General features: G+C 49.5%; 1 protein-coding gene and 1 pseudogene across 18 annotated transcripts; both read left to right on the top strand.

Moving 5' to 3' along the window:
• Positions 1–116,265: 116,265 nt before the first annotated feature.
• Positions 116,266–388,178, top strand: LOC140427048 (organic cation/carnitine transporter 2-like). Of its 18 annotated transcripts, none has more exons than XR_011948374.1 (13): positions 160,889–161,293; positions 169,297–169,400; positions 204,340–204,494; positions 244,719–244,890; positions 247,981–248,107; positions 250,274–250,374; positions 259,725–259,939; positions 270,471–270,653; positions 296,021–296,156; positions 300,793–300,861; positions 324,311–324,386; positions 330,377–330,444; positions 369,001–369,076. XR_011948374.1 is itself a non-coding variant. In XM_072512489.1 (13 exons), the coding sequence occupies exons 1-13, from the start codon at positions 161,244–161,246 to the stop codon at positions 383,998–384,000; spliced, it is 1,599 nt and encodes a 532-aa protein (XP_072368590.1). In that variant the 5' UTR covers positions 161,093–161,243; the 3' UTR covers positions 384,001–384,131. The 18 variants fall into 18 exon arrangements, 16 of the variants coding, with proteins under 16 accessions (XP_072368595.1, XP_072368594.1, XP_072368579.1 ...); XM_072512489.1 differs by lacking the exons at positions 330,377–330,444; positions 369,001–369,076 and adding exons at positions 161,389–161,461; positions 383,863–384,131 and having other exon boundaries at positions 161,093–161,293; XM_072512494.1 differs by lacking the exons at positions 160,889–161,293; positions 330,377–330,444; positions 369,001–369,076 and adding exons at positions 116,266–116,393; positions 383,863–384,131.
• A 5,641-nt stretch (positions 388,179–393,819) lies between these two features.
• LOC140427397 (organic cation/carnitine transporter 2-like) lies at positions 393,820–486,143 on the top strand (annotated as a pseudogene).
• The last annotated feature ends 219 nt before the right edge of the window (positions 486,144–486,362 follow it).

Raw genomic sequence — 486,362 nt, 5'->3', positions numbered from 1 at the left:
AGTCAGATGTTAGATACAGTCGGCTGTGTCCAGCAATGGAGCTGAGATATTATTCATCAAATTCTAATTCCTGGCTGTAATTCGCTAATGGAAAAACCATGGCTCAATTCTTTGGTTGTCTAATGCCGAAATCGGGAAAGACGATTGGGCGGAGAAATGGTTCCGACGCCAAAATCGCGGAAGGTGCCGATTTGACGCCAAATCATGACTCACCGTCACCTCGACAGTGGCGTCAATGTGTTCCAGAACGCACGTACAGTAGACACAGTTTTCATGTCATTAGCGGGCCTGGCCCGGTATTCTCCGGGGCCTCTGTGATTCTCCCCTTACGATGGGCTGAGTTCCCGATGGTGCGTTTCACTTGTGCTTTTAAAAATCATGAAACAGGCATCGTGGCTGCTCAGGGAGAGAGAGAGAGAGGAGGTAAGACACAGAGAGTAGCGAATGCGGGCATCCAGCCCAGACACTGGCCATGCTGGCTGGGGTGGTGGGGGCCTGCCAGGGCTGGAGGAGGGGGGATGGGGGAACAGGCCGAGAGGCCGGGGTGACACCCCCATGGGACTGGGACGATGTCTGGGTACGAACTGCCATTACGGCGGACATTTTGCTGCGCACCCACTAACCACCCACCTTGGCCCCTGGTTCTGCAAAGTGACACAAGCCATATGGGTGCCAACCCTCCGCCACACCCACACGCCACCTCCCCGTTACATCCCACCCACCTGCAGCCCACTCAGGTCAACACCCACAATAGCCCCTGGCAGCGGCAGTGCCTAGCATCAAGGACGGGCGCCAGGGCCCCCATGGTGCTGGGCACCAATGGGGCCAGTGGTGCGGGGATGGGGAGGGTGGAAGGGACATGCGGGGGCAGATCCCACAGTGCCAACTGGGGCCACCATGTAGCCCAGTGGATCTGGTTGGGCATGGGGATACACACCATGCTAACATGTCAACTATTTACCCGCTGCAGACAATGGATATTGGAATACAACCAGCAATGCTGGCCTTCCTGCTAGTTGTCCCAGTCCTGAAGGATGCCCTATGGCTTTATGAGCTGGAGCTGCTCGAAGAGGAGAAGGAAGCTGCAGCAGCGAAGCGTGCAGCAGTGGAGCAGGCAGCAGAGGTGCAGGTGGCAGCCGCCCAGGATGGAGAGCGAACCACCCACCAGGCCGAGAAAGAGGAGGTGCCAAGGTAGCGCCGCATGAGCCCTCGTGTGCACCGACACCGCCTGTCATTTGAGGACCTACTGGACCGGACATCCGTCGAAGATTCCGGTTGAGCAGAGACATTCCACATATCTACCAGATGATGGCACACCTGGCACTGTGGGGGTTTGGGGGAGAACACTTTCAAGGTGACAGTCACCCTGACATTTTACGCTATGGGGTCCTTCCAGGTGGCGACTGGGGACCTGTCCGGGATCTCACAGACCTCGGTGCAAAGGTACATCTGCGCCATCACGGAGAACCCATATGCCCAAGCGGATCAATACATCCATTTCAATATGGACCAAGGCCAACAGGATGCCCGGGCAGCGGGGTTCACCACCATCGACCAGATTCCCCGGGTCCAGGGGATGATCGATGGGATGTATGTTCCCCTACGAACACCTGCAGATGACAGGTCACTCTAGACAAACCAAAAGGGGTTCCACTCGATAAACATGCAGCTGATATGTGACCATCAGCTGGACATCATTCACCTCTGCCCCATATACTCCATGCCAAACCATGCCGATCAATCCACCCCATTGTCCCCCATCTTCCCATGGCAATCTGTAAACCTCTACCCACACTCATGACCCCTTCTTGCCTCCTATTGCTCCCCGATCTCCATCCACTTTATTGCCCAGATGCCAACTCAGTGCAAACTCATGTCAATCCATGCCTACCACCTTTTATCCTTAACCCTTACATGCCAACTCACCTGGTATCTTTTTATAATTCTTTGACAATTCTTTTGCAATTCCTTGACAGCTTGACAGTTCCTTGACAACTTTGACAATTACTTGACAGCTTGACAGTGCCAATGATTGATGTACTTTTTCTGCACAATTATATTTTCTTTGAACAACCTCGAATGATGCCTTACCTCCTCCAAAGGGTGTCTTACCTCTTCCAAAGGGTGCCGTACCACCCTGAAAGGTGTCCCAGGACCAGGTCCAAAAAGAATCTCATCTCTCCAAAGGGCTATGCTGGCTATCCAAACATATCCACAAAGTTCATATCTCCCCTTGCCTGATCTAATCTGCATACTTTGGGATTCACACTCTTGCCCTTCCAAAATCTCACTTCAGTGCAGGCAGCTGATGATATAAATGACCTGCTACCTCCGTGAACCATGCATTCGCGAACCCCAGCTCACTCCACTACTGTCACCGCAGCAATGGAACATGCCATGTTCAGGGATGGGACATTTCCTGGGCTTTCACCATGATGGAGACCCATCATAGCAAAAATCTGGGCCTCGGAGTCCATTGGCTTTATACATTGGAGTAAGCTTTGAACAATGTCAGGTGTGAATTCCACAAAGGAGTTGCATCAGGACATGTCCGTTCAAGGGGAGAACCTCACTTAGTTCCATTGGTAACTTTCCAGATGCTTGATAATTTGAGTTGAAGTTGCAAAGGTCACCTGGTCTGCTTGGCAGCAACCTTAACAATTATCTCAATGTGTACACTTGCCCATTTTTAAATAAAGGCAGTTCCAGAAGCTTCCATGTGAGCACAGTCCATGGACGGGATTCTCCGCTGTCGTTCGCCCGCCACCAATACCAGTGAGGACGGAAAATTTGGCATTCGGCCAATACTCCATTCATTGCAGTGGCACCAGAGAATCACAGCTGCGGGCGAGGTGGGAGAACTCCAGCCCATGTTTCAAGTTTTTAATGTGACATGCCTTTTATTGGGTATTACAGGATTTGCCTATCTCACAATCTGAGACACAATCTTAAGAGTCTCAGGTGTGCAGTTACCAAATTAGGAAGGCAATACTTTGTAAATATTGGAGTTGATTTCAAACAAGACCACACATCTTTTATTTAAAACTGACCCAAACATTTTTTCTTACCCAATTTTTAGCTGAAGCCCAAGTGCTTCAAAACGTTCAAATTAATCCAACGCCCAAGGGCAAAAACAACCTTAATCACAATGTTTCAGGTTAAATGTTGCTTTTTTTAAATACGACAGAAACTTGCTTCCCTCTTCACAGTTGCAGAAGTAACCTTCAGTCAAAATAAATAGATGTCAACATCCTTAACTTAAAATGTAAATCACAAACATTTCCTCAGTCTGTGTGCATAACTTTAAATTGAAATCTCAACAATTATTTTCACACTTTTGTATATCTTAAAAATATTTATCTCTATCATGGGTTACGGACTTCAATTGGCAATTTTTATGTAATATTCCCAAATCCTGAGCCCATGGAATATTCACAGAGTAAACCACTTTAAAACCGAAAACATGACTGAAAGTATCTCAAAAATGAGGCAAGTGTGCACATAGAGAGAAAATGATTAACACACTTAATGGGGATTATACTTATGGAAAAGACTTATTAAAATGCCTAAAATGCTTCCAACATCAAAGACATGAGTGCAGGTCTGTTCAATTATTAGCTCTCTTTTCTTTAAATCAGCAGGAAACCTAAAAAAAAAACCCTTGAACCCCACTCCATTTCCACCCTCTCTTTACTCACCAAATTAAAGTCCATGAATGTATTCTCACCGTGATCATCTTTCCCAGAATTCCATGCTTGATTCCCTCTAATTCCTCACAGTTCTGACTGACTCTTATCAAAATCATAAATGACATCCTTTGTGACATTTTATTTCTTGAGTACCCAATTCCTTTAATTCCAATTAAGGGGCAATTTAGAATGACCAATCCACCTACGCTGCACATCATTTTGGGTTGTGGGGGTGAGACCCACGCAAATACGGGAACAATGTGCAAATTCCACAGGCAGATCGAACCCGGGACCTCGGCGCCATGAGGCAGCAGTGCTAACCACAGCGCCACTGTGCCGCCCCCATCCTTTGAGACTTCGACAAAGGTAAACTATCCCTCCTCATCCTTATTGACCTGTAGCCTTTGGAACAGTTGACCACACCATTATCCTCTGACATTATTCTGCTATTGTCTGGCTGGATGGGTGTGCTCGCACCTGGTTCTATTCTTACTCATCTGAAAGTAACCAGATTGCTACATCTAAGAGTGACCCCTATGTCGTGTTAAGCACACTAAGATAACAGGGGCTGCAACTGGATGCAGTTAAGACTGAAATAGACTCCAGACCTTGAAGTTAGTTCAATTTGATTTATTGAACCTGTCACCAGACTAGCTCTTAGCCACGTGATATATGAATTACGTGATTTCTACACCGGACTCACTCTGTAGATGTCCCGAGTGGAAAGAGGTGGAGTGTGAGTGCCTCGTGCCTTTTATAGTGGGAAACCACCCCCAAGTGTTCTGCCTGCTGATTGGTTATGTCCTGTTCTCTGTGTTCATTAGCTGCCTGTCTGTATCTCATTATGTGCATGTCTGCATATCATGACATCTCCCCTTTTGAAATGTTTTTCTGCAGCCTATGTGAAAATATTTACATGTATAGGCCGAAAAACTAACATATTTACATGAGATGGCAGATGGGAACATATGTACATATGAAAACAGGTGTCTAATGTGCGAAAACAGAACATGGCAAACAAAACAATTGTTCATAACTCCAGTCTCTGGGGCTTGCGTCTGATCCTGGTCGACCGCCAGAGAGGTGGTGGTGGGGACGACGGCGCCTTGATGGGCGGGATTGCAGCCAGACTGGTGGCCTCGTGGTTCGAGGTGTCAGGAGGTGGCACAATAATAGATGGAAACAACGAAGAATGTGGTTGCGGGCGGGCAACTGTGCGCAGGGCCCGTCTGTTTTGCCGCACAGCAGAGCCATCAGCCATACGCACAACGTACGATCGAGGAGCAGCCTGTCAAACAACAACAGCTGGAGCAGACCAGTCTCCATCAGGTAGCTTGATCCGAACAGCATCCGCCGGGGATAGCACAGGCAAATTGGTGACATGATCGTCATAGCCCTGCTTTTGCCGGTCCCTGAGTTTCTGCACCTTCTGCAGCACTGGGAGGTGATCCAGATCAGGCAAGTGTATGGCTGGAAGAGTCGTCCGCAGGTCCCTGTTCATCAGGAGTTGAGCTGATGACATGCCGGTAGACAGAGGGGTCGCCCTGTACGCAAGCAGCGCAAGGTTGACGTCAGAAGCAAGAATCTTCAGCCTTGCAGATGAGCTGCTTCACTATGTGCACCCCTTTCTCAACCTTCCCGTTGGACGGCAGGTAATGTGGGCTGGAAGTGACGTGATGAAACTGATATAGCTGGGCAAATCTTGACCACTCTTGGCTGCTGAAGCAAGGACCGTTGTCACTCATGAGAGTGAGTGGAATACCATGCCTGGAGAACGTCTCCTGACAGGCCTTGATGACGGTTTTGGATGTGAGGTCCGAGAGCTTCATAACTTCTGGATAGTTGGAAAAATTATCGATGATGAGCACATTATCACGACCATTGGCATGAAAAAGGTCGATGCCCACTTTGGACCACGGGGAGGTCACGATTTTGTGCTGCTGAAGCGTCTCCTTGCTCTGTGCTGGCTGGAAGCGTTGACAGGTCGGACAGTTGAGGACCATATTTGAGATGTCCTGACTAATCCTAGGCCAGTAGACAGCTTGCCTGGCTCTGCGCCTGCACTTCTCAACACCCAGATGCCCCTCGTGGATTTGCCGGAGCACCAAGCTCTGGAGACTGCGTGGAATGACAATGCGATCCAGCTTGAGGAGGATACCATCAACCACCGTCAGGTCGTCCTTCACATTGAGGGCACTGCCCTTTTTGCCAGCCATTGGTGAGGTGGTGCATGACACGCTGTAGAAGCGGGTCTTTGGCTGTCTTGTCACGAATGCGGATCACCTTTTCATCCGACGCCGGGAGGTTGCTGGCCCACTGCTGCACCTGTGATTCGATCCGTTGGATGAATGCCGGCGGTTCACTGGGCAAGGTTATGGAGCGGGACAAGGCATCCGCAATAATGAGCTCCTTGCCAGGCGTGTACACAAGCTCAAAGTCATACCGTCTGAGTCTGAGGAGGATGCGCTGCAACCGAGGAGTCATGTCGTTCAGGTCCTTGGGAATAATGTGGACCAGAGGCCTGTGGTCCGTCTCGACGGTGAACGTCGGCAGGTCGTAGACATAATCATGGAACTTGGTAATTCCAGTAAGAAGGCCCAGGCATTCCTTTTCAATTTGGGTGTACCGCTGCTCGGTGGGTGTCATTGCACGTGATGCGTAGGCAACCGATGCCCAGGATGAGGTGTCATCGCGCTGGGGCAACACCGCGCCGATGCCATCCTGGCTCGCATCTGTCGAGATTTTTGTTTACCTGTCAGGGTCAAAAAATGCCAGTACAGGTGCAGTGGTGATCCTGGCTTTCAGCTCCAACCACTCTGCTTGATGAGCTGCTTGCCACTCAAAGGCAGTGGACTTTTTCACCAGGTGTCTGAGGGCCGTGGTGTGTGAGGTCAGGTTTGGGATAAACTTGCCCAAGAAGTTCACCATTCCTAGGAAGCGCAGCACCACCTTCTTGTTTTCAGGGGTCTTCATGGCTTCGATGGCCTTGACCTTGTCTGTGTCCGGGCGCATACCCTGCTGAGATATCTGGTCACCCAAGAACTTCAGTGTTGACATGCCAAAGCAGCACTTGGCCCTGTTCAACTTGAGGCCATTGGCACGGACACGGCGAAATATCTGCTGGAGACAAGAGATGTGCTCTTCGGGGGTTGTGGACCATATGATAATGTCGTCCACATACACACAAACCCCTTCAATGCCCTCCATCATCTGCTCCATGATTCTATGGAAGATCGCCGAGGCTGAAACAATGCCAAACGGCATACGATTATAGCAGTACCTGCCAAACGGTGTGTTGAAGGTGCAGAGCCTTCTGCTGGTCTCATCCAGCTGGATTTGCCAGAACCCGTGTGATGCATCTAACTTTGAGAAAAACCGGGCGTGTGCCATCCCACGTGTTAGTTCCTCCCGCTTCGGAATGGGGTAGTGTTCCCGCATTATATTCTGGTTGACCTCCTTGGGATCAATACAGATACGCAGCTCCCCCAAAGGCTTTTTTACACAGACTACCGAGCTGACCGAGTCAGTCGGTTCTGTGACTTTGGAGATGATGTCCTGGTCCTGAAGATCCTTCAACTGCGCCTTCAGGTTCTCCTTCAGTGGAGCCAGGACCCGGCGTGGAGCGTGGACCACAGGCATGGCATCAGGCCGCAGCAGGATCTTGTACCGATATGGCAGAGTGCCCATCCCGCCAAACACTTCCGGATACTGAGCGAGGAAGCTGTCAATGCCGGCTTAAAGATCCACATTGGGGGAGGACATTGTGCAGACCCGCTGCACAAGGTTTAGTTGCTTGCATGCCTGTGCGCCAAGCAGGGAGGCCTTGTCTGGTTTGACGATTTCAAACCTTAGCCTTGCGTGAATGCTCCTGGTGAAGACAAGCAGATGGCAGGATCCGAGTGCTGTGATGGCATTGCTGTTATAGTCCAGGTGCTGGAAGGAGCTTGTGCGGCTTCTTGATGCGGTTGAAATCTGCCTGTGAAAGGAGATTGGCAGAAGCAACTGTGTCCAGCTTGAACTGGATAGAGCATTGATTTACTTGCATCGCCGCATGCCATTCGTCCGCAGAATCCACAGTGAGGATGGGCAGGCTCCATGATGATGTCGGTGAGGCATGTTCACGTGTGGTGATGATGCCCACATGGTAGGGGGACACAAGGCAATTGTCCGCTGGATCCGTAATGCTGCCAGGGTCAGAATCCTGTAAACCTTGCTAGACACTCCGAACACGCCTGCGTTGGAGTTGGGAACGCTGGCCCTTGACTGGTGGTGCAGACCTGCACAAGGCTGCATAGTATCCAGGCTTCCCGCAATTTAAACAGCGCCTGCCTCTTGCAGGGCAGTGTTTCTTTAAGTGGGCAGTGCCACAGTTCAGGCACGTCATGACGTTGTTACGCTTCGTGCTTCGTCGCACATGTGCAGTGCGGTCGGCAGACGTTCGCACTTGCGCAGTGTGGTGATCGGCCACTTCGTTATCCCATTTGCATTTCACATGCGTGGGGCTTTGTGAAGAGCGCACAAAATGGCCACTTTCATCAAGGCTGAGGCGGTGCATCCGAGCGATGGCCTGCACACTCTCTGCCTCGTGGGAGGCAAGTTTCTCAGTTTCAGCCGATTTATATTAGGAATACCGATTTTTGGCGTGCTCATGCACTGTACACGTTTCAATCGCGACTGGCAGGGTCAAATGCTTGATTTTTAAAAGCGTCTCTCTCAGAGGATCAGTGTGAATGCCAAAGCGATTTGATCCCTGATCATGGAGTCAGCAATATCACCAAAGTTGTAGGATAGCGCTAGTAGACGGAGATTAATTCGGAAGGAGTTGAAAGAACATGGAAGATAGAACATTACAGCGCTGTACAGGCCCTTCGGCCCTCGATGTTGCGCCAACCTGTGAAACCACTCTAAAGCCCATCTACACTATTCCCTTATCGTCCATATGTCTAACCAATGACCATTTGAATGCCCTTAGTGTTGGCGAATCCACTACTGTTGCAGGAAGGGCATTCCACGCCCTTACTACTCTCTGAGTAAAGAATCTACCTCTGACATCTGTCTTATATCTATCTCCCCTCAATTTAAAGGTATGTCCCCTCATGCTAGACATCACCATCCGAGGAAGAAGGCTCTCACTGTCCACGCTATCCAATCCTCTGATCATCTTGTATGCCTCAATTAAGTCACCTCTTAACCTTCTTCTCTCTAACGAAACCAGCCTCAAGTCCCTCAGCCTTTCCTCATAAGATCTTCCCTCCATACCAGGCAACATTCTGGTAAATCTCCTCTGCACCCTTTCCAATGCTTCCACATCCTTCCTATAATGCGGCAACCAGAATTGCACGCAATACTCCAAATGCGGCCGCACCAGAGTTTTGTACAGCTGCAACATGACCTCATGGCTCCGAAGCTCAATCCCTCTACCAATAAAAGCTAACACACCATACGCCTTCTTCACAACCCTCTCAACCTGGGTGGCAACTTTCAGGGATCTATGTACATGGACACCGAGATCTCTCTGCTCATCCACACTGCCAAGAATCTTACCATTAGCCCAGTACTCTGTCTTCCTGTTATTCCTTCCAAAATGAATCACCTCACACTTTTCTGCATTAAACTCCATTTGCCACCTCTCAGCCCAGCGCTGCAGCTTATCTATGTCCCTCTGTAACTTGTAATATCCGTCCGCACTGTCCACAACTCCACCGACTTTAGTGTCATCTGCAAATTTACGCACCCATCCTTCTACGCCCTCCTCCAGGTCATTTATAAAAATGACAAACAGCAGTGGCCCCAAAACAGATCCTTGTGGTACACCACTAATAACTGGACTCCAGTCTGAATATTTCCCATCAACCACCACCCGTTGTCTTCTTCCAGCTCACCAATTTCTGATCCAAACTGCTAAATCTCCCTGAATCCCATGCCTCTGTATTTTCTGCAGTAGCCGACCATGGGGAACCTTATCAAACGCTTTACTGAAATCCATATACACATCAACTGCTTTACCGTCATCCACCTGTTTGGTCACCTTCTCAAAGAACTCAATAAGGTTTGTGAGGCACGACCTACCCTTCACAAAACCGTGTTGACTATCTCTAATCAAATTATTCCTTTCCAGATGATTATACACCCTATCTCTTATAAACCTTTCCAAGATTTTGCCCACAACAGAAGTAAGGCTCACTGGTCTATAGTTACCAGGATTGTCTCTACTCCCCTTCTTGAACAAGGGGACAACATTTGCTATCCTCCACTCTTCTGGCACTATTCCTGTAGACAAAGATGACTTAAAGATCAAAGCCAAAGGCTCAGCAATCTCCTCCCTAGCTTCCCAGAGAATCCTAGGATAAATCCCATCCTGCCCAGGGGACTTATCTATTTTCACATTTTCCAGAATTGCTAACACCTCCTCCTTATGAACCTCAAGCCCTTCTAGTCTAGTAGCCTGAATCTCAGTATTGTCCTCGACAACATTGTCTTTTTCCTGTGTGAATACTGATGAAAAATATTCATTTAGCCCCTCTCCTATCTCCTCGGACTCCAAGCACAACTTCCTACTACTGTCCTTGACTGGCCCTACTCTTACCCTAGTCATTCTTTTATTCCTGACATATCTATAGAAAGCTTTAGGGTTATCCTTGATCCTACCTGCCAAAGACTTCTCATGTCCCTTCCTGGCTCTTCTTAGCTCTCTCTTTCGGTTCTTCCTAGCTAACTTGTAACTCTCGAGCGCCCTAACTGAACCTTCATGTCTCATCTTTACATCAGCCTCCTTCTTCCTCTTGACAAGTGTTTCGACTGCTTTAGTAAACCACGGTTCCCTTGCTCGACCACTTCCTCCCTGCCTGACAGGTACATACTTATCAAGGACCTTGAACAAGCTCCACATTTCCATTGTGCCCATCCCCTGCAGTTTTCCTCTCCATCCGATGCATCCCAAGTCTTGCCTCATCGCATCATAATTGCCTTTCCCCCAGATATAACTCTTGCCCTGCGGTATATACCTATCCCTTTCCATCACTAAAGTAAACGTAATCAAATTGTGGTCACTATCACCAAATTGCTCACCTATCTCCAAATCTAACACCTGTCCTGGTTCATTACCCAGTACCAAATCCAATATGGCCTCGCCTCTCGTTGGCCTATCTACATACTGTGTCAGGAAACCCTCCTGCACACATTGGACAAAAACGGACCCGTCTAAAGTACTCGAACTATAGCGTTTCCAGTCAATATTTGGAAAGTTAAAGTCCCCCATAACAACTACCCTGTTGCTTTCGCTCCTATCCAAAATCATCTTTGCAATCCTTTCCTCTACATCTCTGTAACTTTTCGGAGGCCTATAGAAAACTCCTAACAGGGTGACCTCTCCTTTCCTGTTTCTAACCTCAGCCCATACTACCTCAGTAGACGAGTCCTCATCAAACGTCCTTTCTGCCACCGTAATACTGTCCTTGACTAACAATGCCACCCATCCCCCTCTTTTACCACCCTTCCTGCGCTTACTGAAATATCTAAACCCCGGCACCTGCAACAACCATTCCTATCCTTGCTCTATCCATGTCTCCGAAATGGCCACAACATTGAAGTCCCAGGTACCAACCCATGCCGCAAGTTCACCCACCTTATTCCGGATGCTCCTGGCATTGAAGAAGACACACTTTAAACCACCTTCCTGCCTGCCGGTACACTCCTGCAACTTTGAAACCTTACTCATGACCTCACTACTCTCAACCTCCTGTATACTGGAGCTACAATTCAGGTTCCCAAACCCCTGCTGAACTAGTTTAAACCCTCCCGAAGAGCATTAGCAAATTTCCCCCCCAGGATATTGGTACCCCTCTGGTCCAGGTGTAGACCATCCCGTTTGTAGAGGTCCCACCGACCCCAGAATGAGCCCCAATTATCCAGAAATCTGAAACCCTCCCTCCTGCACCATCCCTGTAGATTCGTCTTTACCTTGTAGGCGTTGTTTAAATATATAGCGCTCGAAGATTTCATTGGTGTCCACTTCACAATGACGATCAAACTTGTCCAGGATGGTCTGAAAATTTGTCTTGTCCTGGCCTTCGGTGAAGTTAAACGAGTTGAAGAGTTGGATGGCTTGATCCCCCGCAGTTGAGAGGAGAAACGCAATCTTTCTTGTATCAGACGCACCCGCGAAGTCTGAGGCTTCGATGTACAGCAGAAACCTTTGCTTGAAAGTTTGCCAGTTGGCACTGAGATTGCCGGAGGTCCGTAGCAGTTGAGGAGGCTGGATCTTCTCCATAGTGCCGGGATGCATTTGCTGGTCGTCACGGAACAGATTGAGGTGAACCACCTAAGGATAGCAGTCTACTGGTACCATGTCGTGTTAAGCACACTGAGATAACACGGGCTGCAACTGGATGCAGTTATGACTGAAATAGACTCCAGACCTTGAAGTTAGTTCAATTTGATTTATTGAACCTGTCACACAGTTAGCACAGTTCTCTGTAAGTTCGACTCTCTGCTAACGTAAGTGTGATCTCTCTGTCTGACTGAACCAGACTAGCTCTTAGCCACTTGCTGTATGCGTTACGTGATACATACACCGGACTCACTCTGTAGATGTCCCTAGTGGAAAGAGGCGGAGTGTGAGTGCCTCATGCCTTTTATAGTGGGAAACCACCTCCCAAGTGTTCTGCCTGCTGTTTGGTTATGTCCTGTTCTCTGTGTTCCTTAGCTGCCTGTCTGTATCTCATTATGCGCATGTCTGCATATCATGACACCCTATAACTGCAACTATTCCATCACTGGCAAAGGTTTATGTTCAGTAGATCAGTGTGTAACAATTTATATACTCACACCCATTCCATTCTCTCAGACACTGGAGAGTTACTTTAAAAACTACAAGAGGAGATAAGTTCTGTGTTCGATAAAAATCTGTGTTCAAAATTACAGTTAGGGCAACAAGTTGAAATCAAGGGCACACAGACGATACATTGCAAACAACCAAGGTGACAGGGGTTTATTCGGAACCTAGGTCTCGAGGTCATTATGCATGAGGACATTACACAGTGGTGAGGCACAAGGACTTCGCCATAGTGACCCTGTTGTTTCTGACAAGGAAATTGCAGGCAAGGAAAGGTTTGAAAAGGAGTGGCAGATTTACTGTGGTGCTGCATTATCTGACAAATCAAAAATGGTACATGCCAACACCTGACTAAACGTTGCGGACCCTGACGCCGTCGAGAAGTTGGAGTCATTTGTTTTCCAGATGGAGGAGGAGAAAGCGGACACTGAAATAATTCTGTAAAAGGTTGAGAACATTTGTTTCCAGTAAAATATATCATATTCAACTGACACACATTTAATTCAACAAACCAAAGAGCATATGAATTAATGCAATCTGATACGGCAGCCATGAATATCTTAGTGAAGAACTGTGCATGTGGGATACTTGGTGATGAATCAGGCATCAAATGTCGCAAGTGGAACTATTTCACAAAATGCTACAGATCAAAACCACAGCAACCTTAATAATTGCTCTTGAAAAGGTGGTGGTGAACTTTGTGAACCTCTGCAGTCCATGTGGTGTAAGTACCCCAAAGAGCTGTTCGGGAGGGAGTCCAGGATTCTGATCCAGCAACAGTGAAGGAATGGCGATATATTTTGAAGCCAGAATGGTGAGTGACTTGGAGGAGAACCTCCAAGTGGACGTGCTCCCAGGTAATTGCTGCCGTGGACCTTCTAGATGGTAAAAGGCATGGATTTGGAAGATACTGCCTCAGATCCTTGATGATTTCTTCCAGTTCATCTTATAGATGGTACACACTGCTGCCACTGCATCGATGGTGGAGGGAGGGAATGTTTGTGGAAGGAGTGCCAATCATGTGGGCTGCCTTGTCCTGGGTGGTGTTGAGGTTCTTGAATATTGTTGAAGCTGCACTCACCCAGGCAAGTGGAGAGTATTCTATTACATTCATGGCTTATGTCTTTTAAGTGGTGGACAGGCTTTGGGGAGTCAGGAGGTGAGTTACTAGCTGCAGAATTACCAGCCTTTGATCTGCTCCTGTAGACAATATGACTAGTCCAGTTCAGTTTCTGGTCAATGGTAGCCCCCAGGATGTTGACAGTGAGGGATTCAGTGATGGTAATGCCTTTGAATGTCAAGGAGCAATGGTTTGATTCTCTCTTATTGGACGTGAGGTGAGATTAGATTTAGATTAGATTTAGCTTAGTGGCACGTGTACCGAGATACAGTGAAAAGTATTGTTTTGGCACAGCGAAAACAGCGCGGGAGCAGAGAGAGCTGGGACAGCGAAAACAGCGCCGGAGGAGCGAGCCGGGAGATTTTAAAAGCGCGGGAGGAGAGAGCCGGGACAGCGAAAACAGCGCCGGAGGAGAGAGCCGGGAGATTTTAAAAGAGCGGGAGGAGAGAGCCGGGACAGCGAAAACAGCGCGGGAGCAGAGAGAGCCGGGACAGCGAAAACAGCGCCGGAGGAGAGAGTCGGGAGATTTTAAAAGCGCAGGAGGAGAGAGCCGGGACAGCGAAAACAGCGCGGGAGCAGAGAGAGCCTCGACAGCAAAAACAGCGCCGGAGGAGAGAGCCGGGAGATTTAAAAAGCGCGGGAGGAGAGAGCCGGGACAGCGAAAACAGCGCGGGAGCAGAGAGAGCCGGCACAGCAAAAACAGTGCCGGAGGAGAGAGCTGGGAGATTTAAAAAGTGCGGGAGGAGAGAGCCGGGACAGCGAAAACAGCGAGGGAGCAAAGAGAGCCGGGACAGCGAAAACAGCGCCGGAGGGGAGAGCCGGGAGATTTAAGAAGCACGGGAGGAGAGAGCCAGGACAGCGAAAACAGCGCGGGAGCAGAGAGAGACGGGACAGCGAAAACAGCGCCGGAGGAGAGAGCCGGGAGATTTTAAAAGCGCGGGGGAGAGAGCCGGGACAGCGAAAACAGCGCGGGAGCAGAGAGGGCCAGGATAGCGAAAACATCGCCGGAGGAGAGAGCCGCGCGATTTTAAAAGCGCGGGAGGAGAGAGCCGGGACAGCGAAAACAGCGCGGGAGCAGAGAGAGCCGGGACAGCGAAAACAGTGCCGGAGGAGAGAGCCGGGAGATTTAAAAAGCGCGGGAGGAGAGAGCCGGGACAGCGAAAACAGCGCGGGAGCAGAGAGAGCCGGGACAGCTAAAACAGCGCCGGAGGAGAGAGCCGGGAGATTTAAAAGGCATGGGAGGAGAGAGCCGGGACAGCGAAAACGGTGAGGGAGCAGAGAGAGCCGGGACAGGGAAAACAGCGCTGGAGGAGAGAGCCGGGAGATTTAAATAGCGCGGGAGGAGAGAGCCGGGACAGCGAAAACAGCGCGGGAGCAGAGAGAGCTGGGACTGCGAAAACAGTGCCGGAGGAGAGAGCCGGGAGATTTAAAAAGCGCGGGAGGAGAGAGCCGGGACAGCGAAAACAGCGCGGGAGCAGAGAGAGCCGGGACAGCTAAAACAGCGCCGGAGGAGAGAGCCGGGAGATTTAAAAGGCATGGGAGGAGAGAGCCGGGACAGCGAAAACGGTGAGGGAGCAGAGAGAGCCGGGACAGGGAAAACAGCGCTGGAGGAGAGAGCCGGGAGATTTAAATAGCGCGGGAGGAGAGAGCCGGGACAGCGAAAACAGCGCGGGAGCAGAGAGAGCTGGGACAGCGAAAACAGCGCTGGAGGAGAGAGCTGGGAGATTTAAATAGCGCGGGAGGAGAGAGCCGGGACAGCGAAAACAGCGCGGGAGCAGAGAGAGCTGGGACAGCGAAAACAGCGCTGGAGGAGAGAGCCGGGAGATTTAAATAGCGCGGGAGGAGAGAGCCGGGACAGCGAAAACAGCACGGGAGCAGAGAGAGCTGGGACAGCGAAAACAGCGCCGGAGGAGAGAGCCGGGAGATTTAAAAAGCGCGGGAGCAGAGAGCCGGGACAGCGAAAACAGCGCGGGAGCAGAGAGAGCCGGGACAGCGAAAACAGCGCCGGAGGAGAGAGCCGGGAGATTTTAAAAGAGCGGGAGGAGAGAGCCGGGACAGCGAAAACAGCGCGGGAGCAGAGAGAGCCGGGACAGCGAAAACAGCGCCGGAGGAGAGAGCCGGGAGATTTTAAAAGCGCGGCAGGAGAGAGCCGGGACAGCGAAAACAGCGCGGGAGCAGAGAGTGCCAGGACAGCAAAAACAGTGCCGGAGGAGAGAGCCGGGAGATTTAAAAAGCGCGGGAGGAGAGAGCCGGGACAGCGAAAACAGCGCGGGAGCAGAGAGAGCCGGGACAGCGAAAACAGCGCCGGAGGAGAGAGCCGGGAGATTTAAAAAGCGCGGGAGGAGAGAGCCGGGACAGCGAAAACAGCGCGGGAGCAGAGAGAGCCGGCACAGCAAAAACAGTGCCGGAGGAGAGAGCTGGGAGATTTAAAAAGTGCGGGAGGAGAGAGCCGGGACAGCGAAAGCAGCGCTGGAGGAGAGAGCCGGGAGATTTAAAAAGTGCGGGAGGAGAGAGCCGGGACAGCGAAAACAGCGAGGGAGCAAAGAGAGCCGGGACAGCGAAAACAGCGCCGGAGGGGAGAGCCGGGAGATTTAAGAAGCACGGGAGGAGAGAGCCAGGACAGCGAAAACAGCGCGGGAGCAGAGAGAGCCGGGACAGCGAAAACAGCGCCGGAGGAGAGAGCCGGGAGATTTTAAAAGCGCGGGGGAGAGAGCCGGGACAGCGAAAACAGCGCGGCAGCAGAGAGGGCCAGGATAGCGAAAACATCGCCGGAGGAGAGAGCCGCGCGATTTTAAAAGCGCGGGAGGAGAGAGCCGGGACAGCGAAAACAGCGCGGGAGCAGAGAGAGCTGGGACTGCGAAAACAGTGCCGGAGGAGAGAGCCGGGAGATTTAAAAAGCGCGGGAGGAGAGAGCCTGGACAGCAAAAACAGCGCGGGAGCAGAGAGAGCCGGGACAGCTAAAACAGCGCCGGAGGAGAGAGCCGGGAGATTTAAAAGGCATGGGAGGAGAGAGCCGGGACAGCGAAAATGGTGAGGGAGCAGAGAGAGCCGGGACAGGGAAAACAGCGCTGGAGGAGAGAGCCGGGAGATTTAAATAGCGCGGGAGGAGAGAGCCGGGACAGCGAAAACAGCGCGGGAACAGAGAGAGCTGGGACAGCGAAAACAGCGCCGGAGGAGAGAGCCGGGAGATTTACAAAGCGCGGGAGGAGAGAGCCGGGACAGCGAAAACAGCGCGGGAGCAGAGAGAGCCGGGACAGCGAAAAGAGCGCCGGAGGAGAGAGCCGGGAGATTTAAAAAGCGCGGGAGCAGCGAGCCGGGACAGCAAAAACAGCACGGGAGCAGAGAGAGCCGGGACAGCGAAAACAGCGCCGGAGGAGAGAGCCGGGAGATTTAAAAAGCGCGGCAGGAGAGACCCGGGACAGTGCTGGGAGAAGTGAGTGCACAAAAGGTGTGGCAGGAGTGCCTTTGGTCACGGAGTGCTGATTGGAACAGAGTGCATCTGAGTTTAGGTGAGTGACTGAGTTCGGGCAAGTGGCCAGAGAGGGCTGCGTTTCTGTTGGTGTTCGGGTTTATCCTTGAGGTTATATTAAAAAAAATTTTTTTTTTTTAAATATTTAAATTAATCAACTAGTTGAATATGGCTGGACAGGTGATGTGCTGTTGCTGTATGATGATGGAACTGGTGGATCCCATTGAGACCGTCAGTGACCACATCTGCAGCAAGTGTTGGCTGCTCGAGGACCTTCGGCTCAGAATTGATGAGCTGGAGACCGAGCTGCACACACTGCGGCACATCAGGGAGGGGGAAAATTACCTGGACGCTTTGTTTCAGGAGGCAGTCACACCCGGTAGAATAAGTTCTGTTAATTCAGACAGTGGTCAGGGACAGAGTGGTGTGACTGCAAGGGAGGCAGGTAGGGGGATCCTGAGTTTAGGAGTTAAGGAGCCTCAGCCCTTGACCTTGTCCAACAGGTATGAGGTACTTGCTCCCTGTGTGGATGAGGAAGAGGGCTGTAGGGAGGATGCGTTGACTGACCACTGCACCGTGGTACAGGAAGCCATTCAAGATGGGGGAGCAAAAAGACAATAGGTAGTTGTAGGGGATTCTATAATTAGGGGGATAGATGGCATCCTTTGTAAGCCAGATCGAGAGTCCCGCATGGTATGTTGCCTGCCCGGTGCCAGGGTGAGGGACATCTCTGATCGGCTTGAAAGGATTTGGGAGAGGGAGGGGGAGGATTCAGTTGTTGTGGTCCACATTGGGACTAACAACATAGGTAAGACTAGGAAAGAGGACCTGTTTGGGGATTATCAAACACTAGGGACTAAATTAAAGAGCAGGTCCTCCAGGGTTATAATCTCTGGATTACTACCCGAGCCACGTGCCAATTGGCATAGGGTTGAGAAAATTAGAGAAGTTAACACGTGGCTAAAGGAGTGGTGCGGGAAAGAGGGATTCCATTTCATGGGGCATTGGCATCAGTACTGGGGCAGGAGGGAACTGCACCGTTGGGACGGTCTTCACCTGAACCATTCTGGGACCAGTGTTCAAGCGAATAGCATAAATAGGTTGGTCATAAGGACTTTAAACTAGCAAGTTGGGGGGAAGGGAAGGGTAAAGCTATGGACAGTATAATGGCTAATGGAGAGCAAGGCAGCAGGTTACGTGACAGGTTATTATGTAGAGATATCGGTTCAAAGACAAGGAAAATAAGGAGAAAGGGTAAGAGGAAAAATAATTTGCGGAAAGTTACTGATCAAGGTGTTAGGATTCATAACAAAGACATAAAAAACAGCATAAGTGTACTTTACCTGAATGCTCGTAGTATACGAAATAAGGTAAATGAGTTGATGGCGCAAATCATCGTGATGACTATGATTTAGTGGCGATTACTGAAACATGGTTAAAAGATGGTCACGACTGGGAGTTAAATATCCAAGGGTATTAGACTATACGAAAGGATAGAATGGACGGTAAGGGCGGTGGTGTAGCTTTGTTGTTTAAGGATGGCATCCGGGCAATAGCAAGGGATGATATTGGTGCTATGGAGGACAAGGTTGAATCAATTTGGGTGGAAATCAGGATAGTAAGGTGAAAAGGTCACTGATAGGAGTAGTCTATAGGCCACCAAATAGTAATAGGATGGTAGGGCAGGCAATAAGCAAAGAAATAACGGATGCATGTAGAAATGGTACAGCGGTTATCATGGGAGATTTTAATCTGCATATCGATTGTTTTAACCAGGTTGGTAAAGGCAGCCTTGAGGCGGAGTTTATAGAATGTGCCCGGGATAATTTCCTGGAACAGTATGTAATGGAACCTACAAGGGAACAAGCGGTCCTAGATCTGGTCCTGTGTAATGAGGCAGGATTGATTAATGATCTCATAGTTCGGGATCCTCTTGGAAGGAGCGACCACAATATGGTGGAATTTAAAATACAGTTGGAGGATGACAAGGTAAAATCAAACACTAGTGTTTTGTGCTTAAACAAAGGCGATTACAATGGGATGAGAGAAGAACTAGCTAAGGTAGACTGGGAGCAAAGACTTCATGGTGAAGCAGTTGAGGAACAGTGGAGAACCTTCCGAGCGATCTTTCACAGTGTTCAGAAAAGGTTCATACCGACAAAAAAGAAAGACGGTAGAAAGGGGAAAAATCAACCGTGGATGTCTAAGGAGGTGAGGGAGAGTATCAAATTGAAGGAAAAAACATACAAAGTGGCAAAAATTAGTGGGAGACTAGAGGACTGGGAAGTCTTTAGGGGACATCAGAAAGCTACTAAAAAAAGCCATAAAGAAGAGTAAGGTAGACTATGAAAGTAAACTGGCTCAGAACATAAAGCAGATAGTAAAAGCTTCTACAAATATATAAGACAAAAAAGAGTGGCTAAGGTCAATATTGGTCCTTTGGAAGATGAGAAGGGAGATTTAATAATAGGAGACGGGGAAATGGCTGAGGAGCTGGACAGGTTTTTTGGGTCAGTCTTCACAGTGGAGGACACAAATAACATGCCAGTGACTGAAGGAAATCAGGATATGATAGGTGAGGACCTTGAGATGATTGTAATCACTAAGGAGGCAGTGTGGGCAAGCTAATGGGGCTAAAGGTAGACAAGTCTCCTGGCTCTGATGGGATGCATCCCAGAGTGTTAAAAGAGATGGCTAGGGAAATTGTAAACGTACTAGTGATAATTTCTCAAAATTCAGTAGACTCTGGGGTGGTCCCAGAGGATTAGAAAGTAGCAAACGTGACACCACTGTTTAAAAAAGGAGGTCGGCAGAAAGCGGGTAATTATAGGCCGGTAAGCTTAACTTTGGTTGTAGGGAAAATGCTGGAATCTATCATTAAGGAGGAAATAGCGGGGCACCTGGAGGGAAATTGTCCCATTGGGCAGACGCAGCATGGGTTCACAAAGGGTAGGTCGTGTCTAACTAATTTGGTAGAATTTCTTGAGGACGTTACCAGTGCAGTAGATAACGGGGAGCCAATGGATGTGGTATATCTGGATTTCCAGAAAGCTTTTGACAAGGTGCCACACAAAAGGTTGCTGCATAAACTAAAGATGCATGGCATTGAGGGTAAAGTGGTAGCATGGGTAGAGGATTGGTTAACTAACAGAAAGCAGAGAGTGGGGATAAATGGGTGTTTCTCTGGTTGGCAACCTGTAACTAGTGGGGTCCCTCAAGGATCAGTGTTGGGCCGGCAGTTGTTCACAATTTACATCAACGATTTGGAGTTGGGGACCAAGTGCAATGTGTCAAAGTTTGCAGACGACACTAAGATGAGTGGTAAAGCAAAAAAGGCAGAGGATACCGGAAGTCTGCAGAAGGATTTGGATAGGTTAGGTGAATAGGCTAGGGTCTGGCAGAGGGAATTCAATGTTGCCAAGTGTGAGGCTATCCATTTTGGGAGGAATAACAGCAGAATGGATTATTATTTAAACGGTAAGATGTTAAAACATGCTGCTGTGCAGAGGGACCTGGGTGTGCTGGTGCACGAGTCGCAAAAAGTTGGTGTGCAGGTGCAACAGGTGATTAAGAAGGCTAATCGAGTTTTGCCTTTCATTGCTAGAGGGATGGAGTTCAAGACTAGTGAGGTTATGCTGCAATTGTATAGGGTGTTGGTGAGGCCGCATCTGGAGTATTGTGTTCAGTTTTGGTCTCCTTACCTGAGAAAGGACATATTGGCACTGGAGGGAGTGCAGGGGAGATTCACTAGGTTGATCCCAGAGTTGAGGGGATTAGATTAGGACGAAAGGTTGAGTAGACTGGGACTGTACTCCTTGGAGTTTGGAAGGATGCGGGGGGATCTTATTGAGACATATAAAATTATGAAGGGAATAGATAGGATAGATGCGGGCAGGTTGTTTCCACTGGTCGGGGAAAGCAGAATAAAATAAGGGGAGGTAGATTTAGGACGGAGTTTAGGAGGAACTTCTTCACCCAAAGGGTTGTGAATCTCTGGAATTCCTTGCCCAGTGAAGCAGTTGAGGCTCCTTCTTTAAACGTTTTTACGAAAAAGATAGATGCCTTTCTAAAGAATAAAGGGATTCGGGGATATGGTGTATGGGTCAGAGAGTGGAGCTAAGTCCACAAAGATCAGCCATGATCTCATTAAATGGCGGAGCAGGCCCGAGGGGCCAGATGGCCTACTCCTGTTCCTAGTTCTTATGTTCTTATGTTCTTATGTTTGCATACAGTTCAGGCAGATCATTCCCATACATGAAAAATAAGGACATATGATAAATACACAATGCAAATACATAGACTAGACATCAGGTTAAGCATTCAGAGTGTAAAGCTACACAGTAGGGAAAATTTGTGTGGAGATCAGTTCAGTTCATAAGAGGGTCATTCAGTAAGCTGGTAACAGCGGGGAAGAAGCTGTTTTTGAAGCTGTTAGTGTGTGTTCTCAGATTTTTCTATCTTCTGCTGGAAGGAAGAGGTTGGAAGAGAGAATAACCCAGTGGGAGGGGTCTTTGATTATGCCGGCCGCTTTCCCAAGGCAACGAGAGGTGTAGAGGAGTCAATGGATGAGAGATGGGCTCGCATGATGGACTGGGCTCTGTTCATGACTCGCTGCACTTTCTTATGGTCTTGGGCTGAGTAGTTGCCATATCAAGCTGTGATGCAGTCATGTAGGATGCTTTCCATGGTGCATCTGTAAAAATTAGTATTTTACGAATGTTACTTGCCACTTGTCAGCCCAAGCCTTGATATTGTCCAGGTCTTTCTGCATTTTCACGTGGACTGCTTCGGTGTCTGAGGAGTCGCGAAAGGTGCTGAACATTGTGCAGTCATCAGCAAACATCCCCACATCTGACCTTATGTCAGAAGGAATATCATTGATAAAGCAGCTGAAGTGGTTGGACTTAGGACAATAGCCTGAGAAACTCCTACAGTGTTTTCCTGGGACTAAGATGACTGCCTCCAACAATCACAGCCACCGTCCATTGTGCTATATATGACTCCACCCAGCAGAGTTTTCGGTCTGATTCCCATTGACTCCAGTTTAACTAAGGCTCTTTGTGCCAAACTTGGTTAAATGCTGCCTTGATGTCAATGGCAGTCACTCTCACCCTACCTCTGGAGTTCAGCTTCTTTGACCATGTTTGAACCAAGGCTGTGAGGCCAGGAGCTGTTGGACCATGGCAGAACCCTATCTGAGGGTCAGTAAGCAGGTTATTGCTGAGTAAGTGCTTCTTAAGAGCACTGTTGATAACCACTTCCATTACTTCACTGACGATTGAGAGTAGACTGATAGGGCAGTAATTGCTGGTTTAGATGTGTCATGCTTTTTGTGTCCAGGACATTCCTGGGCGATTTTCCACTTTGCTGGGTAGGTGCCAGTGTTGTGGCTATACTGAAACAGGCTAGGGGCACAGCGGGTTCTGGAGCACAAGTTTCCAGAACTATTTCCAGAATAATGTCAGGGCCCATAGCCTCTGCAGTATCCAGTGCCATCAGCCGTTTAGAATCATAGGATCTCTACAGTGCAGAAGGAGGCCATTCGGCCCATCGAGTCTGCACTGACCCTTGGAAAGAGTACCCTACCTAGGCCCATGCCCCGACCCTATCACCATAACCCAATAACCCCACCAAACCTTTTGAACACTGAAGGGCAATTTAGCAGGGCCAATCCACCTAACCTGCACCACTTTGGACTGTGGGAGGAAACCGAAGCACCCGGAGGAAACACATGCAGATTTGGGGAGAAAGTGCAAACTCCACACAGACAGTCACCCGAGACCCTGGATTACTGGAGCTGAGAGGCAGCAGTGCTAACCACTGAGCCATCATGCCGCCCCTATCTTGATATCACATGGAGTGAATTGAATTGGCTAAAGACTGACAACTGTGGTGCCGGGGACATCTGGAGGAGACCGAGATGGATCATCCACTCAGCACTTCTGGCTGAAGATTACTGCAAATACTTCAGCCTTGACATTTGTACTTATGTGCTGAGCTCTTCAGTCATTGAGGGTGGGGATATTTTGGAGCCTCCTCCTACAGTGAGTGTTTAATTGCCCATCACGATTCACGACTGGATGTGGCAGGACTGCAAAGCTTAGATCTGATCCGTTGATTGTGAGATCACTTAGCTCTGCCTATTGCTTGCTGCTTATGTTGTTTGGCATGCAAGTAGTTCTGTGTTGTAGCTTCAGCAGGTTGACGCTTCATTTTTCAGTATGCCAGGTGCTGCTCCTGCCATGCCCTCCTGCAATCTTCATTGAACCAGGGTTGATCTCCTGGCTTGGTGCTAATGGTAGAATGGGGGATATGCCAGGCCATGAGGTTACAGATTGTGGCTCAGTACAATTCTGCTGCTACTGATAGCCCACAGAGCCTCATGAATGCCCCGTCTTGAGTTGCGAGACCTGTTCTGAATCTATCCCATTTCTTCTTCTTCGGCAGTCCCTCTTTGTCGAGGATAACGTACTTCCCCTCCGGCGAGGTGGGTTCTGCAGTGTCTGGATAGTCCAACCCTGCATCCCCAGACATTGCCACAGGTTTAGCAGGTGGTGTTTGATGAGGTGGATGGGTGGGACGCTCTGGATCCTGCGCTCTCCCGACCACTATTTACGCTTGACCTCCATGTGCTCCATCCTATAATGTTCAATGTAATTGGCACCCTCGTTTGTGCATTCTATGGCAAGTGATTCCCACATGTCGATGGGAATGTTGCATTTATTTAGGAGTGCCCTTGTAGCGTTTCCTCTGCCCTCTTAATGATCACTTGCCATTACGGAGCTCGGAGTAGAGCACTTGTTTTGGGAGTCTTGTGTCGGGCATGCGGGCAATGTGGCCCGTCCATCGTAGCTCGTTGAGCATGACCAGTGCCTCGATACTTGGGATATTGGCCTGGGAGAGGACGCTCATGTTGGTATGCTTATCCTGCCAGTGGATTTGCAGGATTTTATAGTGACAACGTTGGTGATAGTTCTTCTGGTGTCTGATTTGAGGTGTCTGATGTACCTTTTCCATGTTTCTGTTGCAGACAGGAGGTCAGGGCTGCTCTGTAGACCATGAGCTTGGTGGTGGAATTGAGTTCTCGGTCTTCAAACATTCTATTCCTCAGGCGTCCAAAGACTGCACTGGCGCATTGGAGACGATGCTGAATTTCATCGTCAATGTCTGCTCGCACTGAGAGGAGGCTCCCGGGCTATGGGAAATGATCCACATTGTCTAAGGGCTCACCGTGGATCTTGATGGTCGGGGGCAGTTTTGTGTGACAGGAGCAGGCTGGTAGTGAACCCTTGTTTTCCGGATGTTTAGTTTGCAGCCCGTACTTCATATTCCTCAGTGATGCATCAAAAATGGTTTGTAGCTCGACCCCTGAATGTGCACACATACAGGCATCGTGTGCGTACTGCACCTCAATGACAGATGTTGGGTGGTGTTGGTTCTGGCCTGGAACCGATGGATGTTGAACAGTTTTCCACTTGTCCGGTAGGTTAGCTCCATTCCAGCTGGGAGCTCTAGAGTGACTAGGTGGTGTGTTGCTACGAGGAAGATGGAGAAGAGTGTTTATGCGATGACACAGCCCAGTTTGACCCCAGTTTGTACACATATTGGGCCTGTTGTGGCTCCGTTGGTGAAAAGCTCGCTTGTCATCGTGGAGCAGGTAAAGAATGGTGATGACTTTCTGCGGGCAGCCGAATTTGAGGAGGATGTTTCACAATCCTTCATGGTTGACAGAGTCGAGGGCCTTTGAGAGATTGAAAAAGGCCATGTAGAGAGGTTGATGTGCTCCCTGTACTTTTCCTGGATATGTCGCACACTGAAATTATGCCCACTGAGCCTCTTGATAGGTGGAAGCCGCACTGAGACTCAGGGAGGAGCTCTTCAGCCACTGGGAGGAGGTAGTTGAGGAGCATTCTCACAATGAATGAATGAATGAATGAAAGTCGCTTATTGTCACAAGTAGGCTTCAAATGACCTTTCCTATGGTGGAGATTAGGAAAATTTGTCTCTCATTTCCACAGTTAGATTTGTCTCCTTTCTTGAAGATAGTCACAATTAAGGTTGTGGATTCTTGTCAAGAGTGCCTCTCCACCACATTTTAATACTTCTGCAAGGATTCAATCTGCGCCAGAGGCCTTGTTGTTCTTCAGCTTTCGGATGGCTTTTTCGACCTCAGGTCCAGAGCTGCATGATTTACAACACCAGAGACGAGGAACGATAGCATACAAAGATCTCTTCAACTATGAAATAATTGGTAAGCTAACAGTTGTATACCACATGAGACTAGATAACTCATTACCACAACAGATTGTGCTGCAAGAGATTACCAATATCCATGAAGCAGAAAGTAGTTAGTGAGGTACATCGGATGACAAATGATGGTGGGGCTACAGAATGGGTTTCAACAAGATGGTTGCAGTATAAATAGATGGCACGGTCATGATATGCATTGATCCAGTACACTTGAACAAGGCGTTGCTGAGACCTCATCACCTGATGAAAACAGTGCAACAGGCGATAACAGGCATGCAAAATGCGAAGGTGTTCAACCTCCTGGATGCAAAATGTGGTTTCTGGCAGATCCCGCTGGATGAAGAAAATCAAAACTAACCACATTCATGTCCTCTGGGATGGCCACTTACAACAAGAAACATGGACATTCGCGAAGAAATGTGGACAATGATGGCCACTTACAACAAGAAACATGGACATTCGCGAAGAAATGTGGACAATGTAAGATTCAGGCAGGCACAGAGCCTGACTGTATACTTGTGAGCAAAGAATCCAGACAGCATCGAAACCCCCAACTGATTAGCATTTTAATAGCCCATCTCCGTAAGACAAAGGATTGATACTCAGGTAACCGATACAAGTCCAGACATTTTGGCGCCAATCCCTGTACTCAGGAAGCATCAACAACAGGGTCAATGACCGCTTAGGATACGCCCAGTCATCAAGGCACCGCCCCTTTATTGGCTCAGATTGAAGACAGTGATCGAGAACTGCCCAATTAATGGGGTCCAAACCGAAGGACCACCCAAAAGAGCGCAAAACTCCCCAAGGATAAAGAGGGACACTGCCATGTGTTCGATCTATTTAATACCTGGCGCTCCGGCAACGTCCATCTCCAATTGCAGCACCACCAGAAGCAAGTTCAAGTTCAACGCTCGCTACCAGACGGATGAGTCCAGCTGAGCAGCAGTTACATCTCCAGACCCAGTAGTTCCAGATTCAAACAAAGGCCACTTTTCCTCTGACCTAAGCCGGGTGCCTGAAGTTAAGTACAGGTTGTCATAGTTGTTAGGTGTAGTTTAACTAGTAGTGTTTATGTTGCATGTTAATCTTGTGTATAAATAAAGTACCATTAATCTTGAACTAACTAACTGGTTGTTTGGCTCTTTGATCGATACCCGGTTGAACCTTGTGGCGGTATCATTTGATACCTGGCGACTCTGAAAACAATATAATATCGCTATCTCAAGAAAGAAGAGCAACCTTATTGATTGCCATATTTATAGCAGGTAAAAAAGGCAACAAGCTTGACAAATCTGAGTACAAAGTCAAAACTACTAAATGTTCCCCACACTGCCAAATGTTCGACACATTGAAGAAAACAGTCTTAGTAAGGAAACTGTCAATAGAATGGCAAACTCTGTTCAGTCACATCTGGTTGCGCTGATCACAGCTTTTGTCGATACCTTCCAGAGGAGAAGTTTCAGATTTTGAAAGCGAAGAGGTGAGTTTGAGACCCCAGATCAGTTATTAACTTACAGTTGACTCCAAATGAAGAGAATGAACTTCTGCGCCTCACCTGTCACAGCACATTAAAAACACAGCACAAGTCCATGTGGCTGTCAGCGTTCTGGAATAGCATCACCAAGGAGTGCCCAGTGCTGAGTAAAACAAGCATTTTGTTACTATTGCTCTTCACAATGACCTACATGTTAAATTTTCTGTCCTCACAAAGACGAAGACGGCACAATGGAACTGGCTGAACTCTGCACCTGTTATATGCATTTCTTTCTCCTTCTCTGAACCCAATTGGAGTGAGGTCATAAAGACCAAGGGGGCTCACTTGTCACATTAATGGTAAGCAAAAAAAGTGGATCATCTAGGTCGCTGGCATGGGCCACAAAGGTCAGCCAACATGGGTTGAGAGATTCGGCCAGCATGGGTCCCGAAGATTGGCCAGTTGATAAAAGTGGATCCAGGGAAAAGAAGTTTGGAAAATACTGCCCTATGGGATCTCGAGAACTTCCAGCAATGCATGTAACAACACCTTATAGGCCAACCTTCTAAAATCATCATCGATGCCATCTTGATTTGGGATCACACTTTACAAGAGCATGATGCACACCTTTGTCTCGTCCTCGACAAAATCAGGAACATACAACTGAAGCTCAATCCTGCAACATGCAGACTTAGGGTCAACCAGATTCCTTATATGGGTCTTTACTCAGAGCCAATTGTGGAAAGCCAGATCCAGACAAGACAATGACTATATGACAGATGGCCATCCCCACAGACAAGCAAGCTCTACAGCACTTCCTTGGTATGAGAAGTGATCTTTCGAAATTAATTCTTTCTTATCGTAAACCACTTTATCAGCTTGTACACCTAGATGTCAAATGGTGCTCGCAACAACATCATACACCGATCTTCAACAGACTCAAGCAGTCACTCGCAGCCCCACTGGTGACCTTCGAGTACCTGACCAATATCAGCAGATGCCTCCCAGCATGGATTTGATGCAGTTTGCATCCGAAATGGAGACCAAAAGCCTTTGCATCAAGGCCCCTCACTGACATTGAGGCTGATTGTGCACAGATCAAAAAGAAATTCCTCGCTCTAGTTTCTGCCTGTCAGAAATTTCATGATTTCATCTATGCTCATCCTGCAACTATTGTAGCATTGTCTACAAATGTGCTAAGGAACTGTCCTTGGCTGATGTCCCCTCCCGAGCCTTGCTGTCCACTGCAGATCAGGCAGATCGTGAGAAAGACATAGATATTATGGCAATAAAGGTGCTATCCTCTCGTCAAATTCAGGAACTCAAAGATGCCTTACAAGCAGACATTGCATGCAGACAACTGTACGACATCACCTTGAGGGGCTGGCTCAGTCTTCAAGGGAGATTCCTCTGCACATTCTTCGCCATCAGAGATGAGCTGAAGGTACAGGATGGATTGATACTTCATGGCCAGCGATTCGTCATCCCTACTTCTCTTCAGAGGCATTACACCCAACAGCTTCACCAGGGGCACCCTGGGTTGGAAGTAGACAGATATAGGGCTAAGGAATCACTGTACTGGCCCTCCATGTACCCAGACATGGAAAGGGAAATCTCCAGATGTGCACCATGCAATGTATTCAAGCAGCATCAAGCAAAAGAACTGCTGCATTTAAATGAGATTCCAGACCTCCCATGGTCATTCACAGCAGCTAACATCTTCGAATGGAAGTGTAAACAACAATTAGTTTTTCTTGATTCTTATTTCCGTTGTTTGAACTCTACTAACTGCCAAATATGACGAGTAACAGAGTCGTCATCAAGCTCAACACACACTTTACCACACACGGCATCGCACAGAGACTCATGACAGGCAACGCTCGCCAATTTGGCTCCACAGAATTTCAAAATTTTGCACACACATGGGACTTAGGGCATATCATGAGCAGCCTTCTATATCCACAGGCTGACAACCTAGTGAAACGGGCGGTACGCTCAGCAAAGCACCTTCTAGAGAAATGTTCCTGCAATTGCACAGCAGATTATATTGTTGCACTCATTAACCTACAAAATCTACCGTGACAGGGCCTGCCTTTATCAGCATGACTTTCTCCAGGCACACAAGGACTACGATTCTTACGGCCCAGGCTCTGTTAGAGCTCAAATCTGAAACCAGCAAGAATGATACCCTCATGCAACGACGATTAAGAAGCAAAATTCACTGTGATTGAGATGCCCATAAATTCGGTCTTCGAACACCTAGTTAAACGGTTAGGATCCAGATCACGTGCAGCCATGACAAGTTGGTGGTGGTACTCAGCCATGCCCCAAAACCAAACAGTTACATGGTAGCCTCAGATGATTCCCCTTATGTACACAACTGCCATCACCGACTTCAAAATCAAAACCAGCACAAATAGACATCAAAACACTGCAGTCACCTGGCCTACAACACAGGCTTCCTACACCAGTGGACATGCAGACTCCTCCAAGAAGCCTGCACAGTGGGCCCTGCACCCACTGAGTAGAGTGACGGAATGTCCTATGTCATCACCGTGGGCACTAGCTTGAGGAAAGGTACAGCACAAGCAATTGGCATAACCATATGCTCAGGACATGTAAACAAACTGAACTCAAGCTTCCAGGACTGCTACACCAGCTAGTCTGTGACTGGCCTTCAAATCTCATCTTTGCACAACAGAAAAAAGTGGGAGGAAAAGGTGACGCGATGGACAGTTTAATCCATGTCTCACTATGTGTAAATAGTTATGCATTGTTAGCATGTTCCAACTGTGTGTCATATAAGGGTTCATAGCTACTGTTGATGCACACTGTTACAACCCAGTACCTCAAGTTGTCCCAACTTAAATAGGGAAAATTAGGAATGAATGGTCATGTGATGACATAATTACATGGCTACAAAAAGGGTCACATGACGGAAGCACAGGGTTCTTCGAGAAGCACGGGGTGGAACACGAGCATGGAGCAGCTGCCCAGCTAATGAGTAAAGTATTATTTGTTACAAATCCTTGTCGGTACTTGGGAACCCAGCACTTCAGCAAGTGTGATGATCCAAAGGTTAGACAAGCCTCAATGAAATTAACCTCAATCACCTGAGATTTACAATGTAAAACTTGATGATAAACATGAAGTGTAATTGTTCCAGCTGTGAAAATCTATTGACGATGAGATTGCTACACTGCAGGAGAAAAGGAGACAATGTCCAAACTGAACCAAAGATCCGAAGTATTATTATGCATTTTACTGCAGCTCGACGTGTACCCCCTTCCCTGCATATCTGACATGGTCAACCAGATTGCGCAGTATCGAGTCTTCTCCACCGTTGACTTGAAATCCGCGGAGCACCAGCTCCGCATCCGCCCGGGGGACCGCCAATACACTGCATTCGAAGCAGATGGCCGTCTCTACCATTTCCTTAGGGTTCCCTTCGGCGTCATCAATGGGGTCTCGGTCTTCCAGCGAGAGATAGACCGAATGGTTGACCAGTACGAGCAGCGGGCCACGTTCCCGTATCTGGATAACGTCACCATCTGTGACCACAACCAGCAGGACCACGACGCGAATCTCCAGAAATTCCTCCACACTGCTAAACTCCTGAACCTTACCTCAGAGAAATGCGTTTTCCGCACAACCCACCTGGCCATTCTTGGCTACATTGTGGAAAATGGAGTCCTAGGGCCCGACCCCGACCCCATGCACCCCCTCCTGTAACTCCTCCTCCCTCACTGTCCCAAGGCCCTGAAGCGATGCTTGGGATTCTTCTCATATTACGCCCAGTGGGTCCCCAATTATGCGGACAAGGCCCGTCCAGTCATCAAGTCCACCATTTTCCCCCTGACGGTTGAGGCCCGCCGGGCCTTCAGCCACATCAAGGCGGACATTGCCAAAGCCACGACGTACGCAGTCGACGAGTCCCTCCCTTTTCAGGTGGAGAGCGATGCATCGGACGTGGCTTTGGCCGCCACTCTCAACCAGGCGGGCAGACCCGTTGCTTTCTTCTCCCGTACCCTCCATGCCTCCGAAATTCAGCACTCCTCTGTCGAAAAGGAAGCCCAAGCCATTGTGGAAGCTGTGCGACATTGGAGGCATTACCTGGCCGGCAGGCGATTCACTCTCTTCACTGACCAACGGTCAGTTGCCTTCATGTTTAGTAAGGCACAGATGGGCAAGATTAAGAATGACAAGATGTTGAGGTGGAGGATCGAACTCTCCACCTATAACTACGAGATCTTGTATCGTCCTGGGAAGCTCAATGAGCCCCCAGATGCCCTGTCCTGTGGTACATGTGCCAGCGCACAAGTAGCCCGACTTCGGGGCCTCCACAATGACTCTGTCACCTGGGGGTCACCCGGTTCTTCCACTTTATCAAGGCCCGCAACCTGCCTTACTCCATCGAGGAGGCCAGGACCGTGACCAGGTTCTGCCAGGCCTACGCAGAGTGCAAACCACACTTCTACCGGCCGGACAGAGCGCACCTGGTGAAGGCCTCCCGCCCCTTTGAGCGCCTCAGCATCGATTTCAAAGGGCCCCTCCCCTCCACTGACCGCAACACGTACTTCCTCAACATCATTGATGAGTACTCCTGTTTCCCTTTCGCCATCCCATGCCCTGACATTGTCATGATATTTAGATCAGCATGTCATGGTGCAATCACACACACACTGATGGACATGCAGTAGGACCAACCAGCACACACACAACATTGCAGCCAATCACCAGTGAGAGCACACGCACTGTAAAAACAGGGGACACTACAATTCCCGCTCATTCTAGCAGCAGCCAGCTCAAAGCACCGAGTTCAGAGCCTGCCACTCAGACATTCACCATGTGCTGAGTGCCTCACCGAGATAGTGATAGGACAGGGTCCACAGATTAGCTGGTAATGCATGTACCCAAGTTAGCAGGTTGTTGTTACAGTTGAGTAGTTAATAAAATTGAGTTACACCATCTCCAGCCGTTTTGGATCGTTTGTACACCAGAACACCCAACACAACATGATACCAGAAGTGGACGCTAACCAGCGCCTGTGAGACCTACCTGCAACGTATCAGCAATCCACCATCCTGCAGCATGGAGAACATCAACCCGCCACCGCCGCTCCGAATCGCTGGCAATCTCGGGGTCAATTGCAAACTGTTCAAGCAGCGCTTCCAACTCTTCCTCGAGGCCACAGACAGGGAGAATGCATCGGACAACAGGAAGATTGCCCTTCTTCTCTCCATGGCGGGGCAACACGCCATCCACATTTTTAACTCCCTTACATTTGCGGATGGCGAGGACAAAACCAAATACAAGACGGTGCTCCTGAAGTTCGCCGAACACTTCAGCATTGAAGTAAACAAAAGCTTTGAAAGGTACCTGTTCCAGCAGCGCCTGCAGGGTAAGGACGAACCTTTCCAGTCTTATTTAACACACCTCCGCATCCTCGCGCAGTCCTGCGGCTATGGGACCACCTCTGAATCCATGATACGCGACCAGATAGTTTTCGGGGTCATGTCGGACACCATGCGCCAGCAGTTCGTTCGGGTCAAGCAACTCACCCTGGCGACTGCCTTCGAGACCTGCGTCCTGCATGAGAACGCCACCAGCCGGTACTCACACATCCAGGCGGGCGAAACGGCACGGCACGGGCCCCACGAGGCGGAGCGGGTCCAGACGATCGAGTACCTCCTGGGCCGCGGCCTGGAAGAGGCTGGCTATTTTGCGTGCTTTCCAAGGCCTCCTACGCTTGTACGCGCCAAAAGAGGGGACGCTGACGCAGAGGAACGCAATGCGCAGGCGCGCACTACGCAAGACCGCACCGCGCATGCGTGGTGGCGCAACGAGCACACTGACGTCACGACGTGCGGCAATTGTGGCTCCGCCCATTTAAAGCAGCAATGTCCTGCCAAAGCGCGACAATGCCTACTCTGTGGCAGGTTGGGCTACTATGCTGCCTGCTGTCGAGCAGCTCAGCCTGCCAAATCGTACCCGGTTAACCAGCCTCGCAGAAACATTCAGGCAATTCAACCCACCTTCACTGAGTCCGATCCCGACATACAGACCAGTGACACTGAGGACAGGGAGCCCTTCCGCGTTGCTGTCATCAACAAGAACAAGCTGCCCCCGAGTCGAAAGCACCAGCCGCTGTCAGTGCACAGCATTGATCCGGACAACGAGTGGTGTGCAACCCTGACGGTCAACCGATCTCAGATCAGATTCCGCCTGGATACTGGTGCCTCCGACAATCTCCTCGCATGGTCAGCATTCCAGACCCTGAAGGTTAAACCACCTATTCTGCCATCCAACTGTCAACTCGTTGACTATAATGGCAACGTCATCCCCGCCACGGGGTCGTGCCAACTCGAAGTGACACACAACTCACGTAAAGCCATACTACCATTCGAAATCATGGGCTCCTCAAAGGACTCTCTGCTAGGCGCACAGGCGTGCAAAATCCTCCACCTCATTCGGCGTGTACACTCTCTCTCTCCAGAAGGCATGTCCGATTTCCCAGGTGCAGATTTTAGGGCACAGCTCAACTCAATCCTCAAGCACAACCAGGATGTTTTCGAGGGCATGGGCACACTGCCCCACACGTACAAAATCCAGCTTAAACAGGATGCCAGCCCGGTAGTTCACGCACCTTGCAGGGTCCCAGCACCCCTCAAGGACCGCCTCAAGCAGCAGCTGCAGGACCTTCAGGACCAAGGAGTGCTTTCCCGGGTGATGGAGCCAACTGCACGGGAGCAATAGGTCAGAAGGTGAGAGCACTGAAGGAGAACTAGGGAATAGGGACAGTGTGGCTCTGAGGCAGAGCAGACGGGGAGAAGTTGCTGAACACAGCGGGTCTGGTGGCCTGAAGTGCATATGTTTTAATGCAAGGAGCATTACGGGTAAGGCAGATGAACTTAGAGCTTGGATTACTACTTGGAACTGTGATGTTGTTGCCATTACAGAGACCTGGTTGAGGGAAGGGCAGGATTGGCAGCTAAACGTTCCAGGATTTAGATGTTTCAGGCGGGATAGAGGGGGATGTAAAAGGGGAGGCGGAGTTGCGCTACTTGTTCGGGAGAATATCACAGCTATACTGCGAGAGGACACCTCAGAGGGCAGTGAGGCTATATGGGTAGAGATCAGGAATAAGAAGGGTGCAGTCACAATGTTGGGGGTATACTACAGGCCTCCCAACAGCCAGCGGGAGATAGAGGAGCAGATAGGTAGACAGATTTTGGAAAAGAGTAAAAACAACAGGGTTGTGGTGATGGGAGACTTAACTTCCCCAATATTGACTGGGACTCACTTAGTGCCAGGGGCTTAGACGGGGCGGAGTTTGTAAGGAGCATCCAGGAGGGCTTCTTAAAACAATATGTAAACAGTCCAACTAGGGAAGGGGCGGTACTGGACCTGGTATTGGGGAATGAGCCCGGCCAGGTGGTAGATGTTTCAGTAGGGGAGCATTTCGGTAACAGTGACCACAATTCAGTAAGTTTTAAAGTACTGGTGGACAAGGATAAGAGTGGTCCGAGGATGAATGTGCTAAATTGGGGGAAGGCTAATTATAACAATATTAGGCGGGAACTGAAGAACATAGATTGGGGGCGGATGTTTGAGGGCAAATCAACATCTGACATGTGGGAGGCTTTCAAGTGTCAGTTGAAAGGAATTCAGGACCGGCATGTTCCTGTGAGGAAGAAGGATAAATACAGCAATTTTCGGGAACCTTGGATAACGAGAGATATTGTAGGCCTCGTCAAAAAGAAAAAGGAGGCATTTGTCAGGGCTAAAAGGCTGGGAACAGACAAAGCCTGTGTGGAATATAAGGAAAGTAGGAAGGAACTTAAGCAAGGAGTCAGGAGGGCTAGAAGGGGTCACGAAAAGTCATTGGCAAATAGGGTTAAGGAAAATCCCAAGGCTTTTTACACGTACATAAAAAGCAAGAGGGTAGCCAGGGAAAGGGTTGGCCCACTGAAGGATAGGCAAGGGAATCTATGTGTGGAGCCAGAGGAAATGGGCGAGGTACTAAATGAATACTTTGCATCAGTATTCACCAAAGAGAAGGAATTGGTAGATGTTGAGTCTGGAGAAGGGGGTGTAGATAGCCTGGGTCACATTGTGATCCAAAAAGACGAGGTGTTGGGTGTCTTAAAAAATATTAAGGTAGATAAGTCCCCAGGGCCTGATGGGATCTACCCCAGAATACTGAAGGAGGCTGGAGAGGAAATTGCTGAGGCCTTGACAGAAATCTTTGGATCCTCGCTGTCTTCAGGGGATGTCCCGGAGGACTGGAGAATAGCCAATGTTGTTCCTCTGTTTAAGAAGGGTAGCAATGATAATCCCGGGAACTACAGGCCGGTGAGCCTTACTTCAGTGGTAGGGAAATTACTGGAGAGAATTCTTCGAGACAGGATCTACTCCCATTTGGAAGCAAATGGACGTATTAGTGAGAGGCAGCACAGTTTTGTGAAGGGGAGGTCGTGTCTCACTAACTTGATAGAGTTTTTCGAGGAGGTCACTAAGATGATTGATGCAGGTAGGGCAGTAGATGTTGTCTATATGGACTTCAGTAAGGCCTTTGACAAGGTCCCTCATGGTAGACTAGTACAAAAGGTGAAGTCACACGGGATCAGGGGTGAACTGGCAAGGTGGATACAGAACTGGCTAGGCCGTAGAAGGCAGAGGGTAGCAATGGAGGGATGCTTTTCTAATTGGAGGGCTGTGACCAGTGGTGTTCCACAGGGATCAGTGCTGGGACCTTTGCTCTTTGTAGTATATATAAATGATTTGGAGGAAAATGTAACTGGTCTGATTAGTAAGTTTGCAGACGACACAAAGGTTGGTGGAATTGCGGATAGCGATGAGGACTGTCTGAGGATACAGCAGGATTTAGATTGTCTGGAGACTTGGGCGGAGAGATGGCAGATGGAGTTTAATCCGGACAAATGTGAGGTAATGCATTTTGGAAGGGCTAATGCAGGTAGGGAATATACAGTGAATGGTAGAACCCTCAAGAGTATTGAAAGTCAAAGAGATCTAGGAGTACAGGTCCACAGGTCATTGAAAGGGGCAACACAGGTGGAGAAGGTAGTCAAGAAGGCATACGGCATGCTTGCCTTCATTGGCCGGGGCATTGAGTATAAGAATTGGCAAGTCATGTTGCAGCTGTATAGAACCTTAGTTAGGCCACACTTGGAGTATAGTGTTCAATTCTGGTCGCCACACTACCAGAAGGATGTGGAGGCTTTAGAGAGGGTGCAGAAGAGATTTACCAGAATGTTGCCTGGTATGGAGGGCATAAGCTATGAGGAGCGATTGAATAAACTCGGTTTGTTCTCACTGGAACGAAGGAGGTTGAGGGGCGACCTGATAGAGGTATACAAAATTATGAGGGGCATAGACAGAGTGGATAGTCAGAGGCTTTTCCCCAGGGTAGAGGGGTCAATTACTAGGGGGCATAGGTTTAAGGTGAGAGGGGCAAGGTTTAGAGTAGATGTACGAGGCAAGTTTTTTACGCAGAGGGTAGTGGGTGCCTGGAACTCACTACCGGAGGAGGTAGTGGAAGCAGGGACGATAGGGACATTTAAGGGGCATCTTGACAAATATATGAATAGGATGGGAATAGAAGGATACGGACCCAGGAAGTGTAGAAGATTGTAGTTTAGTCGGGCAGTATGGTCGGCACGGGCTTGGAGGGCCGAAGGGCCTGTTCCTGTGCTGTACATTTCTTTGTTCTTTGTTCTTTGTTCTTTGCATGGGTCAGCTCCATGGTGTGCGTCAAGAAGCCTTCCGGCGAGCTTCGGATCTGTATTGACCCGAAAGACTTAAATCGCAACATAATGAGGGAACACTACCCCATACCCAAACGTGAGGAGATCACGTGCGAGAAGGCTCGGGCAAAAATATTCACCAAGCTTGATGCCTCAAAGGGCTTCTGGCAGATTCAATTGGATCAGTCCAGCAGGAAGCTGTGCACTTTCAACACTCCATTTGGCAGATACTGCAACAAGACGATGCCATTCGGCATCATCTCGGCCCCCGAGGTGTTCCATCGCATCATGGAACAGATGATGGAGGGCATCGAAGGGGTGCGCGTCTATGTGGACGATATCATTATTTGGTCCACCACACCGCAGGAGCATATCAGTCGCCTCCAGCGCGTCTTTAAACGGATACGGGACCAGGTCCTGTGTCTTAACAGAGCCAAATGCTCTTTTGGACAAACCGAGCTTAGGTTCCTGGGGGACCACATCTCCCGGTTCGGGTACGGCCGGATGCCGACAAGGTGGCAGCCATCACGGCCATGCAGAAGGCGACAGACAAGAAGGCGGTGCTGCGCTTTCTAGGAATGATCAACTTCCTGGGGAAGTTCATCCCTAACCTTGCTTCCCACACTACAGCTCTCTGGCACCTTGTCAGGAAGACAACTGAATTCCAGTGGCTTCCCACCCACCAGCGTGAATGGGAGGAGCTCAAGGTCAAGCTTACCACCGCCCCGGTACTGGCGTTTTTCGATCCTGCAAGGGAGACGAAAATCTCGACTGACGCCAGTCAGTCCGGCATTGGGGCGGTCCTCCTGCAACGGGATGACGCCTCATCATGGACCCCAGTCACCTATGCATCACGGGCCATGACCCCCACAGGGCAGCGTTATGCGCAGATGAGAAGGAGTGCCTAGGCCTGTTGACTGGCGTTGACAAGTTCCACGACTATGTGTATGGCCTTCCCTAGTTCACTGTGGAGACTGACCATCGCCCGCTGGTTGGCATCATTCAAAAGGACCTCAATGATATGACCCCTCGCCTCCAGTGCATTCTGCTCAAACTCCGGAGGTATGACTTTCAACTTGTCCACACCCCGGGTAAGGACCTCATAATAGCAGACGCTCTGTCCAGGGCAGTCAACACGCCGTCCGACCCTGAGGGGTTCGTTTGCCAAGTCGACGCACATGTAGCCTTCACTTCTGACAATCTGCCGGCCACTGATGCACGCCTGGCCCACATTCGACGTGAGACTGCGGCCGACCCTCTTCTGCAACGTGTGATGCGCCACATGATGGACGGGTGGCTCAAGGGACAATGCCCACAGTTTTACAACGTTCGGGACGACTTGGCAGTCGTTGATGGTGTCCTCCTGAAGCTGGACCGCATCGTGATCCCACACAGCATGCACCGGCTTGTCTTAGAACAACTGCACGAAGGCCATCTCGCCGTTGAGAAGTGCCGGCGGAGGGCCCGAGAGGCTGTGTACTAGCCGGGCATCAGTGAGGACATTGCTAACACTGTGCTCAATTGCCCCACCTGTCAGCGGTTTCAGCCGGCCCAACCCCGTGAGACCCTTCAGCCCCATGAGTTGCTCACGTCTCCCTGGTCGAAGGTGGGTGTGGACCTGTGCCACGTGCATAGCCGCATGTACATATTGTTGTAAATATTGCACACACATGATTAGATGCACTCACTACACTTCTTTATTTATTATCATGTAGGCACATATTCTTTGCGAAAAGGGGGGATGTCGTGATATTTAGATCAGCATATCATGGTGCAATCACACACACACTGATGGACATACAGTTGGACCAACCAACACACACACAACATCGCAGCCAATCACCAGTGAGAGCACACGCACTATAAAAACAGCGAACACTACAGTTCCCGCTCATTCCAGCAGCAGCCAGCTCAGAGCACCGAGCTCAGAGCCTGCCACTCAGACATTCACCATGTGCTGAGTGCCTCACCGAGATAGTGATAGGACAGGGTCCACAGATTAGCTGGTAATGCACGTACCCAAGTTAGCAGTGTGTTGTTACAGTTGAGTAGTTAATAAAATTGAGTTTCACCATCTCCAGCCGTGTTGGATCGTTTGTACATCAGAACACCCAACACGACAGACATGACTTCTGCCACTATCATCAAGGCCCTCCACAGTCTCTTCACCTTGTTCAGTTTCCCCACCTACATCCACAGTGATCGGGGCTCCTCGTTCATGAGTGATGAGCTGCGTCAGTTCCTGCTCAGCAAAGGTATCGCCTCGAGCAGGACTACCAGCTACAACCTCCGGGGAAAAGGATAGGTGGAGAGGGAGAACGCAACGGTCTGGAAGGCCGTCCTGCTGGCTCTTCGGTCTCGGAGTCTCCCAGTCTCCCGCTTGCAGGAGGTCTTCCCCGATGCGCTCCACTCCATCCGGTCGCTCCTGTGCACTGCAACCAATGAGACCCCTCATGAACGTGTGTTTGCCCTCCCCAGTAAGTCCACCTCCGGCGTCTCGCTCCTGACCTGGCTGACAGTTCCTGGGCCCATCCTCCGGAAGCATGCGAGGACCCATAAGTCAGAGCCCCTCGTCGAAAAAGTCCTCCTCCTCCATGCGAACCCACATACGCCTACGTGGCACACCATGATGGACGGCAGGACACTGTCTCCCGCCGGGACCTGGCACCCACTGGTTCCCCATCCACCATCACCACCGCCCCCGACTTGGTACCGTCTCCCCCCCTCCGCTGGCAACCACTGCCACCCCCGCCCCTGTGCTGTTCCCCCCCCCACCAGCGACTATCACCACCACCCCCGCCCCGGCGGCGCCCATCTCCCCACCGGCTCATCTACTGGGTGAAGAAGGAGAGGACAACATGCTCCCGGAGTCGCAGGTACTCACATCGGCGCCCACACCACAGCCGGGGCTGAGGCGATCGAGGCGGAAGGTCAAAGCCCCCGACAGACATGGCCTGTAACGTCGCTTCACCCCCGCTGGACTCTTTTTTTTAAACAGGGGGTGAATGTGGTAAACCATTGAACATACATTACATGTATTATGGTACACTGCCATTGTACTACAGTTATTACGCTAAATCCCAGCCTGCTGGCTCCACCCAGCAGGCTCTGTATAAAAGTGTACGCTCTCCTACACTGCCCCCATTCTTGGGTCCAGCTACAGGAGGCTTTACATCTCGCACAATAAAGCCTCAATAGTTCACCATTCGTCTAGTGGTCATTGATGGTATATCACCCAGCCAGTTCGCAACAATGTCGCCGAGGAGACCAGCCCCAAGATCCGGGGAAGCTAACCATGGGAGGCTGCTAGATGCTGTGGAGGCCAGGACGGATGTCCTGTTTCTTCGAGGGTCCCGGAGGGTGAGCCAAAGGGCAGCCAATACGTCCTGGGACAAGGTGTCGGCGCAGTGAGCTCGGGGAGTGTGACAGGTGGACTGGCCTCCAGTGCAGGAAGAAGGTCAATGACCGACACTTGGCAGCACGAGTGAGTAGACATTAAGGTCGCCTCACCACCCCCCTCCCGAGACCTCTTCCCCCACCCCAACCCCCACGGGAGAGCACGGGAGCGTCTACGCCTCTCCCGCTTCACCCCCCCCCCCCAACCCACTGTGAACCATGCATCTGGCTAACGATACTCCTGTGTCTACTCAGGAAAATCTCTCCCACAATCGGCTTTGTTTCGTGTCAGCGAGAGCTTAACGAGGCCGGAGAATTGCGACCTAAGTGTCGGCTAATCCGGTGAGAAACTCCTCATGGCCCAAAAAAGTGACTAAATGTCATTGGATCACGGTGGGGAACTTGCCGGCTGAGCCGCCGTGAAACACACTGGGCGTGATTCTCCGACCTCATTGCACTCTCGCTCAAGCGAAACAATGCCAGTGAATAGTGAGAGGCTAAAAATAAGAACCGCGCCAGGCGCCAAACAGTTTGCGATGCAACCAGCCCACTCCCGTAGGCAAAATTGGGATCACGCCATAGCAAAGCGAGAAACCAATTATTACCACTTCAGCCCAATTTCCATACAATTAACGAGAGCCACCCCATATCCATTGCCCTCCCATCATTCAGCGGCCTCCCCAGCAAGTAATCACGCTGGCGCCGATTAGTACTTCTTTTGAAAAACACGAACCTGGCGGGAGGGCTTCTGTGGGGAGCCGAGGAGGTGAGTAGCCATCTTTGGTCACAGGCAAAGAGCCTGGGTGTGCTGGGCTTGCCACCCCAGTGCTCGGTGGGATTTAGGGACCTTTGGCTCGGGGTAGAGGACCCTCTGCAGGGGTGGGCCACTAAGGGAGGTTGGGGGCAGGAGGCTCTGGGGGGCAACCGGGGGGCAACCGTTCATGGCATCCCCATGCCAACCCATGGATCATGTTTACCCATTCCGGGGACATCCTTGACCCTGCCCTTCTGCCCCACAGACTACCCATAGCCTCCATGGATTGCTGAGGCCTCTGGCCATTGCTAATACGGTATTGGCAATCGTGGTTAAGTGAGCACTTCACACAACCCAAGTGGATCACCGTGGGTGGGCGGGCCATGTAGCTTGTGAGAGTCATTGCCTAGCATCCCAATCACACCTTGATGCCAAGATACTGTGCTTGAACACAGCTAACATCCGAACACCCAGGGATGGGACACAGATCCGGGTCGTGTCCACAGCCAGAGGGTAGGTGGGTGCCACAGGCAGGGGGAGAAGCATGTAGAGATGGGCCACAGGTTTGGAGATCCGCCTGCATTGCGGAAGAAGGTGACAGAGACATCATACTGGTTGTGCACAAAAGTGTTTATTGTGCTTGACAGTTCCCCACCCTCCCGATGGTGCTGCCTCTCCTCCACCCCCAGCGCCAGCCCCTTCACCCACTACCTACCCCTCACCCCCTCCCATGGTGCCCTCAGTTATCTGCGATGTACTTTGCCTCCCAGCTCTACATCTAAGTGTGTCCTCAGGATGCACATCTGAGGTGGAGGCAGCCAGCTGCTTACCTTGTCCCGTGGTCTTCGATGCCCCTAGCAGGCGTCCTCTGGAGGCTCTGAGGTGGGAGGGCCCTAGCTCACGTCAGCAGCACATGCATAGCCATGCTGCCCTTTCTCATGTGCTGGCAGCGTGATGCGGCCTCATCAAAGGGGTAGAACTTGGGGGAGCTGGTGGCCACCGTTGCCACTCCATGCAACCCATCCACATTGGCACCACATTGGCATCGACGTCTCAGTCGATACCTGTAGGATTCTGGGGTTCACCTTGGGACGGAGGGACAGCTGGTTCGAGTCCCGGCTGCCCCTCCATCATATGACTCTGCCAGCCTTGGCAGTTCCTCATGGCCTTCACTATAATGTCTGCACCCTCATCGATGCTCCTCAGTGATTGGGCCATGCTCTGAGTGCCTCGACAATGCCCACCTGTGACTGGAGCAAGCTCTGCAGCGCCTTGAGGGGCAGCACGGTAGCATTGTGGATAGCACAATTGCTTCACAGCTCCAGGATCCCAGGTTTGATTCCGGCTTGGGTAACTGTCTGTGCGGAGTCTGCACATCCTCCCCGTGTGTGCGTGGGTTTCCTCCAGGTGCTCCCGTTTCCTCCCACAGTCCAAAGATGTGCAGGTTAGGTGGATTGGCCATAATAAATTGCCCTTAGTGTCCAAAATTGCCCTTAGTGTTAGGTGGGGTTACTGGGTTATGGGGATAGGGTGGAGGTGTTGACCTTGAGTAAGGTGCTCTTCCAAGAGTCGGTGCAGACTCGATGGGCCGAATGGCCTCCTTCTGCACTGTAAATTCTATGAAATCGATGAAATCTTGACCATGCACATCTGAGAGCGGGACATGTCCCACAGGATCTCAAGATCAGTCTGGTACTGGGTGACATCCCCCAGCGAGGCGGTCATTCTGTCGAGACCCTCAGCCCTGGCCGTTACCGACTGCGCGACGCCTTGGACACCTTCACTAATGGCGTCGACGTCATGCACCAGGCTCTCCACCACAGTCACCACCCTCGCAGGTTTGGCCTCGATGCCACGCATTGCCGGCGACATCTCCTGTGCCCGTAGCCTCTGGGACGCCTCCAAGTGGCCGTGGACCTGCTGGTGTGTAACTGACATCTCCCTCCGAATGGTGTGTGCGCTCCCCAGCGTCTCCACCAACTCCGGATATCCCTGTTCCACTTCATCAGCATCAGCCTGAGACCCAGCTGAGTCCTGAGATCCAGCAGATTTCCAACTGCTGTCTTGTCTGGGAGTTCCTGCCTCCACCTGATGCTCAACAGATTGTGTCCCAGAAGCCTGACCACATAACATTTTTCACCGAGCGGCATGTATCTGCATTTGTGGAGGGTGGGGATAACAGCTGTGCCGCGACTATTATGGTGGCATCCTCGGAGCTCTCATTTGAGGTGGTCTCCTGAGAGGCTGGACAGGGTGCCGCCGGGGACGGGCCGGCGCCGTCGGCTGGGGGACCTGCATCAGTAAGGCAATAACAACCCACGTTTGGTAGGTCCTCCGAGTGGAGCCCGGTGGTTCCTCATCTCCGCGGCGTCCGCCAGCCTCCGCGTTGGGGACTGCTCTGTCCTCGGCCACCTCCAGGGCACGCTCCCCGAAGATGGTGAGGATTGTTTTGTACGGCACACCAAGTGCCAGTCTGGGCTCTCTCCCGACGGTTGTGAGAGCACTTTTCCTGAGGAGGTACTGAGAGGGCATCACGAGCATGTATGGTTCACAGTGATGGGACGGTATGTGTGTGTGAAGGACAGTTGGGGGGGGGCTGAAGGGGGAGGGGGTGGAGGAAGGGTTGGGGGGTTGAAGGTGGAGGGGTGTAGATGCTCCCGTGGGGGGAGGGGGTGGGAGCGGGGGAAAGAGGTCTCGGTGGGGAGGGGGAGGGGAGGTTTCCGTCGGGGGAGGGGGTGTTGGTGTCTACTGACTCATGCTGCCTGGTGTCAGTAAAAGAACAAAGAACAAAGAAAATTACAGCACAGGAACAGGCCCTTCGGCCCTCCCAGCCTGCGCCGATCCAGATCCTTTATCTAAACCTGTCTTCTATTTTCCAAGGATCTACTGCCCTCTGTTCCCCGCCCGTTCATATATCAGTCTAGATGCATATTAAATGATGCTATCGTGCCCGCCTCTACCACCTCCGCTGGCAAAGCGTTCCAGGCACCCACCACCCTCTGCATCAAAAACTTTCCACGCACATCTCCCTTAAACTTTCCTCCTCTCACCTTGAAATCATGACCCCTTGTAATTGACACCCCCATTCTTGGAAAAAGCTTGTTGCTATCCACCCTGTCCATACCTCTCATAATTTTGTAGACCTCAATCAGGTCCCCCCTCAACCTCCGTCTTTCCAACGAAAACAATCCTAATCTACTCAACCTTTCTTCATAGCTAGCACCCTCCATACCAGGCAACATCCTGGTGAACCTCTTCTGCACCCTCTCTAAAGCATCCACATCCTTCTGGTAATGTGGCGACCAGAACTGCACGCAGTATTCCAAATGTGGCTTAACCAAAGTCCTATACAACTGTAACATGACCTGCTGACTCTTGGACTCAATGCCCCGTCCGATGAAGGCAAGCATGCTGTATGCCTTCTTGACCACTCTATCGACCTGCGTTGCCACCTTCAGGGTACAATGGATCTGAACTCCCAGATCTCTCTGTACATCAATTTTCCCCAGGTCTCTTCCATTGACCGTATAGTCCGCTCTTGAATTAGATCTTCCAAAATACATCACCTCGCATTTGCCTGGATTGAACTCCATCTGTCATTTCTCTGTCCAACTCTCCAATCTCTCTATATTTTGCTGTATTCTCTGACAATTCTCGCTATCTGCAACTCCACCAATCTTAGTATCTTCTGCAAACTTACTAATCAGACCACCTATACCTTCGTCCAGATCATTTATGTATTTCACAAACAACAGTGGTCCGAGCACGGATCCCTGTGGAACACAACTAGTCACCTTTCCCCATTTTGAGATACTCCCTTCCACCACGACTCTCTGTCTCCTGTTGCCCAGCCAGTTCTTTATCAATTTAGCTAGTATACCCTGAACCCCATACGACTTCACTTTTTCCATCAACCTGCCATGGGAAACTTTATCAAATGCCTTACTGAAGTCCATGTATATGACATATACAGCCCTTCCCTCATCAATTAACTTTGTCACTTCCTCAAAGAATTCTATTAGGTTTGTAAGACATGATCCCTGTGGAACACCACTAGTCACCTTTCTCCATTTTGAGACACTCCCTTCCACCACTACTCTCTGTCCCCTGTTGCCCAGCCAGTTCTTTTTCCATCTAGCTAGTACACCCTGAACCCATACGGCTTCACTTTTTCCATCAACCTACCATGGGAAACTTTATCAAACGCCTTACTGAAGTTTATGTATATGACATCTACAGCCCTTCCCTCATCATTAACTTTGTCACTTCCTCAAAGAATTCTATTAGGTTTGTAAGAGATGACCTTCCCTGCTCAAAACCATGCTGCCTATCACTGATAAGTCTATTTTCTTCCAAATGTGAATAGATCCTATCGCTCAGTATCTTCTCCAACAGTTTGCCTACCACTGACGTCAAGCTCACAGGTCTATAATTCCCTGGATTATTCCTGCTACCCTTCTTCAACAAAGGGACAACATTAGCAATTCTCCAGTCCTCCAGGACCTCACCCGCGCTCAAGGATGCTGCAAAGATATCTGTTTAGGCCCCAGCTATTTCATCCCTCGCTTCCCTCAGTAACCTGGGAGAGATCCATAAGACCATAAGACATAGGAGCGGAAGTAAGGCCATTCAGCCCATCGAATCCACTCCACCATTCAATCATGGCTGATTTCAACTCCATTTTCCCGCTCTCTCTCCATAGCCCTTAATTCCTCGAGAAATCAAGAATTTATCAACTTCTGTCTTAAAGACACTCAATGTCCCGGCCTCCACCGCCCTCTGTGGCAATGAATTCCACAGACCCACCACCCTCTGGCTGAAGAAATTTCTCCTCATCTCTGTTCTAAAGTGACTCCCTTTTATTCTAAGGCTGTGCCCCCGGGTCCTAGTCTCCCCTGCTAATGGAAACAACTTCCCTACATCCACCCTATCTAAGCCATTCATTATCTTGTAAGTTTCATTTAGATCTCCCCTCAACCTCCTAAACTCCAATGAATATAATCCCAGGATCCTCAGACGTTCATCGTATGTTAGGCCTACCATTCCTGGGATCATCCGTGTGAATCTCCGCTGGACCCGCTCCAGTGCCAGTATGTCCTTCCTGAGGTGTGGGGCCCAAAATTGCTCACAGTATTCTAAATGGGGCCTAACTAATGCTTTATAAAGCTTCAGAAGTACATCCCTGCTTTTATATTCCAAGCCTCTTGAGATGAATGACAACATTGCATTTGCTTTCTTAATTGCGGACTCAACCTGCAAGTTTACCTTTAGAGAATCCTGGACTAGGACTCCCAAGTCCCTTTGCACTTCAGCATTATGAATTTTGTCACCGTTTAGAAAATAGTCCATGCCTCTATTCTTTTTTCCAAAGTGCAAGACCTCGCACTTGCCCACGTTGAATTTCATCAGCCATTTCTTGGACCACTCTCCTAAACTGTCTAAATCTTTCTGCAGCCTCCCCACCTCCTCCATACTACCTGCCCCTCCACCTATCTTTGTATCATCGGCAAACTTAGCCAGAATGCCCCCAGTCCCATCATCTAGATCGGTAATATATAAAGAGAACAGCTGTGGCCCCAACACTGAACCCTGCGGGACACCACTCGTCACCGGTTGCCATTCCGAAAAAGAACCTTTTATCCCAACTCTCTGCCTTCTACCTGACAGCCAATCGTCAATCCATGTTAGTACCTTGCCTCGAATACCATGGGCCCTTATTTTACTCAGCAGTCTCCCGTGAGGCACCTTATCAAAGGCCTTTTGGAAGTCAAGATATATAACATCCATTGGCTCTCCTTGGTCTAACCTATTTGTTATCTCTTCAAAGAACTCTAACAGGTTTGCCAGGCACGACCTCCCCTTACTAAATCCATGCTGACTTGTCCTAATCTGACCCTGCACTTCCAAGAATTTAGAAATCTCATCCTTAACAATGGATTCTAGAATCTTGCCAACAACCGAGGTTAGGCTAATTGGCCTATAATTTTCCATCTTTTTCCTTGTTCCCTTCTTGAACAGTGGGGTTACAACAGCGATTTTCCAATCCTCTGGGATTTTCCCTGACTCCAGTGACTTTTGAAAGATCATAACTAACGCCTCCACTATTTCTTCAGCTATCTCCTTTAGAACTCTAGGATGTAGTCCATCTGGGCCCGGAGATTTATCAATTTTTAGACCTCTTAGTTTCTCTAGCACTTTCTCCTTTGTGATGGCTACCATATTCAACTCTGCCCCCTGACTCTCCGGAATTGTTGGGATATTACTCATGTCTTCTACTGTGAAGACTGACGCAAAGTACTTATTTAGTTCCTCAGCTATTTCTTTGTCACCCATCACAAAATTACCAGAGTCATTTTGGAGCGGCCCAATGTCAACTTTTGCCTCCCGTTTGTTTTTAATGTATTTAAAGAAACTTTTACTATCATTCCTAATGTTACTGGCTAGCCTACCTTCATATTTGATCCTCTCTTTCCTTATTTCTCTCTTTGTTATCCTCTGTTTGTTTTTGTAGCCTTCCCAATCTTCTGACTTCCCACTACTCTTTGCCACATTATAGGCTTTCTCTTTTGCTTTGATCCCCATCTGGACCTGGGGACTTGTCCACCTTAATGCCTTTTAGAATACCCAAAACTTCCGCTTCCTTATGCCGACTTGACCTAGAGTATTTAAACATCCATCCCTAGCCTCAACGTCCGTCATGTCCCGCTCCTTGGTGAATACCGATGCAAAGTACTCATTAAGAATCTCACCCATTTCCGCTGACTCCACGCATAAATTCCCTATTTTGTCTTTGAGTGGGCCAATCCTTTCTCTCGTTACCCTCTTGCTCCTTATATATGAATTAAAGGCTTTGGGATTTTCCTTAACCCTGTTAGCCAAAGATATTTCATGACCCCTTTTAGCCCTCTTTATTGCGCGTTTGAGATTTGTAATACTTTCCCGATATTCCTCCAAAGCTTCATCAGTTGTAAGTCGCCTAGATCTTACGTATGCTTCCTTTTTCATCTTAGCTAGTCTCACAGTTCCACCCGTCATCCATGGTTCCCTAATCTTGCCATTTCTATCCCTCATTTTCACAGGGACATGTCTGTCCTGCACTCTAATCAACCTTTCCTTAAAAGACTCCCACATTTCAAATGTGGATTTACCCTTAAACAGCTGCTCCCAATCCACATGCCCTAGCTCCTGCCAAATTTTGTTATACTTGGCCTTTCCCCAATTTAGCACTCTTCCTTCAGGACCACTCTTGTCTTTGCCATGAGCATTCTAAAACTTACGAAATTGTGATCGCTATTTCCAAAGTAATCACCGACTGAAACTTCAACCATCTGGCCGGGATCATTCCCCAGTACCAGGTCCAGTATGGCCCCTTCCCAAGTTGGACTATTTACATACTGCTCTAAAAAACTCTCCTGGATGCTCCTTACAAATTCTGCTCCATCTACGCCTCCAACACTACATGAGTCTCATTCAATGTTGGGGAAGTTAAAATCTCCCATCATGACTACCCTATTGCTCCTACATTTTTCTATAATCTGTCTACATATTTGTACCTCTACTTCACACTCGCTTTTGGGAGGCCTGTTGTAAAGTCCCAACAATGTTACTGCACCCTTCCTATTTCTTAGCTCTACCCATATTGCCTCAGTGCTCAAATCCTCCATCATGCCCTCCTTAATCGCAGCTGTGATATCATCTCTGATCAGTAATCCATTTCCTCCACCCCTTTTACCTCCCTCTCTATCCCTCTTGAAGCATCTATACCCTGGGATATTTAGTTGCCAGCCTTGCCCTTCCCTCAACCAAGTCTCAGTAATACCAATAACATCATATTCCCAGGTACTAATCCAAGCCTTAAGTTCATCTGCCTTACCTGCTACACTTCACGCATTGAAAAAAATGCACCTCAGAAGACCTGTCCCTTTGCGTTCATCATCTCTTCCCTGTCTACTCTTCCCCTTAGTCACATTGAGTTTATTATCTAGTACCTTACTGGCTTTAGTTGCTACCTCATTACTGGCCTCTAACTTCCTAATCTGATTCCCATCCCCCTGCCACATTAGTTTAAAACCTCCCCAACAGTGTTAGCAAAAGCACCCCCTAGGGCATTGGTTCCAGTCCTGCCCAGATGTGGACTATCCAATTTGTAATGGTCCCACTGCCCCCAGAACCAGTTCGAATGTCCCAAAATTCTGAACCGCTCACTCCTGCACCATCTCTCAAGCCACGTATTCATTCTGACTATTCTTGAATTTCTACTCTGACTGGCACTGGTAGCAATCCTGAGGTTACTACCTTTGAGGTCCTACTTTTAAACCTATCTCCTAACTCCCTAAATTCTGATTGTAGGACCTCCTCTCGTTTTTTACCTACATCGTTGGTGCCTATATGCACCACGACAACTGGCTGTACACCTTCCCCCTTCAGTATGTCCTGCAGCCGATCTGAGACATCCCTGACCCGTGCACTCGGGAGGCAACATACCATTCGGGAGTCTCGTTTTCGACCACAGAAACGCCTGTCTACTCCCCTTACAATTGAATCCCCTATGACTATAGCCCTGCCAGTCTTTTTCCCGCCCTTCTGTACAGCAGAGCCAGCCACGGTACCATGAGCCTGGCTACTACTGCCTTCCCCTGATGAGTCATCTCCCCCAACAGTATCCAAAACGGTATAACTATTTTGGAGGGAGATGACCACAGGGGACACCTGCACTGCCTTCCTGCTCTTTCTCTGCCTTTTGGTCACCCATTCCCTGTCTCCCTCACCAATCCTAATCTGCGGTGTGGCAACTCACTGAACGTGCTATTCACGACCTCCTCAGCAATCCGGATGCTCCAAAGTGAGTCCATCCGCAGCGCCAGAGCCGGCATGAGGTCTAACAGGAGCTACAGCTGGACACACTTCCCGCACATGAAGGAGTCAGGGGCATCGGCCGCGTCCCTGAACTCCCACATTGAGCACGAGGAGCATAACACGGGTCTGGGATCTCCAGCCATTTTTACACTTTACCTTAACGGATTACAAATATAATATCAAACAATGAATAAGTGAAAGGAATAAAGATTTTACTTACAAATCACAATACTTACCAACGCACGAAGAGTTACATTTCTCCCAGCTACTACTAATTGGAGCACTTTCCTTACCCGCCAATCAGGTCACTGCTTTGCTGTGATGTCACTCTTCAAGGTAAGTTTTTAAAGTTTTTAAAGAGGAAAACTTACCTTCCCGACAGATCCCTGGGCACTGCTCCCGCCGAAAATCTGAAGGCCGCTTCTCCGGCAGCTGTGTGCCCGCCGCTCTCCTCACTGAGTCTCCGCCGCTCCTTGTGCTCTTTTATCCTGTGTCCCAGCCACTCTCCTCACACTCTTTCACTGAGTCTCCGCCGCTCTCCTCACGCTCTTTTATCCTGTGTCCCCGCCGCTCTCCTCCGGCTCTTTTATCCTGTGTCCCCGCCGCTCTCCTCCCACTCTTTTATCCTGTGTCCCCGCCGCTCTCCTCGTGCTCTTTCACTGAGTCTCCGCCGCTCCTTGTGCTCTTTTATCCTGTGTCCCAGCCACTCTCCTCACACTCTTTCACTGAGTCTCCGCCGCTCTCCTCACGCTCTTTCACCGTGTCCCCGCCGCTCTCCTCGTGCTCTTTCACTGAGTCTCCGCCGCTCTCCTCACGCTCTTTCACCGTGTCCCAGCCACTCTCCTCACACTCTTTCACTGAGTCTCCGCCGCTCTCCTCACGCTCTTTCACAGTGTCCCCGCCGCTCTCCTCACGCTCTTTTATCCTGTGTCCCCGCCGCTCTCCTCGCGCTCTTTCACTGAGTCTCCGCCGCTCTCCTCACGCTCTTTCACTGAGTCTCCGCCGCTCCCCTCACACTCTTTCACTGAGTCCCCGCCGCTCTCCTCGCGCTCATTCACTATAAATACAGGTAAAAATAAAACACTTAACCAGCTACTACTGCACCCCACACGAGAACAGCATTCAGCTGTTATGGGCCTGTGCAAACAATTTAAATCTTTACTACTTACCCAGCAGTCACTCTGTCCTCACTCCGACCAGATTCAGCTGGAAACTCCCTACAGCAAGTTTTTTAAAAATGTACTCCCCTTCTCAGCAAGCACTCACTCAGCAACCACTGCGCCCCGCACGATAACACCTCAGGGAAAAGAAAAACTACTTACCAGTCACCAGCCAATCACTTACCTGCAGGCTGTGATGTCACGGTTCAACTTCTTTCTACTTCTACCTGCCCTCGAGTCTCCCTCTTGATCTTTACTCGGCTGGGATCCTCACAGTAATTGTCTTTTTTTTTTGGTTAGAGGAGGAGGTAGGGAGGGAAACACTGAAGAAGTGTTTCGAGTTTAACTGTCACTTGACAACAGCTCCTCCACAAACCACATTCAAGATATGGTGACCGCAATGCACTGATGCAAATTTTCACTGCAACAGCCAATCAGCAGCTCCGCTCTACTGCCCTCTGCTGGATGCTTGCCTTGACTTGAACACCAAGGGTGTCTTGCTCAGGTACACTTTCTGGATGCAGTGACCGCAATGCACTGATGCACATTTTCCCACAACAGCCAATCAGCAGGTCTGCTCTACTGCCCTCTGCTGAAGGTCATCAAACGTCTTTCTGCTCTGGAGGCAAGTCCTCCTGGTCACACTCCCGGCACTCACAGCTGCCGCCACTTCGTCCCAGGCAGCACTGTCTGCCCTATGGCTACCCCTCCGGGACCCTCAGGGAACAGGACATCCCTCCTGGCCTCTAGCTGTCTCCCCAGGTCAGCGTCCCCGAATCTTGGGGCTGGTCTCCTCGGCGCCATTGTTGCGAGCTGGCTGGGGATGGCTGAGCAAGTGCAGCTTAAGTTCTGCTCGACCTTGTTAGCGGGGGGAGGAGCTGTCGAGTGAGGTCCCGTCGAATTAGCTGGTGAGCCTTCATTGGTGGCAAGAAGCCCGTGAGGCCTCATTAAGTGAGCCAATTAACATTGAATAGCGTTTCCGGCCTCGCTGGGGTGAACGCCGGGAAGCTCCCGGCAATTCATGCTCGCTACCACACTTAGAAATCTTTCCGGAGAATCGCGCCCCCTGAAAAATTGGCCAAAAATGAACTTAGAAATTTTTCCAATGAAATGCACCCTCTATCTGCAATTCCTACATTCGTCACAGACGCCGAAGGCCAGCTGGATGAGCAACATCACCTTTCCCGATAAAGCATGTTACAGCCCTCGGGAGTCAACATTTAGCTCAACAACTTTAGACTGTGATCTTTGTCCTCCGTATTAACCCCTTTTTTTGATATCCCATACATTTTTGGTCTTGTAGCCATCTGGGATGGCCACTTTCAGCATATAAAATGGACACTCATAGCATACAGGGAAAAATGGACAATGCAAAGTAACAAGCAGGCACAGAGCCTGAATGTGCATTTAGAAGACAGACTGCAGACAGAACCAAAACTCTAGGCCGATTTGCACATTGATGGCCCATCTCCAATAAACAAAAGGCTAGTGCTCAGGTAGCCGATACCGTCCCAGACATTCCGGCGCCACTACCTCAGCAAGAAGATACAAACAAAGCAAGGCCAATGGCCACTTAGGACACGCCCAGCCATCAGGGCACCCGCCCCTTTATTGGCTCAGATCGATGGCGATGATCGAGAAGCTGCCCAATTGATTGGAACCAGGTTTAAGGCCCGCCTAAAAGCGCGCAAGCCCCCCGAGTATAAGAATGAACCCCGCCATGTGTTCGCTCTCTTGGATTCAGCTCTCAACTGGAGAGACCCCTCCACCTGCACCACCAGAAGCAAGTTCAGGTTCAACGCTCGCTACCAGACCAACAACCATAGCTACACTCCTGCTACCTCTTTGAACCCAACAGCCTCAGATCCGAACAACGGCCACTGTTCCTCTGACCTAAGCGGGTACCCGAAGTTAAGTATAGGTGTTAGTGATAAACATAGTTTAGCCTGTAGTGTTATTATGCATGAGTAAACCATACTGTGTGTAAATAAAGTATCATTGACTTTGAACTAACTAACTGGTGTATTGGCTCTTTGATCGCTATTCGGTTGAACCTTGTGGCGGTATCAAGAGATACCTGGCGACTCTGAAAGCATATTCATATTTAAGATTAAGAAAGGCGACCTTATTAACCGCCGTATTTATAGCCACTAAAAGATAGCAATAGTCTCAATGGAAACCCTCCCTCACCAACTTCCCTCACCCCACACGCTGGGTGATATGTCTCTTATCCTTCGGTTTGCTATGATTTTGTTGTAATCTCTCCCCGTAATATCCAACATATTTCCCCCCCCGTCTTTCATTCCGACTTGAAATGTTAACTCTGTTTTCTCTCCCTTCAGATGCTGTCAGACCTGCTGAGTTTTTCCAACATTTTCTGTTTTGTTCGAAAAACTCTGCTTCGCTGCTCACCGGGTTTTGTTTCCACTGAGATAAAGGGATGGAAAACTACTAACTGGGAATTCAGGAGAGGAACTGTTACCCCAGCATTTCCAGGTTGCCCAATTAGCTAAAAATGATTGCTCTCCCTGCATTCCTGATACACATAGTTATTTATCACTCTTTAAATTAGTTACCAGACTGAATTGGTTTTAATGCATACTGGAGTGAATAATTAGCCAATTTACTCATTTATCTGGAGTGTCTAATGTACTGAAATTTGCTTTATATAACCTGACACTGTCACTAAACCTTTTGCCTCAACCACAGTTAGTTTCTGAGTAACAGATGTTGGAAAATTGACTTTCAAATACATTTTGGTGGTTAATGTTACCTTCCACTGGAGTTTAAGTTTAGCAGTAAAAGTTTGCATATCTGCCAGCTTTGCACTACAGCTCCCTCTATTCCTGAACCAAGTTGGTCTCTTAGAGTCAGAGATTTACAGCACAGAAAGAGGTCCTTCAGCCCATTGGATCTGCACCAACCATCAAGCACCTCTCTATCCTAATCCCATTTCCCAGCACGTGGTCCGTGGGCCTTGTATGCTGTGGCGTTTCAAGAACTCTTGCCTATTATTGTGCCCTACCCACTATCCTGAGGTCCAGTTTTGGTAATTCTCTTGAGCTTACCATTCATTGACATTTTAAATGGAGGAAGAAGTTAGTGCAGATTTGAAGGAAGTGGTGAACATTTGAAAAGGCAATTTCTTACCAGGTATTATTCCCAATAAACATTCACAGGCCACACAGATCCCATGAATGTCTGAGAAAGGAGTTCTGTGCTATAAGGATCCACTCCACCAAAGAGGCAACAGGAGAGTTGAGGCACTTTCGGCATGAAGAGCTGCAGATAGGATTATCTACCTGCATACCACTTCCCATGGCTGTGAAAATTACACCTGCAGGCAACTCCAGTACTGCTGAAACATTTTAGTGCAGATGCTGGAAATCTGAAAGAAAATAGGAAATGTTGGAAACGCTTAGCAGCTCGGGCAAATCCCGTGGAGAAAGCAAAACAGTTAATGGTCTGCTCTCCCTCAATAGAACAACGACCTATGCTGCCATGGAGGAAGAGGTACAGATTGGTCCCTGGCCATCTATTAACTTTGGCAGCGGAATTCTCCGTCGGCGGGATCCTCTGGTCTGCTGGCAGTGCACCCATGCCCGCAGGTTTCCCAATGGCAGGGGTGAGCACAATGGCAAACCCCATTGGCTGGCTGTGGGTACAGAGAAACCTGCTGCCAGCGGGGGTGCGCCTCACTGGAAAATGCGGCTGGCGGACTGGAGAATCCCACCCTCAGGTCTATTACCATGCGTTCCAATAAAGAATAAGTTTGTATAACATTGCCACAAATAAAGGTGCAAAGCACCCTGCCAATATGCTAACATTCATTTTACATGAATGCACAAGATCAAAATTACCCTCAACCATTTTACAACTGTCCGTTTTGTCACCATTAATTTTCATGACTTAGCAAATTTATATCTGAACATGGCTCAGAAATGTCATTGCAGGGAGATTAATTAGTGTTTTGAGGAAGGGTTCAAACAAATTTGACAGCAGGCCAGGCATCAGCAGAGTAGCAGAGAAACAGGATACATAGAAAACAGAAAGAGGGAAACAGCACCAAATAGCAAGACAAATAACAAAAACAATTGGAAGTCGAGAGAGGGAGAAAGCAAAACTGTATGTGTGTGATTGCGAAGAAAGTTCCAATTAAACCTGCCTCATGGAGTTATGAGATAGTGTTACAATGGATGGAAATAGGGACTAAGCATTCCTGCCTATAATGTGGTCGAGATTGACAGGGAACATAAGAAAATACAAGGTAGAGAGAAAAGCACCTTCAGGAGTTCACCTGATCCACAGATCTTTGTTCAGAAAGTTTCTCTGAAAGGCTCCAAGGAACCTAACTATTTCCAATAGTCCCTGTGCTAATCCTTTGTAATAAATCAAAAACTCCTGCATTGACATGCCCAATCTATCAACCTTTCAGCTAGCTCACACCTCTTCATTGTACATCTCCTAATGTAGTTTCACAAACTCTGTGGAATTGCACCAAGACAAATCTGGATGTCTCCCAATCGAGAGGGACGACATCAATAATCGCTAAATCTGACCTATCCCTGCTCCAAACGTCAGTGTCACTGAGTCGATGTGCAGATGAACAGACGCTATCCCAGGAGTGTTGTAATAGCGTGAGAAATTACTGAGAAATCTTACATCTTGAAGAGGTTTATTGGAAAAAACAATGAGGTTCAACTATAGACAGGCACAGAGATATATCACACAGCTCTTGACTCCTTGACTCCTAGGTCCACACTGCCCAGGCACCTGCTCCCAGGGTCCTGTTAGTCATGCTTCGTGCTCCCATGCTATCAGCCTCAAGAGGGTCATGTGCCCTCAAAATGTTGCCCCTTAAAGGGGCCATGCTTTCACATCCTTCCCCCCTTAAGACCCTCGACACATATATACTTCACAGGTTATTAACAGTTAACTATGAACAATGAGGCCGGAAATACCTAATGGGGTAGTACAGTAAAGTAGATCAGTCTATCCGGGGACTTTGTAGGCTTAGTGCAATGCCTCAATTCACCAGCTGGTTACTCCGCCAGTGAGGTAATGTCTTCACCAACAGCAGAAGGTTGCTTTGAAGTCTGAACAGGTGCGTTAGGGGTGCCCTCCCCCCACCCCAGTCCCCTCAGAAGTAGTGGGTGGGGCCTGTTTAGAACCTTCCAGTTCCCTTGCTTCAAGATCCACCGAAGAGGCATTGGTTGTTTCCACCAGAACCATTTTCGCACTCATCTTCCTTTTAAATCCACCAGGTATGAGACAGGACCTGATTGTGCCACAATTTTCCCCGATATCCACGATGGACCAGATGTAAAGTTCCTACCTACACCTAGGTCACCAGTTTTAAATGATCTGCTGCCATTCAACGAGCGTTGATACTTCCTTTTGAAGGCTTGCCTCACCTACACCCTCCTCAGCAACTTGGGGAACACCAGGTCTAACTGAGTATGAAGGCAACAACCCATTAACAGCTCTGCTGGTGTGACCCGAGTAGTAATGTGAGGGGCAGTATTGTATGAATGAAGGACATTATTTATGCTCATATATTCCTTATTAAGTAAATATTTGAAATGAAATGAAATGAAAATCGCTTATTGTCACGATTAGGTTTCAATGAAGTAACTGTGAAAAGCCCCTAGTCGCCACATTCCGGCACTTGTTCGGGGTGGCTGGTACGGGAATTGAACCGTGCTGCTGGCCTGCTTTAAAAGCCAGCGATTTAGCCCAGTGAGCTAAACCAGCATTAGCCCCAGATGCAGATTAGCCCCAGGCGGCAAGGTTTGTTGTGACTGACAGAAGTCACATCCATGAACCAGGGGCGAAATTCTCCCCCAACGGCGCGATGTCCGCCGACTGGCGCCAAACACGGCGCCAATCAGACGGGCATCGCGCCGGCCCAAAGGTGCGGAATGCTCCGCATCTTTGGCGGCCTAGCCCCAACATTGAGGGGCTAGGCCGGCGCCGGAGGGATTTCCGCCCCGCCACCTGGCGGAAATGGCGTTTGTTGCCTCGCCAGCTGGCGGAAATGGCGTTTGTTGCCCCGCCAGCTGGCGCGGAAATGTGGCGCATGCGCGGGACCGTCAGCGGCCGCTGTTAGTTTCCCGCGCATGCGCAGTGGGGAGAGTCACTTCCGCCTCCGCCATGGTGGAGGCCACGGCGGAGGCGGAAGGGAAAGAGTGCCCACACGGCACAGGCCCGCCCGCGGATTGGTGGGCCCCGATCGCGGGCCAGGCCACCGTGGGGGCACCCCCCGGGGCCAGATCGCCCCGCGCCTCCCCCAGGACCCCAGAGCCCGCCCACGCCGCCTGGTCCTGCCGGTAAATACCAGCTTTGATTTACGCCAGCGGGACAGGCAATTTCTGGGCGGGACTTCGGCCCATCCGGGCCGGAGAATCCAGCGGGGGGTCCCGCCAACCGGCGCGGCCCGATTCCCGCCCCTGCCCAATCTCCGGTACCGGAGACTTCGGCGGGGGCGGGATTCACGGCGGCCTACGGCCATTCCCCGACCCGGCGGGGGGTCGGAGAATGACGCCCCAGGTTCCTAATATTTGTGTTAATACCCGGCCACCATATATAGCTCCTGGCCAACATTTTCATCTTAGTCTGGTCAGGATGCACACTGTGTAGCTCCTGCAGCAGTGGCTCTCTTGCTGTACCACCACCCAGGAGCCCCAGAGCAATACTCTGTCTTCACAACTGAGTTCATCTTTCCACAGTTGGTAGGGCCTGAGCGGATCTAACTTGCCATCCACTGAGGACCATGAGTTTGACCTTTGAGAGGACCGTGTGACATTGAGTCCAGTTCCTGATGTGGGTCGAAGAAACCTCCAGGGTATCCAGAAAATTAAATGCCTGGACAATCTCTTGTGGCACAGGTGGTAGTGTCAGACTGTGGGGGAGCAGGAGCTGACTCAGATCATCGGCATTGGAGATCTGTGCCCTGGAAATCGTAGCTACAAGCCTCCAATAGCAAGGCCCACCTTTGCACTCTGGCTGAAGCAATAGATGGAATTGGTTAATGCTTACTGAATAGCCCTAATCGTAGCCTGTGGTCAGTTACATCGATGAACCAGTGGCTGTGCAATACCAATGGAATGTCTTTAATGCAGTATGTCACACTAGGTCCTCTTCTTCAATTCATGCATACTTTCATTCTAGAATAGTGAGTGTTCAGAAGGTGATGGGCCTGTCACTGTCGTCCTTCACCTTGTGGGGAAGGACCACCCCTATCCCATAAGACAAAGCGTTGCAGGTGAAAACGATCGGTTTGCTTCGGTTAAAATGGACCAACAAGGTGGACAACTGTGGGGCCTGTTTGATTTGGCGGAAAACTTGCTTTTGTGGGTCTTTCCAATATCAGTGTAGCTGCTTTTTTAAATGGACATTTAGTGGCGTTAATGTTGTTGTCAATTTAGGGATGAACCAGCAGAAGTAATTTTTCATGTTGTTATGGGCAAGGGTTTAGAAGACACCAACGGATATCATGGAGTTCACCTGACTAACAACTTTTAATAGATTTTGGTTATGAGGAGCACAAGGGCCCGCTTTCCAGGTGTGATGCAGCAGAGATCTTAAGTATTGTTAAACAAAACAATGTTTATTCTATGAATCCAGTTAATATTTTATAAACACATAGTAAACATCTTATGAACTACCAACACTGATACCCCCCAAGCATACAGTACTCTATAGGTAACCCTTAGTAACTTTCCAAACAACATCCATAAGACAAACATCCCTTTTTTCTACAAAAACAGTAGGTTTGCATTCCTTACAGAAACAGGTATTACTTTGAAATTATCAAGTGATCTGGAGACATTCTTTAGCCAAAGAGAGAGAGACCAAAATACACTGTCTATGTTTGGATGCAGCGCCCCCAACTGAAAAACGAAAGTAAAACTCAGAGCCAAAAACAGCTTCCAGCTCAAAACGAAAATAAAAAGCAGAACCAGAGCCCATCTCCACCCACACAATGACATTACTGCAGCCACTTGAGAAGACAAACATTTCTTAAAGTGACATTCCCATGACAATGTCCAGAAACAATTTCAATTCTTTGGCACAGGGACTTCTTTAATGGCTTTCACCTTATCTTGTAAAGGGTGCAAGCGTTTTGAGTCCACCTTGAATCCCAAATATGTGACCTCACTGCCGGAAATGTGCACATTTCTCATTTTAGTCTGATGCCAGCGTCTCTGAACTTTTTAAGGACTTCCTCCAAACTGGCCAAATGCACCTTATGTGAAGTCCCCATCACCACGACTTTGGGATTCTTTGCAGAAAGCTCTCCATCATCCATTGAAATATTGTGCAAGCAGATGATATACTGAAAAGCAACTTGGTAGATTGGAAGAGTCCCTTGTGCATGTTGATGGTCGCAAATTTCCTGGGGTCCTTCTCCAATTCAAGTTGCAAATAAGCATGACTTAAGTCAAGCTTTGTATATGTGAGTCCCCCGCCAACTTTACATAGAAGTCTTCTATCTAAGGGATCGGATACTCGTCGAGTTGGGCTGTTTGGTTTATGGTGAGTTTGTAATCACTGCAGAACCTAAAAGAGTGGCCAGGTTTTAAGACAGGGACAATAGAGACCACTGTTGCTAACTTTGCCTTAGTTCAATTGCTCTGTTTTATTCCCTTTGCTCTTGAGTCAGCAGGTATCTTTATGATACCGCCATGTGGTTCAAGTCCGAGTAATGATCAGTAATCCAATACATTGATTAGTAAGGTTTAAATCAAAGCACATTTATTATACACAGTAATCGCTACTCATGCACAAATTCTACGTCTAAGCTACTTCTACAACTAACAGGTCTATACTTAACTTGGAACTGGCCCACCAGGTCAGGGAAACAAATGGCCTTTCGTTCGGGTTCTGAGCCTGTGGGATTCGAAGTTGGTACAGATTGGTAGCTAGGAGCGCCTATCTCGTAGCAAGCGTTGAATTAAACTTACGATTCGATCTTCACTGCTCCGGTCACGGTCAATGTTGGTTCGTTGTTGCTGGGTGACCCGGGCAGGAAGAGGAGCTGAAGAGGAGCTGCTGAAGAGTGAAGAGAGCGATTTGAACTTGGGGCTCAATTCTTATAGTCCACAGGGGCTTCCCGCCTTTCGGGGCGGTCCCTGTACCTGGTCCCAAGTGATTGGACTTTGTTCCAATCGCTTGGTTTGATTTTCTCCAATGCTGGAGCGGTTCCCTGATCGATGGGCGGTCTTGAGATGCTCGTTCACCTCCCTTTGTGTAGGCTTCTGCTGGCGCCGAAGAGTCTGGTTTTGCTTTGTGTGTCTAAATGTTGCTTATTGTTCCGGGGGATTGCTCATTAGTATGCAGATGGCCGGTGTTTTGTTATGCTGATGGTTGCTGGTATCGATCTTGTCTGGCCTTTCCAGAGGTAAATACACAGCCAACCTGCAGCTGCTTGTTTTTGTCCTGTCGGCTGACTTTCCCATCAGCCTTTGCCATTTTGAATCGGGAGTTGGCCATTTTAAGTGGCTACACCACCCATTTAGCGAATTGTATCAGGTTTATGATCACTGGTTCTTCCAAGCCTGTCTCCTCGGCCTTGACATTCTGGTGTAGAGCATATGGGTCGGGTCTAACTCTGAAGAATCTCGGTGTGGATTTGGGGTTCACATAAATTCTCGCTTTTACTCCTCATATTCGACTAAGCTCATTTTGAAACACATCTTCGTACATGAAAAATGCCATCTGATATCCTGAAAATTTCTTAGCAGCTTAGCTTCATATGACGGAGCCAATCTCACTCCATGGGGCTTGGCCACTGACCATCCACAACGAAGATGGGCAATTGAGCCGACTTTTGTTGATACATCGATGTTGTTGTGGTACCTAAAATCATTAAGGTTTCCCCTGTATATGTTGCCAACTTAGCAGTCATGCTGCTTAGATTCAGGGGTTGGGCTCCTCATCAAAGGTTCTTGCAGGTTTTTTCACCCATCACTGTGGCCGACGCCTTTGTGTCGACCTCCATGCCCAATGGTTGCCTTTGACCATAAGGACTATCTCTATGGGGGCTGTTTAGGTTACTTTAACCACATTTATCTGTAAAATCTTGGCATCCTATTCAGAATTTTTCTCTACTTCATGCACTGGAGTTGTGGTGTGTTTTTAATTAAAACTGGGTGCGTCCTGTCTGGCACAGCAATGTGCCTGAATGTGGCCCTTCCTATTGCACTTGAAGCACACAAACTCTCTGCAATGACACATCTCTTGGGGTTAGTCGATACTGCATCTGTAACACACATCAAAATTCCAAGGTTGGTGGCGCGCTTTTCTTCATTCATCCACAATCCTGCTCCTGGGATCTCTGTTCAGCCTCCTCTATTCCTGTCACTTGGTGTTCTCGCCTAACAGCTGTTCCACTCCAAAGCTGATTTACCTCACCTTCCTGGCACCCTTCTCGGCTCATTCAGTGCCTTGAGTTATCTGTATCACTTTATCTAGGGACATTTTCATTTCAGCTAACAATTTCTTGTGTACATTGATATTGTTGATGCCACATACCAGGCAATCAGGTAGCCACCCCCCCCCAGAGGCAGAGATGGCTCATCATTGGCTGCCAGTGGGATCTTCTGCTCCCGTCGAGGTCAATGGACTTTTGAATGACTCGCTCGACCTCGCTGACAGGGAACCTGGATAAGGTCATGTATGACTGATGATGGGTAGGTTTTCAAATGAAAAGGGAAGTAACACAAAACTTCAAACTGCAATCACAGAAAGACAAGAAAGAACAGAAAAGTTAAGAGTAATAATTAGTGGTAACCTTTCGGTTTCAAAATGTGTATTGATGCTCACTCTTGCCACCAGCACTGCAAACGCTCAACAAAGGGATAGAAGATCATATTAAAAAAATTAAACATTTATCTCTGATAGCCCCTGCTGTTTAGCACAGGGCTAAATCGCTGGCTTTGAACACAGACCAAAGCAGGCCAGCAGCACGGTTCAATTCCCGTAACAGCCTCCCTGAACAGGTGCCGGAATGTGGCAACTAGGGGCTTTTCACAGTAACTTCATTGAAGCCTACTTGTGACAATAAGCAAGTTTCATTTCATTTCATTTCAAATGTTTACTTAATAAGGAATATATGAGCATAAAATCTAACCTATAAATTTGAAGTTCTGTTCATCCCAATTCATACAAGATTCATAGACTTCAGTATAATGAACATCTAATATTATCGTGGAAAAATTAATCAGTGAGAAATATATAAGCTTATTACTAAATATGTCTATAAACCTTCTTTATTAATAAGTTAATAAATATATTTAACTCTTCTTTGTTAACAACAAAGTTAATAACTTTGTTAATAAGTCATGTTATACTTATTGTCCGAAAAGCAAGTTATGTTCATGCTCTCATGAACATAAATACCGACAAATGGAAGGTCCAAACTTTCAGTGGATGTGCATCAGCAAATCAATTAATTACAGTCACTCAGAGGAGAATCATTGAAGCAACTTAAACAACCGATGCTGGGAGCTGAGATGAGGAATCATGGATGAATAATGCTGACTGCCTAACTGTAAAGTGGAGCTGCACTGCGTGGAAAGAAAATTATGGTCAGGCAATTGTAACACAACGAGTCACCTTGTTTCTTTTTCCGTTGCTGTTCTTTCTTTTTCCATTCTCTTCCTCACGTTCTGCCCACATTGACTTCAGAGTTCCAGTTCCTTCCTGCACTTCTCAAGGTGACCATTCAATAATAAAAATGAGAGCCTCCCTGGGCCGTGTTAATTAATAATCTTTATTGTCACAAGAAGGCCTACATTAACACTATAATTAAGTTACTGTGAAAAGCCCCTCATCGCCACATTCCGCCGCCTTTTCTGGTACACAGGGGGAGAATTTAGAATGTCCAATTCACCTAACAGCATGTCTTTCCTGACTTGTAGGAGGAAAACGGAGCACCTGGAGGAAACCCACGCAGACATGGGAGAAAATGCAGACTCCGCACAGACAGTGACCCAAGCGGGAATCGAACCTGGGACCCTGGCGCTGCGAAGCAACAGTGCTACCCACAGCATGAATGATTACTGGGATGTTCGTATGTAAATGAGGGTGTAAATCTCCGGGCTCACCCTTGAGTGCAGGACGTGCAGTTTCTGCTCTCCCGTGGGTGCGTTTTCGGCCGTCTCGAGATACCCTTTAAAACACGCAAGCCAGTGCTTAAAGATTGCTGCTGAGTTCTGCGTGGGGGCTAAGTTGCAGACACTCCGGCTTGATTCAGAGCTCCATCCTTTCTTCTTAAAAATTCTGTACCTCAGCTGCTGGGGGAAACATCTAGCTTGTTAAATTGATGCACGATCAATGACCACTAAAGCGAGGTTGTTGTCCAACTGAAGGCTTTAACAAGCTAGATGTTTCCCCCAGTAGCTCAGGTACAGAATGAGGGTTGCTGGGGTGGCACGGTTTCTTATACCCTGCCGAGCAGGGCGGAGCTGTTATACACTCTAGCCAATAGCAAGCATACAGGTTCTACTAATGGTACTTTAGCCTCTCAGGTACCATAATATCTAAAATACCGCAAACTGGTCGCCCTGCTCGAGGTGATGCCCTTGCTGAGCAGGAATTGATGCACTTCGTCGCTCATAAAGGAGGACCCCCTATCACTGTGTATGTACGCGGGGAAACCGAACAGCATAAAGATACCATGGAGGCCTTTTATTATGGTGGTTGCGGTCATATCGGGGCAGGGGATGGCAAAAGGGAACTGGGAGTATTCGTCAATCACGTTCAGGAAGTACGTGTTGTGGTCGGTGGAGGGGGGGGCCTTTGATGTCTATACTGAGGTGATCAAAGTGACGGAAAGCCTTTATCAGGTGCGCTTTCTCTGGCCTGTAGAAGGGCGGCTTGCACTCCACGCAGATTTGGCAATTCCTGGTGGCTGTCCTGACCTCCTCGATGGAGTAGGGCAGGTTGCGGGTCTTGGTGAAGTGGAAAAATCGAGTGACCACTGGGTGGCAAAGGGCCTCGTGGAGGGTGCGGAGGCGGTCCACTTGTGCGTTGGCACATGTGCCGCGGGATAGGGCATCAGGAGTCTCGTTTAGCTTCCCGGGATGATACAAGATCTCATTGTTGTAGGTGGAGAGTTCGAACCTCCACCGTAAAATCTTGTCGTTTTTTATCTTGCCCCGCTGTGCATTATCGAACATGAAAGCAACCGACTGTTGGTCAGTGAGGAGAGTGGATCTCCTGCCGGCCAGGTAATGCCTCCAATGTCGCACAGCTTCTACTATGTCCTGGGCCTCAGTGGTGGTATGTATTAGGGGTAATACGGTACACCATGATGCCGAGGGGACATTGGTGGACAGAAACTGGGTCCTGATTGGATCTGCCGCCTACTGGGCTCCACCCAGAAAGGCGGGGTATAAGAACCCAGGTTCGCCCAGCAGCCGCATTCTGTAACTGAGCTGCTGGGGAACAAGTCTGCTCAATAAAGCCTCGATTGAGTTCTCTACGTCTCGCATCGTGTGTTATCGATGGTGCCACAGCCTCTTTTTCGACTGAGGAATATCGGATTTCAGAGGCGTGGATGGTGCATGAGAAGAAGGCCACGGGTCTGCCCGCTTGGTTGAGGGTGGCTGCCAGAGCTACGTCGGACGCGTCGCTCTCGGCCTGGAAAGGGAGGGACTCGTCGATGGCGTGCAGCGTGGCCTTTGCAATGTCTGCTTTGATGCGGCTGAAGGCCTGGCGAGCCTCTATCGACAGGGGAAAAACTGTGGATTGGATCAGTGGACGGGCCTTGTCCGTATAGTTGGGGACCCACGGGGCACAGTAAGAAAAAAAGCCTAGACAGCACTTCAGGGCCTTGGAGCAGTGAGGGCGGGGGAACTCCATAAGGGGGCGCATGCATTCAGGGTTGGGGCCTATCACCCCATTACGCACTACGTAGCCGAGGATGGCTAGGCGGTCGGTGCTAAACACGCATTTATTCCTGTTATACGTTAGGATAAGGATTTTTGAGGTTTGGAGAAATTTTCGGAGGTTGGTATCGTGGTCCTGCTGGTCGTGGCCTCAGATGGTGACATTATCGAGGTCCGGGAATGTGGCCCGTAAACTGTACCGGTCAACCATTCGGTCCATCTCTCGCTGGAAGACAGAAACCCCGTTAGTGACACCGAAGGGAACCCTTAAGAAGTGGTAGAGCCGCACACCTGCTTTGAAGGCAGTGTATTTGCGGTCACTAGTGCGGATGGGGAGCTGGTGATAGGCGGACTTAAGATCCACCGTGGAGAAGACCTTGTAATGCGCGATCCTGTTGACCAGGTCGGATATGCGGGGGAGAGGGTACGCATTGAGCTGTGTAAACCTGTTGATGGTCTGACTGTAGTCGATGACCATCCTATGCTTCTCCCCTGTCTTTACCACCACTACTTGAGCTCTCCAGGGGCTGTTGCTAGCCTCAATGACACCTTCCTTTATTAACCGTTGGACCTCTGACCGAATAAAAATCCGGTCCTGGGCACTGTACCATCTGCTCCTGGTGGCGACGGGTTTGCAATCCGGGGTGAAGTTCGCAAACAGGGAGGGCGGATCGACCTTGAGGGTCGCGAGGCTGCAGGCAGTGACGGGGGTATAGGGCCACCGAATTTGAAAGCTAGACTTTTGAGGTTACACTGAAAATCCAATCCTAGCAGTGTGGCCGCGCAGAGATGGGGAAGGATGTCGAGTCGGTAGTTTTTGAACTCCATTCCTTGGACTGTGAGGTTAGCTACACAAAACCCCTTGATCTCTACTAAGTGAGATCTGGAGGCCAGGGAGATTTTTTGATTAACGGGGTGGACAGGGAGAGAACAGCGTCTTCCCATGTCGAGGTGTATGAAGCTCTCCGTGCTCCCAGAGTCGATTAGGCAGGACGTTTCATGTCCGTTGATTAGCACCGTCGTCGTAGCAGACGATAGTGTTCGGGGCCGAGACTGGTCCAGGGTCACCGAGGCTACTCGTGGCAGAAGTTGAATGTTCTCTTCGGGCGATGTGTGGACCGACAAGCTGGGGTCCTGGGGGCCCATCTAAGATGGCGGCGCCCATTGATCGCACATGGCCGGGGTTGCACAAAATGGCGGCGCCCATCCATCGCACGTGGCGGTCAAGATACCGCGGGACAAGATGGCGGCGCTCGGAGGCCGTACGTGGCCCTGGAGGAGGAAGGTGGCGGCGCCCACTGGCCGCACGGGGACCGTGGAGAGGGTTGTGGTGGCGGTCCATATTCGCCACCGGAGACCGCAGCGACTGCCTGGGCCTGGCATACCGGCATGAAATGGCCCTTTTTACTGCATCCCTTGCAGGTGGATGCGCGGGCTGGACAGTGCTGTCGGGGGTGCTTGGCCTGCCCGCAAAAAAAGCAGCGGTGTCCCCCGGGGTTGACAGGCCGTCTTGCAGCACAAGCTTGTGGGGAGATGGGAGATGTCTCGGGGTCGGCAGCGGGGGGGTTCCACGCTGCTCAGGGGGCTGTCGCGCGGTCGGGGACGTACGCGCGGGCGTTTCGGGAGACCACATCCAGGGAGCCGGCAAGGGCTCGTGCCTCCTTGAGGCCTAGGGTGTCTTTCTCTATTCTCCTACATTAGACTCCTATTTATTGACTATAGCTCCGCCTTCAACACCATAATCCCAGCCAAGCTCATATCAAAGCTCCAAAACCTAGGACTTGGCTCCCCACTCTGCAACTGGATCCTCGATTTTCTGACCAACAGACCACAATCAGTAAGAATGAACAACAACACATCCTCCACAATAGTCCTCAACACCGGGGGACCGCAAGGCTGCGTACTTAGCCCCCTACTCTGCTCCCTGTACACACACGACTGCGTGGCAAAACTTGGTTCCAACTCCATCTACAAGTTTGCTGACGATACGACCATAGTGGGCCGGATCTCGAATAACGATGAGTCCGAATACAGGAGGGAGATAGAGAAACTAGTGGAATGGTGTAGCGACAACAATCTCTCCCTCAATGCCAGCAAAACTAAAGAGCTGGTAATTGACTTCAGGAAGCAAAGTACTGTACACACCCCTGTCAGCATCAACGGGGCCGAGGTGGAGATGGTTAGCAGTTTCAAATTCCTAGGGGTGCACATCTCCAAAAATCTGTCCTGGTCCACCCACGTCGACGCTACCACCAAGAAAGCACAACAGCGCCTATATTTCCTCAGGAAACTAAGGAAATTCGGCATGTCCACATTGACTCTTACCAACTTTTACAGATGCACCATAGAAAGCATCCTATCAGGCTGCATCACAGCCTGGTATGGCAATTGCTCGGCCCAGGACTGCAAGAAACTTCAGAGAGTCGTGAACACCGCCCAGTCCATCACACGAACCTGCCTCCCATCCATTGACTCCATCTACACCTCCCGCTGCCTGGGGAAAATGGGCAATATAATCAAAGATCCCTCCCACCCGCTTACTCACTCTTCCAACTTCTTCCATCGGACAGGAGATACAGAAGTCTGAGAACACGCACGAACAGACTCAAAAACAGTTTCTTCCCCACTGTCACCAGACTCCTAAATGACCCTCTTATGGACTGATTTCATGAACACTACACCCTGTATGCTTCATCCGATGCCTGTGCTTTTGTAGTTACATTGTAAATGTTGTGTTGCCCTATGATGTATTTTCTTTTATTCCCTTTTCTTCTCATGTACTTAATGATCTGTTGAGCTGCTCGCAGAAAAATACTTTTCACTGTACCTTGGTACACGTGACAATAAACAAATCCAATCCAATCCAATCCAATCCAGCAATCGCTGGTGAATTTGGGAGGACAGCATACCTGCAACGAAAGCAACCCAGATCAAAAGTTCTGTGTGGTCGCTCGCTGAAACTTGCGGGCAGCTGCAGTTTCTCCCCAACACCAGGACACCAGGAGCGCACGGTAGAATTCTTCCAGCGATCCCCAGGGGTTTGTCGCCTCATCGCTGGCAGATGTCGAGCGTAGACCTGGTTTACCGGGCGAATATAATGTCCTTTCAGCAGCAGCCTCGTCCGCGTCTTCGATGAGGGTGTAAATTTCTGGGCTCATCCTTGAGTGCAGGACTTGCAGTTTTGGTTCTCCCGTGGGTGTGTTTTCGGCCATTCCGAGGTATCCGTTAAAACATGCCTGACAGTGCTTGAAGGTTGCCGCTGAGTTTGCCGCGTGGGGGCTGAGTTGCAGACACTCCGGCTTGATTCGGAGCTCCATTCTTTTAAATCTAGGGTATTAAATTGATGCACAATCAATAACCTCAGAAACGAGATTGGAGACAATTGAAGGCTTTAATACGCTAGATGTTTCCCCCAGCAGCGCAGGTACAGAAGGAAGCTGCTGGGGCAGCACGGGCTCTTATTCCCCGCCTTGCAAGGCGGAGCTAACATGCAAGCTTATCCAATGGAACAAGTACATTCTCCACCAATGGTATTCCGGCATTACTAGGTACCGTAATCCTCCTAACACAGACTACCACAACCAGGTCCTGATTTAGAACAGGAGTTTACAGGCATTTCTTTCACGTCTTATGAGTACATGGAGAAACCATTTATTCAGAATTTTTACTGTTTTGCGTTCATCCTCTTTTTCAACTCATTTACTTGTTGAATTGTTTCACCTTTTATCTAATTCCCCTCTTGTTATTGCGGCACTGAAATTATGCTTTTCTTTTTATCCTTAGGCACACGTGTCAAAGCTTTACCAGACCTCTGTTGTGCCTTTGCATTTCTCTGCAATTTTCGATCATTCTTTTTCTTTCCCCGGCATTTGTACATGCAAACTTTCCTTTTTATATAATGTTCCGTTGAAATGTAAATCCACTTCACGTTGTATTTGTTTAGTCTGAGCTTATTGCCTGTGGAATGTATTTATCCTACCGGATTATACTTTTGAGTATTGCCCTTCTTGCACTGAAGTCTTTTTGAACAACATTTTTTATTTTGTTTGCCTTGACAGATTTGTATTTTCGTGGACTTTCCCTTGAACTTCAGAACTCCCAGACTGTGTTAAAGTTTATTGTTCTGGGGACTCCCGTACCTTGTAGCCGATTAAGACAAACAGTGCTCTTTGTGGCTTCACTGATTCACTGCATCAGTAAGTAGGCATTCACTGCATTTGCCAACTCTGACTCTCAGCCATTCAGATTGTCCCAGTTTATATAATGCGTATTAAAATTTCCCTTTGAAATTACTTCCCTGTTCTCACATAACTGAAAAGTAAGTAGACGAGTATTGGGAAAGAACTAATTTGCAGCGGTGTGCAAAGAAAGCTAGGGTGTGTTAGTAACAGATCACAAACCCCAAGTAACTGAACTGGGACCAATGTCTGCAATGCCAATGATGGTAGCAGTGAGCTGTTCTTACAGTACAATTGCAGAATTACATATCAGAGTTGAAAAGAAATTGCTATTGCTGACACATTGATACGTTTTCTGCATGAGGACTCGGCAGTGGGCTGGAAAGGTGTAATCTTCACGAGGGGAGTAGAGACGATTTTCCAATCACTGCAACTGAAATTGCCCCTCAGGCTCAGGACTGAAAAGAGGCCATGAACAGACTTGAAATGGGCGGACCGCATTTGGACAGTACACAGCTGAGGCACGGAAACCGTTCCATAATCATTGCAATGTGTTGCCATGTGAACAGGGTTGCTTCAAGTGGGTCACAGAGAGGCACCACCTAGTTTGGAGATTGCATTCTGGCAGAACACCATACTAGAACATTAGGAATAGTCGGGATGAAATCCAGAGCAAGAAGTTTTGTTTCTTGGCCTGGTCTAGAGAGTGACCAAGAATCGCTGCTAAGCAAATGTACTTTCTGCCAAGATTGGAGAAACATGCCAATAAAAACCAGTTTGCAGTCACGTCATGGCTGACTTGACTATTTCGAAGGGCTCATAAAGGGCTGAATTTTATGCCTCTAGGCTGTGTGTGGGAGTCTGATCCGTTTGTGGGTGGATTACAGACTCCCACCCCTGACTTCGAAAGACACCCAATAATGCACCTTTCATCCAAATAATGGCTTCCCGGCAGGAAGGTGACCAACTACCTCGAGGAAGAGTGACAGTGCAGCCAACCGCCAATGGAAAGACAGGACCTCCGAGTCAAAAAGGACAAGCAGTGAACCAGAATTCGGGTAAGGTGGCAGGCCCTAAATCCACCCGAGCCAGAACAGGGATCAAACCAGATGCTGTTGGAATCAACCTGATGTGTTCTCTTGTGACAAGGACAGTGTGGGTATAGAAATCAGGGAGAAGGAATATGATAAAATTAAAGAAATCAACATGGAGAGTGAGGAGGTTCTGAGTGGTCTGGCAGGCTTCTCAGTAGACACATCTCCAGGGCCAGATGAAACGTAATCCAGACTGTTGAGTAAGGCAAGAGAGGAAATAGCAGGGGTGCTGGCAATTCTTTTCAATTCCTCTCTGGCCACAGGAGCCGGAGGACTGGAGAGTAGCCAGTGTGGTACCATTATTTAAGAACGGAGGAAACTATAGGCCAGTCAGTCTAACCTCAGTGGTGGGCAAACTATTGGAAGCAATTCTGAAAGACACAATTAATCTGCATATAGAGAGACAGGGATTAATTGAGAAATATCAACATGGTTTTGTTGAGGGCAGATCCTGTGGACCTAATTGATTGAATTTTTCAAAGAGGTGACCAGGTGTGTAGATGAAGGAAAAGCATTTGACGTGGATGCAATTATTCCAAAAGGTTTCTAAGTGTGATAGTGAGGTAGCTCAGCCCGGCAAGACAGTTACTGCAATACAACGTTAATTGGTCCACTTAAGGAGGCCCCACGGGCTTCACGCCGCAGAACATAAGAAGATAAGAAAGAACATAAGAACTAGAAGCAGGGATTAACCTAGTGAATCTCCTCTGCACACCCTCCAGTGCCAGTACGTCCTTTCTCAAGTAAGGAGACCAAAACTGAACACAGTACTCCAGGTGTGGCCTCACTAACACCTTATACAATTGCAGCATAACCTCCCTAGTCTTCAACTCCATCCCTCTAGCAATGAAGGACAAAATTCCATTTGCCTTCTTAATCACCTGTTGCACCTGTAAACCAACTTTTTGCATTAGCACACCCAGGTCTCTCTGCACAGCAACATGTTTTAATATTTTATCATTTAAATAATAATCCCTTTTGCTGTTATTTCTACCAAAATGGATAACCTCACATTTGTTAACTTTGTATTCCATCTGCCAGACCCTAGCTCATTCACTTAGCCTATCCAAATCCCTCTGCAGACTTCCAGTATCATCTGCACTTTTTGCTTTACCACTCATCTTAGTGTCGTCTGCAAACTTGGACACATTGCCCTTGGTCCCCCAACTCCAAATCATCTATGTAAATTGTGAACAGTTGTGGGCCCAACACTGATCCCTGAGGGACACCACTAGCTACTGATTACCAACCAGAGAAACACCCATTAATCCCCATTCTTTGCTTTCTATTAATTAACCAATCCTCTATCCATGCTACTACTTTCCCCTTTATGCCATGCATCTTTATCTTATGCAGCAACCTTTTGTGTGGCACCTTGTCAAAGGCTTTCTGGAAATCCAGATACACCACATGCATTGGCTCCCTGTTATCTACTGCACTGGTAATGTCCTCAAAAGATTCCACTAAATTAGTTAGGCACGATCTGCCCTTTATGAACCCATGCTGCGTCTGCCCAATGGGACAATTTCCATCCAGACGCCTCGCTATTTCTTCCTTGATGATAGATTCCAGCATCTTCCCTACTACCGAAGTTAAGCTCACTGGCCTATAATTACCCGCTTTCTGCCTACCTCCTTTTTTAAACAGTGGTGTCATGTTTTCTAATCTCCAATCCGCCGGGACCACCCCAGAGTCCAGTGAATTTTGGCAAATTATCACTAGTGCATTTGCAATTTCCCTAGCCATCTCTTTTAGCATCCTGGGATGCATCCCATCAGGGCCAGGAGGCTTGTCTACCTTTAGCCCCATTAGCTTGTCCATCACTACCTCCTTGGTGATAACAATCCTCTCAAGGTCCTCACCTGTTTTAGCCTCATTTTCATCAGTCACTGGCATGTTATTTGTGTCTTCCACTGTGAAGACCGACCCAAAAAACCTGTTCAGTTCCTCAGCCATTTCCTCATCTCCCATTATTAAATCTCCCTTCTCATCCTCTAAAGGACCAATATTTACCTTAGTCACTCTTTTTTGTTTTATATCTCGCTAACCGATATGCCGGGACCGCACTCGCCAGCACCCCCACTGACAAAGTAGCAAAGCACTTAATCTGCTCTTGCACAACCAACCCCACTCAGCTCACAGTATGGCGCCAAGACTACCAGCCGCACGATTCGGGGGTGCAGACTTAGGGAGGCTCCTAGAGGCAATCGAGGCCAGGAGGGATGTCCTGTTTCCCCATGGGTCACGGATGGTCAGCCACCGTGCAGCCATTGCTGCCTGGGTTGAAGTGGCACTGCCCATCAGCTCGGGGGTGTGACCAGAAGGACTGCCACTCAGTACCATAAGAAGGTCAATCACCTACACCATGCTGCAGAGGTGACTTGGCACCACCATCCTCCTCCACGAGCTTGTGTCTGGCATTGCCCCCGCTCAGCACCATACTGTGCCCTAGCCTTCCCATGCTGGCCCCTCGCCAAACCCCTCCCCAAAACCGCACCCCGTGCTGAACCACGCGTGCGGCTAACGAGGCCCTCTCTGTGACACCGCAGGAGAAATTGTGCCACAACAATCGGGAAAGGACCCAGACTGGCGGCGGGGTGCCAGAGAACCCTCACCACCTTCGAGGACTGGGCCCTGGATGTTACAGGGTGGCCGAGGACAGAGTGTTCACCAATGCGGGCGCCGCAGAGGTGAGGATCCACCGGGCCCCACCCAGATGGGCTTAACACATGTGTTGTTAATGTCAGACAGAATGACCCATCCCTCACACTGACCACATGTCCATTTTCCCTCAGGACCTCGAGTTGACAGCGCCTCAGCCCAGGGTTGTCCCTGTCCTAATATACATCTATTATGCAATGGAGTGCAGACAGGCAGTGATTGACACACAGGATGACCAGTAAGCACACAGAACAGAGCAGCCAATCACCAGACAGGACACAACCACTATAAAGCCAGAGGGCACCAGTTTTCCCGCTCTCTCGGGACCCAGCCTCTGAGACAGTCAGAGTTAGTGAGCTGGCCAGTGCAAACACCATGTGGTAGCTAGTAAGTCTGGTTAGGCTAGTATCTGGTCTCCAGTCAATCAGCATAGTGTCAACCCACAGTTGAACATGTATAATAGTTTAGATGTTAAATAAAATTGTGTTGCATCTTATCAAGTTTTGGATGTCTGTCTCTCGCTACACTGCATCAAGTGCAGTCCACATCGACCCAGCCTACCCAACACATCATGGTACCAGTGAGTGATGCTGAAAATTGACGGACCTACCTTGAGTGAATCAGCGTTGATCAGCAAACAGACGGACCTACCTTGAGTGAATCAGCGGTGACCAGCAAACAGCCATCCGGTGACATGGAAAACATCCGCCCTCCTCCGCAGCTCCCCATCGCCGGCAACCTCGGTGCAAATTGGAAGATCTTCAAACAAAAGTTCCAACTCTATCTAGAAGCCACCGACCTCGAGGCCGCATCGGACGCCTGGAAGATCGCACTATTCCTTTCCACGGCCGGGAACCACGCCACCCACATCTACAACTCCCTTACATTCGCTGAAGACAAAGACAAGACAAAATTGAAAACAGTCCTACTGAAGTTCGACAACCACTGTGACACTGAGGTGAATGAGAGCTTTGAATGGTATGTTTTCCAGCAGAGGCTTCAGGGTAAGGATGAACCTTTTCAATCCTTTCTGACCCATCTCCGCATCCTCGAGCAGTCATGTAACTATGACTCGACCACTGATTCCATGATCTGGGATCAGATCGTTTTCGGGGTCCACTCCGATTCCCTTCGCCAGCAGCTCCTGAAATTCAGGCAGCTTACCCTCACCATCGCCATCGAAACGTGCGTTCTCCACGAACATGCTAACAATCGGTACTCCCACATCAGGGAAGCATAAACGGCAAAGCTAACCTCCCACGAGGCGGAATGGGTGCAGGCCATCGCACAAATGCAGGGCCTAAGTATCGATGACAGTGGCCATTTCGCGCGCTTTTCCCGGGCCCCTGCGCATACGTGCCACTAGCGAGGGGACGGCGAGACCGACGACCAGACTGCGCAGGTGCGTACATCGTTCGACCGCGATGGCGCACGGAACACGCTGATGTTGGCGTCATGACATGCCCGAATTGTGGCTCCGCCCATTTAAAGCGGCACTGTCCGGCAAAATCACGACGGTGTCTAGTGTGGCAAGCTTGGCCACCACGCAGCCCTTTGCAGATCTGCTCCACTGCCCAGCATCCAGCGATCCCAGCCGCGGCGCAGAAGCGTCCGTTCAATACAGCAGGCCATGCCAGACTCCGACCCCGACAGCTTAACAGATCCTGATGCTGCGTGCCTCAACTCTCCATACCGGGTGGGCATCATTACGAAGCATGCACTGCCTTTCTCCAAGACAGCGAAGCGTGGATCCCGACGACGAGTGGTGTGCTGTCCTCACAGTCAACAAGGCTCACTTCCGGTTCAAACTGGACACCGGCACATTGGCGAACCTCATCTCATCTCCAAATCCAATCTCGACACGATCCGCGTCAGACCAAGCATTCTTCCACTGGCCTGCCAGCTGCTTGACTACAATGGCAATGTCATAGCTGCCAGTGGCTTATGCCAACTCGGAGTTTCCAATAAGTCATTTAAAGCGAAACTCCGATTTGAGATCGTGGAACCTGACAGAGCGTCCCTGCTCAGTGCTGGGGCCTGCAAACTCCTGAACTTGGTTCAGCGAGTCCACACCATGTCATCCTCACAGGCGATGGCCTCACCTGATGAGAACTTCCAGGCTGAAATTGATGACATCATCACGTAGTACCACAGCGTGTTCGACGGAATGGGCACACTCCCATACCAATACAAAATCATACTCAAACCAAACGCCACCCCTGTGATCCACGCACCAGGATGGGTGCCGACAATCCTCAAGAACTGCCTCTAGCAACAGTTACAGGACCTACAGGACCAGGGCACCAAATCAAAGGTCACAGAACCCACGGACTGGGTCAGCTCCATGGTCTGTATCAAGAAGCCGTCAGGGGAGCTTCAAATCTGCATCGGCCCCAAGGATTTAAACCGCAACATCATGAGTGAACATTACCCTATACCAAAGCGAGAGGAGTTGACCAGCGAGATGGCTCATGCCAAACTCTTAACGAAGCTGGACGCCTCCAAGTGGTTCTGGCAAATACAGCTGGATGCATCCAGTTGCAAGCTGTGCACATTCAATACCCCGTTCGGTCACTACTGCTACAACCGGATGCCTTTTGGCAGCATCTCCGCCTCAGAAGTATTTCACCGCATTATGGAACAGATGATGGAGGGTATCGAGGGGGTGCGCGTGTATGTTGACGATGTCATAATCTGGTCCACAACTCCTCAAGGACACATCGATCACCTCACGAAGGTATTCCACAGAATCCATGAGCATGGCCTCCGACTCAACAGAGCCAAGTGCTCGTTCGGTCAATCAAAAAATCAAATTCCTTGGTGACCACATCTCGCTGCAAAGCGTACGGCCAGATGCTGACAAGGTCTCGGCAATCAACGCCATGAAGACCCCAGAGGACAAGAAGGTGGTATTCCGCTTTCTAGGGATGGTCAACTTCCTCGGGAAGTTTATTCCCAACATGGCGGCACACACCACAGCCCTCCACCATCTCGTCAAAACGTCGACGGAATTCCAGTGGCTGCCCGCTCATGAGAACGAATGGCGTGAGCTGAGGGCAAAACTCACCACAACCCCGGTTCTGGGGTTCTTCGACCCTACCAAAGAGACCAAAATATCCACTGACGTGAGCCAGGACGGTATTGGGGCGGTGCTCCTCCAACGGGATGACTCCTCCTCATGGGCCCCAGTTGCGTATGCCTCCAGAGCCCACTGCTCAACGGTACGCTCAGATCAAGAAGGAATGCCTGGGCCTCCTAACGGGAATCGACAAATTTCACGACTATGTGTATGGCCTCCCAAAATTCACAGTTGAGACGGACCACAGGCCACTCGTCCACATAATCCAGAAGGATTTGAATGACATGGTGCCTCGGTTACAACAAATCCTTCACAAGCTACGCCGCTATGACTTTGAATTAGTCTACACGCCAGGCAAAGAACTCATTGTTGCAGATGCCTTTTCCAGGTCACTCACCACACCGTGTGAACAAACCGACTTTGTCTGCCAAATCGATGCACAGGTGGAATTGTGTGCCTCCAACCTTCCGGCCACTGATGAGAGGGTCATCCAAATTTGTGAGGAAATGGCCAAGGACCCTCTGCTACAGCGTGTTATGCAGCACCTCACAAATGGCTGGCAGAAGGGACAGTGTCCCCAGTTTTACAACGTCAAGGATGACCTGACGGTGGTGGACGGCATCCTCATGAAGCTCGATAGGATTGTGATTCCGCAGAGCATGCAAGCTATGGTGCTCGGCCAACTCCATGAGGGTCATCTGGGGGTCGGGAAATGTCAACGCAGAGATCGAGAGGCAGTCTATTGGCCGGGCATCAGCCAGGACGTTGCCAACATGGTCCTCAACTGCCCCACATGTCAGAAATTTCAGCCAGCTCAACCCAAAGAAACTCTGCAGCAACATAAGATAGTGACCTCCGCATGGTCCAAAGTCGGTGTCGACCTTTTCCATCCCAAGGGGCGTGACTATGTCCTCCTGGTCGACTACTTCTCCAATTACCCTGAAGTGGTGAAACTGTCCAACCTCACGTCGAAGGCGGTGATTAAAGCATGCAAAGAAATGTTTGCCAGGCATGGGATACCGCTCACGTTGATGAGTGACAACGGTCCCTGTTTTTACAGCCAGGAATGGTCTGATTTTGCCCGCCTATACAACTTTCGTCACATAACTTCCAGGCCCCACTACCCGCAGTCAAATGGGAAGGCCGAAAAAGGAGTCCATATCGTCAAGAGATTACAATGCAAGGCTGCAGACTCAGGCTCCGACTTCAACTTGGCGCTGCTGGCATACAGAGCATCCCCGCAGTCCACTGGGTTGTCTCCTGCGCAGATGCTCATGAATCTCACTCTGCGAACCACGGTTCCAGCCATCCATGTTCCAGACCTTGACCACCTCACGGTCATACAAAAGATGCAGCAGTCTCGGGCCCAACAGAAATCAGCATACGATGCTCATGCCACGGATCTCCCCAAGCTGGTCCAAACTGATGGTGTTCGTGTGCAATTGCCTGACGGCGGCTGGTCCGCCACAGCTGTTCCTCGTCCGCATGGCTGATGGCTCCTTCCTACGATGCAACAGACGGGCGCTGCGCAGAGTTCCACGCCCGCCACCTAACCATGATGTCCTGCCTCACACAATGCTTCCACCGGACGTGCCCTACCACGAGGCCACCGATCGACCACCAATCCTGCCGACCTCTGCGACCACCGCATTGGCGGCGGTCCCGCCTATCCAGGTGTAGGCAGTCCCTGATCCACCCTTGAGGCGGTCAACCAGAATTCGTCGCCCGCCGTGGAGACTAAACTTATAGACTGAACTTTTGCACAACTGTGTTACCTTATCGTTTTGACCTCTGTAAATATCGTTTTTTACCATTTCATTGGCCCTATATCTGCACTAGTGACACCTTCCTGTGTACATAAGGTCATTTTAGCACATTCTGTATATAGTCACGCACATATACACATCCACACGTACATGCACCTTAATATCTATTATCTCAACACACACAATACAGAACAAAAAATAAAGGGGGGCGATGTCATAATATACATCTATGTATACAATGGAGTGCAGACAGGCAATGATTGACACACAGGATGACCAGTAAGCCCACAGAACAGAGCAGCCAATCACCAGACAGGACACGACCACTATGAAGCCATAGGGCACCTGTTTTCTCGCTCTCTCGGGACCCAGCCTCTGAGACAGTCAGAATGAGGGAGCTGGCCAGTGCAAACACCATGTGGTATCTAGTAAGTCTGGTTAGGCTAGTATCAGGTCTCCAGTCAAGTCAGCATAATGTCAACCCACAGTTGAACATGTATTATAGTTTAGATGTTAAATAAAATCGTGTTGCATCTTATCAAGTGTTGGAGGTCTGTCTCTCGCTACACTGAATCAAGTGCAGTCCACATCGACCCAGTCTACCCAACACATCAGTCCCCTCACCTCCTCCTCCCAGGAGAACACATCGGAGGAGAGCTCCGAGGATGCTGCCATAGATGAATCATAGAGTCATAGAATTTACAGTGCAGATGTAGGCCATTTGGCCCATCGAGTCTGCACCAGCCCTTAGGAAAGAGTACCCCACCTAAGCCCACACCTCCATCCTGTTCCTGTCGCCCAGCAACCCCACCCAACCTTTTTGACACTAAGGGCAATTTATCATCGTCAATCCACCTAACCTGCACATCTTTGGACTGTGGGAGGAAACCGGAGCACCCGGAGAAAACCCACGCACACACGGGGAGAACGTGCAGACTTTGCATAGACAGTGACCCAAGCCATGAATCGAACCTGGGACCCTGGAGCTGTGAAGCAACTGTGCTAACCACTGTGCTATCATGCTGCCCTACACAGCATCATAGCTGTCATCTCCACCCTCCACCAGTGCAGGTCCACCTCGGTGGGCAATGTTAGTCATCAGGCTTCTGGGGCACATTCAGATGAGCACCACACAGTCGCTAATGTACATCAGGTGGAGGCAGTAAGCCCAGGTGAGCCAGCAGATGGAGGTCTTCTGGATCACAGGACCCAAGTGGGTCCCAGTCCTGAGCCTTTGGAACATGTTTATCTGGAGCTGATGCAGAAGTTAGGGTGCGACCGTGACATTCAGAGGAGATGTCAGTGACCCTCCACCAGGTCCATAGCCGAATGGAGGAGTCGAAGAGGCTTCGGGCACAGGAGATGGCACCGGCAATGCGTAGCATCGAGGCTAGGTTGACGACCACAGTGGAGAGTCTAGTGCACAAAGTCAGCAACATGAGTGGAGGTGTCCATGGGTTGTGCAGTCGGTGATTGCCTTGGCTGAGGGCTTCAGTAAACTGTCCGACTCGATGGGGAACATGACCCAGTACCAGGCTGACCTTGATGAGGCACTGCGGGACATGTCCAGCTCTCTGATGGAAATAGCTAAGGCACTGTGGAGCTTGTCCCTGTCGCAGGTGACCATTGCCGAAGAGCTGCAGAGCATGCCATAGTCACTGAGGAGCATTGCCAAAGGTGTCGACACCATGGGACAAACATTGTGGAGCCGCCAGGGCTGGCAGGGCCAGATGACAAGTCCAAAGATGTGCAGATTAGGTTGGTTGGCCATGATAAATTGCACTTAGTGTCCAAAAAATGTTTAGGTGGGGTTACTGGGTTACGGGGATGGGGTGGGCTTAAGTGGGGTGCTCTTTCCAAGGGCCGGTGCAGATTCGATGGGCCTCCTTCTGCACTGTAAATTCTATGATATCTATGATATCTATGATGACGTCGGGGCAGACAGGGCTTGATCCAGCTGCCCTGCAATCCCGAGGTGAACCACAGACCCTATGGGCACTGACCGGGAGGAGGGGGTGCTGGGTGCCTACATGGACCCGTCCCATGGAGTGGCAATGGTGGCCATTTGCTCCGCCGAGTTCCAACCCTCTGATGACGCCGCATCTCACTGTCAGCACCCGGGATAATGAGGCACAGCTATCAATTGCACCATGGCCTTCTGGCCCGAGAGCCTCCAGAGAATGCCCGGCAGGGGAATGGAAGTCCATGGGATGTGGTCAGCAGCACGCTCGCTCCACCTCTGATGTACATCTTGGGGACACACCTAGAGGCAGCGGTAGTGCCAAGGAAAATAAAGCACATCAAAGATTACTCAGGGCACTGGGTGAGGGTGAGGGGCAAAGGGAACTAGGTGAGGGGGTGGTTGGGAGGGTGGGGGGGTACCATCGGGAGAGTGGAGCAGTGATGGGCATTTGAGCCGACCTCCAAACCCTTGTTCCATTTCCCCAAGCATGGGGTCCGAGCCCCCCACCCCCCGGTACACCATGTGAAGGCGATGGGAATGAGCGAACAGTCAACAAACAGACAGAGGTCAGACTATGGCACAGATTGAGAAGCGCCAGTGCTGACCTCTCCGTGGGTTAGCATCACCCCCCATGTTCTCGACAATGGCCCACTGACATAATCCCTGAATCCTGGATTGATGTGAGGATGGGAAATGATACCCTGAGAGGATGGGAAATGGGGGTGGAGGAGGCAGTGTTGACGGACCGAGCCACGTCCTCTGTGAAGCAGGCGAGTATGAGGGCCTCCCTGGCCATCCTGACTTACCGGGCCCTCGCCGCTGCGCCTGCCCTACAGCCTTCGGCGGGTTCCTCCCCGCAGTGGTCCTCCAGCCCCTGGTGGTCCAGCGCCTCCTCGTCATCTTCATCCTTGTCCTCCTCCTCCACGGAGGTGACAACATGTTCCTCATCCTCCACCTCCAGCATGTTGCCCCGCTGCTGTGCCAGATTGTGTAGGACATAGCAGACTACCACAAAGTGGGCGACCCTCCGGAGGGTGTACTGCAGGGCACCACCGGAGAGGTTGAAGCATCAGAACCGCATTTTCAGCAGAGTGATGCACCGCTCAATGACTGCCTGTGTGGCCACATGGGGCTCATTGTATCGGGTCTCCGCATCGGTCTCCAGCCTTCGGACTGGCGTCATCAGCCAGGTCGTAAGAGGATAATCTTTATCCCCCAAGATCCAGCCAGCCATCCTGGGGTGGACCTCGAAGAGGCCGGGGATGTACAACTGCCCCAGGATTTAGCTGTCGTACATACTCCCTGGGAAGTATGCACACATTTGCATGATCCTAAGGTGGTGGTCACACGCAAGCTGGATATTCAGTGAGTGGAACCCTTTCTTGTTAATGTAGGGCACTCTCGGAAGGCCTGGTATGCACAAGGCAACATTAGTGCAGTCTATCATCCCCTGGACCTGGAGCATCTAAGTGATGGTGGAGAATCCTGCTGCCCGGGCATCCTATTGGGCTTGTCCATATCAAAGTTGATATAATTTTCTGCCCGGGAAAACAGGGCATCCGTGACCTGTCAGATGCACCTGTGAGCTGTGGCATGTGAGATTCCACACAGGTGCCCACTCGAACCCTGGAATGATTGCGAGGTATAAAAGTGACACACCTTCTCCTTGTTGAGGCGGAGCCTCCTGCGGCACGCGCTGTCCATCATCTGCTCGAAAGACCAGTGATGCCTGCCCATCCTGGGCCATCGCAAGCCTCCCCCTTTGTGTCTCACCCTGGTCTGATAGGTGGCCAGGCCCTCAGAGTATGGGGCGTGTCCAGCACATGGCCGCCGCCTCAAGTCTCTGTCGACACTGCTGCTGCCACTGTGTCCGGTGCCTGGCCTGCCAGCAGCACGGGTAGGGCAAGTTCAGCGGGGTCAAAAATACTGTCCATAAAGTTCAATATCTGTAAGGAATTGGGAGACGGTGTTAGACTGACAAACAGCGATATCTTCCACCCCGGGATCCTCCATTCCCCCATTGTAACCCGTCCTCCTCCATACCCAGAACGCCCTGCCCACGCACACCCAGCTCCAGTTGAGGCCCTCGCTCACTGGACCCCAGACCCTGTACCTCTGACACCTGTACATAACGTTACCTGGACTGGGCACTGGTCCTCACTTCATTGCACTCACCCATCCTCCGGCCGCTACATCACCGGATCTTGGCTGCTGCATTCATGGTGTTGCCTCCCGCAGTGTTCAGACAGTGTGTCCAGGCAGCATGGTCTGATTGGGATGCTAGGCAATAACTCCTCCATGTCAGATGGCACGTTTACCCATTTTTACAAGCCTGCCCAATTCCATATTAAACTTCACCTCATCATCCTCAGTCATTGCTTTTGTGGTCATTCCTCATTCAGAGTCCGACATGTTGCTTCCTGGTCTGACGACCATTTCTGCCCCGGTACAGGTGAAGGTAAGGCAGTCTTTGGCAGGACCCTCTCAGCTTTAGAAGACATCAGAAATTAATATTTAAATAATCAGAGCAGGGGAATGAACAACCTGTGCTAAATCAATCCCAACCAGTGGTTAATCCTGAAACTAGATAGTGATACGTTTTTTGATAAAGTATTTATTTCTGGAACGAAGCATTAGATATGTCTGGTAGTTTCTCTTTATAAGTGCTCTAAGTACTTAATTAAACAATGCCCTTCACTTGTGCATCTTAACAATATAATTAACATTCTATATGTTGGAATATGGTTCCATATGTAGAGCTGCCTCCAGCTCTACTGAAGCCACAGGCATAGCACTTCATGAAAATGGGGACAGGGGCCATAGAACATAACGTTAGCTGGGACGGGTAGTGGGCAGGAGGCCCCACCGGTGACAGGCACCAGGGAGGGTGGCAGAGGTATGTTTCGGGGGATACAGCAGGGGAGTGGGGTTCGGATTTGGAGGAGAGAAGGAGACATGCAAGGGCAGGGGCAGGGGCTGCAGTGCAGGCCAAGGCCCCTGCGTAGTCCATTGCACCTGAGGTTCATTGCACCTGGTTGGGCATGGGAGTACTCACCATGCTAACATGTCTGCCACTTTACTCCTGCAGAAAGTGGATTTCAGAATAGAGCTGGGTTTGGGTGGCATCTGCCTAGCCGCCGTAGTCCTGGCATATATGCTGAGGTTGCATGAGCAGGAGCTGCTCGGGAAGGAACCTGTAAACAGGAGCCTGCCCCTATATATAAATAAGTATATACCTTTCCCTCAATTTACACAATGTAATCCCAAATACTGGAAAACATGCTTAAAAATGTCTCAGATATTTATTTGAAAACCCCAGCGTGAATCGCTCCCACTTCTATCCGGTAAACAATTTTTGTACCACCAGCGTTCACTGTCCCATTCAACATTTTCCAAAGTCACCGCTGTAAAAATGAACAAATGTCCGTAATTTTCTTTTTTAATTCAACTGCTAGAACTTAAACTGATAGGTTTAGCTACAGCTTTACTGGGAAAAGTTACTGCCCCACTGTGCTCACTTTAATTACTTCTTTCTGTGCATCATATGTGAGTCCTTTGGGGTTTTGCTTTCACAGCAAAGTACAGAATGTTATCCCAACACACAGGCAAAAGTCCAGCAATCCACTTTAATAAAAATGGATTTAAGTTATTCAGTCCTCTTGAAGCCGTACTCATTGTTTTAAGCCTCTTTTCATGGCTGTTATTTACTTGAAACAATGTACGTGGCCAAGCAACATTTTTGAAGCTATTTGTCAGCTTTTTCAAATTTTGCTAGTTTGCATGCATGTTGCAGTCTGTTCTTGTTTATCGTTTCCAGAAACTGGGATCCCCAGTACCAGCAGTTCTCACGTCCCCAGTTTCCCAGGAACCGGATGGAACATTGGCAGCCACTATGACTTGAAATTGAGTATAATGGCCTGGCAAAATGCACAATTCGGCTTCGGGGACTGCAGGTCTGGGTCATACTCCCCAAAGAGGAAACAATATTTTTAGGGACATTTTGTACTTCTGAGAAGGATCTTTTTCCTTTGCTCCCCTCCCAAAACCCAACAATTTGTCTCATTGTCTGAAACTTTCTATGAAACCCGATAGCCTATCTCACCTGTATTTTTTATTCTTTCACGGAATATGGGCATCGCTGGCAAGTGCTGCCCATCCCTAATTGCCCTAATTGTCATGCAAAGGAAGGAGCTTTCTCCAACCTCATAAAAATGCAAGAATCAGTGTTGTAGAAATGCTCGGTTTCGAAACACTCACAGCAAGGGCTTGTTAGAAACAGTAGTTTATTCATTAGCTGAGCAACTACTCCATACTTGTGCTGTGCCTGGGCTCCCGGGGAGAACTCACGCACTCCCAACCCATGACTCTCTTTGTAGCCATGTCATCTCATAATCATGTGACCGCTCGGTCTACAACTTCCCTGTTTAAGTTGGGGGGAACTGGTGGTATTGAGGTGGAACAGTGTGCACAAACGGAAACTGTACAAACCATTTTATAACACACAGATTGAACAGGCAAAGAATACATAATTATTGACATATGTGAGGTACTGATTTAAATTTTCCAAACCACGTCGTAGGAACGATCCAATGGCCATGCTGCACTGGAAAAGCAGCTCGCCGTGGTGCAGTGTAGCCAATGAAAGCCAGGAGATGCCACTCCCAGGATCTACCTGTCATAATATCCACTCATGTATATAATGAGATGCAGACAGGCAGTGATTGACACACAGGATGACCAGTAAGCACACAACACAGTGCAGCCAATCACCACACAGGATATTATCACCATAAAGCCAGAGGGCACTAGGTTTCCCACGCTCTCGGGACCCAGCCACTGAGACACTCAGAGTCCACGAGCTAGCAAGTGTAAACACCATGCGGTAGCTAGCAAGTCTGGTCAGGCTACTAAAAGGTCTCCAGTCAGTTCAGTATAGTGTCGACCCACAGCTAAAAATGTATATCAGTTCTATCGTTGAATAAAACAGTGTTGGATCTTCTCCAGTGTTAGACGTCTGTTTCTAGCTTCCCTGCATCGAGTGCAGTCCACATCGAACCTACCTGCCTAACACATCATGGTACCAGAGTGATACTGATCTTGACGGACCTACCTCGAGTGAATCAGCATTGACCAGCAAGCAGCCATCTGGTGAAATGGAAAACATCCAGCCTCCTCCGCAGCTCCGCATCTCCGGCAACCTCGGCGCCAATTGGAAAATCTTCAACCAAAAGTTCCTCTTATACATCGAGGCCTCCGACCTCGCAGCAGCATCGGATGCCAGGAAGATTGCGCTATTTCTCTCCACCACAGGGGACCACGCCTTCCACATCTATAACTCCCTTACGTTCACTGACGGCAAAGACAAAACAAAATTCAAAACAGTCCTGCTGAAGTTTGATAGCCACTGCGACATTGAGGTGAACGAGAGCTTTGAATGGTACGTTTTCCAGCAGAGGCTTCAGGGGAAGGAAGAACCTTTTCAGTCCTTCGTGACCCATCTCCGCATCCTAGCGCAGTCATGTAACTGACTCGACGGCTGATTCCATGATCCGGGATCAGATCATTTTCGGGGTCCACTCCGACTCCCTTTGGCAGCAGCCGAAAGTCAAACAGTTGAGCCTCTCTGTCGCTATCGAGACGTGCGTTGTCCATGAGCATGCTAAGAATCGTTACTCCCACATCAGGGCGGTAGAAACTGCGCAGCTGGCCTCCCACGAGGCAGAGCGGGTGCAGGCCATTGCACAAATGCAGGGCCTGAGCATCGAGGAGAGTGACCGTTTCGCGTGCTTTTCCCGGGTCCCTGCGCATGCGCACCACAACCGAGTGGATGGCGAGCCCGACAACCCGACTGCGCAGGTGCGTACGTCGACCGAACACACTGCGCATGCGCGATGGCGCACGGAACGCGCTGATGTCGGCGTCATGGCATTTCCGAATTGTGGCTCCGTCCATTTAAATCGGCAATGTCCAGCAAAAGGACGCCGGTGTCTACAGTGTGGCAAGCTTGGCCACTACGCAGCCCTTTGCAGATCTGCTCCACCGCTCAGCAGCCAGCGATCCCAGCTGTGGCGCAGAAGTGTCCGCTCAATACAACAAAGCATGCCAGATTCCGATCCCGACAGCCCAACAGACCCTGATGCTGAGTGCCTCAAGTCCCCATACCGGGTGGGCATCATAACTACACATGCGCTGCCTTCCACCACAACGGCAAAACGCATTTCGATCCTCAGTGTGGACGCCGACGACGAGTGGTGTGCTGTCTTCACAGTTAACAAGGCTCACATCTGAATTAAAAGGGACACCAGCGCATCAGCAAACCTCATCTCAAAATCCGACCTCGACACCATCCGCGCCAGACCAAGTATTCTTCCACCGGCCTGCCAGCTCCTTCACTACAATGGCAATGCAATAGTTGCCAGTGGCTCCTGTCAACTAGGGATATCCAACAAGGTGATCAAGGCAACACTGCGGTTTGAAATCGTCGGGCCTGACAGAGCGTCCCTGCTCGGTTCTCGAGCCTGCAAGCTCCTGAACCTGGTTCAGTGAGTCCACACCATGTCATCATCACCGGCGACAGCCTCGTCTGATGGAAACTTGCAAGCCGACATAGATGACATTATCACGCAGTACCACAGCGTATTCGATGGAATGGGCACGCTCCCATACCGATATAAAATCCTGCTCAAGCCGAATGCCACCCCTGTAATTTATGCACCACGCCGGGTGCCGGCACCCCTCAAGGATCGTCTGAAGAAGCAATTCCAGGACCCCCAAGACCAAGGCATCATATCGAAGGTCACAGAGCCAACAGACTGTGTCAGCTCCATGGTCTGCATAAAGAAGCCATCAGGGGAGCTTCGCATTTGCATTGACCCGAAGGATCTAAACCGCAACATCATGCGGGAGCATTACCCGATACCAAAACGTGAAGAGTTGACCAGTGAGATGGCTCATGCCAAATTCTTTACTAAGCTGGACGCCTCTAAGGGTTTTTGGCAAATACAGCAGGACGCGTCCAGTCGCACGCTGTGCACGTTCAACACCCCGTTCGGTCGCTACTGCTACAACCAGATGCCTTTTGGGATCATATCTGCCTCCGCAGTATTTCACCGCATCATGGAGCAGATGATGGAGGGCATCGAGTGGGTGCGAGTATACGTTGACGATGTAATTATCTGGTCCACAACGCCCCAGGAACACATCGCTCGCCTCAAGAAGGTATTCCAGAGAATTCATGAACATGGTCTCCAGCTCATCAGGGCCAAGTGCTCATTTGGTCAATCGGATATTAAGTTCCTGTGTGACCACATCTCACAGCAGAGCGTGCGGCCAGATGCCAACAAGGTCTCCGTGATCAACGCCATGAAGACCCCGGAGGACAAGAAAGCGGTCCTCCGCTTCCTCGGGATAGTCAACTTCCTCGGGAAATTCATTCCCAATATGGCATCCCACACCACGGCCCTCCGCCATCTCGTCAAGAAGTAGACGGAATTCCAGTGGCTGCCCACGCATGAAGAGGAATGGTGTGAGCTGAAAGCAAAGCTCACCACAGCCCCGGTTCGAGCGTTCTTCGACCCAACCAAGGAAACCAAGATATCGACTGATGCAAGCCAGGACAGCATTGGGGCGGTGCTCCTTCAGCGAGATGACTCCTCGTCCTGGGCTCCAGTGGTGTATGCCTCCAGGGCCATGACGCCCACTGAGCAACGGTACGCTCAGATTGAGAAGGAGTGTCTGGGCCTCCTGACAGGGATAGTCAAGTTTCACGAATACGTTTACGGCCTGCCAAAATTCACGGTAGAAACCGACCACAACTCTCTAGTCCATACAATCCAAAAGGATTTAAATGACATGACACCTCGGTTACAGCGAATTCTTCATAAGCTACGCCGCTATGACTTTGAACTTGTCTACATGCCAGGCAAAGAGCTGATCGTTGCAGATGCCCTATCCAGGTTCATTACCACACCGTGTGAACAAAGTGACTTCATCTGCCACATAGAAGCGCAAGTGCAGTTGTGTGCCCCCAACATTCCAGCCTCTGACGAACGGGTGGTCCAAATTTGTGAGAAGACAGCCAAGGATCCTCTGCTGCAGCGCGTGATGCAGCACCTTACCAATGGCTGGCAGAAGGGACAATGTCCCCAGTTCTATAATGTAAAAGACGACCTGACGGTGGTGGAGGGAGTCCTTCTGAAACTCGACAAGATCGTAATTCCTCAGAGAATGGAGGCTATGGTGCTGGGCCAACTCCATGAGGGTCACCTTGTAGTCCAGAAATGCCAACGCAGAGCTTGGGAGGCGGTCTATTGGCTGGGCATCAGCCAGGACATTGCCGACACAGTACTCAACTGCCCCACCTGTCAGAAGTTTCAACCAGCTCAACCCAAGGAAACGCTGCAACAGCACGTGATTGTGACCTCTCCGTGGTCCAAAGTAGGTGTAGACCTTTTCCACACCAAGGGGCGTGACTACGTACTCCTGGTCGACTACTTCCCCAGTTACCCAGAAGTGGTGAAACTGTCCGACCTCACGTCGAAGGCGGTCATCAAAGCCTGCAAAGAAACGTTCGCCAAGCATGGGATTCCGCTCACTGTAATGAGCGACAACGGTCCTTGCTTTTACAGCCAGGAATGGTCTGATTTTGCACAGTCCTACAACTTCCGCCACGTAACCTCCAGTCCCCACAACCCACAGTCAAACGGGAAGGCCGAGAAAGGGGTCTATATTGTGAAGCGGTTGCTGTGCAAAGCTGCAGACTCAGGCTCCGACTTCCACCTGGCGATGCTGGCATAAAGGGCAACCCCACTGTCCACTGGGTTGTCTCCAGCACAGATGCTCATGAATCACACTCTGAGGACCACAGTTCCAGCCATCCATGTTCCAGACCTTGACCACCTCATGGTCTTACAGAAAATGCAGCAGTCACGGGCCCAACAGAAGGCCACATACGATGCTCATGCCGCGGATCTACCCGAGCTGGCCCCAAATGATCATGTTCATGTCCAGTCACCTGAGGGCGGCTGGTCAGCCACAGCTGTTGTGATCAAACAAGTGGCCCCAAGATCGTTCCTCGTCCGCATGGCTGATGGCTCCCTGCTACGGCGCAACAGACGGGCGCTGCGAAGAGTTCCACGCCCGCTACCTGACCAAAGTGCCCCGCCGCCCACAATGTTTCCTCCGGACGTACCCTGCCACGAGGCCACCGATCTACCAGCAATCCTGCCGGCCCATGCGACCACCGCGATGGCAGCGATCCCGCCTATCCACGTGCAGGTGGCTCCTGATCCACCTCTGCGGCGATCGACAAGAATTTGTCGCCCACCACAAAGACTGAATCTGTACACTGATCTTTTGTACTTTTCGTGACTTCATCGATTTAACCTCTGTGAATATTGTTTTGTTTGCCATGTATCTGCACTATCGACACCTTCCTATGTATATACGTTCATTTAGACCTTTAGTATATAGTCAGGCATGTGTATATATACATGCAAGCACACCTTAGCATTTATTTATCTAAAAAAAAAGGGGGAGATGTCATAATATCCACTCATGTATATAATTATGAAGTGTGTTCCCAGCTACTGATTTAAATTTTTCAAACCACATCGTAGACACGATCCAATGGCCATGCTGCACTGGAAAAGCAGCTCGCCATAGTGCAGAGTAGCCAATGAAAGCCAGGAAATGCCACTCCCAGGATCTACCTGTCATAATATCCACTCATGTATATAATGAGATGCAGACAGGCAGTGATTGACACACAGGATGACCAGTAAGCACACAACACAGTGCAGCCAATCACCAGACAGGACACTACCACTATAAAGCCAGAGGGCACAAGGTTTCCTGCTCTCTCGGGACATAGCCACTGAGACAATCAGAGTCCACAAGCTAGCAAGTGCAAACACCATGCGGTAGCTAGTAAGTCTGGTCAGGCTACTAAAAGGTTTCCAGTCAATTCAATTTAGTATCGACCCACAGCTGAATATGTATATCAGTTCTATCGTTAAATAAAACAGTGTTGGATCTTCTCCAGTGTTAGACGTCTGTTTTGAGCTTCCCTGCATCGAGTGCAGTCCACATCGAACCTACCTGCCTAACACATCACTACCCAGCATATCTTGCGAGATGTTGTGATGTAAATCCTGCCTGTTACTTTTTGGCAAATCTGCATGTTAGAGTGAGACTGCACTTGAATGTGCAGATTCCCGAGGTACCTGAGGCTTTGGGATTCATCCTTTTGCCTCAGTGACCTCGGGCGAGCACCGTTTAGCACTGGCACCAACAGATGGAGACCAGACAGAACGGCACTCGCGGGGTTCTCCCAGGAGATTGGAGGCCCCAGCTGCATGTCCTTTGGGAAGGGGGTGCCCTGGTGCTGCTGGTGCTACCTGGGCATCCTGGCAGTGCCAGCCTTGCACCTTGGCAGTACCAGGGTGCCATTGTGGTCTCCTCTCCTGCTTTGTTTTGTTGTGTAATGATGCGATTCAGACGTCAGTTATGGACTAAGTGGAAACACAGTCCTGGAACCTTTGTGGTCAAATTAATCAGACACCCTGAGCATATGGTTATGCCGGTTGGTTGGGTTGTCATTTCTCTCAGGCTGGTGTCTTCAGTGTGGATGACCTGGGGTATTCCAACAGTGTACTCAGTGGTGTTGGCCGATTTCCTTGCTCCAGTCAATTGCTAGACACAACAACATTATCTTTAAATTTAATCATGTCTTTAGGGACAACCAGGGGCTGGTTTAGCACACTGGGCTAAATTGCTGGCTTTTAAAGCAGACCAAGGCAGGCCAGCAGCACGGTTCAATTCCCGTACCAGCCTCCCCGAACAGGCGCCGGAATGTGGCGACTAGGGGCTTTTCACAGTAACTTCATTTGAAGCCTACTTGTGACAATAAGCGATTTTTTTTTATTGGAAAAAATGTTTTAAAAAATTAAAACTTATGACTGCTACAAGACTAATTCTCTTACATTCTATTCCACCCATAAATGTTTGCATTCCCCTCTAAGTCTACCACTGTAAGTTGCCAAGCATAGATTTTAACTGCTAATACTTATCTAATGGACCTTTCGGGGCGTCACTACCTGCTCACGGTGGTCAGACGTAGAGAAGGATTGAACTTCAGAGTTTGAGGTTTCTTCCTTCTGCGATGTTGTTCTTTTGAGGTTTCACTGATATTAGGATACTCTTGTAAAACCTTTGTCTGTTCTGTGTTTCCTTTTTAATTCTTGTCCTGTCGACTGCCTTTAATCTATAGCCTTCTTGGTAGCTGCTGCAGCATTGGGATTTTTGCTTAAGCTATAGACTTTAGGCAAACTTGAAATACCCCTGGTCTAATGAACTAGCCAGGACTTCTCCTTCCATGGGCACCACCATTTTGTGACCCCCAGGATCTCCGGGCGCCGCCATCTTGTCCACCCCGCAGCACATGGAGACCAACGGCGTTTCAGGACCCCGACGGAGCGGCCGCCTCGTTACCCGATGATCAACCACGACTCGCATCCATGGTAATCGACCAGTCCAGACCACACACTCTGAACAACGCATCCACCAGCGTGAAAGTCAACGGCCACGTGACCCCCTGCCTACTGGATTCCGGGAGCACCGAGAGCTTTGTACATCCAAATACGGTAAGGCGCTGCTCCCTTAAGGTACACCCTACCAATCAAAGTATCTCCCTGGCCTCTGGATCCCATCGCGTAGCGATCCGGGGGTACTGCATGGTCACGCTCACAGTCCAAGGCGTAGAGTTCCACGGTTTTCGCCTCGACATCCTCCCTAACCTCTGCGCTGCACTTATCCTTGGCCTGGATTTTCAGTGCAACCTCCAGAGCCTGACCCTTAAATTCAGCGGACCCTTACCACCCCTCACTGTGTGCGGCCTCGCGACCCTAAAGGTCGATCCTCCTTCCCTCTTTGCCAATCTAACTCCAGATTGCAAACCCGTCGCCAGCAGGAGCAGACGGTACAGCACCCAGGATAAGGCCTTCATCAGGTCCGAGGTCCAGCGGTTGCTTCAGGAGGGAGTCATCGAGGCCAGCAACAGCCCCTGGAGAGCTCAAGTGGCAGTGGTTAAGTCTGGGGAGAAAAATCGAATGGTTGTGGACTACAGCCAGACCATCAACAGGTACACGCAGCTCGACGCGTACCCCCTCCCACGCATATCTGACATGGTTAACCAGATTGCACAGTACCGGGTCTTCTCAACGGTGGACCTGAAATCCGCTTACCACCAGCTCCCCATCCGTTAATCGGACCGGCCATACAGCATCTTCGAGGCAGACGGCCAGCTATATCACTTCCTTAGGGTCCCCTTCGGCGTCACCAATGGGGTTTCAGTCTTCCAAAGGGAGATGGACCGAATGGTCGACCGGTACGGCTTGCGGGCCACGCTTCCGTACCTAGACAATGTGACCATCTGTGGCCATGATCAGCAGGACCACGACGCCAACCTCGCTAAATTTCTCTGCACCGCCACCCTCCTCAACTTCACGTATAACAAAGAGAAGTGAGTGTTCCGTACAAACCGCTTAGCCATCCTCGGCTACGTGGTCCAGAACGGAGTTCTGCGGCCCGATCCCGACCGCATGCGCCCCCTCATGGAGCTTCCCCTCCCCCACTGCCCCAAGGCCCTCAAACGCTGCATGGGGTTCTTCTCGTATTACGCTCAGTGGGTCCCAAACTATGCGGACAAGGCCCGCCCACTCATACAGTCCACTCATTTCCCCCTGACGGCAAAGGCCCAACAGGCTTTCGCCCGGATCAGAGCTGATATTGTCAAAGCTGGAATGCACGCTGTAGACGAAACACTTCCTTTCCAAGTGGAAAGCGATGCATCGGATGTCGTCCTTGCCGCCACCCTCAGCCAGGCAGGCAAGCCCGTGGCATTTTTTTCCCGCACCCTCCATGCCTCCGAAATCCGGCACTCATCCGTCGAAAAGGAGGCCCAGGCTATCGTTGAGGCTGTGCGACATTGGAGGCATTACCTGGCCGGCAGGAGATTCACTTTCCTCACTGACCAATGGTCGGTAGCCTTCATGTTCAACAACACACAGCGGGGCATGATCAAAAATGACAAAATCTTGCAGTGGAGAATCGAGCTCTCCACCTATAACTACAAGATTAAGTATCGCCCTGGCAAACTCAACGAGCCCCCAGAGTCCTATCCCGAGGTACATGTGCCAGCGCACAGGTAGACGACTCCGGGCCCTGCACGACAGCATTTGTCACCCAGGGGTCACTCGGTTGTACCACTTCATTGAGGCACGAAATTTGCCCTACTCCGTCGAGGAAGTAAGGAGAATTGGCAGAGCCCTTGATGTCAGTTTGACAGGCTTGGCAAGCAGCCAATCGGTGAATCTGGAATTCTAAGCCACCTCCTGTTGTTGCTTGCGATTATCATATGGTGGACCCATCTACAATATTCCAGAAGAAATGAGAGTGATGTGAAGATCTCCATTTTGCCTTGAGTTCTGTAAGAAGACACAGGCACAAAGCAGCTGCAATGCACTCTATTTCTGCTATCTCTCTCTGCCAGGCGATTTAAAAGGCTCCCCAGCCAGACCTGTGAAGGCACCCCTGTTGAAAAGACACAGGCAGCAGTCAGCTCTGTGAAGAGAACTTCTGGAATGCAACGCTGCAAGCAGTTTCTCATTTTAATACTTTAATGTTCTGTCTGAATAGCTGGGAAAAGCCCAAACTGGGAACACTCTTCATAATACTGCTGAAGTCAGGCAAATGGAAAAGTCTGTGATTTCTCAGGTATAAAGTTCCAGTTATATCTCAGGGAGATGGGGGCTGCATTTGGTGGTCAAAGAACAGAATTACCTGAATCCCCTGTGTAGGGCTCTATCTGGTGGTCGATGGACTGAATTGCACCGACTTGAAACTTGTATAAATCCAGTCCCCAAAGAGTCACATTCGAAGAAGACCGGCGCCTACAGAGGCTACAACTGCAGTTGCGAAGATTCATCTTATACCTTTTCCCTCAATTTCCGTTATTTTAATTATTCCCCTACCCCCTCTTGCCATGTGTCTGTCTTGTGTGTGTTTGGGTGGAGGGTGGGACAGGGTTTTGGGAAGAGGTAGACTGTAGACCATCGCTCCATTATTTCCTTTATATGTTCATCTCTTATTCTTGTTATAAGTAAACAGTTTGTTCATGTTTTACTTCTAAATCTGGTACCTGTAACTCATTGGAGCAGTCAAGGGTTAAAAATCTGAGGAAAACACAAATTATGAGTTAAATTCACTTATGTTGGGATTCCGGGGTCTGTGGGGCTGGATCTGACTATGCACATGCCCAGGACGTCATAACACTGATGACATCTCTTTGCCTCTTCTACAGATGTTGCTGGCACTGAGCTCATGTTTCCAGCCACGTGCTGACAATGCAGCACTAATCAATCACTTCTGGTCACAACTGGTCACAAATGCTCTAAGAGTCGAGACTCACTCTGGGTGTGTCATGCTCCTGAGAAGAAATACGATCCCAGAATGAGTCACAACAAGGGCAGCACGGTATCATGGTGGTTAGCACAATTGCTTCACAGCTCCAGGTTCCCGGGTTCGATTCCAGCTTGGGTCACTGTCTGTGCGGAGTCTGCACGTTCTCCCCGTGTGTGCGTGGGTTTCCTCCGGGTGCTCCGGTTTCCTCCCACAGTCCAAAGATGTGCAGGTTAGGTGGATTGGCCATGATAAATTACCCTTAGTGTCCAAAATTGCCCTTAGTGTTGCGTGGGGTTAGTGGGTTATAGGATAGTGTAGAGGTGTGGGCTTGGGTAGGGTGCTCTTTCAAAAAGAGCCAGTACAGATTTGATGGGCTGAATGGCCTCCTTCTGCACTGTAAATTCTATGAAACCAACTCTTTTTTTTTTAATTTAGAGTACCCAATTCATTTTTTCCAATTAAGGGGCAATTTAGCGTGACCAATCCACCTATCTTGCACATCAAATGAGTGTGCCGAACAGCAGCCATTTCATAAGCTGCTGTAGGAGGCCACACATGTCTGTGTAATAAAGCCTCGATCACATTCTAATATCGTCTCGTCGTAATTGACAGTGCATCAATTTATTACACAGAGATTTTTCAGAGATGGACCTCGCATCAAGCCGGATCGCCTGCAGCTGCATCCTCAAGCAGACAACGCCAAAAAGGACTTCAAACATTGGCTAGCTTGCTTTGAAGCATACATCGAGTCTGCGCCAGACCCAATCTCAGAAGCACAGAAGCTCCAGATTCTGTACACGCGGCTGACCTCCAACGTTTTTCCCCTCGTCCAGGACGCGCCTACCTATGCAGACCGGCACCAACTTCCCGGTGAGTCTGTGGAAGATTTCTGGCGTGCCCTGCTCTCCCTGGTGAGAGACTGTGACTGCCAGGCCGTTTCGGCCACTGAACATTCAAACCTGTTAATGAGAGATGCGTTCGTTACGGGCATAGGGTCTGACTACATCCGCCAGCGCCTCTTAGAAGGGGCCACGCTTGACCTCACGGCGACCAAGAAACTAACGCTCTCGCTCACGGTCGCCTCACACAATTTACAGGCTTATGCCCCCGACTGCATGGCCCACACCCCCTGTGCATCGTGGACACCGCCAGCGGCCACCCCATTGTGGACCTCATCAGCGACTGCCCTCAGCCATCCCCACGCCTGCACCGCGCGGCAGCCAACCAATCCCAGGGGACCCAAGTGCTACTTCTGCAGACGGACAAAACACCCCCGGCAGCACTGCCCGGCGCGGAGCGCGCTCTGCAAGGACTGTGGCAAGAAGGGACATTTCGCTGCAGTGTGCCAGGCCCGCTCAATCGCCGCTATTGTCCCGGCACCTCCCACGTGCGGCCAGTGGGCGCCGCCATCTTGCTCCACTCACAACACGTGCGGCCCGTGGGTGCCACCATCTTGCTTGCCTCAGAACCAATGGGCACCACCATCTTGCCTGCCCCAGGTCACGTACGGCCAGAGGGTGCAGCCATCTTGCCTGCACCAGGACACGTGCGGCCCGTGGGCGCCGCCATCTTACCCGCCTCAGGACCCCTGCCCGTCGGGCACCTCATCGGACCGTTCATCGCCTGTAACTGCCGCCGACCAGCCGCGTCCCGCCTCGATCACGGTCGACCAGTCTCGACCGCACAACCTCGCGACCGCTTCGACAAAGGTGAAGGTCGACGGGCAAGAGATATCCTGCCTTCTGGACTCCGGGAGCACTGAGAGCTTCATCCACCCTGATACGGTAAGGCGCTGCTCCCTCGCGGTACACCCCGCTAACCAAAGAATCTCCCTGGCCCCAGATCCCACTCCGTGGTGATCCGGGGGTACTGCATCGCCACCCTCACTGTCTAGGGCGTAGAGTTCAGCGGCTTCCGGCTCTACATCCTCCCCAAACCCTGTGCTGCCTTGTGTTGTACCGTCAATATGACGCAATGCAGATTGAAGTAACATCAATTAACGGCTTTATTGAGCAGAACTTGATCCCCAGCAGCTTGGGTACAGAATGCCTGCTGGGGGAAATCCGGGTTCTTATACCGGCATTTCTAGGTAGAGCCCAGTAGGCGGCAGATCCTATCAGGACCCGGTATCCATCTACCAATAGCCTGTCGGCATCGTGGTGTACCGTATTACCCCTAATACAGACCATCACATTCATCCCTTGTTGAAAAAGAACCCGGCGGGATGGAGGTTCGCATGGTGGTAGGGGTTTACAGGGTCGGTACTATGCCGTAACTTTGAACAATAAACAAAATTGTCGATTTAACTGGGCCAACGGGCCAAACAGGGTCGGCATAGTGCCGTAACTCTAAACTATAAACAAAATTGTCGCTTTAACCGGGCCAACGGGCCAAACAGGGTCGGCATGGTGCCATAACTATAACTATCTACAATAATGCCGCATTTACCGGGCAACACGGGCTAAACAGGGTCGGCATTGTGCCATAACAATAACAATACACAATAATGCCGCTTTTAACGGGCTACTGAAAACGTTGAGATGAATTAAAGTGATTTGATGAGCCGGGCGGGTGCCCTGGTCGTCCTTTTCAATCTTCTCGGGCGTGATGGTGATGGCGCTGGCTCGAGTCCTACCTTCTCTGGGAGCATAGCCCTGTCCCCTGTTTCCTTACTCCTGGGCGGGTCTGGGAGGAGAACCGAACCCCCCGGGAAGGGGGTGGCTGCGGGATGAGCCGGCGGAAGTGAGGGGGTGGTGATTGGTGTTGGGGGGGTGTGGGTAGCTCCGGCAGGCGCCAGGTCTCGCAGGGAGACCGTGTCCTGTCGGCCATCGGGGTACTCCACATAGGCGTATTGCGGGTTGGCATGAAGGAGATGCACCCTTTCCACCAAAGGATCTGACTTGTGCGCCTGCACATGTTTCCGGAGCAGGATGGGTCCCGGAGCTGCTAGCCAGGTCGGAACTGGCGTCCCAGAGAAGGACTTCCTAGGAAAGAGAAGGAGGCGCTCGTGAAGCGTTTGGTTCGTGGTGGTGCACAGCAGGGACCGGATAGAGTGAAGGGCATCCGGGAGGACTTCCTGCCAGCGGGAACTTGGGAGACTCCTAGACCGGAGGGCCAGCAGGATGGCCTTCCAGATCGTTCCATTCTCCCTTTCTATCTGCCCGTTCCCCTGGGGGTTGTAACTGGTCGTCCTGCTCGAGGCTATGCCCTTGCTGAGCAGGAATTGACGCAGTTCGTCACTCATGAAGGAGGATCCCCTATCGCTATGGATATAGGTGGGGAAACCAAACAGTGTAAAGATGGTGCAGAGGGATCTAATGACCGTAGCCGCTGTCATGTCGGGGCAGGGGATGGCGAAAGGGAAATGGGAGTACTCGTCAACGACGTTAAGAAAGTACATGTTGTGATCGGTGGAGGGGAGGGGGCCTTTGAAATCCAAACTGAGGCGTTCAAAGTGTCGAGAGGCCTTTATCAGGTGCGCTCTATCTGGCCTGAAAAAGTGCGGTTTGCACTCAGCGCAGATCTGGCAGTTCCTGGTGACTGTTCGGACGTCCTCGACGGAGTAAGGGAGGTTGCGGGCCTTGAGGAAGTGGTAGAAATGAGTGACCTCTGGGTGGCAGAGGTCCTCGTGGAGGGCTTGGAGACGGTCCACTTGTGCGTTGGCATATGTGCCGCGAGATAGGGCATCGGATGGCTCGTTCAGCTTTCCGGGACGGTACAAGATCTCATAATTGAAGGTGGAGAGTTCGATCCTCCACCGCAAGATCTTGTCATTCTTGATCTTGCCCCGCTGTGCATTATCGAACATGAAGGCTACCGACCATTGGTCAGTGAGGAGAGTGAATCTCCTACCGGCCAGGTAATGCCTCCAGTATCGCACAGCTTCCACTATGGTTTGTGCCTCCTTTTCCACTGAGGAGTGGCGGATTTCTGAAGCGTGGAGGGTTTGGGAGAAGAAGGCCACGGGTCTGCCTGCTTGGTTGAGGGTGGCCGCCAGAGCTACATCTGATGCGTCGCTCTCGACCTGGAAAGGGAGGGACTCGTCGATGGCGCGCATCATGGCCTTTGCGATATCCGCTTTGATGCGGCTAAAGGCTTGGCATGCCGCTGTCGACAGGGGAAAAGTGGTGGACTGGATTAGTGCACGGGCCTTGTCGGCGTATTGTGGAACCCACTGGGCGTAATAAGAAAAGAAGCCCAGGCAGCGTTTCAGGGCTTTGGCACAGTGGGGGAGGGGGACCACCATGAGGGGGCGCATGCGTTCAGGGTCGGGGCCTATCACTCCATTACGCACGACGTAGCCCAAGATGGCTAGACGGTCGGTGCTAAACACGCATTTTTCCTCGTTGTAGGTGAGGTTGAGGGCGTGAGTGGTCTGGAGGAATTTTTGGAGGTTGGCGTCGTAGTCCTGCTGGTCGTGGCCGCAGATGGTGACGTTGTCGAGGTACGGGAACGTGGCCCGTAAACCTTGCTGGTCAACCATTCGGTCCATCTCTCGTTGGAAGACCGAGACTCCGATCGTGACGCTGAATGGAACACTTAAAAAGTGGTATAGCCGCCCGTCTGCTTCGAAGGCAGTATACTTGCGGTCACCGGGGCGGATGGGGAGCTGGTGGTAGGCGTACTTGAGGTCCATGGTGGAAAAGACCTTGTACTGTGCAATCCGATTGACCATGTCGGATATGCGGGGGAGAGGGTACGCATCTAGCTGCGTGTACCTGTTGATGGTCTGACTCTTGTCAATGACCATCCTCTGTTTCTCCCCGGTCTTAACGACTACCACCTGGGCTCTCCAGGGACAGTAGCTAGCCTGGATAATGCCTTCCTTCAGCAGCCTCTGGACTTCGGACCGGATGAATGCTCGGTCCTGGGCGCTGTACCGTCTGCTCCTAGTGGTGACGGGTTTGCAATCCGGGGTGAGGTTCGCAAATAAGGAAGGCGGTTCAACCTTGAGGGTCGCGAGGCCGCAGACAGTCAGTGGGGGTATAGGGCCACCAAATTTAAATGTTAAACTCTGGCGGTTGCATTGGAAGTCCAACCCTAGGAGTGTGGGCGCACAGAGATGGGGGAGGACATACAGCCGGTAATTTCGGAACTCCCTCCCCTGCACCGTTAGGTTAGCGATGCAGAACCCTTTGATCTGAACGGAGTGGGACCCCGCCGCCAGGAAAATGTTCTGGGTGCTTGGCCGAATTATGAGGGAACCGCGTCTTACCGTGTCCGGATGAATGAAACTCTCCCTGCTTCCAGAGTTGATAAGACACGGCATCTCGTAGCCATTCACCAGGACTGTAGTGGTCGCTGTCTGGAGCGTCCGGGGTCGCGACTGGTCCAGGGTCATCGATGCCAAACGTGGTTGTCGAAGTAGATCATCGTTGTCAGGCAGTATGGGGCCGTCTGTGTTGGGGTCCTTTCCTGTCAGCCAAGATGGCGGTGTCCACGGATCGCTCGTGGCGTCCGGGGCCCAAAATGGCGGCGCCCATTGGTCGCACGTGGATCGCTGGGGGGGCTGAGTCTGTGGTCCCGTTTCTTCCCCGGAGATAGCGGCGGCCCCGCGGAACTTGCACACCGTAGCGTAGTGGCCCTTTTATCCGCAGCTTTTGCAGGTAGCCGCGCGGGCCGGGCAGCGCTGCCGAGGGTGCTTCGGTTGGCCGCAAAAATAGCAGCGGGGCCCCCCCTGTTGGTCTGGTGTTTTGGCAGCGCAGGTTTGCGGGGGTGGGGTGGGTGCCGGAGAGTCGATCGCAGCGGGGGTCCACGGAGCCCAAGGGGCTGCAGTGCGGTCGGGGGCATAGGCGCGGGGGTTATGCGAGGCCACATCCCCAGAAGCTTGGGTACAGAATGCCTGCTGGGGGAAATCCGGGTTTTTATACCGGCATTTCACGGTGGAGCCCAGTAGGCGGCAGATACTATCAGGACGAACCGAATAGCCATCCTCGGCTATGAGATTCAGAATAGAGTTCTAGGGCCCCACCCCGATCGCATGCACCCCCTCATGGAACTCCCCCTCCCCCACTGCCCTCAAATGATGCCTGGGGGTCTTTTTGTATTACGTCCAGTGGGTCCCAAACTATGCGCAGAAGGGCCACCACACATTCAATCCACCACTTTCCCACTGACAGCCAAGGCTCACCAGGCCTTCAACTGTATCAAGGCCGACATCGCCTTCGCTTGCTGCTCACTCCTTCCTGCTGGTTCCAAACTGGCCAGGGAGTCTGCTAATGGTTTCTCCGCCCCCAGCATTGGGGATGCTCATACTCCCACAGGATTGTGGGATTGCCATTAGTCCCCAGCCAATGGTAAGTCGGCAGGTTATAACATCCCTCCCCCCCAAAGTCCAAGGAATCCACCGAAGACCCTGGCAAAGGAGAGTGTCAGACTCTTTTTGCCGCAGGCTGGACACCATTTGCACAAGGCGCTGGATCGGGCGGCGTGTAACGAGACGGAGACCGGCGCTTCCGTGATGAACGGCGTAACGGTTGTACATCCACGGCCCGTGGCCCCGAGGATTCCCCCTCTGACGTGTCCTGTGTCTCCATCTCGGAGTCAGAGTCTGCTGCCTTCGTCATCTCGGCGTCTCTATCGCCGCGCGGTTCTGTAACGACCTGCGCAGGCTTTGAGTGAGGCACCAGAGGAAGATTGTGAGGACTACTTTCCATTGTCTCTGGTCTCTGTGGCTGTAGTAATGAGCTCCGGAGGCGGGGAATCTTTGGAAGGGATAGTCTTCTGGACCGAACGTGGTCTACATGTTTGTGCTGGAGACGACCCTGGGCTTTCACCTGGTAAGATATAGGGCACATTTGGCGAAAGATTATGCCAGGGATCCACTGGGCACCACCAGCAAAATTCCGAACGAACACTGGGTCACCGGGCGCAAACTGCCGAATCGGCCGATGCCGAGAAAACCCATGTCCCTGCCGTTCTTAGTGTGCGGTGTACTTTTGCGCCAATGTCCGGGAAAACCATGCTAAGGCCGGTGCGAAGTCTCTGGCCCATTAGGAGTTCTGCGAGAGCTACCCCAGTCACCTCATGGGGGTGGTCCTATACGAAAACAAAAAGCAAGCCAGTCTCGTGTCCATTGACCCGGAAGACTGCTTCTTTAGGCCTCGTTTGGATGTCTGCACTGCGCGCTCCGCCAACCCATTTGAAGCCGGGTGGTAAGGGGCAGTGCGGATATGGCGTATGCCGTTCATCTTCATGAACCTCGCAAACTCCTCACTTGTGAATGGAATGCTGTTATCCGTGACCAGCACCTCGGGGAGGCCATGCGTACTAAAAGACAAACGCATCTTTTCAATTGTTGCGCAGGACGTTGTGCCTAGCCATTTAGACTGGGGGTCGATTAATAGAAGGAACATGGATCCTTGAAAAGGGCCTGCGAAATCCGCATGCAAGCACGCCAAAGGCCACCCTGGCCATTCCCAGTGATGTAGGGGCCCGGCCGGCAGAAGCTTCTGATGCTCCTGACAAATGGAGCAATTTTGGGCCACCTTCTCAATGTCGGCGTCGAGGCCTGGCCACCAAACATAACTCCGTGCCAACATTTTCATTTTGGTCACACCAGGATGCCCATTGTGCAAGTCTCTTAGTATCAGATCCTGTCCTTTTTCCGGGACAATCACACGCATCTCCCACAAGAGGATGCCGTCTTCCACGCTGAATTCTGACAGCTTGGAGGAAAATGCCCGCAACTCGCCTGGGAGCTGTCTATGCTGCCCACCATACAGGACTATGTGTCGAACCTTTGACAGGACTGGATCTGTCTGGGTCCACTCACGGATCTGTGATGCTGTGACAGGCAATGTGTCCATAAAATTTAGGGTTGCAACCACCTCACCGGTCATGGGGGTCGACATGGGGCCGGTCGATAAAGGCAATCGGCTCAGTGCGTCGGCATTCGCTGTCTGCATTCCTGGATTGTGCTCCAGTGAATACTCGTAGGCAGCGAGCAACAAAGCCCAGCGCTGGATCCGTGCGGAAGCAATGGGCGGTATTGGCTTATCCTCGCTGAAAAGTCCCAGCAGAGGCTTATGATCAGTCACGATAGTGAAGTGGCGGCCATACACGTACTGTACGTTTCACCGCAAAGACCACTGCCAGGCCCTCCTTCTCGATCTGCGCGTACTTTTTTTCCGCTGCAGTCAATGTGCGGGAGGCGAAAGCTATCGGCCACTCGGCCCCGTTCTCCATCTTGTGGGACAGGACGGCCCCAATACCATACGGGGATGCATCACATGTGACGAGCAAAGGCTTTCCAGGATCATAGTGGGTTAGTAACCCAGACGAGGACAATTGTTGCTTTATCCGCCAGAAAGCGGTTTCTTGCGGCTGACCCCAAACCCAGGTGTGATTTTTCTTTAGCAGAAGATGCAACGGGGCCAGCGTAGTTGCCAGATTGGGGAGGAACTTCCCTTAATAGTTTACGAGGCCAATAAAAGAACGAAGATGCAAAATGTCAGTCGGGGCGGGGGCCTGTTGAATCGCGCGCACCTTCTCTGCGACGGGGTGCAAACCTTCACGGTCCACCTGATAACCTAGGTAGACTACTTCCTTTGCCTGAAATACGCACTTTATGCGAAGTAAACGGACTCCAGCCTTCGAAAAGCGTCTCAGGATATCCTCCAGATTTTCCAAATGTTCCTGCTCAGACGTCCCTGTAATCAAAACGTCATCTAAGTAGACAGCGACACGCGGTAAACCTCTCAAAATGCCCTCCATAACGCGTTGAAAAATAGCGTAGGCAGAGGGTACTCCAAAGGGCAAACGTGTATATTCGTACAGGTCCCGGTGTGTATTAATCGTTACATATGGTCGGGAGGCAGGGTCCAGCTCCAACTGTAGGTAGACGTGACTCATATTTAATTTTGTGAACGAGAGTCCGCCTGCAAGCTTCGCGTAGAGATCCTCTATGTGAGGCATTGGTATCGGTCGAGTCGGGAAGCCGTATTAACTGTAAGTTTATAGTCGCCGCACGAGCGAACTGTGGCACCTGGCTTCATTACAGGTACAATTGGTGTTGCCCAGTCAGCGAAACGGACGGGCCTGATGATACCCAAAGTCTCCAAATGAGTGAGCTCCCCTTCTACCTTCTCGAGCAAGACGTAAGACACCGGGTGCGCCAGGAAATAGCGCGGCGTGGCTCCTGGTTCGACTTGGATACGGCTACGGCCCCTTTTATTTTCCCCAAACCGGGCTGGAATAAATCTGGGTTTCGTCTTCGCACCTCAGTCAACCCTCCAGAACCTGTTTGGAGGATATGCTGCCACTGCAAGCGCAAATGGCACAACCAGTCCCGACCCAACAGGCTGGGTCCATGGCCGCGCACCACGGTAAGTGGGAAACGCCCCTCCTGGCGTCCATAAACAACAGGGGTCATTGTGGTTCCTGCAATGTCCAATGGTTCCCCCGTGTAGGTAGCCAACCTGGCCTGTGTGTCGGGTGATGTAAGGGTCTGTATACCCTCATTCATGCAGTGGAATGTCCTCTGGGCAATCACGGAGACCGCTGCACCAGTGTCCAACTCCATCTCAAGCGGGTGACCATTGACCTGTACTGTCACCTTAATGGGGGCCACACGGGGAGCTGCCACACAATGCAGCTGCAGGCAGTTGTCCTCAGGAGTGGTCGCCGCAGGTTCATCCACATGGAAGGTACGGCCTCTGGGCTGGTCCCAGTTACGGCCCCTGGGCTGGTCCCAGTTTCGGTTGGAACGACGGTGCCTCTGGTGCCCCCAGGACTGCCGTCCGTGACGGGATCGCCGCCTGCAAGTCTGGCACGGACATGGCTCCTCATCCATTAGTTCTGGAGAATGCTTCCTTCGGGGAGGAATGTCCGACGGCCACTGGCGTCGATCCGGACGTCGCCTCACCCAAGGTACCGTACGAGTGTGGGGCGAAGTTTTTGGACGGAAGGGGTTGCGCCCCAAGGCATGCACCTCCATTCGCTGTAGGTCCTGCACTCCTCGTTCTGCGCTCTCGGGACAATACTATTTGAATGGCCTGTTGAAAATTCAATGTTAGCTCAGCTAACAACTTTCTCTGGGTGGCCGCATTGTTAATACCGCAAACCTCACGGTCGCGTAACATTTCTGACAAGGTCTCACCATAGTCACAGTACGCCGCAATCCTGCGTAGCCTGGATAGAAAGTTGGCAAGGGATTCTCCTGGAGTCCTCTCAGCGGTATTAAACCGGTAACGTTGGGCTATCGTGGACGGGATTGGGTAAAAATGTTGCCCCACTAAATTCACAAGTTCATCAAACGTTTTGGTATCCGGCGCAGCTGGGTACACAAGACTCCTAATCGCTCCAACCGTATGCGGGCCGCAGGCGGTGAGCAATATGACCACCTGGCTCTCATTTTCGGTGATATTGTTTGCCCGGAAATAGTAACGCACGCGTTGTGCGTACTGGTTCCAGCTTTCCAGCGCAGCATCAAAAACATCTAAATGTCCGTACAGAGGCATGGTGTAATAGAAAAAAACTTCCAACCTGTATCCAACAAAAATCCAAGGAGGTGGCTTCAGCAGTGTAGACAGCTATTCACTTTAACCCTCATCGCCAGTTTTGTGAGGGCCACGGAGAATCCAGCGCGAGTTTTAAGGATACAAAGAAATAACATTTATTTACAATAACATATATATATACAACAGCAGCAGAAACTTTGCTTGCTGCTCACTCCTTCCTGCTGGTTCCAAACTGGCCAGCTTTATTTATACAGGGAGCCTGCTAATGGTTTCTCCACCCCTCGCATTGGGGAAGCTGATACTCCCACAGGATTGTGGGATTGTCATTAGTCCCCAGCCACTGGTAAGCAGGCAGGTTATAACAGGTTCCCTTCGGCGTCACCAACAGGGTCTCGGTCTTTCAACGGGAGATGGACCGAATGGTTGACCGGTACGGGCTGTGGGCCACTTTCCCGTACCTGCACAACATCATCATCTGCGGCCATGACCAGCAGGACCATGACGCTAACCTTTCCAAATTTCTCCACACCGCCACACTCCTCAACCTAACTTACAACAAGGAGAAGTGTGTGTTCAGCACGAACCGAATAGCCATCCTCGGCTATGAGATTCAAAATGGAGTTCTAGGGCCCCACCCCGATCGCATGCACCCCCTCATGGAACTCCCCCTCCCCCACTGCCCTCAAATGATGCCTGGGGGTCTTTTTGTATTACGTCCAGTGGGTCCAAAACTATGCGCAGAAGGGCCACCCACACATTCAATCCACCACTTTCCCACTGACAGCCAAGGCTCACCAGGCCTTCAACTGTATCAAGGCCGACATCGCCAAGGCCGCGATGCACGTGGTCAACGAGGCGCTTCCCTTCCAAGTTGAGAGCGATGCATCAGACGTCGCTCTGGCCGCCGCCCTCAACCAGGCAGGCAGGCCCGTGGCATTCTTTTCCCGCACCCTCCATGCCTCCGAAATTCGGCACTCCACCGTCGAAAAGGAGGCCCAAGCAATCGATGAAGCTGTGCATCATTGGAGGCATTACCTGGCCGGCAGGAGATTCACTCTCCTCACTTGCCAACGGTCGGTTGCCTTCATGTTTAACAACACACAGCGGGTTAAGATCAAAAACAATAAAATCTTGAGGTGGAGGATCGAGCTCTCCACCTACAATTATGAGATTTTGTATCGCCCCGGTAAGGTCAACGAGCCCCCCGATGCCCTGTCCCGAGGTACATGTGCCAGCGCACAAATGGACCGACTCCGGACCCTGCACGACGATCTCTGTCACCCGGGAATCACCCGCTTTTACCACTTCATTAAGGCCCGCAATCTGCCCTACTCCATCGAGGAAGTCAGGGCTATCACCAGAGACTGCCAGGTCTGCGCGAAGTGTAAACCGCACTTGTACCGGCCAGACCTTGCGTGCCTAGTGAAGGCCTCCCGCCCCTTTGATCGCCTCAGCGTGGACTTCAAAGGGCCCCTCCCCGACACCGACCGCAACATGTACTTTCTTAATGTGGTTGACGAGTATTCCCGATTCTCCTTCACCGTCCCATGCCCCGATATGACGTCGGCACCATCATCAAAGCCCTCGACACCATCTTCGCTCTGTTCAGTTTCCCCGCCTACGTCCACAGCGACCGGGGATTCCCATTTATGAGTGTGGAGCTGCACCAGTACCTGCTCAACAGGGGCATTGCCTCGAGCAGGACGACCAGCTACAACCCCAGGGGAAACGAGCAGGTGGAGCGGGAGAATGGGACGGTCTGGAGGGCCGTCCAGCTGGTCCTACGGTCCAGAAATCTCCCGGCCTCCCGCTGGCGTGAGGTCCTTCCCAACGCACCTCACTCCATTCGGTCGCTCTTGTGCACCGCGACCAACGAAACCCCCCATGAACGTCTCTTTGCCTTCCCCAGGGAGTCCACCTCCGGGGTTTCGCTCCCAACGTGGCTGGCAGCTCCAGGACCCGTTCTCCTCCGCAAGCATGTGCGACTTCACAAGGCGGACCCGTTGGTTGAAAGAGTACAGCTACTCCATGCGAACCCACAGTACATCTACGTAGCGTACCCCAATGTCATCCAAGACACAGTCTCCCTCAGGGATCTGGCACCAGCTGGGTCCCCCCCACCCCCCTGCCCCAGCGCCACCCTCACCTCCCCCGGCACACTCCACCACAGCCCCCGCTCCAGGACAATCTGTCCTCCCTTTGCTCCCACCCGGGATGAAGAGGGTTTCGACACGCTCCCGGAGTCACCGAAGACCGAGCCGACGCCCGAGTTGCCACCAGCACTGCGGTACTCTCAACGACAGATCAAGGCGCCCGATCGTCTAAATTTGTAACCTTCTCTGTAATTTTTAAACCAATCTGTCTGTCTCTAGTTTTCCACCCCCCCCGCCACCCCCCCCCCCCCCCCCCCCGCTGGACTCATTTTTAACAGGCGGTGAATGTGGTAGTCACCACTGTTGTATTAAATTGCATATATGGGTATTACGGTAAGGCCCCTGTACTACAGGTACAGGGGGTAGGTTCCTGCCTGCTGACTCCACCCAGGAGGTGGAGTATAAATGTGTGTGCTCTCTGAACAGCAGCCATTTTGTAAGCTGTTGTAGGAGGCCACACATCTCTGTGTAATAATGCCTCGATTACATTCTACTCTTGTCTCGTCGTAATTGATAGTGCATCAAGGGTCTACCCAACTGAGAAATCATGCGTTATTTATACATTCTAAATCATGTAGGCAAGGCATTATTTACATTTGAACATTGTCTGTTTCAGACTTTTACATTAAACAAGTTGCAGATCTTCACTCAGGCAGAGTAACCATTTTCTACCCTTGCCTTTCGATAGCTCTTTCCCTGATCTCTTCACTTGTTGGCTGTGTCTGCATCTTTTGGTTTTAGGAAACTAAGTTAATCTGAAAAACACGTGATTGACCCTTCTTCTTGGCTTCTTGCAGGTGGTGTCATTGAAAACAGAGTTTGCTAATGTCACTAAAGAACCAGTTCGATTGGAAAACATGTTATCGAGGGTGTTTAACACTACATAAACATTCAGTGAGTATAATTTATGTCTTTTGCCGTATCAGCATGTCTCTATCCTGATTGTGGGATTTTCCTCCACTGTTCTAAGATACTATATAATGCACCATATGAGTTCAAAAACTCCCTACCATCCCTTAAGAAGCTAATAATTATTGTTTGCCTGAACAAATCATTGAAATTAAACTCTATTCATTAATCCCCCTCTTACACTCAATGTCCCATGAGTGTGCAAATTTAGGAAATTCAGTCGAGGTGAATAGGCAAGCGTTGTCTGCCATGAGTCTCCATGTGATGCCACGTATGGTGAAGTGTCTCTTGAGGTTGATGATGATTGTGTTATTCATCATGTTTGGGACCTCATATAAGTGCCATGGTTTTATTGCTTGATGCGGCTTGAGTTTGCACTTCTGGAAACGTCCCTTTCCATGTCTGTGTACATGGAGGACCAGTACAATGATTCCTTGGCCCTGCATCTGATTGCTTCCAACAGGTTGTTCCTGGTGAATTTATTTTGTGTATTATCTCTGAAGAGAAGTAGGGGTAACGAATCATTGACCATGCAGTATCAGTCAATCCTGTATCGTAAGCTCATCCTTGATGGTGAAAAATGTGCAGAGCTCATAGAGATGCTCTCTTGAGGATTCTGGTCAGCCCCTCATGATGACGTTGTGAAGTTATTTGCATGAGATGTCTGCCTATAAGTCATCTTTGAGTTCCTGGATTCTACGAGAGGCTGGCACCATTACTGTCATGATATCAATGTCTTCCTCATGATCTGCCTGGTCTGTAGTGGTAGGAAGGCTTTAGAGAAGGCATCAACAAGTACAGCTCCTTAGTACGTTTGCAAATTATGTTGAGATTGCAACATTACAGCTTTAGCATCATGCATTGCAGCTGTACAGATCCAGTGTAGACAGGCTTTTTTGAGATAATTATGAGTGGCTCTTTATCTGCTTCAACAGATGTAGGGTGACCACTTTTGAAGTCATGAAGTTCCTGACAAGTGAAAACTAAAGCAAGGAGTTCCTTTTCAATCTGTGTATAACAAGTCTCAGTGTCAGTGAGGGTCCTTGAAGCAAAGGTCTGTCGTTCTGGATGCAGACTGTTCAGAGTCATTGATGGCAAGTCCTCTGCTGATATCAGTAAAGGTGTTCGAATGCCAAAGTATTGTAGTATTGGTGAGTGTCTGTTTGAGACTGTTGAAGAGTGCCAACATCATTCGACATTCTGGTGGAGGAATTGACAAAGTGGTTCAGTGTCCTCATTCTAGCATTGCAGGAATTTAGAAAGATAAATTGTCATGTCTGGAAAGCACTGGAGGATGTGCTTGACCACAAAAATGGCCATTTGTCAACTCGCCATTGTCTTGTTTGGATCAGGCTTAACACCATTGGCTGTGAGTAGATGATCCACTTAAGGAAGCTGGTTGACCCTGAATCTGCATCTCACATGGTTAAGCTTCAGCTGTATGGGTCCTGAATCTATGGAAGATGAGACAAAGATGTGCATCATAGTACGTCCCAAAACCAGGATGTCATTAACAATGTTTTTGCAGGGTTGGCCTGCAAAGAGTTGATCCATCACTGGAAGACCAAACTGCCAGTGGAAATCCCATAGAATATATGAGGATATCGATATCTGTCTATTGGCGACATAAATATAATTAGTTTTGAGGATTCTTCATCTAACGGGATCTGCTAGAACCTGCATTTCACATTAAGGATGCTGAACACTTTAGCATTTGGCATGTCTGCTATCACCTGTTTCACTGTCTTCATAGGCTGATGAGGTCTGAGCAGCCGGATCTCGAATAACGACGAGTCAGAATACAGGGGGGAGATGGAGCACCTAGTGGAGTGGTGCAGCGATAACAATCTCTCCCTCAATGCCAACAAAACTAAAGAGCTGGTCATTGACTTCAGGAAGCAAAGTACTGTCCACGCCCCTGTCAGTATCAATGGGGCCGAGGTGGAGATGGTTACCAGTTTCAAATTCCTAGGGGTGCACATCTCCAAAAATCTGTCCTGGTCCACCCACGTTGACGCTGCCACCAAGAAGGCACAACAATGCCTATGCTTCCTCAGGAAACTAAGGAAATTCGGCATGTCCACATTAACCCTTACCAACTTTTACAGATACACCATAGAAAGCATCCGATCTGGCTGCATCACAGACTGGTATGGCAACTGCTCGGCCCAGGACCCGCAAAAAACTTCAGAGAGTTGTGAACACCGCCCAGTCCATCACACGAACCTGCTCCCATCCATTGACTCCATCTACACCTCCCACAGCCTGGGGAAAGTGGGCAGTATAATCAAAGACCCCTCCCACCCGGCTTACTCACTTTTCCAACTTCTTCCATTGGGCAAGAGATACAGAAGCCTGAGAACACACACAAACAGACTCAAAACAGCTTCTTCCCCACTGTTACCAGACTCCTAAATGACCCTCTTATGGACTGACCCCTGTATGCTTCATCCAATGCTGGTACTTATGTAGTTACATTGCGTTGCACTATTATGTATTTTCTTTTTCTTTTATTTTATTTCCATGTACTTAATGATCTGTTAAGCTGCTCGCAGAAAAATACTTTTCACTGTCCCTCGGTACACGTGACAATAAACAAATCCAATCCAATCCAATCCTCTTCCATATGGAAAACAGACGCCCCAAATTTCTCGATGGTCAGAGGGCTCAATAGGTTTAATGATGTGTAAGCTTGTAAATGTTTTGTCTTTGCAGACACTGCAGTGCCACAGTTAATATGATGTTCCTTCTCAGACCTTTCTCAACTGTCTAAAATTATTTTGTCAAAGAGAAGCGGATTGATGCAGCGAAGTCCTTGAGTCTTACTGCCAACTCCTGACACCATGTAGAAGTTCTGGATTCCCAAACAGTGACAACAGGTACATGTAGGAAACAACAATTTATTCAGTAGTTTAACAACTACATCATGCTTGTGTTCTGTCCGTGCTCCCGGGGAGAAATCCTGACCCGTGATCCTTTTTGTAGCCATGTTATGTGACCACTCGGTCCACAGTGTTAAAGTTTCGATTGGGCTTTCAGCACTTCCCACTTACTGTTTTCCCTGTTTTGTAACTATTTGAGATTTTAGTTTAAAGAATATGCAAAGTAATATGATGAGGCGCTGTAATGTAAAACAGCCATATCCAAAAGAAAGTATAATACCAAAACCCCATGGAAAGGAGTATGAACCAATTGAAATACTTTGATCAACAGAAAAGTTCAAACAGATATATTTGTAGCACTAAGGGCATGAGAGTATTTCTTAATTTTTTCAGCAATTTTGGTTTTCTTTCTGCCTGAAACAGTCAAGATTTCTCTCCCAGAAACCATTGATGCAAAAAATAAAGGGGTAAGTGTATCTAATATTTATGATTTAGTCTTTTTGTTCAATTTAATTAGGAAGTGCACAGAGGTCTCCTTGTATTACATGAGTAATAGTTGAAGAGCATATGTTGATATGATGACATTAATTAACAAGAGGGTAGATCATGCGATGTTGTCATCACCCATTCCAATTAGCTGCATTCCTCTTCAACATCTATCTGAATTTTCAGGATAATGGGGCCTTGGTGCCACCATCGAAGAGTTAGGGTGGGGGAGGAACACATCCTTGCCACTCCAGCAGACCCGATGTGACATTGCACTGAAACAAGGATTAGCATAAGGAACTTTTGCCATGCAGGAGTAGATTCCCATCTTGGAAAGCTGCCAGTCCCTCCAGGCACAGCACTGCAGTGGCTGGAAGAGGCACTGCAAGGAGCTTTGTAGCATTAAGTCCCAGCAATTGGATGACAAGGGAAGTGGCTGAGGCTCCAGAGTAAGTAGGATAGGGAACAACTGGGGGTGTCACCAGGGGTGTGCTCAACGTCATGGAGGTTAGGCTGGGGGTGGGGTGGGACGTCCGGAGGTCACGAGGCCTTAAGGGAAGGGCACCGTAGTCAGAAGGGAACTTCTGATGGAGACGCCATGACCCCTTACCGCCCAAGCTCCAACTATCTTTATTTATGTTGCTCCCCCCATGAACCATCATCCACCCAACAGCCTAAAGATTGAGGCTGGGTGTGAAACTGCCCCTAACTATTCAACATATGGCCACTTAACGGATTTATTTGGGGCAAGTGTGGGCTTCCCATCTGTGGTTCTGGCTGCCCCAGCAATAAATGCTCCCAGATTGGTCACAGAATAAAACAAGATCCAAATGAATATTATCTGGAAAGGCAGCAGCTGCAGTTCCCGTGCACATACTTTTCATACTGCCAGCTTCGCTCCTGTGTGCTCTTCAGCAGAATATTGCTTCCTTGTGTGGGGCGAGGTCAGCCAAACAAAATATTTGAACACAGTCTTTAACACACAAATGTGGATACTCTGTGATATATTGAAATCTACATCTGGCTCTGAGTCCTCTCTAATATTCCACATTCTGATGTCCACACTCAAAGGCAAAAAACACTGAATGTTTGACTATATTGAAGCTAACCCAGAACTGTCTATCAATAAAGACCTTCAGAACCTAGCATACTTATGTGAATGGAATCAAGCAACCCTTTCTGGAACTCTGCAAATGCTTTGAGAGAAGTATGAGGAACGGTTGAGGACTCTGGGTCTATACTCGTTGGAGTTTAGAAGGATGAGGGGGGATCTTATTGAAACTTACAGGATGCTGTGAGGCCTGGATAGATTGGACGTGAAGAGGATGTTTCCACTTGTAGGAAAAACTAGAACCAGAGGACACTATCTCAGACTAAAGGGACAATCCTTCAAAACAGAGATGAGGAGGAATTTCTTCAGCCAGAGGGTGGTGAATCTGTGGAACACTTTGCCACAGAAGGCTGTGGAGGCTAAATCACTGAGTGTCTTTAAGACAAAGATCGATAGGTTCTTGATTAATAAAGGGATCAGGGGTTATGGGAAGAAAGCAGGAGAATGGGGATGAGAAAAATAACAGCCATGATTGAATGGCGGAGCAGACTTGATGGGCCAAGTGGCCTAATTCTGCTCCCATGTCTTATGGTCTTATGAAGTAGGTTTTGACAAAAAAGGAAAATGTGTAGCCTCTGGGCCAACATCAATATTGGCAACAAAGATCTGAGGTTTCCACAGCTCCAGGGTCCCAGGTTCGATATCGGCTTGGGTCACTGTCTGTGCGGAGTTTGCACATTCTCCCCGTGTGTGCGTGTGTTCCCTCCGGGTGCTCCGGTTTCCTCCCACAGTCCAAAGATGTGCAGGTTAGGTGGATTGGCCATGCTAAATTGCCCTTAGTGTTGGGTGGGGTTACTGGGTTATGGGGATAAGGTGGAGGTGTGGACCTTGGATGGGGTGCTCTTTCCAAGAGCCGGTGCAGACTCGATGGGCCGAATGGCCTCCTTCTGCACTTTAAATTCTATGAACTATGAACTTTAAAACTGTGGTCTACACTCAACAGGATCCACACACTCCATGCAAGAAATTCACACGTCCGTCACAAATGGAATCTGAAGGACAGTCCAGTCTGTGATTGTGATCACCTGGATGAGACTATTTGACACAGCAGGAATGAATGTGGTCTACTGGAATTTGCCGCAGGATTCTAGGCAATCCACCTAACATGCAGTCCTGTTACTTGGCTGTCCAACTTGGACTTCGACTTGCAATGTCATATTCACGAAGAATTATGCTCAATTTTCTGCTCTAAATAATTTGAAGGTTTATAATGCAGCTAAAGCGGAATATGTCCCTTGGTCTTCACAGAGGTGAAAGGGAGCAAATACTTGTCCATTGTGAGAGAGTCAGATGAGTTGATGAAAAGCCTGGTTGAAGATATGTGTTTGAAATCGAGAGAGAGAGACAGAGAGCTTATTTGGAGAAAGAATTCCTACTCTCCAATAAGTGAAGTCTCTGCCACGGAAGGTGGAACAAGGAGTGTAGGGAGTAGAGAGGGTACCACGCTCTGTGAATCAGAGAGCAGGGAAAAGACAATTGATTGGAGAAAGTTACAGAGACGGGCAATGAGGCAGTGGTGAGATTTGAATTTTAAACCAGATCCATTTGGGCCAAGGAGCTCAGCAACGGTGGGAGATCCTGCATGAGTGGGAGTTAGTATGGAACAGGATTTGAACAACAGAACTTCAGATGGTTTGATGTTTATGGAGGATGTGAGGTTGGAAAAGATGGCATTGGAAAAGTTGAGTGTAAAAATTTGTTTTGTAAAATATGAATGGACAGAAAATATGAATGGATAGGAGCAATGTTGCAGAGGTTGAAATAAACATGTAAAGAGTTCAAGAGTCAATAATAGACAGGCCATTCAAGCCAACTGGTCTATGCTAGCATTTATACTTTATACCATCCTCGGTCCACCCCTCTCCATTTAACTTTTTAAAAATTTATTCTTGGGATGTGGGTGTGGTGAATGTGTAATTACTGATAATTCACCAGTGCACTGTGTTATGTTATTAACCCTGTGGGCTTCACCCACAGGAGATATGTTGGGGCATGTACGGGCTCCGCCCATGGCTTCACCCCCTTTACAGGAAGTATAAGAGCTGCTGACCTGCGGGGCCGCCTTCAGTGTTGTACCGGTCACAGGCAGGCTCAGTTCTAAGCTGATTAAAACCACGGTTTACTTCTCCACGTGTCTTCGAGTGAATTGATGGTCGCATCAGTGAGCATCATTGGCTAGGCTAGCATTTGTTGCCCATTCCTAATTGCCCTTGAACTTAGTGGCTTGCTAGGCCATTTCAATGGGGGCAGTTAAGAGTCAGCCGCACCACTGTGTGGGTCTGGAATCATATGTGGGCAGACTGGGTAAGGACGGCAGATTTCCTTCCCTGAAGGACATTATTGAACCAGATGTTTTTTTATGATAATTGACAATGGTTTCATGGTCATTGTTAGACTTTTAATTCCAGATATTTATTGAATTCAGATTTCACCATCTACCATGGTGGGATTCGAACCTAGGATCCCAGAATATTATCCTGGATCTCTGGATTTCTGGATTACTAGTCCAGTGACAATGCCACTACGCCACCGCCTCCCCACTTAAATTCTTAAATTATTTTTGTTTCAAAAATTCTGTGTGCCAACATATTGGATTCCCGAAATGCTGAGAATAAAGACTTGTACCAAACAGTAGTCATTTTGCAAGTATATCTTTCTGGTAGCTTCCGTTGTGGTGGGCTACATTCATAATTTCACTGCCTGATCTGTGCTGTGTTAGGTGTGAAATATCAGTGGAACTGCTGCCATTTAGCAATTCCAACCCTTCAGAAATGTCCCAGAGTCGTCAGGAACTGAACTGCTGGCAACTGGCAACACGGGAGAGTAGCTACTCAATGCTTGTACCCTGCTCACATTCCCTGAGGAACTCCCACACTCTCCGCATGAGAATCTTTATGTAGCGATGTCATCATGTGACCACTTAGTCTACAACGTGCTCACGAGTTCCACGTTCTCACCACTCTCTGGGTAAAGAGGTTTCTGCAGCAAATTTTGTATTTCAAACTTGATTGTGAATCAAATAAAGTGTCACAATCGGGCATAGTCTGGTTCAAGCTGAGCAAGCGGTCAGCAAAGAGAAAGGTCACCATCATGTGTGACTCAATTGGTTACACTCTCATCTGTGAGTTCCAAGAATGTGGGTTCAAGTCCCATTCCAGAGACCGGTCATTATCACATTGTTGTTTGCAGTCAGTGCTGGGAGCAAATTGGCTGCCAGCCCTTTACCACATTAAATAGAAACATTGACGCACTCCAAAAGTACTTCTTTGGCTATAAAGCAATTTGGGATGTTCTGAGGTTATGAATGGTGCACTATAAGTGAAAGTCTTTCTTTGAAACGGTTGTCAAAGAAAATTAAAAAAATACTGTTTTATTAATGCTCAAATTATTTTTCTCCCGTGTTGCCAGTTGTCAGCAGTTCAGTTCCTGACGACTCTGGGACATTTCTGAAAGGTTGGAATTGCTAAATGGCAGCAGTTCCACTGATATTTCGCACCTAACACAGCACAGATCAGGCAGTGAAATTATGAATGTAGCCCACCACACCGGACGCTACCAGAAGGATATACTTGCAAAATGACAGAAGTTCTAGCAGGAACTAGGTGCAGCATGTTTTATTATGAACACCCTATGAGACAGTAATGCATTGAAGCATTAACATGTTCTATGATCATATCGCCTGGCACTGAACCTTTTCGAAAGACTGAAACTCAGTGACTAACTAGCTAGTGAAAGGAAAATTTCAGTTCATGCTCATTCTTTATTCTTTATCACAGCGCTGCTTTTGATTTGATCCTATGTTCAAATGTAGAAACACTCTCAGAAACTGTGACCGTTTATATGGAAATAGAACAACCAGTGATAACGGGACAGTAAGGCTACCAACCTCATTTTCAGGCCATTCTTCGCTGCCCTGTTAGTGCCTGTAAAAGAAAATGTGCATTTATAGATCATATTCCCACTTTGTTTCTCTTCCATGGATAGCAATTTTTCCAAAGGCCATAAACCAAATAGCAGCAGCAAACCAGTGTCTTCCTTTTGGCTGACACTGTCATCTATTCTGTCAATTGTTACTCCTGCTCCATTCCTCTGACTTGAGTTCAAGTTCCCTCTGCTGGTGTAAAATGGGAAATAACTCATCAGATTAGATACAGGAGAAGCGATTTAAAATCAGCAACAAGGGCTCACGTTGAGAGAAATGATTATACTTAAGTAGCTCCATACTGGAGAAATTGAGTCATACAGGATAAATATATTTTCATTGAACGGAGATGAGATATTGTACTTGTGCCTCATAACATGCAGATGCGATTTTTTTGTGGTAAAGAAACATTCCTGAGATTTCCTCAGGGTAGCAATCTCTGGCAGATTGCCACCCGATGGAATTACGCATGTTGGGCTTGCACAGCCCCTGGGCGCGATCGAACGGCTACGCTGTGCCCGAAAAGCAGCTCATTGCTGCGCAATGTGGGCGATAGAAGCCAGGAGACCCCACACCCGGGATCTACCCGCCGTGCGACACCACGTAAGATGTTAATCCCGCGATGTAAATCCGTGTAAAATCATTATAAAACTGCAAGCCTCACTCTAATACGAGGCACGCGGTGCGTTAGGATCTACCCCCTTCAACTCAGAGACCTCAGACTATTGCCGTTATGTACTGGTCTCTACAATGGGGACCAGACAGAACCGCACTCGTTGGGGCCTCCCACGGGATTAGCAGCCCCCAGGTTTATGCTATTTGGGCAGGGTGATGCCCTGACATGATGTCACCCAGGCATCCTAACACTGCCAACTTGGCACCCTGACAGCGACAGCCTGGCACTCTGGTAGTGCCACCTGGGTGCCAGTTTGGCACTGTCAAAGTGTCCAGCTAGCACTGCCAGGGGCACCGCCAGAGTACCAGGGTGGTGCTGCCAAGATGCCAAGCTGGCATTTTTCATGTGGTGGCGATTGGGCTGGGGATGCCCTGTGCAGATGTTGGCGGGGTGTGGGGGCTCTGGGAGCACCTCATAATGAGTTGGCACTTCGGGGTGGGGGTCAGGGATTGCATCAGGGACTCCAGAGATCGGGACACCATTTAAAAATGGCATCCCATCCATCATTACACTGAAGAGAGCCAGCAAGCGGAGCTCCTCAGTGCAAAAAACGTGGCTGTGTGCAGCCTCGGCAGCGGGTTCCTCTCTGAGGCACCCTATCTAACCCGAATGACGTTCAATAGCGATGTGTTTCTCTGCGCTGCGATGCTGGGAAACAGGTGGGTAAAGGCGCTCGCTATGGGACTTTGTTCCCATTTAGTTAAATTGCACTCCCTGTCTCACCCAACCTTCCTCACTCAGGTTGGGTGAGACAGGAGTAGTGAGATGTGCCCCCGTCTGCATCGGCGTGGAGCAACTGGGGAGCAGAGAGGTAAGAAACGCCCCCTTTGTACGGCACTAGCTACGGTAAAGGTAATGTTTAAAGGGATAACTTAAAGTGGTTCAGACCTTGAGACTGGTGACCCGGGTTGGAAACCCAAATAAAGGGGAAGGTGAGATTATGCCAATTCTGCACTGCATTGAGAAATGTACCTCCACTACAACCTTGGCATTAATGGGAATGGCCTTACAGGCCATGACAAAAAAATCCAAGTTGATTATGTGGTACCATTCGAAGCACATATGTTTTTGGTCATGGTTGACGTGGATTCGAAGAGCTTCCATCATGAAACTGGCAACTACGGGATAGACCAGGTATTTGTAAGATCCGGGTGACCTGAATAACCCATGAGTGATAACGAGCCATGTGCAGAAGCATTGAGCTTGTAAATCAGCAGCTAGCACGTAGAATGTTGTGGATTCCTTAAATCACCGACATCAAGGACTTCCAACAAGGTAGGTTATTCCTAAGCTCATCAATCACATGCGGTACTTGTGATCTGCCTGAGACCCCGGGGATAATTCCCACGTCCCGCCACATGACCTCTTTCATAGCTGTGTCATTACGTTATCACGTGACCACTCGGCCTACACCTGCCCTGTTTATGTTGGGACACCTGGTGGCATATGGTGTGACAGTGTGCGCTAGAGGAAACATGTACAGATAATTATGTAGCATACAATTAAACCGATAATGCATAACTATTTACATATACATATATATATTTTTATATATATATATATATATAGAGGCACGGATTACGTTGTAGCAACTGGTGCATAGTCCATCTTGTCTCTTTCTCCGCCCCACCCCTGGCTTTCTGTCGGAAAGGAAACTGAAATTCAAAGTCAGTTCTAGGCCAAGTGGTTCAAAAGTCTGGAATCTTGTGTTCAGCCAGCTTTGGTGCCCTGAGTGTGTGATTACACTGGTTGGTGGTGTAGTGTTTCTTTGGCCAGTGTCCTCACTGTTAGCAACACGGGATGTTTCATCTGTGTGTTTGTCAGGTGCAGGATTCACAGTGTTGGCCTCTGTAGGAGTCTGCATGCCCACTGGTGCAGGGGGCGAAGAATGTGCAGAGCTTCTGGGGAAGCACCCTGAAGGATTCTGGCCAGCCTCTTATGATGACATTGTACAATTTTCTGCATGTGATGTCCACCTGTAAAACCTGCTTGAGTTCTTGAATTTGATGAGAGGACAACACCCCTATTGTCATTATATCTCTGTCTTTCTCATGATCTGCCTGGTCTGCAGTGGGTAGGAAGGCTCTGGAGAGGGGATCAGCCAAGTACAGCTCCTTATCATGTTTGTAGACAATACTGAGGCTGTAACTTTGCAACTTTAGCATCATGCATTGCAGCCGTTCAGACACAGTGCGGAGAGGCTTTTTTAAGATAGTCATGAGTGGTTGATGATTGGTTTAACAGTTGCAGGACGACCTTCTATGAAGCCATAAAATTTCTGACCGGCGAAGACTATAATAATCTTTATTATTGTCACAAGTAGGCTCACATTAAAACCGCAATGAAATTACTGTGGAAATCCCCGAGTAACCACAGACCGGTGCCTGTTCGGGTACACAGAGGGAGAATTCAGAATGCCCAATTCACCAAACAGCACGGCTAAATTTGCCATTTTAGCGGCTTAGTGCCGGCTCAAGCGGAGAATTCACGGGCGTTTTACGACGCCAAAGTCGTCGCCGAACCCTCACTGATTCCGGGACTTTTGAGAGGCTAGCAGTGGCGCCGGGTGAAACTCCCAGCTCCTGTGCCAAAAACGGCCAGAGAATGGCTGGGTCCCTGACCACACATGCGCACGACGATGACCGACAGCTGTCACGCAGTACAACATGGCACTGGTCGTGCACGGACCCAACCCGCCATCCAAGACCCCACAAGCCACCCCCTACCAGTCCCCCCAGCCCTCGCAGAAGGCCAGCGGCACGGATTCCGGCCGAGTGTGGCGGTGCTGGACACAGTTCGCAGCCACCACGCCGGGTTCCTGACCGCTCAGATCACACGCCAATTCGGCACATTGGGGGTGGAACATCGCGGGAGGGCCTGCCAATGATGCGCCAGCGCTGTTGCAATGGTGTGAAGCACGCAACACGATTACGCTACTTCCGAAGGATAGAGCATTGCTGACCGGCGTCAAACCGGCGCCGGCCCCGATTTGGAGTGGTTTCACTGCCCATTCGCCGATTACGATATTACCATCGGGCAATGGAGAATCCCGCCCCACATCTTTCGGGACTTGTGGGAGGAAACTGGAGCATCTGGAGGAATCCCCCGGAGACACAGGGAGAACGTGCAGACTCCGCACAGACTGACCCAAGCAAGAATTGAACCTGGGACCCTGGCGCTGTGAAGCAACAGTGCTAACCACTGTGCTGAGTATGAAGTTCCTTTTCAATTTGTGCACAATGAGTCCCAGTGAGGGCTCTTGAAGCAAAGGCTATTGGTCTGCCATTCTGGATGCAGACTGCACCAAGTCTGTGCTGGGAGGCGTCTGCTGGCGGGTGCTCGAACGTCAAAGTATTGTAATCCTGATGGGGCTGTGAGGAATTGTTTGAGTCTGTTGAAGACTGCTGCGTGATGTTCTTGCCAGCACCATTCAACATTCTGGTGGAGAAGTTAAAGAAGTCAAGTGACCTCTTTATAACATGGGAAAAACTTTGGAAGATAATTTCTCATACCAATAAAGCGCTGTAAAGCGTGCTTGTCCATGGGAATGGCTATCTGTCATCTAGTACTTGTCTTGTCTGGATCGGGCTTTGCACCAATGCCTTTGAGTAAATGGTCCGGTTGACCACAAATCTGCATTTCACAGGGTTCGGCTCTAATTGAATGGCCCTGATTTTCCAAGGACAAGACAAAAATGTGTATCATGTTCTTGCACAGTATGACCTCAAACAAAGATGTCATCAACAATGATCTCGCAATATTAGCCTCCAAAGTATTGCTCCATGCGCTGTTGGAAACCTCATTGTCAGTGGTGATCTCATGGATCATATGAAGAAAATGATATTTGCCTATCAGAGGCATGAATGTGGTAAGTTTTGAGGATTCCTCTTCCAGCAGCATATGCCAGAACCTATATTTGAATCGAGGAGCACCTTGGTATTTGGCATGTCTGCTATCACCCGTTCAATTATCTTCATAGAGTGACGAGTCTGAGCTGTGCATTGTTCAAGTGCTCTGGGTGAATGCATATTCTGACTGTTCCATCTTTCTTTACTACGGGCACCTTTGCTGAACCAATTCTATAGCCTTGTCTATAGGAGTAAAGACACCTCGTGCTGTCATCCGATGTCGCTCATTAAAGACTTTCTGCTTCATGTCTACTAGTACACTTCAAAGTGCTCACACGACTGCTGGTAACAAATCATCTAGTCTCATGGGTATGCAACTGGTACCTTACCAGTGAGGGCCGGTTTAACTCTGTTGGCTGGACAGCTAGTTTGTAATGCAGAGCAAGGTCAACAGCACGGGTTCAATTCCCGTGCTGGCTGAGGTTATGCACGAAGGTCCACCTTCTCAACCTTGCCCCTAGCCTGAGGTGTGATGAGCTTCAATCACCATCAGTCAGTTGTTCCCCTCAAAGTGGAGAGCAACCTATGGTCATCTGGGACTATGGTTACTTTACTTACCAATGCTCTGGCGACCCGGGTTCAAATCCTGCCACTGCAGATGGTGAAATTTGAATTCAATAAAATCTGGAATTAAAAGTCTATTGATGACCATGAAACCATTGTCAGTTGTTGTAAAAAATCACCTGGTTCATTAGTGTTAGGGACCCATAGCAATGTGGTTGACTCTTATCTGCCCACTCAAGGGCAATTAGCAATGAGCAATAAATGCTGGCACAGCCTGCGATGCTCATGTCCCATGAAAGCATTTAAAAAATGTAACAGTTGAAGAGGTCTCTATTTGCTGTCATCGCTGGGGCTTGAAGTTGCACAACATGCACATCTGGACCAAGTTTTACATTCTGGTCAACTATGTGTAACTTGAATGTGAATTGTCTATCTGCCATCCGCCAGAAGGTGAGTCAGGGTGCTGGAATCTGGTGCATCATACACATCTATTTCCCTAACCTTTGATTTAATAGTAGATTATTCTTTGCTTCAGTGTCAGTCTTGATTTTAAGTCTGACATTGTGGCTAATTATGTTGTGAGTGGTGAAGATTCCACTCTTTCCTGTGACGTTGTCAACACCGTCGCAGTAGAGTGTTGTTGGAGACTCTGGTTGAGATCCAATTAATTTACCTTCCTGACGCTCCGAACCTGGGAGGATCCTGATGCTGCCATGTTGCTGATGGCAAAGGATGGCTGTTGGGGTTTGGATCTGCAGCACTTAGTGGTTCCATTCCCTGAATTTGTTACATCTTTTACCATTTACAAAACAAGTTGTTCTGCTGGATGGTTGCTGGCCGCTGCAGTTACAGCAGGGTGCACCCCACCCCACCCTCGCACTGCGAATACCTGGGGCGTCATTCTCCGACCCCCCAGAGGGTCGGAGAATGGCCGTTGGCCGCCGTGAATCCCGCCCCCGCCCCCGCCGAAGTCTCCGAAGGGAGAAAAGTCGGCGGGGCGTTAATGGCGCTGTGGTGTTGGGTGCTCTGGTGCACAGATGAGCCAACACAGTTGTATGTGGTACAACTCTATTTTATTATAACTCTTATAATACAGTTCGTTCTGGATACTCTGCACGTGCTGTCTCCCTGAGTGTGTTTGGTAACAGATGTGTCCTGGTTCTCCTCTGCAGCTAATACTGACCACCGGGGGTCGTGTCTGTGCTTTTATATCTTTCTGTCATTGGTTGTGGTGTTGTGTGTTCTGATTTGTCTGTTGGTGTGTCTATCATGATGTGTGTGTTTGAATATCATGACATCCCCCCTTTTTACAAAGATATGTGCCTACGTGGTTATAAATATAATTGTGTCGTGAGTGCATCGAAGAGTGTGTGTGTGTGTTATGTACAGCGTGTGTATATGACGTAACTATTTACATGGGGCGATGTCGGGTGCGTCACACTAACAAGGTTGTACCATAACAAAACTTGGATGCGAGAGAGAAAAAAAAAAAACTTGAACATTGGTCTGGTCAGACGATATCTGGAACAATAAACAACAACAGGTTATAATACAGAAGTGTTTGACTTTTTGAACGTATGAACAGCGTTATAAGTCCAGTCTAATGGGTGACCGCCTCAAGAATGGGCTGGTCCTCAAGCCGGTTCAGCTGTGGAGATTTGGGGTCACACTGGTTCACCTTGGACTGTTGGAGGTGATGCTGTTGCCGAAGTCTCTACTTTACCATTTGTTGTACTTCGTGCAGTGCTTGGTTTTTTTCATTCGTGCAAATATAACATTCAACATCTTTGTTAGTGGTGCCTTGGCTGTGGTTTGGTTCTGGTGGCGATGGAAGGGGCATGATCCGTGGCATCTCCACAAAGTCATCCTTGGGAACCAGTGGAGGATCCGGCGTGTGCGTACGGTTCAGTTGCGAGCGTGGAAGGGTCGAGCCATCGAGGGTGGAAGCGGTGCGCTGCCACCGCAGTCGTCAGTGGTCCCACCGTGATCGTCGAGTGCCTCGGTACGCACTAGGCGAGGTCTGTCACCTTGCACCTTTTGCATGGGAAGTGGGATGCTGTCGTCACTCGTCTCACATCCCGTGGATAGATCCTCATTAGCAGCTTGCTGTTCACTAGGGTTGGGTAAATTGTCAGAGTTTTCATCTGGTGGTGCACACCATGTCGGTGGACTGTCATTGTCTTGCCGTTGTCCTTCATTTGGGCTTTTCTTCTTTGGAATTTTAAATCTTCCCCCAGACATTGCAGAACCTTGTTTATTACCCCCAAATTCTCCCATAGGTATGGTCTCGAATATAGGATCCAATGTTTCTATCGACATTGTACTATTTTCCAAAGAACATTCCGTTTCACTTTTCTTCTCAGGTGCCTCATATGTATCTTTGTCTAATGTACATGCCTTCATGGTCTCTGGGTCTGATTTTGCTGGGACTGGCATGGTCACAGTCTCTCTTTTACTGTTCTCAATTGCCCACATTATACTCCCCATACATAACTGCTTAATCACTGGGGTTAGTGTGGTACAATGGATAATCGGGTCGACCTTATCTGCATCTTCACCATTAGTGGAAAGCACACTTGGTTCACTTGAAACTGCTGTGGGTTTTAAATTCGTTATCTGGCTACTCGATGTCGGTGTCCTCAGGATTCTTGCTCCAATGTTCTGCTCAATAATCAGTGGAGCGTGTATAGGTTCAATGCAATTAATGTTTCCCTCAAGGTTTGAAGAGTCATTACTGACTAACTGCTGGTCTCCGAAGTTGGGATTTTGCGGTGTTGTGTTGAAGGGAGACATTTGTCCCTGCTGTAGATATGATTCAGGTTGTGTTATTTCCATTACCTGAGGATCAATGTCTTGTCCATTTTTTCGATCCGTACTAAAACACTGGCAATTCTCAGTCTGCTCCTTGCAAGTTAAACATTCAATTAATTTCGTTAGCAAATCCTCAGCATCCTTCTGTGGCCGTGCAGCATTATTAATCTCTGTTCGGCTATAATGATCCTGAAGGTCAGCGCATAAACCTTTTTTCTTCGGGCTTGGACGAGGCGATTCCTTTGGCTTGTCTTCAGTTGGGCTTGAACAGTCTTCAGCGCTGTGCCCTTCATTGTAGCATGAGAGACCGTCATGTTCATGCTGCTGTGTAGTGGAGCATGGTAGGCTGTTATAGCCTTCTTGCTGTTCACGTGAGCATGGCAGACTTGCATCGTCTGCCGCTGGTTGGTCAGGAGAGGTTGCTAGACCCTCATGGTCTTGTTCCTGCAAGGACTGCGCTCTGGAGTCTTGCGTTCCTTCCATCGTGGAGTCCGTCCACGAGCTCTCTGTGGAGGCTTGTGACACTGGAGTCACTTCTTGTTCGTGCAAGGACTGCGCTCTGGAGTCTTGCGTTGCTTCTATCGTGGAGGCTGTCCACGAGCTCTCTGTGGAGGCTTGTGACACTGGAGTCACTTCTTGTTCGTGCAAGGACTGCGCTCTGGAGTCTTGCATTTCTACAATTGTGGAGTCTGTCCACGAGCTTGCTGTGGAAGCTTGTGACACTGGAGTCACTTCTGGTTCATGCGAGGACTGCACTCTGGAGTCTTGCATGTCTTCTTTCATAGAGTCGGGAACGTTGAGCGGGACGTGGACCACGCTCTGTGTGGCAGCAGGGCACTCTCCGTGTGCTTGCACCGCTCCCTGTCTGTTAATGTCAGGCTGCAGCATCATCCGGTACTGATAAGTTGGAACGTCATATCTGCTGGATTGAAGATCCTCAAATCCGAAAAATGAATCCGCATCTGCGTCGGATTCAATGTGGGGGCCGCCAATGTGCAACACGAAAGGTTCGTCCGAGTCATAGTCATATAGGACCACGGAGCTATCATTGGGCTCGCGAGGTCCGGAAACACTGTAAAGATCGTCATCGAAGTATTCAAGGTCGGAATCATCGGCTTGTGCGTAGGTAACTGCTTGTCGGAGGGTTCTTCGGAGGTCAAATTCATCTCCTGGGTCAATTTGCGGCACTGTGCTGTCATTCCAGGTGAGGGAAGGTTGTTTTACAGCTTGAACAGATTTTTGTTTTTTTGATTTGGGACGTTTCCCTTTTAAATTGGATTTGGGACATTTCCCTTTTAAATTGGTGCAGTCTGGGGCCTCTGACATCCTGACGCTCGGTATGTAGCACGTAGGAAGCGACTGCGCATGCTCAGATCGCGGTTCCTTTACCGATGGCCGTTTTCTTGACTGCGCATGCGCAGCATCTCGCGCATGCGCAAACGAAACTTCCGGTTCTGCGCACTGCTCGCGCAACTGTGCTAGCGTTATACCTTTAGCAAGATGGCCGCCGACCTCGACCCAGCCTTCTCTCAGGCCCGGGATTTTGGCTTCTGGGAATTCGGGCTCCGGGATCCCAGCCACGAGGTGAGTACTGCAGCTTTTCTTACCTTTATTTGCCGATTGGATTGCGTTTTCTTCACAGTACTTGGAGAATTTGTCCAGGACTGCCTGGTAATCGTACCTTTGCTGCCTCCTGAAGAACCTGAACCTTGTGAATATTTCTCTTGCCCTTGCACCGGCGATGGTGAGGAGAAATTCAATTTTTTCGCTATCATCCAGGTCTTGGAGTTCAGCTGCCACCAGGAACAATTCGAACATTTGCCGGAATCGCCGCCAGTTTTCGCGGAGATCGCCGTAGCACTGGAGCGGCTGCGGAACCGGGAGCTCTATCATTTTGCCTGGGCACTGCTGGTTGTCTGTGTACACTGAGGTATGCCGGCAGGTATTGATCCACTCCTGTACCATGTGGTGTTGGGTGCTCTGGTGCACAGATGAGCCAACACAGTTGTATGTGGTACAACTCTATTTTATTATAACTCTTATAATACAGTTCGTTCTGGATACTCTGCACGTGCTGTCTCCCTGAGTGTGTTTGGTAACAGATGTGTCCTGGTTCTCCTCTGCAGCTAATACTGACCACCGGGGGTCGTGTCTGTGCTTTTATATCTTTCTGTCATTGGTTGTGGTGTTGTGTGTTCTGATTTGTCTGTTGGTGTGTCTATCATGATGTGTGTGTTTGAATATCATGACAGGCGCCGCTGCCGCGGAGAATGTCACGGGTCTGCGCAAGGCAGCCGATTTTCGGCCTGCCGATATTCTCCCTTCCGGATGGGCCGAAGTCCCGTCGACGTGATGACCGTTCACGTCGACGTGAATCAAACCTCCTTTTCATCGGCGTGACCCGGTGCTCCAGGCTCACGCCGACCAGCGAGGAGGTGAGTGACGGCCTGGGGGGTTGGCTCTGGGCAGGAAATGGCGTGGCCGCAGACTGATTGCGTGAGGAGAGGTGTGTCTCGGCTTGTGTGTGTGTGTGTGTGCGGCGGGGGGGGGGGGGGTGGTTAGAGTAGGCTGGGCTCCGGGGGAGTGCCGGGAGGGGGTCCGTGCTGGGGTGGAGGTTGGGGGTTGGGGGGGGTCCGTGCCGGAGTGGAGGTTGGGGGTTGGGGGGGGTCCGTGCTGGGGTGGAGGTTGGGGAGGGGGTCCGTGCTGGGGTGGAGGTTGGGGGTTGGGGGGGGTCTGTGCCGGGGTGGAGGTTGGGGGTTGGAGGGGGTCCGTGCCGGGGTGGAGGTTGGGGGTTGGGGGGGTCCGTGCCGGGGTGGAGGTTGGGCGTTGGAGGGGGTCCGTGCCGGGGTGGAGGTTGGGGGTTGGGGGGGGGTCCGTGCTGGGGTGGAGGTTGGGGAGGGGGTCCGTGCTGGGGTGGAGGTTGGGGGTTGGGGGGGGTCCGTGCCGGGGTGGAGGTTGGGGGTTGGGGGGGGTCCGTGCTGGGGTGGAGGTTGGGGAGGGGGTCAGTGCTGGGGTGGAGGTTGGGGGTTGGGGGGGGTCCGTGCCGGGGTGGAGGTTGGGGGTTGGGGGGGGTCCGTGCTGGCGTGGAGGTTGGGGGTTGGAGGGGGTCCGTGCTGGGGTGGAGGTTGGGGAGGGGGTCCGTGCTGGGGTGGAGGTTGGGGGTTGGGGGGGGTCCGTGCTGGGGTGGAGGTTTGGGGTTGGAGGGGGTCCGTGCTGGGGTGGAGGTTGGGGAGAGGGTCCGTGCCGGGGTGGAGGTTGGGGGGGGGTCCGTGCCGAGGAGGGTGATGGGAGGGCAAGTGAGTTGGTTCACCTGGCCAGGTGCCAGCCTCCAACAGTTGGACCCATGCGGTCCATGCCACCTGGCTGGGGGGAGGAGGGGATATGGGCAATGATGACATGTCGTCGTTCCCCTGCCCCCCACCAGGCCGTCATGTTTTCAGATCATCCAGCGATGTTGGCCGCCGTGGTGGCAGCCGCTCATGTCTATGTTGCCCTAGATGAGGAGGAGGAGGAGGAGGAGCATGCCAGAGAGGCGGCGCAGGCTGCCGCAGAGGGGCAGGCGGCGGCCGCCCAGGCTGGAGGGACACCTGACCGACAGGACGAGGAGGGGGAGGAGGACGTCGCGGCCCCACGGCAACGGAGGCACCCGAGGGCGCCCCGTATGTACCGGCCCCGGCAGTCATACCAGGACCTCACGGACCGGGAATGCAGGAGGAGACTCCGGATGAGCCGGGAAATCGTGGCACACATCTGCCACCTGCTGGCACACCTGTCACCGCGTGACACTGGCGGGGGACACCCTCTCCCCGTGTCCATCAAGGTTACGGTGGCCCTGAACTTTTATGCAACGGGGTCATTCCAGGCACCGAGTGGGGACCTGTCCAGCATATCGCAGACATCGGTGCACCGGTGCATCCGGGCAGTGACAGATGCCCTTTATGCCATGGCGCACCGCTACATCCGCTTCCCCGTGGACCGGGCCAGCCAAGATGCCCGGGCCGTGGGCTTCTCTGCCGTGGCCGGGTTCCCCATGGTCCAGGGCGCGATCGATGGGATGCACGTCGCCGTGCGGCCACCTGCAGATAACAGGGCCGTGTTCACTAATAGGAAGGGGACCTATTCGATGAACGTACAGGTGGTCTGCGACCACCGCATGATGATCCTGCACGTCTGCGCCCGTCACCCAGGCAGTGTACACGACTCATTCGTGTTGTCGCGGTCATCCATCCCCGGCATGTACGAGGGACGCCATCCCCGGCTGAGGGGCTGGTTGCTGGGCGACAGGGGCTACCCATTGCGATCGTGGCTGATGACGCCTATACGGAGACCACGCAATGAGGCGGAGAACCGCTACAATGATGCCCATGTAGCGACAAGGGGAGTGATCGAGAGGTGCTTTGGCGTGCTGAAGATGCGTTTCAGGTGCCTGGACCTCTCTGGGGGCGCCCTCCAGTATCGGTCAGATAGGGTCGGCCGCATCATTGTGGTGTGCTGCGTCCTGCACAACATAGCCCAGCAGAGGGGCGATGTGCCGCAGGCAGAGGAGGGCGGAGTGGAGGAGCAGCAGGAAGAGGCACAGTCCTCCCCAGATGAGGGGGATGGGGGCAATGGTCAGGGCAGACGGGGTAGACATAGGCGGGTGGCTGTCCACCGTTACCGGCTGGCCCAGCGGGCACGGGACAGACTGATAGACGCCCGCTTCACTGACTAGATGGGCGTGGGAATCGGGTAGTATGGCCACAGACCGCACACCATGGCAACAGCTGACCACCCACACCCCCCACCCATCCACCCACCCAGCACCCTCACCCCCCTCCCCAACCCCACCCACCCCACCCGCATGCACACCACCCCCCCCCCCCCCCCATTGCCGATCCACCGGCGGCACAACGGGCCGGGCTCACACAGTTGCGGGTGGACGCGTGTCTATCGCAGGCCATGGAGGATGATGACAACCCGCCCTGCGATGAGCTCGTGGCTCTACATCGTTGGACTATGTCTGACCCATGGCCACAGTACCACCATCCACCCGGACCATCCCTGCATGCGGCTGTGACACTGCAGCGCACGGTCCCGTCCTCTGCCCCCCCTAAAACTCATCTGTGCCCTGCACCCGTGCCAACTTACTCAGTGTCTAATTGTTTGGCCTTACGGGCCCTTTGACTACGTCTACGTGGTTCCCCAGACGGTACAGCAGAACTGGAGGTGGACTCCTGTGATTCCTGCCCTCTGACACTGGATCCCTTTGGCGGCCGTTTCCTGGGGCGTCCTGGCCTAGATGGGCCAGGCTGCGGCCCGGGCGACTGGGATGGCGAGCTGCCAGCCTGTCCTGCCCGTTGCCCACCCGATGCACCTGGGACGGAAGGGGGGGAGTCCGAGGTGTCGCGGTGTACCGGGACCTCCCCTACAGAGGGAGCCGGGACGGACCACACCACCTCCTCCTCCCTCGGGGTGCCCGATGGCCCCCAGGCCTCTACATGGGTGGGGGATGCGAACGGACTGGCCATCCGACGCCCCCCCGACATCTGGCGCTGCCAGTCCTGGAGGCCCGTGCTGGTATCGACAGGGGTCTGCAGGTTTGCAGCCATGGAGCCCAGGGTGTTGGCAAACCCTGTGTGTGACAGTGCGACGCCGGCTCGCACATGGCCACTGGCGCCGATGCCCTCAGCGATGGCCTGCTGAGACTGGGCCATGGCCTGCAGAGACTGGGCCATGGCCTGCAGAGACTGGGCTATGGCCTGCTGAGACTGGGCCATGGACTGCTGAGACTGGGCTATGGCGTTGAGCGCCTCTGCCATCTGGCGCTGGCACTGGCTCATGGCCTCCTGTGAGAGGGCAGCCACTTCCTGGGCCACAGACGCCGCCTGCACGGAAGGCCCCAGGCCTCGCAAACCGTTCCCCATGTCTGACACCGTCGCAACCATTGCCTCCACCGCGGACGCCACCCGTGCGGTGTCAGCCTGGGTGGCACGCATGACCGGGACCACTCCCAGCTCCTGGACGCGGGTGGACTCCTCCACCTGCGACTGCAGCCGCCGCAAGCCGCCCGTCACCCTCTTCGCTCGTCTCCGGGTCGGTGGTTGCATCGGATCTATGTGTGGGTGTGGTAACTGCAGGAACCCGGGATCCATCTGGGCGGCAGATGTTCGCTTGGCCTGGGCTGCCCTCCGACCGGCCGGTCCCTCTGCTGCTCCTACCTCCACCTGCTGTACCGGGACGGCTGTGTTGTGCGCACCAGTGAGTGTACCAGACGCCTCATCACTAAAGTGCCCAACCGTGGTGAGTGTTTCTGCGATGGTGGAGGGTGTTGGTGACAGCAGTGGCGTTGTGTCGTGCTCTTCGTCCCACTCTGACTCAATGGCACATTGGGGTGGGGGTTCGTCGCCACCCATCCACTCTGAGTCACTGTCCGGTATTTCGTCTTCCCGGGTAGGGGTGTCCTGGGTAGTGCTGTCCCGGGTAGGGGTGTCCTGGGTAGTGGTGTCCTGGGTAATGGTGTCCTGGGTAGTGGTGTCCTGGGTAGTGGTGTCCTGGCTCGGATGTGACGGGGGCCTGTGGCTGCCCCCCTCATCGCTGGGTGGTCGCTCCCGCACGTGACGGGGGTGTCGTCTCCCTGTTGCTCCAGGTCTCTCCGTCTCCCGTGGTGTGCGAGGGGCATCCTGCGGGCGTCGCATGCTGGAGGGTCCGGGTCTCTCCGTCTCCCGTGGTCTCCGAGGGGCATCCTGCGGGCGTCGCATGCTGGAGGGTCCGGGTCTCTCCGTCTCCCGTGGTGTGCGAGGGGCATCCTGCGGGCGTCGCATGCTGGAGGGTCCGGGTCTCTCCGTCTCCTGTGGTGTGCGAGGGGCATCCTGCGGGCGTCGCATGCTGGAGGGTCCAGGTCTCTCCGTCTCCCGTGGTCTCCGAGGGGCATCCTGCGGGCGTCGCATGCTGGAGGGTCCGGGTCTCTCCGTCTCCCGTGGTGTGCGAGGGGCATCCTGCGGGCGTCGCATGCTGGAGGGTCCGGGTCTCTCCGTCTCCCGTGGTCTCCGAGGGGCATCCTGCGGGCGGTGTGCATCTGCGGGGATGGGTGCCTGGACGTTTGGTCCTGCGATACACAATGAAGCATGCATGGTTAAACATCAGGCAGTGATCAGGTGATACGGGGGAGGGGGATATAGGGGAGGGGGGATATGGGGACGGGCTGTTGGTGGCTCACTTGCTTGTGGGCCCCCGACCTCTGCATCAGCAACCTCCCGGTCCTCAGGTCCGCCAGCCAGTTCCAGGGCCCTTTCCTCGTGTACGGTCAGTGGCCTCTCATCAGCGGGCCCTCCTCCAGTCCTCACATGCTCCCTATTGTTGTGTGCGCGCTTCTCCTGTGGGGGGGGGGGGGGGTGGGGGTGGTGGCAGGGGTAAAAGGCAACAGTGTTAGGCAGGTATATGAATGCACGCCATCGGTTGCGCGTGCATTGCAGAGGTTAAGGTTAGGGCTGGATTCACTTGGGATATGGGGGAGGGGGGATATGGGGGAGGGGGGATATGGGGAGGGGGGATATGGGGGAGGGGGTATATGGGGGATATGGGGGAGGAGGGGATATGGGGAGGGGGGATATGGGGGAGGGGGGATATGGGGGATATGGGGGGATATGGGGAGGGGGGATATGGGGGGAGGGGGATATGGGGGAGGGGGGATATGGGGGATATGGGGAGGGCCGATATGGGGGGAGGGGGGGATATGGGGGAGGGGGGATATGGGGGAGGGGGGATATGGGGGATATGGGGAGGGGGGATATGGGGGAGGGGGGATATGGGGGATATGGGGGAGGGGGGATATGGAGGATATGGGGGAAGGGGGGATATGGGGAGGGGGGATATGGGGGAGGGGGGATATGGGGGAGGGGGGATATGGGGGAGGGGGATATGGGGGATATGGGGGAGGGGGATATGGGGGATATGGGGAGGCGGGATATGGGGGAGGGGGGATATGGGGGATATGGGGGAGGGGGGATATGGGGGAGGGGGGATATGGGGAGGGGGGATATGGGGGAGGGGGGATATGGGGGAGGGGGGATATGGGGGATATGGGGGAGGGGGGATATGGGGGAGAGGGATATGGGGGAGGGGGGATATGGGGAGGGGGATATGGGGGTCATGGGGGAGGGGGGAATATGGGGGAGGGGGGATATGGGGGAGGGGGGATATGGGGGATATGTGGGATGGGGGATATGGGGAGGCTCACCCTGCCTGCTCTGACGAGGTCGTTCACCTTCTTGTGGCACTGGGTGCCTGTCCGTGGTGTCAGGGCCACAGCGGTGACGGCCTCTGCCACTTCCCTCCACAGACGCCGGCTGTGGCGTGGGGCAACTCTGCGGCCGTGCCCGGGATACAGGGCGTCCCTCCTCTGCTCCACCGCGTCCAGGAGCGCCTCCACATCGCGTGACTCGAACCTCGGGGCTGAGCGACGGCCAGCCATCCAGTCGGGTGTTGCGGTCGGGTGTTCCGGTCGGTTGGGGGGAGCTGCGCGGCCTTATGAGCCGTCACGCCGTGCAGCGCGTATGACGCTGCACGGCGTGAACCACTGCGCAAGCGCGGATCCCGTTACGTCGCTGCTAGCCCATTTCGGGCCGGAGACTATCGTCCCATTTTTATGACATGACGCAAGTGGGATTTGCGCCGTTTTTTTGCGCCGATCGGCGGACTTTCCGCCGATAACGGAGAATTTCGCCCCTGGGGTGGGATTCTCCGCCGACGGGATTCTCCATTTTGCCGGCGCCTGGGGGGTTTCCCGACAGCGTGGGGCTGCCCCACAATGGGAAAGCCCATCGACCGGCCGGCGTAACGGAGAATCCTGCCGGCGGGTCAGGGCAGAAATTTGGCGCAGCAGGGCGGAGAATCCAGCCCCTGAACTTCCCGCCGAAAATCTCTGCTTAATTTCTCTGATTGTTCATGAAACAGCAGATATTGTCATTGCTTGTAATGTTATGTCTTTTTCTCATAGCAGCTGCTTGCAGACTAAGTTGCTATATATTCCACAAACTACACGAGACCTGAGGAGGTATTCAGTGAGAGTTCTGAAAGCACATTTCTTTGCCAATAATTTTCAGGTGGCTGTGTAAGATTGTATTGACTCATGTGCTCTCTGAATGCATGTCTGTTAAGCATTATGTTTTTTACCAGAAGATTGATGTTCTTGACAGCGAAAGGTCTTTGCCCTCATCCTGACCAGGTGAGTGCTGTAGCTGTGACCAACAATTGTGAAAGCAGTGCAAAGGTTTGTTGAATTTGTAAATTATTCAGCAAAATGTTTACTAATTTGTTGTTGGAGTGTGAACATGAAGCAAGCTCACTGCCAAGGATGCATAGTGGTACCGGGGCTCAAAAGAAGAAGCAGCGCCCAGTCAAAGCAAACATCTTTTGATGAAAGTGCCAGCTCTGAGATACTACGATGTCAATCAGGAAGATAAATTGAAGTGTGACGCCAGTGAGATGTGTCTTGGAGCATCGCTAATGCAGCAGGCACAAGTGTGGTATTTGTATCCAGGCCATGAATGTAAACTTTATGCTCAGCTAAAGAAAGAATACTTGACTATTGTCTTTGCTTGTGGGTATTTTCATCAATGCCTGCTTGGGAAAGGCAAAGTGACAGTAGACTCTGACCACAAGGCACTTCAAAGCATTTTTCGAAAACTGCTACCATCTGCTCCAAATCGACTGCAATAAATAGCACTTTGTTTACAGTGACATGGTCAGCAGATGACACACAAGCGAGGGAAACAGATTTACTTCAATGACATGCTGTTGTGAGCTTCTATGAAGAACACTGAGGATGCTAAAATGGAATGTGAAATTTTCCAGATTGAAAGCTGGCCGCGCAGCGTTCAAACACCGTCAACGTATCATTAGCGGGTCTGACCCTTTATTCTCTGGGGCCTCCGCGATTCACCACCTATGATGGGCTGAGTTCCTGATGGTGTGGTTCACTTGTGGTTTCAAAAATCGTGAACCTGGCGTAGTGGCTGCTGAGCAAGAGAGCAAAGAGGTAGGACACGGAATGGAGTGACTGGGGAGGCCGGCCAGCACACTGGCTCTGCTGGAAGCGGGGGGGGGGGGGGGGGGGGGGGGATGGGGGGGGGATGGGGGGGGGGCCTGCCAGGTCCAGTGGAGGAGGGGAACAGTCCAAGCAGCCAGGGTGCCCCTCCACAGGACTGGAGCGATGCCCAGACACCGATGCCATTATGGCGGCCATCTTGCTGCGCACCCGCTGACCACCCACCTCAGCCCCTGGTTCTACATAGTGACACCAGCCGTATGGATGCGCCCATGCACGCACACTCCCCCCCCCCCATTCCCCCCCCCTCCCCCCCCGCCACAGCACGCCCCCTCCAGGCCCCAAACACCCCGCCCACCCGCCCAACCGGCCGCCACTCACCAGGGGACCACCCAAGGCTACACTCACAATAACCCCCAGTGAGGGCAGTGGCAGCAGGGACAGGCACTAGGACCAGGGCCCCACAGTGCAAGACACCGATGGGACAAGGGTGAGATGGTGGGGAAAAGGGGGGGGGGGGGGGGGGATGCAGGGCCAAGCCCACACTACCAACCCTGGCCACTGTGTCGCCCATGGAACCTGGTTTGGCAGGGGAGGTGGCAGCCATACAGGCTGGAGGGCCGGCTGCACAACAGGCCGAGGAGGAGGAGGCGCCGCATGAGGCCTTGTGTGCATCGGCAGCGCCTGTCATTCAAGGACCTGCCGGACCGGGCATGCCGTCGGAGAATCCGGCTGTGCAGAGAGACAGTGCGATTCATCTGCCATATGACGGCACACCTGACACCGGGGGGGGGGGGTTATGGGGGAGGGCACCCGCTCACGGTGGCCATCAACGTGACGGTCGCCCTGAACCTCTATGCGATGGGTTCTTCCAGTCACCGAGTGGAGACCGGTTGGGATCTCCCAGTCCTCGATGCACAGGTGCAACCGTGCCATCATGGAGGACCTATTTGCCCAGGTGGATCAACACATCCTTTTCGATGTGGTCCGAGCCCACCAGGATGCCCGGGCAGGGGGTTCACTGCCATTGCTGGGATGCTTCGGGTCCAGGGGGTGATAGGCGGGGTGTATGTTTCCCTACGGGCACTGGCGGATAACAGGCCGCTGTACACAAACCGAAAGGGGTAGTAGGCGATGAACATCCAGCTGGTCTGTGACCATCAGCTGCACATCGTGCACCTCTGTGCCCAATACCAGGTCAGTGTGCACAACTCCTTCACCCTGGGACATTGTTCGAGGGGCAGCCCCCGTCCCCCAACTGAGGGGTTGGCTCCTGGGCCACAGGGGTTACCTGCTGCTGCGGCTGATGACACCTCTGCGGAGACCCGTTACAACGATGCCCATACAGCGACCAGGAGTGTGACCAAGGCACCTTGAAGATGTGGTTCAGGTGCCTGGGCCGTTCTGGGGGGGCCCTTCATTACGAGGTTGAGAGGGTCGCCTGCAATGTGACAGCCTGCTGCATGCTTCACAACATCACGTAGCAGAGGGGCGAGGTGTGGAGGAGAAGGATGAGGAGGAAGGGCAGACCTCGTCTGGTCGGGAGGATGGAGAGAAGGGACACGATGACCAGGACATGGGGGCCAGCCAGGCAGGAAGGGAGGCCGCATGACGTGTGCGACAGGGCCAGCGCCGACTCACCCTGGCCGTCTTGAGGAGGTTGTGCAGTTTCTTGCAGCACTGCATGCTAGTCCGGGCAATTTTGCCCACGGTGCTGACCGTCTCTCCCACCTGCGCCCGAGCACGGCGAACGGCGGTGCCTAGCGGCCTTCCTCCTGGGTCAGGGTACCAGGTCATCCTTCTTTCCTCTACAGCGTCCAGGAGTGTCTCCAGCTCAGCAACCCTGAAAAGTGGCGCTGCTCTCCTTCCAGCCATCACAATGGCTACGGCGTTGTGTGTGGGGAGTGTAGCGCACAAAGACTCACGAGAGACGAATAGAGATGAAGTCGATGAGGCTTTATTAAGCGTGACTTGTTCCCCGCAGTTCAGTAGCAGACTGGCCTGCGGGGGACAACTCCTGGTTCTTATACCCTGCCTTCAGGGCGGAGCTAGAGATCAACAGCCAACCAGGACCCGGGATCTGTCAGCCAATGACATCACGGCTTCACAGTCTCACATGACCCCTAATGCATACTACCACATTCACCCCTTGTTAAAAATGAACCCGGCGGGGTGGTGCTTCGTATGGTGGTAAGGGTTTACAAGGCTGGTCCTGGGAGGAAAACTTTTGCATGTCATCACAGCATGTACAGAGGTTGTTTTTTTTGTTTTGAACTATTTACAGTAAAAGGGGGAAAAGGAAAACGTTCTCGTTACAGTCCACAATATTGTAGTGTTACATCGATGCCACGAGTCGGTCGGGCGGTCTGGTCGTCCTCGTCGATCGCCTCAGCCCCGGTGGTGGTGGTGCTTGTTCCAGTGTTGTCGTCTCCGTGAGCCTTACGGTTTCTGCTTCAGCTTCACTTCTGGTTGGACCTGGGAGGAGGACCGATCCTCCCGGGAAGGGGGCGCTCGCGGGGTGCGCCGGTGGCAGGGAGGGGGTAATTGGTGTCAGGGGGTGTGCGTGTTGCCGGTGGGCGCCAGATCTCGCAGGGAGACCGTGACCGCTCGGCCGTCGGGGTACTCCATGTAAGCGTACTGCGGGTTCGCGTGGAGGAGGCGAACCCTCTCGACCAACGGGTCCGACTTGTGCGCCCGCACATGTTTTCGGAGCAAGATGGGTCCTGGGACCGCCAGCCAGGTCGGCAGCGGCGTTCCAGAGGAGGACTTCCTGGGGAAGACAAGGAGGCGCTCATGAGGCGTTTGGTTAGTGCTAGTACACAGTAGCGACCGGATGGAGTGGAGAGCGTCCGGGAGGACCTCCTGCCACCGTGAAACTGGGAGGTCCCTGGACCGTAGGGCCAGTAGGACGGTCTTCCAGACCGTGCCGTTCTCCCTCTCTACTTGCCCGTTCCCCCGGGGGTTGTAGCTGGTCGTCCTGCTCGAGGCTATACCGTTGCTGAGCAGGAACTGGCGCAGCTCGTCACTCATAAAGGAGGACCCCCTGTCGCTGTGGACGTATGCGGGGCAACCGAACAGTGTGAATATGGTGTTAAGGGCTTTAATGACTGTGGCCGCTGTCATGTCAGGGCAGGGGATGGCGAAGGGGAAACGGGAGTACTCGTCCACCACGTTCAGGAAGTATATGTTGCGGTCGGTGGAGGGGAGGGGCCCTTTGAAATCCAGACTAAGGCGTTCAAAGGGACGGGAAGCCTTGATCAGGTGCGCACCATCCGGCCTGAAAAAGTGCGGTTTGCACTCTGCGCAGATGTGGCAGTTCCTTGTGACTGTACGGACCTCCTCCACAGAGTAGGGGAGGTTGCGGGACTTTATAAAGTGGTAGAACCGAGTGACCCCCGGGTGGCACAGGTCCTCGTGGAGGGTTTGGAGGCGGTTAATTTGTGCGTTGGCACATGTGCCGCGGGATAGGGCGTCGGACGGCTTGTTCAGCTTTCCGGGACGGTACATGATCTCATAGTTGAAGGTGGAGAGCTCGATCCTCCACCTTAAGATCTTGTCGTTTTTAATTTTGCCCCGCTGTGCATTATCGAACATGAAGGCTACCGACCGTTGGTCCGTGAGGAAAGTGAATCTCCTGCCGGCCAGGTAATGCCTCCAATGTCGCACAGCTTCCACTATGGCTTGGGCTTCCTTTTCCACTAAGGAGTGGCGGATTTCTGAAGCGTGGAGGGTTCGGGAGAAAATGGCCACGGGCCTGCCCGCTTGGTTAAGGGTGGCCGCTAGAGCTACATCGGAGGCGTCGCTCTCGACCTGGAAGGGGAGGGACTCGTCGATGGCGCGCATCGTGGCCTTTGCGATATCCGCTTTGATGCGGCTGAAGGCCTGGCAAGCCTCTGTCGACAGAGGGAAGATTGTGGTCTGTATTAGGGGGCGGGCCTTGTCTGCGTACTGGGGGACCCACTGGGCGTAATATGAAAAAAATCCCAGGCAGCGTTTTAGGGCTTTTGAGCAGTGCGGGAGGGGAAATTCCATGAGGGGGCGCATACGTTCGGGGTCGGGGCCTATTATCCCATTGCGCACTACATATCCCAAGATGGCTAGCCGGTTTGTGCTAAACACGCACTTGTCCTCGTTGTATGTGAGGTTCAAGGCTTTAGCGGTCTGGAGGAATCTTTGGAGATTGGCGTCGTGGTCCTGCTGATCGTGGCCGCAGATGGTTACGTTGTCGAGGTACGGGAACGTGGCCTGCAACCCGTGTTGATCAACCATTCGGTCCATCTCTCGTTGGAAGACCGAGACCCCGTTTGTGACGCCAAATGGGACCCTTAGGAAGTGGTATAATCGCCCGTCTGCCTCGAAGGCTGTGTACTTGCGGTCACTTGGGCGGATGGGGAGCTGATGGTAGGCGGACTTGAGGTCCACGGTGGAGAAGACCTTATATTGGGCAATCCGATTGACCATGTCGGATATGCGGGGGAGAGGGTACGCATCGAGTTGTGTGTACCTGTTGATGGTCTGGCTATAGTCTATGACCATCCTTTGCTTCTCCCCTGTCTTTACTACTACCACCTGTGCTCTCCAGGGACTGTTGCTGGCCTAGATTATGCCTTCCTTCAGTAGCCGCTGGACTTCGGACCGAATGAATGTCCGGTCCTGGGCGCTGTACCGTCTGCTCCTAGTGGCGACGGGTTTGCAATCCGGGGTGAGGTTTGCAAACAAGGATGGGGGCTCAACCTTGAGGGTTGCGAGGCCGCAGATAGTGAGTGGGGGTATTGGGGGATCCCAAGATGGCGGCGCCCCTCCTCCCCTCGTGGTGGCCGGGACCCAAAATGGCGGCGCCTGCGGGTTGCACATGGGGCGCTGGGGGTGTTGGGGAGCGTCAGAAACGCGCAGATCGCCTTGTTCTCCGGGGACAGCGGTAGCCGGCACCCAAACTGGTTGCGCCTGCGGGTCGTACATGGGGCGCTGGACAGCGGTGGCCGGGACCCAAACTGGTTGCGCCTGTGGGTCGTACATGGGGCGCTGGGGGGGTTGGGGAGCGTTAGAAGCGCGCAGGGATCCTTGTTCGCCGGGGACCGCGGCGACCTCCCGGGACCGGCACACAGCCGCGAAATGGCCCTTTTCCCCGCAGCTCTTACAAATCGCTGCGCGGGCTGGGCAGCGCTGCAGGGGGTGTTTCGCCTGGCCGCAGAAATAGCAGCGGGCTCCCCCGGGACGACTTGGCGTCTGAACCGCGCAAGCCTGTGGGGTGGGGGGGAGGGGGGGGTTTGTCGCGACGGGGGTCCACGGAGCCCAAGGGGCTGCCGCGCGGTCGGGGCCGTAGGCGCGGGCGTTTCGCGCGGCCACATCTAGTGAGGCTGCAAGGGCCCGTGCCTCTGAGAGTCCTAGCGACTCTTTTTCTAAAAGTCTTTGGCGGATTTGGGAAGAGTTCATATCAGCCACAAAAGCATCACGCATCAACATGTCCGTGTGTTCCATCGCGTTTACCGGCGGGCAGCTGCAGGCCCGTCCCAAAATTAGTAGCGCGGCGTAGAATTCATCTATCGATTCTCCGGGACTTTGCCGTCTCGTTGCGAGTTGGTAGCGTGCGTAGATCTGGTTCACTGGGCGAACATAGATGCTTTTTAGTGCTGCGAATGCCGTCTGGAAATCCTCTGCGTCTTCGATGAGAGGGAAAATTTCCGGGCTTACCCTCGAGTGCAGGACCTGTAGTTTCTGGTCTTCTGTGACCCGGCCGGGGGCCGTTCTGAGGTAGGCCTCGAAACAAGTCTGCCAGTGTTTGAAAACTGCTGCTGAGTTCACTGCGTTGGGGCTGATCCTCAGGCATTCCGGGATGATCCTGAGCTCCATAGTTCTTTTAAGCACGCTTAATAAATTGTAGCGCACAAAGACACACGAGAGACGAATAGAGATGAAGTCGATGAGGCTTTATTAAGCGTGACTTGTTCCCCGCAGTTCAGTAGCAGACTGGCCTGCGGGGGAGAACACCTGGTTCTTATACTCCGCCTTCAGGGCGGAGCTAGAGGTCAACAGCCAACCAGGACCCGGGATCTGTCAGCCAATGACATCACGGCTTCACAGTCCCACATGACCCCCTAATGCATACTACCACAGGGAGGGAGAACCCCCACACACATGGTGCGGCTGCAGCATCTCAGCCTCATGAGTACCAATCACGGACCCTACGAATCCAGCACCATTTTTTCTGGTATTGATTGCGTTCCATGTGGCGACGGTGCTAGCCCATTAAAAGTTGCTGGATAGGTGCAGGTATTGCTCGATTTCTTTATTGTAAAACTCCACACATCCTCCGCTGGCATCAACACTTTGTCTCAAAAACGGTGTATCTAACCCATTGAACCTGACAGGCAAGCACGTTGCTCAAATCAAACAAACTACCCAACAAGATGCAGCTTTACAAGTGCTGCAAAAAGTATTAAGAAATGATGGCCTGAGAGCATCAAAGACAAATCTGTGGCCACAAAAGCATACAGAGATAACAGCCCTGGGAACAGGAGTCCGGTAAATGTGGACCAGGGAGCTGACATGTTAAGACCTGTTTTATAGTCTTATGTGCCTGGTACTTTGTCTGTTATCAATAAACCCCTTTGTTAACGACTGGAAGTTTTCTGGGGTGCTGGGTCCGCTGCTGGTGAGGATTTAATGAGGCAAGGGAGCGGGGTGTTCTTCCGCCAACAATGTCACAGACTTCGATCTCATTGATCCTGAAGCGGCACAAGTGACCCAGAACAATGCAGGTCATGCAGACCAATCTCCCTACTAAACGTAGACGCCAAATTGCTGGCCAAGATTTGGGCCTTGTGAATAGAGGATTGTGTTCCGGGGGTGATAGGGGAGGACCAGACGGGATTTGTCAAAGGAAGGCAGCTAACGGCCAACGTTTGAAGGCTCTTGAATGTCACCATGATGCCCTCCGAGGGGAGGGAGGTGGAGGCGGTGGTCGCTCTGGACGTGGAGAAGACCTTCGAATGGGTGGAGTGGAAGATTTTATGGGAGGTCCTGGGGCAGTTTGGGTTTGGCAGGCTTTTGTAGACTGGGTCCGGTTGCTGTACCAGGCTCCGGTGGTGAGTGTGAGGATGAACCGAGTGAGATCGGAATTTTTCACACTGAGCCGAGGGAAGAGGCAGGTATGTCCATTCTCCCCACTGTTGTTTGCCTTGGCTATAGAGCCATTGCCAATGGTGCTGAGAGCGTCAAAGGACTGGAAGGGGCTAGTCCGGGAGGAGTGGTGGAACTCAGGGTCTCGTTGTATGAAGACAACCTACTCCTGTATATTTCTGACCCGTTAGGGGGAGTGGGAGCGATTATGCGGATCTTAGGGGAATTTGGTTGGTTTTCAGGGTATAAATTGAAATTGGTAAGAGTGAGGTCTTTGTGATCTAGGCGAGTGGGCAGGAGGCTGGGGGAGTTGCCGTTTAAATTGGTGGGAGGGAGTTTTCGGTACTTGGGAATTCAGGTGGCACGCGGATAGGAGCAGTTACATAAATTAAATCGGGCCCGGTTAGTTGAGCAAATGAAGGTGGGCTTTCAGAGGTAGGACATGCTCCCATTGTCACTGGCGGAGAGGGTGCAGATTGGAAAGATGACAGTTCTCCCGATATTTTTGTTTGTCTTCCAGTGTCTCCCTATTTTTATCCCGAAGGCCTTTTTTAAGCGGGTTAATGCGGTGATTTCTGGGTTTGTATAGGTGGGTAAAACTCTGCGAGTGAGGAAAGTGATGTTTGTGGAGCCGAGGGGCGGGTGGGGAGCGTTGGCCCTACCGAACTTTAGGAATTACTACTGGGCGGCAAATAGAGCCAAGATCAGGAAGTGGGTAGTGGGGGAGGGGTCGGTGCGGGAGCGGGTTGAGGCGGCGTCTTGTAGGGGCACATGTTTAGGAGCGCTGGTAACGGCACCTCTGCCGTTCTCGCCTGCTCGATCCTCCACAAGCCCGGTGGTGGTGGCGGCTCTGAGAGTTTGGGGACAGTGGAGGAAGCACATGGGAGTGTCGGGAGTGTCGGTGTGGCTTGCAATTTCTGGCAATCACCGGTTTGTCCCGGGGAGGTTGGATGGGGGATTCGGTGGTGGCAAAGAGCAGGGACTGAGAGGCTGGGGGATGTGTTTATCAATGGGAGCTTTCCTTGTTTGGAGGATTTGGAGGAGGAGTTTGAATTGCCGTGTGAAAATGGGTTTCGCTATCTGCAGGTGAGAGACTTTGTACGAAAGTAGGTTTTCGACCTTTCCACTTTTACCGCCACGGGGGATACAGGACATGGTAGTGTCAAAAACGGGAATGGGGGAAGGGAAGGTCTTGGAAATTTATAAAGCGCTCATGGAGTGAGAGGGAACCCAGATGAGGGAGGCAAAGCGCAAGTGGGAAGATGAGTTGGTTAAGAAGGTGAATTGGACATTCTGAATTCTCCCTCTGTGTACTCGAACAGGCGCCGGAATGTGGCGACTAGGGAATTTTCACAGCAACTTCATTGCAGTGTTAATGTAAGCTTACTTGTTAATAAAAATTCTTATTATTAACCGCGTGTGATGCTCGATCAATAACTCCAGAAGCGAGATTGGAAGATAACTGAAGGCTTTATTGGACTAGATGTTTCCCCCAGCAGCGCAGGTACAGAATGCAGCTGCTAGGGAGACACAGACTCTTATACTCCACCTTACTGGGCGGAACCAGCAGGCAGGCTTCACCAATGATATTGCTGTCTCAGGTACCTCCCACACCAATGGTCTTACAGCAGCAACCTGGGTACTGTAATACCCCTAATACCGACTACCACATTCGCCCCCTGTTAAAAACAGAGTCCGGCGGGGGTGGTGGTCTCGCGTTATACAGTGGTAGAGGTTGAGGTTATGGTGGTACCTGTTATACATTAGTACAGTGTTTTGCCTCGTTACAAGTTGCAACTAATTACAGTATTTATTTACATTCAAAATGAAGCAATTAGTCGGTCGGGGGCCCTGGTCGTCCTCTGCGATCGTCGCAGTTTCAGCGGTGCTGCAGGCGCCGGCTCAGCCATCCGTGGCTCCGGGAGCGTGGCTTTGGCTTCTTCGGTAGCTTCATCATCCCTAGATGGGACCAGTGGGAGAACCGATCCACCTGGGAAGGGGGTGGCTGTGGGGTGCGTCGGTGGGAGGGAGGGTGGTATTGGTGGTGGGGGCCAGGTCCCGTAGGGAGATCGTATCCTGTCGGCCGTCGGGGTATGCCACGTAGGCGTATTGAGGGTTAGCATGAAGGAGGTGGACCCTCTCGACCAATGGGTCCGACTAGTGCACCCGCATGTGTTTGCGGAGCAGGGTGGGTCCAGGAGCTGCCAGCCACGTTGGGAGCGAGGTCCCAGAGGAGGACTTCCTAGGGAACACAAGGAGACGTTCGTGAGGTGTCTGGTTGGTTGTGGTACATAACAGTGATCGGATGGAGGGGAGAGCACCCGGGAGGACCTCCTGCCAGCGGGAGACTGGGAGATTCCTGGACCGTAGGGCCAGTAGGACGGTTTTCCAGACCGTTCCGTTCTCCCTCTCCAACTGTCCGTTTCCCCGGGGTTGTAACTGGTCGTCCTGCTCGAGGCAATGCCCTTGCTGAGTAGGAATTGACACAGTTCGTCGCTCATAAAGGAGGACCCCCTATCGCTGTGTATGTAGGCGGGGAAACCAAACAGTGTAAAGATACTGTGGAGGGCTTTTATGACGGTGGCTGCGGTCATGTCGGGGCAGGGGTGGCGAATGGGAACCGGGAGTACTCGTCAATCACGTTTAGAAAGTGTGTGTTGCGGTCGGTGGAGGGAAGGGGCCCTTTGAAGTCCATACTGAGGCATTCAAAGGGATGGGAAGCCTTTATCAGGTGCACTTTCTCTGGCCTGTAGAAGTGCGGCTTGCACTCCACGCAGATTTGGCAGTTCCTGGTAGCGGTCCTGACCTCCTTGATTGAGTAGGGCAGGTTGCGGGTCTTAATGAAATGGAAGAATTGAGTGACCCCCGGGTGGCAGAGATCCTCATGGAGGGCCCGGAGTCGGTCTACTTGTGCGTTGGCACATGTGCCGCGGGATAGGGCATCAGGAGGCTCGTTTACCTTCCCGGGACGATACAAGATCGCATAGTTGTAGGTGGACAGCTCGATCCTCCACCGTAAGATCTTATCGTTCTTTATCTTGAACCGCTGTGCTTTATTGAACATGAAAGCAACCGACCGTTGGTCAGTGAGGAGAGTGAATCTCCTGCCGGCCAGGTAATGCCTCCAATGCCGCACAGCTTCCACAATGGCCTGGGCCTCCTTTTCAACTGAGGAATGGCGGATTTCTGAAGCGTGGAGGGTGCGTGAGAAGAAGGCCACGGGTCTGCCCGCTTGGTTGAGGTGGCCGCCAGAGCTACGTCAGACACATTGGTCTCGACTTGGAAGGGAAGGGATTCATCGATTGCGTGCATTGTGGCCTTTGCAATGTACGCTTTGATACGGCTGAAGGCCTGGCGAACCTCTGCCGACAGGGGAAAACCCGTGGGTTGAATTAGTGGGCGGGCCTTGTCCGCATAGTTGGGGACCCACTGGGCATAATATGAAAAAAATCCCAGGCAGCGTTTCAGGGCCTTGGAGCAGTGGGGGAGGGGAAACTCCATGAGGGGGCGCATGTATTCGGGATCTGGGCCTATAACTCCATCATGCACTACGTAGCCGAGGATGGCTGGACGGTCGGTGCTGAACACGCATTTGTCCTTCTTGTAGGTTAGATTAAGGATTTTTGCGGTATGGAGGAATTTGGTCTTGGCCGCAGATGGTGACGTTATCGAGGTACGGAAACGTAGCCCGCAAACCGTACCTGTCAACCATTCGGTCCATCTCCCGTTGGAAGACCGAGACTCCATTTGTGACACCGAAGGGAACCTTTAGGAAATGGTAGAGCCGCCCATCTGCTTCGAATGCAGTGTATTTGCGGTTGCTAGGGCGGATGTGGAGCTGGTGGTAGGCGGATTTTAGATCCTGTGGTGAACGACTGTAATAGGAGATGTAAGGTAGGACCTGCACTACAGGTTCGCCGGTAGCTCCTGCCGCCTGGCTCCGCCCAGAGAACTGTATAAATATGCATGACCTCCAGTGCCCTGTCATTTCGCCAGCTGCAGCAGGAGGCCACGCATCTGACTGTAATAAAGCCACAGTTGTACCCAACTTTATTCTTTGTGCAATTGATGGTGCATCAATTTATTACAGTCAGATTTTCCACAGAATGGATATCCGAATTAAGCCTGATCGCCTGCAGCTGGATCCTCACTTGCCCAACGCCAGGAAAGACTTTACTCACTGGCTAGCATGTTTCGAGGTTTACATCAACGCGGTGGACCCTGCGCCAACGGAGGCTCAGAAGATAAATGTCCTGTACTCCAGACTGAGCTCCAGCGTGTTCCTGTTGATCCAAGACATCACAAATTACACAAAAGCAATGGAACTCCTCAAAGAACACTACGCGCAGAAGACGAACACACTCTTCGCCAGGCATGTACTTGTCACCCGCTCGCAACTACCTGGTGAGTCCATCGAAGACTTCTGGCGGGCCCTAATTCCACTTGTCCGGGACTGTGACTGTCAGGCCGTCACGGCCGCTGAACACTTGAACCTCCTCATGCCCGATGCCTTCGTGACGGGGATTGCATCGGACCGCATCCGAGAACGATTGCTGGAAGGGGCCACGCTCGAACTGGCGGAGACGAAAACCTTGGCGCTCTCATGACGGTCGCATCCCGTAACGTACAATCGTACTTCTCCCACCGCGCTGCCCACCCTTCTACTCCTTCCTAGCCCTCCTGGACCCCGCCAACGACCTCCTCAGCCAGGGCCCTGCCTTCGCAATACGCCTGCGCCGCACGCCGATCCGCGCACCCCTGGGGTCCCCGCTGCTACTTCTGCAGGTCAGCAGAAGCACCCCCGCCAACACTGCCCGGCCCGCACTGCCGTTTGTAAAGCCTGTAGTAAAAAGGGCCACTTTGCGGCTGTGTGCCAGGCCCGCGCAGTCACTGCGATCGCGCCCGCTATCGCCCCCTCCCGCACGCCAGACGCACAATGGGAGCTGCCACCTTCTCCTCCCGGGTCCATGTGCGACCAATGAGCGCCACCATCTTGTCCCGACCCCGCAATATGCGCACCATGGGCACAGCCACCTTGTCCCCCACAGGGTCTCCGGACATCCCGACATCGGAACCGCACACGCTCGCCACCAGAAGCATCCGATGGCTACCCGCAGCTCACTTCGATGACGCTGGACCAATCTCGCCCGCACAACCTGGCCACCGCGTTGACGACGGTTAAAATCAACGGCCACGCGACCTCGTGCCTGCTGGACTCCGGGAGCACCGACAGCTTCGTTCACCCAAATACGGTAAGGCGCTGCTCCCTCGTGGTCCCCCCTGCCAATCAAAGGATTTCCCTAGCCTCCGGATCCCACTCCGTCCCAAGGCTTTTGTACAGTCGCCTTCACGGTCCAGGGCGTAGAATTTAGTAACTTCCGCCTTTATGTTCTTCCTAATCTCTGCGCTGCCTGGATGGGCCTGGATTTCCAGTGCAACCTCCAGAGCCTCACCCTCAAATTCGACGGGCCTTACCCCCCTTACCGTTTGCGGCCTCAAGGTCGATCCCCCCTCCCTTTTTGCCAATCTAACTGTGGATTGCAAGCCCGTTGCCACTAGGGGCAGATGGTACAGCACCCAGGACAAGACCTTCATCAGGTCCGAAGTCCAGCGGCTGCTTAAGGAGGGTATTATCGAGGCCAGCAACAGCCCCTGGAGAGCCCAAGTTGTAGTGGTTAAAACTGGGGAGAAACACAGGATGGTCGTGGACTACAGCCAGACCATCAATCGGTAGGGGCAGCACGGTAGCATTGTGGGGCAGCACGGTAGCATTGTGGATAGCACAATTGCTTCACAGCTCCAGGGTCCCAGGTTCGATTCCCGGCTTGGTTCACTGTCTGTGCGGAGCCTGCACATCCTCCCCGTGTAGGCGTGGGTTTCCTCCAGGTGCTCCGGTTTCCTCCCACAGCCCAAAGATGTGCAGGTTAGGTGGATTGGCCATGCTAAATTGCCCTTCGTGTCCAAAATTGCCCTTAGTGTTGGGTGGGGTTACTGGGTTATGGGGATGGGGTGGAGATGTTGACCTTGGGTAAGGTGCTCTTTCCAAGAGCCGGTGCAGACTCGATGGGCCGAATGGCCTCCTTCTGCACTGTAAATTCTATGATAATCTATGGTACACGCAGCTCGACGTGCATATCTGATATGGTCAATCAGATTGCGCAGTACCGGGTCTTCTCAACAATTGACCTGAAATCTGCCTACCACCAGCTCCCCATCCGGAAGTCGGACCGGCCATACACTGCCTTCGAGGCGGACGGTCGCCTCTATCACTTCCTTAGGGTTCCTTTCGGTGTCACAAATGGGGTCTCGGTCTTCCAAAGGGAGATAGACCGAATGGTCGACCAGTACGGTTTGCGGGCCACCTTTCCGTACTTAGATAATGTCACCATCTGTGGCCATGACCAGCAGGACCTTGATGCCAACCTCGATAAATTCCTCCGCACTGCCACTCTTCTCAACCTGACCTACAACAAAGAGAAGTGTGTGTTCAGCACGACCCGGTTAGCCATTCTCGGCTTTGCAGTCCAAAACGGGCTTCTCGTGCCCGACCCCGAGCGCATGCGCTCCCTCATGGAACTTCCCCTCCCCCACTGCCCCAAGGCCCTCAAACGCTGCCTGGGGTTCTTTTCCTACTTCGCTCAGTGGGTCCCAAACTATGCGGACAAGGCCCACCCACTCATTCAGTCCACCCAATTCCCCCTTGCGGCCAAGGCACAACATGCTTTCGCCCGCATCAGAGCAGACATCGCCAAGGCCGGGATGCGCGCAGTGGACGAGTCACTGCCTTTCCAAGTAGAAAGCGACGCTTCAGACGTCGCCCTTGCCGCCACTCTAAACCAGGCAGGCATACCCGTGGCATTCTTTTCCCGCACCCTTCATGCCTCTGAAATTCGACACTCATCCATCGAGAAGGAGGCCCAAGCTATCGTTGAAGCTGTGCGGCATTGGAGGCATTACCTGGCCGGTAAGAGATTCACTCTCCTTACGGACCAATGGTCGGTACCCTTAGAATCATAGAATCATAGAAGTTTACAGCATGGAAACAGGCCCTTCGGCCCAACCAGTCCATGCCGCCCAGTTTTTACCATTAAGCTAGTCCCAGTTGCCCGCACTTGGCCCATAACCCTCTATACCCATCTTACCCATGTAACCATCTAAATGCTTTTTGAAAGACACAATTGTACCCGCCTCTACTACTACCTCTGGCAGCCCATTCCAGACACTGACTACCCTCTGAGTGAAGAAATTGCCCCTCTGGGCCCTTCTGAATCTCTCCCCTCTCACCTTAAACCTATGCCCTCTAGTTTTAGACTCCCCTACCTTTGGGAAAAGATGTTGACTATCTACCTTATCTATGCCCCTCATTATTTTATAGACCTCTATAAGATCACCCCTAAGCCTCCTACGCTCCAGGGAAAAAAGTCCCAGTCTATCCAGCCTCTCCTTATAACTCAAACCATCAAGTCCCGGCAACATCCTAGTAAATCTTTTCTGCACTCTTTCTAGTTTAATAATATCCTTTCTATAATAGGGTGACCAGAACTGCACACAGTATTCCAAGTGTGGCCGTACCAATGTCTTGTACAACTTCAACAAGACGTCCCAACTCCTATATTCAATGTTCTGACCAATGAAACCAAGCATGCCGAATGCCTTCTTCACCACCCTGTCCACCTGCGACTCCACCTTCAAGGAGCTATGAACCTGTACTCCTAGATCTCTTTGTTCTATAGCTCTCCCCAACGCCATACCATTAACTGAGTAGGTCCTGGCCTGATTCGATCTGCCAAAATGCATCACCTCACATTTATCTAAATTAAACTCCATCTGCCATTCGTCGGCCCACTGGCCTAATTGATCAAGATCCCGTTGCAATCCTAGATAACCTTCTTCACTATCCACTGTGCCACCAATCTTGGTGTCATCTGCAAACTTACTAACCATGCCTCCTAAATTCTCATCCAAATCATTAATATAAATCACAAATAACAGTGGACCCAGCACCGATCCCTGAGGCACACCACTGGTCACAGGCCTCCAGTTTGAAAAACAACCCTCTACAACCACCCTCTGCCTTCTGTCGTCCAGCCAATTTTGAATCCAATTGGCAACCTCACCCTGGATCCCGTGAGCTTTAACCTTCTGCAACAACCTACCATGCGGTACCTTGTCAAAGGCTTTGCTAAAGTCCATGTAGACAACGTCTACTGCACTGCCCTCATCTACCTTCTTGGTCACTCCCTCAAAAAACTCAATCAAATTTGTGAGACATGATTTTCCACGCACAAAGCCATGCTGACTGCCCCGAATCAGTCCTTGCCTCTCTAAATGCTTGTAGATCCTGTCTCTCAGAATACCTTCTAGCAACTTACCTACTACAGACGTTAGGCTCACCGGTCTGTAGTTCCCAGGCTTTTCCCTGCTGCCCTTCTTAAACAAGGGCACAACATTCGCCACTCTCCAATCTTCAGGCACCTCACCTGTGGCTGCCGATGATTCAAATATCTCTGTTAGGGGACCCGCAATTTCCTCCCTAGCCTCCCACAACATCCTGGGATACATTTCATCAGGTCCCGGGGATTTATCTACCTTGATGCGCTTTAAGACTTCCAGCACCTCCTCCTCTGTAATATGCACACTTCTCAAGACATCACTATTTATTTCCCTTAGTTTCCTAACATCCATGCCTTTCTCCACCGTGAATACCGATGAGAAATATTCATTCAGGATCTCACCCAACTCTTGTGGCTCTGCACATAGATGCCCTTGTTGATCCTTAAGAGGCCCTACTCTGTCCCTAGTTACTCTTTTCCCCTTTATGTATCTGTAGAATCTCTTTGGATTCTCCCTTGCATTATTTGCCAAAGCAATTTCATGTCCCCTTTTTGCCCTCCTGATTTCCCTCTTAACTCTATTTCGACAATCTCTATACTCTTCAAGGGATCTACTTGATCCCAGTTGCTCATGTACGTCATATGCCTCCTTCTTCTTTTTGACCAGAGTCTCAATATCTCGAGTCATCCAGGGTTCCCTACTTCTACCAGCCTTGCCCTTCACTCTAAAGGGAATGTGCTTACCCTGCACCCTGGTTAACACATTTTTAAAAGCCTCCCATTTACCAGCCGTCCCTTTGTCTGCCAATAGTCTCCCCCAATCTACCTCTGCAAGTTCCTGTCTGATACCATCAAAATTGGCCTTGCCCCAATTAAGAATTTTAACTCTTGGGCCAGACCTATCATTCTCCATAGCTATCTTAAAACTAATGGAATTATGGTCACTTGTCCCAAAGTGATCCCTCACTAGCACTTCTGTCACTTGCCCTTCCTTATTTCCCAAGACGAGGTCAAGTTTTGCCCCCTCTCTAGTCGGTCCATCCACATACTGAATGAGAAATTCCTCCTGAATACACTCAACAAATTTCCCTCCATCCAAGCCCCTAATGCTATGGCTGTCCCAGTCAATGTTGGGAAAGTTAAAGTCCCCTACTACTACCACCCTATTATTCTTGCAGCTATCTGTAATCTCCTTACATATTTGCTCCTCAATTTCCCGCTGACTATTTGGGGGCCTGTAGTACAGTCCTACCAAGGTGATCTCTCCCTTCTTATTTTTCAGTTCCACCCATATAGACTCAGTGGGCGAACCCTCGGATATATCCCCTCTAAGTACTGCTGTGATGTTCTCCCTAATCAAAAACGCCACTCCCCCTCCTCTCTTACCTCCTGTTCTATCCTTTCTATAGCATCTGTACCCCGGAACATTGAGCTGCCAGTCCTGCCCCTCCCTTAGCCATGTTTCAGTCATAGCTATAATATCCCAGTCCCATGTGCCCGTCCATGCCCTGAGTTCATCCGCTTTGCCCGTCAGGCCCCTTGCATTGAAATAAATGCAGTTTAATGTAGACCTTCCTTGCTCTCTGCCCTGCTTTCTCTGGTCATGCTTTACACACTCTCCCTTCCTGCCTTTTGTTTCTGTCCCCACTGACTTCCTACATCGGTTCCCATCCCCCTGGCACATTAGTTTAAACCCTCCCCAACTGCACGAGCAAACACCCCCCCGAGAACATTGGTTCCGGTCCCACCCAGATGCAGACCGTCTGATTTGTACAGGTCCCACCTCCCCCAGAATCGGTCCCAATGTCCCAGGAATTTGAAACCCTCCCTCTTGCACCATCTCTCAAGCCACGTATTCATCCTAGCTATCCTGTCATTCCTACTCTGACTATCACGTGGCACTGGTAGCAATCCTGAGATTACTACCTTTGAGGTCCTACTTTTTAGTTTAACTCCTAACTCCCTAAATTCAGCTTGTAGGACCTCATCCCGTTTTTTACCTATGTCGTTGGTGCCTATATGCACCACGACAGCTGGCTGTTCACCCTCCCCCTCCAGAATGCCCTGCAGCCGCTCCAAGACATCCTTGACCCTTGCACCAGGGAGGCAACATACCAACCTGGAATCTCGTTTGCGTCCACAGAAACGCCTGTCTATTCCCCTTACAATTGAATCCCCTATCACTATAGCTCTGCCACTCTTTTTCCCGCCCTTCTGTGCAGCAGAGCCAGCCACGGTGCCATGAACCTGGCTGCTGCCACCTTCCCCTGGTGAGCCATCTCCCCCAACAGTTTCCAAAACGGTAAATCTGTTTTGGAGGGAGATGACTGCAGGGGATCCCTGCACTGCCTTCCTACTCTTCCTCTGTCTGTTGGTCACCCTTTCCCTATCTGCCTCAGTAATTTTAATCTGCGGTGTGACCAACTCACTGAATGTGCTATCCACAACTTCCTCAGCATCGCGGATGCTCCAAAGTGAGTCCATCCGCAGCTCCAGAGCCGTCAAGCGGTCTAACAGTCCTTCTTGTTCAATAACACACAGCGGGGCAAGATCAAAAATGATAAAATCTTGCGGTGGAGAATCAAGCTCTCCACCTATAATTACAAGATCTTGTATCACCCCGGTAAACTCAACGAGCCCCCAGACGCCCTTGCCCGAGGTACATGTGCCAGCGCACAAGTGGACCAACTCCGGGCCCTACAGGACAGCCTTTGTCACCCGGGGGTCACTCGATTGTACCATCTGGTCAAAGTTCGCAATCTGCTCTACTCCGTCGAGGAATTAAGGACAGTCACCAGGGACTGCCAGGTCTGTGCGGAGTGCAAGCCGCACTTCTACCGGCCGGGCCGTGCGCGCCTGGTGAAGGCTTCCCGTCGCTTTGAACGCCTCCACCGACTGTAACACGTACATTCTCAGTGTGGTTGATGAGTACTCCAGATACCCCTTCACCATCCCATGCCCCGATATGACGTCGGCCACCGTCATCAAGGCCCTCAGCACCATCTTCGCTCTGTTCGGTTTCCCCGCCTACATCCACAGTGACAGGGGATCCTCATTCATGAGCGATGAGTTGTGTCAGTTCCTGCTCAGCAGGGGTATCGCCTCCAGCAGGACGATCAGCTACAACCACTGGGGAAACGGGCAAGTAGAACAGGAGAATGGGACGGTTTGGAGGGCCGTCCAGCTGGCCCTACGGTCCAGGAACCTCCCAGCCTCTCGCTGGCAGGAGGTCCTCAATGACGCTCTGCACTCCATCCGGTCACTATTGTGCACCGCCACTAATAACACACCCCATGAACGTGTTTTTACCTTCCCCAGGAAGTCCACATCCGGGATGTCGCTCCCGACTTGGCTCGCTGCTCCAGGACCGGTCCTTCTCTGTAGGCACGTCCGGCTCCACAAGGCGGACCCCTTGGTGGGCAGGGTTCACCTGCTCCACGCCAACCCTCAATATGCCTACGTTGAGTTCCCTGACGGCCGCCAAGATATTGTCTCACTCAGGGACCTGGCACCGTCAGGTTCCACCCCAACACCCCCCCCCCCCCAATGCACCCCCCACCCCACCACCCACCGCGCCGCCAATATTGACCCCACCAGACCACCCCCCCTCCCCTTTTCTGCACAAGAGGATGAAGAGGACTTTGGCACGCTCCCGGAGTTCCCCGATGACTGGCCAGCATCAGCACCACCGCCATCGGTGCCACCTCCACCACCGCCAGCACTGACTTCGCCGCCACCGTTATGCCGCTCCCAACGAAGCACCAAAGCACCAGACCGGCTGAACCTTTGACGGACTCCGGACCGTCAACATCGACTTTTCTTTCCCTACCACTGTACATAATTCCACTAATTGTATATAGTTTCACGTCACCCCCGCTGGACTCATTTTTAACAGGGGGTGAATGTGGTGAACCACTGTAATAGGAGATGTAAGGTAGGACCTGCACTACAGGTTCGCCGGTAGCTCCTGCCGGCTGGCTCCACCCACGGAGAACTGTATAAATATGTATGACCTCCAGTGCCCTGCCATTTCGCCAGCTGCAGCAGGAGGCCACACATGAAATGAAATGAAAATTGCTTATTGTCACAAGTAAGCTTCAATGAAGTTACTGTGAATAGCCCCAGGTCGCCACATTCTGGCACCTGTTCGGGGAGGCTGGTACGGGAATTGAACCATGCTGCTTGCCTGCTTGGTCTGCTTTAAAAGCCAGCAATTTAGCCCAGTGTGCTAAACCAGCTGACTGTAATAAAGCCACAGTTGTACCCAACTTTAGTCTTTGTGCAATTGATCGTGCATCAGATCCACCATGGAAAAGACCTTGTATTGTGCAATCTGATTTACCAGATCAGATATGCGGGGCAGAGGGTACGCGTCGAGCTGCGTATACCTGTTGATGGTCTGACTATGATCGATGACCATCCTATGCTTCTCCCCGGTCTTTACAACCACTACGTGAGCTCTCCAGGGACTGTTGCGAGCCTCAATAATACCTTCCTTCAGTAACCGCTGGACTTCCGACCAAATGAAGGTCCAGTCCTGGGCACTGTACCGTCTGCTCCTGGTGGCGACGGGTTTGCAATCCGGGGTGAGGTTCGCAAAAAGGGAAGACGGATCGACCTTGAGGGTCGCGAAGCTGCAGACAGTGATGGCTACGCCGATCAAATGACTGCTCATTTTATATTATAAAAACTCATCAATGGGCCTCATTCCCAGTCCTAATATGTGCCCGGTCTATGTTTCTGTGAAGCCAAAACGTCATTCTGCCTATCAGACAAACGAACAATGCGGTGTGTGAATTTCAGTGCCAGGGTGATGCCAAACATTTAGACCAATTGTTGGATTGTATCAAACAGAATTTGGATGTTTGCAATAAGCAGAATACTGATCATATTCAGCAGCCGGTGCTTGCAAAGCTGATGACATAGTATCCAACATTAGATGTTATTCTATAATTGGACAACACTTGCGAAGCAGTTCTGGTTATGCTAAGAATAGCGCTGACAAGTAATTTAAGAGTATCAGTTGGACTCTCGATCCAGCTCCTTTACACAAATTGGAAGCTGCATATATTCATACACATGCCCTGTCCTTTGGAAGCAGAAATGATGGGTGCAATCCTGCAATATTTTTTCAATGTGTCGGTTCTGGTGAGAAAATCAGAGAGAATAACACCATCAGCCCCAGTGGAAAATCACTCAGAATATTGAGACTCTTAAAAAAAAAGAATCACGTCGAGCTCATGGTTGCCTACTGCTGATTCGCTTGCCCTGGAAGAACTTAAACTCTGAAATCAATGGGCGTTCCATATAAATGCCACCCCTGGACATGTTCCAGATCCAGTTGGGGGGGATGGCTGCCAGGGAGCCAGCACCAAGATGCTGGGAGGGAGCCTTAACCGAACTCCTGGATGATATGCATCAGAGGCAGGATGTTCTATACCCGCATTCCCGCAGACGTCCTTCCACCAAAGTCACCATCCCTGCTTGGGATGCATTGGCAGCCTTAGTGAGTGCCAGCCCACTGCAGACATGGACAGGGCAACAGAACCATAAACAGATGAATGACCTTCTTCGTGTAGCCAGGGTAACTCTGCCTCTGCAAGTCTCACATTCCCTTCACATCTCCAAGGTCATCGCTCAGCCTGCCACCTCACAGGTTCCCAACACCAATCATGCAGTTTTTTCCCCACCCCACCCATCCACCAACCCATCCCCAGGCCCCATGTTCTCCCCAGTAGCTAATCTGCTCTTCATAGCCCCGCTCCCACTCAAGTCCCACGCACGCTAGACTTCATCATCATCTGAACTGGCAGGCCATCCGCCTATATTCTCCCCATCTGTCTCATTGCAGGGCAAACCCGAGCATAACAGGCGTGAGCGGGCACAGCCACCCGGAGTCATGCCCGAGCTCAGATACCTCACCCCCTTTGAGTAAAGAGCCCTTACATTGGCTGGCAAGGAGCAGCACCGCACATGTGCAGAGAGCAAAGTGGGAGAAACAGGCAAAAGTGAGAATCCTCAAGACATGCAGTTATAGTTCAAGCCTCACGTGAGTACAATTTGTCCCATAAGTTATCCTCCATGATGCGCTAATACCATCTCCTGTCCCTTGCAGAGTGATCAGTCGATCAGGCCGGATCATCCTTGTGTTCTCTAGAGACAACAGACCCAAGCAGCTCCCGGGGGGGGATAATTCGGAGACAAGCTTCGAGGAGGCGTCAAAGCTGTCAGCCGCTCCATTGACCAGTGGAGATAGTCATACCTCTGTGGGATTAACTAATAAACAGGCTTTTGGGTCACTTACTGGGGAACACTTCGCACCTGATGATCTACTGCAGGCGGAGGTACTGTTCCAGATCCAGTTGGGGACACACTAATGTCCCAAGCATCAGGCACTCAGAGGGATGCTGGAGTCCTGGGCTCTACTGAGCCCCAGAACGATGTGTTCCTGATGTGGTCGTTCCAGAGCTGCTGAAACTTCAAAGGCAGAGTTGTGAGCATCGGGAAGAAATGACAGCATCCTTCCTCAGACTGCAAGGCTGGCTGGAGGAGTCCAATTGCTTTCTGTCCGCGGAGATGGTTCTGTCATTCTGGCAAAACCTACCCGTATCTTCCATTTCATGGTGCCATGCTCTGCAAGCCCCTGTGCACACTTGGCACTTCATCACTGTGGAGTGTGAGAATGGCATCACTATGTCACTAACGACACAGTAAAGGAACGTTGCTGCTGACATGGATCCCCCAAGAATAAGTTTCCTCCCCCCAAGTCCCCCATCCATGGCAGGTAACATCCCTGCCCCCACAACACCAACGCTCATGCCTCTCTTGTCTGCCATTCAGCTCTGGTGATGAGGATGCCAAGGGCTGACGAAGTGTCAAAAGCCTGCCCACTTTGGATGTAAGGTGTATAACTACACCAGTACCCCTGACCTCGGAGGAGACCATGATGTGGAGATGCCGGCGTTGGACTGGGGTGAGCACAGTAAGAAGTCTTACAACACCAGGTTGAAGTCCAACAGGTTTGTTTCAAATCACTAGCTTCCGGAGCACTGCTCCTTCCTCAGGTGAATGAAGAGCTGTGTGCCAGAAACATATATATAGACAAAATCAAAGATGCAAGACAATGCTTTGAATGTGAGCATTTGCAGGTAATTAAGTCTTTACAGATCCAGAGATAGGGGTAACCCCAGGTTAAAGAGGTGCAAATTGTCTCAAGCCAGGACAGTTGGTAGGATTTCGGAAGCCCAGCCAGATGGTGGGGGATGAATGTAATGCAACATGAATCCAAGGTCCCGTTTGAGGCCGTACTCATGTGTGCGGAACTTGGCGATAAGTTTCTGCTCGGCGATTTTGCGTTGTCGCGCGTCCTGAAGGCCGCCTTGGAGAATGCTTACCCGGAGATCAGAGGCTGAATGCCTTTGACTGCTGAAGTGTTCCCCGACTGGAAGGGAACATTACTGCCTGGCGATTGTCGCACGATGTCTGTTCATCCGTTGTCGCAGCGTCTGCATGGTCTCGCCAATGTACCACATGCTCGCATTTAAAGCATTGTCTTGCATCTTTGACTTCGTCTATGTGTATGTTTCTGGAACATACCGCTTCATTCACCTGAGGAAGGAGCAGTGCTCCAAAAGCTAGTGATTTGAAACGAACCTGTTGGACTTTAACCTGGTGTTATAAGACTTCTTACTGTCCTCGGAGGAGACAGTAGGAGATGAGATTTGTCATTCGCATCTCTGAACCCCACGATAAGCCCGTTCATTGGAAGGGCTGGTTTAGCACAGGGCTAAATCACTGGCTTTGAAAGCAGACCAAGGCAGGCTAGCAGCACGATTCAATTCCCGTACCAGCCTCCCTGAACAGGCGCTGGAATGTGGCGACTAGGGGCTTTTCACAGTAACTTCATTTGAAGCCTACTTGTGACAATAAGCGATTTTCATTTTTCATTTTCAGGATGCCTTCACCTCTCTGTCTTGCAGGAGCCAGACATATCATTGAGGATGAGAGGAGCATTGCCCTGTCCACAATGCAAGTTATCATCATTCTCCTGCAGCAAGCGGCCAATCATTTTAGCACCCTGCACATGAACATAGGAACCAACAGAAAGACTTCCTGCAGGCATCACAGTAGTGAGTCGATGTCAGACCCCATGGTGGGAGAGCTCTTCATCCTTCACCCTGGCTGTCCCCAAACTGTGATGCCATAAGAGGATCCCTAGCCGTGCACTCTGAATATGCACTGGTCATCATATAAGGTCCTTCCTCCTCCTCTGCGGATTGACCCTTGTGTTGACACATGAGTCTCGTTATAGCGAATCTCAGCAGGTGCTTTAGCCTACACACTGACATCAGCAACCACCACCTGAATGAGTAACATTCCTCCCTGAGGAGCCATCTCTCCAGCCACTGCGCTCCCTCAAAAATGGCTGGGATCAACGAGCCCTGCAAGATGTAACTATCATGGATGCTCCCCGGGAAATGGGCACACACATGCAAGATGCGCATAGCGTGGTTACAGGTGATCTGAATATTGAGAGAGTGGTGTCCATGGAGCTGCATGCAACTATGGAAGCTGCAGAAGCAAATGGGTGCAGACAATGATGCCCTGCATCTGGGGCTTTCTCGTTAAATGACCATGTCCCTGCTGTCCTGAGCTTATCCGGTCCCGATCCAATTTGATGTATATGTGTGCCCAAGTGAATATTACATCTGTGACCACCCTTATCCATGGCTGACTGAGAGATGCCACACAGGCCCTGAAATGAGCTGCTGGCACAGATGTTCAGATTGACAGTGACTTTATGGGCCGCAGGCAATGGATGACCTCTCAGCCCATATGGTTTCAGTTCTTGCATAACCTGGCAAAGGTGGTTCACCATCTGCCTGGGCAGGCACAGTTTCCTCTGGCACTACAGCACTGGCATCTGAGGAAGTTTGACATCGGAAGACCCTTTGCTGATAGTGTTGACAAAACATTGAATTCTTTACCCGTCAGTCTGGCCTCAATAAAACACGAGATGGATTTGTAGGCATAGTATTATTTATTTTTAACTAACTTGCAAGTCTGTCTCGCTTCACAAAAACCCAGAACACAAGCTGCCTCTTGGGTCTTCCGAATCGAGTGCTATTGGAGACAAAGGAATCTCTACAAATACATTCACATGGCATCAAATTTCACATACACGATTCCCATTGGTCATCCTATACCCCTCCTGACCTGGCCATACATCCTAATTGACTCACTTCTCATTCCTTAACCCTGGGCCTCTTGTTACCCAGCATCCTTTTCTCCTCCACCACCAGACACCTCTCCCCCCTTCCTTGCCATGCTTTCTGAAATCCTTTGTCTGTGAACTCACTAGAATTAGACTGGCCTACATCTACATTACTGTAACTAATATATTTAAACTAACTATTTTATATCACATTCGTCAGTGTTGCCTTCAAGGCTCCTCCATCTGTGTTTCTGCTCCTGGAAAAGCCATGGGCCTGGCCTCCCCTCATCTGCAAGGTGCTGTCCCTAGCCGCATGCAGAGGCACGTCGCTGTTGCTGCTGCTGCTCAATCGTAATCAACTGAATAGCCAACTCGTCTGACTCCAAGATTCTCCAGAATCATAAACTGAAAGGAAGAGAATATCAAAGTGAGCAATGAGGATTCCTAATAGCGCAGTGACCTTCAACCCTCTATACTTCTGGGACATCCACCCTTGGTGAACACCTCTCCACTAAGCTTCACTCCCTCCCCTTTAATACAATAGCCACTTCCCCACAGATGTTCCTCCCAACTCCGCCCAAATGATTCTGTTGACCCTAACGAGTCTCAATGGTACCTAATCCTCAACCATTCCCCCCCCCGCCCCCCCCCCCCCCCCCCAGCCCCTGACCAATCACCCCCTCCCCAATCCAAGTGTTAGGTGATAGGGTGTTGAGTGTATGCAGTGGACCAGAGTTTTAATTTCACAGGGGTCCCCAACGATGCCCCCAGTCAGGACCTTGAATGGGGTCAGTGATGAGAGACTTTGTAATAATGCCTTGCATTGGAGTCCACTTCAGTGTAATCTCTCTAATGTAGACATTAGTGCAGGGTTTTTCAAAGTGCATGTCGTGACCCATGGGTGTGTCACAGGTGGTTATCGGGAGGGTCGTGGAGCGAAGTGGTAGCTGAAAATTTCCTTTTGAGGTTGAGACCTGAGTCAGATATTAGCTTACAGCTGACTGCAAATGAAAAGGCACTACTGTACCTGACCTGTGATATTAAAAACAGAAATGCTGAGACTGTCAGCATTCTGGTGTAGCATCTCCCAGGATTATCCAGTGCTGAGTAAAACAAGAGTTTTGCTGCTATTGCTCTTCACGACGACCTTCATGTACGAGGTTGGATTTTCCGTTCTCACAAAGATGAAGACGGCACAAAGGAACTTGTTGAATTCTGCACCTGATGTGCGCATTGCCCTCTCCTCCTGTGACTCTGTTTGGGGTGAAATTGTGAGTACCGAGCAGGCACCAGTCTTGCATTAAAGGTAAGAGAATGTGGTGGGTGTCACAGAGGTCGGTTGGTGTGGATCCCGAAGGTCAGTCGGTTGGCAAAAGTGGGTGCTATCACAGGTCTGAGGTCACAACTTCAAAAGAAAATTTTCACCCATCTCTTTGCTGGAAGGCTCTCTCGACACTCAGCTGTGACTGGTGGCTGGTATCAAAGAGAACATCCCTTCCGATGTGAATTCTTCAAGTGAAAATCAGGTCAAATAGAGTTGAAAGGGGAAGAGAAGAAAAAAATAAGACTAGCAAAGAGAGAATATGAGAATAGAATGGCAATTAACATAAAGGTGAACCCAAGATCTGAGGCCAGCATCTAAGTAGTGAGAGAATAATAAGAGGTGAGGTGAGACCTCATAGGGACAACAAGGTGATATATGCTTAGAGGTACAGGACAAAGCTGGAATGTTGAATGAGTATTTTGTATCTGCGTTTACGGAGGAGATACTGATAGCACACCAGTAGAAGCATGTGTAAATTGATCGGCAGGAAGTACAGGACAGAGCACTCATCCCAGGAATAAATAAATTGCTCAGCCCGGATAGCTTGCTTCTCAGGGTCCTGAAGGAAGCGGGAATAGAAATGGTGGTGGACGAAAGGGTTGACATCCAAAACATGGACTGTGCTCATATGTCAGATCACTGGGTAATGACCTGGAAATTGCTACCTTTATGAAGGAGTGATTTTAAAAGGAAATTAGATTGGGTTCTTCCCTAAATTTCAGAGTAAAATATACTGGGCATTGCAGATTTAATGTTAGAATGGCTGGGCTGCCTCCATATACTCCGCCCCCCACCCCCCACCCACCACCACCACACACACACACCACCTTCACCACGATTCTTAAAAATAACTTGTCCTCCTATGTCTGTAATCAATTTGTAATTAGACTTTGCAAAACTTATTCGATTGTAACTTCAAAGAAGACTGTTTTTCCAGCCAAATAGGAATAAGAACGATTCAGTGCTGATGAGCAAGTTGTTTATATCAAAGGAATCCCTTTAAGAGGACAGTGGGTGTATTTTAGTTTATTAAGAGGACAGTGGGGGCGGAGTTCATGTTAATGCTAACGGACTAATATTTACAGGTAGACAAGATTGAGATTGAAGCACCCCCCCCCCCCCCCCCTCCCCTTCAAAGGTAAATTGCTGCAGTTTTCGGGAAGAAGGTCAGTCGCTCTCAATCCTCCCGCTGTCACTAACATGCGGGATTACGATGAAATCACCGCTTTCCTCGGAGAATGGGGACCTTTTCAGAAAGTTATCTTCTTCACTTTGAGCCTCATCGTCTTTCCAACCGGTTTCTGTGGATTGTCCATAGTTTTTGTCGGGGATATTCCGGAGCATCGCTGTTTAATTCCCGGGAATCTCAATCTGAGTGAAGCGTGGCTGAATCGGACTATCCCTCTGGAACAAGGAAGAGGCAAACTCCAGCACAGCCAGTGCAGACGGTACCGTTTGGGTGTGATCAGGAATCTTTCAGCGACGTTTGCCGACCCAGATTCCATCAATATGTCTGAGGTGGAACAGGAGCCCTGTTTGGATGGTTGGGAGTACAGTAAGGATCAGTACATCTCCACCATCGTCAGCGAGGTAAGTGGCTAAAGGGATACAATTATTGCACTGGCACTAGTCAGTCTAAGAACAGATTGTGAAGGTAATTGATCTATTTCGATTTTTTTTAAAAGATGCAGGTGTCTTTTAATTCAAAATGATCAGATAAAGAGACCTGGATCGTTATCTTGCATAGCCTGGAACCAGGTATATTTGAATATTTAACTTTCGTGTTTTGGTTACTCCTGAGTATTAGAGATTTGAATTTGAACTCGTATCTTTAATTGCTTCTTCCTCTGTCATCAATCATGGTTTGTCCAGCAAATTAAAACCTGTGGAATAAATAGACTGGATGCAAAGGTACTGGAAGCGAGAGTAGTGGTGAACAGTTGTTTCATAACTTGTAACAGCTTGGCATAGTTTTAAATACAAGGAAATCCAGTTGGAAAATACTGGTTTGCAGATCAAAAAAAAACATTCAGCTGGAAAAAAAAGCAGCTTGATCATTCTGAAACTAAGACAGTTTCTTAATGTCAATTATTGGAGATAGAGGAGTTCTTTTTTTCTTCCATCATGGTTTTCCTCTTCAACCCGCCCATCCATCATCCCCTGAAGGTGGCCATTCTGCAGTTCAATGAGCGTTGTTCACCTGACAATATTTCAAAAAGACCATTAACCATGAGTAACAGTTACCAAGAACGGCACTGGATTAACCATTGTGGCTACAAGATCAGCATGGGCGGCATGGTAGCACAGTGGGTAACGCTGTTGCATCACAGCTGCAGGGTCCCAGGTTCGAATCCTGGCTTGGGTCACTGTGGTGAGTCTGCAAGTTCTCTCTGCGCCTGCGTGGGTTTCCTCCGGGTGCTCTGGTTTCCTCCCACAAGTCCCGAAAGACGTGCTTGTTAGGTGATTTGGACATTCTGACTTCTCCCTCTGTGTACCCAACCAGGCACCGGAATGTGGTGACTAGGGGCTTTTCACAGTAACTTCATTGCAGTGTTAATGTGAGCCTACTTGTAACAATAAAGATTATTATTATCAGGTCAGGGGCTAGAAATCCTATGGTGATAATTCATTTTCTGAATCCCACCATCTGCAAAGCACAAGTTGTTTTGTTATGCCCTTGTCGTACCATAAGCTGCTTCCTTGATGTGCACTCTGACAAAGGAAGGTTCAGACTTGGAGATAGCTTTAACACGTTTATTAAACTATTAACAATTCTCCTACTTGGATTCAACGCTACTGTTAATCCTGCAATAGCCACTCAGACTGACTAACCAGTCTGCTACAATCCACGTGGTGGGAGTGATGTGTTTCAATCAACCTGTCACTGTGCTGTGCTCACTGAGAGTCTCCACTGGAAGAGACTGAGCATGTGTGATGTGTCCTTTTATATGGGCTGGTGTAATGCCCTCCTGTGGTAGTGTCACCTCTGTCTGTATCGTGACTGCCCATTGGTCGTGTCCTATCTTTCTGACTTATTGGTTGACTACTTGTCTGTCATGTCTCTGGTGTTCCCTTTAGTGTCTAGCTAGGTGTAGCGTATGTACATTAACCCTTTGTGTACCTACAGTGATGTATATCACCACACAAGTCAGGAGTGTAATGGAATAGTCTCCCACTTGCCTGGATGAGTGCAGTGCCAACAACACGAAGCTTGACATTATCCAGGACAAAACAGCCAGCTTGATTGCTACCCCATCCTCAAACATTCACTGATGGACAATAGCAGCAGTGTGCACTATCTACACGATGCACTGCCAGAGCAGGCTCCGTGGACAGGACCTTCCAAACTCACGAACATCCAAAAGGACAAAGGCGGCAGCCTCATGGGGAAAACTGCCACCTGGAAGGAGGATAGTGAGAGATTGAAAGAGAAAAAAACAGGATGATGGAACAGACAGGCACACGATAGGTGTCATTTAATGCCCTAAACTCCAAACTAATATATTTTGGTAGCAGGAGAGGAAGCGATATAAGTGAAGAATTAAATGTTAAAGGGAATACAGGGGCTGATGAATATGGGGGTTAAATGTGTCAAAATCATTGGCCAGGGCAGGTTGAGAAAGTATAAGTGATCTTGGGTGGGATTCTCCCGCAATTGGCGGGATGGCCCGTACCGGTGCCAAGAACTGTGCGAATCACTCTGGCATCGGGCCGTCTGGACATTGAGGAATCCTCCGCACATCCGGAGGCTATGCCGGCGCTGGAGGGGTTGGCACCGCGCCAACCGGCGATGAAGGGCCGCCGCCAGCCGGCGCGAGTTGGCACATGCGCAGGACTGCTGGCGTGTTCTGGCGCATGCGCAGAAGCGCCGGCGTGTTTCCTGCACATGCGCAAGGGGTTTCTTCTCCCCGCCGGCCATGGCGGAGCCTTTAAGAGGCCGGCACGGGGGGAAAAAGTGCCCCCACGGCACAGGCCTGTCTGCAGATCGGTGGGCCCCGATCGCGGGCCAGGCCACCGTGGGGGCCCCCCGCAGGGCCGGATCCCCCCGCGCCCCCCTGAGGACCCCGCTAGACGGCCGACAAGCCAGGTCCCACCGGGATGGATCATGTCCATTTCACATCGGTGGACTGGCCGAAAATGGGCGGCCGCTCGGCCCATTGGGGCCCGGAGAATTGCGGGGCGGCCGCTGTCAACAGCCCCCGACCGGTGCAGCGCGATCCCTGCCCCCATCCAAAAACTGGCGCCGGAGAATTCAACAGCCGGCGTCGGAGCGGCGGGGCGGGATTCACGCCGCCCCCCCCCCCAGGTGATTCTCCGACCCGGCGGGGGGGGGGGGGTCAGAGAATCCCGCCCCTGGGCTTTGAAAATAGAAGAGAATAATAAAAAATAAGAGAATTATAACAAAGGTTTCCAAAATATTTGTTCAGCCAGATAGGGATTCTAACACGCTCACCGCCGCCCCACCCCCCACCCCGCCCCTCTTTATGATCTACATCTCTTTATAGATCTACATAAATAATTCACAAAGCCAATTTAGTAGTTTTTGACATTCTAGAATTTTGTTCAATTGTATTCAGGCAGGCAAAATCTTGGAAATGCAACATTCCTTCAATAGACTAAATCGGCTGGATTCTCCATTCCTCGGACAAAGTGTTGTCTCCGGGGCAGGATTCGTGGACTTCCACGACAGCAGAACTAGTGCTGCTCCTGGACCGATTCAGCTACTGTTCAAGGGTTAGCATTGTGCAAAGTGGAACACAATCGATTCCAATGAGAAACAGTGCCGGATTCGCGATTGACACTCAGGAGGCTGACAAGCTGCAGCCGCATAGACACACTGTACTCCTCACACACACCATCCCAGCCAACAAGATGGCAGCAAGGAGAGCGGCACCATGCTTCACAGATGCCGAGCTGGAGACCCTGCTGGATGCCGAGGAGGAGAGGTGGGCCACCTGTACCCCGGCCCGGGAAGGAAGCCGCCAGCCACTCCCGTTCGCTGTGTCTCGGGACAGGTGGCAGAGGTGGTTGGCGCCACCAGTAATACCTCTCGACTGGCCTGCAGTGCAGGAAGAAACTGCACCGCCTCCTCAGGGAGACCAGGGTGAGTACGCAACACTGTGCCCCTGGCACCAGCCCCTGGCCCACACACCCTTGACCCTTTCCCCCCCCCCCCCCCCCGGCCGCTGATTTCCCATCACAGCTGTCTCCAACATCCTCCACAGTCACAGAGACACTTACCTCGAATAGGTGCTTTAGTGAAGAGGCTCTTGTGCACTCCAAACAGCTGCTCTGGTACAACAGGTGGAGGCAGCAACTCTCTAGAGGGCAGGCATTAGGAGGGCTGGCCAAGCCCAGGCACTAGCTGCCCTCCAGCCAGGTTTTGGGCTTCTGAACGAACATTCCCATTTCTAGTGGAGATGCAGTCACAGAGTCAGGGGCTACATGAGGAGATGTCGGCAAGCATGCATCACCTGCAGGTGCAGTTGGAGCAGTCTAACCACGTGCAGGAGCAGCAGGTGGTGCCGAACATGCATGCCACCCAGGCCAACACCGCAAAGGTGTTTTGGCTAAGGATCAGCATATCCAAGGCCTGGGACATTCTGTGCAGGCGCTGGCCGAGAACCAGGACAGGGTTGCTGCCTCACAGGCAACCATGTGCCAGAGCCATATAGATATTGCAGCTGCGCTTCTGAGCCTGGCCCAGTCAAAGCGGGCTATGGCTAAGAATGTCAGAGGCATTGCCCGCACTAGCCAATGTGGTGCAGATAGAGGGAGATAGTCCAGTCCCAGAGGGAGATGGCGCAGTCACTGGCTGATATGGCACCGACCCAAAGGTGGTGGCACAGTCACAGCGTGATGTGATGCAGTTCCAGACGGACATGGTCTACTCCCTGTTCTCCATGGCTGCGAGCATGCAGCTCCTGGTCAAGGCCAGAGCAGACCTCCAGGACTGGCAGTGCCAGGTGGCAGGGTTGCCTCAGCGGATAGCTCCACTCCTACCCCCATCCCATGGAGTAACCCGGGGATCATCGGGCACCCCGAGGGAGGATTAGATTGGTTTATTGTCCCATGTACCGAGGTACAATGAAAAGTATTGTTCTGCGTGCAGCTCAAACAGGTCATTCTGTACATGAAAAGAAAATACATAGTAAGGCAAACATAAAATACACAATGTAAATACATAGACGCAGGCATCGGGGGGAGATGTGTGAATAGATCAGATCAGTCCATAACTCCCACAGGGAAAATGCCAGAACACAGCAGCACCTTGGACACCCCCACCCCCCGCTTCTGTTCCTGGTGCATCTGGTGGGCAGAACAGAGTGGTACCACACCACCTGGGACACCCGAGTAGGATGGGCCCTATAGCCCTGGAAGACGGCCGGCAACATGGAGAGGGAGCGGGGGGGAGGGGTGCGGAATCAAAGCAGCCCATCTCCACTCCTGATGTACTGTCTGGGGTTCCACGAAGATGTAGCGTTAGGGCCCTAATGGCCAGAAGGTTGGACACCAGTTAAGTTGGCACGGGCGCAGGGCCAGTGATAGAGGCTAGGGCACGTATATGGATATATTTGATCCCATGAAACACCTGCTCACCTGCCTCGGTGCACTGTCTGAGGGGTGGTCTGGGCTGGCCAAGGCAGCCAGGGTTGGGGAGGAGAAAGGGCGGATGTTGTTGGTGGGCTCCCCACCCCGTCCCCATCTCTGCCACCCCAGGAATCCGATGGCACCGTGTGATGGAATGGCCAGCTCGCATGCAATGACCACCCAGACGACGGTGGAAAGTGTTACCGTGGGCTGGAGTCAGACATTGTCAAACGATGCAGAGAACTAGAGCTCATTCTCCATCCATGGACCAGATCCACTGCTACTGCCAACCCAGGGCCCACACATCCGTAGTGCGGCAGTTAGGTATCACAGGGCGGGGGCGTGATCGGGTGGCTAGAGGTGGGATGTGATGGCCAGTTCCCCCCTCAACAGTTGGTGAACCTGGTGGTGATCAGCACACCCTGTGCGCGTTGGTGCACATGTTGTGCGGCCTCCTGTGCCTGCATGGGCCCCATGTGCTGTCAAACCCTCACCCTCCCTGCATCCTCTTTGTCGGATGAGGCCTGCCGTTTATCCTCCTCTAGCACGTCGCCCCTCTGCTGCGCAATGTTGTGGAGGATGCAGCAGGCCGCCACGATGCGGGCGACCCTCTCAGCATCATACTGGAGGGCCCCTCCAGAGCGGTCCAGGCACCTGAACTGCATCTTCAGGATGTCGAAGCATCGCTCGACAACACCCCTGGTCGCTGCATGGGTGTTGTTGTAGCGGATCTCCGCATCAGTCTGTGGCCTTTGCATAGGCGTCGTCAGCCATGACTGCAGCAGATAACCCCTGTCACCCAGGAGGTGTCTAGAAGAGGCCTGGAATCGTTGAGTGTGCCAGGATGAAGGCATCGTGCACACTGCCCGGTATCGGGCACAGATGCATGATGCACAGCTGATGATCACATATCAGCTGCACATTTCTCAAGTGGAACCCCTTTTGGTTTGTGTAGTGCGGCTTATCATCTGCACGTGCTCGTAGGGTGACATGCATCCCGTCGATCATCCCTTGGACCCCACTGCCCAGGCATCCTGGTGGGTTCGGTCTACATTGAAATGGATGTATTGTGCCGACCAGGCATATGGTGCCTCCGTGACGGTGCAGATGCACCTGTAAACCGAGCGCTGTGAGATTCCATATAGGTCCCCACTCAGTGCCTGAAAGGACCTTGTGGCATAGAGGTTCAGGGTGACCGTCACCAGTGTGTATTCTCCCCCATTCCCCACAGTGCCAGATGCTACATGATCTGGCAGATATGTCGCACTGTCCTCCTGCCCGGCCAGAGTCTTTGGCATGCCCGGTCCAGCGGGTCCTCAAATGACAGGTGCTGCCAGTACACACGAGGCCTCATGCGGCATCTCCATTGCACCTCCTCCTCCTCGTCCTGTTGGGCAGCTGGCTCTCTATCCTCACTAGCTGCCTCCTTTTTCCGCTGCTCCATGCTCTGCTGCTGCAGCTTCCTCCTCCTCCTCGAACAGCTCCACCTCGTACAGCCACAGGGCATGCCCCAGGGCTGCTGCAGTTAGCAGGAAGGCCACCATTGATGGTTGAATTCCAATATCCATTGTCCAATGAAAGGCCAACATGTTCGCATGATGTGTACCCCCGTGCCCAACCATGTCCGACATGGTGTCCCCCGGTTGGCGCTGCGGACTCTGCCCCTGTATGACCTCCTCCCCCAACGGTGCCTGTCAACATGGGGGCCTCTGGCCCTGGTGTCCATTCCTGCTGCCAGGAATATTGTCAGCTGGCACTACCCATGTCAGTGGTATGTTCCTTGGCACCCATCTGGTGCCCCCACAGGGGCTACAGTGGGCGTTGTCCTTGGGTGGACCACCTGAAACCGCGCCGGCAGTGGCAACTAGTTGGAGGGGGGGTGGGTATGGCAGAGGGGGGGGGGGGTGAGGGGGTCAGGCACCCATGTGGCCAGTGTCACTCTGCAGAGCCATGGTGGGTGTCAGTGGTGTGCGCAGCACGATGGCTGCTTTGCAGGTCGTGGCAATGACAGACTCCGCCCCAGTCCCATTGGGGGTTGCCCCGGCAACACAGCCTGTTCCCCACCCCCACCCGAGCCAATGTCCAGCCCGGCAGCCCACAGTCGCATGTCTCGGTGTCCTACCTCTTCTCTCTCCTTCATCAGCCACGACACCAATTTCACGATTTTTAAAAGCTCAAGTGAACCTCGCTGTCGGGACTTCGGCCCATTGGATGAGGAGAATCGCGTAGGCCCCGGAGAATACTGAGGCAGACATGCTAATAATATGCCGAAGGCGTTTATTGTATGTGCATTCTGGAACACATTGATGCTACTGTTGATGCAATGGAGAATTGCGATTTGGCCTGAAACCGGCATCGGAACTAATTCTCCATCCAATCGCGTCTCCCGATTGCAGCATCGGCCGATGGAGAATCCCATCCAATATATTTTGGAGATTCAACAATAATACCAATTGTACATTGTCTGTTAGAATTAGAGATAACTTGCATTTACACATCTTGTTATGCCCTTAGTTTGTCCTGAAGCACTTCCCTGCTAATGAATTACCTTTGGAATGTAAAGATTGTTCTAACAAGATAAATGTCAGGGCAGCTTTCCACAAACAGCAATAAAATGGACAACTTGATAATCTGCTTTCGTAATGTTTGTTGAGGAAAACCAATTGACTGAAAACAAATGTTCTATGCCTCTTCAGGGTGTCCAATGGAATGTTTTACAACCATCCAAGAGGGCAGATCTCATCTTAAACACAGCACTGAGTTGAACTGCAAATGTCAGCTCAGATTGTGCTCAAGGCCCTGCATAGGATTTGAACCTACCATTTTCTGAGATAGATGCATAAATACAGCTGAGACTAACCTATTCACAGGCTTGATGAACCAAATAGGTTCTTCCTCATATCCTATTTTGCCTGTTTTTGGGTCCAATGCAGTAAAAAGGCTTGTCTGTAATTGTTCCTTTACCCCATGTAACGAGTGTTTCATTTGTCTTTGTATTTCAGTGGGACTTGGTGTGTGATAATGACTGGAAAGGGCCATTTTCCATGTCAGCATTCTTTATCGGAGTGCTGATTGGTTCCATTATTTCTGGGCAGTTATCAGACAGGTGAGCTGTTATCTTCATCAAATTCTGTCAGAAAGAATGTTCAAACCTTGTCCCAGAGTTGCTTCCTCCTCCCCCAAGTGGAAGCTGTGGCTTACTTGTATTGTCACTGGATGAGTAATCCAGAGACACAGGGTAATGCTCTGGGGACCCGGGTTCAAATCTCACCATGCCAGAAGTGAAATTTGGATTCAATAAACATATGGATTAAAGGTGTAATGATGACCATGTTGCAAAAATCCATCTGGGTTACTGATGTCCTTCAGGGAAGGAAATCTGTGGTCCTTGCCCACAGTGGGTGACTCTTCATACAGTGGTTAGCACTGCTGCCTCACAGCTCCAGGGTCCAGTTTCAATTCCAGCCTCGGGTGACTGTCTGTGCGGAATCTGCACTTTCTCTTGGTGTCTGCATAGATTTCCTCCGGGTGCTCCGGTTTCCTCCCACAGTCCAAAGATCAAATCATAGAATTTGCAGTGCAGAAGGAGGCCATTCACCCTGATCGATCAAGTCCAATCAACGTCCGCCACCTTGATGGCAGGGCGTATCCTTACTGGCCATTTCGGCCTTTCCAAATAAGGAACGCAGGTGCTGTTGTGTCTGGTAGATAGGTGAAATTAACATGCAAGTCCTATGGCCCCGGGATGCCTGGAGATGTCCTCTTTCCTGTGTTTTGCTAGAATCTGGGTTGCAGCTTATTTCTTAGTGTTTATTTGAGCTGCAGTCTGCTTGTCCTGGAACTTGGCCAATTCTCCCAACATCCTTTGCAGGAGGCCATTTTAGATGGCCGTTTGGCCACAATGGCAACTGGCTCACTGCATGGGGATTTTGCCTTTATGTTTGCCTCGCTAGTACTTTGTCAGTGAGTGTCAGGTCAAGCGACGATGCTGCTTAATTACATGTCTGCTCTTTCTCACACCCTTCATACTGAGGCAGCTGAGGCTGGATAGGACTCAGTTTTTGGATGTCTGAAAGCAGGAAATCAGAAAGCGGAAGATTGGATTGACGGAAAGTGGATTAGTTCCCAGAAGGAAAAAAACAGTTCAGGCCAACATTCTTATCTTTCCGTTTTTACTGCTTTTTTCCCCCTTCTGGGTTGGAAAGCAAGAGATCCATGGTCATACCATCTGCTGTTTGAATTCATGCTGGATTGTAGAATGAGGTTCAGGTGGGAATAAGGCAGGAACACATTCTCATGTTCTCCGCAATGCTGATTTACAATGGCCCAATATTCTCATAAATGCTGATTACAGTGGCCCAATAATTTGCAACAAAATCTCCAAAGGGGCTCGCGAGACTCAGATACGCTAAGAATTCAACTGAACATGAGATCAAATCTCACCATGCTGGTGTTTGAAATAAGGTTTAAGTATATGGAAATAAATTGTAGCGGCACAGTGGTTAGCACTGATGCCTCATAGCTCCAGGGACCCGGGTTCGATTCCAGCCTTGGGTGACTGTGTGGAGTTTGCCAATTCTCCTCGTATCTGAGTGAGTTTCCTCCAGACACTCCAGTTTCCTCCCACAGTCCAAAGATGGGCAGGTTAGGTGGATTGGTCATGCTAAATTGCCTCTCCGTGTTCAGCTATGTGCCGGTTAGGTTATGGGAATAGGACGGGTGGGGGATTGAACCTGGGTAGAGTGCTCTTTCGGAGGGTTGGTATAGATTGGATGGGCTGAATAGCGTCCTTCTGCACTGTAGGGATTCTATGAAAAGCTGGTATCAGTGAACATGAAACTGTTAGATTATTATTAAACCATGCCTAATTCATGAATATTCTTTAGGGAAGGAGCCTTTCCACTCTTACCTTGTCTGGTTTTCCCCTGGCACCAGTCGTTCTTCTTTAGTGGTCTAACAAATCACTCAGTTGTATCAAGTTGTAATTCAGGATAATGAGGAATAGATAATAAATAATGAGGAATAGATAATGAATAATAGCAACACTGGGAGAAATAATTTTTTTACAAATAACCTTTGAGACACATGCCTGACAAGTTGCTGAAAGGTCCATTGGAGCAGTGACTGGCAATGGTCTATGCAAACATATTCCAGTTGTTGCTGCAGTCTCCTGCAGGCACTGAGCATTTTTTTTAATAAACATTTCATTGAGGTATTTTTTGGTATTATAACAACAACACAATAAACAATGTACATGAAACTATAAACATAGTGCAAAAACCATCTCCCTCCCTTACAGGTCCCACCTTTATTCATCTCTTACTCTGAGCTAAACTAACCCCCGCCCCCCCCCCCCCCCCCCCATCTGCTGACGACTAATTTTCCGCGAAGAACCCGAACAGTGACCCTCTCAAGGCGAACTTGATTTTTTCCAAACAGAGAAAGCTAACCATGTCCGATAGCCAGGTCTCCGACTTCGGGGGCTTTGAGTCCCTCCAAGCTAATAATATCCATTTCTGGGCTACCAGGGAAGCAAAGGCCAGACGTCTGCCTCTTTCTCTTCCTGGATTCCCAGGTCTTCTGACGCCCCGAAAATCGCCACCTCTGGACTCAACGCCACCCTTGTTTTTAACACCGTGGACATGACATCTGCAAACCCTGCCAGAATCCTCTAAGCTTCGGACATGCCCAGAACATGTGGACATGGTTCGCTGGTCCTCCCGCACATTTTGCACAACTGTCTTCCACCCCAAAGAATCTGCTCATCCGGGCCACTGTCATGTGAGCCCGGTGAACGACCTTAAATGAAATGAATGAAAATGAAATGAAAATTGCTTATTGTCATGAGTAGGCTTCAATGAAGTTACTGTAAAAAGCCCCTAGTCGCCACATTCCGGCGCCTGTTCGGGGAGGCTGGTACGGGAATTGAACCGTGCTGCTGGCCTGCCTTGGTCTGCTTTTTTAAAAGCCAGCGATTTAGCCCAGTGTGCTAAACCAGCAAATTGTATCAAGCTGAGCCTGGCACAGGTTGCGGATGCATTGACTCTACTCAACACGTCCGCCCATAGACCATCCTCTATCTCTCCTCCCAGCTCCTCCTCCCAGTTGCGCTTCAGCTCCTCGTTCTGCGTCTCCTCTGACCCCATAAGTTCCTTGTAAATGCCGAGACGCTCCCTTCTCCTACCCACCCTCTGGAAACTACTCTGTCCTGAATCCCTCTGAACCGTAGGAGCGGGAAGGTTGACACCTGTTTACGTAGGAAGTCCCGCACCTGCAGATACCCAAATTTGTTTCCCCTCGCCAACCCAAACTTCTCCTCCAGCGCCCTCATACTCAGAAAGCTCCCCTCTATAAACATATTCCCCAACCTCTCAATCCCTACTCTCCGCCATATCCGGATTCCCCATCCATACTTCTCGGGGCAAACCAGTGATTATTACAGATTGGTGACCAGACCGATGCTCCCACTGCTCCCACATGTCTCCTCCATTGCCCCCAGACTCTCAGGGCCGCCACCACAATGGGGCTGGTGGAGTACAGTGCTGGCGGGAATGGCAGAGGCGCAGTTACCAATGCCCCCAAACTGGTGCCCTTGCATGAAGCCGCCTCTATACGCTCTCATGCCGACTCCTCCCCCACCACCCACTTCCTGATCATGGCTATATTCGCCGTCCAGTAATAGTTACTAAAATTTGGCAGCACCAGCCCGCCCTCTCCCCGACTCCGCACAAGCATTACCTTCCTTACCGTGGGGTCTTGCCCGCCCAAACAAAGCCAGAGATCACTTTGTTGACCCGTTTAAAAAAGGACCGCAGAATCAAGATGGGGCGACATTGAAACACGAACAGGAATCTCAGGAGGAGAGTCATCTTCACAGTCTGCACCCTCCCAGCTAATGACAACGGGAGCACGTCCCATCTCCGAAAATCATCCTTTATTTGGTCTACTAGACAGGCCTGATTTAATTTATGCAGCCGGTCCCATTCCCGTGCCACTTGAATGCCTACTTACTGCCATGTGAGAGTACCTTTAAGAAATGGATGTTTAAGCAATGTACCTTTAAGAAATGGAGCTGATCATATTACTGAAGTGATGTCAGAGAGTGGGGGGAGCTGAGCTCACTTCTGCTTTTCTGAGTTTCAGTTTGATAAGGCAGCTGGGAGTGTCTGTGTGTTTTGCTGAGAGCTGCAGGAAGAAACACAGAGCTGGTCTGTTGATGTCTGCAAATCCAAACACTATAAATATATTAAATGTAACCTAATGTGTTATTATTTTTGAAGGTTTGAAGTCTTTTGGAAGTTTAAAGGAACAGTTTGAAGGATTATTTAGTGTTGTAGTCTTTTGGGGTTATCATTGAAGTAATGGGTGTTAAGATATTCAATGTTTGTTTTTAAAAGGTTAACTTGAGTTCATAGAATAAACATTGTTTTGTTTTAAAAACCATTTGTCCAGTTCTGAAGTATCACACATGAAGAGTGTGCCGTGTGCTTCCCGCACCACAATCTATTAAAAGTTGTGGGTCGGTTGAACTCCATGAAGCACTTTGGGGTTCTGTAAACCCGGACCCATAACAATTGGGGGCTCGAAGGGGATAAATGTCTATCGATTGGATTGGCTGAACAAACTTAAAGACAGTGAGGGGTGAGCATATTGTGGTTGCTTTTCAGGTGTGGTATTTTAGTTTAAGTGGGGAGTGTGTTGTGGACAATGGCTCTTTCTGAGGCTCAGAAGTTTTTGGGGTTGGACACGATAACACGCAATACCTTACGGACAGAGACTAAAAGCAGACTGTTAGATTTGGCAAAAGCATTGCAGTTAACATTGCCTGGCAAAATGCGGAAAGGTGAGGTACTTACCGCGGTAGCTGAGCATTTTATTTTGTCTGAGATACATTCTGACTCATTAGAAATGGCCAAGCACCAGTTGCAGATTAAGCAATTTGAACATGAAAAAGAATTCAAGCAGCTTGAATATGCAATGAGTGAAAAAGAAAAGGAGAGAGAAGAAAGAAACAAAGACAGAGATAGTGAGGAAAAAGAAAAGGAGAGAAAAGAAAGAAACAAAGAAAAAGAAAGAGATGGAGAGGAAAGGGAAAAAGAGAGAGTTTGAACTTCATAAAATGGCTATGAAACATGAAAATCAGTTAAAATTGGCAGACGCAACGGGAAACAAAGAGTTGGATGAGATTGATGAGTATAGTGAGACAGAGCGTCACAGTCGAAGATGCGGAGGGGATCTATTTAAATATGTCCAAGCATTGCCAAGGTTTGACGAGAAGGAGGTAGAAGTCTTTTTCATTTCATTTGAGAAGGTAGCTAAACAAACAAAATGGCCACAGGACATGTGGGCATTACTGATTCAAACACAGCTGGTAGGTAGAGCTAGTGAAGTGTTTGCATCACTACCGGAGGAGGTATCTGGGACGTATGAGGAGGTGAAAAAATCCATCTTAGGTGCATATGAGCTAGTGCCTGAAGCTTACAGACAAAGGTTTAGAAATTTAAGGAAAGAATTTGGTCAAACATACATGGAGTTTGAAAGGCTCAAACAGAGTAATTTTGATAGGTGGGTAAGGGCTTTGAAAATAGACCAAACGCATGAAGCTCTCAGAGAAATTATACTTTTGGAGGCGTTTAAAAATTCAATTCCTGATGTAGTGAGAACGCATGTGGAAGAGCAGAGGGTTAAAAGTGCAAGATTAGCAGCAGAAATGGCAGATGATTATGAATTAGTTCATTAATCAAGGCTTGGTTTCCGACATCAGTTTCAGCCGGTGAAGGATAGAAACTGGGGGCATGAGAAATACACAAGTGGTAAAGGTAAAGGTGATCTGATGGGAGACAATAAAGAGAGTGTACCGCAGATTAAAAAAAAAATCCAGGAGAGTGGAAGGGAAATGAAAAGTTTCAAATGTTTTCATTGTAATAAACTAGGCCATGTAAAGTCACAGTGTTGGTGGTTGAAGAAAAGCACTGGGAAGGCTGATGGGGTAAAACAGGATAAGACAGTGGGGTTTGTTAGAGTGGTAAAGGAAAGCCCAAGGGAAGTGAAGGAGCTGGAAACGATTGTACAGCCTGTTCAAGAAGTAATTGATAAGAAGGTGCCAGATGTCTGAAAAGTATTTACTTGTGTGGGTAAAGTTTACTCATGTGTATCAGGAGGAGCAGGTAAAGAAGTCACAATTTTAAGAGATACAGGAGCTAGTCAATCTTTAATGGTAAGAGATGAGGAATTATGTAGTTTGTGAAGAATGTTGCCAGAAAAGGTGGTAATATGTGGAATTCAGGGTGAGAGGAGTAGTGTTCCATTATATAAGGTAAGGTTGGAAAGTCCAGTGAAGAGTGGTGAAATGGTAGTGGGAGTAATAGGGAAACTATTTTGTCCAGGAATACAGTTTATCTTGGGTAATGGTATAGCTGGATCGCAGGGGGGAGTGATGCCTACTGTGGTTGATAAGCCAGTGGAAAATCAGACAACCGAAGTGTTGAAGGACGGATATCCTGGGATTTTTCCGGATTGTGTAGTAACAAGTCACAGGTTAAGACAAGAGGAGAAAGTAAAGAGTGAAGATGAACAACAAAGAACAAAGAAATGTACAGCACAGGAACAGGCCCTTCGGCCCTCCAAGCCCGTGCCGACCATGCTGCCCGACTAAACTACAATCTTCTACACTTCCTGGGTCCGTATCCCTCTATTCCCATCCTATTCATGTATTTGTCAAGATGCCCCTTAAATGTCACTATCGTCCCTGCTTCCACCACCTCCTCCGGTAGCGAGTTCCAGGCACCCACTACCCTCTGCGTAAAAAACTTGCCTCGTACATCTACTCTAAACCTTGCCCCTCTCACCTTAAACCTATGCCCCCTAGTAATTGACCCCTCTACCCTGGGGAAAAGCCTCTGACTATCCACTCTGTCTATGCCCCTCATAATTTTGTATACCTCTATCAGGTCTCCCCTCAACCTCCTTCGTTCCAGTGAGAACAAACCAAGTTTATTCAACCGCTCCTCATAGCTAATGCCCTCCATACCAGGCAACATTCTGGTAAATCTCTTCTGCACCCTCTCTAAAGCCTCCACATCCTTCTGGTAGTGTGGCGACCAGAATTGAACACTATACTCCAAGTGTGGCCTAACTAAGGTTCTATACAGCTGCAACATGACTTGCCAATTCTTATACTCAATGCCCCGGCCAATGAAGGCAAGCATGCCGTATGCCTTCTTGACTAGCTTCTCCACCTGTGTTGCCCCTTTCAATGACCTGTGGACCTGTACTCCTAGATCTCTTTGACTTTCAATACTCTTGAGGGTTCTACCATTCACTGTATATTCCCTACCTGCATTAGACCTTGCAAAATGCATTACCTCACATTTGTCCGGATTAAACTCCATCTACCATCTCTCCGCCCAAGTCTCCAAACAATCTAAATCCTGCTGTATCCTCCGACAGTCCTCATCGCTATCCGCAATTCCACCAACCTTTGTGTCGTCTGCAAACTTACTAGTCAGACCAGTTACATTTTCCTCCAAATCATTTATATATACTACAAAGAGCAAAGGTCCCAGCACTGATCCCTGTGGAACACCACTGGTCACAGCCCTCCAATTAGAAAAGCATCCTTCCATTGCTACTCTCTGCCTTCTATGGCCTAGCCAGTTCTGTATCCACCTTGCCAGCTCACCCCTGATCCCGTGTGACTTCACCTTTTGTACTAGTCTACCATGAGGGACCTTGTCAAAGGCCTTACTGAAGTCCATATAGACAACATCCACTGCCCTACCTGCATCAATCATCTTAGTGACCTCCTCGAAAAACTCTATCAAGTTAGTGAGACACGACCTTCCCTTCACAAAACCGTGCTGCCTCTCACTAATACGTCCATTTGCTTCCAAATGGGAGTAGATCCTGTCTCGAAGAATTCTCTCCAGTAATTTCCCTACCACTGAAGTAAGGCTCACCGGCCTGTAGTTCCCGGGATTATCCTTGCTACCCTTCTTAAACAGAGGAACAACATTGGCTATTCTCCATTCCTCCGGGACATCCCCTGAAGACAGCGAGGATCCAAAGATTTCTGTCAAGGCCTCAGCAATTTCCTCTCCAGCCTCCTTCAGTATTCTGGGGTAGATCCCATCAAGCCCTGGGGACTTATCTACCTTAATATTTTTTAAGACACCCAACACCTCGTCTTTTTGGATCTCAATGTGACCCAGGCTATCTACACACCCTTCTCCAGACTCAACATCTACCAATTTCTTCTCTTTGGTGAATACTGATGCAAAGAATTCATTTAGTACCTCACCCATTTCCTCTGGCTCCACACATAGATTCCCTTGCCTATCCTTCAGTGGGCCAATCCTTTCCCTGGCTACCCTCTTGCTTTTTATGTACGTGTAAAAAGCCTTGGGATTTTCCTTAACCCTATTTGCCAATGACTTTTCGTGACCCCTTCTAGCCCTCCTGACTCCTTGCTTAAGTTCCTTCCTACTTTCCTTATATTCCACGCAGGCTTCGTCTGTTCCCAGCCTTTTAGCCCTGACAAATGCCTCCTTTTTCTTTTTGACGAGGCCTACAATATCTCTCGTCATCCAAGGTTCCCGAAAATTGCCGTATTTATCCTTCTTCCTCACAGGAACATGCCGGTCCTGAATTCCTTTCAACTGCCACTTGAAAGCCTCCCACATGTCAGATGTTGATTTGCCCTCAAACATCCGCCCCCAATCTATGTTCTTCAGTTCCCGCCTAATATTGTTATAATTAGCCTTCCCCCAATTTAGCACATTCATCTTAGGACCACTCTTATCCTTGTCCACCAGTACGTTAAAACTTACTGAATTATGGTCACTGTTACCGAAATGCTCCCCTACTGAAACATCTACCACCTGGCCGGGCTCATTCCCCAATACCAGGTCCAGTACCGCCCCTTCCCTAGTTGGACTGTCTACATATTGTTTTAAGAAGCCCTCCTGGATGCTCCTCACAAACTCCGCCCCGTCTAAGCCCCTGGCACTAAGTGAGTCCCAGTCAATATTGGGGAAGTTGAAGTCTCCCATCACCACAACCCTGTTGTTTTTACTCTTTTCCAAAATCTGTCTACCTATCTGCTCCTCTATCTCCCGCTGGCTGTTGGGAGGCCTGTAGTAAACCCCCAACATTGTGACTGCACCCTTCTTATTCCTGATCTCTACCCATATAGCCTCAATGCCCTCTGAGGTGTCCTCCCGCAGTACAGCTGTGATATTCTCCCGAACCAGTAGCGCAACTCCACCTCCCCTTTTACATCCCCCTCTCTCCCGCCTGAAACATCTAAATCCTGGAACGTTTAGCTACCAATCCTGCCCTTCCCTCAACCAGGTCTCTGTAATGGCAACAACATCATAGTTCCAAGTACTAATCCAAGCTCTAAGTTCATCTGCCTTACCCGTAATACATCTTGCATTAAAACATATGCACTTCAGGCCACCAGACCCGCTGTGTTCAGCAACTTCTCCCTGTCTGCTCTGCCTCAGAGCCACACTGTCCCTATTCCCTAGTTCTCCCTCAATGCTCTCACCTTCTGACCTATTGCTCCCGTGCCCACAACCCTGCCATACTAGTTTAAACCCTCCCGTGTGACACTAGCAAACCTCGCGGCCAGGATATTTATGCCTCTCCGGTTTAGATGCAACCCGTCCTTCTTATACAGGTCACACCTGCCCCGGAAGAGCTCCCAGTGGTCCAGATAACGGAAACCCTCCCTCCTACACCAGCTGTTTAGCCACGTGTTTAGCTGCTCTATCTTCCTATTTCTAGCCTCACTGGCACGTGGCACAGGGAGTAATTCTGAGATTACAACCCTCGAGGTCCTGTCTTTTAACTTTCTGCCTAGCTCCCTGAACTCCTGCTGCAGGACCTCATGCCCCTTCCTGCCTATGTCGTTAGTACCAATATGTACAACGACCTCTGCCTGTTTGCCCTTCCCCTTCAGGATGCCCTCTACCCGTTCGGAGACATCCTGGACCCTGGCACCAGGGAGGCAACATACCATCCTGGAGTCTCTTTCACGTCCACAGAAGCGCCTATCTATGCCCCTGACTACAGAGTCCCCTATTACTATTACTCTTCTGCGCTTTGACCCTCCCTTCTGAACATCAAAGCCAGCCGTGGTGCCACTGCTCTGGCTGCTGCTGTTTTCCCCTGATAGGCTATCTCCCCCGACAGTATCCAAAGGAGTATACCTGTTCGAGAGGGGGACAACCACAGGGGATTCCTGCACTGACTGCCTGCCCTTTCTGGTGGTCACCCATTTCTCTGCCTGCACCTTGGGTGTGACCACATTTACATAACTGCGATCTATGACGCTTTCCGCCACCTGCATGCTCCTAAGTGCATCCAATTGCTGCTCCAACCGAACCATGCGGTCTGTGAGGAGCTCCAGTTGGGTGCACTTTCTGCAGATGAAGCCATCCGGGACGCTGGAAGCCTCCCGGACCTTCCACATCTCACAGTCAGAGCACTGCACCCCTCTAACTGACATTGCGTCAATTAATTAAAATTAAAATTAAAAAATAATTTTTTAAAAATATTTTTTTTTAAATTTCAAAGTTACTGTTAACTACCTGTTTCCTAGCACTAGATTTCTAATAGAAATGCAAAAGCTAAATATAGTACTCTCCAATCTCTGGCTTAGATATCCCTCTAAATTATAATTAAGTAATTATGTTTAATTAGTTACCAATGCTTAAATTTTTTAATTTAGTGTAGATTCCCAACCAGCCACTCAGGCCACAGCTTTTCTGTGATGTCACTTCAGTTTCCCCCCGACACACACAATTTGAAAAAGGTATAAAAGTAAAAATGAGTAAAAATCACTTACTTATCTTCTTACCCTCTGAGTGTCTTAGATGTTCTCAGGTTCTCTCCCTGACAGAGACTGCTTCTCCTCCTCCGAACGGCTCCCGAATCTAGGCCGCGATCTTTTAAAATCTCCGCTCCGACTCGCAGCTCCCGCGCTTTTTAAATCTCCCGCGCTGTTTTCACTGTCCCGGCTCACTCAGCCCCCGCGCTGTTTTCAAAGTCCCGGCTCACTCAGCTCTCGCGCTGTTTTCAGAGTCCCGGCTCACTCACCTCTCGCGCTGTTTTCAAAGTCCTGGCTCCCTCAGCTCCCGCGCTGTTTTCACTGTCCCGGCTCACTCACCTCTCGCGCTGTTTTCAAAGTCCTGGCTCACTCTCCTCTCGCGCTGTTTTCAGAGTCCAGGCTCACTCAGCTCCCGCGCTGTTTTCAAAGTCCCGGCTCACTCACCTCTCGCGCTGTTTTCAGAGTCCTGGCTCCCTCACCTCTCGCGCTGTTTTCAATGTCCTGGCTCACTCAGGTGAAGTGCAATTATCAGAAACGATTTTTGATCAGATGGTTGGAAAAGAACAGGTGGAGGATGAGGCGGATATTTTTAGTTCAGGAAAATTGGCGGAGTTACAACAAAACGATATAGAAATTAAACAGATGTATCAGAAAGCATACACGGAAGATGAATCTAAGTGTCTACCAGAGTGTTATTACCATAAAAGTGATGTCTTGATGAGAAAATGGAGACCTTTACATATGCAGGCGGATGAAAAGTGGGCAGAAGTTCATCAAGTAGTATTGCCAATAGGGTATAGAAAAGAGATGTTACGAGTTGCACATGAGGTACCAGTGGGAGGTCATTTGGGAATAAGGAAAACTCAAGCTAAAATCCAGAAACATTTTTATTGGCCTGGACTACATAAAAATGTGGTTAAATTTTGTCAATCATGTCACACATGTCAAGTGATAGGGAAACCTCAAGCAGTGATAAAACCAGCGCCCTTAATAACCATTCCAGCATTTGAAGAACCTTTTACAAGGGTCCTAATTGATTGTGTAGGACCGCTTCCGAAAACGAAAAGTGGGAATCAATATCTTTTGACTACAATGATGTGTCTACTAGGTTTCCAGAGGCCATTCCAGTTCGTAATATTACAGCTAAAAGGTTTGTGGAGGAGTTACTTAAATTCTTTACTAGATATGGACTACCCACAGAAATACAATCGGATCAAGGATCAAATTTTACCTCAAGATTATTCGAAGAAGTTATGGATAGTTTAGGAATAAAACAATTTAAATCAACTGCGGACCATCCGGAATTGCAGGTTGCGTTAGAAAGGTGGCATCAGACATTAAAGACACTGTTGAGAGCTTATTGTCATGATTATCCAGAGAATTGGGATAAAGGAATTTCATTCATACTGTTTGCAATTAGGGATGCACGTAATGAGTCAACCAAATTCAGTCCTTTTGAACTAATTTTTGGTCATGAGGTAAGAGGCCCACTTAAATTGATTAAGGAAAAATTGGTGAGTGAGAAGTCAGAACTTACATAATTGGATTACGTGTCAAATTTTAGGGAACAATTAAATAGAGCAGGTGAATTGGTTGGACAACATTTAAAAGTTGCACAAAATGTGATGAAACGGGTCGCGGACAAGAAATCCAAAGTTCGTAGTTTTGCCAGTGGAGATAAAGTTTTAGTATTGTTACCAGTGGTAGGTGAACCTTTAAAAGCAAGGTTTTGTGGACCTAATCAAATTGAAAGAAACTTAAGTGAGGTGAATTATGTGGTAAAAACGCCAGATAGAAGGAAGACTCACTGAGTGTGTCATGTGAATGCGCTTAAAAGGTACTTTGGAAGGGAAGGAGAGAAAAAGGAGGAGGTTTTAATGATTCTAACTCAAAGTGACGAACCAAATCCAGATGACTGTGAATTTGACATACCTCAAATTAAATTGGAAAACGAGGATGTTCTTAAAAATTGGGATAAATTGTTGAGTTATCGTACAGAGGAAAAACGGACTGACCTGAAAGAGTTATTGATATCACATGGGCAATTTGGGAAGTACTAAAATGGCTATATTATGTAGATGTGGGAAATGCTGTTCCGATCAAACAACATCCATATAGACTTAACCCTTTAAAATTGGCACAGGTTAACAAAGAGATTGAGAGTATGCTTAAAAATGGCATAATTGAAATGGGTTGCAGCAGCCAATGGAGCTCACCCATAGTGATGGTACCAAAACCAGACGGTACACAATGGTTGTGTGTGGACTATAGAAAGGTGAATGCAGTTACAAGAACGGACTCTTATCATATCCTACGTTTGGAGGATTGCATTGAGAAAGTGGGACGATCAGCTTTTATTTCTAAACTGGATTTACTGAAATGTCACTGGCACGTACCTTTATCCGAAAGGGCAAGGGAGATTTCAGCCTTGTGACTCCAGATGGTATATACCAATTCAAAGTTATGCCATTTGGCCTGAAAAACAGCCCAGCCACATTTCAACGGTTACCTAACAAAGTTGTTTCAGGATTACCCAATTGGGTGGTATACATTGACGATCTGGTAATTTTCAGCCAGACATGGAAAGAACACTTAAAACATCTGATGGAGTTATTCAATTGACTTCATGAGGCGGGTTTGGTGGTTAACCCAGTCAAAAGTGAATTTGGAAAAGCCCAAGTCACTTTCCTTGGCCATACAATCAGACAGGGTCGAGCGGTCACTCGGATGTGAAACCAACAGTTATTGAGAAGTTTTCAATACCCTCAAGACGAAGGGAAATAATGCGATTTCTTGGCATGAGTGGATTTGATCGAACATTTGTACAAAGGTTTTGTAGCGTGATTGCTCCACTGATGGACTTGCTGAAGAAACGTTGAAAATTTAAATGGACAGCGGAGTTTCAACAGGCATTTGACTGCCTGAAAGCTGTGACAACCAATGCTCCTGTGTTGGAGAATTACAAGGGACTCTGTGATCAGATTGAACTAAAGTATCTGACTTTAAAGAGAAATGCTGAGGCGTAGAGAAATGGACGGATCGTGCAGAGACCTTCTTGTTCAAAGAGAGTGTCAATCGAGATGGATTTCAGTTGGAGGAAGAAAAACGAAAAAAAGAAATGGACTATATTATTATACCTGTTTGTGTGTGTTGTTTTTTGAAACAAAAAAGTCGATTTACTGTGTACATTTATTAAAGAATGGTGATAAGGTAAAAAATTAAACCATCTTGAAGTTGATGGTTTGTTTGTTTTTTCTTGGGGGGAGGTGTCATGTGAGAGTACCTTTAGAAATTGGTGTTTAAGAAATGTACCTTTAAGAAATGGGTGTTTGTTAGTGATGTCAGAATGTGGGTGGAGCTGGGCTGTCTGTCAACTTTTTGACTTTCGGTTTAGGCTGTTTGCTGCAGCGTGTGTTTTAGTTTTGTTTTCAGTGTTGGAGCTGAAGCCAGACAGAGCAGGTGTACTGGTGATCTCTCTGCCATGAAAAGAATATCTCTTGATCATTGGTGAATTCAGAATTATAAATGTTCTCAGTAGTGAATGTAAACCTAATGTGCTTCTGTTAAAAGGTAATTCTTTTGTCTTCTGGGTGTTGTTTGGGAAGTTATTAAGGATTACTTAGTGTTGTATTCTTTGGAGGTTGTATTTGAATTCATGGTTGCTAAGATGTTCACCATATGTTTTAAAAAGGTTAACTTGAGTTCATAGAATAAACATTGTTTTGTTTTAAAAAATTACTTTTCCATTTCTGCTGTACCACACCTGTCGAGTGGGCCATGTGCTCTGCTCCCCATACCACAATCTATTAAAAGTTGTGGGTCAGGTGAACTCCATGATACACTTTGGGGTTCTCTAAACCCTGGCCCATAACAGTACTTAAAGCTTCCCCCTACTAATCTAAACGGCAGATCCCCCAATCGCCTCTCCTGTCCCCTCGCCTGGATCGCAAACATCTAACTTTTCCCCATATTTAGCTTATACCCTGAAAACCGGCCAAATTCCCCTAGAATCCTCATGATTTCTTCCATCCCCCTGATAGGTCCAATACATACAGAAGCAGGTCGTCTGCATAAAGCGATACACTGCGCACCCCCACGCCCCCCCCCCCCCCCCCCCCCCCCCCGGATCAGCCCCTTGAGGCTCTCAGAGCAATTGCCAACGGCTCTATAGCTGGAGCGAACAACAGTGGGGAGGCATCCCTGTCTCATCCCCCGGGCAGTCTAAAATAGTCCGATGTTGTCCTATTCATCCATACACTTGCCACTGGAGCCTGATACAGCAACCTGACACAGTGAATAAAGCCCCGCCCATATCCGAACCGTCCCAGTACCTCCCACTGATAATCCCATTCTGCCTGATCTAAAACCTTTTCTGCAACCATTGAGATCACTACCTCCACCTCCAAACCTTCCGGGGGCATCATGATCACATTTAACAGCCTTCTTACATTGGACACCAACTGCCTACACTTAACAAACCCCACCTGGTCCTCCCCAATAATATCCGGAACACAATCCTCAATCCTGGGGGCAAAATCTTGGCCAGCCGTTTGGCGTCCACATTCAACAGGGATATCGGCCTGTAGGACCCACACAGCTGTGGGTTCTTGTCCCGCTTCAGAATCAGCGAAATCGTGGCCTGGGACATCGTCGGGGGGAGCACCCCTCTTTCCCTTGCCTCATTGAACATCCTCATCAACATCGGCCCTAATATCCCAAAGAACTTTTTATAAAACTCCACTGGGTACCCGTCCGGCCCCGGGGCTTTACCCGACTGCATGGCCTTCAGACCCTTGTCTATCTCTTCCAACCCGATCGGGGCCCCCAGCCCTTCTACCAGCTCCCCGTCCACCATTTAGAAATTCAACCACCCCCAAGAAATGCCTCATCCCCTCCTGCCCCGTAGGGGGTTCCGACCTACACAACCTACTGTAGAAATCCCTAAATGCCGTATTCACCCCTGCTGAATCTCCAACCAGGTTCCCATCTCTGTCATTTACTTTCCCTATCTCCCTGGCTGCCTCCCTCTTTCGAAGCTGCTGTGCAAGCATTCTGCTAGCCTTCTCTCCATGCTCATAGATCGCCCCCCCTCGCCTTTCTCAACTGCTCCACCGCCCTCCCTGTGGTTAACAAGCCAAACTCCGCCTGTAGCCTCCGCCGTTCCCTCATAAGCCCTGCCTCTGGGGTCTCCGCATACCTCCTATCGATCTGTAGTATCTCCTCAACCAGTCGGTCCATCTCTGCCCTGTCAACCTTCTCCCTATGGGCCCGTATCGAGATCAGCTCGCCTCTGACCACCGTCTTCAGTGCTTCCCAGACCATCGCTGCTGAAATTTCCCCCATGTCGTTGACCTGCAGGTACTTCTGAATACATTTCCTGAGCCGCTCGCACACCCCTTTGTCAGCCAAAAGTCCCACATCTAACCTCCAGTGTGGGCGCTGTTTACTGTCCTTACTAACCTACAGGTCAACCCAGTGCGGAGCATGATCTGAGATTGTAATCGCCGAGTACCCCATGTCCACTACCCCAGCCAGCAAGGCCCTGATCAAAATGAAGAAATCGATCCGAGAGTACACTTTATGCACATGTGAGTAGAAGGAGAACTCCTTCACCCTCGGCTGCCCAAATCTCCATGAATCCACCCCCCCCATCTGCTCCATGAACCCTTTTAGTTCCTTTGCCATTGCTGGCACCCTGCCCGTTTTCGAGCTTGACCGGTCCAAGCCAGGGTCAATTACTGTGTTGAAGTCCCCTCCCATGACCAACCTGTGTGAGTCCAAGTCCAGTATCTTCCCCAGCATCCTCTTTATAAACTCCACATCATCCCAATTTGGCGCATACACATTTACTAATATCACCTGCACCCCCTCCAATTTCCCACTGACCATAATGTACCGACACATCCAAAACTATTCTACAAGCCTCAAACATCACCCACTTATTGATCAGGATCGCGACCCCCCTAATCTTCGAATCCAGTCCCGAGTGAAAGGCCTGACTGACCCAGCCTTTCCTCAATCTAATCTGGTCAGTTACTCTAAGGTGCGTCTCCTGCAACATTACCACGTCCACCTTCACTCCCCGAAGATGCGTGAACACACGTGCCCTCTTGACCGGCCCATTTAACCCTCGAACATTCCAGATGATCAGCCTAGTTGGGGGGCTCATTGCCCCCCCCCCCACCCCTTCGCCGATCATCCATCCCCTTTTTTGAGCCCGCCTCCAGCCCATGCTCCGTGCCTCCAATGGCCCGCCCCCAGGCAACCTCGGCCCCCAACCTCCTCTCTTTCCCTTGGCCCAAGTCCCTCCCTCATCAGTGTCATGATATGCAAACATGCAGATAATGATATACAGACAGGCAGCTGATGAACACAGAGAACAGGACATGACCAATGAGCAGGCAGGACACTCAGGAGTGGTATCTCACTATAAAAGGCATGAGGCACTCACACTCCGTCTCTTTCCAGTGATGAACATCTACAGAGTGAGTCAAGGTGTATGTACAGTATCACACCTCCAGCACGTGGCTAAGAGCTAGTCTGGTCCAGTCAGACAGAGTAACCACACTTAGGTTAGCAGAGAGTCAAACTCATAGAGAACTGTGCTAACTGTGGTACTGGTTCAGTAAATCAGATTGAACTAACTTTAAGGTCTGGAGTATCTTTTGGTCAAAGCTGCATCCAGTTGCAGCCTGTGTTATCCCAGAGTACATAACACATCATAGTACCAGAAACAGCTCACCTGCAAGGCCACGGATTGTGCTTCTGACATCTACCTCGAGGGCGACTCTACTGTCCACTGGCATGTCGGCGGCTCAGCTCCTGATGAATAGGGACCTGTGGACGATACTTCCAGCCATACACTTGCCCAACCTGGATCACCTCCCAGTGCTGCAGAAGGTGCAGCAGATCCGAAACCAGCAAAAGCAGGGCTATGATGCTCATGCCACCGATTTGCCCATGTTATCCCGGCAGACACCTTTGATAAGGTGCCTCACGGGAGACTGCTGAGTAAAGTAAGGGCCCATGGTATTCGAGGCAAGGTACTAACATGGATTGACGATTGGCTGTCAGGCAGAAGGCAGAGAGTTGGGATAAAAGGTTCTTTTTCGGAATGGCAACCGGTGACGAGTGGTGTCCCGCAGGGTTCAGTGTTGGGACCACAGCTGTTCTCTTTATATATTAACGATCTAGATAACAGGACTGAGGGCATTCTGGCTAAGTTTGCCGATGATACGAAGATAGGTGATGGGGCAGGTAGTATGGAGGAGGTGGGGAGGCTTCAGAAAGATTTAGACAGTTTCGGAGAGTGGTCCAAGAAATGGCTGATGAATTTCAACGTGGGCAAGTGCGAGGTCTTGCACTTTTGAAAAAAGAATAGAGCCGTGGACTATTTTCTAAACGGTGACAACATTCATAATGCTGAAGTGCAAAGGGACTTGGGAGTCCTAGTCCAGGATTCTCTAAAGGTAAACTTGCAGGTTGAGTCCGTAATTAAGAAAGCAAATGCAATGTTGTCATTCATCTCAAGAGGCTTGGAATATAAAAGCAGGGATGTACTTCTGAAGCTTTATAAAGCATTAGTTGGGCCCCATTTAGAATACTGTGAGCAACTTTGGGCCCCACACCTCAGGAAGGACATACTGGCACTGGAGCGGGTCCAGCGGAGATTCACACGGATGATCCCAGGAATGGTAGGCCTAACATACGATGAACGTCTGAGGATCCTGGGATTATATTCATTGGAGTTTAGGAGGTTGAGGGGAGATCTAATAGAAACTTACAAGATAATGAATGGCTTAGATAGGGTGGATGTAGGGAAGTTGTTTCCATTAGCAGGGGAGACTAGGACCCGGGGGCAAAGCCTTAGAATAAAAGGGAGTCACTTTAGAACAGAGATGAGGAGAAAGTTCTTCAGCCAGAGAGTGGTGGGTCTGTGGAATTCATTGCCACAGAGGGCGGTGGAGGCCGGGACGTTGAGTGTCTTTAAGACAGAAGTTGATAAATTCTTGATTTCTCGAGGAATTAAGGGCTATGGAGAGAGAGCGGGTAAATGGAGTTGAAATCAGCCATGATTGAATGGTGGAGTGGACTCGATGGGCCGAATGGCCTTACTTCCACTCCTATGTCTTATGGTCTTATGGACACTGTCTGGATCAAGATACCGGATGGTGGCTGGTCTGCTCCAGCTGTCGTTGTTCGATAGGCTGCGCCCCGCTTGTATGTTGTACGTATGGCTGATGCTTCTGTTGTGCGATGAAACAGACGGTCACTGCGCAAGGTTGCCTACCCGCAACCGCTTTCTTTTCCGTCCGTTCGTTTGTCACCTCCTGATACCTCGAACTACGAGGCCACCAGTCAGGCTTCCATCCCGCCTGTCAAGGCGCCGTCGTCCCCACCACTACCTCTCCGTCGGTCGACCAGGATCAGACGCAAGCCCCAGAGACTGGACTTATCAACATTTGTTTTGTTTTCTATGTTCTGTTTTCTCGCATTAGACAGCTGTCTTCACGTGTAAATACGTTCATATATGCCGCCGCTTGTACATATGTTAGTATATGCCACCACATGTAAATACATTCCCACGTGCCAACAGAACATACAAAAAAAAGGGGAGATGTCATGATATGCAAACATGCAGATAATGATATACAGACAGGCAGCTAATGAACACAGAGAACAGGACATGACCAATGAGCAGGCAGGACATTCAGGGGTGGTATCTCACTCTAAAAGGCATGAGGCACTCACACTCCGTTTCTTTCCACTAATGAACATCTACAGAGTGAGTCAGGGTGTATGTACAGTATCACACCTCCAGCACGTGGCTAAGAGCTAGTCTGGTCCAGTCAGACAGAGTAACCACACTTAGGTTAGCAGTGAGTCGAACTCATAGAGAACTGTGCTAACAGTCCTACTGGTTCAATAAATCAGATTGAACTAACTTCAAGGTCTGGAGTATCTTTTGATCAAAGCTGCATCCAGTTGCAGCCTGTGTTATCCCAGAGTACATAACACATCAGTCGGCATAACATTTACCCACCCCCCCAAGTAACAACACACTGTAACCCAACACCTTTGATAAACCAAACATATGCACCCCCCCCCCCCCCCACTGCGTTTCCGTGAGCTAGCCCGCCCAGCTAGCTTGGTGGTCCCCAACCCTGGTGCCGGATAGTCTACCACCTATTGTCCGTCCCCCCGTCCCCCCACCCTCCCCCCCGCTCATACAATCATACTGCAACATCAAACAATCCCCACACAATTGCCGGACAGAAAGACACCAAAATCTAAACCATCACACCTCCATCCCCCAACAGTGCAAATGAAAATCTTAACTCACTCAGCTCTGCCACTGGTCCCAAATCAATACAGAAGGCATTACAAACAGCTTCCACAAAACGAAAAACGAGAAACTTTTTTATAAAGAACAGAGAAACTAAAAGAAAAAAGTACATGAACGCTGCAGCAAAGTTCAAAAGTTCTCAGTCCACCCCAGTCCTTTCCTTTTCACCAAGTCCAGTGCGTCCTCAGGCGACTCAAAATAAAAGTGCTGTTCCTCGTACGTGACCCAGAGACGGGCTGGATACAACAGTCCGATCTTCACCTTTTTCTCAAAAAGGATCGACCTAATCTGGTTGATGCCTGCTCTTCTCCTGGCCATCTCCACACTCAGGTCTTGGTAGACCCACAGGATACTACTGTCCCACTTACAGCTCCGTGTCTGCTTGGCCCACTATAGAATGCACTCCTTATCCAAGTACCTGTGGAATCTCACCACCATTGCCCTCAGGCTGTCTCCCATTTGCGGCTTCCGCACGAGTTCTCTGTGAGCCCTGTCCACCTCCAAGGGTCGGGAGAATGCCCCATCCCCCAGTAGCTTCTCAAACATATCTGCGATGTATGCCTCAGCATCCGCTCCTTCGGACCCCTCCGGGAGCCCAACGATTCTCAAGTTCTGCTGGCGGGACCTATTCTCTAGGTCCTCCACCTTCTCCAGGAGCTTCTTTTGCTGGTCTCTCAGCATCCCCACCTCCAACTCCACCGCAGTTTGATGTTCCTCCTGCTCAGCCAGCGCCTTCTCCACCTTCTGGATCGCCTAATCTTGGGCGTCCAATCTAAGCTCCAGCCGCTCAATCAACTCTTTTATCGGGTCCAAGCAGTCCCGTTTCTGCTTAGCAAAGCCTTCTTGAATAACTTGCATCAGCTGCTCCGTTGACCGCTGGGTCGACAAACCAGAGGTCTGGTCCTCCGCCATGCTGTCTCCCACTGCAGCTTCAGCCCAAGCCTTCTCTGTCTTTAGCACAGGGCTAAATCGCTGGCTTTGAAAGCCGACCAAGGCAGGCCAGCAGCACGGTTCAATTCCCGTACCAGCCTCCCCGAACAGGCGCCGGAATGTGGCGACTAGGGGCTTTTCACAGTAACTTCATTTGAAGCCTACTTGTGACAATAAGCGATTTTCCTTTCATTTCATTTCATTTCTGTTTCTGCCTTTACGAGCACTTCTAGTCCTTCTCTCCATGCACCGATGTGGGAATTCAGTGCACAATTGCCTCTGTCTTCAATTTTACAGTTCAAGTCCGGTAGAAAATCGGGGGGAAAAGGTCCAAAAGTCCGACCCGAGCGGGAGTCACCAAATGTGCGACTTACTCCTTCATAGCCGCCACCGGAGGTCAGGCACTAAGCATTATTTAATGAAAATCCTTTCCCTCAGGGTGCAAGCCAAACACTCTCTCTCAGGTGATCCTCTATTAGGAACATAGGGACAAAGCAGCACAGAAAGTAGGAGCAGAAGTGGGCATTTCAGCCCCTCGAGCCTGCTCCGCCATTCAATCAGATCATGGCTGATCTGTTCCTGGTCTCAATCCGCCTCCCCATCTGTTCCCCATATCCCCTTAACTCATTTTCTATCAGAAATATATTTATCTCCTTCTTGAAACCATTGGAAGACGCCGATTCCACCGTACTATGGGGCAGCGAATTCCACAAATAAACCACCTTCTGCGAGAAGTAATTCCTCCTCATCTCAGTTCTAAATCTACCAACCTATATCTGTAACCTCTCATTCTAGATTGCACCACAAGGGGGAACATTTGGTCGACATTTACTTTTTCAATCCTTTTTAGTATTTTATATACCCCGATCACATCCTCTCTCATCCTTCTAAGCTCCAGCGAATATAAGCCCAAACTGTTTAATCTGTCCTCATACGTTAACCCTTTCATCCCCGGAATCAACCTGGTGAACCTCCTCTGAAATGTCTCCAATGCCGCCACATCCTTCCTCAAATAAGGAGACCAAAACTGGACACAATACTCCAGATGTGGTCTCACCAAAACCGTATACAATTGCAACAACACCTCTCTACTTTTGTACTCCAGTTCTTTTGCAATAAATGCTAACATTCCATTTGCCTTTTTAATTACATGTTGTACCTGCATACCGACTTTCTGGGATTCCTTTGCCCAGGCACATCTTGAATTTGCTTTCCATTTAGATAATCCATCTGTAAAATTTTTATCTCCTCTTCACTGCTTGCTTTCCGACCTATTTTAGTATCAACTGCAAATTTTGCTACGTTATACCTTGTCCCTGCTTGCAGACCATTATATAGATTTTAAATAGCTAAGGTCTAAGGACTGACCCCTGTGGCACCCCGCTATGCTAGTTACAGTTCACCAGCGAGAGAAGGACCCATTTATCCCAACCCTCTGCTTTCTGTCAGTCAGCCAATCCTGAATCCAATCAAGTACTCTACTCCCAATCCCTTGCGATCTCATTTTCTGCATCAGCCTTTTATGTGGCACCTTATCAAATGCCTTCTGGAAGTTGAGATCCCACATCCACAGGTTCTCCATTGTCCATCTTGCTGGTTACATCCTCAAAGAACACCAGCACGTTTGCCAAACATAAAACCATGCTGACAATGGCTCCAGAAAAATACTTTTCACTGTACCTCGGTACACGTGACAATAAACAAATCCAATCCAATCCAATCCAATCCAATGGTGGACTGAGCTTTGTCTTTCCAAGTGTTCAGTCATCTCCTCCTTAATGATTGCTTCCAGCAATGTCCCTGTGGTATTATAGGTATTACGGTACCTGATAGGTCGAAACTGTATGCTTCCTATTGGTTAGAATGTATGATAGCTCCGCCCTGCTATGCAGGTATAAGAACCAGTGCCGCCCCAGCAGCCTTCATTCTATACCTGAGCTGCTGGGGGAAACATCTAGCTTATTAAAGCCTTTAGTTGTACTACAACCTCGCTTTAGTGGTCATTGATCGTGCATCAATTTAATAAGCTAGTTTTTTTAAGAAGAAAGGATGGAGCTCCGAATCAAGCTGGAGTGTCTGCAACTGAGCCCCCACGCGGCGAACTCAGCCGCAATCTTTAAGCACTTGCTGGCGTGCTTTAAACGGTATCTCGGGACGGCCAAAAATGCACCCACGGGAGAGCAGAAACTGAACGTCCTGCACTCAAGGGTGAGCCCGGAGATTTACACCCTCATCGAGGACGCAGAAGACTTTGATGCAGCAATTGAGCTGCTAAAAGGACAATATATTCACCCGGTAAACCAGGTCTCCGCCCGGCACCTGCTTGCAACAAGGCGACAAACACCTGGGGAATCGCTGGAGGAATTCTACCGTGCACTCCTGGTGTTAGGAAGAAGCTGCAGCTGCCCGCAAGTTTCGGCGAGCGAACACACTGAACTCTTAGTCCAGGACGCTTTCGTGGCAGGTATGCTATCTTCACAAATCCACCAGCGTCTGTTAGAAAAGGACACCCTGGGTCTCAGGGAGGCACGGGCCCTTGCAGGCTCCCTGGACGTGGCCTCCAGGAACGCCCGCGCTTACGTTCCCGACCGCGCGGCAGACCCCTGGGCAGCGTGGAACCCCTCGGCGGCCGACCCCGAGTCTTCTCCCATTTCCCCACAGGCCTGCGCTGCAAGGCGGCCTGTCAACCCCAAGGGGCCCCGCTGCTACTTTTGCGGGCAGGCCAAGCACCCCCGCCAGCGCTGCCCGACCCGCGCATCCACCTGCAAGGGATGCGTCAAAAGGGCCATTTTGTGGGGGTATGCCAGGCCCGTGCGGTTGCCGCAGTCTCCGCGGCGAATGCGGACTGCAACCACAAACTTCTCCACGGGCCCCGTGCGGCCAAAGGTCGCCGCCATCTTCATATTCCAGGGCCACGTGCGGACCCTAGGTGCCACCATCTTGTTCCGCGGAAGCCACATTGGAGGGATGGGCGCCGCCATTTTGCGCACCCCCAGCCATGTGCGACCAATGGGAGTCGCCATCTTGGATGAACCCCCAGGACCCCAGCTCGGCTGACCAAACACTGCCCGAAGAGAACTCTCAACTGTTGCGATTAGCCTCGGTGACTCTGGATCAGTCTCGGCCTCGAACACTCTCAACTGCTACGACGACCGTATTCATCAACGGGCACGAGACGTCCTGCCTAATCGACTCGGAGAGCACGCAGAGCGTCCTACACCCTGACACGGTAAGGCGCTGTTCTCTCCTCATCTACCCCATTAATCAAAAAATCCTCCTGGCTTCCGGTTCCCACTCAGTGGAGATAAAGGGGTTTTGTGTAGCAAACCTCACAGTCCAGGGAAGGGAGTTCAAAAATTTCCGTCTCGACGTCCTTCCCCACCTCTGCGCGTCTACACTCCTGGGTTTAGACTTCCAGTGTAACCTTCAAAGTCTGACATTCAAATTCGGCGGCCCTATACCCCGCCTTACTGTCTGCAGCCTCGCGACCCTTAAGGTCGACCTGCCTTCCCTGTTTGCAAACCTCACCCCGGATTGCAAACCCGTCGCCACCAGGAGCAGACGCTACAGTGCCCAGGACTGGAGGTTTATTAGGTCAGAGGTCCAAAGGGGAAGGGGGTCATTGAAGCCAATAACAGCCCCTGGAGAGCACAAGTAGTGGTGGTAAAGACCGGGGAGAAGCATAGGATGGTCATCGACTACATTCAGACCATCAACAGGTTTACGCAGCTGGATGCGTACCCTCTGCCCGGCATATCCGACCTGGTAAACAGGATCGCGCATTATAAGGTCTTCTCCACGGTGGATCTCAAGTCCGCCTACCACCAGCTCCCCATCCGTACTAGTGACCGCAAATACACTGCCTTCGAGGCAGATGGGCGGATGAATGCGTGGCTCGTGAGATGGTGTAAGAGGGAGGGATTCATATTCCTGGGACATTGGAACCAGTTCTGGGGGAGGTGGCACCAGTACAAACCGGACGGTCTGCACCTGGGCAGGACTGGAACCGATGTCCTAGGGAGGGTGTTTGCTAGAGCTGTTTGGGAGAGTTTAAACTAATGTGGCAGGGGGATGGGAACCGATGCAGGAAGTTGGAAGGTAGTAAAACAGGGACAGAAATAAAAGGCAGTAAGGGGGAAAGTGTACGGCAGAGAATCCATAGTCAAAAATCAAAAAAGGCGACAGTACAAGGTACAGTGACCGAGGGGAGCTCAGTGAATAGGCCCAGTAATACTAAAAGGAATAAAACAGGAAGTGAAAACATTAATGGTAAGCGACGTGGCAGGTTGTTACATGAAGATATGGGTTCAATGACAAGGAAAATTAGGAGAAAGGTTAAGAGGAAATATAACTTAGGAGAGGTTACTGAGCGAGGTGTTAAGATTCAGAACAGAGGTAAAAAAGCCAACATAAGTGTACTTTACCTGAATGCTCGTAGTATTCGGAATAAGGTAAATGAGTTGATGGCGCAAATCATCGTGAATGACTATGATTTAGTGGCCATTACTGAAACGTGGTTAAAGGATGGTCATGACTGGGAGTTAAATATCCGAGGGTATCAAACTTTTCGGAAGGACAGAGTGGATGGTAAGGGAGGTGGTGTAGCTCTGTTATTTCAGGATGACATCCGGGCAACAGTAAAGGATGACATTGGTGCTATGGAGGATAAGGTTGAATCCATTTGGGTGGAAATCAGGAATAGTAAGGCGAAAACGTCACTGATAGGAGTAATCTATAGGCCACCAAATAGTAACATTATGGTGGGGCAGGCAATAAACAAAGAAATAACAGATGCATGTAGAAATGGTACAGCAGTTATCATGGGGGATTTTAATCTACATGTTGATTGGTTTAACCAGGTCGGTCAAGGCAGCCTTGAGGAGGAGTTTATAGAATGTATCCGCGATAGTTTCCTAGAACAGTATGTAATGGAACCTATGAGGGAACAAGCGGTCCTAGATCTGGTCCTGTGTAATGAGACAGGATTGATTCAGGATCTCATAGTTGGGGATCCTCTCGGAAGGAGCGATCACAATATGGTGGAATTTAAAATACAGATGGAGGGTGAGAAGGTAAAATCAAGCACTAGTGTTTTGTGCTTAAACAAAGGAGATTACAATGGGATGAGAGAAGGACTAGCTAAGGTAGACTGGGAGCAAAGACTTTATAGTGAAACAGTTGAGGAACAGTGGAGAACCTTCCAAGTGATTTTTCACAGTGCTCAGCAAAGGTTTGTACCAACAAAAAGGAAGGACGGTAAAAAGAGGGAAAATCGACCGTGGATATCTAAGGAAATAAGGGAGAGTATTAAATTGAAGGAAAAAACATACAAAGTAGCAAAGATCAGTGGGAGACTAGAGGACTGGGAAATCTTTAGGGGGCAACAGAAAGCTACTAAAAAAGCTATAAAGAAGAGTAAGATAGATTATGAGAGTAAACTTGCTCAGAATATAAAAATAGATAGTAAAAGTTTCTACAAATACATGAAACAAAAAAGAGTGGCTAAGGTAAATATTGGTCCTTTAGAGGATGAGAAGGGGGATTTAATAATGGGAGATGAGGAAATGGCTGAGAAACTGAACAGGTTTTTTGGGTCGGTCTTCACAGTGTTTGCTGATGACATTAAGATAAGTGGTAAAGCAAAAGGTGCAGAGGATACTGGAAGTCTGCAGAGGGATTTGGATAGGCTAAGTGAATGGGCTAGGGTCTGGCTGATGGAATACAATGTTGACAAATGTGAGGTTATCCATTTTGGTAGGAATAACAGCAAAAGGGATTATTATTTAAATGATAAAATATTAAAACATGCTGCGGTGCAGAGAGACGTGGGTGTGCTAGTGCATGAGTCGCAAAAAGTTGGTTTACAGGTGCAACAGGTGATTAAGAAGGCAAATGGAATTTTGTCCTTCATTGCTAGAGGGATGGAGTTTAAGACTAGGGAGGTTCTGCTGCAATTGTATAAGGTGTCAGTGAGGCCACACCTGGAGTATTGTGTTCAGTTTTGGTCTCCTTACTTGGGAAAGGACGTACTGGCGCTGGAGGGTGTGCAGAGGAGATTCACCCGGTTAATCCCAGAGCTGAAGGGGTTGGATTACGAGGAGAGGTTGAGTAGACTGGGACTGTCCTCATTGGAATTTAGAAGGATGAGGGGGGATCTTATAGAAACATATAAGATTATGAAGGGAATAGATAGGATAGATGTGGGCAGGTTGTTTCCACTGGCGGGTGAAAGCAGAACTAAGGGGCATAGCCTCAAAATAAGGGGAAGTAGGTTTAGGACTGAGTTTAGGAGGAACTTCTTCACCCAAAGGGTTGTGAATCTATGGAATTCCTTGCCCAGTGAAGCAGCAGAGGCTCCTTCATTAAATGTTTTTAAGATAAGGATAGATAGTTTTTTGAAGAATAAAGGGATTAAGGGTTATGGTGTTCGGGCCGGAAAGTGGAGCTGAGTCCACAAAAGATCAGCCATGATCTCATTGAATGGTGGAGCAGGATCGAGGGGCCAGATGGCCTACTCCTGCTCCTAGTTCTTATGTTTTTATGTTATGTTCTATCACTTCTTAAGGGTTCCCTTCGGTGTCACCAACGGGGTCTCGGTCTTCCAGCGCGAGATGGACCGAATGGTTGACCGGTACGGTTTACGGGCAACATTCCCGTATCTCGATAATGTCACCATCTGCGGCCATGACCAGCAGGACCACGACACCAACCTCCGATAATTTCTCCAGACCGCTAAAATCCTTAACCTTACATACAAGGATAAATGCGCGTTTAGCACCGACCGCCTAGCCATCCTCGGCTACGTAGTGCGAAATGGAGTTATAGGCCCCGACCCTGAATGCATGCGGCCCCCAATGGAGTTCCCCCTTCCTCACTGCTCCAAGGCCCTGAAACGTTGCCTCGGGTTTTTCAGCTACTACGTCCAGTGGATCCCCAACTATGCGGACAAGGCCCGTCCCCTGATCCAATCCACAGTTTTTCCCCTGTTGATAGAGGACCGCCAGGCCTTCAGCCGCATCAAAGCAGACATTGCAAAGGCCACGATGCACGCCATCGACGAGTCCCTCTCCTTCCAGGTTGAGAGCGATGCGGCCGACGTAGCTCTGGCGCCCACCCTCAACCAAGCGGGCAGACCCGTGGCCTTCTTCTCTCGTACCCTCCATGCTTCTGAAATCCGCAACTCTTCAGTCGAAAAGGAGGCCCAGGCCATAATAGAAGCTGTGCGACATTAGAGGCATTACCTGGCCGGCAGGAGATTTACTCTCCTCATGGACCAACGGTCGGTTGCTATCATGTTTGATAATGCACAGCGGGGCAAGATAAAAAACGACAAGATCTTGCGGTGGAGGATCGAACTCTCCACCTACAAATACGAGATCTTATATCGTCCCGGGAAGCTAAACGAGCCTCCTGACGCCCTGTCCCGCGGCACATGTGCCACTGCACAAGTGGACTACCTCCGAGCCCTCCATGAGGACCTCTGCCACCTGGGGTTCACTCACTTTTTCCATTTTGTCAAGACCCGCAACCTGTCCTACTGCATCGAGGAGGTCAGGACAGCCACCAGGGACTGCCAAATCAGCGCCGAGTGCAAACCGCACTTCCACCGACCGGAGAAAGCGCACCTGATAAAGGCTTCCCGTCCTTTTGAACGCCTCAGCATGAACTTCAAAGGACCCCTCCCCTCCACCAACTGCAAAACGTACTTCCTGAACATGATTGACGAGTACTCCCGGTGCCCATTCGCCATTCCCTGCCCCGACATGACCGCAACCACCGTCATCAAGGCCCTCCATAGCATCGTTGCACTGTTCGGGTTCCTGCTTACATACACAGTGATAGGGGTTCCTCCTTTATGAGCGACGAACTGCATCAATTCCTGCTCAGCAAGGGCATCGCCTCGAGCGGGACGACCAGTTACAACCACTGGTGTAACGGACAGGTAGAGAGGGAGAACGGAACGGTCTGGAAGACCGTCATACTGGCCCTACGGTCCAGGAACCTCTCAGTCTCCCACTGGCAAGAAGTCCTCCGGGATGCCCTCCACACTCTCTGGTCACTGCTTTGTACGACCACCAATCAGACACCTCACGAACGCCTCCTTGTCTTCCCTAGGAAGTCCTCCTCTGGGACCTCGCTCCCGACCTGGCTGGCAGCACCCGGACCCATTCTGCTCTGAAAACACGTGCGGGCGCACAAGGCGGACCTGTTGGTCGAGAGGGTCCATCTGCTCCATGCTAACACCGCGTACGCCTACGTGGCGTACCCTGACGGCTGACAAGATACGGTCTCCCTACGGGACCTGGCGCCCGCCGGAACCCCACGCACTTCCCAGCCACCAGTCCCACCCTCCCCTCCACCGCAGCACCTTACAGGAGGATCGGTCCTTCCGCCGGCCCCGTCTAGGCCCCCCCACCCACCGACGCCCTCCATAGGTGCTCCCTTGCCAGGTCAACCATTTTTCCCACCAGCGCCATCTAGGCGTGCCAAGGCTGCCATGGAGATCGAAGCCACGCTCCCGGAGTCACAGACGCCCGAGCCTCCACGGGAGTCACTACCAAAGCTCCGACGATCACAGAGGACGACCAGGGCCCCTGATCGACTGATTGCTTCATTTTAATTGTAAACTGTAAATATAAACCATCAAATGTACATAGCTATCAGAATTGTAAATAGTTGCTAAAGACTGTATGGAGGTATTACGGTACCTCCATAACTAATTATACCACGTTGCCATGTTTTGTAGATTCAGGCCACCACCCCCGCCGGACTCTTTTAAACAGGGGGTGAATGTGGTATTCTAGGTATTACGGTACCTGAAAGGCTAAAGCACCATTGGTGGAAACTGTATGCTTTCTATTGGTTAGAATGCATGATAGCTCCGCCCTGCTAGGGGTATTATAACCAGTGCTGCCCCAGCAGCCTTCATTCTGTACCTGAGCTGCTGGGGGAAACATCTAGCTCATTAAAACCTTCAGTTGGACTACAACCTCACTTTAGTGGTCATTGATCATGCATCAGTCCCCACCACAGAGGCCAAGCTAATTAGGAAATGGTAGGTTCCTCATTTTTGCCCCTCTCCCTTTTTGAATAGCGGCATCGCATTAGCTTGTTTCCAATCCACCGGGACGCTTCCAGAATCCAGGGAATTCTGAAGTATCCCGTTATTTGAGGAGTGATGTAGATTATCTCTGCTGCCACCTCCCTTAATATCCTAGGGTGCAGGCCATCAGGTCCCGGAGACTTATCTGCCTCTAACCCCATCAATTTATTCAATCCCTAGTGATGGTTGTGGCATCCAGTTCCTCTGTATTAACTGTAGATTTTGGACATTCTTTATTATCCTCTAGGTAGGTGTCCATGATCTCACCAAATATACCTTTACTGACCTTATGCTGGAGAAAAAGATGCCAAAAAATGTTCTAGGCCTCTGTTTGAACCTCTGATCAATCTTTTTACATGTCTCTGCATTTTCCAAGATTTATCCCAGTGATGGGAGGCTATCTTTGGTGCATGTTTGTTCAACACTCACCTGTATGCTAGCCCATTGATGTTTACATCTGAGTACTCTGCTGCAATATTTATCTTCCCACATGCCCTCTGGTAAATTGGGAAGCAAACCATTCTTTCAGCCTAGTGAGTCACATTGTTCACATCCCAACTACATAAGAATATAAGAACTCGGAGCAGGAGTAGGCAATTCAACTTCTTGAGCCTGCTGCGCCATTCAATATGATCATGGCTGATCTCTTTGCCTCAACTCCACTCTCCTGCTTGTTCTCCTCAACCCTTCAACTCATGACTGATTAAAAAATCTGTCTATCTTCTCCTCAAATTTACCCAATGTCCCCGCATCCACCGCACTCTGGGGTAGTGAATTCCATAGATTCAAAACCTTTTGCGAGAAATAATTTCTCCTGATCTCTGTTTTAAACCTACTAACCCTTATCCTAAAATTGTGACCTCTCATTCCAGATTTCCTCACAAGAAGAAGCATCCACTCCATGTCTTCTTTGTCAAAACCTTTTATCATCTTATATACCTGCATGACATCTCCTCTCATTCTTCAAAATGGGAGAGAGTTTAGGACTTAACTACTCAATCTCTCTTCATAAGACAAACCCCTCGGGCTGGAATATCCGCCAGTGGGATGCTCCATTTTGCCGGCAGCCTCGGGGTTTCGCAACGGCATGGAGCTGCCCCACAATGGGAAACCCCATAGACCAGCCGGCGTAACGGAGCATCCCGCCGGTGGGGTGAAACAGAAATGTGGCACGGCGGGATGGAGAATCCAGCCCCTCATCTCTGCAATCAATCCAGTGAACCTCCTCTGAACTGCCTCTAATACAACTACATCACTCCTCAAATAACGGGATCAAAACTGAACACAGTCCTCCATGTGTGGCTTCACCACTGCCTTGTCCAGTTGCAGCAAAGCTTCCCTGCATTTATACCCTATTCCTTTAGCCATAAAGGACAAAATTCCATTTGCCTTCCTTATTACTTGCTGTACCTGCATACTAGTTTTCTTATGCACAAGTGCACCCAGACCCCTCAGCACTCTGACTTTTCTCTCCATGTGAGTAATAAGTTCCCTTTCCATTTTTGCAACCACTTACCCACGTTAAACACCATCTGCCAAATTTTGGCCTACTCGCCTCACCTATCCATATCCATTTATAAATTTCTTATTTCCTCATTGCAACTTATTATCCCACCTATTTTGGTGTCACCTGCTAATTTGGCTACAGTACCTTCTATACCTGCATCCAAGTCACAACATATATTGTAGATATTTGGGACCTGAGGGCCGAACCCTGTGGCACCCCACGAGTTACATCTTGCCAACCAGAAAAAGACCCATTTATCCCAACTCTCTGCCTTCTGTCGGGTAGCTAGCCTTCTGTCCTATGTGACGAATGCAGGATTTTAGATATATTAGATTATAAACATTTGGCAAGCTAAGTGTTCAAAACCTGGGTTAGACTACGTTGGCTGCAGTTGTCATATTTCTAAGACCAGAAAACGTTTGGGAGCCAGAGGTGAAATTGACCAGAGTAAAAAGCCTGGGCTAATTCACTGTTGGTTGACTAGGGAGAGTCCATAGTGAGCTAACGGGCACGTTCTTCCTAAAAGGGAACAAGTCCCCGAGCAAGCGCGTTTAGCTGCATGTCTCACGGCACTCACAGTGCTGAGAAACACATGACTATTCAACTCAACTCGCTTTGAATAAGGGGCCTAAATGGAGATGGCATGGCTGAGGCTGCACAGAGCCATTTTTTACAATGGGGAGCTCCGCTCGCCGGAACTCCCCGTTGTAGCCATTTTTAAATGGTGTCCCGATATCCGAGGCCCTGAAAAAAAAACCCGACCTCCCCCCAGCCCGAACGCAAAATGTGAGTGGCCCCCGCCCCTGCCCCCCCAACTTTCCAACACCCATGACTGGCAACCCCTGCCCAATCGCACATGTGCAAAAGATGTCAGCTTGGCACCTTGGCAATGTCAACCTGGCACCCTGGCAGAGCCCCTGGGTATATTGCCACCTGGGCTCCTTGGCAGTGCCAGGCTGCACCCAGTTGGCACTGCCGGTGTTTCAAGCTGGCACTGCCAGGGTACCCAGATGGCACCAGCAGTACCAGGGCACCACTCTGCCCAAAGGGCATGCAGCTGGGGGTGTCTGATCCCCATGGAGACCACCATGAGTGCCGTTCCGTCTGGTCCCCATTTGTGGGACGAAACAACGCTAATCCAAGGTCTCTGAGGCGAAGGGATTGAATCCCAAAACCTCAGATACTGTGGGAATTTGCACATGAGAGTGAAGCTTGCTGCCTCGTTTTAATATGCAGATTTGCTGTAAAGTGACCCTGCCCATTGTTGGCGGGATTCACATCGCAACATCTCGCAAGATTGCGTTGATTCTTGCGAGGCATTGCAAGCCGGGTAGATCACCGGAGTGGGGTCTCCCGGCTTTCACTGGTCACAGTGCACCGCAGCAAGCTGCTTTTCCATCGCAGCATGGCCGGAAGACCGCGCCCAATGTGTTTTCAACTTGAGAAGATGATGTCATTGCTGAGTGGAGGTAGGGTATTCAGACTTTTTGAGAAAGCTGCTGAATTGAGCTCTAGAAGAGTTCACAAGGAAGGTCTTTTGTTTTCACAGTAGGATAGTTTAAAAAATAATAATATTATTTCAAGCAATGTAGACTTGAACAAGGAGGAAGTTGAAACCGCTTTTTGAAGACATCTAGCCAGAGTCTGCAGCAGTTCTAACAGGAGCCAAATCTGTTCTGGAGAGCTAGTATTAATCTTTTTTTAAATTTCTTATTGTTTCGTTAGGAATTGAGTAGAATTGTTTATAGGGTAATTGTAAGCTATTTTTGGGTGTGATGCTGAAGAGTTTAATATTGTGTTAATAAAATGTTATTTTTAAAATACCAAATCCCTGGGCTGGATTCTTCGGACTCGTCCACTGCAAGATCACTATGGACAGGACAGGGACCATGTAAAGGTCCGATGACCTTGAGTGGGAAATTCCGGTCACAGGGCAGGCGCAGCCAAAGAATCCCGCCCTCTATTTCATTGTGCAATCATTTCTGGAGCAAAGTATACTTTCTGCGCAGTCTTACAAACTAAACTAAAATATTGGGATTTCGGTCTAGTATTGAAGCCACTGTTGGTGTCTGGTCTGGGATCACTAATAAATTACACCTAATGCCATGTGATCTTACCTTCTGTATTAACCTTTTGTGCGGCACCTTCTCATAGGCTTTCTGGAAGCCCATTATCCACTCAGCTTATTACACTTTCAAAGAAATCCAGCAAATTAGTCAAACACTATTCACCCTTCATAAAACCATGCTGGCTCTGATGGATTGCGATTTGACTTTCGAAATGCCCTGTTATTACTTCCATAATAATGAATTCTAACAATTTCCCAATGACAGATGTTAAACTAACTGGTCTATAGTTTTCTACTTTCTGCCTCCCTCCTTTATTGAATAAGGGCATTGCGTTAGTTTTTTTTCCAATCCATTGGAACCTTTCCTGCATCCAGGAAACTTTGGAATATTATAATCAATGAATCCACTGTCTCCACTACCATTTCCTTTAATACCTGAGAATGTAGGCCATTAGGCCCTGGGGACTTGTCGGCCTTCAATCCCAATAGTTTGTTTAATACTTTTCCCCTATTCATTGTTCCAATTTCCTTCCTTTCTGTTACTTCTGCATGACCTGTTACTATTAAGGTGGCACTAGTGTCACCCACTGTGAAAACTGAGGCAAAATATTGATTTAGCAACTCCGCCATTTCTGGGTTCCCCACTATTAACTCCTGGACTCATCCGTCAGGGGGCTAATGTTCACTTTCGCCACTCTCTTTCCTTTTATCTACTTATCAAAGTTTTGCTATCCTTTTTAATATTTTCCGCTAATTTTCTATGCTCACCTCCAAGGTAAGTGCATTGTCACACTTTAATCTAGTGGCTGTGACTGTCTGACAAAGAGACAGTATTCATCAGTATTATGCTGCTGCTCTTGCTCTCAGGACTAGATGTGTGGGAACTCATGACCCCACCTCCTGCATATTCCAATAGTTTTTGTTTTTGGAAGCCAGCAGAGGTTGCTCTCCACAATCCCAGATATAAGATTGAGATTTTGCATATTCTGTGTCCTAACTTAATTTCTAACCCTTCTTGGGAACTGTTATCAAATTTATGCCAGTTGTGTGACAACAAGATCACAGATTTTTGATTCCCATGTGATTTGATGTTAATCTAGACATAAGTGGATATGTTTGTTCAATGTTTGACAGCTACATAACTGACAGAATATAAATACGGTACACATGTTTGCATGTGCCTTTTTGTACATTTACAATTATGTTAGTCGGTATGTAATAGATTGAGATGATACACTAGTTGCTTCTGCTTTGCAGGTTTGGAAGGAAGATAGTCCTGTTTGGAACCTTGGCTGTACAGACTGGATTTGGCATGCTTCAAGTCTTCTCTCCAAACTGGGAAATATTCTGCATTCTAAATTTCCTTATAGGTCTTGGACAGATTTCAAACTATGTGGCTGCCTTTATTCTTGGTAAGGCTCGACACCATTCAGTACTTTTATCAGTGCTTTTCTTGTTGCCTTTGCTGATTCTGGCACTCTCTGTGTGACATGAGGTTCTGATTATTGCATGTGGAACCCAGACGTCTGGAAGGAGACCCAAGGAATTCTGAGGCCTTGCTTTTTTCCCCCAATTTATTTCTCTGCACAATTGGCCAAAAAAGTGCTGAAATGTGACCAGAAGCAATGTTCCTGCTGGGAGTGTAAACCAGAGGATTACTGAATGGCAAAAAAAAAAGTAAAGCATGAGAAAAGATGCACAAAATTGGTTGACAAAGCAAAAACAATCCTAATGTTACAAATCAGACATCTAAAACCCTTGGGACATAAACACACCAGGTCCTCTCCTGGAACCAGAATTTCTAAACTTTTTGTCACTATCTTGTGAATACCTGGAGTTAAATATTTACTGTTTTGCTGCCATCCTCCAATGGTTTCAGATTTCACCTGTTATCTCACTGCCTCTTTGTTGTTTTTCCATGAAACAATTTACTCTTATTATCATTAGGCTCAGATACCAAACCTTTTTCCAGGTCTGTTTAAGCCTCTGATGATTCATTTAACATATCTTAGAATTTCCCAATATTTATCCCAGTGTTTGTTTGTTTCTTTCTTATTGTCACATGTACTGCGGTACAGTGAAAAGTATTTTTCTGCAAGCAACTCATTTAGTACATGAAAAGAAAAGAAAATACGTAAAAGGGCAGCACAAGGTACTCAATGTTAATACATAGACATTGGCATCGGGTGAAGCATACAGGAGTGTAGTATTAATCAGGTCAGTCCATAAGAGGGTCGTTTAGGAGTCTGGTAACAGTGGGGAAGAAGCTGTTTTCAGACTTTCGTATCTCCTGCCCGATGGAAGAAGTTGGGAGAGTGAGTAAGCTGGGTGGGAGGGGCCTTTGATTATGCTGCCCACTTTCCCAAGGCAGTAGGTGTTAGCTTCAGACTGTTGTTGAGTAAAGAGTCAAGAGTTCTGTTCCTTTTCCCAAACACCTTTATTTTTCTTTGAACACACTCAGCACCAAACTCTATCATCACATCACATGTCCCCAAGGCCACCTGTAGCCACTTTACTTATTAGTGCCAATTATTGGATCAATGAGACATCTAATTGGAATGGTTCTCAACCCATTCCTGAACAGCGGGAGGTGTAGATAGAGTCAATGGATGGGAGGCAGGTTTGTGTGATGGACTGGGCTGTGTTCACGACTCTCTGAAGTTTCTTGCAGTCTTGGGCTGAGCAGTTGCCATACCAGGCTGTGATGCAGCCAGATAGCATGCTTTCTATGGTGCATCTGTAAATGTTGGTAAGTGTTAGCGTGGATGATGGGAGATGAGGGAGCTGGGAGGCTATCTTGCTGGACAGCCAATGCACTTTGGCATGCATGTCAGTTCAGCACTTTGCTGTATGTCAGCTGATTAATGGTTACAGGTGAACCCTCTGCTGTAAAAGTTGTTTTCCCACATGCCCTCTGGTGAGGTGGCAAGAAATCTCTGGTGAGCTGCGAAGAAACCATTCTTTCAGGCTGGTGACGGGCCATGTTCAGATCTCAACACTGTGCTCACCTCCAAAGGTAAGTGCAGTGTCACTTTTTAATCTCCTGACTGTGACTGTCTGTCTGATTTAAGAGGTGTCTTTTCATTGCTGCTAGGCTGTTGCACTTGTCTCCTCTTACTGGGTGTGCTCGGCTGCACAGACAACACGTCTTGGACACTTGGACACAGTCCAAAGATGTGCAGATTAGGTGGATTGGCCATGATAAATTGCCCTTAGTGTCCAAAATTGCCCTTAGTGTTGGGTGGGGTTACTGGGTTATGGGGATAGGGTGGAGGTGTGGACTTGGGTAGGGTGCTCTTTCCAAGAGCCGGTGCAGACTCGATGGGCCGAATGGCCTCCTTCTGCACTGTAAATTCTATGATAATCTATGAAAGCAGGAGCTCAGGAGAAGGTTGGTATGAGAGGAGGAGTGTTGGCTGAAGAAAGAGGTCAATGGTTACATACTTCAGCTACTCGCTCATCACACCAAATGACAGGATAAAGATGTACTGGGAATTACAAAAGGGTATAATGCAGGAATATACACCATTCTCAATGTTCTGCGCGTCTTTGGATTCTGTGGGCTCCGTTGCAACCGTAACGGGAACCATTTTCTTTGTAGGACTTGAAATGCAGGTAAATGTTACCCTCACTACCTTTATTCTGCTTCCTTCTGTGGCATAGCATCTTCTCCTGCAAGAGAGAGCAAAATGTCAGTGATTTGAGTAGCAGTGTGTTTAGGTGATGCACCTGCCTTGGCTGAATAACTGGACATACATAGAAGCAGTGAGCGTTGGGTGTGAGGTTTGCAATATTGGCACGTGTGAGGTGGTGAGGTGGAGAATTTGAATGTTAGGCTTGATCCTGAGTGCCAGGAAGTGCTATTAAGTGAGTGATGGCGATGTGATGAATTGAGCAGGATAAGAGGCTGGTGGAGCGGTGAGAACGTCATGTTACGCAGATGCATTCACTGATCTTGACCACCTATTTGAGATAATGTTCAGATGGAAGACGTCTGGCCACCTGCTCCCATTTCCTTCTGTAATGGCGTCTTGGATAGTCTCCTGGTCCCTGTGGAACAATGGTGTCTCTCCTTATTCTCACCTACTCCACCAATGCTTCCAATGTCATGCCTGCCAGTCTGGATCCCTCTGTCTCTGCTGATGTACGGTTTGCAAAAAGTTCCCTTGAAGCAACATTTTTGTCCCACTGCCCTTGAAAAGGCAGCCAGCAGAGCTGTCAGCAACATTGAGAATAAGTGCTGGAGGTACAGAAACGCCCCCAAAATCATTCCAGTAAAGTGGGTTAACAAATGTTGTGTCTTAACCACCTCAATATGAATGGGTGTGGGCACACCACAAATCATGGCCCATTCCTAAGGCATTTGAATTTGCCAAGGACTTAGTATTTTCAACTCCCAGACTACGCTAAAGTTGATTTTTCTGCAGGGAGTGTGTCATCCATATGTTGTACATTTTATGAATCATTAATGAATAGCAGATTAAGATAAGAATTCTTGTTTGTGGTCTCATTAACAGATTGGATCAATAAGCAATTGCCAACACTGCATTTGCCAACTCTGGCTCTCTAACCACTTTAACTTTCCCAGTTTATATTTGGTTTATTAAAAGGCCCCACTAAAATTATAGTTCTGTTCTCACCTACCTGAAATAGTGGTGGAATCAGCTAGAAAAAGGCAAGCGGGCATGTATTTGATGGGAATTAATTTTCAGGGATATAGGGAGACCGTTAAGGTGTGGGACCAAATTCAGCAGTTCTTTCAAAGAGCTGACACAGATGTGATGGATCGAAAGACCCTCTTTTTATGCAATGACATTCTCCACCTTATAGTTTCAGTGAGAAAACTGTCCCCCTTATTTCATCACATGGTTGATTGAATACCATTCATGTTAAGCTTCTGGGTACGAAATTCATTTCGGACATCAGTACCAAAGGAATACAGAATGGCTGCCCGCAATCAGGTGCTGCCGATCCAATACTTTTGGGCAGCACGGTAGCATGGTGGTTAGCACAATTGCTTCACAGCTCCAGGGTCCCAGGTTCGATTCCCGGCTTGGGTCACTGTCTGTGCGGAGTCTGCACGTTCTCCCCGTGTGTGCGTGGGTTTCCTCCGGGTGCTCCGGTTTCCTCCCACAGTCCAAAGATGTGCAGGTTAGGTGGATTGGCCATGATAAATTGCCCTTAGTGTCTAAAATTGCCCTTAGTGTTGGGTGGGGTTACTGGGTTATGGGGATAGGGTAGAGGTGTGGGCTTGGGTAGGGTGCTCTTTCAGAGAGCCGGTGCAGACTCGATGGGCCGAATGGCCTCCTACTGCACTGTAAATTCTATAATTCTATAATACTGTTTATCGTGTGTTACCACCTGTATCCAAATTCTATTCCAAGATGCCTAATCTTTTCATTTTATCACTTTCCACCTGTCACAGGATCAACGTTTAACCTCCAAGTATCCATTACACTGTGATAGCATTTTCTCCCACCCTCCTCCTATCTGTGTACTCCAAAGGAACATCCAGTGCTGCCTTAATGTCCACTCAACACTCTTTTTGCCTCTACTCTTATTCTGAAAGCATTGTGTTATTTAGGATGTTCATGCACACCGTGCTACATCTATCACTTATATCGGTGTTCATTTATCTCTATTCTTTGTATGAACTCTCCAGCTTACCCAAATATTACATGAATTCCACAAAACATTCCAGTGCATCCTCTGGAAGACGAGTTATGTTTTTTGTGACTTTTCAGGCCTCTGTCGGCCTGGATTTTGTGCTCCATAGTGGACATAAAATACACTCACTGCTTTCCTTTTCACCTCAGAAGTGTGGATTTCCCCTTTCCTGATGTCAGATTAAATCTGGCAAAAAGCCAATGAGGGTTCCACATTTCACTAATAAACATTGACTCCAGCCATTTGTGCCAGTTTCAGAGGAGTGATGCCAGTAAACAATAAGTTTTCCCATTATTACCACCTCAATGTCCTTGCTCTGCAATTGTCCCCCATACATGTTCTATTGCTATGTGTGGGATTCTCCACCGACCAATGCCGAAATTGGGAAAGGCGATTGGGTGGCGAATCGGTCTTGACGCTAAGCAGTAAAGGAATTAAGAGTTATGGTGAGCAGGCGGGTAAGTGGAGCTGAATCCAGAAAAAGATCAGCCAAGATCTTATTGAATGGCGGAGCAGACCCGAGGGGCCAGGTGGCCTACTCCTGCTCCTGGTGCTTATGAAATCGTGGCTGGCACCGGGTTCACGCCAAATCGCAATCCGCCTACGCCTCGACAGCAGCGTCAATGAGATCTACTCCGCACGTACCGTAAATGACCTTTGCATACCATTAGTCGGCCTGACTCGGTATTGTCCAGGGCCTCCGCGATGCTCTGCCTCCACCAGTGGGAATTCCTGATGGCGAGATTCATTTGTGCTTTTAAAAATCGTGGAAACAGGTGGCGTGGCTAATGAGGGATGCAGCCGACGCGCTCAGCCATGGCCCGCTGTTACTGTGCCACGCTCTGAGTGCCGCTGCAACGTCCAGGTAGCTCTGGTACATGGTTGTCTGTGATAGGGCAGCCCTATCCTGGGCCTCGGCCAAAGCCCATGGCCAAAACCTTTGCCCCCAAGGCCTCCATCACAGATGCCACCCATGCGGTGTTGGCCTGGGTGACACACATGGTCAGTATGACCTTCTACTCCTGGACACGGTTGGACTCCTCCAGCTGTACCTGCAGGTTCTGAATGCTTGGCGACAACCTCTTATGCAGTCCCTGGCTCTGTGACTGGATCTTAACAATCGATGGGACCATATGTTCCAGAAACCCGTCTGGACGGCAGCTAGTCCGTGGTGTTGGCCCGCTCTCCAACTGTCCGCCTCCTCAGGAAATCCTACCTCCACCTGCTGTACCAGAACATGTGTGTGGTGAGCACCAAATTGTGTCCCAGGAGCCTCTTCACTAAAGTGCCCAACCGAGGTGAGTGTCTCTGGGATGGTGGAGGGTCTTGGAGACAGCTGTGATGGGAAATCGTTGTCATACCAGACTCGAGTTCCAGGATGCGAGTTGATAGCTTCCGTCCATGTTGGTGTCATCGTCGTCACTGGTCATCAGCTGAGGTTATGGTTGTGGCAGGGTACGGGGGACACCAGAAGGACCTGTGCCATTATCAACTCCTGCACAAGACAAGAGGCATGATTGTATCACGACCCGGGGGGGTAGTGGTTGGGGGGAGGCGGTGGGGGGGGTGACATATTGGGAACTGCAACTCAGTGGGGTCTCACTTCCACACCCAATGCTGACCTCCGCCCCGGTGACAGCCCTTTCTTCAGGCCCTCAACCACGTCCAATGCCCTCTGTTCTGCTGCGGTGGAGGGCTGCAGGTCCGGCGGACCTCCTCCAGTCTTCTCCCACTCTTGACGGATGTGAGCGGCCTGCTCCTAGAGGGGTGGTCGGGGGGGAGGAAACAAGAAAACGGACAGTGTTACATAGTCCTCATTCAGCCCAGGGGGTGGGTGGATGGTGGCCGGTATGGGTGCCGGCATGTGGTGCAGGGTAGGGGTTCGGCCGTCCTCCAGAGTGGGGGGAGGGGGGGAGGAGGGGGGTGTTGTGGTGGTGTTACAGGTGTGTGGGACAGGGTTGGTGCTAGGGACACAGTGCTCGTAGCGCCATGTGCAACACTGTCAGGACCAGCCAGCAGTGCCGAAAGAAACTGTCATGATATGCACTCACGTACATAATGAGATACAGACAGGCAGTGACAGACACCCAGTACAGCCAATCAACACACAGGACAGAAGACAACCAATCACCAGGCAGAACACTAGAGGGTGGTCTCCCACTATAAAACACACAAGGCATCAACACTCTGACTCTTTCCACTGGTGACAACTGTAGTGACAGTCAGGGTGTAAATGTCAGTTAGCACCTTCTACACGTGGCTCAGGGCTAGTCTGGTCTAGTTAGTTAGAACAAGCACGCTTGGAATAGTAGAGTGTCAAACCCACAGCGAACTGTGTGCACTGCTTAACAAGTTCAATAAAGCGTATTGAACCAACATCACAGTTTGGACTCTTACTTTCAAGGACAACTGCATCCAGTTGCAGTCCGTGTTACCCCAGGGCGATTAACATGGTACCACTTTCTCTAAGTGGCTTACCTCGAGTGATTCCGTGACGACCAGCAAGTGCCTTCCAGCGGCATGGAGAAGATCCAGACCCCTCCACATCTCCGGTAATCTCAGCGCCAACTGGCGGGTCTTCAAGCAAATGTTCCTTCTCTACATTGAGGCCTCAGCCCTCGAGGATGCGTCCAACGCCAGAAAAATTGCGCTGCTCCAATCAACTGTGGGGGACCAAGACATCCAGATTTTCAACTCGCTTAATTTTACCGACGGCCAGGACAAGACCAAATTCAAGACCGTTTTGGCGCAGTTCAACAGTTCACCGTGAAGTCGAAACAAACGAGAGCTTTGAGCGCTATATCTTCCAGCAATGCCTTCAGGGTAAGGATGAACCTTTCCAATCCTTTCTAACTCATCTCCGTATATTAGCGGTCCTGCAATTAGAACAAAGAACAAAGAAAAGTACAGCACAGGAACAGGCCCTTCGGCCCTCGAAGCCCGTGCCGACCATGCTGCCCGACTAAACTACAATCTTCTGCACTTCCTGGGTCCGTATCCCTCTATTCCCATCCTATTCATGTATTTGGCAAGATGCCCCCCAAATGTCACCATCGTCCCTGCTTCCACCACCTCCTCCGGTAACGAGTTCCAGGCACCCACCACCCTCTGTGTAAAAAACTTGCCTCGCACATCTACTCTAAACCTTGCCCCTCGCACCTTAAACCTATGCCTCCTAGTAATTGACCCCTCTACGCTGGGGAAAAGCCGTAAGACCATAAGACATAGGAGCGGAAGTAAGGCCATTCGGCCTATCGAGTCCACTCCACCATTCAATCATGGCTGATTTCAACTCCATTTACCCGCTCTCTCTCCATAGCCCTTAATTCCTCGAGAAATCAAGAATTTATCAACTTCTGTCTTAAAGACACTCAACGTCCCGGCCTCCACCGCCCTCTGTGGCAATGAATTCCACAGACCCACCACTCTCTGGCTGAAGAAATTTCTCCTCATCTCTGTTCTAAAGTGACTCCCTTTTAGTCTAAGGCTGTGCCCCCGGGTCCTAGTCTCCCCTGCTAATAGAACATAGAACATAGAACAATACAGCGCAGTACAGGCCCTTCGGCCCACGATGTTGCACCGAAACAAAAGCCATCTAACCTACACTATGCCATTATCATCCATATGTTTATCCAATAAACTTGTAAATGCCCTCAATGTTGGCGAGTTCACTACTGTAGCAGGTAGGGCATTCCACGGCCTCACTACTCTTTGCGTAAAGAACCTACCTCTGACCTCTGTCCTATATCTATTACCCCTCAGTTTAAAGTTATGTCCCCTCGTGCCAGCCATTTCCATCCGCGGGAGAAGGCTCTCACTGTCCACCCTATCCAACCCCCTGATCATTTTGTATGCCTCTATTAAGTCTCCTCTTAACCTTCTTCTCTCTAACGAAAACAACCTCAAGTCCATCAGCCTTTCCTCATAAGATTTTCCCTCCATACCAGGCAACATCCTGGTAAATCTCCTCTGCACCCGCTCCAAAGCCTCCACATCCTTCCTGTAATGCGGTGACCAGAACTGTACGCAATACTCCAAATGCGGCCGTACCAGAGTTCTGTACAGCTGCAACATGACCTCCCGACTCCGGAACTCAATCCCTCTACCAATAAAGGCCAACACTCCATAGGCCTTCTTCACAACCCTATCAACCTGGGTGGCAACTTTCAGGGATCTATGTACATGGACACCTAGATCCCTCTGCTCATCCACACTTTCAAGAACTTTACCATTAGCCAAATATTCCGCATTCCTGTTATTCCTTCCAAAGTGAGTCACCTCACACTTCTCTACATTAAACTCCATTTGCCACCTCTCAGCCCAGCTCTGCAGCTTATCTATATCCCTCTGTAACCTGCTACATCCTTCCACACTATCGACAACACCACCGACTTTAGTATCGTCTGCAAATTCACTCATCCACCCTTCTGCGCCTTCCTCTAGGTCATTGATAAAAATGACAAACATCAACGGCCCCAGAACAGATCCTTGTGGTACTCCACTTGTGACTGTACTCCATTCTGAACATTTCCCATCAACCACCACCCTCTGTCTTCTTTCAGCTAGCCAATTTCTGATCCACATCTCTAAATCACCCTCAATCCCCAGCCTCCATATTTTCTGCAATAGCCTACCGTGGGGAACCTTATCAAACGCTTTGCTGAAATCCATATACACCACATCAACTGCTCTACCCTCATCTACCTGTTCAGTCACCTTCTCAAAGAACTCAATAAGGTTTGTGAGGCATGACCTACCCTTCACAAAGCCATGCTGACTATCCCTGATCATATTATTCCTGTCTAGATGATTATAAATCTTGTCTCTGATAATCCCCTCCAAGACTTTACCCACTACAGACGCGAGGCTCACCGGTCTATAGTTGCCGGGGTTGTCTCTGCTCCCCTTTTTGAACAAAGGGACCACATTTGCTGTCCTCCAGTCCTCTGGCACTATTCCTGTAGCCAATGATGACATAAAAATCAAAGCCAAAGGTCCAGCAATCTCTTCCCTGGCCTCCCAGAGAATCCTAGGATAAATCCCATCAGGTCCCGGGGACTTATCTATTTTCAGCCTGTCCAGAATTGCCAACACCTCTTCCCTACGTACCTCAATGCCATCTATTCTATTAGCCTGGGGCTCAGCATTCTCCTCCACAACATTATCTTTTTCCTGAGTGAATACTGACGAAAAATATTCATTTAGTATCTCGCCTATCTCTTCAGACTCCACACACAATTTCCCATCCCTGTCCTTGACTGGTCCTACTCTTTCCCTCGTCATTCGCTTATTCCTGACATACCTATAGAAAGCTTTTGGGTTTTCCTTGATCCTTCCTGCCAAATACTTCTCATGTCCCCTCCTTGCTCGTCTTAGCTCTCTCTTTAGATCCTTCCTCGCTACCTTGTAACTCTCCATCGCCCCAACCGAAACTTCACACCTCATCTTCACATGGGCCTCCTTCTTCCTCTTAACAAGAGATTCCACTTCCTTGGTAAACCACGGTTCCATCGCTCGACGCCTTCCTCCCTGCCTGACCGGTACATACTTATCAAGAACACGCAGTAGCTGATCCTTGAACAAGCCCCACTTGTCCAGTGTGCCCAAAACTTGCAGCCTACTTCTCCACCTTATCCCCCCCAAGTCACGTCTAATGGCATCATAATTGCCCTTCCCCCAGCTATAACTCTTGCCCTGTATACTTATCCCTTTCCATCATTAACGTAAACGTCACCGAATTGTGGTCACTGTCCCCAAAGTGCTCTCCTACCTCCAAATCCAACACCTGGCCTGGTTCATTACCCAAAACCAAATCCAACGTGGCCTCGCCTCTTGTTGGCCTGTCAACAAATTGTTTCAGGAAACCCTCCTGCACACACTGTACAAAAAACGACCCATCTATTGGACTCGAACTATATCTTTTCCAGTCAATATTTGGAAAGTTAAAGTCTCCCATAATAACTACCCTGTTACTTTCGCTCTTATCCAGAATCATCTTCGCCATCCTTTCCTCTACATCCCTAGAACTATTAGGAGGCCTATAAAAAACTCCCAACAGGGTGACCTCTCCTTTCCTGTTTCTAACTTCAGCCCATACTACCTCGGAAGAAGAGTCCCCATCTAGCATCCTCTCCGCCACCGTAATACTGCTCTTGACTAGCAGCGCCACACCTCCCCCTCTTTTGCCTCCTTCTCTGAGCTTACTAAAACACCTAAACCCCGGAACCTGCAACATCCATTCCTGTCCCTGCTCTATCCATGTCTCCGAAATGGCCACAACATCGAAGTCCCAGGTACCAACCCATGCTGCCAGTTCCCCTACCTTGTTTCGTATACTCCTGGCATTGAAGTAGACACACTTCAAACCACCTACCTGAACACTGGCCCCCTCCTGCGACGTCAAATCTGTGATCCTGACCTCTCTACTCTCATTCTCCCTTACCCTAAAACTACAATCCAGGTTCCCATGCCCCTGCTGCATTAGTTTAAACCCCCCCCCCAAAGAGCACTAACAAATCTCCCCCCCAGGATGGAAACAACTTCCCTACATCCACCCTATCTAAGCCATTCATTATCTTGTAAGTTTCTATTAAATCTCCCCTCAACCTCCTAAACTCCAATGAATATAATCCCAGGATCCTCAGACTTTCATCGTATGTTAGGCCTACCATTCCTGGGATCATCCGTGTGAATCTCCGCTGGACACGCTCCAGTGCCAGTATGTCCTTCCTGAGGTGTGGGGCCCAAAATTGCTCACAGTATTCTAAATGGGGCCTAACTAATGCTTTATAAAGCTTCAGAATTACATCCCTGCTTTTATATTCCAAGCCTCTTGAGAAGAATGACAACATTGCATTTGCTTTCTTAATTACGGACTCAACCTGCAAGTTTACCTTTAGAGAATCCTGGACTAGGACTCCCAAGTCCCTTTGCACTTCAGCATTATGAATTTTGTCACCGTTTAGAAAATAGTCCATGCCTCTATTCTTTTTTCCAAAGTGCAAGACCTCGCACTTGCCCACGTTGAATTTCATCAGCCATTTCTTGGACCACTCTCCTAAACTGTCTAAATCTTTCTGCAGCCTCCCCACCTCCTCCATACTACCTGCCCCACCACCTATCTTTGTATCATCGGCAAACTTAGCCAGAATGCCCCCAGTCCCATCATCTAGATCGTTAATATATAAAGAGAACAGTTGTGGCCCCAACACTGAACCCTGCGGGACACCACTCGTCACCGGTTGCCATTCCGAAAAAGAACCTTTTATCCCAACTCTCTGCCTTCTGCCTGACAGCCAATCGTCAATCCATGTTAGACCTTGCCTCGAATACCATGGGCCCTTATTTTACTCAGCAGTCTCCCGTGAGGCACCTTATCAAAGGCCTTTTGGAAGTCAAGATAGATAACATCCATTGGCTCTCCTTGGTCTAACCTATTTGTTAACTCTTCAAAGAACTCTAACAGGTTTGTCAGGCAAGACCTCCCCTTACTAAATCCATGCTGACTTGTCCTAATCTGACCCTGCACTTCCAAGAATTTAGAAATCTCATCCTTAACAATGGATTCTAGAATCTTGCCAACAACCGAGGTTAGGCTAATTGGCCTATAATTTTCCATCTTTTTCCTTGTTCCCTTCTTGAACAGGGGGGTTACAACAGCGATTTTCCAATCATCTGGGACTTTCCCTGACTCCAGTGACTTTTGAAAGATCATAACTAACGCCTCCACTATTTCTTCAGCTATCTCCTTTAGAACTCTAGGATGTAGTCCATCTGGGCCCGGAGATTTATCAATTTTTAGACCTCTTAGTTTCTCTAGCACTTTCTCCTTTGTGATGGCTACCATATTCAACTCTGCCCCCTGACTCTCCGGAATTGTTGGGATATTACTCATGTCTTCTACTGTGAAGACTGACGCAAAGTACTTATTCAGTTCCTCAGCTATTTCCTTGTCTCTCATCACAAAATTACCAGCGTCATTTTGGAGCGGCCCAATGTCAACTTTTGCCTCCTGTTTGTTTTTAATGTATTTAAAGAAACTTTTACTATCATTCCTAATGTTACTGGCTTGCCTACCTTCATATTTGATCCTCTCTCTCCTTATTTCTCTCTTTGTTATCCTCTGTTTGTTTTTGTAGCCTTCCCAATCTTCTGACTTCCCACTACTCTTTGCCACATTATAGGCTTTCTCTTTTGCTTTGATGCATTCCCTAACTTCCTTTGTCAGCCATGGCTGCCTAATCCCACCTCTGATAACCTTTCTTTTCTTTGGGATGAACCTCTGTACTGTGTCCTCAATTACTCCCAGAAACTCCTGCCATTGCTGTTCTACTGACTTTCCCACTAGGCTTTGCTCCCAGTCGATTTTCGTCAGTTCCTCCCTCATGCTCCTGTAGTTACCTTTATTTAACTGTAACACCTTTACATCTGATTCTACCTTCTTTCTTTCAAATTGGAGATTGAATTCTACCATATTATGATCACTGCCTCCTAAGTGCTCCCTTACTTTAAGATCTTTAATCAAGTCTGGCTCATTACATAACACTAAGTCCAGAATGGCCTGTTCCCTCGTGGGCTCCATCACAAGCTGTTCCAAAAAGCCCTCCTGTAAACATTCAATGAATTCCCTTTCCTTGGGTCCACTGGCAGCATTATTTACCCAGTCCACCTGCATATTGAAGTCCCCCATGATCACTGTGACCTTGCCTTTCTGACATGCACTTTCTATTTCGTGGTGCATTTTGTGCCCCCGGTCCTGACCACTGTTAGGAGGCCTGTACATAACTCCCATTATGGTTTTTTTGCCTTTGTGGTTCCTCAATTCTACCCACACAAACTCCACATCATCTGACCCTATGTCATTTAGTGCTATTGATTTAATTTCATTCCTAATTAACAAGGCAACCCCGCCCCCTTTGCCCACCTCCCTGTCTTTTCGATAGGTTATGAATCCCTGGATGTTTAAATGACAGTCCTGAACCCCCTGCAACCATGTCTCTGTGACGCCTACCACATCATACCTGCCAGTCACAATCTGGGCCACAAGCTCATCTACTTTGTTCCATACACTGCACGCAATTAAATATAGCACCTTTAATTCTCTATTGACCGTCCCTTTTTGTTTTCTTAGTGTGGTGGACCTTGGTTTACTGAGCCTTTCCATACACTGTGTCATATTTTGTGGGATGGGGACTATCGTAACCTCTCCTGAGTTTTGTCTTTTCGTGCTTTTTTGTATTCCTAAGCAGCTACGCTTCCCACTGATTACTTCACCTCTTGGTTCCCTGACTTTCCCTTCCCCCCCAATCTTTAGTTTAAAGTCCTATTGACCACCCTATTTATTCTTTTCGCCAGAACACTGGTCCCAGCTCGGTTCAGGTGGAGACCATCCCAACGGTATAGGTCCCCCCTGTCCCAAAACTGATGCCAGTGTCCCATGAAAAGGAACCCCTCTTTCCCACACCACTCTTTCAGCCACGTGTTAACTTCCCTTATTCTTGCCTCCCTATGCCAATTTGCACGTGGCTCGGGCAGTAATCCGGAGATTATGACCCTTGCGGACCTGTTTTTTAATTTGAATCCTAGCTCTTTATATAATCTCTAAACAGGTCCTCTTTCCTAGACTTGCCTATGTTGTTGGTACCGACATGGACCACAACAACTGGATCCTCCCCCTCCCTCTCCAGTATCCTTTCAAGCCGGTCAGAGATGTCCCGCACCCTAGCACCGGGCAGGCAACATACCATGCGGGACTCTTTATCCTGCTCACAAAGGATACTATCTATTCCCCTGATAATAGAATCCCCTAAAACTACAACTTGCCTATTTACTCCATCCCATTGAATGGCCTGCTGAACCATGGTGCCTTGGTCAGCTGACTCATCCTTCCTGCAGCCCTGTTCGCCATCCACACAGGGAGCAAGTGCCTCATACCTGTTGGACAGAGTCAAGGGCTGAGGCTCCTGAGTTCCTGACTGCTGGTTCCCTTTACCTGCCTGACTTGCAGTCACACCCTGCTGTCCCTGGCCACTGGCAGGATTTAAACTACTTACTCTGACAGGTGTGACTGCCTCCTGAAACACAGTGTCCAGGTAAGTCTCCCCCTCCCGGATGTGCTTCAGTGTTTGAAGCTCAGACTCCAGCTCATCAACTCTGAGCCGGAGCTCTTCGAGCAGCCAACACTTACTGCAGATGTGGTCGCGGCAGCTCGCAATGGGATCTGCCAGCTCCCACATCAAGCAGCTCAAGCACATCACCTGACCAGCCATCACTAATTAATTAATTAGTTTAATTTAGGTTTATGAGTTTAGCTGTGTTTTTTTTTTAAATTTGGGGCAGATTTGCTATCAACCAATCAGATCACAGCTTCCCTCTGACGTCACTTTTGGAGAAAAAAAACTGGAAAACAGGAAGTTACCGTTAGGTTTTTATACTCAGAGACTGCTCCTCCTCCTCCGAACGGCTCCCGAAATTAGGCCCGAAGAAAGAGAAGAGAACAAAACAGTAGGGAAAAAGCACCTTCTCCCACTCGTCACCGAATTACCTCACTGCACCAAATTACCAAATTCTCACTCGGTCTGTATCTCTCTCACTCAGGCTGTGTCTCCTTGACCTGCGCAATGCTTACTAATGTGCGCTTTCTGTCTGTCTTTTATACAGACTTTAGGATGACTCACACTAAAACTTCAAAGAGAAGAATACAATGTGTACCTTTGTGCCCCTTAACAGGCCTCAGGTGACTGCCAGATAACTGCCTCTCAGCAATTAGGGTGGGGGCAGCTTCAGCCAATCAGACACTAAGAGCAGTATTACGGTGGCGGAGAGGATGCTAGATGGGGACTCTTCTTCCGAGGTAGTATGGGCTGAAGTTAGAAACAGGAAAGGAGAGGTCACCCTGTTGGGAGTTTTTTATAGGCCTCCTAATAGTTCTAGGGATGTAGAGGAAAGGATGGCGAAGATGATTCTGGATAAGAGCGAAAGTAACAGGGTATTTATTATGGGAGACTTTAACTTTCCAAATATTGACTGGAAAAGATATAGTTCGAGTGCAATAGATGGGTCGTTTTTTGTACAGTGTGTGCAGGAGGGTTTCCTGAAACAATATGTTGACAGGCCAACAAGAGGCGAGGCCACGTTGGATTTGGTTTTGGGTAATGAACCAGGCCAGGTGTTGGATTTGGAGGTAGGAGAGCACTTTGGGGACAGTGACCACAATTCGGTGACGTTTACGTTAATGATGGAAAGGGATAAGTATACACCGCAGGGCAAGAGTTATAGCTGGGGGAAGGGCAATTATGATGCCATTAGACGTGACTTGGGGGGGATAAGGTGGAGAAGTAGGCTGCAAGTGCTGGGCACACTGGATAAGTGGGGCTTGTTCAAGGATCAGCTACTGCGTGTTCTTGATAAGTATGTACCGGTCAGGCAGGGAGGAAGGCGTCGAGCGAGGGAACCGTGGTTTACCAAGGAAGTGGAATCTCTTGTTAAGAGGAAGAAGGAGGCCTATGTGAAGATGAGGTGTGAAGTTTCAGTTGGGGCGATGGATAGTTACAAGGTAGCGAGGAAGGATCTAAAGAGAGAGCTAAGACGAGCAAGGAGGGGACATGAGAAGTATTTGGCAGGAAGGATCAAGGAAAACCCAAAAGCTTTCTATAGGTATGTCAGGAATAAGCGAATGACTAGGGAAAGAGGAGGACCAGTCAAGGACCGGGATGGGAAATTGTGTGTGGCGTCTGAAGAGATAGGCGAGATACTAAATGAATATTTTTCGTCAGTATTCACTCAGGAAAAAGATAATGTTGTGGAGGAGAATGCTGAGCCCCAGGCTAATAGAATAGATGGCATTGAGGTACGTAGGGAGGAGGTGTTGGCAATTCTGGACAGGCTTAAAATAGATAAGTCCCCGGGACCTGATGGGATTTATCCTAGGATTCTCTGGGAGGCCAGGGAAGAGATTGCTGGACCTTTGGCTTTGATTTTTATGTCATCATTGGCTACAGGAATAGTGCCAGAGGACTGGAGGACAGCAAATGTGGTCCCTTTGTTCAAAAAGGGGAGCAGAGACAACCCCGGCAACTGTAGACCGGTGAGCCTCATGTCTGTAGTGGGTAAAGTCTTGGAGGGGATTATAAGAGACAAGATTTATAATCATCTAGATAGGAATAATATGATCAGGGATAGTCAGCATGGCTTTGTGAAGGGTAGGTCATGCCTCACAAACCTTATTGAGTTCTTTGAGAAGGTGACTGAACAGGTAGATGAGGGTAGAGCAGTTGATGTGGTGTATATGGATTTCAGCAAAGCGTTTGATAAGGTTCCCCACGGTAGGCTATTGCAGAAAATACGGAGGCTGGGGATTGAGGGTGATTTAGAGATGTGGATCAGAAATTGGCTAGCTGAAAGAAGACAGAGGGTGGTGGTTGATGGGAAATGTTCAGAATGGAGTACAGTCACAAGTGGAGTACCACAAGGATCTGTTCTGGGGCCGTTGATGTTTGTCATTTTTATCAATGACCTAGAGGAAGGCGCAGAAGGGTGGATGAGTAAATTTGCAGACGATACTAAAGTCGGTGGTGTTGTCGATAGTGTGGAAGGATGTAGCAGGTTACAGAGGGATATAGATAAGCTGCAGAGCTGGGCTGAGAGGTGGCAAATGGAGTTTAATGTAGAGAAGTGTGAGGTGATTCACTTTGGAAGGAATAACAGGAATGCAGAATATTTGGCTAATGGTAAAGTTCTTGAAAGTGTGGATGAGCAGAGGGATCTAGGTGTCCATGTACATAGATCCCTGAAAGTTGCCACCCAGGTTGATAGGATGGTGAAGAAGGCCTATGGAGTGTTGGCCTTTATTGGTAGAGGGATTGAGTTCCGGAGTCGGGAGGTCATGTTGCAGCTGTACAGAACTCTGGTCCGGCCGCATTTGGAGTATTGCGTACAGTTCTGGTCACCGCATTACAGGAAGGACGTGGAGGCTTTGGAGCGGGTGCAGAGGAGATTTACCAGGATGTTGCCTGGTATGGAGGGAAAATGTTATGAGGAAAGGCTGATGGACTTGAGGTTATTTTCGTTGGAGAGAAGAAGGTTAAGAGGAGACTTAATAAAGGCATACAAAATGATCAGGGGGTTGGATAGGGTGGACAGTGAGAGCCTTCTCCCGTGGATGGAAATGGCTGGCACGAGGGGACATAACTTTAAACTGAGGGGTAATAGATATAGGACAGAGGTCAGAGGTAGGTTCTTTACGCAAAGAGTAGTGAGGCCGTGGAATGCCCTACCTGCTACAGTAGTGAACTCGCCAACATTGAGGGCATTTAAAAGTTTATTGGATAAACATATGGATGATAATGGCATAGTGTAGGTTAGATGGCTTTTGTTTCGGTGCAACATCGTGGGCCGAAGGGCCTGTACTGCACTGTATTGTTCTATGTTCTATGTAATCTACACTGCACTTTTAACTGAAAAACAGCAAAATTAGATTAACCACTTACCTTTCCTGGTTAACTCACTGCACCAAATTACCAAATTCTCACTCGGTCTGTATCTCTCTCACTCAGGCTGTGTCTCCTTGACCTGCACAATGCTTCTGACTATCCACTCTGTCTATGCCTCTCATAATTTTGTAGACCTCTATCAGGTCTGTTCAGAACAACCTCGGTCGTTCCAGTGAGAACAAACATAGTTTATTCAACCGCTCCTCATAGCTAATGCCCTCCATACCAGGCAACATTCTGGTAACTCTCTTCTGCACCCTCTCTAAAGCCTCCACATCCTTCTGGTAGTGTGGCGACCAGAATTGAACACTATACTCCAAGTGTGGCCTAACTAAGGTTCTATACAGCTGCAACATGACTTGCCAATTCTTATACTCAATGCCCCGACCAATGAAGGCAAGCATGCCGTATGCCTTCTTGACTACCTTCTCCACCTGTGTTGCCTCTTTCAGTGACCTGTGGACCTGTACACCTAGATCTCTCTGACTTTCAATACTCTTGATGGTTCTACCATTCACTGTATATTCCCTACCTGCATTAGACCTTCCAAAATGCATTACCTCACATTTGTCCGGATTAAACTCCATCTGCCATCTCTCCGCCCAAGTTTCCAAACAATCTAAATCCTGCTGTATCCTCTGACAGTCCTCATCGCTATCCGCAATTCCATCAACCTTTGTGTCGTCTGCAAACTTACTAATCAGACCAGTTACATTTTCCTCCAAATCATTTATATATACTACAAACAGCAAAGGTCCCAGCACTGATCCCTGCGGAACACCACTAGTCACAGCCCTCCAATTAGAAAAGCATCCTTCCATTGCTACTCTCTGCCTTCTATGATCTAGCCAGTTCTGTATCCACCTTGCCAGCTCACCCCTGATCCCGTGTGACTTCACCTTCTGTACTCGTCAACCATGAGGGACCTTGTCAAAGGCCTTACTGAAGTCCATATAGACAACATCCACTGCCCTACCTGCATCAATCATCTTTGTGACCTCCTCGAAAAACTCTATCAAGTTAGTGAGACAAGACCTCTCCTTCACAAAACCATGCTGCCTCTCACTAATACCCCCATTTGCTTCCAAATGGGAGTAGATCCTGTCTCAAAGAATTCTCTCCAGTAATTTCCCAACCACTGATGTAAGGCTCACCGGCCTGTAGTTCCCTGGATTATCCTTGCTACCCTTCTTAAACAGAGGAACAACATTGGCTATTCTCCAGTCCTCCGGGACATCACCTGAAGACAGTGAGGATCCAAAGATTTTTGTCAAGGCCTCAACAATTTCCTCTCCAACCTCCTTCAGTATTCTGTGGTAGATCCCATCAGGCCCTGGGGACTTACCTACCTTAATATTTTTCAAGACGCCCAACACCTCATCTTTTTGGATCTCAATGTGACCCAGGCTATCTACACACCCTTCTCCAGACTCAACATCTACCAATTCCTTCTCTTTGGTGAATACTGATGCAAAGTATTCATTTAGTACCTCGCCCATTTCCTCTGGCTCCACACATAGATTCCCTTGCCTATCCTTCAGTGGGCCAACCCTTTCCCTGGCTACTCTCTTGCTTTTTATGTACGTGTAAAAAGCCTTGGGATTTTCCTTAACCCTATTTGCCAATGACTTTTCGTGACACCTTCTCGCCTTCCTGACTCCTTGCTTAAGTTTCTTCCTACTTTCCTTATATTCCACACTGGCTTCGGCTGTTCCCAGCCTTTTGGCTCTGACAAATGCCTCCTTTTTCTTTTTGACGAGGCCTACAATATCTCTCGTTCTCTCAGGTTCCCGAAAATTGCCGTATTTATCCTTCTTCCTCACAGGAACATGCCGTTCCTGAATTCCTTTCAACTGACACTTGAAAGCCTCACACATGTCAGATGTTGATTTACCCTCAAACATCTGCCCCCAATCTAGGTTCTTCGGTTTCCGCCGAATATTGTTATAATTAGCCTTCCCCCAATTTAGCACAACTATGGTGACACTGCTGATTACATGATTAGGGATCAGATCATGTTTGGGGTGCATTCCGATTCCTTGCGGCAGCAACTCCTCAAAATTAAGCACGTGACCCTGCCAGTCGCAATCGAGACGTGTATAGTGCATGAGCATGCGAGAAATCGGACTCCCATCTCAAATCGGCAGAATACGAAAAACTATCCTCCCACGAAGCACAGAGTATACAGGCCATCGCCCAGATGCAGCGCCTCAGTATCGATGATAGCGGCCATTTTGCGCGCTTTTCCCGGGGCACCATGCATGGGCAACACAAACGGGAGAACGAAGCGGCCGAAAACCAAACTGTGCAGGTGCGAACATCGGCTGACCACACTACGCATGTGCGACGACGCACGGAGCGTAACGACGTCAACATCATGACGTGCCCGAACTGCGGTACCGCCCACTTAAAGCGGCAATGCCCTGCAAAAGGCAGGCGATGCTTAAATTGCGGGAAGCCTGGACATTATGCAGTCTTGTGCAGGTCTGCACCACCAGTCAAGGGCCAGCGATCCCAATTCCAACGGAAGCGCGTTCGATGTGTACAGCAAGGTTTACTGGTTTCTGATCCTGGTAGCACTACGGATACAGAGGATGACTGCCTGGAGTCCCCCTATCATGTGGGCATCATCACTACATGTGAGTATGCCTCCTCAAATTCAGCAAGACGCCTATTTATCCTCAATGTGGATTCCGCGGGCGAATGGCGTGCTGTCATACACGTAAATCAATGCAGCATACAGTTCAAGCTGGACACTAGTGCTTTTGCCAATCTCATCTCTCAAGCTGATTTTAACCGCATTAAAAAGCAACCCAAAATTCTTCCGCTAGCCTGCCAGCTCCTCGATTATAATGGCAATGCCATAACTGCACTAGGATCTTGTCATCTATTCGGCTCCAACAAGACCATCAATGTCACACTGCGATTCAAAATCGTCAAGCCTGACAAGGCATCCCTGCTCGGTGCCCATGCATGCAAGCTACTCAATCGCGTACAGCGAGTCCATGCCATGTCTTCTTCCAATGTGGATCTTCAAGCTGACATTGATAACATCCTTGCTCAATATCCGGATGTGTTTGATGGAATGGGCATTCTGCCATACTGCTACAAGATCCTACTCAGGCCTGATACCACGCCTGTAATCCATGCACCACGCCGGGTGCTGGCTCCTCTGAAGGAACGTTTAAAGGCACAGCTAAAGGAGCTCCAAGGACAGGGCATCATCTCCAAAGTGACGGAACCGACTGACTGGGTCAGCGCAATGGTCTGTGTGAAGAAGCCCTCAGGAGAGTTGTGGATATACATAGATCCTAAAGATCTCAACCAGACCATTATCCGATCCCGAAGCGGGAGGAACTGTCCAGTGAGATGGCACACGCCAAATTCTTCACGAAGCTAGATGCATCGCATGGTTTCTGGTAGATACAACTGGACGAGTCCAGCAGGAAGCTCTGCACGTTCAACACACCATTTGGCAGGTACTGTTATAACCGTATGCCGTTCGGCATTGTCTCAGCTTTTGAAATCTTCCACAGGTTCATGGAGCAGATGATGGAGGGCATTGAGGGTGTGCGTGGCTACGTAGATGATGTGATCATATGGTCCACGACCCCCGAGGAACACATATCTCGTCTCAACCAAGTCCTTTGCGTGTCCATGCAAACAGCCTCAAGCTGAACAAGGCCAAGTGCTCCTTTGGCATGTCATCCATCAAGTTCTTGGACGACCAGATATCCGAGCAGGATGTGCGGCCAGATTCGGACAAGTTCAAGGCCATTAACGCCATGAAGATCCCGGAAGACAAAAAGGCGGTACTACGCTTCCTCGGAATGGTGAACTTCTTGGGAAAATTCATTCCCTCACACACCACGGCTCTCAGGCATCTGGTGAAGAAGTCTACTGCATTCCAGTGGCTCCCCACACATCAAGCAAAGTGGCTTGAGCTCAAAGCAAAGCTCACCACTGCTCCAGTACGAGCGTTTTTTGACCCGGACAGGGAAACAAAAATCTCCACGGACGCAAGCCAGGACGGCATTGGTGCGGTGCTCCTCCAGAGGGATGACTCCTCGTCCTGGGTTTCAGTTGCTTATGCGTCAAGGGCCATGACTCCTACTGAACAGAGGTACGCCCAAATAGAAAAAGAGTGCCTGGGCCTCCTAACCGGCATTGTAAAGTTCCATGATTACGTCTACGGCCTACCAACCTTCACAGTGGAGACTGACCACAGACCCTTGGTCCATATCATTCATAAGAACTTGAATGACATGGCGCCCAGGCTTCAGCGCATTCTCCTTCGACTCCGAAGGTACGATTTTGAGTTAGTATACACACCAGGCAAGGAGCTGATAATTGCGGATGCCCTGTCCCGCTCCAACACCTCGCCCTGTGAACAGGTTGACTTCATCCGCCAGATTGAGGCACAATGCAGCTGTGTGCCAGCAACCTCCCGGCCTCAGATGAAAGAGTGATCAGCATTCGTGAAGAGACTGCCAAAGACCCTCTTCTGCAGCGTGTAATGCACCCCCTTGCAAATGGCTGGCAAAAAGGGCAATGCCCCCAGTTCTTTAATGTGAAGGACGACGTGAGAGTCGTCGAGGGGATCCTCCTCAAGCAAGATCGTATCGTTATTCCTTACAGTCTGCAGAGCTTAGTGCTCAAACAAATCCACGAGGGACACCTAGGTGTCAAAAAGTGTAGGCACAGGGCCCAGCAGGCTGTCTATTGGCCTGGAATCAGCCAGGACATATCCAACATGGTCCTCAATTGTGCGACCTGCCAGCATTTCCAGCCTGCTCAACCAAAAGAAACACGAGATCATGACCTCTCCATGGTCCAAGATGGGAATCAACCTTTTTCCCGCCAATGGGCGTGACTATGTGCTCATCATAGATTACTTCTCAAATTACCCGGAAGTTGTGAAGCTGTCAGACCTCACATCAAGGACAGTCATCAAGGCCTGCAAGGAGACATTTGCCAGGCATGGTATTCCACTCACTGTCATGAGTGACAATGGTCCCTGCTTCCACAGCCAAGAGTGGTCCAATTTCGCCAAGTCGTACCAATTCAACCACATCACCTCAAGCCCACACTACCACAGTATAACGGGAAGGTTGAGAAAGGGGTCCATATAGTGAAGCAACTGTTCTGCAAGGCTGCGGACTCTGCTTCTGACTTCAACCTTGCGCTGTATGTTTCCGGCTCAACTCCTCATGAATAGAGACCTGCGAATGACTGTTCCGGCCATGCACTTACCAGACCTGGATCACCTCCCAGTGCGGCAAAAGATGCAGCAACTCAGGAACCGGCAAAACCTGACGTACGATGCTCATGCTACCGATTTGCCTGTGCTATCTCCGGAAGATGCTGCTCGGATCAAGCTACCTGGCGGAGGCTGGTTAGCTCCAGCTGTTGTTGTTCGACAGCTGCTCCCAGATCATTTGTAGTTCGTATGACTGATGGCTCCATTGTCAGGCGAAACAGAAGGGCACTGTGCAAAGTTGCCTGCCCACCACCAGATTCTACTTTTTCATATGTTGTTATGCCTCCTCCGGACACCTCGCACCACATGGCCACCAATCTGGCAGCAATCCCGCCTGTCAAGGTGCCGCCGTCCCCACCTCCACCTCTCAGGCTGTCGACAAGGATCAGACGCAAGCCCCGAAGATTGGACTTACAGACATTTATCTTGTAAATTTTGTTCTGTATCTGCACGCTCGACACCTCTCATGTATATATTCATCCACTCGCCATTTAATGTAAATAATCATACATGTAAATACAGTCGCATATGCTCCAAGCAACCAACATTTTTTTTTTAAAAGGGGGGATGTCATGATATGCACTCATGTACATAATGAGATACAGACAGGCAGTGACAGACACCCAGTACAGTCAATCAACACACAGGGCAGAACACAACCAATCACCAGGCAGAACACTAGAGGGTGGTCTCCCACTATAAAACACACGAGGCATCAGCACTCTGTCTCTTTCCACTGATGACAACTGTAGTGACAGTCAGGGTGTATATATCAATTAGCACCTTCTACACGTGGCTTAGAGCTAGTCTGGTCTCGTTAGTTATAACAAGCACGCTATATAAATTCTGAGATTAGACAAACATATAACAGAGACAGTGTAGTTTTAATGAGGGGATTGCAAATTTCATGTAGATTGGGATTTGCACACTATCAAAAAATGTCATACGTTTCCTGAATATACTTGGAACAGTTTCACATCCAGGAACCATATTAAATTTAGCAGTGAGTAATGTTGCAGCCTCATGATGTTTGCACATGGATCTAATGGCATTCATAATATGATTGAGTTCGATGTAGTGTTTGATAGGGAGAAATGTGAAACAACTATTCAGTTTCTTGATTAATCCTTTACAGCTCATCAATAACTTTTGAAGTGTAGTCACTATTGTAACGTAAGAAACACAGCAGCTAATTGCGCTTGGCAAACTTGATAACGATCAGATAAAATAACAGATGATCAGTGTTCAAAACGTAATTTAATGTGATACAGAACCAGTTTATACTCCCAAAGGGAAAATGTTCTATTTGCCTAAAGGGAAAACCATGAACTAAAGAGATGAGAGCCAATTTAAGACTCAAAGGAAAAGCATACACCCAAACCTATGTAAATGGGAAAGATACAAGAGGAGAAAAAAGGTTGACAAAGCAGACAGTGGTTGGAATTCTATGTGGGGGACTACGTTCTTACGCTGGAGAAGGATCGCCTCACGCTGGCAGTAGTCTAGACAGAGACAGTGGGTAAAAAAAAAAATCACTGCTTTTAAAGTCACCTGCGCAATAACCTGCTGGCTCAGGCAAAGAAAGCAGCGCCTGTATATTCCTGGGTAAACCACATCAGCTGGGTATAAACCCCTAAGGTTAGCACGGCTGCCTCACGGCATTGAGGACCCAGGTTCGATTCCGCCCCTTGGTCGCCGTCTATGTGGAGTTTGCACATTCTCCCCGTGATAGCGTGGGTCTCATCCTCACAACCCAAAGATGTGCAGGGGTGGATTGTCCATGCTAAATTGCCTCTTAGTTGGAATTTTTTTTAAAAAAAGCATCTCACCAAAATCCCGTTGCCTATGCGGAGGCTTCATGAAGCAGGATCCTCAGTAATCCTCAGTGTACTCATGGCAATATGCCTGCAGTGTAATAAGAGATCTCTGGGAGGACATTCATTGCTCAGTGGTTCTCATCTTGATGTCTGAATTTAATTTTAATCCGTACTGCATATTTTCGCACCTATAATCGTTCATGCAACACAAGTCTTCAAGCTTCATTAACATACTGAGTCCCCAGCTGTGGCATGTGTCATCCCAGAAATGCTGACACTCCACCTCAGCTTTAACCACTCTAATCTTTGATAATAAAGAGCACACATTAGAGCTTTAAAATTTTGCTGTCATCCTATTCCAGGTCTCCACATTTTCATTTCACCAGTCTGCCTCATCCAAAATGAAACAGTTACCCTGATGCCATTGTAACTAGCACATAAATCACCTTAAATGACCAGTTTAGCTCAGTTGGCTGGATGGCTGGTTCATGATGCAGAGCGAGGCCTACAGTGTGGGTTCAATTCCTGTAGCGGCTGAGGTTATTCATTCTCAACCTTGCCCCTCGCCTGAGGTGCAGTGATCCTCAGGCTAAATCACCACCAGTCAGCTCTCCCCCTCAAAGAGGAAAGCAACCTATGGTCATCTGGGAGTATGATGACTTTACCTTACCTCATGTAGAATGACCACCTGAGAGCTGGCACAGGGTTACTGTAATGAATACCAGCACAGCATCCTCTACCTGGTCCAGTGGTAGCATCCTGCCAGCTGAAAATCCAGGATGTGAGGCCTTTACACACACTCCATACCTCACATAGTCTATCCATCCAGCGTGAAAAACACGGCTCAACATGTGTCAACGAGGTCCTTATCTCTGCAGCTTGGAAGTGGGAAGGTGGGAACTGACACTGGGGTGATCTTTTAGGTGTAAAGGCATACATTAGATAACACTGCAGACCCCACTGCCAGGAGAGTATAAGAGCCCTGGGTTCTAGTTCATAAGTAAAACACACTCCAATCTGATAGACATTACAGGTAGGCCAATGAAAGATTCATTGACAAGAGGTTGACTGCAATGCATGTTGACATTTAAACCTCTGCAGTTCACGTTGAGCACTCTTCAATGCAGTAGTATCAAGAGACTCATGTTATGATTCCAGACCAGACCCCAACAGTTGCTGGGATACTGGATAGAAATTCCAATTTTCTATTTTATTTTATTTATAAGGCTGTGAGGAAAGGATACCTCACTCCAGGAGTGACTCCAGGCACAAATAGGGATATGGGCCGGGATTCTCCCGGAATTGGCGGGGCGGCCCGTCGCGGCACCAAAGAGCGGCGTGAACCACTCTGGCGTTGGGCCGCCCAGAAGTTGCGGGGGCTCGGCCGACGCTGGAGGGGTTGGCACCACGCGTGTTTACTGCGCATGCAGCAACTCTAGGGGGTTTCTTCTCTGCGCCGGCTATCACGGAGCCTTACAGAGGCCGGCGTGGAGGGAAAGCATGTCCCCCACGGCACAGGCCCGCCTGCAGATCGGTGGACCCCGATCGCGGGCCAGGCCACCGTGGGGGCCCCCCCAGTGGCCAGATACCCCCACGTCCCCCCGAGGACTCCGCTAACTGCACTCCAAGCCAGGTCCTGCCGGGATGGACCATGTCCATTTCACGCCGGCGGGACTTGCCAGAAACGGGCGGCCGCTTGACCCATCGAGGCCCGGACAATTTCCGGGGAGACCGCTTTCAACGGCCCCCGACCGGCGCGGCGCAACCCCCTCTTTCGTGGACCAAAGAGAAAATGCTGGAAAATCTCAGCAGGTCTGGCAGCATCTGTAGGGAGAGAAAAGAGCTAATGTTTTGAGTCCAGGTGACCCTTTGTCAAGGCCTTGGTCATCTCGACTCGAAACGTTACCTCTTTTCTCTACCTACAGATGCTGCCAGACCTGCTGAGATTTTCCAGCATTTTCTCTTTGGTTTCAGACTCCAGCATCCACAGAAATTTGCTTTTACTCCTTAGGGGAATTACCCCCAAAGTCCATCTACTGTTTGCACCCCCCCCCATTTAACAGACCTCCTCCCCCCTCCCCCAGGGACCTCTGTAATAGAGGACCCTCCCAGGAACCCCTGTAAAAGAGAGACCCCTCCCCCAGAGATCCCTGCAGTAGGGATAAGCCTCGCCCCCAGGATTCCTGTGATAGGAGATTTCTCCAGGGATCCCTGAAATAGGGAAACCCCCACTGGGACTCCTGGAATAAGGGACCCCCCCCACCCCACCAGGGACCCCTGGAATAGGGAACTCCCCCCAAGGGACCCCTGTAGGGAGACCCACCCCACAGGGACCTTGTCGTGTGGAGCCCCCCCTAGGGACCACTGTCATAAGGGGACCCCGTCAGGGAATTTTGTAATATTGAAGTCCCCCCCCTCCCAGGGACCCCTATAATAGGGAGCTCCCGGCAAGGGACCCCTTGGGAGAGCCATCCTAAAAACCGAGGCCCTATCTCTATTGCAGATTTTCTTTTCACTGTTCAACATTGCTTTGTGTTTAATCATTTTTCAAGTGCATTCCTCTCCTCTTCCCTCTCTGTCCCTAATTTCTATTTTAGCTGTGCTCAATTACTAACACCGTATTCAACTAATTTCAACATCATAAAATATGTAGCTTTTAATTAACAGTTATTTGTATAATACGTATATGAGAGGTAACACGGTAAGGCTCCTGTACTACAGGTACGGGGGTAGATCCCTGCCTGCTGGCTCCGCCCAGTAGGCGGAGTATAAATGTGTCTGCTCACCGAGCTGCAGCCATTTCGGCAGCAGCTGCAGGAGGCAACACATCTCTGCTTAATAAAGCCTTGATTGTCATAATATACATCTATGTATATAATGGAGTGCAGTCAGGCAGTGATTGACACACAGGATGACCAGTAAGCACACAGAACAGAGCGGCCAATCACCAGACAGGACACGACCACTGTAAAGCCAGAGGGCACCAGTTTTCCCGCTCTCTCAGGACCCAGCCTCTGAGACAGTCAGAATTAGTGAGCTGGCCAGTGTAAACACCATGTGGTAGCTAGTAAGTCTGGTTAGGCTAGTATCAGGAGCGTCATTCTCCGACCCCCCAGCGGGTCGGAGAATGGCCATTGGCCGCCGTGAATCCCGCCCCCGCTGGTTGCCGAAGTCTCCGGTACCGGATATTGGGCGGGGCGGGAATCGGGCCGCGCCGGTTGGCGGGCCCCCCCGCTCAATTCTCCGGCCCGGATGGGCTGAAGTCCCGCCGAGAAATTGCCTGTCCCACCGGCGTAAATTAAAGTAGGTATTTATTGGCGGGACAAGGCGGCGTGGGCGGGCTCCGGGGTCCTGGGGGGGGCGCGGGGCGATCTGACCCCAGGGGGTGCCCTCACGGTGGCCTGGCCCGCGATCGGGGCCCACCGATCCGCGGGCGGGCCTGTGCCGTGGGGGCACTCTTTCCCTTCCGCCTCCGCAACGGCCTCCACCATGGCGGAGGCGGAAGAGACTCTCCCCACTGCGCATGCGCGGGAAACTGTCAGCGGCCGCTGACTCTCCCGCGCATGCGCCGCCCGGGGATGTCATTTCCGCGCCAGCTGGTGGGGCAACAAACGCCGTTTCCGCCAGCTGGCGGGGCGGAAATCCCTCCGGCGCCGGCCTAGCCCCTCAATGTCGGGGCTCGGCCCCCAAAGATGCGGAGCATTCCGCACCTTTGGGGCGGCGCGATGCCCGTCTGATTGGCGCCGTTTTGGGCGCCAGTCGGCGGACATCGCGCCGTTGGGGGAGAATTTTGCCTCAGGTCTCCAATCAAGTCAGCATAGTGTCAACCCACAGTTGAACATGTATAATAGTTTAGATGTTAAATAAAATCGTGTTGCATCTTATCAAGCGTTGGAGGTCTGTCAAGTGCAGTCCACATTGACCCAGCCTACCCAACACATCATGGTACTAATGAGTGATGCTGAAAATTGATGGACCTACCTTGAGTGAATCAGCGTTGACCAGCAAACAGCCATCCGGTGACATGGAAAGCGTCCGCCCTCCTCCGCAGCTCCGCATCGCTGGCAACCTCGGTGCAAATTGGAAGATCTTCAAACAAAAGTTCCAACTCTATCCAGAAGCCACCGACCTCGAGGCCGCATCGGACGCCAGGAAGATCGCACTATTCCTCTCCACAGCCGGGGACCATGCCATCCACATCTACAACTCCCTTACATTCGCTGAAGGCGAAGACAAGACAAAATTTAAAACGGTCCAACCGAGGTTCGACAGCCACTGCGACATTGAGGTGAATGAGAGCTTTGAACGGTACGTTTTCCAGCAGAGGCTTCAGGGTAAGGATGAACCTTTTCAATCTTTTCTGACCCATCTCCGCATCCTCGAGCAGTCATGTAACTATGACTCGACCACTGATTCCATGATCCAGGATCAGATCATTTTCGGGGCCCACTCCGATTCCCTTCACATTCATAATATCCATGAACATGCTAACAATCGGTACTCCCACATTAGGGCGGCAGAAACGGCAAAGCTAACCTCCCACGAGGCAGAACGGGTGCAGGGCATCGCACAAATGCAGGACTAAGTATCGACGAGAGTGGCTATTCTGCTCGCTTTTCCCGGGCCCCTGCGCATGCGTGCCACGATCGAGGGGACGGCGAGACCGACGACCAGACTGCGCAGGTGCATACGTCGTTCGACCGCACTGCGCAAACGCATGCGTGATGGCGCACTGAACGCGCTGACGTTGGCGTCATGACTTGTCCGAATTGTGGCTCAGCCCATTTAAAGCGGCAATGTCCGGCAAAATCACGACGGTGTCTAGTGTGGCAAGCTTGGCCACTACGCAGACCTTTGCAGATCTGCTCCACTGCCCAGCATCCAGCGATCCCAGCCGCGGCGCAGAAGCATCCATTCAATGCAGCAGGCCATGCCAGACTCCGACCCCGACAGCCCAACGGATCCTGATGCTGCGTGCCTCAAATTTCCATACCGGGTGGACAACATTACGAAGCATGCGCTGCCTTTCTCCAAGACAGCGAAGCACTTCCCGATCCTCAGCGTTGATCCCGACGATGGGTGGTGTGCTGTCCTCACAGTCAACAAGGCTCGCATCCAGTTCAAACTGGACACCGGCGCATCGGCGACCCTCATCTCCAAACCCGATCTCGACACCATCCGCGTCAGACCAAGCATTCTTCCAGCGGCCTGCCAGCTCCTTGACTACAATCGCAAAGCCATATCTGCCAATGGCTCATGCCAACTCAGAGTTTCCAATAAGTAATTTAAGGCGACACTGCGATTTGAGATTGTGGGACCTGACAGAGCATCCCTGCTCGGTGCTGGGGCCTGCAAACTCCTGAACTTGGTTCAGTGAGTCCACACCATGTCATCCTCACAGGCGATGGCCTCACCTGATGAGAACTTCCAGACTGAAATTGATGACATCATCACGTAATACCCAGCGTGGTCGACGGAATGGGCACACTCCCATACCAATACAAATTCCTGCTCAAACCAAACGCCACCCCTGTGATCCACGCACCACGTCGGGTGCCGGCACCCCTCAAGGACCACCTCAAGCAGCAGTTACAGGACCTCCAGGACCAGGGCACCATATCAAAGGTCACAGAACCCACAAACTGGGTCAGCTCCATGGTCTGCGCCAAGAAGCCGTCAGGGGAGCTTCGAATCTGTATCGACACCAAGGATTTAAATCGCAACATCATGAGGGAACATTACCCGATAACAAAACAAGAGGAGTTGACCAGCTAGATGACTCATGCCAAACTCTTTACGAAGCTGGACGCCTCCAAGGGGTTCTGGCAAATCCACCTGGATGCACCCAGTTGCAAGCTGTGCACATTCAATACCCCGTTCGGTCGCTACTGCTACAACCGGATGCCTTTTGGCATCATCTCTGCCTCAGAGGTATTTCACCGCATCATGGAACAGATGATGGAGGGTATCACGTGGGTGTGCGCGTGTATGTTGACGATGGCATAATCTGGTCCACAACTCTCTCAAGAACACATTGATAGCCTCAAGCAGGTATTCCACAGAATCCATGAGCATGGCCTCCGACTCAACAGGGCCAAGTGCTCGTTCGGTCAATCAGAAATCAAATTCCTTGGTGACCACATCTCACAGCAAGGCTTGCGGCCAGATGCTGACAAGGTCTCGGCGATCAACGTCACGAAGGCCCCAGAGGACAAGAAGGCAGTCCTCCACTTTCTAGGGATGTTCAACTTCCTTGGGAAATTCATTCCCAACATGGCGGCACACACCACTGCCCTCCGCCATCTCGTCGAAAAGTCGATGGAATTCCAGTGGCTGCCCGCTCATGAGAATGAATGGCGTGAGCTGAGGGCAAAACTCACCACAGACCCGGTTCTGGCGTTCTTTGACCCTACTAAAGAGACCAAAATATCCACTGTCACGAGCCAGGACGGTATTGGGGCGGTGCTCCTCCAACGGGCTGACTCCTCCTCATGGGCCCCAGTTGCGTATGCCTCCAGAGCCATGACGCCCACTGAGCAACGGTACGCTCAGATCGAGAAGGAATGCCTGGGCCTCCTAACGGGAATCGACAAATTTCACGACTATGTGTATGGCCTCCCAAAATTCACGGTTGAGACGGACCACAGGCCACTAGTCCCCATAATCCAGAAGGGTTTGATTGACATGACGCCTCGGTTACAACAAATCCTTCTCAAGCTACGCCGCTATGACTTTGATTTTTCATGCCACGGATCTCCCCAAGCTGGTCCCAACTGATCATATTCATATGCAGTTGCCTGACGGCGGCTGGGCCGCCACAGATATGGTGGTCAAGCAAGTGGCCCCAAGATCGTTCCTCGTCCGCATGGCTGATGGCTCCTTCCTATGACGCAACAGACGGGCGCTGCGCAGAGTTCCACGCCCGCCACCTAACCATGATGTCCTGCCTCACACAATGCTTCCACCGGACGTGCCCTACCACGAGGCCACCGATCTACCAGCAATCCTGCCAACCTCTGCGACCACCGCATTGGTGGCGGTCCCGCCTATCCAAGAGCAGGCGGCCCCTGATCCACCCTTGAGGTGGTCAACCAGAATTTGTCGCCTGCCGCAGAGACTAAACTTATAGACTGAACTTTTGCACAACTGTGTTACCTTATCGTTTTGACCTCTGTAAATATCATTGTTACCGTTTCATCTACCCTATATCTGCACTAGTGACACCTTCCTGTGTACATAAGGTCATTTTAGCACATTCTGTATATAGTCACGCACATATACACATCCACACGCACATGCACCTGAATATTTATTATCTCAACACACACAATACAGAACAAAAAATAAAAGGGGGAGATGTCATAATATACATCTATGTATACAATGGAGTGCAGCCAGGCAGTGATTTACACACAGGATGACCAGTAACCACACAGAACAGGATGTGGAGATGCCAGCGTTGGACTGGGGTGAGCGCAGTACGAAGTCTTACAACACCAGGTTAAAGTCCAACAGGTTTGTTTCGATGTCACTAGCTTTCGGAGCACTGCTCCTTCCTCAGGTGAATGAAGAGGTATGTTCCAGAAACATATATATAGACTAATTCAAAGATGCCAGACAATGCTTGGAATGCGACCATTAGCAGGTGATTAAATCTTTACAGATCCAGAGATGAGAACAGAACAGATGACACACAGAACAGAGCAGCCAATCACCAGACAGGATGTTGACTGCCCTGGACAGAGCGTCGGCTATGATCAGGTCTTTGTCCGGGGTTTATACGAGCTGGAAGTCGTATCGCCGGAGTTTGAGCAGAATGCGCTGGAGCGAGGTGTCATGTCGTTCAAGTCTTTTTGTATTATATTGACCAGCGGGCGATGGTCGGTCTCGACGGTGAATTGGGGAAGGCCGTACACATAATCATGAAACTTGACGACACCGGTCAAAAGGCCCAGGCACTCCTTTTCTATCTGCGTGTAGCGCTGTTCCGTGGGGGTCATGGCGTGTGACGCATATGCAACGGGGGCCCATGATGAGGCATTATCGCGTTGCAGGAGCACTGCCCCAATGCCAGATTGGCTGGCATCGGTCGAAATCTTTATCTCTTTCGCTGGATCAAAAAAGGCCAATACCAGGGCCGTGGTAAGTTTGGTTTTAGGTTCTGTCCATTCGCGCTCGTGGGCAGGAAGCCATTGGAAGTCTGTCGTCTTCCTGACCAGGTTCCTGAGAGCTGTGGTATGAGAGACGAGGTTAGGGATGAACTTCCCTCGGAAGTTGACCATGCCCAGAAATCGGAGGGCCGCCTTCTTGTCTTCTGGCTTTTTCATGGCTGTGATGGCAGCCACCTTGTCCGCATCCGGCCGCACACCCAACTGGGAGATGTGGTCCCCTAGGAACTTGAGTTCCGTCTGGCCGAAGGAGCATTTGGCTCTGTTGAGGCGTAGGCCCTGCTCCCGTATGCGTTTGAACACGCGCTGGAGGCGACTCATATGCTCCTGCGGGGTGGTGGACCAAATGATTATGTCGTCGACATAGACGCAAACACCTTCAATGCCTTCCATCATTTGTTCCATGATCCTGTGGAACACTTCTGATGCCGATATGATCCCAAACAGCATCCTGTTGTAACAATATCTGCCGAAAGGGGTGTTAAAGGGGTGGGCAGCACGGTAGCATTGTGGATAGCACAATTGCTTCACAGCTCCAGGGTCCCAGGTTAAATTCCGGCTTGGGTCACTGTCTGTGCGGAGTCTGCACATCCTCCCCGTGTGTACGTGGGTTTCCTCGGGGTGCTCCGGTTTCCTCCCACAGTCCAAAGATGTGCAGGTTAGGTGGATTTGCCATGATAAATTGCCCTTAGTGTCCAAAATTGCTCTTAGTGTTGGGTGGGGTTACTGGGTTATGGGGATAGGGTGGAGGTGTGGACCTTGGGTGGGGTGCTCATTCCAGGAGCCGGTGCAAACCCGATGGGCCGAATGGCCTCCTTCTGCACTGTAAATTCTATGATAATCTATGATTAAAGGTACACAGTTTCCTGCTGGATCTGTCGAGTTGAATTTGCCAGAATCCTTTCGAGGCGTCAAGTTTGGTGAAGAGCTTGGCGCGAGCCATCTCGCATGTGATCTCTTCGCGCTTGGGGATTGGGTAATGCTCCCTCATTATGTTGCGATTCGGATCCTTTGGATCAATGCAGGTTCCGGACTAGCCGGAAGGCTTTTTTACGCACACCATGGAACTGACCCAGTCGGTTGGTTCCGTAACTCTGGAGATCACTCCTTGTTCTTGGAGGTCCTGCAGCTGCTGCTTGAGGCGGTCCTTGAGGGGTGCTGGGACTCTGCGAGGTGCATGCACCACAGGCGTGGCGTTCTGTTTGAGTAGGATCTTGTAAGTATATGGGAGCGTGCCCATGTCTTCGAAGACGTTACGGTACTGGACAATCATGGCGTTGAGTTGCGCCCTGAAGTCAGCATCCTGGAAGGCAGGCGTGTCATCAGGAGAGAGAGAGTGAACTCTTTGAACGAGGCTTTGCAGCTTGCACGCCTGTGCGCCAAGCAGCGAGTCCTTCGAGGAGCCCACGATCTCGAAAGGAAGGATGGCTTTTCGTGACTTGTGCGTCACTTCGAGTTGGCATGAGCTGGTAGCAGGAATGATGTTGCCATTGTAGTCCAATAGCTGGCAGGCTGATGGAAGAATGGTTGGTTCGACACAAAGGCTTTGGAAAGCAGACCACGCCATGAGATTGGTGGAGGCACCAGTGTCCAGGCGGAATCGTATTTGGGACCGGTTGACCGTCAGGGTGGCACACCATTCAGCGTCTGGATCGATGCTGTATACCGACAGCCGCTGGTGTCTTTGCTTCGGGGACAGCCTGTTTTTTGTTATGACACCGACTCAAAAAGGCACCTTCGGGTCCTCGGTGTCACTGCTTGTGCGAGAGGTCGGAATCGGACTCGATGACCGTGGGTTGAATTGCCCGAACATTCCTGCGAGGCTGGCTGAAGCGATATGAATTGGCAGGCTGAGCTGCTCGACAGAAGGCAGCATAGTGGCCAAGTCTTCCACATCGTAGGCATTGTCGAGATTTTGCAGGGCATTGCCACTTTAAATGGGTGGAGCCACAGTTGCCGCACGTCGTGACGTCAGCACGTTTGCTGCGCCACCGCACATGCGCGGTGCGGTCATGCGTGGTGCGCGCCTGCGCATTACGTTCCTGCACATCGCCGTCCCCTCGTTTGGTGCGTACAAGCGCGGGAGTCCGCGAAAAGCGTGCAAAATGGCCACCCTCATCCAGGCTGAGGCCCTGGAGGTGCTCAATCACTTGGATCGTTCCGCCTCATGGGACCTTGCCGCGCTGTTTCAGCCGCTTGTATATGGGAGTACTGACTGGTGGCATTTTCATGTAGGACACAGTTCTCGATGGCAGTCGCTAGGGTGAGTTGCTTTACTTTGAGGAGCTGCTGACGTAGGGGGTCTGACTGAACACCGAAAATGATCTGGTCGCGTATCATGGAGTCGGAGGTGGGCCCATAGCTGCAAGATTGCGCAGGGATGCGGAGGTGCATTAGAAAGGATTGGAAAGATTCGTCCTTACCCTGAAAATGCTGCTGGAACACGTAGCGCTCAAAACTTTCATTCACCTCTATGTTGCAGTGAGTGTCAAATTTGAGGAGAACCGTCTTGAACTTCATCTTGTCTTCGTCATCTGAAAAGGTGAGAGAGTTGAAAATGTGGATGGCATGGTCCCCGGCCGTGGAGAGGAGAAGAGCAATCTTTCTGGTGTGCGAGGCGCCCTCCCTGTCCGTGTCTTTGAGGAAGAGCTGGAAGCGCTGTTTGAAAATCTTCCAGTTGTACCCGAGGTTGCCGGGGATGCGGAGTGGCGGCAGCGGGCTGCTGTTGTCCATGTTGAAGGATGACGGAATGCTGGCGGAAGAGGCAGATCACTTGCAGGTAGGTCTAAGAAGTGCTAGTATGCAACCACACCTGGTATCATGATGTGTTGGGTGTTCTGGATCACATACAGGTCACCAACACTTGAAGTAGTGCAACACTACTTTATTAAAAGGTTAACTACTTAAACATACTTGAACTGTGGGTAAATACAATACCAGCTTTAACTAAATACCTTTGCCTTGTCCTAACCAGTTGATGCACTCAGCACATGGTGAATGTCTGTGTTGCAGGCTGTGAGCTCTGTGCTCCGAGCTAAATGCTACTCGAATCAACGGGAACTCTGATGCCCCCTGTCTTTATAGTGTGTGTGCTCTCACTGGTGATTGGCTGCGGTGTTGTGTATGCTGGTTGGTCCCACTGTGTGTCCATCAGTGTGTGTCTGCACCATAATATACTGGTGTGTATTATGACAAGGAAGAAATTGCTCACATCCATTGGTGTGAGGTAAGTACCATATTTTATTATTATTATTTTTCAAAAAATTTAATTTAGTTGTTAGCCAGATCTTGGTAGAAAGTTAGAGGGATGGCAGGGAAGGGAGTGCAATGTTCCTCCTGCAGGATGTTTGAGGTGAGGGATGCCGTTAGTGTCCCTGCTGATTTTACCTGCAGGAAGTGCTGCCATCTCCAGCTCCTCCAAGACCGAGTTAGGGAACTGGAGCTGGAGTTGGAAGAACTTCGGATCATTCGGGAGGCAGAGGGGGTCATAGATAGCAGCTTCAGGGAATTAGTTACACCAAAGATTGGAGATAGATGGGTAACTGTAAGAGGGACTGGCAAGAAGCAGTCAGTGCAGGGATCCCCTGCGGTCGTTCCCCTGAGAAACAAGTATACCGCTTTGGATACTTGTGGGGGGGGGGACTTACCAGGGGTAAGCCATGGGGTACGGGCCTCTGGCACGGAGTCTGTCCCTGTTGCTCAGAAGGGAAGGGGGGGGAGGAGCAGAGCATTAGTAATTGGGGACTCGATAGTCAGGGGCACAGATAGGAGATTTTGTGGGAGCGTGAGAGACTCACGTTTGGTATGTTGCCTCCCAGGTGCAAGGGTACGTGATGTCTCGGATCGTGTTTTCCGGGTCCTTAGGGGAGGGGGGGGAGCAGCCCCAAGTCGTGGTCCACATTGGCACTAACGACATAGGTAGGAAAGGGGACAAGGATGTCAGGCAGGCTTTCAGGGAGCTAGGATGGAAGCTCAGAACTAGAACAAACAGAGTTGTTATCTCTGGGTTGTTGCCCGTGCCACGTGATAGTGAGATGAGGAATAGGGAGAGAGAGCAATTAAACACGTGGCTACAGGGATGGTGCAGGCGGGAGGGATTCAGATTTCTGGATAACTGGGTCTCTTTCTGGGGAAGGTGGGACCTCTACAGACAGGATGGTCTACATCTGAACCTGAGGGGCACAAATATCCTGGGGGGGAGATTTGTTAGTGCTCTTTGGGGGGGTTTAAACTAATGCAGCAGGGGCATGGGAACCTGGATTGTAGTTTTAGGGTAAGGGAGAATGAGAGTATAGCGGTCAGGAGCACAGATTTGATGTCGCAGGAGGGGGCCAGTGTTCAGGTAGGTGGTTTGAAGTGTGTCTACTTCAATGCCAGGAGTATACAAAATAAGGTAGGGGAACTGGCAGCATGAGTTGGTACCTGGGACTTCGATGTTGTGGCCGTTTCGGAGACATGGATAGAGCAGGGACAGGAATGGATGTTGCAGGTTCCGGGGTTTAGGTGTTTTAGTAAGCTCAGAGAAGGAGGCAAAAGAGGGGGAGGTGTGGCGCTGCTAGTCAAGAGCAGTATTACGGTGGCGGAGAGGATGCTAGATGGGGACTCATCTTCCGAGGTAGTATGGGCTGAGGTTAGAAACATGAAAGGAGAGGTCACCCTATTGGGAGTCTTCTATAGGCCTCCTAATAGTTCTAGGGATGTAGAGGAAAGGATGGCGAGAATGATCCTGGATAAGAGCGAAAGTAACAGGGTAGTTATTATGGGAGACTTTAACTTTCCAAATATTGACTGGAAAAGATATAGTTCGAGTACATTAGATGGGTCGTTTTTTGTACAGTGTGCAGGAGGGTTTCCTGACACAATATGTTGACAGGCCAACAAGAGGCGAGGCCACGTTGGATTTGGTTTTGGGTAATGAACCAGGCCAGGTGTTGGATTTGGAGGTAGGAGAGCACTTTGGGGACAGTGACCACAATCCGGTGACGTTTACGTTAATGATGGAAAGGGATAAGTATACACCGCAGGGCAGGAGTTATAGCTGGGGGAAGGGCAATTATGATGCCATTAGGCTTGACTTGGGGGGGATAAGGTGGAGAAGTAGGCTGCAAGTGTTGGGCACACTGGATAAGTGGAGCTTGTTCAAGGATCAGCTACTGCGTGTTCTTGATAAGTATGTACCGGTCAGGCAGGGAGGAAGGCGTCGAGCGAGGGAACCGTGGTTTACCAAAGAAGTGGAATCTCTTATTAAGAGGAAGAAGGAGGCCTATGTGAAGATGAGGTGTGAAGTTTCAGTTGGGGCGATGGATAGTTACAAAGTAGCGAGGAAGGGTCTAAAGAGAGAGCTAAGACGAGCAAGGAGGGGACATGAGAAGTATTTGGCAGGTAGGATCAAGGAAAACCCAAAAGCTATCTATAGGTATGTCAGGAATAAGCGAATGACTAGGGAAAGAGTAGGACCAGTCAAGGACAGGGATGGGAAGTTGTGTGTGGAGTCTGAAGAGATGGGCGAGATACTAAATGAATATTTTTCGTCAGTATTCACTCAGGAAACAGATAATGTTGTGGAGGCGAATGCTGAGCCCCAGGCTAATAGAATAGATGGCATTGAGGTACATAGGGAAGAGGTGTTGGCAATTCTGGACAGGCTGAAAATAGATAAGTCCCTGGGGCCTGATGGGATTTATCCTAGGATTCTCTGGGAGGCCAGGGAAGAGATTGCTGGACCTTTGGCTTTGATTTTTATGTCATCATTGGCTACAGGAATAGTGCCAGAGGACTGGAGGATAGCAAATGTGGTCCCTTTGTTCAAAAAGGGAAGCAGAGACAACCCCGGCAACTATAGACCGGTGAGCCTCACGTCTGTAGTGGGTAAGGTCTTGGAGGGGATTATAAGAGGCAAGATTTATAATCATCTAGATAGGAATAATATGATCAGGGATAGTCAGCATGGCTTTGTGAAGGGTAGGTCATGCCTCACAAACCTTATCGAGTTCTTTGAGAAGGTGACTGAACAGGTAGACGAGGGTAGAGCAGTTGATGTGGTGTATATGGATTTCAGCAAAGCGTTTGACAAGGTTCCCCACGGTAGGCTATTGCAGAAAATACGGAGGCTGGGGATTGAGGGTGATTTAGAGATGTGGATCAGAAATTGGATAGCTGAAAGAAGACAGAGGGTGGTGGTTGATGGGAAATGTTCAGAATGGAGTTCAGTCACAAGTGGAGTACCACAAGGATCTGTTCTGGGGCCGTTGCTGTTTGTCATTTTTATCAATGACCTAGAGGAAGGCGCAGAAGGGTGGGTGAGTAAATTTGCAGACGATACTAAAGTCGGTGGTGTTGTCGATAGTGTGGAAGGATGTAGCAGGTTACGGAGGGATATAGATAAGCTGCAGAGCTGGGCTGAGAGGTGGCAAATGGAGTTTAATGTAGAGAAGTGTGAGGTGATTCACTTTGGAAGGAATAACAGGAATGCGGAATATTTGGCTAATGGTAAAGTTCTTGGAAGTGTGGATGAGCAGAGGGATCTAGGTGTCCATGTACATAGATCCCTGAAAGTTGCCACCCAGGTTGATAGGGTCGTGAAGAAGGCCTATGGAGTGTTGGCCTTTATTGGTACAGGGATTGAGTTCCGGAGTCAGGAGGTCATGTTGCAGCTGTACAGAACTCTGGTACGGCCGCATTTGGAGTATTGCGTACAGTTCTGGTCACCGCATTATAAGAAGGACGTGGAGGCTTTGGAGCGGGTGCAGAGGAGATTTACCAGGATGTTGCCTGGTATGGAGGGAAAATCTTATGAGGAAAGGCTGATGGACTTGAGGTTGTTTTCGTTGGAGAGAAGGTTAAGAGGAGACTTAATAGAGGCATACAAAATGATCAGGGGGTTAGATAGGGTGGACAGTGAGAGCCTTCTCCCGCGGATGGAAATGGCTGGCACGCGGGGACATAACTTTAAACTGAGGGGTAATAGATATAGGACAGAGGTCAGAGGTAGGTTCTTTACGCAAAGAGTAGTGAGGCCGTGGAATGCCCTACCTGCTACAGTAGTGAACTCGCCAACATTGAGGGCATTTAAAAGTTTATTGGATAAACATATGGATGATAATGGCATAGTGTAGGTTAGATGGCTTTTGTTTCGGTGCAACATCGTGGGCCGAAGGGCCTGTACTGCGCTGTATCGTTCTATGTTCTATGTTCTATAATTTTTGTTCTTAAACTCATTATTCTCTTTTTACAGGGTTAGAACTCCTTGGAAAATCCATTCGGATTACATACTCCACACTGGGAGTTTGCTGTTCTTATGCATCTGGCTATATGTTCCTGCCTCTGGTTGCATACTTCATACGAAACTGGCAGTTCTTGCTTTTCACACTGTCTCTAATTGGCCTGCTGTACATCCCTTTGTGGTGGTAGGTAGGCTCGCAAACCTTATTGTTTGTCATTAATAGGTAAGTTATTGCCTTAAATTTCTTCTACTGATTTCAATTATGATCTTAAAAAAATGAGAGGCCTTCTTGAATGGGAGTAGGGTTGGGGATTCTCATTTCTACCCTCAATATCTGGAATAGAATTGTACCTCGATCCAATTCTCAGAACATTTGTGGAAATGGATAAGCTTATTAACCCATCTCCTCGGTATAATTGCTTTGACGAATTAAATTTACTGACGATTTACCTTCTGTTTGCAGGAAATTTTCAGAGAAGCAGGAATGGGAAATGTTAACCATTGGGGTAGTTCCATGTTGAAGAGATAGGCGAATGGCTAGCAGGAATATATCATCAAATATGTTTACCATCATTAATGTCTTAACAATCCTGGCGGTGGGAACAACCTGGTGTCGAAGGGAACACCAACAGCAGCACGTTCCCCTCCAAGTCACACCCAGTCCTGACTTGAACCAGATCATAGCTTCTTCATCGTCACTTGGTCGCAATCCTGACACCCTCTCCTGAATAACATGTATAAAGAACAAAGAAAAGTACAGCACAAGAACAGGCCCTTCGGCCCTCCAAGCCCGTGCCGACCATGCTGCCCGACTAAACTACAATCTTCTACACTTCCTGGGTCCGTATCCCTCTATTCCCATCCTATTCATGTATTTGTCAAGATGCCCCTTAAATGTCACTATCGTCCCTGCTTCCATCACCTCCTCCGGCAGCGAGTTCCAGGCACCCACTCCCCTCTGTGTAAAAAACTTGCCTCGTACATCTACTCTAAACATTGCCCCTCACACCTTAAACCTATGCCCCCTAGTAATTGACCCCACACCCTGGGGAAAAGCCTCTGACTATCCACTCTGTCTATGCCCCTCATAATTTTGTAGACCTCTATCAGGTCGCCCCTCAACCTCCGTCGTTCCAGTGAGAACAAACCGAGTTTATTCAACCACTCCTCATATCTAAGGCCCACCATACCAGGCAACATCCTGGTAAATCTCTTCTGCACCCTCTCTAAAGCCTCCACATCCTTCTGGTAGTGTGGTGACCAGAATTGAATACTATACTCCAAGTGTGACCTAACTAAGATTCTATACAGCTGCAACATGACTTTCCAATTCTTATACTCAATGCCCCGGCCAATGAAGGCAATCATGCCGTATGCCTTCTTGACTACCTTCTCCACCTGTGTTGCATCTTTCAGTGACCTGTGGACCTGTACACCTAGATCTCTCTGACTTTCAATACTCTTGAGGGTTCTACCATTCACTGTTTATTCCCTACCTGCATTCAACCTTCCAAAATTCATTACCTCACATATGTCCGGATTAAAATCCATCTGCCATCACTCTGCCCAAGTCTCCAAACGATCTAAATCCTGCTGTATCCTCTGACAGTCCTCATCGCTATCCGCAATTCCACCAACCTTTGTGTCGTCTGCAAACTTACTAATCAGACCAGTTACATTTTCCTCCAAATCATTTATATATACTACGAACAGCAAAGGTCCCAGCACTGATCCCTGCGGAACACCACTAGTCACAGCCCTCCAATTAGAAAAGCACCCTTCCATTGCTCCTCTCTGCCTTCTATGACCTAGCCAGTTCTGTATCCACCTTGCCAGCTCACCCCTGATCCCGTGTGACTTCACCTTTTGTACCAGTCTACCATGAGGGATCTTGTCAAAGGCCTTACTGAAGTCCATATAGACAACATCCACTGCCCTACCTGCATCAATCATCTTTGTGACCTCTTCGAAAAAGTCGATCAAGTTAGTGAGACACGACCTCCCCTTCACAAAACCAAGCTGCCTCTCATTAATACGTCCATTTGCTTCCAAATGGGAGTAGATCGTATCTCGAATAATTCTCTCCAGTAATGTCCCTACCACTGACGCAAGGCTCACCGGCCTGTAGTTCCCTAGATTATCCCTGCTACCCTTCTTAAACAAAGGGACAGCATTGGCTATTCTCCAGTCCTCCGGGACATCACCTGAAGACAGTGAGGATCCAAAGATTTCTGTCAAGGCCTCAGCAATTTCCTCTCTAGCCTCCTTCAGTATTCTGGGGTAGATGCCATCAGCCCCTGGGGACTTATCTACCTTAATATTTTTCAAGACGCCCAACACCTCGTCTTTTTGGATCTCAATGTGATCCAGGCTATCTACACACCCTTCTCCAGACTCAAAATCCACCAATTCCTTCTCTTTGGTGAATACTGATGCAAAGTATTCATTTAGTACCTCGCCCATTTCCTCTGGCTCCACACATAGGTTCCCTTGCCTATCCTTCAGTGGGCCAACCTACATGTACTTACACCACATTGAATGCAGCAGTTGAAGAAGGTGGCTCACTTCTACCTTTTTAGGGTCAATTAAGGATTGTCAATAATTCTTGGCCATGCCCAGATCCCATGAAGAAATATTTTAAAAAGCTGCATTGACTTTTAAAATGGTTTGAAAGTATTAACTCGACCAGTTAAAACAAAAAATCCTCCCAATCAGATTGAATGTCCATTGTCCTCGGGAACTTATTTTAAAACCAACGAGAAGGATTTTCACCATTGCTGCAGAGATATTGAAGATTGCCTGTGCAGAATGTAGAAAGAGGTTATTGCATATTGGTAACAGAACCCATCTGATTTTCCTTGCACTAAACTAATGGAATTTGACAGGCTGACAAGAAACGTCCATATTGTGTGTACCATTAGGAAAGATCTGCTCATTTTGGACAGTGTCTTGCCCTGATGGTGTTTAGTGCATGGAAACCTAAAGAGAAAGAACTAATTGCGATAGATTTTTGTCTTCATCAACCACACTCTAATTAGCATCAGTTGAATGAAAAATCGAGCGAAAAGAATTACTTGCATAACACACTGAATTTTAATTTAATTAATTGCCACTTCCGAATCCACTCCTTTTGTATTAATTAGATGTCAAGATTCACCATTAAGATGGATTTAAATATTAGCTGTGAAGCAACTGTGCTAACCACTATGCTACCGTGCTGCCCACTTTATGTGACTTCAGTACTCCTTATTTAAAAAAAATAATTTAATTCCAGGTTTATTCCTGAATCTCCACGCTGGCTGATGTTAAATGGAAGGGTACAGGAGGCTGAAGCAATACTCAGATACATTGCAAAGAAAAATGGAATGACTCCACCAGCAGTGCTTTTCAATGATCTTGAGGTACCGGCACAGAATTTTGCATTTATTCTCATGTGATCATTCAGCCCTTTAGTATAGACCTGCTCTTTAATTGTCAATTGTCTCATGCTCCTTCCCTATTGAAGGCATTGACTCTTTATTATGCTTTGGTTCCATTGGTGTCAGTCACCTCCCTTGTCCTACTAACTAATTTTTCATATCTGACTTTAAGGATCTCAGACAGGTCCTATTCTACTTTCAGCCAAAAGCAAATACAAATTTACCAAGATTCACAGCATAGCAATGGGGCATGAGGATCTTAGAATCAGAGAATTCACAGTGCAGAAGGAGGCCATTCGGCCCATTCGGCCCTTGGAAAGAGCACCCTATTTAAGCCTACACCAGTAACCCAACCTAACCTTTTTGGACACTAAGGGGCAATTTAGCATGGCCAATCCACCTAACCTGCACATCTTTGGACTTGGGGGAAACCCACACAGACACGGGAGAAAGTGCAAGCTCCATACAGGCAGTCACCCGAGGCCGGAATTGAACCCTGGTCCCTGGTGCTGTGAGGCAGCAGTGCTTACCCTGTGCCACCGTGCCACCCCCACCTAGCTGATTTTTCTGTTTTGCTTCAATCCCTGTAAATGCCAATCTCATTTTAGAGGGATGGAATTTCCAGTGACCAATGTAAAGAATCACATGACAGGATTTCCCTTTTTAAGAGTTTTACTGTGACAAATAAATCAAAATCAACTTTGACGAAACACTACTTAGTCGGCAACTAAAATACTGAACTACAGAAAATTTGCAACACAACCAAAAACCCCATGCCATGTTTATACATTAGACCACACTCTCACTCTTCTGTTTAAATTCCTAAGCTCCTCCCAGCTTTAACAGGATTCTTCTTCCTCCTGGTGCATCCCCCCCACTCCCCCCACAGCCCAAACCCAACCCCTCCAGGTGTGGCGGAAGTGGCTCACCAACATAATCGGAAACCCCACCGTCTATATATTAAATTAATCTTTTTCTGTATTTTTTCTTTTTACAGGTGTAATTATTTTTGTGAGTTTAATGTCTGTATGTATGGAGTGATCTGCCAGGGCTATACACAGATAATACTTTTCATTGTACCTTTTCAATAAACAATTAATTGCCACTGAGATCCCAAACCCGTTGAAATCGATGGCAATTTCCATTCATCACCCGTGCCACCTTTGGGGACCACCATGGGGGGGGAGGGGGGGGGGGGGGGGACTGTGATGGGGCAAGTAGGTCTCGCTGACGGGAAGGACTGAAGAATCATGTACAGAGTCTGCTTCACTCCAACCTCTGAGCTTCCAGTAGCAAGGCATCCTCCAGTAACTTCTTGGCCTTTTAGTCTCCATGAGCTTTCATTCTTTGAACCAAAGATGCTTCAGGCAATAAAAATGCAGAGGGAATTTAAGGGAATTTGGGTACGTGAATAATGAAATGGTTATAAGCAAAAACAACAATGGGGGAAGATTTAAAGATATTGAACAAAATGAGTTGAGTGGTATTCCAAACATTCCTGTGTGTGTGGCGGAGGGGGTTGAAATTCCATGGGCGGTCTCACATTATCCCACTCTAAATTTAGTCAAATAGCAGAAGCACCCACAGAAGAATATTACCACATATTGATAAAAAATATAGCTACGGTGAGAGATGGTGAAGATGTCTGTGGCATTTCAGGGCTTATATATATGCACACAAATAATGTAGGTAGACTTACATACCTAGTATCAGACTGGTATTGAACTTTATATACCACATTATTCATTTATGTGATAGAATATCTCTTTAATCCCTGCAGAATTCTCAACTGGTACGCCAAGGAAGGGGGGGGGGTTTCATTTGATGGCTCATTTTCAAATGTGAAATCACAAAATGCATAAAATTAATTGGCCGTATGCTGAGCGAATTGATACACCCAGTTTTGGCCAAGTTTTCCACAACCCCTGCCTGAACACGATCATTAGCTCTTTGTCCTTTTTAACTCCAACACACACACGCACACGCGCTGTGACACATACCAAAATCAACTGCAAATGTGACAGCTTGTACTACGTTCTTTTCAAATAGGTTTTTTGCATCATCCATCCTCAACTTGAACTCAGAATAATAGATAATAAAACAGATGATAATCCATGATAACATGATTTCTCTCTATTTTCCTTCCAGCTCGAAGACATGAAGGCTAAAAGCAAACAATCTCATTCGATTATTCACTTGGTTAAAATCCGTAAAGTTCGAGCCATCACTATCATAAACTTTCTAATGTGGTGAGTATTTCACCGAATCATAGAATAATATATCAGCGAAGGAGGCCATTCAGCCCATCAACTCTGCACCATATCTTTTGACGACCAATCCAGTTAGTCCTACTCCCCTGCTCTTTGCTCATCCCCTGTAAAAATGTTCTCCTTCAAGTATTCAACTCATTCTATTTGAATGACTTATTCTATGACTTAATCTGTATCTGCCACCCTCTTAGTCAGTGCATTTCAAATCTTAACCAAGCATTGCATAAAAAAGTTTTCACTCATGCCATTTCCAGATTTCCAATCACCTTACATCTGTGCCTCCTAGTTATTGACTCTACAGCCATCGGGGAAAGTTTCTCTTTATTTACTACATCTAAAGCTGTCCTGATTTTTCTAAACCACTCTCTGATCTCCTCCCGCGCTTCTATGGTTTCTTGGTGGGGGACAACCCTAACTTCCGCACTTTGTGCACGTAACTACAAACGCAAAAGTGGCATGAAAATGCTTTTCACATTGTGAGTAGTTAACATCCGGAATGCAGTGTCTGAGAGTTCAGAGGCAGCTCACGTCGAGGCATTCAAAAAGGAATTAGGCTATTTTCTGAAAGGGTTATGGGGAGAACAGGGGAAATGCACAAATGGAGTCGCTCCTTTGGAGAGCTGGCATGGACAGAATGGCCTCCTTCTACATTGTAACAATTCTGTGATTCCTGGAAACGTTCCAGACAATCTCTTCTGTACCTTTTCCAATCTCTTCATATTCTTCCTGAGGGGTGGTGACAATACCGGGTTTGGGACTGAACTAGTATTTTATTCAAGTTCTATATGAGCATAACTTCTGGATTTTTGTCCTCTTTGGACTGAATCACAGAAAACACATTGCAGAAGAGGCCCTTCGGCTTATCAAGTCTGCACCATCACGTGAAAGACACCCGATCTATCTACCTAACCCCTTTTCACAGCACTTGGCCCATAGCCTTGAAAGTTATGACCTGCCAAGTGCTCATCTAGATACTTTTTAAAGGATGTGAGGCAACCCATCTCTACTGCCCTCCCAGACAGTGCATTCCAGACGGTCACCACCTGCTGGGTAAGAACGTTTTTTTCTCACATCCCCCCCTAAACCTCCTGCCCCTCACCTTGAACTGTGTCCTCTTGTGACTGACTCTTCAACTAAGGGAAACAGCTGCTCCCTGTCCACCCTGTCCATGCCCTCATTATCTTGTGCATCTCAAACTCGTCGCCCCTCAGTCTTCTCTGCTCCAATGAAACCAACCCAAACCCTCTCATAATTTCAATGTTCCATCCCAGGCAACATCCTGGTGAATCTCCTCTGCACCCCTCCCAGTGTAATCACATCCTTCCTATAATGTGGCGACCAGAATTGCACACAGTGTCCCATCTGCTTTTTTCACCACCCTATTAACCCGCCCTTCTGCCTTCAGAGATCTATGGACAAACACACCAAGGTCTCTTTGTTCCTCCGAACTTCCCAGTTTTGTGCCCTTCGTTGAATACTTCTTTGTCAAATTTCTACTTCCAAAGTGTATCACCTCACACTTTTCAGGGTTAAATTCCATCTGCCCATTTGACCATCTCGGCTATATCTCCCTGTAATCCAAGTACTCAACCTTGCTGTTAACCACCCGACCAATCTTTCTGTCATCTGCAAATTTACTAATCCTACCCCCCACGTAGTCATCTATGTCGTTTATGTAGATGCCGAATAGTAGGCGACTCAGCACAAACCCTTATAGTATGCCACTGGACACTGGGTTCTAGCACTGAAGCAGCTATCTGTCAGCACACTCTGTCTCCTCCAGCCAATTTTGAATCCACCTTATCAAATTACCCTGTATTCCATGTTGGACCTTGTCAAAGGCTGTGCTGAAATCCGTATAAACTACAAAAACTGCACTATCCTCATTCTAATCTCCTTCTAATCTCATTTTATTACAATATTTAGATCTGTTCTGTGTGTGTGATTAGTTAAGTCTACATATAGTTAATGAAAAAAGATCTAAACTGAGATGAGCTTCTGTAAACTTGAGAAAGCAGGCATTGTAAATAATACATAGAAATTGGTGTATTATCTCTGACGCCTAAAGCACAACAATGAGGATAATGAGGAATAGTTTAATGCTACCAGTAATATACACATGAACGAGATGACTTAGTACCAGCAACAATCTCTGCGCTGAGAAGAGTACCAGTAGCCATGAAGCAGAAAGGGGTCAATGAGCTGCATTGGATGATGACACCAGGGCCGGGATTCTTCCCCAAACGGCGGGGCAGGCCGTACCGGCCCCAAAGAGTGGCGTGAGCCACTCCAGCGTTGGGCCGCCCAGAAGGTGCGGAATCCTCCAGCGGGCTAGGCCGGCGCTGGAGTGGTTGGCGCCGCGTCAACCAGCGCGAAAGGGCCTCCGCCGGCCGGCGGGAGTTGGCGCATGCGCAGGAGCGCCAGTGTGTTCTATCACATGCGCAGAACCGCTGGCGTGATCCCTGCGCATGCGCAGGGGGTTTCTTCTCCGCGCCAGCCATCGCGGAGCTTAACACAGGCCGGCGCGGAGGAAAAGAGTGCCCCCACGGCACAGGCCCGCCCACAGATCGTTGGGCCCCGATGGCGGGCCAGGCCACCGTGGGGCTCCCCTCCCTGGGGCCGGATCCCCCGTGTGTCCCCGAGGAGTCCGCAGGCCGCCTTCAGAGCCAGGTCCCGCCGGTATGGACCTTGTCCATTTCACGCCGGCGGGACTGGCCGAAAACAGGTGGCTGCTCGGCCCATCGGGGCTCGGAGAATCGCCGGGGTGGGGGGCCCACTGCCAACGGCCCCCGACTGGCGCGTCGTGATCCCCGCCAAAATGCCAGCGCTGGAGAATTTGCCAGCCGGCGCTGGAGCGGGGGGGGGGCAGGATTCACGCCGCCCCCCGGTTATTCACGGTCGGAGAAGCCCGCCCCTGGTGTCATAACTCATATAGATGTCAAAGTTACACCACCCTGCCATCACCCATGTGAAAATGTATGTCACAACAGAGGTATCAGGAAATGTGATTGGAACTATAAACGCATTATGCAGTGAAGGAAGAAAACAATCAATCGCCTATCATTAAAAAAATATATATTTTTTCCAATTGAGGAGCAATTTAGTGTGGCCAATCCACCTACCCTGCACATCTTTGGATTGTGGGGTGAAACCCATGCAGACACGGGGAGAATGTGCAATATCCACATGCTAAGTGACCCGGAGCCGGGATCGAACCCGGGTCCTCACGCCGTGAGGTAGTAATGCCACTGTTCTCTCCTAGAGAGAAGGTGGCATTGCCTGCATCTATTCTTGTGAATATTGCCATATGTGTCTCAATGCTGAACGTTTACTGCAATTGTAGGAGCAGGGGTCCTAATTTGAGGATAAGGGATAAACCTTTTAGGACTGAGGTGAGGAGATATTTCTTCACCCGAATAGTAGTGAATCTGTGGAATTCGCTACCACAAAGTTGTCAAGGCCAAAACGTTGTGTAATTTTAAGATAGCTCTTGGGTTTAAAGGGATTAAGGAATATGGGGGGAGGGCAGGATCAGGGTATTGAACTTGATGATCAGCAATGATCATAATGAATGGCAGAGCAGGCTCAAAGGGCCGAATGGCCTCATCCTGCTTTTATTTTCTATGTTCTAAATTTCATTCTCTACCTGATTACCAAATGCTGACTACATTATTAGTCACATCATCATCATTAGTACAACTTTGAGATTGGGATTTTTAAAAAATAAATATTTTTATTTTCCTCCTTTTTCACATTTTCTCCCAAATTTACACCCGCCAACAATAAACAATAATCAGTAACGAATATGTCAATCACCATATCAATAACAACGATCCCATCCTCCCACCAAACCCCAAACATTAGCCCGCATGTTCACATAAACAAATGACAAAAAGGAATTAGGGATCACCCATAGTCACCATTAACACACACAGCCCCCCCCCAACCCTCCCAACCACCCCCCCCCCCCCAACTAATGTTCGATGTTATCCAGTTCTTGAAAGTGCATGATGATTAATGCCCATGAATTGTAGAACCCCTCCATCCTTCCCCTCAGTTCAAACTTAACCTTCTCAAGAGTCAAGAATTCCAACAGGTCCCCTCGCCATGCCAGGGCACAGGGTGGAGAGGTTGCTCTCCAACCTATCAGGATCCGCCTTCGGGCGATCAACGAGGCGGAGGCTACAATATCTGCCTCCACACGCGTTTCCAACCCCGGCTGGTCCGACACCCCGAACATGGCCTCCCGAGGGCCTGGGTCCAGTTTCACGTGCACCACTTTAGAGATTACCCTAAAAACGGCCTTCCAGTTATCCTCCAGCTTTTGACAGGACCAAAACATATGAGCGTGATTTGCGCCCCCCCCACTCCCCCCCCCCGCAACATTCACACACACCTTCTATCCCTTCAAAGAATCGTCTCATCCTCGCCCTCGTGAGGTGTGCTCTATATACTACCTTCAGCTGTATCAGCCCCAACCTCGCGCACGAGGTGGAGGCATTCACTCTCCAGGGCACCTCACACCAGAACCCTCCTCCATATCCTCTCCCAACTCTTCCTTCCACTTTGCTTTGATCCCTTTCAGTGGTGCCTTCTCCTCTTCCAAAGTAGCTCTGTAAACTGCCGACACTACCCCCTTCTCCAGTCCCCCTGTCGTCAGCACCTCCTCCAGCAATGTGGAGACCGGCTCCACCCAGAAGCTCTGTATCTCCTTTCTGGCAAAATCTCGAACCTGCATGTATCTAAATATTTCTCCCTTTTGCAGCCCATACGTCGCTTCCAGCTCCTTCAATCCTGTAATACGACCCCCAAGGAACAAATCTTTTAGTGTCTTAATCTCCTTCTCCCATTTCTGAAAATTTCCATCCCACTTCCCTGGCTCAAATGTGTGGTTCCCCCAAATCGGCATTTCCCTTGACCCTGCCCCCAACCTGAAGTGTTGGGGAAACTGCCTCCAAATTCTCAATGAAGCTATTATTACCGGACTCCCTGAGTACTTACCCGGGGCCATCGGGAGCGGCGCTGTTGCTAGCGCCTTCAATCCTGACCCCCTGCACAAACTCTCCTCCATTCTGACCCACGAGGAATCAACCTCTCTGACCCAGCTCCGCACCTTCTCCACATTTCCAGCCCAGTAATAATACATCAGGTTCGGAAGACCCAAACCCCCTGCCTGCCTTATCCTCTGTAGTAGCAACCTTTCTAACTCTGGCCACCTTCCCTCCCCATATGAACGAGGTAATCATTCCTTCAATCTCTCTGAAGAATGCCTTTGGCAGGAAAATCGGCAGGCATTGGAAAATAAACAGAAATCACGGCAACACGTTCATTTTAACCGCCTGTACCCGACCCGCCAGTGACAGCGGGAGACCATCCCACCTCGCCAGATCAGCTTTCACTCTCCCCACCAAACTAGAAATGTTGTACCTGCGGAGCCCCCCCCCACCCCCCTCCAATGCGATAGCCAACAGCTCAATTGTGAGTGCAAACAGCAAGGGGGACATAGGACATGCCTGCCTAGTCGCACGGTGGAGAGAAAAGTGTCTCGAGCTGATGTTGTTCGTGCGGACACGCGCCCTCGGCTCCTTATATAGTAGCTTTACCCAGTCCACAAATCTTGATCCAATCCCAAACCACTCCTGAACTGACAGCAAGTATCCATTCTATCCGGTCAAACGCCTTCTCAGCGTCCAATGCCACAACCACCTCTGTTTCCTTCCCCTCTGCCGGTGCCATAACCACGTTCAATACCCTTCTAATGTTTGAAAAGAGCTGCCTCCCTCTCACGAACCCCGCCTGATCTTCACCTATCACCTTCGGGAGGCACTCCTCCAGCCCACCTGCCAGTACCTTCACCAATACTTTTGTGTCCACGTTTAAGAGTGATATGGACCTATACGACCCACACTCCGTCGGGTCCTTATCTTTTTTAAGCAACAGGGAAATCGATGCCTGCCCCAAGGTTTGTGGCAACATCCCCTTCCCTATCGCCTCTTCAAACACCATCAGTGTGCCAGCTTATTCTTGAATTGTTTACAATATTCCACTGGAAACCCATCCGGCCCTGCCACCTTCCCCGAATGTATCCTCCCAATCGCATCTTTAACTCCTGCTCCACTATCGCTCCTTCTAACGTAGCCCTGTCCCCCTCCTCTAACCTTGGGTACTCCAACCCATCTCCAAATTCCTGCACCTCCCGGTCTCCCCCAGGTGGCTCTGACCTGTACAACCTCTCATAGAATTCCTCAAAGACCTTGTTTATCAGATCCGGAGACACCACCAACTTCCCTGCCCTGTCCCTCATCTGAACAATTTCCCTACCCACTGCCTCCCTCCGAAGCTTTCTCTCCATGCTCGTAAACTGCACCCCTTGCTCACCTCAGTTGGCGCACCATCTTCCTGGTAGATAGTCGGTCAAAGTTCGCCTGTAGTTCGTTCCTCTTTTCCAACTTTGCTGGGTCCCCATCTTCTGCATAACTCCTATCTACTTCCAACATCTCATCTATTACCCTCTGTCGCTCCAACCTCTCCTCTTTGTCCACCCTGGCCTAAAACAAGATCGCCTCACCCATCACCACTGCCTTTTGAGCCTCCCAGACAACTGCCTTCGACACCTCACCCATACAGTTGAAACCTACATATTACCTTTTCAATTTTGTCACAGAACTCTCGGTCCCCCAACAGTCGCATATCTAATTTCCATCCCGGCCTCTGCGCTACCCCCTTCTCCAGTACCACATCCACCCAATGCGGAGCATGATCTGATACTGAAATTGCCGAGTATTCTGACCCCTTAACCCCAGCCAGCAAAACCTTCCCCACCACAAAAATGTCGATCCGCGAATATACCTTATGGACTGCCGAGAAAAACGAGTACTCCCGCTCCCTCGGGTGCAGGAACCTCCAAGGGCCCTGTGGGAAACCACTGTTGTACTTGTATTAGAGGATGTACTGTAGAACCTGCACTACAGGTTCGCCTGTGGCCCCTGCCTGCTGGCTCCGCCCAGGAGGCAGGGTATAAATATGAGTGTCCTCCAGCTCGCAGCCATTTCACCAGCTGCTGTTGGAGGCCACACATCTGATACCAATAAAGCCTCAGTTTGGATTCAACTTTCATCTTTGGTCAAATTGATTGTGCCTCAATTTATTGGTATCAGTTTCGAAGGATGGACCTCTGTATTAAACCAGATAGCCTGCAGCTGGATCCGCACTCAAGCGACGCCAGAAAGGACTTCCAGCACTGGCTAGCTTGCTTTGAAGCGTATATCAACACGGCACCAACCCCTGTTCCGGAGGCTCAGAAGATCCAGATCTTATATTCCAGGCTCAGCTCCAAAGTCTTCAGCGCCAAACTACGCCGAAGCCATGACTCGACTCAAGGACAATTACGAGCAAAATACAAACACGCTCTTCACCAGGCACGCGCTCGCAACTCGTTCTCAACTACCGGGTGAGTCCATAGAAGACTTCTGGAGGGCCCTAATCCCACTAGTCCGGGACTGTGACTGCGAGGACATTACAGCTAAGGAACACTCAGACCTCCTTGTGAGGGACGCCTTTGTGACTGGAATTGGGTCAGAAATCATATGCCAGCTGCTCCTAGAAGGGGCCACGTGCAACCTCGCAGAGACTAAAACGCTAGCGCTCTCCATGATGGTCTCCCTGCGCAACATCCAGTCCTACGCCCCCAACCGTGCGGCCCAACCCTCCTATGGCTCATGGACTTCACAGGCAGACGCCCAACGAGGGCACTGCCCACCCAATACGCCTGCGCCATACGCCAGCCAGCAAACCCTGGGGGGCCCCGATGCTACTTTTGGCGGACAGCAAAAGCACTCCCGTCAACGCTGCCCGGCCCGCGCTGCCCTTTGTAAAGCCTGCGGGAAGAAGGGCCACTTTGGCGCGGTGTGCCAGGCCCACTCAGTGGCCGCGATCCCCCCCACCCCCCCAGTCACGGACAATGGGCGTCGCCATCTTCTCCTCCCCCCAGACCATGTGCGATCAGTGGGTGCCGCCATCTTCCCCTCCGCGCAACACGTGCATTTCATGGGGGCCGCCATCTTGCTCCACCCCCGCAATGAGCGTTCCATGGGCGCTGCCATTTTGTAACCCGCAAGATCTCCGGGCGCCGCCATCTTGTCTACCCCTCAGCACATGGACACCACCAGCGTTCCAAGATCTGAACTCAACGGCCGCCCCATTAACCGAAGACCAACCAAGGCTTGCCTCCATGTCACTCGACCAGTCTCGCCCGCATAACCCGACCAACGCATCCACCAGCGTGAAAGTCGACGGCCATGTGACCTCTTGCCTGCTGGAGCACCGAGAGCTTTATACACCCAGGCTGCAGACTTCCTTCAATGATGGGTAGAGCATCTCAGGATGGTGGAGAATATCGTGTCCGAGCTGCTAATGATATTAAAATCCTTATAACTGATGGTTTTGCATGGATCCGCCTGTGCGGGGCGTAAACATCGATATCGCCACCAGCGAGGGACAAGAGCATGGTGTCGGAGTTGATGTCAGGCACAAACTTCAATTTTTCAATTTTGTGTGATTCTCTGCCCGTTCGCGATTCGTCCTTCCGCTTCGAGGAGCAGGGAATTCAGCTCACCATATCCTATTTTGTTTTATCTTGGTGGAGTTGCCCTTTTTTTCATCCAGCTCTTTCCTTCTTGTATATTTATCAATGCTGTTTCTTTGTTAGTCATTTTAAAGTAACATTTCATGACAAAATAAAATATAAATTTGATGCTGAGCATTCTAGCACATCATTCACAAACCACAAAGAGCTGTCACAGCATGACCCAGTAAGATCTCCCCTGATGATATCAACATAACCTACTTGCATTGTTTGCCCATTTAACTAAGACACCGCAATGTTATTGCTCAGCAACATCTCCCATTCACTGCAGCGGAACCAGAGATTCCCGCTGCCATGAACGGATGGAAAATCCCGCTCATAATATTAGAATGGAATCAAATATACAGATATCGTGCAGAAAATTTGATTTCGTACTGTGCTCACCCCAGTCCAACGCCGGCATCTCCACATCGTTTCTTATTGCAGGTAGGGGGGTGGATACATAGAAGAGGCAAGTTAGCTGCAGGGAATGTTCCAGTTCATATTTTAACATTTGACATTAATGCAGAGTGTGGAGAGCAGGTCTGCTGCCTGCAACAGCACCTTTGGTGGACAATGACAGGTAGAGCAAGCAGCACAAGTGAGAGAGGAAGGAAGTCCTAATAAAACTATATGGAAGTGGAGAGATGTAGGAGGATAGGACAAAAAAACAATTTGTAAAAATGTTTTACTATTCTGTTAACAGGATGATTCTGTCAGGTGTATACTTTGGGCTGTCTTTAAACACATCCAATCTCCATGGTGATGACTATCTGAACTGTTTTTTGTCTGCTGCTATCGAAGTTCCGGCCTATGGAGCAGCTTGGCTTTTTCTCCGGAGGTTTCCCCGAAGGTTCAGCCTTTCAGGTTCATTTTCCCTTGCTGGAATTGTCCTCTTCTCCATCCAGCTCATACCTTCAAGTAAGTTTTTATAGTGTAACAAAAATAATCATAATCTGTTTTCGTTGAATATTTTAAAATAGCATTTCAGGATAAATTGAAATATGCATGCTGTCGTTCAGAGATTTTAGCATTCTGGCTCACTGTTCCACAAACTGAAAAACCATCGCAGTTTTACTGATCTTAGCTGTGTTGTAAGGATGAGTTGCTGGGAGGAGAAGATGAGGGAGGCAAAATTGGTGGGTGTCAAACCTTAGTTCGGTTGTGTGCACCTCATACTTCACTTAATACATGCATTGGCAGATAAGCTGATATGTCAAACCACCTTTTATCGAGGGAGAATTAACCCCCACACATAGGGCAGCAGGGTGGCAAGCACTGCTGCCTCACAACGCCAGGGACCCAGGTTTGATTCTGACCTCGGGTGACTGTCTGTGCGGAGTTTGCACATTCTCCCTGTGGAGAATCTATCTCCCATAGGTTTCCTCTGGGTGCCCCAGTTTCCTCCCAAAGATGTGCAGGTTAGGTGGCTTGGCCGTGCTAAATTGCCCCTTAGTGTCCAAAGATTAGTTGGGGTTCCGGGGATCGGGAGGGGGATTGGGCCGACATAGGGTGCATTTTTGGAGGGTCAGTGCAGACTCGGTGGGTCGAATGGCCTCCTTCTGCACTGCAGGAATGCAATGATAATATACATAATATGTTTCTATTGAGTTTCAGAGTCCCAGTACAGATACTGCCATGGTTCACATGCTTCAAATATATCATAAATTCACACATAGCGACTAAGAGCTGATCACCTCGCTTTGCTGCCAGGCACCCATGATAGCTTTGATGTAAATGAGTCCGACTCACTCAGGACTCTTCCTCTTTCCTTCAAAATCACCATCATAATTCCCTTCCTTAAAAATATTCGCAATTAAATTTGCGCCTTGTGGTAATCCCCACTGTTGTATATATTAGGAGATATGTGGTAAGGCCCTGTACTACAGGTACAGGGGTAGTCCCTGCCGGCTGACTCCACCCAGTAGGCGGAGTATAAATATGTGTGCTCCCCGTACAGCAGCCATTTCGCCAGCTACTGTAGGAGGCCACACATCTTAGTGTAATAAAGCCTCAGTTGTATTCAACTCTCGTCTTTGTGCAATTGATCGCGCCTCAATTTATTACACTAAAGTTTTCAGAAGATGGACCTCCGCATCAAGCTGGATCGCCTGCAGCTGGATCCGCAATCAAGCAACGCCAAAAAGGACTTTGAACATTGGCTGGCTTGTTTCCAGCTTTCAACAGGTCTGCACCAGACCCAATTCCAGAAGCTCAGAAGGTCCAGATCCTCTACTCGCGGCTGAGCTCCAACGTTTTTCCACTTATCCAGGACGCACCGACCTATGATGAAGCCATGACGCTACTGAAAGAGAACTACGCCCAGCGGACGAACACGCTCTTCGCCAGACACATATTCTCTACTCGTCGTCAGCTCCCTGGTGAGTCCGTAGAAGATTTATGCCATGCTTTCATTCCCCTGGTCAGAGACTGTGACTGCCAGGCTGTCACGGCCACGGAACAGTCAAACCTCCTCATGCGGGACGCTTTCGTCATGGGGATAGGGTCAGAACACATCCGGCAGCGACGTTTAGAGGAGGCAATGCTCGACCTCGCGGAAACCAAAAAGCTGGTGCTATCGATGACAATCGCCTCGCTTAATATCCAGGCCTACACCCCCAGCCGCGCGACCCACTCCTCCTACGCATCGTGGAGTCTGCAGATGGCCACCCCACCGGGGACCCCACTCAGCCAATCCTACGTCTGTGCCACGCTCCAGCCAGCCAACCCCGGGGGCCCCAGATGTTACTTCTGTGGGCAGCAAAAACACCCCAGCCAACGCTGCCTGGCCCGCACCCCCTTTTTCAAGGCCTGCGGCAAGAAGGGGCACTTCGCCACGGTGTGCCAAGCCCGCTCAGTCACCGCGATCGCCCCGAACCCCCCTACATACGGACAGTGGGCGCTGCCATCTTCCCCTCCTCGGACCATGCACGGCCAGTGGGCGCCGCCATCTTTTTCAACCCTCGCCACGTGCGGCCCGTGGGCACCGCCATCTTGTCCACCTCAGGATCTTCAGGCACCGCCATCTTGTCTCCCCCACGGCACATGGGCACCACCATCGTACCAGGACCCGTGTCCCCTGGGCACCCCATTGTCCGACACCAGCGACGATCAGCCGCGACTCGCCTCAGTCACGATTGACCAGTCTCGCCCGCACAACCTAGCCACCGCCTCTACAAGTGTGCAGATCGATGGACACGCGATCTCCTGTCTGCTGGACTCCGGGAGCACCAAAAGCTTCATTCATCCCAATACGGTAAGGCGCTGCTCCCTCGCGGTACACCCCACCAGTCAGAGAATCTCCCTGGCCTTCGGGTCCCACTTCGTGATGGTCCGGGGGTACTGTATAGCCACGCTCACGATCCAGGGCGTAGAATTCAGCGGCTTCCGCCTCTACGTCCTCCCCAACCTCTGCACTGCCTTCTACTCGGCCTGGACTTCCAGTGTAACCTCCAGAGCCTAACATTGAAATTCAGCGGGCCTCTACTACCCCTTACTGTGTGCGGCCTCGCGACCCTAAAGGTCGATCCACCTTTCCTATTCGCAAACCTAAACCCGGATTGCAAACCTGTCGCCACCAGGAGCAGACGGTACAGCGCCCAGGACAGGACCTTCATCAGGTCCGAGGTCCAGCGGCTGCTTCGGGAAGGTATCATCGAGGCCAGCAACAGCCCCTGGAGAGCCTAAGTGGAAGTGGTGAAAACTGGGGAGAAACACCAAATGGTCGTGGACGACAGCCAGACCATCAATCGGTGCACGCAGCTTGACGCCTACCCCCTCCCATGCATATCTGATATGGTCAATCAGATTGCACAATACCGGGTCTTCTCAACTGTAGAACTAAAATCCGCCTACCACCAGCTCCCCAACCGTAAGGCGGACCGCCCATATACTGCCTTCGAGGCAGATGGCTGCCTCTACCATTTTCTTAGGGCTCCCTTCGGCGTCACCAACGGGATCTCAGTCTTCCAAAGGGAGATGGACCAAATGGTCGACTGGTACGAGCTGCGGGCCACTTTCCCGTACCTAGACAATGTCACCATCTGCGGCCACGATCAGCAGGACCATGATGCCAACCTTGCCAAATTTCCCCACACCGCCACTCTCCTAAACCTCACTGAGAACAAGGAGTAGTGCGTATTCAGCACGAACCGCTGAGCCATCCTCAGCTATGTGGTCCAGAACGGAGTTCTGGGGCCCAACCCCAACTGCATGCACCCCCTTATGGAACTCCCCCTTCCCCACTGCCCCAAGACCCTCAAACGCTGCCTGGGGTTCTTTTTTTACTGCGCCCAGTGGGTCTCAAACTATGCGGACAAGGCCCGCCCACTCATCCAGTCCACTCTTTTCCCCCTGACGGCTGAGGCTCAACAGGCCTTCAACAGTATTAGGGCCGACATCGCCAAGGCATCGATGCACACATTCGACGAGACGTTACCTTTTCAAGTGGAGAACGACGCATCAGACGTCGCTCTGGCCGGCACCCTCAACCAGGCAGGCAGACCTATGGCATTCTTTTCACGAACCCTTCATGCCTCCAAAATTCGACACTCCTCCGTCGAAGAAGAGGCCCAGGCCATCGTTGAAGCCGTGCGGCATTGGAGGCATTACCTGGCCGGCAGGAGATTCACTCTCCTCACTGACCAACGGTCGGTTGCCTTTATGTTTAACAACACACAGCGGGGCAAGATCAAATACGATAAAATCTTGCGGTGGAGGATCAAGCTCTCCACCTACAACTATGAGATTTTGTATCGCCCCGGTAAGCTCAACAAGCCCCCGATGCCCTATCCCGAGGTACATGTGCCAGGGCACAGGTGGACCATCTCCGGACCTGCACGACAACTTTTGTCACCCGGGAGTCACACGGCTGTACCACTTCATCAAGGCCCGCAATCTGCTCTACTCCGTCGAGGAAGTACGGACAATCATCAGGGACTGCCATGTCAGTGCGGAGTGCAAACCGCACTTCTACCAGCCAGATCGCGCACGCCTGGTGAAGACCACCCGCCCCTTTGAACGCCTTAGTGTTGATTTCAATGGGCCCCTCCCCTCCACTGACCGTAACACGTATTTCCTCCGTATGGTCGATGAGTACTCCAGATTCCCCTTCGCCATTCCATGCCCCGACATGACATCTGCCACCGTCATCAAAGCCCTCAACACCATCTTCGCTCTGTTCGGCTTCCCCGCCTACATCCACAGCGACAGGGGATCCTCATTCATGAGTGATGAGCTGTGTCAGTTCCTGCTCAGCAGGGGTATCGCCTCCAGCAGGACAACCAGCCCTAACCCCCGGGGAAACGGGCAGGTGGAGAGGGAGAACGGGACGGTCTGGAGGGCCGTCCAGCTGGCCCTACGGTCCAGAAATCTCCCGGCCTCCCGCTGGCAGGAGGTCCTCCCCAATGCACTGCACTCCATTCGGTCGCTCCTATGCACTGCGACTAACGACACACCCCATGAACGTCTCTTCGCCTTCCCCAGGAAGTCCACATCCGGGGTGCCGCTCCCGACTTGGCTCGCAGCTCCAGGACCCGTACTCCTCCGTAAGCACGTACGGCTCCACAAGGCGGACCTGTTGGTTGAAAGGGTGCAGTTACTCCACGCTAACCCCCAGTATGCCTACGTAGCATACCCCGACGGCCGCCAGGATACTGTCTCCCTCAGGGACCTGGCACCAGCAGGTTCCCCACACACAGCCCCCTCTGGCCCAGCGCCACCCTCCCCTACCCGGCGCACCCAGCAGCAACCCCTTCCGGGACCATCAGTCCTCCCCCTGCCCATGCCCGAGGATAGCTTTGATGTAAATGAGTCCGACTCACTCTGGCCTCTTCCTCTTCCCTTCAAAATCACCATCATAATTCCCTTCCTTAAAAATATTCGCAATCAAATTTGCGCCTTGTGGTAATCCCCACTGTTGTATATATTAGGAGATGTGTGGTAAGGCCCTGTACTACAGGTACGGGGATAGACCCTGCCTGCTGGCTCCGCCCAGTAGGCAGAGTATAAATATGTGTGTTCCCCGTACAGCAGCCATTTCGCCAGCTGCTGTAGGAGACCGCACATCTCAGTGTAATAAAGCCTCAGTTGTATTTAACTCTCGACTTTGTGCAATTGATCATGCATCACGCCTAGTTTTCAATGTCTCAACCTCAACAAGACACAAGTTAGACCCCAGCTGGAATATCATGCACAGTTCTGGGCGCCATGCTATCGAAAAGATGTGAATGCATTTGAGAGAGTGCTGAAGAGTTTAGAAGAATGGTTCCAGGGGTGAGAAACTTCTGTTACAGAGAATAGGTTGGAGAAATTGGGACTCCTTGAACAGAAGGCGGCTAAGAGGATATTTGATAGAGGTGCTCAAAATCATCAGGGGGCTGGACAGGGTAGATAGGGAGAAACTGTTCTTACTTGTGGAAGGGCTGAGAATAAGAGGGCACAGATTTAAAGTGATTTGCAAAAGAAGCAAATGTTATGTGAGAAAACACCGAGCGAAATTCTCCGCCTCGCGATGCCGCAAATGCAAACTGCGACTAGGTGTCCGACCAAAACCAAATTCCATGCCCAGCGCCAATTCAGATGCCATACTGTAGTCCCTCGCTGGTGGCGATAATGAGATTTGCGCCCGGCGTCAGCGCCAGCAAGCAAAACCGGCATTTGCATGCACTTAAATGTGATTAGCTGGTTGAACACACTACGGTTCGCCTTTCCACGATGCTCCGCTCCTCTCATGTGGGTGTGTTAGATGTGGACTGGGTGCCATGGCGGCGGGAGGGGAGCGGAGGCTATAAAAACATTGGAAAACTGTTGACAACTGTCAGGCTTGCTGGGGGGTGGCTGCCCCGGCCAGTAACAGTCATGGGTAGTGGTTTGGTGCCTGGTCCCTGGACTTGGGGTGTCCCCCTCGGGATCAGGGTGGCTGGTCTCAGACTGCCATTGCTGCAGTCTGTGTTTTAAACGCAACCCTTTGGTGCTACTTACAGACTCCTGGCTGCTCACACTGCTGAGTGCTGCCTCTGTCCTTTAAATGGTCAGAAGGTATCTGGTCACCTGGGAGCCCACGCAGGCGGCCCCTCTGGAAACCCTCACTCCCCAGCTGTATTGTCAAAGCTGAAGCTCAATCAGGTGCCCACCAGGTGTTGGCACTCCTCAAAATGCTGCCCCATTGCAGAGGAAGCAAGGAATCAGCAGAGCCCACCCCAACCAGAGGACACCCACACTGTGGCTTACAGAACCCTCCTTGATTCTCTGCCACTCTCATGACAGAGGACTCACCAGTGACCCCCAGCCCTCCGGATCACCAGCTGTCTCCTCCTGGTGATGCTGGCAGCGCTGACTGTCTCAGACACCACCTCCCAGGCAGTGTTCAGGAGTGCAGGCTTTAATCTGCACCCCATGCTGGGGAAGAGGGTGCCCTCTGCTCCTCTCTGGCATGGAGCTGGGGTCCACCTCAGACTCCTGACCTCGGAGGGGCAGGTCTTCTCTGAGCCATCTTCGTGGCTGCAGTGAGCCTGTGGTAAGTGGGACGCTTAAAAACAGCTCCAGTTGCCAGACTCTTCGGTGCTAACTCCAGCCCCAGCAGTTAGAACGCCCGCTGGGCAGTGAATAGCTCACAATTTGCATCAGCAGAATGATGGTCCAACAGCATGTCCTGAATTGCTCCCCGAATAGCGCCCCTTACTGGAACGCAAACTGCTCGCAATTCAGTCCCAGCGTCAATACTTACTCAAACGGAGAATTTCACCCACGCTTCACACACAAGCGGTTCGCATTAGGAATCCACTGCCTGGAAGTGTGGTGGAGGGAGGTTCAATCGAGACATTCAAGAGAGCATTAGATGATTACTTAAATAGAAACAATATGCAGGGCTCTGGGGAAATGACACTCGGTCATAATGTTTGTTTGGAGAGCCAATACGGATGCAATGGGCCAAATGGCCTCCTTCTGCACCGTAACAATTCTGTGATTCTGTTTATTTCTCCCCCCAAATGTTTGAATTTTTTCTGCCCATCTCTCCTTCAATTTTGCGTTTAAATCCCTGGTGTAGGATCAAAACTGCCTTTATCAAGGTCATGACCAGTGTTCACTGTAAATGTGTCTGTGGTGCATTATCCTTCCTCATCCTCCTTAACCATATGCAGCATTTGTCAGTAGAATCCCTACAATGTAGAAGGAGGCCATTCAGCACATCAAGTCTGAGCCAATCCTCAGACTGAGCACTCTACCTAGGCCCACTCCCCCACCCTGTCCCCATAACCCTGCACATTAATAATGGCCAATCCACCTAACCTGCACATCTTTGGACTATGGGAGGAAACCGGAGAACCCAAAGGAAACCCATGCAGATATGTGGAGAAGGTACAAACTCCACACAGACAATCACCCAAAGCTGGGATCGAACCTGGGTCCCTGGCGCCTTGAGGGAGCTGTGATAACCCACTGTGCCACCGTGCTATCTTTAATCACATATCCTTTATCAAATAGGCCAATAGGATGTTAACCAAAATGATTATACCATCAAATTAAGACATGACAAGAGATTTATACAAAAAAACACCTTTTTGTTAATAAGAAATATGAAGCATCAGCAAAGTAGCATTACAACAAAAGCAGAAAGAAAACATTACATAGAACATAGAACATAGAACAATACAGCGCAGTACAGGCCCTTCGGCCCACGATGTTGCACCGAAACAAAAGCCATCTAACCTACACTATGCCATTATCATCCATATGTTTATCCAATAAACTTTTAAATGCCCTCAATGTTGGCGAGTTCACTACTGTAGCAGGTAGGGCATTCCACGGCCTCACTACTCTTTGCGTAAAGAACCTACCTCTGACCTCTGTCCTATATCTATTACCCCTCAGTTTAAAGTTATGTCCCCTCCTGCCAGCCATATCCATCCGCGGGAGAAGGCTCGCACTGTCCACCCTATCCAACCCCCTGATCATTTTGTATGCCTCTATTAAGTCTCCTCTTAACCTTCTTCTCTCCAACGAAAACAACCTCAAGTCCATCAGCCTTTCCTCATAAGATTTTCCCTCCATACCAGGCAACATCCTGGTAAATCTCCTCTGCACCCGCTCCAAAGCCTCCACGTCCTTCCTATAATGCGGTGACCAGAACTGTACGCAATACTCCAAATGCGGCCGGACCAGAGTTCTGTACAGCTGCAACATGACCTCCCGACTCCGGAACTCAATCCCTCTACCAATAAAGGCCAACACTCCATAGGCCTTCTTCACAACCCTATCAACCTGGGTGGCAACTTTCAGGGATCTATGTACATGGACACCTAGATCCCTCTGCTCAGCCACACTTTCAAGAACTTTACCATTAGCCAAATATTCCGCATTCCTGTTATTCCTTCCAAAGTGAATCACCTCACACTTCTCTACATTAAACTCCATTTGCCACCTCTCAGCCCAGCTCTGCAGCTTATCTATATCCCTCTGTAACCTGCTACATCCTTCCACACTATCGACAACACCACCGACTTTAGTATCGTCTGCAAATTTACTCACCCACCCTTCTGCGCCTTCCTCTAGGTCATTGATAAAAATGACAAACAGCAACGGCCCCAGAACAGATCCTTGTGGTACTCCACTTGTGACTGTACTCCATTCTGAACATTTCCCATCAACCACCACCCTCTGTCCTCTTTCAGCTAGCCAATTTCTGATCCACATCTCTAAATCACCCTCAATCCCCAGCCTCCGTATTTTTTGCAATAGCCTACCGTGGGGAACCGTATCAAACGCTTTGCTGAAATCCATATACACCACATCAACTGCTCTACCCTCGTCTACCTGTTCAGTCACCTTCTCAAAGAACTCAATAAGGTTTGTGAGGCATGACCTACCCTTCACAAAGCCATGCTGACTATCCCTGATCATATTATTCCTATCTAGATGATTATAAATCTTGTCCCTTATAATCCCCTCCAAGACTTTACCCACTACAGACGTGAGGCTCACCGGTCTATAGTTGCCGGGGTTGTCTCTGCTCCCCTTTTTGAACAAAGGGACCACATTTGCTGTCCTCCAGTCCTCTGGCACTATTCCTGTAGCCAATGATGACATAAAAATCAAAGCCAAAGGTCCAGCAATCTCTTCCCTGGCCTCCCATAGAATCCTAGGATAAATCCCATCAGGTCCCGGGGACTTATCTATTTTCAGCCTGTCCAGAATTGCCAACACCTCTTCCCTACGTACCTCAATGCCATCTATTCTATTAGCCTGGGGCTCAGCATTCTCCTCCACAACATTATCTTTTTCCTGAGTGAATACTGACGAAAAATATTCATTTAGTATCTCGCCTATCTCTTCAGACTCCACACACAATTTCCCATCCCTGTCCTTGACTGGTCCTACTCTTTCCCTAGTCATTCGCTTATTCCTGACATACCTATAGAAAGCTTTTGTGTTTTCCTTGATCCTTCCTGCCAAATACTTCTCATGTCCCCTCCTTGCTCGTCTTAGCTCTCTCTTTAGATCCTTCACTCATGCCAGACTCAGCCTTCTCTGTTTAATCGGCACTATATTTTGTGTAAAAACTTTTCTAAGTGGGAGACTGACATGGCGCATTGCCCATCTGGGACCTGAATGAACAAGTGTGTATAAGGATTTGGAAATGAACCATTGTTAGGTCTAAATAAGAAATTGTAAGTTAGAATGATGAATTTTCTTATAGAAACCATTAAAACTGGTAACTTCAGATGGTTCCATTTGGGTTATGCAAATAGTTCCAAGAACAGTAGAAAAATTAAAAGCTCCTCTAACTTCTTTGTAAATTTTAGAAAGCTCCCCCGATTTCTCCCCCTCTCATCCCCCCTGATTTCTTCCCCCCATCCCCGCCAACCCCAAGGGACCCACCCCATACTCTTGACACCCCAGGGGATTCCCCCCCACTCCTGGCCATGCACCACCCCCTCCTCCCCCCCCCCACTCCCACCATCCTGAATCCCTAAGTATCCAACCTGTGGACCCGAACTGACTCCTCCCCCCACCCTTGCCTCACAACCCGTGGACACGACCTGATCAGACCCCCTTCCCACCTGACCCGAGTCCTCCAACCACCAGCCACCCTCTGTTACCTCCGAACCCTCCATCTCATGATCTCTTATCGCCCACCCTGCCATCCTTGCCTCCCCCTTCCCCACCGATCCCTCAATCCATCCGTCTTCAAGGCTCCAACCCCACTCATCTCATCCATTCGGAGTATATAATTGGAAAATGTGGATCATGCATTTCCGTCCATTAATTTTAATGGATAGGGGGCATCGTTATCAAGTTCCAGAATGTACTACCAGTTGACGGAGAGGAGTTGTTGGAACCACTCAATTGGAAAATCAGCCCAGGTGTTGAGTGTGTGATGGTATTATACAGCCAGGCACCTATAAAGCAAAACACATTCCACTAAGTTTACTGGTACACATGTTTCTTCCAGATCTTTCAGTAATTTCCACTGTGCTGGTGATGATTGGAAAATTTGGGATCGCAAGTGCCTTCGCCATAGTTTATGTCTACTGTGCTGAGCTGTATGCAACCACGATAAGAAACATGGGTGTCGGAATGAGCACAACAGCCTCCAGGGTGGGCAGCATCATCTCACCTTACATTTTTTATCTTGGTAAGTTATTGGTTTAACTTCTGTCTGGAGGTAAAATTCTTGCACTATCCTGAAACATTCCTGAATCCACACCATTCATGTACACATGGTGTAAATGAAGAATGAGGCAGTGATTATTGATATGATCCCCATGGTGACCAAGAACTTGAATGAGATGCGGTGCCGGTATACACGAGGCCTCATGCAGCGCCTCCTTTGCACCTCCTCCTCCTCCTCGGCCTGTTAGGCGGCCGGCTTCTCAATCCTCAGTGGCTGCCTTCTGTTCCTCTGGGGCAGGCTGCAAATGCTGGTGCTTCCTCCTCCTTGGGCAGTTCCAATTCATACAGCCTCAGAGCATCCCCCAGGGCTGTGGCTACTACGAGAAAGGCCACAATTTCTGGTTGAATTCCAATATCTATTATCTGCAGGGAGTGAAAGATCAACATGTTAGCATAGTGTGTACCCTTGCTCCCAACCAGGTCCATCAGGCTACAACATAGCCACAGTTGGCACTGTGGACTCCCGACCCATTGGTGCCCGGCACCATGTGGGCTTCTGGCCCTGACGCTCATCCCTGCTGGCAGGGGTACCATCGGCTGGAGCTGCCATTGTCAGCGGTACGCCCCGCCAACACCGTCTGGCGGCCCCCTGTAGGGGCTACTGTGGACGTGGCCATTGGGTGGGCCGCGTGATGCTCCGCCAGCGGGTGGCAGACTGTTGGGTGTGGGGGGGGGGAGGTATGGCAGAGGGTGGGGTGGAGAGTGGGGGCTGGGGTGCGGGTGTGTTGGTGGGCACCCATACGACCAGTGTCACTCTGCAGAACCAGGGGCCAAGGTGGGTGGTCAGCGGGGTGTGCCAGTACCGGCAGCCCACTGTCGGGCCTCTGCGTGTCCCACCTCCTCTCTCTCCCTCATCAGCTACGGCGCCTGTTACTCAATTTTTAAAAGCATAAGTGAACCTAGCCGGGTGGAATTCCCCCAGTGAAGCCCCGGAGAATACCGGTCAGGCCCGCGAATGATAAGTCAACAGCGTTTACTGTACTTGCGGTGTGGAACGCATTGACACCACTGTCGAGGCACCGGAGAATTGTGATTTGGCATGAAACCGGTGTCTGCCACGATTTTGCTGCCAAAGTCGATTCTCTGCCCAATCGCATTTCCCGAACCCGGCATCAGCCGACAGAAAATCTCACCCCAAAGGAATGATTTTGGCAATCATTCTACTCAGCCTAATTTTTCCAGAAAATGATTACCACCAGTAAGGTACAACTTGATGGGCGGGATTCTCCGCTGGTGGGATTCTCCGTTTTGCTGGCGCCCGGGGGTTTCCCGACGGCGTGGGGCTGCCCCACAATGGGGAACCCCATCGACTGGCCGGTGTAACGGAGCATCCCGCCGGGGTGGTGAGGCAGAAATGTGACGCTGCGGGACGGAGAATCCCGCCTGATAACTCCCTTTCCTTAAATGTTCAAGAGTTCCACCTGTTCTATTCATTTTCTTTCATAAAACGAAACTCTCACCAGCATCTTGTTTGGTTGTTAACACAAAAATAGTGCCCACAGATTTCCTCCAGCAGCTTCTTTGTCTTTGCATCTCAAGTGGCAGCTTTCTTTTTCCAGTCAAATACTGTGAAATGGTGTTTAAACTGTTCCCACCCATTCACTGCAGTTTGGATTGAATTCCTGCCCCCCCCCCCGCAAGATTGGCACTCAAGGTGGCATTTTTTGTGCACGTGCAATTGGTCTGGGGGGTGTCAGAGATCGCTTTGAGGACCTTGGAGATCGGAACGCCATTTAAACATGGCACCCCGATCTCTCGCGACACTGGGGAGTTCCAGTGACGTAGCTCCCCACTGCACAAAACGGGGCTATGTGCAGCCTCGGCCGCGCGTTCACCACTGAAGTCCCTTATACAACGCAAGTCGTGTTGTATAGCCATGCGTTTCACGGCACTGCGAGTGCTGGGAAACACGTGGTTAAACGTGCTCACTATGGGACTGTGTTCCCAATTAGTGGAGTGAATCGCGTCCATAGTTTCTCCTCAACTCCATTTTAAATTTGCTACGTCTTATCGTAAGGCTATATGACCTCTCGTTCTACAATGCCCCACAAGAGGAAGCATCCGTTCCATGTCTACTTTATCCAAAGCTTTTATCATCTTGTATACCTCAATTTGATCTCCCCTCAATCTTCTAAACTCCACGGGGTTTGGTCTAAAATATTTAATCTCTTCATACAATAAACTCCTCGTCTCTGGAATAAATCTAATGAACCTCCTCTGAACTGCCTCCAATGCCACTCCATCTTTCCTCAAATAAGGGGTCCGAAACTGTGCCCAATACACTTAGTGCGGTCTCACCAATGCCTTGTTTAGTTGCAACAACACTTCCTTACCTTTATACTCAATTTCTTTAGCTATAAATGCCAACATTCCATTCACTTTCTTTATTATCTGCTGTACCTCCATGCTAGTTTCTGCAACTCACGAATGAGGACCCCCAGATCCCTCTGCAATGGAGAACCCTGAAGTCTCTCCCCATTTAGATAATTAGTTGCCTTCCTACTTTTCTGACCAAAATGCATGACTTCACACTTATCCACGGTAAGCTCCATCTTCCAGATTTGGGCCACTCTCAGAACCTATTTATATTAGTATGGGCCAGGGTTTAGAGAACACCAAAGTATATCATGGAGTTCACCTGATCCACAAATTTTAATAGATTTTGGTTATGAAGAGCACAAGGGCACACTTTCTAGGTGTGATGCAACAGAGATCTTGGCCGGGATTCTCCGCTATCCGGTGGGGCGGGCCGTACCGTTGCCGAGGAGAGGCGTGAACTACTCCAACGTCAGGCCACCCGGAAGGTGCGGAATCCGCCGCACCTTCAGGGGCTAGGATGGCGGCAGAGTGTTTGGCGCTGCGCCAGCTGGCGTGGAAGGGCTTGGCGCCACGCCAACCGGTGCCGAAGGGCCTCCACCGGCCAGCGTGATTTGGTGCAGGCGTGGGAGTGCCAGCGTGTGCTGGCGTCATCCCAGCGCATGCGCAGGGGGCTTCTCTGCACCGGCCATGGCGGAGGATGACAGCGTCTGGTGTGGATGGAAAGAGTGCCCCCATAGCACAGGCCCTCCCGCGGATCGGTGGGCCCTGATCGTGTGCCAGGCCACTGTGGGGGCACCCCACGGGACCAGATCCCCCCACGCTCCCCCAAGGACTCTGCAGGCCGCCCATGGAGCCAGCTCCCGCCGGTAAGGACCTGTTATGATTTACGCCGGCGGAACCCGCCAAAAACGGGTGGCCACTCGGCCCATCGCGATCCAGAGAATCGCCACGGGGGCTGCTGCCAGCGGCCGTCGACCGGCGCGGCATGGTTCCCGCCCGCGCCAAAACCCCGGCGCTGGAGAATCCTGCAGCCTGCTGGGGCGGGATTCATGCCGGCCCCCGGCGATTCTCCGTCCCGGCGGGGGGTCGGAGAATCCCGCCCAATGTTTATTCTATGAATCCAGTTAACATTTTATCAACTACCAACACCGATACCCCATAAAGATACAGTACTCTATAGGTAACCCTTAGTAACTTTCCGAACAACATCCATAAGCCAAACACCCTTTTTTCTTACAAAAAACAGTAGGTTTGCATTCCTTACAGAAACAGATGTTACTTTGAAATTATCAAGTGATCTGGAGACATTCTTTAGCATGCAGAGAGAGAGACCAAAAATACACTTTCTTGGTTTGGATGCAGCTCCCCAACTGAAAACCGAAAGTAAAACTGAGAGCCCAAAACAGCTTCCAGCTCAAAACGAAAGTAAAAAAGAGAGCCAAAACCCAGCTCCACCCACACAATGACATCACTGCAGCCACTTGAGAAGACAAACATTTCTGAAAGTGACATTCCCATGACACCTGCCCCCAAGAAAAAAAAAATCATCAACTTTAAGATGGTTTCATTTTTCACCTTTTCACTTTCTTTTCAGGAAAATTGACAATAAATATACCCTTTTTGTGAACAAAAACAAAACACGCATACATTTACAATAACATAGTCCATTCTAATTCTTCTTCTTCCACCAAACCTGCTTCTCTTCATCACATTCGTAACAAAGCATCGGCTATCACGTTTTCTCATCCTGCCACATGTATTATTTTCAAATGAAATGTCTGTAACAATAAACTCCATCGAAACAGTCTGGCATTGTTATTCTGGAATCGCTCCAAAAACGTCAATGGATTATGATCAGTACATATAATTGTTTCAGACGAATTGCTGGTAATATAAATTTGAAAATGTTGCAAAGCCAGCACTTCTCAATCGTTGAATACTTCTTCTGGTGCTTATTTAATTTCGTTGAAAAATAACCAATCGGCCACTCTAGTCCTTCATCGTCTTCTTGTAAAAGCACCGCACCTACGCCCATATCACTGGTTTTGTGTAATTTGGGATGGCCAACACAGGAGCAGTAGTTAACACAGCCTTCAGGCTGTCAAATGCCTGTTGACACTCCGCTGTCCACTGAAATTTGCTATGCTACTTTAGCAAGTCCGTCAGTGGAGCGACCACACTGCTAAAATTTGGCACAAATGTCCGGTAAAATCCACTCATGCCAAGAAATCGCATTATTTCCCAGTGTCGAGGGTATTGGAAACTCCCCAATAACATTTGTTTCCACATCCCGTGGGACCATTCAACCCTGTCCAATTGTATGGCCAAGGAAAGTGAATTGGGCTTAACCAAATTCACTTTTGGCTAGGTTTACCACCAAACCCGCCTCCTGAAGTTGATCGAATAACTCCATCAGATGCTTCAAATGTTCTTTCCATGTCTGACTAAAAATTACCAGATCGCCGATATATGCCGTACAATTGGGTAATCCTGAAACAACTTTGTTAGTTAACCGTTGAAATGTGACTGAGGCGTTTTTCATGCCAAATGGCATAACTTTGAATTGGTATATACCATCTGGAGTCACAAAAGCTGAAATCTCCCTCGCCCTTTCGGATAAAGGTACCTGCCAGTAACCTTTAAGTAAATCCAGTTTGAAATAAAAGCTGATTGTCCCACCTTCTCAATGCAGTCCTCCAAGCGTGGGATAGGATAAGAGTCCGTTCTTGTAACTGCATTAACCTTTCTATAGTCCACTCACAACCGTTGTGTACTCTCCGGTTTCGGTACCATCACTATGGGTAAGCTCCATTGGCTGCAACCCATTTTTAAGCATACTCTCAATTACTTTGTTAACCTGTGCCAATTTCAAAGGGTTAAGTCGATATGGATGTTGTTTAATTGGAACAGCATTTCCCACATCGACATCATGTATAGCTATTTTAGTACTTCCCAACTTATCTCCACAAACTTGCCCATGTGACATCAATAACTCTTTCAGGTCAGTTTGCTTTTTCTCTGGAAGGTAACTCAACAATTTATCCCAATTTTTAACAACATCCTCATTTTCCAATGTAATTTGCGGAATGTCAAATTCAAAGTCATCTGGATTCGGTTCTTCACTTTGAGTTAGAATCATTACAAACTCCTCCTTTTGCTCTCCTCTTTCAAAGTACCTTTTAAGCACATTCACATGACACACTCGGTGAGTTTTCCTTCTATCTGGCGTTCATACCACATAATTCACCTCACTTAATTTCCTTTCAATCTGATAAGGTCCACAAAACCTTGCTTTTAAAAGTTCACCTACTACTGGTAACAATACTAAAACTTTATCTCCACTGGCAAAACTACGAACTTTTGCTTTCCTTCCACTACCTGTTTCATCACATGTTGTGCAACTTTTAAATGTTGTCCAGCCAATTCCCCTGCTCTATTTAATCGCTCCCTAAATTTTGACACATAATCCAATAATGTAAGTTCCGACTGCTCACTCACCAATTTTTCCTTAATCAGTTTAAGTGGTCCGCTTAATCATGACCAAAATGAGTTCTAAAGGACTGAATTTGGTTGACTCATTAGGTGCATCCCTAATTGCAAACAGTACGAATGGAATTCCTTTATCCCAATGCTCTGGATAATCTTGACAATAAGTCCTCAACATTGTCTTTAATGTCTGATGCCACCTTTCTAACGCTCCCTGTGATTCTGGATGGTACGCAGTTGATTTAAATTGTTTTATTCCTAAACTATCCATAACTTCTTTGAATAACTTGAGGTAAAATTTGATCCTTGATCCGATTGTATTTCTGTGGGTAGTCCATATCCAGTAAAGAATTTCAGACACTCCTCCACAATCTTTCTAGCTGCAATATTACGTACTGGAATGGCCTCTGGAAACCTAGTAGACACATCCATTATAGTCAAAAGATATTGATTCCCACTTTTTGTTTTAGGAAGCGGTCCTACTCAATCATTTGAGACCCTTGTAAAAGGTTCCTCAGATGCTGAAATTGGTATTAAGGGTGCTGGTTTTATCATTGCTTGAGGTTTCCCTATCACTTGACATGTGTGACACGATTGACAAAATTTAACTCCATCTTTATGTAGTCCAGGCCAATAAAAATGTTTTTGTCTTTACTCCCAAATGACCGCCCACTGGTACCTCATGTGCTACTCGCAACACCTCCTTTCTATACCTTACCGGCAACACTACTTGGTGATCTTCTACCCACTTTTCATCCGCCTGCATATGTAAAGGTCTCCATTTTCTCATCAAGACACCATTTTTACAGCAATAACACCTGGTACTCACTCTGATTCCTCTTCCGTGTATTATTTCTGACACATCTGTTTTATTTCTCGATCTTTCTGTTGTAACTCCGAAAATTTTCCTGAACTAAAAATATCTGCCTCATCCTCCAGCTGTTCTTGTTCTTTTCCAACCAGAGAATCAAAAAATGGTTTCTGATAATTGAACTTCAACTTTATCTTCACTCTTTGATTTCTCCTCTTGTCTTAACCTGTGGCTTCGCGACCTTGTTACTACACAATCCGGAAAAATCCCAGGATATTCGTCCTTCAACCCTACATGCTTTCCTTTACCACTTTAACAAATCCCACTCTCTTATCCTATTTTGTCACATCAGCCTTCCCAGAGCTTTTCTTCAACCACCAACACTGTGACTTTACGTGGCCTAGTTTATTACAGTGAAAACATTTGAAACTTTTAATTTCTCTTACACCCGCCTGGATTTATTTTTTAATCTGAGGTACACTCTCCTTATTATCTCCCATCAGATCTCCTTTACTTCTCCCATTTGAGTGTATCTCTTTTCCCCAGTTTCTATCCCTCACAGGTTGAAACTGATATCGGAAACCAAATTTTGATTTATGAACTAATTCATAATCATCTGCCATTTCTGCTGCTAACCTTGCAGTTTTAACCCTCTGCTCTTCCACATGAGTTCTTACTACATCAGGAATTGAATTTTTAAACTCCTCCAAAAGTATAATTTCTCTGAGAGCTTCATACATTTGGTCTATTTTGAAAGCCCTTATCCACCTAACAAAATTACTCTGTTTGATCCTTTCAAACTCCATGTATATTTGACCAGGTACTTTCCTTAAATTTCTAAACCTTTGTCTGTAGGCTTCAGGCACTAGTTCATATGCACCTAAGATAGATTTTTTCACCTCCTCATACGTCCCAGATACCTCCTCTGATAGTGACGCAAACACTTAATTAGCCCTACCAACCAGCTTTGTTTGAATCAGTAATGCCCACATGTCCTGTGGACATTTCATTTGTTTAGCTACCTTCTCAAATTAAATGAAAAAGGTGTCTACTCCTTCTCATCAAACCTAGGAAATGCTTGGACATATTTAAATCGATCCCCACCAAGCCTTCAACTATGACGCTCTTTCTCTTTATCCTCATCACGATCCTCAGACTGTACGTTCCCTTTACATTCGTCAATTTTAACTGACTGTTATGTTTCATGGTCATTTTCTGAAGTTCAAACTCTCTCCCTTTTTCTTTTTCCCTGATCTGTACCTCCCTTTCTCTTTATTGCTGATCTGCTGACGCTATTCTTTCTTTTTCCCTCATTTCGTATTCAAGCTGCTTTAATTCTTTTTCATATTCAAGTTGCTTAACCTGTATCTGAATTTTTGCCATTTCTAATGAGTCGGACTGTATCTCAGGCAATTTGAAATGCTCAGCTACTGCCATAAGTACCTCTTCTTTTTGTATGCTGTCAGATAATGTTAACTGCAATGTTTTTGTCAAATCTAAAAGCATTTTTTCAGTCTCTGTTCGTAAGATGTAACCTTCTTCACCCCCAAAAACTTCCCAGCCTCTGAAAGAGCTATTGTTCATAACACACTCCCTACTGAAACTGGAATACCACACCTGAAAAGCAAACACAAATATGCTCACCCCTCACTGTCTTTAGGTTCACCAAACCAACCCAATCACGAAAGATAGAATTTTACCCCACGAGCCCCCAATTTATAATAGGCCAGGGTTTAGAGAACAACAAAGTATATCATGGAGTTCACCTGACCTACAACTGTTAATAGATTTTGGTTATGAGGAGCACAAGGGCCCACTTTCCAGGTGTGATGCAACAGAGATCTTAAGTATTTTTAAACAAAACAATGTTTATTCTATGAATCCAATTAATATTTAATAAACACACAGTAAACATCCTATCAACTACCAACACTGATACCCCCCCCCCCCCAAAGATACAGTACTCTATAGCTAACCCTTAGTAACTTTCCTAACAACATCCATATGCCAAACACCCTTTTTTCCTACAAAAAACAGTAGGTTTGCATTCCTTACAAAAACAGGTATTACTTTGAAATTATCAAGTGATCTGGAGACATTCGTTAGCATGCACAGGGAGAGATCTTGGTTTGGATGCAGCTCCCCAACTGAAAACCGAAAGTAAAACTCAGAGCCAAAAACATATTCCCATGACAATATCCATTTGTAAGGTTCTTATTTCCTCCTTGCAACTTACTGTCCCACCTATTCTTAGCCATCTGCAAATTTGGCTATAGAACCTTTTATCCCTGTACCCAAGTCGTTTATATAGATTGTAAATAGCTGGGGCCCAAGGACCGAATCCTGTGGAACCCTACTAGTTACATCTTGCCATCCATAAAAAGTCCCATAAATCGATATTAGGGCAGATGGCCAAAATACTAGGTCAATGAGGCAGGCTAGGAGGGGCATCTTAAAGGACGAAAGAGCATGGGTTAGCGAGAGAGTTTCCGAACTGTAGCCCTGGCAGCTAAAAGCACAATCACCAATAGTGAAGCAATTAAAATCGGAGCTTCTCAATAGCCAGAATTAAGGAAAGAAGATACCTGAGGCTGGAAGAGATTAAGAGATGGGGCAGGTGGGGGAGATCATGGAGAGATTATGAAAACAAGGATGCAACTTTTAAAGTTGTGCTGTTGTTTGACTGGGAGTTAATATGGATCAGTGAATACACAGGCGATGGCTAAATAGGACTTGGCACAAGTAAGGAAACGAGCAAAGTTGTTTACAGGACTTAAAGTTTATGGATGATAGAAAATGGAGGGCCAGCAGGAGAGCATGCAGGCAGTCAGTCTGGAGGTAGAAAAGGCTTGGTTAAGCCTGGGTTCGCAGTAGATGAGTCAAGGCAGGGCAGAGTCAGGCGATGTTACGTAGGTGGAAGTAGATAGTCTTAATGAAGGGGTGGTCATGTCGTTGGAACCTCCGATCATAGTCAAACATGACACCAAGGTTGTGAACAGTCTGATTCATCCTGAAAGAGTTTCTTCGAGAAGAATGGAGTTGACGGCGAGGGAACAGAGATTATGGTGGAGTTTGAAGACAATGTTTAATAAAGAAAATTTCTACTTGCACAGTACTGGATGTGAGACAAGCCATGTGATAATTTAACAACAATGCAAGATTCAGTGGTGGTGAGGTAAAGCCGGACATCATCGATGTTCATGTATAACCTAACACCATGATTTTGGATGGTGTCACTGTAGGTAAATATGCACATGGGAAACAGGAAGGGGCCATTGGTAGATCAGTGGGGGGAACCAGATGTAATAGTGATGTGGGAAGAGAAGATATTGTAGGTGATTCTCTGCTATGAATAGTGTGATGTTCTTTGATTTGTGGATGATGATGGCTTTGAAGTGCAGTGTCTTACAAAGAACATCAAGTTATGTTTCCAGCAAAGCTTATTTATTAAAACTATAACTAAACTAGATTCGAACCAATTACTAAGATACAAATATTACAAAATAAACTCAGACTATTATTCTATCTACAGGGCTTCTGAAAATATGTCTACTCTGGATCCCACTTACTCACCTGTTCCCAGAATCAAGGCATCGAGTGATTCACGTGTGTGCTCTTGATCACCATCTAGTGGTTGGAAGCATTCACATCAAATTGTTAACCCTTCATTTACTGTACATATTGTCACAAGTAGAACCAAGCAATTCAGTCCCACCCAACTTGCCATCAGTGGAGAATCTTTGGAAAAGGGTGTTGTGTACTGTGCAAAATGCTGCAGACCAGTTGAGGAAGGCAAGGAATTGTAGTTTACCTTTGTCACAGTAACATAGGAAGCCATATTTCACTTTGACCACACCATTTCAGTACCATGGCAGTTGGGGAAACCTGACTGAAGGGATTCAAACATGGTGTGCCAAAAGGATGGGCACAGATTGGAGTGTGGGTGGTGAGAACTATGGTTGGAGACGGATTATAATTTGTAAGGATGGTGGTATTGTTTTATTTTGAGGAGAAGGGCCATGACAATACCTCTTCAGTAGGTTTGAAGCGGAAAAGGACAGTCCTGAGAGGGATAAGTGTTAACAATGTTGTGTTATGTAATTTGGAACAACACAAGCTGCCTCTTTTGATGCAGTTTTGAGTAAAAGATGCTCCAGACTTTGAAGTGAGTTCAATGTGTTTTATTGAACTATTAGCACAGTTCTTAATGAGTTTGACTCTCTGCTAATCTAAATGTAGTAACTCTGTCTAACTGAACCAGCCTTGCTCTAAGCCACATGCTGGGGTGTGATGCTGAAGATACACCCTGTCTCGCTCTGTAGATGTTGGTCTGTGGAAAGAGGCAGGGTGTGAGTGCCTCATCCCTTTGCTCGTGAGATACCACCCCTGAATGTCCTGACTGCTCATTGATGTGTCCTATTCTATGTGTTCATTCGCTGCATGTCTGCATATCATGTCATCTCCCTTTTTTTGTGTTTTGTTGGCGTATGTGAATGTATTTACATGTGAATGAGTCGGTCTAACGTGACTGACGGAGGACATCAGAACAGAGCAAACAAATCAAACGTTCACAAGTCCAGTCTCTGAGGCTTGCGTCTGATCCTGGTCGATCGCTGGAGAGGTGGCGGAGGGGACGACGGCGCCTTGGCTGGCGGGATGGAAGCATGACTGGTGGCCTCGTAGTGTGAGGTATCAGGAGGTGGCAATTCAACATATGGAAATGGAGGAGAAAGTGGTTGCGGGCAGGCAGCTTTGTGCAGTGCCCGTCGATTCCTTCGCACGATGGAGCCATCAGCCATACGTAAAACATAAGAGCGGGACGCGGCCTGTCGAACAACGACAGCCGGGGCAGACCACCCACCATCCGGTATCTTGATCCTGACAATGTCTGCCGGGGATAGCACGGCCAGATCGGTGGCATGGGCATCATAGCCCTGCTTTTGACAGTCTCCGAGCTGCTGTATCTTCTGCAGCACCGGGAGGTGATCCAGATTGGGCAGGTGTATGGCTGGAAGCGTTGTCCACAGGTCCCTGTTCATCAGGAGTTGAGCCGGTGACATGCCAGTGGACAATGGAGTCGCCCTGTATGCGGGCAGTGCAAGGTGTATGTCGGAAGCAGAGTCCGCGGCCTTGCAGATGAGCTGTTTCACAATGTGCACCCCTTTCTCAACTTTTCCATTCAACTGCGAATAGTGCGGACTGGAGGTGACATGCTGGAAATTGTATGACCTGGCAAAGGTGGACCATTCTCGACTCCTAAAGCACAGGCCATTGTCGTTCATGGCGGTGATTGGGTTGCCGTGCCTTGAGAACGTCTCCTTACAGGCTTCGATGACGATCCGAGAGGTGAGGTCCGGGAGCTTCAGCATCTCAGGGTAATTCGAGAAATAGTCGATGATCAATACATAGTCGCGACCATTCGCATGAAAGAGGTCAATGCCAATCTTGGACCACGGAGAGGTCACTATGTCATGCTGTTGGAGCGTCTCCTTGCTCTGCGCTGGCTGGAACCGCTGCAGGTAGCACAGTTCAGAACCATGTTCATAATGTCCTGGCTGATGCCGGGCCAGTAGACAGCTTGCCGGGCCCTGCGTCTGCACTTCTCGACGCCCAGTTGTCCCTCATGAATCTGGCGCAGCATCAAGCTCTGGAGACTGAGTGGAATGACAATCCTGTCCAGCTTGAGGAGGATACCATCAATCATTGTCAGGTCATCCTTCATATCGTAAAATTGTGGGCACTGCCCTTTCTGCCAGCCATTTGTGAGGTTGTGGATGACGTGCCGCAAGAGGGGGTCTTTGGCTGTCTCATCACGGATGAGAACTACCTTCTCCTCTGTCGCCGGGACAGTGCTAGTACACAGCTGCACCTGCGATTCGATGTGCTGGATGATCTCCAGCGGCTCACTGGGCGAGTTTACGAGTGGGACAATGTATCAGCGATGATGAGCTCCTTGTCAGGTGTGTACACCAAGTTGAAGTCATATCTCCTAAGTTTAGGCGGGATTCTCTGCAACCAAGGCGTCATGTCTTTCAGGTCCTTGTGGATGATGTGGATCAGAGGCCTATGATCCGTCTACACAGTGAATGTCAGCAGGCCGTAGACATAATCATGAAATTTGAGGATGCTGGTGAGAAGACCTAAGCACTACTTCTCAATCTGTGCATATCTGGTTTCAGTGGGCGTCATCGTCCGCGATACATAGGCTACTGGTGCCCAGGATGACGTGTCATCTCGTTGAAGCAACACCGCACCGATGCCATCCGGACTCGCATCTGTGGATATGTTTGTCTCCCGGTCCGGGTCGAAGAATGCCAGGACTAGTGCAGTGGTGAGCTTGGCTTTCAGCGCCAGCCACTCTGTCTGGTGTGCCGCCTTCCATTCAAAGGCAGTTGACTTTTTCACCAGGTTGCGTAGGGCCGTGGTGTGCGTGGCCATGTTTGGAATGAACTTGCCCAGAAAATGGACCATACCCAAGAAGCACAGCACTGCCTTTTTGTCCTCGGGGACCTTCATCGCCTCGGTGGCCTTGATTTTGTCTGTGTCCGGGCGCACACCATGCTGTGAGATCTGGTCGCCTAGGTACTTGAGTGTCGATGTGCCAAAACAACATTTGGATGTGTTTAACTTTAGGCCGTTGGCATGTACACGGCGGAATACCTTCTGGAGATGGGACACATGTTCTTCAGGGGTTGTGGACCATATGATGATGTCGTCCACGTACACACAAACCCCTTCAATGCCTTCCATCATCTGCTCCATGATGCGATGGAATATCTCCGATGCCGAGATGATGCCAAATGGCATGCGATTGTAGCAGTATCTGCCAAAAGGTGCAGAGCCTTCTGTTGGACTCTTCCAGCTGGATTTGCCAAAATCCCTGTGATGCATCCAATTTGGTGAAGAAGCGCGCGTGTGCCATCTCACTCGTGAGTTCCTCCCGCTTCGGGATGGGGTGGTATTCCCACATGATATTCTTATTGAGATCCTTGGGATCAATGCAGATGCGCAGGTTCCCTGAAGGCTTCTTTACGCACACCATCGAGCTGACACAGTCAGTCGGTTCGGTGACCTTGGATATGATGCCCTTTTGCTGAAGATCCTTGAGCTGTGCTTTCAGGCGCTCTCTCAGTAGAGCAGGGACTCGTCGTGGTGCGTGGAACACTGGCTTGGCATCAGGTCGTAGCAGAATCTTGTATCGATATGGCAGCGTGCCCATCCCGTTGAACACATCTGGATACTGGACGAGGATGTCGTCGATGCCGGCCTGAAGATGCACATGGGAGGATGTCATGATGTAAACCCTTTGAATGAGGTTCAGCTGCTTACAGATGTGCGCACCTAGTAGGGATGCCCTGTCCAGCTTAATAATTTCAAAGCGTAACCGTGCTTGTGTGTGTCGGTTGGATATGTGCAGATGGCAGGAACCCAGTGTCGTGATGACATTCCCATTGTAATCCAGGAGCTTGCAGCCAGCTGGAAGGACCGTGGGGGGCTTCTTAATGCGTTTGAAGTCGGCCTGTGAGAGAAGGTTTGCAGAGGCACCTGTGTCCAGCTTGAACTGGATGGGGCAGCGGATGACCTTCATCACTGCTCGCCATTCGTCCTCTGAATCCACAGCTAGGATTGACTGGACTTGCGATGTGTCTGGTGTGGCATATTCACACGTTGTAATAATGCCCACACGGTAGGCGTTGTCCAGGCATTCATCATCTGGATCCGTTGCACTGCCGGATCAGAATCCTGTAGGCGTTGTTGCACACTCCTGATACGCCGTCATCGGATTTGGGAGCGCTGGCTCCTGACTGGTGGTGCAGATCTGCACAGGGCTGCATAGTGGCCTGGCTTCTCGCAGTTTAAACAGAGTCTGCCTCTTGCAGGGCAGTGTTTCTTTAAATGGCCGGTGCCACAGTTCGAACACGTCATGACGTCGGCGTCCTGACGCTCCGTGCATCGTTGCACATGCGCAGTGCGGTTCTCAGATGTCTGCACCTGTGCAGTGCGGGTTTCGGCTGCTTTGTTATCCCGTTCGCATCGCGCATCCCGGGAAGAGCACGCGAAATGGCCGCTTTCGTCAATGTTGAGGCGCTGCATCCGGGAGATGGCCTGCACATTCTCTGCCTCATGGGGGGCAGGTCTATTATTTTCTGCCGTTATGTACTGGGAATAGCGAGTTTTAGTGTGCTCCTGCACTGTGCATGTTTCAATTGCCACTGGCAGGGCCATATGCTTCAGTAACTGCTCTCTCAGAGGATCAGAGTGAACTCCAAAAACGATTGGGTCTCTGATCATGGAGTCAGTGATATCACCAAAGTTGCAGGATTGCTCTAGCAGTCTAAGGTTGGTTAAATATGAGGTGAAGGATTCGTCTTTACCTTGCAATCACTGCTTGAATATGTAGTGCTCGAAGATTTCATTGGTGTGCACTCACAGTGGCTGTCAAACTTGTCCAGTGTTGCCTTTCTTTTTCTATACTCTTTTCTCTGTCCTTTCTGTGGCTCTGTTCCAATTATGGCAATCAGTGAATTTGTCCTTCTTTCTATGTTATCTATGTCCTAATGCTTAGAGTCGCCGGGTATCAAATGATACCACCACAAGTTTCGACAGGCTATCGATCAAAGAGCCAAACACCAGTTACTTAGTTCAAGGTCAAAGGTATTTTATTTACACACAATTAATCATGCAACATAAACACTGCTAGTTTACTACACCTATCGACTAAGACAACCTGTACTTAACTTCGGGCACCCGGCTTAGGTCAGAGAAACAGTGGCCACTGTTTGATTCTGGATCTTCTCGGGCCCGGAGGAGTAACTGCTGCTCAGCTAGGCTCATCCGTCTGGTAGCGAGCGTTGAACTCGAACTTGCTTCTGGTGGTGCTGCAGTTGGAAATGGCCGTGACCGGGGTACCAAGGACCAAGAGAGAGTGAACATATGGCGAACTCTTTTTATACTTGGGGGTTTTCGCGCTCTTTTGGGCGGTCCTCCGGTTTGGGCCTTACTAATTGGGTGATGCCTGATCACTCCGTTCGATTTCTAACCAATAAGTGGGTGGGGATCTGGATGGCTGGCCGTGTCCCAAACGGTCACTGACCCAGTTGTTTGCATTTCCCTTGAACAGGGAGTGGCACCGAAATATCTGGGACTGTCCCGGTTGCTCGAGTACCAGTCCTTTGTCTTGGTGAAGATGGGCCCTCAAATGCTAATCGGCCCCATTAAAATGCTAATTGGACGGAGTTTCGATACCGTCTGGACTTCCTGCTTACAAATATACATTTCAGGCTCTGAGCCTGCCTGAGTCTTGACTTGTCCATTTTACCCGCTAGGCTTTGCGAGTTTCTCTGTACCTCGTTGGAAGTGGCCATCCCAGATGGCTACACCAGGATGTCTAAAACTTTGTCTTGTCCTGGTCTTCGGCAAAGTGAAAGGAGGTGAATATTTCCAAGGCGTGATCACCCGCTGTGGTGAGGAAATGAGCTATCTTCCGTGCATCAGGCGCACCATTGAGGTCTGATGCTTCGACGTAAAGCTGAAATTTCTGCTTGAATGTCCGCCAGTTGGCACTGAGATTGCCGGAGGTCCTGAGCTGGTGAGGAGCCTGAATCTTTTCAATTGTGCCGGTACACATTCGCTGGTTGTCACGGATCTTGAACTAACTAGATTGAACAGACTCCTGTATCACGGTGTGTTATGTAATTTGGAATAACACAAGCTGCCACTTGATGCAGTTTTGAGTAAAAGATGCTCCAGACTTTGAAGTGAGGTCAATGTGTTTTATTGAACTATTAGCACAGTTCTCAATGCGTTCGACTCTCTGCTAATCTAAATGTAGTAACTCAGTCTAACTGAACCAGGCTTGCTCTGAGCCACGTGCTGGGGTGTGATGCTGAAGATACACCCTGTCTCACTCTGGAGATGTTGGTCTGTGGAAAAAGGCGGGGTGTAAGTGCCTCATCCCTTTTAGAGTGAGATACCACCCCTGAGTGTCCTGACTGCTCATTGGTCGTGTCCTATTCTATGTGTTCATTAGCTGCATGTTTGCATATCATGACAAACAATATCATCTAATGCGAGCAGGAAGGGAATTTGGGTGGTCAGCAGTTGATTGGGGATAGAGTAAAGGGAATAGGAGAAGGCACGAGTCGCGATAGGAAAGAAACTAGAGAAAGATGTACGTTCGGTCTGGGACAGTGGGGAACTTTCAAGGAAGCGCAGTGCAATGTGCTTGTGAAATATTGAGAGGGAGGGGAAACTGATCAGATGGTCTCTGTTTTAGTGACAAAGAAATCCATCAGGTGCAAGCAATGCAGCAATCCCTTCACTTTTTACTCAGTTACAACCATCCTTGATTTCAGAAGCTTGGTTAGGAAGGGAAGAATGTAGTGAATGGAGTATGTGGCTATGGTGGATGTGGTGAGATAACTTGTCACGATAGAGAATTGACTGCTTATGCTACGTCTCTCCACAGAAATGTGAACGTGATGTCTCTTCTAAATGTAGCCACTGGGATATTTTTAGTACTGTAGATTGAACATATGTTCTGAGTATACATTCATGGTTAGAAACGTAGGTCCTTGATCCTGTTCAGGGAGATTAGCAAAAATGATCAATCTCAGTATTAAAATTAACAACTGACCTAACATCAATTACCATTTTTAAAAACATTCATTTGCAGGATGTGATCGCCGTTGACTAGGCCAGCATTTATTACCTATCCTTAATTGCCCTTAGCGATGATGCCTTCTGTCATGTGAGCTGCCCTCTTGAATCGCTGCAGTCCCTGTGGTGTTGGTCCATGCACAGTGCTGTTCGGGAAGGATTTTGACCCAGTGACACTGAAGCAATTGCGATGTATTTTCAAGTCAAGGTGGTGGGTGCCTTGGAGGGGAATTTCCAGGAGGTGGAACATGTTCCCATGTATCTGCTCTACTTGTCCTTTTAGTCATGGATTTGGAAGATGCTGCCAAAGGAGCCTTAGTGAGTTTCTGCGGTGCAGAAGTGAGTTCCAAACTGCTGCCAGTCTTTGCATGTAGAAGCGTTTCCTAATTTCAATCTTGAGAAGGTTTGACTGGAATATATAAAAATGCCACCTAGTTCTAAACCTCCCAATCAGTGCAAGTAGTTTCTCTCTGTCTGTCTCTTCCTCTTCATGCCTTAATAACTTTGATCAAATCATCTTTTATACTTCAAAATTCCAGGAATACAACATTAGTTTGTTACATATTCCTTACAATCTAATCCTTGACGTTGAGGTATTATTCTGGTAAATCTGCATAGCAACCCATCCAAGGCCAATATCGACTTCCTACGGTGTAGTGCCCAGATCTGGGCGAGATCCAGATTAACATATTTAAATCAGCCATCAGGGGGATCTCGCCATGGCGCTATTTAGTACTGGTCCATGCAAACGTGGACCAGACTTAATGGCACCTGAGGGGGTTGCCCAAGCCATTGGGGGCAGTCGGGCTGTGGGCAGAGTGGCATCCTGGCACTCCTGCAGACACCCGGGTACCTTGGCACTGCCATCTGTGCATCCTGGCAGTGCCATCCAGGCTGCCAGTGCCAAGGTGCTCGGGTGTCATGTTGCCCATTCCAGGGAGCGTGCCCAGGGGTGTCCTTCCCTTAAGGCGGTGAGGGGGTGGGGCTCGAGGACCCCCACGAGGTAAATTGGGGCAGTGAGGGGGGGGGGGTGCGTCCGGAGGCCACGGAGAGGATTCCAAGCGAGGGGTTGGAAGATCAAGGCGGCATTTAAAAATGGCGGCCCAATCTCTTCCTGCATGGATGAGCCAATGAAGTAAGTGCAGCCTCGGCGGGGCATTCCTCGCCAAGGCCGAAAAAAAAGTAAAGTGCCATTAGAAAGCAGTGTTGTTCTCGGCGCCCAAAATAGCACTCTGTTTTCGTGTATTAAATCCCGCCTATGGTTTCTATCCCTAAGTAAATAGTAAATACAGTGACTAGTTGAGGTCCCAACATGAATGCTTCCAGGACACCAGAGTCGGATTCTGGCAAATGGTGACTCTTTCTATTATTTGTTCATGGGATGTGGGTGTCACATGCAAAGCCATCATTAATTGGCCATCCTTATTGCCTTTGGAAAAGCATCAACACCGTGCTGTTGTGGGAGACATTCCAGGATTAGGATTCCAGCGACAGTGAAGGAACAGGAACAGAGGGCAGAACTGGGCTAAATAGCTGGCTTGTAATGCAGAACAAGGCAGCAACGCAGGTTCAATTCCCGTACCAGCCTCCCCGAACAGGTGCCGGAATGTGACGACTAGGGGCTTTTCACAGTAACTTCATTTGAAGCCTACTTGTGACAATAAGCGATTTTCATTTCATTTCACTGTCCATCTATGAGACTAAGTACAGTGGCGGGTTGTACCAGGGGTGCCTTAACCGTGGACTAGATTGGTGGGATCTCACGCCAGATTCTGCACTTGGAAGCTCACTAATTGCGCAGGTGAGTTTGTTTCTGAATCACCTGCTGGACCAGCAGTTGATTCATCTGCCTAACAATTACTGCCAAGTTTGAAAGTCCTGGCACAATATTTAAACACCAGTCCAGCGCACTCATATTCCCCTGTCTAGCCCAACTGCCTTAAGGAGATCCTCCAACATGTCAGGAAGCCAGATGCAAAAGGCAAGTAGTCTCAAGAAGACGGCAGCACCTCCTTACACTACCAGGGCTTTCAAGGCCCTTATCCAAGGAGTCCAGGCCCACAGGCATCAACACTTACTTTTTCAACAAGACGTTCACAACACCACCATCTCCCATTCCATCTGTCCAGTTCCGAACACTCCATTCTCTGCCCTCCTGGCAGGGGCACACCACATATAGGGGACATGCACTTCACCCAAACTCTGCTCCATCCCTCTTTCCTTTGTCTCTCCGCCAAACGTGCATACAACTAATATGAGCAACACAAACTGGGGGTGGAACTGCAGAGATACTTGCCTTCAGAGAGTTCAAGGAGGCTGCTACAGAGTTCAGGGAGGAAAGGGATCACTCCTGTGGCAACACAAAGCTTGGCCTCTCCCAACAACCTAGTACGGATATCAGCTCCATCACTTCACCAATCCTGCAATTCACACTGTGTGCAATGTACTTTGAATTAGCTTCAGCTTATCCACCAAAACTGACTTTTTTATTTTTTAGATACCAGCAAACTGTAGCCAGCTAATCAGCTGAGCTGCACCCAGAACAAGGCTGAGGCTGAGGGGGCTCAGGAAGAACTGCAATAGCGTTCATCCCCACCCTCCACCAATGCAGAGACACACACCTCGGTGGAGCATAATTCAAGTTTAGACTCGGTCATTTTCAGGGGGAAACCTCACAGATACGTCCCCGCAACAGTCGGAGGCAGGAACAGTCCAGGTCTCAGGCACTCGGAGGACTGTTGGAGGCCAACCACTTGATCAGTCGCACACAGATGATGACCCTTTGGAAGTGGCTGCCAGCTGGTGGAGATGCAAAGGGAAGCAGCGGAACATCAGGCAGAGATTCGACAGCCAATTAGCAGACCAGAGAGCGTGATGGAGGCGGTCTGTCCACATTCAGTCTGATGTTCTGGCTCCGACATGTGAGCGCCTCGAGGCCCTCATTGGAAGTTGGCGTCCACCATGGAGACCTCGGTCCAGCAGGTTTTGATGGATTTTCACGTGGCCATGCACTCCATGGTCACACACTCTTGTGGGAACCAACAGGATGTAGACCAAATGGGGACAAAGCAGCTTGACTTCCCTCCAGGTGCTCATCACATGCAGGAGCCATTGTTGGGATCCTCTGACACCTACAGGGAGGGTGAGCATCAGCCATACACCCTGGGGGCCTCCATTCAGGACACGCCAAGGGTGTGCAGCCGCTCATAGTCGCCTCTGCCTGTGCCCCCGCCAACTCCATCAGCACAAGCTGCCGAGGGTGCTTCTGCCCCTGAGCAGGAGACCCTTGTGAGACTGGGCCCTCCGGGGCTTGGACCACGAAAATCTCTGCCAAGGTCATCACAGACATCAGGATGCAGCAGCCAGCAGGCTGTCTCCACCCCAGTTGCGGGTGTCGGGGCTGAACCAAGGCTAGCGGTAGGGATAGGAAAGTTATAAAGTTTTGATGCCACCTCAGGGTCACAGGTGCTCAATCACTGGGAATAAATTGCACTTTTTGAAAACCATTCCATGGGTATTTGAATGTTATAGTCAAATGAAAGCGCTTTGATATGGATCTTTGCAATCCTCTTACCCTGAAGTTCAGCCTTCCTCACATCCTGAGTGTCCACTTTTAAGATTAACATTAATTCAATGTCAACCACAGTCCAACTTGTTTCCGGACCCATGCATGTTGTCAGGATGAAGTGTTTAATGGATGAGTTCTCAAACTTTAGTGCTCACGTGATGGCAATGGCTGAGGGAGGCTCATCAGCAATGTGACTCCCTGGGCATATGAGTTTCCAAACTGATAGCTTCCCAAACCAAGACATGAACTATAGGATGAGAGCTCTACACTTCTCTACATTTCCTTGGGGAGGGGTGTTTGCATCCTTACGTAGGAAGTATCTACCTCGACTCGCATAGCTATTCACCCTTGCTGGACTTTAAGTTGGCAGAATGAGCACGTTAGTAGGACACTGATGACCACAGCTAAGATTTAATCCCAGTGAGTCATGATCTCTACAAGTCCAAATATGAATGCAAGACTCATCCTCTCAGTGATGGTTTGGCTATTCCCTCACAAGTCACAAAATGGCTTGGAGGGCTGGAAGAGATGTTTGCTGATGATTGGATTTAGTTTTATTGCTCCAGGAAGCTGTCAGCTATGAGGGTATCTGATGCATGAACAATTGTACAAAGACGCAGTTTGGATACAACTGTGGCTTTATTGCAGTAAGATGTGTGGCCTCCCACAGTAGCTGGCGAAATAGTTGCTGAATAGAGGACATGCATATTTTTACTCCTACTGGGCGGAGCCAGCAGGCAGGGACTACCGGCAAACCTGTAGTACAGGTCGTACCTTACATCACCTAATACAGGTGCAACAGTGGTTTACCTTAGTTAGGCCACACTTGGAGTATAGTGTTCAATTCAATAGTGTTCAATTCTGGTCGCCACACTACCAGAAGGATGTGGAGGCTTTAGAGAGGGTGCAGAAGAGATTTACCAGAATGTTGCCTGGTATGGAGGGCATAAGCTATGAGGAGCGATTGAATAAACTCGGTTTGTTCTCACTGGAACGAAGGAGGTTGAGGGGCGACCTGATAGAGGTATACAAAATTATGAGGGGCATAGACAGAGTGGATAGTCAGAGGCTTTTCCCCAGGGTAGAGGGGCCAATTACTAGGGGGCATAGGTTTAAGGTGAGAGGGGCAAGGTTTAGAGTAGATGTACGAGGCAAGTTTTTTACGCAGAGGGTAGTGGGTGCCTGGAACTCGCTAGCGGAGGAGGTAGTGGAAGCAGGGACGATAGGGACATTTAAGGGGCATCTTGACAAATATATGAATAGGATGGGAATAGAAGGATACGGACCCAGGAAGTGTAGAAGATTGTAGTTTAGTCGGGCAGTATGGTCGGCACGGGCTTGGAGGGCCGAAGGGCCTGTTCCTGTGCTGTACATTTCTTTGTTCTTTGTTCTTTACCACAGTATCACAATCACACCTTCCACATCTTCCCTTCTTCATGTCATCAGCATGTTCATGTTGCCTCTCAGCAGCCCCTGGCTTCCTACACCTCCTCACCTTCAACGTCTGAGGAGGGCTGCTTGACTTCCAGGTCACCCTCTGGCAGGCACTCACCTCTCTGCATAGCCAGACCTGTGAAGGGCACAGCAAACTGCGATCGTGCGGCAAATACCCACTGCTGCGTATTGCAGAGAGCCACTTGAACAGTCCAAGCACTTGAGTCACATCTTCAAACGTTTTCTGGTTTGCTCTACGAGAGAGTGTGTGCCTGTTAGCATTGTTACATTATCCAGTTACATTATCTATCCACATTGGCATGAGGGTGCCGAATATGAATTAGAACAGATCTCCCACTGAATGCACCTGGCGAGCAGAGCTCACCAGAGGAGTTCAGATGGGCTCATCCCTCGGGGGAGAGCCTCCTGCCCAGTCAGTACCTGGACACCAGGCATTGCCTCCGAGGACTATCTGCACATTGCTCCTGGCACCACCTTTTGGCACGGCATGGGCACTGAATCCTGGCACTGTCCTGCCCAGGCTGTGCCAGGGATCAGTGGCATGGTGCAGTGTCCAGGTGGTTGTTGCATGGGGGTTGGTGTTGCATGGGGGTTGGTGTTGCATGGTGGGTGGTGTTGCATAGGGGGGTTGTTTGTGTGTATCGGGACAGGTGTTGGGGGGGGGGTGTGCATGGAGGGGGGTGTTTGCAGGGGGGGGGTGCTGGTGTTTGGAGGAGGATGTTCCATTTTTACATTTTTGTGTTGGCAATCCTTTTTGAAGGCTGCCCTGTTCTTTCAAAAACTACATTGCCAGTGGGGTGGGTTCTCTGCTCTTGAAGATTTTTCTGTCATGCTAAGGATATGGCGGAGAAAGCCGCTGTGGAGACTGGCAGCTTCGTTGCTACTTTTCCCACCTGCTGTGACATTCTGCAGAAAGGTCCAAATATTCTGCCCTTTATCAATCGGGTTTTAGACCGATGTCATTCCCACTGACATAACACAATTGGAAGGCCTCACAGGATTCCAGCAGCCAGCTGTTTTAATGAATATTCATGAGGGGAAAATGGTGTTCACACCATTAATCCACCCTTGGGAGAATGTCAGTATGTTTTTACACCAGCAGATTTCCAACATTTTGGCTTCCGTTGAATCCTCCAGCCCCGCCCGCCACCAAACCCTTCATGGGCGGGATGGGTGGATTCCGTCTATAGTTCCAAGTCAGGATAATGTGTAACTAGGAGGGGGGCTTGGATGTGTGGTATTGCCATATTCTGGCTGCAATTGGGCAGGTGGCAGACATTGCCGTTTTGGAGGAACAAGGGGCGAAATTCTCTGGAAACGGCGCGATGTCCGCCGACTGGCGCCCAAAACGGCGCAAATCAGACGGGCATCGCGCCGCCCCAAAGGTGCGGAATGCTCCGCATCTTTGGGGGCCGAGCCCCAACATTGAGGGGCTAGGCCGGCGCCGGACGAATTTCCACCGCGCCAGCTGGCGGAAAAGGCCTTTGGTGCCCCGCCAGCTGCCGCGGAAATGACATCTCCGGGCGGCGCATGCGCGGGAGCGTCAGCGGCCGCTGACAGCATTCCCGCGCATGCGCAGTGGAGGGAGTCTCTTCCGCCTCCCCCATGGAGACCGTGGCGGAGGCAGAAGGGAAAGAGTGCCCCCACGGCACAGGCCCGCCCGCGGATCGGTGGGCCACAATCGCGGGCCAGGCCACTGTGGGGGCACCCCCCGGGGCTAGATCGCCCCGCGACCCCCCCAGGACCCCGGAGCCCGCCCACGCCGCCTTGTCCCACCGGTAAGGTAGGTGATTTAATTTACGCTGGCGGCACAGGCATTTTAGTGGCGGGACTTCGGCCCATCCGGGCCGGAGAATCGGCCGGGGGGGCCCGCCAACCGGCGCGGCGCGATTCCCGCCCCCGCTGAATATCCGGTGCTGGAGACTTCGGCAACCGGCGGGGGCGGGATTCACGCCAGCCCCTGGCGATTCTCCGACCCGGCGGGGGGTCGGAGAATTTCGCCCAAGGTTTTCATTCAGAGGGTACTGAATATTTGGAGCTCTCCAGAGGAAATGATTGTGGATTGTACCGATCAATACATTTCTGGGCACTAAGGACATGGGAATATCTTTAATGAAGTTTGAAGCCAAGCAGTCCTGGCGGAACCCAAATTATGAATTGGTGAGCATGTTCTTGTTGAGTAAGACCCGTCGACATCACCTTTCATCATTTTGCTGAAGTTGAGGGTAAACTGGTAATTAGTTGGACTGGCTTTGTCCTGGTTTTTAAGGACAGAACATATCAGCGTAATTTTCTACAATTAAGTTGATGTCTGTGCTGTAGATATACTGGAGACGTGAGGGGGGAAGCACTCTCGGGATGTTGTCAAGGCCCATAGCCTTTGCTGGATTCAGTGTCTTCTGTCATTATTTGACATCACACGAGGATGAGGTCAGAGGGCAACTAAGGATGGGCAATAAATGCTGTCCCAGCCAGCGACGCCCACAACCCGTAAATTATTATTTTTTAAACATAGATTTTTGCCTGTAGTTGGCTCTCTCTTCCCACCAGGTGAGGTAGACCTGGGTGACGTCAATATAGATGTGGGATCAGACTTTTAACTTCAGGATGATACTTACTTTGTTCCAAAAGTGAAATCAAGAGTAGGACTTGATGTGAGTTAGGATACTTGAACTTTGTCCTGGTATACATGACATTCTGTAATAAACACACAAAATATCTGACATCCTGGGCCGGATTTCCCAGCCAGTGGGATCTTCCGGTACGGAGAAGTCAACGGGTTTTTGGCTGACCTGTCGCATCTGCCGTGCCAGAGCCGGACAGTCCCAGCCCATAGCACCATATGTTGCTGTCTCACTGCGCTGCATCATGGAATGATAGATCAGGATTTTGTACTCATGCAATAAATTCTTAATTGAGACATGTCAGGGTGGTGATTAGACACTAGACCTGTGATCCATGTGCAGTCTCTGGTTTTATGTTGATGTTGTTAATGACCGTTTATTTTTCACATATATTATTATTTTCACAGATACTTATCATGAATTCCTGCCGTTCATTCTGATGGGGAGTTTGGCAATGTCGTCAGCAATTGGAGTCTTGTTTCTGCCTGAAACTGTGAATGTTCCTCTCCCAGACACCATTGACCAGATGCAGACAATGAATGGGTAAGTGTATTTAGTCTTTCCAATTCTAAAACTGAAATTCTGCTCTAAACTGCAACTAACACTTGTATGTTCAATGTAGAACATGTCGCAAGGTGTTTCACTGAGGAGAAAAGAAGCAAAGTCCTTTGTGAGAGAGTTAGAAGAGGTGATCAGAAGCCTGACTGAAGAAGTGTGTATGAAATAGAGGGCGAGGGATGGAGAACTGGAGATGTTTGGATATATCCAAAGAACACTCCTACAGTAACTGAAGGTTCTGCCATGGAAGATAGAATGAAGTGTGTGTGGAAATGGTGATGAGGCCAGGTTCAGGGAGAAGGGAAAGAACAATTGTCGAGGTGACAAGAAATTAGATTGTGAAGCATTTTGCAGCAAGAATGAGAATTTTAAGTCAATGGGGGATAAGAACTCAGCTGGGATGGGAGGTGCTAGCTGAATGTAACATATTGGAGAATGGAATGAAAATGGCAGAGCTTAAGATGATTTGAAGTTCATGGAAGACTAACAAGAAGGGCATTGAAAGAGATGGATGTACAGAAGATATAATTATATTGGTGTAATTTGGGTGAAAGCAAGCAATAATGTAATAGTTGAAATATATATGGAAATAAAAAAGTCGACAGTATGGAAAGAAGATTACCTGCCCTATGCTAGCATTGATGCTGCACATCAATCCTCGCCCTCTAATCCTTTCAGAATCTTCTTCCATTCCTTTCTCCCTCATGTGCTTCCCTCCCATCCACTTAAATGGATTCATGCTATTCACTTCAGCTACTCCTTGTGGTTGTGAAGTCCACATTTTTCCCACTCTTTGAGTAAAGAGGTTTATCCTGCAGTGATAATGGGCAGCTTATATTATTTGAAACTTGGACCTGTATTTTACATCCTGAGGTCGGGCATCCACTCGACCCAGTCAAAAGTAAAACAGCATCAAAAGACCTTGGGTGTGCGTCCCAGGGTTATCCCGCACATGTGCAATATTGAGGTCAGCGCGTGCAGGTCTGACTCGCATGCACGCATGCTGAAAATTAAAGGGCCAATTAAGGCCATCAACAAGCCTATTAGAAGCAATCTGACATTGCCCATGCGATTTTTCGCTCGTTGCAGGGGCAAAACGGATGGACGACCAACATATTTTCATCAACTTCTCACCCAAGGGCATCCTGGTCCACAAGCACATTCAGTCTCACAGCAAGTTGGTTGCTGTCTCAGTTCAGAATTGTGCCGGATTTCCTTTTGATTGCTGTTGCCTTTTAAGCCTGCCGAGCTGCATTTGTGGACCTCAACTTCGCTGGAAGATTTGCTGGAGGATTTCAGCGCTGTGCACCCTTAGTTATAAGGCATAAGTCATTGTGCATCTCATCTAAGGGGGATAGTATACTCAGCTGGTGGGACCTCCTCTAAAGAGGAAGAGAGCGACAAGAGGGAGAGGATGCCAGGTGACCGCCGGCAACATCCCAGCGACCTTTGGGAAGAGGGGCCTGGGCTCAGTTATTGCAGGGCCAGCAGAGAGGTGTGCAGAAGGTACCATTACTCTGCAACAGGCAGCAGTCCAACTACTGTAAGGGTCCTTCATGTTTATTCCCTTAGTTCGCCTTTCTTTTCTTTTATCATTAGAATTTTTGATCCATGGGTGATTAATGGACATGTATATTTAAGTAAACAGCAAAGAGAATGAGGAACTCAGTAGTTGTAGGAGAGAAACTCTGTTAGTTTGAACAGGTGCTTCAGACCTCTCAACACCAGAGAGGGAAATAGGCTGGGACACAGTTTGATTGATTGTCTGGGGGAGCAATCAATTGACCCAAAAGGCCCGACTGTGCCTGGTAGCAGGTGGTGATTAGATCCTGTCCCAGTGGAATGATTTTCAGAGTCCCAAAGAGTTTCAGATTGACTCCTGGAAGCGCAGGAACAAGAACTTTCTCTCTCTCTTCCATGTTTTCTCTAGAAAGGCTGTATGTATATCTAAAACTGCAGAGAACCTGAATGAATAAATCTACAGGAAAACCATGACAGGTTGAAAACAAAGACCAGGACCCTCTCTCTCCAGAAAGGCTGTGAGTGCTTTATTTCTGAAACTACCAAGGCCTGAATGAATCGACAGGGGTAGTAAGATGCAAAAGAACCACCATCTGAAATGAAGACTTTTATTTTCTTCTACTTATGTTTTTTTTTACCCCTTTCTTCCCCTCTGTATTTGTCTGTCTTGTGTGTTAGTATAGAGGGTTGAGGGTGGGAGCAAGTTAAAGCAGGGAATTAGGAATTAAACAGTAGTTGACCAGTTGTGTTTGCTGCAAGTTTCATTATATTTATTGTTATAAATAAACAGTAATTGTGTTTAAACTTATCCAAATCTGGGGACTGTAATTATTAGGCAGCCAAGGGGCAAAGATTTGGGTATTTTTCTAAGAACCAGAACTATTGATTAATTCACTTGTGTTGTGACTCAGGATTAGGTGGGCCTGGAATTGACTTTGCACGAGTGCAGGATGTCATAACACAAACTCAAAATGTCCATGGTCCAGGAAGCTCTGCAGATCCACACAGTGAAAGCAATATTCTAGATGATTGGCTTCCACAAAATGAATGGGCAGATCATCTGTGGCAACAAGATACATATTCTGCAAATTTGCTCCCATTACCCTGGTAGCTCACATGATGCTTACATCTTGCAGCACTCACAGGTACCAAGATGGTTTGTGGCTCCTACATGACTGGATGGATGGCTCCTGGTGACAAGTGCTATCCCTTGAAAAGTTGACTTATGACCCTGCTTCGGAACCCAAAGCAGAGGTGGAGGAGAGATACAACAGGGCTCATGCCTCCAAAAGGGCAGTGGCAGAGATAACCATCGGGCTGCTGTTACAACATCCTGGACAAGTGTGCGGTCAATTCCAGCCCCAATCGTCCCGGAGTCACAGCACAAGTGAATCAACCAATAATTCTTATGAAAATGCTTGTGAGTTTTGGCTCTTGGCTGCCCAATAATTGCACTCATCAGGCTTGTACGTTTAAGCACGATGACCGTTTATTTATAACTAGAACAAGTATTAAATATGTAGTGAAACCAGTTGGTTAACCCCCCCCCGGCAGCAAGATTCTCCGTTCCTGCAGCCGGCCAATGGGGTTTTCCATTGTGGGCCACCCCGTGCCTTGGGAAACATGCAGGAGTGGGTACGCAGCCAGAGGGGCAGAAGATCCAGCGGAGGGAGTGCCCCACAGCAGATCTTTGAGAGAGAGTTAGTACTCCTCCATCCAGCTTGCAAAATTGAAAGTGAAACGATCAAACCAGCCTTGAGAAACATGCCAGAAGGGCCAAAACCAGTCACCACTGGCTACCGGGCATTTGAGCCAATTCATTGGCGACCAGACAAGTCCATCAAAGTGAGTTATCACAATGTCTCCTGCTGCTGAAATCCTCCATTTGAATTTAAAGGCACAGGCTTCCTACAGGCTGCTTTGCCTTAAAGAAACAGGCTGGATTAAAGTCACAGGTCCATTAATTATCCATGGATTAAAATGGCAAATGCAAAAAATATAAAATAAAACAGAAATACGGTAATAAACAAGAATCAAACAGGAGGGACCTTTACACTGCTCAAGATGTCCTTTAGGAGGGCAGCATAGTGGCACAGTGGTTAGCACTGCTGTCTCACGGCGCCGAGGTCCCAGTTTCGATCCCGGCTCTGGGTCACTGTCCATGTGGAGTTTGCACATTCTTCCCGTGTTTGCATGGGTTTCTTCCCCACAACACAAAGATGTGCAGGGTAGGTGGATAGGCCACACTATATTGCCCCTTAATTGAAAAAAAAATAATTGGGTACACTAAGTTTTTTAAAAAAGATGTCCTTTAGGAGCCTGAACAAAATCAGGGGGAAAATTGTAGTATCCTTCAGAGCATGTCTCCCTCATAGCCATGGCATGCTGCACCCTGCGCACTCTGGCTCTGGCTCCTGCAGGGGGGATCCCAGTGGAGGCTGAGGAAAGAGAGGCACAGGATGAGAATGTGAGGGCAGATGACAGGAGCCTTCAGGAGGCGGAATACCAGGGATGCTTTGATCTTGTAAACCTTCAGCTTGGGCTCTACGGCATTGATGTTTCCTTGTGCAAGGTCACTGTCTCCTTTAAATTCTACTTTTCTATGTTTACAAACAGTTTGATATACTAACCCAACCCAAATCAGCAGCATGAAACAATGCCATACAGTTACAAGCTTGTGCTACATCCGGCATCTATTGCATTCATCCAACCAACTCAGCCGTTCAAGCAAAATAAATGTTTACGTTATTGTAAATGAACTAACAAAGAACATACAATGTTGATAAATCAAACACAAATTTCAAAATTCAGAATGCAAAAAATGTGAGCCATGACATTCCTCTGATTCAGGTGGATTGGCCATGGTAAATTGCCTCTTAATTCTAAAAAAAGACAATTGCGTAATTTGAATTTGTAAAAAAAAATGTTTGCACATCCATGCACACATAAAAACTCAAAACACATACACACACAGAAATACAGAATTCAAGGTGGGGAAGGATTAGTTGGCTAACTAGAGACCATTAAAAGTAAAAGATTACGCAGTCTGTAGTTTGTTGACTTGGCTGAATCCAATGCTCTTGATTTTTCCGACTTAAAGGTGTATTCAGCTGAGTTGGTTGTTCTTCAGGAGATGGCTGATACAAACTGGGGTTAGACATCTTGGGCTGTGAGTGAAAACCACTTTTGTCTCCATGTTTAAAAAAAGTCTTTTTGAAGCATTTGTTCATATTTTGGATTAAAAATCATTATTTGGCATAAAGAACATCTTCATGGCACCTCCACACCACACAAAATGAAATGTAACAATAGTAAACTTTCATTACAAGGATGTAATTAAAAGAAAATATGTGCATTCATCATCACAAACTCACACCTCAACTTTATTCTGCTATAGCAAAGTTCTGTTTGAACTTTTGTAACAAGATGGTTCTATGCAGAGTTAAACTCTGGATAAAGCATCAGCTACACATTGCTTTTACAACCTTACCCCAAAAGAGTATCCAGATTTCAAAGAAAAATTAACTCCTTTGAAATAGCTTTGCATTCTGGTTTTGAATTTCTCTACAAATGTCAAAAAGTGGGTCCTTCATGAACTAAGAAATGAAAATGAAAAAAATGAAAATCACTTATTGTCACAAGTAGGCTTCAAATGAAGTTACTGTGAAAAGCCCCTAGTCGCCACATTCCGGCGCCTGTTCGGGGAGACTGGTACGGGAATTGAACCGTGCTGCTGGCCTGCCTTGGCCTGCTTTAAAAGCCAGCTCTTTAACCCTGTGCTAAACCAGCCCCTCTATATCTCTATATCTAATTTGGACATATATTCAAAATATTTTGAGAACCAGTAATAGTCCTAGAGTTTCCTTCTTCAGCAGGGTATCTTCTTCGGTGTCTGTTTAAATTTCAGGAGAAATACCTAACTGGTCTCTCGATCACTTGTCCATCATCTTGGAGCACAGCACCTACCATTATGACATCAATGGCTCCTTCAAATAGTTTGGTAAAGTTTGACGCTGCAGCATTGGTTCAGTGCTAACATGGCTTCCAACCTCTTAAAAACTGTTTGGCATCCGCCCAACCACATTACCTTTGCTTTTTACTGTAACATATCTTTCAGTGGGGCAGCGATAGAGCTAAAGTTTGGGACACTCTTGCGGCAGGACCTACACATGGCCAGAAGTTGCATTATTTCCTGCTTAGTCATGGGGACGGGAAAATACATCAATGCCTGAATATTTACTGCTCTGGGGGCCAGTTTAGCTCAGTTGGCTGTACAGCTGGTTTGTGATGTAGAGCGAGGCCAACAGCGGGGTTTCAATACCCCTCCCAGCTGAGGCTATTTATGATGGCCTCGCCTTCTCAATCTTGCCCTCTGCCTGAGGTGTGGTGATCCTCATGTTAAACACCGCCAGTCAGCTCTCCCCCTCAAAGGGGAAAGCTGTCTATGGTCATTGTTATAACCTGCCTACTTACGATTGGCTGGGGACTAATGACTATCCCACAATCCTATGGGAGTATGAACTTCCCCAATGAGGGGGGCGGAGAAACTCCTAGTATAAATAAGCTGGCCAGTTCAGGAACCAGCAGGAAGGCGAAGGTAGCAAGGGAAATTACTGCTACTGTTATGTATATATTGTTATAGTAAATAAACGTTATTATTTTGTATCCTTAAAACTCGTGCTGGATTCTTCGTGGCCCTTACAAAACTGGCGACGAAGGTTAAAGTGATTAGCTGTCTACACTGCTGAAGCCACCTCCCTGGATTTTTGTTGGATACAGGTTGGAAGTTGTTTTCTATTATACCATGCCTCTGTACGGACGTTTGGATGTTTTTGATGCTGCGCTGGAAAGCTGGAACCAGTACACACAACGGATGCGTTACTATTTCCGGGCAAACAATATCACTGAAAACGAGCGCCAGGTGGTCATATTGCTCACCGCCTGCGGGCCGCATACATTTGGGGTGATTAGGAGCCTTACGTACCCAGCTGCGCCGGACACCAAAACGTTTGACGAACTTGTGAATATAGTGGGGCAACACTTTAACCCAACCCCATCCACGATAGTCCAGTGTTACCGGTTTAATACCGCTGAGAGGACCCCTGGAGAATCCCTTGCCGATTTTTTATCCAGGCTACGCGGGATTGCGGAATACTGTGACTATGGTGAGACCTTGTCAGAAATGTTACACGACCGTTTGGTTTGCGGTATTAACAATGCAGCCACGCAGAGAAAGTTGTTAGCAGAGCCAACATTGACTTTTCAACAGGCAATACAAATAGTCTTGTCCCAAGAGAGCGCAGAGCGAGGAGTGCAGGAGCTACAGGGAATGGAAGTGCATGCCTTGGGGCGCAACCCTTTCTGCCCAAAAACGTCCCCCCGCACTCCTGCGGTACATTGGGCGAGGCAACGACCGGACCGACGCCAGTGGCCATCGGACATTCCTCCCCGAAGGGAGCCTTCTCCAGAGCCAATGGATGAGGAGCCATGTCCGTGTCAGACTTGTAGGCGCCGACCCCGTCGCGGACGGCGGTCCTGGGGACGCCAGAGGCGCCGTCGTTCCGACCGAAACTGGGACCAGCCCAGGGGCCGTAACTGGGACCAGCCCAGAGGCCGTACCTTCCATGTGGATGAACCTGCAGCGACCACTCCTGAGGACGTGGAGACGGAGGACGACTGCCTGCAGCTGCATTGTGTGGCAGCTCCCCGTGTGGCCCCCATTAAGGTGACAGTACGGGTGAATGGCCACCCGCTGGAGATGGAGTTGGATACTGGTGCAGCGGTCTCCGTGATCGCCCAGAGGACATTCGACCGCATCAAGCAGGGTATACAGACCCTTACATTAACTGACTCACAGGCCAAGTTGGCCACCTACACGGGGGAACCACTGGACATTGCAGGAACTACAATGACCCCTGTTGTCTATGGACGCCAGGAGGGGCGTTTCCCACTTATTGTAGTGCGTGGCCATGGGCCCAGCCTGTTGGGTCGGGACTGGTTGCGCCATTTGCGGTTGCAATGGCAGCACATCCTCCAAACAGTTTCTGGAGGGTTGACTGAGGTGCTAGGACGATACCCAGAGGTATTCCAGCCTTGGTTGGGGAAAATAAAAGGGGCCGTAGCCCGTATCCAAGTTGAACCAGGAGCCACGCCGTGCTATTTCCGGGCGCGCTCAGTGCCTTACGCTTTGCTCGAGAAGGTAGAAGGGGAGCTCACTCGTTTGGAGAGTTTGGGTATTATCAGGCCCGTCCGTTTTGCTAACTGGGCAGCACCAATTGTACCAGTAATGAAGCCAGATGCCACAGTTCGCTTGTGTAGCGACTATAAACTTACAGTGAATACAGTTTCCCGACTCGACCGATACCCAATGCCTCGCATAGAGGATCTCTACGCGAAACTTGCAGGTGGACTCTCATTCACAAAATTAGATATGAGTCACGCCTACCTGCAGTTGGAGCTGGACCCTGCCTCCCGACCATATGTAACAATTAACACACACCGGGGCCTGTATGAATATACACGGTTGCCCTTTGGAGTATCCTCTGCCTGTGCAATTTTTCAACATGTTATGGAGGGCATTTTGAGAGGTTTACCACGTGTGGCTGTCTACCTAGATGACGTGTTGATTACAGGGACGTCGGAGCAAGAGCATTTGGAAAATCTGGAGGCTGTCCTTAGACGCCTTTCGGAGACTGGAGTCCGTTTACGTCACACAACGTGCGTATTTCAGGCAAAAGAAGTAGTCTCCCTAGGTTATCGGGTGGACCGCGAGGGTCTGCACCCCGTCGCAGAGAAGGTGCGTGCAATTCAACATGCCCCCACCCCGACTGACACTTCGCATCTTCGTTCTTTTCTCGGTCTCGTAAACTATTACGGGACGTTCCTCCCCAATCTGGCAACTACGCTGGCCCCCTTGCACCTGCTACTAAAGAAAAATCACACCTGGGTTTGGGGTCAGCCGCAAGAAACCGCTTTCCGGCGGGTAAAGCAACAATTGTCGTCGTCTGGGTTACTAACCCACTATGATCCGGGAAAGCCTTTGCTCGTCACATGTGATGCATCCCCGTATGGTATTGGGGCTGTCCTGTCCCACAAGATGGAGAACGGGGCCGAGCGACCGATAGCTTTCGCCTCCCGCACATTGACCGCAGCGGAGAAAAAGTACGCGCAGATCGAGGAGGGCCTGGCAGTGGTTTTCGCGGTGAAACGCTTCCACCAGTATGTGTACGGCCGCCATTTCACTATCGTGACTGATCATAAGCCCCTGCTGGGACTCTTCAGAGAGGATAAGCCAATACCGCCCATTGCTTCTGCACGGATCCAGCGCTGGGCTTTGTTGCTTGCTGCATATGAGTATTCTCTGGAGCACAAACCAGGTACACAGATAGCAAATGCCGACGCACTGAGCCGATTGCCTTTATCGACCGGCCCCATGTCGACCCCCACGACCAGCGAGGTGGTTGCAACCCTAAATTTTATGGACACGTTGCCTGTCACGGCATCACAGATCCGTGAGTGGACCCAGACGGAGCCAGTCTTGTCAAAGGTGGGCAGCATAGACAGCTCCCAGGCGAGTTGCGGGCATTTTCCTCCAAGCTGTCAGAGTTCAGCGTGGAAAACGGCATCCTCTTGTGGGGGACACGTGTGATTGTCCCAGAAAAAGGCCAGGAGCTGATATTATCAGACTTGCACAATGGGCATCCGGGCGTGACCAAGATGAAAATGTTGGCCCGGAGTTATGTCTGGTGGCCAGGCCTCGACACCGACATTGAGAAGGTGGCCCAAAACTGCTCCATTTGCCAGGAGCATCAGAAGCTTCCGCCGGCCGCGCCCCTACATCACTGGGAATGGCCAGGGCGGCCTTGGGCACACTTACATGCAGATTTTGCAGGCCCTTTTCAGGGATCCATGTTCTTTCTCCTAATTGACGCCCAGTCCAAATGGCTGGAGGTGCATAAGATGCCTGGGACAACGTCCTGCGCAACAATTGAAAAGATGCGTTTATCATTTAGTACGCATGGCCTCCCCGAGGTGCTGGTCACGGATAATGGCACTCCATTCACGAGTGAGGAGTTCGCTAGGTTTACAAAGATGAACGGCATCCGCCATATCCGCACTGCCCCTTACCACCCGGCTTCAAATGGGTTGGCTGAGCGTGCAGTGCAAACATTCAAAAGAGGCCTAAAGAAGCAGTCTTCCGGATCAATGGACACGAGACTGGCTCGCTTTTTGTTTACGTACAGGACCACCCCCCATGCAGTGACTGGGGTAGCTCCCGCAGAACTCCTAATGGGCCGAAGACTTCGCACCCGCCTTAGTATGGTCTTCCCGGACATTGGCGCAAAAGTACGCCGCACACAAGAACGGCAGGGACAGGGATTGTCTCGGCATCGTCCGATTCGGCAGTTTGCGCCCGGTGACCCAGTATTCATGCGGAATTTTGCTGGTGGTGCCCAATGGGTTCCTGGTGTAATCTTTCGCCAAACGGGCCCTATATCTTACCAAGTGCAAGCCCAGGGTCGTCTCCAGCGAAAACATGTAGACCACGTCCAGAAGATCATCCCCTCAAAAGATTCCCCGCCCCCGGAGCTCATTTCAACAGCCGCAAAGACCAGAGACAAGGGAAGGTAGTCCTCAAAATCTTCCACTGGTGCCTCACTCGAAGCCTGCGCAGGTCGTTACGTGACCGAATGGAGTTAGAGACGCTGACATGACGGAGGCAGCAGACTCTAACTCCGAGATGGAGACACAGGATACATCAGAGGGGGAATCCTCGGGTCCACAGGCCGTGGATGTACAACGGCGCCGTTCATCACGGAAGCGCGCGGTCTCCGTCTCGTTACACGCCGCCTGATCCAGCGCCGCGTGCAAATGGCGTCCGGCCTGCGGCCAAACGAGTTTGACGCCTTCCTTCGCCAGGGTCTTCGGTGGATTCCTTGGACTTTGGGGGGGAGGGATGTTATAACCTGCCTACTTACGATTGGCTGGGGACTAATGACTATCCCACAATCCTATGGGAGTATGAACTTCCCCAATGAGGGGGGCGGAGAAACTCCTAGTATAAATAAGCTGGCCAGTTCAAGAACCAGCAGGAAGGAGAAGGTAGCAAGGGAAGTTACTGCTACTGTTATGTATATATTGTTATAGTAAATAAACTTTATTATTTTGTATCCTTAAAACTGGTGCTGGATTCTTTGTGGCCCTTACAAAATTCATCTGGAACTGTGGTGACTTTACTTACTTACTTGCTGGGTAACACTCACCCCACAACATACTCTAGGTTAATACTGTGGTTACCAGGACAGGTCAAAGGCTAGAAATCTACGGCATGTAACTCCCTCCTGACCCCCTGTAATGACTTAGACCAGGCCTTTGAGATTGGCCAATTGGAATACGAGTTCCCTGATTAGTGGGCCAATCAAGGAACCCCTTTCTTAGTATATAACAGTGAGTGTCAATTCCTCTGCACTCCCAGTGTAGGCAGCAAGTGGAATGCACCCTGTTGTACTGCTGTTGGTTTTGTTAATAAAAGGGATTTTGGTGATGGAACCTCTGCCTCCAGTGATGATGAGGAAAAATGAATGACCCGAAGGAACCTTCTCATTATCAGCAGCCACATATTGAGGGTAAGCTTCTGACAGGCAAAATGCCCTTATTTGGGAAGTTGGGTTCTTTTGACCCTGCAGTGGAAGACTGGGCCCAATATGTAGAGCGGATGAAGTACTTTTTCAGGGAGAATGATAATAGTTCCGGATGAACAGCAACAGGTCATTCTGCTCACCGTGTGTGGGCCGATGGCTTTTGCCATTTTGAGCAGCCTCACTTTTCTGGAGGTACTGGACAGGAAAACCAGGTCTAAGTAAAAGAGTACTCTGACCCTAAGCCAACTCTGATCCTGCGAAGGTACTGGTTTTACTCCGCATTCTGAGACACTGGGGAGTAATTCTCTAATTTATAAGAAGATTAAGGCGATCAGCAAAGGCTTGCAAATTTGGCCTGATGCTAAATGCGATGCTCTGAGACTGGTTGGTGTGCAGAATAAACAATTTAGCAATACAAAAATATCTGCTAGCAAAGGCCGAGCTGTATTGCAAACAGACACTGCAGCTGGCTTTGTCCTTGGAAAAAGCAGCCAGCGGAGCACATGAGTTACAAGGTACTCTGATGGAGGTAGATGCCCACACTAGTGCAACTGAGTTAAGGGACTACTGCTGGGGGATAGACAACTGCATAGCCATCCTCAGAAATGACTTGGAAACTAAGGAACCCAGGCCCACTCGCAGAACCTCTCCCAAGCAAGGAAATATTAGGACCAGACAGACAGCAGCCCCTGCAGACTTCTGCCCGGCAAGAAATTGTAGTTGTTGCCAGATTTCGGAGCCAGTGAAGAAAAATAGAAGTCCAAAACTAACACTTCGGACAAGGACAAGTAGGCTGGGGTACAGCAGAATGCACACCTTGAAAGCCCCACCTACTTCTGATGAGGAACAACTAAATTGTGTAACAATGGTTAAATCAAGACCCATTAAATTAACCATAAGGCTGAACGGACGTCCAACATTAATGGAGGTCGACACTGGAGCAGCTGTATCAATGATAGGGGAAACAGTATTTAATATTCGCACTGGATTCCAACCCTTGTATCTAACTAGGACCTCGGCAAAACTGAGGAGATACACAGGGGAACCACTGAGTGTTAGGCACGACACATGTACCTGTGGCTTATGAAGAGCAACTGCTTAGGCTGCCTTTAATGGTAGTGGAAGGTTCGGGACCAAGCTTATTGGGACAAAACAGGCTAAAAGAGATCCACCTGGATTGGGTATACATTTTCCAGCTGGAAAATGGTCGCCTGAGTACTTTAGATGGGTCTGTTTTTGTCCAATGTGTGCAGGAGGGTTTCATGACACAGTATGTAGATAGACCAACGAGAGGCGAGGCCATTTTGGATTTGGTACTGGGTAATGAACCAGGACAGGTGTTCGATTTGGAGGTAGGTGAGCACTTTGGTGATAGTGAGCACAATTCGATTACGTTTACTTTAGTGATGGAAAGGGATAGGTATATACCGCAGGGCAAGAGTTCTATCTGGGGGAAAGGCAATTATGATGCGATGAGGCAAGACTTGGGATGCATCGGATGGAGAGGAAAACTGCAGGGGATGGGCACGATGGAAATGTGGAACTTGTTCAAGGAACAGCTACTGCGTGTCCTTGATAAGTATGTACCTGTCAGGCAGGGAGGAAGTGATTGAGCAAGGGAACCGTGGTTTACTAAAGCAGTGGAAACACTTGTCAAGAGGAAGAAGGAGGCTTATGTAAAGATGAGACATGAAGGTTCAGTTAGGGTGCTCGAGAGTTACAAGTTAGCTAGGAAGGACCTAAAGAGAGAGCTAAGAAGAGCCAGTAGGGGACATGAGACATCTTTGGCAGGTAGGATCAAGGATAACCCTAAAGCTTTCTATAGATATGTCAGGAATAAAAGAATGACTCGGGTAAGAGTAGGGCCAGTCAAGGACAGTAGCGGGAAGTTGTGTGTGGAGTCCGAGGAGATAGGAGAGGTGCTAAATGAATATTTTTCGTCAGTATTCACACAGGAAAAAGATAGTGTTGGCGAGGAGAATACTGAAATTCAGGATACTAGACTAGAAGGGCTTGAGGTTCATAAGGAGGAGGTGTTAGCAATTCTGGAAAGTGTAAAAATGGATAAGTCCCCTGGGCCGGATGGGATTTATCCTAGGATTCTCTGAAGCTAGGGAGGAGATTGCTGAGCCTTAGGCTTTGATCTTAAAGTCATCTTTGTCCACAGGAATAGTGCCAGAAGACTGGAGGTTAGCAAATGTTGTCCCCTTGTTCAAGAAGGGAAGTAGAGACAACCCCGGTAACTATAGACCAGTGAGCCTTACTTCTGTTGTGGGCAAAACCTTGGTAAGGTTTATAAGAGATAGGATGTATAATCATCTGGAAAGGAATAATTTAATTAGACATAGTCAACATGGTTTTGTGAAGGGTGGGTCGTGCCTCACAAACCTTATTGAGTTCTTTGAGAAGGTGACCAAACAGGTGGATGAGGGTAAAGCAGTTGATGTGGTGTATATGGATTTCAGTAAAGCGTTTGATAAGGTTCCCCATGGTAGGCTACTGCAGGAAATGCGGAGGCATGGGATTCAGGGTGATTTAGCAGTTTGGATCAGAAATTGGCTAGCTGGAAGATGACAAAGGGTGATGGTTGATGGGAAATGTTCAGACTGGAAGTCCAGTTACTAGTGGTGTACCACAAGGATCTGTTTTGGGGCCACTCCTGTTTGTCATTTTTATAAATGACCTGGAGGAGGATGTAGAAGGATGAGTGAATAAATTTGCAGATGGCACTAAAATCGGTGGAGTTGTGGACAGTGCGGAAGGATGTTACAGAGGGACATAGATAAGCTGCAGCACTGGGCTGAGAGGTGGCAAATGGAGTTTAATGTAGAGAAGTGTGAGGTGATTCATTTTGGAAGGAATAACAGGAAGACAGAGTACTGGGCTAATGGTAAGTGGATGGGCAGAGAGGTCTCACTGTCCATGTACATTGATCCCTGAAAGTTGCCACCCAGGTTGAGAGGGTTGTTAAGAAGGCGTATAGTGTGTTAGCTTTTATTGGTAGAGGGATTGAGTTTCGGAGCCATGAGGTCATGCTGCATCTGTACAAAACTCTGGTGCGGCCGTATTTGGAGTATTGCGTGCAATTCTGGTCGCCACATTACAGGAAGGATGTGGAAGCATTGGAAAGGGTGCAGAGGAGATTTACCAGAATGTTGCCTGGTATGGAGGGAAAATCTTATGAGGAAAGGCTGAGGGACTTGAGGCTGTTTTCGTTAGAGAGAAGAAGGTTAAGAGGTGACTTAATTGAGGCATACAAAATGATCAGAGGATTGGATAAGGTGGACAGTGAGAGCCTTTTTCCTCAGATGGTGATGTCTAGCACAAGGGGACATAGCTTTAAATTGAGGGGAGATAGATATCGGACAGATGTCAGAGGTAGTAAGGGCGTGGAATGCCCTGCCTGCAACAGTAGTGGACTCGCGCACACACTAAGGGCATTCAAATGGTCATTGGATAGACATATGGATGATAAGAGAATAGTGTAGATGGGCTTTAGAGTGATTTCACAGGTCGGCGAACATCGAGGGCCGAAGGGCCTGTACTGCGCTGTAATGTTCTATGTTCTAGATACCCAATGGTTTTCCGTGAAGGGCTCCAAACAATAAAGGGAGCAAAGGTGACATTACATGGAGATCCAGAGGCAGTCCCAAAATTCTACAAAGCCCAACCGGTACCCTTGGCATTAGGGAGAGTCTGAAATCAAGAGATTGGAGTGTGAAGGAATAATAAAACCAGTTTGCAGAATGGGTGGCACCGAGGTGCCTATTCTTAAGCCGGATGGCTTGGTCCTCCTTTGTGGAGACTTCAAACAAATGATTAATCGCTGATCACAACTGGACAAATACCTAATTCCCCGGATTGAGGACTTGTATGCAAAACTGTTAGGAGACTTATTCTCAACTGGACATGATCCACGCTTACCTACAGCTAAAGCTGGATGAAGAGTCACAAAAATTCTCAAAGATCAACACACTGTCGGGCCTTATTCAGAACACAAGATGACCCTTTGGTATCGTCAGCCTGTGCGATATTCCAGAGGATGATGGTGAATATATTACAAGGGTTACCACAGCTCGCCATTTCCCTGGACGACGTCCTCATTATGGGAAAAACAAGGACAGAACACCTGCAAATTCTGACTTAAGTCCTTAGGGGTTTTCAGCAGCAGGCATGCTGAAATGAGGGAGAAATGTGTTTTTCTAGCACCTCAAATAACTTATCTGGGATACAACGTTGACAAGTCAAGGCTACACCCTTTGGAGGATCGGGTGAGGGCGATAAAAGATGCCCCGGCCCTCACCACAATCCAGGAGTTAAGATCATTTTTAGGACTGGTGACATACTAAGGAAAGTTCATACAGAACAGGGCTTCCATCTTGGACCCCTATACCAATTACTAAAATAGGGGTAAGCCTGGGAATGGTCCGCCTGCCAGGACAGGGCTTTCAAGAAGGCTTTCAAACACCACCTCTCCTCCGAAAATGTCTTGGCACACTATGACCCCAGGAAAGTGTTGGTGCTCACTTGCGACGCCTCTCCATATGGCAGTTCTGGCACACAGGGCAAAATGGACAGGACCGGCCTTTGGGGTTAACCTCTAGGACTTTGGCAACAGCAGAGAGAAAGTGCGCCCAAATTGGGGAAAAAAGGGTTGGCTCTAATCTTCGCGGTGCAGAAATTTCACCAGTACTTGTATGGGCGGAAATTCACGATAATCACAGACCTCAAGCCATCGTTGGGCTTGATGAAAGAAGACAAAGCAGTGCCACCGATAGCTTCAGCCCAGATCCAACGCTGGGCCCTACTACTGGCAGCGTACCGATATCAACTGAGGACCAGCCGGGACCCGGGTGGCAAACGCCGACTCACTAAGCAGGCTGCCATTACCGGACATCCCAGAATAGGTGATGACACTACATTTCCTGGACATCCTTCCGGTGGCCGCACTAAATATTCGTTTGTGGCCACAAAGGGACCCAGTTTTAGCAAAAATAAAATACATGGTGCTAACAGTTGATGGAAAGGCCAGTCCAGGTGGAATTCCACCCACACTGGAGCAGAAGAGAGCAGACGGGATACTGCTATGGGGAGCATGAGTAATAGTTCCAAGTCAGGGCCGTTGAGTAATACTAGCCGAACTACATCATGGGCACCTGGAGGCTCAACAATGAAGACGCTGGTGAGGAGCTGTGGCTGGGCCTGGACACAGACATAATGGCATTGGTAGGTCGGTGCCAAGAATGCCAACAAGGGCAGAAGGTGCCACCGGCAGCTCTGCTGCACCCATGGGAATGGCCGGGTAGACCATGGTCGTGACTTCATGTCAATTATGCGGGCCCGTTTATGGATTCCATGTTTTTTGTGATAGTAGACACCCATTCCAAATGGCTGACTGTCTACAAAATGCACTCGGCAAATACAAAAGCAACCATCAAAAAACATTGCACCTCATTTGCAACACATGGTATCCCGCAAGTGTTCGTTTCAGACAATGGATCGTTTTCACCAACCAGGGGTTCACAAAATTCATGAAGTTGAACAGCATTTGGCACATAAGGACGGCACCATACCACCCGGCATCAAATGGGTTGGCGGAGAGAACCTTCTAGAGTCGTGGTGAAAAAGCAGTCAACAGCATCAGTAGACACTAAACTATCGCGCTGGCTACTCAACTATAGGACAATCCCACACACCACAACGGGAATAGCACCGGAGGAGCTACTCGTGGACTACTCTGAACCCGTCGGAGCCTACTATTCCCATATTTAGGCGGAAGAGTAGAACGGCACCAAGAGGTCCAATGCAGGGCCCATAACAATCGCCGAGAAAGACCGTTCAGCACGGGTGTAAAGGTATGGGTCAGAAATTATGCAAATGGCCCCACATGGGTAGCAGGAATGGTCAAAGCCAGGACAGGACCTGTGTTGTAGCAGATGTGTGGGAGAACAAGTAGTAAAAAAGCATCTGGATCAGGTGCGGGCCTCGGATTCGTTTTCTCCCCCGGAGCTGACTCAGACCAGTATAACGAGGACCATGGTGAGTCCTCCCATACAGCCTAGTTCACGCCTCTCCGGCACCACTGGTGAGGACATCGGACTCTGATATGGACATCATGGATGAAGTCGCGGCTGTCCCCTGCCGCCGGAGGAAGAGGGCAAACCGCCCCTCAGGCGTTCTCATTGGAAAAGAAGGGTGCCTGGCTGTTATACTTCCCCCCCCCCCCCGTGTCGGAGGCTGAAGTGGAGGATCCGGACCCAGCGCAGAAACTAAGAAAGAGACCCGTGAGTCACGAGAGCCACTGGGGTTCCTCTGACTTTGGGGAAGGGGGTGTAATGACTTTGACATTGGCCAATTGGAGTACAAGTTCCCTGATTAGTCGGCCAATCAGGGAACCCCTTCTTTGTATATAACAGGGAGTGTCAGATCCTGTGCACTCCCAGTGTAGACAGGAAGCTGAATGCACATGGTCATACTGCTGTTGGCTTTGTTAATGAAAGAGATTCTGGTGAAGGGATTTCTGCCTACGTGGACTTATTATACCCCCCCGGCAAAGCCTGTCCATCTACAAAGCAAAAGTCCGGAGTGTAATGGAATACTCTCCACTTGCCTGAATGAGTGCAGCTCCAACAACACTCCAGAAGCTCAGCACCATTCAGGACAAAGTAGGTGGCTTTATTGCTCCTCCTGCCACAAACATTCACACCCTCCACCACCGACGAACCATGGCAGCAGTGTGTACCATCTGCACTGCAGTAACTCATCAGAGTTCCTTAGACAACACCTTCCAAATCCATGACCACTACCATCTAGAAGTACAAGAGCAGCAGGTACCTGGGCACCCCACCACCCTCCAATTCTCTCACCACCCTGACTTGGAAATATATCGCTGTTCCTTCAATGTCGCCGGGGCAACATCCTGGAACAGCACATTGGGTATACCTACACCAGAAGGACTGCAGTGGTTCAAGATGGGAACTCACCACCGCCTACTGAAGGGCAACTAAGGATGGGCAATAAATGCTGGCCTAACCAGCAATGCCCACATCCCCGTTAATGATTTTTTTTAAAAGGTGGACCTAACCTGTTCTTTGTGAGATTGACCACTACATCAACCAACTGTAACCTTCAGAAAAGGTTTTTCTAGCAGGTCTAGGTGATCCTTCCCAATGTTGTTGTATATTAACATGTCATCTAGGCACATTACACAGTTTGTAGGCCAGTCACTGTCTTTGGAAGGTGGTAGCATGAGAATAAGCTGTCTAGGGTGCTGAAAGCACATTAAGGGAACCTGCCAGTATGCTTTTAACAACTTTTTTTGTTATAGAAGTAACATTTCCTATTCCATTGATACAATCTTCCAGGCAAGGAATTGGATAGAAGTCAGCTCTGGTCACTGCATTACGCCTTCTGTAGTCAATGCAGAGCCTTGGGCCACTGGGTGGAGCAAGCACACTGGAGAGCACTGGCTGCTTTGACTGGCTTCAATCACCTTGTGCTCCAGTATGTACTGAATTTCTTCCCAAACCTGGGTTAGTTTCTATGGACATAGGCAGGAGGGATTTTGTCACCTCCACGTACACATTGTGTACAGCTAGGGTTGTGCACCCTGGTTTGTCCCTACAGACCTGTTTAAACACTGACTAGGTATTAGCGGGTCTCCCCTCTGTTCTGAGTTGAAATAGGAGAACATGGTGTCTAATTGCCCTAAAGTTTAAGCTAACCGGACAGTAAGGGGTTTGTTTCACAAATTGTCCATGCCTCCCTCGACCTTGAACTCAGCTGTCTCGTTCACCCTCCTTTGTCCTGACTGCTTGTGCTTCTTTGTCCTCTTCTGGGCCATGACACTGCTTCAACATATTGATACATTAAAAATGTACCTCACCAATTCTCTTTTCCACTCTGCACAGGTCACTTAACCGGGCCTCCAGTGGTTCATCCTGCATTGTTTGTAACATTACCACATGGTCTGTGGGCTGAAATATTCTGGCTTTGGCATGTTTATCTGCCTGCTTTTTCATCGCTGTGTGGGAGATTTCCAGGTACTCCTGAGCCACAACACCGGTCTGATGAGATGCTCCTGGAACATAGATGTGCAGTGTAGCATGGAGGATATTTTCTTTTACTCTTGAATCCTCTGCTTGATCTTTATAAAGGGACCCCTACTATTGTGTCCATAAACTAAATGATGGAGGTTGAAGCTGGTGGATTCAATGGATGAGTCTCGTGGCAAACGGGGGAACTTCCTGCATTGGGCAGGAGATCCAAAAGTCTGAGAACACACACGAACAGTTCAGAAACAGCTTCTTCCCCACTGTTACCAGACTCCTAAATGACCCTCTTATTGATTGACCAGATTAATACTACGTCCCTGTATGCTTCACCTGATGTTGGTGTTCTGTAGTTACCTTGTGTTGCCCTATTATGTATTTTCTTTTCTTTTCATGTACTTAATCTGTTGAGCTGTTCGCAGAAAAATACTTTTCACTGTACCTCGGTACACGTGACAAACAAAATCCAAGTCCAACTCTCAGCCCTTTATACTTGTCATGGGGTATTCATAAGACGTAGGCCCTGATCATTCTCTTTAGGATCTGTACCATTCTAAAGCCCCTTATGACTGTGGTAATTGGCGGATGGGTTATGCCCAGATTTTCCATGATCCTTAAAGAGACAATACATTTAAAGTGTCAATGCACAAAGTGGCAACCACAAGAAGAACCAAATGGAAATGGACAGGAAAATTAGAGAAGATCCCCAGATAGACAGCATCTCTGTGATAGAGAGCAATGAAGACCTCAAAGAGGAGGCAACAGAAGATCCCAGAAGGAGGGAAATGAAAGACCCCCGAAGGATGGCAATGAAAGATCGCACAAGAAGGGCAACCAAAATTGCAGAATGGAAACACTTCGTCAGAGACAGACCTGACAATGTGAAGTCAAAAGGGTTTGGCTGAAGTTAAGACCAGTAGAAATGAATGTTCCAGCTGTGAAATGAATGTGACCAGTAAGAACAGGACGGATTCCTCTCGGAGGAAATGCAAAACCAAAATATGTCAAAAAAGACTAGGAAATATTGAACATGAAAAGAATTCAGCAAAATGAATTAAGGCTCTAGAGAAGACACTAAAACAACGAGCTGAAATGGCTGACCGCAACTTAAAAACAGTTGCAAAAATTATAAAATGAAGTTAAGACTCCGAATCTTCATTGTCGGGTATCGACACTCAGGTCCCCCATAGTCTGAGTTCCCTTGTCAGATATGGTTGCAACAGGCATCAAGGACGTTGTCTCTGCTGAAATTGTCTCGGCCGGAGTGGATTTCCTGATTCTCAGGTGGTCCAGGTTTTTTTCTTGCGGCCTTCCCTTGGACTTTGACTTTGTAAGAAACCAGGCCAGTCTTTTACAGTATGGCTCCTGGGGTCCATTGGATGCCATCTCCAAAGTTTTTTGCACATAGACGGCATCTCCTGTTCTGAAGGTCCTAGACCATAAGACCATAAGACATAGGAGTGGAAGTAAGGCCATTCGGCCCATCGAGTCCACTCCACCATTCAATCATGGCTGATTTCAACTCCATTTACCCGCTCTCTCTCCATAGCCCTTAATTCCTCTAAATCAAGAATTTATCAACTTCTGTCTTAAAGACACTCAACGTCCTGGCCTCCACCGCCCTCTGTGGCAATGAATTCCACAGACCCACCACTCTCTGGCTGAAGAAATTTCTCCTCATCTCTGTTCTAAAATGACTCCCTTTTATTCTAAGGCTGTGCCCCCGGGTCCTAGTCTCCCCTGTTAATGGAAACAACTTCCCTACATCCACCCTATCTAAGCCATTCATTATCTCCTATCGGGTATTCTGGTGTTGTAGTTCCTTTTTTGGATATCCGGCTTTGACTCCAACTTTCCCCTCAAGTTGGGAAACAGCAGGCTGAGCCTGGTGCATTGCCATCGTCCTATTAACAATTCTGCTGGTGTGACTCGCATCATTGTGTGTGGCGTGGTTCTATGATCAAAGCGGAACTTGGGCGCGTTTGTATCCAGGGAACCAGCAGGCTGTTTTTACATTCCGGTTTTGAATGTTGAACTGCCCGTTCGGCCAAGCTGATATGTTGGATGGTATGGCGCCGTTCAGATGTGCTTAAAGGCATTCAACGTCATGAGTGCTTGAAACTCTCCACTGGTAAAGGGGATACCAATATCGGATACGAGGACCTCTGGTATGTCATGGGTGCATATACTTTGCTGACGTTTTTCTATTGTTGAATGAAAAGTGGTGGAGGACATTCAATGTACTTCTAGCTATTTTGATTGGGTGTAGACCAGTTGTCAGCACGGTAGCATAGTGGTTAGCACAGTTGCCTCACAGCTCCAGGGTCCCAGGTTCGATTCCCGGCTTGGGTCACTGTTTGTGTGGAGTCTGCATGTTCTCCCCGTGTGTGCATGGGTTTCCTCTGGGTGCTCTGGTTTCCTCCCACAGTCCAAAGATGTGCGGGTTAGCTGGATTGGCCATGCTAAATTGCCCTTGGTGTCCAAAAAAGGGTTGATTGCGGTTGCTGGGTTGGGGGATGGGGTGGAGGAGGTGTGTGCTTGAGTGCTCTTTCCAAGGGCCGGTGCAGACTCGATGGGCCGAGTGGCCTCCTTCTGCACTGTAAATTCTATGGTTCTACACCAGGTACATTCATTCCAAGAACGGGCCAATGAAGTCCACATGCACCCGTACCCATGGTTGTTCTGGCCATTCCCACACATGCAAAGAGGATGAAGGTGGAATTTCTGGTTTTCCTTGCACAAGAAGCACTGCTTCAACAGATTCCCAGTGTCTGTATCGAGCCCGAACCACAGGCCGTAGCTCCTTGCAAGTATTTTCATCTTGGAAACCCCAGGGTATCCATTGTGTTATTTCAACAGGATTGGGTGCCGACCTGGGCAAGGGCAACTAGTCAGGTTCCCAACAGGAAGATGCCATCTTCTACACTTGTTTAGTGAGGATGGGCTTCAGGTCAGCTGTGGGATGTCCTCAGATTCCGTCACTGAGGATCATAAGGCCCACTTTTGCCAGTGTGGGATCCTTCTGGGTCCATGCTTGAACCTGCTTTGCGGATACTGGCAAGGTATCCAGGAAGTTCAAGGTCATGAAGACATCTTCCAATACTGGCGGAGGGGCCAAGCTTGTGCGTAGTGGGAGGCGACGTTGGGCATTCACGTTGGCAGAGTGTTCCTGTGCGGTGCTCAAGAGAGTATTCATAACAATAATGCCCAACGTTGGGTCCGAATCGAGTAGATGTGGGGAATCACTTTGTCCTCTTTGAAAAGGGTCGTTACGACTGTGAAAAGTCAGCTGTAGACATATATGGCGGAACCTCCACCTCAAAAATAGCCAATCCTTTCTTTTTTTTATCTTTCCGCGTCTGCCCAAAGTTCTGGATGCATATGCTATGAATCTCTGTGTACCATTCTCCCATCAATGGGAATGGACTGCCCCTCCTCCGTATGGAGAGGCAAGTAATGTTAATTCCAGTTCTCTTCTGGGGTTGTAATGAGCCATGTTTTTGATGGTAGTAACTGGTGCTTCACCTTTGTGAAAGTGTCATCCTGCGGCATCTGCCACAACCTCTGGTGGTTTTTTTTAAAGAGTGTGTGCAGGGGTGACAAAGTGGGCAAATTTGAGAAATTTCCCATTGTAGTTTACAAGGCCTAGGAAGGATTTTAATTTGGTTGTATTTTGCGGTATCGGTGCCTCTTTGATGGCCTTAACTTTATCCTTAACAGGGTATAGGCCTTTATCATCATGTCAGTAACCTAGGTGGATCACTTCACCTGCCTATACACACATTTTTCTCATTTGAGATGGACAACAAGTCAGAAAATTGGCTTGAAACCTACTCCAGGTTTTCTAAGTGCTCTTTTCCGTGGCCTCTGATTGGTCTGTAATTGGTTCTAATCCAGGTAGACTGCCACCTTGGGTAGCTCTTGGAGAATATCCTCCATCATGCATTAAAATGTGGCGCATGGCAACGAGCCTCCGAAAGGCAGGCATGTATATCCATATCAACCCTTATGGTTGTTAATCGTCACGTACTTCCTGGATGGCTGGTCTAGTTCTAGCTGCAGGTAGGCATGGCTCATATCCAGTTTGGTGAAGGGTTGACCCCCTGCCAAATTGGTATATAGATTTCCTATGTGAGGCATGGGGTACCTATCTAAATGTGAAGCTTTATTAAACATTAGTTTATAGTCCTCAGACTGACTTGTTGGGCTTGAGGATGTGGATGACTGGTGCAGCCTACTATGCAAAATATACTGGTCGTATTATCGGAGGTTCTCTAACCGCTTGAGTTCGGTCCCTAATTTGGTAAGTAAAGCGCATGGAACTGGCCATGCCCTGAAGTATTTGGTACGGTGTTGGATCTGCTGTCCATGGGGTCGTAGTGGTCTCCAATCTTCCAAGATTATAGGAGGTCAACCTGGCCCTGGTGTCTCTCAGGCCCAGGGGCAAGATGCCCATCCGGAGACGATAGAGATGGCAGCTCCCGTATCCACCTCCATTTCCAGGGAATGGCCGTTCACCAAGAGTGTTATCTTTATCGGGGCAACCTTAGGGGTGATTAAACAGTTTAGTTGCATCATTTCATCTGCTACGGGCTGGCCACGGTTTGAGGTAGCTTTGACTTTGGACCTCGGTGGCGCACACGCTGCTGATTCTGGCAGCCTTGCCTGAGTCGTTGTCTTTGGCCACAGTCACAGCAGCTTTGCGGCTGACACTTGTCGTCCTCCAGGGAAACTTTCTGGGATATCTGGCAGTCTTTTGAGATGTCAATGTCTTGGCTGAATGTTGAGTTAGTGGTGGGTGAGGCAACGGTGCATGTTGGAGCCTCCCCTTGGAATTCTGGCTTTTCTGAAAGTGGGATCCCCCCACTCCCCAGCTTGAGAAAGCTACTGTCCATCATCCCTTGGAGTTCTTTGGCCCCTTTCTCGGCATTTTCCAAGGAGAGTGCTAATTCTATAGCCCTTTCAAGATCTCGTGTGCGTTCTGCCGGAAAAATCTTTTTGATATTGCGACATCAATGATCCCACACACTGGTCAGTCGCGTAGCATCTTAGTCAGGGATGGGTCAAGCTCACTGTATTCGGCCAGCTTCCTTAATCTAGCCTGGAATTTTTTTAAACATTTAAAGTGCCCAATTCTTTTTTCCAATTAAGAGGCCAATCCACCTACCCTGCACATCTTTGGGTTGTGGGGTGAGACCCACGCAGACACTGGGAGAATGTGCAAACTCCACACGGACAGTGACCCGAGGTTGGGGTCGAACCTGGGACCACGGCGGCGTGAGGCAGCAGTACGAACCACTGCGCCACCGTGCTGCCCCATCTAGCCAGGAATTCTGTCACTGGTTGCCCAGTGGTCCTCCCCCAGTTATGTTGAATTGGTAACGCTGGAGGATTACAACGGCTTTCAATCGTAATTGTTCTTTGTTTTAGTGTCAGGTTCTACGGGATAAGTTAAACACTGAATAATGTTGAAAGTCAGGGTCCCGCATGCTGTCAGAAGGATTACTTCATGTCTGTCATCCCCTTCTATGTCATTGGTGCAGAAGAAGTAGCGCATGCGTTCGGCAGACTGGGGCCAATCCTCCACATTCACGTCAAAAGGTTCAAGCTTCCCAAACAAGGCCATTTATAGGATTTTCTTTTTGCTTTGTTTCTTACTGGAGTTGTCATTTGGGGAGTTCCGAAAAGGCTGCTCAGAATCCTGGGCGAAATTCTCCCCCAACGGCGCGACTGGCGCCAAAAACGGCGCCAATCAGACTGGCATCGTGCCGGCCCAAAGGTGTGGAATGCTCCGCATCTTTGGGGGCCGAGCCCCAACATTGAGGGGCTAGGCCGGCGCCGAAGGGATTTCCGCCCCGCCAGCTGGCGGAAATGGCGTTTGTTGCCCCGCCAGCTGGCGCGGAAATGCGGCGCATGCGCGGGAGCGTCAGCGGCGGCCGACGGTTTCCCGCGCATGCGCAGTGGGGAGAGTCTCTTCCGCCTCCGCCATGGTGGAGGTCGTGGCGGAGGCGGAAGGGAAAGAGTGCCCCCACGGCACAGGCCCGCCCGCGGATTGGTGGGCCCCGATCGCGGGCCAGGCCACCGTGGGGGCACCCCCCGGGGTCAGATCGCCCCGCGCCCCCCATCCCCCCCCAGGACCCCGGAGCCCGCCCACGCCACCTGGTCCCGCTGGTAAATACCAGCTTTGATTTACGCCGGCGGGACAGGCAATTTCTGGGCGGGACTTCGGCCCATCCGGGCCGGAGAATTGAGCGGGGGGTCCTGCCAACCGGAGCGGCCTGATTCCCGCCCCATCTCCGGTACCAGAGACTTCGGTGGGGGTGGGGGCGGAATTCACGGCGGCCAACGGCCATTCTCCGACCCGGCGGGGGGTCGGAGAATGACGCCCCTGGTGTTTGATCCTCATCACCATTGTGTTGGGTGTTCTGGATCACATACAGGTCACCAACACTTTAAGTAGTGCAACACTATTTTATTAAAAGGTTAACTACTTAAACATACTTGAACTGCGGGTAAATATGATACCAGCTTTAACTAAAGACCTTTGCCTTGTCCTAACCAGTTGATGCACTCAGCACATGGTGAATGTCTGTGTTGCAGGTTGTGAGCTCTGTGCTCCTAGCTAGCTGCTACTCGAATGAGCGGGAACTCTCCTGTCCCCTGTCTTTATAGTGCGTGTGCTCTCACTGGTGATTGGCTGCGGTGTTGTGTATGTTGATTGGTCCCACTGTGTGTCCATCAGTGTGTGTCTGCACCATGATATACTGGTGTATATTATGACATCCCCCCCCCTTTTAGATTAAAAAAAAAATGTGTCTGCGTGACAATAAATAGTGTGTGGTGAATGTCCCTGACTACGTGTGCAAATATTTACAGGACCATGTACATAAAACTAAGCTATTTACATGGGAAGGTGCCTGGTGCAGAAAAAACAGGGTGTCACACAAATGGCGAGATGAACACTATAAACAAACCACTTGAACGATTAAACGGAAGAACAGACAGACCAGAGAGTCCATTAGTGCAAAGTTAACAAATCAAGTCTCTGAGGTGGGCGACGAATTCTGGTTGACCATCAGGGTAGCACACCACTCATCGTCTGGATCGATGCTGTATCCCAACAGCGGCTGGTGTCTTTGCTTCGGGGACAGCCTGTTTTTCGTTACGATACTGACTCGAAGGCGCCTTCGGGTCCTCGGTGTCACTGCTGTGTGGGAGGTTGGAATCGGACTTGATGACCGTGGGTTGAATTGCCCGAACATTCCTGCGAGGCTGGCTGAAGCGATATGAATTGGAAGGCTGAGCTGCTCGACAGCAGGCAGCATAGTGGCCAAGTCTTCCACATCGTAGGCATTGTCGAGATTTTGCGGGGCATTGCAGCTTTAAATGGGCGGAGCCACAGTTGCCGCACGTCGTGACGTCAGCACGTTTGCTGCACCACCGCGCGGCGTGGTGCGCGCCTGCACATTACGTTCCTCCATGTCGCCATCCCCTCGTTTGGTGCGTACAAGCGCGGGAGTCCGCGAAAAGCACGCAAAATGGCCGACCTCATCCAGGCTGAGGCCCTGGAGGTGTTCAATCACTTGGACCCGTTCCGCCTCATGGGGCCTTGCCAAGCCATTTCAGCCGCTTGTATATGGGAGTACCGACTGGTGGCATTTTCATTTAGGACACAGGTCTCGATGGCGGTCGCTCGGGTGAGTTGCTTTACTTTGAGGAGCTGCTGACGTAGGGGGTCTGACTGAACACCGAAAACGATCTGTTCGCGTATCATGGAGTCGGAGGCGGGCCCATAGCTGCAAGATTGCGCAAGGATGCAGAGGTGCATTAAAAAGGATTGGAAAGGTTAGTCCTTGCCCTGAAAACGCTGATGGAACACGTAGCGTTCGAAACTTTCATTCACCTCTACGCTGCAGTGAGTGTCAAATTTGAGGAGAACTGTCTTGAACTTCGTCTTGTCTTCGTCATCTGCAAATGTGAGAGTTGAAAATATGGATGGCATGGTCCCCGGCCGTGGAGAGGGGAAGAGCAATCTTTCTGGTGTCTGAGGCGCCCTCCCTGTCTGTGGCTTCGAGGTAGAGCTGGAAGCGCTGTTTGAAAATCATCCAGTTGGCCCCGAGGTTGCCGGCGATGCGGAGCGGCGGCTGCGGGCTGATGTTGTCCATGTTGCAGAATGACGGAATGCTGGCGGAAGGCAGATCACTTGCAGGTAGGTCTAAGAAGTGCTAGTATGCAACCACACCTGGTATCATGAGGTGTTGGGTGTTCTGGATCACATATAGGTCACCAACACTTGAAGTAGTGCAACACTATTTTATTAAAAGGTTAACTATTTAAACATACTTGAACTGTGGGTAAATACGATACCAGCTTTAACTAAAGACCTTTGCCTTGTCCTAACCAGTCGATGCACTCAGCACATGGTGAATGTCTGTGTTGCAGGTTGTGAGCTCTGTGCTCCTAGCTAGCTGCTACTCGAATGAGCAGGAACTCTCCTGTCCCCTGTCTTTATAGTGCATGTGCTCTCACTGGTGATTGGCTGCGGCGTTGTGTGTGTTGATTGGTCCCACTGTGTCCATCAGTGTGTGTCTGCACCATGATACACTGGTGTATATTATGACAACCATCACCATATGCCTAACACATTTTCCACTCCACCTGTCCATTGATTGTTGAATGTAAGTAGTTTTGCTTGTGTCCCCTGCCCACTTGAGTTGAGATTGACTTCCCTGATCAACCCGAGATTGATTGAAAGATATAAATTTCACAGATACAAATTTAACAGCACCAGCTTCAGTGACATCCCAGCTGATACCAAACATCTTTGAATTATGGAAATAAAAGCAATCTGGTATGAAATAAACAAATGTATCTATCCAGTGAAATGTGTCTGGGAATAATGACACTGATTTTGATTTGGTTGCAGGTTCAAATGTAGAAGCAATGACAGAAATCACAATCAATTCAACATCAATGAAACGAGTGGAGAAGCAAATGTGGTGGTCAGTATAAAGGAGGAAATTTAACCCAGCCTTGGCCCCAGATCAGCAGCATTGAAGAAATGGACAGGATATTGTTTATGTAACAGACTAACATTATGTTCTATTGAAATATACTTGGCAATCGAGGTACTCGGGGGTTACTGTCAAGTACTTAGATAAATCGGATGCTGCACTATTTTAGGTTTCCTACATATTCTCACTTCCGTTCGGAATCAAGAATGTGTTCTCGTGTAACACACTACACAGTGCCACAGTTTGGACAACAAATGTATTATGGGTTGGATTTTATCTTTGGACAACAGACCAGGCAGGCAGGCTGACCGATCACCCGAGGTGCTGACCTCAATAACATCCAGCAGCTACTGTGAAGAACACAAAAGGTGTTCTGATGCTGTTCATCAGCTTAGTCTCCCATTAATGGGCTGCCCTGTCCACTAGCAAGGTCCTGGGAGTTGGGCCAGAATCACACCATATGCTGTCCCGTGGCAGCAACAGCTCATTAGTTCAGTCAAACTGGGAGGAGTTTTCCTACTGCTTGGTATTTAACAAAAATAATAAAGACTTAACTTGGCTGGAACTCATTGGTTCCCATCTGCATTGAACTGTCTGTGCACAGCACATACTCTGGCCAGTTGCAACCTAAAATGGTACTCATGGTCCGATGAAACCCGAATTTCATTTTAAGTGAAACATACCACCTAAAATAGGAGGACGTTTGGCACCCAATACTAGGCTTTTATCCAAATGTCACAAATCTCCAACCAACTTATTTGGACCCGTGAGCAGGAATCGCCAGCAAACATGCAGCCATCATCCGGCTGGAGAATATATTATCATAAAGGCAGGAGATTTGTCAGACAATGAGGAACAGCAGCACTCATCTCACAGCGAGCCACATCATCATCCTCCGTCCTGTGGATAAGCCCACTGATACTGCCAACCCAGGGCCAACACCCTGTGGTGATGCTGCTGTGACACTCTGAGTGGGAGCTGTGGTAGTGGGATGGGCAATAGGCTAGGGGAAGGTGGAGTGAATGACTAAGGGAGAGAATGGGCAGATGGACTAGGGGACAGAGAAGGGGTGGATGAAATAAGTAAGAGGGGAGGGGTGGATGGATTAAGGGAGGGAGGAGGGGTAGATGGACTAAGGGGGAGAGAGAGGGGTAGATGGACTAAGGGGGAGAGAGAGGGTTGAGAGTCTCGGGGGAAGGTGGATTTTGTGTAGGAATGGTGGGGTTTGAAATGGGGGGAGGGGGTGAGGAGAGGTGGGACAGGGCAGTGGAGCTGCTGCTGGCCAGGTCTCCTAATTGGTAAATTGAGAGGTGATGAGGTTGTCCCAGGTGCGCGGCCCTGAACTCCACATTGGGCAGCCTGCCGAGCCAGTTCAGGCTCCATGGTCGGGTCTTCCTGGAGACTATCCTTGCCCTCCTCATCAGAGAAGGCCTGGCGTTCTTCCTCCTCCTGCACATCGACCCGTTGCTGCACCATGTTATGAAAGATGCAGCAGGCCACCATGATGCTTGAGACCCACTGGGGGCTATATTGGATTTCCCCCCAGAATGGTCCAGGCATCGGAAGCGCATCTTGAGCATGCTGATGCACCGTTCGATGATGCTCCTGTTTGCTTTGTGAGCATCATTATAATGGGTCTCCGGCTTGGTCATACCGCCCGGCAACTCCTTGAAGAACTGACTCCGACGATATACACGTGGCCTGATGCATGCCTCCTTCACACCTCTTCCTCGGCCTCTTGGATAGCCAGCACTGAGCCGCACTGGTTGGACCTGCTCCCCTGAGGCAGGCTCCTCTTGTGTAGGATCCTCCCTGGGCTGAGCCTGGTGCTCATTGCCGGCTATAATCCGAAATCGGGGGGCGGGGCGGGGGGGGGGGGGGGGGGGGGGGGAAGGAAGAGAAACAGAAACAGAGAATGTCAGCAAGACAAGTATTCCCTCGACCATCCAGTGCCACCAGGTTACCCGGTCATCCTGAGTTATACTACTGCGCCGCCCTTTCGACATGATGTAGTCCGCCCTGCGCAACCCTCTCCCCATTAGTGACTGGCACCGTGCCTGTGATGTGGGGAGCCTCTACCTTCACCATCCGTCCCTGCCAACAGGGGTACCAATGGCTGCTACAACAGGTCTTAGCAATAGGCTTTGCTGCCCCGGTCCTGTTTCTCCTAATGGGGTCTACTGTGGGTATTCTCACTGGGTGAGCCTTCTGCTACCCTGCCAGGAGGGTGGCAACTGGTTTTGTGGTGGACACGTTCATACTGTGGAGCCATTCACCTCCATCCTAAGAGCCTGGTATATGGGCAGGTCCTCCAGATGGGGGTGAGCGAGGGATATGTGCTTTTGCTGGGACCTTAGCTACAGTGTGTGGTATTAGAGGTATTACGGTACCTGATAGGCTGGAGCACCATTGGTGGAAACTGTATGCTTTCTATTGGTTAGGATGTATGGTGGCTCTGCCCTGCTAGGCGGGATATAAGTGCCCGTGCCGCCCCAGCAGCCTTCATTCTGTACCTGAGCTGCTGGGGGAAACATCTAGCTTATTAAAGCCTTCAGTTGGACTACAACCTCGCTTTAGTGGTCACTGATCGTGCATCACAGTATTATGTGGGTCTTGGGTTTTGAGCACAAGTTGTGACAGGGAGCTGGTCAGGTTTTCTGGCTGGCATGGGATGGATGGGATCAGGGGTGCGGTGGACAGACAGGGGTTGGAGATATCTTGTGATCCTCAGGGGTGGGCTTGCTGACAGTGTCACTGGTGAGACGTTTACTCTGAGAGGGGCTATGTGCCAGTGTGGGTTCCAATGGCCACAATGTATGTGTCCTTTGTTTGGGGTGAGCTCTGCTAATCTCCTGCTTGCTTGACTGGCTCATTGCTGGTTTAGCACACTGGGCTAAATCACTGGCTTTTAAATCAGACCAGCAGCACGGTTCAATTCCCGTACCAGCCTTCCTGAACAGGCGCCGGAATGTGGCGACTAGGGGCTTTTCACAGTAACTTCATTGAAGCCTACTTGTGACAATAAGCGATTTTCATTTCATTTCACTTTCTGTGGACTGTAATTCTGAAAAGTGCATTGAGCAATGGCAACACCTGGTGGGCTGGCGATTGAGCCTGATCACACCCATCCCCTTGATGATATTGTTAGGGTTTCCAGAAGGGCAGCCTGGTTGTGGATCAGAGCATTTGCAGGATACTGTCAACAGTCAGCTGTTTCAACAGCCAGGAGCCTGTAAATTGAAGCTACAGGGGCGGTTTAAATGATTTGGGGCAGCGATGAGGGTCTCGACCAGGGCACCCCGTTTCCAAGGGGAAACCCCAAATTAACGCCCTTGCCACCAAGCTATTCCCCAGTGGAGATTCCGGCTTCCAGCCCATTAATCATATGCAATTTGATGAAAATCACCTATTTGCATGGTGCCACCGGCACTGAGCATGTAACTCACTGCTTCCCCCGGCGGGAGACTGAAGCATCGGAACGGGATTGGCACCCGGCACTGATCCCGTTTTTCAGCCGACACTCTACTTTCCGCCTTATCGGATACCGACATCGGCCAATAGAGAATCCAGACCATCACGTGCAACCCAGATCGGTGAAGAGCAGTTAGGGTATAAATCAGCCATGGTGAGGCTGAATGACTAGAATTCAAGAAGCTGAATGGTCTATTTCTTAATATTTTGATCAGATTCATGTGACCATAATAGAGCGAGTTTCAAGTTGTCTGTTTTTGAGTGAATTCACCTTGTGTGTGAGTAGAAACTGAAATCTTCAATTCAAGTACATGGGGTTGACTGATAAATGAAATCCAACTCAAATTAAATTAAGCACCACACAGGAACATATCTGCATTCCATATATAAGTTATTGCTCAGGTGTTGGTCACTCTGCAAATACTACTGTTATTCATTTTATTACAATTGTTTGGTTACACATAGATATGCTTTTGTCTGCTAATGTTGAATCCCATGTGGTATCACAAACCGTTCTTTCTATTCCTATAGTAATCCATATTAACTCAGTGGAAAGGAATTAGTTAATGAGGGGCTTGTTGACTGAGCTAGTGGTAAGATCTAGATTCCGTATTTTTTTGTGTGAAGTTTAAAAAAAAACTTCGGTATAAAGACCATTTTGATTGCCACGTAGGCTGGGTAAAAAAGAAGAGATAAAAATGCAACAGAGGACAAGATATCTGTTCTCTAGGAGTGTTGTACCCAGGAAGTACACTGGAAAATGGCTCGGGGCGCCCCCTGGCGTTTTCATGTGAGGACTGCACGGGACTTGCCTTGGCAGTTTCATCTTCTGGTGGGGAATCTGCACTGGGAACCATCCGAAACTCTGATTCAAATCGGAGAGCTCAGACCATTCTGGCTCTCTTTACATCATAGCTCCCCAGGAAAAGTTAGAAGGATTAAAACCACTCCTACAACCTGGCAACTATACTACTTACCCCATGCCACCTCCCCAATCATCCCACTGGACTACCCTGACTACTCCCATGACCAACCCGCTGAGCATCCTGGCTGCCACCCAATCCCAACTTCACCCCCCTGGCACGTCTGAACAACCTGACCATCCAATCCTTCTACCCTCTGGCCAACCCCCACACATGACGACACTTCCCACCACCCAAGTTACCACCACACCCTCTGACAAACTCTCCACCACCCCTCAAATACATGTTTCATTGACTGTGGGTTTTTTATTGAATAGCAGATGGCTCTTTATAGATTCTAATTTCCAAGCATCCTTTATTAAAAGATATTTATGATTCAAAACCAGGAGAATGGACGTGATTCAACAAAACAAATCTATGTCCGGTTTTTGGGTGGGTTCAGTGAGGTGTTTCTTGGCAACTACAGTGCCACGAAGCACCCCACTATTCAACGGCACTTTGTTGTTTATTTTGGTATTGGGGAGTTTCGCTCTGCTGAGGTTGCACCTGAGTTGCACATCTACTGCCAACAGGCAAGGCTCCTCGCTGATTGGGGGACCATTTTCTCCATCTGCCCCGGTCTCTCCCCTTCCCTTCCCTCTTTTAGCACAACCTCGAACCCCCCCCCCCCCCCCCCCATCACCACCACCACCACCACGCTGGTTTTGATAGCCCTCCCATCCCCAACCTTGGTAAGGTCCCCCAGGTCCAATCCCTAGCAGTGCCAAACTGGCTCCCAGCATTTTGGCACTGCCAGCCTGGCACACTAGCAGTGCCACTGCCAGCCTCCAGTGCCACCTTGGCACCGTGCACAGTCAGGGTGTCAAGGTTGCACTGCTAAAGTGCCAGGTCGGTAGTGCCAAGATGCCCAGCTGCCAGAAGGAGTGAATATAAAAGTCCCCATCCTTCAACAACCTGCATTTATATATTGCACTTACTGTTGTGCACATATCGTGAAAATCAAGGAATATTCTCAGAGAAATGTACCTGCAATTTTCAGTGTGCAAGCATTTAGCTCTGGCATGCTAACTTGAAAGCTCATGGACCAAACTAAAATTTTAAGCAAGTAAATGTATCGCTTTAAAGATTCAAAGCAGATCAAATATTGGGAAACTGTGGCTAGAAGTAAAGTGCAAATAAAACTCCGAAACAATCACTCCTGAATTACTGAGGTACAGTTTTTAGGAATACCTCCTGGGGCTTTGAAGTTGCAGTGTTGTGTAGTTTGTTTTCAGTTTTAAAGGTGTACAGCATGAGCATTGTGCAGTGACGCAATTGATTGGAGCTTACACGACAACAAGAACATACCTCAAACCCAAATCCATTACTGCAAGAGTACCAATGAGGTCTGCATCACACAGCAGCTGAAGCCTTTCACTCTGCCAATACAGGAATATCACAAAACCCGATGAAATGTTAATATCCCTTCCCTCTGCGCCATGACAAGATGAACAGAATTTCAGCTCCATTGTCTTAGGAGGTAAAAATCATGGGGAACAAATCCAGTTGCCTAGCACTCTTTTTTTTTTTTTTTTGATGCTACAGGGGTCATTTTGACATGAAAATATTATCCACAATGTGCACCTACTTCTGGCTGAGCCAACACCACTTTGGTAAGTGTGGGTGCAGAAAGTATGCATTGGAAGTATGCAGAGTAGGCTAATCAGTCAGTGATGTCCGCGTGTATTGTCGATTTGACTCTCAAGAAGCCATTTTTGAAATGAAAATTGCTTATTGTCACAAGTAGGCTTCAAATGAAGTTACTGTGAGAAGCCCCTAGTCGCCACATTCCAGCACCTGTTTGGGGAGGCTGATACGGAAATTGAACCTGCGCTGCTGACCTGCCTGGGTCTGCTTTAAAAGCCAGCTATTTAGCCCACTGTGCTAAATCAGCCCCTTTTGACTTCAACTCTCCAGCTAAGCCCTCCCTCAACCTGTAGGAAGAAATTATTATCAGACCCATACACCGACCTAGAGAAAGGGTTTATCAACAACTCATGGGTCAGTTGCAGATTGATTTCTCCTGCCTGTTGCTGAGATAGTTGAAGTGACCGTGTGCTTGTGCCCTGGACCACTCCGGACCACTCAGTGTTTCCAAACTTCACAGGGAATGATGTGGCATGTGGGGAAGCTATGAGTTGGGAGTTTGTGGAGACTGATGTACCATCAATGACCATGAGACAAAAATGGTGAAACTATTGAGGCTTTATTGTACAAGATGTTGAGCCTCCTGCAGCTTGAACCAGAATGGGAACAGTCCCGGGTGAGGTTTGCAAAAAGTGAGGGCGGCTCGACCTTCAGGGTCGTGAGGCCACAAGCGGTCAGGGGGAGCAGGGGTCTGCCGAATTTCAGAGTAAGGCTTTGGAGGTGACACTGAGAATCGAGACCTAGTAACAGGGCAGCGCAGAGATGGGGGAGGACGTAGTCTGAAGTTGCTGTACTCTACGCCCTGAACGGACAGGGTCGCGACGCAGTACCCCCCGGATTTGCACGGAATGGGATCCGGAGGCCAGGGAGATTTTCCTGGTGATGGGGAGGACTGGGAGGGAGCAGCGCCTTACCGTAGCAGGGTGGATGAAACTCTCTGTGCTCTCGGAGTCAAAGAGGCAGGTCGTCTCGTGCCCGTTGATCTTTACCGTCGTCGTAGCAGTCGCGAGGTTGGGGGGCCAAGACTGATTGAGGGTGATGGAGGGGAGCTGCGGAAGATGTTGGGAGTCGCTGGGCTGGTCAGCGGTGGCGGAGGTATCAGTGGCCCACGAACGGCCTGGCGAGCAGGGGTCCTGGGATGCATTTCAAGATGGCGGCGCCAAAGATGGCGGCGCCCACGGGGCGCACATGCCGGACAACATCCAAGATGGCAGTGCCCACGGGCTGCACGTGGCAGAGAATATGGCGGTGCCCCTGGATCGCATGTGCTGGGTGCAGCAATGTTGGGCCAGGAGACGGCAGCGACTGATCGGGCCTGACAAACGGAGGTGAAGTGGCCCTTCTTTCCACACCCGCTGTAGGTCGCGCTCCGCGCCGGGCAGCGCTGCCTGGGATGTTTGCTCTGGCCACAAAAATAACATTTGGGCCCTCCGGAGTTGGCTGGCTGCCGCGCGGCGCAGGCTTGCGGTGTACTCGAGTCGGCAGATGATGTGGCCCACGAGGGTGCGGCGCGGTCGGAGGTGTAGACCTCCAGATTGCGGGAGGCCACTTCTAGGGAGTTAGCAAGCTTCACAGTCTCTGTAAGGTCGAGCGTACCCCCTTCCAGTAACCGCTGGCGAACGTAATTTGACTTAATGCCCGTAAGATAAGCATCTCTGATTAGCAGTTCTGTGTGCTGGACTGCCGACACTGCCTGGCAATTACAGTTCCTACCCAGTATCCGCAGAGCACGCAAGAAATCATCCTGAGACTCCCCCGGGAGTTGCTGTCTTGTGGCCAGGAGGTGCCTGGCGAACATTTAATTCACAGACCTGATATGCTGTCCTTTTAGTAGCACCATCGCTTCCGTGTAGGTGGACGCGTCCCGAATGAGGGGGAAAAATTGTGGGCTCACCCGTGAGTAGAGGATCTGGAGCTTCTGCGGCTCTGAGAGGGCTTCTGTGGATGCTCCGAGGTATCCTTCAAAGCAGGCTAGCCAGTGCTCGAAGGTGGATTTGGCATCGGCTGCGTGAGGGTTCAGCTCCAGGCGATCAGGCTTGATTAAGACGTTCATCTCTATAAATCTTGTGCAATAAATTGATGTACCATCAATGACCACGAGATGAAAGTGTTGAAACTATTGAGGCTTTATTGCACAAGATGTTGAGCCTCCTGCAGCTGGAACCAGAATGGGAGCAGCGCAGGAGAGCATACACTTTTATACATTGCCTGCTGGGAGGAGCCAGCAGACTGGGATTTACTGTGGTACCTGTAGTACAGTGGCAGTACCGTAATACGCATAGTGTGTTACCAGTGGTGTTTACACAGAGACAAAATGGAACCCGCCGCAAGGACCAAAAGAAGGCGTGGAGTTGATCCCGCTTCAGTGGGTGGCTAGTTCCAGGGTTGCATTTTATGAGGGGCAGCCAATTAAGTCCTGCCACTGAGCACATGGAAACCCATTAAGGGATTAGCCCCCAAGAGCTGCCAGCCCAACCAGAGGGCCAGATACTCCGAAGTGCCCACATGGAGTGGTGGTCATGGCTGGGGCTGCACTTGGAGGAGAAGGATATAGTGATGGACCTGACTCTTCATAAACAGATAAGTGGATTCTTGGGGTGCTAAGGGCAGTTAGGGAGAAGGGAGGGAGATTAATGAAGGCAAGCAGTGCCTATAATCATGAGGGAAGCTATTGCTGCCAGTAGTCTCTCCATGGGTCAAAGCCAGCTGAGGGGTTACAATAGAGTTTATCCAGCAGTCTCACAACATGATAGAAGCCTCCCCGTTCCATGAGTAAAGTGCCAGCAGGGTGGAAAGTAACGCTAAATTGAACACTTAAGGGGTTCAATTGGAGTCTAGGAGGACTGGCCATCTGACACCATTCTCACTGCTGGCAAGATGGCATGGCAACAAAAAGGCTTGAGGCACTCCCCGATGCCTTCCCAAAACATCTTCCCAACATTCCCAGTGTTCCATTTACTGCACACACATCACATTACGGGCACTGTATGTAAATTCTGAGATGTCCCCCAACTATAAAAGATTTCACCCTTCAGTGACCAGATGGTGTCCAATCATACTAAGCACATCATGTAGATCAATGCACCGTATGCTGTCAGCAGTCATAATGCCTACAGGCGTTAGACCATCAAACAAACCCCAGTCTCTTTCTGAAACCAGGTCCACAAACATTTGGGCAACATTGCTGAAAATTACTTAGATGGACGGGACATTCTACCGAGAAGGTTGACAGCAGTCTCCCCCACCAGCTCCTGTTTTCTCAATCATCAAGTGGCCAACATTCCAGGAAGAAGAAAGAAAATGCTTCAAATACACTCTTAGCACTCCATGAAAATGGCAACTTTAATGACTGAAAGGAACTTGCTCCCAATCGCTCAGGTTGTGGCAAATTGTTCACCAAGCTGAATTACACATTGAATCACAATATCTTAATGATGAGGCAGGACATCTGCAGAGAAGGAAAGGAATTGTTGCGTGGGACTTGTACAAACTAACCGCAGGTGACATCAGGTTCAGGTTACAATTTATTTATTAAAGATTCAAAAAACAAGAGCACTGTTTGAGACCCCAAATAAAGAACAAAGAACAAAGAACAAAGAAATGTACAGCACAGGAACAGGCCCTTCGGCCCTCCAAGCCCGTGCCGACCATACTGCCCGACTAAACTACAATCTTCTACACTTCCTGGGTCCGTATCCTTCTATTCCCATCCTATTCATATATTTGTCAAGATGCCCCTTAAATGTCCCTATCGTCCCTGCCTCCACTACCTCCTCCGGTAGTGAGTTCCAGGCACCCACTACCCTCTGCGTAAAAAACTTGCCTCGTACATCTACTCTAAACTTTGCCCCTCTCACCTTAAACCTATGCCCCCTAGTAATTGACCCCTCTACCCTGGGGAAAAGCCTCTGACTATCCACTCTGTCTATGCCCCTCATAATTTTGTATACCTCTATCAGGTCGCCCCTCAACCTCCTTCGTTCCAGTGAGAACAAACCGAGTTTATTCAATCGCTCCTCATAGCTAATGCCCTCCATACCAGGCAACATTCTGGTAAATCTCTTCTGCACCCTCTCTAAAGCCTCCACATCCTTCTGGTAGTGTGGCGACCAGAATTGAACACTATACTCCAAGTGTGGCCTAACTAAGGTTCTATACAGCTGCAACATGACTTGCCAATTCTTATACTCAATGCCCCGGCCAATGAAGGCAAGCATGCCGTATGCCTTCTTGACTACCTTCTCCACCTGTGTAGCCCCTTTCAGTGATCTGTGGACCTGTACTCCTAGATCTCTTTGACTTTCAATACTCTTGAGGGTTCTACCATTCACTGTATATTCCCTACCTGCATTAGCCCTTCCAAAATGCATTACCTCACATTTGTCCAGGTTAAACTCCATCTGCCATCTCTCCGCCCAAGTCTCCAGACAATCTAAATCCTGCTGTATCCTCAGACAGTCCTCATCGCTATCCGCAATTCCACCAACCTTTGTGTCGTCTGCAAACTTACTAATCAGACCAGTTACATTTTCCTCCAAATCATTTATATATACTACAAAGAGCAAAGGTCCCAGCACTGATCCCTGTGGAACACCACTGGTCACAGCCCTCCAATTAGAAAAGCATCCCTCCATTGCTACCCTCTGCCTTCTATGGCCTAGCCAGTTCTGTATCCACCTTGCCAGTTCACCCCTGATCCCGTGTGACTTCACCTTTTGTACTAGTCTACCATGAGGGACCTTGTCAAAGGCCTTACTGAAGTCCATATAGACAACATCTACTGCCCTACCTGCATCAATCATCTTAGTGACCTCCTCGAAAAACTCTATCAAGTTAGTGAGACACGACCTCCCCTTCACAAAACCGTGCTGCCTCTCACTAATACAAAGCACTCACTCCTAAAACAACACTCTCGCCTTCTACAGCACTCTCACCTAGTATGGCACAATCTCTTAATATAGCACTCTCCTCAAATTCAGCACTCACCTCAAAGCAGCACTGTTCTCTAATACAGCACCCTCTCCTCATTCAGTACTCTCATACAGCACTCTCTCCTAATAAGGCACTCTCTCCTAATAAGGCACTCTCTCCTAATACGGCACGTCCAAGTCAGGCGACCCTAACCTATACAAGAAAGCCAGATATGATCTAAAGAAATCCATCAAAGATGCCAAAGGACAGTACCGGACAAAGCTCGAGCCCCAGGCTAGCCACATGGACCCCCACCGACCATGGCAAGGTCTGCAAGACATAACGGGCTACAAGATGAAGGCATGTAAAATCACCGCCTCCAACACACCCCTCCCTGATGAGCTCAACGCATTCTATGCCCGCTTTGAGAACGACGCCAGCGAGAGCACACGCTCCACCCTGGTAGTCTCGGATGAACTTGTATCTGAGGTCACCATTGCAGATATCAGAGCAGCCTTCTCGAAGTTCAACCCACGGAAACCCACTGGCCCGGATGGGGTACCTGGACGATCACTCCGGCCTTGTGCGGATCTGCTGGCGGGAGTATTCGCAGACATCTTCAACCTTTCTATACAACAATCTGAGGTCCCTATCTGCTTCAAGAAGACGACCATCATCCCTGTACCAAAGAAAAGCCAAGCAGCGTGCCTTAATGACTATTAAGTGGCTCTGACATCCATAATTATGAAGTGCTTCGAAAGGTTAGTCATGGCACGACACAACTCCAGCTTCCCGGATTGTCTTGATCCACTACCATTCGCCTACCGCTGCAAAAGATCCACAGCAGCTGCCATCTCCCTGGCCCTGCACTCAACACTGGAACACCTAGATAACAAAGACAACTATGTCAGACTCCTATATATTGACGACAGCTCAGCCTTCAACACTATTATTTCTACGAAACCTATCTCCAAACTCTGTGGCCTTGGCCTCGGCTCCTCCCTCTGCGACTGGATCCTGAACTTCCTAACTCGCAGCCCACAATTTGTAAGGACAAGCAACAACGCCTCCTCCACGATCATCCTCAGCACTGGTGCCCCACAAGGCTGTGTCCTCAGCCCCCTACTATACTCCTTATACACCTATGACTGTGTGGCTAAGTTCACCTCCAACTCGATTTTCAAATTTGCTGGTGACACCATGGTAGTGGGTCAGATTTCAAACAATGATGTGACAGAGTACAGGAATGAGACAGAGAATCTGGTGAACTGGTGCGACGACAATAATCTCTCCCTCAATGTCAACAAAATGAAGGAGATTGTCATCGACTTCAGGAAGCGTAGAGGAGAACATGCCCCTGTCTACACCAATGGGAACAAAGTAGAAAGGGTCGAGAGCTTCAGGTTTTTAGGTGTCCAGATTACCAACAACCTGTCCTGGTCCCCGCATGCCGACACTATGGTTAGTTTTTTTTAAAAGGAAATTTAATGAACCCAATTCATTTTTTCCAATTAAGGGGCAATTTAGCATTACCAATCCACCTATCTTGCACATTTTAGGGTTGAGGGGGCGAAACCCACCAAAACGGGGAACATGTGCAAACTCCACACGGACAGTGTCCCAGAGCCGGGATCGAACCTGGGACCTCGGCGCCGTGAGGCAGCAATGCTAACTACTTTGCCACCATGCTGGCCCCCTCCAACATTATAGTTAAGAAAGCCCACCAACGACTCTACTTCCTCAGAAGACTGAGGAAATTTGGCATGTCAGCTACGACTCTCACCAACTTTTGCAGATGCACCATAGAAAGCATTCTTTCTGGTTGAATCACAGCTTGGTATGGTTCCTGCTCTGCCCAAGACTGCAGGAAACTACAAAAGATTTTGAATGTAGCCTAATCTGCAAACCAGCCTTCCATCCATTGATTCTATCTATAATTCCCGCTGCCTTGGAAAGGGAACCAGCATAATTAAGGACCCCACGCACCCCGGACATACTCTCTTCCACCTTCTTCCGTCAGGAAAAATATACAAAAGTTTGAGGTCACGTAACAACCGACTCAAGAACAGCTTCTTCCCTACTGCCATCAGACTTTTGAATGGATCTACCTCATAATAAGTTGATCTTTTCTCTACACCATAGTTATGACTGTAACATTACCTTCTGTAGTCTCTCCTTCCTTCCCTATGTACGGTATGCGTTGTCTGTATGGCATGCAAGAAACAATACTTTTCACTGTATACTAATATATGTGACAATAAATCAAATCAAATACGGCACTCTCTACATACGGACTACCCTCTCCTAATTCAGTACTCTCTACATATACAGCACTCTCTACAAATACAGCCCTCTCACCTAATACAGTACTCCCATACAGCACTCTCTTTTCATTTGGCATTCTCCCCTAATACAGAACTCTCTCTGAATACAGCACTCTCTCCAAATACAGCACTCTCTCCGAATACAGCGCTCTCTACAAATCGAGCACTCTATCCGAATACAGCACTCTCTCCGAATACAGCACTCTCTACAAATGAAATGAAATGAAAATGAAAATCACTTATTGTCACAAGTAGGCTTCAAATGAAGTTACTGTGAAAAGCTCCTGGTCGCCACATTCCGGCACCTGTGTGGTAGTATGTATTGGGGGTCATGTGGGACTGGAAGCCCTAATGTCATTGGCTGACAGATCCCGGGTCCTGGTTGGCCGTTGACCTCAAGCTCCGCCCTGAAGGCGGAGTATAAGAAGCCGGAGTCTTCCCCCGCAGGCCAGTTTACTATCGAGCTGCGGGGGAACAGACACGCTTAATAAAGCCTCATGGACTTCACTCTATTCGTCTCATGGAGTCTTTGTGCGCTACAATTTATTAAGCGTGCCTAAAAAGGACAATGGAGCTCAGGATCATTCCGGAATGCCTGAGGATCAGCCCCCACGCAGTGAACACGGCAGCAGCCTTCCAGCACTGGCAGACTTGCTTCGAGGCCTACCTCAGAACGACCACCGGCCGAGTCTCAGAAGACCAAAAACTGCAGGTCCTGCACTCGAGGGTGAGCACGGAGATTTTCTCCCTCATCGAAGACTCGGACTATTTCCAGACGGCATTCGCAGCACTGAGAAGTCTCTACGTTCGCCCAGTTAACCAAATCTACGCTCGCTACCTGCTCGCGACGAGACGGCAAGCTCCCGGAGAATCGATGGACGAGTTCTACGCCGCGCTGCTGATTTTGGGACGAGCCTGCAGCTGCCCGTCGGTGAACGCAAACGAACACACGGACATGTTAATGCGCGATGCTTTTGTGGCAGGTATGCAATCCTCCCAAATCCGCCAAAGACTTCTAGAAAAAGAGTCGCTAGGACTCTCAGAGGCACGGGCCTTAGCAGCCTCCCTAGACGTGGCCGCGCGTAATACCCGCGCCTATGGCCCCGACCGCGCGGCAACCCATTGGGCCCCGTACGTACCCGTCGTGGCAAGCCCCCTACCCCCCCCCCCCCCGGACACCCCACAGGCTTGCGCGGTCCAAACGCCGAGTTGCACCGGGGGCACCCGCTGTTATTTCTGCGGCCAGGCGAAACACCCCCGACAGCGCTGCCCGGCCCGCGCAGCTATCTGCAAAAGCTGCGGGAAAAAGGGCCATTATGCGGTTGTGTGCCGGTCCCGCGAGGTCGCCGCCGCCCGGGAGCACGGAGCCCTGCAAGCAGTTTACGCGCCCCAACCCCCCCAACACGTCATGTACGACCCGCAGGCGCAGCCGCTCTGGGTCCCGAACACCGCGGTCCCGGGAGAACTGGGAGCCCTGCACGCCGCCTACGCTCCCAACCCCCCTCCCCGCAGCCCATGCATGACCCGCCGCCGGCGCTACCGCTTTGGGTCCCGGCCAACACTCTCCACGGAGAGGAGGGAGTTTTCCGCGTCCCTAACGCCACCCTAACCCCCACCCCGCGCCCCACGCCTGACCCAACGGCGCCACCTACTTGGGCCCCGACCACCGCTGTCCCCGGCGAGGGAGCCCCGCACGGTCCCAGCACTCGCGGCCCCACGCCTGACCCGCCGGCGCCGCCGACTTGGGCCCCGACCACCGCTGTCCCCGGTGAGGGAGCTCCGCGCAGTCCTAGCGCTCGCGGTGAGGGAGCTCCGCGCGGTCCTAGCGCTCGCGGTCCTAGCGCTCCCCAGCCCCCCCAACACACCATGTGCAACCCGCAGACGCCGCCATTTTGGGTCCCAGCCACCACGAGGGGAGGAGGGGCGCCGATGTGCGACCCGCAGACGCCGCCATTTTGGGTCCCGGCCACCACGAGGGGAGGAGGGGCGCCACCATCTTGGACCGCCCCAGACCTGTACGACGCATGGGGGCGGCCATTTTGTCCACCCCCGCCGCCATCTTGGACGGCAACAACGGACCCCACTCCACTACTACAACCACGGCTCACTTCGATTACGCTCGATCAAGCCCGGCCCCGGACACTCCAGGCGACGACGACAACGGTACTAATAAACGGCCACGAGACGCCATGCCTAGTCGACTCCGGGAGCACGGAAAGCTTTATACACCCCGACACGGTAAGACGCTGTTCCTTGACCACCTATCCCAGCGCACAAAAGATTTGCCTAGCTGCAGGATCCCACTCCGTACAGATCCGGGGATTCTGCATAGTTACCCTAACGGTGCAGGGGAGGGAGTTCAAAAACTACAAACTAAACGTCCTTCCCCAACTCTGTGCCCCCACCTTGCTGGGATTAGATTTCCAATGCAATCTACAGAGCCTTACATTCAAATTCGGCGGCCCCATACCCCCACTCACTATCTGCGGCCTCGCAACCCTCAAGGTGCAACCCCCGTCCTTGTTTGCGAACCTCACCCCGGATTGCAAGCCCGTCGCCACTAGGAGCAGACGGTACAGCGCCCAGGACCGGACCTTCATTCGGTCCGAAGTCCAGCGGCTACTAAAGGAGGGCATAATCCAGGCCAGTAATAGTCCCTGGAGAGCACAGGTGGTAGTAGTGAAGACAGGGGAGAAACAAAGGATGGTCATTGACTATAGCCAGACCATCAACAGGTACACACAACTAGACGCGTACCCTCTCCCCCGCATATCCGACATGGTCAATCGGATTGCCCAATATAAAGTCTTCTCCACCGTGGACCTCAAGTCCGCCTACCATCAGCTCCCCATCCGCCCAAGTGACCGCAAGTACACAGCCTTCGAGGCAGGCGAGCGATTATACCATTTCCTACGGGTCCCTTTTGGCGTCACAAACGGGGTCTCGGTCTTCCAACGGGAGATGGACCGAATGGTTGATCAACATGGGTTGCGGGCCACGTTCCCGTATCTCGACAATGTAACCATCTGCGGCCACGATCAGTAGGACCACGACGCCAACCTCCAAAAATTCCTCCAGACCGTCAAAGCCTTGAACCTCATGTACAACGAGGACAAGTGCGTTTTTAGCACCGACCGGCTAGCCATTCTGGGCTACGTAGTGCGAAATGGGATAATAGGCCCCGACTCCGAACGTATGCGCGCCCTCATGGAATTTCCCCTCCCACACTGCCCAAAAGCCCTGAAACGCTGCTTGGGGTTCTTTTCGTACTACGCCCAGCGGGTCCCCCAGTACGCAGACAAGGCCCGCCCCCTAATACAGACCACGACCTTCCCTCTGTCGACAGAGGCTTGCCAGGCCTTCAGCCGCATCAAAGCGGATATCGCAAAGGCCACGATGCGCGCCATCGACGAGTCCCTCCCCTTCCAGGTCGAGAGCGACGCCTCCGACGTAGCTCTAGCGGCCACCCTTAACCAAGCGGGCAGACCCGTGGCCTTTTTCTCCCGGACCCTCCACGCCTCAGAAATCCGCCACTCTTCAGTAGAAAAGGAAGCCCAAGCCATAGTGGAAGCTGTGCGACATTGGAGGCATTACCTGGCCGGCAGGAGATTCACTCTCCTCACCGACCAACGGTCGGTAGCCTTCATGTTCGATAGTGCACAGCGGGGCAAAATCAAAAACGACAAAATCTTAAGGTGGAGGATCGAGCTCTCCACCTTCAACTATGAGATTTTGTATCGTCCCGGAAAGCTGAACGAGCCGTCTGATGCCCTATCCCGCGGCACATGTGCCAACGCACAAATTAACCGCCTCCAAACCCTCCACGAGGACCTCTGCCACCCGGGGGTCACTCGGTTTTACCACTTCATCAAGTCCCGCAATCTCCCATACTCTTTAGAGGAGGTCCGTACAGTCACAAGGGACTGCCACATCTGCGCGGAATGCAAGCCGCATTTTTTCAGGCCAGATGGAGCGCACCTGATTAAGGCTTCCCGCCCCTTTGAACGCCTCAGTCTCGATTTCAAAGGGCCCCTCCCCTCCACCGACCGCAACGCATATTTTCTTAATGTAGTGGACAAATACTCCCGCTTCCCTTTTGCCATTCCCTGCTCTGACATGACCGCGGCCACAGTCATTAAAGCCCTGAACAGCATCTTCACACTGTTCGGTTACTCCGCATACGTCCACAGCGACAGGGGGCCCTCTTTCATGAGTGACGAGCTGCGCCAGTTCCTGCTCAGCAAGGGCATAGCCTCAAGCAGGACGACCAGCTACAACCCCCGGGGGAACGGGCAAGTAGAAAGGGAGAATGGCACGGTCTGGAAGGCCGTCCTACTGGCCCTACGGTCCAGGAACCTCCCAGTTTCAAGGTGGCAGGAGGTCCTCCCGGACGCTCTCCATTCCATCCGGTCGTTATTATGTACGAGCACTAATCAAACGCCTCATGAGCGTCTCCTTGTCTTCCCTAGGAGGTCCTCCTCTGGAACGTCGCTGCCGACCTGGCTGGCGGCCCCAGGACCCATCCTGCTCCGAAAGCATGTGCGGGCACATAAGGCGGACCCCTTGGTCGAAAGGATTCACCTCCTCCACGCGAACCCCCAGTACGCCTACGTGGAGTACCCCGACGGCCGACAGGACGCGGTCTCCCTGCGGGATCTGGCACCCGCCGGCAACACGCACACCCCCCCCGACACCTTTAACCCAACCCCCCCCCTTCCTGCCACCGCCGCACCCCGCGACCGCCCCCTTCCCAGGAGGATCGGTTCCCCTCCCCTCAGCACCGACCAAGAACCAAACCCGAGCTGAAACCGTACGGCTCCTGGAGGCGACAACACTAGTACAAGCACCACCACCACCGCCGGGGCCGAGGCGATCGACACGGATGACCAGACCGCCCGACCGACTCGTGGCGTCGATGTAAAACAAATATGGACTGTTAACAAGAACATTTTGCTTTTCTTCCTATACCCTCTGTAAATAGTTGCAACAGGACGAAATTGTCCAATACCGTATTGCCATGTGAATGTTTTGTCCTCCCAGGACCAGCCCTGTAAACCCTTACCACCATACGAAGCATCACCCCGCCGGGTTCATTTTTGACAAGGGGTGAATGTGGTCGTATATATTGGGGGTCATGTGGGACTGGAAGCCCTAATGTCATTGGCTGACAGATCCCGGGTCCTGGTTGGCTGTTGACCTCAAGCTCCACCCTGAAGACGGAGTATAAGAAGCCGGAGTCTTCCCCCGCAGGCCAGTTTACTATCGAGCTGCGGGGGAACAGACACGCTTAATAAAGCCTCATCGACTTCACTCTATTCGTCTCATGGAGTCTTTCTTTGTGCGCTACAGCCTGTTCGGGGAGGCTGGTACGGGAATTGAACCGTGCTGCTGGCCTGCCTTGGTCTGCTTTCAAATCCAGCGATTTAGCTCTGTGCTAAACCAGCCCCTAATCCGGAGAGTGTGCAAATACAGCACACTCTCCGAATACAGCACTCTCTCCTATAAGAGCACTCTCTACAAATAGAGCACTCTCTCCGAATACAGTACTCTCTACAAACACAGCGCTCTCTCCGAATACAGCGCTCTCTCCGAATACAGCGCTCTCTCCGAATACAGCGCTCTCTCTGAATACACCACTCTCTACAAATACAGCACTCTCTCCGAATACACCACTCTCTCTGAACACAGCAGCTCAGCTGGAGTCTTCGGCGACATGTCCGGTCTGGCAGGTCCTCGAATGACAGGTGGTGCCAGTACACACGAGGCTTCATGTGGTGCCTCCTTCCCACCTCCTTCTTGGCCTGTTGGGCAGCCCGCTCTCCATCCTCACTGGCTGCCACCTGTTCCTCTGGGGCAGGCTGTGCTGCTGCATTGTCCTCCTCGGGCATCTCCAGCTCGTACAGTGCATCCCTTGGCTGTGGCGACGAGAATGAAAGTCACCATTCCTGGTTGAATTCCAAAGTCCATTGTCTGCAAGGGGTGAAAGCCGATATGTTCTCATGGTGCGAACAGGTCCAACGGGCTACACGGAGGCCCCAGTCTGCACTGTAGACCCTGCCCCCACATGTCCCCCTCCCTACCCATCCCAACACCCACACCCGGCTGTTTCCCCGGCACTCTGCCCTCTGCACTCCTGACCCTGTTGGTGCCCGACACCGTGGGCGCCTCTGGCCTGGTGCCCATCCCTGCTTCCAGGGGTACCAGTGGCTGGCACTACCAATGGCAGTGGTGCACTCTGTGGTCTTCGTCCTGCGCACTCCTGCAGGGGCTACTGTGAGCGCTGCCCTTTTGTGCGCCATGTGCCGACCTGCCAGCGGGTGGCGGTCATATGGGGTGGCATGGGAAGTTGGTGGGGTGAATGGTGGGGAGTGGAATGCTGGGGTGGTGCAGTAGGGGTCCATACAGATGGTGTCACTCTGCTCAACCAAAGGCCACGTAGGGTAGTCTTTGGGGTGCGCAACACTGTGCCTGCCTTGCAGGCTGCTACAACGGCAGTCTGTGCCTGGACACCCCGGCCCTGTGGGGGGGTCACCCGACTCCACGGCACAATCCCTCGTCACCCTCCACCCGGGCCTGGCAGATGTCCCCCTCTCCAACCCCCCAGTCAGCCCAACCAATGGCAGGACTTACAGCCCATGGTCATGCCTCTGCATGTCCTACCTCCTTTCTCTCCCTCATCGGCACAGTACCTGTTTCCCGATTTTTTAAACCACAAGTGAAACTCGGCATCGGTAATTCCCCACACTGGAGACAGGGCATCACGGAGGTCTCGGAGAATACTGGGTCAGGCCAGTGCGAAGTAGAACACATTGATGCTGCTGTCAAGGCACCAGAGCATGGCATTCTGGCGGGCGCCAGGCACCAGTCATGATTTTTGCTTCAGGACCGATTCTCCGCCCAATCGCCTTTCCCGGGTTCGGCACTGCCGACGGAGAAACCCGCCCCTTACAGTCTGTGTTGGCTCAAGGCAATACCAGGTAGACTTCAGGATGAAGGAAAGAAGGTTTTATTGGCAACTAATAAGGGTAACTTATACCCAGGCACAGAGTCTCTGTAAAGGTCTTCGTACACTGGCTCCAAGGTTCACTCTGACCATGATCCCGATCCCTGGGCCCAGCGCTTTCCCCCCACTGATTGGGGTTCACGCGCTCCTGCATGAAAGGCTCCAAGCCAGTCACATGGATTGTGAGGACATGCCCCTTAAAGGGGCCGCATTACCACATCTCTCCCATCTTAAGTTTCTCAATAGCATATTTACAAATGGACTGTTATGGACTCTCTTCCCTTGTGTTGCTTATCCCTTATATTGTTTATAGTTACTGCATATAGCATATTTACAAATATGCTATATGCAGTAACTATAAACAATATAAGGGATAAGCAACACAAGGGAAGAGAGTCCATAACAGTCCATTGCAATGTTGACCTGTCGGGGGATATTCTGGGTTGTGTACATGACCTTAGTTCCCCAACTGGCTCCTTCAACCTAGAGGTATCGACGTGTCATCCTTGGCAGAATGTCTCTCAGATTTAACCAATCCAGCAGGGTTATTCTGCAGCTCTTTCGTGAGTCATCGACAGGGCCTCCTCAAGATTCCTGGATTTCCTCTGTTCTGACTCCACCACAAGAGGAATAGTGCTGTCAGCCGGCTCCAACTGTTCCAAGATTGGTCTTCTCACGTGGTCAAAGTGTTTCTGCACTGTTCTGTCATTCAGATTCACCATGTGCATGACTGGGCCTGACTTGGACACAACCCGGCCTGGTAGCCATAGTGGGCCTGAGGCAATGTTTCTGATGAGGACAAGATTGCCCACTTGGAATGACCTGTCCCCTTTTTGCAAAACATGCTATTTCCCCTGGGAGACCTGCAGAGCCTCTATCTTCCCCGCCAAATTCGGGAAAACCAAGTTTGAGTGGGTCCGGAGACAACAGCCCATAAATAATTCAGCTGGTCTGTGGCGACATGGGTGGGGGGGTGTTTGTTTTATAAAACAAAATAAACTTGACTAACAGAAGACATAGTCGCCTGCTGGACCTCTTCATCATGAATGTTTGCATAGCTCTCTCCGACAACCCATTTGAGGCAGAGTGATAGGGAACTGTTCTGGTATGAATGTCATTCATTCGGATGAAGCGCTGAGTGTCCTTACCAGTGACACCATTACATTGGGGAGGCCATGCGTAGCAAACACCTGCCACAAGGCCTCTACTGTGGCTGCTGAGGTCGTCATTCCCATCTCTTGAACCTCCATCCACTCTGACTGACCATCGACCAAAGCGAGGAACCTTGGGTGGGATTCTCTGCCGGCAGGATTCTCCGTTTTGCCAGCACCCAGGGGCTGCCCCACAGTGGGAAACCCCATTGACCGGCCGGTGGAACGGAGAATCCTGCCGCCGGGCTGGGGCAGAAAAGTGGTGAGGCAGGGCAGAGAATCCAGCCCATTTTATCCAAGGAAGGACCAGGACTGTGATGTAATTTGTCATGCGAGAGTGCCTTTAAGAACTAGATGTTTAAGCAATGTACCTTTAAGAAAACAGTGATGTCATAGAGTGGGTGGAGCTCAGCTCAGTTCAGCCATTTTGAAGTTTTAGTTAAAAAGTGCCTGGCTGGTTTTGCTCAGAGCAGTTTAAAAGTAGAAAGCCAGTTTGAGACAGCAGCTTAAGAAGTCCTGGTTTGCTGTGATCTGCTTGAAGGGAGAAAGTCAGGTTTGAGAAAGCAGCTTGGGTGTGTCTGTATGTTTCCAGAGAATTTGCAGGAAGAAAGAAAGGTGCTGGAGCTGAAATCAACCAAGCTAATATATCTCTGCCATTCTACAGAAAATATATATATCCTTTAATCTGATGTGATACTGTTTAAAGGTGTTAAGTCTCTTGGAAGTTTGAAGGAACATTTTAAGGAGTTATTTACTGTTGCAATATTTTCTGAGTTATCTTTGAAGAAAGGAGTGTTAAGAGGTCCAATGTTTATTTAAGATGTTAAGTTGAGTTCATGGAATAAACAGTGTTTTATATTTAAAAACCCACGTGTCCATAATTGTAATCCCACACCTAGGGAAAAAGCTGCGTGCTTCAAAAGCAACAATCCATTAAAGGGAGAGGTTGGTTGAACTCCATGATACATTTTGGGGTTCTGAAAACGCCCCGCCCATAACAAATTGCAATTACGGCGACAGGGTGAAAGGAAGATAGGACTGGCAGCTTATCATTCCGGGATTTCATTGTTTTAGGTGGGACGGAAGGCAAAACAAAAGAGGTGGGGGAGTTGCATTGCTGGGTAGGGAACAGATCACAGCTATGTTGCGGGAGGACACATTGGAGGGCTCTTGCAGTGAGACATTATGGGTGGAGCTCAGGAATAAGAAGGGTGAAATCACAATGTTGAGAGTGTACTATGGATCTCCCAACAGTCTGCAGGGGACGGGAGAAATTGTGTAGTCAGGGGCTGGTTTAGCACAGTGGGCTAAACAGCTGGCTTGCAATGCAGAACAATGCTAGCAGCTCGGGTTTCAAATCCTGTACAGGCCTCACTGACAGGCGGCGGAATGTGGTGACAAGGGGCTTTTCACAGTAACTTCATTGAAGCCTATTTGTGACAATAAGCGATTATTATTATTATTGGGACTTCCGGTTGCGGCTATGCTGAGCTAAGTCGCACGTTCGGCAGCTCCTGCCAGAAACGTACTTTTGGGCTCTTTATAGGGGCCCCAGCGGAATTTATTCGACGGTTCCCAGTGTGGGAAGGTGACAGTACGATTTCCCCGGCACTGGATGGATTGGACCAGGAGTGGAGCGGTGAAAAAAGTAATTTTGGTGCAGCGAAAAGTGCGAGGGAGGAAAGCCAAGATGGCAGCGGGTGGAGACCAGGCAGCATAGGCGCAGACCAGGCAGCATGGGCGCAGTGGTCGCAAGAGCAGCAGGAGTTTCTCAAGCGCTGCTTCGTGGAATTGAAAGCAGAGCTGCTGGAGTCGATGAAGGCTTTGATCGACAAGCTGGTCGAGACCCAGAAGGCCCAAGGGGCGGCGATCCGGGAGGTGCGGCAGAAGGGCTCGGAGAATGAGGACGCGATATTGGGCCTGGCGGTGAAGGTCGAGGCGCACAAGGCGCTGCATGAGAAATGGCAGAAGTTCGAAGACATGGAGAATCGGTCGAGGAGGAAGAACCTGCTGATTCTGGGTCACCCGGAGGGAGTGGAGGGGTCGGATGCTGGAGCATATGTGGTCACGATGCTGAACACGTTGATGGGCGCGGGTGCCTTCCCGAGACCCCTGGAGCTGAATGGGGCCCACCGAGACCTGGCGAGAGGGCAAAGTCTAACGCGCTACCGCGGGCGTTATTGGTGCGGTTCCACCGCTTGGTGGACAGGGAGTGTGTCCTATGATGGGCAAAAAAGGAGCGGAGCAGCAGGTGGGAGAATGCAGAGGTCCCTATATACCAGGACTGGAGCGCGGAAGTGGCCAAGTAGTGGGCCGGGTACAATCGGGCTAAGGCGGTTCTGCACCGGAAGGGGGTGATATTTGGGATGCTGCGGCCGGCGTGACTGTGGGTCATGTTTAAGGACCGGCACCATTATTTTGAGACGCCGGAGGAGGCGTGGACCTTTATCCCGGCCGAAAAGTTGGACACTGACTGAGGGTCGGTTGTGAGGGTATGTCGCGGGGGGGCTACTGTGGTTACTGTGCTTTGGGGTATGTTGGGGGATGTTCTGTTCTGTTCTGTATTTTTTCCTTGGGTGCTGGGTGGGGTAGGGTGAAATGGTTCGAAGTGGGGGTTTTGTGAGAGTGTGGGCGACGGTGGTTGGAAAGACGGGGCCCCATTGGGTGGGGAGGGGAGATGGTAGGCCCGAGGTGGGGGAGCTGGGATTAGGCCGCAAAGGGGAGCTGCGCCAGAGAGGGCGAGGCCGGTTTGATGGCAAGCACGGGCTTTTTCCCGTGATAGGGAAGAAAGGGGGCGGGGCTGGGGGAAGGGCGGTGTTGGAGAGGAGCGCCCGCTGATGGACAGGAGAGGGGGGGAGACTACCACACTGGGGGGTCGATGGAGTGGCCAGAGTGGCCGGGGTCAGCAGGAGTCAGCTGATTTACGGGAGTGTAATGGGGGGAGCAATGCAGCTGGGGGGGACCTAGCTGGGGGGGCGGGGCGTGGAGGGGGGAACTGGGTTGCTGCTGCATTGGCCAAAGACGAGCTCGGAGAGAGAGTCGGGGCGGGGGTCTGCCGCTGGGGAGTGGAGAGTGCGGGAGGCGCGGGCAAGTGGCTGGCCTAGAAAAGGGGAGGGCTAATCGGCGGGGGGGGCGGGGCGGGAAGCCCCCTGATCCGGCTGATAACTTGGAATGTGAGTGGCCTGAACGGGCCGGTCAAGAGGGCCCGTGTGTTTGCGCACATGAAGGGACTGAATGCAGATGTGGTTATGCTCCAGGAGACGCATTTGAGAGTGGCAGATCAGGTTAGGCTGAGAAAGGGGTGGATAGGGCAGGTTTTCCACTCGAGGGGTGGTGATTTTGGTGGGGAAGCAGGTGTCGTTTGAGGCGCTGAACATCGTGGCAGACAATGGAGGTAGGTATGTGGTGGTGAGTGGTAAGCTGCAGGGGATGCGGGTGGTATTAGTGAATGTGTATGCCCCGAATTGGGATGATGCCGGATTTATGCGGCGCATGTTGGGCCGGATTCCGGACCTGGAGGCAGGGGGCTTGATAATGGGGGGGACTTCAGCACGGTACTGGATCCAGCATTGGACCGCTCCAGGTCCAGGACGGGTAAGAGGCCGGCGGTGGCCAAGGTGCTGAGGGGGTTTATGGACCAGATGGGAGGAGTGGACCCATGGAGGTTTGTCAGGCCGGGGGCCAGGGAATTTTCTCTTTTTTCCCACGTCCATAAAGCCTACTCCCGGATAGACTTCTTCGTTATGAGCAGGGCATTAATCCCGAGGGTGGAGGACACGGAGTATTCGGCCATAGCCATCTCAGACCATGCCCTGCACTGGGTGGAGCTCGAGCTAGGGGAGGAGAGGGACCAGCGCCCGCTGTGGCACCTGGCTGTGGGCTTGCTGGCGAATGAGAAGGTGAGCGGGCGGATCCGGGGATGCATTGAAAGCTATCTAGAGGCTAACATTAATGGGGAGGTGCAAGTGGAGGTGGTCTGGGAGGCGCTGAAGGTGGTGATTAGGGGAGAGCTAATCTCCACTAGGGCCCACAAGGCGAGGAAGGAGAGGAGAAAGAGGGAGAGATTGGTGGGGGAGATTTTGAGGGTGGATAGGAGGTATGCAGAGGTCCCCGAGGAGGGACTACTCAAGGAGCGATGAAGCCTCCAGGCCGAGTTCGACCTGTTGACCACCAAGAAGGCAGAGGTGCAGTGAAGGAAAGCGCAAGGGGCGGTGTATGAGTATGGGGAGAAGGCTAGCCGGATGTTGGCACACCAGCTTCGGAAGCGGGAGGCAGCGAGGGAGATTGGGGGAGTTAGGGATAAAGATGGGAACACGGTGCAGAGTGTGGTGGGAATAAATGGGGTATTTAGAGACTTTAATGAGGGGCTGTATAGGTCTGAGCCCCTGATGGAGGAGGGGGAGATGCGTCGATTTTTGGATCGGCTGAGGTTCCTAGGGTGGAGGAGGAGCAGGTGGCTGGGCTTGGGGCACTGGTAGGGCTGGAGGAGCTGACTAAGGGGCTGGGGAGTATGCAGGCGGGGAAGGCACTGGGGCCAGATGGGTTCCCGGTGGAATTTTACCGGAAGTACCTGGACCTGCTGGGCCCTCTATTAGTGAGGATTTTCAATGAGGCGAGGGAGGGGAGCCGATGTCCAGGGCGCTGATCTCGCTGATCTTGAAGCGGGACAAGGACCCATTACAGTGTGGGTCGTATAGGCCAATCTCGCTCCTCAACGTGGACGCGAAGCTGTGAGCGAATGTGTTGGCTACCAGAATTGAGGACTGTGTCCCGGGTGATACACGAGGACCAGACGGGTTTTGTGAAGGGAAGGCAGCTGAATATCAATGTGCAGAGGCTCCTTAATGTAATCATGATGCCTGCAGTGGAGGGGGAAGCGGAGATAGTGGCGGCAATGGACGTGGAGAAAGCCTTCGATAGGGTGGAGTGGGGCACCTTTTGGGAAGTATTACGGAGGTTTGGGTTTGGGGAGGGGTTCATTAGTTGGGTTAGGCTACTTTACGAAGCCCCGGTGGCGAGTGTGGCCAGGAATCGGAGGAGGTCGGAATACTTTCGCCTGTACCGGGGGATGAAGCAGGGGTTCCCCCTATCCCCCTTGCTATTTGCATTGGCAATTGAGCCTTTGGCTATGGCTCTAAGGGAGTCCAGAAACTGGAGGGGGGGAGGAACACCGGATATCGTTGTATACCGATGACCTGTTACTGTATGTGGCGGATCCAGTGGGGGGGATGCCGGAGGTGATGCGGATCCTCAGGGAGTTTGGGGACTACTCCGGTTATAAGCTCAACGTGAGGAAGAGTGTGCTCTTCGTGGTACAGCCAGGGGACCAGGGAAGGGGGATAGACGAGCTTCCACTGAATAGGGCGGAAAGGAGTTTTTGGTACCTAGGGATCCAGGTGGCCAGGAGCTGGGGGGCCCTACACAAGCTCAACTTGATGAGGCTGGTGGATCAGATGGAGGAGGAGTTTAAAAGGTGGGATATGTTGCCACTCTCCCTGGCGGGTAGGGTGCAGTCGGTGAAAATGACGGTGCTCCCGAGGTTCCTTTTTGTATTCCAGTGCCTCCCCATCCTGATCCCTAAGGCCTTTTTTAAGCGGGTCAGCAGGAGCATCATGGGATTCGTGTGGGCGAAAAAGACCCCGAGGGTGAGAAGGGTGTTTCTGGAGCAGAGTAGGGACAGAGGAGGGTTAGCGTTACCTAATCTGTGTGGGTATTACTGGGCTGCAAATGTGGTGATGATACGCAAGTGGGTAATGGAGAGGGAGGGGGTGGCGTGGAAGAGGCTGGAGATGGCGTCCTGTATGGGCACGAGTCTGGGAGCGCTGGTGACAGCACTGCTGCCGCTCCTGCCAACTAGGTACACCACGAGTCCGGTGGTGGCGGCGATTTTGAAAATTTGGGGGCAGTGGAGACGCCACAGGGGTGAGGTAGAGGCTTTGGTTTGGTCCCCGATCCAGGAGAACCATCGGTTCGTCCCGGGGAGAATGGATGGAGGGTTCCTGAGCTGGCACAGGGCAGGAATTAGAAGGCTGGGGGACCTGTTTTTAGATGGGACGTTTGCGAGCCTTGGGGCACTGGGGGAAAAATTTGGGCTTCCCTCCAGAAATGCCTTCAGGTACATGCAGGTAAGGACGTTTGTAAGATGGCAGGTGAGGGAGTTCCCGCTGCTTCCAGCACGTAGGATCCAGGATAGGGTGCTCTCGGGGGTGTGGGTTGGCGAAGGCAGGGTCTCGGCGATCTACGAGGAGATGCAGGAGGCGGAGGGGACCTCGGTGGAAGAGCTAAAAGGTAAATGGGAGGAGGAGCTTAGGGAGGAGATAGACGAGGGTGCATGGGCGGATGCCCTAGGTAGTGTTAATTCTTCCAGACTTAGCCTGATACAATTTAAGGGTCTTCACAGAGCGCATATGACAGGGGCGAGGCTGAGTAGGTTATTTGGGGTGGAAGACAGGTGTGTGAGGTGCTCGGGGAGCCCAACAAATCACTCCCACATGTTCTGGGCGTGCCCGGTGCTGGATGGGTTCTGGAGGGGCGTTGCGAGGATGGTGTCTAAGATGGTGAACACCCGGGTTTAGCCGAGCTGGGGTTTAGCACTATTTGGGGTATAGGATGAGCCGGGAGTGCAGGAGGCGAAAGAGGCCGATATTCTGGCCTTTGCCTCCCTGGTAGCGTGGCGGAGGATTCTGCTGCAGTGGAAAGATGCGAGGCCCCCAAGCGTGGAAGCCTGGATCAGCGACATGGCAGGATTCATTAAATTGGAGGCCTTGAGAGGGTCTGTGCAAGGGTTCTTCAGGCAGTGGCAACCGTTCCTAGGCTTTCTAGCGGAGCGTTAGGAGGTGGTCAGCAGCAGCAGCAACCCGGGGGGGGGGGGGAGGGGGTGTACTTTGTGTTTTCTACTGGGTTTATTATTACTTAATGGGGGGTTTGTATATTGCGGGAATTCGTGATGTAGTTGTAAGATGTTTATTTATGTGTTCTGTGTTTTTCTTTTTTTTGTAAGGGGGGGGTTTGTTGAAAATATGTAAAACTTTGAATAAAAATATATATATTTTTTAAAATTATTATTATTGGGGCAGCACGGTAGCACAGTGGTTAGCACAGTTGCTTCACAGCTCCAGGGTCCCAGGTTCGATTGCTGGCTTGGTCACTGTCTGTGCGGAGACTGCACATTCTCCCTGTGCCTGCGTGGGTTTCCTCCGGGTGCTCTGGCTTCCTCCCACAGTCCAAAGATGTGCAGCTTAGGTGGATTGGCCATGCTAAATTGCCCTTGGTGTCCAAAAAGATTAAGTGGGTATTACTGGGTTATGGAGATAGGGTAGAGACGTGGGCTTGAGTAGAGTGCTCTTTGTAAGGGCCGGTGCAGACTCGAGGGGCGGAATGGCCTCCTTCTGCACTGTCAATGCTATGATTCCATGATACTCAAAAGGTGTGAAAAATTCAGGGCTGTTCTGATGCGTGACTTTAACTTCCCCTATATTGACTTGGAATCCTTTGCAGCCAGGGGCTCAGACGGAGAGCAATTTGTTAGATGTCCAGGAGGGCTTTTTGTAACAGTATGTTGACAATCTAACCAGAGATGGGGCCATACTAGACTTGGCATTGGGGAATGAACCAAGCCAGGTGATTGATATTTCAATGGGGGAGTATTTTGGACTTAGCGACCATAATTCCATAAGATTTTGAGTAGTCATGGATAAGGACAAGAGTGGCCGGTGAGTGATGGTACTGTGATGATACGCATAAAGCAATTCTGTATATAATATTATACACAACCTCCGATCAGCAGGTAGCAGTGAGGCAGTGTAAATCTACCTTGCGGCTCTGTGCATGGGCAGTTATGTTGGTGGATAGACATATTTTGCAGTAGCTCTATAATAGTTAGTGTTCGTAGTTTATTATTTATTTATTCCAGTTATCTTTACCACGCAGTTGTTTCACAATAAATAATTTAATCTCGATGTTCTGTGGTGCATCATTCATATCGGCCAGTCGACAGAACATGACAGGTGCTCAATTGGGCGAGGGCCAATTACATCTAAATTAGACAGGAACTGCGGAATGTGGATTGGGAGGGGCTATTTGATGGCAAATCTATGTCTGACATGCAGGAGACTTTTAAAGGCCAGTTGATTGAAGTGCAGGACAGGCATGTCCCCACAAAAATGAAGAATAGAAATGGCAGGATTCCAGAACCATGGATGACAAGGGAAATTGTAAGCTTAGGCAAAAGAAAAGAGAAAGCATACGATTGGTCTAGTCATCTAAAAACTGATGAAGCACTTGAGGAGTACAGTGGAAGTAGGAAGGAACTTAAACGTGGAATAAAAGGGCTAAAAGGGGCCATGAAATGTCTTTAACAAACATGGTCAAGGAGAATCCCAAGGTTTTTTATGCATATATTAGGAGAAAGTGGGAAGCAAGAGAAGGAGTAGGCCCACTCGAGGACTGGAGGGAAGTTATACATGGAACTACAGGAAGTGGGTGAAATCCTTCAATGGTACTTTTTATCGGTATTCGCCAGGGAGAAGGACATGACAGATGTTGAGGTCAGGGATAGGTGTGTAAGCGCTCTGGAGAACGTCAATATATCAAAGGAGGAAGTGTTGAGTATCCCTAATTGTATTAAGGTAGACAAGTCCCTGGGGCCGGATGGGATCTATCCCAGGTTACTGCGGGAGGCAAGAGGAGAAATAACTGGGGCCTTAACAGATATCTTCACATCCTCTTTGACCACAGGCGAGGTTCCAGAGGACTGGAGAATAGCCAATGTTGTTCCCTTGTTTAAGAAAGGAAGCAGGGATAATCCAGCAAATTATAGGCTGGTGAACCTGACATCAGTGGTGGGGAAGCTTTTGTAACAGATACTGAGGGACAGGATATATGCTCATTTGGAGGAAAATTGACTAGTTAGTGATAGGCAGCATTGTTTTGTATGGGGCAGTTCATGTCTCACCAACTTGATTGAGTTTTTGAAAAGATGAGAAACAAAATTGATGAGGGGTAGGCTGTAGATATAGTTTATATGAACTTTGGTAAGGTGTTTGTCAAGGTCCCACATGGCAGAATGGTACAACAACTAAATTCACATGGGATTTGGGGTGGGCTGGCTAGATGGATACAGAACTGGCTTGGTTATAGGAGACAAAGAGTAGCAGTGGAAGGGTGTTTTTCAGAATGGGTATTTGTGGCTAGTGGTGTTCCGCAGGGATCAGTGTTGGGACCACTGTTGTTTGTAGTATATACAAATGATCTGGAGGAAAATGTGGGTGGTCTGATTAGTAAGTTTGCGGATGACATGAAGATTGGTGGAGTTGCCGATAGTGCCAAGTATTGTCAGAGGATACAACAGAATATAGATAGATTGGAGATTTGGGAATAAAAATGGCAGATGGAGTTTAATCTGGACTAACTGGTGAGTTCTCCCAGTGAGCCAGAGAAGACACAGCCAGAGTGAGACAGCAGAGTGAATTTGGGAATTTGAATCTAGGTGGGAATTGAATCAAATCAAATCAGTAAGTCAGCTCCTTTTAAATTTCAGGAGTTTAAATTTATTTAAATTAATCTAGAATTGTGCAGTGTAGGTTAACAAGGGCTGCCCCACCCACTCACATAACTGGTTGGCAGTTAAGTGTCAGCCACTTTAAATCTACCTTGATCTAAAAGCAGGTGGGGGAGGGGACTCAACTCAGGCCAATTTAAAAAGAGCAACTTGTAAACTCACTCCCAGTGAGTTCTCCCAGTGAGCCAGAGAAGACACAGTCAGAGTGAGACAGCAGAGTGAGTTTGGGAATTTGAATCTAGGTAGGAATTCGAAGCTGGGTGGGGACGAAGTGCTTTTTATCCCTTGTAAGTGACGGGTAAGTAGTTTTTCTGTGTTCTTTTTCTTTTCATTTGTATATTTATTTATTTTTTCTTCGTTGATTTTTTTTGGGGGGGGGGAAATTGTAGTTGTTGAAGTTAACCGAAGGTTTAAGACATGGCAGAAGATCTCAGACCCATGTCATGCTCCTCGTGTGCGATGTGGGAGATCAGGGACACGTCCACTGTCCCTGGCTCCTTCACGTGCAAGAAGTGTGTCCAGTTGCAGCTTCTGTTAGACCGCTTGATGGCTCTGGAGCTGCGGATGGACTCACTTTGGAGCATCCGCGATGCTGAGGACGTCGTGGAAAGCACGTTTAGCGAGTTGGTCACACCGCAGGTGAAAGGTACTGAGGGAGATAGAAAATGGGTGACAAAAAGACAGAGCAAGAGTAGGAAGGCAGTGCAGGTGTCCCCTGTGGTCATCTTCCTGCAAAACAGATATACCGCTTTGGATATTGTTGAGGGAGATGGCTCACCAGGGGAAGGCAGCAGCAGCCAGATTCATGGCACCGTGGCTGGCTCTGCTGCGCAGAAGGGCAGGAAGAAGAATGGCAGGGCTATAGTGATAGGGGACTCAATCGTAAGGGGAATAGACAGGCGGTTCTGGGGACGCAATCGAGACTGCAGGATGGTATGTTGCCTCCCTGGTGCAAGGGTCAAGGATGTCTTGGAGTGGCTGCAGGACATTCTGGGGGGGGAGGGTGAACAGCCAGCTGTTGTGGTGCACATAGGCACCAACGATATAAGTTAAAAAACGGGACGAGGTCCTACAAGCTGAATTCAGGGAGTTAGGAGTTAAACTAAAAAGTAGGACCTCATAGAATCATAGAATTTACAGTGCAGAAGGAGGCCATTCGGCCCATCGAGTCTGCACCGGCTCTTGGAAAGGTAGTAATCTCAGGATTGCTACCAGTGCCACGAGCTAGTCAGAGTAGGAATGTCAGGATAGATAGGATGAATGCGTGGCTTGAGAGATGGTGCAAGAGGGAGGGATTTAAATTCCTGGGGCATTGGAACCGGTTCTGGGGGAGGTGGGACCAGTACAAACCGGACAGTCTGCACCTGGGCAGGACTGGAACCGATGTCCTAGGGGGGGTGGTTTGATAGAGCTGTTGGGAGAGTTTAAACTAATGTGGCAGGGGGATGGGAACCGATGCAGGAAGCTGGAAGGTAGTAAAACAGGGACAGAAACAAAAGGCAGGAAGGGGGAAAGTGTAAGGCAGGGAATCCATAGTCAAAAATCAAAAAGGGCGACAGTACAAGGTACAGTGACCGAGGGGAGCTCAGTGAATAGGACCAGGAATACTAAAAGGAATAAAGCTGGAAGTAAAAACATTAATGGTAAGCAACGCGGCAGGTTGTTACATGAAGATATGGGTTCAACGACAAGGAAAATTAGGAGAAATGTTAAGAGGAAATATAATTTAGGAGGGGTTACAGATCGAGGTGTTAAGATTCAGAACAGAGGTAAAAAAAATAACATAAGTGTACTTTACCTGAATGCCCGTAGTATTCGGAATAAGGTAAATGAGTTGATGGCGCAAATCATTGTGAATGACTATGATTTACTGGCCATTACTGAAACATGGTTAAACGATGGTCACAACTGGGAGTTAAATATCCGAGGGTATCAAACTATTTGGAAGGACAGAGTGGATGGTAAGGGAGGTGGTGTAGCTCTGTTAATTAAGGATGACATCGGGCAATAGTAAGGGATGACATTGGTGCTATGGAGGATAAGGTTGAATCCATTTGGGTGGAAATCAGGAATAGTAAGGTGAAAAAGTCATTGATAGGAGTAGTCTATAGGCCACCAAATAGCAACATTATGGTGGGGCAGGCAATATACAAAGAAATAACTGATGCATGTAGAAATGGTACAGCAGTTATCATGGGGGATTTTAATCTACATGTCGATTGGTTTAACCAGGTCGGTCAAGGCAGCCTTGAGGAGGAGTTTATAGAATGTATCCGCGATAGTTTCCTAGAACAGTATGTAATGGAACGTACGAGAGAACAAGCGGTCCTAGATCTGGTCCTGTGTAATGAGACAGGATTGATTCAGGATCTCATAGTTAGGGATCCTCTCGGAAGGAGCGATCACAATATGGTGGAATTTAAAATACAGATGGAGGGTGAGAAGGTAAAATCAAACACTAGTGTTTTGTGCTTAAACAAAGGAGATTACAATGGGATGAGAGAAGAACTAGCTAATGTAGTCTGGGAGCAAAGACTTTGTGGTGAAACAGTTGAGGAACAGTGGAGAACCTTTCAAGTGATTTTTCACAGTGCTCAGCAAAGGTTTATACCAACAAAAAGGAAGGACGGTAGAAGGAGGGAAAATCGACCGTGGATATCTAAGGAAATAAGGGAGAGTATCAAATTGAAGGAAAAAGCATACAAAGTAGCAAAGATTAGTGGGAAACTAGAGGACTGGGAAATCTTTAGAGGGCAACAGAAAGCTACTAAAAAAGCTATAAAGAAGAGTAAGATAGATTATGAGAGTAAACTTGCCCAGAATATAAAAACAGATAGTAAAAATTTCGACAAATATATAAAACCAAAAAGACTGGCTAAGGTAAATATTGGTCCTTTAGAGGATGAGAAGGGAGATTTAATAATGGGGGATGAGGAAATGGCTGAGGAACTGAACAGGTTTTTTGGGTCGGTCATCACAGTGGAAGACACAAATAACATGCCAGTGACTGATGGAAATGAGGCTATGACAGGTGAGGACCTTGAGAGGATTGCTATCACGAAGGAGGTAGTGATGGGCAAGCTAATGGGGCTAAAGGTAGACAAGTCTCCTGGCCCTGATGGAATGCATCCCAGAGTGCTAAAAGAGATGGCGAGGGAAATTGCAAATGCACTAGTGATAATTTACCAAAATTCACTAGACTCTGGGGTGGTCCCGGCGGATTGGAAATTAGCAAACGTGACACCACTGTTTAAAAAAGGAGGTAGGCTGAAAGTGGGTAATTATAGGCCAGTGAGCTTAACCTCGGTAGTAGGGAAGATGCTGGAATCTATCATCAAGGAAGAAATAGCGAGGCATCTGGATGGAAATTGTCCCATTGGGCAGACGCAGCATGGGTTCATAAAGGGCAGGTCGTGCCTAACTAATTTAGTGGAATCTTTTGAGGACATTACCAGTGCGGTAGATAACGGGGAGCCAATGGATGTGGTATATCTGGATTTCCAGAAAGCCTTTGACAAGGTGCCACACAAAAGGTTGCTGCATAAGATAAAGATGCATGGCATTAAGGGGAAAGTAGTAGCATGGATAGAGGATTGGTTAATTAATAGAAAGCAAAGAGTGGGGATTAATGGGTGTTTTTCTGGTTGGCAATCAGTAGCTAGTGGTGTCCCACAGGGATCAGTGTTGGGCCCACAATTGTTCACAATTTACAGAGATGATTTGGAGTTGGGGACCAAGGGCAATGTGTCCAAGTTTGAAGACGACACTAAGATGAGTGGTAAAGCAAAAAGTGCAGAGGATACTGGAAGTCTGCAGAGAGATTTGGATAGGCTAAGTGAATGGGCTAGGGTCTGGCAGATGGAATACAATGTTGGCAAATATGAGGTTATCCATTTTGGTAGGAATAACAGCAAAAGGGATTATTATTTAAATGATAAAATATTAAAACATGCTGCTGTGCAGACAGGCCTGGGTGTGCTAGTGCATGAGTCGCAAAAAGTTGGTTTACAGGTGCAACAGGTGATTAAGAAGGCAAATGGAATTTTGTCCTTCATTGCTAGAGGGATGGAGTTTAAGACTAGGGAGGTTATGCTGCAATTGTATAAGGTGTTAGTGAGGCCACACCTGGAGTATTGTGTTCAGTTTTGGTCTCCTTACTTGAGAAAGGACGTACTGGCACTGGAGGGTGTGCAGGGGAGATTCATTAGGTTAATCCCAGAGCTGAAGGGGTTGGATTACAAGGAGAGTTTGAGCAGACTGGGACTGTACTCGTTGGAATTTAGAAGGATGAGGAGGGATCTTATAGAAACATATAACATTATGAAGGGAATAGATAGGATAGATGCAGGAAGGTTGTTTCCACTGGCGGGTGAAAGCTGAACTAGGGGGCATAGCCACAAAATAAGGTGAAGTAGATTTAGGACTGAGTTTAGGAGGAACTTCTTCACCCAAAGGGTTGTGAATCTATCGAATTCCTTGCCCAGTGAAGCAGTAGAGGCTCCTTCATTAAATATTTTTAAGATAAAGATAGATAGTTTTTTGAAGAATAAAGGGATTAAGGGAACACCTGGATGGTGTTCGGGCCGGAAAGTGGAGCTGAGTCCACAAAAGATCAGCCATGATCTCATTGAATGGTGGAGCAGGCTCGAGGGGCCAGATGGCCTACTCCTGCTCCTAGTTCTCATGTTCTTGTATCCTAATGCGAGGTGATGTATGTTGGAGGATTAAATCTAGGTGTGAATTATACTGCAAGTGGCAGAACCCTTAAGAACATTAACATACAGATGCGTGCAGGTCCACAGTTCTCTAAAAGTGGCAACACAGGTGGCCAAAGTGATTATGAAGGCAAATGGCATGCTTGCCTTCATCAGCTGGGGAATTGAGTACAGGAGTTAGGAAATCATGTTGCAGCTGTATAAAACCTCGATTAGGCCGCAATTGGAGTATTGCATGCAATTCTGGTCACACGTTATCAGAAGGACATGGACGCTTTGGAGAGAGTGTAAAAAAGTTCACCAGGATGTTGACTGGCCTCAAGGGTGTTGCCTATGAGCAGAGGTTGAAGAAACTAGAATTGTTTTCACTGGAAAGACGGAGGCTGAGGGTAGACCGGGATAGAGGTCTACAAATGTATGAGAGGCACAGACGGGATGGATTGTCATGGACTTTTTCCAAGAGTGGAAGTGTCAATTACAAGGGGGCAAGGTGCGAGGGGAAAGGTTTAAGGGAGATGTGCAGGATAGGTTTTTCACGCAGAGAGTGGTGGGTGCCCGGAACGCGCTGCCAAAGTATATGGTGGAAGCAGGCACATTAGCAACATTTAAGAGGCATCTGGATGGGTACATGAATAGGGAGGAAATTGAGGGATACGGACCGAGGAAGGGGAGAAGGTTTTTCTTTAATTAGGGCATCATAATCGGCACAGACTTGGAGGGCTGAAGGGCCTGTTCCTGAGCTGTACTTTTCTTTGTTCTTTGTTCAAAGGTCACAGGTACCTCCGTCCATGCCACTTCCAAGGGTGTTGGTTGGCTTTGGGTGGCAGTATCTGCTGTGTCTGCCAGGGGTCGCACTGGCAGACCATGGGTCCAATATCCTTTATCTATGCCAAGCCACCAAATGTAGCAAAGAGCGAGAAGTTTAGTTTTTGTCTGGGCCGGATGGGCACTATGCAATTCTTATGACAACAGCGCTTGGGCTAGGGGTGATACAACCACTCGATATCCCCATCTTAATAACTGAGTTTGTCCTTCTGAGTAAGCTAACGTCTTAATTGGTCAGATGTATGATTGTGCCACCTGGTTAAAATAATGTATTTCACTTTGGACAGGACTGGGTCACGTTGAGTCCAATACTTTGTGACCGAATGAAATTGGCTGGGTGCCCAAAACGGTCAATGCCAGGGTGGTTTCTTGAGGTACCGCCAGGGTTTCCAGCTTCTTTGGAAGTGGCAGCCAACTGAGTGCATCAGTGTTTGAAATTTGTGTGCCTGGCCTATGCTGCATGATGTAATCTTTGGCCACCAACAACAAAGTCCAACATTGTACTCTGGCAGAGGAGATTGGGGGTATTGGCTTATCTTCATGATGGAGCCCCTACAGAGTCTTGTGGTCCATTATTAATGTGAAATGTCGCCCATAAACAGACTGGTGCAATTTCTTAACTCTGTAGATTATGATGAGGCCTGCCTTCTCGATCTGTGCGTATTTGCACTCAGGGATCAGAAAGCCTTCTAGAGGCAATTGGCCTCTCTGACCCATCATCCATTTTATGGGACAGGACCACCCCTACCCCAAACGGTGATGCATCACAGGTCAGAATGATGGGTTTCCTCGGATCAAAGTAAACCACTGGATTTGATAACTGTAAGACCTGCTTAATGTGCTGGAAGGCTTGCTCCTGTGGTTTCCTTCCAATGCCAAAGCTGGTGTTTTCTTAAGAGCAAGTGAAGTAGCACCAATGTCATTGCGAGGTTTGGAATAAAATTACTATAATACTTTATCATCCTGAAAAGGACTTTAACTCTGCAACATCTTCAGGTGCTGGGACTTCCCGTATGGCTTTATCCTCGAGTGGATGCAGGACCTTTGTGTCCACTTTTAACCCACGGTAAGTGACCTCACTAGGTTGCAAAGTGCGCTTCTGAAGCTTCAATCAGATTCCTGTATCTTCTCAGCACCTCTTTTAATCTTGCCAGGTGCTCCTCATGGGATGTCCCTCGAACTGGGACACCATCCAAGTAGACCACTACCTTCAGGATGCCCTGGAGTAGATTCTCCATTGTGCACTGGAATATTGCACAGGCTCAGGAGATGTCAAAGGGCAATCTGGTTATTGAAACAGGCCTTTATGCATGTTAATTATTGCAACTTTCAGGAATCTTCATCGAATTCTAGCTGCAAGTAGGCATGACTGATGTTGGGTTTGATGTACATGAGGCTCCCTGCCATCTTCAATTCAGGGAATTGTGTATTTATCTACTTAGACCGTCTGTTTGATTGTAAGTTTGTAGTCCCCACATTTCCTAATAAAGTGGTTTGGTTTTAATCGAGGGATAATGGAGGCCGTCCATTCAGAAAACTGCACGGGTCTGATAATTCGCAGTTCTTCCTGGCGTCTAAGTTCAGCTTCCAATATTTTGATGCAAAACGTAAGGGACCAGTCTCACTTTGAAAAACTTTGCTGTTGAGTCTGAGTTGACATAAATCTTGGCCTTTACTCTTTTTTTGACCCAACTCCTTCTGGAACATATCTTTTATATTTGCATAAAACTTCCTGAAAGACACTGTCAGATTTTGGAAACTTCAAATCAGTCCAACTTGATTTGGCAGAACCAATTCCATCCCATCAGGCTTGGTCGATGTCCCTCGACAATGATCATGGGTAGCTGATATGACACTGGCATCGTGGTTGCTCCAAAAACTTTCAGAGTCTCCCCAGTATATGTCGTAAACCTTTTTTTAAATTCATTTATGGGATGTGGTTAGGTCAGCATTTATTGCCCATCCCTAGTTGCCCTTCAGAAAGTGGTGGTGAGTTGCCTTCTTGAACCGCTGCAGTCCTTTGGTGCTGTTAGGGAGGGACTTCCTGGATTTTGTCCCAGTATCAGTGAAGGAACGGAGGTATATTTCCAAGTCAGTATGGTGAGTGACTTGGAGGGGAACCCCCAGGTGGTGGGGTTCCCAGGTATCTACTGCTCTTGTCCTTCTAGAAGGTAGTGGTCGTGTGTTTGGAAGTTGTTGTCTCAGGACCCTTGGTGAGTTACTGCAATGCATCTTGTGGATGGTACACATGACTGCCACTGTTCATCAGTGGTGGAAGGTTTGAATGTTTGTGGAAGGAGGAGAAATAAAGTGGGCTGCTTTGTCCTGGATGGTGTTGAGCTTCTTGAATGTTGTTGGAGCTGCACTCATCCAGGCAAGTGGAGAGTATTCCATTACACTCTTGGCTTGTGCCTTATAGATTTTTGATGGGCTTTGGGGGATCAGGAGGTTAGTTACTCACTGTAGGAATCCTAGCCTTTGACCTGCCCTAGTAGCCACAGTATTAATATGGCTAGTCCAGGTCAGTTTCTGATCAATTGTAACCCCAGGTTGTTGATTGTGGGGGATTCAGCAATGGTAATGCCATTGAATGTCAAGGGACAATGTTTAGATCCTCTCTTGTAGGAGATGGTCATTGCCTGACACTTGTGTGGCATGAATGTCATTGAATCTCAAGGGACGATGTTTAGATCCTCTCTTGTAGGAGATGGTCATTGCCTGACACTTGTGTAGCACGAATGTAACTTGCCACTTGTCAGCCCAAGCCTGGATATTGTCCAAGCCTTGCTGCATTTCGACATGGATTGTTTCATTATCTGAGGAGTTGCGAATGGTGCTGAACATTGTGCAGTCATCCGCAAACATCCCCACTTCTGACTTTATGATGGAAGGCAAGTCATTAATGAAGCAGCTGAAGATGGTTGGGCCCAGGACACTACCCTGAGGAATTCCTGCAGTGATGTCTTGGAGCTGAGATGATTGACATCGAACCACCACAACCATCTTCCTTTGTGCCAGGTATGACTCCAGCCAGTGGAGAGTTTTTCCCCTGATTCCCATTGACTACAGTTTAGCCAGGGCCCCTTGATGTTATACTCGGTCAAATCCTGCAAAGCAGATCATGAAGGTTACAGTGAGATTGCAGCCTCCCAGCACAAGGTGTCACATGTCGACACCTTGCCCTTTGCTTAGGATATTTCTTCCTTTCTTTCAGTCGCGCCTTCATTTGCGTAGGTGTTTAAACTTGCCCCCAGGTTCCAGTGGCCTTCATTTCCGGGAGCGGGAGAGAGAGAGGGAGCCGGAGTGCAGCTTGGGAATCAGATAGGTGCTTAGGTGTTTGATTTTTACCACTATTTAAGTTGAGCGGTTACTAAACCCGAGACACTACACTTATAGTGTAACCCACCCTTCCACCTCCTCCACCATAAGGGGGTGAGTGAATATCAGGTAAGCTCTCTTTTCTTTTTCTTTTATCCACAAGTTATAGCTTCAGATTTTCGGCAGGAGCAGTGGCCAGGGGTCTGTCGGGAAGGTAAGTAGCTGGGAGAAATTTAACTCTTCCTGGTTGGTAAGTATTGTGATTGGTAAGTAAAATCCTTATTCCTTTCACTTATTCATTATTTTATATTACATTTGTAATCAGTTAAGGTAAAGTGTAAAAATTGCAGGAGATCCCAAACCCGTGTTATAGAATTTTATAAAATAGAATTTACAGTGCAGAAGGAGGCCATTCGGCCCATCGAGTCTGCACCGGCTCTTGGAAAGAGCCCCCTACCCAAGGTCAACACCTCCACCCTATCCCCATAACCCAGTAACCCCACCCAACACTAAGGGCAATTTTGGACACTAAGGGCAATTTATCATGGCCAATCCACCTAACCTGCACATCTTTGGACTGTGGGAGGAAACCGGAGCACCCGGAAGAAACCCATGCACACACGGGGAGGATGAGCAGACTCCGCACAGACAGTGACCCAAGCTGGAATCGAACCTGGGACCCTGGAGCTGTCAAGCAATTGTGCTATCCACAATGCTACCGTGTTATGCTCCTCGTGCTCAATGTGAGAGTTCAGGGACGCGGCCGCTGCCCCTGACTCCTTCATGTGCGGGAAGTGTGTCCAGCTGCAGCTCCTGTTAGACCGCATGATGGCTCTGGAGTTGCGGATGGACTCACTTTGGAGCATCCATGATGCTGAGAAGGTTGTGGATAGCACGTTCAGTGAGTTGGTCACACCACAGATTAGGATTGGGGAGACAAGGAATGGGTGACCAAAAGGCTGTGAAAGAGCAGGAAGGCAGTGCAGGTGTCCCCTGTGGTCATCTCCCTCCAAAACAGGTACACCGTTTTGGATACTGTTGGGGGAGGTGACTCACCAGGGTAAGGCAGTAGTAGCCAGGCTCATGGCACCGTTGCTGGCTCTGCTGCACAGAAGGGCGGGAAAAAGACTGGCAGGGCTATAGTCATAGATCATTCAATCGTAAGGGGAGTAGACAGGCCTTTCTGTGGTCAAAAACGAGACTCCCGAATGGTATGTTGCCTCCCGGGTGCACGGGTCAGGATGTCTCAAATCAGCTGCAGGACATACTGAAGGGGGAGGGTGAACAGCCAGTTGTCGTGGTGCATATAGGCACCAATGATATAGGTAGAAAACAGGATGAGGTCCTACAATCAGAATTTAGGGAGTTAGGAGATAAATTAAAAAGTAGGACCTCAAAGGACCTCAGGATTGCTACCAGTGCCACGAGACAGTCAGAGTAGAAATTCAAGAATAGTCAGAATGAATACGTGGCTTGAGAGATGGTGCAGGAGGGAGGGGTTCAGATTATTGGGACATGGGAACCGTTCTGGGGGCGGTGGGACCATTACAAATCGGATGGTCTACACCTGGGCAGGACTGGAACCAATCTCCTAGGGGGTGCTTTTGCTAACACTGTTGGGGAGGTTTTAAACTAATGTGGCAGGGGGATGAGAACCAGATTAGGAAGTTAGAGGTCAGTAAAGAGGCAGCAACTAAAGCCAGTAAGGTACTAGATAATAAACTCAATGTGACTAAGGGGAAGAGTAGACAGGGAAAAGATGATGAACGCAAAGGGACAGGTGGTCTGAGGTGCATTTGTATTAATGTGAGGAGTGTAGCAGGTAAGGCAGATGAAGTTAGGGCTTGGATTAGTGCCTGGGAATATGATGTTATTGGTATTACTGAGACTTGGTTGAGGGAAGAGCAAGACTGGCAACTAAATATCCCAGGGTATAGATGCTTCAGGGGGGATAGAGAGAGAGGTAAAAGGGGTGGAGGAGTTGCATTACTGGTCAGAGATGATATCACAGCTGTGATTCAGGAGGGCACGATGGAGGATTCGAGCACTGAGGCAATATCGGTCGAGCTAAGAAATAGGAAGGGTGCAGTAACATTGTTTGGACTTTACTACAGGCCTCCCAAAAGTGAGCGTGAAGTAGAGGTACAAATATGTAGACAGATTATAGAAAAATGTAGGAGCAATAGGGTGGTCGTGATGGGAGATTTTAACTTCCCCAACATTGAATGAGACTCATGTAGTGTTGGAGGCGTAGATGGAGCAGAATTTGTAAAGAGCATCCAGGAGAGTTTTTTAGAGCAGTATGTAAATAGTCCATCTCGGGAAGGGGCCATACTGGACCTGGTATTGGGGAATGATCCCGGCCAGGTGGTTGAAGTTTCAGTAGGTGATTACTTTGGGATTAGTGATCACAATTCTGTAATTTTTAGAATACTCATGGACAAAGACGAGAGTGGTCTTAAAGGAAGAGTGCTAAACTGGGGAAAGGCTAAATATAACAAAATTCGGCAGGAGCTAGGGAATGTGGATTGGGAGCAGCTTTTTAAGGGTAAATCCACATTTGAAATGTGGGAGTCTTTTAAGGAAAGGTTGATTAGAGTGCAGGACAGACATGTCTCTGTGAAAATGAGGGATAGAAATGGCAAGATTAGAGAACCATGGATGACGGGTGGAATTGTGAGACAAGCTAAGGTGAAAAAGGAAGCATACATAAGATCTAGGCGACTTAAAACTGATGAAGCTTTGAAGGAATATCGGGAAAGTAGGGCAAATCTCACTCGCGCAATAAAGAGGGCTAAAAGGGGTCATGAAATATCTTTGGCTTAACAGGGTTAAGGAAAATTCCAAAGCCTTTTCTTCGTATATAAGGAGCAAGAGGGTAACTAGAGAAAGGATTGGCCCACTCAAAGACAAAAGAGGGAATTTATGCGTGGAGTCAGAGGAAATGGGTGAGATTCTTAATGAGTACTTTGCATCGGTATTCACCAAGGAGAAGGACATGATGGATGTTGAGGCTAAGGATGGATGTTTAAATACTCTACGTCAAGTCGGCATAAGGAAGGCGGAAGTTTCGGGTATTCTAAAAGGCATTAAGGTGGACAAGTCTCCAGGTCCGGATGGGATCTATCCCAGGTTACTGAGGGAAGCGAGGGATGAAATAGCTGGGACCTTAACAGATATCTTTGCAGCATCTTTGAGCACGGGTGAGGTCCCGGAGGACTGGAGAATTGCTAATGTTGTCCCTTTGTTTAAGAAGTGTGGCAGGGATAATCCAGGGAATTACAGACCTGTGAGCTTGACGTCAGTGGTAGGCAAACTGTTGGAGAAGATACTGAGGGATAGGATCTATTCACATTTGGAAGAAAATCGACTTATCAGTGATAGGCAGCGTGGTTTTGTGCAGGGAAGGTCATCTCTTACAAACCTAATAGAATTCTTTGAGGAAGTGACAAAGTTAATGATGAGGGAAGGGCTGTAGATGTCATTTACATGGACTTCAGTAAGGCGTTTGATAAAGTTTCCCATGGCAGGTTGATGGGAAACGTGAAGCCGTATGGGGTTCAGGGTGTACTAGCTAGATGGATAAAGAACTGGCTGGGCAACAGGAGACAGAGAGTAGTGGTGGAAGGGAGTGTCTCAAAATGGAGAAAGGTGACTAGTGGTGTTCCACAGGGATCCGTGCTCGGACCACTGTTATTTGTGATATACATAAATGATCAGGACAAAGGTATAGGTGGTCTGATTAGCAAGTTTGCAGATGCTACCCAGATTGGTGGAGTTGCAGATAGCGAGGAGGACTGTCAGAGAATACAGCAAAATATAGATAGATTGGAGAGTTGGGCAGAGAAATGGCAGATGGAGTTCAATCCAAGCAAATGTGAGGTGATGCATTTTTGAAGATCTAATTCAAGAGCGGACTGTACGGTCAATGGAAGAGTCCTGGGGAAAATTGATGTACAGAAAGATCTGGGAGTTCAAATCCATTGTACCCTGAAGGTGGCAACGCAGGTCGATAAAGTGGTCAAGAAGGCATACAGCATGCTTGCCTTTATCGGACGGGGTATTGAGTACAAGAGTCGGCAGGTCATGTTACAGTTGTACAGGACTTTGGTTAGGCCACATTTGGAATACTGCGTGCAGTTCTGGTCGTCATATTACGAGAAGGATGTGGATGCTTTAGAGAGTGTGCAGAGGAGGTTCACCAGGATGTTGCCTGGTATGGAGGGTGCTCGCTATGAAGAAAGGTTGAGTAGATTAGGATCGTTTTCATTGGAAAGACGGAGGTTGAGGGGAGACCTGATTGAGGTCTACAAAAGTATGAGAGGTATGGACAGGGTGGATAGCATCAAGCTTTTTCCAAGAGTGGGGGTGTCAATTAAAAGGGGTCACGATTTCAAGGTGAGAGGAGGAAAGTTTAAGGGAGATGTGCGTGGAAAGTTTTTTACGCAGAGGGTGGTGGGTGCCTGGAACGCTTTGCCAGCGGAGGTGGTAGAGGCGGGCACAATAGCATCATTTAAGATGCATCTCGACAGATATATGAACGGGCGGGGAACAGGGGAAAGTAGATCCTTGGAAAATAGGTGACAGGTTTAGATAAAGGATCTGGATCGGCGCAGGCTGGGAGGGCCGAAGGGTCTGTTCCTGTGCTGTAATTTTCTTTGTTCTTTGTTCATTTCTGATTTGCTGAAATTATTTTGCTTTATTTCTTCTGCTGAGGATACAATGAGATAAACCGGGAAACAACAGACAGTCACCTGACATCAGAGAGGCCAAGTTAGTCCAGGATTCGTGATTAAACGGAGGAGGAGAAAAATGAAAAAACTAAAATGACAATAACAGCAAGATAACAGAAAACAAAAATGATCGAAACTTAAAATGAATAATAGTTACCCATAACATGGAAATGTGTACTTCACTCGAACAACACTCCTCCGCTACAAAAAGATAAAAATTATCTCACAAATTTAAACCTTTATGTCTTATCTTCAAATATTTGCTTGATAAGGAAAATAGCAGCATAAGATTTGCTGGGATATAGAAGACAAAGGTCCATCCAGATTGCCCTTTGCCAGGAATTCCTCATGATGCAAAGATAATGGAGTTGTTGACTAACTTTCATCAGTTAATCTACAACAGGTAGAGACATGACACGTGACATGATGTGCTAACAATTCTTACTGAATAATAATTGTGAAAGCGGGAAAAGCCAAATTAATTTGAATTTTAGGGAGGATAAATGGGGGCAGATACAAAAGGAACAAAAGGGAAGGTCTGTGATCGGCTGAAAATGGAAGATATTAAATGATGAAAAAATCTTGATCGTGCAGATTCAAAGGGAGTGATAATGAAACAAGTGCAACATTTTTGTTCTTTTCTTGACAAATACATGAAAAGGAAGGGAAAGAGGGATACGGACCCAGGAAGTGCAGAAGATTTTAGTTTAGATGGGCAGCATGGTCAGCGCAAGCTTGGAGGGCCGAAGGTCCTGTTCCTATGCTGTGCTTTTCTTTGTTCTTTGTTCTATTTGTTCTATTGGTGAGCAGGCCCTTGGGATGTCCCAACTGCCATTTCGAAATTCGGAGCAATACCAGAGACTGGGCCCCAACGGCTGCACGATATTCCTGAAGGGGATTAGGTCCTGACCAGCAGAGGTCGTCAGCCTGGGAGGATGCCAAGCAGAGGATTCGGTCAGCCCTGGAGACTCTCTTTGGGACAAGAGCCAAAGTCCTTGAAAATTAGGGGAGGAGTCTGAGCCCAGGGCAAGAGTCCAGGAGGAACCAGAAGCTTCATGGAGAGAGAGAGAGTAGAAGGGAGAGAGCTGGACAGCTGGGCTGCAGCAAAGTGCTGGAGAGCAGCTGAAAGCCAGTGAGTCATTGCTTTGAGGAGCAGAGGCCATGATTAAATCTGACTGAGGACCCTGATGGCGGTTGGTGAGCCAGGAAGCAGGAGCAGACCAGGCAAACTGCTGCTGGGGGCCTGGGCAGACTGTCTGCATAGCCCTCTTGGGATTAAGGGGTCATGAGGGTAGGAAGACCTTCTTTAAGCCCTGAAGACAAGGAAATTGGGTTCATTTGTGTTGTAATATTCCTTTAAGGGATAGGAGCATGTCATCACGAGAAGGGGAGTGTCATGTGATCCAACAGCACAGTGGGTGTACCTCCACCTCTGTAAACTCACAGATGTACCTGTGGGCAGAAGATTGGAACATGCTACACAGGTCCTCGCTTGAGCCCTGGAATGATCCGGTGGCGTTCAGTGCTGTAGTAACTCTCACGACCACCGGGAGCGGGTGTCCTCCTCCTCCACAGGCTGCCAAGTCCGCAGAGATGTGGCACAGGTGCCGCACTGTCTTTCTGCTGAGATGCAATCTTCTGTGGCACATGGTGTCCTCAGCGCATTGAATGATTAATGACGCCTGTCCGCCTTGGTCCGTTGCTGGTCTCCCCTTCTGGGTCCCTCCTCAGCCTGATGGGCAGCCGGGTCTTCAGATGTGTGACAGCCCCCTGCACTTAGGATGCTGCCTCCAGCCTGTGCTGCTGCCATCTCTGGCATCTGCCCACCTCGGCTGCCGCAAGCAACCCAAGGGCAGCTGCTGCGGGATCGATTCCATCAGATATCATTATATCAGTAAGGAAATAGCGTAGAAGAGAGACTAAAAAACAGTTAGGGCATCCATCCCAGGATCCTGAAATTTCCCAGCAACCCCACCCTTATGCGTCCCGTCTTCTCTCAGAGTACCGTCCAGCGAGCCCATTGTTCTGGCAAACCTTACTCTGCGCACTCATCCCTGGCCACATCAGGAGCTCCCAGACCCCAGATTTCTGCAAATAATGGCTGCGCTCAACTTCCCTATGCTTATCCACACACCTACCCTTTGTTCGCGAGAAGATCCACAGTGCTGAAGCCCTGTTCTTTAGTGTTTGATTGTCTGCAGCTGCCGTTGTAGTGCTGATGCTCCTAGAGTTCAGGCAGTGTTCAGGCATTCAGGTTTGCTGGACGTGCAATGTACTAATCATCCTCTGAGACATGGCGCATGTGCCCTCGAGAAGACACTTGAGAGTTGAGTGTGAAATGCTCTCACAACCAGCAAGGCTAATTCCTCCTTTGAAATAGCCTTCAGCTGTGAAGCTAGAGGATGCTCACACTTAAAGGGGTAAAATTGAATTTCAGGATAAAAGCCGCAGGAAGGCTCTGTCCTGGCAGAGTTTGGTAGGACAGCTTCAGCTGTGATTGGCCCTGTTATGGGTCTCCACAATATTTGAAGATGGCTTGAAGGCCTCACAAACGCAAAGCCATTCACCCCCCCCCTGGACCAGGGGTGAACCCCCCGACCACGGCCAACTCTCTCCCCCCCCCCCCCCCCAACACCACTGGGTCAGCAGCTCCTGTGTTTTTGAGAGCTGCATGCTGGAAAATGGAATGGTTACTCACTTCCGCTCAGTAGCCATTGTGCCAACTTCCCATTTTTGAAAAGGAGCTCTGAACGACGCCCGTGCGACTACCCGCTGCCGAGTTGGGTAATTCCTGGGAGCGTTGCATTCGGCTTCAATCTCATCAATGGGATTGAACTGAATGCAAATGAGGGTTTGTGATATTCTCGCCATTTTTAGGCCTAATCCGGAACTTGCCATCGGGAGCGGGTTGTGTAAATCGCTAAATGGTTTGCACCTGGCCCGAATCGCGAATTTGGCCTTTACCGCTATTCACCCAGTTCACCCGGATCAGCGGCGGGCGCAAGTCATGGTTGAATCGAGCCCCTTGTTTAATAACCTTAATGCAGACCACAAGGTTGAACCTCACATTACATAAAGAAACAAAAAATATACAGAGAATGATAGAATAATTATAATAATAAGTATCTTTATTAGTGTCACAAGTAGTCTTACATTAACACTGCAATGAAGTTACTGTGAAAATCCCTTAGTCGCAACATTCTGGCGCCTGTTCGGGTACACTGAGGGAGAATTCAGAATGTCCAATTCATCTAACAAGAACATCTTTCGGGACTTGTGGGAGGAAACAGGAGCACCCGGAGGAAACCCACGCAGACACAGGGAGAACGTGCAGACTCCGCGCAGACAGTGACCCAAGCCAGGAATCGAACCCGGGACCCTGGCGCTGTGAATCAACAGTGCTAACCACTGTGCTACCCTGCTGCCCAAAATGAGCAGCTACTCATTAACAGCAAAAACATGAGAGAGACAAAATTAACAGAGAAACAAGCAGTGAAACCAAATGGTGACAAAGATTGTGTTTGAGCTTCGTGGGAACACTGCAGATGGCTGAGGACAGAGATGTCATCTGAGAACAAGTTGGGGAATTAAAATGGCAGGCCACCCAAACTACAGGGCCCTGCTTGCAAACTCAACAGAGATGTTCTAAAATAAATCACTTAACCTATGTTCGGTCTTCGAAAAACTTTTGCCAGTTATTGTCTCCCATTTTCCACCCTATCACAGCCTGTCTATTCCATTTTTTTTCTACCCCCATTTCACCAAAATAAAAGACACTTCAGAATTTTTCTAATTTAGAAATACATCCCACAACTGTCACCAGTGCGGCTGATAAAGATTTTTCACAGCGAATCATCAACTCAGTTCCAATTCAGCTTCCGATGCAACAATCAATCAATGGAAAGGAAAATGTGGATTAACAGTTATCAGATTGTTTTAATTTTAACTCTAATGAGGCGGCACGGTGGGTCAGTGGTTAGCACTATTGTCTCATGGCTACGAGGAGCTGGGTTCGATCCCGGCCCCGGGTTACTGTCTGTGTGGAGTTTGCACATTCTCCACGTGTCTGCGTGGTTCTCATTCCCACAACCCAAAGATGTGGAGGGTAGACGGATTGGCCACGCTAAATTGCCCCTTAATTGTAAAAAAAGAATTGGGTACTTTAAATTTAGATTTAAAAAAATATTTTAAAAATTAACACTAACTCCATGTGAGGGTGCAGCAATTGCATAGAATCAGACAAACAAATCAAGGGTTTAACAATTGGTAACAGTTTTAGCATGTTCCCTGGGGATGAGGGAAGTTACTTTCACTGAAAAATCACACCTCTCACAATGATTAGTACAGGATTCAACACTAGTAATGCCAATGAATGTCACGGGGCTGTGAAGATGTACTGCTGGAGACTTCAAGGTTGCTTCAGCTCTTGGACACCCGGACTTCGGAGCTGGAGTGGCCACTGGAGAAACTGTGGATGATCCGTGAGGCAGAGAGTATCATGGACAGCTCTTATTGAGAGGTGGTCACACCACAGGCTAAGACCACACAGGCCAGAAGGGAATGGGTGACCATGAGGCAGAGGAAGAGGACTAGGCAGGCGGTGCAGGAAATGTGTGGGGAAATGACATCTCAGGGTAAAGCAGCAACAGCCAAATTTGTTGCACCACAGTTGCGCTCTGCTGCACAGGGTAGGAGTAAAAAGTGTGGGAATACAATAATTATAGGGGATTCAATAGTAAGGGGAAAAGATTGGGGTTTTTGTGGCCACAAGTGAGACTCCAGATGGTATGTTGCTCCCCGATGAGGTTGTTTTGCTGGTTAAAGAGGAAATTAACACAATAGTGAGGAAGGATATTAACTCCGATGATTTGGAATCTGTACGGATAGAATTGAGAAACACCAACGGATAACATTTTTTTAGTGGGGATTGATTGAACACCCCCAAACTGCAGTGGTGATGCTGGGGACGGCACGAAACGTGTGATAAAGTAACATCTGTAATTATGGATATAGATGTAGATCGGACAAATCAAATTATCACCATGACCACAGAGGAGGAAGTCTCGGAGTGTATACGGCATGGTTTTCTGAACCAATACATTGAGAAACCAACTGGAGAACAGTCTTCCTAGACTGGGTATTGTGTAATGAGAAAAGAATAATTGGCAATCTGGTTGTGTGACCATAATTTTTCATCAAGCTGGAGAGCTACTTAGCTGATTCTGAGCATGGATCCTGAATCTAAATAAAGGAAACTATAGTGATGGGAAGCATGAGTTGGCTGTGATGGATTGGGGGAATGTTACTGACTGTGATGATGGTGGATAGGCAATGGCAAACATTCAAAGAGAGCATGTATGGCACAGAAATAAAACAGGAAAGGTGACCAAACCATGGCTTAAAAGGGAAGTTAGAAATAGTAGAAGAGGCATACAAATTGGCCAGAACAAAAACAACAGACGTGAGGATTGGGAGCAGTTCTCAATTCAGCAAAGAAGCACAAAAGGATGCATAAGAATGCAAAAATAGAGGACAAGAGTAACATAAACACTGACAGTAAAAGTTTCTCAAGGTATGTGAAGAGAAAAAGATTGGTGAAGCCAGATGCCAGAAACAGGGGAATTTATAATGGGGGACAAAGAAAGGCTGATCGGCTAAATATATACTTTGGGTCTTTCTTCACAAAGGAGGTGCAAATAGTGCACCAGAAAAGTTGGGGAACCCAGGGTTTAGTGAGAGGGAGGAACTGAAGGAAATCAGTATCAGTAGGGAAATGGTGTTGGGGAAATTGATGGGACTGAAGGTCGATAAATCACCATGGCCTGATAATCTACATCTCGGAGTACTTCAGGATATGGCCCTAGAAATAGTGGATGCATTGGAGGTCATCTTCCAGGGTTCTACAGACCTTGGAACAGTTCCTACAGATTAGCGGGTAGCTATGTAACCCCACCTTTTAAAAAGGGAGGTAGAGAGATAACACGGAACGATGAACGGGGCAGCACGGTAGCCTTGTGGATAGCACAATTGCTTCACAGCGCCAGGGTCCCAGGTTCGATTCTGGCTTGGGTCACTGTCTGTGCGGAGTCTGCACATCCTCCCCGTGTGTGCGTGGGTTTCCTCCGGGTGCTCCGGTTTCCTCCCACAGTCCAAAGATGTGCAGGTTAGGTGGATTGGCCGTGCTAAATTGCCCTTAGTGTCCAAAATTGCCCTTAGTGGTGGGTGGGCTTACTGGGTTATGGGGATAGGGTGGCGGTGTTGACCTTGGGTAGGGTGCTCTTTCCATGAGCCAGTGCAGACTCGATGGGCTGAATGGCCTCCTTCTGCACTGTAAATTCTATGTTCTATGTTCTATGATAGACCAGGAAACATTACGTCGATAGTGGGGGAAATGCAAGAGTCCATTATAAAACATATAATAGCAGAGCAGTTGGAAAACAGTGGCAGGGTTGGATACAGTGGAGCTCAGTTTCAATCGGGGCAGGAGCGGAGCACAGCTGACTTTCACAATCACTAAGGTCGAATTCCTGTTCTCATTGACTTTGCAACCAACATCATAGTGACGCAGTTGTGAGTTTAAAAAGTGTTTTTTTTCTTCGAGGAGGGGAATAGCTGAGAAACAGCACAAATAAGTGTAAGTCAATGTTATTATAACAAGTACGAAGTCTTACAACACCAGGGGCGAAATTCTCCGTTATCGGCGCAAAGTCCACCGACCGGCGGCAAAAACGGCGCAAATCCCACCTGCATCACGCCGCCCCAAACGTCGCAAAGTCTCCGGCCCGGAATGGGGTAGCAGCGACGTGACGCTATCCGCTATGACGCTGAGACATCGCGCAACAATCACCAGGCAGGAATGTTCCCTTCCAGTCGGGGAACACTTCAGCAGTCAAGGGCATTCAGCCTCTGATCTCCGGGTAAGCGTTCTCCAAGGCGGCCTTCAGGACCCGCGACAACGCAGAATCGCCGAGCAGAAACTTATAGCCAAATTCCGCACACATGAGTGCGGCCTCAACCGGGACCTGGGATTCATGTCGCATTACATTCATCCCCCACCATCTGGCCTGCGAAATCCTACCAACTGTCCTGGCTTGGTACAATTCACACCTCTTTAACCTGGGGTTACCCCATCTCTGGATCTGTAAAGATTTAATCACCTGCTAATGCTCACATTCCAAGCATTGTTTGGCATCTTTGAATTTGTCTATAGATGTGTTTCTGGAACAGACCTCTTCATTCACCTGAGGAAGGAGCAGCGCTCCGAAAGCTAGTGACATCGAAACAAACCTGTTGGACTTTAACCTGGTGTTGTAAGACTTCGTACTGTGCTCACCCCAGTCCAACGCCGGCATCTCCACATCAAGAATCTTACCATTAGCCCAGAACCCTGTCTTCCTGTTATTCCTTCCAAAATGAATCACCTCACACTTTTCTGCATTAAACTCCATTTGCCACCTCTCAGCCCAGTGCTGCAGCTTATCTATGTCCCTCTGTAACTTGTAACATCCTTCCGCACTGTCCACAACTCCATCGACTTTAGTGTCATCTGCAAATTTACTCACCCATCCATCTACGCCCTCCTCCAGGTCATTTATAAAAATGACAAACAGCAGTGGCCCCAAAACAGATCCTTGTGGTACACCACTAGTAACTGGACTCCAGTCTGAACATTTCCCATTAACCACTACCCTTTATCTTCTTCCAGCTAGCCAATTTCTGATCCAAACTGCTAAATCAGCCTGAATCCCATGCCTCCGTATTTTCTGCAGTAGCCTACCGTGGGGAACCTTATCAAACACTTTACTGAAATCCATATACACGACATCAACTGCTTTACCCTCATCCACCTGTTTGGTCACCTTCTCAAAGAACTCAATAAGGTTTGTGAGGCACGACCTACCCTTCACAAAACCGTGTTGACTATGTCTAATTAAATTATTCCTTTCCAGATGATTATACATCCTATATCTTATAAACCTTTCCAAGATTTTGCCCACAATAGAAGCAAGGCTCACTGGTCTATAGTTACCGGGGTTCTCTCTACTCCCCTTCTTGAACAAGGGGACAACATTTGCTATCCTCCACTCTTCTGGCACTATTCCAGTAGACAAAGATGACTTAAAGATCAAAGCCAAAGGCTCAGCAATCTCCTCCCTAGCTTTCCAGAGAATCCTAGGATAAATCCCATCCGGCCCAGGGGACTTATCTATTTTCACACTTTCCAGAATTGCTAACACCTCCTCCTTATGAACCTCAAGCCCTTCTAGTCTAGTAGCCTGAATCTCAGTATTCTTCTCGACAACATTTTTCCTGTGTGAATACTGACGAAAAATATTCATTTAGCACCTCTCCTATCTCCTCGGACTCCACGCACAACTTCCCACTACTGTCCTTGACTGGCCCAACTCTTTCCCTAGTCATTCTTTTATTCCTGACAGATCTATGAAAAGCTTTAGGGTTATCCTTGATCCTACCTGCCAAAGACTTCTCATGTCCCCTCCTGGCTCTTCTTAGTTCTCTCTTTAGGTCCTTCCTAGCTAACTTGTAACTCTCGAGCGCCCTAACTGAACCTTCATGTCCCATCTTTACATAGGCCTCCTTCTTCCTCTTGACAAGTGTTTCGACTGCTTTAGTAAACCACGGTTCCCTTGCTCGATCACTTCCTCCCTGTCTGACAGGTACATACTTATCAAGGACACGCAATAGCTGTTCCTTGAACAAGCTCCACATTTCCATTGTGCCCATCCGCTGCAGTTATCCTCTCCATCCGATGCATCCTAAGTCTTGCCTCATCGCATCATAATTGCCTTTCCCCCAGATATAACTCTTGCCCTGCGGTATATACCTATCCCTTTCCATCACTAAAGTAAACATAATCGAATTGTGGTCACTATCACCAAAGTGCTCGCCTACCTCCAAATCTAACACCTGTCCTGGTTCATTACCCAATACCAAATCCAATATGGCCTCGCCTCTCGTTGGCCTATCTACATACTGTGTCAGGAAACCCTCCTGCACACATTGGACAAAAACGGACCTATCTAAAGTACTCGAACTATAACGTTTCCAGTCAATATTTGGAAAGTTAAAGTCCCTCATAACAACTATCCTGTTGCTTTTGCTCCTATCTAGAATCATCTTTGCAGTCCTTTCCTCTACATGGTCATTGGATAGACATATGGACGATAAGGGAATAATGTAGATGGGCTTTAGAGTGGTTTCACAGGTCGGCGCAACATCGAGGGCCGAAGGGCCTGTACTGCGCTGTGATGTTCTATGTTCTATGTTCTATCTCTGGAACATTTCGGAGGCCTATAGAAAACCCCTAATAGGGTGACCTCTCCTTTCCTGTTTTTAACCTCAGCCCATACTACCTCAGTAGACGAGTCATCATCAAACATCCTTTCTGCCACCGTAATACTGTCCTTGACTAACAATGCCACCCCTCCCCCTCTTTTACCACCTTCCCTGAGCTTACTGAAATATCTAAACCCCGGCACCTGCAACAACCATTGCAGGATGTACAGGATGTACAGCCATGGTTTGCTTTCACTATTAATCAACAACAGTATACATGGACTAGACTACTACAAGGTTTTCACAATAGCCCTACTGTTTACCACATGGCTCTACAGGACCACCTCAGGCAACTGCCTGTTCTGTACTCCATCATTATCCAGTATGCAGGTGATATTCTGATCGCTTCTATTAATGAGGATGATCATGAGAAAGACTTACGTTTCCTTTTGGATCACCTTAGTACTAATGTGGCATAAAGCTAGTCTTGCCAAGGCACAGATTTCTCAGGATGAAGTTGTCTATTTAGGTCAGAAAATATCCAAAGGCAAAAGGAAACTCACTCAGGATAGAACAGCTGCCATCAAAGCTGCAAAGGAACCTACAACTGTCCTGGAAGTGAGATCGTTTTTGGAACTGTGTAATTTTAACAGAAATTGATTGATTCTTTTACTCAGATAGCTCAGCCATTGAATGATCTTTTGAAAGGTAACCGAAAATCAAAAGTTACGGTTGACCTCAACACAGAACAGAAGCAATTATTCTTCAATCTGAAAAAGGCCCTATGTTCAGCACCAGCTCTAGGAATTCCAAACAATGGAAAACCTTTCACCATGTTTGTTCATGAAAAAGAGGGTTACATGACAGCAGTACTAGCCCAAGAACATGGTTGGATACTACTCCATTAAACTTGACGACATGGCACGAGCTTATGGCAGGTGCCAAAGAGCCATGGAAGCCACTTGTCAAGCTATAATGGCTACAGCAGGCCCAACAGTTAGACCAACAGTGAAAGAGCGCGAGGAGAGCGGCGGGGACACAGGATAAAAGAGCACGAGGAGAGCGGCGGGGACACAGGATAAAAGAGCGTGAGGAGAGCGGCGGGGGCACAGTGAAAGAGCGCGAGGAGAGCGGCGCGGACAAAAGTGAAAGAGCGCGAGGAGAGCGGCGGGGACACAGGATAAAAGAGTGCGAGGAGAGCGGCGGGGACACAGTGTAAAAGAGCGCGAGAAGAGCGGCGGAGACACAGGATAAAAGAGCGCGAGGAGAGCGGCGGGGACACAGCTGCCGGAGAAGCGGCCTTCAGATTTTCGGCGGGGGCAGTGGCCAGGGGTCTGTTGGGAAGGTAAGTTTACCTCTTTAAAAACTTTAAAAACTTACCTTGAAGAGTGATATCACAACAAAGCAGTGACCTGATTTGCTGTTTAGGAAAGTGCTCCAATTAGCTGTGTCTAGGAGAAATTTAACTCTTCGTGTGTTGCTAAGTATTGTGATTGGTAAGTAAAATCTTTATTCCTTTCACTTATTCATTATTTGATATTATATTTGTAATCAGTTAAGGTAAAGTGTAAAAATGGCAGGAGATCCCAGACCCGTGTTATGCTCCTCGTGCTCAATGTGGGAGTTCAGGGACACAGCCGATGCCCCTGACTCCTTCATGTGTGGGAAGTGTGTCCAGCTGCAGCTCCTGTTAGACCGCATGACGGCTCTGGAGCTGTGGATGGACTCACTTTGGAGCATCCACGATGCTGAGGAGGTCGTGGATAGCACGTTCAGTGAGTTGGTCACATGTTAGTGAGGGAGGCAGTGAATGGGTGACCAAAAGGCAGAGAAAGAGCAGAAAGGCAGTGCAGGTGTCCCTTGCGGTCATCTCCCTCCAAAACAGGTATACCGTTTTGGATACTGTTGGGGGAGATGACTCACCAGGGGAAGGCAGTAGTAGCCAGGCTCATGGCACCATGGCTGGCTCTGCTGCACAGAAGGGCGGGCAAAAGACTGGTAGGTCTATAGTCATAGGGGATTCAATCGTAAGGGGAGTAGACAGGCGTTTCTGTGGTCAAAAACGAGACTCCCGAATGGTATGTTGCCTCCCGGGTGCACAGGTCAGGGATGTCTCAGATCGGCTGCAGGACATACTGAAGGGGGAGGGTGAACAGCCAGTTGTCGTGGTGCATATAGGCACCAATGATATAGGTAGAAAACAGGATGAGGTCCTACAATCAGAATTTAGGGAGTTCAGAGATAGGTTAAAAAGTAGGACCTCAAAGGTAGTAATCTCAGGATTGCTACCAGTGCCACGAGACAGTCAGAGTAGAAATTCAAGAATAGTCAGAATGAATACGTGGCTTGAGAGATGGTGCAGGAGGGAGGGTTCAGATTTTTGGGACATGGGAACCGTTCTGGGGGCGGTGGGACCATTACAAATCGGATGGTCTACACCTGGGCAGGACTGGAACCAATGTCCTAGGGGGTGCTTTTGCTCACAATGTTGGGGAGGTTTTAAACTAATGTGGCAGGGGGATGGGAACCAGATTAGGAAGTTTGAGGTCAGTAAAGAGGCAGAACCTAAAGCCAGTAAGGTACTAGATAATAAACTCAATGTGACTAAGGGGAAGAGTAGACAGGGAAGATATGATGAACGCAAAGGGACAGGCGGTCTGAGGTGCATTTGTTTTAATACGAGAAGTGTAGCAAGTAAGGCAGATGAAGTTAGGGCTTGGATTAGTACCTGGGAATATGATGTTATTGGTATTACTGAGACTTGGTTGAGGGAAGAGCAAGACTGGCAACTAAATATCCCAGGGTATAGATGCTTCAGGGGGGATAGAGAGAGAGGTAAAAGGGGTGGAGGAGTTGCATTACTGGTCAGAGATGATATCATAGCTGTGATTAAGGAGGGCACGATGGAGGATTCGAGCACTGAGGCAATATGGGTAGAGCTAAGAAATAGGAAGGGTGCAGTAACATTGTTGGGACTTTACTACAGGTCTCCCAAAAGCGAGCGTGAAGTAGAGGTACAAATATGTAGACAGATTATAAAAAAATGTAGGAGCAATAGGGTGGTCGTGATGGGAGATTTTAACTTCCCCAACATTGAATGAGACTCATGTGGTGTTGGAGGCATAGATGGAGCAAAATTTGTAAGGAGCATCCAGGCGAGTTTTTTAGAGCAGTATGTAAATAGTCCATCTCGGGAAGGGGCCATACTGGACCTGGTATTGGGGAATGATCCCGGCCAGGTGGTTGAAGTTTCAGTCGGTGATTACTTTGGGAATAGCGATTACTATTCCGTACGTTTTAGAATACTCATGGACAAAGAGCAGAGTGGTCCGAAAGGAAGAGTGCTAAATTGGGGAAATGCCAAGTATAACAAATTTCGGCAGGAGCTAGGGAATGTGGATTGGGAGCAGCTGTTTAAGGGTAAATCCACATTTGAAATGTGGGAGTCTTTTAAGGAAAGGTTGATCAGAGTGCAGGACAGACATGTCCCTGTGAAAATGAGGGATAGAAATGGCAAGATTAGGGAACCATGGATGACGGGTGGAATTGTGAGACGAGCTAAGATGAAAAAGGAAGCATCCATAAGATCTAGGCGACTTAAAACTGGTGAAGCTTTGAAGGAATATCGGGAAAGTAGGACAAATCTCACTCGCGCAATAAAGAGGGCTAAAAGGGGTCATGAAATATCTTTGGCTAACAGGGTTAACGAAAATCCCAAAGCCTTTTCTTCGTATATAAGGAGCAAGAGGGTAACTAGAGAAAGGATTGGCCCACTCAAAGACAAAAGAGGGAATTTATGCGTGGAGTCAGATGAAATGGGTGAGATTCTTAATGAGTACTTTGCATCGGTATTCACCAAGGAGAGGGACATGACAGATGTTGAGGCTAAGGATGGATGTTTAAATACTCTAGGTCAAGTCGGCATAAGGAAGGGGGAGGTTTCGGGTATTCTAAAAGGCATTAAGGTGGACAAGTCCCCAGGTCCAGTTGGGATCTATCCCAGGTTACTGAGGGAAGAGAGGGATGAAATAGCTGGGGCCTTAACAGATATCTTTGCAGCATCCTTGAGCACGGGTGAGGTCCCGGAGGACTGGAGAATTGCTAATGTTGTCCCTTTGTTTAAGAAGGGTAGCAGGGATAATCCAGGGAATTACAGACCTGTGAGCTTGACGTCAGTGGTAGGCAAACTGTTTGAGAATATACTGAGGGATATGATCTATTCACATTTGGAAGAAAATAGACTTAGCAGTGATAGTCAGCATGGTTTTGTGCAGGGAAGGTCATGTCTTACAAACCTAATAGAATTCTTTGAGGAAGTGACAAAGTTAATTGATGAGGGAAGGGCTGTAGATGTCATATACATGGACTTCAGTAAGGAGTTTGATAAAGTTTCCCATGGCAGGTTGATGGAAAAAGTGGAGTCGTATGGGGTTCAGGGTGTACTAGCTAGATGGATAAAGAACTGGCTGGGCAACAGGAGACAGAGAGTAGTGGTGGAAGGGAGTGTCTCAAAATGGAGAAAGGTGGCTAGTGGTGTTCCACAGGGATCCGTTCTCGGACCACTGTTGTTTGTGATATACATAAATGATCTGGACGAAGGTATAGGTGGTCTGATTAGCGAGTTTGCAGATGATACTAAGATTGGTGAAGTTGCAGATAGCGAGGAGGACTGTCAGAGAATACAGCAAAATATAGATAGATTGGAGAGTTGGGCAGAGAAATGGCAGATGGAGTTCAATCCAGGCAAATGCGAGGTATACATTTTGGCAGATCTAATTCAAGAGCGGACTATACGGTAAATGGAAGAGTTCTGGGGAAAATTGATGTACAGAGAGATCTGGGAGTTCAGGTCCATTGTACCCTGAAGGTGGCAACGCAGGTCGATAGAGTGGTCAAGAAGGCATACAGCATGCTTGCCTTTATCGGACGGGGTATTGAGTACAAGAGTCGGCAGGTCATGTTACAGTTGTACAGGACTTTGGTTAGGCCACATTTGGAATACTGCGTGCAGTTCTGGTCGCCACATTGCCAGAAGGATGTGGATGCTTTAGAGAGGGTGCAGAGGAGGTTCACCAGGATGTTGCCTGGTATGGAGGGTGTTAGCTATGAAGAAAGATTGAGTAGATTAGGATTGTTTTCGTTGGAAAGACGGAGGTTGAGGGGGGACCTGATTGACGCCTACAAAAGTATGAGAGGTATGGACAGGGTGGATAGCAACAAGCTTTTTCCAAGAGTGGGGGTGTCAATTACAAGGGGTAACGATTTCAAGGTGAGAGGGGGAAATTTTAAGGGCGTTGTACATGGAAAGTTTTTTACGCAGAGGGTGGTGGGTGCCTGGAACGCTTTGCCAGCAGAGGTGGCAGAGGCGGGCACGATAGCATCATTTAAGATGCATCTAGACAGATATATGAATGGGCAGGGAACAGAGGGAAGTAGATCCTTGGAAAATAGGCGACAGGTTTAGATAAAGGATCTGGATCGGCGCAGGCTGGGAGGGCCGAAGGGTCTGTTCCTGTGCTGTAATTTTCTTTGTTCTTGTTCTTAACAGTTGACCATTAAATGCCCACATGCAGTTCATTCACTACTATCTATGAACAGAGTATCAACAGTTACGTCAGCTAGATGGACTAGATGGACAGCAGTTTTGGAAGCACCAACCTTTATTTTCACAAAGCCAGTCCAGTAAACCTATTATCATTGCTCCCCGCGGAACAAAAGAGAGGAGAGATAATGGTACATGACTGTGTGAAAATAACAGAGGAAATGTAAGAGGCACTTTTGGTAGAAGAAGAACCACTACAGATCCCAGATTTAATTCTATTCACAGATGGTTCCTCTTTTATTGACGATGGTATCAGAAAAGCTGGATGGGCGGTCACAAACCCATATGAAGTATTGGCTGAAGGAAGTTTGTCCCCATGAACATCAGCTCAACAGGCCAAACTAAAGGCACTAACAGGAGCATGTCATGTGGCAAAAGATAAAACAGCTAACATCTATACAGACTCCAGATGTGGTTTTGGAGTGGCACATGATTTTGGCCACCTGTGGAGAAAAAGAGGATTCCTCACAACACCAGGAACACCTATCCAAAATGGAAAGGAAGTACGAGACCTCCTAGAAGCCATGGCCTTGCCAAAAGAAGTATCAATTCTAAAGTGTAAAGCCCATACTCATGAAAACACCATGGAAGCAAAAGGAAACGCTCTTGCGGACCAAGCAGCAAGGGAAGCTGCCTCTCAAAGGTATGAAGAATCCAATCACATCTACAAATTGGGAGTGACCAGCTTATAACAGGACCTATGCAAAATACAACATGACTGTACAAAGGAAGAAAAATGGACATGGTTAGAATCAGGTATTCAATTGTATGATGATGATATTTGGAGACAAGTTCAGACTGATAAACCAGTAGCACCACAAGCACTGATCCCTTTTCTGGCCCAACAAATCCATTCATGGGGACATCTTTCACCTCAACAAATGATGGATCGATTCCAGAGGAATTGGTGCGGCAAAGAATTCAGAAACCATGCACAATTGGTATCAAACTGTCAAAAGAACAACTTGGGACCTATAACATCAATACCCCAACTAAAAGCTCCTGCCCCTGCAGGACCGTTCCAGGATATACAGGTAGACTACATCACCCTTCCTACATGTCAAAAGTAAAATGACACCCTTGTGATAGTGGATACATTCTCTAGATGGGTGGAGGTTGCTCCAGCCAGGAGGGCCACAGCCACCCATACAGCCAAAGTGCTTTGCAAAGACCATATCCCCAGATGGGGAGTACCAGCTAGCATTGATTCAGATAATGGAACCCACTTTATAGGTGCTGTTTGTAAGGAAGTGTGCAGATTATTGAACATTGACTGGAATTTACACAGCCCTTATCATCCATAATCACCAGGACAAGTGGAACGTATGAATCGAACTTTGAAAGAAAGACTGTCTAAATACGGCCAAGAAGGCATTAATTGGGTCCAAGCCTTGACAATAGTATTATGCAGTATTAGAGCAACCCCAAACAGAACAACAGGCTTAAGCCCATTTGAGATCATCACAGGCAGACCAATGTCTCTGCCAGGAACTATTGACTTGGGGAAAACAAACTGTCATTTAATAAGTGATACTTTGCTTACTTATTGTCAAAATTTAACAAATTCTGTTAGCTCTGCTTCTCAACAGGTATTGGCAGCTTGGGGAGACCCACCAGAAGGCGGACACAGCCTTGTCCCTGGCGAGGTGGTATATGTGAAAAAGTTACAGAAGAAGCCACTAGTATCTAAGTGGGAGGGTCCTTATTTAACTCTCCTCACCACCCAGTCCGCTGTAAAACTGAAAGGAAAGAAAAATTGGATCCACACGTCACATGTGAAGCGGCCGTATAAGTATTAAAATCTGTAAAAATCTGTAAAAACCTTGTCACAGAGTTAAGTGAAAACCATTTCTCCACATATCTAAGATATATGCTGAAAATTTCAATATCTCCAATTCTTGGGTATGCATTGCAATTCCCACCCACTCAGGAGAAAGCATTCCTTTTTAAATATCCCTTTTAATGCTTCAGAAACAGCAGAATGGTACATCTATCAGAACGACTCCCGCTCTCCAGTAGTCCGTTCTGGAACAGATTCATGTGAGAAAAGAAAATACCGAGTTTATTTAAAGAAATCAATTAAATTATGGAAATCTGCAGGTTACCCATTAAATACTTTTTCAGGATGGTATCAACCCAAATATAATACAAACAAAAATCCTCCACATATTAATCTCCCAAATACTCTTAAACAAGAAGGATCAATATGTCTCACCAGCAATCACCCTAAAGGGATGAAAATGGGCCACAGTGTATGTACTAATTATTTTGATGTAAGTACAGCTCACAAATGTACTGAGAATTCTTCACAAAGAGTCCTTCAATCGTCCACAATAACGGACCTATACAATCTCATTAGTAATAAAACATTCTCAGACCATTGGTTTTTAGAGGATATTTACCAATATTCTGCCTATAAGGGAACCTATTTTATCTGTAATGACAAAGCATACTCCTGGCCTCCAAAATTTTGGTCAGGATCCTGCTATTTAGGATATGTAGTGCCCGCTATCCGTCATCTTCCTCATCTCCCTTATCCATTAGAACCAATCACTCAAATAAATAAACGATCTATCACTTTACGAGACAAAATCTATGCTAAACTTATTCCTTTTTATTGGGAGACAAGGGTTGCCAACGAATTAAATAAAATAACAACCATCATACAAAACGTAGCTGATTATACCGCCACTGCCCTAGATAAAATCTCTGACGAAATGCGAGCAATTCAAACCGTGGCATTAGAAAATCGAATGGCACTTGACTTTGTGTTAGCCGAAAAAGGTGACAATTGCGTTCTGATTGGTGCGGAGTGTTGCACTTTCATTCCAGATAATTCAAAAGAAGTCAAAGATCTGGCAGCACACATTCAAGAAGAAGTCAGAAAGCTTGACATACCCTCAGTTATCTCTATCTGGGAGAAGCTTTGCAGGTGTTTGGGACCCACAGGAATGTCCATAGTACAGGGATTCTTTTTCTTTTGTGTAGCAGGATTCATCATGTACATAATATTCCTGTTGATCAAATGCGTTAGCCAACTATTCGCTAAACACAAGGCCCCACCAATCAGAATGATTCACATTAATCCCATTGCACCACCAGTCAATGAAATGGAACTAAAATATTATTGTTGAACCGTTACTAGCCTATCAATTTTTTGACAGTATTACTAATGTATTGCTAAAAGATTAATACTGAATCAGTAGAATCAAATTCAATTAATTGATTAATTGTCATTGTATAATAATAATTCTTTAAGAATTTTAAGAATTTTTGCTGTAATGCTTGAAATGCAAACCTTGCCCGCTCTATTGTTGAAGGCTGTTTTCAAACAAGGAAACCATCAAAGACAATGTGAATGATTCCTTTTGGCACTTTTACCTACCCAACCGCATTCCTTATATGTTATCATGATTCATCTCACTTAATCTTTCGATTGATCAAAGAGAGGATTGAAGGAAATCTGGTATTCATGATAGGTAAAAAGGAGTATTGATTATAGATTTAAAAACAACCCAGTTTGAAAACCATTTTAAAATGGATTCTGTCCTAAACTACAGAGCTGAATTAATCCCATATCAATTTAAAAACCACATTGCTTGCAGAAAAATCTGCAAGCACACAGAATTTCTTTGAAACATTTGCAAAAGTGCTGAACAGTGCAACAATTTCATCAAGGTCAAATTAACACCAGAGTTAACATGAATCTGCCATTGTTCAAAATGTGAATATTACAATAGTCAGCAAATACCAACCTAACGATAAGTGTAAGCTTACATTCCAACACACAGAAGGAATCCAAAGATGCAACATAGTGAAGCCTATGTTGCACATTGATGATTGACAACTAATCATCGAATCAAATGTATTGAAGACTCATCCAAACCAATCAGCATGTTACAGGGGTAGGAACAGATTGACTCAGATTGATAACAAATTCCTTCAAGATAGTGGTCTGGGCAGCCATCTTCATTCCGGAATCACCCTGTACTATTTACCTGACTATTTGCTATCTTTATTCCGTAATTTCATATTTCTCTTCTAACTCTAAGTCTGCGCAAGTTGTTTTGCTTTGAGCAAGAAACCTTTACTGTATTTTCAAAGTTCAAGTCATTTGTAAGCTACTAAGCTTAATTATATCTTGGAAAAGTCTTCTGCTGGCAGGGACTTTCTTGAGAACATTTGATTTGTAACCACAAGAAGATTTCAAACTCTCAATTATAATCAATAGACACATAATAAAGATTACATTTTGCATCCGAGACATGTAGTTTAAATTTTTGCTTAGTTAAGTGTACACAAGACTACACTTAGCCACGGGTAGATTTCAACAGTAATCCACAGAATACAGTTCGCCGTAATAGTGGCGGAGTGCGAATCACTCATTGGCGTGCAGGCCTGTGAGCAGCTTGGGCTAGTCAAAAGGGTATACGCTGGGGTGGTGCTGAGGACCAGGGTTGGGTCCCGGCCCCGGGTCACTGTCTGTGTGGAGTTTGCACATTCTCCTCGTGTCTACATGGCTTTCACCCCCTCAATCCAAAGATGTGCGGGTTAGGTGGATTGGCCAAGCTAAATTGCCCATAATTGGAAAAAAAATAATTGGGTACTCTAAATATATTTTTTGAAAAAGTGTGTACGCTGCATATTGCCTGGAGGTATCCCAACATGCTTCCCACCAGCAGGTGGAGCCAGAGGAGACAAATGTATATATATAGGAGGACAGACGGAAACCAGAGACTTGGTGACAGGATGGGATTGTTTCTATGTAGTAATGTGTGGTTACCATTTAGAATAAATACTTGAAGCAACTATATCATCGTGTTCTATAGAGTCATAGAATTTACAATGCAGAAGGAGGCCACTCGGCCCATCGGGTCTGCACCAGCCCTTGGAAAATGCACCCTACGCCTCCACCCTAACCCCATAACCCAGTAACCCCACCTAACCTTTTTTTGGAAACTAAGGGGCAATTTAGCAAGGCCAATCCACTTAACCTGCACATCTTTGGACTGTGGGAGGGAACCGGAGAACCCGGAGGAAACCCACGCAGACACGGGGAAAACATGTAAATTCCACATAGACAGTCACCCGAGGCCGGAATTGAACCTGGGATCCTGGAGTTGAGAGGCAACAGTGCTAACCACTGTGCCACCGCACCGTGATGTGTAACTTCATCAACAGAACACAACAACCCAGTTTTGGATCCTACCCATTTGTGTTTATAAAATGTTAACTGGTTTCAAAGAATAAACATTGTTTTGCTTTAAAAGAACTTTAGATCTCTGTTGCATCACACATGTAGACTGGGCCCTTGTGCTCCCCATAACCGCAATCTATTAAAAGTTGTGGGTCAGGTGAACTCCATGATACACTTTGGTGTTCTCTAAACCCTGGCCCATAACAACATGAAAGGAATTGAAAATCTCACTGCTCCTTAATTCCATGGGTGAACGTCTTGGACATACTTTTCTCATAATATTGCCTGCTTTCTTCCCGAAATTGAATGCCTGGAATATCTATGGGTCTTCTCCACTCAATATTCCTTCAATCTCGGAGCAGATGCGATAAAGGATGGCTCTTGCCAGTCAACAGCAAAGTCCAAAATGGCAGTAGCAGGCAACAGGCAGCAGCTGAGGGAGTGCTGGTCAGGATGCAGTTAACCAGAGAAGGCATCATCACAGACAGGCGTAACATTCAGCAGTAAGATTCTGGCTGTGCTCCAGAGCCTCTCTTTTTGTTCACCAGTGGCTGCAGCATTCAGCTGGATTGCACCAACATTTCCCACCATGGAATTGTATAATTTCCCTATGCATGGTATAGCACTAAGATTTTTATTTAGAATCGATCGGGAAATGGTAAAGGGTAAGCAAGCTGAAATGGTGCACTGTGCCGGTTAGACCGTCGGGCATGATTCTTGCCCATGTTCTGTCTTGCTGATCAATGCACATTCGTGAATGACACATTTATAGTCCAAGTAATTTGACACTGTGAGATATTTATTATGTTTACAATTAATAAAAATTCTTTAAGCATTTTGCTTGTTCCATGAAAGTAGATTATATCACTGTTCCGTTTAATCTTAATACATCCTCTCCAAGTATAAATACTCAACAAGTTAGCTTGATATAGAATTTTCATTGAAAGATGATCGATATTTCACATATTTATTTTTCACAAAGAAGGTTGTGATTAACATTCTGAACAGGTAGATCAGCTTTTAACACCACGAGTCTCTGTTCTGGTGCACTAGGCTTGGACGGTGATGAGTGAAGTTTTAAAACAATGCCAAGCACGGTGTCATTATCTCAGAAGATTCAATTCTTTTTGCAAACAAGATGAAATCTGAAGCCCCAGTTATATACTAAAAGAATGAAACTACAAAAGCCCACTGTTGAGAACAAAATCATTTTTACCATGTGTGGTGATATGCCTATGGGCTATAGCATAGTTGGATGGTGTGCAACCTCCAACCAGCAGATGGCGATGTCGACACAACATGCAGTCTCCTGACCACGGTCATGTGACCTGGGACCCGGATATAAAGGGAGGCACATCCATCCGTCTTCAGAATATGATTGGGAGGGTAATAAGATGTGCATGTAATTGGTCAGTGCTAGCTGTAAGTTCTGTAGTGATCTTTATATCTGTGTATATATACAAGGGGTCAATGTAGACGCAATACAACTGAGCAAGCACTAGAGGGAGCATGGGAGAGGTATAAATAGAGACAGACAGGAAGTTAGAGGACACTTCAAAGGAACAGCAACTGGGAGCAGGACAAAGACAGGCAGCACAGATGTAACATAGTTTAAGCGCTGGAGAGAGAATGAACTCAAAATAAAGCATCTACTTCAATTGTAAGACTACAAGCTTTATTCAGACACAAGGAACAACACAGGTTCCAGAGGAGTAGCAAGACTCCATGATAACCTGCTCTGTATCAGACTACCATCTTACCACACGAGACACAGTAAAAGGATTCTGGTTTGGATATATCGAAGTGTTTGGTGCGTTACTTCATAAAGTACAAGGACCAAACACAACATGGTACCATGAGTACTGAAGATTTGAGTTGGCAACGGCAGTGACAACATTAGGCATTTGGCTTGAAGACCACTCTGGTGAACTGCAACCTGACCCGACGCGTAAGAAAATGCTGGAGCTACAGATGGACGAGGTTAGGGGACCCTGCCGCCGCTGCTTCACGGATAATGCGGAACAAAATTGGCGCTTGTTTAAGCAGCAATTCCAACTCTACCTTTTAGTGCTAGGACTGCAGGTGCAGCCTAAAGACAGGCTTCTCACGTTGCTCTTAAAGGCAGTAGATCCAAAAGTGGCAGAGCTGTATAATACCTCAGCCGAAGCTACGATGACCCGTTACAATACTTCGAGCAATATTGTTCCATGAAAGACGGTGAAGCATGTAGCTGTAATTTACTGAGTTCGTGTACCCAGACAGGAGGGCTTCACTCAGACCACCACCATGAAATGTGTTTTGCGGATGAGGTGCCTGCACAATAGAACAACACACCTCGCTCAATTAGTCTTTGTGCCAACATGGATGAAGAAGCCGGCACCATTAATGCTGTGTCACACGCCATAAAGAAACGTGGCCTCAGTATGCTCAGCCATCTTGAGCGCACCAATATGACACAGCAAAAGAAACATGGTCTCAATGTGGCTGACCATTTTTTTGCAACAAGCCCCTTCGGCTATTTTTGCCAGAAGTGTGGCACTTGACATGGCCCATGCAGATGTCCAGCCTGTGGCAAGGTCTGCATCAGGGGCAGCCATGCTGGTCATTTGAGTAAACCGCCCATGTTCCTGAGGTCCACAGTCTATCACTTGACCGGTTGAGGTTGATAAATGCAGCTGATGAGATGACCCTTGGTGATTTGTTCTTCGTGGATTTGATATCGACCACAGACACGGAGAGTCCAACACTGGGCGGGGGATGGAAATTTTGGTGACTGACTGTAATGACGGTCATGGTCCTACTGATACCATCAAAAACAGATGGACCATTCCAGTGCAGTTAAATGAGTGTTTGGTGAAATGCAAACTTGACACGGGAGCAAAGGCAAACATCAGCGTGCGTGATTTACATGCTCTGGAGCAGATGCCGCCAATTGTAAATGCTCCACAGACACTGGTTGATTACAGTAGACATGAGTTTGAAACTATGGGGGAGTGTGAACGAGAAGCCTGGGTGCACAATAAAAGACATGTTGTCATGTTCTCCATTGTGAACACAAATCGTGAGTCCATCCTAGGCCTAGGAGCAGAAGCATGTGAGTCCCTGAATGTGGTTCAGTGGATATGTATCCCAGAGGAAGGATGGCCAGTTGAACACTGCAGATCCCTACAGGATAATAAAATATGCACTGTTTAAGGGTTCGGAAGAAATCCTAGTGTAGGAAGACAAACCATACACGGGGACGGAACTGCCGGTGAACATTCCGCAATTCTGGTTAACAGTCTTGAAGAACGTGCACAGGCTCAATAACATGATACGAGAACATTATGAACCTATATTACAGCGAGATGTGAGTGTTAAATGGACAGAGAATAAAAAGCCGTGGTGCTTCAGTCTGGCGTTCATTTTCAGGCTTAATGAGTATTTCACGAATGAGGTGAACACCTCATCAGTTGGACTCCCAACCGCTGGAATCGTTCCTTGCTGAGCCACAAATCACCAGCTGCACAGGCTGCATACTCGACTGGCTGGAGGGCAAAAATGTAACAATGCGAACAGTTGAAACGAAACCTAAGTACAGGGGTCAAAGCAATCAAAGAACAGTGACAAGGACCATATCCAAGGAATCATTCTTCAACTCCTTCAGTCCCACTGAAGTTCCACAGGGTGGAATTTTAAGCCAAGCTTTGGTGGCCAAACAGAAAGCTGATTTCAAACTGGACGCGCTATTGCAAAAACAAATAATTCCGTATGCAAAGTTATAATTTTCAGGAGAAAAAACTGACGCTGATGAAGGTGAGATGGATGACGAACATAATGAGCTGCTTGTACATGTCTTCTCCAGCAGCACAGTTGAGGGTCCAGTGGCACGCTTCCGGTGATCTGCAAGCAATGGCGCGTGGTCAAGGGGGACGCCCAGACCATGCTGGACTCTATGAAGTGCGAGAGTCTCGAGATGACACTGGCAAAGAAAGATAACGACGGAGCTGTGCCAGATTGTGCAGAAGAGACGCAGTTCACCCAGAACAAGCTAGTCATTGATGACATCGGTCCGATTATAGAGCAGTTGGCTCCAGAGGCAGATGGCGACACATATCATGAACACTAATTAATTCCAGTAGTGGACTCCCCACTACATGATGCCAGCCCACTGTACGGTGAGCTCGACGAGCAGATGACCATTTTAGAAGACAGTAACACAGCTACGGATGACACGTTCATCCTGCCGCAGGATGAAAATGAGCTGTTACCACTCTCATCAGATGTTGATGATCCAGGAATCAGCAGTCTTGTCTCGACCAACAAGGGCCCATCACCTGCGGCTCAAGTGCAAGATACAGGGACAATGCCCAACGGTGCAGGTGAGGTGGAGCTGACAGAGCCACCACAGCCAGGCTGCGAGGGGCTGCAAGTAATTGCTGCAGCTGAAGATTTCAGCAGACTGCCACAGTCTAGCAGGTCGGCACGACATGTTCAGGAGGTAGCAACGCAGACAGACACATCCATAGTGTAAGCCAGCAGCAGTAAATCAAGTGCTCCAAAAGCTAAAAGAAAAATGAAGGGCGCTGGCAGGTGCAGTCACAAAGTACTTTTAAAGAAGACATTGAAGAGGATGAGATGGAGAAGAGTGACAATTGCAGAAAATAGACATCAGCAGTGCGGCTGAAGCCGGTGATGTCAGCCAGACGGCAGAGGCATCTTAAGTGATGACGAACAAGTCACTGATGCTCCAGCATGCCAAGAAGAGGTAAAACCGCCAACCCCAATTTCATTCTCCCTGCCGGCACTGGAAACTGTGGGGCTCCTGCAAGTTGATGAGGCCGCAGGCGGGGATGTGGTCACACCGCCGAGAGATAATGACATGATTAAACCTCTACACACACAATGACGGCCAGTGCCATGCTAGGGGCTGCTAAAAAAAAAAGACAACCAAGAGACGATGCACAATCAATTATTGCGAAAGCGAGATTAGAGAATAATCAAAGGCTTTATTAGACAAGATGTGTTCCCCAGCAGCTCGTAACAGCCGGGGATGAACACCTCTTTATACCGTCTACTGGGTGGAGCCAGCAGACAGATATTTACCCACATATCTCTAATACAGTAGTACCTCCAACACAGGTACCGTAATACATATAATACGGTCTACCACATTCACCCCCTGTTGAAAAAAGGAGTCCGGCGGGGGGGGGGGGGGGGGGGGTGGGGGGGGGGGGTGGCAAAGCCTTTAACAGTAACAATAACAACCACAGTAACAATTACAACGAAGAAATCAATCGATAGGGGGCCTTGATGGTCCTCTGCGACCGTCGCAGTCTCTGCGGTGATGCAGGCGCAGACTCAGGCATTTTAGACTCCGGGAGCATGCAGTCCTCTGCTTCGTTACCTCCGGGTGGAACCAGTGGGAGGGCGGATCCTCCTGGGGCGGGGGCTGTGGTTAAGTGCGCTGGTGGGGAAGTGGGTGGACTAGAGAAGGATGGTTCGGGTGGAGGGGTTGGTGAGGGGGCCGTGGGTGGGGATCCAGCGGGTGCCAGATCCCTGAGGGAGACCGTGTCCTGGCGCCCTTCGTGGCGTGCCACGTAGGCGTACTGTGTGTTAGCATGAAGAAGGTGGACCATCTCGACCAACGGGTCAGACTTATGGGTCCGCGCATGTCTCCGGAGCAGGGAGGGTCCAGGAGCTGCCAGCCATGTTGGGAGTGATGTCCCGGAGGTGGACTTCCTGGGAAAAACAAGAAGACGTTCATGGGGGGTTTCATTAGTTGTGGTACACAGGAGTGACCGTATTGAATGGAGTGCATCGGGGAGGACCTCCTGCCAGTGGGAGACCGGGAGATTTCAAGACCGTAGGGCCAGCAGAACGGCCTTGCAGACCGTCCCGTTCTCCCTCTCCACCTGCCCATTTCCCCGGGGCTTGTAGCTGATCGTCCTGCTTGAGGCAATGCCCTTCCTGAGCAGGAATTGACACAGCTCGTCACTCATAAAGGAGGACCCCCTGTCACTGTGTACGTAGGTGGGGAAACCGAACAGTGTGAATATACATCGACTCAGCATCTGGGTGAAGAAGAAGAAAACAACACGCTCCCTGATGCGCAGGTCCCGACGCCGGCACCCACACCACAGCCGGGACTGAGGCGGTCACAGCGGAGGGTCAAGGCCCCCGACAGTCTTGACCTTTAAGACCACTTCACCCCCGCTGGACTTTTTTTTAAACAGGGGGTGAATGTGGTAAACCACATTATTGTATTATATGCATGGTGCTGTATTGTACATGCCTGGACCTGTCCAGGCTGGCTCCGCCTGTGGCTCCTCCCCTCAGGCTTCTGTATAAAAGTGGCAAGTCTCCGCCTCCGGACCCAGTTCGGGTCCAGAGGCAGGAGGCTTGTTGTTTAATGTATTAAAGCCTCAGTTACGTTTATCACTCGTCGTCTATTATTGATGGTGTATCAAATGTTCAGGAGAGCACTGTGATGGTTCTTCCAGCACTTCCTTTTTGGAGGCTTGGTCTCATGTTCAGCTGCCTTGTGGACTTCGATCTGCTGGTGTCCACAAAATACAGATATAGTTTTAGTTGATGAGCATGAGCTATATAATACCGCATGCACCGCACTGTGATTCAGGTTTTGATGAAGTGATGGAGCTGTGATCATCCAAGGTTGTTGGGAGAGGCTGATCGCCCATTCCCCACAGGACCAACTCCTGTCTTCCCCAGCAAGGTTGACTGCAGCCTCCTCGAACTCGGTGAGAGTAATGCCGTCAACCATCCTTACCCCAGTCAGCGATCTTTTACACTTGTTGTGTGCCAGCTTGGCCAGCACGAAGACAAAAGGAAGACAGAGGGGATGGTACAGATGTTGAGTAAGATACATGTCCCCTTCGTGTGGTGAGCCCTCCTCAGAAGGACCAGAGGATGGGGTGTGAGCAACATGATTGTTGCGATGGTGGTGATGTGAAAGTGTCCGTGAGAGAATAAATGTTGAGATGTGTCCCCCACTAATGGTGTGAGATCCCTGAAGAGAGTAGCCATTTGAGTGTATTATGCCATGATGGGAGTGTGGTAGTATGTATTGGGGGTCATGTGGGACTGGAAGCCCTAATGTCATTGGCTGACAGATCCCGGGTCCTGGTTGGCCGTTGACCTCTAGCTCCGCCCTGAAGGCGGAGTATAAGAAGCCGGAGTCCTCCCCCGCAGGCCATTCTACTATCGAGCTGCGGGGGAACAGACACGCTTAATAAAGCCTCATCGACTTCACTCTATTCGTCTCACGGAGTCTTTGTGCGCTACAATTTATTAAGCGTGCCTAAAAAGGACTATGGAGCTCAGGATCATTCTGGAATGCCTGAGGATCAGCCCTCACGCAGTGAACGCGGCAGCAGCCTTCAAGCACTGGCACACTTGCTTCGAGGCCTACCTCAGAACGGCCACCGGCCGGGTCACAGAAGACCAAAAACTACAGGTCCTGCACTCGAGGGTGAGCACGGAGATCTTCCCCCTCATCGAAGACTCGGAGGATTTCCAGACGGCGTTCGCAGCACTGAAAAGTCTCTATGCCCGCCCAGTTAACCAAATCTACGCTCGCTACCAGCTCGCGACGAGACGGCAAGGTCCCGGAGAATCGATGGACGAATTCTACGCCGCGCTGCTGATTTTGGGACGAGCCTGCAGCTGCCCTTCGGTGAACGCAAATGAACACACGGACATGTTAATGCGCGATGCTTTTGTGGCAGGTATGAATTCCTCCCAAATCCGCCAAAGACTTCTAGAAAGAGAGTCGCTAGGACTCTCAGAGGCCCGGGCCCTAGCAGCCTCCCTAGACATGGCCGTGCGTAATACCCGCGCCTACGGCCCCGACCGCGTGGCAGCCCATTGGGCTCCGTACGTACCCGTCGCGACAAACCCACCCCCCCCGGACACCCCACAGGCTTGCGCGGTCCAAACGCCAAGTCGCACCGGGGGCGCCCGCTGTTATTTCTGTGGCCAGGCGAAACACCCCCGGCAGCGCTGCCCGGCCCGCGCAGCTATCTGCAAGAGCTGCGGGAAAACGGGCCATTACGCGGTTGTGTGCCGGTCCCGCGAGGTCACCGCTGTCCCGGGAGAACAGGGAGCCCTGCAAGCCGTTTACGCTCCCAACCCCCCCAGCACGCCATGTACGACCCGCAGGCGCAGCCGCTCTGGGTCCCGACCACCGCGGTCCCGGGAGAACAGGGAGCCCTGCACGCCGCTTACGCTCCCCAACCCCCCCCCCCTGCACCCCAGGTATGACCCGCCGGCGCTACCGCTTTGGGTCCCGACCACCACTCTCCACGGAGAAGAGGGAGTTTTTGCGCGTCCCTAACGCCCCCCCTAACCCCACCCCCCGCACCCCACGTACCCGCCGGCGCTACCAACTTGGGTCCCGACCACCGCTGTCCCCGGTGAGGGAGCTCCGCGTGGTCCTAGCGCTCCCAGCGTCCCATGTGCGACCCGCAGACACCGCCATTTTGGGTCCCGGCCACCACGAGGGGAGGAAGGGCACCGCCATCTTGGACCACCCCAGACCTGTACGACGCGTGGGGGTGGCCATTTTGTCCACCCCCGCCGCCATCTTGTGACCCCCCAGCCACGTGCGATGTATGGGGCGGCCATTTTGTTCATCCCCGACGCCATCTTGGACGGCAACAACGGACCCCACTCCACTACTACAACCACGTCTCGCTTCAATTACGCTTGATCAAGCTCGGCCCCGGAGACTCCAGACGACGACGACAATGGTGCTAATAAACGGCCACGAGACACCATGCCTAGTCGACTCCGGGAGCACGGAGAGCTTTATCCACCCCAACACGGTAAGACGCTGTTCATTGACCACCTATCCCAGCGCACAAAAGATTTCCCTAGCTGCAGGATCCCACTCCGTACAGATCCAAGGATTCTGCATAGTTACCCTAACGGTGCAGGGGAGGGAGTTCAAAAACTACAAACTAAACGTCCTTCCCCAACTCTGTGCCCCCACCTTGCTAGGATTAGATTTCCAATGCAATCTACAGAGCCTTACGTTCAAATTCGGCGGCCCAATACCCCCACTCACTATCTGCGGCCTCGCAACCCTCAAGGTGCAACCCCCGTCCTTGTTTGCGAACCTCACCCCGGATTGCAAACCCGTCGCCACTAGGAGCAGACGGTACAGCGCCCAGGACCGGACCTTCATTCGGTCCGAAGTCCAGTGGCTACTAAAGGAGGGCATAATCCAGGCCAGCAATAGTCCCTGGAGAGCGCAGGTGGTAGTAGTGAAGACAGAGGAGAAACAAAGGATGGTCATAGACTATAGCCAGACCATCAACAGGTACACACAACTAGACGCGTACCCTCTCCCCCGCATACCCGACATGGTCAACCGGATTGCCCAATATAAAGTCTTCTCCACCGTGGACCTCAAGTCCACCTACCATCAGCTCCCCATCCGCCCAAGTGACCGCAAGTACACAGCCTTCGAGGCAGACGGGCGATTATACCACTTCCTAAGGGTCCCATTTGGCGTCACAAACGGGGTCTCGGTCTTCCAACGGGAGATGGACCGAATGGTTGATCAACATGGGTTGCGGGCCACGTTCCCGTATCTCGACAATGTAACCATCTGTGGCCACGACCAGCAGGACCACGACGCCAACCTCCAAAAATTCCTCCAGACCGCCAAAGCCTTGAACCTCACGTACAACGAGGACAAGTGCGTTTTTAGCACAAACCGGCTAGCCATTTGGGGATATGTAGTGCGCAATGGGATAATAGGCCCCGACCCCGAACGTATGCGCGCCCTCATGGAATTCCCCCTCCCGCACTGCCCAAAAGCCCTGAAACGCTGCCTGGGGTTCTTTTCATACTACGCCCAGTGGGTCCCCCAGTACGCAGACAAGGCCCGCCCCCTGATACAGACCACGACCTTTCCTCTGTCGACAGAGGCTTGCCAGGCCTTCAGCCGCATCAAAGCGGATATCGCAAAGGCCACGATGTGCGCCATCGACGAGTCCCTCCCCTTCCAGGTCGAGAGCGACGCCTCCGACGTAGCTCTAGCGGCCACCCTTAACCAAGCGGGCAGACCCGTGGCCTTTTTCTCCCGGACCCTCCACGCCTCAGAAATCCGCCACTCCTCAGTGGAAAAGGAAGCCCAAGCCATAGTGGAAGCTGTGCGACATTGGAGGCATTACCTGGCCGGCAGGAGATTCACTCTCCTCACTGACCAACGGTCGGTAGCCTTCATGTTCGATAATGCACTGCGGGGCAAAATCAAAAACGACAAGATCTTAAGGTGGAGGATCGAACTCTCCACCTTCAACTACGAGGTTTTGTATCGTCCCGGAAAGCTGAACGAGCCGTCCGATGCCCTATCCCGCGGCACATGTGCCAACGCACAAATTAACCGCCTCCAAACCCTCTACGAGGACCTCTGCCACCCGGGGGTCACTCGGTTTTTCCACTTCAAGTCCCGCAATCTCCCATACTCTTTAGAGGAGGTCCGTACAGTCACAAGGGACTGCCACATCTGCGCGGAATGCAAACCGCATTTTTTTCAGGCCGGAGGGTGCGCACCTGATTAAGGCTTCCCGCCCCTTTGAACGCCTTCGTCTCGATTTCAAAGGGCCCCTCCCCTCCACCGACCGCAACGCATATTTTCTTAATGTGGTGGACGAATACTCCCGCTTCCCATTTGCCATTCCCTGCTCTGACATGACCGCGGCCACAGTCATTAAAGCCTTGAACAGCATCTTCATACTGTTCGGTTGCCCCGCATACGTCCACAGCGACAGGGGGTCCTCTTTCATGAGTGACGAGCTGCGCCAGTTCCTGCTCAGTAAGGGCATAGCCTCAAGCAGGACGACCAGCTACAACCCCCGGGGGAACGGGCAAGTAGAGAGGGAGAACGGCACGGTCTGGAAGGCCGTCCTACTGGCCCTACGGTCCAGGGATCTCCCAGTTTCACGGTGGCAGGAGGTCCTCCCGGACGCTCTCCATTCCATCCGGTCGTTATTATGTACGAGCACTAATCAAACGCCTCATGAGCGTCTCCTTGTCTTCCCTAGGAGGTCCTCCTCTGGAACGTCGCTGCCGACCTGGCTGGCGGCCCCAGGACCCATCTTGCTCCGAAAGCATGTGCGGGCACATAAGGCGGACCCGTTGGTCGAAAGGGTTCACCTCCTCCATGCGAACCCGCAGTACGCTTACGTGGAGTACCCCGACGGCCGACAGGACACGGTCTCCCTGCGGGATCTGGCGCCCGCCGGCAACACACACACCCCCCCGACACCATTCACCCAACCCCCCCTTCCTCCCACCGCCGCACCCCGCGACCGCCCCCTTCCCAGGAGGATCGGTTCCCCTCCCCTCAGGCCCGACCAAGAATAAAGCCCAAGCTGAAACCGTAAGGCTCCCGGAGACGACAACACCGGTACAAGCACCACCACCACCACCGGGGCCGAGGCGATCGACACGGACGACCAGACCGCCCGACCGACTCGTGGCGTCGATCTAAATCAAAATATGGATTTTTCACAAGAACATTTTGCTTTTCTCCATATACCCTCTGTAAATAGTCGAAACAGGACAAAATTGTACAATACTGTATTGCCATGTGAATGTTTTTTTTCCTCCCAGGACCAGCCCTGTAAACCCTTACCACCATACGAAGCATCACCCCGCCGGGTTAATTTTTGACAAGGGGTGAATGTGGTAGTATGTATTGGGGGTCATGTGGGACTGGAAGCCCTAATGTCATTGGCTGACACATCCCGGGTCCTGGTTGGTCGTTGACCTCTAGCTCCGCCCTGAAGGCGGAGTATAAGAAGCCGGAGTCCTCCCCCGCAGGCCATTCTACTATCGAGCTGCGGGGGAACAGACACGCTTAATAAAGCCTCATCGACTTCACTCTATTCGTCTCACGGAGTCTTTGTGCGCTACAGGGAGTTTGAGATTGGAGGGAGCTGAAGAATGACTTAGCCTGGTGTACCTCCTCTTCCTGCACTGGATCGCCTCGCAGGCTGGAGAGGCGAGATTAGTTTGCTTCCTGGTGCCATTTCTGTGATACAGGATATGCCTGTGTACCATCACTCCTCTGATCAAGGCCTCGAGGGCCTGGTTGATGAAATGGGGGACTGCCACCATCCTGAGGTTTTCGGCCTTCTTCTTGTGGCTGGATGACATCTCTGCAAGTGTACTGAAGCCAGGTGGACAGGAGAGAGTGAGATGTATGTCTTGGATTGGCCTTTAAATATGGAATCCGAACCTTCGATCCTGCCAACTGACAGTGGGAAGATGAATCAGCTTCCAACCCGCCACGTCCAACCAACACCTGTGCATAATAAATGAGCTTCCAAGCATGGAATTGGGCACAAGTTCCCACCAGTCCAGTCAGCGGGGTGGATGCTGCCAAAACCACCCACTTAGTCTCTTAATTCTGTCCAATATATGCACACGAATAATGGATTGTGACTATTTATGAAGGGCAGACAGGATAGTCTCCTTAAAGACAGTCAGTAAACCTATAATATTGGAGGTGGGCAAATGGTTAGAAAAAACTCTGAGGAGCAGTTCATGTTGTCACTTAGAAAGTCACTAATTAAGCAAGGACAGATGGTATGCATCTGTGAAGGGAAGATATGTCTGACTAACTTGATTACATTTTTTTTGTGCTGTTTACAAGCGGGGTCAATAAAAGTCGAGCATTTGATGCATACTTTTTTTTAGCAAGTCTGTTAACAAAGTCACACATGGCACACTGTCAGAAAATCAAAGCATCTGAGATTCAAGGGGAAATGCCTTTGGTTCCAAAATGGCCTTACAGGCAGGATGAAAAAAATCATGGTCATTGGGTGTTTTGTGATTGGAAAGCTGCTTCCAGTAGGGCAGGGTTCAGTACCACATGCTTCCCATGGTATATGATCAATGATTTATATGTAAGAGGCATAACAAAGAAGTTTGCAGATGGTACAGAAATTGGCTTTCTGCTTGAAGGGCTCGAGGGCAGCACGGTGGCACAGCGATTAGCATTGCTGTTTCACAGCGCGAGGGACACGGAATTCAATTACGGCCTTGGGTGACTGTCTGTGTGGAGTTTGCACTTTCCCCCTGAAGCTGCATGGGTTTCCTTTGGGTGCTCTGGTTTCTTCCCATTGCCCAAAGATGTGTAGTTAGGTGGATTGGCCATGCAAATTGCCCATTAGTGTCCAAAGCTGAGCAGGTTAGGCGGGGTTACGGGGATAGGACGGGGGAGTGGGCCTAGGTAGGGTGCTTTTTCAGAGGGTCAGTGCTCAATGGGCTAAATGGCCTTCTTCTGCACTGTAGGAATTCTATGAAAATGAAGATTGGAACTGGAGGCTGCAGCAAGATGACAATGAACTAGTCAGGTAGGCAGGAAAAAAAAAATTCCATCTGGAGAAGTGTAAGGGAATGCATTTGGGCATGGCAAACAAGGCCAGGCAATACTCAAGCCGTCTTCTTAAACCTTCCTCCCCTGTCTCCTCCATCTTCACATCTATCAATTCGCACAATGTGCTCATTGATTTAATGATTCAGCTCATCACTTTCTGATGATTTAAGAGGACGCTAACAGGATATCAATTAGTTTCAAAAGAACTTATCCTGTTTTATATTTTTCACGTTGTTGAATGAATTCCAGTGTCACAGCTGTATTAGAACAGTTTAGCTCACAACTCAGCTGAAACAGGTCCTTAGTATCACAGCCAAGATATTGTCCATAAGCTGAGCTGTGTCGAGTGCAGTCAGACGATCCTTAATAACATGTAATGTGAACTGAACAGGTATCTATGATGGCTGGGGATCTCAAAATATGATCATCCATATCAAAACTTTTTGTTGACACTTGATTTAAGACTGGCAATCTGACATGAGGCATTACGCTGTGAGTGCTGAATTGCACTTGCCACAGGGCTTCTGTCACAGGCTTCGTTAAAGTTTGCTTGGTCCTTCAATAAGAGTTCTTCATTAACAGGGCAATAGTGGGTGTCCTATAAATAGGAGTAGCATGTGATTATATGATTGAACTAGTAAACCAATCCAGTTCAAATGCCATCATGTGAATTTGAATTTTTTTTTTAACTATAGAAACAAAGAAACTGGTATGATTAAAAGTGAAGCTGTTGGTTTGTTATGAAAACTTAACTAGTTCCTTTAGGGAAGAAAGTGCTCCCAAATGGGTAATATTTGCTACCCCTTATTCATGATGGCCATGATGACGAGAATACATTTTTTTTTAAATCCATGGGGCACAATTGGGACCAATGCTTGGAGATCCATGAAATAAGTGACTGGATGGGGAGGACGCAATAATGTTGTCCAAATAAGCATTTTCCAATTATTGCTGTGGTCCCCTTCATAATACCGCAGTTAAAAACAAAATTGTAAATCCTGTCCCTCAAAATACAAACTAGAATTTCAACACTCCCTGGTATCCAACTGAGCCCCAACTCAGGGAGGTGCATGCGAGCTCAGCATACATATTTCCACTGATCCTACATAGAAACATAGAAAATAGAAGCAGGAGGAGGCCATTCGGCCCTTCAAGCCTGCACTGCCATTCATTATGATCATGGCTGATCATCAAGTTCAATACACTGATCCTGCCTCCACCCCCACCCCCCTACCCCTTCATCCTTTTAGCCCCAAGAGATCGGTTATCAAGGGGCCAGATAAGTGAGAATTTCTGCCCAACCTCAGGCTCACTTCTTGTATTAATACAATTTTGTTAACCCAGCAGAGGTTACACTCTGAACAAACCACCTCACATACACAGAGATCAGACTGGGATCTTGCAGATCTGTGTTCTAACTTAACTTCCAGTCCCTCTGGTGTATTTCAGCAACATTCTGGCAGTTGTGTGCTGGCAGGATCACAGATTTTGTATTCCCATGTGCTTTCATGTAAATCAAAGTGTTAGCAGACACGTTTATGTGTATGGCTGCCATGTAACTGCGAGAATATAGACATGGTATATACACTGGTGTATACCAGGGCCAGTTTAGCTCAGTTGTCTGGACAGCTGGTTCATGATGCAGAGCGAGGCCAGAGGCCATGGGTTCAATTCCTGTACCAACTGAGATTATTCACCCTTGCCCCTCATCTGAGATGTGGTACACCTCAGGTTAAATCACCACCAGTCAGCTCTCCCCTGAAAGTAGGCTATGGTTGTCTGGACTATAGCAACTTTAATTACCAGCTTGTGAATAACTACACTCATGAACATATTTGTGTACATGCAGCAGTTGAAACATCATTTGCTTCTGCTTTGCAGGTTTGGGAGAAAGAGAGTTCTGTTGGAGGTGCTGTATTCAGTGTACTTCAAGGGTTGTCTCCCAAATGGGAAGTTTTCTGTCTTTTCAATTTCCTCATGGGTATTGGACAGGTTTCAAAGTATCAGGTTGCCTTTGTACTTGGTAAGTGCTTACACCATTCAGTGTTTATATTAATCCTTTCTGAGATTCTGTCACTCAGTGCGACACTAAGTTCTGGTTGATTATATGTTGGCCCAGAAGACTGGTAGGTGACCCATGCAAATGTTGCAGCCTCGCCTTATTTTTCCCAATTTCTTTCTGTGGCAAAATGATCAAAAAATGCTAAAAATATGAAAGGTAGCAGGACTGTTCTTGCTGGGAATGTGAACCAGAAGATTACTGAATTATACACGAACAGCAGAGAAAGATAAAGCACAAAATTCAGTACAACAGCTCGCTGTTTAGTGTGTCAGAGTGGTTCACACAGTCTTTTACGTCTTAGTCTTCTTTACCCCACTTGCTCAGTACCTCCAAGCAGTGTAATATCCCACACGAGGGGCGCGATTCTCCACTCCCACGCCGGTTGGGAGAATCGCCTGGGCCGCCAAAATTTCCAGGGACGCCAGTCCGACGCCCTCCCGCGATTCTCCCAAGCGGCGGGAACGGCTCGGTCGAGTTTCGCGGGCCGCAGGCCGGAGAATCGCCGGAGACACCGAAAATGGCGATTCTCCGGCACCCCCGCTATTCTGAGGCCCGGATGGGCCGAGCGGCCAGGCCAAAACGGCGGGTTCCCCCCGGCGCCGTCCACACCTGGTCGCTGCAGTCATGGACGGTGCGTGAACACTGGGGGGGCGGCCTGCGGGGGGGCGAGGGGGGGTCCTGCACCGGGCTTCACCTGGAATGTGGGGTGGCCCGCGATCGGTGCCCACCGATCGTCGGGCCGTCCTCTCTGAAGGAGGACCTCCTTCCTTCCGCGGCCCCGCAAGATCCATCCCCCATCTTCTTGCGGGGCGGACTTAGAGCGGACGGCAACCACGCATGCGCGGGTTGGCGCCGGCCTGGCGCGGGTAGATGACGCGGCCCCGATACTGGCCCATTGTCAGGGCCTGAATCGGTCGGGACCGGGGCCGTTCCGCACCGTCGTGAACCTCGACGGCGTTCACGACGGCGTGGCCACTTCGCCGTGGGAGTGGAGAATACCGCCCGAGACCTATGGGGTTGGAATGATAGTCTTCCCCATGAACCTTGTGGAGTACGAACTCTCCTGCTAGGGGCAGGGTATCTCAATTACCCGGTGTATATAAGGTCGAAGTCTACCAAGAAGTATGTATATATATATATATATATATATCATTTTTAACTAAAACTTTGTTCACATTTTTACTTGGTGTGGGCTCCCCCTATCCTTAGTAGACTGGCAATGAGGAGTAAACTGGTTTGCTGTCGATGCTGTGACCTACTCAGCTGAACCACCACTCGATTTACTGGATTTCTTTGATTCACCATATCTCTGTTTGGGTGGTTGGATACATTTGAGACCAGTGTCGAAGATTGGAAATAATAAATTGAAAGACTGCGTTATTTCTTCTGGGCCAACAATAGCATGGAAAATGAGTGCCAGACGGTCATTCTGTTGATGGCCTGTGGACCTCATACATTCGGGGTGATCTGGAGTCTCGCAGATCCGGCAAAGCTGGATATGCGAACATTCAAACAGATCATGACACTTGTGGGGTGCAACACTTTAACCCAACCCCGTCGATAATCGTTCAAAGATATCGGCTTAATACGGCAGAGAGGTCCACCGGTGAGTCCGTCACCGAGCTGAGTTTGTTTCTCGGCTACGGAAGATAGCCGGGTTTTGTGAGTGTGGAGCTGTTTGGTCCGATATGTTCCGTGATTGTTTGGTCCGTGGTATAATACATGGAGGTGAATGTTTTGGGGCATCACCCCTCACGTGGTATCACTGCAGCTCGGACCGAATGCCGACCAATGATTTGGATCAATGACCCGTAGTGTCTTCTTGCTTCAAACCGTATTATTTTCTGGATGCATACGTCCCCCTGAGTCCGGTGTTCCAGGTCCCAAGTATCGCAGAAACAATTGTCCTTCTTTCCAGCTACAGAAAAGGAAGGAAACAGCAACACCAGCCTCCAGGCAACTGCAACCACCAGCAGGAGCAAGCAGCAAATTGTGAAGTGCTCTCACAACTAACCTGGCCAATTCCTCATTAACTGCCTTTGACTGTGAGCAGCCTCTTGCTTCACAGCTGAGGACAATTGCTAAAGTGACTTCAGCATAGAATCAAGAGCAGCTCTCTGTCCTGAAAGTGTTTGGTAGGACAGACAGGCAGCAGCTTTGGTTGCCCCTGTTATGGGTATCCATAATATTTAATGATGGCTTAAATGTCTCGCAGCTTAAAGCCTGTAAACCCCACTGCAATTTAGGGTTAATGATATGCTTGCAATATTCGGGCATGATCCGGAACTCTCCATCGGGAGTGGACCAGTTAGATAGCAAACAAATTCACGCCCAGTATGAATCTCGATTTTGGCCTTTCCCGCTATTTAACTGGCAAACTCCGGGCGCACATGGTCTCTAATTGGAGACTGACTGGAGGCTTTGGCATCAATGATGAAAGTTAGGGTACGATTGAGAAAAGCAACAGCTATAGTAATGTTGTCATGAACGTGGTGAACATGGCCAAAGGCGAGACAGCTGGGATTTTAAAATTGCAGTTGCAAGTGAATTGGAGGGTAGTTTTCTCCAGCAGTCAACATGTCCTCACATCTCCTCTGTATTTCTTATCCAAAACCTAATAATAATGTCTCTTCATTCTTGTACCATCAGCTGATGAGAACAGTTTTTACTTGTCTACCTTATCCAGACCTGTGATAATCTTGTATGCTTGTATCAATTCTTTGCACAATCTTCTTTGCTCCAAAGAGAACAATCCCAACTCCTGCAACCTAACCTTATGACAAAAATACCTTCTCCCTAGATCTATTCTAGTAAATCTTCTCTGCACCTTTCCAAGGACCTTTGCAACTTGACTAAAGTGCGGTGACCAGAACTAGCTACAATATTCTATTTGTGGCTGAAACTAGAGTTTTATGAATGAACACAGAGAAAACCCCAGTTACGGAGGCCTGCTTACCTAACAAGTGTAGGGATACATAAAAGCCTGATAATGAATGAGAAGTCAATAGGAATCAGCAAGATGAAGTCCAGACTTAAAGTCAGAGGGCCTATGGTGGAGCATGTAAAGGACGGGTGGCATGGTAGCACAGTAGTTAGCACTGTTGCTTCACAGCATCAGGGTCCCAGGTTCGATTCCTGCTTGGGTCACTGTCTGTACGGAGTCTGCATGTTCTCCCCGTGTCTGTGTGGGTTTCCTCCGGGTGCTCCAGTTTCCTCCCACAGTCCAAAGATGTGCAGGTTAGGTAGATTGACCATTCCAAATTGCCCTTAGTGTCCAGTAAAGTGGTTAGGTGGGGTTACTGGGATAGGGTGGGGGTGTGGGCTGAGGTAGGGTGCTCTTTCCAACGGCCGGTGCAGACCCAATGGTCTCCTTCTGTAAATTCTATGATTCTATGACTTTTTTATTGCCCATGTCAATTTTTAGTGTGTGAGAATCGTGTGTTTTCTTGCCCACGGAGTGAATGTCCCAACTAAATAATTCTAGCAAAAGCTTTTGTGAGTTTCAAAATAATTTATTTTATTTATTAGCACATACTTTGCATGGATTTTTAAAATGCAACATCTCACTTGTCGTGATATCATGGTTGTGTTGTAATTCATCGACTGACCACGAGGAGTCTCACCAGTTTATAAGTGAATGTTAGAAGAGTCAGGTGACCTCAGACTGACTGGAGAGCAGGGAAGAGAGGGGTTGCTTGTGCATGATCATACTGTTATTCATCTGTTGTTTTGCATATAGTTGACCCACAGTTAAAGTTAATAAATTGTTTATAGATTTAAATACAAGTGTTCTTGCAATATCAATCAGGCCACCCGACAAGAACATTACATCACTCACCTCACTCTCTCACATGCACAAAGATTACATACAGATGAAAGTGATATATGGTTACAATTTACAATTATTCCAGTCTCTTTCATGGCAGGCTTGTAGTTTTCTGAGATGCAATTGATGATTTAAAGTTGAAATGGTAAACTGAAGGATTTCAGTAAGCTGTGGGTTTCTTGTAATCAAAATTCCAACTGTGTCAATTCTCGGGTGAGTTTGAACTTGGAATGTTGGGTCTTGCTCTCTGTTAGGATCTCCCTGTTTTGAGGTATTGTTGTTTATTACCTTGGCCGCTTGGATGGCTTTCAGTGGAATTCTCTATAGAATAGCTTCCAGCTGATTTAAAGCAGACAACAAAATGGCTTCCTCATCCTGTGACAAGTCAATTTCCCAATCAAAGGGTGGTGTGTTGATTGGCCATCCTGTGTTGTTCTTTGACACTTTGAGACTTGAGAGGTCTTTATGTTGGAATGACCCACTCAAATTAGTACGGAGGCGGCACGGTGGCACAGTGGTTAACACTAATGCCTCACAGCGGCAGGGACGCAGGTTCAATTCCAGCCTCGGGTCATTGTCTGTGCAAAGTTTGTAATATTCTCTCCATGTCTGCATGGGTTTCCTCTGGGCACTCCGGTTTCTTCTCACAGTCCAAAGATATGGGGGTTAGGTGGATTGGCCATGATAAATTGCCTCATCGCGTCCAGGGATGTGTAGATTATGGGGTTACGGGGATATGGTCGGGTGGATGGGGGAGTGGACATGGGTAGAGTGCTCTTTCAAAGGGTCGGTGAAGACTCAATGGGCCAACTGGCCTCCTTCTGCACGGTAGGGATTTTATGATTCTATGAATTTGGCAATACCCTCTTGGATTAGTTTCAGGAAAATGCATTGATGCAACATCCGGCTGGACTGGTTCCATTTGTTCTCCCTTAAGACAAGGGCCTGGTTCTAATTCACAAAGGGAGTCAGGTGACCCTTGGACGGCCAAATGTTTCAGCCTGTTTGAGTTCAATTTTACAATATAAAATATTCATTCAAAGTTCATAATACACCAGGGCATGACTGGTGATATTGAAGTGGGGAAGAAGGAGACATCATGAAGCATCAATGAACAGCTGCTCACGTTTGGAAACAGGCATGACAGTAATGATCTCCAATAATCCCCGTTACAGATTTATTTTGTGTTTTTAAAATGTTATTTCATTTATACATATTATCTATTGTTCTCAACTTCCATTTTTGCTCTACAATCATCGTCCCTGCAAGATGCATACGCTGAGCTGATCCTGCACACAGCTTGGTCTGTGGCTGATGTTTAGAGAGCAATACCTTCATTACTGAAAGTTCTTTTAAAGTGAATAATGGTTTATTTCAGAGTGGCAAAAATAAGCAATGAACTATAAGTAGATATTCACTCACAATAATATTCTTCTTAACATGGTTATTATATTTTTACAGGATCAGAACTTCTTAGGAAATCACTTTGTGTTTGGTACACTTGGAATTCCTCTTTCCTTTACAGTCGGCTATATGGCAATGCCTTTGGCTGCATACTTCATACGAAACTGGCGGATATTACTTTTCACCCTGTCTCACTCCAGCTTGCTGTACATTCCTTTATGGTGGTAGGTAGCAACTGGAACTTTAACCTGGCTAAGTAATAGATAAGAAATGTTACTGCTGTTAACTTCCGCTGCTGATTCCAACCAGAAAGTGTGGATTATTCTTGAATGAGTATGAGGATGGGGTTTGGCATTCGCAAAGTAATACAGTAGTGTCGTGATGTCTCCATGATTGTAATGAGATGCTGGACATTCAGGTGAGATACTTTTTGCCTTCAATGAGTAATCAAATGGAATCAGTTGTCATCCCATTAAAATACCTGTCCAATTTTACCAGATTCAAATCAATGGGTTGAGTATTAAGGGCTGAATTTAATGCAACAATTTCTAAGTTCATTTGTGGTGATTCGTTTTCAGGGAGTTTCAGTTCCACACCACTATCAAACGGCACTTAGTCACTTATTTGGGTCCTGGGGAGTTTCTCACCGGTTTAGCTCACACTTAGAGGACTGGATTCTCTGCTGGGGGATTCTCCATTGCGCCGGCAGCGCACCCAAGCCCGGAGATTTCCCGACAGCGTGGGGCTTCGCACAATGGGAAACTCCATTGGCCGGCTGGCGGGGAGGAGAATCCCGCTATCAGCAAGGGCGCATTGCACCAGAAAACTGGTGTGGCAGAATGGAGAATAACGCCCAGAATTATTTTCACCACGACGGAACTGAACCTGGTGATCGGGCTGCCATTGAAAGGGTGCACCGATCTCTAAGTGAGCTTGTGGGGCCCCACAACATCCGACCCTTGGGCAATGTCACCCCCACACACATGGGTATTACTCCACCCCCCCCCCCAAGTAAGGACACCTCACTATGTGTTCCCTGGCAGTCCTCCCAATTCAGGTCCCCCCATGCCCCCTTACAGGCACCCCCCAGGATCCCCACCCATCACCCCACAAACCTCCAAGAGGTCCTTAGTACCTGCCCTGCATGCCCCACCGTTCAAAACCCCCTCCATCCTTCTTTCGTGAGCATGGCCCCCTCTGTTCCTGACCCTTGCGCTGCCATGCTGGCAGTGCCAAGGTGCCAGTTGGGCAGTGCCAAGGTGCCCACATTCCAGGCGGAGGGGCAGGGAGACCCCCTGCACTATCCCTGACCGCCCAGAGGTCTCCAACAGCCTAGGAGACCCCCTGGGTGCCTTTCTGCCTGGTTCACGTTTGTGTGGACCAGCACTGAGGCTCATAGATCCCGGTAGGTTGGTAGATCCCGGGCAAATGTGCCGAAGTAGGTTTAAAATCTACTTAGGTGTGCGCGGTTTGGTCACGCCCCTTTTGGGCATGCTTCAGATTCCGACGCCTCGCAGGACTTCGGTCGATCCCACCAGACGTGAAGGCTGCCAGGAAGCCTGCGAGAGGCCTCTCCCCGGATCTATCGCCCGCATTGTGCTCTCGCCCATGCGCAACGAGACCATAAAATTGAGCCCATAGTGTGCTCTAAAATAAACAGGTGATTATAATGGATCTTAACAAAATTATTTTGAGGTAAAGTATTAGCAACAAAAGTGACCTGAAATATAAATTGGACCTATAAATCTATCTATTGGAAAAATCAAAGTGAAAGCAAAGTAATTACAAATGCCAGGTTTACAGAGTCAGAAATTGCACTCAAAATCAAAAGGTAGGTTTCAAATTGTGATCAATCCCCACATATCAGGAGGCAGATTTGCAGGCGATGTTGCACATTTGAGGGTTGTGGAGATCCCAACACTTAATATATTCAAGGTTGATATGCAAATTTTTTTGGCCTCTCAGTTATTCATTGACATAAGGAACAGATGGGAAAGTGGAGTTGAGGCCAAGGATAAGCCATAATCATATTGAATGATGGAGCAGGCTTGAAGACCTGTATGGCCGACTCCTGCTCTTAGTTCTTATGTTCAATGATCTTATGGAAAATCAGCCACTATAGGGCCAACGTTTGTGGTTGGTGATTGAAAGCAAATGATTACCATCACAGTAATAAATGTGCATCTTGTGGCCGTCTCCGATTACTATGTACATCTCACATTGAGGGCTCGATTCAACAGAAACATTTCTAAGTGCCATTTGGATACATTTGGCGGGGTGTTCCTCGACAGCAGCGTTGACAGATCACAGCCTGTATTCAACGGCACTTAGTGCTGAAAACGAGCCCTCACAAGTTTCTTGCCATTACTGGCTCCCTCGCTGTCTGATTCGCCGAGTTCAGCTTCTCACCGCTAACAAGGGGGAGCTGCTTTTAAAAACTCCCTGACTACTCACTCCCAGTCAACACACAAGCATGGCAGCGCACAGACCTGCTCCTCCATTTGGGGACGGTGACCTGGCCAGGCGTATCGACACTGTGAATTAGAGGCGGGGCATCCTGTTCCCCCAAGGGGGTCGGAGGAACAACAGCAAGGTCAGCAATGCCGCCTGGGAGGAAGTGGCAGCGGCTGTCAGCGGGGGTGGCATAACCAGGAGGACTGCTGTCCAATGCTAGAAGACCAACTGGTTTAGCACACTGGGCTAAATAGCTGCCTTTTAAAGCAGACCAAGGCAGGCCAGCAGCACGGTTCAATTCCCATACCAGCCTCCCCGAACAGGCGCCGGAATGTGGCGACTAGGGGCTTTTCACAGTAACTTAATTTGAAGCCTACTTGTGACAATAAGCGATTTTCATTTCATTTCATTTTCATTTCATTTCACTATGTCCACTGAGCTGCAGGGGTAAATTACCAAATTCACAACACCCCTCCCCCACCCACACAAATCACTGCTGATACCACGCATCCAACCCACATCCGATCTTTGTTCTTATTCCTCAGAACCCCTTGGCATCCACTAACACAACCCTTTCATGTCCAGGGGCGGGGCCCACACATGCCACCTGCTATGGAACACCTCAACCGTGTAGCTCACAATGCCCTCTCTTTGTCCCTGCAGGAGAAGATAGCCCATATTAAGACGGGGGGGGGGCGTGGTGCCAGAGAGAGATATAAGTCCTCGCCCCCTATGCAGAACCAACAGCGAGGTTGACCTGTGCTACAGAGATGATGATCCACTGCCCCTTCACCCAGATGACCTGTCTCAAGCGAGTAGCTCACGTCAGACAAAGTGATCCTTCCCTCTCACTGACGACATGTTCATCGTCTCGCAGGATCTCCATCTGATGAGGATGGGCCATCCAGAGACGTTTCCCCCTCACCACCCAAGAGACCACCTCGGAGGAGAGCTCCGAGGAAACCGCTATCCAGGCATCACAGATATCATTCCCAACTCCACCAGCGCAGAGATACACACCTACGGCGGGTGACAATAGTGGACACACTTCTGAGGCACAATCTGGCGAGCACCACATAGTTGCTGATGCACATCAGGTGGAGGTAAGAACATCCAAGGGAGTCAGCAGTCTGAGATTAGCTGGATCGCAGGACTGAGCTGGGTCCAGACAGATACCGAGCCTTTTGACACGGTTCTCCCCGCGTTGATGCAGATGATAGGCCAGAACCGTGACATTCAGGAGGGGATGTCAGGTGTATTCCAGTGACTGCATAGCTGATCGGAAGAGCCCCAAAGGCTTCAGGCACAGTAGATGATGCCGACATACATGACGGTATACACGCAGATTCCTCTTCCGTGTATGCTTTCTGATACATCGTTTTATTTCTGTATCTTTCTGTTGTAACTCCGCCAATTTTCCTGAACTAAAAATATCCGCCTCATCCTCCACCTGTTCTTGTTCTTTTCCAACCATCTGATCAAAAATTGTTTCTGATAATTGAACTTCGACTTTATCGTCACTCTTTGATTTCTCCTCTTGTCTTACCCTGTGACTTTGCGACCTTGTTACTACACAATCTGGAAAAACCCCAGGATATTCATCCTTCAACAATTCAGTTGTCTGATTTTGCACTGGCTTATCAATCACACTAGGCATCACTCCCACCTCCGATCCAGCTACATCATTACCCAAGATAAATTGTATTCCTGGACAAGATAGTTTCTCTATTACTCCTCCTACCACTTCACCACTCTTCACTGGACTTTCCAACCTTACCTTATATAATGGAACACCACTCTTCTCACCTTGAATTCCACGTATTACTACCTTTTCTGGCAATATTCCTCTCAAACTACATAACTCCTCATCTCTTACCATCAAAGATTGACTAGCTCCCGTATCTCTTAAAAATGTGACTTCTTTACCTACTCCTTCTGGTACACATGAGTAAACTTTACCCACACAAGTAAATTCTTTAAAGAGATCTACATAGAACATAGAACATTACAGCGCAGTACAGGCCCTTTGGCCCTCGATGTTGCGCCGACCTGTGAAAACACTCTAAAGTCCATCTACACTATTCCCTTATCGTCCATATGTCTATCCAATGATCATTTGAATTCCCCCATTTTCCCTCTCCCGCCTTTCTGAAACAACGGGGTTTCATTTTCCACCTTCCAATCTGCAGGAACCATTCCAGAACCTGCTGAATTCTGAATGACAGTTACCAACGTATCTACTATCTCCCCTGCCACGTCTTTCAACACTCTGCGATGGGGATCACCAGGCTATGGGGTTTATCAACCTTCAGTCCCGTTATTTTCTCCAGCGCTACTTTTCGACTAATACTAATTTCTTTCAGTTCCTCATTCTCACTACTGCCTACGTTCTCTCGTATTCCTGGAAGGCTTGTAGTATTCTCCTCCGTGACGACAGACACAGAGGGGGCGATTCTCCAATATGGAGCCCAAGTGTTCGCGCCATAGCGTTTCACGACAGCGCGAACCGGGCCCGGGTACGACCGAGTCTGTCTCCCACAGGGGCCAGCACGGCGCTGGAGCAGTTCACGTCGCTCCAGCCTCCTTTTGCAGCGCCAAATGGACGGCGCGCCAACCTGCGCATGCGCAGTTGGGCCGCGCCAACCTGCGCATTCGCGGGGGACTTCTTTAGTGCGCCGGCCCCGACTCAACATGGAGTCGGTGTTCAGGGGCCGGCCGCGCCAGAAAGTAGGTGGCACCTTCTTATCAAACACCTCTTGATCAGGCTATACAATCTTTTGCACCTCCTTCGCTTCACTTGGGCTTTCCTTTCCCACTTTAACAAACCCCACTGACCTATCCTGTTTTATCACATCAGCCTTCCCAGTGCTTTTCTTCAACCACCAACACTGTGACTTTACATGGCCTAGTTTATTACAATGAAAATATTTGAAACTTTTCATTTCTCTTCCATCTCCTAGATTTCTTTTTAAATCTGAGGTACACTCACGTTATAATCTCCCATCAGATCTCCTTTACCTATACCACTTGAGTATTTCTCTTTTCCCCAGTTTCTATCCCTTACAGGCTGAAACTGATGTCAGAAACCAAATTTTGATTTATGAACTAATTCATAATTATCTGCCATTTCTGCTGCTAACCTCGCAGTTTTAACCCTCTGCTCGTCCACATGAGTTCTCATTACGTCAGGAATTGAATTTTTAAACTCCTCCAAAAGTATAGTTTCTCTGAGAGCTTCAGACATTTGGGGCAAAATTCTCCCCAAACGGCGCGATGTCCGCCGACTGGCGCCCAAAACAGCGCCAATCAGGCAGGCATCGCGCCGCCCCAAAGGTGTGGAATGCTCCGCATCTTTGGGGGCTGAGCCCCAACATTGAGGGGCTAGGCCGGCGCCGGAGGGATTTCCGCCCCGCCAGCTGGCGGAAACGGTGTTTGTTGCCCCGCCAGCTGGCGCGGAAATGACATGTCGGGGCGGCGCATGCGCGGGAGCGTCAGCGGCCGCTGACAGTTTCCCGCGCATGCGCAGTGGAGAGAGTCTCTTCCGCCTCCGCCATGGTGGAGACCGTTGCGGAGGCGGAAGGGAAAGAGTTCCCCCACGGCACAGGCCCGCCCGGGGATCGGTGGGCCCCGACGTGGGCCAGGCCACCGTGGGGGCACCCCCCGGGGTCAGATCACCCCCCAGGAGCCCGGAGCCCGCCCACGCCGCCTTGTCCCGCCGGTAAATAGGTACTTTAATTTACGCCGGCGGGGCAGGCAATTTCTCGGCGGGACTTTGGCCCATTCGGGACGGAGAATCGAGTGGGGGGGCCCGCCAACCGGCGCGGCCCGATTCCCGCCCCCGCCCAATCTCCGGTACCGGAGACTTCGGCAACCGGCGGGGGCGGGATTCACGGCGGCCAACGGCCATTCTCCGACCCGCTGGGTGGTCGGAGAATGACGCCCTTGGTCTATTTTCAAAGCCCTTATCCACCAATCAAAATTACTCTGTTTGATCCTTTCAAACTCCATGTATGTTTAACCAGGTTCTTTCCTTAAATTCCTAAACCTTTGTCTGTAGGCCTCAGGCACTCATTCATGTGCACCTAAGATGGATTTTTTTCACCTACTCATAGGTCCCAGATACCTCCTCTGATAGTGATGCAAACACTTCACTAGCCCTACTAACCAGCTTTTTTTGAATCAGTAATATCCACATGTCCTGTGGCCATTTCATTTGTTCAGCCACCTTGTCAAATGAAATGAAAAAGGCTTCTACCTCCTTCTCATCAAACCTTGACAATGCTTGGACATATTTAAATAGATCCTCACCAAGCCTTCGATTATGGCGCTCTTTCCTCATCACTATCCTCAAACTGTACATTCCCTTTATCTCTGCCAATTTTAACTGACTGTCATGTTTCAAGGCCATTTTCTGAAGTTCAAACTCTCTCTCTTTTTCCCTTTCCTCTCTCTCTTTTTCTTTTTCTCTGATCTGTGCTCTTGCTCTTTCTTATTGTTCTGCTCGGGCTATTCTTTCCTTTTTCCTCATTTCGTATTCAAGCTGCTTTAATTCTTTTTTATATTCCAGTTGTTTAATCTGTAACTGAATTTTTGCCATTCCTAATGAGTCAGACTGTATCTCAAGCAATTTTAAATGCTCAGCTATCGCCATAAGTACCTCTTCTTTTCGTGTGCTGTCAGATAACGCTAACTGCAATGTTTTTGCCAAATCTAAAAGCCTTTTTTAGTCTCTGTTCGTAAGGCACTGCGTGTGATCTTCTCCACCCTCAAAATGTCTGAGCCTCTGAAAGAGCCATTGTCCACAACACATTTCCTACTTAAACTGGAATACCACACCTGAAAAGCAAACACAAATATGCTCACCCCTCACTGTCGTTAAGTTGACTAAGGCAACCAATCACAAAAGATAGACTTTTACCCCACGAGCCCCCAGTTTATTATGGGACAGGGTTTAGAGAACACCAAAGTATATCATGGAGTTCAACTGACCCACAACTTTTAATAGATTTTGGTTATGGGGAGCACAAGGGCCCACTTTACAGGTGTGATGCAACAGAGAACTAAATTTATTTTAAAAACAAATCAATGTTTATTCTATGAACCCAGTTAACATTTTATAAACACACAGTAAACAGTTTATCAACTACCAATCCTGATAACCCCCCAAAAGATACAGTACTCTATAGATAACCCTTAATACCTTTACGAGCAACATCCATTAGTTAAACCTTTTTTACAAAGACAGCAGGTTTAAATTCTCTCCAGAACCAGGCATTACTTTAAAATCATCAAGTGATCAGGAGACATTCTTTTTCATGAAGAGAGAGAGATCAAATGCAGCTCTCCATCTGAAAGCGAAACTAAGACACTCTGCAGCTCACAGCTCAAATGGAAGTAAAAAGACAGACAGCCCAGCTCCACCCACACACTGACATCACTGCAGCTATTTGATAAACACCCATTTCTTAAAGGGTGCATTCACCTGACACCTCCTCCCAAGAAAATAAATGTACCATCAACTTTTAGATGGTTTCATTTTTCACCTTTTCACTTTCCTTTAAGAAATATTGACAGTGAATATACATTTTAATTTTAACAAAACAAAACACGCAAACATTTATAATAACATAGCCCATTTTAGTTCTTCTTCCTCCAACTGACAGTCTTGATTAACAGTCTCTTTGGACAAGAAGGTCTCTGCCGATCCATCCATTTCTCTACACCTCGGCATTTCTCTTTAAGGTAAGATACTTTAGTTCAATCCGATCACAGAGCCCCTTGTAATTCTCTAACACAGGAGCATTGGTTAACACAGCCTTCAAGAAGTCAAATGCCTGTTGACACTCCGCTGTCCACTTAAATTTGCTACGTTTCTTTAGCAAGTCCATCAGTGGAACAACCACACTGCTAAAATTTAGCACAAATTTCCGGTAGAATCCACTCATGCCAAGAAATCGCATTACTTCCCTTTGTGTTGAGGGTATTGGAAACTCCCCAATAACTTTAGTTTTCACATCCCGTGGGATCATTCGACCCTGTCCGATTGTATGGCCGAGGAAAGTGACTTGGGCTTTTCCAAATTCACTTTTGGCTAGGTTTATCACCAAACCCGCCTCCTGAAGTCGATCGAATAACTCCATCAGATGCTTCAAATGTTCTTTCCATGTCTGACTGAATTGGGTAATCCTGAAACGACTTTGTTAGTTAACCGCTGAAATGTGCCTGGGGCGTTTTTCATGCCAAATGACATAACTTTGAATTGGTATACACCATCTGGAGTCACAAGGCTGAAATCTCCTTCGCCCTTTCGGATAAAGGTACCTGCCAGTAACCTTCCCAGAGGCCACATCCACAGCAGTGAAGACTCATCTCAAACCTACACTTTAATCCCCGTTTTGTTATCCCCACCAACCCTTTCCTTGTGTTTGTCTTGTGTGCTTATGAGTAGAGGGTGGGACGGGGTTTTGGAATTAAATAGACTGGTAGACCATTGTTCTGTTATTCCTTTATATATTCTTTACCTTTTGCTATTAATAAACAGTTTGTTAATGCTTTATTTATAAACCTGGGGTGCCCCGACGGCAGCAGGATTCTCCATCTTGTGAGCCAGCTAATGGGGTTTCCCATTGTGGATAGTCCCACACCATCGGAAATCCCCCGGCGTGGGTGCGCTGCTGTCGCAACGGAGAATCCCGCCAGTGGAGAATCCAGCCCCTTGTGCCTGTAACTCATTGAGGCAATCATAGAATTATCATAGAATTTACAGTGCAGAAGGAAGCCATTCGGCCCATTGAGTCTGCACCGGCTCTTGGAAAGGGCACCCTACCCAAGGTCAACACCTTCACCCTATCCCCATAACCCAGTAACCCCACCCAACACAAAGGGCAATTTTGGACACTAAGGGCAATTTAGCATGGCCAATCCACCTAACCTGCACATCTTTGGACTGTGGGAGGAAACCGGAGCACCCGGAGGAAACCCACGCACACACGGGGAGGATGTGCAGACTCCACACAGACAGCGACCCAAGGCGGAATCGAACCTGGGACCCTGGAGCTGTGAAGCAATTGTGCTATCCACAATGCTACCGTGCTGCCCTTTTTGAAAGGGCTCGTCCGGGTTAAAGGCTCAAGGGTTAAAGATCTCTGGGAAACACAAATTATTGGTTAACTCATTTTTGTTGGGTCTCTGGGGTCTGTGGAGCTGGAATTTAACGTGCACTCGCCCAGGGTGTCGTAACAGTTCACAAGAGTTGAATTTCAGTGTGGCAGTTAATTTTGGTACCTTGACTTCAGTTGTTCTGGACTCTGAAAATGAAAATAATCTTGCTAATTCCAGCTAATTCCAGCAGCTCTGACAGCCCTCTGGCTTTCTCGAATGCTCTTTGGAATAGATGGCAAGGGAGAGAGACAGGTAAATGACGCGGCGCTGCTCCTAGCCCCCGGGGCAGGAGAATAGGGGGCTGGGAACGGCCTCCGACGCCGGAGTGAACCACTCCGGTTTTTACTCTGGCGTCGGGACTTAGTCTCCCGATGGGAGAATTGCGCCCATGGGCTTCAATGATACCTTCCAATTTATTTATTTGTTTTTTAAATTTAGAGTACCCAATTCTTTTTCTCCAATTAAGGGGCAAGTTAGCATGGCCAATCCACCTAGCCTGCACATCATTTTGGGTTGCGGAGGTGAGACCCACGCAGACACGGGGAGAATGTGCAAACTCCACATGGACAGTGACCTGAGGCATACTCCAGTAGGCGAAATCGGGATGTCACTAAAATCAATACTGGAGATCCATCAGATAATCAAAGTAACCGGGCAGCTGGATACAAAAAGATGTCTACTTTAAGATATCCAACTCCTCAAAAACAGGAGAAATATTGGAGGGCTCCCAATGGCTGAAAGCTTTCTGCAATACCTCTGATTTCTGAGAAAGAATGCAATAGGTGCGATTCTCTGGCCTCCTTACACTCACACTCAAGCAAAACGAGGCCAGTGAATAGCAGAGAGGCCAAAAATGAGAACCGCACCAGGCTCCAAACAGTTTGTGATGCAACTGACCCGCTCCCTTGGCAAAATCGGGATCTTGCTGTAGCGAGCTGAGAAACCAATTATCACCACTTAAGTCTAATTTCCATACAATGAACAGGATCCTTCCCATATCCAATGACCATTCAGCGGCCTACCCAGCAAGTGGTCACGCTGACGCCGATTAGTACTCCTTTTGAAAAACGTGAACCAGGTGGGAAGGGCTACTGTGGGGAACCGAGCAGGTGAGTAGCCACTTTTGATCGCAGGCAAAGAGCCCGGGGGTGCTGGGCTTGCTGCCCCAGGCTCGGTGGGGAACCCTCGGCTGGGGATGGGGGACCTACAAAGGAGTGGGCCACCATAGACCGTTTGGGGGGAGGCACTGGGGGGGGGGGGGTCAACCAGGGAGCAACCGCTCGCAGCACCACCATGCCAACCCCTAGATCGTTTGTTCACCTGTTCCGGAGGAAACCCTTGTCCCTGCCCATCTGTCTTAACGACCACCCGTATCCCCCACTGACTGTCGAGGCCTCTGGCTGTGCAGCTGAAGGCTATTGGTAATAGGGAAATGGCAAACGTAGTTCAGTGAGCACTCCACACATCCCAAGTGGATTCCTGTGGGTGGGTGGGCCATGTAACATGTAGAAGTCATTGCCTAGCTTCCCTGATGCCTGGATGCTGCCTGCACATTGCAGGAGGCAACACCACACACACAGCAGCCAACATCCGAACACCCAGGGGACGGGTCACAGCTCCAGGGAAATGTCCACGGCCGAAGGTTGGGTGGCTGCCTGGAGAGATGGGCCAAGGGTTCTCAGGTCGGAACAAAGTGCGGAATAAAGTGTCAGAGGAGTCATACTGAGTGTGCACAAGGGTGTTTATTGTGTGATACAATTCCCCCCACTCACACCCCCGTCATTCCTTCCCTACCCCTTTCCCCCGATGCCCTCAGTAATCCTCGGTATGGCTTGCCTTTCAAGCTTTACTGCTACGTCTCAGTGTTTCCCCAGGATACACATCAGAGGTGGAGGAAGCCAGCTTCTTACAACATCCCATGGCCTTCAATGCCCCTGGCGGGCATCCTCTGGCGGCTCTTTGGCTGGAGGGCCCCGGCTCACTGGTGAGCGACACATGCACAGCCGTGCTACTCTGTGCCAGGTGTTGACTGTGAGACATGGCCTCATCAATGGGGTGGAAACCAGGGGAGCTGGTGGCCACCATCGCCACTCGAAGGGAGGGACCGGGTTGGCACCCAGCGCCCCTCCTCCTGGTCGGTGCCCACAGGGCCCCAGGGTTCACCTTGGGACGAATTGGCAGCTGACTTGAGCCCCGGTTGCCCCTGCATCATCTGGCTCTTCCAACCCTGGCGGCTCTCCGATGTCTGCATCATCGTGTCAATGCCCACGGCGATGCTCCTCAGTAACTGGGCCACGCTGTGCAGTGCCTTGACAATGTCCACCTGCGACTGGGCAAGATCCACAGCGCCTCGGCCATTCCCATCTGAGAGCGGGACATGTCCCGCAGAACCTCATCAATGTCAGCCTGGTAGTGTGTTGCATCCCCCCAGCGATTCGGACATTCTGCCAAGATGCTCAGCCATGGCCATCACCGATTGCGTGATGCCTTGGACACCTTCACTAATGGTGCCGGCATCATGCACCAGGCTCTCCACTGTGGTTGCCACCCTAGCAGTGTTGGCCTTGGTGCCACGCATTGCCGGCGACATCTCCAGTGCCCGGGGTCTCTGAGACTCCTCCAATTGGCTATGGACCTGCAGGATTGTTGCTGGCATCTCTCTCTGAATGTCCCGGCCACACCCTAACATCTCCATCTGTTCCGGATAACCCTGTACCAGAGGCTCAGCATCAGGCCGGGACCCAGCTGGGTCCTGGGATCCAGCAGACCTCCGATGACTGTCTTGCCTGGGGGTTCCTGCCTCCACCTGATCTGCATCAGCAACTGTGTGGAGCTCATAAGATTGTGCCCCAGAAGCCTGACCACTAACATTTCCCACCGAGGGTGCGTATCTCTGCATTGGTGGAGGGTGGGGATGACAGCTGTGATGCTTCAATCGTGTCTTCCTCTGAGCTCTCCTCTGAGGTGGTTTCGTGGGAGGCTGGAGTGGGGAGGGGGTGGGGGCGAGGCACCCGGGATGGGCCCGTGACGTCGGCTGGAGGACCTGCAGGAGAATGTCGTCAGTGGGAGGGATGTGTCAGTCAGTAAGGCAATGGCAACTCACATTTGACAGGTCCTCCGGGTGGCTCCAGTGGTTCCTCACCTCTGCGGCTTCGCCAACCTCAGCATGAGTGACCGCTCTGTCCTCGGCCACCCCAGTCACCTCCAGGACCCGCTCCTCGAAGGAGGTGAGGATTCTGAATTACGGCATTCCTCCACCGGTCTGGGCCCTCTCCCGATGGTTGTGGGGGAGCTTTTTTTAAGGAGACACATGGAGGACATTGTTAGCCATACATACATACATACATAGTTCACAGTGGTGGGAGGAGGAGGGTGTGAAGGAGGGGTTGGAGAGTATTGAAGGGAGAGGGGGTGAAGGGAGGGTTGGAGGCCACATGGAGAGTTGGGGGGTGCTTGCGTGGAGGCGGAAAGATCTCAAGGGGGAAGCACTGGCTGCCCTGTGGCTCACCCTCTGGGCCCCTCAAGGGAACAGGACATCTCCCTGGCCTCAACTGCGCAGAGGAGCCTCCCCAGGTGCGCATCACTGAATATTGGGGCCGGTCTCATAGGGTTGGCTGAGAGAGTTCTGCATAAGTGCTGTTCGACCTTGTTAGCGGGGGGCTGGTGAGTGCCGTGCCGGTGAATCAGCTGGCGAGCCTTCATTTGTGGAGAGAAGCCCATGGGGCCTTGTTAAGTGGACCAAGTAACATTGAATACTGTTCCCAGCCTCACCGGGATGAGGTCGAGAAGCTGGCGGCAGTTCCTGCTCAGTACCACACTTAGAAATCTTTCCAGAGAATCGCACCTTCATTTTCCAATATTCCCTAGATTTGCGAAAGGTTCCATGAGGTTGGAAAATAGCAACACCTTTATTCAAAAAGAGAGGGAGGTAGAAAGCAAGAAACTATAGGCCGGTTAGCTTAACATCTTTCATAGAGAAAAAGTTAGAAGCTATTATTGAAGACATTGTAGCAGGGCACTGTGAAAACGCCAAGGTAGTCAGGCAGAGTCAACATAACATTGTGAAAGGGAAATTGTTTTTAACCAATTTATTGGAGTTCTTTGAAGAAGTAACATGCGCTCTGAGGAGAATCGAATCCAAAGTAGGGAGGTTATGCTCCATTTACACGGGGCATTGGTGAGACCACATCTGGAGTACTGTGTACAGTATTGGTCTCCTTATTTAAAAAAAGATGTAAATGCATTTGAAGCAGTTCAGAGAAGGTTTAAGAACAAAGAACAAAGAAGAGTACAGCACAGGAACATGCCCTTCGGCCCTCCAAGCCTGTGCCGATCATGGTGCCCGAAGTAAAAAAATACTTTCTGCCCTTACTCAATCCAGATCCCTCTATTTCCTCTCATTCATGTACCCATCCAGGTGCCTCTTAAATGTTGCTAATGTGCCAGCTTCCACCACATCCTCTGGCAGCGTGTTCCAGGCACCCACCACTCTCTGCATGAAAGTGAATCAATAATTTGGAGGATCAAAGTTGTCGCTTTACTTCTGAGAAAGCCGCCCTCTGTAGCTGGGCGCATTCCCATGGTCGGCCTTTTTGAAAAGTTGGTTATAGTGTAGCCAGGTTCAGGGATAAACTTCCCGGAATAGTTCACGAGCACCGGGAATGGATGGAATTCCATCGGTCCTCCTGGAACAGGGGCCTGTCGGATGGCCCGTACCTTGTCCTCAACTGGGGGGGTAGGCCATGGCAGTCCACACTGTAACCCAGATACATGACCTCATCCACGTTGAAGACCGCCATGCCTTGGAGTTTCTGTATCCCCTGCTCAGCGCTTTCGTGGGTGATGGCTATCTCGACCGTCTGCTCCAAATCTAGGTGGGTCTCTGCTAGGAGTTTTCGTTGCGTTGCCATGTCGCAGATTCCACAGACCAAACAGTCTTGCAGGGCCTCATTCAACATCACCCCAAACTTGCAGGTTTCAGCCAGTTTGTGCAACTGTACCAAGGAGTAGCTAATAGATACACCCTGGTCCTGGGTGGTTGTATGAATCCTGAATTGGCAAACGCTTATAGGAGGCTTGTAGTTAAAATGTTCCCCTACAAGGACAACTAAGGCAGCAAAAGACCACGTATCTGCTGCACCCGGGTGGGTCAAACTTTTTATGATATTGTAGGTTGGTCCATCACAAACCGTGAGTAGTACATACTGCCTTTTCCATTCTTCCGCAGTGATTGCATTTGTCCAAAACAAATACTGCATGTGTTCAATGTTCTGCCCCCAATCATCAGTACCTGCATCTTATTTTACAATGAGAGGCATCTCTGCCGGCAGGTGAGAGGCTTCCTGAGACCTAAACAAAGTGGTCCGAGTACGCAGCACTTGGTGCCAATGGCAGCTCCACTTAACCCTCATCGCCAGTGTAGAATTGGCAGAGAGTGAACACACATGGAATGGCTGGTAGGATGCAACAAATACTGATTTATTCTCAATACATATACTCTCCACTCCCCAAAGGATCTCCCTTATCAGGTCAAGGTTTTAATACTAGGGTTCCCCTCAGTAAGGGGAAGTCCCGCCCCATTACCGGGAAAGCTTGTATTCCGCGGGGGCAGTCACAGGGAACCGGATGGTCCACACTCCATGACCTCTGTGGGGGTTGTAACATCTTTTCTGTAACTGATATTGTATATGATATTAATAAAGCAGTTTGAAGTCCTGGCTTGGGTCATTGGCTGTGCGGAGTCTGAATGTTCTCCCTGTGATCTGCGTGGGTTTCCTCCCACAAGTCCCAAAAGACGTGCTGTTAGGTGAATTGGACATTCTGAATTCTCCCTCTGTGTACCAGAACAGGCGTCGGAATGTGGTGACTGGGGGCTTTTCACAGTAGCCTCTTTGTAGTGTTAATGTAAGTCTACTTGTCACAATAAAGATTATTATTATTGAAAGTAACTGCCTGAGAATGACCACAGTAACTCAATATATGATAGGCCACACAACCATCATATGAAACAACCATCAGTGCTACTGACAGGCCCTGACAGGGTGGTTCTAAGGACCTAGTCATCATGAGGATGGCAGAGGTCACTACTATATGCACAGTAGCACAATGGGTAGCACTGTTGCTTCACAACTCCAGGTTCCCAGGTTCGATTCCGGCTTGGGTCACTGTCTGTGTGGAGTCTGCACGTTCTCCCTATGTCTGCGTGGGTTTCCTCCGGGTGCTCTGGTTTCCTCCCACAAGTCCCGAAAGAAGTGCTGTTAGGTTATTTGGACATTCTGAATTCTCCCTCTGTGTACCCGACAGGTGCCGGAATCTGGTGACTAGGAGCTTTTCACAGTAACTTCATTGCAGTGTTAATGTAAGTTTACTTGTGACAATAAAGATTATTATTATCTCCCTGGGCAGTCAAAGTCTCCTCCTGCTCTAGTGCTCAGTCATCTCCAGATAGGTAGACTGTTGCAGTACTGGTGGTGTTCAGGGTATTATTCCCTGCTCCTTCTCCTCCTTGGTGCTGGATGCTGACGCTGTGCCTCTTTCTGTTTGGGGAACCTTCCCTGTACGCACGAGACTGCTGCTGCAGCTGATTTACTCCAGGCCGGAGAGAACTGTACCTATATCCAGTGGCTGACTTCCCTGCTGGAGTTGGAGATTGCTAAAGCCTGGCTGGGTGATGCTTGTTCCCGACTCCACTAAGGGTGGGAATTCTGGATCCACATCCCACCCGCTTTTCTTTTTATCCAACCAAATCAACCCGTTTCAGTCTAGCAAAATCTGTCCCGATGTCTGACTCTCTATGACTGTTTATTGTCACAGAAAAGATTTGTAAATCAAACTACATTCCTGCAGAGGGTGCTACAAACGCATTTACGATTGAAATGGTTGGAAAGGTAATGGCTTAATTTTCTGACTGCACTAGGTTCATGAAATATTCCAGGATCTGGTTCAATCCCTTGTTTGACCTGGGTGTTACACAAAGAAAAATCACAGCCTATATGGCATTTTTAGTATGTCTTTGAAAAAGTGTTTCCACGCAATGCTTAATACTATGTAGCCAATGAGCCAGTTTAGCTCAGTTGGCTGGACAGCGGGTTCGTGATGCAGAGAGAGGTTTTGATTCCAATACTGCCAGAGGCTATTCATGAAGACTCAATCTGGTCCCTCACCTGAGGTGTGGTGATCCTTAAATTAAACTAGCCAGCTTGCTCTCTCTCAAAGGGGAAAGCACCTATGGTACTTACTTTTTATAAAATGTGGCAATAAATATAAAATCTAACCCGGTTTCTTCTTTCTTTTTTGATCTCAAACACTAAAGACCCTAACAGGGTGCAAATTTATTTAAAATAAAGTACTTTTAATTTCAGATTTATTCCTGAATCTTCACACTGGCTACTGCTCCACTAAGGGTGGGAATTCTGGATCCACATCCCATCAGAAGGGTGCAGGAAGCTGAAGCGATACTCCGACATGCTGCAAAGAAAAATGGTGTCACTCCACCAGAGGTGCTCTTCAATGATATTGAGGTACCTGAACACAACATTGTATTTGTTTGCTTTGTGGTTGTTCAACTCTTTAGTACAGGCCTGCTCTTTAATTCTCAAACTTTCTCTTCATCCTTCTCTTCAAAAAGTGTTAACATTTTGCTATGTTATAGGGCGGCACGGTGGCGCAGTGGTTAGCACTGCTGACTACAGGGTGGAGGACCCGGGTTCAATCCCAGCCCCGGGCCACTGTCTGTGTGGAGTTTGCACATTCTCCCCGTGTTTGTGAGGGTTTCACCCCCACAACCCAAAGATGTGCAATTTAGGTGGAATTACCATGCTAAATTGCCCCTTAATTGGAAAGAAATAATTGGGTACTCTAAATTTTTTTTAAAAAAACATTTTGCGATGTTACAGTTCATGGAGAGGGTGGTGGGGTGTGGGGGGGGAGTCAGTCACCTCCTTTGTCCAAGTGATAGGCAATCTATTAGTTTAATTGGCCATCAAGGATCTCGAAACCCAATTCCGTCTTTACACTAAAGCAAATTTAACCCATAGGAATTAGATATGAGAGTTCAGACTGAACTGTTTTTGCTTCCCTGGGGTTTTATTGGACAACTTCAGTGCTACAACTGCACAAAGAGAGGGCTAAAAGTGATTTATTAGGCTCATCACTGTAGTGATCTTATATATACATGAAGGGTTAATGTGTAGTCAGTACAGTCAGAAGATCACAAGAGGGCAACATTAACAGGGAGTATAAATACAAGCTCAATCTTATTTTCCGCTCTCTTCGGGTGTGTTGTGGCTAGAGAACAGAATATACTTAGCTCAGAATGCAAAGTATATTATTCATAGTTTAACTAATTCTATCTTGTTTAATTTAACTACTAGTAAAAGTATTGAAGAATCGAACTCACAAGTTAATTTATTAGTCACGCAATAAATGATTTTTTATCACTGGACGACGTTGAGTATTCATCATCATCAAAGTTAAATACATCTCGGCATAAACAAACGAGTAACATATATTACTCCATGGTACCAGGCAACTAGCTTTAAGAAAGATTACTAGTAAGATTAGAAAAAAAAAGAGAAAAATCCAGTACCGACTATTCAACTGTGGAAGACTTCACCGCAATCGGATCCTCGATAACCAATCGATTCGATGGACCACGTTCAAGCTCCATGGCAGCTGAAAACTACCGGTAATTTAAATTCAAACTGGAAACTCTTCAAGCAGCAGTTCCAAATATATTTGGAAGTGCATGATTTAAATACTGCCTCTGAAACCAGAAGAATATCACTGCTACTGTCAATGGCAGGTCAGCAAGCTATAGAGATATATAATTTGTTTATATTCTCTGAAGAAGAGGACAAAAGCAAATTTAGTGTGAGAAGCGCGAAGTTTGATGACCACTGCAAGATGCAGACGAATGAAATCCTGGAACCAAAAAGAAAATGCTGGTCTGGCAGCATCTGTAGGGAGAGAAAAGAGCTAACGTTTCGAGTCCGATGACTCTTTGTCAAAGCTAAAGACAGGGAAAGTGGGAAATATTTATACTTTGCAGTGAGAATGAAAGATGAGTCATAGCCACAGAAACCCAGGGAAACCGGGTGTTAATAGCCACAGAAAGCAAGGGGAAAGAGTGCTAATGGCAGTCCCCAGAGAGAACAAAAGGTGTGAAAGGCCAAACTGAAGAGAAACTAACATTAGAGGGTAAACTGTGACAGATGTAGATGTGGGGGGGAGGGGAAGGGGGAAGCAAAGTGGAGAACGGGTAACAAAAGGTGTTCCAGTGAAGCTGCAAGTGGGCCCAGACTGCTTTAGTATCTGAGGAGTCACGAATTGTGCTGAACATTGTGCAGTCATCAGTAAACAACTCCACTTCTGACCTTATGATGGAAGGGAGGTTATTGATGAGCTGAAGATGGTTGGGCCTTGACCAGTACCCTGAGGAACTCCTGCAGTGATGTCCTGGGACTGAGATGATTGTGCTAGGTATGACTCTAACCAGTGGAACACTTTCCCCTGATCCCCAATGATTCCAGTTTTGCTCGGGCTCCTTGCTGCCGCACTCAGTCAAATGCTGACTTGGTGTCAGCATTCAGGAAGTCACTCTCACCTCACCACTTGAGTTCAGCTATTTTTTTCATGTTTGGAATAAAGGTGTAAGGAGGTCAGGAGCTGAATCGCCCTCGCAGACTGGGCATCACTTAGCAGGTTATTGCTATTGCTGAGTAAGTGCCGTTTCAGTGCACTGTCAAAAACTCTTTTTATCACTTTGCTGATGATCAACAGGAGAGTGTTAGGGCCGGTAACTGGTCAGGTTAGATCTGTGCTATACATAGGACATACAGAGGCAGTTTTCCACATTGCCAGGCAGATGCCAGTTTTTGTAGCAGTACTGGAGCAGCTTGGCTGAGGACGCAGCTAGTTCTGGAGCACAAATCTTCAGTATTAATGTTGCAATTTTGTCAGGCCTGTAGCCTTTGTAGTATCCAGTGTCTTCAGCCATTTCTTGATGTCATGTGGAGTGAATCGAATTGGTTGAAGACCGCCATCTGCGAACCTACGAGATGGATAATCTATTTGGCTCTTATGGCTGAAGATTGTTGTCAATGCTTTAATCTTGTCTTTTGCACTGTGCTAAGCTCCCCTACCATTGAGGATGAAGATATAGAAACATAGAAAATAGGAGCAGAAGGAGACCAATCAGCCCTTCGAACCTCCTCCACCATTCATTATAATCATGGCTGGTCATCCAGTTCAATACACTGCTCACAACTTTTCCACACATCCTTTGGTCCCCTTTTTCCCAAGTGCCACGTCGAACTGCTTCTTGAAAACATAATGTTTTGGCCTCAACTATTTCCTGTGGTAGTGAATTCCACAGGCTGACGACTCTCTGGGTGAAGAAATTTCTCATCTCTGTCCTAAATGGTCCACCCCGTACCCTGGATAGTCCTGTTAGAATTTTATATGTATTTATTAGACCCCCCTCATTCCTCTGAACTCCAGCGAATACAATCCTAAGCAACTCAATCTCTCTTCATAAGTCAGTTCTGCCATCCCAGGAATCAGTCTGATAAACATTCTCTGCACTCCTTCTAGAGAAAGAACAACCTTCCTCAGAGAAGGAGGTCAAAATTGCACACAATATTCCAGGTGTGGCCTCACCAAGGCCCTGTATAATTTCAGAAGACATCCCTGCCCAGTACTTGAATCCTCTCGCTATCTCCAAAAGAAGGCAAATGGTATGTTGGCCTTCTTTACCGCCTGCTGCACCTGCATGCTTACCTTCAGTGACTGGTGTACAAAGACTCACAGGTCCTGTTGCATGTTTCCCTCTCCCAATTTGTGGCCATTCAGTTTTTTTTTAAATTCATTTACGGGATGTGGCCATTGCTTGTTAGGCAAGCATTTATTGCCCATCCCATTCAGGGCAGCACAGTAGCACAAGTGGATAGCACTGTGGCTTCACAGTGCCAGGGTCCCAGGTTCGATTCCCGGCTTGGGTCACTGTCTGTGCGGAGTCTGCACGTTCTCCCCGTGTCTGCGTGGGTTTCCTCCGGGTGCTCCGGTTTCCTCCCACAGTCCAAAGACGTGCAGGTTAGGTGGATTGGCCATTATAAATTGCCCTTAGTGACCCAAAAGGTTAGGAGGGGTTATTGGGTTACGGGGATAGGGTGGAAGTGAGGGCTTAAGTGGGTCGGTGCAGACTCGATGGGCCGAATGGCCTCCTTCTGCACTGTATTTTCTATGTTCTAATTGCGCTTCAGGAGGTTCCTTCTTTAGCCTTTGCAGTTCCTGAGGTGTCCTCACCCACATAATAATCTGCCTTCCCATTTCTGCTACCAAAATGGATAGCCTCACAATTACCCAAATTATACTGCCTCGGCCATTCATTTGCCCACTCACTCAACTTGTCCAAATCACACTGAAGGATCTCAGCATCCTCCTCACAGCTCATCCTCCCACCCATCTTTGTGTCATCTGCAAATTCAGAGATATTACATTTAGTTCCCTCATCTAAATCATTAATAACTACAGCAAAAAGCTGGGGTCCCGGCACCCCTTCCTGCGGTACCCCACTAGCCACTGCCTGCCATTTGGAAAAAGACCTGTTTATTTCTACCTTTTGTTTCCTGTCTGCCAACCTGTTTTCTATCCATATCAATATATTACCCTTAATCCCATGCACTTTCAGTTCACACGCGGTTGTGCACAATTCCGCTGCTCATGATGGTCTACAGCGCCTCATGGATGCCCAGTTCTGAGTTGCTGGGTCTTTTCAAAATCTATCCCATTCAGCACAATGGTCGTGCCACACAACAAGATGGAGGGTTTCCTCAATGTGAAGACGGGACTTCATCTCCAAGGACTGTGCAGTGGTCACTCCTGCCAATAGTGTAATGGGCAGATGTATCAGCAACAGGTAGATTGGTGAGGACAAGTAGGCTTTTCCCCCTTGTTGGTTCCGTCACCAGCTGCCACAGGCCCAATCTAAGAGCTATTTCCTTTAAGATTTGGCCAGCCCATCTATAGTGGTGCTACAGAGCCACTCTTGACGAGGGACATTGAAATCCCCACCCAGAGTGCATTCTATGCCCTTACCACCCTCAGTGCATCTTTCAAGTGGTGTTCAACATGGAGGAGTACATATTGTCAGCTGAGGGAAGGTGGCATGTAGTAATCAGCAGGAGGTTTCTTTGCCCATGTTTGACCTGATGCCATGTGATTTCCTGGGGTCTTGAATCGATGTTGAGCACTCCCTGAGCAATTGCTTCTTGATTGTATACCGCTGTGCCGCCAACCGGCTCTGGTGGGCCTGACCAGTCGGTAGAACAGGACATAGCCAGAAATGGTGAGAGTGGTATCCAGGGCATTGTCTGCAAGGTACAATCCCATGCGTAATACTATGGCAGGCTGTTGCTTGATTACTCTGTGAGGCAGCTCTCCCAATTTTGGGCACAAGCCCCCAGGTGTTAATAAGGAGGATTTTACAGGGGTGTCAGGGCTCAGTTTGCCACTGTTGTTTCCAGTATGAAGACATAGCCAGGTGATCTGTCCAGTTTCATTCCTTTTTGTAGACTCTGCAGTGGTTTTGATATAACTGAGTCATTTGATTGGCCATTTCAGAGGGCATTTATAAGTCAACCACATTGCTGTGGATCTGGAGTTACATGCAGGCCAGGCCAGGTAATGGCCAGCATTTGTTGCATGTCCCTAATTGCCCTCAAACTGGATGGGCAAAGAGTGGAGAATCTTTGGCATTCTTTACCCCGGGAAGCTGTGGAGAGTGAATCCTTGAACATTTTCAAGACTGAGAGCGATAGTTTTTTTTTTTTTAGAAATTTAGAGTACCCAATTATTTTTTCCAATTAAGGGGCAATTTAGCGTGGCCAATCCACCTATCCTGCACATCTTTTGGGTTGTGGGGGTGAGACCCACGCAGACACGGGGAGAACGTGTAAACTCCACACGGACAGTGACCCAGGGCAGGGATTCGAACCCGGGTCCTCAGCGCCGTAGGCAACAAGGCCGCCGTGCTGCCTGAGAGTCCAACTGAAGGCTTTAATAAGCTAGATGTTTCCCCCAGCAGCTTAGGTACAGAATGAAGGCTGCTGGGGCTGCACGGGCTCTTATACCCCGCCTAGCAGGGCGGAGCTACCATACAGTTCGACCAATGGGAAACATACAATATCTACCAATGGTGTTCCAGCATTACCAGGTACCGTAATACCTCTACAGAGACTACCACAGGTAGTAAGAATAAAAGCAGAATATTTTAAAGACATGAGACTATTGTGGTTGTAAAATCATATGAATTATACAATACAAATTAAATAAGTCTGTGTAGACCAGATACAATTTATATAAGCCAAACATAAGACATTACCCCCTTAGCCGCCCCCTCTCATCCCCTCCTGTCCTTTTTATTTTACTTTAAAATATTTTTGTTGAATTTTCACATCCGTACACTGAACAATAGGTGAGGAAGACGGTTTGTATGTACCATTTTGTTACTGTTGCCCCTGTGCCTTTGGGGAGAGGGGCCTGGCCCCCTCCTCAGCCTCTTCCCGTGTCTCCTCCTGATGTTTTCTTGGGTTCCTCCCTTCCTGCCCTCTCCCTCCCTTGTCCCTATCTGCTCTGTGTGGTCTTGTCTGTCCTCACTGCCCCCCGCCCCCTCCCTTCCTATCCGTTATTGGCCTCGAACAGGTCTTGGAACAGGCTGATGAATGACCCCCACGCTTTGTGGAAGCCCTCATTCGACCCTCGGTATATTTGATCTTCTCCAGATGGAGAAATTCTGACAGGTCTGCCAGCCAGTCTGCAGCTGTGGGTGGTGCTGCTGATCGCCAGCCGAGCACGATTCTCCGTCAGGCGATTAAGAAAGCAAAAGCCAGGGCGTGGGCCTACTTTTGCATATGAAGTTCGGGCTGGTCCGAAACCCTGATGACTGCCATTCTCGGGCATGGCTCCATCCTCACCCCCACAGCTTTGGACATCGTCTCGAAGAAGGCTGTCCAGAACCCGACAAGACTGGGCAGACCCAGAACATGTGGGTGTGGTTGGCCGGGCCTCCCTGGCACTGTTCACAGTTGTCCTCCACCTCCTGGAAAGAACCTGTTCATTCAGGTTCTGGTTAGGTCCGCTCTGTGCACCACTTTGAACTGCATGAGGCTTAGCCTTCCGCAGGAGGAGGTGGAGTTGACCCTGCTCAGTTCTTCGCTCCAAAGTCCCCACCCCACCTCCGTCCTCCAATTTCTGTCCTACTCCGTCAAGTAGTGTCCCCTTCCTTTCTGACAGTCGTCCGTACATGTCCCCACAGTTCCCCTTCTCTATATCGTCCACCTCTAGCAGTTCCTCCAGCATTCATAGAATTTACAATGCTGAAGGAGGCCATTCCGCCCATCAAGTCTGCACCCGCACTCGGAAAGAGCACCCCACTTAAGCCCATGCATCCATCCTATCCCCGTAACTCAGTAACCCCACCCAGCCTTTTTTGTATACTAAGGGCAAGTTATCATGGCCAATCCACCTATCCTGCACATCTTTGGACTGTGGGAGGAAACCGGAGCACCCGGAGGAAACGCATGCACACGGGGAGAACGTGCAGACTCCGCACAGACAGTGACCCAAGCCGGGAATCGAATCTGGTACCCTGGAGCTGTGAAGCAACTGTGCTAACCACTGTGCTGCCCCATTGTGTCTCTTGGGGTCCTCGGATACCTCATCACCTCCTTGCGGAGAAAGATTTTGATCTGTAAATGGTGGAGTTCCTGTCCGTTCGGTAGCTCTAGGTCTTTCTGTCACCTCGTCCAGAGTTGGAGTTCTGTCTCCCATGTAGAAGTTCCTAATCAATTGCGTTTCCCCACACCTGCCCTCTCCTCCGTCCTGGCTCCACTTGTTAAAAGTGCCGTCTAGCATGGCTGGAGGGAATTTGTGTATTTTTGGGAATTCTTGGATTCTTTCTCCCCCCCCCCCCTCCCCCCAGACCACACAAACGCTATAATCATTTTGTCTATTCCTTGGAGAAAGGTCTTGGGGATGAAGATCGGTATGGATCTAAACTGCAAGAGGGACTTTTTGCAGTTCATTTTGATCGTCTGCATCCTATCTGCCAGGGAAAGCGAGAGTGCACCCCATCTCTGCAGGTCCTTTTTAACTTCCTCCGCCAGACGGGTCTGATACCATTTGTGGATCCGTGCCCAGTCGTGGGCTATCTGGATCCCCAGGTAGCGGAATTTGTTTTGGACTGGTTTGAATGGTAGACCCTCCAGCTCTATCCCTCACCCATTCGGGTTCACCAGTAATACCTCGCCCTTGCCCAGGTTGAGTTTGTAGCCCGAGAAGCGTCCAAACTCTTCCAGGAGCCTTATGATTTCTTTCAAACCGTTCCGCAGGTCCGAGATGTAGAGGAGCAGATCATCCACATAGGGTGAGATTCTGTGCTCTCTGCCTCCTCTTACGTTACCTTTCCAGCCTTCTGTGTCTCGCAGCCAGGGTTCAATAGCTAGGGCGAACAGGAGAGGGGACAGCGGGCATTGGAAGTGTTCTGGGCCAGTGGTGTTGGTCCAAATTCTCGCCCTGGGGACGGTGTACAGGAGTTTCACCCATGAGGTGAAACTGGTCCCCAGCCCAAATCCGCTCCAGTACCTCTATGAGGTAATTCCATTCGATTCTGTCATAGCTCTTTTCTGCACCCAGGGAGATGACCAACTCTGGTGTTCTCTCCCCGGTGGGGTTACATTCAGCAGCTGTCTGATGTTCTCAGTTAGCTGTCTACCCTCAACAAAGCCTGCATGGTCCTCTGCAACCACTTCTGGTACACAGTTCTCCAGTCTCTGCACCATGACCTTCGCGAGTATTTTCGCATCTACATTAAGCAGCAAAATGAGTCGATCAGTTGCTGTCTAGCTGCCCTCTCCTCCCTGTCTCTACGAGCTTTGTAGGCTATAATCTCTCCTCTAATCACCGCCTTCAGTGCCTCCCAGAACGTGGAAGGTGAGACTTCCCCATTCTGGTTGTTAGTAATGTATTCGCCTATGGCCTGTGATATTTTCTGGCAGAAGATCTCATCAGCCAAGAGGTCCGTGTCCAACCTCCAAGTGGAACGCTGGACATGGCCTGTCTCCAACCTCACATCCATGTAATGTGGAGTGTGGTTGGAGATGATTAACACGGAGTACTCCACTCTTCCTATTTCTGGAAGCACTGATTTCCCCACTGCAAAAAAGTTGAAACGGGTGAATACCTTGCACACCCATGAAAAGAACAAGAAATACTTCTAACCAGGGTGTAGGAACCTCCAAGGGTCCACTGCCCCCATCTGATCCATGAATGCTTCCAGTTCCCTCGCCATGTCTGTCTTTTTCCCCGTTCTGTGGTTCGATCGGTCCATCAATGTACACAGTTAAAGTCTCCTCCCATGATCAGTCAGTGTGTGTCAATGTTGGGGATTTCCACCATGGTCATCTTTATGAAATCCGTGTCATCCCAGTTGGATGCGTACATGTTTACCAGGACTACCGATGCCTGTGACCGTCCTTGTTGGCATAAACACTGTCCTCTTATTAATCAGTATAGCTACCACCCTCACCCTCGTCCTTCTCTGTCAGGTATGTCTCTTGAAGGAAGACTATGTCGGCTTTCAAACTTCTCAAATGGATGAAGACTCTGTGTGGTGATATGCATGAGCACGTCATTGTATACAGTTATCTATCAATGTATATAGTTAGCGATATAACCCCCGACCAGCAAGTGGTGATGGAGATCCACCATGTGACTCGAGAGAGTTGGTATTAATTTGTGTGAGAGGACTGTCTCACTAGAAATAGCTCCAGGATAATTCACTGAATTCAATTATTAGTTACCATTTGTATTATAGTTTGTTAGTTATCTTTCTATGTGTTCATCTAGCTAATAAATTAACTCCGCACCTTTAGGGGCCAAGCCCTCACCCTGAGGGGCTAGGCGCGCGCCGGAGTGGTTGGCGCGCCGCCGTCCGGCATGTAAGGCCTTTGGTGCCACGCCAGCCGGGGCCGAAAGGACTGCGCCGGACGGCGGAAGTCCGCGCATGCGCGGGAGCATCAGCGGCTGCTGACGTCATCCCCACGCATGCGCAAGGGGGGGGTGTCCCTTCCGCATCAGCCATGGTGAAGACTGTGGCCGAGGCTGAGTGAAAAGAGTGCCACCACAGCACAGGCCCGCCCGCAGATCGGTGGGCCACGATCGCGGGCCAGGCGGGGGGCCGGAGAATCCTGCCCAATATGTCAAAACCCATCATGATTGAAAAAGCCTCTCACAAATAGCTTCTTAGCCTTTTCTGCTTGAAAGAGAAAAAAAACACCATCACCAGTGAACTCGAGTAACAATGATTCCTCATCGTTGGAAATATTCCAGTAAATGCTACCAATCATCTAGCCTTATCAAGTGGCACTTACTCAGCAACAACATGCTCAATGAAGATCCGCCAAGCACACAATCTGACCTCATTACAGCCTTTGTCTAAACATGGACAAAAGACCTGAACTCCAGAGGTGAGGTGAGAGTGACTGCACTTGACTTAAGGCACCATTTGATTATCACATCAAGGAGCTTGAGCTAAACTGGAGTAAATGGGAATCAGAGAGAAAATTCTCCATTATTGGAGTCATACCTGGCACAAAGGAAGATAGTTGTGATTGTTGGATGTCAATTATCTCAGTCCCAGGCCATTACTGCAGGAGTTCCTCAGGGTAGTGTCCTCGGCCCAACCATCTTCAGCTGCCTCATCAATGAACTTCCTTCCAACATAAGGTCAGAAGTGGGAATGTTGCTGATGACAACTCAATATTCACTACCATTCGTGACTTCTTAGATACTGAAGCAGTCTGTGTCCATAACCAGCAAAACCAGGACAACATTTTAGATTTGGCTGATAAGTGACAAATAATATTCATGCCACCCACATGCCAGACAATGTCCATCTCCAACAAGAGAGAGTGCAACCATCTATCCTTGACATTCAATCGCATGACCATTGCTGAATCCCCCACTGTCAATATCCTGTGGGTTAACATTGACCAGAGACTAAATTCGACAAGTCATATAAATACCAGGTGGAATTCTCCCATTCTGGGGTGGGAGTATGGATGTTTCCCGCTGCAGAGGCCAGTGGAAGAACATACCAAATCGAGCGGTCCAACTTCATTAATTAAGCCACTGGACGTTTTGCGCCTTATTCCGTTACGAAGCACATTACATGATGGTGTGTAGTCTGCTATCATATCCAGGTGCCTTACTGAAAAGATGCCCAACATCACTGACTCACTATTGAATAAAAAAGGTGGACTTCTTGAAAATGAAGATGGATCTCCAGGAACATTCTGAGGCTGCAAGATGGATCCCCGTCCAGGACGCTGAATCTGGAAGGGCTTCCTGCTCCGTGGTCCAGAGGTGCTGTTGGACTCCATTCTGAACTACGGAGGCAGTCCCAGGGATTATTCAGGCGAGTCCCGACCTTTGCCGCGCTGTTCCAAATGCATTCCGCCGCAACGTTGTTTTCCCACTGACGCCGTGCAGAATTGGGCATGGGTGGTTGGGCTTTGTTGTGAAAACTCGCAAGAATATGGCATTTGAAACATGAAAATAACACGAAGAATGCCTGAGGCTTTTAAATGAAAGGGAGAAGTCCCACAAGGGGTTAACAGCAGCAGCCTGTTTTGAAAACAGACAACTTCACAGACAGGGATGAAAACAGATGTGAGCTTCATTTTAATTTACAAGTTAGAAAAGACACTTGATTGACTTAAAAACTCTTAAAGTTATATGAAAGGGAACAGTATTTCACAAATCTTTAAGTAATGAATTATTTTATTGAAGAATTAAGAACAGCAGCCAGAATCTAAAGTATAAGATAAGGAACAACTGTTAAGTGTGAAAAGTTGCTAACACTAGTAATAAAGTGAAACAACTGATTTACAAATTAAGAAAACTAGAAGGTGACAAGGTTACATTATAACGTACATCACATTTGAAGGTAAAACCTTTTGGAAGATGGTCAAAGCAGATAAAGTTAGAGTCAGGGGGGATAACCCTAACATGACATTAGCTTAACCTGAAGATGACCCGAGTCGAATCGGAGAAAACTCATTGAAAAAGACATAAAACCAAAAGAGTGCGACTAAGGCGCAGACAAATTTATGACATGTCAAGCAAAGCGAGAAAAGTGCAGTCAAGGATGGCGAGCTGGTGAGGATGAAGCTGCGCCACGCTTCTAAGCTGCTAAAACTTAGCCTTCGGACTGTCAAGCAGACGGTCTGAAGGGTGCCAGGTTCAGAGATTAAGGGGCCCCAAATGGTTATAAAAACTGGGGATAATGTGCAGATAATCAGAGAATCTTCCTCGGTGATGGGACAAGCAACATCGACAGACCGAGCAGCCCAGAGAAGTCAGCAGAAGACCAAAAGCTAAAGAAAACTGATCGTCAAGAGAGACTTGAAAGTCTGCAACTGGTCCGAACAAGAAAAGATCTTTCTACCTTTCTGTAAAAGTAGTTATTCTCTTTTAACTTGAAAATAAAGCTCAGTTCAAATTGATAACCTGAAAGAGTGGTTATTATTATTTTCTTTAAAAAGTTTACTTTACTTCACTTAGCAAGCTGGACCCGTGTGTAAGTTACTAAGTGGTAAGTAAATAAAATTCTTCTACGAAGATACGGGTTATACCGGGGGATAACTTGAAACACTAGTTTGACCTGAACAGCACCCGCCAAAGTCTGCATCGGAGTCGGGGAGTGAGAATCCCTGCTCACCATTTAGAATAAATCGACCCTTTTTGGTATAGGGGGAATTCTAGGAATAGTGGTGAGGTAAAAACTACAGCTTTCATCATGGGCAGCACGGTAGCATGGTGGTTAGCACAATTGCTTCACAGCTCCAGGGTCCCATGTTCGATTCCCCGCTGGGTCACTGTCTGTGCGGAGTCTGCACGTTCTCTGCGTGGGTTTCCTCCGGGTGCTCCGGTTTCCTCCCACAGTCCAAAGATGTGCAGGGTAGGTGGATTGGCCAAGCTAAATTGCCCTTAGTGTCCAAAGTTGTGCCGGGTGGGGTTACTGGGTTATGGGGATAGTGTGGAGGTGTGGACTTGGGTAGGGTGCTCTTTCCAAGAGCCGGTGCAGACTCGATGGGCCAAATGGCCTGCTTCTGCACTGTAAATTCTATGTAATCCCATTAGCAGGGTGCAAATGCATGCTTCACAAAGGCAGTTGCCTATTGAAGTCATCAGCTGCCTCCACTCAATTCTGAATTTGGCATCCCTGTATTATGAAACCTGGAGCAGGTAGAGTGAGCCTAGTCAGAGAAGTCTGAACTCTGTCCGTTTGTTTGGATAGCCAGCGTATCCCTTTGGAGAGGATTATTTTTAAAAATTATAATTTAAAGCACCCAATTCTTCTTTTCCATTCAAGGGGCAATTTAGTGTGGCCAATCCACCTATCCTGCACATCTTTGGGTTGTGGGGGTGAGACCCACGCAGACACAGAGAGAATGTGCAAACTCCACACGGACAGTGGAGTCCGGGGCCGGGATTGAACCCTGAGCCACCGTGATGCCCATCCCTTTGGAGAGGTAAGATACCCCTTTACATCTGCCTCCAGTAGGTTTCCTGATCTGCCACGGCGGCACCAGTGGGAAAACCTCTGGGGAATTGTTTAATTTTGGAAATATGTTTATTGAATTTCATAAAAAAACATTAACCACAGTATCCTCAAATAAATAGATGTAAAATAGAAATACAGAGTCAAAAAGGTTATATATACATCTATCCTTATAGCTGTAACATGCAAATTAATCCCATTATAAACTAACCCCCCACTAATAGTTGACTGTGTTTAGAGCTTTAAAAAATGAATCACACAATGGCAGCTGGGGAATAAAGTATATGGGGTGCTGAGCTTTATAAACAAGGATAAAGGGCGGGATTCCCCACTGGAATTGGGAAATGTGATTGGGCGGAGAATCAAATTTGACGCCAAAATTGTGGCATCAGTTTCACGCCAAATCGCAATACTCCGGTGCCTCGATAACGGCGTCAATATGTTCCACTCCACATGTACAGTAAACACCCTTGACATTTTTAATGCACATTCATGCTTTCTTTTAACCATTTGATAAAGCACCAAGATATCCCCCAAAGATATCCTGGCTAGATCTAATGGGGTACCTTACCTCACCAAAGGGATAAACTGGTTCTCCACATAAGCCCAAAGTTCAGACCTCTCTGACTAGGTCCACTCTGCATGTTCCAGGTTTCATTTTTAAAAATAAATTTAGAGTACCCAATTCATTTTTTCCAATTAAGGGGCAATTTTAGCGTGTTCAATCCACATACCTTGCACATCTTTGGGTTGTGGGGGCGAAACCCACGCAAACACTGGGAGAATGCGCAAACTCCACACGGACAGTGACCCAGAGCCGGGATCGAACCTGGGACTTTGGCGCCGTGAGACTGCAGTGGTACCACTGCGCCACCGTGCTGCCCTATGTTCCAGGTTTCAACATGCCAAATTCAGAATTGAGTGGAATCAGCTGATGATTTAAATGGTCAATTGCCTCTGTGAAGAACGCATCCAGGAAATCACCCTGCAACCCCCTCCCCCAACCCCCCCCCCCCCCCCCCCCCCCCCACCCCCCAATTCCTGATAAAATATTTGCTAAGCAAGTCTGTGGATTTTTCTTAGCATCAAGGTGAAGATGAAATTCTACACAGATAAGCGTTGAAAAGTTTTACTCAGAAGAATGAGTGATTTCAGGTTAGCCTACAATCTTCAAACATTTGTGCACACACACCGCCAGCTCTTCCCCTTCTTGCTCCTCCTTGAACAATCTACCATTTGCTTCTATTGTCTCTCCCCATTAAATTTTGCACCATCAATGATCACTCCACTTTCAAACCTTCTAAATCTATTCTGATAAAAATTTAATGTGTGATTTTTTTCCCCCCCTTTTCATTTGGCTCATAGAATATTGGGTTTAGCTACAGCTTTAACTGAAACAAGGAGAAGGAGGGGGAGGGCACTGCAATGGGTGAGCCAGTTAGACAGGCCCTTAGAAAGGGCAGGGGCAGATGGTGGCACTGCCACAGTGTGATGATTGCCATCGAGGGGCCTTTCGTGGAACAAATAGAGCGAGAAATCTGAATTGACCACTTTAGCGAGGATCGTCCACTGCCTTCCGCAATGTCGACTTAAGAAACGTTTAAAAAGTGATTTCTCTGTCGCCTTGAGGTTAGGAAAGAAGAAATTTGTTTTCTCAGTCTCCCGGAGCTGGATAGTTCATTAGTAGGCAACATGCTGTGTTACTCCTTCAGCAAATGGAAGGATAAAAATTGGAATGGAATCAATCATACAGATATTACATACAGCATTTGTTTTATCCAAATAACTTTCAGTAGAGATGCTGCTGTTTCTCATTGGAGAAAGAGGTGAATTAGAAGGTTAGTTTCTTGCAGAGAATGTCCCAATTCCGCATCTAATACCTGACATTCATACAGAATGTGGGGAGCACACCTGTTGCCTGCCCCCTTGGTGGAAAATGATCGGTGTAGCAGGGAACACAAATGAAAGAGAAAGAAAATGGTAGAAAAATCAAAATGGGAAAAAAGCTTTGGGAAGAAAAATTAAAAACTTGTTTTCCAAGAAGATATTCTGGGATGATTTCATCAAGTGTGTACTATGGCTTGTCTTTGAACACTCCCAATCTTCATGGTGACGACTATCTGAACTGTTTCTTCTCTGCTATGATCGAGGTTCCAGCCTACGTAGCAACTTGGATTTTTCTCCAGAGGTTTCCCTGAAAGTTCAGCCTTTCAGGTTCATTTTTCCTTGCTGGAATTGTCCTTTGCTTCATCCAACTCGTACCTTTAGCTAAGTTTTTAAAGTGCAGTTAAGGTGGTGAGGTGATCATAGCTCGTCTTTTGTTGAACATTTTAAAGCAGCATTTTATAATAAATTGACATATAGGCCACCCTTTTACTATGGAGAATGAAGTCCACTGTCGGGACTGAAAACAGGAGGCAAACACTGCAGCCTCATCAGAGGCCCGCTGGCGGTGGCCATTGCTGGGGCTGTAACGTCTAGGAGATGGTGCCCCAATGAGAGGAGCACACTCAAAGTGGGGTCGGAGATGCTAGGGCCAGACAAGCAGCAGACCCGGGCAATTGGAGTTGTGGGGCTGGTTGTTGGGCACAGGCAGCTTTGGGTACAGGACGGGTGGGATCTGCCCCTGCCCCTCTAAGCCCACTGAGAGACCACCAGATTCACTAGACAGTCTCCCCAGAAGGCAGTGGCCATCACCTAATTGTATAAAATGCCTTTGGAGATGGATAGTGGCCCTTACATAGTCACTTAAGTGGCTCAATTTGTCTCCTAGTGGACAGCATACCTGTCACCTTTACCACCGCTGGGAAAATTGGATGATGGAGAGAAGATATCAGGCATGCCACCAATGCCTTCCCCATACAATTTTGTCAGCCTTGCCACATCTCAGCCCATCACCCATGTCTGGTAAAATTCCAGCCTTATATTTGGTATAATCCGAAAGAGATTTTAGCATTCTGGCACTCTTCCACAAACCAAGAAGACCCATCACATTTTCATTGATTTTCACTGTGTTGCAAGAAAGAGGTTCTGAGAGGAGAACAGTGAGGGAGGGAAAATTGGAGGGTAACTAATCCAGGCCAGTTCTGTACACATCATTACCTTACTCAACATCACATTGGCAGAAGAGCTGAATTGCAAATACCATTTCATCCCTCGTTAGAGCCGATGATACAAAACTGTGTATTTTATCCAAGAATCACAATATGGAACAGCTAAAATGTACTTGGAAACAAAGCTCAGAATGTCACATACATTTTGTCGATCACTGTGTCCCGTATACTCTTATTGCTGAATGTGTATGAGTCCCATCAAGCATGTTCGCCCTCCACGCTGTTTACTCACATACCAGTAAGTAGATGTGACAACTGTTATTATGGGAGAATTAAGCTCAAAATACAATGTGCTCTGTTTTCATTGAGCTTCAGGGTGCCAATGTGTTGGGACAGACACTGCAATAAAATGCATAACTCAGCAGGTGAAATGCAGTGGTGAAAACCCTCACCTAACATAAACCCACACCTAGCCACTAAGATCATGACCACCCAGCATTCTTTCCAGACCCCCACAATATGCTGATATTTGAAGTGGATCCTGACACTGAACCTCTTCCTCTTCCCTTCCACACCATCATTATTTTTCCCATCCTCAGAAATGCCCACAATCAAACTTCCATCCAGTTCTCAGCTTCTCTTTCCGTCCCTACATCTGTGATTCTGTTGTGGTCTCCCCAACCTAATTCAGTGTCTCCTGCAATTCCCTCAAAAGCATTTTTACCAAAGTCGTCAACAATAATCCATCAGATCCATGGGATGACAGACAAATTGAATTGCAGTGTTGTGTCACGGCACAACTGCAAACTTTTAAAAATAAATTCTTCTTTATTTATAACTGACGACAAGTACCAACAACACAGCATCATGACCCTAGCAGCAAATTAACACTGTTTTGTGCTATGGGACAAATTTACCAACAAAGTACTGAGATTATCATTGTTTCAGGGACTAGGCTGGTCATGGCCATCTTCCTCTGTGGAAGAATTGTTGGAATCCTCTGGCATTTCCCCATTTTTATCACTGCTTTGAGACAACTCTGCTGTAATCTCCATTTATTTCTCAATTTTCCCATTCTTCTACGTCTCATCCGTTCCTAACTCTTTGTAATTAGTCATAGCCATAGAGTCCTAAGGCACGGGAAAGGCCCTTCGGCCCATCAAGTCTGTGCCGGTCAAAAACAACCACTTATCTACACTAATCACATTTCCCAGCACTTGGCCCATGGCCTGTATGCCTTGAGATCGAAAGTGCACATCTAAATACTTTTAAAATATTATGAGGGTCTCACCCTCCACTACCCTTTCAGGTAGCGAGCTCCACACTCCCACCGCCCTCTGGGTAAAAACGTTTTTCCTCATATCCTCTCTAATCCTCCTGCCTCTTACCTTAAATCTATACCCACTAGTCATTGATCCCTCCACTAAGGGGAAACTCTGTTCCCTTCTCCAGCTCTCGAACCTCCACAAACTCTTCAACCACCTTGCCACAACCTCCCATGCAACTCTCATCTCTTCACCTTACTAATAGCGGCTATGCATTGAGCCACCCAAGGCCACAGGTTCTGGAATTCCCGCAATTAACATCCTCTGCTAAGACATCTCTAACATATTGATTTGGCACTCTCCCTCATCTCTTCTTCAGCACGGTGTCAATTATTTTTGATTTATCTCTGTGAAGCAGCTTGAGACTTTTTCTCCTTTTCACAGAGCAATAAGTTGTCATTATAGCTATCATCGGCACCTTCACAGAATGGGAAGGCACTTCACCTTCACCAGCCCATTAATTATAATACTAACATAAAAGGAGCTGCTTTTGAATGTGTGCTTTCAGTGCATAGTCCTGTTGATTAGGAACACATAACATGAAATTCTGGTTGCATACTTGGCCATCCATTAATTTTAATTGATGAAGCATGCAGCCATGAATTTCCAGTATGGAATCCTAGTTGGTGAGCATCATGTCAGAATCACATATTTGGAAAATGATCCCATGTGCCAAGCGCTTGACAGATTATGCAGACATGCGCTTGTAAACAAGTTAACCTTTCTCCAAGTTTACTGTTATATATGTTTTTCTAAATCTTTCAGCACTAGTCACAACTCTGGTGATGATTGAAAAGTTTGGGGTCACATGTGCCTATTCTATAGTTTATGTTTACACTACTGAGCTACATCCAACTGCAGTAAGACACATGGGTGTCGGAGTGAACTCGATGGCTTCCAGGCTGGCTGGCATCGTCTCGCCTTACGTTTTTTGCCTTGGTAAGCTAACAGTTTAACTTCCGCACAACTACAATGTAAGAAATTTTCTTCCATTCCCCAATACCCACTGCTCAAACAATAATTCACAGCAGCATCTCCAGCAAGGGTTTCAAGAAATGCAGATATGCTTGTCCTCCACCCGTTCACTGCTGCTGCCTCCTGTTATGTGTGATCTTGTCCTGCAAGACATAGGGAAGAATATTAACATATGGGCTACAAGATGTTTGGGTGATGTGCCTGTCATAGTTGATTGCTGCAAGTATGTCTCATAGCGTGGGTTTGGGAGAGGGAGCAGCGAGGATTTGAGAGACGGAGCAGGGACAGTATTAAGTGAGTAGCTGATGAGTATTATCTTTTGTTTTTAAGTAAGGTTTATTACGACTAGTGAGGTGTGTTATGTATCAGGAGGATTTATTAGTATTCCTAATGTTTATTAATAGTAGCATAGGTTCTGAACAGCAGTAAAGTTTATTAGTATTATAATAATATAATAATAATCTTTATTGTCACAAGTCGGCTTACATTAACACTTACATGTGAAAAGTCCCTAGTCGCCACATTCCGGCACCTGTTCAGGTACACAGAGGGAGAATTCAGAATTTTCAGCTGAGAAGTGGTGAGGTTTATTAGCAGTAGCAAGGTTAACCTTTTACAGTAACTTCATTGCAGTGTTAATGTGAGCCTAATTGTGACGCTAATAAAGATTATTATTAATAAAGAGATGGCAGAGCTACTCTGACAGTAATAGAAGGAAACTAAAGGGTTAGCATGGCACTGAGTACACTACTGCCCACACAGTGATGTAAGAAGGCGCATGATCAGGAGCTAAGGCCAGTCTAGAGATGGGCAGCAACATGTTAGGACCTTGCATCGGGTCCTTTCTATACCTGTACCCTCAACTGTGTGGTGTTCTTTGTGATTCTGTTGTCAGGATGGATTTTGTAGTGTTTACAAAGACAACAGAAGCTAAGTTCATTAACAAAGCTAACTTTTATTTACACTACTTATTAAAGCTCGACCACTTACTCCTATGGTAAACAATAATCTAGTAATCTACAATCTACACTCTACTAACACTAGTCTCTACACTCTATCTATAACTGTACTCTATGCTCTCCCACTGCTCCTCTCCTGCCTTCTCCCAGAAGCCAGTGAGTCAGTGCTTTATATAGTTCTGCATCTAACTCCATCTAGTGGTTAATTATATGACATTAACCCTTTGTATTCTGACCATTTCACATAATGTCACATCCTTTCCTTGAGAAAAATGTTTGAAATACTTTCTAACATTTTTTTCACATACATTGTCGAGAATGCGTTCATTCAGTTCATACATATTATTATATTACATATCATAATTGTAATTACAGAGTTGCAGTCCTCAGTGTTTTACAAGTTCAGTCGATTAGGTGGTTTTCTTGTCCTTTTTGACCTTCTCAATGCACTTGCAGTGTCATTGGAATGGTCTGTTGTCTGTTCCTTATGTCTATTCGATAACCACGCTGTTGGTGAGTCAATGTTACAAAACATGTCTGGGTTTGTTATAGTTGGCTCTGGAAACTGCAGCGAATTCTTTACTTTTGACAATGCTCATCGATGTCTATGAAATATCAGTCCAGCCGCAATTTGTACCACATGCGATCGTGGTGCAACCTCATTTAACACCTTTGCAATGTTTGACCAACCACCACCTGGATTTTGTATCCTGGCGACATCTCCTTCTTTCAGTGGCGGTAATTGTTTTGCATGCCTGTCATAGTCTGCTTTTTGCTTGCATCTTGCATTGCTGTTGCTTCATTTCTTCATGTAGTAACTGCTCACCCATGTTTGGAATTGTTATGGCAGGCAATGTCGAACGAATCTTCCTTCCAATGGGCATCTGGGCAGGCGACAATCCTGACAACAAAGGTGTAGCTCTGTAGCTTAACAGGGCAAGCAAAAAATCCTTTTTTATCATCAAATGCCTTTTTGAAAAGCTGTTTTATTTTTTTGACTCCTTTCTTGGCTTTCCCATTGGATTGGGCACATAACAGACTTGAGGTGACCTGTTGGAAGTTGTATTCTTATGCAAATGACAACCTCTCCCAACTACTGAGACAGGGTCCATTATCTGTCACAATTTTTAATGGAATGCCATATCGAGCAAACACAGACCATAGATATTGCCGCTCTTTTCACTGAGTGAGCAGTCGAATCTGACAACATTATGACTTCAGGATAATTGGAATAGTAATCAATGATGATTAAATAATCATTCCCTCTGAAATAGAGCAGGTCCATCCCAACCTTTGACCATGGGTTTATGACTATCTCACTTGCTACAAAGGTTTCTCTACACTGGGATGGTTGATGTGGTTGACAGACACTACACCCTGGCACGTAGTTGTCAACATCTTTATTGATGCCTGGCCAATATACTGACTGCCTGACACGTCTTCGACACTTCTCTATCCCTTGATACCCTTCATGCATTCATGCATCTTTTCCACAATACTTCTTCATAGGCAGAACGGTGTTACAATTCTGCCTCCTTTCAACAGGAATCCATTTATAACAGTCAGGTCATCCTTGATACTTTGAAAACTGTTGCAACTGCCATTAGGCCATCCTTCTCTTTGATCACCCGTTGAAGTATTGTGTATTTTTCTCTTTCATCCCGTATTAAACTTAGCTTGGCATTGGACACAGATAACAGGCGGAATTATCCGAGCCCGCGGCGGGTCGGGGAATCGCCGGGACGCAATTCTCCAGCGATCGGAGAATCGGCGGAAATCGCGCCCGTGCAGTTGCCGCATCGCCGGTAGGGGGCCGCTGAAATAGGCCCCGCGGCGATTCTCCGCAGGCAATGGGCCGAACTCCCACCAGCGTGGTTCCAACCTGGTTGGGGGGGGGGGGGGGGGGCGGGGGGATCTGACTCCGGGGGGGGGGGGGACTCCACGGGATCCAGGCCCGCGATCGGGGGCTTCCGATCAGCGGGTGTCCGCGAACTGGAGGGGGCCTACCTCCTTCCGCATGGCCCGCTGTAAGGTCCATGACATGTTGCTCTGCACCGGCGTGGAGATGGCAATCACGCGCATGTGCCTGTGCGGAGACTGCCGTCGTGCAGGACCCACACCGGCCATGCAGGGCCACCTTTCGGGTGCCGGAGCAGCGCGCAGCACTCCGGCGCCGTGCTAGCCCCCTGAACACTGGTGAATTGCTGGGCCAGGAGGCCCGTTCACGCCGGCGTACACCACTCCAGTGTTTACGCCGGCATCAACACTTGCCCGGGATTTCAGAGAATCCCGGCGAACATGTTTGCGACATATGTGGCATGTGCTTCCACATTGAGTACTACTTCTGATGCTTTTTCATCATTGTCACCCGTAGCTCTTGGCAATGCATTTGCTGCAACTAGTTCTTTGCCCGAGGTATAGACGAATGTGAAGTCATTTCTACATAGTTTCATCATCATCCTCTGAAGTCTCAGCAACATATCATTGAGATCTTTCTTTATTATGGTGACCAGAGGACGATGATCTGTTTCTACAATGAAGGTTATACACATAATAATGAAACTTTCTTATACCCGTTAACAGACCTAGGCATTCTTTCCCTACCTGTGCATATCCCTGCTCCATCGGAGGCATAGCACGAGATGCATACGCTACTGGTTTCCACAGATCATTTTCTGCTTTCTGTAACAAAACTGCACCAATGCCAATCTGACTGGCATCCACTGATATTTTTGTTTCCTTCGTGGAATCAAAAATGGTAAGACCGGAGCTGTAGTCAGTGACAATTTCATATCTTGCCACTCAGCTGCATGCTAAGGTGTCCACAGAAATTCAAACTTCTTTTTAATCAGATTTCTTAAAGCTGTTGTTCTGCTGGACAGATTTTCTGATTTTCTGAAGTGCAAAATGTTTGTGTGGTTGGGTTGTGCTGAGAGACATTTCACTGGAGACTGCATGCTGTCGGAGATAGGTCAGGAGAGAAGAATTCTCCCTGGCCAGGAGATGGTAGAATCGTGATGCAGGTGGAATTTGTTTTCAAAAATAATTTCCGTGTTCCGTCTCTTCTTTTATTCTCAATCCATTCCAGACTTGCTGAGAATGCCGAGGTGGAGTGCGGGCCAGTGATGCACTACAGAGTTTCTGCCTGATTCGACATTTAAAAAGATTCACAGGACTGACTAGCCTGGAACTTTAAAGAGATTGGGCGAGTTTCTCCGTCCCGCCACGCCAGATTTCTGGTTCAGCACCCCGGTGGGATTCTCCGTTTCGCCGTCCGGTCAATGGGGTTTCCCATTGTGGGGCAGCCCCACGCCGTCAGGAAACCCCCGGGGCTGCCGGCAAAACGGAGAATCCAGCCCATTGTGTCTCAGCCTGCAGGTTCTGCTTTGTTGAAGCTAATCTACTGGAATTAATTGGAGACATCTGGGGCGAAATTCTCCCCCAACAGCGCGATGTCCGCCGACTGGCGCCAAACACGGCGCCAATCAGACGGGCATCGCGCCGGCCCAAAGGTGCGGAATGCTCCGCATCTTTGGCGGCCTAGCCCCAACATTGAGGGGCTAGGCCGACGCCGGAGGGATTTCCGCCCCGCCAGCTGGCGGAAATGGCGTTTGTTGCCCCGCCAGCTGGCGCGGAAATGCGGCGCATGCGCGGGAGCGTCAGCGGCCGCTGACAGTTTCCCGCGCATGCGCAGTGGGGAGAGTCTCTTCCGCCTCTGCCATGGTGGAGGCCGTAGCGGAGGCAGAAGGGAAAGAGTGCCCCCACGGCACAGGCCCGCCCGCGGATCGGTGGGCCCCGATCGCGGGCCAGGCCACCGTGGGGGCACCCCCTGAGGTCAGATCGCCCCGCGCCCCCCCCCCCAGGACCCCGGAGCCCGCCCATGCCGCCTGGTCCCGCTGGTAAATACCAGGTTTGATTTACGCCGGCGGGACAGGCAATTTCTGGGCGGGACTTCAGCCCATCCGGGCCGGAGAATCCAGCGGGGGGTCCCGCCAACCGGCACGGCCTGATTCCCGCCCCCGCCCAATCTCCGGTACCGGAGACTTCGGTGGGGGCGGGGGCGGGATTCACGGCGGCCTACGGAGAATGACGCCCCTGGTTCTGCCTTTTTTTTCTGCTGCCAGGCTCTTGTGACTCTGAAACTTGGGTGAGTTTTCTCAGCACCTTGCTTCTGGAGTGAGGTTGTTTTGAGTTCTTCGTTCTTTTAGAGAAATATGGGGCTGGATTCTCAGTTTTGTAGACTAAGTCCCCACGCCAGCATGAAAGCTGGTCTTTTACGCCCGGAAAACTGAATCCGAGGCCGCGCATGCGGACAGCGGAGGCCTGCAGCGGCCGTGCCGTGCTCCATGGCGGAGTCAGCCCACGGACCTGGACCGCCGAAGTAGTTCCCCCCTTCGACCGCTCGCGCACCCCGGACCACCTGCCCACAGTGCCCCCAACCCCAAATGAAGCCCTCCCCCTGCCTGCGGATCGGCCCTGGACTGAGTCCGCAGTCGCCACGCCGAGTTCACGAACGGTGTGAATGCACATAACCCTCGCCGTTGGGAACTCAGCCGGTCGGGGACGGAGCATCACTGGCGGGCCTCAGGCAATTGTGGGCCGTGCATAATCAGTGTGGCGTACTCCTAGAGTATGCCGTTTTTTCAGGAGGCGGAGAATTCAAAAAATGGCGCCGCTCCTGATTTTGCCGCCAAAACGGATTCTCCGCACCATCACTGAATGCCATTTCAGCGTCGGGGAGCGGAGAATCTAATCCATGGATTTTTTAAATTCTGTACTGCCACCCTGAACTATTCTGCTGTCATTGCCCGTGAAGTATGCTTCTTGGACACCACAAAGCAGTCTTGTTGAAGTTACCAGGAAGTCTTTATTAATAATTCCGAACCATGGACATCCTTACAGTTTGTGGCAATATGTGAAATGTTCAGAATACAAATGGTTAATGACATATCATAATTAACCACCAGATGGAGCTAGATGCAGAACTATATAAAGCACTGACTCACAGATCTCTGGGAGAGTGCTGGAGGGGAGGGCTAGCGAGAGCAGTGCTAGAGAGGACAGTACAGTTGTAGATAGAGTGTAGAGACTAGTGTTAGTTGAATGTAGATTGTAGATTACTAGACAACTGTTTACTATAGGAGTAAGTGGTATAGATTTAATAAGTAGTGTAAATCAATGTTAGCTTTGTTAGTGAACTTAGCTTCTGTTGTCTTTGTGAACACTATAACATCCATCCTGAGAAGAAGAATCACAAAGAATACTACATGGGGTACCCAGGAGTGTGTCCCTAAAAGTAAGCAGCGAGCTTAGAAAGTCAGTTTAGCTTCTAAGAAGAAAAGAAGGATAATCAAGCCGCTACACAGATCTCGAAGACAGCACCAAGTTACTGATCGTAAGATGGAAGGTCTGAACAAGCCAGCACACTTCAGGATGATGGGTAAACTAAGTCTAAACTGCAAAACTTCGAACAGCAATTTGAAGTTTTTTTCATCTGCCTCCACGTTAGAATCAGCTCCTGATCATCGCAAAATTGCGCTCTGCCTAAATTTAGCTGGACCGTTGGCTGTGGGATTGTACAACTAATTCCACTTTGAGAATGAAGTTAAAGAATTATGATAGACATAAAAAAGTTGGATAGCCATTGTAAGCTTAAAAGAAATGAAAAGCTGCGTGAACGATTGCAAAGGCAACAAACTGTAACGCCAGAAGAGCCTAGTAAAATGTGCTGTGTGAGGGTAATTACTAAAAATAGATGCTCTGAAAAATTCTCTCTGGAAAGTGGCGCCAAAGTGACTTTCTAAGCTGACTGTTTACTTTTACACGTGCACATTGTGGTTTACGCCATTGAATCTGTGGCGCAGCTAGAAAAACAGCACGCTGCAGAAGGTGGCTGTTTTGCACATGCGCACTTGAAAAAACAACGCAAACCGGAAGTCGACCATTCTGCGTATGTGCATGAGACGTTTGAGCATGACGTCACGTGCGTGATGACTTGTAGACATCCATCCTGAGAACAAGAATCACAAAGAACACCACATACGTTATTTTGGGCGGGTTGGCAGGGAGTTTCCCGCTGGCTTTTTGGGTGAGATCCAGACCTGGATTCACCCAGACTTAGTCATTTTATGGGCCTTGGAGAGTTCCTCCCTGGTCTAGCCCACACTTAGAAATTCTTCCAGCAATGAGGAGCTAAACTCACTGATGAGACAGGCTCCTCAGAGATCCGGGTGCCATTTGGAAAGGGTTGGCAAGGCTGCCTCAAACAGGCTGCACATATTGAAATGAGCCTAATGGTCGTGATCCAGATCATGCCTGGCGACACGGGTCCGGTGTCTCGTGCCTGGCACAAAGCCTGATTTGGGCCTCTCTCGCGATGCTGCCGGCACGCCCAGATCTGCACCGGGCATAACGTGTTGGGAAAATCAACTTCCAGAAGCCTTGGATTCTAGAATGGTTTCTGTTGTACCCTCAATGACGGCGCTAGAGAGTAAAACGGTAAAGAAGGCTTTAATAAGCTAAGGACTAGCCTAGTGCCGAGACGGGTGCTTACTGGGTGCCGCCTGCAAGGCAGCCACTTATATACGACTCCCAGGTGGGCGGAGCCGGAGGCGGAGTCCCCCAGGGTTCCAAGCCCGGTCTTAAAGGGGACATCACCTTACATGATGATAAGGGTATAGTAATACAATAACCGTTCATCACATTCACCCCCTGTTTAAAAAAACGAAGTCCGGTGGGGGTGAAGTGGAATCATAAGTCCATTTGTTTCGGCGGCCTGATCGTCCTCATCAACCTCCTCAGCTCGGGCGGTGGTGCGGCAGACACGGACATCTTAGTTGAGTGTACGTCCGGGAGCACGGTGGTCGGAGCCTTGGTCCGGGTCGGGGTAGGGGATGGGGGCGCAGGGGAAATAGCTGGGGCTTGGGGTAGCGGTGCCAGTGCCGGCGGGGGCTGTAGAGGGGGGGGCGCTAGGGGGCACGCGGTCGGTGTCCACCAACGGGGAGTGGAACCGGGGGGAGTAGTAGTGGGTGCCGGATTCCACAGGGGAGCCGTGAGGGAGGGGGCTTCTGTAGTGGGGGAACCAGCGGGTGCCAGATCCCAGAGGCAAACCGTATCTTGCCTGCCGTCGGGGTACTTTCGACCAGGGGGTCCATTTTATGGCTCCTCGCGTGCCTCCGGAGGAGAACAGGTCCCGGGGTCATCAGCCAAGGTGGAAGTGAGACCCCGGAGGTGGATTTCCTGGGGAAGACAAACAAGCGGTTGGGAGGGGTCTCATTCGTGGCCGTGCAGAGGAGCGACCTAATGGTGTGTAGGGCGTCAGGTAGGACCTCCTGCCAGCGGGTGGTTGGGCGACTTCTCGACCGTAGGGCCAGAAGGACAGCCTTCCACACGGTCGCGTTCTCCCTCTCCACCTGCCCGTTTCCCCGCGGGTTATAACTGGTCGTTCTGCTCGAGGCGATGCCTTTGCTGAGCAGATACTGACTCAGTTCATCGCTCATGAACGATGTACCCCGGTCGCTGTGGATATAAGCAGGGAAGCCAAACAAGGTGAAGATGCTGTGCAGTGCCTTTATCATGGTGGCCGAGGTCATGTCGGGACAGGGGAAGGGGAATGGGAAGCGGGAGAACTCATCGATCACGGTGAGGAAGTAGGCATTGCGGTTGGTGGACGGGAGGGGGCCCTTGAAGTCCACACTTAGTCGCTCAAAGGGCCCCGAGGCCTTCACGAGACGAGCCTTGTCTGGCCAGTAGAAATGCGGTTTGCACTCCGCGCAGATCTGGCAAGCCCTGGTCATGGCCTTGACCTCCTCGGTTGAGTAAGGTAGGTTACGGGACTTGATAAAGTGGATAAACCGGGTAACCCCCGGGTGACAGAGGTCATTGTGGATGGCTTGCAGGCGGTCCTCCTGCACGTTGGCGCACGTGCCACGTGCCAGGGGGCCCGTCGAGCTCCCCTGGACGATACTTGATATCGTACGTGTAGGTGGAGAGCTCGAGCCTCTACCTCAAAATTTTATCGTTTTTGATTTTGCACCGTTTTGCGTTATCAAACATGAAGGCTACCAACCATTGGTCGGTGATGAGTGTGAACCTCCTACCAGCTAGGTAGTGCCTCCAGTGCCGCACAGACTCCACAATGGCTTGTGCCTCCTTCTCGACTGCAGAGTGCCGAATCTCGGAGATGGCGAGGGTCCGGGAGAAGAACGCTACTGGTCTGCCTGCCTGGTTGAGGGTAGCAGCCAGGGCAATGTCTGACGCATCGCTCTCTACCTGGAAAGGGATAGTTTCGTCCACCGCGTACATAGCGGCCTTGATGATGTCGGCCTTGATGCGGCTGAAGGCCGATCGGGCCTTAGCCGACAGGGGAAGTGCCGTGGTCTTTGAGTGGGCGGGCTTTGTCTGCATATTTGGGGACCCACTGGGCGTAATAGGAGAAAAGCCCCAAGCACCATTTAAGGGCTTTGAGGCTGCGGGGGAGGGGAAGATCCTTAAGGGGGCGTATGCGGTCGGGGTCGGGACCTAGGATCCCGTTTTCCACGACATAGCCGAGGATGGCTAGCCGGGTTGTGTGGAAAACGCATTTTTCCTTGTTATAGGTCATGTTGAGGGCTCGGGCGGTCTGGAGGAACTTTTCGAGGTTCGCGTCATGGTCCTGCTGATCATGGCCGCAGATGGTGACATTGTCCAAGTACGGGTATGTAGCCTGCAAACTGTACTGGTCCACCATTTGGTACATCGCCCTCTGGAAGACGGAGACCCCATTTGTGATGCCGAAGCGGACTCTGAGGAAGTGGAAGAGCCAGCCGACTGCTTCGAAGGCAGTACAGGGGCAGTCTTTCGGTCGGATAGGGAGCTGGGAGTCGGCGGATTTGAGATCGACCGTGGAAAATACCCGGTATTGGATGATCCGATTTACCATTTCTGCTATGCGAGGAAGAGGGTACGCATTGAGCTGCGTGAAGCGGTTTATGGTCTGGCTATAATCCACGACCATCCGTTTCTTTTCCCCGGACCGGACTACCGCCACTTGTGCTCTCCAGGGGCTGTTGCTAGCCTCGATTACCCCCTCTCCCAGTAAACGCCAAACCTCTGACTTGATAAAAGTCATGTCTTGGGCACTGTACCGCCGGCTCCTGGTGGCGACGGGCTTACAGTCGGGAGTGAGGTTCGCGAATAGAGGGGGGTGCGGCTTTCAGTGTCGCAAGGTTGCATAACGTGAGGGGGGGCAAGGGTCCACCAAACTTCAGTGTCAGGCTTCTGTGGCTGCACTGGAAATCCAGTCCGAGCAGCAAGAAGGCGCAGAGCTGAGGGAGGATATACAGTTTGAAATGGGTGTATTCGGCACCCTGGATCGAGAGATCCGTAATACAATACCCCTTGATTTGGACCGAGTGGGACCCAGATGCGAGGGCTATGGTTTGGGACACGGGATGGCGCCTTACCATTTCTGGATGAATAAAGCTCTCCGTGCTCCCTGAGTCGAATAGGCATGGAGTGTCGCGCCCGTTGACCTGGACCTGCATCATGGAGTTCTGCAGCTGTTTTGGCCGAGTTTGGTCAAGGGTGATCGCACCCACTCGCGGGTAGTCGGAATCCTCAGCCGAGTCGGACTCGTAAAATGGCCGCCGCCGTCAGTCGCACGTGTCGGGTCAAGATGATGGCCGCCCCCATGATTCGCACGAGGCAGATGACACGTCAGAAGGAGGCGTGTCAGGTCGATGCGCAGACGTGTTGCGAGGCCTGCGGGCCTGTGAGCCTGATTTTTGGGCGTGCTGTTCTTTGGATTTATGGCCCTTGGGCCTGGCCAGGCAGACCCTCGCAAATGCCCCTTCTTCCCGCAGTCGTTGCAGATGGCAGAGCGGGCTGGGCAGCGTGGGCGTGGGTGCTGGCCCTGCCCACAGACGTAGCATGGTGTGCCCCCGGTCTGGGCAGGACGCCGCGCAGCGCAGGCCCATAACATGGCCAAGTCTGGGGATGTCCGCGGGGGGCTTGCAGCGTCCACGGGATACGTGCCTAAATTATGTCGGGCCACTTCCAGCGAGGAGGCGAGCGTTAGCGTGTCCTGGAGGTCTTTTGCCCCGTTTTTGAGTAGCCGCTGCCAGATGTAGGTCGAACGGATGCCGGACACGAAAGCGTCTCTGATGTGTAGGTTCCTATGGATTTCCTCCATCACACCCTGATGATCACAGTCCCTGGCGAGTGCGGTGAGTTTTTCTACGAATTCATCTTGTGTTTTCCCCGAGTGCTGCCAGCAGGTTGAGGGCATGTACTTCATTGATGGGTTTGACAAACCACTTGCGTAGTATCTCAACCGCCTCTTCGTAGGTAGTCGCCTTTTCGAGCGTGGCAGAGATTCTGTGACTCAGCCGGGCGTGGAGTAGGCGCAGCTTGCGTGGCCCCAGGATGGGAGTCTCTGAGGTGTCCAGGTAGGCCTTGAAGCATCGGAGTCAGTATTTCAAAATTTCCTTTGCCTCCGGTGTCCGTGCTTCCAGATTGAGCTTCTCTGGTTTTAGGCCTGCGTCCATCCTGATGTAGTTTCACTTATTAAATTGTTGTACCCTCAATAACGACGCTAGAGAGTAAAATGATAAAGAAAGCTTTAATAAGCTAAGAACTAGCCTGGTGCCGAGACGGGTGCTTACTGGGTGCTGCCTGCAAGGCGGCCCCTAATATACGACTCCCAGGTGGGCAGAGCCGGAGGTGGAGTCCCCCAGGGTTCCAAGCCCACTTAAAGGGGACATCACCTTACATGATGATAAGGGTACAGCAATCAATAACCATTCATCACAGTTTCTAGAGATTGGAAAATAGCAAATGTAGCCTTGCTATTCAAGAAAGGCAGGAGAGTGAAAACAGGGAGCAATGGGCCAGTTAGCGCAACATCAGTGGGAGGGAATGCTTGAATCTATTATTAAGGGCATTCTTATAACAGGACAGTTTGGAAACCACTCTATAATTTGTCTCAATCAACACGTTTTTATTGAAGGGAAATTAGAGCAGAGCAGAAAATAGAGAACGTATTAATTCGATAAGGTTCCACTCCACAGGTTATGACTCAGGGGACTTTGGGTGATATATTCGGAACGGTGGAGGATCAGTTGAGGGACAGAAACTTAAGAGAGCTGATCATTTTCCCGAACACAGTAAACTTGCACAGGGATCAATGCTTGAGCCTGAGCTATTTATAATCTGTATCAATGATTAAGATGAGGGAACCAAGTATAATGCACCCAGGTTTGCTGGTGATCCAGACTTAGAAGAGAAAGTAAGCTGTGAAGATGAGGCATAGAAACTGCAAAAGAATATAAACCAGTTAAATGGAAAGAGTGTAGCAGATAGACCAGAACATTGGGAAGTATGATGTTATTCACTTTGGTATGAAGAATGGAAAAACAGAATATTTTTTCAAAGGTAAGAAGCCTATAAACATTGCAGAAAGATTTGGGGATCCTTGAACACAAATCACAAAGTTAACATGTAGACGCATCAAGCAATTAGGCAGGCAAATGGTATGTTAGCCTTTATTGCAAAGGAGTAGGAGTGTAAGATTAAGAAAGTCTTTCTGTAATGAGATCGGCCTTTAATGAAACTGTACCTGGAATACTGTGTACTGTTTTAATCTCATTCCTAAAGAATTACATCAGAACATCAGAATGGGTTCACTGTAAATATACTCGACTGATGCCTGGGATGAGTGGGCTGTCCTATGAGGAAAATTTGAGTAGAATGGGCATAAATTCTCTGGAATTTAGAAAAATTAGAGGTGATCTAATTGAAACATAAACAATCTTTCGAAGCAAGGTGAACCTTAAAAGGCTGCTGAAGAGTTTAGAATAAGTGGTCAAAGTATCAAGATAAGGAGCCGGTTATTTAGAATCAAGATGAGTGGAATTTTTTTCACTTCGAAGGTTGTGAATCCTTGGAATTCTCTAACCCAGAGAGCTGTGAATCACTACATTGAATTGGGGGCGGGATCCTTGTAGCGCACAAAGACTCACGAGAGACGAATAGAGATGAAGTCGATGAGGCTTTATTAAGCGTGACTTGTTCCCCACAGTTCAGTAACAGACTGGCCTGCGGGGGAGAACTCCTGGTTCTTATACTCCGTCTTCAGGGCGGAGCTAGAGGTCAACAGCCAACCAGGACCCGGGATCTGTCAGCCAATGACATCACGGCTTCACAGTCCCACATGACCCCTAATGCATACTACCACATTCACCCCTTGTTAAAAATGAACCCGGCGGGGTGGTGCTTCGCATGGTGGTAGAGGTTTACAAGGCTGGTCCTGGGAGGAAAAACTTTTGCATGTCATCACAGTACGTACAGGGTTTTTTTTTTGTTTTGTTTTGAACTAATTACAGTATTCGTAAGAGGGAAAAAGGGGGAAAAAATTCTTCTCGTTAAAGTCCACAACATTCTAGTGTTACACCGATGCCACAAGTCGGTCGGGCGGTCTGGTCGTCCTTATCGATCGCCTCAGCCCCGGTGGTGGTGGTGCTTGTTCCAGTGTTGTCGCCTCCGGGAGCTTTACGGTTTCTGCTTCAGCTTCACTTCTGGTCGGACCTGGGAGGAGGACCGATCCTCCCAGGAAGGGGGCTGTCGCGGGGTGCGCCGGTGGCAGGGAGGGGGTGATTGGTGTCGGGAGGGGGTGCGTGTTGCCGGCGGGTGCCAGATCTCGCAGGGAGACCGTGTCCTGTCGGCCGTCGGGGTACTCCACGTAGGCGTACTGCGGGTTCGCATGGAGGAGGTGAACCCTCTCGACCAACGGGTCCGACTTGTGCGCCCGCACATGTTTCCGGAGCAAGATGGGTCCTGGGGCCGCCAGCCAGGTCGGCAGCGACGTTCCAGAGGAGGACTTCCTGGGGAAGGCAAGGAGGCGCTCATGAGGCGTTTGGTTAGTAGTGGTACACAGTAGCGACCGGATGGAGTGGAGGGCGTCCGGGAGGACCTCCTGCCACCGTGAAACTGGGAGATCCCTGGACCGTAGGGCCAGTAGGATGGTCTTCCAGACCGTGCCGTTCTCCCTCTCTACTTGCCCGTTCCCCCGGGGGTTGTAGCTGGTCGTCCTGCTCGAGGCTATACCCTTGCTGAGTAGGAACTGGCGCAGCTCGTCACTCATGAAGGAGGACCCCCTGTCGCTATGGACGTATGCGGGGCAACCGAACAGTGTGAGTATGGTGTTAAGGGTTTTAATGACTGTGGCCGCTGTCATGTCAGGGCAGGGGATGGCGAAGGGGAAACGGGAGTACTCGTCCACCACGTTCAGGAAGTACGTGTTGCGGTCGGTGGAGGGGAGGGGCCCTTTGAAGTCCAGACTGAGGCGTTCAAAGGGACGGGAGGCCTTGATCAGGTGCGCACTATCCGGCCTGAAAAAATGCGGTTTGCACTCTGCGCAGATGTGGCAGTTCCTTGTGACTGTACGGACCTCCTCCACGGAGTAGGGGAGGTTGCGGGACTTTATAAAATGGTAGAACCGAGTGACCCCCGGGTGGCAGAGGTCCTCGTGGAGGGTTTGGAGACGGTTAATTTGTGCGTTGGCACATGTGCCGCGGGATAGGGCATCGGACGGTTCGTTCAGCTTTCCGGAACGGTACAAGATCTCATAGTTGAAGGTGGAGAGTTCGATCCTCCACCTTAAATCTTGTCATTTTTAATTTTGCCCCGCTGTGCATTATCGAACTTGAAAGCTACTGACCGTTGGTCAGTGAGGAGAGTGAATATCCTGCCGGCCAGGTAATGCCTCCAATGTCGCACAGCTTCCACTCTGGCTTGGGCTTCCTTTTCCACTGAGGAGTGGCGGATTTCTGAGGCGTGGAGGGTTCGGGAGAAAAAGGCCACGGGTCTGCCCGCTTGGTTAAGGGTGGCCGCTAGAGCTACACTGGAGGCGTCGCTCTCGACCTGGAAGGGGAGGGACTCGTCGATGGCGCGCATCGTGGCCTTTGCGATATCCACTTTGATGCGGCTGAAGGCCTGGCAAGCCTCTGTCGACAGAGGGAAGGTCGTGGTCTGTATTAGGGGGCGGGCCTTGTCTGCGTACTGGGGGACCCACTGGGCGTAATATGAAAAGAACCCCAGGCAGCGTTTTAGGGCTTTTGAGCAGTGAGAGAGGGGAAATTCCATGAGGGGCGCATACGTTCGGGGTCGGGGCCTATTATCCCATTGCGCACTACATATCCCAAGATGGCTAGCCGGTTTGTGCTAAAAACGCACTTGTCCTCGTTGTATGTGAGGTTCAAGGCTTTAGCGGTCTGGAGGAATTTTTGGAGGTTGGCGTCATGGTCCTGCTGATCGTGGCCGCAGATGGTTACATTGTCGAGATACGGGAACGTGGCCTGCAACCCGTGTTGATCAACCATTTGGTCCATCTCTCGTTGGAAGACCGAGACCCCGTTTGTGACGCCAAATGGGACCCTTAGGAAGTGGTATAATCGCCCGTCTGCCTCGAAGGCTGTGTACTTGCGGTCACTTGGGCGGATGGGGAGCTGATGGTCGGCGGACTTGAGGTCCACGGTGGAGAAGATCTTATATTGGGCAATCCGATTGACCACGTCGGATATGTGGGGGAGAGGGTACGCATCTAGCTGTGTGTACCTGTTGATGGTCTGGCTATAGTCTATGACCATCCTTTGCTTCTCCCCTGTCTTTACTACTACCACCTGTGCTCTCCAGGGACTATTGCTGGCCTGGATTATGCCTTTCTTCAGTAGCCGCTGGACTTCGGACCGAATGAATGTCCGGTCCTGGGCGCTGTACCGTCTGCTCCTAGTGGCTACGGGTTTGCAATCCGGGGTGAGGTTTGCAAACAAGGATGGAGGCTCAACCTTGAGGGTTGCGAGGCCGCAGATAGTGAGTGGGGGTATTGGGCCGCCAAATTTGAAAGTTAGGCTCTGCAGATTGCACTGGAAGTCTAATCCCAGTAATGTGGGCGCGCAGAGTTGGGAAAGGACATAGAGCCTGTAGTTTTTAAACTCCCTCCCTTGCACCGTTAGGGTCACTATGCAGAAGCCTTTGATCTGTACGGAGTGGGATCCTGCAGCTAGGGAAATCTTTTGCGCACTGGGACGGATGGTCAAAAAACAGGGTCTTACCGTGTCGGGGTGGATGAAGCTTTCTGTGCTCCCGGAGTCAGTCAGGCATGGTGTCTCGTGCCCGTTGATCAGCACCGTTGTTGTCGTCGTCTGGAGCGTCCGGGGCCGTGCTTGGTCCAGCGTCATTGAGGCCAGACGTGGTCGTAGTGCTTCAGCGTCTTCTTCGAACCCCGTGGAGCCGTCGATGCTGGGGTCCATTGTTGCCGTCCAAGATGGCGGCGGGGGTGAACAAAATGGCCACCCCCATGCATCGCACATGGCTGGGGGGTCACAAGATGGCGGCGGGGTGGACAAAATGGCCACCCCCATGCGTCGCACAGGGCTGGGGGGTCCCAAGATGGTGGCGCCCCTCCTCCCCTCGTGGTGGCCGGGACCCAAAATGGCGGCCCTGCGGGTCGCACATGGGGCGCTGGGGGGGTTGGGGAGCGTTAGAAACGCGCAGGACTCCTTGTTCTCCGGGGACAGCGGTGGCCGGGACCCAAAAGGGCTGCGCCTGCAGGTCGTACATGGGGCGCTGGGGGGGGTGGGGGTTGGGGAGCGTTAGAAACGCGCAGGACTCCTTCTTCTCCGGGGACAGCGGCGACCTCCCGGGACCGGCACACAGCCGCGAAATGGCCCTTTTTCCCGCAGCTCTTGCAAATCGCTGCGCGGGCCGGGCAGCGCTGCCGGGGGTGTTTCGCCTGGCCGCAGAAATAGCAGTGGGCTCCCCCGGGACGACTTGGCGTCTGAACTGCGCAAGCCTGTGGGGTGGGGGGGGGGGGTTTGTCACGACGGGGGTTCACGGAGCCCAATGGGCTGCCGCGCGGTCGGGGCCGTACGCGCGGGCGTTTCGCGCGGCCACATCTAGTGTGGCTGCAAGGGCCCGTGCCTCTGAGAGTCCTAGCGACTCTTTTTCTAAAAGACTTTGGCGGATTTGGGGAGAGTTCATACCAGCCACAAACGCATCGCGAATTAACATGTCCGTGTGTTCAATCGTGTTTACCGGCGGGCAGCTGCAGGCCCGTCCCAAAATTAGCAGCGCGGCGTAGAATTCGTCTAGCGATTCTCCGGGACTTTGCCGTCTCGTTGCGAGTTGGTAGCGTGCGTAGATCTGGTTCACTGGGCGAACATAGATGCTTTTTAGTGCTGCGAACGCCGTCTGGAAATCCTCTGCGTCTTCTATGAGAGGGAAAATTTCCGGGCTTACCCTCGAGTGCAGGACCTGTAGTTTCTGGTCTTCTGTGACCCGGCCGGGGGCCGTTCGGAGGTAGGCTTCGAAACAAGTCTGCCAGTGTTTAAAAACTGCTGCTGAGTTCACTGCGTGGGGGCTGATCCTCAGGCATTCCGGGATGATCCTGAGCTCCATAGTCCTTTAAGCACGCTTAATAAATTGTAGCGCACAAAGACTCATGAGATACGAATAGAGATGAAGTCGATGAGGCTTTATTAAGCGTGACTTGTTCCCCGCAGTTCAGTAACAGACTGGCCTGCGGGGGAGAACTCCTGGTTCTTATACTCCGCCTTCAGGGCGGAGCTAGTGGTCAACAGCCAACCAGGACCCGGGATCTGTCAGCCAATGACATCACGGCTTCACAGTCCCACATGACCCCTAATGCATACTACCACAATCCTCTCAGACCACACCGGGTCAGAGGATCGGCAGTCGCGCCGTTTTTTACGCGACGCCGGTCCGACGCCATTCTACCACCCAGCGTGAATGGCATCATCGTGAATGGCGCTGCGCCGCCCGGAAAAGCGGCCGCGGGGGCAAGTCCCGCGATTCTCCGGGGATTCTGCGGCCCGGATGGTCACGCAGGTCACGCAGGTGCCGTTCACACCTGCAAATAAAAATCATCAGGCAGTCATGTTCGCCGGCGGTGCGGGAGAGGATGTGAGCGGCCGGCGTATTGCGCTTGTGAGACTCTTCGGACGGACACGGACGGGGCTGCGGGCGAGGGGGGGGGCCTCCATGTTCGGGGGGGAGGAGGGGGGTTGGGTAGGGGTCCTCCATGTTCGGGATGGGGGGGCTGGGCCTCTATATTGGCGGGGTGGGTCCTCCATGTTCGGGGGGGATTGGGTCAGGGTCTTCCATGTTCGGGAGGGAGGGAGGCTGGGTCTCTATGTTGGCGGGTTGGGTCCTCCATGATCGGGGGGGGGGGCTGGGTCTCTAAGATGGCAGGGCGGGGCCTCCATGTCCATGGGGGGGGGTGTTGGGTCTTCCATGTTCGGGGGGGGGGGGGCTGGGCCTCTAGGTTGGGGGGGACAGGGCTTCCATGTTCAGGGGAGGGCGTGGGGACGACATTCCAGCCGCCATCCCAGGGTGGTGCCCGAGCCACTGCCACCAGTACGGCGGCCAGGCTGATGGGCACCGGCCCCAGGCGCTGCCTGCCCGCACGGCCCCAAGCCTTGCCCATGGGTGCGGGACCCCCCAGGGGCAGATCTCCCAGCAGCCGCCATCCATCGGCGGGAAGGGGTGGGTCCGCACCCATGGCACCCCCAGTGAGGGCATAGCCATCCAACGATGGCGCTATCAGGAGGGACGGGCAGTACTGGGCGGAGCACGGAGGGTGTGGGCAGGGGGTCTGGGTGCATGCGGGTCTGTGGAGTAATCAGCAAACCGGCACAGACATGTAGCCCAGGGCACATGGCTGTAGAGGGGGACATGCGTCATCCCTAAAGATGTTGTATAACCCCCTCCCCCTGCAGATCATAATGTTTGGGCACCAGCCAGCGATGTTGACCACCGTGGCGGGAGACGCTGTCTTGCATCCGGCCCAATGGCAGCGTCGGCGCATGCGGCTCAGTGTGGCTGCGGCAGCGGCAGCGGCGGCTGCATCAGAGGGAGGGGCTGCAGCAGGCCAGGTGGCACCCGCTCAGGCTGCAGGGCCGCCCGCCCGACGGGCGCAGGAGGAGGCCGAGGCAGACAACGACCAGAACAACGAGGGGGATGCACAGGATGGCGATACCGATGTAGATGAGGAGCAGGGGGAGCAGTTGGTGGTGGTGCCAAGGCGCTGGCGGTGCCCGATGAGGCCACGTGTCTACCGGCGCCGCATGTCCTTCGACGACCTGCTGGACAGGGCATGCAGGAGGAGATTCAGGATGAGTCGGGAAACCATTGCCATATCTGCCACCTGATGGCACACCTTGCACCGCGTGCAACTGGGGGAGGACATGCTCTCCTGGTGTCCGTCAAGGTTACGGTGGCCCTGAATTTCTTTGTAACGGGGTCATTCCAGTTGCCAAGGTGGGGACCTGTCCAGCATCGCCCAGGCGTCGGTGCACAGATGCATCCGTGCAGTGACTGACACCCTGTATGACATCGCGGACCAGTACATACAGTTCCCAGTGGACCGGGCTCACCAGGATGCCCAGGCAGCGGGATTCCATGCCGTGTCCAGGATACCTATGGTACAGGGGGCGATTGATGGTGTGCACGTCACCATGCAGCCACCAGCGGAGAACAGGGACGCGTTCATGAACAGGAAGGGGTCCCACTCCATGAACATTCAGGTGGTCTGTGACCACTGCATGAAGATCATGCACGTCTGCGCACAGTACCCGGGCAGTGTATATGATGCGTTTATCCTGGCACAATCGTTCATCCCCGCCATGTTCGAGGAACGCCCCACCCCCGGCTGCGGGGCTGGTTGCTGGGTGACAAGGATTACCCGTTTCGGTCATGGCTGATGACGCCTATACGGAGGCCACAGACCGACGCGGAGACCCGATACAATGAGGCCCATGCAGCAGCCAGGGGTGTGATCGAGAGGTGTTTTGGCCTCTTGAAGATGCGTTTGAGGTGCCTCGACTGCTCTGGAGGGGCCCTCCAGTACGATTCGGAGAGGTCGGCCACATTGTTATTGTCTGCTGCGTCCTCCACAATATTGCCCAGCAGAGGGGCAATGTTCTGGAAATGAAATGAAAATCGCTTATTGTCACAAGTAGGCTTCAAATGAAGTTACTGTGAAAAGCCCCTAGTCGCCACATTCCGGCGCCTGTTCAGGAGGAGGAGGAGGGGGCAGACGGGGAACCTACGGGAGGAGACGCCTCTCCACATGAGGAGGATGGGGCCAAGGGGGGCAACAGACATGACATGGTGGCTGGATATGGACGGGAGGCTGCACAACGCCACTGGCTTGGCCAGAGAGCACGCGAGGCGTTAATAGCCGCATGTTTCACCAACTAGAGGAGTAGGGGATCTCTGAGCAGAGGCACTGGCACCACCATACCGCCCCACCTCACCACCCAGCACCCTCACTCCCACACCACCAGACTACCTTGCCTGCCACACCACTACATGCACAGCACCCTCCAACTGCGGCACAACGGGCTGGTCTCACACGGTTGCCTGTGGAAGCGGGTGTGTTCAATGCCACGGTGAATAATGACAACCTGCTCTGCGATGAGCTGTGAGCTCCAAATCGTTAGCCAATGTCTGACTCATGGCCACAGCTACACCCTCCCCGTGGGTAGTGGTGCTCACGTTACGGACACTCCATCGCATGGACATGTTGGGTGGCTGGCGGCGGGGTGCCGAGTACGGCGGGGGGAATATTTACACCCACCTGGGCTCACCATTCCACCGACCATCAAACTCAGTGCCACTCAGTCCCCTTCACGACCTCGCAGGCACCGGACATAGCACAGAGGCACCTTGCATTGGTGTAACCGTGAGTTTAATTGTAACAGTAACATACAAGTGCCCTAGCCCCTATAACTATACTGTGCCCTGCACCCATGCCAACTTACTAGGTGTCAAATTTCTTGGCCTTACGGGCCCTACCACTACATCTCAGTGTTTCCCCAGACAGTAGGTGTGGAGGCGGACTGCTGAGACTCCGGCGCTGCGACTTGGCTCCCCGTCGGCGTGCGTTTCCTGGGGCGGCCCAGCTTGGATGGGCCAGGCTGCTCCGCGAGCGTGCTGGATGGCTTGGTGCCACCCTGTTCTGCCCACTGCCCACCAGATGCACCAGGGATGGAACGGGGGGAGTCCGAGGATCCACGGAGTTCCGGGACCTCCCTTGCAGGAGTCACCGGGACGGGCCCGGAACCTCCTCTTCCCTCAGGGTGCCCGGTGGCCCCCGGGCCTCTTTAAGGGACAGGGGTGCATGCGGAGACAAGCCCTGATACACCCCCAACACCTGGCGCTGCCAGTCCTGGAGGGCCGCTGTGGCATCGACCAGGGTCCGAATGTCAGCAGCGATGGAGCTCAGGGAGTGGGCCATCCCTGTCTGGGACTTTGCCACCTCCCTCTGTGCTTGTGCGACGCCATCCAGCATCTGGGCGATGCCGCTGATGCTCTCAGCGATGGCCTGCTGCTCTCAGTGATGGCCTGCTGAGACTCGGCCAGACTGCGGAGCGCGGCTGAGATGTCCAGTTGGCTCTGGCACATGGCTGCCTGTCCTGGGCCACGGACGACGCATGCACATGAAGCCCCACGTCTTGCATAACCTGACCCATGGCCAAAACCATTGCACCCATTGCCTCCATTGTGGGCGGCACCCTTGTGGTGTCGGCCTGGATGGCAGCCATGACCGGCCACAATCTCCACTCCTGGACGCGGATGGACTCCTCCACCTGCGTCTGCAGTTGGTGGAAGCTGGTCGTCATCCAGTTATCTAGTCCCTGGGTTTCTAACTGCATCGGGTCTATGGGTGGGACTGGCAAGTCTAGGAACCCGGGACCCGTCTGGGCGGCAGCTGGTTGCAGGGGCTGGGCTGCCCTCCGACCGTCCGGCCCCTCGGCTACTCTGACCTACACCTGCTGTACCGGTATGGCTGTGTGGTGCACACCAGCCTGTGTCTCAGAAGCCTCATCACTAAAATGACCAACCGAGGTGCGAGTCTCTGAGATGGTGGGGGGTGTGGGTGAATGCAGTGATGCCAAGTCTGGGTCGTCAACAGACCCAAAGTCTGGAGGCTCCTGCGTCGAGACCGGGGCCGGTGTTCTTTCTGTCGCCCCCATCTGAGGGGTACTGTCCGGCCTGTCCATCATCTGTGTGTCACTGTCCTTGCTCAACGTCCTTTGTATGTCACTGTCCTGACAGTCGTGCGCGTCAGTGTTCATCGTTTATGTTATGGGCGAGGCTTTTTCAGAACCCCAATATGTATCATGGAGTTCAACCAACCTCTCCCTTTAATGTATTTGTTGCTTTTCCTAGCACACGGCTTGTTCCCTAGGTGTGGGATTACAATTATGGACACGTGGGTTTTTAAACATAAAACACTGCTTATTCCATGAACTCAACTTAACATCTTAAATAAACATTGGATCTCATAACACCCCTTACTTCAAAGATAAGTCAGAAAATATTGCCACAGTAAATAACTCCTTAAAATGTTCCTTCAAACTTCCAAGAGATTTAACACCTTTAAACAGTATCACATCAGGTTAAAGGATATATATATTTTCTGTAGAATGGTAGAGATATATTAGCTTGGTTGATTTCAGCTCCAGCACCTTACTTTCTTCCTGCAAACTCTCTGGAAACACACAGACACACCCAAGCTGCTGTCTCAAACTGACTTTCTACATTTAAACTGCTCTCAGCAAAACCGGCCAGGCACTTTTCAAAACTGAAACTTCAAAATGGCTGAACTGAGCTGAGCTCCACCCACTCTATGACATCACTGTTTTCTTAAAGGTACATTGCTTAAACATCCAGTTCTTAAAGGTATTCTCACATGACACCTCCCCCCAAGAAAAAAAAATAAACCATCAACTTCAAGATGGTTTCATTTTTCACTTTTGCACCATCCACGAAGAAATGCACACAGTAAATATACATTTTCATTTAAAGAAAACAACACACGCAAACAGGTATGATAATATAGTCAATTTTTCTTTGTTCTTCTTCCTCCAACCGAAATCCTTCTCGATTGACAGTCTCTTTGAACAAAGTCTCTGCACGATCCATCCATTCCTCGGCATTTCTCTTTAGAATCAGATACTTTAGTTCAATCTGACCACAGAGTCCCTTGCAATTCTCCAATACAGGAACATTGGTGACCACAGCTTTCAGGCAGTCAAATGCCTGTTGAAAGTCCGTTGTCCATTGACATTTTTGACGCTTCTTTAGCAAGTCCATCAGTGGAGTAATCACGCCACAAAACCTTTGGACAACTGTTCGATCAAAATCATTCATGCTAGGAGATCGCATTATTTCCCTGTGTATTCAGGCTATCGGAAACTCCACAAGGAAAGTGATTCGGGCTTCTCCAAATTCACTTTCGGCTAGGTTCATCACCAAACCCGCCTCCTGAAGTCAATCGAAGAATTCCATACGATGTTTAAAATGTTCTTTCCATGTCTGGAAGTTGGAAATAAAAGCAGATTGTCCGAATTTCTCAATGCAATCCCTCAAACATGGGATAGAATAAGAGTCCCTTCTTGTAATTACATTCACCTTTCTGCAGTAAACACACAACCGTTGGGTACCATCTGGTCTAGGTACTATGGGTGAGCTCCATTGGCTGCAACCCACTTCAATTATGCCATTCTTCAGCATACTCTCAATCTCTCTGTTAACCTGTGCCAATTTTAAAGGATTAAGTCTATATGAAAATGAAATGAAATGAATGAAATGAAATGAAAATCGCTTAGTGTCAAAAGTAGGCTTCAAGTGAAGTTACTGTGAAAAGCCCCTCGTCGCCACATTCCGGCGCCTGTTCGGGGAGGCTGTTACGGGAATTGAACCGTGCTGCTGGCCTGCCTTGGTCTGCTTTCAAAGCCAGCGATTTAGCCCTGTGCTAAACAGCCCCTGTGGATGTTGTTTGATAGGAACAGCATTTCCACTTCCGGTTGCGGCGATGACCAGCTAAGCCGCACGTTTCGGCGGCTCCAGCTCCAACGGACCTTCGGGCTCTTTTAAGAGCCCCAACGGGAAATTTTCAAGCGACGAAACCCGGTGTGGGGTGAGTGAATAGGGAGTCCCCCCCACCAATGAAAGAGAAAAATATCGGCGGCGGCGGCTGCAGCGCGAGGAATCCTCGACGATAGGGACAGAAAGGGAGAAGACACAAGATGGCGGCGGAGAAAGCCCAGGCGACATGGGGGCCCGAGCAAGACGAATTCTTGAGACGGTGTGTGGAGCTACTAAAGAGGGAGGTGCTGACCCCGATGCTACAGGCAATTGAGGGGCTTAAGGAGGCACAAAGGACCCAGGAGACAGAGCTCCGCGTGGTGGAGCAGAAGGTGACGGATAATGAGGACGAGATCCTGGGCCTGGCGGTCAAAACACAGACGCACGAGGCGCTCCACAAAAAGTGCATTGAAAGGATTGAGGCCCTAGAAAACAGAGCGTGAAGGAAGAACCTTCGGATACTGGGTCTCCCTGAGGGAGTGGAAGGAGCGGATTGCGGGGCTTATGTAAGCACGATGCTAAGCTCGTTGATGGGAGCTGAGGCCCCTGCGGGCCCCTTAGAGGTGGAGGGGGCCCATCGGATCCCGGCGAGAAGACCAAAAGCGGGAGAACCACCTAGGGCGACAATCGTGCGATTTCACCGCCTTAATGATAGAGAAGAGGTCCTGAGATGGGCTAAAAAGGTACGGAGTAGCAGATGGGAGAATGCAGTGGTACGGGTGTACCAGGATTGGAGTGCGGAGGTGGCGAGAAGGAGGGCGAGTTTTAACGGAGCCAAGGAGGTGTTACACAAAAAGAAGGTGAAGTTCGGGATGCTGCAGCCGGCACGATTATGGGTCACGTACCAGGAGAGACATCATTATTTCGAAACGGCGGAAGAAGCATGGACCTTTATTAAAGATGAGAAATTGGATCGGAACTGAGGGACTGATACTGTAGGGAATGTTATTGTCGATGTAAATAGAGAAGTAAATTGGGAAGGGGGGAGACACTAAGAAATGTGGGCGCCGGTGGGAGGGGAAAGAAGGGACATAGGCGGAGAATGAGGAATGGGAGTGGGAGGGGAAAGGGTGCTGCGCCACAAGAGGCGGGTCAGATATAGGGATGTTCCCGCGCCAGAAAGATAATGGTGGGAAGACAGGCGCAAGGTAGATGGGAGTTCCCCACACGGGGGGGTCAAGGAGGGAGCAGGAGTAGCCGGGGTCAGTTGAAGTCAGCTGACTTGCGGAAGTAATATGGGGGGAGCAATCACGCTAAAGGGGGATCTAGCGGGGGGGGGGGGGGGGGGGATAACTGAGTTGCTGCTGCGGAAATCAAAGAGGAAATGGGCAAAGAGTAGGTGGACGGGGATGGAATGCGGTGCCTGGGGAGCGAGTGGGAGCGCAGAAGCGGGCTACGGGACTGGCCTAGAGAAGGTGATGGCTAGTCGACACGGGAAGGGGGCAGGTAGCCCCCTAGTGAGGCTGATCACGTGGAACGTGAGAGGCCTGAATGGACCGATTAAAAGGGCCCGAGTGCTCGCGCACTTGAAAGGACTAAGGGCAGACGTGGCTATGCTCCAGGAGACGCACCTGAAGGTGGCGGACCAAGTTAGGTTAAGGAAAGGATGGGTGGGACAGGTGTTCCACTCAGGGCTAGATGCAAAGAATAGAGGGGTGGCCATATTGGTGGGGAAACGGGTAGCATTTGAAGCAAGGGGCATTGTAGCAGATAGCGGAGGTAGATATGTAATGGTGAGTGGCAGGCTGGAGGGAATGGAGGTCGTGTTGGTTAACGTATATGCCCCGAATTGGGACGATGCGGGATTTATGAGTCGGATGTTGGGTCGTATCCCGGACCTGGAGGTAGGAAACTTGATATTGGGAGGGGACTTCAACACCGTGCTGGACCCAGGGTTAGATAGATCCAGATCTAAGACCGGAAGAAGGCCGGCAGCGGCCAAGGTGCTCAAGGGGTTTATGGACCAAATGGGGGGAGTGGATCCATGGCGATTTCTTAGACCGAGGGCCAGGGAGTTCTCCTTTTTCTCCCATGTTCATAAAGTGTACTCCCGGATAGATTTTTTTGTTCTGGGAAGGTCGTTGATCTCAAGGGTGGAAGAAGCTGAGTATTCAGCCATAGCGGTTTCGGATATGCCCCACACTGGGTGGACCTGGAACTAGGAGAGGAAAGGGAGCAGCGAGCACTCTGGCGATTAGATGTGGGATTGATGGCGGATGAGGGAGTGTGTGGAAGAGTGCGGGGATGTATTGAGAGGTACCTGGAGGCTAATGACGACGGGGAGGTCCGAATGGGAGTGGTATGGGAAGCACTAAAAGCGGTGGTCAGAGGAGAGCTGATCTCCATTAGGGCCCACAAAGGGAAAACAGAGGACAAGGAAAGGGATAGATTACTGGGGGAGATTTTAAGGGTGGACAGGGAATTTGCGGAGACCCCGGAGGAGGGACTATACAGGGAGAGACGACGGCTCCAGACGGAGTTCGACCTTTTGACCACCAGAAGGGCGGAGGTGCTGTGGAGGAAGGCACAGGGGAGGAGGTATGAATATGGGGAAAAGGCTAGTCGCCTGCTGGCCCATCAGCTGCGAAAGAGGACAGCGGCGAGGGAGATAGGGGGAATTAGAGACGAAAAGGGAGCTACGGTGCGGAGAGCAGGGAAGATAAACGAGGTGTTCAAGACCTTTTATGAAGGACTGTATAGGTCCCAACCCCCGGAGGGAAAGGAGGAGATGCGGCAGTTCCTGGATCAATTGAGGTTCCCGAGGGTGGAGGAGCAGGAGGTGGAAGGCCTGGGGGCACCGATTGGGGTGGATGAGGTTATTAAGGGGCTGGGGAATATGCAAGCAGGGAAGGCTCCGGGACCAGACGGGTTCCCGGTGGAATTTTATAGAAAATACGTGGACTTGTTGGCCCCGCTGTTGGTGAGGACGTTTAATGAGGCCAGGGAAGGAGGGACTTTACCCCCGACAATGTCGGAGGCGACGATATCGCTAATTTTGAAGCGGGATAAAGATCCGTTGCAGTGCGGGTCCTATAGACCTATTTCATTATTGAATGTGGACGCCAAATTGCTGGCAAAGGTACTGGCATCGAGGATAGAGGACTGTGTCCCAGGGGTGGTGCACGAAGACCAGACAGGGTTCGTAAAGGGGAGACAACTGAAGGTCAACGTGAGACGACTATTAGGGGTGATAATGATGCCCCCAGTAGAGGGGGAGGCAGAGATAGTGGCGGCAATGGATGCAGAGGAGGCATTTGACAGGGTGGAGTGGGAGTACTTATGGGAGGTGCTAAGGAGGTTTGGGTTCGGGAACGGGTTTATTAGCTGGGTCAAACTCCTTTATGGGGCCCCAACAGCAAGTGTGGTCATGGGTCGGCAAAGATCGGAGTATTTCCGACTATATAGGGGAACAAGACAGGGATGCCCGCTATCTCCATTGTTGTTCGCGTTGGCAATTGAACCTCTGGCCATGGCGTTGAGAGACTCCAGGAAATGGAGAGGGGTGATTAGAGGGGGAGAAGAACACCGAGTGTCGCTATACGCAGATGACCTACTGTTGTATGTGACGGACCCAGTGGGGGGGATGACAGAGGTCATGCAGATATTGAGGGAGTTCGGAGATTTCTCGGGATATAGGCTTAACATGGGGAAGAGTGAACTTTTCGTGATACACCCTGGGGACCAGAGTAGAGAGATAGAAGGCCTGCCCCTAAGGAAAGTGGAAAGAAACTTCCGATACCTGGGGATTCAGATCGCTAGGAGCTGGGGAACCTTGCACAGACTTAATCTGACACGATTGGTAGAACAAATGGAGGAGGACTTCAAGAGGTGGGACATGCAGCCACTGTCGTTGGCGGGCAGAGTGCAGGCAATTAAGATGATGGTCCTCCCGAGGTTCTTATTTGTATTTCAATGGCTCCCTATACTAATCACTAAGACCTTTTTTAAAAAAATAGACAGGAGCATCACGAGCTTCGTGTGGGCAGGGAAAGTCCCGAGGGTAAGGAGGGGGTTCCTACAACGTAGCAGAGACAGAGGGGGATTGGCGCTACCGAATCTGGGCGACTACTATTGGGCCGCCAATGTGGCGATGATTCGTAAATGGATGATGGAGGGAGAGGGAGCGGCGTGGAAAAGACTGGAGAGAAAGTCCTGTAAAGGGATGAGCCTAGAGGCGCTGGTGACGGCGCCGCTACCGCTCTCACCAAAAAAGTTTACCACGAACCCAGTGGTGGCGGCAACATTGAATATCTGGGGACAATGGAGGCGACAGAGAAGTGCGCGGGGAGCCCTGGTGGGGTCCCCAATCAGGAACGACCACAGGTTTGCCCCAGGAAGAATGGATGGAGGATTCCAGAGCTGGCACCAGTTGGGAATTAGGAGGGCGGGAGATTTATTTATAGATGGGACGTTTGCGAGCTTGGGAGCATTGGAGGAAAAGTATAAGTTGCCCCGGGGAAACTTCCTTAGGTATATGCAGGTGAGGGCATTCACAAGACAACAGGTGAGGGAATTTCCGCTGCTTCCGACACAGGGGATCCAGGACAGAGTGCTTTCGGGGGTGTGGGTCGGGGAGGGCAAGGTGTCAGAGATATACCGAGAGATGAGGGAAGAGGGGGAGGAGCTGGTGTGCGAACTAAAAGGAAAGTGGGAAGAAGAGCTCGGGGAGGAGATAGAGGAGGGTATGTGGGCTGATGCCCTAAGCAGGGTAAATTCCTCTTCCTCGTGCGCCAGGCTTAGCCTGATTCAATTCAAGGTGCTACATAGAGCACACATAACGGGAGAAAGATTGAGTAGGTTCTTCGGAGTGGAGGACAAGTGTGGGAGGGGGGGGGGGGGTGGAAAGTTTTATTTTATGTTAAATGATTAGTTGACCATGTTGGTTAGCCATTTGTTCACTGTTAAATTTTCTTTTTTTTTATGTTTGATGTGTAAGGGGAAAAAAATTGTGATCGAAAAATTTTCAATAAAATATATTTTTTTTAAAAAAGGAACAGCATTTCCCACATCTGCATCATGTATAGCCATTTTAGTACTTCCCAATTTATCTCTACAAACTTGCCCATGAGATATCAATAACTCTTTCTGGTCAGTTTGTTTTTCCTCTGGAAGGTAACTTAACAATTCATTCCAATTTTTAAGAACATCCTCATTTTCCAATTTAATTTGAGGTATGTCAAATTCACAGTCATCTGGATTTGATTTGTTACTTTGAGTTAGAATCACTAAAACCTCCTTTTTCTCTCCTTCCCTTTCAAAGTACCTTTTAAGCATATTCACATGACACACTCAGTGAGTCTTCCTTCTACCTGGTGTCTTTACCACATAATTCACCTCACTTAATTTCCTTTCAATCTGATACGGTCCACAAAACCTAGCTTTTAAAAGCTCCCCTACCACTGATAACAACACTAAAACTTTATCCCCACTGGCAAAACTACAAACTTTGGATTTCTGGTTCGCTACCCGTTTCATCACATTTTGTGCAACTTTTAAATGTTGTCTAGCCAATTCACCTGCTCTATTTAATCGTTCCCTAAAATTTGACACGTAATCCAATTGTGTAATTTCCGATTTCTTACCCACCAATTTTTCCTTAATCATATTAAGTGGTCCTCTTACCTCATGACCAAAAATTAGTTCAAAGGGACTAAATTTGGTAGACTCATTAGGTGCATCCCTAATTGCAAACAATACGAATGGGATACCTTTATCCCAATCCTCTGGATAATCTTGATAATACACCCTCAACATTATCTTTAATGTCTGATACCACCCTTGTAATAGGTTTCTCAAATGCTGGAATGGGTATTAAGGGCGCTGGTTTTATCATGCTTGGGGTTTCCCTATCACTTGACATGTGTGACATGATTGACAAATTTTAACTACATCTTTAGGTAATCCAGGCCAATAAAAATGTTTCTGAATTTTAGCTTGAGTTTTCCTTATTCCCAAATGACCTCCCACTGGTACCTCATGTGCAACTTGCAACACCTCCTTTCTATACCCTACCGGCAATACTACTTGATGAAATTCTGCCCACTTTTCATCCGCCTGCATATGTACAGGTCTCCATTTTCTCATCAAGACATCATTTTTACGGTAATAACACTCTGGTATACACTCAGATTCCTCTTCCGTATATGCTTTCTGATATACCGTTTTATTTCTACATCTTTCTGTTGTAACTCCGCCAATTTTCCTGAGCTAAAAATATCCGCCTCATCCTCCATCTGTTCTTGTTCTTTTTCAACCATCTGATCAAAAATTGTTTCTGAACTTCCGGTTGCGGCAGGGATGAGCTAGCCGCACGTTTCGGCGGCTCCAGCTCCGACGGAACTTCGGGCTCTTTTAAGAGCCCCAACGGGGACTTGAACGGCCGTAAAACCCGGTGCGAGGTGCGAGGGAAGGGAGACCCCCCCGAAAGACGGAGGGAAAAACCGGCGGCGGCGGCTGCAGCCCAAAGAATCTGCAGCCAGAAGATCAGAGAGAGAGAGAGAGAGGGAGTGAAACAAAATGGCGGCGGAGAAACCACAGGTGACATGGGGGCCTGAGCAGGACGAGGTGGTGAGACGGTGCATGGACCTGCTGAAGAAGGAGGTAATGACCCCGTTGTTACAGGCAATATAGGGGCTTAATGAGACTTTAAAGACCCAGGAGATGGAACTTCGCGTAGTAGAGCAGAAGGTGTCAGGTATTGAGGATGAGGTCCTGGGCCTGGCGGTCAAGACTCAGACGCACGAGGCACTTCATAAAAAGTGTGCTGACAGGATTGAGGCCCTTGAAAATGGAGCGCGAAGGAAGAACCTTAGGATACTAGGTCTCCCGGAGGGTGTGGAAGGAGTGGACTGTGGAGCATACGCAAGTAAGGTGCTGAGCTCACTGATGGGTGCTGAGGCCCCTTCGGGCCCCATGGAGGTGGAGTGGGCAAACCGGATCCCGGCGAGAAGACCAAAAGCGGGAGAACCACCGAGGGCGATAATCGTGCGATTCTACCGCCTTAAGGACAGAGAAGAGGTCCTGAGATGGGCCAAAAAGGTGCGGAGTAGCAGATGGGAGAATGCGGTGGTAAGGATCTACCAGGATTGGAGTGCGGAGGTGGCGAGAAGGAGGGCGAGCTTCAACCGAGCCAAAGAGGTTTTGCACAAAAGGAAGGTGAAGTTTGGGATGCTGCAGCCGGCAAGACTATGGGTCACGCATCAGGAGAGACAATATTATTTCGAGACGGCGGAGGAAGCATGGTCCTTCATCAATGAAGAGAAACTGGACCGGAACTGAGGGACTGATGCTGCAGGGAACTGTTATTGTTGTTATTATTGTTTTTGTTAATGGGATGGTGAAAGTTAAGCGAGAAGTAAACAGGGAAGGGGGGGGACACTGGGGAAATGTGGGCGCCGGTGAGGGGGGAGAGGCGGGACATAGTCAGAGAATGGGGAAGGAGAGGGGGAGGGGAAAGGGAGCTGCGCCATTAGAGGCGGGACAGGTAAAGGGATGTTCCCGCGCCAGAACGAATAAGGCGGGAAAACAGGCGCAAGGCGGATGGGAGTTCCCTCACACCGGGGGGGCCGAGGAGCGAGTAGGAGTAGCCGGGGTCAGTTGAAGTCAGCTGACTTACGGAAGTGATATGGGGGGAGCAATCAAGCTAGATAGTGATCTAGCGGGGGGGGGACGACAACTGGGTTGCTGCTGCGGAAATCCAAAAGGAAATGGCTAAAGAGAAGGTGGTCGGGGGCGGAATGCGACGCTGGGGGAGCGAGCGGGAGCGCGGAGGCGGGATGTGGGACTGGCCTAGATAAGGTAATGGCTAGTCGACACGGGAGGGAGGCAGTGAGGCTGATCACGTGGAACGTGAGAGGCCTGAATGGGACGATAAAAAGGGCCCGAGCGCTCGCGCATTTGAAAGGACTAAGGGCAGACGTGGTTATGCTCCAAGAGACGCACCTAAAGGTGGCGGACCAAGTTAGGCTAAGGAAAGGATGGGTGGGACAGGTGTTCCACTCAGGAATGGACGCAAAGAACAGAGGGGTGGCCATTTTGGTGGGGAAACGGGTAGCATTTGAAGCAAAGAACATCGTAGCAGATAGTGGAGGTAGATATGTAATGGTGAGTGGTAGGCTGGAGGGAATGGAGGTCGTGTTGGTTAATGTGTATGCCCCAAATTGGGACGATGCGGGGTTCATGAGACGGATGCTGGGGCGTATTCCGGACCTGGAGGCAGGAAATTTGATTTTAGGAGGGGACTTCAATACGGTGCTGGACCCGGGGCTAGATAGATCCAGCTCAAGGACTGGAAGAAGGCCGGCAGCGGCCAAGGTACTTAAGGGGTTTATGGACCAAATGGGGGGAGTGGATCCATGGCGATTTCTTAGACCCAGGGCTAGGGAGTATTCCTTCTTCTCCCACGTCCATAAAGTGTACTCCCGGATAGATTTTTTTTGTTCTAGGAAGGTCGTTGATCTCTAGGGTGGAAGAAGCTGAATACTCAGCCATAGCGTTTTCGGATCATGCCCCACATTGGGTGGACCTGGAAGTAGGAGAGGACAGGGAGCAGAGAACACTCTGGCGATTAGATGTGGGACTGATGGCGGATGAGGGAGTGTGTGCAAGAGTGAGGGGGTGTATCGAGAGATACCTGGAGGTCAATGACGACGGCGAGGTCCCTGTGGGAGTGGTCTGGGAAGCACTAAAAGCGGTGGTCAGAGGAGAGCTGATTTCTATTGGGGCCCACAAAAGGAAAACAGAGGCCAAGGAAAGGGATAGATTACTGGGGGAGATTTTAAGGGTGGACAGGGAATTTGCAGAGACCCCGGAGGAGGAGCTGTACAGGGAGAGGAGACGACTCCAGACCGAGTTTGACCTTCTGACCACCAGAAAGGCGGAGGTACTGTGGAGGAAGGCACAGGGGAGGAGGTATGAATATGGGGAAAAGGCTAGTCGCCTGTTGGCGCACCAACTGCGAAAGAGGGCAGCAGCGAGGGAGATAGGAGGAATTAGGGATGAAACGGGAGACACCGTGCGAAGGGCAGGAAAGATAAATGAGGTGTTTAAGACCTTTTATGAAGAACTGTATAATTCTCAGCCCCCAGAGGGAGAGGAGGGGATGCGGCAGTTCCTGGACCAGTTGAGGTTCCCGAAAGTGGAGGAGCAGGCGGTGGCAGGCCTGGGGGCGCCGATTGAGGTGGACGAGGTTATTAAGGGACTGGGAAGCATGCAAGCAGGGAAGGCCCCGGGGCCAGACGGGTTCCCGGTGGAATTCTACAGAAAATATGTGGACTTGTTGGCCCCGTTGTTGGCAAGGACGTTCAATGAGGCCAGGGAAGGGGGGACACTACCCCCGACAATGTCGGAGGCGACGATATCGCTAATTTTGAAGAGGGACAAAGATCCGATGCAGTGTGGGTCCTATAGACCTATTTCACGATTGAACGTGGACGCCAAACTGCTAGCAAAGGTGCTGGCATCGAGGATAGAGGACTGTGTCCCAGGGGTGGTGCACGAAGACCAGACAGGGTTCGTAAAAGGGAGACAATTGAATGTTAACGTGCGACGGCTATTAGGGGTGATAATGATGCCCTCAGTGGAGGGGGAGGCAGAGATAGTGGCGGCAATGGACGCAGAGAAGGCATTTGATAGGGTGGAGTGGGAGTATTTATGGGAAGTGCTAAGGAGGTTTGGCTTTGGGAACGGATTTATTCGCTGGGTTAGACTACTTTATGGGGCACCAACGGCAAGCGTAGTTACAGGTCGACATAGATCGGAGTATTTCCGATTATATAGGGGAACAAGACAGAGATGCCCGCTGTCTCCATTGTTGTTTGCGCTGGCAATTGAACCTCTGGCCATGGCGCTGAGAGACTCCAGGAAATGGAGAGGGGTGACTAGAGGGGGAGAAGAACACCGAGTCTCGTTATAACGCGGATGACCTATTGCTATACGTGTCGGACCCAGCGGGGGGGATGATAGAGGTTATGCGAATCTTGAGGAGGTTCGGGGAATTTTCGGGGTATAGGTTAAACATGGGGAAGAGCGAATTATATGTGATACATCCAGGGGACCAGAGTAGAGAGTTAGAAGGCTTACCGCTAAGGAAAGTGGAAAGAAACTTCCGATACTTGGGGATTCAGATCGCTAGGAGCTGGGGAACCTTGCACAGACTTAATCTGACACGGCTGGTAGAACAAATGGAGGAGGACTTTAAAAGGTGGGACATGCAGCCTTTATCGCTGGCGGGCAGGGTGCAGGCAATTAAGATGATGGTCCTCCCGAGGTTCTTATTTGTATTTCAATGTCTCCCTATTTTAATCACCAGGACCTTTTTTAATAAAATAGATAGGAGCATTACGAGCTTTGTGTGGGCAGGGAAAGTTCCGAGAGTAAGGAGGGGGTTCCTGCAGCGCAGTAGGGACAGAGGAGGACTGGCACTACCGAATTTGGGAGATTATTATTGGGCCGCCAATGTGGCAATGATACGTAGATGGATGATGGAGGGTGAGGGAGCGGCGTGGAAAAGGCTGGAGAGAAGGTCCTGTAAAGGGACGAGTCTAGAGGCGCTGGTGACGGCGCCGCTACCGTTCTCACCGAAAAAGTACACCACGAACCCGGTGGTGGCGGCAACACTGAACATATGGGGACAGTGGAGGCGACAGAGAGGGATGCGGGGAGCCCTGGTGGGGTCCCCTATCAGGAACAACCATAGGTTCGCCCCAGGAAGAATGGATGGAGGATTTCAGAGCTGGTACCAGTTGGGAATTAGGAAGGTGGGAGATTTATTCATAGATGGGACTTTTGCGAGCTTGGGAGCACTGGAGGAAAAGTATAAGTTACCCTGGGGGAATTTCTTGAGATATATGCAGGTGAGGGCGTTTACTAGACAACAGGTGAGGGAATTTCCGCGGCTCCCGACACAGGGGATACAGGACAGGGTGCTTTCAGGGGTGTGGGTCGGAGAGGGCAAGGTGTCAGAGATTTATAGAGAGATGAGGGAAGAGGGGGAGGAGTCGGTGGGCGAACTAAAAAGAAAGTGGGAAGAAGAATTAGGGGAGGAGATAGAGGAGGGTATGTGGGCTGATGCCCTAAGCTGGGTAAATTCCTCTTCCTCATGCGCCAGGCTTAGCCTGATTCAATTTAAGGTGCTACATAGAGCACACATAACGGGGGCAAGATTGAGCAGGTTCTTTGGAGTGGAGGACAAATGTGGGAGGTGTGGCGGGAGCCCGGCAAACCACGCACATATGTTTTGGGCGTGCCCGGCACTGGAAGGGTATTGGAAGGGAGTGACGGGAGTGATTTTGCAGGTGGTGAAGGCCCGGGTCAAACCAGGCTGGGGGTTAGCTCTATTTGGAGTTGCGGAAGAGCCGGGAGTGCAGGAGGCGAAAGAGGCCGATGTCGTGGCCTTTGCGTCCCTCGTAGCCCGGCGCAGGATCCTACTCATGTGGAAGGAGGCGAAACCCCCCGGACTGGAGGCCTGGGTAAACGATATGGCGGGGTTTATTAAACTGGAGCAGATAAAGTTTGCCCTGAGAGGATCGGCTCAAGGGTTCACCAGGTGGTGGCAGCCATTTCTCGACTACCTAGGGGAACGTTAGAGGGAAGACGGATGACCAGCAGCAGCAACCCAGGGGGGAGGGGGGGGATGGGGGGGAGGCAGTTGAGTATAGGTCAATAGAGTACGAGGTTTTGTTACTTGTATATTATTACTACTATTATTATTATTGTTAAAAAGTTTAAAAATATCTGTTTTGTTACTGTTATCGTTTCGCTTGTTTTGTAAGCGGGAAAAATGTTGCTCAGGGAAAAAAATTTCAATAAAATATATATATATTTTTTAAATTGTTTCTGATAATTGCACTTCAACCTCATCTTCACTCTTTGATTTCTCCTCTTGTCTTAACCTGTGACTTTGCGACCTTGTTACTACACAATCCGGAAAATCCCAGGATATTCGTCCTTCAACATTTCAGTTGACTGATTTTCCATTGGCTTATCAACCACAGTATGCATCACTCCCAACTGCGATCCAGCTATATCATTACCCAAAATAAACTGTATTCCTGGACAAGATAGTTTATCTATTACTTCTACTACCACTTCACCACTCTTCACTGGACTTTCCAACCTTACCTTATATAATGGAACGCTCCTCCTCTCACCCTGAATTCCAGAGATCACCACCTTTTCTGGCAACATTCTTCCCAAACTACATAATTCCTCATCTCTTACCATTAAAGATTGACTAGCCCCTGTATCTCTTAAAATTGTGACTTATTTACCTGCTTCTCCTGATACACATGAGTAAACTTTACCCACACAAGTAAATTCTTTGAAGACATCTGGCACCTTCTTAACAATTACTTCTTGTTTAGCACAGGGCTAAATCGCTGGCTTTGGAAGCAGACCAAGGCAGGCCAGCAGCAGGGTTCATTTCCCGTACCAGCCTCCCCGAACAGGTGCCGGAATGTGGTGGACGAGGGGCTTTTCACAGTAACTTCATTTGAAGCCTACTTGTGACAATAAGCCATTTTCATTTCATTGAACAGGCTGTACAATCGTTTGCACCTCCTTCGCTTCCCTTGGGCTTTCCTTTACCACTCTAACAAACCCCACTGTCTTATCCTGTTTTACCACATCAGCCTTCCCAGTGCTTTTCTTCAACCACCAACATTGTGACTTTACATGGCCTAGTTTATTACTGTGAAAACATCTGAAACTTTTCATTTCTTTTCCACCCTCCTGGATTTCTTTTTTAATCTGAGGTACACTCTCTTTATTGTCTCCCATCAGATCACCTTTACCTTTACCACTTGAGTATTTCTCATGTCCCCAGTTTCTATCCCTCAGCGGCTGACACTGATGTCGGAAACCAATCTTTGATTTATGAACTAATTCATGATCATCTGCCATTTCCGCTACTAATCTCGCAGTTTTCACCCTCTGTTCTTCCACATGAGTTCTCACTACATCAGGAATTGAATTTTTAAACTCCTCCAAAAGTATAATTTCTCTCAGAGCTTCATACGTTTGGTCTATTTTCAAAGCCCTTATCCACCTATCAAAATTACTCTGTTTGAGCCTTTGAAACTCCATGTATGTTTGACCAAATTCTTTCCTTAAATTTCTAAACCTTTGTCTGAAAGCTTCAGGCACTAGCTCATATGCACTTAAGATGGATTTCATCACCTCCTCATATGATCCAGATACCTCCTCTGGTAGTGATGCAAACACTTCACTAGCTCTACCTACCAGCTTTGTTTGAATCAGTATCTCCCACATGTCCTGTGGCCATTTCATTTGTTTAGCTACCTTCTCAAATGAAATGAAAAATGCTTCCACTTCCTTCTCGTGAAACCTTGGCAATGCTTGGACATATTTAAATAGATCCTCACCACGTCTTCGACTATGACGCTCTGTCTCATTATCCTCATCCATCTCCTCCAACTGTACGTGTCCCTTTACGTCTGCCAATTTTAACTGATTTTCATGTTTCATGGTCATTTTCTGAAGTTCAAACTCCCTCTCTTAATCTTTTTCCCTGATCTGTATCTCCCTTTCTTTTTTTTTGTTCTGCTCGGGCTATTCTTTCTTTTCTCCTTTCTTCTCTCTCCTTTTCTTTTTCCTCTCCCTCTTTCTCTTTATTTTTCATCTCTCTCACTCTCGTATGCAAACCTCTTTAATTCTTTTTCATGTTCCATTTGTTTAATTTGCAACTGAATTTTTGCCATTTCCAATGAGTCAAACTCTATCTCAGGCAACTTTAAATGCTTAACCACCGCCATAATTACCTCATCTTTTCGCATTTTGTCAGGTAATGTTAACTGGAATGTTCTTGCCAAATCTAACATTCTGCTTTTTGTTTCTGTCTGTAAGGTACTATGTGTAACATTCTCCACCCCCAAAAACTTCTTAGCCTCTGAAAGAGCCATTGTTCACAACACTCTCCTCACTTAAACTAAAATACCACACCGGAAAAGCAACAATCCTTCACTGTCTTTAAGTTCACAAAAGCCAATCCAATAGATAGACTTTTATCCCCCTCAAGCCCCCGATTGTTATGGGTGAGGCGTTTTCAGAACCCCAAAATGTATCATGGAGTTCAACCAACCTCTCCCTTCAATGTATTTATTGCCTTTCCTAGCACACGGCTTTTTCCCTAGGTGTGGGATTACAATTATGGACACGTGGGCTTTAAACACAAAACACTGTTTATTCCATGAACGCAACATAACATCTTAAATAAACATTGGATCTCTTAACACCCCTTACTTCAAAGATAAGTCAGAAAATATTGCAACAGTAAATAACTCCTTAAAATGTTCCTTCAAACTTCCAAGAGACTTAACACCTTTAAACAAAATCACATCAGGTTAAAGGATATATATATTTTCTGTAGAATGGTAGAGATATATTAGCTTGGTTGCCTTTAGCTCCAGCACCTTGCTTTCTTCCTGAAAACTCTCTGGAAACACACAGACACACCCAAGCTGCTGTCTCAAACTGGCTTTCTACCTTTAAACTGCTCTCAGCAAAACCGGCCAGGCACTTTTCAAAACTAAAACTTCAAAATGGCTGAACTGAGCTGAGCTCCACTCACTCTATGACATCACTGTTTTCTTAAAGGTACATTGCTTAAACATCCAGTTCTTAAAGGTACTCTCACATGACAGTCTGCATTTTGGGGCTGTCACTATCCTGGGTATCCGTCCTCTGTTCATCACAGTCCTGGGTCTCAGTCCTCTGTGCGTCCGATTCCTGTGTCCCAGTGTTGGAGGAAGGTCTTCCTTGCTGTCTGCCCACCCCGCCATGGCATGCGTTCCTGGGGGCATCTGGACCTGGAACTTATTGGGGGCGAGCAGCCAGGCGGTCCGGGATGAGCGGCGGCAGGTCCTGCAACATGCAATGCAGCATGTATTGTCACACATGCGGACTGGGCTGAGGGGGTGTAGTGGGGGGGGGGGGGGTGAGGGGGTGTCACCAGGCAGGGGAATGGGGTGAGGGTATGTACTGGGGGGGAATGGGGGAGGGGTTGTACTGGGGGGGGGGGGGGTGTACTGGTGGGGAATGGGGGGAGGGGGTGTACTGGGGGAATGGGGGAGGGGGTGTACTGGGGGGGAATGGGGGAGGGGGTGTAGTGGGGGGGGGAATGGGGTAGGGGGTGTACTGGGGGGGGAATGGGGGAGGGGGTGTACTGGGGGGGAATGGGGGGAGGGGGTGTACTGGGAGATGTACTGGGGGAGTGGATGTACTGAGGAGGAATGGGGTAGGGGGTGTACTGGGGGTGAATGGGGGAGGGGGTGTACTGGGGGGGAATGGGGGAGGGGGTGTAGTGGGAGGTATACTGGGGGTGTACTAGGGGTGTACTGGGGTGAATGGCGGGAGGGGGTGTACTGGGGGGGGAATGGGGGAGGGGGCGTAGGCAGGCAGGCGAGTCTCACTTGCTGGTGCACCTCCGATCTGGCAAAGGGCAACCACCCGGTCTCTGGCTCTGTCAAAGAGGTCCAGTGCTCTCTGCTCGTGTACTGTGAAGGGGTGCAGTACAGGTGAACCCCCTCCAGTTCTCGCACTCACCCGGTGGTTGTGGGGGGTCTTCTCCTGGGGGGGAGCAGCAAAGCATCAGAGTTAGGCGGTACACAGCATTCCGCGCAGATGTCGCCAAGACGATGGCATGGGGGAATTGGGCAGCCGGCCACGGCGGCTCTCATGGGAGTGTGCGCCCATGTGGGTCAAGTGGGAGGTTTGGCATCCCTCTTGGGGAGGGTTACTGTCACATGTGTGGGTGGTAGGGGTTGTGTGGTGCCAGGGGCGCGTCTTGGTGTACTCACCCTGGCTGCCCTCGTCAGGTCGTGCATCTTCTTGCGGCACTGCTCAGCCGTCCGTGGGGTGTGCCCCACCGCGCTTACCGCAACACCCACCTCACGCCAATTCCTCCGGACTATGCTGGCAGGTTGCCGGTGGCCACATCTAATGCACAGGATCGCCCTCCTCTCCTCTACTGCATCCAGCAGCATCTCAAGGTCATTGTCCTTGAGCCTCGGGGCGGCACGGTGGGGGGCGTCCATCTCGCCGTCTCGGGACTTTGCGGCGCTCGTGCACATTTCATGTGACGCGGCGCCGGATCATCGGGGCGTCACACAAATGATGCCGGTATGGCGCCACGCCCCCGCGCTTCTCGCTTGCCCCGTGTTGGCCCCTTTTGCGGGCCAGAATTAGTCGTCGGGTCGGGCCATTCACGGCGCCGTAAAACACGATGGCGTGGACACTCTGCCGCGGGATGAGATAAGCCCGTCCTGGATGTTTCGGCGCTAAGAGAATCAAGAGCTCTGGGGGTGGGAAGGAAATTGAAGTGGATGTAGAAGACAGAATTTCAGCTATGAAAAAGAATTGCAGCGTGGTCTCAAGGAGCCGAAAGGCCTCCTCCTGTTTCTTAAATTTCCATCTGGAAAATGTACACAATGAGGATCAATTCCTGCCTTCAAAATGTGCACTGTCATTTTGCTCTCAGAAAAGAGTTTGGCTGTCAGTTAAAGTTAGGGGTGTTGGATTCAATATCAACAACAACTTGTATTAATACAGCACCTACAGCTTAAATATAGAAATGAAACAATTCACCATATTATTTGACATATCTAGATTGAAAATGAATTAGAGTGATTATTGATCACAAAACATTTGTTACAATTTTACAGATAATTTATGCCCTATATTTTCACAGGTGTTTGTAATGAGGTTTTGCCTTATATTCTGATGGGGAATTGCTCAGTGCTTGCAGCAATTCTGGCGTTGTTTCTGCCCGAAACATTCAATATTCCTCTCGCAGAAACCATTGACCATATGCAGAAAATAAGTGTGTATAGTTTTTATGATTGAGTTTTTCCTCTCAATTTCTGCGCTGAACAACTTACATTTCTTTGTGATGCAGCTTGGGCCATGTTCTGCTTAAAAGATTTCCAGTGACGGGGGATGTGCTGAGCAGCCGCACATCAGGTGGCTGTCCTCCAGAATACAGTCAAAAAGGCACTTTTGCACAAATTTAGCCCGAGCGTTCGGACTAATTCTACTCCTAAACAGAAAACGAAGAGAAGAAGA

Source organism: Scyliorhinus torazame, chromosome 7, assembly GCF_047496885.1.
Source record: "Scyliorhinus torazame isolate Kashiwa2021f chromosome 7, sScyTor2.1, whole genome shotgun sequence".
NCBI classification, from domain to species: Eukaryota; Metazoa; Chordata; class Chondrichthyes; order Carcharhiniformes; family Scyliorhinidae; genus Scyliorhinus; species Scyliorhinus torazame.
The sequence above is the reverse complement of the archived record's forward strand: the minus strand, read 5'-3'. Positions and strand labels throughout refer to the sequence as shown.

What these genes read in the sequence shown, in the direction of transcription:
- LOC140427048 (XM_072512477.1), top strand. Translation starts at nt 160,904, where the DNA reads ATGCGGGATTACGATGAAATCACCGCTTTCCTCGGAGAATGGGGACCT. An exon ending in TGTGGCTGCCTTTATTCTTG is followed by an intron (nt 204,495 to 244,718) that starts GTAAGGCTCGAC and finishes CTCTTTTTACAG; the next exon opens with GGTTAGAACTCCTTGGAAAA. An exon ending in GTGGAGAAGCAAATGTGGTG is followed by an intron (nt 324,387 to 383,862) that starts GTCAGTATAAAG and finishes TGTTCTTAACAG; the next exon opens with TTGACCATTAAATGCCCACA.